Below are 472,964 nucleotides of genomic sequence, written 5' to 3'. Positions count from 1 at the left end.
ACAGAAAGTGGCGCGGTCAAACATGTTAGCGGGATCCAAAACCTCCCCTAACCTAATGTATGTATGAAAATTTACGATAAAATACATTCATAGTCTTAGTCTTACAGGTACAAGTACTTACGTGTATGATACAATCATTTATCAATATAGCTTGAGAAAAGATACACGTAATTAACACATCAATTAAGGATGAAGTCATATCCTGTTAAAGACTTTTTTTTACTACATAACAGTATAAAATATTTTGCCCCATATTAACAACAATTAAATGGAAGTTTTTAACGACCTTGACTGGCTATAAAGCCCTTGCACGGTCGGCATTTTGCCCCATATCAACCACTTTTTCATTTAAGTTTTAAATAGCTCATAAACAGTCATTAAGCTAAATTTGGGCAGATTCTACACTTATTTTCTTACAATTTGAGACCCAAATGATGCAATTGCTAAATATGAGTTAAAGTGCGTCAGCTTTTTCCCGTCATTTGTATAATATTTCTATAATTCCAGACTAATTTGACCTGACTTTATCGTTAACTGTTTTACATTCATCTATTCATTTTCGAGAAATCCTTGTATTAACGTTTTGTCTTAAAAATATAGTAACTGGAGAAAAATACTAATTATTTGTTCAAGGGCATGAATATTAAGAAGCCATTGATTCCAATATAACAACGATGACGATATCACTAAAAAAAACATCCTTAGATGAGACGATTATAAATTAATAAATTAATTGGCCTATTTATGGGCCTTCTTTGACTTTTTCCTCTTTTTTTATATTTAGATTGCATATACGAGTTAGGAACATCGGTAAATTGACGTTTCCTCTTTCTGTTACTAAAGAACTTTCAAATAAGGCAGGTAATTCAGAGAAACTTAAAAAACGTGTAAGGTCATCGTATTATCATTGTTATACAAATTATGTGCTGATACAAAAAGTATGATGATTGTTTTTGTCTAATTTAGAATCATTATTTTTCAATTAATATTATAAAGAGATTAAACAAAATACAACAATTGAATTAACATTGATATTGATGAAAATATCAAAATAAATGTAAATCTATTTAAATAGTTATAATCATCCAGCTGTTGTCAAAAGGAATTTTTCAGAAAAAAACTTTTTAAAATTTGCTTTTATATGGAAATTACATAAACTAGTTAATAATACAAACATTCATATAATGCGATAAAATTACATTAAATCCCATTTAATAAAAATAGTATTTTTATAAGTTTTTATCCCCATTAGTCCGTTATTAGTAGTTGTTGGTCCCTCAATAAAGCACTGTCTTCAAATGTTTTTGTTCTCCATTTGTCACAGTACGGTGAAATAATTTATATTTCTCTTCTTTTGGTTTAAAAATTATCGACGACAAAACTGTTTTAATTTTGTGTTTTTCGTGTAATTCACAATATCCATCTTTTCCTGTTGTAGATTAATAAAAAAATGATCGCAGTTGTGGTTTTTTGGTGTTTTTCCGAAGGTTAAGCTTACTAATTTTCGTGCAGTTATAAACATATTTCATGTAAAGTTGTCCAGATAAATGTAGATGTTGTTAATATTTTGGCTAACTTCTAAATATGAAGTTGCGAACTGTTAAAAAAATCACAATTCCGAGAAGGTCACACAAACAAAATTAACATTTCGATAAAACAATTTACTAGAATTGCACTTATTTTTCCCCATCTTAAGCATTCATTTATACATATATATTTGTATATGAACTGATAAAAAAAAGTACCAAAACACTGACTACACTACATTTACATGGCTTACCATGTTTTCCGGAATAAGTAATGAAGTAAGATATTATTTGTCAATGTGATTATAAATCACTGAGTTTATTTATGAAATTTTGTTCCTCTATGCTCTTCAACATCGTACTTTATTTGGCCTTTTTAACATTTTTTAATTCGAGCGTCACTGATGAGTATTTTGTAAATGAAACGTGCGTCTGGCGTTAATATGAAATTTCAATCCTGGTATCTATGATAAGTTCATTTATACTACAATGAGGAGGAATAACTTTCCCTTTTATAAGACTTTAAAACATCTCTATATTATAGTTTTTCTTATGGATGTGGAAATTATCTATTTTCCACATTATTATATAAAAAAGAAGATGTGGTATGATTGCCAATGAGAAAAATGTCCGCAAGAGACCAAAATGACACAGACATTAACAACCATAGGTCACCATACGGCCTTGACCAATGAGCAAACCCCATACCGTATAATCAGCTATAAAAGGCCCCGATAAGACAATGTAAAACAATCCAAACGAGATTAGTTATACCTTGTGTACAATTGAACACAGTGTGGTATGAATACATAATACGATAAATATGTTAACTCAATACCTCTTCTCCGAAAATTAATACAAATTTCCAAATTTCCATTGGCTATTCGTTAGGTCAATGATAAATCTTAAATATCAAAGACAGGGTAATACTTTTTTATTAATTCGTTTTTTATCACTTTATCACTTTATCACTAGAACAGTATGGCAACGACGCTTAAACTGTATTTGTTTGAAAGTGTAATTCACAATATATATATATATTTTCCTGTAATATATTGTAAAAACAAATCGTAGATGTGGTTTTGGTATTTTTCCAAGGGTTAATCTTAAGGTTGATTTCAGTTAAATAATTTTACCATTGCCGGACATCATCTGTTTCATTATTAATGTTTGCGTCTTGTTCATAAATTATAAATACAGTGCGATAAAATTACATTAAATCTCATAAAACAAAAATAGTATTTTTGTAAGTTTCTATCCTCATTAGTCCGTTATTAGTAGTTGTTGGTCCCTCAATAAAGCAATGTCTTCGAGCGTTTTCGTTCTCCATTTGTCACAGTACTGTGACGTAAAATACTTCTTTTCTTTTGGTATAATACCACTTATATTTTTGTCAAAATTCAATTATCGACGCCAAAACTGTATTTGTGTTTTTACGTGTAATTCACAATCTCCATCTTTTCCTGTTGTAGATTTTTTTTAAATATATCGTTGTTGTGGTTTTTGGTGTTTTGCCGAAGGTTACGCTTTCTAATTTTTGTGCAGTTATGCACATATTTCATGTAAAGTTGTCCACTACTATAGCTGTTGTTAATTTGTTTGCAAACTTTTAAATATAAAGTTGCGAAGTTTTAAAAAAAAACACAATTCCAAGAAGGCCACAAAATTAACATTTTGATAAAACAATTCACTAAAATTGCATTTTACTTATTTTTCCCATCTTAAGCATTCATGTATATGTTTGTATATGAAGTACAAAAAAAGAAAGGTACCGAAACACTGACCACACTACATTTACTGGGCTGACAATGTTCTCCGGAATTATCAATAAAGCTAGATGTCATTAGTCAATTTGAATATAAATCACTGGGTTTATACTTTTCTTTTCGAATAAACTCACGATAGATACCAGGATTGAAATTTCACATATACGCCACACGCACGTTTCGTCTACAAAGACTCATCAGTCATGCTCGAATCAAAATATGTTAAAAATGCCAAATAAAATACGAAGTTGAAGAGCATTGAGGACCAATTTCCTAACAGTTTTGCCAAATACAGCTAAGTCATCTCTATATAAGAAATACGATGATCAATAGCTCTTCTCGCAATATGATACGAAATTTCAAAATTTCCATTGACTATTCGTTAGGTCAATGATGATTTTCAAATATCAAAGACATGGTTATACTTTTCAATAATTCGTTTGTGTACTGATTAATTCTTTAACATGTTAGGACATGATTTATCAATAATTATAAGTGCCTCTCAGTGACCTGAGTAACCATGAAGTAGTTACGTGTATTTTGTCTGACTGTTAATGTTAAAACCCTTAACATTCAACTGTTTTGCTATAACACCATGGTCTCAAGTAAGAAGGAAGACTGAGCTCTCGCAGTATATTTTACCTCGCTACATTCAACATCAGTCTTTAATTCGTGAGCCTGTAATTCAGGGTTTCTCGTTAATAACTGTCTGTTATATTCTGTTTTATTGTTTGGTCATAAAACATGCCGCTAGTGTTTTCGTTTGATTTCTATAATATAAGCTTATGTCGAGTTGTATTTTATCTTACATATGGTTATTTTTTATCATTGTTTAAGTCTTACTGTCGACTTCTTGATGCTTATACACACATCATTTGGGCTTTGATTTGTAGTTGTCGTAACACATCTCTTCATTTTAATATAATTCTCCTCCATTAAATAAATAATATTTCTTTTCAACTTTAAATAACAGCAATAAACCTTCTTAAGGCTCCTGTATTATTGAATTGACTTTTAATGACTCCGGCTGATATCAAGCTTAATGGATCGTCCAATGTCCGTATCACACTCTGCTATGAATAAAACTGCTATTACGACTTTGTGGCGTGAAGTACGTTTACCCGGCCTAAATAAAGTTGATCCCAACAGCTTTATTATTATTAAATTGAATTTTAATAACTCAGGCTGATATCAAGCTTGGTCGATCGTCAAATGTCCGTATCACACTACTAAGCTATGTATAAAATAGCTGATACAGCGTTGTGGCGTGTAGTACGTTGACCCGGCCTAATTAAATTTGACCCGAACAGCTTTATTATTATAGAATTGAATTTTAATAACTCAGGCTGATATCAAGCTTGGTCGATCGGCCAATGTACTAAGCTATGAATAAAGTGGCTATCACAGCTTTGCTGTGTGTAGTACGTTGAGCCGGCCTACATACATTTGACCCGAACACGCCATCGACGTTATAAGGAATGTACAGTCGTTAAAAAGATTGACTAAAACTTGTCCTGTTATCGTCCGGTTTGCAGTTGAAACAATGAAAACACATATTTTATCATGCAAAATTTACTAATACGAATCAATAATTCAGTAATCTGATTGACTACATATTGATATTGTAAAAATTGCAGCTGAGCACATATGAAGACTTTTTGAAAGCATTCGCTGCACTCACTCGTGAAAAGGATAACAGTTTATTTTCCAGCTGATCTTTTATAATATCAGTATGCAGACAACCTGATATTTAGTTCATTTCACATATTTACCCAATATGAAATCTATAACACTTTTTTTTTTATATTTTCTGGGGTTTTTTTTTTATGTGAGCTATCGTTTTTGTTCAAATGGCAATGATTTGTTATGTTTTTCATTGGTTAAGATTTTGTATTATCCATTCGGACTTCATGCTTTTTGTATTTCTTGGAACCAGACAAAATGAAGTTGCATGGGCTTGATCACATACGTTCCATTTAAATACATTGAAACTAATTTCACATAGTGTATAGAAAGTTTTTAATTGGAAAATTGATTACACTATCATAATTCAGGTAAAATCAGATTTATCTTAAGAGAATCCAGATCTGTACTTTAACCGGTATATAAAAATATGTTTACAATAAAAACTAATTGAATTAGTGGTATCTAATAGAAGAAAAGCATAACGTTCCATATATGGTGTGATGTCAGATCAGTTGCCAAACTCTTTCAAAGCAAAACGTTGATCTTATTAACCAACTCTCTATAATTCTGCTAGGACAGAAATAACCATCATATCCGCTGGCTCTGCCATGTCTACAAGAAAACATTAAATTAAATTAAAATAACTGCAGCATGAATCTTTAGAAAATGTTTTTGTTTGTTCTAAAATCTCGCCAATTTCTTTACCCTAGTATCCGATAATATTACCATTTTAAATTAATTGATAAAACGAATAGAATGTGCCTACAATAAGCAAGTGTACGTATACGCCGATAGCTTTGGTGAGTTTTTTTACAACCCCTTGGTTGATACTGATGGTGGAAGTTTTGTCGACTATGAAATCGCCATGCCAGAAGCCAGGACGTTGGAGTTGACAACTTATCTTTGAAACGTTCATTTTCTGTAAATTAACTGTTTATAAAGTTTAACATAATTCTAATAATAGCAATGTACTAAGGTTTTCAATCCTCAGGGATCGATTGCTTTTGTTGTATTTGGAAACAGTTTTCGTTGTTTTGGTTTAAATGCAATTCAACTATGCTTTTGACTTTGCAATCCAATTATATTCATTCTGTTGCACTAGTAGATTACTGTATAGACGAACGGTGCGGTGCGTCTTGAGTAAAATATGTATGCCATTTATCCCTGTTGAGTTTTTACACTGATTAAAAAACATTAATAGCAAACATCATTTAACGAATACTTTGTAAATTAAGACATTTCTAATTAGTTCTTAAAAAAACAAATGAAAAAGAAAGGCGTTTATTTGTACGCCTGTCTTATTATTTGGTCCTGCTGGACGTAGAGCAGCCAAGTATCAATCAATCAATATCCTTGTTGGTCCATTTCTTCCTGTTGTTATATCAGTTCGCCTTCGTAACTATCCGGAGGAAGGTTACTGCAACCTTTACAATCTCTATAACTTGACAATAAACGGGAAATTCAGCAACTTTATCATCGTTGTTTTGTTGTTGCTAGTTTACGTTTTCCTTAGTTATGAGGGGGAGGACAGGGGGTACCCTTCTCCCTTCTCCCATCCCTCTTCTCCTTCCTCCTACCCCTCTTCTCCTTATTTTTTTTTTAATTTACCGAAAAAAGAGAGATATTTTATTTTTTCTCCTTTCTCCAACTTTTTCTCCTTTCTCCTAGCCTTCCTCTCCTTTCTCCTACCCCTTTCCCCTTTCTCCCACCCCCTTTCTCCTTTCTTCTACCCCCTTTCTCCCTGTCTCCCTTGCCCCTGTCCTCCCCCTCAGTTATATTGGAAGAAACGTTCAACCACCAAATTAGTTCAATGAATGTGCACTTTGGTAAAGATTAATATATGACTTCTTCCTTCAAAAAAGTATGCATTATCACTTAAAACATGTTTATTTTTCGAGACCTTTGATATTTTTAATAGTAAACCACCCTTATCATTAGCGAAGAGATCAAGCAAATAATGTTTAAATCTCCAATCATAAATATTAATTTATACTAAGTGAACAATGTTTTCAAACTGTTTTAATGTGAAGATTATAAATGACTCAATTAGAACTTACTACGGGTCCAGTTTCTATCTGTGAAGTTCTTTGTATAAAGGAACATCGGAATCAAGCCAATGCGTTCATATGGACATCGTCTATCTTGATCAAGGACGTACATCCACCCTTGATCTTTAGCACATCCTCCGTAGTTCTGATTTACATAGAATTTTCGTTGATGATCTCTGAAAAAATGTATTTGTTGGACATTCATTTAAACGGATTTGATGAATTTATTTAAGACAACAATCAAATGAAATGCTGTATCTTGACAGTGTTCTTCAAAAAGATTTTTATCATTTGACCTTTTCTTATACATGTTTATTTTATTTGTAACTTCGTTTGTTTGTGTAGTTTATTCTATTCAATTTTAGAATGTGAATTTAGGCAGAAAACAGTTCCTTGAAATAGGTTGTTTACGCACAGTTTGACTTTCGAAACTAACAATGTGATGGATTATAAAAACAAAATATAATATGACATTCATTCACACGGTATTGGAAATCATTCTGTGACATAAGGATATCCATTTTCCATGTAATTATAAAAACTTATAACAAAAATACCGAGCTCCAAGGTAAATTCAAACAGATAAGTCCATTTTAACGGACAAAATCGAACGTTATCAACTGATGGAAGGAAAAAAAAACAACTATAATATCCCCGACTTGGTACAGACATTTTACCTTTTTACGACGAAAATAGTGGGTATAACCCTGTTTTATAACTAGATAAACCTACCACTTTTGTGGAAGTTGTTTATAAATCTGTTATATCGACAAAATTGTGTGCGCAAAACAAACATAATAAGTTAATGTGACAACAGTCAAAACTGTGTAAACATATATACATCACGGACAAAATGCTTACGACCAATAGAAAAGAAACATAATAGCACGAATACAGTTAACTGCAAAACTAAATAAAAATAAAAATATACACAACTTCATCACCTAGAATCTATAACTAAATACCATATTGTATTATTTGAGTAGCAGACACTAACAATTCATTTATAAGGCCGTGGTAATTTCCAAGGAATATGTGAGATAAACGACGATCCTGGCTTATTAATTTTGAAAGTAGCAGCTCCAAGCTCTTGAATATCGTGTGAGTTGACAAATGACGAGGGGTAGTCAGTGTATTGCTGCTATTGACAAATGTATATTCCATACGAGGGGTAGTCAGTGTATTGCTGCTATTGACAAATGTATATTCCATACGAGGGGTAGTCAATGTATTGCTGCTATTGACAAATGTATATTCCATACGAGGGGTAGTCAGTGTATTGCTGCTATTGACAAATGTATATTCCATACGAGGGGTAGTCAGTGTATTGCTGCTATTGACAAATGTATATTCCATACGAGGGGTAGTCAGTGTATTGCTGCTATTGACAAATGTATATTCCATACGAGGGGTAGTCAGTGTATTGCTGCTATTGACAAATGTATATTCCATACGAGGGGTAGTCAGTGTATTGCTGCTATTGACAAATGTATATTCCATACGAGGGGTAGTCAGTGTATTGCTGCTATTGACAAATGTATATTCCATACGAGGGGTAGTCAGTGTATTGCTGCTATTGACAAATGTATATTCCATACGAGGGGTAGTCGGTGTATTGCTGCTATTGACAAATGTATATTCCATACGAGGGGTAGTCAATGTATTGCTGCTATTGACAAATGTATATTCCATACGAGGGGTAGTCAGTGTATTGCTGCTATTGACAAATGTATATTCCATACGAGGGGTAGTCAGTGTATTGCTGCTATTGACAAATGTATATTCTATACGAGGGGTAGTTAGTGTATTGCTGCTATTGACAAATGTATATTCTATACGAGGGGTAGTTAGTGTATTGCTGCTATTGACAAATGTATATTCCATACGAGGGATAGTCAGTGTATTGCTGCTAAGGTATAGAAATATTATCATTTTGAAATTGGAATCGGGACAATTGATCATAGCTTCTGTATTTTGTGTACCACAACCAATTTTTCCCGGTCATAAAGAACATACAAGAAAGTAGTACATCATATAAAAAACAAACTTATTACTACGCATGCGTGTTAGTTTCAAAATACACATGTATGCATATGTTGGTAAAGTGTGTATTAAATGAAACCTAATGACGTGTTGTCATTGTTGTTTACTTTTTTTCGCGATTGAAATTAAATAAAAATGCATGAATTTAAAACAAGAAGGGTACATTATTGCATATTTCACATATCTCAAGTAAATGTATTGTACTTCATAGGTTCCAGGGAACCAGTACGGAAAAATAATGGGATGTTCTACCGACATCATGTACAATGTGAAACTTTGTGGGGCAATGAGCACATCGAACGAGCAAACAAGGTCCACAATGTGTTAATCGGCTGATAATTTACGATATTTATAGGAAATCCGATAAACTGTTTATCGTTTTTTTCTGTTTTTTTATTCCTCCTGGTACTTTTGATAACTATTTACACCACTGGGTCGATGCCACTGCTGGTGGACGTTTCGTCCCCGAGGGTATCACCAGCCCAGTAGTCAGCACTTCGGTGTTGACATGAATATCAATTATATGGTCATTTTTATAAATTTTCTGTTTACAAAACTTTGAATTATTCGAAAAACTAAGGATTTTCTTACCCCAGGAGTAGATTACCTTAGCCGTATTTGGCACAACTTTTTGGAATTTTGGGTCCTCAATGCTCTTCAACTTTGTATTTGTTTGGCTTTTTAACTATTTTGATCTGAGCGTCACTGATGAGTCTTATGTAGACGAAACGCGCGTCTGGCGTATAAAATTATAATCCTGGTACTTTTGATAACTAATTAGACAATTTTACACTTAATAATGTCTCTTTTTACTTTGTGTCGTCGTCAAACAAGGATTACGGAGCGCATTCGTCAGGCGATATAGGCGAAAGAAAGGATGATAAGCCCTTAAATGAAATTAAAAGTATGAAGATTTGTTTAAGTACAATGCAACCTAATCTATTGCTTTAACATGGAATGACTGTTACTTAATTTGAACTGAAGACAAAAGAGCTGTCAATGCTTGACGATGAACTCAACACTGAAATCAATTGGACAAATTGTGTGCCTCCGTTAAATAAAACAAAATAATTATATATTTAGCAAACATTTACCCAGCAATCGAAAAGTAGTTAAATGTACTGCGTGATCCTAAATCATTAAAACCACTCTGCGCAAGGTTTGATTTGCTAAACCAGTTCATCTTATCTGTATTCCTACCATTAAAAGTCATCCATGCAACAACTTGGTTGTTTTTGAAAAATTCAACCTTCACCTGTGAATTATAGAAATCATATTTCTTTAACATATTAAACATGCACACTTAGTTTTTAATATGTCTTTGAACAAGACGAGGCCTTCAGGTTCAAAATCAGTGTTGGCAGGCTCTAAAGTATATAATGATATTTCTCTGAAAATATGCATGAAAACGAAATGTGTTGACTTCTCTTGTTTTGCTGTGAACTTAAAATGAACGTATAAAAGTTAATATATTGATATAATGAATTAAATAAAATGATGTCTTAATAAATTTAGTTGGGAACGAATTTTTATAGTTCTGACATAAACTATTATAAGTTGCGACATACCATTCGTATATTTGCATTATTCCAGTCATCCACAACACTATTTCGGAGATGACGCTGAGAACCGACTGTTCCAAAAGACGTGGGAAGAGGGTTGCATTCTGACTGACTTCGCCATGCGTCATACACAGACTTACCATTTCCTTCAAACGCAACGAATACAGGAAACCAAACTGTAAACAATCATCACAGTTGTGTCATACATTTTTTAAATATTTATAAAAGAAAAGTACTCTTTGTAAGTGTGTTTTTTTATGGGTGGCTTTTTGATAGTGTAATCTGGAATTCAATACATAAAATGAGGCATTTGATAGATTCATTATACGAAAAAATGATAATATAAACATGCAATAATATGACAAAGGAAGCAAATAAACACATGTAATTATAGATGATATTTATATGATGAATTCATAATCTTTCAATCATGTGAGTAACTTCTTATAGTCCATTGTTAATTTATGTATCATTATCATTTTGTTTATTTCCTTTGTTACCTACTTGGCATCGGACTCGGGCTTCTTTTAAACTGAGTTTGAATATGCGTATTGTTGTGTGTTTGTTTTTTCTACATTAGATAAAGGTATAGGGAGTTAAGATCTAAAAAAAAAACACGTTTAACCCCGCCGCATTTTGGCGACTGTCTCAGGTCAGGAGCCTCTGGCCTTTGTTTGTCTTGTCTTGTATGATTTTTAATTTTAGTTTCTTGTGTATATTTTGAGTTTAGTATGATGAAAAAAATTGCTGGCAAAAATAAGTTGGTTTACAGTATGTTGAAATTTACATGGAAGTGAACTGATATTCCGGTACCACAAACCGTGGATAGACATGGTAAACACTTTATTGTAAGAATATTTCTAAGGTAAAAATATTATCGCCAAGACGATGTAAAATTTATGAAATAGATTTATACAAAAGCGTGGTATTAATATGCATATTGTATTGAGTATATATGTGGAACTGGCAAATACCTAGTAGCTAAAACATACTCAGACAGTTGTATTTAGTAATAGAAGAGTAATTCAGGTTTGATAAGGGTATATAATGTAACATTCCAATATGCACTCTCTGAGTCTCTACAAACTAGTTAACACATGACGACCTTGATTAACCATGAAGGTTTTGCACAGTCAGTAATGAAACATGATATTAGATATCAATAAAGACAACAGTAGTATACCACTGTTCGAAACTCATAAATCGATAGAAAAAAACAAATCCGGGTTACAAACTAAAACCGAGGGAAATGCATTAAATATAAGAGGAGAACAACGACACAACAATAAAATATAACACACACAGAAACTAACTAAGCATTAGACAAACATACTTACTTCGTCTAGCTTTCTTGCGTTTTCCCATTCCATTAGCTGAATAACGGAAAGATAATTTATATTACACAGGTTAATTTATACAATTACTGTTTTAAAAGTAAACAGTCCGATTTATCATTAATCACTTAATTTATACTAAATTAAAAAAACTAACCGTCCTGATCATTTTTTTCCCTTATGTTAACCATGCAACTTGTTGCTTGTGTATATTTTGAGTTTAGTATGATGACCATTATCCCTTAACTAGTATACATTTTTGTATAGGGACCAAACTAAAGCACGCCTCCATGTACGGGAGTTTCTCGCTGCATTGAAGACATTTTGGTGGCCTTCGAGATTGTTTTCTGCTCAATGTTGTCTCTTTAACACATTCCCCATTTCCATTCACTATTTTGATAGTTATCAAATTCAAAAAGGATTGAAAGTTAATGAGAATTTTACCGTACATATATTTCTTTGTCATGATTATTAAATGTTATTACTTTTGTTTGAGCTGACAGTTTGCACCACTACGCATACAACAACTATGATTAGGAACAGTCTGGTCATTTCACTTATTGTTGTCTCCGTTTATCTACAATAAACAAAAAATCTTTACTGCTAATTATTTTTTTAATTGTTGTCTCCGCTTTTCTTAAACCAAAAACAGTCGTTAGTGTAAATTTTGTTGTTGTTGTTCCGTTTGTCTTAAACCGAAATAAATATTGTCACTGTTTCTTTCTAATTTTTTATCTTCATTTGTCTTAAACATAAAATCAAATCGTTACTATTATTTCTAATTTGCTGTTTCCGTTTCTATATTATTTTTTTTTTATTATTTTTGTCCTTGTTCGTACAAAATCCCAAAAATATCGTTATTTACTGTATTTAATTCAATTGTTGTCTACAAACAAATAAAAATGTTTACTTAATTTTCTTCGTCTTGATATATTTCAATTTTCTTTCATTTTTTACACATTAAGGTTGTACCTAACACTACAAGGAGATAACTCTGTAAAGTCGGCTAAACGTTACAATGTAAAAGGAATATTAAGCTTCCCAATGATAAAAATTGGTGTCAAACTGCTATATAACCAGTGTAATTTTTCTGACAAAACGGTTGATTCAAAGTTTTTGAAATTTTTATATTTTTGTTAAAGGGTCAAAGTAAATACTTTGACAAAATTTAAGAAAATTAAACGAGCCAAATTATTTTTAGTTAAAGTGTTGGGTACCACCTTAAAACTATTTAATCAGCGTTTAGTTTAATTCTTTTTTTTTCCTAAATCGATTCTCATAAATATAATTGACCATTTTAAGAGCCATTTTTTTTCAGACATTTATTTTTTTATACGCAAAGACACTATTTTAGTATAATATTATTCATTACATACCCTATAAGAGATACCAATAAATATCACTTATACACAAGGTACTGGTTTCAATGCCTGGACTATGACTGACAATACATCTGTCAGCAGCTTTTTTTAAATATAGTTTCATTTCTCCATCTACGCATGTTAACTTGTTTTTATCTTAACAAACCGCGGCTCCTTCCGCAGCTTCCTTGTTAGGGAAAAACAATCTAGATGTGACGCAGGACATGATACCTATACTGAAGTGAAATGTTAAGTGAATATTTAACCGATTAATTTATCTATATTTGATTTAATGATATCATTTTGAAATTTACTATGAATATGTTAATACATTTTTCCGAATTGTTGCATCCTAATCAGTGAACCCAATTTTTCAGTTAAATACATATTGCTATTGAAAACATTTAGCTACACACATTCAGTTTTCTTTTCATCTTTAACTGCAAAAGGCGCAACATATGTGTTAAAATTAGCTATGCGACTAATTTGAAGATTCATGTGACCTTTGTTGTTGTTTAGAGATTTTATTCGAAGTTCGTATATCCCTTCAACCATTTATTTAGATGGTATCTTAACGTATAGATAGTGCGAAACTCTCCTTACTCTATGTTAAAACTATTTGAAAGAATGTTTCTAAGGTGAAAATTTTACTTTGTATAAATGAAATAAAATTCATGAATTACATGTATACAAAAACATGGTTTTAATATGCATATTGTATTGAGTATATATGTGCAACTGGCAAATACCTAGTAACGAGTACTCAAACATACATTCAGACAGTGGTTTTTTCGTAATAGAAGAGTAATTCGGGTTTGATAATGGTATATAATGTAACATACCAATATGCACTCTCTCTACAAACTATATATATATATATAGCTAGTTAACACATGACGACCAGTCGAGTTTTACATGATTTTGACTATCCATGAAGGTCTTGCAAGGTCGGAAATAAAACATGATATCAGATATCAACATACTTACATCTTATTGGTCTAGCTTCCTTGAGTTTTCCAATTCCTGAACCTGAAGAACGGAGAAATAATTTATATTACACAGGTTAATTTATACAATTACTGTTTTAAAAGTAAACAGTCCGATTTATCATTTATCACTTAATTTATTCTAAATTAAAAAAAAAATAACCGTCCTGATCATTTTTTTCATTATGCTAACAATGCAACTTGTTGAGATTTCAGGACATAGTTTAACCTTACAACATGGGCATTTTTAAAGTCGAGAACCTTGTGAGTAATTGTCTTTATCTAATTCTTAATCGTATTATAGTTTTTGGATGATTTATTTTTATTAGTTCTCAATGGTTTTGTGTTCAAAACCGATCTGTGATATGTTTTCGAAAAGGTCGATGATTTGCTGTCTTGGTTACATGTTATCTACATGTTTTCTTTTATTAATTGACAATGTGTAATTATACATTATTTGAACAACTAATTTTTAACTACACAATGAAAGACACGAACACATAAATAACTTTGCCATTTTAGTTTAATATCAAGCGAGAAATCTAATGGCCTAATTTCTGTACAGAAATTGAACGAAAAACAAATATTTAAACATCAACAAACGACAACTACTGAATTACAGGCTCCTGACTTAGGACAGGCACATATATACAGAAAGTGGCGCACTCAAACATGTTAGCGGGATCCCAAACCTCCCCTAATCTAATGTATGTATGCAAATTACGATAAAATACATTCATAGTCTTAGTCTTACAGGTACAAGTACTTACGTGTATGATACAATCATTTATCAATATAGCTTGAGAAAAGATACACGTAATTAACACATCAATTAAGGATGAAGTCATATCCTGTTAAAGACTCTTTTTTTACTACATAACAGAATAAAATATTTTGCCCCATATCACCCACTTTTTCATTTTAGTTTTAAATAGCTCATAAACAATCATTAAGCTAAATTTGAGCAGATTCTACACTTATTTTCTTACAATTTGAGACCCAAATGATGCAATTGCTAAATATGAGATTAAAGTGCGTCAGCTTTTTCCCGTCATTTGTATAATTTTTCTATAATTCCAAACTAATTTGACCTGACTTTTTCGAGAAATCCTTGTATTAACGTTTTGTCTTAAAAATATAGTAACTGGAGAACAATACTAATTATTTGTTCAAGGTCATGAATATTAGGAAGCCATTTATTCCAATAACAACGATGACGATATCACTAAAAAAACATCCTTAGATGAGACGATTATAAATTAATAAATTAATTGGCCTATTTATGGGCCTTCTTTGACTTTTTCCTCTTTTTCTATATTTAGATTGTATTTACGAGTTAGGAACATCGGTAAATTGCCGTTTCCTCTTTCTGTTACTAAAGAACTTTCAAATAAGGCAGGTAATTCAGAGAAACTTAAACAACGTGTAAGGTCATCGTACTATCATTGTTATACAAATTATGTGCCGATACAAAAAGTATGATGATTGTTTTTGTCTAATTTAGAATCATTATTTTTCAATTAATATTATAAAGAGATTAAACAAAATACAACAATTGAATTAACATTGATATTGATGAAAATATCAAAACAAATGTAAATCTATTTAAATAGTTATAATCATCCAGCTGTTGTCAAAAGGAATTTTTCAGAAAAAACTTTTTAAAATTTGCTTTTATATAGAAATTACATAAACTAGTTAATAATACAAACATTCATATAATGCGATAAAATTACATTAAATCCCATTTAATAGAAATAGTATTTTTATAAGTTTTTATCCCCATTAGTCCGTTATTAGTAGTTGTTGGTCCCTCAATAAAGCACTGTCTTCAAGTGTTTTTGTTCTCCATTTGTCACAGTACGGTGAAATAATTTATATTTCTCTTCTTTTGGTTTAAAAATTATCGACGACAAAACTGTATTTGTGTTTTTCGTGTAATTCACAATATCCATCTTTTCCTGTTGTGGATTAATAAAAAAATGATCGCAGTTGTGGTTTTTGGGTGTTTTTCCGAAGGTTAAGCTTACTAATTTTCGTGCAGTTATGAACATATTTCATGTAAAGTTGTCCAGATAAATGTAGCTGTTGTTAATATTTTGGCTTACTTCTAAAAATGAAGTTGCGAACTGTTAAAAAAAATCACAATTCCGAGAAGGTCACACAAACAAAATTAACATTTCGATAAAACAATTTACTAGAATTGCACTTATTTCTCCCATCTTAAGCATTCATTTATACATATATATTTGTATATGAACTGATAAAAAAAGTACCAAAACACTGACTACACTACATTTACATGGCTTACCATGTTTTCCGGAATAAGTAATGAAGTTAGATATTATTTGTCAATGTGAATATAAATCACTGAGTTTATTTATGAAATTTTGTTCCTCTATGCTCTTCAACATCGTACTTTATGTGGCCTTTTTAACATTTTTTAATTCGAGCGTCACTGATGAGTATTTTGTAAATGAAACGTGCGTCTGGCGTTAATATGAAATTTCAATCCTGGTATCTATGATAAGTTCATTTATACTACAATGAGCAGGAATAACTTTCCCTTTTATAAGACTTTAAGTCATCTCTATATCATAGTTTTTCTTATGGATGTGGCAATTATCTATTTTCCACATTATTATATAAAAAGGAGATGTGGTATGATTGCCAATGAGAAAAATGTCCGCAAGAGACCAAAATGACACAGACATTAACAGCCATAGGTCACCATACGGCCTTGACCAATGAGCAAACCCCATACCGTATAATCAGCTATAAAAGGCCCCGATAAGACAATGTAAAACAATCCAAACGAGATTAGTTATACCTTGTGTACAATTGAACACAGTGTGGTATGAATACATAATACGATAAATATGTTAATTCAATACCTCTTCTCCGAAAATTAATACAAATTTCCAAATTTCCATTGGCTATTCGTTAGGTCAATGATAAATCTTAAATATCAAAGACAGGGTAATACTTTTTATTAATTCGTTTTTTATCACTTTATCACTAGAACAGTATGGCAACGACGCTTAAACTGTATTTGTTTGAAAGTGTAATTCACAATATATATATATTTTCCTGTAATATATTGTAAAAACAAATCGTAGATGTGGTTTTGGTATTTTTCCAAGGGTTAATCTCAAGGTTGATTTCAGTTTAATAATTTTACCATTGCCGGACATCATCTGTTTCATTATTAATATTTGCGTCTTGTTCATAAATTATAAATACAGTGCGATAGAATTACATTAAATCTCATAAAACAAAAATAGTATTTTTGTAAGTTTCTTTCCTCATTAGTCCGTTATTAGTAGTTGTTGGTCCCTCAATAAAGCAATGTCTTCGAGCATTTTCGTTCTCCATTTGCCACAGTACTGTGACGTAAAATACTTCTTTTCTTTTGGTAGAATACCACTTATATTTTTGTCAAAATTCAATTATCGACGCCAAAACTGTATTTGTGTTTTTACGTGTAAATCACAATCTCCATCTTTTCCTGTTGTAGATTTTTAAAAAATAGATCGTTGTTTTTGGTGTTTTGCCGAAGGTTACGCTTTCTAATTTTTGTGCAGTTATGCACATTTTTCATGTAAAGTTGTCCACTACTATAGCTGTTGTTAATTTGTTTGCAAACTTTTAAATATAAAGTTGCGAAGTTTTAAAAAAAAACACAATTCCAAGAAGGCCACAAAATTAACATTTTGATAAAACAATTCACTAAAATTGCATTTTACATATTTTTCCCATCTTAAGCATTCATGTATATGTTTGTATATGAAGTACAAAAAAAGAAAGGTACCGAAACACTGACCACACTACATTTACTGGGCTGACAATGTTCTCCGGAATTATCAATAAAGCTAGATGTCATTAGTCAATTTGAATATAAATCACTGGGTTGATACTTTTCTTTTCGAATAAACTCACGATAGATACCAGGATTGAAATTTCACATATACGCCACACGCACGTTTCGTCTACAAAGACTCATCAGTCATGCTCGAATCAAAATATGTTAAAAATGCCAAATAAAATACGAAGTTGAAGAGCATTGAGAACCAATTTCCTAACAGTTTTGCCAAATACAGCTAAGTCATCTCTATATAAGAAATACGATGAATATATTGATTCAATAGCTCTTCTCGCAATATGATACGACATTTCAAAATTTCCATTGACTATTCGTTAGGTCAATGATGATTTTCAAATATCAAAGACATGGTTATACTTTTCAATAATTCGTTTGTGTACTGATTGATTCTTTAACATGTTAGGACATGATTTATCAATAATTATAAGTGCCTCTCAGTGACCTGAGTAACCATGAAGTACTTACGTGTATTATGTCTGACTGTTAACCCTTAACATTCAACTGTTTTACTATAACACCATGGTCTCAAGTAAGAAGGAAGACTGAGCTCTCGCAGTATATTTTACCTCGCTACATTCAACATCAGTCTTTAATTCGTGAGCCTGTAATTCAGGGTTTCTCGTTAATAGCTGTCTGTTATATTCTGTTTTATTGTTTGGTCATAAAACATGCCCCTAGTGTTTTCGTTTGATTTCTATAATATAAGCTTATGTCGAGTTGTATTTCATCTTACATAGGGTTATTTTTTATCATTGTTTAAGTCTTACTGTCGACTTATTGATGCTTATACACACATCATTTGGGCTTTGATTTGTAGTTGTCCTAACACATCTCTTCATTTTAATATAATTCTCCTCCAACAAATAATTAATATTTCTTTTCAACTTTAAATAACAGCAATAAATCTTCTTAAGGCTCGTGTATTATTGAATTGACTTTTAATGACTCCGGCTGATATCAAGCTTAATGGATCGTCCAATGTCCGTATCACACTCTGCTATGAATAAAACTGCTATTACGACTTTGTGGCGTGAAGTACGTTTACCCGGCCTAAATAAAGTTGATCCGAACAGCTTTATTATTATTAAATTGAATTTTAATAACTCAGGCTGATATCAAGCTTGGTCGATCGTCAAATGTCTGTATCACACTACTAAGCTATGTATAAAATAGCTGATACAGCTTTGTGGCGTGTAGTACGTTGACCCGGCCTAATTAAATTTGACCCGAACAGCTTTATTATTATAGAATTGAATTTTAATAACTCAGGCTGATATCAAGCTTGGTCGATCGTCCAATGTACTAAGCTATGAATAAAATGGCTATCACAGCTTTGCTGTGTGTAGTACGTTGAGCCGGCCTACATACATTTGACCCGAACATGCAATCGACGTTATAAGGAATGTACAGTCGTTAAAAAGATTGACCAAAACTTGTCCTGTTATCGTCCGGTTTGCAGTTGAAACAATGAAAACACATATTTTATCATGCAAAATTTACTAATACGAATCAATAATTCAGTAATCTGATTGACTACATATTGATATTGTAAAAATTGCAGCTGAGCACATATGAAGACTTTTTGAAAGCATTCGCTGCACTCACTCGCGAAAAGGATAACAGTTTATTTTGCAGCTGATCTTTTATAATATCAGTATGCAGACAACCTGATATTTAGTTCATTTCACATATTTACCCAATATGAAATCTATAACACTTTTTTTTTATATTTTCTGGTTTTTTTTATGTGAGCTATCGTTTTTGTTCAGATGGCAATGATTTGTTCTGTTTTTCATTGGTTAAGATTTTGTATTATTCATTCGGACTTCATGCTTTTTGTATTTTTTGGAACCAGACAAAATGAAGTTGCATGGGCTTGATCACATACGTTCCATTTAAATACATTGAAACTAATTTCACATAGTGTATAGAAAGTTTTTAATTGGAAAATTGATTACACTATCATAATTCAGGTAAAATCAGATTTATCTTAAGAGAATCCAGATCTGTACTTTAACCGGTATATAAAAATATGTTTACAATAAAAACTAATTGAATTAGTGGTATCTAATAGAAGAAAAGCATAACGTTCCATATATGGTGTGATGTCAGATCAGTTGCCAAACTCTTTCAAAGCAAAACGTTGATCTTATTAACCAACTCTTTATTATTCTGCTAGGACAGAAATAACCATCATATCCGCTGGCTCTGCCATGTCTACAAGAAAACATTAAATTAAATTAAAATAACTGCAGCATGAATCTTTAGAAAATGTTTTTGTTTGTTCTAAAATCTCGCCAATTTCTTTACCCTAGTATCCGATAATATTACCATTTTAGATTAATTGATAAAACGAATAGAATGTGCCTACAAAGAGCAAGTGTACGTATACGCCGATTGCTTTGGTAAGTTTTTTTACAACCCCTTGGTTGATACTGATGGTGGAAGTTTTGTCGACTATGAAATCGCCATGCCAGAAGCCAGGACGTTGGAGTTGACAACTTATCTTTGAAACTTTCATTTTCTGTAAATTAACTGTTTATAAAGTATAACATAATTCTAATAAAAGCAATGTACTAAGGTTTTCAATCCTTAGGGATCGATTGCTTTTGTTGTATTTGGAAACAGTTTTCGTTGTTTTGGTTTAAATGCAATTCAACTATGCTTTTGACTTTGCAATCCAATTATATTCATTCTGTTGCACTAGTAGATTACTGTGTAGACGAACGGTGCGTCTTGAGTAAAATATGTATGCCATTTATCCCTGTTGAGTTTTTACACTGATTAAAAAACATTAATAGCAAACATCATTTAACGAATACTTTGTAAATTAAGACATTTCTAATTAGTTCTTAAAAAAACAAATGAAAAAGAAAGGCGTTTATTTGTAAGCCTGTCCTATTATTTGGTCCTGCTGGACGTAGAGCAGCCAAGTATCAATCAATCAATATCCTTGTTGGTCCCATATCTTCCTGTTCTTATATCAGTTCGCCTTCGTAACTATCCGGAGGAAGGTTACAGCAACCTTTACAATCTCTATAACTTGACAATAAACGGGAAATTCAGCAACTTTATCATCGTTGTTTTGTTGTTGCTAGTTTACGTTTTCCTTAGTTATGAGGGGGAGGACAGGGGGTACCCTTCTCCCTTCTCCCATCCCTATTCTCCTTTCTCCTACCCCTCTTCTCCTTATTTTTTTTTTTTAATTTACCGAAAAAAGAGAGATATTTTATTTTTTCTCCTTTCTCCAACTTTTTCTCCTTTCTCCCAGCCTTCCTCTCCTTTCTCCTACCCCCTTTCTCCTTTCTCCCACCCCCTTAGTTCTTTCTCCTACCACCTTTCACCCTGTCTCCCTTACCCCTGTCCTCCCCCTCATATATTGTCCATGGCAGATCGATTGGTACAACACAAGAACTTTTTATAATTTTATTTTATGAATTCATTAATTAAAAAAAAATGCTTTTGCAAATGCAGTTTTAGAAATGGGAATTTTGCATTTAAACGTGCATTATTATATCCAACAAAAATCTTAAAAACCTATTATTAGATTTTAAAAAGAGGCAAATCGCCCAAAATTAAATATTTATTATATAAGATAATAGTTATCAAAGGAACCAGGCTAATTATTTAATACGCCTGATGGACGTGTCGTCTACATAAGACTTATCAGTAGAGCCTAGTTGGTCGAGTGGTCCAGTGCGTCTTGCATAGTGCAAGGCTAGTATGTGCCATGAAATATCATAAGCATGAATTCAAATTCCAGTTAGGGAAGCATAAGCAATGTAATAATGTTAGGCTGATATTAAAATATGTAAAATTTGTTCATTTTTAGAAGCGTACAATCACTGTTAATCTATTTGTATATATAACCGTTTTTATTTATATATAGCAGTTTATACTCATGTTTCTCTCATTTAGATATTTGTTAAAAATGCAATCACGTCATAAAAATCGAGATATTTCTATAAAGAATTCTGGTATCAATATAAAAATATGAAGACTTTGTTTTGTAGATTTCGAACACTTATTAATTAGATCTTGCAAAAACGTTAAGCTCTTCGAACTCGAATGAAAAGTTTTAATCTTACAATTTGTGTTAAACATTGTCCAAAGGGTATACCATTCTTTTTAACCATCGTTCAAGACATTATTTTTTATAGAAAATATACCTTTCCATTTTTATTAAATGGTGTATTCAGCCATCACCAAAATCAATGCTAGATAACTTACTTTATCATTATGTCCTATCATATTCCCTCTTCAGATTAATGATAAGATAGAAAATTGACTGTTCTATTATACTGTCTACATGTTGATGTATTTACCTCTCCAAATGCATGCAGTTTTACGATACAAGTTGATGTCTTATTTGAATATTGCATCCGTGTTGTGTTTAAAAGTACTTGTCAATATACATTTATCTCAGTGCAAATTTGTTCAAATCGAACCATGCATGGTAACTCTTCAATATCTACACACAAGATAGTATCCACATACAAATGCAAGTTCAGATAAAACTCATCATAGATATAACTCTATTTATTTCACTTGACTGGGCGGGGTTTAACTGTTTCGCTTATAATACACCAGTCCATCTATAGATAGGTGTTTTAGGATAAACTCATCAATGAAGTGTCCAGTCATTTTTTTGTAAATTCCTTTGATGACACTGATAGGTGATTAAAAATCAATATTAATTATAACGGCAATCATCCTAATCACACACATCTTCAAATAGACTGTCCTTATGCAAATTAAAACGTAAGCTCCGCCCGATCAGTTGAAAAAACATTGGTTATATCAGGATTAAAATTTTATATCCGAGTACACAGTTATCGTCCCCTTGATTTTCGTTGTCCACAAATATAGTCCCTAGTGTAGATAGTGTGCTACTTGCCATTTTTTTTATGCCCCTATCAAATATTTTTTTCACGTTTTATGCCTCAAATAGCAAGAAGGGAGATAAAATTACACTGAAAAAAATCGATTCATGAATTTTAAAGTAAAGTAGTGATTTGGTCCAGGTTAAAAAGGTTAAAAATAAGCTTTATCCGAAGCTGTAAAAGATTCTAACACCCTCTGAATATACAATTGGCCATATTTTGAGTTAGAGCCGATGAAGTTTTCATAACTTTGATATATTTTGTCCCAACAGTAGTCAGTTATATTGGAAGAAACGTTCAACCACCAAATTAGTTCAATGAATGTGCACTTTAGTAAAGATTAATATATGACTTCTTCCTTCAAAAAAGTATGCATTATCACTTAAAACATGTTTATTTTTCGAGACCTTTGATATTTTTAATAGTAAACCACCCTTATCATTAGCGAAGAGATCAAGCAAATAATGTTTAAATCCCCAATCATAAATATTAATTTATACTAAGTGAACAATGTTTTCAAACAGTGTTTTATGTGAAAATTATAAATGACTCAATTAGAACTTACTACGGGTCCAGTTTCTATCTGTGAAGTTCTTTGTATAAAGGAACATCGGAATAAAGCCAATGCGTTCATATGGACAGCGTCTATCTTGATCAAGGACATACATCCACCCTTGATCTTTAGCACATCCTCCGTAGTTCTGATTTACATAGAATTTTCGTTGATGATCTCTGAAAAAATGTATTTGTTGGACAAACATTTAAACGGATTTGATGAATTTATATAAGACAACAATCAAATGAAATGCTGTATCGTGACAGTGTTCTTCAAAAAGATTTTTATCATTTGACCTTTTCTTATACATGTTTATTTCATTTGTAACTTCGTTTGTTTGTGTAGTTTATTCTATTCAATTTTATAATGTGGTTTCAGGCAGAAAACAGTTCCTTGAAATAGGTTGTTTACGCACAGTTTGACTTTCGAAACTAACAATGTGATGGATTATAAAAACAAAATATACAATGACGTTCATTCACACGGTATTGGAAACCATTCTGTGACATAAGGATATCCATTTTCCATGTAATTATAAAAACTTATAACAAAAATACCGAATTCCAAGGTAAATTCAAACAGATAAGTCCATGTAAGCGGACAAAATCGAACGTTATCAACAGATGGAAGAAAAGAAAAACAACTATAATATCCCCGACTTGGTACAGACATTTTACCATTTTTACGACGAAAATAGTGGGTATAACCCTGTTTTATAACTAGATAAACCTACCACTTTTGTGGAAGTTGTTTATAAATCTGTTATATCGACAAAATTGTGTGCGCAAAACAAACAGACTAAGTTAATGTGACAACAATCAAAACTGTGTAAACATATATACATCACGGACAAAATGCCTACGACCAATAGAAAAGAAACATAATAGCACGAATACAGTTAACTGCAAAACTTAATTAAATTAAAAATATACACAACTTCAGCACCTAGAATCTATAACTAAATACCATATTGTATTATGTGAGTAGCAGACCCTAGCAATTCATTTATAAGGCCGTGGTAATTTCCAAGGAATTTGTGAGATAAACGACGACACGTTCTTTGTAAAAATCCTGGCTCATTAATAAAAAATTTATAAAAAACAAACTAATCAACTTGAAACTTAGTACACATGTTCCCTATGATATGATTTTTCTAATTTTAATTCCAAATTAAAGGTTTAACCCCAATTTTCACGGTCCACTGAACATAGAAAATGATAGTGCGAGTGGGGCATCCGTATACTATGGACACATTCTTTTTTATTCCTCTTTTAGACAATTTTACACCTAATAATGTCTCTTCTTACTTTGTGTCGTCGTCAAACAAGGATTACAGAGCGCATTTGTCAGACGATATAGGCGAAAGAAAGGATTATAAGCCCTTATATGAAATTAAAAGTATGAAGATTTTTTGAAGTACAATGCAACCTAATCTATTGCTTTAACATGGAATGACTGTTACTTAATTTGAACTGAAGACAAAAGAGCTGTGAATGCTTGACGATGTACTCAACACTGAAAGCAATTGGACAAAGTTGTGTGCCTCCATTAAAAAAAACAAAATAATTATATACTTAGCAAACATTTACCCAGCAATCGAAAAGTAGTTAAATGTACTGCGTGATCCTAAATCATTAAAATTACTCTGCGCAAGGTTTGATTTGCTAAACCAGTTCATCTTATCTGTATTTCTACCATTAAAAGTCATCCATGCAACAACTTGGTTGTTTTTGAAAAATTCAACCTTCACCTGTAAATTATAGAAATCATATTTCTTTAACATATTAAACATGCACACTTAATTTTTAATATGTCTTTGAACAAGACGAGGCCTTCAGATTCAAAATCAGTGTTGGCAGGCTCTAAAGTATATAATGATATTTCTCTGAAAATATACATGAAAACGAAATGTGTTGACTTCTCTTGTTTTGCTGTGAACTTAAAATGAACGTATGAATGTTAATATATTGAAATAATGAATAAAATAAAATGATGTCTTAATAAATTTAGTTCGGAACGAATTGTTATAGTTCTGACATAAACCATTATAAGTTGCGACATACCATTCGTATATTTGCATTATTCCAGTCATCCACAACACTGTTTCTGAGATGACGCTGAGAACCGACTGTTCTAAAAGACGTGGGAAGAGGGTTGCATTCTGACTGACTTCGCCATGCGTCATACACAGACTTACCATTTCCTTCGAACGCAACGAATACAGGAAACCAAACTGTAAACAATCATCACAGTTGTGTCATACATTTTTTAAATATTTATAAAAGAAAAGTACTCTTTGTAAGTGTGTTTTTTTATGGGTGACTTTTTGATAGTGTAATCTGGAATTCAATACATAAAATGAGGCATTTGATAGATTCATTATACGAAAAAATGATAATATAAACATGCAATAATATGACAAAGGAAGCAAATAAATACATGTAATTATAGATGATATTTATATGATGAATTCATAATTTTTCAATCATGTGAGTAACTTCTTATAGTCCATTGTTAATTTATGTATCATTATCATTTTGTTTATTTCCTTTGTTACCTACTTGGCATCGGACTCGGGTTTCTTTTTAACTGAGTTTGAATATGCGTATTGTTGTGTGCTTGTTTTTTCTATATAAGATAGAGATATAAGGGGGGGGGTTAAGATCTCAAAAAACACGTTTAACCCCGCCGCACTTCGGCAACTGTCTCAGGTCAGGAGCCTCTGGCCTTTGTTTATCTTGTCTTGTATGAGTTTTAATTTTAATTTCTTGTGTATATTTTGAGTTTAGTATGATGAAAAAAAAATCGCTGGCAAAAATAAGTTGGTTTACAGTATGTTGAAATTGATATGGAAGTGAACTGATATTCCGGTACCACAAACCGTGGATAGACATGGTAAACACTTTATTGTAAAAATATTTCTAAGGTAAAAATATTATCGCCAAGACGATGTAAAATTTGTGAAATACATTTATACAAAAGCGTGGTATTAATATGCATATTGTATTGAGTATATATGTGGAACTGGCAAATACTTAGTAGTGAGTACTTAAACATACACTCAGACAGTTGTATTTAGTAATAGAAGAGTAATTCAGGTTTGATAAGGGTATATAATGTAGCATTCCAATATGCACTCTCTGAGTCTCTACAAACTAGTTAACACATGACGACCTTGATGAAGGTTTTGCACAGTCAGTAATGAAACATGATATTCGATATCAATAAAGGCAACAGTAGTATACCACTGTTCGAAACTCATAAATCGATAAAAAAAACAAATCCGGGTAACAAAATAAAACCGAGGGAAATGCATTAAATATAAGAGGAGAACAACGACACAACAATAAAATATAACACACACAGAAACTAACTAAGCATTAGACAAACATACTTACTTCGTCTAGCTTTCTTGCGTTTTCCCTTTCCTGCAGCTGAAGAACGGAGAGATAATTTATATTACACAGGTTAATTTATACAATTACTGTTTTAAAAGTAAACAGTCCGATTTATATTAGTCACTTAATTTATTTTAAATTAAACTAGAGGCTCTAAAGAGCCTGTGTCGCTCACCTTGGTCTATGTGAATATTAAACAATGGACACAGATGGATTCATGACAAAATTGTGTTTTGGTGATGGTGATGTGTTTGTAGATCTTACTTTACTAAACATTCTTGCTGCTTACAATTATCTCTATCTATAACAGTACTTTCTGTGGAAAATGTTATTGAAAATCTTCAAATTTTAAGAAAATTGTTAAAAATTGACTATGAAGGGCAATTACCCCTTAGGGGGTCAATTGACTATTTTGGTCACACTGACTTATTTTTAGTTCTTACTTTGCTGTACATTATTGCTGTTAACAGTTTATCTCTATCTATAATAATATTCAAGATAATAACAAAAAAACAGCCAAATTTCCTCAAAATTACCAATTCAGGGGCAGCATTCTAACAACCGATTATCCGATTCATCTGAAAATTCCAGGGCAGATAGATCGTGACCTGATCAAAAATTTTACTTCCTGTCAGATTTGCTCTTAATGCTTTGGTTTTTGAGTTATAAGCAAAAAACTGTATTTTACCCCCATGTTCTATTTTTAGCCATGGCGGCCATCTTGGTTTGTTGGCCGAGTTACCGGACACATTTTTTTAACTAGATACCCCAATAATAATTATGGCTAAGTTTGGTTAAATTTGGCCCAGTAGTTTCAGAGGAGAAGATATTTCTAAAAGATTACTAAGATTTACGAAAAATGGTTAAAAATTGACTATAAAGGGCAATAACTCCTAAAGTAATCAACTGGGGCAATATGCGCAATTGTTTCTCCATAGGCCGTAATGGTAACGTTTTCTTCTGTTGCTCAGCCCATATCGTAAACTTGTATATGTATGATGGCTTGTTTCGAAGCTGAGACATTTTTACATATGTGGTTAAATTTTCGGGGTACGAAGTGTGATTCATTTTTCCGTAATTTAGCAAACCCCGAGTATCCTTTTGCGATGTCGCTCCTCATGGTAAAAAATCCCAATTTTAACACAATAAGTTCTTTGAAATTTTAATACTTTGAACACATTTCATAGCTCCATGGTTTTTACACATTTATTCTGTGTTCCCTTATTTTCTAAATTAACACTAATGGTTCAGCTCAGTCATTTGTTTATCATAGAAATGTGTCAAATATCACTACACAGAGATTTTTTGTTTACACGTGACTTTTGTGTTCCTCATTTCAAGGCGCATTAGGGGTATTGTCCCAACTGACCATTTTGGTCATGTTGACTTATTTGTAGAGCTTACTTTGCTGAACATTATTGCTGTCAACAGTTTATCTCTATCTATAATAATATTCAAGATAATAACCAAAAACAGCAAAATTTCCTTAAAATTACAATTTCAGGGGAAGCAACCTAACAACGGAATGTCCGATTCATCTGAAAATTTCAGGTCAAATAGATGTTGACCTGATGAACAATTTTACACCCATGTCAGATATGCTCTAAATGCTTTGGTTTTTTGAGTTATAAGCCAAAAACTGCATTTTACCCCTATGTTCTATTTTTAGCCATGGCGGCCATCTTGGTTGGTTGGCCGGGTCATCGGACACATTTTTTAAACTGGATACCCCAATGATGATTGTGGCCAAGTTTGGTTAAATTTGGCCCAGTAGTTTTAGAGGAGAAGATTTTTGTAAAAGTTAACGCAGTACGACGACGGAAGACGACGACGGACGCCGGACGCCGGACGCCAAATGATGAGAAAAATTCACTTGGCCTTTCGGCCAGGTGAGCTAAAAAAACTAACCGTCCTGATCATTTTTTTCCCTTATGTTAACCATGCAACTTGTTTTTTGTGTATAATTTGAGTTAAGTATGATGACCATTATCCCTTAACTAGTATACATTTTTGTATAGGGACCAAACTGAAGCACGCCTCCATGTACGGGAGTTTCTCGCTGCATTGAAGACATTTTGGTGGCCTTCGATTGTTGTCTGCTCAATGGTGGGGTTGTTGTCTCTTTAACACATTCCCCATTTCCATTCACTATTTTGATAGTTATCAAATTCAAAAAAGGATTGAAAGTTAATGAGAATTTTACCGTACATATAATATCTTTGTCATGATTATTGAATGTTATTACTTTCGTTCGAGCTGACAGTTTGCACCACTACGCATACAACAACTAAGCTTAGGAATAGTCTGGTCATTTCTCTTATTGTTGTCTCCGTTTATCTACAATAAACAAAAACTCTTTACTGCTATTTATTTTTTTAATTGTTGTCTCCGCTTTTCTTAAACCAAAAACATTCGTTAGTGTTAATTTTGTTGTTGTTGCTCCGTTTGTCTTAAACCGAAATAAATATTGTTACTGTTTCTTTCTAATTTTTTATCTTCATTTGTCTTAAACATAAAATCAAATCGTTACTATTATTTTTAATTTGCTGTTTCCGTTTTTATATTATTTTTTTAATATTTTTGTCCTTGTTTGTACAAAATCCAAAAAATATCGTTATTTACTGTATTTAATTCAATTGTTGTCTACAAACAAAATAAAAAGGTTTACTTAATTTTCTTCGTCTTGATATATTTCAATTTTCTTTCATTTTTTACACATTAAGGTTTTACCTAACACTACAAGGAGATAACTCTGTAAAGTCGGCTAAACGTTTTAATTACATTGTGTTGTAAAAGGAATATCAAGCTTCTCAATGATAAAAATTGGTGTTTGTCAAACTGCTATAATAAGTGTAATTTTTCTGACAAAACGGTTGGTTCAAAGTTTTTGAAATTTTTATATTTTTGTTAAAGGGTCAAAGTAAATTCTTTGACAACATTTTAGGAAAATAAAACGAGCCAAATTAATTTTAGTTAAAGTGTTGGGTACCACATTAAAACTATTTAATTAGCGTTTAGATTAATTCTTTTTTTTTTGACCGAAATTGATTATTATAAATATCATTGACCATTTTAAGAGCCATTTTTTTTTTCAGACATTTATTTTTTTATACGCAAAGACACTATTTTAGTATAATATTATTCATTACATACCCTATAAGAGATACCAATAAATACCACTTATACACAAGGTACTTGTTTCAATGCCTGGACTATGACTGGCAATACATCTGTCAGCAGCTTTTTTTAAATATAGTTTCATTCTCCATCTACGCATGTTAACTTGTTTTTATCTTAACAAACCGTGGCTCCTTCCGCAGCTTCCTTGTTAGGGAAAAACAATCTAGATGTGACGCAGGACATGATACCTATACTGAAGATAAATGTTAAGTGAATATTTAACCGATTAATTTATCTATATTTGATTTAAATGATATCATTTTGAAATTTACTATGAATATGTTAATACATTTTTCCGAATTGTTGCATCTTAATCAGTGAACCCAATTTTTCGGTTTAATACATATTACTACTGAAAATATTTAGCTACACACATTCAGATGTATTGCAGCTCTCATTTTTCTCTTTCTGTTATATTTTTACGGCCTATGTTTTTTTTCTCTCAATAATACAAAAGTGTATAATTAACACACTATACTAAGAAAAGAGTAAAATCATAAATATACTTAAGTCAGAGAAAAATTTAAAACGGAAAGTCCCTATTCAAATGGCAAAATCAAAAGCCCAAACACATCAAACGAATGGAAAAAAAACTGTATCAATTAATAACACATTTCTTACTTATTTTGTATGTTGGAACTGCTTACTAAGTTGATCAATAAATCCACCAAGTTAATATTTTTTGGTTTTTATTTCAGAATTATGATGGAGAACAACTTTGTTAGTGGTTTGTGTTAAAAAAGTAATAAAAAAGAATGAATCTACATTTTCGAATGTGTAATTGTTTTGTCTTTAAAGCAGAACATCATTTCATATTTTAATGATTACGCTATATGTTACAAAGTATCATAACGATATTTTAAACAGAACCGTATGTGAAAGTTAAATGGGCTGTGATCATATGATAACCTAATTCATTCAGTTAATTTTATATAATTGGCTTATGTGTGAACATAATTAATCAGAAACAAAATATAATTATACCTATGAATCGAAATAACAAATGTTTTGAACTACCGGGATAATACAAATGTGTTTTATGAGCTTTCGGGATATCGAATAATTGCGGTCGTGCAATCTGTTTTGCAACCAATTAAGAGTTTGACCATCATTATAATTCAGAAGCAACTACTGATTTGCAATTTGTCTGTAAGTTAATTATTCACACTTTAAATTTATCATAGTTTCTCCATAATCTTTCAGTTACCATATCCGTCTGGCGTATATACAACATTTAGTCCTGGTATCTATGATGAGTTTATTTATCCATCATGTTAATTATGAGGTTCGTTCTTCGTTTATATCTAAAAAAAACTCTTATGACGAAAACACTAAGAACAATAATAAACTATCTGTTTTAAGATATACAGAAAATACAAATTTCCGTAAAAAATAACGAAAGAACCAGCAGATTTCGAGTATACCACTAAGCAAGAAAGATAGAGCTACACCTTCGAAAACTGGAGCGATACCCAGAAGGGTCGTTAGTCTCTGTTCCTATAGTCGCGTAGTTCGTGACAAGTGCACATATAATAATTGATCAGAAAAAATGGCAAAGGAATAGTTAGATTTTTTAAATGCTTTCGGAATCTTTTTCTTACATGTCTTATGTGAAACTAAATCAATTGAAAGAGTAGTTGATTTAATCAAAACTCACAAAACGAGTCAAAACGTGTTCTATTCGTTCTTATATTGAAACCTGTTTTTCCGTAGAACTATATTTCCTCTGGTCCATTCCAAAACTATAAATCAAAAAAATGAAATTCTTTTTGAGAAAACAGTTTTAAGCGACAGCAACATGAAAATGAAAACAACATGATAAAATGTGATTAGTAAGATATATTAAGGATAGAAAATGTGTCGAGTTAAGTGATTGGATAACAACTTAGATATGTCAGAACATATTCCAAAAATTGCCAGTGTATATGAGTTGGGTTTTATAGCCCTTATTTAAATAATGTCAATCATAATGTTATTATATGACATAATTTACTTAACAGAAGAACACAAAATGCCAGAAGCTTACCAAGAGTGAACAAAATGTTGAGAATCCTTTTTTTTACGTTTTTCATTTAAAATGGACCAAAAACCTAATTAGTGGTTGAATCTATTATAACACATTAGCGTATATAATTATTCTCATAGGACATTACAAAATCTGTGGAATTTATGATGGGAGTGAACTGATATTTCTGGTGGATATACATGGTTAAAACTATTTGAAAGAATGTTTCTAAGATGAAAATTTTATCGTCAAAATGAAGTAAAATTCATGAATTACATGTATATCAAAACATGGTTTTAATATGCATAGTGTATTGAGTATATATGTGCAACTGGCAAATACCTAGTAGTGAGTACTCAAACATATATTCAGACAGTGGTTTTTTATTCGAAATAGAAGAATAATTCGGGTTTGATAGGGGTATATAATGTAACATACCAATATGCAATCTCTCAACAAACTAGTCAACACATGACGACCAGTCGAGTTTTACATGATTTAGACTATCCATGAAGGTCTGGCAAGGTCGGTAATAAAACATGATATCAGATATCAAAATACTTACATCTTATTGGTCTAGCTTCCTTGAGTTTTCCAATTCCTGAACCTGAAGAACGGAGAGATAATTTATATTACACAGGTTAATTTATACAATTACTGTTTTAAAAGTAAACAGTCCGATTTGTCATTTATCACTAAATTTATTTTAAATAAAAAAAAATAACCGTCCTGATCATTTTTTTCATTATGTTAACAATGCAACTTGTTGAGATTTCAGGACATAGTTTAACCTTACAACATGGGCATTTTTAAAGTCGATAACCTTGTGAGTAATTGTCTTTATCTCTATCTTAATCGTATTATAGTTTTTGGATGATTTATTTTTATTAGTTCACAATGGTTTTGTGTTCAAAACCGATCTGCGATATGTTTTCGAAAAGGTCGATGATTTGCTGTCTTAGTTACATGTTATCTACATGTTTTCTTTTATTAATTGACAATGTGTCATTATACATTATTTGAACAAATAATTTTTAACTACACAATGAAAGACACGAACACATAAATAACTTTGCCATTTTAGTTTAATATCAAGCGAGAAAACTAATGGCCTAATTTCTGTACAGAAATTGAACGAAAAACAAATATTTAAACATCAACAAACGACAACTACTGAATTACAGGCTCCTGGCTTAGGACAGGCAAATATATAGAAAGTGGCGCGGTCAAACATGTTAGCGGGATCCCAAACCTCCCCTAACCTAATGTATGTATGAAAACTACGATAAAATACATTCATAGTCTTAGTCTTACAGGTACAAGTACTTACGTGTATGATACAATCATTTATCAATATAGCTTGAGAAAAGATACATGTAATTAACACATCAATTAAGGATGAAGTCATATCATGTTAAAGACTTTTTTTTACTACAAAACAGTATAAAATATTTTGCCCCATATCACCCACTTTTTCATTTAAGTTTTAAATAGCTCATAAACAGTCATTAAGCTAAATTTTAGCAGATTCTACATTTTTTTTCTTACAATTTGAGACCCAAATGATGCAATTCCTAAATATGAGATTAAAGTGCGTCAGCTTTTTTCCGTCATTTGTATAATATTTCTATAATACCAGACTAATTTGACCTGACTTTATCGTTAACTGTTTTATATTCATCTATTCATTTTCCTTGTATTGACGTTTTGTCTTAAAAATATAGTAACTGGAGAAAAATACTAATTATTTGTTCAAGGGCATGAATATTAAGAATCCATTTATTCCAATAACAACGATGACGATATCACTAAAAAAACATCCTTAGATGAGACGATTATAAATTAATAAATTAATTGGCCTATTTATGGGCCTTCTTTGACTTTTTCCTCTTTTTTTATATTTAGATTGCATATACGAGTTAGGAACATCGGTAAATTGACGTTTCCTCTTAATGTTACTTAAGAACTTTCAAATAAGGCAGGTAATTCAGAGAAACTTAAACAACGTGTAAGGTCATCGTGCTATCATTGTTATACAAATTATGTGCCGATACAAAAAGTATGATGATTGTTGTTGTCTAATTTGGAATCATTATTTTTCAATTAATCTTATAAAGAGATTAAACAAAACACAACAGTTGAATTAACATTGATATTGATGAAAATACCAAAACAAATGTAAATCTATTTAAATGGTTATCATTATCCAGCTGTTGTCAAAAGGAATTTTTCAGAAAAAACTTTTTAAAATTTGCTTTTATATAGAAATTACATAAACTAGTTTATAATACAAACATTCATAAAAGTAAGGTTATCTACTACAACATGCTAATGAATAATTTTAGATATCAGCATTTATAATCAAGTACAAACAGAATTAAAATTTGGTTAGAAGCATCAACATTTATAATCAAATACAAAAAAACATTAATAAAACCAAACAGGTTAATATAGCCTTATTAGAAAATCAAATCAATTAGGATAAGCATTGAGAAGCATAATAATAGTACATTCATATAGATATACAAATCAATGTTATATGTCTGTTAGGTCGTCTGTAAACATGCGAGAACGTGTATAGTTTCTGTCCTTTTTATCGCATTATAAATTCAATGATGTATCTAAATCCTTATAGAACCATTATTTCATATTTTTAAAATATACAAGCAACTAAAAATGTATTACTTAATTTAATTCAATTTTATTACTTACCATCAATTAGATATCATATTTAATGAATAAGAAGTAATTAAATGATGAAAACAATTTATTTTAAATTTTCACTTACAACTACTATTTACACATCCTGGTGTAAACCCAGTTGACGAAGTCAGACCATCAGGACATGGCAGTTGATCACCTACCAAAGAGAAGGGACATGAAGTTTGAGTTCATGTCACTGATTCATTCACGTTATTGACAAACTCCAAATAAAAGCAAAAGCAGTCGTGTTGTTGTTTATGATTGACAAAATATTTAGTGTTGTTTATATGTATGCATGTGTATGATCAAACAAGTATAGTAAAAGTTTCTTGTAAAACTAAGCAGTAAACTGCCATGGTTTATTTACTTTCCTTTCCTATTTGACTAATTTTGCTACCAGGGATGACGATGTCTTGTTTTCGTTTTATTTTTTTTTAACAAACATAACATACAGTTTTAAATTATTTATTTTTTTTATTTTTCAACTGCTATGATTTCAGGGCCTATGATGAGTCCAATGTAAACGAAACGTACAACTGGCGTGTTAGATATTTACCTGACATCTTTGAAGAGTTTTATGTATACAACTTACCACAGTACATAATTTTGCAAAATGTGTCATATTTCCGTTGTAGTTGACAGTACGATGTGTAGAGGAAAAGGACAATAGAGCCCGTAATTTTTTTCCATATTGTTTTTATGAAAATAAGAGATATCTAGAGAAAACTTGGAAACTTGGAAAATTATTTCTGCTAGCTGTTTCAATATAAACCAAAATAGTTCCACTTATTTACAAATAAAAACATAATTGCCTTTATCGTGTAATGAGTATATGTATAGCAATCAAATGATTAAGTTAAACTCAAGCCTAAAAAAGACAAAAGAGCAAATTGAAAGTTGATATAAATATGGCGAAATAATCAAAATGAAATATGAAAAGTTTGCTACATTTTAGAGTTTATAGAAATAAAGGAGACAACGAGAAAATAATTTCTATAATGGCACTCTTAATAAACTTACCAAAACAATATGCTGAATAACAACTCGTTGTATGTTTCAAATAATAAACATAATAACAGCCGCAATCTTTAATTCTTATATCGATTGTTTGGTCACAACAGTTGCCAGAAAAGGTCGCCCTACAAGTTGTTCTATTAACAGTATTGCCATTGTGTGGATATAATGATCCTGTTACATTATCTGATGTGAAAAAAAGATAAACGATTTTTTTTCAGAACTTTGACGATGCTGTCATAACACTAAATAATTTCAGATAAAGATATATAGCATCAGTTTGGTCATATCTTTTTTTGTAATTATTCAATATTTACAGCAGGTGTTTAATTCTTTCTAGTTACACCTGATATAAGAAAGTCAGATTTTAGTTGGTTGATAGCCAGTGTACTTTTTGCATATTCTAATATTTTTATTCTCATTTCAAACGAATGTGCCCGTTTTTCACCACTGCCGGTGAATTTGCCTCAAATACCATGGTATTTGACATTTTGGATATTCCTTTTTTAACCTCTCGAGCATCTTCCCGCCAATTTGTTTTCGGATATGACATTACATAAGAACGCGAGCTAACGCGTATTAGTACATGTATAATTCCCGCGGTTCTATGATAATATCCTCTTATCCTCAAAATTATGCATAAACATGTTAATGAATTACAGATTTCAAGTAAAATATATATATATATTCACCTATATAGAGAGTTTTAATCCAAATTTATTTTGTGTAATTAAACAGATATATCATGTTATGTAGGGGTATTTGTGAAAAATACCAGTCCTGGGACCAAATTTCCCTTGACTGGTATTTTTCGCAAATACCTCTCAATAACATAAAATATCTGTTCAAAATACCGACCAATTAGCAATTAAAACTCGACTCATTTGATTCCGTCAATTGCTATTAATTCGTTAACCCGTGACAATACGTTTTGCAAAACGGATAATAGATATCACATATACGGCATGCATTAAATTAGGGTAGCACTGTGTAGTTCCTGTGATATAGGCGACGAATTAGATTATTTTATTTGCTGTCCGCAACTGAAGAACAGAAATTATTTTTACAAACTAAATTTTAACACAGTCCAATTCGCTCACCAATTAATACGTAAAAGCAATCAGTTTTAGGAAATCTATGTTTATCTATTATGTGAATTCAATTAAATAAAAAAGTCAGTCCCTTCATGTTACTGTAAACGCATAAACATCGTACTGATTTCTTTCTATTATTTTAACCTTTTGGTATATGTGTTACTAAGCATGTATGCCAGCCATCCTAATGTTGTACCTCAACAAATGTCAATGCACTGCATTTGTTTACCTCAACTTTTGAATTTTTATTCATATTGTATGTTTCCTTGTAAACTTGTATTTAGTTTTTAGAAAATAAAGTATTGATCTATCTATCTACAATATAATTATTGGACAGTCTGTGTCAACGTATAAGTGTACTTGTGTTTTTTAAAAGGCATGAACACAGATGAAGAACAAAATGAAGGATCAAAGAGATAACAAGAAAACATTTCTAAAAGGGTGATTAGATCTATTATTGCCTGCGTGTTTATAAATCACTATAATTGGAGGACACCAGTAGAAAAGTAATACCATTCTTCTTGAATTTACGTTTTCAATTAAAGAAATACAAAATGCATGTTTCCCCTCCAAGGCCCCAATGTTTATTTCCCCAAAAGAACTTAAAAATGAATCAGAAGCATAAATAAGGTCCGTTTTATTATTCTAATATAGTATAGGGTAACAGGATCGACCTAAAAACGATCCATCCTTATTCCTAAATAGGACATGATAACATAAATCTTAGTTAAGATGTATTTTGTGTATATCTTACTTGATGATAGCCAAAATGGAGACGTCGTTCCACAACGGTATCCACCAATTGGACATTCAGTTGGCATTAATTCTCCGGCACCAGATATGACTCTGTACCATCCTTCCTCTAAAAAGTTATCACATACTCCTATTATAGCTGCATTGGCTACAGATCTTCGCCAGTCGTCAATTAGTTTTGTTGTAAAGCATGGATCTGAATGAAATATGAGAGAAAAGTTTCAAAAGTATCTGAATCATAATTAAGAACAGGTATTTGTGCCGAAAACAGACGAACTCGGACTCACTTTCTATAACTTTAGTCAAATAAGTAACAGTTATCTGCAGTATTACAGTTTGTCAAAGTTAATCAATACCACATTGGAATAAACTGCTTTATTGTCGTTCGAGCTGCTTGTCTTTATGTTCTCTCTCTTGTAGTACTAGTATTGTCATTTATCAACTCGGTATCCTTTTCCGTATCTGAGTTTGTTAACCCCTCATTTAACTCTTCCCATTCTATAGGATATAACATTTTCAGAGCTCTGTTTAAATTCATCTGATTAGATAGCACAACTATGACCAGCACGGCTCACTACTAACTGACATATACGGCCAATTTTCTTTATATTCGAAGCACACACTGGTGACTTTGTCTTTTCAATTATAACAAAGTCAACCGATACCTTTCAATTTTGTTTTATATCACTAGCTTATCAAGACGACTGGACAGACACACTATATATAGTTAACAAGATGGACACATTCGTCAAATAGAACAAAATTTTCAAAAACACCAGGTACTAAAACTAGTACTTTTGGCGTTAAATTAACATAAAAGTAAAATAAGTGATGCATAAAGGCTGTACATTAATCTGAAAATCAGTCATTTCTAACCTACCAATTAATGTTGATTAATGTTAATGACTCTGAAATATCAAGGACCCATCACGAGGATTTAAATTCGATGGAATTTTATGTATAGATCTAAACAAACCAGAACTCTTTTTTTCAAAATGGCGTATTTGAATTGATCAGAAAGGTCCTTCTGAAATATAATATCCATTTAAAGTTATTTTTATTTGCAACTTCTTACCTTCCAGTTTTGTTACTGTTATTAAACAAAGAAAAAGAAATATACAAATCATCTTGAAATTATCCAAAAGAAACTATTTTATTTTAGTTTCGAAAACTGCTTTCAATGTCTACGTTTTCTTTTGTGTATGGTCAGTATTGTAACAAAAGAATGTGAATACATGAATACAATTTATTAGGGTTTTTGAAAAAAAAATCAACTTCCTGGTGAAATAAATCAGTTTAATCTATTTAAAAAAACAATTAGATTTAAACAGGTCGGGAACACTTCCTCATATGGGAAAGCATATACTATTAGTATGTGTACCTCCTCGCAAATAAAATTGTGTATCGACGTATGGCACATTTTTATACCTGTGTTTTTTACCATTCCACTGAAAGGGTATAATGCATAATGGACTGCAAAGTATTCACAATGAAACGCGAACCCGTGTTATTTGCTGAAATACAACACATTATTTCATGTATTGTGAAATGAACAATCACGCTTAGTTTTTCTTCTTTTGTATTTACATCTATAGTTCGTGATATTTTAAATTTTTAAATTATTCGTTTCCTTCTCAGTTTTACGAGTAGTTGATTTTATGCTAAGACACGAATGTTTGAATAACCCGAAATATACCTGTTAATGATATTGATGATTAAACAAAGATTTCATATATTCGTCAACAAGATAGCAACGAATCAACAGTGAACAACACAATTACTCATTCAGAGAAATTTTATTCGGATAGATAAAAAAATATATGGGACCATGCAAATTTAAATTGGTTTGTAAAGAAGTGGAAAACTAAGGGTGTGTCCAATAAATGTTTTGGGTTACTTAAATGTCCCAGTTTTTCACATAATATGATGTAATAAAATTGTACCGTACTTCTTTTATGGTTAAAGAAGTCATTAAAATCTATGAAGGCTGTGCATTTATTACTTTTTCTCTCAAAAGCAAATATACACACCTGCTAGAAAGACTGGTTTATCCTTATCTTGAAAAGAGAAGTTTACCACTAAATTCCACAAAATTAAAGTATTTTATTTCTAAACCAATCAAAAAAGTTAAATGTGGAGCCTAATCACCCAAAGTTATTTCTTTGGATTCGTGTACCTCTATTTGTGACATTTTTACCTGTTGTGTCTGTTTGTATTGTTCACAAAATGTTGTCAATGTAATGGAATTTGATGCGACTGTCATACAAGTAAGAGGTTTAGCTAGCATTAAAACCAGGTTTAATCCATAATTTTTTACATTAGAACATACCAAGTCAGGAATATGACAGTTGTTATCCATTCGTTTGATGTGATTGAGCTTTTGATTTTGACATTTGATTAGAGACTTTCCGTTTTGAATTTTCCTCGGAGTATAGTATTTTTGTGATTTTACTTTTTATAATAAGTTAACAAAATATCGCAAAAATGACAACACTACGTGACAGAAATAAGCAAAAACACATGCAAGAACATGCATCACCGATAAACGCACAAACAAATACTAGTAATATAAAAGTCGACAGGCCTGTCATTTGACGCCTCTATTTGGTTGCTTTTCTTGAATATGGTTGTAATGCTTTCCACTATTCAGTGTTACGGTATATTTTTTTTTGTCTGTCGTTCATGGAACACGTTTGGTGTTGTTCTGTGGTTTGCATGTTGAAGTCTAACGTGCATACTTTGCAAACTTTTAGAAACATTTGTTAGATAACATAGTGTGTTACACTATTTGTTTATTACTTGTTACAAAGTACTAAAATTCTTGATTCCATTGATACCGTAAACCTTGACTTCAAGAAGGCATTTGATGTTGTCCCCGACAACCGACTGATTGGAAAATTAAAGAGTTTCGGAATAGTAGAAGAGATAAGATGAGGGGTAAATCATTCTTAAGTGGTAGAAAACAACAAGTACGTGTCAACGGCAGCTACTCAGAATTCAAACAAGTGGCAAGCGGCATACCTAAGGGAAGCGTACTTGGACCAATATTGTTTGTCATTTACATAAATGATTTGCTAGAAATCCTTGACTCAGACAGTACATGTTTGCTGATAAAAACAAAGGCTTCCGACAAATACAAACAACAGATGATAGTGATGCGATCCAAACTGACTTATTTCATCTAGAAACTTGGCCAAATACTTTGTTGCTAGGACTTCACACTGATAAATGTAAAGTACTTACAACAGGGAAACAACATGATACCAACCACAAATACAACATTTGAGCATGTCGAGAAAGAAAAAGACATCAGAGTGACCATTGACAACAAACTAAACATTGACCATCATATGAAGGGAAAGATAGATAAAGCCAACAGTATTATGGATTTAATAAGAAGGCCATTTACCTGCCTCAATAAGAATATTCATATTACTATTTAAAGCATAAGTAAGATCAAACCTCGAATATGCCAACGATTCTATGGAACCCATATAATCATAAAGATATAACAGCAATTAAAAACGCTCAAAGACGAGCAACGAAACTGATATCAACACTGCTACATTTTTTAGGGTAAACAGAACGCTTTAGGAAGCTTAATTTACCCACACTTAAAAATTGATAGTGGCTGTAAAATACCTCAACAGTATGATACAATTAAAGTTACGTTGTTGCTATTCACCCATTTCATATACTATGAGGTGTGGAGCCTATTCACTTCACAGTCGATATTCTTCAAACTATATACTAGTAAACACAAGCTGTAGTGAACTTTTCAAATTGACTGAAAAAGAAAATATAAACACACATACACAAATCATGAGAACATATTAATATAAACATAGAGTGGATAGTTAGATTCAATAGATGACAGATACAAGTTAAAGAGGTTCTAGCTGTCAAATTCATGTTCATCGATTTGACTCAAATTATCATATTTGAATTATAACTGTGTAAAACATTTATCCAAATTGTAAAAAGTATAAAATAAACAGTTTTCAGGGCATGGGCTCGATAATATGTAGCTTTGTTGTTAGTGTATTTTAGTCGTGACGCTTTCTAATTAACTACCTAATTGACTTCCGAAGACCTCAGATGGTCATATAAGCGATATGATTTTTGATGGTCATATAAGCGATTTACATTGATTGATTGATTGATTGATTGTTGGTGTTTAAACGCCCCTTTTAAGCACTGCATTTAGGCTATTAAATGGCGGTCAGTTTTTATTAGTAAAGGAAGCCGGAATGCCCGGAGAAAACCACCGACCTTCGATAGGAAGACTGATAATCCTAGTCAATTAAGATTGGAGTCGAGTGCACCAAAACGAGCGGGGTTCGAACTCACAACCTCAGTGTTGACTGGTTAGTGATTGTAGTAGTATCTTCTTAAACCACTGGACCACCAATGTTACACTATTGTTTCAGATAAGGGTATGGTTTTGTACCTTTAAAACGTTTAAACTCGCTGCAATTGTTTGCATCTGTCCTAAGTCAGAAATCTGCATGATGTTCAGTAGCTGTCGTTTGTTGATGTGGTTCATAAGTGTTTCTCGTTTTTTATATAGATTAGACCGTTGGTTTTCCCGTTTGAATGGTTTTACACTTGTATGTGTTTAAGCCCTTTATAGCTTGCTGTTCGGTGTGAGCCAGGTTTAAGCATGATATTGATCCATTAAATCAACTTTAAACACAGGCACTTGTCTCAGGGCAAAAAATCTGAGACAAGTGCGGCCTGTCGTGACTATTATTACGAATAAATCCTCCTACTGTTTGAATCCTAGGAAGTTTCCACTTTGATTTTAAACATATTTTATTCATTAAGATATGAAAAGGATTGAGCAACAGGCACAGCCTATAAAAGCTCTCTCCATATTACATGTGCAAGGTATAATTCAATTATAACAACTGTATTAAAATAATGCAATATACATGTAGTAGAACATGCATGCTACTTATGAGCACACACGAGCAAATATATGTTTACAGTGTTACTTACTAAATGCAAAGTATATTTAAGTATATAGGCAATTACTCATCATGTATTCAAGAACCTTGAAACATGCAAATATCCTTTATAAGTCATTAGAAATATATATATATGGCTTGAAAGAGACACTAAGCTTGCTTAGTGGATTAAATGAATTAATGTTTAAGTAGAGGAAAAAAAATAAAAAATAAAACTAAATGAAACAAAAAATAAGTTAGTTTCAAACAAAACGTTGAGTGTCACTGATATATTTATGAACAGATTTAAAAATAGCAATATTCATATCATATGAAAATAATCGGTTTCCAAAAAGTAATAATTCAATATTTATATCAACATTATCATCAATGGAGTTAATGGAATCAAGAAGGATCTGTCTTACATCATCGTACTTAGGGCAAATGAAAAAGAAATGTTTGTTATCCTCAACAGGGTGATTACAGTTTGCACAAAAAGTGTTCTCGGATAAGAATTGATTAAACAGATGAGATTTTAGGTTGCTAGCATTATTTCTGAGTTGACAATGACTTATATTAAGTTTCCTTATCCCATAGTTGAAGGGTTTAAATATATCATCAGTCCTATAAAACTTTTCCAGTCCACTTCTAAATATACCCAAACTTGGGGATTTTTGTAAACTCAAAGGAAGACTATTCCAAAGTCTTATAGTGGAAGGAATGAAACTATTGAAATAAGAGCTAGTTCTAGCAAGAGGCGGATGAAAAGTTTCAACTTTGCTGGCTGTGTGTACATATATATTGAAAGTATGCATGTGCTCAGGGTTTTGATTTTTATTAATCATTTGCTATTTTGGGAGAAAGTTGAACTTTGTTATTTTTTTTAGTATTATTTTACTTGCATAAGAGGAGCGTTTCCAGATAACTCTTTGTAATTAAAGTTTGTTTACTATAGCCCTAATGAACAGAATAAAAATGATGAGTCATTAAGAAAGGTATTAAAATATGTGGTATCCAGAGACTATAGCCATAGTTATGAAAAGATACATTGGGATATGGAGCTTGTCAACAAATACACAATCAACAGAATTGATTCATGTTTGTCGATGGTACGAAAGTCTTTCGCAGATGCAAACAACAGATGATAATGATGCGCTTCAAACAGATTTATCTTACATAGAAACTTGGTCAAATACTTGATTGCTGAGATTTAACCCCGGTAAATGTTAAAAGTACTTACAACAGGGAAACAACATGATAACAACCATAAATACAACATTTGAGCATGCCAAGAAAGAAAAAGACATCAGAGTGACAACAAACTAAACTTCGAGCATCATATGAATGCAAAGATAGATAAAGCCAACAGTATTATGGGCTTAAGTAGAAGGACATGTATCTGCCTCGATGAGGTAATATTTCTACCACTGTTTAAAGCATTAGTAAGATAAAACCTCGAATATGTCAACGATTCTATTGAGCCCATATAAAGTTAAAGATATAACAGCAATTAAAAACGTTCAAAGGCGAGCAACGAAACTGATATCAACACTGCTAAAAATAGAGTATACAGAACGCTTGTAGAAGCTTAATTTACCCATCTTAGTAGCTCTAAGATACCTCAACGGCATGGTAAAGTTACGTTGTTGATATTCAACCATTTCATACATTATGAGGTGTGGAGCCTATAGCTATTCAATCCTCAGTCGATATTCTTCAAACTATATGAACGCAAGGTCTAGTGAGCTTTTCAAATCGACTGAAAAACAAAATGTATACACACATACACAAATCATGAGAACATATTAATCTAAACATAGAGTGCATAGTTAGATACAATAGATGACATATACAAGTTAAAGGGGTACTAGCTGTCACATTTATGTTCACCGATTTGACTCAAATTCTCATATTTGAATTATAACCATGTAAAACATTTATCTAAATTATAAAAAGTCTAAAATAAACAATTTACAGGGCATGTGCTCGATAAGATGTAGTTTCGTTGTGTGTGTATTTTAGTCGTGACCCCATCTAACTATCTATCGAATTGACCTCCGATGACCTCAGTTGGTCATATGCGATATGACCTCAAATGTTCATAAAAGCGATTTACATTGTATCCTAGATCAAGTTTATTCTGCATCTGTCCTAAGTCAGGAATCTGATGTTTAGTAGTTGTCATTTGTTGATGTGGTTCATAAGTATTTCTTTTTTTTTATAGATTAGACCGTTGGTTTTAACTTGCAAGTAAATAATTTTAAAATCATCAATTTTTCTTAGCTTAATTGTATAAAATTGAACCATACTGGCTGCTAAAAGCGAATTATTATTTCACTGTCGTATTTCTTTAATGATTGAACAAAACAATCATACTTTAGATTTTTTTTTATATATCTCGTACATGTAGATAGGAACCCTTAATAACATAGTATACAAAATAAAGTATTTCTTAAAACATAGCACCAGTTGAAATAAAAAGCGCAGTAGATTATAGCAACTAAAAAGCTAAATACCACATTTAAATCAAAGAGTCACGCAAAAATTAAAAGCAACAAAGTACAGACACAAAAACATTATGTGTTTGCATACACTGCACTGGCATGGTCTGTTATTTGGATCCAACTTTGTATCAACTTTTAATATTGGTGAAAAGAATCTGATGTTTCCATTTGACAATGGTTCGGCAGCTCATTAATGATTTGTGCAGCATTGTAGCTGAACGATTTTAAACCATATCTGGTAGTTCTGACACTCGGGAGTACTGCTGTTTCCTGTGATTTTAAATAATGCCTATGTTGTACATTGTTCATTTTATGCCTTTTATAGCTTACTGTATGGTATGTGTTTTGCTCTTTGTTGATGACCTTACGATGACCTAATATTGTTAACTTTAATGCCATTGGGTCTCTGGTCGAGATTTGTCTCATTGACAATCATACCATATGTTTTTATATTTCTATCATTTTCATATTTCCCGCGCCTCATTTAATTTTCCAAGCGATTTAAGAGTTTATCTGCTGTAATAATTTGATCATTAATTTTGTGGATGACCTTAAGATGACCTATGATTTTTAACTTAAATGTTTGAATCGTTCTTGACTGTTTTCTTCCTTTGTGCAATGTGCTGTGTTCAATGTATTTGTTGTCAATATCTTTCATTGAAATACATGAATAAATTGTTTAACTTATAATTAGTAAAGTGTTTCTTAATACTGGCAAAATAACACAATGTTTAATGGGTATAAAATCAAATAACCACAGGCACTTGTTTCTGTCAATGTGGGGTTTACTATCCATACCCGTACGACAATGATTTTTCGTACGGGGATGGAAAATATCCCACATTGACAGAAACAAGTGACTGTCACACATAACACTAAATGTGTTCTTTAATAACCAATTTTATTGAAAACAACAGATAAAAGCATATGACCCGTAAAAGTTTGAGCTCAAAACTGTATACTCGTCTGTCATTCAGCCTTTTAAAATTAAAAAAAAACGTATGTTCAAAATGAATAAAGGAGGTAAATTAACTCCATGAACTTTGGTGTGACGTACAGTTTATCAATGTCTATTTGATAATTCCATAAATGTTGGTGTTGTGACTCAATGCAAGTAAAACATTCCTATATTGCCTTTATCCTGTGTATATAGAAATTGAGATCACAAATTCTACATACTAGCGTATGCTTCCTCTACAAAGGGGGTTACAGATACAAAGGTAAGGTAAGGTATCAAATGACTTCTAGTGCTTTAAATTTATTATTATTTTATTGCTCCGTAACTTTTGCTCCGTAACTAAAATTGGGGAGCATATTGCTTTACTCCTGTCCGTCCGTCCGTCCGTTCCATTATGGTTATATAGTTATTACGCATAACTCCTCCATGGTACTTTTTGAATTCTAGGAAGTTTCCACTTTGCTGGCTGTGTGTACATATTACTACTATAGCTAACGTTTTTAACAATAAAAATCGTGGTTACCCTTCTATCGATAAGTGTCATGCCAAAAAATGACTTACGTGTCCCCGTCTTTCCACCAACAATACAGTAAGGTCCACATTTAATGGTCGCACATTTTCTCTAAATTTTGAAACTGATATTACTTGAAAAACAAACAGTATTATTTATTTACTCACTTGAAACAAACCGGGATGCGGTATTCAGTACGTAGGTGAAACTGGGCGATATTTATCTAAACGCACGCAAGAACACCTGTATCGTTTTAAAAGACCCAATAAATTCAAAAGTATCATTTATCAACATCTTAAGAAGCACAGTCATCCTATTAAATATTTAACAGTTCAACCTTTAGAAGTAGTAAATAAGCAGCCTGGTGAATCTCATTCCAAGTTTGTACGATCACGAAAAATAAATGAATTAAATTGGATTAAAAAATTACAGACAGTCTACCCTCTCGGTCTTAATGATAATATCATGGGAATTGGCAATATATCAAGAACCGATTCTGTTAACATTTTGGATATAGTTTCTAAAACTGTTCGTAAAAATCGTTCTCATGGACGCAGAAAAAATCGCAATCAAAGAAAATTTCGGACCAACCATACAAATATTTCGGACCTAATTTCCATTTCAAAAAACAACGGCAGACATTATCTGTTAACCAAGCTTTGTTCTTTACCTATAAATAAATTAAATAAAATTTTAGAGGATTGCAACACAATTTCATATTACAGTCCTAAGTATGAAATTGTCCAAATTATAATGGCATATTGTTATTCTAAACTGTTTCCAAAAATTGATCGCCCTGAAGATCATAAAAAACATTTTATTAAAATAAAGTATGTCAATAAAGGTTTTGATTTTGTAAATATTGCCGGTATTTTTAACGACCATTCTGTTAAAGACCAAATTCCTGGATATTTTGATAATACTGAACTCCCTCTCATTTGTTATATTTACAAGAAATCTACCCGAAAATATGTGTTTAATTATAGCCAATTGTGTAAAGATGTAAATATCACTGAAAATACACCTATGTCGTGTAATTGCAGTAATTCAGAATACACCTATGGACCAATTTCCCATGTTATAACAGGAGACCTTAACATCGTTCGCGACCGAGAGTTAAAATCATTCCTCAGTAAAGGACCTAAATATCGTCCCCCGTCAACTATTAACTGGAATGAGTGTCGTAATATCATCAACGACTCACTCCGCGCCTACTGTTTGAAATGGGTAAAACGGGAAAAAGCTGACAAAAAATCTTTGGACTCCTTTATTAATTCAGTAATGAAGATAGTTGATATTCGAATACAACATTTTAAAGAACATTTTACCCTCAACAAAAACTATAAAAACCCTATTTCGCGTATCAAAAATAAACTAACAGAACTAGCCAAGGAATTTGTTTTTGTCCCGGCTGATAAAGCTGCTAATAATATCATTATTGTTTGACGTAAATTTTATATAGAGGTTCTGCAAAAGGAAATCACGAATTCACCAACATTCCAACTGACTTCATTTTCAGAAAACGACATCTGTAACAAACATAAACTTTTAGCTACTTCTTTACAAGCAGAACCAAACACAATGAAAGTCCCAACTATGTACTGGCTTCCGAAGCTGCACAAAAAACCTTACAAATATAGATTTATTTCATCTTCCAGCCATTGTTCAACTACTAAATTGTCTGTTTTACTTACTAGTACACTTGGTACAATAAAAAACCTGATAATAAATTGTTCAAATAAGGCCTTTGAAAATAGTGGAATTAATTACTTTTGGAGTGTCAAAAACTCGTTGGAAGTACTTGATAAATTGCATGCATATATTGGTGATTTTGAATCTGTTCAAAGTTTTGATTTTTCTACCCTATATACCACTTTGCCTCATATTCTTATTAAGAAAAAATTCACATCCCTAATTAACTGGGCATTTAAAAAGTCGGAATGCGAGTACATATGTTCAAACTCTTTTAGATCATTTTTTAGTAGCAATAAACAAAAGAACTATGTCAATTGGACATGCTTTGATACTATTTATGCACTTGAATTTTTACTTGATAACATTTTTGTTCGCTTTGGAGATTCCGTATATCGTCAAGTTATTGGAATTCCAATGGGGACTAACTGTGCACCACTTATTGCGGACCTGTTTTTGTATTGTTATGAGTTACAATTTATGACTAAAATTAGCAAAGACCCATCAAAACAACATTTGATACAAAAATTTAACAATACTTTTAGATATTTGGATGATATATTGGCTCTAAATAATGACGACTTCAGTATGTATACTAAAGAAATTTATCCTGTAGAACTTACTTTAAATAAAGCTAATGATAACAATGACCACTGCCCTTTCCTCGATCTTGATATCTATATCATAAACGGGAAGCTTAATACAAAAATTTATGATAAAAGAGATGATTTTTCATTTCCTATTGTTAATTATCCATTTTTAGATGGTGACGTTCCCTTGTCACCATCTTATGGTGTTTATATATCTCAACTTGTACGATTCGCTCGTGTATGTAACAATGTATTAGATTTTAGCGAGAGAAATTTATGTATTACTGAAAAATTATTACACCAGGGTTTTCGATATCACAAACTGGTCAAAACATTTACTAAATTTTATCACCGGTATAAGGAAATAATTCGTAAATATAACTCAACATGCAGACATCTTATACGTTCAGGTATTTCACATCCAAAATTTTATGGAAATATTCTTTATAAAGCACAAAAATGTCAGTATTCTCCTCAGAAACTAACAAAACCTTTAAATAGACTTATTAAAAGGGGATATAGTTACGATACTGTTGTCAGGTCATTAAAGATTGCATATTTTGGATTTAACATTGATTCACTGATAGGGTCTTTGCATCGGAACTAAACACATTTATTTCTAAAAAAACAGTTGTTGGCATGACACGGGTTATGTTCTTCTCATATATTTTATGATAGTATGATACTAAACCCCTAACGGGAGGGATTGTACCTGATATTCATATGATGAAGACATAATCTTTCAATCAGTTTAATTGCATGAGGTCTGGAGCTGGCATGTCAGTTAACTGCTAGTAGTCTGTTGTTATTTATGTATTATTGTCATTTTATTTATTTTCTTTTGTTACATCTTTTGACATCAGACTCGGACTTCTCTTGAACTGAATTTTAATGTGCGTATTGCTATTCTTTTACTTTTCTACATTGGCTAGAGGTATAGGGGGAGGGTTGAGATCTCATAAACATGTTTAACCCCGCCGCAATTTTGCGCCTGTCCCAAGTCAGGAGCCTCTGGCCTTTGTTAGTCTTGTATGATTTTAAATTTTAGTTTCTTGTGTATAATTCGGAGTTTAGTATGACGTCCATTATCACTGTACTATTATGCATATTTTAGGGGCCAGCTGAAGGACACCTACGGGTGCGGGAATTCTCGCTACATTGAAGACCCATTGGTTGCCTTCGGCTGTTGTTTGCTCTATGGTCGGGTGGTTGTCGCTTTGACATATTCACCATTTCCTTTCTCAATTTTATGTGCTCAGGGTTTTGATTTTTATTATAATCATTTGCTATTTTGGGAGTAAGTTGAACTTTGTATTTTTTTTTTTTAGTATTTACTTGCATAAGAGGAGCGTTTCCAGATAACTCCTTCTAATTAAAGTTTGAATACTAGGAAGTTTTCACTTTGCTGGCTGTTTATAAATTTATTGAAGGATGCATGTTGTCGGTTTTTTCTTTATTCTTATTAATATTGCCTTTCTCAAACTTTTTTGGGAGATAGTTGAACCAGAGACATGTATATATGTCTCTGGTTGAACTTTGTAATTTTTGGGGTAGAAGCGGTTAAATGTTATAGTTATTTTAGAATAACACTTTGTATTTGCATTTGCGGGGGTATCAATTGTTTCTCCCCGACACAACAACGAAAGTCCTACATTGACTTTTTTTTAAATACAGTTACTTCAGAGTGGAGGGCGGGGACATCACTTTGTCTTGACATTTTTTTTTTTATTTTCATTCATTTTTGCTTTCTTAAACATAAGTCAATCGGGCAAGGAATATAAAAATCATAAAAAAAAATGTATTTGTCATATCTAGTAGCTTTCCTCATATTAAAACTATTTATTTTTGTACTCGCAAACTCTTCTGTTACATGTTTACAATTCAGCTCACTATCTAATCACTTTTATTTTCCTCGATTTTTATCATAATTTGGTGATTTCTGTCTTCTTTTTTTTTAATGTTTTTGTCTCCTCGGTATCAGATATCTGTAAAAAGTAATTGAAAATGTCTCAAACCTCTTTCAAATTATGTTTAATTAATATTGTTTGATTTAATGCTTTTATTAATGGAAAAGTAAGAAAAATAATTTCATATGATAAGACAATTTTAATGGATTAAATAATTTATTGTCACGGCCTCAGAATTTTTTTTCTGTATATACCTGAAGGTATGTAGGACTTTTTTTTCTGAGACAAGTGCCTGTGTTAATAGTTGATTTAATGGATCCCGTAACTTTGTATGATCAATATCATGCTTTAACCTCACATTTTAAAGATTTATTTGTTTGATAACATCGGTTCATCTGATCAACTTTTTAGCACTACCCAATGTATCACATAAACTTCCGGTAGAAGAATGATACGTATGAACACACAAATTCTTTTTTGAATTTCCACATTACTTGTAGGATTTGTGATGAATTTATATGTTCAAATACCGGATTTAAGTGCCAAAGAAATTAATGTATTGCAGGATAAATATTAAAAATTACCGGGAGTACAAAATATGATAACCAGAAGTTGGCCCAGATCGCCGGTGATAACCACACTGTTTATTGTTGTAACAGTTTTGTTGAACTCGCTTTTGATTGTGTGTGATAATTCAGAACAGGGAGGAATCAAAGAAGGTATAAAACTTAAAGAATCATAAAAGTAAAATCTCTCTCATCCACACACTCATTCTCTGCTCCCATATCCTACTATGGCCATACTTCAGTTATACATGTACAATGTACATGATATTGATCATGGTAATTATGTAATTAAAATCAGGCTGTTTTCCAGTGTTGGCCTAGCAGTGGAACAGTACACTTTAGCTTTATAGTCCTTATGATATAGTTAGACTATTTTGTGGATCATGGATGGTTCCAACATGTCCAAATAGTTAAAAAATATCAGAAGGACCTAAACAACGGTCCTACTAAAAAGCGCCCGGGAAAAGAAAAAGCGCCCGGGGAAAAGAAAAAGCGCCCGGAGAAGGAAAATTAGCGCCCGGAGAAGAAAATTAGCGCTCGGGAGAAAAAAAAATAATATTTTATAACAATATTTTTTTCCCTTAAAATATAACTAATCATTGCTTGTTAAATTTGTCCTTAATATAAATGGGGATAATTATGTACGATGTTACATCTGAAGTGTTGTTGTACTTTTACATTTTAGATTTCAAAATTGTATATAAGTAAGTAAATAGATATAAATAAGAGTATATAGAAGAATCATGAAAGACATTGTCCTCGATCAAAATGTATATTTTGTTACTAAAACGAATCGGTGCCTGAGGTCTAATATTTTCGCAACTGCATGGTGAACACTTTTTTATACAGATGCTGAGATAGATTTATTGTATCTTTTTATAAAACTAAAACTGTGAAATTTGAGTTGTCTTATACATTTTTCATTTTGATATCGTTTTTGAAAAACATGTCTTTTGATGTCTTACATGTTATAAATCTTCCGCATAAACTGTGATCCATTATTATCAGTCTTTCGAAATAGTATTCATATACTATTGTTAAATTTGAAATATTCATATTGGTTTTGTGCTTTATTACAAATGTCTATTATCTGAATTTGCAAATTAAAAAAAAAAACAATGTCCGTATTTAGGGTAAAAACCATCATTTCCAAATTTTGAGCAGAAGACGTAAAATTTCTGCGAGCCTGTATGTTTTATTGACGTCAGAAATAAAACTCTACGGAAACACGTTGTCAACATCATTAAAACAAGATGATACATGGTCAGTGACTGTATATCACATATGAATAAAAAGGTACGGTCAATGCAATTTGACTGCTCAAATAGCACAGCTGCAGTATATAACTGCATAAACTAGAAGGTAACTTGTTTGTATGTATATTTACATGTACATGTACATATGCATTTATACACTGTCAACAAAAACTGTACATGATATACGTAACATTTGTCAATGTTTGTATTCTTCTGCATTGTTATCATCATGGTTATGTTAAGACTGTTTTTATAATGTATTTTGATGGCATAATCTTCCCTTTAACAACACAAAAAGAATATATATTCTGATATTGATATTTCCCACATAGTTTTAAAGATTTCAACTATTCAAAAGACAAAGAGAATATTGATAATTCTTGCATGGCTTTAAAGATTTCAGCTGTACATATTCAAAGGCGATCATTTTTGTAATTTCCATAAAGCTTTAATTTTAACATGTTTAAAGGCTTATTGATTTTGGGAATTCAAATGCAATATATATGTTAAAAGCATACATTAAAACTCAATTCTTTCTTATTATCTTATATATTTACTGCGTTGGATAGAAATTGACCTTATGAAAGTGCACATATACATGTACATGTCAATGCATGTACATTTACATGCCACTTTAAGACTTTGATTGATTTTGGAACATAATTAAAAAACATGGCAATTATTTCTGAATTAACAGTATTGTACAGAATTTGAATGCAGAAAAAACAAAGTACAGTAACATGTTTTAAAATATGCTTCAAATTGTAAGTATAGACATACGTGTACATGTATATGATAGAGATTTATGTTCATCCCATAATATCAGAGTCAATGGTTGAAGAAAACAGTGTTATCACATTGTCATGATAGTCATGATGGTCATTGTTATTTTATCAATAATTTATAATAACATAAAAACTGGTGTGAAGAACTTTTGTTATTTAATACATTGTTTGTATGTTAAACCTTGAGGTGGAATAACACCATCACAATGAATCTCCAATCATACAACAACACTTGGCAAAAGCCTTGAATTATTCACATGATTCATTTCTCATTTTCTGTGTCATTTAGGCTGATGTGGAGAGTGTTCTCGTTGGCAATCATACCACATCTTGTTTTTTATATATATTTATGTGATATTTGTCATGTACATGTATATCATTGTTTTGTTTTTTTAATTTAGGGTTCTTGAATGGAAATGTCTGCTCTTTGGTCAGGGATGTTGTCTTTGATGACAATGACCATTGATGACATTCCCCATTTCCATTCTCAATTTTAATTTTGTTAGCTTTTTGAAGGACATGTACATTTGTACCTCTACAGGTAGTTCACTTAAAGCAGCTGTTTAACTTCTAGTCATAAATTTTATAAACATGATGAAAGGTGCTAACTTTTACAAATGTGGGAATCTAAGCTTGAACAACACGATTTAAAAGTTATTAACCAGTAAAATCATCATCATTTTACCATAATAGTTTAGGTCATTATCTTTCAAATGATTTGAACAAATTTAGTAATTGGTGACGTGTGAAATAGACAATGAAAAGTATTATACATGTATATTTCATCAACATATGCTTATGTTCTTTGGACAATAATCAGTATCATAACCAATTTGCAAATACTTTATCAACTCATGAAGAAGCTGCACAACAGTGATAATGGCGTGCATCGTTTATCTGTTTTCATTATCCGTGAGTACTAGTAAACAATAGTAAGGCCAAACATCAAAGAATATGAGGTTAGAAGTTAAAAGACTAAGCATTTTATTGACAAACTAACCTACCCCAATATGGTAGATCTATAAACATTAATAAGCACTATGGCACATTGTACATGTACATCAGTGAGGACAATTTTGTTAATTTTTTATTTTTTTTACACTGAACATTGTCATGATTGTTGATTGATTTAGAACCTCCTATTTTCAAATTTTTTTTTTTATTCATGTACTCTGTACAAACAAAAGTATCTATGATCAGGCTTTCCACTTTTTAAAGTAGAGACAGCATGAACACCACCATAGACAGATATATTTGTAACATGTCAAGATGAGCTGAATCTATAGCTACAGACTGTAAGGAACTTGAATATATTGATCAATCCCAAAACTTGTGATCTTTTGTCTTGAAAAAGGCCCAAAATTAGCTTTCTAATATACATGTAATATTTTTGATGTTCTTTCAATCAAATAATTTTAAGACCATTGAAAAGCATGTATTTATGACCCTAATTTTAAAAGCAATGTACATGTACCTTCCTCTGATGATGTTTTGTCTTTTTGAACTAGTATATATATATATCATACTGTATATTTGTATATGTATATACATGTATATGAAGTCAATGACGGCATTCCACTAATTCAAACTGATTAGGTACATTGTTACTTTAATTAATCTAACCTCTGAAATACTATATATCCACCATAGACAAGACAAGAATTAAATATTGGGGTTCCCCCTATATCTTATCAAGATTCTGTACCATAAAGTACCAACAGTTACATGTAATTTAAAAGGTAATTGATTTATAACATATTTTAAATATATATGCACATGCTCATGAGAATGAATTAAATCATGTAAATAGTCAGTGTATGTTATTGTAAACATATAAGGTGAGCGAGCCAAAATGTTAATACATTTATTTTCCAAATTTGATTTTTCCACCACATTCTAAAAATTGAATTTTAAATTGATTTTCTACTTTCTGTATTGAAGTCCTCTCCCCTCACTAATCAAATACATTTAGAGGTCAACACATGTTTTTCATCAGTAGAGGACAAAGGTCGTAAATGTCAAGTCCTGATTTGCCATTTAATGCATCTTGTGAAATGTAAAGCCAGCTTCTCTTTATGATTTTTTTTTACCAACAAGCCCTTTTAAAAACCTCCCCCTATTAGGCAATTTACTTGTATGTTTATTTTCACAAGGCTGGATAAATTGTTATTAATATATGGTGTCAGGATTGTGAAGAAAGGTGAAAACTGAAAATTGAGGACTTCTTGTTAACAACTTCTGATTAAAAAATGATTTATTATACCAATAAGAAACAGAATCAGTTGCCCTAGGTCTAATAGTGTACTTGTACATCATGTACATAGGTGAAATAGATTTAGATTGAAATTGATACAGTTGTAATATATTACTGTTATTAAATATAACCTGGTTGTACATTGATTCAAGGTCTCGTCAATTTCAGGTTTATTTCATGTCAAATGGAAAATTACAGTATTGTAGATTCCTAAATGTCGATTACATGTATTTATATTAAGTTATAAGATGAAATGGAAATAGTTTCAATAAATTTAAGAATTTTGCATTTCAAACCGAAATTTTTATTGTTTTCTTAAATACATCATTACATATATATACATGTACATAAACATGTATCAACAAATGATCAATGAATATGTATGTTACATGTATTTAGATCATACATCAGTCTATAAAGGTGTTATTACGATCTCCTATGTTCTTTCACATGTAACTTGTTTTATTCATTTTGTATCTTCTACCTGTCATGCTTTCTTTGAAGAGAGTTTGTTTTGACAAAATACATGAAATATGAACAATTAAATGTAAAATCGGGCATGTTTTATTGATTCAAAAGATAGATCTGTCTGTCCTGGTATATTTGTGATGTTCAGTTTTATAGTATAAAATTGACATGATTGAGAAATGAAAAACATAAAAACAATCGAGGTTTTAGCAAAAATATTCCGTACTCTTCACTTCATTTGAAAATTTCTTTGTCGGAGTTTGGACCTAAAAAAAAAGACTAAGAAATTGTTTGTAGTCATGTATAACACGCACCCCTCTTACAAGAAACATGACCTAGGGTATAAATGTGCGTGTTATACATACCAAAAGACTGTATGTCAAAGTGTCCATTTGTGGCTAGCCTAGGATAGAGGGAAACAGTGCCATAAAAGCCCTCTCTTACAGTCACCCAACTGATCTTTTCATACTTATAGTCATTCCCTATGAAATTAAGAAAATGAATACTTACAATTGTCTACACTAGAAACATGAGAAAGGGCTAAACACAAAAATGAAGTATCTGCAAGAATAAGTTGGTTTACAGTAATCAGATATGCTTCAAATTTACAAGTGATTAGCTGCCTTAAATATTATGTTTTGTCTGGTTCTATGAGTGTTTTAGTAAGAAAAAAAATGTTAACATATATCATGTATATAGTTTTCTTTTTAGAATGTGATGAGAAAGACCCATCATGCAGTACAGATAAACTGAGTTTGGAAGCCATTAATGAATTACATCATATGATAGACGATGACCAAGATGGCAATGTAAACCAACAGGAAAGCAAAGGGGTATGTAGTTATTGTCTAACTGGAATGGGGGTGAGAGAGGGGAGAGGTCATGTGGAAGTGATAAAAAAATAACACCACATGCATGACTACATGTATGTACATGTATGATATAGATGGTGACCAATATGGAAATATGAACCAAGATGTAAGAAATGAGCTTGGTTATGAAGGTCAAAACTTGGGTGGAAAGGGAGGGAGTGTAAAATCCTTCAGCTAATCCCAGTTTTGACTATGACCATGAGGACAATATGAACAAAAGGAAAAAAACATCTCAAAGTATAGCATGGAGGATGGAAGCCAAATTTTAGTAATTTCTGAAGTGTAGAGTCGGGGTGGGCCCCTTGTAAAAAGTCATAGCATTAAATGTATAAGTATGTATTTAACCCTTATAAATCTGCCTGGTATATAAAAACAAGAAAATAAACAAATAAGAAAGTTAAAAGTATTTTTTTTTGTAATTTTGCCAGTTTTCTAAATGTTGTCTGCTAAAATCAAAAGCTGTCTGCTGCAGGCTACCTGATATACATGATATATAGAGAATTGATTTAGTTTATTAATTAGTTTATGTTGTATAAAATAGTTTGCTGAAAAATCGACCTTGTATATACATGTAAATCTATAATTTACAATCCTACTTGAAAGATTTGGGTTCACATTTTACACAATGTATGAGTTTTAATACCCGTTAAATCATTGACTTTTAACATGCATATCATCATAACGTAAAAATGTTACCATTTAAAACATCACCAATGCATTCAAATCTAATTTGTCAAATCTTTTTTTAAATTGTTTATTATTGAATCCTAATCTTGCATAAATCAAGAAATAATTTACTATGGTGTAAATTTCATTTACATACATTAATCTAAATAGGTATATAAATATACATAAAATGTTGTAAAAGTAATAAATATTCAATATAATAAATCTTATCAGGAATTTAGAACATTATTTAATCATTGATAATGTGGTGTTATCAAGATGTATGGAAATTAAGGGAGGCCAGGTGAATGTATTGAATAATTATATAACTGACCATTATAATCAATGTTACTGGTCAAAGAAATTGACCATAGCATCCCTGGCATAACATCTGACCTTCATTATCACTTAATCCTGTTAATTATGCTCATGATTTTTTTATATAACAGTTTCATATACCATGCAGTACATATGTACTGTTAATTCAGAAATTATTGTGAGGTTTTTATTATCAGTGTTCTCCCCAGAGCCTTAAAACAACAAAGGTCCATATGGTACTGTGGATTCATTAATATTTGTTGGATACCAATTTTCGTTGATTTCATTGGTACAGGGTAACCACAAATTTAAATGTTCAAGGGATAACAAATTTCCTAAAGAAATATAATACCACTAAATTAAATATTCACGAAAATGCAAGTTTCTCTCAATCAAAGAAAATTAGTACCCATGAAAATATATTAATCAACCAGTACCTTGGTGCAATGTTTTCTACTATGGTAACTATCTTGGATGATTTTATAATAGAATTAAATTGAGAATGGGAATTGGGAATGTGTAAAAGAGAAAAAATAGTCAACAATAAAAAGAACTCAAATTCTGATAGCTAATATAGTATAAAAAAGAAGATGTGGTATGATTGCCAATGAGACAACTATCCACAAAAGACCAAAAAGACACAGACAGTTACAACTATAGTTCACCGTACGGCCTTCAACAATGAGCAATGCCCATACCGCATGTAGTCAGCTATAATAGGCCCAGATTAGAAGGCCTACATATATATATCTGTATATAGATTTTCCTGAAATCACAATTATTAATCTAGCTTTTTGTCCATTTTTTGCAAAATTGCAATTTATAAATGCATACATTAATAACTGAATTTACAGTATACATGTACATATGTGACCTTCTGCTGTTGTCTATTCTATGGTCGAGTTATGTTGTCTCTTTAATTTGCAAAATGCTTTGACACTGTCTATTCTATGGTCGAGTTATGTTGTCTCTTTAATTTGCAAAATGCTTTGACACTGTCTATTCTATGGTCGAGTTATGTTGTCTCTTTAATTTGCAAAATGCTTTGACACTGTCTATTCTATGGTCGAGTTATGTTGTCTCTTTAATTTGCAAAATGCTTTGACACTGTCTATTCTATGGTCGAGTTATGTTGTCTCTTTAATTTGCAAAATGCTTTGACACTGTCTATTCTATGGTCGAGTTATGTTGTCTCTTTAATTTGCAAAATGCTTTGACACTGTCTATTCTATGGTCGAGTTATGTTGTCTCTTTAATTTGCAAAATGCTTTGACACTGTCTATTCTATGGTCGAGTTATGTTGTCTCTTTAATTTGCAAAATGCTTTGACACTGTCTATTCTATGGTCGAGTTATGTTGTCTCTTTAATTTGCAAAATGCTTTGACACTGTCTATTCTATGGTCGAGTTATGTTGTCTCTTTAATTTGCAAAATGCTTTGACACTGTCTATTCTATGGTCGAGTTATGTTGTCTCTTTAATTTGCAAAATGCTTTGACACTGTCTATTCTATGGTCGAGTTATGTTGTCTCTTTAATTTGCAAAATGCTTTGACACTGTCTATTCTATGGTCGAGTTATGTTGTCTCTTTAATTTGCAAAATGCTTTGACACTGTCTATTCTATGGTCGAGTTATGTTGTCTCTTTAATTTGCAAAATGCTTTGACACTGTCTATTCTATGGTCGAGTTATGTTGTCTCTTTAATTTGCAAAATGCTTTGACACTGTCTATTCTATGGTCGAGTTATGTTGTCTCTTTAATTTGCAAAATGCTTTGACACTGTCTATTCTATGGTCGAGTTATGTTGTCTCTTTAATTTGCAAAATGCTTTGACACTGTCTATTCTATGGTCGAGTTATGTTGTCTCTTTAATTTGCAAAATGCTTTGACACTGTCTATTCTATGGTCGAGTTATGTTGTCTCTTTAATTTGCAAAATGCTTTGACACTGTCTATTCTATGGTCGAGTTATGTTGTCTCTTTAATTTGCAAAATGCTTTGACACTGTCTATTCTATGGTCGAGTTATGTTGTCTCTTTAATTTGCAAAATGCTTTGACACTGTCTATTCTATGGTCGAGTTATGTTGTCTCTTTAATTTGCAAAATGCTTTGACACTGTCTATTCTATGGTCGAGTTATGTTGTCTCTTTAATTTGCAAAATGCTTTGACACTGTCTATTCTATGGTCGAGTTATGTTGTCTCTTTAATTTGCAAAATGCTTTGACACTGTCTATTCTATGGTCGAGTTATGTTGTCTCTTTAATTTGCAAAATGCTTTGACACTGTCTATTCTATGGTCGAGTTATGTTGTCTCTTTAATTTGCAAAATGCTTTGACACTGTCTATTCTATGGTCGAGTTATGTTGTCTCTTTAATTTGCAAAATGCTTTGACACTGTCTATTCTATGGTCGAGTTATGTTGTCTCTTTAATTTGCAAAATGCTTTGACACTGTCTATTCTATGGTCGAGTTATGTTGTCTCTTTAATTTGCAAAATGCTTTGACACTGTCTATTCTATGGTCGAGTTATGTTGTCTCTTTAATTTGCAAAATGCTTTGACACTGTCTATTCTATGGTCGAGTTATGTTGTCTCTTTAATTTGCAAAATGCTTTGACACTGTCTATTCTATGGTCGAGTTATGTTGTCTCTTTAATTTGCAAAATGCTTTGACACTGTCTATTCTATGGTCGAGTTATGTTGTCTCTTTAATTTGCAAAATGCTTTGACACTGTCTATTCTATGGTCGAGTTATGTTGTCTCTTTAATTTGCAAAATGCTTTGACACTGTCTATTCTATGGTCGAGTTATGTTGTCTCTTTAATTTGCAAAATGCTTTGACACTGTCTATTCTATGGTCGAGTTATGTTGTCTCTTTAATTTGCAAAATGCTTTGACACTGTCTATTCTATGGTCGAGTTATGTTGTCTCTTTAATTTGCAAAATGCTTTGACACTGTCTATTCTATGGTCGAGTTATGTTGTCTCTTTAATTTGCAAAATGCTTTGACACTGTCTATTCTATGGTCGAGTTATGTTGTCTCTTTAATTTGCAAAATGCTTTGACACTGTCTATTCTATGGTCGAGTTATGTTGTCTCTTTAATTTGCAAAATGCTTTGACACTGTCTATTCTATGGTCGAGTTATGTTGTCTCTTTAATTTGCAAAATGCTTTGACACTGTCTATTCTATGGTCGAGTTATGTTGTCTCTTTAATTTGCAAAATGCTTTGACACTGTCTATTCTATGGTCGAGTTATGTTGTCTCTTTAATTTGCAAAATGCTTTGACACTGTCTATTCTATGGTCGAGTTATGTTGTCTCTTTAATTTGCAAAATGCTTTGACACTGTCTATTCTATGGTCGAGTTATGTTGTCTCTTTAATTTGCAAAATGCTTTGACACTGTCTATTCTATGGTCGAGTTATGTTGTCTCTTTAATTTGCAAAATGCTTTGACACTGTCTATTCTATGGTCGAGTTATGTTGTCTCTTTAATTTGCAAAATGCTTTGACACTGTCTATTCTATGGTCGAGTTATGTTGTCTCTTTAATTTGCAAAATGCTTTGACACTGTCTATTCTATGGTCGAGTTATGTTGTCTCTTTAATTTGCAAAATGCTTTGACACTGTCTATTCTATGGTCGAGTTATGTTGTCTCTTTAATTTGCAAAATGCTTTGACACTGTCTATTCTATGGTCGAGTTATGTTGTCTCTTTAATTTGCAAAATGCTTTGACACTGTCTATTCTATGGTCGAGTTATGTTGTCTCTTTAATTTGCAAAATGCTTTGACACTGTCTATTCTATGGTCGAGTTATGTTGTCTCTTTAATTTGCAAAATGCTTTGACACTGTCTATTCTATGGTCGAGTTATGTTGTCTCTTTAATTTGCAAAATGCTTTGACACTGTCTATTCTATGGTCGAGTTATGTTGTCTCTTTAATTTGCAAAATGCTTTGACACTGTCTATTCTATGGTCGAGTTATGTTGTCTCTTTAATTTGCAAAATGCTTTGACACTGTCTATTCTATGGTCGAGTTATGTTGTCTCTTTAATATGCAAAATGCTTTGACACTGTCTATTCTATGGTCGAGTTATGTTGTCTCTTTAATTTGCAAAATGCTTTGACACTCACTCATCATGCTCATTTCCCATTTCAATTCTCAATTTATATCATTGATTTCAAGACCTTGTTATATAATTATTTCCTGTGTTAGGTGAATAATGCATACATGTGAACATTTTACAGTCACTACTTGGAAGCCCAGTGTTGTGCATGTGCCTTTAAGGTTTTTATTTATCTACTTTGCACTTACATGACTTAGTCTTAAGGATGTTAAATTAAAAATAAGTACATGTAATATAGATTTGATATATTGTCAATATATGTTTTACTACTTTAAACATTACTTTAACCTTGTTTTTAGTAGTTAATTCCTTTTTATAATCTCTTTTAATATTGTACTTGTTTCCTTAAGATATTTTAAAGGGCATATTATACATGTACTGTACATGTACCGGTATACATAATATACAATATATGTCAATAGTTCAAGCTATGGACTATTTTTTGAGCAACTATAGGGGGGAAATATACATGTATATATGCAGTGTGGTATACTATAATAGAAACAAGCTAATTAGGTTTATATATATATATATATATATATATAAAAGTCTATAAAAACGACCAACCAGCAAATTTACTATGTACCAGATTGTCTAGAATAGGCGATACTATGCAGATAAGGAAAAAATTATATCAGTCTAAAGATTTGCACAACGGTACTGATATAAGATGTTATAATACGAAAATGTTGTTATTAAATCGTGTAAATGTAGACATTTTGGAGACAAAATTATGAAATGTCTGAATTCTAGTAAGTAGAAAATAAAAATAAGAAGACAGTGGAATGATGAAACCTTGATAAGAGACCAAATGACACAGAAATTACAGTACAGCCTTCAACAATGAGCAAAACTCATGCCACATGGCTATATAGTCAGTTGTTAAAAGATAAAACATGATAACAGGCCCTGAAATGACAAAGTTGAGAAAATAAGATATTCTGTTTGAATATTGAATTTTGAAGGAGAAGATTTTATTTATAGCCCTGCAGTAAAGCTTTGAGTTTATAAATAAAATTTGTGTTGCATATTTCTCAGGAACTACAAATCAAGTCTTTCTGTAATTTAGAATGTACAGTAGGGTCAATTCTAGCATTTTTTCCTTAAGTTAAGGTTGATACACTTGGTCTTTGTTTTAAGTAGCTCTTTGACATTTGTATTAAATTTCAAATTTCCAAAAATGAGTGGGCTACCCACACACAGGAAAGGTGTAAATGACAAACTCTTTGAAGGTGTTGTACAGGTGGTTTAATTAAGAAACAGTTTAATGACATACATTATAAATTCTCCCAAACTTTATTAACAATATATATAAAAGCATTGGTTGTAAAATTTAAAAAAAGTGGGGGGGGGGGGGGGGGGGGGGGGGTACAAGGAATTTTAGTTTAAAAATTTACAAATCAAAAGTCATATGTCACGTGTTAATCTCAGGAGAAAAGAGTCCAATTCTTTAAATTTCAAAAGATTTGGGAAGAAAAAGTTCAGGGACCTTCAGACCTTTGTTTATTAGAATCCTTGCCTTTCCAAGTGATATATAGTATGAACTGAGCACTTGTTCTTCTGTGAGCTCAGTTGAACTTGAGGTACAAGTCATGAAGGCTTCAGTGTGGGTCTCATTTGGGTCTAATTGTGACACTGGATTGGCGGTTTTATTGTAAGCATGACAAGTAAAAGTCAAATTATTGTGCAAGAAAACAGGTAACAAAGAAGAAGGGACAGGTAAAATTACGAGCGGCCGTTATTATAACAATGATAAGAGGATACAGGAATCTGACAAAACCATAAGCAGGACCTGAGGTCAGACCCCTCCCAATGAAACCCTCCAGAGCGCAGTCCTGGCAGTGCCGATCCCAAGTTATCAAAATATAGGACTTTAGAAAAATATTTGAAATATTATATAAAGTGGGCTTCTTGTTTTCATATTGTCTAAATTTTTAGATGATATATATGTATACAACATGTACAGTAGCCATTTAAAGGGTGTGATATCTTATTAAAGTGACGCTGTAAAATTGTCAGAACACCAAGTCATATTATCATGATTATAGTGAATCATTATATTGTACACGATACAATCCAGGGCTCTACTAAATCACATATAACATAGACAATGTCCACATATATATAGTCATCATGCGTACGTAAAACGGGGGAGTCTTAAAATTTATGTAAATAAACTGTCAATTTTATATATAACATCAATCAAAGTTATATTTACAAATGAATACCATTATGAATTATGAATTATAAAAGAATTTAGAAGTTGGAGTATAAAAGAATATAACAATTGCCCTAAAAAATGCAAATATTTATTTTGAATACATTATGATTAATCAGGTAATATTTTCTAATGAATACCTGATGATGATCATGAATTATGAAATTATGAAAATGTTTAGAAGTGGTAGTATAAAATATATCTATTAAAAACAAATACAATGTTTATTTTAAATTCATCAATTAGGTAATGTTTACAAAGGAATGCCACTATGAATTATGGAATTATGGAGTTATTAAAAACTTGCAGTATAAAAAATATTTCTATGAAAAATGCAATGTTTATTTATATATATAGAAATAGAAATCATATACAGGTGTTATTAAACAGATTGTATCTATACGACTATAGCATATCAATACATTACATATGTAACAGGTTGTTTTCATATAAATATGTACATGATCGATGTACATTAATAAGGATATTTAGTGCATTATACATGGTGTACAATATGTAATTTATGCAATTGGCCTTCAATAATTTATATGTATTTCAGGAATGTTGAAAATTTCCTTCCTTTTGAAATGAATTTAAAGAGACCACAACTCAGTCCGAGCAACAAAATTAAAAAATCTAGCTCTAAATATAAACATGATAAATAATTCTCATTTAAAATGAATACTGTAAATTCAGAAATAAATGCCTGCATTTATTATTGCGATTTTGTCATTTTAGACTAAAATGCGATACTAACTTTGCGATATTGAGAAGTATCTTTTAATTGTTAAATTAATATAAAAAAAAAGATCAAAATACGAGTTTAAATTATTGCATGTATTGGGATTAAAACCTTGTCGCCTTTTTTGCAATAATAAAAACATCGCAATAATTTCTGAATTTACATGTACAGTATACAATTTCAAAGTTGGAGTCTTAGAATTCAATGAAGTTGCTGTTTTCTATTTTCAGTTTCTGAAAGAAGAATTACAGTATACGGGTGGATCAGAACGAGTGGCTATATTCCATAATAATGATTCCTTGATCTCAGTGGATGATTTATGGAAAGCATGGATGAAATCAGATGGTGAGAATATGGTGTTTCAACATTTAAATGTACAGCACACTCAAAGATGGTTCACTCCAAAATTACATGTTAGATATAAAAAAGAAGATGTGGTATGATTGCCAATGAGACAACTCACCACAAGCAACTTAGGATATAAATTATAAGTTGTGGTATGATTGCCAATGAGACAACTCGCCACAAGCAACTAGATATAAATTATAAGTTGTGGTATGATTGCCAATGAGACAAGTCTCCTCAAGAAATGACAACACAAATCAACAACTATAGGTCACTGTACTGCCTTTAACAATGAGCTAAGCCCATACTGCATAGTCAGCTATAAAAGGCCCCGAAATGACATTGTTAAACAATGTAAAAAAAAAATCTAATGGCCTAATGTATGTACAAAAAATGAATGAAAAAGAAATTGTAATACATAAACAAACAACCACTGAATTAGAGGCTCCTGACATGGGACAGGCATGTGGCGGGGTTAATTATGTAAACGGAATCCCAACCCTCCCCTAACCTGAAACAGTGGTGTAACAGTACAACATAAGAACAAACTATAAAAATAAGTTGAAAAAGGCTTAACTCATCAGATTCGAGGTATACAAATAAAATATAACACAGAGTGGACGTTGCCATATACTTGAATATATATCCCAACAACAAAAAGACACTAAGTAAAGATCTGAGAGTACTCTCAGTTCCTGACAGCTAGTTCAACATGTTTAAAGCCATTAACAAATATTAAAAAAATCATGCATATTAGACTAAATTATCAATTAGAACACATACAACATCCAAATGATTTAGTGTAAAGACGTCATAAACTCGAAGAAAAACATGACCTTGTGATTTTCACAGCTATTTGCCTTAAAATATATATATATATATCTTCGTATTATATAGACAGTATATAGATATACATATATACATTACAGTGTCATTGCCAAAACTCTCCTTGTCTCACCCAAAATTGGTTACCCGGTATTAACATTATTATTACCACAAAACACAGATAATGTTTAAAATAGGGGGGTTTCACTTTTACCAGGCTATTTCTCTTTATAATGTTTACAATTTATGCAAGCTTCAGGCATCATTTGTGTTTCATGGACACATTCCTCATTTATTTCTTATGAAAATAAAGAGATGTGGTATGCTTGCCAATGAAAGTGGATATAAGCAATGAAAGGCAACAAATCTGCCTTTGATAATAAAGAAAAAAAACCACACTGTATAGTCCGCTATGATAAAAATATGAAGGAATTCCTTTCACAGTATACAACTATACAGTAGATGATAAGAATAAAGATTCATTGTTTTGATTTTTATGCCCCACCTACGATAGTAGAGGGGCATTATGTTTTCTGGTCTGTGCGTCTGTTCGTCCGTCTGTCCGTTCGTTCGTCCGTCCGTCTGTCCGTTCGTTCGTTCGTCCGTCCGTCTGTCCGTTCGTTCGTCCGTCTGTCCCGCTTCAGGTTAAAGTTTTTGATGAAGTTGAAGTCCAATCGACTTCAAACTTAGTATACATGTTCCCTATGATATGATCTTTTTAATTTTAATGCCAAATTAGAGGGTTTATCCCAATTTCACGGTCCACTGAACATAGAAAATGATAGTGCGAGTGGGGCATTCGTGTACTGGGGACACATTCTTGTTCTTGTTCTTTTCACAGTATACAACTGTACAGTAGATGATAAGATCCATTGTTTTGATTTTTCTTGTTCTGTTCACAGTATACAACTTGTATAGTAGATTATCAAATCCATTGTTTTGATTTTTCTTGTTCTGTTCACAGTATACAACTGTACAGTAGATTATCAGATCCATTGTTTTGATTTTTCTTGTTCTGTTTACAGTATACAACTGTACAGTAGATTATCAGATCCATTGTTTTGATTTTTCTTGTTCAGTTCACAGTTTTCAACTGTACAGTAGATGATAAGATCCATTGTTTTGATTTTTCTTGTTCTGTTCCCAGTATACAACTGTACAGTAGATTATCAGATCCATTGCTTTGATTTTTCTTGGTTTTTTTTACAGTGTACAACTGGACAGTGGATGATGTGGTCCATTGGTTAGAGTCACATGTACATTTACCACAGTACAGTGCCACCTTTAGGGCACATAATATCATTGGACGTTCTATGCCTAGGTAAGAAATCTGCATATTTTAAAAGATCTTAGATTAAAATTTTATTGTTCAGATGTTAATAGAGTATTGATATAATATTTGTGGTATTTGGTAAGATGTTTAGATATACACCAGTACAATACCGCAGGTGTCTCAATTAAGGAATAACAGTACTGTAGTTGAAGAGTTGCCACTGTCAATTGTAGATTTGACGGCCGCAAATGCAGTTTTACTGGCGACGCGTAGCGGAGACAGTAAAACAGAGATTTGCGAGCGTCAAATGAAAATTGACGGTGGCAACTCTTCAACTACAGTACTGTTATTCCGATTCTAATGCAATTCAAAAAGAAAAAATACGATAAAACTTGAAAAAATGTCTAAATTTGACAAATAGAAAAAATTTGCGAAACTCCATGAATGATTTTGGCACAAAGACATCATGGCTAAACGTGGCGTCATACAAATGAAAACTTACAAACTTGAGGTTATTAAGTTACCTGTACGCTTCAAATTCGGATAAAATTACATTACAACGGCGATTTTGAGGTAGGTGTTGTTTTATTATTGATAATATAGTAGTAATCGAACATTTGTTGATTCAATCAATTCAAAATGGCGGGTCCCTCCTTAGTTACGCCTGGTCAACTGTGGATTTGACGGCCACTTTTAGCCAATGAAAAAAATTGTTACATCCAAATTGCATTAGAATACTAGTTCTTTTTTATTGAGTACTAAAACATATGTAAGACCAAGAAAAAAAAAACACCAATCCTTTTTTTTTTTCTTTGATGAAGCATGGAATATTAATGCCTAGAAATAAATATGCCATGTATGGTTTCAAATCTTATCTTTACCCTTCTGGAGCACCTGAGATCACCCCTAGTTTTTGGTGAGGTTCGTGTTGTTTATACTTTAGTTTTCTATGTTGTGTCATGTGTACTATTGTTTGTCTGTTTGTCTTTTTCATTTTTAGCCATGGCGTTGTCAGTTTATTTTAGATATCTGAGTTTGACTGTCCCTTTGGTATCTTTTGTCCCTCTTTTACTATATACATGCATATGACACACATGTAAATAAGGAGATGTGGTATGATGGCATAACCTATAAGACAACTTGACTCTAAAATTCAACAAGAAAACTAGCTTTATATATATAATTTCTTATCTACAATCAATTTCACCTCGATGCAGGCTTGATGAGGCTTGTTTGTCTAGTGAAATATTGTGTTTATTTTTTTATCGCATTGAAAATTAATGTTTTAAACATTCTTATATTTACCTATTAAATAGTGTGTTAAAATAACATTTTTAGGCAATCTGTTTATGTATATAAAAAATAAAAAAAATACAGTTTAAAAAAATAAAGTATGGCAGACATGAACTTAAGGCTGTTCGCTACTCTGTTTAAAAATAACAAACTTTTAAAAAGACTGTTATAAATTTAAAGTATGTAAATAAATAAACTAAAAAGGCAGAAACAAATGTGTGCTTGTTTTCGAGATATGAGCTGTTGAAAATTTGGAGGGAAATAATTCCCTCTAGATTTTTCTTTCACTTAACATTGGCGCCTTTTTTGTTTAAAAAACTATGAAAAAATAACAAGGATTTCATAATATTTTGAAATATGGCTTTATAAATAATATGTAATAAAAATATGAAAAGAAAAGTAGTGGTTAGTGGGCAAATTTTTTTAATGTTAGTACATGGATAAAACCAGAGGATTCCGAAAATCTGGCAAAAATTCAAAAAGTAGAGGAGCAAACATCCTTAACTACGTACAACAACTGAATTACAGTGTCCTAACTTTGGACAGACACAAAAACGTGACAAGTTTCAACAAAAATGTTTCTTTATAAATGCAAATAATAAGTTTGATAATACAATTGTAATTTGTAATAGGTGACATTAGATTTATTGAATTTAAGTTTAGAAGCCAAACATTTTTTAGCTCACCTGGCCTAAAAGGCCATGTGAGCTTTTCTCATCACTTGGCGTCCGTCGTCGTCGTCGTCGTTAACAATTTTTCAAACATCTTCTCCTCTGAAACTACTGAATGGATTTGAATGAAACTTAAAATGATTTTTCCTTAGATTATCCTGCACAAAGTGTGTGCTTCGATTTTTGATCCGTCAAAAAACATGGCCGCCGTTACTTAAAATAGAACATAGGGGTCAAATGCAATTTTTGCCTTATATCTCAAAAACGGAAGCATTTAGAGCAAATCTGACATGGGGTAAAAATGTTCATTAGGTCAAGATCTATCAGCCCAGAAATTTTCAGATGAATCAAACAAACCATTGTTGAGTTGCTGCCACTTAATTGGTAATTTTAAGGAAATTTTGCAGTTTTTGGTCATTATCTTGAATATTATTATAGATGAAGATAAACTGTAAACAGCAAAAATGATCAGCAAAGTAAGATCTACAAATAGGTTAATATGACTAAAATTGTCAATTGACCCCTTAAGGGGTAAATGTCCTTTAATGACAATTTTTCACAATTTGTTCATCATATTTGCTAACTTTAAAAAATCTTCTCCTCTGAAACTACTGAATGGATTTGGATGAAACTTAGCATGATAGTTCCTTAGATTATCCTGCACAAAGTGTGTGCTTTGATTTTTGATCCGTCAAAAAACATGGCCGCCCTTACTTTAAATACAACATAGGGGTCAAATGCAGTTTTTGGCTTATATCTCAAAAACGAAAGCATTTAGAGCAAATCTGACACGGGGGTAAAAATGTTCATTAGGTCAAGATCTATCAGCCCTGAAATTTTCAGACGAATCAAACAAACCATTGTTGGGTTGCTGCCACTTAATTGGTAATTTTAAGGAAATTTTGCAGTTTTTGGTCATTATCTTGAATATCATTATAGATAAAGATAAACTGTAAACAGCAAAAATGATCAGCAAAGTAAGATCTACAAATAGGTTAATATGACCAAAATTGTCAATTGACCCCTTAAGGGGTAAATGTCCTTTAATGACAATTTTTCACAATTTGTTATCATATTTGCTAACTTTAAAAAATCTTCTCCTCTGAAACTACTGAATGGATTTGGATGAAACTTAGCATGATAGTTCCTTAGATTATCCTGCACAAAGTGTGTGCTTTGATTTTTGATCCGTCAAAAAACATGGCCGCCCTTACTTTAAATAGAACATAGGGGTCAAATGCAGTTTTTGGCTTATATCTCAAAAACCAAAGCATTTAGAGCAAATAAGACAAGAAGTAAAAGTATTTATTAGGTCAAGGTCTACCTGTCCTGAAATTTTCAGCCGAATTGGGTAACTGGTTTTTCAGGTATAATGCCCCTGAATTGATGATTTTAAAGAAATTTTGCAGTGTTTGGTTATTATCTTGAATATTATTTTAGATACAGATAAACTGTTAATAGCATTTGTATTGTGAATCATCAGATTGACCTAGACTGTATCTTAATCAAGTGTAGGGCGAACTCATGCCCATTTCTTTCCAGAGGTTCCTAAGAGGCTTTAAAAGGTATTTCCAGGATAGTACATGGCCTTTGTTACTCTGTTTAATTTACAACAAACATCAATTTATTAATTTAGTTAATAAGGCATTGTTTACCAGGTGAGCGATTCAGGCTCTTGAGAGCCTCTTGTTTTATGCTAGATCTTGACTATAGTATTATATATAAATAGTTATGATAATTATATATTCTGGGCAGTTTGTAATAAAGTGCACAATTATATTGTAGTATTTGAAAAAAATGTCCCAAAATTTAACATTGTATATCACTATATCATGTATACAGAACACCCAAATAATAACATGAATGGAATTCATATTTTCAGACTTGCTATCACTAAAGGGACCAACACACTGAAGACAGAGTTAGGAATAAAAAATGGAATTCACAGACAGAAAATATCAGTTCAGGCCATGGACTTGGTCCTCTTTGGACCTCCAAAAGGTAAGAGTAACATTGCAGATTGAATTGTTAAAAGATCATCTTGAAAGAGTGACGAAAGATACCGTCAAAATCATAGATCCAAAATAAACTGACAATGCCATGGCTTAAAAGAAAATCGCAAACAGACACAGAATAGTACACATGACACAATATAGAAAACTTTAGACTCTAACATGAACCCCACCAAAAGCATGAAAAACTGTGGTGATCTCAGGTGCTCTGGAAGGGTAAGCAGATCCTGCTTCACATGTGGCACCTTTTGTGTTGCTCACATTATAACAAACCCAGTAAACAGTTTAATTATACCCCCGCTTTAAAAAAGGGGGGATATACTGTTTTACCTCTGTCTGTCCTTCCGTCAGTCCGTCAGTCCGTCTGTCCCATGAATATTTTTCGTCGCATTTTTCTCAGAAACTACAATACAAGGATTTCTGAAATTTGGTTTCAGGGTTTATCTAAGTCAGCTATACCGTGTGATGCGTTTTCAGATTGATCACTTGACAACTTCCTGTTTACCGAACACTTGCATATTTTTACACTATTAATATTATCCACTTGCGGCAGGGTATCATCAGTGAGCAGTAGCTCGTAGTTTCACTTGTTCTTCAACTGCTAGATACATTATAGCTTTTTCATTAAAAAAAGGTCTACATCAATGCTTACATATTAGCATGTCCTTCTCAAATTCAGCATTAAAGAGTAAGGGCTGGTCGTTATGCAACCATTCATCTACATCATCACTTTGAAGATATGGTATTAGACTACGACTACAGGGACATTTTAGAATTTTTTCTATTTTGAATGTTCAAAAATGTATATGGCATCTATTTATTCACTAAAAATAGATCCAAGATAATTAAATTAAATCAATACCCCAATACCATTTATACCTTTAAATGAATATTTTTTAAAAATCCAGTTAAACACACAGTATATAGACATTTTTTGTTTGTTTGATTATTTATTTTAGATGGTCATAATGTGTTGAAAGACATTGCTCTGATTTTGTCCACGTTTTTTGTGGTGGGCGTGTCCTGGTTTGCATATTCACAGAACAAGAGGTCAAAATGTCAACTGGAGAGGATGCTGAGAGAAATGGAGAATTTACAGAAAGCTGACGACGAACTCAAAGATGTTCAGAATAAGTATGTTATTGTTAGTCAGCCGCTAACGGTGATAAAACTTAAATCAGTATTTTTGGAGTACAAAATCTTTACTTGAAACGCCAGTATTATGATTTGGTTGATTAGGCTTGTGGTCAATAAAATTTTCGAATACAACTATTGTAACTAGTCGCAGAAATCAACCAATCAAATTATCAAATTTGGTGTAATTAACACAAATTTTGAACTCCCAAGTACTGAGTACAGTTGTATGAGCAAAGGCCAAGGGCTCAGGGTCATAAAACTTAACTCAGTATTCTGGGTACAAAATGTGTGCTTGAAAAATCCTGTATTACGATTGGACTATTCTGAGAGTGTACTGTACTCATTCTTGAAAGTTTTAAGATCATAAGCACAGCATGATTTCCAGAAATAAAACTTTTCTCAGTACTCAGAGTACAAGATTTGCACTTGAAATACCAAATGCAGTATTTTGATTGGTTAATGATTGAGTACTTTTACATTTATTATACTCAAAAGTTTTATGATTGTTCATGTTGTTAGCTCAGGGCTGTAGGTAATAAAACTAACTCAGTACTGGGGAGCACAAAATTTGTGCTTAATTCAAATCCAGTATTTTGATTGGTTGATTTTTGAGTCCTTGTACCTTAATTGAGCTTGAAAATTTGATGAGCGCAAAGCCAGGCATAGGCTCTGTCTCATAAAATTGATCTCAGAACTCAGGGAACAAAAGTATTACATGAAACACAAAATCCAGTATTATGATTGGTTGAAATCTGAGTCTAAGTATGATAATTCTACTCAAAATGTTTTATTAGAAGTTATTAATTTTATATGCACAAATAGAATGATTTTTTTTTTAAATCGCATACTACTGTATGTATACCATATAAAAAAGAAGATGTGGTATGATTGCCAATGAGACAACTATCCACAAAAGACCAAAATGACACAGACATTAACAACTATAGGTCACTGTATGGCTTTCAACAATAAGCAAAGCCCATACCGCATAGTCAGCTATAAAAGGCCCTGATAAGACAATGTAAATTCAAACGAGAAAACTAACGGCCTTATTTATATAAAAAAATGCATGAAAAACAAATATGTAACACATAAACAAACGACAACCACTGAATTACAGGCTCCTGACTTGGGACAGGCACATAGTTACATAAACAATGTGGCGGGGTTAAACATGTTAGCGGGATCCCAACCCTCCCCTAACCTGGTACAGTGGTACAACAGTACAACATAAGAACGAACAATAAAAATCAGTTGAAAAAGGCATAACTCATCAGATGGACAAAAATACAAGTGGACGTGGCTGACACAAAAAGACACAATGAAAAGATCTGAGAGTGCTCCCAGTTATCTGACAGCTAGTTCAAAGCCACTAACAACTAATAAAAAAATCATGCATACCATGTGGTTGTTTCAGTACTTTATAATTTTCAGGTCAACTTATTTGGTTCTTTATTCTTTAGCCCATTTATCTCTTTTCTTTATTTTAGCACACAATAAGATAGTTTATGTATTGGACTTTCTGATTGGTTTAGATGTTATTTAAAATGATCCCAAGATTAAGATTGCACAACTGAAAACATGAGGACTATAGTCAACTAAAAAAAAAACTACCTTGTTACTCATATATCATGTACATAGATTAAGAGTTACAGTAACTTACAGTTTCATTATTTTCAATGAAAAACCTCAGATATTGTTATGCTTTGTGGGAACATTTCTATTTTAAACTTTTCTGAAAATATGAGGATAAAAGTTGAAGTTCTTAACTTAAAAAAGTTTGTTTTTTTGTTTTACCCATAGATTAACCGAAGCAGAAGAATTACAGCTGACGGTGGTTAAAGAGAAAACAAAGTTAGAAATGAAATATCAAGACGAAATAGAAATGGCAAAGGTTAGTGGAAATGAAGGATTTTTTTTCTTCAGTTTGTTGTCAAAGAAGAACCAGTATACTTTTACCAAGTTGAAGTAAAAGTTTGTATGGTGTAAAGAACTAGAAACTAGGGTCAATTTTTTTAAATCTTTGGAAAAATAAGATTTGCTTTCTTTTTCAGTATTTTTTCAAAATCTTTGGTTAATTTTGAGAAGGCTAAAATAAGCATTGATTAACAGTAGTGGTATCACATCGGCAGCATCTAAAGACATTTGGTTTTTATATTGGTACCACGTCGGCAGCATCCAAAGACATTTGGTTTTTGTATTGGTATCACATAGGCAGCGTCCAAAGACATTTGGTTTTTATATTGCTATCACATCGGCAGCCTCCAAAGACATTTGGTTTTTATATAGGTATCACATTGGCAGCATCCAAAGACATTTGGTTTTTATATTAGTATCACGCCGGCAGCGTCCAAAGACATTTGGTTTTTATATTGGTATCACGTCGGCAGCGTCCAAAGACATTTGGTTTTTATATTGGTATCACGTCGGCAGCGTCCAAAGACATTTGGTTTTTATATTAGTATCACGTCGACAGCGTTCAAAGACATTTGGTTTTTATATTGGTATCACGTCGGCAGCATCCAAAGACATTTGGTTTTTATATTAGTATCACGTCGACAGCGTTCAAAGACATTTGGTTTTTATATTGGTATCACGTAGGCAGCGTCCAAAGACATTTGGTTTTTATATTGATATGACGTCGGCAGTGTCCAAAGACATTTGGTTTTTGTACAATAACTTTAGCAATACAAATCAAATATAGTAAATTATATATTTTTAGAAGTTACTATTTTAAAAATGCTGATGAAGGTAATTTTAGCCATGATTATGTGTGTTATTTTCTATTTTTAACTTTGATGATGTATTTAAATGAGTTATAATGGTAGCAAACTCTATTGGAAATTTGAATTGAGATTATGACCATATTATGAGGAAAAGATTTTTTTTTTTTCGGTGTAGAAATTCTTTATGTGTCAAGAGGGGTGAAAGATACCAGAGGAACAGTCAAACTCATAAATCGAAAATAAACTGACAAATACTTAATTACAATCCAAATTCAGACCTGTATCAAGTGTGAAAATTGTGTCCATTTTTGGCCCAAATGTTCAGGGTTGGACTTTGCGGTCGTATCCAGCTACACTTTATTGTAAATTATTATCAATATTTTATTTAGTTTTGAAAATTTAATCATTTAAATGCTTTTAATTTTGTAAATTTAATTATTTGTGATTTTTTTATTGCAGAAAGAAGCTGAAAGACTCAAAGTAGCTAGAGAGGGCAGTATTGAAGAAATTTCTCGACTTAAACTAGCTGAAGAGGAACTTGTTCAGGTATACCCTGAATTTTTGTAGGGGTAGGGGGATTCCAATTACAAGTTCTCTCACTCAGACTTTTAAGGGGAAGGGTGGGTGGGTAGCTGCCAGATAGTTCAAATTTAGTAATGTTGCGACCTGCTACTATATGAAATTCAAGTTCAATTTTCACCATTTTAGCTTTCTTTGTTGAGTTATCCCCCTTTTTGATATCCAAAAGTGCTATTTATAATGTGATTGAGTTATTTCTCTTTGTTTAGAAATGAATGATCATGATTATATACATACAGTTTGATTACACTAAGCCACATTGTTAATGTCTTATCTGACAATTAAAATTAGAGTGACACATTTATTTGATAATTTTCTGTTTTCTAAGTGTTGATGATTAAAAGCTATATAAAAAAGATAATCACAAAAATACTGAACTATGAGGGACATTCAAAATGGAAGTCCCTAATCAAATGGCAAAATCAAAAGCACAAACACATCAAACAAATGGACAACAACTGTCATTTTCTTGACTTGGTACAGGCATTTTCTTTTGTAGAAAATGTTGGATTGAACCTGGTTTTATAGCACTAAACCTCTCACTTGTATGACAGTCGCATCAAATTCCATTATATTGAAAAGATGCATGAATAAAACAAACAGACATAATAGGCAAAAGTGTCAAAATAGGGGTACAGCAGTTAACACCATGTCACGATCTTAATCACAACAAAAACAAACATACTTTACAAAGAAGCACAAAAAAGCATATATCACATTAAACAACCTTGTTCATTGCTTACTTATTTTTTAATGTTATTTATGTATGCTAAATCAACCCATTAAGGATCAAGAATCGTAATTTTAACATAAACACTGGCATAGAATCCCGTGTTTGAGGTTAGAATGTAAATGTCACACAGGTAGAGATATAAATTAATTTAGTCGTTCAAAGTATGCAAAAATTATAATAGAACAATAACGCAATGTTTAAAGTACCAGAGACACGGTATATTATCAAAGAAACATAAAAAGTCACACTAACAAAGCACACAAGTAAAAATGAAAAAACAATGACTGAATGCATAAGTACAGAGCACGTCAACTGTATATCACCAAAAACAGACCAAACAGTAAAAGTGATATTGATAAAGACAAAGAAAAGAACACTTGAAATCTTTGAGAAAATTGTCCACTCCATTGTACAAGAAAATATATAATGTGTACATTTGTGTGTATTTATTGACAGGTTAGGGGAGCATTAAAGAGGGCTGAGAAGGAGTTGGAGCGATCTCAATGGGTTACACCAGCAGCCCTAAGAAACTGGTTACAACTCACCTATGAAATAGAACTAGATTATTTCAACAGGAAGAAACTAGCAGCTGATATACAGTTTAAGAGAGCTAGGGAAGAGGTATGATGTTTTGCTGATTCAGTAGCTTTAAACTGGTTTTCTGTTTAAGAGAGATAATGACATTGTTTGATATTTGGCTGATACAGTAGCTTAACCTGGTTTTCTATTTAATAGAGCTGGGCTAGAAGTTTGATATTTGTTGATACAGTAGGTATATACCTATTTGTGTTCAGTAAATTACAGTTTAAGAGAGCTAGGATAGGTAAACTTTTCTGATTCAACATAATAGTCTGGTTTATCAGAGAAATAACATTTTCTATCAGCAATTTCTACATTTTATTAAAAGGCAAATTTAAAGCTTAAGGTAAGAAGACTTTTGTAACAAGTTTCACAGACCATTTCAATATTCTTAAATATTTCTTGCATGCATTCATATTTTTTTCTTTCTTCATTTTTTCATTTTTGAAATAAATTTTGAAAGCTTAAGGTCAATGATACAATGTCAAGAGGTGTTTTATATTTTGCACATAGGTCACAAAATACAAATCTATACACATTTATTTTTTATTATCTTTTTTGAAATAGTAAACAAACACTTTTATAATAGACATGAATTATCTATTTGAATTCAGTAATCTAGACATGAATCACTTGTCATCATCTTCTTTTAGGATTTCGTTTTACATATTTTTTTCCGGAAAGTGGGCTACGCAAAAAACCGACTGCATTACAATCACCTATAGCTATTAATTTTTATTGGTAGAAGAAGTCTTTGTCTCCCTTTGGATAATGTAAATTTTCTGAAAGATTGTCTCCCTTTGGATAATGTAAACATTGTGACAGATTATTTCCCTTTGTATAAAGTAAACTTTTAAAAGATTGTCTCCCACTAGATTATTTGAACCTAATGAAGGATTATGTGAAACACTGGAAGATTCTACAGACAATTGGGAAAGACAAGTTCTGAAAATTTTCCTCCATTTAAACTTATGTAAATTTAAAAAATCATTGCCTCAAACTAAAATGTAAGTTTAATTATTGTGATTTTAGGTATAAAAAAGTATCAGATAACTAATTGCTAGTTCTATTATTTTGTGATACTAATAGTAGTCTCATTATTTGCATCATTAAAAACCTCGCAATAATTTCTGAATTGACTGTATCTTTTAATTTCTGAATTTACATTTGATTAAAGGTGGTACCCAACACTTTCACTGAAACTAATTTGGCTTGTTTAATTTTCATAAAATTTTGACAAAGTATTTACTTTGACCCTTTGACAAAAATATAAAAATTTCAAAAAATTTGAACCAACCAATTTATCAGAAAAATTACACTGGTTATATAGCAGTTAGACTAACTCTAATTTTGATCATTGAGAAGCTTAATATTCCCTTAACAACACAACGTAATTAAAAGGTTTAGCTGATTTTACAGAGTTATCTCCCTGTAGTGTTAGGTACCACCTTAAGTATCAATCTATAGACTGCCATTATTCTTTGATCACATACAGATGTATTGGTTCCTATTATGAAAATCATCTAAGCTTTAATTGTATTGTTTTTTTTTCAGTGTGAAAGAATGAGTAGGAAGCGAGTAGGAATTTGGGGGTCTTTACGGGTAGCTACTAGTAGCAGTATGGATGAAATGGATCACCAAATAGAAGAAGCCAGGTATTTACATGTTTCATTATTTAGCTGTTACAAATTGAATTCTTATATAGATATTAGAAGATGTGGTATGACTGCCAAAGAGACAACTGATCATCCAAGCCACTTTATTAAAGTAAACCATTAAAAGTCTTCAACAAGGAGCCTTGGCTCAGTAAAATTTATGAGACTTTTATGTCTTTTTTACTATTGTTATTTTTTATGGGGACTTAAGTTTGCATGACTATGCATATGCTTAATATAACAAAAGGAAACATCCAAAAAATACTACAAAGAGAATAGATGAATGTGTGAATCAACATATTTTGAAAAACATTATTGTTTAGTTTATTGATTAATGCTGGCTTAACATGACACACTTTTGTGATTTCTAGATCAGCATTAGAAGAAGTAAAGCATTGTTTAGATGAGAGATTACAAAGATGGCACAATATAGAACAGATCTGTGGCTTTCCTGTGTGTACTAATCCTGGCAAAGAGAAACTTGTACAGATGTTACAGATAGGTAATACATATGATTATCCAATAGTACATGTTAGCAATATATACTGTGGATTCATTTTAAGAGATTGTCTCCCTTTGGATAATATTATTAATCTGATTGTCTCCCTTTGGATAATGTTATTATTCTAAAAGATTGTCTCCCTTTGGATAATTTAAATATTTTGAACGATTCTCTTCCTTTGGTTAATGTGAATAATGTGAAATATTGTCTCCCATAAAAATTCCAAAGATCTTTTAGAGTACATACAATCTAATTGTCTTTCATCATGGAATAGTATTAAATTTTTTTTACACTTTACACAAGTATTCCACATTCCAAACTAAAAAACAAATTGAAAGAGTTGGTATTGCTTTGTTTCATAAAAAAGAATGGCCAACGTAGATTCAAGTATCATGTCATAGGGAGGGATAAATCCTACTTAAAAGGATCACTCTGATTCAAACAAATAATTCTCTGAAACTGACATCAAGATGCTAGATTTTTTTATTGACAACATATTTGCTTCTTTATTATTATGAGACTGACTTAATACAGGAACTTCTAAGGAAGAAAGATAAGAAGTTAGCAATATCCTTTAACTCTACTTTCCCCTTTATAGATGACATTCTTTCACTGAATAATTATTTTTTTTTTACAGTTTTAAAAGCTTAGCATACAATTTAAGAGAGGCAATATGATAAGTTATGTTCATCCTTCCATCTGTTTGTATGACATTTTTTCTCAGTACCAACAATTGGTATCCCATGAATATTGACCATTTATCTTAAAATGGTTTTCACTGATCATAGACCAAATAGACCAAAATTACTTGAGTGTGTCTGAAGTGCCCAACTTGAGCAAGAACCACTAAATCAAACCCAAATATTTGAAATCCAAAAATAACTTTTATTACTTTAATGAATATATTGACTATTTACATTAATAAACAAACAAACAATATGTCAAAATTTATAGTATTTGAATTACGCAGATTTCGAAAATTGTATTGCAGGAGTTCCACAGAATATATCGGTTGATTTAGGATTTAGGAATGTAGAAGAAGGAGAACTAGATGAAGATACTCCACCCGGTTATCCTGGAACTGGTGAGTTATCTCCCTTATAAAGTGGGTGTGGTTACTAATATGAGGAATGTTTATAAGAAAAAGGGGTGGAGTTAGCTTATGAAATAGGTGTGGTTTATATAACAGGAGTATATTCCAGAAAGGTTATGGGGTTAGAACTTTAGATTTCATTGTTTTATAGGAGGAAAAGCCAAATAAGAATCATGAGATCTAACATGTTTAAGTTCAGAATACTTATCAAGGTAAAGCAGAGCATTGTTAATGTATACTAAGAAGTAGCTACATGTTAGTTTAGGACTAGTGTATATATTAGATATAAAATATGGATGACCCATCATTTTTTTAAATATCCTATTTCATTTGTTTTGGTACTTTGTCTGCAAACCTCCAATATATTGAAGAAGGAAATTTATTGGAAGATTGCAGACAGTTTTATACTGATGAAGCGACATTTTTCTTTCTTTTGATATAAAAAACTAAAGCGCAGTAGAAAAATATCATCTATTTGTAACTGTAATATTTTCAGTAAACCATTGCTTTTCTGATCTTTCCACAACATAAGGGTCATTGGTAGAAAGTACTAATTATTTTGAATACTGTAAATGTAGAAATAGTTGTGTGCACTTATTAATGTGATTCTCCAAGAATTGACAAAAATTACAAGTTTAGTTATTGCAATTTCGAAAACAAATTCTTTGTTCCAATTATCAGAATTTGAATTCCTGGTATTGAGATACTACCAAGTTGCACTATGCACTTAAAAATGTGCACTAATTTCGCAATTTACAGTAATGAATGGTGAACCAAGATTATAATATAGAAGGAAACTTTTCTTATATTGGTTCAGGTATACATTGAATGCATGTACAAGGTCTAGGGATACAGATACAAACAAAAAAGAGAAAACAGAGCCCAGACCCCCCTTTTTGGAGAAAAAAAATTGGTTGATTATATAGGGAATCACTGAATTGTGACGGGAGCGGGCCCCTCTTAGGCAGCCAGTGGGCCCCCACTTATGAAAATTTCTAGATCCACCACTGGAAAAGAATCAGAATAACATCAGTCCCCAGACCACAATTGACCTCATGATTTAAAAGAACCAAATTTTCAATTCAATGCTAAAAAGTCAAAACCTAATAGGAAATAGTTGTCAAAAATTAAAAATACCATTCTGTTTGAACTTTCTTTAAGTGATTATGAATATTTTGATTATGGTCAAGGGACTCTTTTCACAAACAAAATCTTACAACAAAAAATTGGTCATAACTCCCATTGAAATTTCCATGACTCCCAATTGATTTTAACCCGCTGAGTTTTAAGATTTTTTTGTAAAAAGAATCAAAGTAGGTTGTGGAAACAAATAAGAAAATCTTGCAACAATGTAAGTATGAATTGCACATCCTTTTATTCATATAACTTTCCTGAAACTGTTACATTTAAAGTGTCATTATCTTAAATTTGAAACATGATAAAATAGTCATATTATATGGGAGAGTTTTTTTGATGGACTACATATAAACTTAAAAAGTTCTTTCTAATAAGCAGGCTTAAAAGATTGTCTTATCTAATAGGTTGTCCAATTGTAGTAAGCCGTTGCAAGATTTTCCTATTTGTTTCTAATTAAACAAAAACATGCATGAACATTTATGTTTATATACTTCCACAGTTTTAATTCTTTTTTTTTCAGATATAAAGCATTTGTGTAAATATTTTATATATTTTTTACAAAATTATATGAAAATTTATTCACATTTAAAATTGATAAAATTGCACATTATATATTTTACTGGCAGTTTTTATGCAGCACACGGTAACTAATGGCATGGTTCGCCCACCACCTTACCCAGGTAGGCAACTTTACACTGGTAGGCATGTGGTGTTCCCAAAAAAGAGCGCATCTTTTTTCTATCTTGTTTGTAGCATTTGAAATCCACCTTTTTTAAAAGAAATTTTTCTGTTTCTTAAAAGAATATTACACAACTTTGTGGGTTTTTCCAGAATATTTTTTATGTGAGTGTGTATGTATATATGTACTGTGCTTTTTTATGGCATCAATTATTATGCTTTTATAATTGTCTCTTATTTTTTTAATAATTACTTACTCACACATGGAATCAATTGGCTGACATATTTTTACAAGTCCGGATAGTAAAAAATACTGAAGAAATTGGTTTTATTTTGCCAAATTTTATTTTTAAAAGCAATCCAGCGTGCAAAGTTTTTTCTGCATTATTTTGTCTCAAATTAAAGTCAAATTAATTTTAGGTGAACATTTTCAATTTTACTGTGTATATTACATGTATTAAATTTTTTATCATAAATACTATCAATATTTGAATATTTGTTCCCAATTCACATGATCCAACATGTTGTGGGAGACATACATGGTGTCTGTCTGCCTGTCTGTGTGTTTGTTTGTCTGTGTGTGTGTGTCCGTCTGTCAGTCTGTCTATCTGTCCATCTATCCAGTGTTGTTAGAGCTCTCATATGTACTATTCATGCCAGACTTATGTAATAAGTTTATATCAACAATGTCTTGGATTAGTTTGAAAATTAGTGCCAATCAGTTAAGAGTAATGCCCCTTTGAAAATTGTTCATATGAAACATTGCATTGTTTGTGCACTCATGTGTACAATTCTTGTCAGATTTTGAAGAAATTTATAAAAGATATATATCATCAATGTCTTAATTAGAAGATTCTAAAATTCAGAGATGATTAATTATTTAAAAAGTTATACCCCTTCGTAATATTGATTTTATGGAATTTGCCATGTTAGGATTCTCATGTGTACCGGCCAGAATTTATGAAACTTGTATCATAGGGTTATATCAGTAATGAGTTTAGTCTCTTTTAAATATTAGTGATAATCAAATATTTTTGACAAGTTATGGCCTTTAGGAAACTTTATTATATTAATAAGAGAGCCATGGTTTAGTGGTTATTGCATTGGACTTCTAACACAAAGGTTCCTGCTTTTAGATTGCTGCCTCTAGGAAGTAATCATTTGACCTCAAAACTATGATTAAATTGGTTTTTGCATTTTAGGTTTGGATATAGGAAGATGTGGTATGAGTGTCAATGAGACAACTTATTTGTAAATCTCAAAGTGTTAATTATCAATTATGCAATTAAGTGTATTGTATTTTTTGTTATTGTCAGAAACAGTGACAACAGTTTTAATTGTACACAGTGGGAAGAAGATTTAGGAAAATAAAGATGTTTGACACTATTTATATTTTTCAAGAATATTTACAACTTTTTATTTTGCACTCATTATATTATATTTATATAGATATATATGTAAAATTAATGCATAACAGTTCTTATATGAAAGCACAATAACCACTGATAATAATTAGTGATATGAGTAAATGTCGCTACTAATAAACATTGCATCCTTAATGAAAGATTAAAAAACTGCAATCAGGCATCAACAAAATGTATACAAAATGCTAAAACTTTGTACATGTATAATCAAATAACAAATTTCTGTGACTAATTGTTGTTCTCCACCTTTAGAATTTTATTCAAAATTCCAACCAAATTGCAATTTGTTTTATCAAGCTAAACTAAATAATTGGTCAAAATTTTTAGCCAACTGCTGTAGAAAAACACAGTCAAGTTCCGAGTAGTTAGTTATCAAGGTACGAGGATAACGGAAGGTTGTTAAATAGAGCATACTTGATTACTTACAATCATATAAGATTTTGATTCTCCCAACTGATATAACAAAAATCAATGGCAATTGAATGGTTATTATATCTTTTTTGCATAGAGGCTTAATATGAATCAAACAAGATATGGTATATCAGTAAAACAATAATTTAACCTCACAACATAACAAAGACATATAGCTATTGTATAGAGGTCAATATTCAGTGTTTAACTAAAGACTACCTCTAGTTCGAAATCTTAAATGTTTGTTTAAAAAATTATTGAATAGTGGGAAATATAAATGTAAACATGAAATAATTTATTTTAAAATTAATGATATTGTCTTATAAGTAAAAGATAACATGCTGAAACAAATTTTCTAAGAGCTTCAATCTGTTCTCATGATCTGTGCTAATTGTTCTTTCTGTTACATTGTAACAGCTTGTTTATAAATATTACGCAGAGATTTTGATACATAATATTAACAAATTATTGCAAATATATTTTTAAAGAAATCACTGCAAACATATTTTTAATAAATTAATGCAAAACAAATTTAGTTTTATTTCTAAGATTGTTTTAATATTTAGCTGATTTATTTAAAAATAATTGTAATATCTTATATATTGATATCTTATTGAAACAGCTGTAAAATGCCAACCAGCCAGAACTAATACATGTAATAAGAAAAAGTTGTTCCGAAGATGGTCAGAAACTAATATGGTGGCACAGCCAAGTAAGACTGGTTTCTTGTCATACCAGTATAAGCTTTGATTTTTTGGGAAAGATGGCTTTAATCCTAGCCTTCCTTACATTTCTATTTTTTTTGGTATAGAATTGGAATCTGTTTGAAGCATCTTATGTTCATTTAGATTTTGATAATGCATTTTAATGATTTTTTTTGCCTGATTATTTCGTTATATTAGCTTGCATATTTTTTTGCATACTTAGCATATGCTGCAAGATATTTATTGTCTTTTAGAATAACTTAATTGTTTCTTGTTCCCTTTCAGTTTTAGCTTTAATAGCTGTTACTTGATAATAGCTTAAGCATTTGCTCTATGTAATTTGGCAGTTAAAATAGATCAGATTTCAAAACTATTGTTGTGATAATTAAAATGAAAAATGGGTTTTCCCTAAACTAGGAAATAGAGAAATAATTGTTTCCATACCCATCAAAACCCGAAAAAAGTGAAATCATTTAAAAAAAAGAGCATTAAAACAAGAGGCTAAAGAAAGACTGATATCACAAAGGTAAAAACTTTACAAACATCAGGTTAAAGACAACAAAAAAATCTGATCATAATACAAAACAGGCTCACTTATTTTTCAAAATTGATGTTTCATGATTAACATTAAACTGTTAGTGACTGTGATAAATAATAACAGTCTTTTTCCCATTTACTGTTATAATCAAATAAATTGGTTGTTACTTGGACACATTTTTATAGCAATTGTTTAAATAATAGTGAAGGTAGCTCTTTTACTTTTGAAAAATCTTTATCCATGTTAATTGGATTTTTCCTTCTAACTATTCATACTGGAAATTATAGTATTTCAAATCATTTGATACAGTGGAAAATTGTTTCTGGTAATTTTTTACAGCAATCTCTTCTGCTTTGTTTCAAAAAATTATTTATACACAGCAAAGAATAATACACAAATGTTTTGTAGTTGCTAAATGTTTATTTGAATTATTTGTTTGGATTTTGTAAGTTGAGGTATCTGTGAATCTCTTTTTTTTTAACTAAAAGGGCCATCATGGTCATAATAACAAAGGTTACCATGAAGGTGGCATACACAAATCATATGTCGAATAAAAACAGACAAAACTATTTCTCAACTTTGAGTTCTTTGCTACATTTAAAGAGTGCACCCAGCTTGATATAAGAATTTATTTCTTCTCCTTGAATGTCTTTCTGTGTGTAAAAAAATGCATGCCAATATTTATTTTCATTTTAATTTCCTACAATTATTTTTTTATATTGAAAATTAATTTTATACCAGAATTACTTATCACAACCAATTCAAGAATCATTTGTTGAAATAAAGTTGATTCACTTATTAAATGTAATAACTAGTTGTGGATAAGAAGTTGATGAAAAGAAAGTTGAAGGAAAAAAACCCTGCAAAAATAAAAAAAAACACATAATTTTGTCATAACTAAGGAAAGATATAATAAAGCCATTGTTTGTACTGTGTAATATACCTTACTTCTATGTTATAAAAAGGTTTGTTGTAGAGAGTTTTCTCATTGGAAATTGTCATCTTCATGTTTTTTTTTTAACTTAAAGGAATTCAATTTGAAATCTAGATTTTCAAAATGTTGTTATTTTTACATTATTTATTTTCATTTTCAGGGTACCCTGTACCAGGAACCAGTACACCATTGAGACCACACAACTTACCAAACAATCTGAAAAATTCAATGGGACAGTTGGGTAGCAGTAGCTCATTACCTAGGTCACGGACACCAAAAAAGAGACATTCTGATGAATCACATCAAAGTGATGACCTGTCTAGCAATAGTACGGAGACACCACCAGATACCAGTCTACCAGACAAACCAGTCTTTCATTTAGACAAGTATGTTATGTTTAATTTTATTTTAAAAGAATGAATTAGACTTCAGTAAGGTACCTACCCCTTATGTCAAATGCTTGAATATCAGTATTGAATGGGTGACCAGGTTACTGTTGAGCAAGTCAACAGTTTTGTATGAAAACAGTCAGTTATTGTCACTAGTAAGTAAGGAAAGCAAGACAACATAATCTAAAGCTGAACTCAAAACTTTGCACATGTTTAGTCTTGATATCCCGTGAATTTGTCTTGCCATTTTTACAGCCAGATTAAGAACTTACTAGTATTAACTTATATGGTACTCTTTGATAAATGTTTTTTATTATTATCATTATAACTGTTTTTTTGTATTTGTAGCAATTCACCTTCCCCAGAAAGTCTGATACAACAGCAACATACACCACCTAGTTACCAGCCTATGAAGGTTTCCCAATCAATGAGTTTATTAGGGAACAGCAAGCATTACAGTGATACTATTGGAGGACTGGGTTATATAAAGAACCAAGATCTTTTAAGACAGAACGTGCCTTTTGGAAAACGTAGTCAATCAGATGCAAACTTAGAAAAACTGAATAATTCAGCTCATTTGCTTACAAATCATAGCGTTGAAGAAAAGACAAAACCTAAAGAAAAAAAGAAGAATGTGTTTAATAAATTATTTCATAAGAAACATAAATCTTGAATCAATGATTGTTGTTTTTTTTAATTTTTTCTACAAAAAGGTTGTTTTGTTTTGTGAGGTTATGTAATGTATTCTGTTGTAAACCTGCCTTTAGGCTTGCCTAAATATATGTTGCTATGCTACAGAAACTGAAGGATCATGGGTAATTGTATTGTGTTTAAGACCATGAAAATTATTTTTAATCTTCTGATAAATATTTACTATTTGTAATGTATTGAACCAGTTGCTTGAAATTATGTAATGTTTATCCAAAATGCTGTGCTTTGATTTGTTATATACAAATGAGTAATGGTTTACCCACAATGCATTTTTAAAACAATATGGAGGCAGCATTAGGGTGAAATGATACATTGAAATAATGATGTTAGTTGGTTTCTTTTAAGACAAGAGAAATCCGACTAGAAGATTTAGATTTTTTATTTTGAGAATATATAAATGAAGCATGTATATTGAAGAAAACAATGTTTATTTGCATTTTTAGTCAAGCTGCTAATTAATTTTCTTATACTTTGACTTCTCGAAAATGATTTCTTTAAAAAGAAAAACAATCATACTCTCTAAAATTATTTTGAGAGGTTGAAAACAAATCTCAATATTTATGAAAAAATAATGAAAAGCATAATTGTCTGAAGCTAGTATTTCTCTGTAGTATATGTAGAATTTTAGAAAAATATATAACTGGTTTTAGGTTTTTTTTCAGTAAAAGGATAAAAAGATTGGGCATTACAATACATATTATTATGAAAATATGATGAAAACTAACATAAATGTTTATAAATGTATTTTTCTTTTTTCATAAATCTTGAAAATAGAATTTTAAAAACTGAAAAGGTTCAATTTAAATATACAAAAAGATGTCTCTTGCCATCATACTATATATTTCGATACATTATGCTATATTTTTTAAGAAGGAATATCCTTCAGCATTTAGAGCCTTGCTTTTGTTTTGAAGATGATGGTTTGGATTGTATTGCTAGTCTTAAGAGATTATTATAAATAAATTGTGTAAATTACTAGGTTTGAATATATATCTTAATATTTAATTTATTAGATTTCATTAGGAAGTAGAAATAACATTATATATATTAGTTGATGGATTTTTTTTAAGATAGGGCTCATATTTGGTGCAACCAAATGTATTTCTGTGCAGTTCAATATAGCTTTATAAATTACAGTAAAGACATAAACAGGTATTTGCTTCATAGACGAAAAAAATTATAATATGCTTACTAGGCAAAAAATTCAAGTTTGTTGTTGAAAAGCGTGATGGTATTGTGGATTTTTTCCTGAAAAAAAAGAATAAAACTGTTGGTCTCATTCAGTGTTCTTGTGTTATTTATACTTTGATTTTTGTTTGGATTTTTTTATGACCAAAAAACCTTATTTCCAAATATGAATTCCTGAACCTCTACCTCTTTTGTTGGTGAGATGGAAGAACTTGTGTTATTTTATGATCTCTACTCTGAATAATAGATTTTTATAGTTATAAATCTTTTTTCCTTTTCATTTCAAAATACTGAGTTGATACATCTTGAAATACTGGTTATATTGGTAAACAAGATTTGAAATTTTTTCATGAGATTTTCTGTTTTTTTATCCAAATTATATCTTTTTCATTTTATTTTTTTCAAATTGAAAAATAACAGGAATGAATTGATAAGTTTTCACATCCATTTTAAAACAAATAATGAAAAGATGGTTTGCAAAAGAATTGTTACAAAACAAATATGGAATACGGAGACATTTTATTGTAACCAAAAATTGTTCCTATAACCAAGACAACAAATTGGTTGTATTTTGTTTCTTGAAAGATGGTCAAATTATTTTTAGATTTGATGAAGAATCTATATTATGGTTAAAAGTTTTGGTGTTGAAATATAAATTGCTAAGTTGAAATATAGGTAAACTTGTGTTATCAAAGGCCGATTTTAAATTTGAATTGCCCTTTTGCAAGAAAATTGTTTAACACATGCAAGTTTTCAATTGTAATATATTTATAGTTGCTTCAGGAATATTGATATAGGATGCTCATTTTATAGTGCTTGTCTGTTTTCAAGGAAATCTCATCACACTTTAGATATGTAGAATTATTTGTAGAATTCAATAGATGTTTTATTATTGAGATATTATATGTTTGCATTTCAAAAACAGCAGCAGTTATCAACAGAAAAAAAGAAAGTTAAGAGGAAACATGAGATAAGTTTCATTTCATAGATAATTTTTTTGTGTAGATTTTAATAAGATAAAAAAGCATTAATTTCGTAGTCTTTGAAGAAAATATGTTTTTTTTAAATGGATGGGTAATACAATATACTCATTGTTAAAGGCAAAATTCTTAGAATTATATAAGAAATGGTTAGAATATAGTTATGTTCATGTGCATGTTTTATAATTGAACAGTTACACACAGATTTTTATTTTCATGCACATACCACTTTGAAATTTGAGTTGTTAGAGCTTGAACATGTATTAGCAAGTTGTGCTTCTTTAGCTCAATTCAATCATCGATACTTAATAATATGCATAACAATGTCGAAGTAAATGCTGGCATATAAAATGTATTGAAATGTTCTGTCAATTGATTTCTCTTTCCGGATTTATTGTTTATATTTCTCAAAACATATAGGGCAAAACATGTTTACAACTTTAATTCATCATTTTCTACTTTTGCAGGTTCTAATCTCATTAGATTCACACCAGGGGATATTTTGGGGATTTTGTCTTAATCAAAGAATTACCAGAAAATTAAATTCCTTTTAAAATATTCTACTTTTATACAAGAGTCAATGCATCTAAGTAGGGTTTTTTTTTGGCATGGTTGGCTATAAATAACTTTAGGATGTGTAAATGATACTTTATTCAAATAACTTTCAGCAACTTTTTGGACATACTATTCTTAAACTGAACTAAAGTTTTGGAGAACTAAAAGAATTTCATTTTTTTAAAAGGCTGAACATTTTACCAGAGTATTTTGTGCACATTTTATTTTTCCTGATAAATAGATATATATATGTTTATCTGTTGTTCATTTTATCAATCATCGTAAACATTCACTTTAGGCAATATGACATACTATAATTTGTCTTGATCAGTATCATAAATTTGGAGAAATACTCCTTTGGTTTATAATTAGAATTATAATTTTGTGTTCATTTTTGTTTAAAGCATATTTTTTTGTCTTATAAATCTCTTTTTAAAATTTGATCTTCAGTGTAAATTGTTTATTTAGTGCAACTATATTCCTGTGATTGGGTATGAACATTCTGTACAGTTTTATTTATGTAAAGAGAAGTTGAAAGACAAAGAAATATGTGAATGAAAAATTGAAAATTAGAAATGAAATTGAAATGTTATATGCAAAAGAATGTGACTCAAAGTGTTGTTTTGGATTCAAGCCCTGAAATGAGTACATTGTTAAATGTTGTCTTTTTTTTTATCATGATTTTTTTCTCATTTAGGGATGTTAATAATGAGGGCAGATGGTTTGTCTTTAATTTATATTTTATGTATTCACAACTCAAGAGTCCATGCAATTTAGGTATATAGGATAGATGATATTTGATTGTAATAAAATTGAGAATTGGGGAATGTGTCAAAGCGAAAACAACCCGACCAAAGAGCAGACACCAGCCTAAGGCCACCAATGGGTCTTCAATGTAGCGAGTATCTCGTGCACCCGTAGGAGTCCTTCAGCTGGCCGCTAAGAAATATGTATACTAGTACAGTGATAATGGACGTCATACTAAACTCCGAATTATACACAAGAAACTAAAATTAAACATAAGTCTATTTTTATTCTAGTTATTTTAATATAACATATCTAGAATTGTTTGAAATAAGAATACATCTGGAAAAAAAAGAAAAAAATGTTGCCTTTGAATTTTGTTTATTTACAAAATAAGTGGAAAAAAACAGTATAAACATTTTTGGAAAAATCTGAACGGAGAATGACTGAAAAATACAAAGTTTTTCTCTGTGTGTTTAACAGTAAGCAAATTTTTTTTTAACTTTTTTAACAATATCTGAATTTATATAACATATTCAGCGTTTACTCTAACTAATTTCTTACAGGTTAAATTATTTTTTTTCAAGTTATGGTGTTCTATTTTTACTACACAGACGAATAACAATTGTTGTTTTGTAAAAACATTTGATTTGAATATGTAAATACATGGTAAGTTACTCTTTTTAATCAAATATGAAATTTAATATTTTACATATAGGTGATATTTATTCAAAATGACATTTTTACTGTGATAGTTTTCTTTCCACCTTTTTCCCCTTTATTAAATTTTTCATGTAAGTTTCTTTCTCATAATATTTTTTTTACAAAAGTGAGTCATTATTTTTTTAATTGATTGTACTTATCATAATCTACTTTTTCACTAATCATGTTTTTTTATTTTATTAAAATTGCAATCAAATCTGCCAACACATTAGATTTAATTTAAAATCTTGATCTCTATCAAATTATTTTCCTTTACCTTATATTTTTTCTTGCAATATATTTAGTCTTCCATTTTGATGTTTCCTATCTTCTCAAAAACTGCAATTGTTTTCTTTAAAATATCATTCCAATTTATTTTTATTAAATTGTGCAACAAAATGGCATGTATCTGTAAAAACATACTAGATAGACTTTGCATAACTGTTCATTTAAATATTCAAATATGTGTGGACTGCCGTCTATAGCTTATAGATCATAACTTGAAGTTTGTGTTGAATTCATTCATTATTTGAATTGTAATTGTCAAGTGTGTTCCAGCTGAAAAAATCATCATGTTTAGTCCCTAGATATGAATATATAGCTATTTGTTTGTGGTATCGGGAATAATTTATTGATAATAACCAAAACTAACCATTCCGTACATTTTGTTTATACATTCATCCTATTTTTCTACCAATTATTTTGTATAAATATATACTTGAGTTAAATTTTCTACTGTGCAATGTGATTTTGATATTTAACTTAATTAAAAATGCATAATAAATGTTTTTTGTCAGCATATTGTTAAATGATGTAAACAAATGTCGTGTCTTATTTTTGTTTAGAACACAGGTAAATATTCTCAATTTCAGTACACAATTGCACCAATCTGCACTTCCTCCACTTTATTTTAGTCAATCCTAAGACAGGAACATTAGGTTTAATGCCATGGCGTTGTCGTTTTATTTTCGATTTATGAGTTTGACTGTCCCTCTGTTATCTTTCATTCCTCTTTTAAAAGTCAATGATACCATTTTGTCACCCCTTTTTATTTATACATTCTCAGTTTGTGTAAAAGTTATCTTGTCATTTAATTTGAAATTTGACCTTTTGACATTGTCATTTTGATAATTGAGATTTTTGTTGTTGAACAATGCTGTACTGTGTAGTATACCTGTTTAATTCATTGGTTCATTCCACACCATCCTTGTTTTTAGAATAAATAAAGGAGTTTTTCCTCAGTAATGGACAGATGATCGATGGAGTTAAATTTCAAGTTAACCAACATAACATGGTTTGATAAATTATAGCACTGTTAGAATGTATTTTACTAATACTTTTTAATGTCATTTAGGTATCTCTTGACTCTCTTTTATTGACTATAAGAACTTTATTCTCCCAAAAAAGGGATTATTTGTGTAATCTTTTCATATTGATAAAGTTTATTTATTGGAATGAACTGTGAAAACTTACTCAGAAACTGAAGAACTAAAAGTTATGTTAGTTGAGGTAAAACATCCTTTGTTTTTGATATCTCTTCAAGGATTAAGACAAAACATTAAACATTGACATTATTATCAAATTATTAATAACTAATAATGTTTTTAAGTTAATTGAAAAAAATTGAAAGATAATGCAGATTATCTAAATGTCTTTTTGTGGACTGTAATTTTCATTTTTTTTATTACACTGTTTGTTTTTCGAATTAAGTTTGAAGATATTTAGCATTAGCATAAATATGGATACTATAAAACTTTTTATTTCTGATGTTTCTCGTTTTTGCTTGATTTATCTGGTATATAATAGTTTGTGAAAAGCGGTACACTCAAAAATACTACTGTTTTTATATATTCAATAACTTAGGAAGAAAATAAAAATTGATTGGAAATATAAATTTGCAAAATTGTCTATCTTTATTCAGAAAACTTTGAGTGAAAGTAGTTTTATGGACATTTTTTGTGGAATTTTCAGAAAAAAATGAAAAGTTACAAATCATATTTTCCTCTATGCTTTTGATAGATAATTACACTATATTCATAAAAAAAAATGTACGTATATACTTAAAGTATGTATTAAAATACTTGTTTTACCAAATTAAATGATTCAAAGTGCAGATGCAGAAAAAATAAATGTTGTCAAATATTTTATTAATTTTCAGAATCTGATGTTATTGTTAATATCTGATATGTGATAAAAAAAATTGTTATTTTTATTATATATCATGTATATTTGAAATAAATTATCATTCCATAAATGCATTTAGTTTACTAGTTTCGAATCAAGGTTCTTGGTTGTTTAGGACTCTTTATTGTTGTTCATTTGCCATGGTAGTTTCAGATATGATATACAGATTTGTCTGAATTCATTTGAAAATGACTGTGGTGAAATAGTGTATTACATAACATATGAACTCATACTGAATATTGACCTTTAAATGAATGTTTGGTGTGTTTGAAGTGGCAATGATATGCACCATAATTTTTTTGTCTGTGTGACTATCGCTCAATGTTAGCTCTCTGGATCACCTTCTTTCAATGCTAATGTGGCGTAAAGCATATAACAATCAATCACCTTCTTTCTATCTGTTTTTTTTTTACTTTTGGTTGATATAAGTAATTTTTGTCAATCAAGGAAATATGCAATACAAGGTTTATAGTTGTAAACTTTTTCATGATAATTCGAGAACTTTCTACAAATATTATAATTTTTGGCTTATATTGTTAATGATGCCTTTACACATATGTAAACTCACATTTTTTCATACATTTTGTATATATCAATCAATTTAAATGGATCAGTGTTGCTATGTTTTATAAGAAAAATGACTCATTTTTGTTGAGCCTGCAACTTTTGTTGCAGAAAGCTCGACATAGGGATAGTGATCCGGCGGCGGCAGTGGCGGCTACGGCGGCCGTGTTAGCTCACACTTCTTAAAAGCTATATATTTTAGAAGGTGGAAGACCTGGATGCTTTATATTTTGTTTATAGATGCCTCATGTTACGAAGTTTCCGTCAGTCACATGTCCATTGTCCTTGACCTCATTTTCATGGTTCAGTGACCACTTGAAAAAAAAGTTCAGATTTTTTGTAATGTTAAATTCTCTCTTACTGTAAGTAATAGGATAACTATATTTAGTATGTGCGTACCTTGCAAGGTCCTCATGCTCGTCAGACAGTTTTCACTTGACCTCGACCTAAAGCTTATTTCATGGATCAGTGAACAAGGTTAAGTTTTGGTGGTCAAGTCCATATCTCAGAAACTATAAGCAATAGGTCTAGTATATTCGGTGTATGGAAGGACTGTAAGGTGTGCATGTCCAATTGGCAGGTGTCATCTGACCTTGACCTCATTTTCATGGTTCAGTGGTTATAGTTAAGTTTTTGTGTTTTGGTCTGTTTTTCTCATACTTTATGGAATAGGTTTACTATATTTGTTGTATGGAATAATTGTAAGGTGTACATGTCTAGCGGGCAGATGTCATCTGACCTTGACCTCATTTTCATGGTTCAGTGGTTATAGTTAAGTTTTTGAGTTTTGGTCTTTTTATCTAATACTATATGTCATAGGTCAACTATATTTGGTGTATGGAAATATTTTATGATCTGGTTTTCAAGGTTCATTGCTCAGTGTTAAGTTTTTGTGTTTTGGTCTTTTTTCTTAAACTATAAGCAATAGGTCAACTATATTTGTTGTATGGAAGCATTGTTAGCTGTACATGTCTGCCTGGCATATGGTTCAACTAACCTTGACCTCATTTTCATGGTTCATGTTAAGTTTATGTGACAGTCGTAATAAAGCTTTATATTTAGGAGTATCAACATAATATCAATGATTAGTAAAGAAGGCGAGACATTTCAGTGTGTGCACTCTTGTTCCCAACAGGCAGTTTACTTCTACATTGGCTAGAGGTATAGGGGGAGGGTTGAGATCTCATAAACATGTTTAACCCCGCCGCATTTTTGCGCCTGTCCCATATCAGGAGCCTCTGGCCTTTGTTAGTCTTGAATTAGTTTAATTTTAGTTTCTTGTGTACAATTTGGAGTTTAGTATGGCGTTCATTATCACTGAACTAGTATATATTTGTTTAGGGGCCAGCTGAAGGACGCTTCCGTGTGCGGGAATTTTCGCTACATTGAAGACCTGTTGGTGACCTTCTGCTGTGTTTTTTTCTATGGTCCGGTTGTTGTTTCTTTGACACATTCCCCATTTCCATTCTAATAAATTCAAATGCAAACTCGATCTATAAGCAACTTTATACACGTATATACCAAAAGATTGTTTTAGGGCTTCAGCTATTACATAATTAAATCTAGACAAATACTTCGTTTATGAAGTTTGTATTTCCAAGGTTTGTTACATTATATTTCAAAATTCAGATAAAAATATGTGGGCACATGTACAATTGACAAAAGTTTGGACAACAGTTTGAATTCATTGAGAGAGGCATAAATAACACAATAAGCCTTAGTCACGAAGGTCAGTGAAAATGCGCAATACTAGATTACGAAACACAAATGATCAAAGTTTTTAATAAACCCATAATTGACTTACAAAAACTCCGTTAAAAAGAACTACGTGTGCGATGTTAGAAACTGTAACAGGCAAAAAGCTACTGACAACTCAAAATAAATAAATATGATAAGGGCAACTTGGAGTTACTGAGATTCCAGCTCTATTACTGATGCATGGTGTTATCATATCACAGTTGACCCTCCCCCTCCCCCCGTGTAAGATGTTAACACGGTAAATTATCATGTCATCATTCATTTTATGAGAAGAACACAACCCGTCCGTTAACAACGACATGGTAAAGACCCTATGAGGGACCCCAAAAATGCCATTTTGTAATAGCCTGACAGCATATCATAACCATATCGCTTTTGAATAAGTTTGCTTTAAGGGTTGTTCTTTTGTTTTTAAAGTTCGGATGTGAAATATCTGAACGTATAATACGAACGAAGTTTTGATACTACGAAAGTAAAAGGTAATTTGAAGACCTATCTGAACAAAAGTATAACCAGTTTTTAGCTCACCTGTCCTGAATGGCCAAGTGAGCTTTTCTCATCACTTGGCGCCCAGCGTCCAGCGTCGTCCGTTGTCGTCCGGTGTCCGTCGTCCGTCGTCGTTAACTTTTACAAAAAATCTTCTTTTCTGAAACTACTGGGCCAAATTTAACCAAACATAGCCACAATCATCATTGGGGTATCTTATTTAAAAAATGTGTCCGATGAACCCGCCCATGCACCAAGATGGCCGACATGGCTAAAAATAGAACATAGGGGTAAAATGTAGATTTTGGCTTTTAACTCTGAAACTAAAGCATTTAGAGCAAATCTGACGAGAAGTTAAATTGTTAATCAAGTCAATATCTACCTACCCTGAAATTTAAAGATGATTTGGATAACCGGTTGTTTGGTTGCTGCCCCGAATTGGGAACTTTTTAAAGAAATATTGCCGTTTTTGGTTATTATCTTGAATAGCATTATAAATAGAGATAAATTGTAAACACCAATAATGTTCAGCAAAGTAAGATCTACAAATAAGTTGACATGACCAATATGGTCAGTTGGCCCCTGATATTAGTTCTAGGAGTTCGTATCACAAATTTATTCTTGATAATTTAAATCTTTATAAAAAACATATACATTCCTTCCAGAGATTGGTAGTCCAATTACAAAGCATACACATGAGAAACAATCTTCGTCAAGCAATGCTGAGAAGTAGAGAGAGACCTTACGGAATTTAATACCAAATGAAATTAATTGGTGTTTACATCTTAGTACCTTTAAAAGATAGGTTTTAGACATTTTTACTCTACATAATATGTAACATTATCTCTCAATCATTTTTGATCCTTCTGCATTGTGTTCAATATTGTTTTCTTGTTCAAAGGTTTTACAGACAATAATTTACCGTGAAAGATATATAAAACGCGATAATGAACAACAGTACAGTGCTCTAATTTATTAACCACGTATCAAAAAAGAAAAATATAACAAATACAACCGTTATCAAAAATATGGTATAATTGCTAATGAAACACGTATTCATCAGAGTTTAAATGACGAATTTAAAGACAATAATTAAACGTTAATTTTACGTATGGATTTTACAATTGTAAAAAAAAATACCATGCCAAATAGTCGGCTATCAAACGCCTCATTCGCAAACATTTGAATCAATCAAATGAACAAATATTCTGCATTTTTGATACAATAAAAATTAGGAAAATAATAATAGACAGAAATGATCAATTCATACCTTTTTGGAAATAAGAAAAAATCAAACAATAAAGAATTGTTCGTAAATATCCTATAAACATGATAAAGGAAAGTAAAAAGAAGAAATCATCCTACCATAAAGATCTATTAACCAATTCCTTGAAAGAGTAGTGAAAATAAGAAAATATCCTACAATGCACAACTGTTTGCACATTCCATTTAAAGGAATGTAAAACAAAAAATAAATGTTACTACGATGAAGAACTGTGGCATGTGTAAGCAAATTCATTTAAAAAGAAGAAAACATCCTACGATGAAGAACTGTTAGCAAATACCTTTTAACATGTTTAATGTAAAGTAAACATAACAAATGTCCTACGATGAAGATCTGTAAGGAAATTCCTTAAAAGGGAAAGTAAATGTAAGAAAATATCCTATGACTAAGAGCTGTTAACATATTCCTTCAAAAAGAAAGTATAAATTTTAATAAAAAAAAAATAAATACAATAGTTTCGTTATAACTGTTTAATTAAAAAAGGAAATCTATAATTCAAATTATATTATTTATGTGCATGCATGTAGTCTAATAATTAGTGTGTAATTGATTTCAAGCATATTTAAAAAAAATATTCTGACACAGGAAGGTTTTAAATGTCTTGTTTATCATAATATTTGTGACGTAAGTTATTTTTGCAATATGGATTGTCAATGAACTAAATATAGAAACGAAAGTAACATGAGTAAGTATTAGGGAAGTCCCCGTTACCAGGTAAATAAAGCTAGAGTTTACAACCAAAATGGCAGGTAATAACACATTTTCTCCATTCATTTTATTGGTTCATATTCCAACCACTGTTCCTTTACCACATACGTTAGCTTAAGATAGCAATTTACAGTTTAGATTTCTCTTAATAAAGACCGGTTTTAATTTTACAAAATTTAACGTCTTGATATTTCTTTTTATTATAATATATTAAAAGAATGGCCACTCTTTTGTTTTTTTGAGTAACATATATCTAATCTTACGGAGAATTGAACTAAACTGTACTTATTTTTACTTCACCCTTATCATTAGTCTGTATTTTACTTGATGTACCTTTACTGTAATCGTAACCTCTGCTCGATCTGTTCTTAACCATTTGAAAGAAACTAAATCATGCTCGTCAAAGTCTAAACTATATTATACTTTGATTAAACCATACTTTACCAAGTCGGAACCTTACTAAATCAAGGCTTTTAAATCTTCGACTAATAATTTCTCTGTAAGAAGGTAAATTGCCAGATTAGGACAATCACTGGGGAACAGTTGTTTTATGAGACGACAAAAGAGGGACGAAAGATACCAAAGGGACAGTCAAACTCATAAATCTAAAACAAACTGACAACGCCATGGCTAAAAATGAAAAAGACAAACAGAAAAACAATAGTACACATGACACAACATAGAAAACTAAAGAATAAACAACACGAACCCCACCAAAAACTAGGGGTGATCTCAGGTGCTCCGGAAGGGTAAGCAGATCCTGCTCCACATGTGGCACCCGTCGTAAAAAAAGTCTTGTAATTCCAATTTTCATTATTTGATTTGCAATAACCATTTTATGATGTGCACTTGTCATTTTGTGATGTGGAAACATGATGCTGGTTGGTTCACTTCATCAGATGATGGCATCATACATTTTGCTTTTTCGAGGGGGTATTTTATATTGGTAAAGGAAGCCGTAGTCCCGGAGTTAACCCTCAATTTTCGGAAGACAAGCTGACACTTCTTGTCAAATAAGATTGGGACTGAGTTGACTTCTTTCCTTCTCTGAATTCGAACTACAACCTAAACAGTGACAGGCAAGTGATACAGTAGCTAGACATTTAGAACTATCGGCCTCGGAGGGACCCCATTTATCATGTTTATAGAAGAAAGTATGAATTAGTGATTAAAAGTGTTTTTTTGTTTGTAATAATTGATTTAAATCTTTTCAGAAACAGTTTCAAACATTTTTTTTTGGTTTGTTTGTTACATTTTTTCAATAAAAAAACACATCGGTAGCTGAAACGACACTGGATCTGCTAGATAAGAAATAAGCCTACCATTCTAAAATATAGAAATACAGAATATCCTTTGGTAGACCAAATATTTGAACTCTTGTTGCACAACACACAGTCGAGAACAAATAAGTTTAAAACTTTAAAAGAGGGACGAAAGATACCAGAGGGACAGTCAAACTCATAAATCGAAAATAAACTGACAACGCCGTGGCTAAAAAGGATCAAGACATACAGACAAACAATAGTACGTATGCCACAACATAGAAAACTAAAGAATAAGCAAAACGAACCCCACCAAAAACTAGGGATGATCTCAGGTGCTCAGGAAGGGTAAGCAGATCCTGCTCAAAATGTGGCACCCGTCGTGTTGATTATGTGATAAAAAATTCGGTGAATAGTCTAATCAGGAGGTCACGTTCATGAGAGATAAACGATTGTAGATAACCTGTGTTACAGTCCGATCGAATAATACCTTAACTTGGCCACTCATATTTCAACAATTTTTCAACAATTATATAAAATGCGATTTTTCTAAACCGAGGTAAAATCGTGCCAATGTTCATCTCTTTTTTAAAAATCCCAACGGTTTCTAAGAACGATAGCTTCATATACGATCGTTCAAAACGTACTGCTGTCTATTTGCGATAACAACGATGAAATCACATCATACAAAGACGTTTTGACATCTTATGGCGGAGTAACCGATCATCATGTACAAATGAAATGTAACAATCACACAATAAAATGACACAACCACATCATATTAACATGTTTCCACATAATGTAGAGGAAATGCACATCATAAAAGGATATTTGCACATCATAAAATTATCATATAAAGGTGTTTTCATATCGTATGAGGAATAGGCACATGTTATTATAAATTCACATACTAATAATATAATCTAATGTTGACGCAAATTTATCAGATCAGAGAATGCAGCAATTCAAAATTGCTTTGCTTAAAACATATTATAAAAAAAGTGGACCACAATTATTTCCACAAATTGGTCAGTATTTTTGCCAGATTAGACGAACAAATTGATAAATCTTAAGACAATTTTAAACACTTTTCAAACAGACTTAACTATATTTTTTTCAGAATTAACAATCAAAAATGCATCTATAGCTTTATATCATTATCTGTGTCAGAACATTGTTGGAATAGAGAAACATGTAAAAACTCTCAGAATGATGAACACTGTCAGAGACAATTTACAGAGCAACAATGAATGGACATATATTACCAGTGGAAGTTTCGGCGAGGGACTACTGATGCGAGGTAGCGATTTCGATGTTATGGGGGTGGTAAAACTGATTGAGGTTTGTGAAGACACACACATTGATTTCAATGCTGATACAATACGTTTTACAATGGAAATGGAAGATACACAGGCAGGTTTCACTAAGCTACGTCTAGTGTACAGTAATGACTTTAATATTTTAAAAGTTTGTAATGAAATTGGTGGGGATTTCTACTTTTCAAATGCATTTAAACAAAGATATTCAACCAACGGTTTTCCAACTGTACATGGGCCATGTTTGTCCGACGACGCTGGAATATATGACATTGCATACTGTTTACATTGTAAATCATGGATAACACCTGCCAATCAATGGGTAACACGATCGATCAATTCATGGCCGAGATCCGATGTTAAACAAGCTATTGTAAAACACGGTGTTCTATTTGTACCTATAGGTGTTAAAGGATCTACACAAGAAGAATTAGAATGGCGAATATCATTTTCCGTTGGTGAAAAACTACTAATTTATTCATTTACACATACACAATTACTATGTTATGCACTTATGAAAATTCTTCTTAAAGACGTAATAGCTTTAGACATAGATTGTAAAGAATTGCTTTGTTCATATTTTATGAAAACAATATTGTTTTGGATATGTGAGGAATTACCTTTATCAATATGGAAACCTGAAAACTTAATTTCTTGTTACATGAGATGTTTCAGGAGACTTATATATTGTGTTGAATACTCACTTTGTCCGCATTATTTCATTCCCGAGAACAATCTGTTCGGGATTAAGATACATGGAAAAGCACAGAAATTACTTTTAAATAGGTTGTATATTCTAAACAGTTATGGCTGGCATGGTATTTTATTGTCGGATCAAATCTCTAGTATTTGGAATGTATTGCCGTCGGATATAAGCAAAGCGACAAGTTATTGTTATGCCAACAACGTTGGAAGATTATCAAACTCATTTTTGTTTGCTTGCGACATTATCCGTACGTTTGATTATCTATTGGAAAAATGTATACACCAGGTATTGTCAAGTAAGAGTTCAAAAATCAGATACCTGTTCACATACTATTTGTCAAAATTTTGTTGCAAAAGTGAGAGATTTCTGCCATTGAAGGATACGTCATGTAATAAATCTATTTATAAAAAGCATAATACTTATATAAGTACTCTTCTTCTTAACACACGACACGACGCTGTATCGGGGTGGCTGATGTTAGCCTTGCTGTTCTATAAAAGAAAAAAATACAACACTTCTCTCCGCATTATTCAGTATTCACTACTTAAATGTACACCGGAAAAGCTTTATCAATTCATGCATTTTTCAGATATTCACTATGACCTTTTTGATTTACACGTATTCAGGAATATGCATACTGTTCAGTTATGGACATTTTTACTATTAGATTTAATGTACATTGACAACTTCAGTTTACATCCAGATGAATTGCAAATGGAAGAAAAACAAGTTATTCCCCCAATAGTATATGCTTATTTTCTTCGTTTTTTATGTCATTATCATTTAAAAAATAGCAAGCAATGCTGGGATTCCATTATGGATCTACAGTTGACTATAGAGGAAAACTATTTCATACCAAGTGGTTTGAAAGGTTTGTCTTACAATATCCTGGGTATAGGTTTTCAAATGTTAGGAGACAAAGAAGCAGCCATACTATCATTTATGCAATCAATAAAAGTATACCCAAATGAAAAGCACAACAGCGCATTCAAGACATTGTCATTTATAAACTGAATGTGATTGTTCCTGTGTTTATTATTGTGTGGGTAAGATGATTAATTGTATGTCTATTTTTTCTCCATATGGTGTTTTCTTATTCAATGCTTTAATAAATTATATTTCTAAATTAATTTACAAGGTATTATCAAGTAAGAGTTCACAAATCAAATACCTGTACAGATTCTATTTGTCAAGATTTTGTGGCACAGGTGAACAATTTCTACCAGTGTCATGAAATAAATCTACTTATAAACAGTGTAATATTTGTATAAGTACTCTGCTTCAGAACACAAGTCATGACGCTGTTTCTGGATGGCTAATGTTTGCTTCGTTTTTCTACAAAAGAAAACATTACTATTTAGCTCTTCAAATTATTAAGTATTCTCTATTAAAATGTTCATCGGAAAAACACCATGCAGTTTTCAGATATTCATTGTGAACTATTACATCTACATTTATTTAGAAATATGGATATTTTTCAGTTATAGAAATATTTCCTTAAGGTGTAGTGGACTTTCAAAACTGTAACTTACAACCGCATGAATTGCAAATGAAAGTACACATAATGATTCCTGCAGTAGTATATGCTTATTTTCTTCGTTTTCTATGTCAGTATCACTTACAAAATAGCAAGAAAAGCTTAGATTCGCTCATGGATCTGCAGATGACTATAGAGGAAATCTATCTCATAGCCAATCCCATTTTAAAAGCTACATCTTACTGCATCCTTGGTAGAAATTTTTAATTATTATGCGACATAACACAAGCGAGACAAGCTTTTATGCATTCTATTGAATTATTTTCAGATCAAAAGAATAACGCAGCATTCCCACAATTGTCATTATTTAGTTGAATGTGATTGTATTTTATGAGTAATCAGGTAACTGTATGTTTTATCAAATGCCACGTACAGTTACATGTCAAATCTAATGTATACTCAGGAACTGTACGGCTCAATGTTTGTAAATAAGAGGAAAACAAATAATATCAATGTTTAAGATGTATAGACATATCTATTTTATTTCAACAATTCCTATACCAAGACTTACATGCATGCAAGTTATTGGTGGTTTTCAATTTGAAGATGGTGATTGTGATGCTGATTCTGCTGCTGATGATGATTGTAGTGACTTTGATTTTGTGTCTTTAAACTTATATATTAATGATATTGAGATAAGACTTATTACACAAAATTGTAAATCATATCTGATAATGTACGTTTAAGAAGTGGTCTTATTTATTGATTTAGGAAAGAAGATCGATACTGTAAATGTTTATACAAATAAGTATAATGTGTACACAATGTTGTAAAATAAATAAATGTAGATTTAGAAACAGAGATGAAATTACTCAAGAAGAGTAAAGGTATATAAATGGAAAAGCTCTTGATGTATTAGACAAAATTATGTATTTTGGAATTTTATTTTATTATACTGGTAATTTTGTAAATATCAAAAAGATACAGAACAGGGATTACTATAATCTTCAAATATTGTACCCTCAGAAAATTGTATATAAGAGAATTGCTATGATTGATGAGATGTATGGAGGAAGCTGTATTAAAAAGAATAATAAACATCTGGTGTTGTAAAATTATATAATGTTTTGTTGAGATATTTATTTAATTATTTTGGTTTAGCCAAAGTGTAGTTTGTAAAAATATTTTTCTATCACAATTGAAACAAAGAATGCTTGATAGTGAAGTAACTGTGTTCTATTTAGAATTTAAACAAATGTGTTGTGAAAAGATATATGTATAGTACACATGCATTGTCATTTTATTTAAATAGACATGTAAACATAGAAAATTTTATGATTAAAAGTAAAATTTACGAACTTTTTTGTGGATTTTATGTGCTATCTATACAATTGACTACCTATTTTGAAAGAATGAAATCAATAATATTTCAGAAAAAAAGAGATAAATGCATTATTTTTGGGGATTTGCAGAAACACTTTAACAAGCCAAAGATGTGTTCAAAATTTATAGAAATCTGTGACATAGACTATGAACGGCCGTAACCTGACCTAAATACTTGCAACGCAATTGTCATATACAGGTTATATTGCAGTCACTCCACCTTTTCTGTAGAAAATATTAATACTCCTTTATTAGATGTTTAGGAGGCTAGTTATTGACGTACTGCGAGTGTCAGATTTTAAGCCAATGACACTTATCTTACAAACATTGGTCCTGAATTGCTAACAGACAAATGCAGACGGACATTATAATTTCTTTATGTATTTGGAGCTTTTTGGTAAAAAATGGACAATGTGCCTACGACTGTTTTTAAAATTTATATCATTAATCTCGAATATAGATGGAGAGGGTATGGGCATGACAAAACTAGTTTAACCCTTCCGCATATTACATGGGCCTGTCATAAGTCTAGATTTAAGGCTCCAAAGGTGGTCCAGGAAAGGGACCTGGTAGGGGCTAAGGGTTGACAAAGCAAGACAAAGCAAGAGTTGCACATTAACCTTATATCTCTATTGAAGTAATAAATTTAATTATTAGGACTGTTAAAATAGCTTTTATATGTTGAATTATTTGAAATACAACAGAAATGACTTGAAAACCATTACAGTGATTGTCGTTTGTTGCTCTGTGATATATATTATTTTATTTCGCTTTTTTGTACATTAATAAGCTCGCTGGTTTTCGCGTTTGAATTATTTTACATATGTGATTCCGGGGCCATTTATAGCTGACTATGCAGTATGCGCTTTGCTCATTGTAAAAGGCACTACGGTGACCTGTAGCTGTTAATTTTCCCCTTTTTTCACTAATCAGTAGTTTTAACTCAAATAAAGTTCTGAACATATTCAGCATTTAAATAATTTGTATTTTCTTATGTACAAGTTATTATTGATAATAATGGGTAACTTAAATCTTTTATGAGAAGAAAATAAATGAGGCAAAATATGAAATTGCCAAATGTTTGTATCTTAATACGGTGTCGTAGAACTTTTGCCTGGTCGAATTATCAGAAAAAAATAGAAAGTAACTTATCATATTTTCCTCTATACGTATTATAGATGGTTGTATGTTATATATAGATAAACATATGCACATATACATACAATATGTATTATACTACTTTTTTTTTAAATGACGCAATGTGTAGATGCAGAAAAAAATAATATGTGTTGAATATATGTTAAAATTTGACAATCTGACGTTATTGTTAATATCTAATATTGGATAAAATAAATGTCAGTTTTGTTATATATAATATATTTAGAATAGAATATGTGATATGTTGGCAAATGAGACAACTCTACACAAGAAACCAAACGACACAGAAATTGATAACTAAAGGCCTTCAACAATGAGCAAAAACCAGACTGCATATTAATAAAATAGCCCCTTTATGACGATTTAAACGAGAAAACTAAAGGCCTAATTTATGCACACACACAAAAAAAGAACGATACACAAATTCGTCACACATAAAAAACGACTATCACTAAATTAAAAGATCGAAGTGTTTTTTTGAAATAAATTATTAGTCCATGAATCAGTTAAATCAACTTGATCTAGTTTAAGAATCTATCCAATGGTTGTATAAAACAGTATCAATCATTCCAATCCTATAGGAATTGTAATATGTCCCCCAAAAAAGAAAAAAAAAAAACAAACTCTGAACTCCGAGATAATTCAAAAAGGAAAGTCTCAAATCAAATGACAAACAACTGTCATATTCTTGACTTGGTACAGGCATTTTCTTATGTAGAAAATGGTGGATTGAACCTGGTTTTATAGCTAGCTAAACCTCTCACTTGTATGACAGTCGCATCAAATTCCATTACATTGTCAACGATGCGTGAACAAAACAAACAGACATTGTTTTTAACGACCCGTTTTACTCTTATTTTCGTGTATTTAACTCGGGAAAGATATTGACAGTCAACTGCAAAAGGATTGATATACAACATGTACAGCAAGGTCTATACAAATGACATTTTGATATACCTCATTGCCTTACGATTAGGGTTATAGTATTATAGGGGTAAGGGGTTTAAAGAACACCTAAATGTCGAATAAACTTAATGTAATTGTTTTCCCTCCAATTGCAAGTTATTTCAAGCATAACTGTCAAGTGTTGTCTCAGTCAGAGCTATAGTTTGAGAGAAAATCACTATAATGTAAGGCCATATCCTAAGACGATTTCAGTCTAATTTCTTCGAAAAATCCTAATTTCAGTGTATCATTATAAAATGCAGTGTTGACTAGTACCTGATAATATATTCATGATCTATGCATTCAAATAATTAAATATGACACAAAAGACAACTTTAAGATGATAAACAATTTTATTGCACTTTTTAGAGTTCATTTGACGGTCTGTTTTGGTCTGTTTTGGTCCATTTTTTCTTCTTCCATCTTTTTTCATCAAAACTAGATATCTTTCGTCTAAAAAATAAAACAAATGAGATTATTTTCCCAAAAAAAAAAAAAAATAAATGTAATGTTAAATCAATAAGTAAAGTGTTTTAGCTGAAAGAACTGTCTCTATAAATGTTAACAGTATCCACAGAAGTTTTTATAAGCCCTTATGTGTAACTTGAGTTTTTGGTCTGTTCCCCTAGTGTGACAAATAACGGTTCCCTTTCAGTTAATCATTTATTGTCACTGGTATCAAAGACTTTTTATTTACTTATAACAGTATATTTCTAATAGATTTACACAAAAAATCCAACTTTCTTGTATTTTATATCAGAAAATTGGGAGAAAGAGTAATAAAAAAAAATGTTTTTAAAAAAGGTAATGTCCCTTGGAATGCTGGTAAAAAAATTTAGTAGGAATTATAAAGTTTAAGTATGTGAGACTGGATTCTGATGTGTATAAATCCAAGGCAAATAAGTGTTTAGATGATGTTTTGTCGGTGCAAAATGCAGACGGCACAATGGCAAATGTAAACCTTTGCGACCAAAAAAAAAAAAAACACGACATTAGTTGATACATATCTAATGCTGAAGTGTCATCTGCAGACCAATTCACATATAAGATTTTTCAACAGACTGCTCTTCAGAACATGGTTAACACTGAAATGAAAATTTACATGTTGTATAAACAATTCTGTGAGGGTGATTTAAATTTTGACACAATAAACTGAATACAGCTTTGTCTGTCCACCCATTTAACTTAGCAAACACCCGTAAACACCCATTTCAAGACAATTTTACCTCAAACGTGCTTTCTGTGTCTCAATCCATTCCGAATAGTCCATGTTTACAATTTATGAACCGGTTTAGTAATATTTTTTAAAAATGAAAGTACAATAAGGTCACGAGTGCACATGTAGTTTCCCTAAATAGGTGTAATACCACCATTGATTTTCCACTATTGGTCTTTGTTAAATTGGCACTTTTTAAAAAATTGTACAATATTTACCTTTATTTCAACCAAAGAAATGTATAAAGTTTAATCCTTCCCAGTGCTACAGTGAAAATTTCACACAACATTTCATTGCATATAAGAAAGTAACCATCACCGGAAGTCAACAACCCAATTTTTACACTGTTATTTACTGGTTAACTGCTTTGGTAACTATGTAACCTTAACTTTCCAAAATATTTTATAAGACCATCAAATAAAAAAGGAATGATGCTTTCAGACACCCAACATACATGTTTATGACTCAGAAAAATTTAAGTGCATTGAAATGCAGGGTTCATTTTCTACAACTTTCAAATTCAAGGGAATATTTTTTAGACCTACTTTTGTATACAACCGGATGTGACGTACCATGATTTAGTGGTATTACACCTTTACTAAGATTATCAGTCAGGATACTGATTAGAGCGATTGTAAGGATAATGGTAAGGATCATAGCCTAAATAAGGAATCAGGCGACAATCATGATTAGGGACTAATATCGGCGTTCTGTTTGGCATTTTAGTCGGGGTAGTGTTAAAATAAAGATAACAGTTATACTCAGGATAAGAGTTGGGATTGAGTCATGATAAGGGTAATGATTTAATTCAAGATAAGGTTTAGGGTTATAATATTGATATGGCAAATGTATATGGTACCGGAATATGGCAGTTGTTTTTACTAAGTCCGTTCATATGAATGTTGTCAATTCTTTTTGTTGCACTAACGTGTTTTTGATGTTCAGTTTTATTTTTCCTCGGTTAAAGTTTGTGAGTCGGATCTGTCAATCGATTTATGACTTTTGAACAGCGGTGTACTAAGACTTTTCTACCTCAGGCATAGATAACGTTAGCTGTATTTGGCAAAACTTTTAGGAATTTTGGTCCTCAATGCTCTTCAACTTCGTACTTTATTTGGCCTTTTTAACTTTTTGGGGTTCTAGCGTCACTGATGAGTCTTTTGTAGACGAAATGCGCGTCTGGCGTATATACTAAATTTAGTCCTGGTATCTATGATGAGTTCATCTACAGCTGACTCTTTTTTATAGTCACTATAAGGGTTGAGGTATTTGTCAAGGTAAAGAAGAAGATTATAGTCTTTATACGTGTTAGGATTAAGCAGCATAAAGGTTGGGGTTAAAGTCAGGGAAAAAGTTAATTACATGATATAGTTTTAGTATATTTGAAGGTTTTTCGAGTCGTTTAACAAAAAAATACCGAAAATAAAACTTTAACCATAGATTTCCTTCTTTTCAATCCTGACACTACAAGAATAATACATTACACGTGCTGCTCTAGTCTTTGAATTCATGAATATGCACCACTTAAAAGGTGTGCTTTAATCGCAATATACACCACAATGACTAACTTGTACATGCTGTTCTGATTTCTGAAGCCAATCTTATCAAGATAGATATATAATACACATACTAGCCACATTGAGCTAAAGAGATATCGTATGATTGCCAATAAAACAAATATTCATCCGAGGGCAAATGACAATGATAAAAGCAATTAAAGGTCAACGTACGCCCACAAAAAATGATAATATCGTGTAATTCGGATACAAATACTTAATCATCTTTCAGTTTTTAGATTTTTCCTGTTTGTGTTTTTTGATTGGGAATGATTATGAAATTGAACAGTAACATTGATATCGAAAGCGTAACTTGAAATCTTTTGAACAAAATCGATTATGCTACGACGAAAAAGAGATAATAACCTACTTTTACAGGAAAAAAACATAAGACAATAGATATTTTATTTTCGTTTAAAAAACTAAAACATATTAAAAAAGAAAACCTATAATTGGAATTGTATTATTACTTTAGCTATTCAAATGTTTAGAGTGTAATCTATTTAAAAATCCCACACAGGAAGGTCAGGTTATTAAAATTGATGTGTATTTGTAAGGTACTTTGTTTTTGCAATATGAACTTTAAATGAACTATAAATAGAATCGATGTAGACATTAGGGAAATCCCCGTTACCAGGTAAATAAAGATAGCGTTTACAACCAAAATGGCAGGTAATAATGCTTTTTCTCACTTCATTGTATTGGTTGCTACACCATCCATGATTCCTTTACAACAATAATTAACTTAAACATGTTAATTTTAACTTAAACATTGACCTATTATTGTTTACTTTTTTTTAAATTGTTATTTGGATGGAGAGTTGTCTCATTGGCACTCAAACCACATCTTCCTATAGCTATAGACCTTTTTGCCAAAAAAAATGCGAATATATACTCAGCATTTTGCAATGACTTTGAGATTGACAGATGCTGAAATACTCGCCTGGATACATTTGTTTGGCCTTATTCAAAACAAATATTTTAGTTACATTGTAATATTAACAAAATGTAGACACAACAAATACTTTTGAACTTTTTTGAAGTATTTTTTGATTCTGTAAGCCCTCTATTAACCATTCATCAGACTTAGGAATTTAAAATACTATCAAGTAAAGTAACTTTGACCACAACACGTTAAGAATTATCTTCACCCGTGTTTAATTTTATCTCGAAAAGGACAGATTTCAGTTTTGTCAAAATGAACGTCATGAATATTCTTTGATCGTTATATTTTAGAAGAAAGACCGTTCTTTAGTTCTTAAGGAAAGACAAATCTCTTATTACGGTACATTATCGGGAACTGAATTACCAAATTCTGAATCCGTTTTTTTCTGTAGTTAGTCACCTTTTCGGTTTTATCATGTACATCCATCATATAGTCATTTTATAAAAATAAAGTACTGTTTTCGAAATATATGAATTATTGTAAATAATAAGGATATTTTTGGTTGTTATGCCTTTCAAACTTTTTACATCTCTGCATAGTTTTGTGAGGACGTAACGTGCGTCTGGCGTATAAAAATAGTTTTTAACCTGTTACCTTTTAATGGCTATTATTCTTTTGTTTATCGGTCCTATATTTTCCCATCTATCTGTTTATTTATTGTTACCCTGTCGTGTAATGTTGTCATTATAATGTTATAATTAACACTGCCATTAAAGCGGGAGGTTTGGCATGCCACAAAATCAGGTTCAATCCACCATTTTTTTCAAAAAATGCCCTGTACCATTGTTCATTATAGTTCGTTTCTGTTTGTGTTACATTTCGCTGCTGAGTGTCTCTGTTGTGTCGTAGTTCTCTTATATTTAATACATTTCTCTCAGTTTTAGTTTGTAATCCCGATTTTGTTTTTTCTCTATCGGTTTATGAATTTCGAACAGTGGTATACTACTGTTGCCTTTACTTATTCCAGGCAGAAAACCCTAGCCGTATGAGGCACAACGTTTTGGAACTTTTGGTCCTAAATGCTGTTCAACTTTCTAATTGTTTTGGCTTTCGAATTTTTTTCTTATCTGAGCGTCACTGGTTAGTCTTTTGTGGACGAAACGCGAGTCTGGCGTATCACATTTTAAACTTAGGAACTTTTGTTGGCTATTATTCGTGTATTTTTCTTTTTCTATATGTCCCCAATTTATTTGTATTGTAGTCCTATCATGTAATGTTGTCATTTTATTGTTATATTCAACATTGCCATAAAAGCGAGAGGTTTGACATGCCACAAAACCAGGTTCAATCCACAATTTGTTTTCTTATAAAAATGTCCTGTACCAAGACAGGAAAATGTCCATTGTTATATTATAGTTTTTTTTCTGTTAGTGTTACAATTTATTGTTGTGTTTCTGTTGTGTCGTAGTTCTCCTCTTATATTTGATGTGTTTCCCTCAGTTTTAGTTTGTAACCTGAATTCGTTTTTTTTCTCAATCGATTGATGAATTTCGAGCAGCGGTTTACTATTATTGCCTTTATTTAACATGTTTAACACGATGACTAAGTTAATTTTTCGAGGTTTAAAATTTCAGTTTAGAATTTGCCACAAAGTATGATTCAAAACATCAGTAACTAATAACACACTATCCAGAATGCTCTGTAGCCAACTCTTTTTGTATACAATACAAAAGTGTAAAAGCTGAAAAAAGTTAATACTGATTTTTACTTGATCTTTCCTTCTTAATTGGTCTGAATTTTACTCGATTTTACTCGACTGTCGTCTACATCTGTACTCAACCTTTTTTCACCAATTCAAACATCTGAAACATTTTCAACCAAGTTCAAACCATGCTAGGCCAAGTCAAATCTTCAACCAATTCTTAATTTTATCTCGTATTTTGTTCCTATTCCTATTTTTATTTTTACCAGAATTGTTTCCCTTTGGAAGAAATTCGACCAACAGGAACTTTAAGAAAGTTATATACCAGATAAAAATAAGCAATGTAATATAAGTGGTTTACTGTAGACACATACATCTTGTACATGTACATTTTCGGAAAAGAGAATGCAGCTATGTATATCTTTGATTGAATCTAATGGATCTAAACTCTCGAATGACAAAAATGAAGCATAAGTTTGTATCACTAGTTCTACCAACTATATACATGTATATACAAGTTGATGTGCCAGATATGGTTATTTTTTTTATTAATTTAAATGCCTTTTTAAGGAATTTGTCAGCACACTAATAGAGGGGCGACAAAAACCTGAGGGAAATTCGAATTCCTAGAAAGAAAAAAAAAAACTGACAACGACATGGTTAAAAAAGAAAAAGCAAAAAAGAAAAACATGGAAAACTAAAAGTCTAAATACTAAAAACTAAAAACGAATTTATTTGTTTTTTTACAGATTCGGCAATCAAAAATGCATCAATAGCTTTATATCATTATTTATGTCAGAACATTGTTGGAACAGAGGAGCATGTCAAAACACTCAGATTGATGAACAATGTCAGAGACAATTTACAAAGCAACAATATGTTGACATTAATTACCAGTGGAAGTTTCGGAGAGGGACTTCAAATGCGTGGTAGCGATTTAGATATAATGGCGGTATGGAATCAGATTAATATCTGTGAAGACACACCCATTTATTTCAACGCAGAAAAAGTATATTTTACAATGGAAATGGAAGATACACAGCCAGGTTTCACTAAATTACGTCTAGTGCACGGTTATGTTCCTAGTATCCTTACATACTGTGATGAGATAGATAGGGGCTACTACTTTTCAAACTTTTCGTTTAAACAAAGATCTTTTTGCGGGAGTTTATCGACTATACATGGGCCATGTATATCCGATGAAAACGGAATATGTGACCTTGCATACTGCCTAAATAGCAAATTATGGATAATGCCAGCAAAGCTATGGATAACACGATCAAATAATTCATGGCCGAGACATGATTTAAAACAAGATATTGTAAAACACGGGGTTCTCTTTGTACCTGTAGGTATGAAAGGATCTACACAAGAGGAATTAGAATGGCGCATATCATTTTCCGTTGGTGAAAAACTACTAATCTATTCGTTTACACATACACAATTATTATGTTATGCACTCCTGAAAGTTCTTTTAAAAGACGTGATAGCTTTAGACATAGATTGTAAAGAATTGCTTTGTTCATATTTTATGAAAACAATATTGTTTTGGATATGTGAGGAATTACCTTTATCAATATGGAAACCTGAAAACTTGATTTCTTGTTACATGAGATGTTTCAGGAGACTTATATATTGTGTTGAATGCGCATTTTGTCCGCATTATTTCATTCCCGAGAACAATCTGTTCGGGAATAAGATACATGGAAAAGCACAGAAATTACTTTTAAATAGGTTGTATATTCTGAATAGTTATGGCTGGCAGTGTATCTTATTGTCGGACCAAATCTCTATTCGGAATGCATTGCCGTCGGATATAAGCAAAGAGACAAGTTATTCATATGCCAGCAGCGTTGAAAGATTATTAAACTCATTTGTGTTTGATGGCGAATTTTTGTGTTCTACGTTTAATTTTAATTTGTTTAAAAAATGTATATACAATGTATTGTCAAATAAGAGTTCAAAAATCAAATACCTGTGCATCTACTATTTGTCAAAGTTTTGTTGCAAAAGTGAGCAATTTCTGTCATTGGAGGATACGTCAAGTAATAAATCTATTTATAAAAAGTATAATACTTATATAAGTACTCTTCTTCTGAACACACGTCACGACGCTGTAACTGGATGGCTGACGTTAGCCTCGTTCTTTTATAAAAGAAAACAGTACAACACTGCTCTCCGCATTATTCAGTACTCACTACTTAAATGTACTCCGGAAAAACTTTATTATGACATGCAATTTTCAGATATTCATTATGAACTTTTTGATTTACACGTATTCAGGAATATGCATACTGTTCAATTATGGACATTTTTACTATTAGATTTAATGTGCATTGACAACTCCAGTTTACATCCAGATGAATTGCAAATGGAAGAAAAACAATTTATTCCCCCAATATTATATGCTCATTTTCTTCGTTTTTTATGTCATTATCATTTAAAAAATAGCAGACAATGCTTGGATTCCATTATGGATCTACAGTTGACTATAGAAGAAAACTATTTCATACAAAGTGACGATTTTAAAGCTTTGTCTTACAATATCCTGGGTATAGGTTTTCAAATGTTAGGAGACAAAGAAGCAGCCAGACAATCATTTATGCAATCAATAAAATTATAACCTAATGAAAAGAACAGCGTATTCAAGAGATTGTCATTGATAAGCCGAATGTGATTGTTCCTGTGTTTTTTATTGTGTGGGTAAGCTGATTAATTCTATGGCTATTTTTCTCTCCATATGGTGTATTTCTTAATCAATGCTTTAATAAATTACATTTCTAAATTAATATATACTTAGTTTCTTTTAGATTTAGTGTTTGCGAATAAGAGAAAACTAGATATATTAAAACGACACGAATAGGCCCGTAAGCAAAACAAGCTTGAAGGCATTTTTAGGAGTCAAAGTTTGAAGATGAAATATAACTGTTCAAGGTCACAATATCAGTGATTTCGGTAAAAATAAAACAGAAAGCGGAACAAAACATACACTTGATATGTTATCATCATAGTTAGCTCACATACTGAAATATCATATCAAAAGGTGAAGGCGTTTTGGAAAAATGTCCATATATCTGTTATTTTCATTAAATGTCGTTTCAAAGCCTGTGAGTGCGGCAAACAAATAAGGGAGAAGTTCGTATAACTGTTTGTTGCAGAATGATAGAGTGACGGATAAAGGGTAAAGTTATATGATCCTGATCTGTTTGTGTCAAAGCCAAATAGATAATTGATGAATAGTTTATTTTTAAATATATGAGTTTAACTGTCCCTCTGGTAAATTTCGTCCCTCTTTTACCGATGTTTTAGATATATTAACTTCTTTAAACTCATTAAAGCATTGACTACAATATTTTAAGTTATTGGTTTTTTAAATATATATAAATTTAAAGATGGTGGTTCTGTTACTGATCATCAAATTGATTTAATGTCTCAATCATTATTTAACTATCCATTTACGGTTGATTAATATATAAACCGACAGCCAACATCAACATTATATTGCGTTAAATCAAATTATTTCCAATATTTGTATACCGACCCATAAAGAAGTAAAACAAACTTGAAATTTGATAATTTCATGACAATGGTGCATGTCTATTTTGTTGATATGCCTGTAGATATTGAATAAGAATAAGAAGACATATTTTGTTTGGAACTTTTTAAACTTCATTATGTTTTTATGTTCTTAAGGATCAGTCCAAATAACACAATTGTAAATGGAACCAACTTTTAATTATCTATTTGGAAAAAAACATTAATTTCCAACGATCTTTCCGTTGCCCGATTTATAATGATTGATATTTGGATAGCTGTATGTTTAAGTCAAATTCATCAACAGAAACAATAACAATGGGATTCAATGACAGACTAAATCGGAAAAAATGAAGAGGAGATATAAATCAATATTTTCTTCAAATAAAATGTGAACCATTTGTAAATAAAATGTCCAGGAGACTGCTTGCACGCAATCAAGAAAAGCTATGAAAAAAACAGGAAAATCTCTTTGAGGAATTGGGAAACCTTTAAAATTAATAATAACAATAAGAACGAAAAATCCAAAAAGATGGAAACGTCTCATTATATTGATTTTCAGAAAAAATATAAAAATAGGGCCATTACTTGTCAAATTTATATGCACCAATTTTACAGACATTTTCATATTTCATTTATAATATAATGAATTACATAACATATAAACAAGTCACAACACATTGACGAATAGACGTCCTCTAATTAACCATGTGGATGAATTCCGATAAAGTAATTAATATTATAACAAAATGTTTTGATTTTGCCATTGGACTTTTTATTTTATTTTCCTCGAAGTTTAGTATTTTTGTGATTTTACATTTTGACTGTATAAAAATCATTCTTTTGTTGTTCGAACTAGTTAACGGAATAATTCATCCATGTTTCAGTGTCAGTTTTATTGTCAGATCTCCAGCTACGATGTTATTTAATAGGTCACATGAATACGGAATTATTTTGGTCGAATTATTCACTTGTAAGTCAGGTTATTTGACTTATTAAGACAAACAGTGTAAAAGAGGCACGAAAGATACCAAAGGGACAGTCAAACTCATAAATCTAAAGCAAACTGACAACGCCATGGCTAAAAATGAAAAAGACAAATAAACAACAGCACACATGACACAACATAGAAAACTAAAGAATAAACAACACGAACCCCACCAAAAAACTAGGGGTGATATCAGGTGCTCCGGAAGGGTAAGCAGATCCTGCACCACATGTGACAGGCGTCGTGTTGCTTATGTGATAACAAATCCGGTAAATAGTCTAATTCGGTAGGTCACATTCATGAAAGGAAAGGGGATTGTAGTTACGACATAAGGAACATATCCGATATCATTTGTGAAACGGTTATTCCATAACGGTCAACCAACTCGTAACTATTTCAAATAACTACAACATGGAGAAATTTTAAATGTTTCATTTTTAGCTATTGGTTTATTAAAGAGATTGACACTGATGAATCTTATGTAGACGAAACACGCGTCTGACTTATCAAATCATAATCGTTATACCTTTGATAATTATTGATGTATAATTATAATTTTATTTATTTGTTTTGAAACGTTAAAAATTATGTATAATAGTTTTTAAAAAAATGCACTCAAATTTATAATTTGTTTCTAACCTTAGACGACGACAAAATTGATGCAAAATATAAATTACAAAATGTTCTATAAATTAATGCATTAGGCGTCCTAGCTTGTTGCTTTTTAAGACATTTTTGGATGGAATTCTTAGAAAGAACTTTGAATAGTTACCAGTCATATTGTCCGAGATACTATTAATAAATAATTGCACCATATTAAAAAAAATATGCATGCATATATAAATTTGATATTTATTATAATATTTGTTTAAACAAATAACTCAAAGTGTAGGTGCAGAAAAAAATATATGTTGTTGACTAATTTTCAGAATCTGATGTTATGGTAATATCTAATATGCGATAAAAAAAAATGCTATTTTTATTATATATCATGTATATTTGAAATAAATTATCATTCCATAAATATATTGCTGATTTATATTGCCAAAAAAGTATTGTAAATGTGGTTAATATTTTTGTTCCAAATCAAGTATTTTGACAATGGTTGGTAAAGCCTTTTTCGTGGGTGTTCATTTGCAGAAGCAATTTCAGATATGATACACAGGTTTTATTTATAAAAAATATTGAAGTAAACTGCTTTAGAAATCATATACACACATACTGAGTATTGACCTGTACATGCAAGTTTTATTTGTTTGCATTGGCAATAATGTTCGCCATATATATTTGTCTGTGTGATAACTCAGAGTTTAAACTCCTTGTCTCACCTTCTGTCTTTATGCAATTTTGAATGATATAAGTTATTATTCCCAATCAAGAAAACCAGTTAAAAAAAAGGTTTCATAGTTTTAAACTTTTTAATGATCATTTGAGAACAAACACATAATCTTTATTTTACATGATCATATACTGATAATTGTGCTAACACATACGTAAAATAACATTTTTATTATATTCCTGACTTGGGACAGGACATTTTCAAAAAATGTAAGAATGAACTGGTTTTTTTAACTAGCCAAAATATAAGCCTTCACCACTTTATTGGAATTGGCTAATAAAGACGAACAGTGGCCCACTAAAACAGAAATCCAAATACTTAGTAATAAAATATGTTTAAAACCGGTGTTGAACCTAGAAACTTCAAAAGGAACAGTAGTTCATGCTTATATGCGGACTCCTGTATCGTTACTCATGAAATATCTTATGACGTAGTTGGATTTAGGACTTTGTTCCATATCTGATTGGTAGATATCTCTTGTTAAACAATTAACAAATTCAATGACTCCTACATTTCAATGTTTTAAATTCTGAAATGAAAATTGAAATTATTAAAACATCAGAGAACAAACTAAGGCAAAGTTATAAAAACAACAAGTTCAGTTCTGCAATAAAATTGAAAGTAACCTAATGCATCCATTTTTGGTGTGTTTGAAGCGGCAATGAAGTTCACCATATTTTATGTTGTCTGTGTGACTATCGCTCAGTGTTAGTTCCCTGGCTCACCTTATTTCTATGCCATCGAACTAGAGATAAAGGATACTACAGATACAGTTGAGTCGGCCTCATATCTCGACCTACATCTAGAAATTGACAATGAGGGTCGGTTGAAAACAAAACTGTACGACAAAAGAGATGATTTCAGCTTTCCAATTGTGAACTTTTTATTTCTAAGTAGTAACATTCCAGCAGCAACTGCATACAGGGTATATATCTCACAATCGATACGATATTTTATCTGAAATTACAGTAACTTTAGAAGACGTTAAAGATATTATTTATGCTTTAGATCCAAATAAAGCTGTTGGTTCAGACAAAATTAGTAATAGAATGCTTATAACAATAAAAAATGAAATTGCACTTATGTATTCTTTTTAATAAATCGCTCTCTCAAAATATATTTCATAAAGATTCGAAATTGGAATATGTTATTCCTTTATTTAAAAATGGAGATGAGTCAATGCCATATAATTAGAGATCAGTATCACTCCTTTCTTGCATGAGCAAGGTACTAGAAAAAATAATATATAAACATATATTCAATCATTTAGTTTCTAATAAACTTTTGTATAAATTTCAGTCTGGTTTCCTACCCGGCTGCTCTACTTTTCATCAACTAATTGAGATGTATCATTCTATCGTATATGCTTTAGACAATAAATTTTATACAAGTTTAACTTTTGCCAATGTTAGCAAGGCATTAGATCGAGTATGGATAAGGGGTCTACTTCTTAAGTTAGAAAGATATGGTATCAAAGGCAATCTGTTAATATGGATTGAAAGTTACTTAACAAATAGAACTCAGAGGGTAGTATTAAAAGATGCGACTTCAGAATTAGGTAATCTTAAAGCTGGTGTTCCACAGGGCTCGGTACTGGGTCGTCTTTTATTTCTTATATTCATTAATGACATTGCAGATGATATGATTGGATTAAGTAGAATGTTTGCAGACGATACATCTATTTGACATACTGCTCTTGATGAAACTACTCTCCAATCTATGATAAACATCGATCTACAAAATATTAATTCTTGTGCAAAAGATTGGCTAGTTAAATTCAACCCAAATAAAACTAATATGTTATTTAGTAACAAAAAATCAAAAATAACTTGATTTTTGATTTTGGCAGAGTTCAGGTAGATACAGTTACTAGTCATAAACATTTAGGCATACTTTTTTAGAAATGACTGTAAGTGGACCAAGCATGTTGATTCTTTAATAGAAAAGGTATCAATAAAAATAAATGTTCTAAGACGTTTGAAATTCCGACTAAATAGGGAATATTTAGAAAAAATATATTTAACTTTTATAAGGCCTGTTCTAGAATATTTTTCTGAAGTTTGGGATAATTGCGGACAGTTGAATTCCGAAAGATTAGAAAAATTACAACTGGAAGCAGCACGAATTGTCACTGGTCTAACAAGCTATGCTATAGTGCCTAACAAGATTGTGTGAGGTAGACGAAATTGACTTTAAAACGATCGTATTGACTTTTGATGTGCAGAAATAGGCAGATCGGATATATTTTGACTTTATTTACTCCCTTCTTAAGTTTGGGATTAATTGTAATCAACATATTCCAATGAGACTGAAAAATGCTTTTTTTTATTATGATAAATAATATTTTTACATGCCGTAGTCGTGCGTAAAATATATTTCGTCATTTCTCTTACGAAAATGACTTGTTTAATGGAACAAAACGTATTATTTGTAAACTTTCTCTTTAATCTTCACAATAGGTTTTTATAAAATAACCTTCCAACTGTATATTCCGAAAATTTTGTGAAAATAGAAGAAGTGGCAATTCTTACCTTTCATACCTTAACTTTCATTGATAAAACATAATATTGACTCGTCCAGTGTCCAGTCTGAAGGTCATTTTAGTTACCGTACACATTCGTGCTCGTTTTAATTAATCAATAGTCGTGTATGAAAAGCATAAACAAGTTTGAAAGTAAACTAATAACAACTTAATCCAATCAAATTGCCTACGATTCAATAACAATGACCAGCCCACATCATAAAAATGTATAGGGGTAAACTGGGTAGGGAGAAAATGTAAGAAATTTTAAGTTCATTATTTTGCAATAACGAATAAAAATTGGTTAACCAATAGATTTGTTATAATTTCATAAACATGTCATTATGTATTGGTATAGTTTTTGGATCTTTCATAAGCGTATTTAAGGCTGTAGAAAGTTTGGCCTTCAAAAGTCAACATAATCATTGACTTTATACAAAAAATTCGCCTTTTTAAAACATTGATTGTTTCTCAAATAATACTCGACTACAAAGCTAAAATAATTTTTCAAAACACTGCAAAAAATATAATTCTGATTGATGCAGTGGAATTGTCATAAATTGCACTGGAGTGAACAGTGGTACAGCAAACGTCGAATTCCCTCACACAATGTTATCACACACTATAGCACATAATAACTTCATTTAGAGACGGGATGGGAAAAATTAAAGATTAGACGGGAAGTTAAGAAATTAACTGTATTTTACAAAGTTATGAAAGAGGACGCCCCAGAATACTTATTAGATTTAATACCCCCTACATTTGCAGAAACAAACAATTACAATCTACGAAGCAGTCAAAATATATACCAAACCCTTAGCAGACTGTCTTTTTATCAGGAATCATTTATTCCATCTAGTATCAAACTGTGGAATTCGCTCGATTTGATTTAGAAATGAACTTTTTTCTTTAAATATGTTTAAATTAAAAATCAAACAGAAATATTATAAAAACAAATCACCCCCTACATATTTCAATATTGGCGATAGATATTTAAATGTTTTTCACGGAAGATTAAGAAACAAATACAGTGCCCTTAACATGGATCTGTATCACGCAAATATTAAACCTAACGCAATGTTTCAATGTGGTTATTTATACGAAAATGCTCAACATTATTTCCTCTCGTGTAAAAATTATACAGTGTAAAGGAATAACTTATTTTTTGAACTTAGAAAAGAAAATATACCTACCGACTTTAAAAATTTAATGTACGGCAATGCTTTGTTTAATATGAACATAAACACGCTAATTTTTATAAAAGTGCAGAATTATATTAAGGAGACCAATCGCTTTTCATAGTTTATAGACATTATTGTTAAATATATACCAATAACAATGTTATTACTTTTTGTTGACTTCGAATGAAATTGTTCATTTTTTCCTAAGACATGTATCATCAATTTGATTTTATTACATAATCCATCAGTTGACAACAACACTTTAATTTAAGGTTCGTGTGGACCCTACGGCTAAAATGGCCGTATTTTCACCTCAAAATTTCTCTGAGTACAGGCAAACCTGTGCATCTGGAAAAGTTTTAAGGCATAGCATGCCCTAGATAAATAGAATTCAAATGCATTGTATGATTTAGAAAATTCATAACTTAACTGGATTTTGCCGTACACTTTTTTTCGTCTCTGCAGAAGATGATAAAATTAACAAACAGTTGAGTTTACCTTGATATGGTCCACTCAGGTACACAGTTTAAATAACCAATTATTGTCAGGTATCTATTGTCCATCTAATGTCCATGTCAATTAAAAATGCTCACTTTAATTTTTACCTGTGGGGAAGTTCTCAAACCTGTTTCCCAACTTAGTTTATTTTGGCACCTTCTGGAGGAATAAAAAAAAGTGCACGGCAAAATCCTAGTAAGTTTTTATTTTTCTAAAACATAAAACATACTTAAAATACATTTATCTAGGGCATGCTATACCTGAAATTTTTTACAGATGCGCAGGTTTGTCTGTACTAAGAGTGAATTTTGAGGTGAAAATACGGCCATTTAAGCCATAGGGTCCACATGAACCTTAATTGTTTAAAATACAATAAACACTTACCTTTTGAGTGAATACTTATTTTAAGCTGAAAACAACCTATTAGGTAGGTCTATCATAAAAAATTACGGTCAACTCGACTTTTAGGAATCGATGAGCCATGTCGTTTAACTTCTTGTTAATTTCATGTCTTGATATCAATATTGTTTATGATGTTATTATTATGTATTTCATTTTTGTTCGGTTATTTATTATTTGTATGTAATGGAGAAGACGTTCTAAGTTGCAAAACGTGTGTCTAAAAGAGGGACGAAAGATACCAAAGGGTCAGTCAAACTCATAAATCCTATTGTCAATGTTTTTGGGCAATAAAATATGTTAAAACTAACACTTCATTTTTTTGTTCTAGTAAATACTACATCAGCAAATTAAATTTCAGGCTTCATATTTCTGAAGGTGTGAATCAATCCGACAAATCCAGAGAATTCCAATGGTCTATAAAACAGAAAATAGAATGGAACGTTTTCGGATCGGCGTAAGCAAAGCTTGAAATAACAATATCTGTAGTTTAATCAGATTTGTGTCAAAATGAACATAAAAGCTGCATTTGTTTATTGTTTACTGAGACCTGTTGTTCTCTTACAGATATAGAGTTTTGTTTTACTTTTTTTTCAAAGTGAAGATTTACAGAAGCTGTTTTTGATATTTTACGTTTACCCTGGAAACTACAATAGATGCAAAAAAAATAGTGCAACGTGTCTGAATATACTCTATCGTAAAGGTCCCATTTTGGGCAATTTTGTCTCTGTTGAGCTTTGTTGTTTTATTGCCTATTTTCTTTAAAATAACTCATTTATAGAAAACCCTTCCCTTGTAAAATTGACAAGAACATATTTTAAAAAAAATATTACAGTTACACCTTGAAAAAGAAAAAACAATTCAGACCTCTCTATATACAGATAATAAGTTTCTATTGCATTATAAATTGCGTCAGGAGTGGATATAGAACTTCAAGTGTGGAAGTTGTTTTTTGAACCTAATTTCGATGCCGGTTATGGTCTCATAGATATTTTACCATATTCAATATTAGCTCCAGCTGAAAATATTCTGCTAGAAGAAATTGTTGAAACTAAGGATTTTGGTTTTAATAATTGATGCGAGCGGAAAGAACGTGAAATTGATGACAAAGATATCGCCTTAACATTATAAAGCGGCAAATCTATTACTATAAAAAGAAATAATGCCTACTTTCCATTCCAAAAATAAAAGAATTAAATGTCTCCTTTATTTCTACCTATCCCCTCAGTAAGGGGTAAAAAAATACCAGTTTCTTTTATAATCAATTACCCCATCAATGTCTTATTATTGCTCATATGTTGTGTCTATATCTTGTCTTGAGAAAGGAAAAATATAAAGAGATACCTGTATTTGAACAGCTAAAATAATCAGCAAGGCAAAATAAAAAAGAATATGAACAAACCAGAAATTCCTGTATTTTCTTACAGAAAAAAAAAGCTCATGCTACGTATAAAGATGTTGACAAATATAATACCGACCCTTGTTAAAATGATCATAGAGCATAATTATTTCTTAAATTGAATTATTTTTACTGTACAATATATGTTCATTATTGTAGACCAATCAATTCAAACTAAACTTTGCAATTCATATTTTAACAATTTTCAAATAATATCAAATGTGATTATTTTATATTTATAAACGAGGTACCAACATGTCAAGATTTATCTCTTTTTAAATCTCAACCATTTTTCAAATGAGCCGGGTTTATAGTTTACAAAAGCAGATCGAAATCAGTATGACGTAGACAGTAATCGTTCTAATCGTAATCATGTTCATTGATCATTACGACCATAAGTAAACCAAAACACAACATATAAGATTACAAGCACATAATATCATGACACAACCACATCATATAAAGTTGTTTGTACATGATATGATGAAAATGCACATCATATTTGCACATCATATCAATTTATTTGCACATTATGTAAGTATATTTGCACATCATATAAGGGTATTTGCACATCATATTAGTACATTTCTGCAACATATAAGAATGTTTGCACATCATATAGGTAAAGGAGTAGGTCCAGTAAGACCCCTTTTTGGCCCCAAAATATAGCAGTTTTACAAAATTGTTAAAATGTAAACCTTTAGTTATTTATTGGACAGAAGAATGCTTCTGCTACATAAATATGGGCTGTTTTTGACAATACAATGCACATATATCCGGTACTAGCACCATTAAGTCATGCTAAATTACTGAAATCCTCATAATTCTAGCATTTTAGTTAAATTTTAAACGGTTTTCGTGTAAAACGAAAGTGGCCGCATTCGTGTTCATCCTTAATATTGAAATGTAAGTTGTATTTTATGATAATACATAACATATATAAAGGTTTAGGATGAACACGGATGCGGCCACTTTCATTTTTACCAAAAAACATCTGAAAAGTGACATTTTTCGGCATATTTGATAGATTTTTCATATTTGAGCTTGAATCGGATCGTTTTTAATGACTAAATATGTTAAAATCTTTCACATTAATTAATTAATTCAAATAAAACAGACACTTAAGTGTTTAAAAAGTGGTCAAAATCTTTCGTCAGATGAACCTGAAATTTGAGGCCAAAATCGGTCCTTACCGGACCTACTCCTTTCCACATCATATAAGTATGTTTGCACTACATCACATAACTATATATGCACTTCACAAAATTATGTTTGACATCATACAAGGATGTTTGGACATATAAGAATACTTCGACGTCATATAAAGGTAAATACACATAATATTATGAAGATGATCAAAACAAGACAGTGTTGGTGTTCCATAAAAACTAGATCTATCAGAACTTTATATTTTGAATATTGCTATCACGTGTTGTTATGTCTTATTCACAAACATAAAAAAAGATAGAATAACTAAGTAAACATTGAATTTTAAATATGACTGTTGATAGCATTTGATCAAAGATACAGTTGATGGAATGTAGTGGACAAGTCATGAAAAGTTATCACCTTCAGCTTAACAATGACAAAATTTGGAATGCCCTGTTGTACTTTATAACTGGAAATAATTCTATAGATTTCATAAAAGCTTGTCTTGCTGAAACCATGTCTCCTAACAATTGAAAACACATACCCAGGATGTTGTAAGATACACTTTTCAAATCAAAAGAAGTTATTAAATTGTTTTCTTCTATAGTCGATCTTAAATCCCTGAAACAATCCCAGCAATGCCTGCTTTTTTTTTAAGTGAAAATGGCATAAAAAACGAAGAAAGTGAGCATATACTATTGGAGGAATCTTTGTTTGTAATTCTAATTGTAGTTCATCCGGTTGTAACTTAGAGTTATTGATGGACACACAACCTAAAAGAAAGAATTGCCATAACTGAACAATAGTCATATTCCTAATTAAGTCTGACTTGAATAGCTCATAATGAATATCTGAACACACCATAAAGCTATAAAGTTTTTCCGGTGTACATTATATTAGAGAAGACTGAATAACCAGAAGAGCTGTATTGTATTGTTTTCTTTTATAGAAAAACGAAGCTAACATCAGCCATCCAGACACAGCGTCATGATGTGTGTTACGAAGGAGAGTACTTATATATGTATTGTACTCTTTATAAGTATATTTATTACATGGAATATCTTCCACTAGAAAATATAACTCACTTGTTAAAGGAAGATTAGACAAATAATATGTGAACAGGTATTTGATTTTTGAACTCTTACTTGCTAATACCTTGTTTATCACTTTTTCCAAACTAAAATCATTAATGGCGTGTAAAGATTTGACGTGAAACACAAATGAGTTTAAAAATATTGCTACACCCATGGCATACAAATAACTTGATTCCTTTCTTATATCAGATGACAATGCAGTAAAATCCGACATTTGGTCTGAAAATAATACACATTGCCAACCATAACTGTGTAGAATATACAACTTATTTAGAAGTGTTTCCTGTGCATGTCCTTTTATTTTACACTCAAATAAATTATGCTCGGGTATGAAGTAATGCGGACAAACTTTGTATTTAACAAAATATATAAGCCTTCTAAAACATCTCATGTAACAATATATTAAGTTTTCAGGTTTCCATATTGATGAAGGTAATTCTTCACATATCCAAAACAAAATTGTTTTCATGAAATATGAACAAAGCAATTCTTTACAATCTATGTCTAAAGATATAACGTCTTTCAGAACAATTTTCATAAGTGCATAACATAATAATTGTGTATGTGTAAATGAATAGATTTTCACCAACGGAAAATGATATTCGCCATTCTAATTCTTCTTGTGTAGATTCCTTAACACCTACAGGTACAAAGAGAACCCCGTGTTTTACAATATCCTGTTTAACATCGTAACTCGGCCATGAATTATTCGAGCGTGTTACCCATTGTTTTGCTGGTGTTATCCATAACTTACTGTGTAAACAGTTTGCAATGTCAAGAAAACCATCGTCATCAGACACACATGGCCCATGTACGGTCGAAACGATGGCGGTTGAAAAATTTTGTTTAAATAAAAGATTTGACAAGTAGAGATCATTTCCAATATCATTACAGAGTTTTAAAATACCCCGGACCTTACTGTGCACTAGACGCAACTTAGTGAAACCTGCCTGTGTATCATCCAGTTTCATTTTAAAATGTACATGTACGTTATCGTCGTTGCAATAAAGGCGGGTGTCTTCACAAACCTCAATCGTTTGCCATACCGACATTAAATCTAAATCACTACCTCGCATTATAAGTCCCTCCCCGAAACTTCCACTTGTAATTCTTGTCCACTGCCTGTTGCTACGTAAAATGTCGCTGATAGTATTCATTAATCTGAGTGTTTTTACATGCTCTTTTGATCCAACAATGTTCTGACTTAGATAATAATATAAAGCTATTGATGCATTTTGTGTTGATGATTCTGTAAAAAAATAAATATTGTCTCAAAAATTAAAACAATCTAGAAAGAATTACAACCCGCTGAAGTATATCTCGAACATAACCACACAGACTCTTCATTTTGTATTTAATTTTACGTTCATTTATCCATATAGTTACTTAAAATTTTTGTTTAAAAGCTTGTTATGTTGGAATATAGTTGCGAACTTCCTTAAACTTGAACAATTCATTCGTTTTATCTGGTACACGAATAAATACATTTTGTATTAGTTCCTAGGATATTACTTGTGATACAAGCTCATTCTTCATTTTTGTAACAGCTCGAGTTTTGTGTCAATGTTTCATGTATAAGTTTTAACCAAAGATATTAATGACTGCATTCCACAGTCCGAAAAATGTGTGTCAACATTACACCATTAGATTTTCATTAAGTGTTTTTATCTGAGTAAATGGTTTTTTTTTTTATACGGTACCTGCGTGTCGTATTGCTAACAAAGGGAAATTTTAATCAAGTAAAAATGAATTGTTCAAGTTTAAGGAAGTTCGCAACTTTATTCCAACATAACAAGCTTTTAAACAAAAATTTTAAGTTACGATTTAGTCTAGTCTAGATCAGACTCAAATAAGATTCTAAAAATTGTTAAGGAGTCGAGTGCCTGTTCAGACTACATTCGAGCAAACTTCAGACCAATTCAAATAGGTCGAGTAAAAACAAGCACATTTGAATATACATACTTTTCATGTCAGAAATTTTTTAGCTCGATTACAAAACATTCTGGATTTTGTGTAAATGTTATTAGTTCCGTAAAATGAGGTTTGTGTTACCAAAGAGAGGCTTTTCCATTAATATATTACGATAAACAGATAACTTTTCCTACGTCATGGATACTGTGCCTGAAATACACGGACATTTTTTCCTCTCTTCTTTCGACCTGCATTTATTTCATTCTATGTGTAATATTAATTCTTTTTTTAGAGTGATAACATAGTTATTGTGTCAAACAAAAGTTAAATCACAAAAATACTGAACTCCGAGGAAAATTTAAAACGGAAAGTTCCTAATCAAATGGCAAAATTAAAAGACAAAACAAATCAAAGAAATTGACAACAACTGTAATATTCCTTACTTGGTACAGACATTTTTTATTGTAGAAAATCGTGGATTGAACCAGGTTTTATAGCTAGCTATAACTCTGACTTGTATGGCATTTCGCATCAATTCCATTATGTTGTCAACGAGTCGGGAACAAAACCAATAGGCATATTAGGTAAAAATGTCACAGATATGGGTACAGCAGTCAAGATTGCATTATAATATTTATCAAGACCAAACATAATAGCAACAATTAAAGACAAAAATATACCAATTTCTTATGGTAGTAAAATTACACAATGACGGGATGTATAAGTACAGTGCCACGTCAATAATGTAACAAAGAAATATAAAAGGCATAAAGACAAAGCACATAGCAAAAGTAAACGACGAACATGTAAACATGTTTTACATGAGCATAATAACGGGATGTATAAGCACAGAGCCACGCTATGTGTTTTGGAGTATTATCAAAAGGTATATAGAAAAAGCGAATTAGCAAAAATGAAAGTCAAAAATACGAAAACATCACAAACCTTAACATAATGACAGGATGTTTAAGTACAGCAAGTATCTTAATCACTATAAACCAAACACATATTTAACAAAGAAACACAGAAAGACATATATTACATCTAACAATTGCATTCAATGTTATCTTATTCTTTGTTGGTCAGATTCATTGAGTTCAAAGCTTTAACACAACTTTGGAATACATTTGGAGAAAGCTATATTTAAAATAGTTATATTGCTATATATTCTCGACACTAATTCCACATTCATCCGTACCAACATATCTTGTGATCTGGTGATGTTACCAAATAGCAGATCTTTGTACCATTTACTAATGATAACATTGTTTTTAATTTAGTTTAAGTTTACCGTGTATGTGGTTTTCCTATTGTATTGAGTTGGTCGGGAAAGATGGAATCTTTGATTTGCTTGCTTGTAAGCTGAACCATGAAGTCATTATAAGGTTGTTGGGTCAACTGGCCTCTTTTAATAACATTAACGGTACCAATTTTCCTGCACCAGATGCGCATTTCGACAATACATGTCTCTTCAGTGATGCTCGTTAAGAGTAGACTATTCCGACAGATAACCAATCCATCTGTCTGTTTCGAAAGGAGGAAATTATACCTGACCCAATATTGACTTCACGGTTCAGCTAAAAAGCAAGCTAACCAAGGATTCTACCTTTCCCTACACACTCAATGCAATCTGCTGTAATTTTAGTTTAGTTTATGTATTGTTTGTTCCTTGTGAATAGTAGTTTGTCAATAATAACAGGAAAACATTATATCAGCATTAATCAATGAAAGATAAACGTAATGAAATTGAATATAATGAAGCACTTATTTCTTACTTTTTATATGATTGAGTTGAATTGGATTTATCCGTTTCAAATATTTAGGAGATAACTGTTCTGTATTTTAAGTTTGACCTTCGTAAAACGTTGATTTTACTGTCGTAAAATGAGCTTACCTAACGACGCAGAGCGGAGATAGATAAACGGATATTTGCGACAGTAAAATCAAATTTGACGAAGGCCAAACTGAAAACACAATACAGTTATTTCCATTCGAATGCCACATTTTCTTAAAGAAATGTCATTAAATAAATATTTTGACTTAAAAATTGAATAAAGGAAACAGTTTTTAGCATCTTAACAATGTGACGTCATATGTATACTCTGTATGTCAAACATGAATACTAAACGTATTTTTGTTTTCTTTTCATACGCTTCGGAAGGATGTCAATATTGACAGAAAGGAGAGTTTGGAGCTAAAAATGTGACTAGATTGTTTATTTTTGTGAAATTACAGACCACAAAAAAATCGTAATTTAAAATGGTGGCGCTCTTAGTTACGGACTACAATAACCTTGAATCTAACCCCTCAAAATATTTGTCAACGTCCAAACTAATTACATAAGAAAAACTTATTATATGTTACTCCGTTATATGAATTAGAGTGATATCCCTTTGTACACAGTATTGTCCATGTATTTATGTTTTGAAATTTTGGTACTTTAAGGTTTATTATTTGTTGTCGTATTAAAAAATATCTATAAACGAATTTTTTCCTTCCAAGAACCTTGTTTTAAAAATAATACGAAATAAATGTATCCTAGCGAGATGCCAGCATATTTCATTCAACAAAGGCATTGCAAGGCATATAGTCATAACGTTGTTAATTTCTATGTCATTTTTTCTCTTGTGGAGAGTTGTCTTATTTGCAATTATTCCACATTTATATATATATATAGATGTTATATTTTGGTGAAAATGTTTAAACTTGAGAGTGTTGTAAAGGAACCATGGGTGGTGTAGAAACTTATGTAATGAAGAGAAGAAAATTTGCTATTACCTGCCATTTTTGTTGTTACCTCTAACTTTATTTACCTTGTTACGGGGACTTCCCTAATATCCACTTTCGTTTCTATTTATAGTTCATTTAAAACTCACATTGCAAAAATAAAGTACCTTACAAATACACTTTAACTTTAATGAATTGATATAAAAGAAATGAATTGTATGCACTTCCTGTGTGGGGATATTTAAAAATGACTTTGAAATCGATTACACACCAAACATTTGACTATAAAGAAATAATCAAAATTTGAATTACAAATTGCTTTTTATTATTAATTTAGACTTTTTCAGGGAATTGTTGTTAACATTTTCTGTGAATTTCTTTTCTTTAAATAGTATCGGTTACCTTTTCTTATACGCGCATCTGGCATATTAAATTATGATTCTGGTACCTTCGATAACTATAACCTGTTCTTATAAGATATTTTCGTTTTGTGAAATGTTTCAAACAACACATTAGATATTGGTGTAACTAAACAATTTCGTTATCACACACAACTAAACACAATAGATATCCAATAATAAAACAATTAGGGTGGTCGGGATATCTTGGAATGTGAAGTACCAGATAACAAATGGTCTAAATCTATAATGAAATGTGCAAATTTTGAGAGTAGTATGTAATAAATGTGCAAAAGTTGTCATGTTGATGGAGAAATTGTGTGTTTTATCATAATTATTGCTGTTAAAAAACCCAAACAGACCAATATTATTTTTGTTTGATTCATTTCATTTTCAACAAAGCAACATAAGGGGGTGAAACTTAGGTAGTAATGGAGATAACTCAGATAGAGTGTCTCCATAACATGTGTTATATAAAGTGTTGTGAATTTACCTAAAACTGTGTGAACGATCGACCAAAGTCCGTTTTCAGAGACAAAGAGGCCATGAAATGTCTATCATCTCTTCATTATAAATATGTTGTTTTTCCTGCGGACAAATAATATTGTCTTTGTATGTAAATCGTATTACTACGAATGTCTTGTAAAAGAATTGGGTATAAAGGAGCACTCAGGTAATCCCATATAAAAAGACATATCATTTGAAAAGGATGAGATTTTAGCAAATCATAAGTCCTTCATGGCTTCAATTAACATTACATTGAACACCAAATCGGAGGACTTACCTTGTTTGTATTGAATACCAAAGCTTCATAAAATTCCGTACAAACAACGGTATATTGCTGGCTAATCTTCATGTTCCACTAAAGAACTGTCCATTAGATTGACTAAAATTCTATCCGCAGTGAAAGAGGGTCTTCAGAAATACTGTGAAAATGTTTACTCGCGTAGTGGTATTAACCATATGTGGATTCTTAAAAATTCTAAAGAACTTCTAGACAATTTTAAATCTAGGTCTTTTTCTGAAGTTAGTTCTATCAAAACTTTTGATTTTTCAACCCTGTATACCACCATTCCCCATGTGAAATTGAAAAATCGCCTAAAAGAAATAATCCACAATGCCTTTCAACATAAAAATGGAAGCATACGCTATAAATTTATTACTTTGGGATTTCATAAGGCATATTTCGTTAATAGTGACAAACAAAAAGGTAAAACATGATACACAAAAGAACAAGTGGTCAGTATGCAGGAAATTCTTATCGACAACATATTTGTTGAGTTTGGAGGTAGACTTTTTCAACAAATTGTCGGCATTCATATGGGAACGAAATGCGCGCCTCTCCTTGCTGACCTCTTCTTATTTTCATATGAATCGGAGTGCCTTCAGACACTTGTCAAAAACAAGAAGATCAAAGAAGCCAGGTTATTTAATTTCACTTTCAGATATATTGATGATGTTCTTTCCATTAACAATCCGAACTTTTCTGATTGGGTTCCATTAATATATCCACCAGAACTAGAAATTAAAGAGACAACAGACACGGCTTCCTCCGCCTCATTTTTAGACTTATACCTCGAATTTGACATACACAGTCATCTTAGTACCAGAATCTATGACAAACGAGACGATTTTGATTTTGAAATTATCAATTTCTCCCACCTTAGTAGCAATATACCAACTTCACCTGCATATGGAATATACATTTCCACACAGTCATATCTTAGTACCAGAATCTATGACAAACGAGACGATTTTGATTTTGAAATTATCAATTTCCCCCACCTTAGTAGCAATATACCAACTTCACCTGCATATGGAATATACATTTCCCAACTTATTCGGTATTCAAGAGCTTGCAGCTCATACTCAGACTTTGTTAAACGTCACCAATGTCTGAGCAGAAAATTGATGAACCAGGGGTATGTCAAAGAACGTCTCGTCCTTTTTCTAAAAAATGTTCATCGGAAGGTACCCAGAACTTGTTGATAAATATTCCGTATCAACTTCACAAATAATACACGATGGTCTTGAAGTATAGATTTTGCGTACTGACGTTGTTTATCATCTTAATAACGTGTTATATTATTCTTTTATTTGTTTTTATTAATATTACTTTTACTGTTAAATCTGTTTTTTAGATATCCTTTTTGACTTAACTCTGTGCTTATGTATCCAATCATACTTTGAACGACAAAATTATTTTATCATGTGACTCTATACCTATGTATCTTGTCATACTTTGAATGACAAAATTATTTAATTTATTAATAGTACTTTTACTATTAACCAACTTTTTTGTGATATACATTTGACGTGACTCTGTACTTATGTATAACGTCATACTTTGAACCACACTATTATTTTATTTATTATTACTTTATACTGTTTAGTCAGTTTTTGTTATATCTATTTTGACTGACTGTATTTATGCATCCCGTCACACTTTGAACGACAAAATTATTTCATGTCTACCTGTGCGAATTTCAAACGCGCAATTTTACACAAGTACTCAAAACCCTCCTTCCTTGATAGGTACATTTTACATAGACAAATAAAATCGTATAATATAATAAAATGAGGATGTTAATTTGATGTGTGCTTCTTCGTTACATTTGTTGTTTTCATAGTGATTATTATGATAACACAATGTTGGCTGCTGTACCCCTATTTTTGACATTTTTAGCTATTGTGTCTGTTTTTTTTTGTTCAAGCATCGGTGACAATATAATGGAATGTGATACGACTGTCATACAAGTGAGAGATTAAGATATCTATAAAACCAGGTTCAATCCACCATTTTCTACATTTGAAAATGCCTGTACCAAGTCAGGAATATGACAGTTCTTGTCCATTCGTTTTTGATGCGTTTTGTTATTTGATTTTGCCATGTGATTATGGACTTTCCGAATTGATTTTCCTCTGAGTTCAGTATTTTTGTGATTTTACTTTTTACCTATTCTTATATGTAACACAATATCACACACCTATATCCCCCCTCCAAAAAAAAAAAATTTGACCCCCAAAAAATTACCCTCATTTCAAGTAAAAGAGCCCTAAATTTTCATAAAAAAAAAAGCAAAAAAACACCCCAAAAAACACCAAATTTTCTTACTCCCAAAAAAAATTTTTTTTTTAATAACTTTTTTTTAAAAAAAAACGTTATTAAAAACACCCAAAAAACAACAAAAAAATTCCAAAAAAAAAATAAATAAAAAAACCGGGAGAACTGACAGAGAAAAAATTCTGTGGGATTTAAGAGAAAAAAAAAATCAATTTTTACTTTTAAAAATGAAAGAAAAGCAAGCGAGCGGAGCGAGATACACTCCGGTTATCCTTAAAAAATGGAAGCGAACTGTTCCCCTTAAAAAATGGAAGCGAACGATTCCCTTTATGAATTACCAAAATATCCCCATTGTGCTATTATATGTGGACAAACAGGATGTGGAAAAACAGAGTTTGTTCTTGATTTATTAGAAAAAGAATATAGTGAAGTGTTCAAATATATAGTCATACTTTGTCCAACCATCCAATGGAACAAAGCATACAAAAATCGTGAATGGATTGATGATGTTAGAAAACCAAAAACAAAAAATCTAATAATTGTTAATCCTATTGTTGAAGTGAGAGAAGCGAACGATTCCCTTTATGAAGAAGAGAAGCTACAAGAACTACTAAGAATGTTCTTTAAAAAATATGCTGGTCATCCAACATTATATATCATTGATGACTGCAGTGCAACAAAAGAACTAACAAAGAAAAAAGATATGCTGTCCGAGCTTGCATTTTCAGGAAGACATGCGGAACAATCAGTGTGGGTCATTTCACAGAGATACAACTCTGTTTTAAAAGATTTAAGAGAACAAACAAAATGGTTATGCATGTTCTACACAAAAGATAGAGATAGTTTTGATAATTGCCTAAGAGAAAATGATGTTATTCCTACTTTGGAAGAAAGAAAAAGAATAAAGGAAGAACTTAAAAAAAAGAAACATCGTAAATTAATATTAAAGACAGATCAACCTACTGATTATTGGTTACTTAATTAATTTTTTTAGCAATTCTCAAGTAATGCTTAAGTAATGCTTAAGTAATGCTTAAGTAATGCTTAAGTAATTCTTAAGTAATGCTTAAGTAATTCTTAAGTAATTTAACCAAAATAAGTAATTCTTAAGTAATTTAACCAAAATAAGCAAAATAATGCTTAAGTAATGCTTAAGTAATTCTTAAGTAATTTAACCAAAATAAGTAATTCTTAAGTAATTCTTAAGTAATTTAACCAAAAATAAGCAATAAAAAAAGCAATGCTGTTGGAAATACTAACAATTGTAACAAACACTGCAGTCTTATCATTGGTTGGATATGTTGTATTTAATTTTTTTAAAGTTAAAAATAAATTATATCCGTTTTTTGAAACGTATAAAATGAATGCTGAAGAATTATTAAGCGAGCAAATTGTGGAAAACATAAATATTGATGATGAAGCGAGCGAAGTGAACGGTTCCCTTCAAGAAAAAAAACGCGAAAGATTATCAGCTGTTGTTGCTGGTGGGAGTAGTAAACAATATCTGGGTAAAGAATTACAACTGTCAGATATTGATAAAATGACAACAGAACAAATAAACAAACTATACTGTAAATATGAAGCAAGATTGGGAGCTTGTATGACCAAGACATTAGGAAACTCTTTTATAAATTTATATGTTATGGGTGTATCAAAGTTTTTCAAAGTTGTTAATCCACCAATTTTGATACAAGACTTAGAGGAAGATCCTTTTATCAATAATGCTTTAACTAATACATGTTGTGAACTGTACTATAGATATGGAATGTATCTTGCTCCTTTTACTGCAATATTAACAACAGCAAGACATATCGAACCACTCGCTTCGCTCGATTTCCAAAAAAAAGATGAAAAAAATGACATAAAAAATGATGAATGAAAATCCTGAACAAATAGAAGTATTTAAAAAACCCAAACCAAAAGACCCAAAAAGAGTAGCTGCTGGTAAGAAAGGTGCAGAAGTAAGAATAAGAAATGCAGAATTGAGAAAAAAAGAAGTAGAAAAATTAAAAAAAGAAAATTCAAAAATCAAACAAATAACAAAAGATTCTGATACAGAAATAGATTATGAATCAAACGAACATATTCCTTCGGTTGAGAAACACTCCAGTTCCCTAGTTGATTATAAATTTGTACTTTTTTCTATAAGTATTGTTGGATTGGGATTGTTTTTTTACAACCAAAGTAAGAAACCAGAAAGAATGATTAAAGAAATAACAAAACCAGAAAAACAAAAGAAAGAAATTGATCCTTTTGAATTTAATTAAATTTAGTACATTAAAATGACAACTCAAAAAGACGGAAAACAAATAGCAAATATGTTATATCATGCTGGATTGGAAACATTGTTAACAGTTGGATATGCAGAAATAGGTAAAAAGGTATTAAGGAGGCCAGCACCAAAAGTGGATTTTAACATGAATGATGTTGTAATGTTATCCATTGATATATTACTTGCAATGGCAACAAAAGATATGTTGATTAAGCAAGGTATTATACCTGCTGATATTATGAAGTAATTTTTGTTTTTATAAAATGGCAAGTGCTTTAACAATGATGCTTGGTGGGGCAATAACAAATGCTTTTGCATTTTCAGGGAGTAATTATTTATTTTCACATATGGGTAGTAATGCAAATGAAGAGAAAATAAGACATGATAAAGCTATAGAAAAATTAGAAAAAGCACAAGCAGAATGGAATAAAAAAAGAATACAAAAATTAGATTTTATAAATGAACAATTACAAAAGGAACATCATGCAGTTCAGACTTTTGATGATGTTGACCAGGCAATGAAACTATACTATCGTGTCACGAATAAAAAATTAACTTCATTATCACCTAAACCTACATTAAGTGATTTTTATACTCCATCAGAAGACCAGAAAAATAGAGAGATTGCATTTGTTGTTGGTGGTATGACATTAACTGGTTTTATTGTTTGGAAATTAAAATAAAAAATAAATACAATTTACGTTTGTATGAAAAATTGGAAAAATAAGAAAAAATTGATAAAAATTAGAGTCCCTAATTTCTGTACTTTTCCTGTTTTTAGGGGTATAGAGAAATAATAAAATAAAATAAAAAATTAAATTTCAGGACATGGTTTTTCAAAAACATATTCATAAACTTTATCTGGTCTAATAAAAGCATCCCAACCAGGAGGAAACTTAGATAACTTTTTACCCTCAAACTTTTCCATTATTTCCATTTGTTTTGAAGTTAAAGGGCATTCCCAATCATCTCTTAAACAACATATTTGATAATCTGATAACATTATTCTTCCTAATATAACTTTAGCGTCAGGATCATCTTTCTCAGTATAAGCTTCAATCATTTTTTAGTCTTTTATTTTTTAAAATAAAAATTTAAATTATATATTTTTTAATATCCATAAGGAAAACTTCTAATTAAATTTTCATTTTCACAATATACCATTCTTTTATCAAACATATAATCATAATCTTTAACTTGTTTAACTGTTTTAAGTTGATGATCTTTTCCTATTTTTATATTATTATATTTAACAGTTTCATATTTTTCATTTTCATCAGTAACTATTTTTATTTTTTTATCTAATGTAATCTTTTTTTCTACTTCAGCATTTACTCTAAAACCTTTACAACAGCTAACTAGTTTTTCTGTATCTAGTTTCATAGAATAATCTTTTGGACCAGCAGATATAAATTGTTTTATATGATTAGCGTTATGTTTTGAAACAATTTCATCTGTTAAATCTCCTAATTTATTTCCCATCATACTTTCTATCTTTTTACAAGCTTCAGAACCATCATCATTATAAATACAAGAATCTGTATCCATGTATAAAACTCTTTCTTGTAGAATATCCAATAGTTCGTATAATTTTAATCTAGCATGTGCTGTTGTAAACAAAGCTATATAAACATTTACACTTGGATTAGGTTTAGATTATTCTTCTTTATTTTTATATTCTGTTAAAACAATATCTTCATCTAATATCATAGTACTTATATCTTTATATTTTTCATTAAATACTATTTTAGTTATATGTTCTAAAGTAAAACAATATTCTTTTTGTGTAAAATTATCTCTCATACCAAAATGTCCCCATAAATTATTTAAACATATTTTAGCTATAAATCTTAATCCTGAATTGTACTTAACTTTGTCAATATCTAGATCATAAGCAGTATTATCTATAATGTATTGTATTTTTGTTTTACATTCTTTATCGTTTTTACAATCATTTTTACAATATTTAGGATCACATTTACATCCTGAAGCTTCTTGTTTATATTTCATAAACGTATCTACATAAAGTTTAAATATATCTGTAGATGTGTTTTCAAAATGTTCTAGTTCATATATTTTTTGTAATTTATAACCTTTTTCTATTGCTTTATCTATTTCTATTGTAGACCATGTACCTACTATAACTCTTTCCTCATCAGAATGTATACATTTTTCATTTTTAATATTTTTACATTCTTTACATCTTTTTATTTCATGTATTTTATCATGTTTATTTAAAGTAGGATCATCTATGTGTTTACATTTAAAAGATATTTTATTCATACATGTTCTACATAATCCAAAAAGTAATTTATGTGTATTATCACTAGTTAATTGTTTATAAGGTAAAACAGGGTGATACAATCCTTTAGGTGGTAATATTTTACATTTCATTATTCCGAAATAATTATTTTTTATATAATCATCTACAGATATTTCTGTAGATGTAATAGGATGTCCTATAGGATATATACAATATTTATTTACTGATGGATACAGAGAACAAAAATCTACATATCTACCTTTTAAATCAGAAAGATTATTGTATAATTGAATAGTTTCTGTTCTTCCTCCATAAAATGCATCTCTTTTATCAATAGGTTTTAAATGTGGATCAACTTCAGGATATTTTTGTTGATCAAACTCACATTCCCATATTGTATGAATTTTTACATTTGGTTTTAGATAATCTTCAATAGTTTTAAGTCTTTCTTTAGTTTGGTCATATAACTCTTTCATAGTTTTTTTATTTCTATCTTTTTTACATATTTCTTCAGGACTATAACATTTTGTACATCCATGCCAATAACATCCAAAAAATCCATAAACATTACGCATTTTATTTTCTCTATCATAATAATAACCATCGACTTTATAACATTTATTATTAATGAATAATTTCTTTTCACCTCCTCTTTTAGCATGTTGAATCATTATATTATATTCTAAAGAAATATACTCTAACCATTGTATTGATTTTTGTGAATGTACTTCTTTAATTGTCATCTTTTTGTGAATTCCAATTGTTTCATTTGTCAACATTAATGTTTTAAATATTTTTGTACAACATTGAGCAATTGTAATATATTGAAATGGATCGATACAATTATTGGTTATATTTAAAAATAATTTTCTATATAAGGTACAACCTTTGGCAAGAATTAAAACATCCAATAGACAATAATAAAATATTTCTTTATAGAATTTAAATTCTTTTTCTTTAACTTTATTATACCATTCATCAAATAATTCTTTATTTTTAATTGTCATAGTATTATAACCAAAATATTCTTTATCAGGATAAATTCCCTTATATTTTTGATTCTCTGTTGTATTAAAATAATGTGGAAAATAACCTTTGTTACCCACAAATCCAAATGTTTTTGGGAAAGCAGCTAATCCACATAATGTAAAATTTATAGAATCTATGAATTTTAAATTTATTCCTTTAATAAATATAGATGTTAATTTTAATCCTGAAGAAATAATACTATGTTCAATTTTATTTTTTACAATGTATCCTAAAATCGGTTGCATATCATAACCTTTTCCATAATGTGAAATAAAAGTGTAGTCTTTAAATTTATCTCTTATGAAATATTTACAAAAGTTGTCTATTACAGAATTTGTTTCATATTTAATTTTTTCTACATCACTAAAACAATCATCTATGTTTAATTCTAACAAGTTTAAATTATCAATATTGAAATCACATTTAAATACTTTTACATAGTTATTTTTAAAACAATAAATATTTTCTAAATCGTAAGCTATACAAAAATTCATTATATGTATTCCTGTTTCTTGATTTGCTTCAAAATCAAAATATATATATTTATTATTTTTTACTTGTTTTGGTACTGATGGTTTCATATAACATAAGTGTTCTTCATTACTTTCCGTGTATTTTTCATAACATATTAAACATATTTTTTCACCACATTTGTGATTTTTACCTGTATATGTTTTGTTACATTTATCACAAATATGTTGTTTTCTGATAGTTGTTACTGTGTTATCTTTGCATGTATGTTGTTCAGTATAACCAATTAAACATACTTTACAAAACCTACGTTTAGCTAAAAATCCTGTTATATTTGTTATAGTGTCAAAGTGTTCATCATGATAATATAAATATATTTGTTCATTATATTCTTCATTACCATTATATAAAATATATTCTGTACTATTTGATGTAAAAACAATTATCCTAATATTAAGATAATTTTCAAAAGCTTTTAAATCATCTAAATTATTACCTTCTTCTTTTATTTCTACTCCTGATTGTTCATGTAAATCTTCAGCAACTCTTTTTTGTAATGGTCTACCCTCTTTAATGTGTTTTAATTGTGAGTTTGTAAAATTTTCTAACAACTTGTTTGAAGCTAAAGAAGTTACAATTGCCCTTGATAAACATATTGTATCATCATTTTTTATTTTGATAATACTTCTTTTATTTATGACATCTAATATTTTTAAAGCTTTACCTTTTCCTCTTTTATTGGGTATAATAGTAACTTCAAAAATAACTTCTTCTAAATTTAATTCTTCAGCACTATTTAATAATCTTTCCATTTGATCCATGAATAACTTTTTAACTGTATTATATGTTCTTATAGGCCAGCTTTTATGTTTAGTAATTATGATTTCATGAATAGGTACTATTTTAATTCTTCCATTAGGGTAATCTTTTATGGAATAGTCTACCATGTGATCAAAAGCATTTGTAAATGTTTCTTGTTTTTCATCCTTTAGACTAATTTTATAATTAAATACATAAATACTTGCTTTATGTTTATATTCTTTTGTCAAAACAAGTTTATATGAATCTCCTCGCTTGGATAAAATTTTATCCTTTTTTGCCTCCATTTTTTAAGAAAACATTTTAGTTACTTCAAAATGTCTAAAACAAATCTAACAAATAAATTAGCAGATGAATTACATCATAGAGTTATAAAATCTTTTCCTAAAAGACGTGTTTATGTTAATTCAATAGATCAAACATGGGCAGTTGATTTGATAGATATACAACAATATTCAAAACAAAATAAACACTATAAATATTTATTAGCAGTTATAGATATTTTTAGTAAATATGGTTGGTTGATTCCATTGAAAAATAAAACAGGAGTAGCAGTAAGTGAAGCATTTAAAACATTATTTAAAGAAAGAAAACCAATATATATTTGGTCAGATAAAGGATCTGAATTTTATAATCGACAAGTAAAAGAATTGTTAAAAGATAATAACATAAAGTTATATTCAACTGAGAATGAAGAAAAATCCAGTGTAGTGGAACGCTGGATAGGAACAATGAAACAACATATGTATAAATACTTTACTGCTAATGAAACTTTTAAATATTATGATATACTAGATAAATTAGTTAAAAATTATAATAATACAGTACATTCTTCAATTAAAATGACACCTGTTCAAGCAAGTAAATTAAAAAATGAATTAACAGTGTATAAGAATTTATATCCAGAAAAGGAAGAGAAAATTAAAAAACCTAAATTCGAAGCAGGTACTAGAGTAAGAATAACAAAAAAAAAAGGTAAATTTGAAAAGGGTTATACTACTCGTTGGAGAAAAGAAATATTTGTAATTGAAAAAGTTTTAAATACAATTCCTTTTACTTATAAAATAATTGATTTAAAAGGCGAAGAAATAACAGGTGCTTTCTATGAACAAGAATTACTTTTGACTAAGTTTTAGATCTCTAGGTAGATTTAAAATCCATTGAATAAATCCATTAAATCTTAAATGTCTGTTTTGTATAGCAAACAGTAATTACTGGTTTGAATAGTTGAAACGTTGTGAATTTGATATTTAAATCTAACTACAGTCAATTGTAATATTATATATATTAATAAAAGAACAAATTCAATAATATCGACAAAATGTAAGAAACATACTTGAATTCGTTTGTTAAATCATGCATCAAACTAATTAACTGCGTCAGTAAAAGTTTAATAGTTGTAAACACAATTCTCAGGTAAAATTTACAATAACCTGTAGTTAAGTAAGTATTTACTGCATCTAAGGAGTTGTTTACTGCATCTAAGGAGTTGTTTACTGTAACTAAGTAAGTGTTCATTGTAACTAAGTAGATGTTTACTGTATCCAAGCAAACTGTTTATATTAAATTCAATAGGATATGACTTTTAAATAAACTAAATCGATCATTGTAAATATTTACAGGTAACAAAGTGCGGTTTTTAATTAAATTTGCCATTTAATATTGCTACAGTAACTTCAAAATGGAATCTGAATTGAGAAGATGTTATTTAGTTAAAGTGTCGGATGAATTAGAAAAACTTGAAACATTATTAGTGAAACGTAATAATACGATAAATTTACAAGATATGGAGATAAACGGCATAAAAAAGGACATTGAATATTTAACCGAGAGAATAAATAAAACTAAGGAAGATTTTGGTGACAGAAACAAGAGACGGATTTGGCTTCGATTAACAAGACAAAAAGTTAGTGCAAAGACTAAGCTTAAAAAATTCATAACAAAAAGAACCTGTGAGAATGAAGAAAAGACTATATTGGAAATAAAGAGAAGTGATTTAATTTCTGAACAGAATAGGATAACAGAACTTGTTCGTCAAGACAGTAATTCCTAGTAATTAACTTCTTTAAATCTTCCATCTTCAAAATTAATTTGTGCATCTTGTATAACAAACAGATAAACATTTATTAATTTATTTGCTCCTGCTGTTTTAGTTATTTGGATAGTAATACCTTCAGAAGCATTTTCAATTCTTCTACCTGAACCGTGTAATGAGTTGTCATCTGTTGAACGTAAATCTAACCATAATGCATAATTAGTTGTAAGATATTTTTCTAATGTTGTATAGGATAAATTTAAATCCTTTAAAACTTCTTCTGTTGTTTTATTTCTTTTTGAATTTAAAGCAAAGAATTTATTTATTTCATCCCATTGTTGATATGCTTTCATTCCTTGACTGTATAGTTGATTTGGAACACCTTCTATTGTCATTTCTACTTTTGTTATGTTAGGATTATAATAAGTTTCGGTACTTGTTCTTTCAGGATCTTCGAACAACATTAGAATTCCTTTCATACTTCTAGCTGGAACATTTAAATTTATATTCCACAATGTATCAGATTTGTTTTTGGTTATTTTTCTATGTCTTAGTATTCTATCGTACAAAATAACCATCTTACCATTAACTTGTTGTCTTATCTGTCTTGCTAATTCTGCATCAGTAACCATATCAAATTCTAAACAAATGTTTTTGATTGTATAACTTGCAGATGTATCTGTTGATTTAATAACATTGCTATAATTATTAAATGTAAGTTCATATTCAAGTCTATCACCAAGACCTGCTTGATAAAAAGGCATATGAGTTTCTAATAGTTCAAAATCAAGTGGGATACAAAATCTTGTACCATATGCAGTTGCAATTGCTTCATCGCCTATGTCTGATGCTTTATCATCCGCGCCAACTCTGTGTTTTAACATGTTTGTTTCACCAATACCTTGGTATGCCATATTTAAACGTTCAGATGTAGATTTCCATAAATCAACATAACAATGATAAATATCTCTATCATCAATTGACATAATTTCATTTCCACTTATACGAATTGTTGTTTTTTTAACTATTGTTCTTCCTATGTTTTGATATATAGTTGCATTGTCGTCTGTAGATGTGAGTTCTATTTCAAATGCCAATCTGGTTGTTCCAGGAACAATAACATCATTATTGCTTAGATTGGGGAATCTCACTAATAGCTGTTGATTTTGATCAATAGTTGAAGGATTATTTGTTATTGATACACTTTGACGAATACCTTTCACACCACGGGGTTCTCTTATTTTTCTGTAAGGATTTAATTTGTTTCCGTATGCCGACATTTTTAAGGATTAAATTTGTTATAAAAATAATTCAATTACCACTGATACTAGAGTATTGATACATGTATAATTATTAGTCATACTAATAAAACTTATTAAATCTCCAGCCTTAACTTCAAAAGGTGTATAAAAGTTATTTAAACCGTGTGTGACACCATTATCCAAACTCATTTTGTAACTAGTTGACTTATCATTAACAATCATCTTAATGGCTATAATATCTGTGCTTGTTCTTAAACTTACTAAACTAATACCCAATATTTGTCCTGGAAAGTTCATTACATAATAACCACCACCATCACCAAAATTAAACTTTTTATTTCCATGTATTGGACCATCAATTCCAGCATATATACTTATTATTTTTCTGTCTGGTTTATTTTTAATATTACCAACTATATTTTCAACATTTAAAACTCTGATGCTTAGGGCAGCGACACTCCGATGTAAATTTTTATCCTTAGTATCCATTGTTTGAAGCTCACTCTTCATATTTAATATTTCTTTTTCTACGTTTTCTTTTTTTGACACCAAGTATGCTCATTTTATTAAATAAATTATATAACTTCTAAAACACAATTAATTGGTAAATGATTAATTATCTTGTTATTATTTTCATCTCTTATTTTTAATTTCAATTCTGTTATAACATCATTTACTAAACACTTATATTCCGGATGCTCAAATCTGGCTGTTATAACTTCACCAAACTCTTTATTCTCGACTGGAATAACAGCCAATAATGTACTTGGCTTACCATCAAGATAATTATGAGAAGTGCTAACTTGTTCCAAATGGATATATAATGATTTATGGATAGCAAAATCCACAAATTTGTTTCCATAATGTAATTCATTAGGTTCGAATTTACGTTTATTATTAAATCCTAACATATTTCCCAAACCCTTACTTATCTTTAACTCAGTAGTAGTGTTTAATGAAGCGATACCATTTGCTTCATTTACGGATAATACAATATTTTCTTTTTGAAATTCATCCACTATTTGTTGAAAACTATAATAACCATTCATAATCCTTTTCTGTTCCTCTCCGGTTTTTGTTATAAACCCATGATAAACATTATACCAACCTATACTGTATCTTATAAATTTCAAACCAATACGTTTATTTCCATTTCTGTTATTTATGTATTGTTCTAAGTTTATTGTATTATCAATATTTGAAATAGTATGAAACATTTTTACTATAAAAAAATGATAACAAAAGAATTTAAATATAATCCTAATGTTTCATATAATCCAGGTATTAAATATTCTGAAAAAGATCATCAATTAAAAACAAATCTTGTAAATCAAACGATATTTGTAAATCAAAAAGAGAACTTTAAAACATCTTTTCCTGATTTATTTCAAAACTATCAAAACCCATCAATACACACTAACGAACCATGGAATACATGGATTCATTCTTCATTTGATTGGTGGCAATGTCAATTAAACTTTGCAGTATGGTGTGCAAGTACAGGATGTGGGATTTCTTATAATGATCATATACAAAATACTTCAAATCTTACAAAGTCTTTTTATATGTTTCATTTTTATTATTGCATTGCAAGAATGTTAAAAGAACTTAAATCACCTTTACCAACAGATTCTTCTTTCTGTTATTACAAGAACCCATATGACAAAGCTGCATATCAGAAATTATGTGATGAATTTAATATTTCTCCAAATACAGATTGGAGACAAAAACTAGAATCATCATGTCAAGGATTAGGAAGTTTTGAGCAATATTATAAACCAAGTGGTAAATATAGACAAAATCATAAAAAGGATGGTCCATTCTTAAATATTCATGATACAATTTATCACGAAAAAGATATAAGTATGGCTTGGACAACATTTATTTTAGATAAATCAGAAGGTTTTACACGAGCAGGTATTGAACGTATTAATGAAAGTATTAAAATTTACGTATGGGCTTTGTTGGGTGCTCAATCTCAAACAAAAACAGAAATTTTAAAAGTAGGAACAGGATTTGATGCACAAAAACAATTCTTAGCAAATGTACAAGATGTTATTAATAGTCCTATTGATTTACCCACTCAGATATCAAATTATCAAAATGTTTTAAAATACGCAAGAAGTAAAGTTGATTATGCTTATGGACTTGGTTAAAATATGTCTCCCAGTGATATGGTTTTACAAATTGGAAGTATTGTTGGTTATAATAATAAAATTATAATTGCAACAGAAAATCAAACACTTGGGTTAAATGATGATTTAAATAATAAAAATTTTGATCATGTTGATTTTAAGCCAAAAGAACCTGTAAAACCACAAGAACCTATAAAACCTGAAAAGCCTAAAGAACCAAAAATAGATCCAATAAAAAAAATTGAACATGAAGATCATGAAGATAATAAACAAGCAATAATATTTGTAAGTATTATAATAGGATTTACAGCACTTTATTTTTTCAAATAATCTCTAGCAGCAGTAAACAATAAACTAACAACTAAAATAAGCAATGCCCATAAGTTGTTTGCAAACCAATTTACTACGTCTTTTGTTGCAGACAATAACCAAGAAACAATAGAACCTATAATACCTGGTAATGCAGCTGCTAATTTTCCTGCAAGAAAAGATAATAATTTTCCAAGATTTTTTAATTGTTTTTTTATCCAGTCTTGTACACCACCTTTTGATGGAGGAGAAGGAGAAGGAGAAGGAGAACCAGTAAATGCCTCAACAATAACACCAATAATCATTCCAAAAGCAGTTAAAACACTAACTATTGTTATTCCTTGTTCTCTGAATAATGTTCTTATTCTTTCGCCTAATGTTTTGTCTTCGTTTAACATTTTGTGTATTGTTTGTTTAAATCTGTTCACTTGACTACGTAGTTTCTCTTTATTAATATTAATTACTTCTAGTCTTGCACTTCTCTCAGATTCCAACTCTCTTATTCGACTACTTATTCTATCTATTTGAAATTCATCATTGTCTTCTTTAGCTTGTTCTAATTTGGCATTTTCTTTTGCTAAGTCTTTATTTGTTTCATTCAGTTTTGTTAATTCATTTGCAATCTCTTCTTTTACTGATGTCATTGCACTGATTATACCATCCATCTCTCTTTTTGTCATATATGTTTGTGTTTCTTCATTTATGAAAGATGTTCCTTGTTCAATAAATGAAGTTTCTATTTCTTTCACATGTGTTTCTTCATTACTTGCTATTTCTAATAATTCTTGTCCTTCTTGTTGTGTAGATATTTCTTGTAATGGAATTTCTATATTATCGAGTTCACGAATTGGTGCTTTTATCGTTCTTTGAAAATCTTGAAACACTGATCTACCTTCTTTTAAATAATCAGATATTTTATAATCATCTACACCTAAAATATCCCTGACAAAATTAACACCGTATTCTTTTTGAAGAGTACTAAATTTATAAAACTTTAATACTCCTTTTTTAAAATACGTTAATGCAATATTATTACCCTTTTCATCTTTTACATATAAGATTTGTCTTTCATTATGATCTTCCCTAACAAAAAAACCTACTTCATTACGTGTAGTTTCACCATTTTTTTTATAAAATTGTTTAATCATTTTTTTTGTAGTTTCTTTTTTACGAATTTTAGCATCATTTTCTGATAAATCTCTTGATTTTTCAAATTCCTTATTTATATTATTTTGAAACTCTTCATCATCTTGAAAAGACGTTTCTTCTTCTTCTTCTTCTTCTTCTTCTTCTTCTTCTTCTTCTTCTTCTTCTTCTTCTTCTTCTTCTTCTTCTTCTTCTTCTTCTTCTTCTTCTTCTTCTTCTTCTTCTTCATCATAATCATTATTTTTAAAATCATCCATATGAATATCATAACCACCTTTTGCCATTTTTATTAAATAAAATAAAGTTAAATTAATTAAATATACTTGTTAATAAACCATAAAAAGTACCTGTTAAAAATAATTTTATTATAAATAATCGTAGGTTATAATATTTAAATTCTTTATCTACAATTGTTTGTAGATTTTTTATAAGTTTATCTTTTTGTGTTTTTGTAAGTCCTTTTATTTTATTTTGTATTTCATCTTCAACTTCATCATCTGTTTCTTCTTGTTCTAAAATATATTGAATAGTTTTTTTTGGTTTTTCTTCTCTCATTTATTTAAGAAAAAAATTAAAATAATTTATTTAAATAAAAAAATTAGAATAATTTATTTAAGAAAAAATTGAGTCATAGTTTGGTGGATTTCCGTTATCAACTAAAATTATTTTATTAAAGAAAATCAAAGATTTTCCATTTTTTTTTTTAATTCGTTTTTTACTCTATTTTCTGTTTCCTCAATTAGTTTTTTTCTTTCATCATCTGGTAAACTTTTTAAAATTACTTTTTTTTTATTTTTTTTCATCTCATTAAATTTTTCTAATTCATCTAAAATAAGTTTAAATTCATCTGCACTTATCTGTCCGTCAGTTAAAGATTTTGATATTAAATCTTTTATGCTGTTTAACTTGCATTCTGCCATTGTTTTAATTTCATAATGTTTTTTTGATTTTGTTGTCAACTTTCTTCTAATTAATTTAACTAGACCTCCTAAACTTCCACATACAACAGCTGTAATTTGTATGGGAAGTAAGATAGGAAAAGCTATTCCTATACCAGCTAAAACAACAGATGTCGAAATTAAACTTGTATCAACACCATCAGTAACATTAACTCCGCGTTTATATTTTTTGTATAGTGATTTACGTTTATCTCTCTCATTTATTAATGTTTTTTCTATTTCTGTTATTTTTTGTAGTCTATAATTTTGTCCATCTTCTATAGGTAATTCTGGATATAAATCAGGAGCTGTAGGTTGTTTCATTTTTAAAAGTAAAAATTGATTTTTTTTCTTTCTCTTAAATCCCACAGAATTTTTTCTCTGTCAGTTCTCCCGGTTTTTTTATTTATTTTTTTTTTGGAATTTTTTTTGTTGTTTTTTGGGTGTTTTTAATAACGTTTTTTTTTATAAAAAAGTTATTAAAAAAAAATTTTTTTTTGGGAGTAAGAAAATTTGGTGTTTTTTGGGGTGTTTTTTTGCTTTTTTTTTATGAAAATTTAGGGCTCTTTTACTTGAAATGAGGGTAATTTTTTGGGGGTCAAATTTTTTTTTTTTTGGAGGGGGGATATAGGTGTGTAATATTGTGTTATGTAGCAAGAAAATAAGTCCGGTGATCCCATATTTTCTTTCGTATGATACGATTTTGATACACCTTCTGAGGTGTTAAATACTCATGAATACATCAATAATAACAGGACGTGAAGACTAGTAAAACGTAGTGATAAGATTTGTAGCGTAAATCTAAACATGTTAAAAATGTAATTTTGAAAATAATGAAAAATGATAGTAAATATTTACAGAGATATAGATGTTAATACGCCAAATGAGTCAAAACACCGACCTATTATGTTAGAAGACGTCAATATTTAATACTGTGTATAAACCAGCTCTGTTTTTTATTATTCTATAAATAGGATATTTGTGCAACTCATCTGAATAATAGACGTCATCGGTATCGGATCATTAAAGCTGGCTTTTAATCAAAAGTTTTGACTCTTTTTCATAACATTTTTTTTTGTCTGTCTGATTTAGTTTAATATTTCTAATCATATTAGTGGTACTTTGACAACAAAAAGTAAGAAATTATCTAAACAACAATTATCATTATCTATGTTTACTGGACTGTCAAATTGGAAACAACTTTACATTGACAATAAATTAAACAGATCATATCATATGAAACACTTGTACTAAGTTTCAAGATGATTGAACTTCAACTTCTTTAAAAACTATATTGGCCAAATAAAGGCAACAGTAGTATACCGCTGTTCAAAACTCGTAGATCTACGAAAAAAAAAAAAAAACATAAACCAAACATTTTTACTTAAAGCAACATTTGGGGGCTTTGAAAATTAAAAGTTTTCAAAACAAATTCTTTCAAATGCCTTAATATATAAAATATCATTGATTTAAAGCAAACGAATACTCATTTGTTCATCAAACTAACATTATTATTCAAAAGTTAAATATATATGAACCAGTGCCTAAATATGGAGTTTTTCCAATGAAAGAGGGCTTTACATGAAATGAAGTATATGTAGTTGAAGCTCTCATTATACTTGAAATAATCTGTGTTACTGACAATGTCAGACTACTTTATCTTTCAACTATTTTTCTAACGTACCTTTAATTTTACGAGTTCAACACATAAAATAGGATGCGATGCACTGTGATGTACAATACCACGGTTACAATTGAAACAATATATCAATTCTTTTTTGAAGTATGAAATCATTTCGATGCAACTTATGTGTGAGCAGAGTGTGTATATATTATTTTGTAAAGGTTACTGTATATTCCTCGGCTTGAGGTCAATTAGTTTACCTTGTAGCTATTTATCCGCAGGTGTAAGTTCAAGCTTACACAGGTATGAATGTTGTTATTTGGAAAGGATAAACAGAAAGGATCAGAAAGAGTTTGCCATATTTAATACACTAAGATTTAATACACGATGAGAATAAAGATACAATAATTAAATTGTGTAAATTAATTGAAAAAAAAATCAGATTCGTAATTCGGGGATCCGAAAGTGTATAAAAAATAAAAGGAAACATTTTTTTTATTACTTTCTAAGCGGCAATTGGCGTAAAGATTCAAATATGAAGTAAACAGTAGTATTTTTAATCTTTTATAAAAACTAAATGCAATATTACACTATTTGATAAGGTTTACCATTGCACATCTGTTTGATTTACTTTACCGGAATTTCTTAACTTGTATTTAAATCTGGCTGTGTTTAAATGCTAACAATCGTAAAACTATCGCAATTTGAATGTTTTTAATTGAAAAACATACAACATACAACATGCATGTTTTTAGTTTCTTTTTAACTTTTCATTCTTACATAATTAAATTCATTGGACAATCATTTACAGGAACTATTTGTGAACAGAATACTAATTATCATTTATCTCATAAACGGTTTTATATACAATATAATATATCAAAGCTAATACATTAGTTTGTTTGAGGATTTTTTTTACATTTCTTTTTTAAATTCTATGATAATAGTTATCAAAAGTACCAGGATTATAATTTTATATAATATTTGTGCAATGCTGAACATGATAGCCGTCATTAATCCAAATAAGTAATACAGTAGTTGTAATAAAACTTATATTTTCGTCATGCATACCTGATATTGACGAATTTGAAATAGTTCGTCCCTACATCGTTGTTCTTGAAACAATCATTATTAGTATACATGTAAGTTTCCTGGCGTATAAGCGCCATTGAGGAGGAGCTCCAGAGAAAGCAGACTAGTAGCGTTTTGTTAGTTTGTTTGTTGGGAAAGGAGAGGACATGCAACCACTTGTACAGATAAACGACAGAATTACCATACAAGAATTTATAGTCAACACAATCAGAAAGAGTTTCCATCGTCGGACGAGGAATATGAAGGCTTCCAAGAATGAACAAGTGACATGTCTAACTCTGAACAGTTAGGAAACGGACTATCGACCTCGACCGCTTGTTCTTGATATTTGAAACTGCATGCATATACGTATACGTTTATGATAGTGATGAGTTCTTGCGTCTGACGAAAACTAAATTCCTGCATGGTTATATCTTGAAATACGTTCATATTGGTTTGGTAGGTGATTACTCAAAATCGTTATTTAAAAATCCTGTTTGTGAGATGTAGATTCATTTCAATTCCGAAATTTCATCTATATATTGACTTTCACAAGTGTATAATACGGAGAAGCTTTGAAGGTACATTACTCCCATTTTGTTTGGGTGTGAACCATCGATGTTTACAGCAATATCAAAGAATAAGATGATGAATGTAGAAAAAAGAACTATGGGCGTCATGTGGCAAATATTACATGCATATCGGACCATGAGTTGTCAATCTGTATGAAAAGATTTCCAATGCAACCATATTATTGAGAAGGAATGTTTACATGCTATACTCTCGTACTAGTATTACAGGGTTCGTGTGTCGTTTTAGACACACATCTTTTAACGATGTTTAACAAAAAGGCAAAACAAATTTAATGTCATGTTTCCCTATTTTTTAATATAATATAAGTCTTTTATCTGGCAAAAATTATACCTCTATTTAGCGGACAAGCAGCTTATTCTTTTTTCTGTTATTGAATACCAAGAAAGACAATAAATCCCCAAATTAATTTTGAACTTTGATACTCAATAGTTTTCCAGCAAGATATTCACATCCCTTTAGAATAATTAGTGTTTGTTCAGTGGCATATATAACATGCATGTCGGAACAGGAAATTAGGCATAATGTACTTTCAGAACCATGTTCACATTATTATACATTATACCCAACAATTGTGATGACGAATTCGTTCCTTTGTTCGAGAACAATCTTATTGAAATAGAAATCTGTGATTTTACTATGTTCATAACTTCGATGAACCAAAGCAAGTTAAATATCGACCTGTATTTAACTCAAATTGATTCCCTTCTTCTTCTTCGTCCATTGACATTCCTTCATACTGTTGTCATACTAGAACTAGTCTTTTTACAAAACTTTTAACCCAAATTAAACAAAATGTTTGTATCATTCTTATGTTCAATATAAAAATGCATATAATTTCAAATTGCAACTGTCTATAGTTCCGTAACTTTCTATCCAGGCGCATAAACGAATGGTCGACAAGTGCGTATTTATTTTTTGTTAAATCAATATTTCTTGTATGTTTCAAACTATCTTTCACTTTTGACAACGAGTATTTACATTTCCAAAAATTTACCCTTGGAAAAAATGTGTAAACAGATTTTTATTTTATCAAATCTTTTTTTTGGAATTATTTAGATATTATAAATAATATTCTTTACACCAGAAATGTTTTTTTTTTATCGACAAGCGTATGAGTAGCAATGACTATAGTATATCACTATCGGACACGCAAGACAGAGATGTATATTATACACCTGCTAGTTCAAAATGGAAAGTTTCAAGTTATCGGTCGTGTACACTGATCAATATTCTCAGAAGTGAAACGATGCATGAACTTGTAAGTCCGACAGAAATAGCTTGAATACCTGAAAGTGTCACCTCACAATACATTTTGGAGTAATACCCATGCTGGTGATCAGACAAGGGGAAGGTTCGAATTTATTTAAATAAGTTTATTACATGAAAGAATTATGAACAAATTAGATTTTCGAAAACAATTTTCACGGAACACTTATGCTCATTAAATGACTTTGAACTATGACTTTTTCACCAATTTTAATATAAACAATTAAAACCGACAGACCTTGGTTACTTAAAAAAAAGCATTTTCCGTATCAAGTTAGTTAGTCGGATAAAACAACCGTACGATTGACACAATATCGACACGTGATTGCGACTACATTAGGCTACTGTGGTTTTGGTCCTTTGTGGTTCATAGACATATCGTGGTTAAAAACGGAGAGGATGGTCAAAATGGCGACACGCAGAGAATTGATACTCTAAATTTGAAATCGATGGTGATCTCTTGTCTAGCAGAAAAAAACGTTAATATCTATGAATTTGAGCACTTTTATACAAAATAAACATAAAATCAATTTTTGATTTTTTTGGGGAGCTTCCCTTCAACTAAAAAAAACGGAGACTTTCTATGATTGTAAATATGACAACTATCCACTAAAGTTGGAATGCAATGGATTTAAGCAATTATAGTCAATCGGAAGGCCTTCAACAATGAGAAAAACCATACCGTAATGTCAGTAAAAAAAGTCCTCGAAATAGACATATAAAACATTGATACTGATATTTTTGGTTCTATGATCATCTATGCAGACTTTTAAAAAATCATAAATTAAAACTGACCGAGACATTACAATGTAAATCACTTGTTAAAAGTGCAATTTTAAATGTCAATTATAGGTACAGGTAGTGTTTAGATTGTAATGTGTAACAGATATTTATGAATAAATTATGTGCAAAACAAATATAAAAAACAGGTCCCGTTGTTCGCCTTTGTTTACTTTGTATTATTCATTATGCACATACTAGGTTAATTATACGTGTTAAACAAACAATACATTATTAGTCCAACCAGCCGTTAAAGACGTAACAACGGACCGACATGTAAAGCAGTTAGTTGTAAACTTTTAACCTGGTGCTGAACAGAGAGACCAAAGTAAAAGAGACAAAATGGCAAATGCTAGAATGAACGACTTATCTGATGCTTCGAGTAGCGTGAACGTCCCTGTTGTCATTGTTAAAAAGTCTGCAGCGAATCCAGAGGAATGACCATTACTTCACGAGCACAGTTTGGAGAAAAGAAAAAAGTTTGAAAACTGAACAATCGACATAAAAAACAAAAATAGATGAGTCTGAGTAGGAGTTGCAGGCTCTGGAATACTGGATAAGCTGGGATATTTATATCCCATATGCAGGTGGAGTTGGTATATTGCTACTAAGGTAGAGTAAATTGATAATTTCAAATTTGATATCGTCTCGTTTGTCATAGATTCTGGTACAAAAATTACTGTGTATGTCAAATTTGAGGTACAAGTCAGGAATATGACAGTTCTTGTCCATTCGTTTTTGATGCGTTTTGTTATTTGATTTTGCCATATGATTATGGACTTTCCCAATTGATCTTCCTCTAAGTTCAGTATTTTTGTGATTTTACTTTTTAACATGAGGCGGTAGAAGCCGTGTCTGTTGGTTTTAATTTCTATTTCTGTGTATCTGAAAGTGAAATAATCTTGCTTCTTTGATCTTTTAGTTTTTGATTTTTTTTTTTTTTTTAAAGGAATTCCAATTCATATGAATATAAGAAGAGGTCAGCAAGGTGGGGCGCACGTATTGGTATTGAGTCAAAACTATGCGAAATGTTGTTTGTGTCAATGTTGTATTTTGTGTCTATGTTGTATTTTGTGTCTATGTTGTATTCTGTATATTTTGAAGTGATTTATATATGATTTTGAAACAATTTTTTTTTCACTCATGTCTTTCACTAAAAAAGTATCAGGTTCTGTTAAAATAAATTATGAAGTAAAAATAAGTTAAGGCAATGGAATAGAATAGCTTTCTCGTTAGCTCATAAAGATATAAAGTTCTTCACCCTCGAAGAGATATATTTTCGTAAAGAAATATGAATTTTCTTCGGTGAACAAATTGTCATCAATCCAAAACACGATAAATAAATGTCTCTTGTTCAAGTAAAATATAACACAAATCAATTGGATATTTCCGATGTATTTCTAGCTCAATAAAATATTATCGTATTGTATAACCACTCCTTGTTGCATTAATGTATGTAATTGCAAGAGAATTATTAAAACTAAATTAATAAAACGGCTAAAAAACGAATAGAGGAAAACATTTATTCTATATCTATCTTAAAGCTCTTGGTGAATCTTTTTAGCAGTGTTCTATTAGGTCCCATATTCCATTTGCAGCTGTCTGACAGTTTGGTTCTTATAAATTATACGGAGATGTTATTTTAGCTGCTACCATGAAACTGTTCACAGTGTAACGACAGGTCGAAAGATACTTTACTTTTGTTTTTGTCCAGCTGTAAATGCACGATAAATTATATTAATCTTTAAGCTATTTTATTAAATACAAATTAAATTTTAGTAATATATTAGTCAAATTAGCACTGATCTTTGTCAATTAAGTAGTGTATACAAATGGTTCAAATAATAAATGTTCACGGACATTTTACATGATTGTGTAAAACCAGTTGTCAACATTAATATCTAAGCATACTACTACTGATAGACTATCAGTTCTCGAGGGTATTATCAACACAGTAGCTAGTTCTTCGGAACATAACACACTCGATTTATGACAAGCCTTTTCTAATTATTCACTTGTAGATTCAGAGATTAATAAGAAATTATGTTTTCAACTCGTTCCGGGAAAGTTGACCGTAGATGGATTTGGTAAATATTTCAGGTCGTTTTTTTTGTTATGAGGTTCTTCAACGGTTTCGCTTATAACGCATATTTCTATTTGACTTTCAAGTATGTGGCTTTGAGCGAAACTAATGAGGATAAATCAAGAAAAAGCGATTTTGACGAAGGAAACGTATAAAGTGTTGTTTTTCACTCTGATAGTCATATAATCATGACAAATTATTTTTGGTAAATATCCAGTTTTATATTCGTAAAAAAAAGCCTATTTACTACAGAAAATTTATCATGCAAATAACTATGTTTGATGATATCAGGTTGTATTTGTCATGTCTAAATACTTAATATTGTTATACTAATATAATTGACGATAACAATATTTTTGTTCAATATTTCTAACCTTGATCCCATGTAGCTAGCATCCGTAATGACAGTATCATGAGCATCACCATAGTCACTGCCTTTGTGTATCAACCATTTATCTCTTCCTACTACGTACTGGTCAATTGTCACAACAACCCCTGCGTGGTGTAAATGATAATCGTGTCTCTTTTTCCTTCGTCCAATCGAAGAACCCGACCACGATGAACCCAATGGTCTGTAAATAAAGTAATTCGAATACATATCGTTTGGAAATATCAATAGTTTTGCGATGTCTAAAAAACAAACGAATAATATCTTGTTTTTTTTTTACTGATCAACTATTTGTGTAAAAGATATAAGCCGATGATAGTCCATTCTTTAAACTATTGGATAGGTCGGAAGACGCAGTCCGAAGACTTGTCCATTTTTTTACAACATGGACTGTAACATGTTTATATCTTATTTAAAACTTTTTTTAATATGTCAAAAAAAAAGTGAAAAAGTATACAAATAAAAACTTTTGTTCAGATTTATTTTCAGGAAATGTGTTAATTGTTTTGTGGATAAACTTTATATACATTATTCTACACCTTTAAACTGTAGCTCAACCTTAACAATATGCAAAGTATAGTTAAAGATAAACAACATGTATATCTAAATGTACATGAAGACACAGTGTAAATGTCAGGATTTAATGTATAATGCAAATGACACACAATTACAACAAAATTGTGTCCGTATGAAAATAGGGTGCCAGCATGTCCTCTTTTTATTCAATATATTGATACGTAGCAAAAATTTAGTAGTTTTGATATCTCTGACTGACTTGTACAACACAATTATTCGACCGCATCAACCATAACTGACCATATTTGCACTTTATTTTGTAAATCTAAATAGCCGCATCGGAAACCTATTGACTACAAAATTTTGTCTGCATAAATTCAGAGTGCCAACATGTCCTCCTTTTGTTCAAAACATTGATACGTAACAAAATTTTAGTAGTATTGATAAATTAGGCTGACTCCTATATCAAACTTATTTGACCGTATCAATAAAAAAATACCATATTTGCACTTTAGTATGTAAATCCATATGGCTGCATTATAAACCAGAAGTTTCTTTTTAATGTCAGGATGGAAGCAATATTGGAAAACAATGAATGCAAAATCTTTCCCACATTAATTTAGAGTGTCAGCATTTCATCTCTGTATTCATAATATTGAACAGTCACTCAAGTTAGTAGTTCAGGGTGGTGTGTAAAACAAAACTATTTGACCGCATCACACAAGTTCCAACACTGACATGTCTGAGTTCATTTGTAAATAATAAAAAGTATATGAGGTTCTTTTCTAGGAATACTATACTGTTAAATAATATATTATGTCGATTGATTTATTTTTTGTGTTACTAAACGTCAAGAGGCAACTATTCTATTCATTTCCACAACAAGTATATTTTAAGGACGTCTCATATATCAAATATAATCGGCAAAGACAAAACTCTTGACAAATCTGAAGAAATTGACGAGATTGTAGATAGTTATACAAAACCTTAAGTATCCGGACACTGTTAAATTTTCGTCAGAATATTTTATAGAAAACACAATCGTAAATTCAACGCAAACAAGGTGCATTACGATGAAACATCCATGCGTGTAATTCAAAAAGTAAATATAGGACGACACAGTAAAGCATGGGGAACGAAGAAACGTTGACAATGATGTTGATATCCAATGATATATAAGAATCCTATTCAGAAGCATTGAATAACCTTTTTATCCGCCTTCTAATTAACAAAAAAATATAATTTATTTAATGATAGCTCTTTGTGATTGTATAGCCATTGTTCAATGTATATAATAATAGATGAAATGAAAAGAAAAGGACTTTTGTAGGTAGAGTTTAGCGAGTAAAGAAATTTGCTATATAGACTTTCTGAGAAAAAAGAACAATGCAAATAGTGTTTACATATTTATGGCTCCAGTGCTTGTCTGCTGAAAATTTATCAAATTAACTTAGAAAGCAGTCAACAAGTCTGCTCAAAGTTAACTTTTGTCAAGGTTAGGACCACACGCATCAGTATCCTGCTTTTTGTGTGCGAAAGACTACTTAATATATATTATCTGTGAAAACCTTTACAAGCAATTGATGTCTTAAAATGGTTGAAGACGATAAAATTATGCAAAAAAGAAGAAAGGATGTCGTAAAAAGTGATTTTGTCACTTCAAGCATTGGATTCAAATTAAATGGCTATTCAGTTATATATCCGGGGTTTTTTGTTTAATGCGGACAACGAAGATGATTTAGATAAAGCAGCTACCAATGGCACGTTTTATGTATATTTCGAAATGAAGCACTCTCATATATTCCTACTGGTGTTTATTTATTATTATTCGAATGTTATAGCTCAAAAAGCTTTGTAAATGAACCATAAGTCTATATAAATAAATCAGACAAATAGTCTGAGTCCTGATTTATCGAGAAACGACAGTGAAATTGTAATCTGACAAAGTGATTTGACGGTTTCTGATACTTTTTAGTTGTTTCAGAAGTCCGCATGACTTGTTAATTTCACATTTTAACAAAATGACTAGTTCAATAACTACATACCTTGTATAATATTCTGCTTTTGTCACTCTTGCATTATAAAGTTTCGTTAGACATGCTTGATCAGCACAATCAGCACAGAAAACAACTGTTTTGATAGATATCAAACAAATAATCAGCAACACAATTTTCAGCATATCTGAATCCTCCTTCTCGTTCCCTATGGAAGATAAATCTGTCTGGAAATTCAAAACGATATCTACTTTGGTCTCTACCGAAGTTTATATACTAATATGACAATCACCATGACCATGAACCAAATGATAGTTTTAACATTATTTACTAGTACGCATTTTCTTCTAACGATTATCAAGGTCATGTATTAGAATAAGATACTTCTTCTAAATTGGTCATAATAATCTGAAGTTTATCGAAGTTTGTTATAGGTACTGATAATATATTTAACTGAGTTTTCAAATTTGATTTAGGTCATGCAAAGTTATTGAAACTTCGTCATGTTTGTTTTCAAAATGACAGTGAGTGTTATGAGTACCACTGTAAATAAAGTTCCAGTAGAATACTGCCGTTCAATAATCATAAATTGATTAAAAGAAAACATGGTGGACTGAACCTGGTTTTCTGGCTAGGCAAATTATAAGCCTATATTAATTGGTGGTCAATTTATCTTAATTGGCTTGTGTAGACGAACAGTGGTCAGCTAAAACAGAACCAATGATTAAAATTACAAATACTATTTATGACCGGTGTGAAATTGAAGTGCTTCAAAAGGATCAGCTGTTACTATGTATTTAAGGACATCTGTAGTGTCACAAAAGAAATATCTGATATTCGAAATTGTCAAATTTTGGGTCGTTGTGGCCAAAACTATGCACATTTGCTAGAGGTAAAGGGGAGGGTTGATATTTCAAAAACATCTTTAAACCCGCCGCGTTTTTTTTCTCCTGTCCTAAGTCAGGAGCCTCTGGCATTTGTAAGCCTTGTATGATTTTTACATTTAAGGTCTTTTATGTATTTCGGAGTTTAGTAAGACGTCCATTATCACTGGATACACTTTTGTTGAGGAACAAAATGGTGCATGCCTCCAGATGTGGGATTTTCTCGCTGCATTAATGACCTATTGGTGGCCTTCGGCTGTTATCTGCTGTTTGGTTGGATTATTGTCTCTTTGACACATTCACTGTTTCCATTCTGAATTTTAACAAAAGGGTAAAATGCATTATTTGATAAATCTTTAAAACTGTGATCATAGAAAACTCCTGTCAATACATAAACGATAACAATGTCAAGATCTACTTACTTTCTGTAAATAATGGCGTGTTGCCTATACACTAACTTTTTCCTATTCTCTTGAAAATGAAAATATCACGTATAGTGAAGTGACAAATCGGAAAAAGTCGCTTATTTAAAGAGTTTAATGGACCGAAATACCCCACAGCTAAAAATTCGCATAAAGATAGATTAACATTATACTTTCATTTTAACCCTGTCGTAGAGTTTTAGCACGGTGCAGTCAAAGTGTGATTTTCGAATATTTTTCTTTTTCATTTTCAAACACGGGGAACGCTCATATAGATTGAAAATGGATAACAAACATCAATAGTTTTGAATCTTGTATCAAAATTCGGAACTTGTAATTCTGATTTCCAATTATAATTCTGAATTCCTTTAAACTTGTTAAAGGACATACAAAAATTGTTTTAAATGCATTAACATAGTGTTTAACACAATAAGTCATCATAATGAACAACGACGAAGAAAGTAATTAAGACTTAAAAATAATTTTTCATATTGAGGCTGATACTGATTCATTATTTACCAATGGTCGTGATTTTCCAGGGAAGATGTTAACCACTCATTTCAATGTTTAAGGAATAGCAAAATTGTTGAAAGGCTTGCATCAACATTTTATAACCGTAATAAATCAAATATTATCGACTTCGCAGCTTTTTTCAATTCATGAAAACTGTTAAGAACGAGAATCAATCGACATTGATTCGTGTAGTATTTAAACTTTTGTAGAAACACTACATGTATCATCTTAACAATAAAGAACTCTTTTTTTGACGCATCTTGTGATCACCAACCCTCTCCAAAAAAGTAAAATCACAAGAATACTGAATTCAGGGGAAATCCAATCGGAAAGTCCATAATCAAATGGCAAAATCAAATGACAAAACATATCAAAACCGAATGGACAAGAACTGTCATATTCCTGACTTGGTACTGGCATTTTCAAATGTAGAAAATGGTGGATTAAACCTGGGTTTTAGCACTAAACCTCTCACTTTGATGACAGTCTCATCTAATTACGTTATATTTACAATGATGCGTGATCTAAACAGACATAATTAATACAATAGTCAAAATATGGGTACAGCAGTCATAATCGTGTAACAATTTTGAAAGGAACAATTTAACAAAACACAAAAGCATCTATCTTCAAAAACACATTCATTGTTCCGCGTGTCTTACGTCAGAAAATTTTAAACGTCACAGATATTTGTCATTCAATGTATATACAAGAATATAAAAATCCACAAATAGTTCATTTCACTACGCGATTGAATAATTTTGACGTTTGTGGTTCAACGTATTGACAAAGGATTGACTCGTAGGGAATGAGGGCACTCACTGGTGTATTGTTTCAATTTTGATTTACATACTTCATACGCAAGTACTGTTTGAATGTTGCTTGTAAAATATTTAAAGTTCAAACGGGAAAACTTAATTGCAAAGAAATATTCTTAAACTGTCCGTTTTGTTAATTTGTCAGTCCTTTTTCTTGTTTAAGGTAAATAGTGTGTCTAAATTATAATCCATAGAATTTTCTAATAATTTGTCGAAATGTAGTTTATATCATGCTTGTTTAAAACAAATAATAAAAAGAATGGGTCACGGGGCTTATTTTCACGCTACATGGTGTTCAAAATTGAAAGATAGTGTATAGATTATGCATTGAAAACCCAGTTCCTTGCAAAAACTCTAAAACGTTACACATTTTATGAAAGAATAGACCTTGCTTTCTTGTATTTCCAAATTCAAGATGGAGGAAGACACCCTACCTACCTTAATCCCCCCATATTTTTCATGTTGGGTCGTATATAGCAGAAGATACGGTTACCTATATCATGTTTAATTGCTGACATGCACTTCATTTGAACTTCGGTTGATAGTTGTTTTAATGGCCTCCATACATTTATTCTTTTTTATGTACTATTTCACCTTTTTGTAGATTATTTCATCTTGTGGAGAGTTCCCAATCGTATTTTGTACTGTTTTATTAGAAAGTGTTGTTTTTTTTTTGTTTTTTTTTTGCATGTAAATACTTGTCGTATAAGTTAAGTATCTACAGTATACTAAAAGTTTTTCATTGTGCTTTAATCAATTTATGTTATATCATGAAACTTATATAATTCTTTCTATGAAAAAAAGTATCATTGCAATTTTAGACGCTGTGTTTCCCCAAATTTATTCCTGCTAGTCGATTTGAGCACAGAATATTCGGTACGATGGCCTATGATTTTTAATATGATGGTTGCAACTAAATAACATTTGAGTTCTTTAAACATGTTAAAAGATTAAAGAAAGTTAATGGTACGTAAACATACATCAATGCGACATAAAATTATTAAAGACCATATACTGGTGACTAGTGTTGTTTCTCATTCCATAGCATGAATTGCCTATCATGATTTCCTTGATATATGGTGAATGCTCATAGAGGTTATTGAACCAAGAGTTCCAAGTGGTGAAGTTTAAATATTCTCAGCGAAAATTTCATGACGCCTTAATGAGTTGGTTGACTGTTATAGAATATTTATTTCACAGATGACGATGGATATGTGTCAATTATCGTAACCACAATATTGTCCTCTTTTCCTTAAATATGACCTACTAATCAACTTATCACTGCTGTATTTAAATCATCAACACGACCTTGGCTATAGATGAAGCCTGATTCCATTTCCCTTCAAGAGCACATGTGGAAATTCCAGTTTTTGTAGGTTTCGTGTTGCTATATTTTAAATTTCTTTTGTTGTGTTGTTCATTGTTTTTGTGCTGTTGCCGTTTCGTGTTTTTGCCATGATATTATCAGATTGTTTTTACTAATGAGTCTGAATGTCCCTTTGGTATCTTCTGCCTTTCCTTTTCTTAATGGGTACAGTCTAAACCGGTTTTTCTTTATTAGTATAGTCTAAACCGGTTTTTCTTTATGGGTATAGTCTAAACCGGGTTTTCTTAATGGGTACAGTCTAAACCGGTTTTTCTTTATGGGTATAGTCTAAACCGGGTTTTCTTAATGGGTACAGTCTAAACCGGTTTTCTTAATGGCTACAGTCTAAACCGGGTTTTCTTTATGGGTACAGTCTAAACCGGTTTTTCTTAATTAGTATAGTCTAAACCGGTTTTTCTTTATAGGTATAGTCTAAACCGGGTTTTCTTAATGGGTACAGTCTAAACCGGTTTTTCTTTATGGGTATAGTCTAAACCGGTTTTTCTTTATGGGTATAGTCTAAACCGGGTTTTCTTAATGGGTACAGTCTAAACCGGTTTTCTTAATGGCTACAGTCTAAACCGGGTTTTCTTTATGGCTACAGTCTAAACCGGGTTTTCTTAATGGCTACAGTCTAAACCGGGTTTTCTTAATTACTACAATCTAAACCGGGTTTGAATTAATTAAATAGAGACTACCATGAGTAAGACATTTCGAATTATGAAAATTGACAAAAAGGTTAAATCCCAAAAATGTTGAACTCCGGGGAAAATTCAACAAGGGAATTTCCAAATCAAATGGCAAATTCAAAAGCTCAAAGATATCAAACGAATGGATAACAACTGTCATATTCAAAACCATGCGTAAATCGTTATAAATACCCACTACGAATGCAGAACTTTTTTATTACATAACTCATCTATGTTGTAAATCTGAACTCTTCTATGGATCCGTAGGGGTTAATAAATTTCATAGTGGGTTCATGACGTCATGTTCCCTGTTAATGGTGACGTCATTTATTAATGTTGTTGTGTTTTATTGTTTGTTTCTCTACAAAGTATAGCTGAAAAAGTTCCGCATCTGATAATTCATTAAACGATTCACTACTGACCCCCTTAGGACCATAGAGGGTGAATAAAATCAATAGCAGATTCGGCCTTTGACCTCACCCTCTATTGATTTTACTTACCCTCTATGGATCCGTGGGGGTCAATATCAAACCATATAAATTATACATGTTATATTATTCAAATTGGTTAAGATTGATTTGGAATTAAAATAACATTTTTATATTGCTATACATTTACTAGTGACCCGTGACAGATCATGACAAACCGTCTAATATGGAGCTCACCATGCTTCTAACAACAAAACTAATCGCATATACCCAAAGGATCTAAAGAAAACATCTAAAAAATCATAAATGGTTCGAGTATCATACTTTTTATTCTCTAAGGATTACAATCTGATAATTATATTGTGATGCATTCTATAAAACAATTTATAAAATATCTTTTACATTTGATATGACACAACATAGAAAGTTGTGGACATTAATTTAAATAGTGTAAATAAAGTCCATCATGCGTTAACAATGATTTCAGACATAACCGCAGAACATATACACATGTCATTAATCACATAATTAAATTTTGTTTGGTACTATCAATGTCTTGTGTAGTTAGAAATAAAGCGGATAATAAAAAATGGAAGCAAATTATAAAAAAATCAAATGTATAGGTATGGAAAAATACATGCATTCCCTTAGCTTAACAGGGTATGAAGATTTGTTCTCTCAGAAATTAATACTGTCTTTGGTGAACAAATCTCCAAAACTAATAGTAAAACATGTTAAGTAATCAAGCGAAAGATAACATAGATTAATTGGATATTTCTGATGTATTTCCAGCCAAATCAAACATTTGTGTCTTGTATGACTGTTTATGTACTTGTGTTTGCTGAACAATGATTAAATCTTTATTCATAAAAGAGCAAGGGACAAAGAGATAGGAAAACTATATTGTATATTATGTCGTTCAGATTTCGAGAAATATTTCATTATCATTTAGCAACTTCGTAATAGGTCCCATATCCCATTAGCAGCGGTTTGACAGTTGGGTCCATATACACTATATACGAAATCATTTCTTGCTGCTCTCATGCAACTGTTCACAGTATAACGGCAGCTAGGATACATTGTTTTTGTATTTGTCCATCTGTATAAAAAAAATCATCTTATTTCAATTGTCAAGTTATGTTATTTACAAACAAAAAGCCACATTTTCATTTGTAATATATTAGTTTATAAATTTCGATTTGTTTTTTGTCAGTTTGTTGGTGTAATAGATTGTTTCAAATAAAAAAAAACATTAATATTTAGCATGTGTAAAACCAGCATTCAATATTTAAATATGATCGTTCCTAATGAAAGTTAATCAAGAAAAGCGTTTCTAAAATTGTATGTATTATTGTTTTTATTGATAGTACTTGGTTGATACCGCTGCTGGTGGACTATCAATCCACAATGGTATTATCCGCTTAGCAGTCAGTACACCGGTACTAACTGAATTTATTGTCAGCTATGAATACAGAATCTATTAACAAACTGAAGTTTCAACTCAATATAGGAAAGTTTACTATATGTATATCGAATTATTATTTAAGGTCCTTTCGGTAATATAGATCTTCAACAGTTTCGCTTGTTATATATTCTTTGCTTACAAATGTTTAGCAGCGAACGTTGATCAACGTTCTTGGTGAATGCCTATCAAGAAAACGGCTCCGGACGCATGAAATCTATAAAATTTGATACCATTTTTAAAGGCATATGATCATTACAAACTAAACATCCAGTTTTATATTTCTAAATTTATGCCACATTTTTTATAGAAAATTTATCAAAGTGATAGCTACATTTGGTGATATTGGTTATCATTTGTCATGTTTAGATAAAATAGTTTTACAATGTAGAACGGTTCAATGTAGCTTACCTTGAACTCATATAATCGGCATCCGTTATGACAGTATCAGAAGCGTCACCATAATCTTCGCCTTTGTGTATCAGCCATTTATCCTTCCCTTCCACGTAACGATCTATTGTCACAACAACCCCTGCGTGATGTAAATGGTAATTGTGTCTCTTTTTCCTCCTACTAGAAAATGGCAACCATCCGAAATATGATGATGACGAGCTGCTCAAAGGTCTACAATAAGAAATTCGACTTCTTTGAATATGTTTGAAAATATCTGATAACGGAAAAGCAAATCAATGTCACGGTATTGGACTGTTCATTACAACTTTCACGATAAAACAATTTCATCAGAAAATCTGTTAAACGAAAACACACACACATCATTTGGTTGTTTTTGAAAATTCGTAGTGCGATATCTGATAAAATCAAAAGAAATCAATGTCACTGAATTGTACGTTTTTTACCTCTTTAACGACTCAAGGACTTCAGAAGATATGTGAAACATAGAAAAACACAAATAAACCTTCGGTTGTTTTCTTCTTCTTCGCCTTAGCAACAGACCGGTATTTGTTTTTCTGTTTGCGCCCAAACAAGGAGGGAGGAATATAAAACCCATACATGAAAAGTACTCTTAGATGATAAATTTCTTAAATGGAATTTAATTTGTAGTTGGACTTTAAATAATCGACTAAATTGGTTTAAATATAATAAATGGTCAAATTTCCACACCACAACTCAAAACGAATATTTAATATAATCAAACCATGCGAAAGGTTGGCCGGCCTGTCGTTTGGATACTATGATGTGTTTATTTGTCGGATACCGTTATTTGACTTCTCAGAATTGCTTAATCAGTAAGTACAAACCTTGTATAATACTCTGCTTTTGTCACCCGTGCATTAAAGAGTGTCCTGAGGCATGTATAATCTGAACAATCTACACAGAAAACAGTTTTGATAGATATCAGACAACTAATTAGCAGCAAAAATTTCAGCATATTCGATTCCGCCTTGTATTACCAATAAAAAAATAATCGTTATTGCAATACAAAATGATATATTATTTTATCTATCAAGCTTTATATACTACTTATACGATAACTACCTTGACCATGGACTAATGTACCGTTTTGATATGAATTACGCATTTTCTTTTGAGTGTTATTAGAAGGTCATTTTAAAAACAAGATACTAGTTCTAAATTGTCATTATTATCTATATTTGATCTTTAGACGTGCTAGTTAGTCACTAGCATAATTTGCAGTGCACATATTAAGTGTACATGTTTCTTGATAAATATTAGTTGTGTCCAAACCAAATATTAAATTATTGTTTCTGTCATACAAACACTGAGTTGAAGTAAGTTAAATTCTACCAGTTTGGAACTCTTATTAATCTAGCTCACACTTCTAAAGACAAATTGTATCCATCTATGCAGTAGGATAAAGGTGTTCAAAAGTCCTATATCGATTGAGAGAAATTATATCCGGGATATAAATTAGAACCGAGGGAAACATATCAACTATAAGAGGGGAAAACATGAACAACAGGATGCGTGCAGTGCAACAAAAATAAACGCCTACATATAAAGTAATGATGTTATAGATAATGCATATTTTAAGGTTTTTCTTGTCGAAGAACAATCCTGACACCCCGAGGTGTGTTCTACGACAAGAAAAACCTTAAAATATGCATTATCTGACTTATATAGCGTCAAAAAATATTAATTTTATAAAGTTTTGTAAAATTTAGTATCCTATTTCACCGACAACACTAAAGTGGGATATTCCTTTCTAATGCGTTCACGTTTTAAATACGCCCTGCGGCTCATTTAGAATTTCAAATAAAACTCAATAAATAATTTAGATATAAACCTTTTAAAAATTATTATCCATACACAATAAAAATATTACTGTAACTGCATGAAGTAACACAAATGTATTGTTACCATCCGATAACGGTGTATGACAAATACAAGACACATTGTAACTGTAAGTAATTTATTGTACCACATACAAATGTAGCTTATGGAAAAGGGGGAGAGGTATGGTTTTTTTTTCTTCTATTTGTTATGTTATTTCTATCGCGGAAAAGTGGTTATTTTTTAACAATTTTATTTGAATCGAATGAGATTGTCTTTTGAATAGCAATACATTTTATTAAAAGATAATCTGGATATAATTATATACCCTCCGCAACTGACCCTTTCGTGAGTTACGTTAATGTTATTCAATAGAATATAAGATTATCTTATTAGTTGATTTTTCTTCTATTTGTTATGTTATTTCTATCGCGGAAAAGTGGTTATTTTTTAACAATTTTATTTGAATCGAATGAGATTGTCTTTTGAATAGCAATACAGTTTATTAAAAGATAATCTGGATATAATTATATACCCTCCGCAACTGACCCTTTCGTGAGTTACGTTAATGTTATTCAATAGAATATAAGATTATCTTATTAGTTGATGATTTGATAGAGTAAAAGGTATACGTAAATAGTAAAAAGTTAAGAACTGACACGAAGACGAATATAAATACATGTAGGTCACAGTATGGTTTCCTATTCAGTGTGTATCGTTCTGAACATGCATGCAATATTTGCCACTGGACGTTAAGCAAAGCAACCAAAAATCAGTCAACCTTTTCAGTTTGACTCAATAAGATTTTCAAAATCTTACACACGAATATGTTAAATCTGGATTTATTTTATGAAAGTCTACATTCAAATTCATCTGACATATATGATAATGTTTCTTTATTGTAGCGATAAATTAACAAAACTTCACGTTATTTGTTTCTAAAATTAAAATACGGGACTACAATGACGCTTTCTTTTACACCTTTCATCGATTGAACTTTAAAAAATAAATTTCCAAATCGGCAACAAAAAACTATTAGACGAATAAAGTTTTGAAGTAAATCATAGATTGCATGTTTATCAAGGAAAATAATGACCTCACACAGGTCATTATTGTATGCCTTAGAGCATATATCATTGAAACATGGTGTCGTCCGGGTTGATTCTGAAAAAGAATGACCTGTCGTTCTGAAAGAAAAAACTCCATATAGGTATATAAACATTTGATAGCAACTGTCATACTCTCCATTCAGTACAGTAAAACACAAGCAAGAACACTCATTCCAGAGCAACGCACACACATATAATATAATATTCGATACAGCATGCATACCGCAGAACATCTTCCATCAACGACAGACACCACAAACAGTAACGTAATATTTACAGACATGAAATCTCCAACCTGATTTAACAATATTTAAAAAACCGGTCAAAACATTTTTTCATCACAATGATGGTACTGAAAGATAATTTATAATTATTTCGACTACAAACGGTCAGGCAAAACACATTATCCAACTGAAGCCATTGCAGAGTCATCGATCATAATTACATGAATGTTGGATATACACATCTGTTATTGGTATTTATCATATGATCCATGTTCATATATAAAAAAGAAGATGTGGTATGATTACCAATGAGACAACTATCCACAAAAGACCAAAATGACACAGACATTAACAACTATAGGTCACCGTACGGCCTTCAACAATGAGCAAAGCCAATACCACATAGCGAGCCATGTATGCGAAATTTGTGTTTCAGTCATATAGGATTTTGGTAATAGCATAATTTTGAATCTCTTTAATATGTGTGTCTTCAGCAAAATGTTTGATGCACCAACCTGTCTTTGTTTTGTTATTCATTTACTGAAATGATAGTACTTTCTTTGGTCCATTGAGGCAGTTGTTCAAAACGGCGTGTCGTAGTTGCATATGCATAAGCTTTATTAACTTAATTTTGTCTATTTTTAACTATGCCGTTTGGGTCACCGACATAATTATTCAAATCAAAATATAATCAGTTTTTAAAGTGTACAATATTTGATACGCATATACGTAACTGTTACTTGTTTATCAAAGTTATATAATATTATATCGCGTCCTTGTTATAGAACGAGCTTATTTTCAGATCGTGTCCCAGAAATCAACTACATATAAAAGTGAAGCTGAAAACACCGAAACAAATTAAAATCAAAAATCAAAAAACAAATTTAAAGTGAAAACGCCATGACAAAAACGAATAGTCTGAAAAGACAGGCAACAGTTAATAAACACAACAAATGCGGAATTGTAAACTATAGTTATGCAATACAGAAAAAAACAGGTTCATACTTTTTGTTTTGAGAACGTAGTAGGTTTATCTGTATGAAACACATATAAAAATATATCAAAATGATAGTATCCTTCGGTAGATCTCATTCATGAAAAGGGACGGGGATTGTGACGCAAGGAACATATCCAAGTTCATCTGTGAAACAGTTATTTAATAGCATCCGTAAAATTTACGAAGGGATGATTTCAACTTCATCATTTAGAACTTGTGATTTAATTGCATTGAGCTTTGAACATCTTTTTGTTAGTTCTCTTTGAGGCTAAAACAGTACTATGACATAATTCATACAACTTGAAAGGTAAATTTGACATTTTCACCACTTCTTAATATGTTCAAAACCAAAACTGAAAGCTTTAAGTAAAAGTCACTCGTTATCTTTCAATAAAATTAGACTTGTCCTGACAGAGCAAGATTTTAAAACACCTCTATCATTTCAACTTCCTCAGGCAAAGTTGGCTTGATATGAATTTGGCTATTTATTTGAGGTATTTTTGACATATAGCTCTTCAACAGTTTCGATACTTATACATTTTCGGATTTCAAATGTTTGGCTTTGAGCGTTCCTGATGAAGGAAAATCCAGAAAAGCGCTTCGGACGCAAGAAATCATTAAACCTTGTTGTTTTCAATTTTTTCTTTATGGAGACTTTATTGTGAAAAACATTCATGAAACTCATCCCTTGCTATTTTATTTAAAAGGCATTTCAATTTTGAATCATCATATGCCCTCATATGATGGGTTTATTTACATAAAACAAGGTCGGGTTATTTTAAACCCGACCTTATTTTATGTTGATCATAAATAATATAACCTTGTTAAATTTAGGCAATTGGAGGTAAATTTGATAACCTACTAATGTATATCATACGTAACGTTTTATGGAAAGCCAAATGGTCGTTATAAAGGAGAATTTTAACATGTGTTTTACAAAGGCGTAACAGCCATCAATTATTTTTGTTGAAATGCTAATTTTTAATTTTCAATTTCTTTTTTTATTTTTTGTTAATTCGCCATAAAATAAAAAAATACAATTGAATGGTTTTGTTTTCTACTACAAGAATACAAAACATGTTTAACCCCGCCGCATTTTTGCGCCTGTCCCAAGTCAGGAGCCTCTGGCCTTTGTTAGTGTTGTATTATTTTAATTTTAGTTTCTTGTGTACAATTTGAAAATTAGTATGGCGTTTATTATCACTGAACTAGTATATATTTGTTGAGTGGCCAGCTGAAGGACGCCTCCGGGTGCGGGAATTTCTCGCTACATTGAAGACCTGTTGGTGACCTTCTGCTGTTGTCTTTTTCCATGGTCGGGTTGTTGTCTCTTTGGCACATTCCCCTTTTCCATTCTCAATTTTATTGATATCTTCCACCTCTCGGTGTTAACATCAACGTTAACATCATATTAACATCCCTCCCTCAAAAAACAAAACAAAACAAAAAACCATTAAATAGTATTCATAAACGATCAAACTGATATTAAGGTGGTAACAAAAAATACAGGGAGATTTGTATGAACAAATTCTTTTTCCGAATAATAATAATAATAATAATAAATAAATAATTATTTGTATGAACAAATTCTTTTTCCGTATGCGTTTGAATCCATTTCCTTGTTTCTTATTTAGTTATTTATTTATGATAGATACACCAATAAAAAAATTAAGGTTATTTTCTTGCAAAATGAGATTTTTGTTTCTTTTATAATTGAAATGCATTAATGTCCTGTTATATCTTTCGCTGGACCAATCGTGTAATTTTAACATTATTATGCATGATAAAGAACAAAGATAGACAGACCTGTATGTGATTTTATATAATCTGAATATATATAATGATAATAGTCCAATCACTATGTTCTTGTCCTTCTTCCAAATGTTTTTTTTTTTCGTTAATATCTGGATAAATAATAACCACCTCTATCATGTCTATTGTAACCTCTTCCTCTGCGACCTCTCCTTTTGGATATATTTCCTTCGACCATGTTTTTGAAGTCATCCAATTCTCTTTTTAATCTCTGCCCATCCCTATCACCTTGCGTTTGTTCTTGCTGTTTTCTTGGTCTTGTTCTTTCTTCATCTGCTTCTTTCTTGACATCTTTCATTTTTTCCTTAATTCCCTGTACTGGTTAATTACTTGCTCTCCTGTATTTTTCTGCCCATTCTTCTTTTAACTGTCCAATCCTCTCGTTAAGTTTTACTATTATCCTGGAACTGTTTTTATTTCGGCTTTGTATCTCTTTTGTTTTTTCTTGCCAAATTTTATGTATTTCTTCAGTGGCACTATCTACATATATCTTTGATTCAGTTGTTAAGAATTCCCTATATGATCTTCTCATTTCTGTGTTGAATTGTTTTCTTTTTTCACTGAAAAAGTTTTTGCCTCGTCCGAGCCAAATATCGGCTTATATATATAAGGATGCATCCTTTAGTTCTGCATATACTGGCAGTTCATCATTTTGAAATCTTCTTTAGTCTCTGACTAGGGTTGATATGTGATGCCTTTTAGATAACAAATCATGATTTTTTTTTCACACAGCTATCAATAAGTGTTTCACCTTCATTGTCATTTTCAATGTCCCAGCTATCAAAGTTAATGGGTATTACAGTTATAATTGGAGGTTGTGCACTTGGAATATCTTTAAATGCTTTGGCCATTCGTGAATCCGAATCTGACATTTTTTTCTTTAGTTTAAGACTTCGTCTGTGCATTTGATCAGTGACTGTTGTGGCATATCTACTTTTTGATCCTTGTAATGTAAACGATTTACACATAACCAGGTGGTTGAATCCCCGTGAGAATCAAATTTGGACCGCTGACTTATATGTATAAGTTTAGAAATTTACAGCATTCGGTTAATGCCATTAATATTTCTTGTCATTTGAATTTAATTGACATATCCTGGTTAGTACTTCCTGTATTCTTTTCATTTTGCACATTTTAATTATTTGTTACTCCAATGTAAATTGTTGATGTTCTTTCACACTTTTATCATCTATGTGATATATTTTCAATGTCTTACCTTCTGGTCATTAGTTATTCCATATAGCTTTTCCAAATTATATTTCATCTTTATGTCCATTATTTTGCTTGTTATGAGTACAATTAGACAAAGGGTTTTAATAAGTATATATGGAGATTGTCTAGTTAGACAATACTCAGACTAGACCACGAAACCAGGACCAATCCAGTATATCTTATCAAAATCCTTCGTTTTTAATTCAATTTTATATGTGCATACAGTTAGAATAATTAAGAGCTGATAAACTCAGTGTATGATAAATATATATTTCCGGTTATGGAATACATTTTTCAGCATTTATTTTCATATTTTTCTAGAAATTTACAATTGCATGTTTGTAGTATAATTATTGTGTGTGTACTACAAAAAAAGGTGTTTCGGTTATGGTCATGTAGACCTAGGCTTATTCTCATCAGGTATCCCTAGCCTATTTGTTTCCTCCTTTGTAATATGTAGAATAGTTCAAATTTGATTTCTCTCATGGGGATACGACACCTTTTCATACGTTTAAGTTCGTTTCTGTCTTTTTTGTTTTTATTTGTTTTTTGTTATTTATTTTTCTCTTTACAAGATTGATCGTTTATATAAATATACAGTGTTAATTTCTATTGTTTAACGCAAGCGTTCATTTTAGATAAATAAATTGAATGAAAACTACGGTTCCGTATTTGTGCATTGTGATTAAAAATTTGTATGTATCATTCCTTTCATTTGTTTACAACTCTGTCTTGTATTGTTCTGGTCGTACTATTGCAAAATTTAAATTTCATGACTGTATCATGTGTTTCCATCAGTTTACCATAGAACTATCACATGGTGAGGTTTAAAATTAATGGCAAACCAAAGTTTTTAGTGCTTACCGTTTTAATTTATTGACATAACTGCACGACTCGATTCTCAAATGATAGTGGTAAGATAATCCTGCTAAACTTTTGTGAAAGACGGTTTTAATTTTGCAGTCTTACTAGAGTTTATGTTCTGTTTTGAAGGAAATTGTAGTGACCTGCAATACAAGTACCGTCCCATTGAGTTTTGTTATATGTCTTGTGTTTCTGTCTCTAACCTAGGTTTTCTGTATTTGGCAGGTGAGGTGCATCATGACATAAGACATCGTTACGTGTACCATGATGAACTTTAGTGCATGACTGCTGTGTATATTTTTAACATGGAACTATTGACCAGAATATGACTTTTTGACTCTTGACCTATGCACGTTGGGTGTGTCATCGGGATACAGTGTGTATAATACCTTGATCTCAAAATGCAATTGACCTTGCTTCTGAATATGTGGCATGTGTCATAAAATGGTGAGTCTAGTGGCACGAGAAACTTTATTGAGTTGTCTGATTGGCATTCATACCACATCTTCTTATATCTATATTAGATATATAGATATATTTGTTAGTTTTGTGTAGCACGATTACCCTTTCCTCAAAATCTGCTTTGTGTTTTTTTTTATAAGGAACTCTTGACCAGACTATGACTTTTTGACTCTTGACCTCTGCATATTGGTTGTGTCTCTTGGTATGATTACCTTAACGACAAATCAGAAGTCCCTGTTTTTGTTGATCTTGTATGTTTTTAATTGTAAATTCAGTTTTATGTTTTGACGTTTGAACTAGTACACACTTTGTTTAGGGGCCATCTGAAGCCCGCCTCCGGTCAAGGGATTTTCACGCTTTGTTGAAGACCCCTTGGGGGCCTTCGACTGCTTTCTGCTCTTTTGTCATGTTACTGTCTCTTTTACCATCCACATTTTCATTCTCAATTTTTTAGAATGTTAGGTTCAAATGAAAACTAAATCCTTTAATTTCCGTGAAAAAAATGAGTGGGTCTCATTGGGGTCTAAGCGTGACGCGGGATTGCTGACTTTTTGTAAGCGTTACACGTGAAAGTCAAATAATTGTGCCGTGAAGACGGGAATTGAAGTCTAGCGGGACACGGGAATTTACAAAAAAAAATAAGAATTGGTTACGTACATAGTGTCAACGGGATACGGGAATCTGACAAAACAGTAAGCGGGATCCGGAATCAGAACCCCCAACGAGACCCCCTTTGAGAGCACATTTACTGCTTTAGTACAGTTGTAATAGATAATGCAAAAAAAATCATTTTTCCTAAGATTTCATTTCATTTCATGGACATAAAGATATGGATAGTCTGTTTTTACATCTTTAAAATTCACACAGAAGGTATACACATATCAATAAACTGAACTCAATGCAAAGAACCTTTAAAGTACTCTTAGACAGAGAGCTCAATCTAGTGAAAACTTTGTTATGCTGGTCACATGTAACTTGAAATATCGTTTTCTGTTACCAAACTGCACCGAGATCCTGAAAAAATATACAGGTTAATTCTAGAAATAGAATTCAAAGGAAGTAAATAAGCGGTTTACTTAAATAAATGTTAAATATGTCAATGGGCCACAGATGCCCCTGCTTGTGAAAAAACATCAGTAAACTTCCACATATAGATGCAGGATTCACGTTATTTTAACCGTTTTGTGACCATAAGCATTATGTATAAGTTTAAAAATATTTGGTTAAGGCAAACTGAAGTTGAAGAACGGTAAAAACAGATTTAAAATTTTCCAGTCTTAAGGCTCCGTGTTGACATTTGTATCATTGGTACCACATCTTCTAACATATAATGACTCATGAACAGTAAAAGTGACGCCACCCAATATCGAACTTCATAGATCTGTGTTATGGGATAATAAACATTGCGTATAAGGTTTATAACGTTTGATTGAGTAAAACTTATTTAAGAGAACGGAATCGAAAAATTCAGCATTTTCTATGTTTTTTTAGGGACACGAATTCTCATAAACGGTAAAAGTGACGCTATCAAATTTCAAATTTTATTTTGTGTTGTGTGGTAACACGCATTGTCCAAGGTTAGGGGGATGGTGGGGAGCCCAACTTATTTGGTATGTATGTGCCTGTCGCAAGTCAGGAACCTGTAATGCAGTGTTGTTTAACATGTGTTACATATTTGTTTTTCGTTCATTTCTTGTTCATAAATTTGTCCGTTTCTATTCTCGTTTGAATTGTTTTACATTGTCATTTCGGTACCTTTTATAGGTGACTATGAGGTATGACCTTTGCTCATTGTTGAAGACCGTATTGTGACCTATAGTTGTTAATTCCTGTGCCATCTTATCCCTTGTGGAGAATTCTTATTGGCACTCAAGCCTTATTAGGTAAAAGGTGGGGATCCCGTTAACAAATTTAACCTCGCCTTATTCTGTATGTATGTGCCTGTCCCAAGTCAGGAGCCTCTAATTCAGTGATTGTCGTTTGTTTATTTGTTACAAATTATGTTTGTTTTTTACTTTGCTCATTGTTGAAGGCCGTATGGTGACTTATAGTTGTTAATTTCTGAGTCATTTGGTCTCTTGTGGAAAGTTCTCAATGGCACTCATGCCACATTTTCTTTTTTATATTGTGTATAAGTTTTATAGTAATTCCCCAATATTGGTTGAGGCAAACTAAAGTTAGGAGAACGGGACTAATTTTTTTGGGATGTTCGGGAAGGACGGACTAGGGTAACACCTTATGCCTCTCCACTATGGCACCAACACAGAAGTACTGACTATTGTGCTGGTTATACTCATTCCACTAGTACTGTCATCAACACACACACACACACACACAATTTTATCATAAAAATATTTAGTTTTAGTTTTGATTTCTTTTTTCTGGACCGAATGATTATATGCATACCCTTCACAAGGAGTCTCAAATTTGATAAATTTATTGTACATATACATTTTTGTAATATTTTATAGCTTATTTTTCAACTAATCTTAAAGCTTACAAACTTAAATTGATCATCTCTTTCTTTTTATATGTCTTTTAACATTTTGTTTTGAACAAAACGATTTATTACATATACTTCACATGTATTTCTATCAAAATAATTATTAAATTATTACAAAGCCAATTAAATAAAATCCAGTCGAACTTGAAAACAAATATCCAATCATTCAAATATATATGCAAGTCGTTAACCGGTCAAGTGGCTAGATGCACATATCGTCGGCCAATTGAACGACATGTCGTTTTAAAACTTCTAGAAATATTAACGGAAAATACAAATAAATGAAAACAAAACGCTTGAATTAAATTAAACGATGTTCGATATACTGTATATTTCGGTTTATTTTTAAAATCTATACGATGCTTTATTTTTATCTAGTTTCCTAATCAAAATAATTAAAAGAGAAGATAAATACCTTGCAGCTTCCTTTACCGCCGATGCTGAAATGTTTAATGTTATAAAACAATTTTACCGTCTTTGACCTACTCTATCTTTTTATTCGGATACTTCCGGTTATCTTCTCCAAATTCAACGGGAACATTAGAATGATCTTGAATAGAACCCAGATGGAACCAAGAAGTTGGGTTGCTATAACCAAACAACCCTGATGTTGAACCAGTTACCATGGTTTCGAACCAAAGAACCAAGGTTCAGAACCAAAAAACCGAGATGGAACCAATGTTAAGAACCAGAGAGCCGGGATAGAACCTAATTGCATTCAGAATTCTCTTGACTTTTTATACCTTCAACGTATTTTCCAAATCATTTATTTATTTAGCATATTTATATATAATTTTAGAAATTCTATAATTTTATTGTGTGTGATATTTTGATCTTTTATTTGATTTTATATGATCAAATTATTTTCCATTTTAGAATTCGTTAAATATTCTTTTAGATTTTTATGTCTTTTGTACGCAATAATCAGTGGTTTTGAAAAGATAGTTTTAGTATTTATGTTTTGTTCGATTAGGTGCCAATATTTCCTTAAAGCTCTACTGATTCCTTTAAATGCTGGGTTAAATCTTGTTGCAAAAACGAGTGGTGGGGCCACTTTCTTACTTTTATAAATGTATTTCAAAGTTTCTTTCCTTTCTCGTTTTGTTGTATTAGTTATAATGTTGTCAATCTCATTTTCGTAATGTCCTCTTTTAAGAAGTTTAGACTTAAAAAGTTGGACTTCTTTATTGAAGTCTTTTAGGTTATTGTAAGATCTTCTAAAACGAACAGTTTCTGCAGTAATGAATCCTTTCAATACGGATGTAGGGTGGGTTGATGTTCGTTCCAGGTATTGGAATTGATCAGTTGGTTTCCTATATAGTTTGACGTCTAAAATTTGCAATTTTCCCCCATCGTTCACCTTTGAAGATAGTTATGTCTAGAAACTGTATACTTTCTGATAATATCTCATGTGTAAATATGATTAATGGGTGTATAGTATTAGCGATGTCGAAGAAAGTCATAAGATTATCTTCACTGGAATCAAATAGGACAAAGCCATCGTCCCGATAAATTGATAAATGAGTGATATTGTTTTTAAACTGGAATAGATCAAGTATTTTTGAAATTATTTCAAACATTCTGATATCAGCTAAATTAGGACTCATTAGGTTTCCCACATCACAAAGGAATTCCACATCTTTGTTTGAATATTATGTTATTAAATTTAAATTCATTATTTGTTAGAACGTAATTCAACAGCTCGAGTATTTCATTCTTGGGTGGAAGAGGTATATCATATTTAATTCCGACAATTTTTGGCCAGGCTTTATCGACCGCGTCAATTATTTCTTTGTGTGTGAGTGAATTGTACATACTCGAAATATCAAAACTGCATACTAGGATATTTTTAGGTACTTTTACAATTTCAATTTTGTTGATGAACGCGGTTGTGTCCTTTGTATATGTCCAAAGTGTGCTTACAACTGGATTGAAAAATAGTCTATAAATTAACCAATCTTTTCAACCGGACTGTTGCATAACGAAACAATTGGTCTGCCAGGGATTTGAACTTCATTTAAGTGTTCACTGTTTGCTCTTATTTTGTCTCGATCAGTTTGATTTAATTTATGTATCTTTGGTAGTATATATAATCATCTTCCTGGTCTTTTTTTTTTTCTTTCGAATCGTGTTAAATACTCATATATAGTGTTATCAAGGTAATTATTATCATGTAATTTTTTCAGCATTCCATTTATAGATTTGAAATATTTTTTGTATGACACTCCTGGATTTTGTTCATAATGTATGTTGTTATTTAGTATAACCATTGCCTGTTTAATGTATAATTTCTTATCAAGAACGACTGTGGATGAGTTCTTATCAGCTTTTTTAATTATAATATTTTAACTCTCTCGTAAATTGTTTAAAGCTATTCTTTCCTTTTTACTTAGATTGTCTCTAATTATGTTCATTTTCAATTTGCTGAGTTCCAGTTTTGTCGCAAATAGATAATTTTCAATTGCATTATTTGCATGTTTCGGTTTATATCCTGATTTTCTCCTGAATGGGTGGTATGTATATGTATTTGAGATATCTTCAAATTTAAATTTACATCTTATTTTCCTCGACATTTCATCGAAATCCTGTAATAGTTTTTGTTTCGCATTTTTATATCCGGGTTTAGGAATAAATTTTAAACCTTTTGCTAAAACAAGTATTTCATCATTGGTTAGGTTTTCTTGAGTAAATATATCTATGTATTTTAACGCTTTCTCAATTTTTGCGTTGTGTTGATTGATCTTTATAAACCGTTTTCTCCTTCTATTATGAGTATTTAATTTACTCAAATATTTTTTTTTTGTTTTGTTTTCCTTCTTAAAACCTCTTTTTTTATAGAGATATGAGATATATATATAGAATATATGTAAAGGATTTTCTATTTATTTTCATTTATAATATCGATCCAGAAGAAGAAAATAATACATTAGTATGTGTATCTAATACGGGCACTCCTGAACTATTTTAAGATATAGTTTAGGACAGGTGAGGTCACAAATACACGTGCATGTATCTGTGACGTATATAGAATCAACCAATCAGCATACGTGATCTTGTAATCACGTGGAGGCGATTAAATAGAAATATTTGACTGATAAAATACACATACTTATCTATTACTCAGTGCAGGATCTACGTTAACGCTATAACATAGGGAGTAAGGACTTTTGTGTCTTGTTTTTATTAAAAAAAAAAACAACACAGAAATAATCATCTCTCAAGTAACCTCTCAAATAGAGACAGCTTTTAACTAAATTGTTCTCAAATAGAATAGCAAAAAAGATATTTAATCTCTCAAATTGAGTATTAAAAGCAAGGAGAAAATGTGTTACATACAAGAAGACATACTATTCTAAAAAAGGTATTTAACGAATTCAAAAGAAGAAAAAACTACATAAACAGACGAAATAAATAAAGAGAAAATAATATCACGAACAATAAACTAATTAAAGAGCTTATCAATAAAAAAGGGGAAACAAAACAAACTAACAGCAAAAAGAAAAAAAAAGATTGTATAAACATGTGTCGTATCCTCATAAGAGAAATCAAATTGGAACTATTGTTCATATTACAAAGGAGGAAACATATAGGCTAGGGATACCTGACGAGGATAAGCCTAGGTCTACATGACCATAACCGAAACACCTTTTTTAATATAAAAACAATAATCAAACTACAAACATGCAATTGTGAATTTCTAGAAAAATATGGAAATAAATGCAGAAGAATGTATTCCATATCCATAAATATCTATCATACACTGAGTTTACCAGCTCTTAATTATTCTAAATGTATGCACATAGGAAACTGATTTAAAAACGAAGGGTTATGATAAGATATACTGGATTGGTCCTGGACCCGATTGATTTTAACATTTTTATTGAGCATATGTTGCGCTCTGTTGTGTGACTGCGATTTGTTTTGATATGATTCAGTTAATCCCCAGTATCATCCTTTATTGTAATACTAAAATGTATGATTACTTTAATAAGAGAAATATTTCAATCATTCAAACATCTCACACATACATGTATATTAATTTGGAGGTGGTGTTGTTCTTATTTACGTGGTGTTTGGCCACATTTATTATAAGATAAATTTTTATAGGTCAACAAATATACCTAATATAGTTATTAAAGAAGTGAACGAATATGAAAGTGTTAATGACTAAATTGACGAATTGACACTTGATGGATCAACTAAACAACATAACTCTAATATTACCGATGAAGATGGGATTTCAGAAAAGTCTTCCCTTGTGGCGGGGACTTGTACACCTGGTTTTTATAATGAATATCTTAACCACTATCAACTCATACTGCAAAACATAGAACATCAAACATACAGTTCGACTGCAGTAGCGCTTTGAAATCTCCTCTTATCATAATCGAATTTATACTATAGTGCCTAACAAGATTTTGTGAGGAAATTCGATGTTTGCTATACCACTGTTTATTTCAACGCACTTTATGACAATACTTCTGTATCAATCGAAATGAGTTTTTTTGCAGGGTTTTGAGAAATGATTTTACTTTGTAGAAACGAATTGTTTTGGAAACATTTTATGTTTTAAAAGGATAAATTTTCTGTATAAAGTCAATAACTATGTGGACTTTTGAAGCCCAAACTTTGTATGACCTTAAATACATAAATGAAAGATAAAAAAACTGAACCAATACAGAAAGACATGTTAATGAAATTATAAAAAAACTTTTGGTTGACAAATTTTTATTCGTTATCGCAAAAAAATAAATTTTGAATATCTTACATTTTCTCCCTACCCAGTTTACCCCTATTACTTATTATAATGTGGACCGGTCATTGTTATTAAATATTACGCAATTTGATTGGGTTAAGTTATTATTAGTTTTCCTTCAAACTGTTTATACTTTTCATACATGATATTGATTAAATCAGAACGTGCATGAATGTGACAGTAACTAAAATGACCTTCAAACTGGACACTGGTCAATAAATAGATGTTTTTTTAATAGTCTATTGCGGAGAAAAACAGAAAAAGTTTACAAATAAGACGTTTTATTCCAATCAACAAGTTATTTTTCGGAGAGAAATGCCGAATTACACTTTACGCACGGCTACGCCAGGTAAAATTATTATTCATCTTACAAAAAAACAACATTTACCAGTCTCATTAGAACATGCTAATTACAATTAATCCCAAGCTAAGGAAGTCATGAAATATGTCCGATCTACCTATTTTTGGAGCAAACAAGTCAATATGAACGTTTTAAGGTCAATTTCGTCTACCTCACACAATCTGGTTAGGCACTATAATTGTGAAGATGTATGTTTTATTAATGTCATTGATGTAAAATTAGAAGCAGATTTACAGCTATCACCATGCTACCCAAAATCACGCACTCGCAAATATTCTGAATTTCAAATATCGTCTGAACCTGCTAATCATCATTTGGATGAATATTAAAATACGTGCATCTTTGAAGATAAAAAAAAAACAGAAACTGATTATGCTGATATTATACATACATCATAAGTAACTTTTATATTTAACTTAATGAGAGTTTTTCGCGCACACTTACAGAGCATTTTAAAATCGAAACAAAAATTATTGAAAAAGGAAACAGGATGATAAGATAACATAGCATTAAAACACTGCATACTAAATATTCTACAAAACTTATATTTTCAGGGTCCAGATTCAATTATTAAATTTTCTGTATAGTTTAAAGTATACGTAACTTTTTCTTTATTTCAAAATGATGCGTATTCTTAAAAATTAACATGAACATGAACGTGTTATCACATTTATCTTTTGTGTTTTTCTATAATTATATTATTCTTTATTCTGTACATTGCTCGTTTCTGTAATAAAAGTTGTATTGCCGTTTTATTGCTATTTTTGTTATCCTTAAATACATGCTGATCCTCATTCTAAGGTATTCTTCAAAACCGAAATACTATAGTTGAAAATTTCCAACTGTTTTTAATTTGAAAATTCAGTTGATTAATTCATAATATTACATGATCAACTTATAAAGTTTATATGAGGAATCAGTAATTGATGTTTTTGGGTGGTCAATTAGAATGTCCTTTTTGTTTGCTGCCCTGTTATTCTTTTCTTGCATTTTTATAAACGTTCAACACTTCTTCATATCTTTAAAAGAGTAAAACATGAACTTCTATTGAATATATTTAACAGTTGACTGTCGGCAGATTGAATTTCATAAACTGTCCTATATCGAGTGCCGTTTAAAACTTACCATAAAATATGAGCTCTTGTCAAAATAAGATAAATCTTCATTAGCAGTTTTTTCTTACTTATTTTCCAGTTTCCGTTACAATTCATATTGCCTGTTTATTCAGAAAATGTCTTCTCTATTTAATTATGGACAACTAATTAGCATACATGCCGTAATAATCAAGGCATTCTCCTATAAAAAGTTATCTCAATTCTGTGTTATTATCTGATGATTAATACAAAAAGTAAACCCAATGTCTTCTCTCTTTAATTATGGACAACTAATTAGCATACATGCCGTGATAATCAAGGCATTCTCCTATAAAAAGTTATCTCAATTCTGTGTTATTATCTGATGATTAATACAAAAAGTAAACCCAATGTCTTCTCTATTTAATTATGGACAACTAATTAGCATACATGCCGTGATAATCAAGGCATTCTCCTATAAAAAGTTATCTCAATTCTGTGTTATTATCTGATGATTAATACAAAAAGTAAACCCAATCAGACTTATTCACTTGGTTACATGATCAGGAATTGTCAGAGATGGGCGTTTATACTATGTTTGTGAAATGTTTCAAAATATAACTAAAACACTTCAATCTGTTTAATAAGTATAACTTTACAGACACGATGACACTATGAACTTTGTCTATGAATCAGTACATGATACAAAAATTTAATAATACTTTCAGATATTTGGATGTTATATTGGCTCTCAATAATTACGACTTCAGTATGTATACTAATGAAATTTATCCTGTTGAACTTATTTTAAATAAAGCTAATACTAACAATGACCACTGCCCTTGATATCTATATCATTAACGGAAAGCTTTATACTAAAATTATGATAAAAGAGATGATTTTTCATTTCCTATCGTTAATATGCAAGAAATCGTAATTTTTCAGATGTTTTTTGTCAAAAATGAAAGTGGCCGCATCCGTGTTCACCATCAACCTTTATATATGTTATTTATTATCATCAAATACAACTTATATTTCAATATTATGAAGGAACACGAATGCGGCCACTTTCATTTAAGACGGAAACCGTCTAAAACTTAACTAATATGCTAAAATTGTGAAGATTTAAGGAATTTAGCATGACTTAATAATAGTAGTACCCGATTTATGTGCATTGTCTTGTCAAAACAAAAGCCCATATTTGTGTAGCAGAAGCATTCTACTTTCCAAAAAATAGCTAAAAGATTACATTTTCACAATTTTGTAAAACTGCTATATTTTGGGGCCAAAAAGGGGTCTTACTGAACCTACTCCTTTTCCATCATTACATATCTGTGGGATAGATTTCGCATTAGAAATCCTTATTTGTATATGAAGCAAAATTCAGTTCGATAAAAAGATAAAACACACTTTTCTTTCAAATTGCTACACCTTAATACAGACAAAACTACACAAATTCACAGCGTATGTTTTCAAATGAATTTTATATAGATTGAAAAATCATTATCCATGAGTTAATTTAAAACATGTAAATTAATCATCTGTTTTAAACGATGTAATAATTTCCTAATCAAATTAATTTGAGGAACATGTAACCAATATTCATTTATAAACAAAAGAAAAAAAGGAAACATGTGTAAGGACTGTCTTATGCCTTTCCATTCATAATAATCTATATTTACCTACTTGCTTTCAAAATGTCTGCCTTCAAGGAAGTAAACCATGTCAATTTAAACTTCTTCAAAATTAACATGAACATGAACGTGTTATCACATTTATCTTTTGTGTTTTTCTATAATTATATTATTCTTTATTCTGTACATTGCTCGTTTCTGTAATAAAAGTTGTATTGCCATTTTATTGCTATTTTTGTTATCCTTAAATACATGCTGATCCTCATTCGAAGGTATTCTTCAAAACCGAAATACTATAGTTGAAAATTTCCAACTGTTTTTAATTTGAAAATTCAGTTGATTAATTCATAATATTACATGATCAACTTATAAAGTTTATATGAGGAATCAGTAATTGATGTTTTTGGGTGATCAATTATAATGTCCTTTTTGTTTGCTGCCCTGTTATTCTTTTCTTGCATTTTTATAAACGTTCAACACTTCTTCATATCTTTAAAAGAGTAAAACATGAACTTCTATTGAATATATTTAACAGTTGACTGTCGGCAGATTGAATTTCATAAACTGTCCTATATCGAGTGCCGTTTAAAACTTACCATAAAATATGAGCTCTTGTCAAAATAAGATAAAATCTTCATTAGCAGTTTTTTCTTACTTATTTTCCAGTTTCCGTTACAATTCATATTGCCTGTTTATTCAGAAAATGTCTTCTCTATTTAATTATGGACAACTAATTAGCATACATGCCGTAATAATCAAGGCATTCTCCTATAAAAAGTTATCTCAATTCTGTGTTATTACCTGAAGATTAATACAAAAAGTAAACCCAATCAGACTCATTCACTTGGTTACATGATCAGGAATTGTCAGAGATGGGCGTTTATACTATGTTTGTGAAATGTTTAAAAATATAACTAAAACACTTCAATCTGTTTAATAAGTATAACTTTACAGACACGATGACACTATGAACTTTGTCTATGAATCAGTACATGATACAAAAATTTAATAATACTTTCAGATATTTGGATGTTATATTGGCTCTCAATAATTACGACTTCAGTATGTATACTAATGAAATTTATCCTGTTGAACTTATTTTAAATAAAGCTAATACTAACAATGACCACTGCCCTTGATATCTATATCATTAACGGAAAGCTTTATACTAAAATTATGATAAAAGAGATGATTTTTCATTTTCTATCGTTAATATTTTGGACACTTTTTAAACTCTTTAGTGTCTATTTCAGTTGATTCAATAAGTTGATGTGAAAGATTTTAACTGATTAAGTCATTAAAAACGCTCCGATTCAACCTTAAATATGAAAAATCTATCAAATATGCAAGAAATTGTCATTTTTCAGATGGTTTTTGTCAAAAATGAAAGTGGCCGCATCCGTGTTCACCATCAACCTTTATATATGTTATTTATTATCATCAAATACAACTTATATTTCAATATTATGAAGGAACACGAATGCGGCCACTTTCATTTAAGACGGAAACCGTCTAAAACTTAACTAATATGCTAAAATTGTGAAGATTTAAGGAATTTAGCATGACTTAATAATAGTAGTACCCGATTTATGTGCATTGTATTGTCAAAACAAAAGCCCATATTTGTGTAGCAGAAGCATTCTACTTTCCAAAAAATAGCTAAAAGATTACATTTTCACAATTTTGTAAAACTGCTATATTTTGGGCCAAAAAGGGGTCTTACTGAACCTACTCCTTTTCCATCATTACATATCTGTGGGATAGATTTCGCATTAGAAATCCTTATGTGTATATGAAGCAAAATTCAGTTCGATAAAAAGATAAAACACACTTTTCTTTCAAATTGCTACACCTTAATACAAACAAAACTACACAAATTCACAGCGTATGTGTTCAAATGAATTTTATATAGATTGAAAAATCATTGTCCATGAGTTAATTTAAAACATGTAAATTAATCATCTGTTTTAAACGATGTAATAATTTCCTAATCAAATTAATTTGAGGAACATGTAACCAATATTCATTTATAAACAAAAGAAAAAAAGGAAACATGTGTAAGGACTGTCTTATGCCATTCCATTCATAATAATCTATATTTACCTACTTGCTTTCAAAATGTCTGCCTTCGAGGAAGTAAACCATGTCAATTTAAACTTGGTGTTTGATAAAATTGATTTTTTGGTATTGTATATAAACTTCGGAATTATAATAATTAACTTGGCAGTGGACAATAGAGATAAGGCATAAGATAAAAGATAAAAAATGGACATGCAGCAATACCTCTTAACGTTTTCAAATTTCGCACAAAGTTACAATAACATTTTATTATTTTGCTTGCGTCAGAAGGGCTTTTCTGTAATTATCTGAATCCGGAATGCTCAATCTGAAATCATAACTATGTTATTGAAAGTATTTAAAAAAAACATGCATATATCATAGTCTAAAGAATACTCAAGCTGTAGAAAACAATTCAAATAGGATCTTGAAAAAAATAGAATAGAATAAAAGTTGAACTTTGCCTGACGCAGTTTAAACACATGTACAAGTGTGAGAAAATAGATTATATATTCTTTTGCATCTGTACTGAATAGGACAAAAAAATTAAGTAAATAAATTATGAAACAAAATTATATTAAGGAAAATTAAATAAGTAATATAGATTGCGAAAGTACTCAGCTATATAATTAAGAAACTTAAGAAAATTAATGTAAACTCCTTATATTGGATAATTCTGGTGCCATTTTTTCCAAGATTTTCAGATATTTGTTCTTCAAAAGGATATAGAAAACAAAGATAATGACTTTTTGCATAATACATAATTTGACTTTGTTTAAGTGTCCTGTTGTGACATCCTGATTTCAACTCACTAAAAAATGTCGAGGGTAAGCAGACAATTATCCATACATTCTTTACACCAAAGGTTTCAAAGGGATAAAACACGATGAAATTTTAACGGAAATAAGTAAACAAATCCATATAAACAATGTTTGATCTATACAAATTACAGAAAAAGAATGTATTGTGTCTCTGAAAGAAGTAGAGTCAAAAGATAAGTTGGTAGTAAATTGCATAACAGTAAGAAACAGGTCAGTTAACTTTTTTGATGTGGAAAAATCAATAACACACGTTACCATAAAAGACGCTCCATACAAACTTAACGATCGCTATGTAGTTGCACAAATGATTAGATTTGGTCGAATTGTTCCCGGCTCTGCCAAAAGAGGTTATATAAAAGGGACAGCGATAGAAAATTGGGTACGGTTTGTCGATATCTTGAAATGTGAGCCTGTTCTTCCTCTTAAAACTAGCCTAGGCCGCTTTGAAGTGCGCTTGTTTGCTAACAATAACCGTACACCATGCTATCATTGTAAATTGATTGGTCATTTCTCATATCAATGTAAAGATCGTCCAAAAATTATGAATGAACGGAGTTGCTATAACTGTGCTGATATAGGCCATTTAGCTAATGCTTGCCCAAATGAACCGTATTGTTCTTACTGTAACATAAAAGGGCATCCGAGACGAGACTGTTAGAGTTTCAAGCAAGACCAAAAAAATCAGGAATATGATAAACACGGTCCGGAAATAATTGAGGGTAGACAAGAACCAAAAAGTGACGCACACTCAGATTCACATTCAGTTTGTGATAATGATACTTTTTCCGAAAGTGGGGAAAATGACACTATTAATACTGTAAATGTCCTTATTGGCGCCTCCAATTGCACTAGACTCGGTGAAACGGATGACAATTTAATAAATGCTTCAAAATCAGGTGCAAATTTACCTACCGTTATCTGGATGATATTTTTCGTTGAGTAATCCAGAGTTCTCTAAATATACCTCAGAAATTTACCGAAAAGAACTTACTCTAACTAAATCTAATATAAACAGCAGCAGTTGTCCTTTTCTAGATTGAAACATTTCAATTGCTAACGGGAAACTTCATACTAAAACTTACGACAAAAGAGACGATTTTTGATTTCCTTTTTCAGACGGCGATGTGCGTTAGGTTCCATCATACGGTGTTTAAATATCCAAATTCGTTCGGTATGCCCATGTGTTCTGATGTCATAGATTTTAACAAACGTAATCAATTCATCACTGGGAAATTATTGTGTCAGGGATTTCGATACCATATATTACTTAAAACTTTTACTTAATTCTTCACTTAATTCTTCATAGACACAAAGATGTCATTAGTAAATTTGGCTGTACCTGTAAAAAACTTATCAAAAATGGTATTTCACATCCTAAATTTTACGGTAATGATGTACTGAAAGCGAGGACATCACTATGTGATCCATGTAAATTCATCGAACCTTTAAACAAACTTATAAGTAAGGGTTATCGTACCAATATTGTAATTAGATCTCTGAATATAGTTTACATTGGCACTAATATCGGTTTTGTCATTAGCAAATTAAAACATATTTAAATTGTATCTTCTTTTGGGGCGAGATGTATAGAGACACAAACACGTTAATTTTTATCTTTAAAGAAGTCGCTCCTCACTATCCTACTACCTGTCGATAAATGTATTTTTGGCATTGCACAAGTCATGTCTTCTCTTACTGTTCATGACCTTAAAATACTAAATCTCTGGGATGTGTTTTAGTTGATGTAAGTCTCTGGTGCATGATTTTTTATTATTAATTGTGTTTGGCTCTTATCTAGCTGCCAGTCACTGCGAGTACTCTCAAATCGTATTTTCTAGTTAATTCGACCTGTTGATACTTTCTATAATGTTGTTTGTTATTTTATATTAATAGGGATCGCGCCTATATACCAGCTTTGATTATTTGGAATATCTTCTTATTTTCACTTCTTGTACTACATTTGTATGAACATCAAGATTATTCTCCTTAAATCTGTACAGGAAAATTTTAGTTAGCTCTAACTGTATAGTTTTATGGTTGATATTCACCCCAATTTGTATCTAGTGTTAAATTATGTATTTATATGACATAACTTTCTTGGTATTCCTAATAATTGAAATAATTTGATATACATAAGTAGTATACCTAAAAAAAAAGTTATTTTTCATTTACCTGTAGATATTATAAAAACCGTTCTTTTTTCAAAAGTGATTATTTTCGAAGGGTTAAATATTTCGCGGTGGTGTTTTGCCATGACTTTGTTTGGACTTTTTTGTTTGCTTTTTTTTTGTCTTTTATGTTTGTCCCTAATATTTTATTAACTAGGGATTTGCATTCAGGTATCGCAGATGAAATGTATTCGTTAATAGTGTGTTAATTTACGTTTTTTGATTGAGTTAAGCCTTCCAATTGATATTTTGTCGTGTGGTTTTCTATGTTGTGATGGTGTACTATTCTTTAAAAAAAAAAGGAGAAGGTTTGGTACCATTAAAACGTTTAATCCCGCTGCAAATGTTTGCACATGTCCTAAGTCAGGAATCTGATGTACAGTAGTTGTCGTTTGTTTAGTAATTTATACGTGTTTCTCGTTTCTTGTTTTTCCTGTTTGAATTGTTTTACACTAGCAATTCTTGGGCCCTTTATAGCTTTTTGTTCTGTGCGATCGAGCAAAGGCTCCGTGTTGAAGGCCGTACATTGACCTATAATGGTTTACTTTTATAAATTGTTTTTTGGATGGAGAGTTGTCTCATTGGCACTCACACCACATCTTCCTATATCTAGGTCCCCTTTACATCAAAATGATAATACAGACTAAAACGAGTTGAAAAGTCTCTTATTGAATTTTGATTTAAATGATATATGGCGATCTAAATTTCAAACAAATAGACGGCATAGTTTTCAAAGAGGACATTCAAAATCACGAATAGATTTTATTTGTTTGTACGAACCCTCTTAGCTGTAAAAATTTAGACACACGTATAACCATATTTCCCTTTAGTGATCATGACATAGTTACTTCAAAAATAAAATTAGATGATATTGAAAGAGGACCGGGAATGTGGATCATGCATCTAAATGCAATCAAGACAGATTAATTTTAAAATGCATTTAAAACGTTTTGGAAAAATTGTGTTAAAAGTTAGAAACGATTTAATAGTATTCAAGAGTGTTGGGATGTAACAAAATCAAATATTTAATTTTTGACCATGGGAATTAGTCAAACACTAAATCGTTTATCAAAGCAAAATAATGTCATTGCTTTAGAAAAACAGCTTGAAAAATTGAAACTTCATTTGAACGATTCAAATAAATCATGTGACAAAATTTTAGAAATTGAAAATAAAATTAATGAATATTATTCTAATAAAACAGTCTCAGCCAAAATTAGATCATGAACTAATTGGGCCGAAGACGGAGAGAAGTCGACCAAATAAAAAGAAAAATAGGCAGAACAAATTATTGCAAAGTGTAAAAACGGTGAGTATAAATGTGACATTGATTCTATCTCAAATGAACAAGTAAAATTTAATACTAAACGTTTTGCCACTGAAGGCTGGGACAAAACAGCAGGCGAAAAACTTTGTCAGTTTATGATAGATAAGGTAAGTAAGGAAGATAAAGAAATGTTAGATAGAGATATAAATATCTGTGAAGTAGAAAATGTGCTAAAATTACTCAAACAGAACAAATCACCTGGCGAAGATGGTATAATATCAGAATTTTATGTTTTATACTGGGATATAACAAAAAAAAAGGATTTCTTTAGTTTACTACAAGAAATATTTAATGGTACTATATTGATTATCTCTCAACATAAGGGGCTTTAAACCTTGCTACATAAAGGAGGAGAAAGGGAAAATATAAAAAAAAAATTGGAGACCACTAACTTTACTAAATTGTGATTATAAAATTATTGCAAAGATTCTATCTGAAAGACTTACGATAGTATTGCCTAAAACTATTCACACCGATCAGAGGGGGTTTGTTAAAGGTAGAAATATAAGCGAGGCTAACCGAATGATTCAGGACATTATAGAATATATTGACAACGAAGATGAAGAAGGAATTATACAATTTTTTTTATCAACAAAAAGCGTTTGATAGGGTTAAGTGGGAATGGATAGATTTTGTATTGGAGAAATTTTAATTTTGCGGAAAATTTAGAGCATGGATAAAAATGCTATTATACAATGCTACTACGAGTATTAAAACCAATTGGTTTGTATCAAGATACTTTTCAATTACTCGTTCCACTAGGCAAGGGTGTCCAATAGCGCCTCTCTTGTATAGCATACAGGCTGAACCCATGGCATCTGCGATTAGGGGTAACATTAAAATAGAAGGATTAAAATTACCAGGAGAGGGAGGGAACTTTATAGAAACCAAATTATGTATGTTTGTAGATGACATCCAAGTGAAAAATCTGTAGAAAATACTTTCAAAATTTTGTCCTGATACGAAAAAAGCTTCGGGTTCTAGAATAAACTATGACAAAACAAAAGGCTTACTATTAGGGGCTTCTAAAAGAAAACGATTTAAATTTGATAAAATCAAATGGATCACAGGCAATGTTAAAACATTAGGGGGGTGTCATGGTTATGAAATAAATGACGATGATATTTTGAGAAAAATTATAGACCAAGTTAAAAATTGTATACAATGTATGGAAAAGTAGAAAGCTGTATTTGATGTAAAATATAATGATGCCTCTTCTATTCGTTTCAAAATAAACCATTATTCTACTCTTCTTTTTTTAAAAGCGATATCACAACTGTCCAGGACATTTGGAATTCAGAAACTACAGATTTTATTAGCTGTAATGAAATTTATAGGACGCTGATTGAAAGGAGAAATTGTATTTCCGAATTTTCAAAACTTAAACAGGCAATTCCTAAAGATTTCGTGCAGAATTTGCATCATGAAAATAAATTAAAGATATCAAATTACCTTGAGATCATTAACTTAAAAAACCAAACAATCAAACCATCAAAGTTAAAACTGAAATATATTCGTACGGTTTTAAATAAAGATCTATCTCCAAAATGTCAAACTAAGTGGGAGAAAATATTTGGAACAATTATACCTTGGGAAAATATATGGTCGGGATAAGAACATTTGAAAATTGAAAATAAAGTAAATCTTTATCTTTATCCTTTATCTTACTAGGCAGTCAACACTAATATTGTGAGTTTGACACCTGCCTATGCGGGTGCACTAGACTCCAATTTTAATTGAATAGGATTGGTAATTTTCTTATCAAAGGTCGGTGGTTTTCTGAGGGACTCCGGCTTCCTCCACCAATAAAAACTGGACATCAAGAAATAGCCCTAATGTGGCGCTTAAAAGTGGCGGTAAAACACAAATAATCAATCAATGTCTTAACGCGATGACATTTATTTCTTTCGAGCCGTAAAGTTTCAATAAAATCTTTGCAGCGAAATACGATCCATATATAATAAAATACTAATAATATTAACACACGATCCATAATATTTTATGGCAAAACATTTTTTGTATACACTACAAACGTGTAAAAGCTGAAAAAAGTCTGAAAAGCACAGCATCTGTTATCGACTGCACTGGTTTTTACTAGACCGTTCTAATTATGTCTAAATTATATTCAATATTACTCGACTACTTTTTGAATATATACTCGACATTTTCTTAACCCTTCAAAAAATCAAATTATATTCGATCAAGTTTGAACCATACTATCTTTCATATTTTTTGCTATCTAGATTCTAATTTATTTTTTTTTTATTAAAGAATGCAGCCATTAAGGAAGCTCGCGGGTACAAGATTTTTAGAAAAAAATAAACATTAATTGTTCATTACAAATTTTAATAATTACCTTAAGTAATTGTTACTTTATCATATGGTACAATAAACATTCCAAAAAATCAATTCGTGTTGACCCAAGTGACTTTTGAAATGTAGATATCATTAAAAAAGCTCCAAATTATCTCCATTTAGTTCAAAAATGCAATTTTTTGGCATTAGAATAAAATGCCTTTTTTAACTCATCGGTGACCTATATTGTTGTTTTCGAATAAGCTGTACATAAACTAAATAATTGTAAAATTCAACCGATTTCTGTAATTTAGGTCTTTTTTTATTTCGATATTACCGATATTTCTCCTATTACTTCAACAGAAAAAAGGACATTAACAAAAATGTATGCTTCTTTCGAAGGCAGATTGTGAGCGTAAATGAACAGTGACCCCATTTTTTTATTTCATTTTTCTATTAAGTATAAGATAAAGTTTATTTATAGAAAAATATAGAGAAATCCTTTATTAAATTATAAAAAAAAGATTTATACCTGCAAGCCCCCTCAACATCTTTGCTTAGTTCGATATATGTGACCAAAACTCGGCATATGACAAAAATGAAGCATACATTTGTTTCACTATTTATATCACAAAATGATGAATTTTTCCCAGACATATGATGGACAAATCTGAAGGCAAATTTTAATTAGTTATCAAAAGTACCAGGATTATAATTTTATACGCCAGACGCGCGTTTCGTCTACATAAGACTCATCAGTCACGCTCAGATCAAAATAGTTCAAAAAGCCAAATAAATACAAAGTTGAAGAGCATAGAGGACCCAAAATTCCAAAAAGTTGTGCCAAAGACTTTGCAAACATAATTCAATTATTTTTACAGATTCAACAACACCAAATGCATCAATAGCTTTATATCATTATCTATGTCTGAACGTTGTTGGATCAGAAGAGATTGTAAAAACAGTCAGAATGATGAACAATGTCAACGACAATTTACACAGCAACAAGTCGTTCACCTATATTACCAGTGGAAGTTTAGTAGAAGGACTACAGATGCGGGGTAGTGATATAGATTTGATGTCAGTAATAAAAAAGATTGAGGTCTGTAAAGACACACATAGATTTCAATGCTGATACAATAAATGTCATAATTGAAACGAAAGATACACAGTCAGGTTTCACTAAGTTAAGTCTAGTGCACAGTTCCTACAACAGAAGTTATCTAGAAAATTGTAATGAAATTGGTAGTAATTTCTTCTTATCAAATCTTTCATTCAAAGAAAGTTTTTCAACCGAAAACTTTTCAACTATACATGGGCCATGTCTAACCGATGAAGATGGATTGTTTGACTTTGCACACTGTTTACACAGTAAATCATGGATAACATGAGCAAAACAATGGATATCACGATCAAATAGTTCATGGCCGCGAAACGATGTTAAACAGTCTATTGTAAAACACGGGGTCCTCTTTGTCCCTGTAGGTGTAAAAGGTTCTACACAAGAAGAATTATAGTGGCGAATATCATTATCCGTTAGCGAAAAACTTCTTATCTATTCATTTACTCATACACAGTTATTGTGTTATGCACTCTTTAAAATTCTTATAAAAGACGTGATAGCTTTAGACATAGAATGTAAAGAATTGCTTTGTTCATATTACTTGAAAACAATTTTGTTTTGGATATGCGAAGAATTACCTTTATTAGTATGGAAACCTGAAAACTTGATATCGTGTTACATGAGATGTTTCAGGAGGCTTATATATTATGTTAAATTCTCATTTTGTCCGCATTATTTTATTTCTGAGAATAATCTTTTTGAGAATAAGATACAAGGACAAGCACAGAAAACACTTTTAAACAAGTTATACATACTAAGCAGTTATGGTTGGCAATGTATCTTATTGTCTGATCAAATCTCTATTTGGAATGCATTGCCGTCGGATATAAGCAAGGATACAAATTATTATTATGCCAAGAGCGTTGAAGGATTATTAAAGTCATTTTTGTTTGCTGGCGACTCTCTGGAGCCTACTTCTGATTTTCTTTTGGAAAAAGCCATAAACAAGGTATTGTCAAGTAAGAGTTCAAAAATGAAACTGCTGTATACATACTATATGTCAAAAAGTTGTTGCAAAAGTGAGCAATTTTTGCCATTTGTGGATGTGTCCTGTAATAAATCGACTTATAAACAAGATAAAAAATGTACAAGTGCTCTGTTTCTGAACACAAGTCATGACGCTGTATATGGATGGCTGATGTTAGCTTCGTGTTTATACAAAAGAAAACAATACAATACAGCGCTAAACATTATCCAGTATTCTCTATTAAAATGTACACCAAAAAAACTTCAGTGTTCCATGCAGTTTTCAGATATTCATTATGACCTATTTAATTTACACGTATTTAGGAATATGCCGATGGTTCAGGTATGGAAATTTTTACTATTAGGGTTCATCACCGAATCTGAGTTACAACCGGATGAATTACAAATAGAAGACGAAAGTAGGATTCCTCCAATAGTATATTCTCATTTTCTTTCTTTTTTATGTCATAATCAACAACAAAATAGCAGGCAATGTTTGGATTCTCTCAGGGATCTACAGTTGACAATAGAGGAAAACTACTTAATAGGAGGTCCTGTATTGAAATGTGCTTCTTACAGAATTCTTGGTATAGGTTTCCGATTGTTAGGTGACATAGAAGCAGCGAGGCTAGCTTTCTTGCATTCTATAAAATTGTGTCCCTTTCAAAAATATAACAGTGCATTCCGAAAATTGTCATTGTTAAGCTGAATGTGATTTATTTTATGATATGTCTATTACTTTTATGTTGTTTTCCCCATCAACTGTTTTTGTATCAAATGCCATAAACAGTAATATTTGAAAATTAATACATACTTAGTAACTGTGAGTCTTAATGTTTGTAAATATCAGGAATTTAAATGATAGCAATGTTCAAAATAGTCAGATCTATTCATTTTATTCAAATCAATTACCACACCAAGACTAACATGCAAGTTAGTAGTTTTAAATTTGAAAATGAGGATTCCGTTGCTGCTTCTGCTGCTGCTGATGATGATGATTTTGATTAAGTCTCTTGATCATTAATCAAATATCTCTATACGGTTGAAAACCAGTTGATTATATGTATACTGTAATTTCATGTCTTTTATAGAGTATTGTATTTTATTTTCACAATTATGGTCTTTACTGTAAATGGATATAATTTTAAAATATGTTTTTGATACACGTGGAATGTCAAGTCCTACCTACACAATGATTTTGGCCACTAAATTAGACTCAACTAAAATACGCATTTTGCCGTGCAGACAGACTAGAAAAACAAAGAACAGGCGTGAGAAATGCAATATGAATACAATGCAAGATACTAGTCAAAATCATAAATCATAATAAAAAATAACATTCAAACCCTAAACATTCACAAACCAAGTTTTTTTCGTAACCTGAAGCCGATGATCAAGTGAATCGGCAACGTAACCATCTTTAACAGTGTCGCTTTTCCACCGACCGTGTCGTTTCCAACAACGTTCGTTTACATCTGAATTGGCGGTTGCAGTAGCCCCACCTGCTCTCAAAGAATGCAAACCAATGTTTAAATCAGAACAAATACTTTTAAACCCAGAAACTATACATTCTCTAGCTCTGGTATAGCTTAACCGTTTATTTTTATATATGAATGAACAAACTTGTTTTGATCTGAAAATTGGTCTGAATAAAAAATTATCTGATTCAGAATTAATCATAGCTAATTGAAACTACCTTTTCAATAATAAATATGGACAGGCAATTGACTCTCCTTTACAAATGACAATTTCGTCACCTAATCTATATTGATTAATTTTACTCTTAAATATCTTGATTGAAAATGATCACCTTTGAAAACTATATCCTTACAACGAATACTGCTTACTTCATCATAGCGAAGAAAACCAGGAAAACATAAAATAATCATAGTTAAATCCCGTATAACAAGTAAATCATTACAATATTTGTATCTAGAACATAAATTTATCAAACAATCTACGGTAATGTGATCTTTTTTCACTTTCGGTCGGTGTGGTTTTCGTTTTGCAGCATTCATTAAATTCACAACAAAAGAATTTGATGTCGGATCTTGAATTCCTTGAATGTTATGCGCCCACTTGATCCCGTAAACAGCAGATTGCACTACACTTTTAGACGAGCCTTTATCCAGTAAATGGGTATAACGCAACGTGAAATGGAGAAGCGGGAATAGATTTCCCTCCTTCTTTAGATATAAACTGTTCCATACGTTTAAAAGAATAAAAATATTTACTATTGGTGTTGCTGCTATGCGAATGTAACAAAAATTCTTCCATTTTCCCACCAAGATGAGTGAAATTTTCTGAAATCGCTCCACACTGTGAAATCTCTTTTTGAATGGTACATTTTAACCCGATCCCTAAAAAACAAATACAATAATAAATAACTAAAATCTAATTTTAAGTGCCAACAAAGTGAAATTTGTATCTGTCTTACCGAATAATCCGTTCTTTCCTCTTCCTCTCATAACTACACTTGATGACAACAATCTGCTGTCACCTACAAAACTAGCAAATTTTTGCGAACCTTCAATACCAACGTTTAAAATTGGTTAAAAAGGAGCTGACCTCCAGTATGGAACAATTAGTGTACCGATAGATTTTTCTTGTTTCATTTTTTGAATACATTTGGAAACCAGTGAAGGTGGTGGTACAATCCAATTATTTTCGCTTTTCCAATCTTGATCGAAAGCATTAATATCTGAAGTATTAGGACACCAGTGCTTCGAGTTGAAGACCAATCATTTTGCATTATAATCTGACGCAAATCGATCTACCGTATGAGGACCCCACACATTATCTAGAATTGAATACACTTCTGGGTCTATTCCCCAGTCATCGCAGTCTACACTTTTACTGATCTGATCAGCCTTAACGTTTTCCTCTCTTGGTACCCACTGTGGTAACAATACAATATTGTTAAGCTTACATACATTGGCTATCTTGATAGCCATTAATTGTAGATCGCCCTTTCTACTACCTTGCTTAATAATATAAACAATATTTTGATGATCAGTATACCATTTAATAGTTTCACCTTGTAATGTTACTAGTAATGACAACAACACTCTATATACAGCTTCTAAGTCTCTCCATGTGGAGCTTTTCAAACTTTCTACAAAATTCCAACTAACCATAACTTCAGTATCACTGATACTGACAGCATATCCTCCGACACCTATACCAGAGGCATCACTATAAACAATGCAAGAGTACTGTTCCACTATACTCAAATCTCTGCAATTCAGTACAGCTACGTTTTCCTTCCAGAAAACAATTTCATCTAATGCTTTGCTATTCAAAAGCACAGGAGCGTTCCAACTTGCTCTATACAATAAGCAATCGTACATACTCCTTTTACGCAACCGTACTACTGGGCCCATTGACCCTTGCAAAGAAATAATCTGTCCAATAATGGACGCTAAAAACCTGGCTGTAACTTTTATTGCACCTTTTCTTAACCTGTGAAAGATCACATTCAGCGTATCTTTCAACTTATTCAATCTAGTTTCTGTCACATAAACAATACCATCTTTCATGTTCCCCACCAAACCTAGCCAAGTAACTGATTGACTTGGTTCCCAACTACACTTTTCTTCGGCAATTAAAAAACCAGCCAACCTTAAAGCATAACGTACAGTTAAGCTACAGAAATTAGCCTTACTAATTTCACTTTCCCCACCTATGCCATCATCAAGATACATTATAATCTGTAATCCTTGATATCTTATGTATTTTACAATGCATCTAACGACCTTAGCAAATATGTATCCTGCTGTACTTATACCAAAAGGTAATACGTTAAAAACGTAGTGTTTTGTTACTTTTTCATGTTCATGAAACCAACTGAAACCTAAGTACGTTTTGTGATCTTCGAATATTTCAATATGATGATATGCCGATCGAAGATCGTATGTAAATAGATAGTCCCCTGTTCAAACATACTAAAACACACCCTCGAAATCGCGGGCATATAAAGCTTGTGAACTGTTGTAGGATGATTTTTTGTAAAAGATATTATGTATGGAGAATTTTATAAAAGGTATCAAAAGCCCTCTCCCTTTTTCAAAAGTCCGATATTTGTTTCCTTTCTATTAAATTCAATTATTTTCGTGTTTCTGGCCTTAGACAACAATTGTTCTTCTCCTTTACTACAATGCATCTTTTGGTAAAATTCAAATTAAATAAAAAATTTGCACCGCTTCAAACATGAAATAAATGTAACTGCTTATATATAGACCATTATTAGTCTAATAAAATATTCTTGTAGAACAATCAATCAGCGCTTATTCTTTTGATAACCTTATTAACATGCCAATGGTAGGATATAAATCTTGTATAAATGATTCAGACCGACTTAGGCTAAGTTAAGGGGTGGTCGGAGGGATCCTGATACCGAAATCGCGGGCGTTAAAACACGAAATCCCGAGATGCAGAATTTAAAGAAATTCATATCCCGAAATCCTGAAAATTGAAAAATATATTCCCGTATCCCGTAAGGATCAATTGCAATCTCCAAACTTCGAACTTAAAACACCCGATCCCGACGTCCCGAAAAAGGTCCTGCCTCCCTCTAATCTCTACCCTACATTCATTTTTGCCAAATCACTACTTTCACTTTCAACAATAATTTTTTACGCCCCATTTATGGGCATTATGTTTTCTAGTCTGCATCCGTGCGTTCGTTCTTGCGTTCGTCCGTCCGTCTGTCCCGCTTCAGGTTAAAGTTTTTGGTCGAGGTAGTTTTTAATGAAGTTGAAGTCCAATCAACTCGAAACTTAGTAAATATAGTGCCGATGTGGCATCCGTGTACTATGGACACATTCGTGTTTCAACATGTTTTACTTACTTCAATATATATATGCAACTGGTATGACCCCTTAATTAGTAAACTTTTAAAGAAAACAGTAGACAGAAAACAGAGAGTCTCTATTTATTAAAGTAGTATAATCGTAGTTTACATGTAGATAAACGCGAAAAATAATTGTCATCTCTAAGGAGGTATAATAGTTGTGGTTCTTGTGATCTAAACACCATGACGTGAATAGGGAGATAACTCTTACAAAGAAAATGGTTCGGCTTAGCAGGATGAAATCTAAAAGCGCATAAACTATACGATACCATATATGAAATATCTAAGCGACATATTGCGAAACAAACATTTATCGCAAGAACAAAATTTGGCGGGAAAAATAATAATAATAATAATCAGAACAAATACAATAGTTCTTTCCACAGAAAAGTGAAAAGACCTAATAATCAGAAGAAAAACAATAAGTCTTTCCATAGAAAAGTGGAAAGACTTAATAATCAGAACGAAAACATTAAGTCTTTCCACAGAAAAGTGGAAAGACTTAATAATAATCAGAAGAAAAACAATAAGTCTTTTAAGTAAATATGTAACACTCCCAAACGTGCTCTTCTCCCCAAACGTGTCCGATTCCCCAAAACGTGTCTATTTCTCCCCAAACGTGTCCATAATATTCAATATTCCTCAAACGTGTCCGATTTCATTACTCCCAAGCGTGTCCGATAATTTTTATTCGCCCACACGTGTCCACTTTAGAACGCTAGAACGTCTCGCGTCTTTTAGAGCTTACACATGTCCTAAACGCGACTTCAATAAAAGAGGGACGAAAGATACCAAAGGGACAGTCAAACTCGTAAATCTAAAACAAACTGACAACGCCATGGCTAAAAATGAAAAAGACAAACAAACAACAGCACACACGATACAACATAGAAAACTAAAGAATAAACAACACGAACCCCACCAAAAAAAACTAGGCGTGATCTCAGGTGCTCCGGAAGGGTAAGCAGATCCTGCTCCACATGCGGCACCCGTCGTGTTGCTTATGTTATAACAAATCCGGTAAATAGTCTAATTCGGTAGGTCACATTCAGGAAAGGGAAGGGGATTGTAGTTACGACGTAAGGAACATATCCGATATCATTTGTGATACGGTTATTCCATAACGGTCAACCAACTCGTGATGGCGTCCGTAAAATTTACGAAGGGATGATTTCAACTTCACCATTTGGAACTCTTGGTTTAATAGCTTTCTTGTGAGCAGCAACCCTCTATCAAGAAAATCATGATAGGAAATGCAAGCACGGGAATATCGTATAAAAATAGTTCACGGTAGTTCTATGATGGGGGACACAGTTAATGAAGTGATCATTTATTAGAGTTAGTTTCTTCAATGCCGGTTGTTAATGAATATCTTTACTTAAAATTTAATATATAACATATGAATTTTACTTTTGACTAAATTTGCTTATTGTCCAGTTGCAAGTATTTCATACTCATTTAGAGCGAACATACAAGTACAGTTGAATTAATCGTTTAATATGTAAAATATTTTAAAACTAATAAACTTCGATGATGCCTTTTATATTAATCAGAATATTGCATGGTGGGCTTTAAGTCGAATTGACCTCACATCTTTTTTAAACAAATCTATTTTTTTTTAAAGTTAAGGTTACGAACATCATAAAGACACACGAACAAGTAACATAACGTCCAGTGCCAAATATTTCATTCGTTATTTGAACGACATCATATTCGCGATATATACTATAGATAGGGTCTATTATCATCAGTGATCATACCGGGAATTTAAAATTGGACCTTAATTTTTACGGTTATATGGGAGTACCACTAGTTTGGGATTTTAATCTAAAAAAATAAATGCGATTTAAAACCGATTTGTTTATGACTTCTGTAAGAAATTACTTCAATGTCTGTTATGTAATATAGAGGCCATTTCAAAAATTTAAAAACATAGTGCCTTCCAAAATGCAACTTATGGCACATTATAAAGAGTAAAATGCTACAAAGATTTTAACATGTTTAATGCGCAGAGAAAAGAAATTTAAGTTATTTATTTTTTATCTTTTAATAAAAAAGTAAAAGATCGTAAAATGAGTACACAATAATAAAAAAAAAACAATAACCACAAATAACCTACGTTGTTATAATATGAACACGATTGATAGTTCCAGTAAAATAAACAGCTTGATATGGACACGTGTAGTGGGTTGGACACGTTTGGGTGTTTATCAAAAAATGGACACGTTTGGGCGTTTATACAAATGACACGCTTTGGCGCCCTTTGACAACTAGACATATTTTTGCAGTTCAGTGACGTCGATGTGGACACGTTTGGGGGAATCTGCAACATTTTAGGGGAAGGGTCCGTTTCTGAGTGTTACAAATATATCATTTAAATCGTATTAATAGTACAGGATATGTATGCATATACTGCAGCTGTGCAGTCAAAATGCATTTACTGTATATTTATATGTGATATACAGTCACTGACCGTATATCACCTTGTTTATGACGTTGACAATGCTTTTCCGTACAGTTTTATTTATGACGTCAATAAAACATACAGGTTCGCGGCAATTTTACGTTGTCCGCTCACAATTAAAGAATGACGGTTTTTACCCTAAATACTTCATTTTGAACATTAATAAGAATTGCAGTATATAAAGAATAACCATACATTGTCTCGAAATATCAATATGTTATTTGTAGTCGGCTCGAAACAGGTAGAAATGCTCGGCACAGCCTCGCTTTCTACCTGTTTCTAAGCCTTGAACAAGTTACATTGATATTTCGAGACAATGTATGGTTATTCTATATATATAATATTACTACATTAACCATATTAGTATACAAGTGTTTAAACATGTTTAAATATGGATTGTATATGAACTTGAAATATAAACGTAAGTAGATTTTAGGGAATTCACCGTCACTAGGTCCGTGTTAAAAAAGTTAAAATATACTACCAAAATGTCAGGTAATAAAAATGTACTAAGTCAATAGCATGTTTTCTTCACTTCATTCTTTTGGTTTTTGTTTCATTCATATTCCTTTACAACAACATAAATATACTAATAAAACCTTTTTCCCCAATAAAACATAATGTCTTTCTTGAATATCTGACCAATCAGAATTGTTATGGTTGCTCCATTAAACATGTGAAAGGAAAGACAACATATAAAATATGCACATTAATTTCGTTAAATGACTTATTCGAAAAAAGGTAAATCTATAATTGGTATTGTATTCTTATTTTAGAAAGTCGAATGTTTATAATGTAATTAATATAAAAAATGTTGGGTTTTTTTATAATCCAAAGGCAGGAAGTTCAGGTTATATGATCTAAATTAGAATAAAAGTGTATTGTTAATTTACGTTTTTTGATTGAGTTAAGCCTGTCAATTGATATTTTATTGTGTGTTTTTCTATGTTGTGATGTTATGCTATTGTTTCAGAAAAAGGGAGAAGGTTTGGTACCATTAAAACGTTTAATCCCGCTGCAAATGTTTGCACCTGTCCTAAGTTAGGAATCTGATGTACAGTAGTTGTCGTTTGTTTATGTAATTTATACGTGTTTCTCTTTTCTCGTTTTTTATATAGATTAGACCGTTGGTGTTCCCGTTTGAATGGTTTTACACAAGTAAATTTGGGGCCCTTTATCAGTCAGGGGCATTACTTAAACAAGTAACATTTAAAATTACCTAAACAAGTAATGTTGAAAACGAGGCTATTTTAAATATTACTTATATAAGTAACTTTTCTAAATATTATTTTTATAGGTGTCCAACTATACAGATTTTACTAGCTTTAACAAATTTTCACGGTCATATGGTTATTTTTCCCATGAAATATAAAATCTAATCTTTCTGAAACACTAATTGCCTTTCTGACGCACTTATCTTTCATATCGACGCTTTTTGGGTCAAAGATTGGTCTCTTGGGACTATTAAAATATCTGTTTTCCTAAAAAATCTTGAAGGTATACAGAAATAAATAGATAGAAACTTGTGAATTAATTAAGACTTGAAATTATTTATAATTTGTAACCCAAAACAATTACATATGTTCCTTAAATAAATGTTATTACTTATTCTTTCAAAGATGTATAAAATAACTTATTCAAGTAATATTTTTGTCACTATTTTTAAAGTAACCCTTTATCTCTATACTCCTCTAAAATCTAATGATTTTTTCATTTTATGATATAAAATGATGTAAAAATTCATGAAAACTACATTTAGTCCATGCTTCTATTAAAATTTAAAATAACTCTAAGGAGTAATTTTTTAATTTTTTAAAACAAAAATTACCTATATAAGTTACTAAAAACAAATACTTGTTTAAGTAATGCCCCTGACTGTTTATAGCTTTTTCTTCGGTGTGAGCCAAAGCTCCGTGTTGAAGGCCGTACATTGACCTATAATGGTTTACTTTTATAAATTGTCATTTGGATGGAGAGTTGTCTCATTGGCACTCACACCACATTTTCCTATATCTAATTACCCGGTTTATTTGTTAAAATACCAATTAGATATGAACAATAAATAGAAACAAAATTAGATATTAGGGAATTCCGACTCATTAGTAAAGTGGAAATAAAGTTTACAATCTAAATCGAAGGTTAAAACACATTTTCTTAATTCTATTAGTGACTGTTCAACTCACAGTTACATCATTACACACAATAGCTTATTATACATCTTGTTCTTCAATAAAATTGAAATCCATATAAGCAACATTTAGCAAAGAAATAACTTAATGATAAATGCTGCCATGCTCGTTAGGAATCATTTATTAAGTCTTATGCAAAAAAAAAAATCTCTTTAGAAGGAACAAACTGTAGCCTCCCCCTCCCATAAAAAATAACTGCAAAAGAAATATTGCCAAAGTATCTCATTCTATAAGGATTTAAAATAGAATCTCGGACATTTGTAGGTTAAGTGTTTTGTCGGAAGTTTCTGAAAACGAACAACATAACGATCCAAATATATTGGCAATTGTTATCTAGTACCAGTTTCTATGTAAGGTAGCGTTTGGTTTTGTGGTTGGCTAGTGTTTCTGTTGTTTCGTTGTTGTCCTCTTATAGTTGACGTGATTCTCTTGCTTTTATTTTGTGACCCGGATTTTGTTTTGCTTAACCCAATATATAGTATGACTATTGAACAGTGAATGCTACTGTTGCCTTTATTTACCCATGTTCAATATTTCCTTATTAAAGTTCAGGTTTCAGTTTGCCAAATTGGACGTCTGAAATTTTCTATTATCGTTATGTTCTAAAAGCAAGGTGACCATTTAAATTGGTTTTTAAGTAAAACAAATCGCATCCTACGATACATTATCGGCTACAAAATAACCAACATAGTGAAACACCTGAATTGTCTCACAACAGTGACTATGTTAATAATTTTAACCTTAAATTTCAAGTAATACCTTTGCTGCAAAACACGATGCAAAATCTTCAGTTACAAAAAACATAAACAGACGATCCAGAATGTACTGTAACCAACACTTTCCTTGATACACTAGAACCTACAACCAGTAAATGCTGACATGGGTAGTATATGTACTTGACTGTATTGGTTTGTAATAGACCCTTCTGAATTGGTCTGCATTTTACTTGATCTTACTGGAAGACAGTCTGAACATGAATTCGATCTTTTGAAAAAAATCTTGATCAAACTCGATTAAGTCTGTACAAGACATGACCAAGTCGTAAAAATCTTATCTATCTTTAATGTATAGTAATCGAAGGAAGAAGGCTTTACATTTTGATACGACCAGCAGATAATATATCAGACAGTTATTTAACCAAATAAAAACATTCAATGTAAAATAAGTGTTGTCGCACATTTATTTCTGATTAAACAATGAAGTCATTGATATCTTAGCTTAAAACTTTTTTAATGGAAATTAGGACCAACACTCGAGGTATGACAAACATAAATCATAAGTTTCTGTAACTAGTTAGATCACACATAATTCCATATAAATGTAAAGTTTTGTTGCTAGACATGATGAACAAAATCATAGATCTTGATGCAATTGTTAAGACTTTGCAAACACATCCATTCATTTTTAACAGAATCAGCAATGACAAACTCATCGATAGCTCTGTATCGTTATATGTGTCAGAACATTGTTGGATCAGAAGAACACGTAAAAACAATCAGAATGATGAATACTGCCAGAGATAACTTACAGAGCTTTAAGGCGGGCACATTAATTACCAGTGGAAGTAACGGAGAGGGACTACAAATGCGAAGTAGTGATATAGATATAATGATTGTAATGAAACAGATTGTGGTATATGAAGAAACAAACATTTATTTCAAATCTGACAAAATACATTTTACAATGGAACAAGAAGATACACAGTCTGGTTTCACTAAATTGCGTCTAGTGCACAGTAATGATCTTGGTATTTTTACAGTCTGTAATACTATTGGTAGTGATTTCTACTTTTCAAATTTTTCATTTAAACAACAAAGTCTTTCAAACGACGATCATTCGACGGTACATGGACCATGCGTAAACGATGAAGATGGATTACATGACTTTGCAAAATGTGTACATTGTAAATGTTGGATATCACCAGCAAAACAATGGGTAACACGATCAAATAATTCATGGCCGAGCAACGATTTAAAACAGGCTGTTGTAAAACACGGGGTTCTCTTCGTTCCTGTAGGCGTGAAAGGATCTACACAAGAAGAAATAGAATGGCGAATATCACTTTCTATTGGTGAAAAAATTACTCATTTATTCATTTACACATACGCAATTACTATGTTATGCACTTTTGAAAATTCTTCTGAAAGACGTTATTAATTCAGACAGAAATAGTAAAGAATTGCTTTGTTCATATTTAATGAAAACAATTTTGTTTTGGAGTAAAAGTGTAAAAAGATTACTAAGTTGGACATTGTTTTACTTGACTCTTTTGACTTCAACTTTTACTTTAGAAAAAGTGATGAATAAAGTACTGTCATGTAAGAGTTCAAAAGTTAAAAACATATACGCATACTATTTGTCAATTATATGTGGCAAAACTGAGCGATTTCTACCAGTGGCTGATATTTCCTGTAATAATTCTACCTTTAAAGAGACCAATACTGATTTAAGGTGGTATGGGAGTCTAAAATAAAAATGATAGAATTTGTTCATACTTTGCCAAAACGTAGTATCTATTGATATATGTAGAAAAATATAATAAAAATGATAGGTCACCTCGAATTTTCTCAGGCTACAGGACATGACAAAATGACACATTTTGTATGGATTATACAGGAAAAAACACCATCTTATGATTAGAAACTAAACAAAATGATAGAATTGTTAAATACTTAAGGAAAAGATAGCTTTCAGACAATCCTTTGAGAATATCAAAAGGAAAAGTAGGGTCACCGTACGTTTTTTCCGGCTAAAATACAAAATAGGAAAATTCCATGTAGATTCCTTCAGAAAATGCACTGTTTTAGAGTTACCTCCCCTTAAAATGCTAATTCAATCTTTTTTTAAAAACAACCAAAAATAATCAACTTTTTCAAAAATATTAATATTTATAAGTGATATTCTTATAAATTGGTTCATTTAAATGAAAATTCACATTACATATCTGCATTCCTGAATCAAATTTTGCTAACTTGATAGAAAATCTAGACCTTTGGTTCTCTGTTTTTTACAATCCAAGATGGAGGAAGACACCCATACCACCTTAAGTACTTTGCTAATGAACACACACCATGACGCTGTATCTGGATGGCTGATGTTAGCTTCGTTTTTCTACAAAAGAAAACAATACAATAATGCTCTCCACATTATTCAGTATTCTATATTAAACTGTACACCGGAAACATTTCAACAGATTAAAGACCAACACAGGTTTTAATTAAGCCATAAACATGTCACCTAAAGCAAACAGTAGCATAAACCAATGCTATAAACAGATCGACAGATGTTCTATTGATGTGTATTTCAAGTTGACCTGCAAAACGTGGCTAATACTGATATGGCAACGACTTATGAGTTTGAAATTGCTTATGGTATCTTTCGCTTTCAAATGGTTATATCTTAATACGGTGTCGTAGAACATTTGCTTGGTCGAATTATCAGAAAAAGATAGAAAATAACTCATCATATTTACCTCTATACGATTTATAGATGATTGTAAGTTATATATTGATAAACATATGCACATATACATACAATATGTATTATCCTACTTTTTTTTTAAATGACTCAAAAGATGCAGAAAAAAATAATATGTGTGGAATATATGTTAAAATTTGACAATCTGACGTTATTGTTATTGGATAAAAAAATGTAAGTTTTGTTATATATATATATATATATAGGCGAGTGATATGAGAGCCAGATTTACATTTTTAATGCACCTACCTAACACACGGCTAAATTATATATCACTTGAAAGCTAAGAATGTGTACTTTCTAAATATCCCGGTCGTCAAAAGAAATTATGGTGCATTTTTTTTTAAATCGAGGTCAAAGGTCATGGGTGCAATTTCAATTCTCGGATACTTCCAGAGAAAAAATCGAGACAAAACAAATGCTAAAACGAAACAATTTTATAGAAATGCTGTATTACTGTTGGGAAAATATATTTCTATCATAGTATTAATTAATTTTGGTTGATTTTAACGGTAACGCATGTTACGTAACGTTTTCTCTCGGAATCTTGAAAATCAATCATTAAGTCACACAAATGTATCTGAAGTCGCCCTTGCATTATCTAAATCTTATAATACCTCCATATCATTTGTATTTACAAACATATAACTTTAAATTTGATATAAATATTCCGAAATTAAATATTTGAAGCAAGGGTAAAATATAACATATGACGTATTTTTAATTGTTTAGAAAAGTCCCATGTTGAGCTGTACAATAAAATTGAGGAAGCGTATGGTCTCCTGTTAGTTTGAAAGCCTGCCAACTGCTTCAAGATGAGACAATCATAGGGCAATTTTTTTTTTATTATTGTAGTGCAATATGTTGAGTCTGGATCATACCACAATTTCATTTACATCACTAAATCAGATATGATAAGAGTACAATGTACTAACTAACATTACTAAAATGAGTAAAGTGCTACTAGTATTTTTATATCAACAAATTGACAATTTTAATATAAAACATCACAAGGAAAATATGATCACTCATTGTACGTCAAACTGTGTTTGATTTTACTTAAGTCGGCCGCCGTGAATCTTGAGATATCTAATTAATCAAACAACACTTGACAAAGTAGTTTGTACTTTTTTTAAAATTACGCTAGTGATGACGTTCGGCTACTTTGGCACTAAGTATTACTTTTTTATATTTTGTTTCACCGCTTCAAAAGGGAGGACAAGGTATCCTAATATGGAACCTTTTATTTGACTTTCTTATGTTAAAATCCCGTTAGCGTATAACCTAGATGATCGAAACGTCGGACCAATGGGATGTTCGACCATTTAGGTGTCGGAATATTATAGCTTCATTTTAACTTGTTAGCTCATCATTCTTATCGGTCAACATATCCATACAAAGACAACTTCCTTGGCATGGGTATATTTCAGTACAGCAGAGGTTTTGCTCAAAGCGGACACAAGATCTACTATATACAGATTGAATTAAAAATTGGGAATGGACATTGAGGGATTTGTCGAAGAGACACCAACCCGTTCAAAAAGCAGGCAACGACCGAAGACCACCAAATGGGTCATCAATGCAGCAAGAAACTCCAAAACCCGGAGGCGTTCTTCAGCTGGCCCCTAAACAAAAATGTACTAGTTTGAAATGATAATGAACGTCATACTAAGCTTCGAAATATACTCAAGAAGTTAAAATAAAAAATCATGCAAAACTAAGAAAGGCCAGTGGCTCCTGACTTGGGACAGGCGCAAAATTGCGGCAAGGTTAAACATGTTTTTGGGAATCTCAACCCTCCCCCTATACCTATACCAATGCGTGAACATATCAAATATTGTAGAACGTTGGATGACATCATACCGGACCGATGTTGCCTTTTAGCCAACCAAAGTCATACGGAGAACTTATTGCTTTTGTTGTTAGGTCGACATTGTCTAGGATAAAATTTGACCCCCAGAAGAAAAATAATGCTATGTAGAATGTATGCCCCATTTTCAATTTTTCTAATCTCCTGATCAGTCAAACTTGTTAATAGTTATCAAAGGTGTGTCCATAAATACGGTGCATTTGTAATGATAAGCATAAATGAAAAAGAGTAAAAAAAATATTTATACATAATATACATTCTACTAAAGCCATACATCTAAGAACTTTGTCAATAGGAATATTGTACGCTTTATTGACTGCCGCAGATGCGCCATCATCCAAAAGACAATACAGAAATATTTTTAAAGCAGGTGGCATAATTTCAATTGAATAGTCCAGTGAAATGTTTTTAGATAATAGATATTCATCTGACTGAATTACAACTTTACCCTATATCTGCTTCTGTAAAATACTAGTAGCTGCATAAAGTGCTTGCAACCAGTTTCGCAGTCACTGCTCAGATCTTTAAAATTGACAGACTATATATCACAGTCATTTTAAACGGGTAACTTTCCGTCATTACGGCATAAGACCGCATTATAGAGATACTGTATACAATATTGGATTTACCTTGGTCTTGTTGAGGCTGTATACATATAACTATAAACTAACCATATATTTTTAGTTTTTGTTGAAGCTGATAATATATTGTGTAGTTTTCTCGGCGGCGATCCTCGAGCAGAAATTAAGCCCGGTTAACTGATCAAGTAATCAGTAAAGTTGTTAACCAGAATACTTCCTTGTGTACAGGCACGTCATGAAGTTGTGTAACTTGCTTATAGGCTTTATATACATTTGCAAAATATACAAACAGAAAAATCATCTACCGCCCTCGTTGATATATGAGAAGAGACTGGTCGGTAGAATTGGTACATGTAGTACACAGTCTTTGTACAGACAAAACTTACTTTTGAAATATTTATAGCAACTCTTATAATATTTTGTATTTTCAAATGGAATGTTTTCATTTTTTTCATATTCATCGACCACTCTTCATCTTTTCGTTTTCCCACTGCGGCAATACAACCGTATCTTCATTTAAGTGTTTGACTACATAGTTTCTATGTAGTAAATACATGACAGACTATGCATCTGTGTCAATCAACGGATAGTTTTTGCTTTTTAGCATAGGAAGGGTTTGATTGTGAACTGGGCTGTGAAAATTTGACACGATCGACTCGGAAGATTTTCTACAATTTTCCGATACGATTCCTTATTTAGAAAGGGATGAATTCTACAGAACTCAAAAACTATGTTTTACTTTGATTTGATCTTAATTTTGGACGATTTTATATCTATTTAAGCTAAACTGAAGTTAAAGATAGAAAAAGAACCGTTTAAATATGATTTATCGTACTCTAATAGCACTATTAAGTACACGGAAATCGACTAATATATTCAATAAAAAAAAACGAAATCGAAATAGATAAGAGATTCCGGAAACTATTATGATTTTACCCAACATCATAAAATTACAGAAATTCGTGATTTTAAGAAATGTTGAGATAAAGTCTTGATCTTGAATGAAAAAACGATAACTGATGAGTAATTTGGTGTGTTCTAAAACGGATAGAGTGCAAAAGCATTTAATAAAAAAATATTTGTAGATCCGAAAAGGTCAGGATTATGAAAATATTCGTACAAAATGTCAAATATTTAGAAGGAATGCAAAAGCATGCGGACTTACAGTTGTAAATATTGTTTTTCATTATTTTAAGAATCTAATTCACTTAATTATTCTGTCTAAAAGAAGAGATACTACTAATTTATTTTGCTTGAAAAATATGTCGTAATTTTATAATTTTCAACTAATTTCTGAAATAAACGTCAATTTTACAAAAACTGCACCGTACGATTTTGTGACGACCGGGCAAAAATCAAAGTTAAATCATTATTCTTTCATTTAAAAAAGAAATGAGCCGTGTGTTAGGTGGGTGCATTAAAGTCCTTAACAAGACGTCTTTTTCAAATATTACACTTGCCTAATATAATATATTTAGAATAGAAGGTGTGATATGAATGCAAATGAGACTGTCATCAATGTGAGAGGGTTAGCGCTATAAAACCAGGTTTAATCCACCATTTTCTACATTTATAGAAAATGCCTGTACCAAATCACGAATATGACAGTTCTTGTCCATTCGTTTTTGATGCGTTTTGTTATTTGATTGCAATGTGATTATGGACTTTCCGAATTGATTTTCCTCTAAGTTCAGTATTTTTGTGATTTTACCTTCTACACAAGACACCAAATGACACAGATATTAATAACTATAGGTCTTCAACAATGAGCTAAAACCAGACTGCATAGTCAAATATAATTAGCCCTTTAATGATGATTTAAACGAGAAAACTAACGGCCTAATTTATGTACAAAAAAATAAACGATACACAAATACGTAACACATAAAAAAGAACAATCACTAAATTACAAGATTATAGTTTATTTTTGAAATAAATTATCAGTTTATAAATAACTTAAATCAACTTTATCTAGTTTAAGAATCTATTCAATGGTTGTATAAAAAAGTATCAATCAAACCAGTCCTGTAGGAATTGTAATATGTCCAAATATATTGTTTTTCAAGCCTGTTTGTTTTCTTATTTTCGTGTATTTAAATCGGGAAAGATATTGACAGTCAACTGCAAAAATGATTGATATACAACATGTACAGCAGGGTATATACAAATGGCATGTTGATATACCTCATTGCCTTACGATTAGGGTTATAGTATTATAGGGGTAAGGGGTTTACTTACGTTATCAGTCAGGACACTGATTATAGCTGTTGTAAGGATAATGGTAAGGATCATAGCCTGAATAAGGATTCAGGCTACAATTATGATTAGGGACTAATATCGGCGTTCTGGTTGGCATTTTAGTCGGGGTAGTGTTAAAATTAAGATAACAGTTATACTCAGGATAATAATTGGGATTTAGTCATGATAAGGGTAATGATTTAATTCAAGATAAGGGTTAGGGTTAAAATATTGATATGGCAAATGTATGTGTTTTTGATGTTCCATTTTATTTTTCCTCGGTTAAAGTTTGTGAGTTGGATCTGTCAATTGATTTATGACTTTTGAACAGCGTTGTTCTACAGCTGACTCTTTTTTATAGTCACTATAAGGGTAGCAGTAGTTGTCAAGGTAAAGAAGACGATTATGGTCTTTATACGTGTAAGGATTATCCAGGATAAAGGTAAAGTTTAACGTCAGGGAAAGGGTTAATTATATAATATAATTAATAGTACTTGAAGGTTTTTCGAGTCGTTTAACTAAAAAGTACAGAAAAACAAAACTTTAACCGTAGATTTCTTTCTTTTTTCAATCCTGACACTACAAGAATAATATCATTACAATATTAATTATCAGACATATTTATCGTCAACATTTTTTTTCTGCGAACATTTGAAGCCAGTTGCTTGACATTTTGTCAATCATCTTTTAGTGGTATGATATGTTTTCTGGCATTTAGGTTTTAACAAATCACAACGCTAATATTATAAAATAAAACTAAAAGATATAGATAAAAAAAAAGTGAGAAATCACTGTCCAAATATATCTTAAAGTTACTGTTATTGCATGGAACAATGATAAAATAATTGAGGTCTTCCGACATACTATATTAGTGTTTTACTCGCATGGCCCATTTGAAATCAAACCTATTCTATATTATTATGTCTATAATTTTCTAAATTATTTTTCTATATTTAAGCTACAAATCAACAACTTTCTTTTTTATAAGGGTACACGTGCTGCTCTCGTCTTTGAATTCATGAATATGCAACACTTACAAGGTGTGCTTAAATCGTCACAATGACTAACTTGTACATGCTGCTCTGATTTCTGAAGCCAATCTTATCAATATAGATATATAATACACATACTTAACTTGCCACATTGAGCTAACGAGATATCGTATAATTGCCAATTAAACAAATATTCATCCGAGTTCAAATGGCAATGATAAAAGCAATTGAATGTCAACGTACGCCCTAAAAAAATTAAAAGTATCGTGTAATTCGGATACAAATACTTAATCATCTTTCAGTTTTTAGGTTGTTTCTGTTTGTGTTTTTTTATTGGGAATGATTATGAAATTCAATAGTAACATTGATATCGAAAGAGTGACTTGAAACCTTTTGAACATAAACAAGTATGCTACGACGAAGAAGAGATAATAACCTACCTTTGCAGGAAACATAAGACAATAGATATTCTATTGTCGTTTAAAAAAACAAACTTAAACATATTAAAAAAAGTAAATCTATAATTGGAATTGTATTATTACTTTAGCTATTCAAATGTTTGGAGTGTAATCTATTTAAAAATCCTACACAGGAAGGTCAGGTTATTAATGTATTTCAGATCATTTTATTAAAATTGAAGTGTATTTGTAAGGTACTTTATTTATGCAATATGAACTTTAAATGAACTATAAATAGAAACGATGTAGACATTAGGGAAATCCCCGTTACCAGGTAAATAAAGATAGCGTTTAAAAGCAAAATGGCAGGTAATAATGCTTTTTCTCACTTCATTCTATTGGTTGCTACACCACCCTTGATTCCTTTACAACAATAATTATCTTAAACATGTTAGACCTTTTTGCCAAAAAAAACCAAAACAAATGATAATATATACTCAGCATTTTGCAATGACTTTGCGATTGACAGATGCTGACCTACTCGCCTGGATACATTTGTTTGGCCTTATTTAAAACAAATATTCTAGTTACATTATAGTATGAACACAATGTAGATGTAAAGAAGAGAAAAAAAGGAAAACATATAATTTCCATGTATTTCATTCTACAGCACCGAGTAAACACAGTATCCCGGAGGTTTCTTCATAAGATGCTTCTTTTTATATTTCTATTAGGATGTAATAGCGTTCATATACAAATATTTTTTAACCTGTTACTTTTTAATGGCTATTATTCTTTTGTTTCTCAGTCCTATATTTTCCCATCTATCTGTTTATTTATTGTAACCCTGTCGTTTAATGTTGTCATTTTAATGTTATAATTAACACTGCCATTAAAGCGGGAGGTTTGGCATGCCACACAACCAGGTTCAATCCACCATTTTTTCACAAAATGCCCTGTACCATTGTTCATTATAGTTCGTTTTTGTGTGTGTTACATTTTGCTGTTGTGTCTCTGTTGTGTCGTAGGTCTCTTTTATTTGATACGTTTCTCTCAGTTTTAGTTTGTAACCCCGATTTTGTTTTTTTCTCTATCGATTTATGAATTTCGAACAGCGGTATACTACTGTTGTCTTTATCTAATCCAGACAGAAAACAACTTTTTGGAACTTTTGGTCCTCAATGCTCTTCAACTTTGTAATTGTTTGGGCTTTCGAATTTTTTTCTTATCTGAGCGTCAGTGGTGAGTCTTTTGTGGTTGAAACGCGAGTCTGGCGTATCACATTTTAAACCTATGACCTTTTTTCGGCTATTATTCGTGTATTTCTCTTTTTCGATATGTCCCCAATTTATTTGTATTGTAGTCCTGTCATGTAATGTTGTCATTTTATTGTTATATTCAACATTGCCATTAAAGCATTAGGTCTGGCATGCCACAAAACCAGGTTCAATCCACCATTTTGTTTTTATTAAAATGTCCTGTACCAAGACAGGAAAATGGCTTTGTTATATTATAGTTTTTTTCTGTTAGTGTTACAATCTAATGTTGTGTTTCTGTTGTGTCGTAGTTCTCCGCTTATATTTGATGTGTTTCCCTCAGTTTTAGTTTGTAACCTGAATTCGTTTTTTCCTCAATCGATTGATGAATTTTGAGCAGTGGTTTACTATCATTGCCTTTATTTAACATGTTTAACACGATGACTAAGTTAATTTTTCGAGCTTTAAAATTTCAGTTTAGAATTTGCCACAAAGTACGATTCAAAACATCAGTAACTAATAACATTTTACTCGATATTACTCGACTGTCGTCTACATCTGTACTCGACCTTTTTCATCAATTTAAACATCTGAATCATTTTCAACCAAGTTCAAACCATGCTAGGCCAAGTCAAATCTTCAACCAATTCTTAATATTATCTCGTATTTTGTTCCTATTAATATTCTTATGTTTACCAGAATTGTTTCCCTTTGGAAGAAATTCGACCAACAGGAACTTTAAGAAAGTTTTATACCAGATAAAAATAACCAATGTTATATAAGTGGTTTAATGTAGACACATACATTTTGTACATGTACATGTTCAGAAAGAGAATGCAGCTTTGTATATCTTTGTTTAAATCTAACGGACCAAAACTCTTAGAATGACAAATATGAAGCATGCGTTTGTATCACTAGTTCTACCATATTCATATACAAGTTGATGTGCCAGACATAGTGATTTTTTTATTTTTTTTTTATTTTAATGCATTTTTAAGGTACCAGTCTTATATTACAACGCCAGTTTCCGGTGCTTCTCAAAACAAGGAAAAACATGGAGGAAAACAAAATAGTCCATTTTTTTTCTGAATTTTTTTCTGGACTCAATTTTTTCTGTTTGATTATAGGTTTGAACTGAAACATATATATAGCTTTTAAAAAAATCTTGCATCTTTTTGGGGATATCAATCCAGGAAGGTGGAAGGATATCATGTTTACTGGAAGTGGTGCGGCCTAGTAAAAACAGCAAACAGAAAGTAGAAAAAATGTTTTGACTTCAGGATTACGTAACTTTTTATTCTTTATTTCTATGTAGAATATATTTTTTTTAATTTTCAAAGATCAGCTGTTTTGCATGTAAGCATATGGAGCAGTCAATTACAAGACTGCAACCTGCATAGGGTAATTTTTTCATATGCTCATTGCAAGGAAGTAGCTCATGTGGACTTTTATGTGCCCAGAATGACAAAACATCATGATTTAAGGACTTTTTAATAGAAAAAAAGTCATGGGGTATCAAGTTACACTGAAAAAACTGAAATTATGTAATAATTATGCTTTTTTATACTTGACACTATTCAAAAGTATTAAATAAATATAAAGCACAACAGTTTGAAGGAAAAAGAGATTATGATGGTATTACATACATAATTTGTATTTAAAAAGAACATAGAAAGACTTTTTCCACCAGGAAATCTTCTTTTTGTGACGAAGTTTTCAGTTGCACAGTTTTATTGAAAATCAGTGCAAAGTTGAAGAGACAGCTACTTACAAAAGTTTTTTTTATGGTTTTTATTTATATGGCTCGATTCTTGACATTTAGGTAGAATATGTATAAAATGAACTCTTGGTGAAATTTTTTCACAAAATGTTCACTTCGCGTGAATTTAGACTTCTTTTCCAGTCTGAGGCACTGCATAATAAGTTAAAAATTCCATATTTGGGTTAAAAAATTGTTGAAAAAGTAGAATTTTTCTTAAACTATCCACCATGACAGGAATTTTGTGATAGGTTACCAATATTCTTACTAAAACACTAACTTGAGTATTCATTTTGTATTTTCTTGATTTTTATTACAAATTTCATATGTATTGGGGTGTAAAATACAGTATAAAACCATGATATAGTAGGCATGTATAAAGACCTGTATAGTCAAAATAGAGAAAACTATGGTCTTTCTTGTCTTTAGATAGTTGTATTATAGCAAACTCTTCAATATGACAAAAAGCTTTGGGTAGTATTTTAATTTGACTTAAACAAGAGGCCCACTTGGGTAGATTTTATGGAAAAACGGAGGAGGGGTAAACTATTGAATGTGGTTCAATCAAAAAGAAAGAAGAAAATAGAAATAATAGGTACATTGTTACCGGTACCAGTCTTGTATTACAGCTCCAGTTCCCGGTGTATGTCAAAACATGGAGGAAAAAAAATAGTCCATTTTTTTTCTGATTTTTGTTCTGGGCTAAGTTTTTTCTGTTTGATTATAGATTTATGCTGGATTGAAACATATATATAGCTTTGAAAAAATCTTGCATCTTTTTTGGGGATATCAATCCAGGAAGGTGGAAGTACATCATGTTTACTGGAAGTGGTGCGGCCTTGTAAAAACAGCAAACAGAAAGTAGAAAAAAATGTTTTGACTTCAGGGTTACGTAACTTTTTATTCTTCGTGGCATGACCCACTTTTGTTTCGATTAAATCACAATTTCACATTAGTTCATACATGATATGAACATGATTTTTTTTTTCTGTGTAGCAGTTTTTTATTTTTAATTTTATTTTCAAAGATCAGCTGTTTTGTATGTAAGCCTATGGAGCAGTCAATTACAAGACTGCAACCTTAAGGAATTTGCAAGCACACTTATAGAGAGGCTAAATATATCGGAGGGAAATTCGAATTCCTAGATAAAAAAAAATAAACTGACAACGTCATGGTTAAAAAAGAAAAAGACTAAAAAAAGAACATGGAAAACTGAAAATCTAAATACTAAAAGCTAAAAACCATTTTTTTTTTTACAGATTTGGTAATCAAACATGCATCAATAGCTTTATATCATTATCTATGTCACAACATTGTTGGATTAGAGGAACATGTCAACACACTCAGATTGATGAACAATGTCAGAGACAATTTACAAAGCAACAATATGTGGACATTAATTACCAGTGGAAGTTTCGGAGAGGGACTTCAAATGCTTGGTAGCGATTTAGATATAATGGCAGTATTGAATCTGATTAATATCTGTGAAGACACACCCATTTATTTCAATGCGGGAAAAGTATATTTTACAATGGAAATGGAAGATACACAGCCAGGTTTTACTAAGTTACGTCTCGTGCACGGTTTTGTTCCTAGTATGCTTTCATACTGTGATGAGATAGATAGGGGCTTCTACTTTTCAAACTTTTCGTATAAACAAAAATCTTATTCCAAAATATTTTCGACTATACATGGGCCCTGTGTATCCGATGAAAATCAAATATGTGACCTTGCATACTGCCTACATAGCAAATTATGGATAACGCCAGCAAAGCAATGGATAACACGATCAAATAATTCATGGCCGAGATATGATTTGAAACAGGATATTGTAAAACATGGGGTTCTCTTTGTACCTGTAGGTGTGAAAGGATCTTCACAAGAGGAATTAGAATGGCGCATATCATTTTCCGTTGGGGAAAAACTACTTATCTATTCGTTTACACATACACAATTATTATGTTATTCACTCCTGAAAATTCTTATAAAAGACGTGATAGCTTTAGACATAGATTGTAAAGAATTGCTTTGTTCATATTTTATGAAAACGATTTTGTTTTGGATATGTGAGGAATTGCCTTCATCAGTATGGACATCTGAAAACTTGATATCTTGTTACATGAGATGTTTCAGGAGACTTATGTATTGTGTTGAGTATTCATTTTGTCCGCATTATTTCATTCCTGAGAATAATCTGTTTGAGAATAAGATACATGGAAAAGCACAGAAATTACTTTTAAATAGGTTGTATATTCTAAATAGTCACGGTTGGCAATGCATCTTTTTGTCGGACCAAATCTCAAGTTTTAATGCATTGACATCGTATAGAAGCATAGAGACAAGCTATTTATATGCCAACAGCGTTGAGAGATTATTAAACTCATTTGTGTTTAATGCCGACTATTGGTGTTCAACGTTTTATTTTCCTTTGGAAAAATGTATATGCAAGGTATTGTCAAGTAAGAGTTCAAAAATCCAATACCTGTTCACATACTTTTTGTCAATGTTTTGTTGCAGAAGTGACCGATTTCTGTCATTTGAGGATATGCCCTGTAATAAATCTACTTACAAACAGTATAATACTTATATAAGTACTCTTTTTCTAAACACACGTCACGATGCTGTATCTGGATGGCTTAAGTTAGCTTCGTTTTTTTACAAAAAAAAGCAATATAGTACTGCTCTTCACATTATTCAGTATTCACTACTAAAATGTACACCGGAAAAACTTCATCATTTCATGCAGTTTTCGAATATTCATTATGAACTTTTTGATTTACATTTATTCAGGAATATGCATATTGTTCAGTTATGGAAATTTTTACTATTAGCTTCAATGCGCATTGACAACTCCAGTTTATATCCAGATGAATTGCATATGGAAAAAAAACAAATTATTCCCCCAGTAGTATATGCTCAATTTCTTCGTTTTATGTGTCATTATCATTTAAAAAATACCAGGCAATGTTGTGATTCTCTCAGGGATCTACAATTGAGTATACGGGAAAACATATCAATAGACATTTTTAAAGGTTTATCTTACAACATCCTGGGTATATGTTTTAAAATGTTAGGAGACAAAGAAGCAGCGAGACAATCTTTCATGCATTCTATTGAATTGTTTCCCGATCAAAATCTGAACGGAGCATTCCAACAATTGTCATTCTTCAGCTGAATGTGATTGTATTTTATGAGTAATCAGACAACTGTATGTTTGATCAAATGCCACGAACAGTTATATGTCAAATCTAATGTATACTCAGGAACTGTACGGCTCAAAGTTTGTAAATAAGAGGAAAACAAATAATATCGATGTTCAAGATGTATAGACATATCTATTTTATTTCAACAGTCACTATACCAAGACTTACATGCATGCAAGCTATCAGTGGTTTTCAACTTGAAGATGAGGATTGTGTTGCTGATTTTGCTGCTGATGATGAATGTAGTGACTTTGATTTTGTGTCTTTAAATTTATACCTGTGTAAAACATTTCTGCTTTTTTTAAGTTCTGTTGGTCTTATGTGGGGGGACCCTTATCCCATCTTCTGTATTCATAATATGCTAATGATATTGAGATAAGACTTATTACACAGAATTTTAAATCATATCTGATAATGTACGTTGAAGATGTGGTCTTTTTTAGTGAATTTATTACTGATCTAGGAAAGAAGATCGATACTGTAAATGTTTATACAAATAAGTATAATGTGTACACAATGTTGTCAAATAAAAGATTGCAGATTTAGAAACAGAGATGAAATTACTCAAGACGATTATTTGTATATAAATGGAAAAGCTATTGATGTATTAGACAAGATTATGTATTTAAGAATTTTATTTTATTATACTGGTAATTTTGTAAATATCAAAAAGAAACAGAACAGGTATTACAATATTCTTGAAACTTTATTCTCAATGATTAAATATCCTACGTACAGAAAATTGTATATTAAAGAATTGCTATGATTGATGGAAGGTATGGAGAAAGATGTATTAAAAAGAATAATGAACAAGTGGTGTTGTAAAACTATATATGTTTTGTTGAGATATTGATTTAATTATTTTGGTTTAGCCATAGTGTAGTTTGTAAAAATATTTTTCTATCAAAATTGAAACAAAGAATGCTTTATAGTGAAGTAACTGTGTTCTGTTTAGAATTTAAACAAATGTGTTGTGTACAGATATATGTATAATACACATGCATTGCTATTTTAGTTAAATAGACATGTAAACTATATATAAAACACGTACATTTGTAAATATCGTATATCAGCTCATAACAGAAACAGTCACATATTATAATTATATTGACACAAATACTGCTGTGAAAATACTTTAATTCGTGAGTATCAATTTTTGTGGTTGAGCAATATTTACATGCTCGTGGGTTTTTTAATTCATGGATTTTAGTTTTTATAAAAATAACTGAACAGTTAAGGCATTTGGGTTTAGAAACAAAGGTTACAAATAGTCTGGATTGATGGAAATTGCAAACTAAACATTGACTCTTGTAAATCGTAATGACAACACTCATTAACCCAAGATAAAGTTATCAACAGATTAAGTTTTAATTAAGCCATAAACATGTCACCTAAAGCAAACAGTAGCATAAACCAATGCTATAAACAGATCGACAGATGTTCTATTGATGTGTATTTCAAGTTGACCTGAACGTGGCTAATACTGATATGGCAACGACTGATGAGTTTGAAATTGCTGTTGGTATCTTTCGCTTTCTTAAGATCATAGAAATGTATACTATTAACATAAGTTGTTACAAGGTGTCGATAAATGTTATTTTAACAGACTTTGTGAAGTACTACACTTAAAAGTTCACACAAAAACTTATTAACTAAATAGTATGTTTGTGCAAAAACTTGAGTTTACACATACATGTTTATCGTCACGCAAAAGAATCAAGCCTCATTATAGAACATTGCAATTACAAAATAATGAATACTTTGTAATATTTTTAACGCAGTGCAAAGATTATTTGAGAAAAGAATGCAATTTATCTATACTTTGTTATGTACTGATTTTTTTCCTTTTTTCATTAAACAGTAGTTTTAACTCAAATAAAGTCTGAACATATTTAGCATTGAAATAATTTTTATTTTCTTATGTACAAGTTTTTACTGTAAATCATATATGATAGTGTGTGAAAGACAGTATGCTATCAAATGTATGATCTGTTTATAATATTGGATAACTTAAACCTTTTAGAAGAAGAAAATAAATGAGGCAAAATATGAAATTGCCATATGGTTACACGGTGTCGTAGAACATTTGCTTGGTCGAATTATCAGAAAAAGATAGAAAATAACTCATCATATTTACCTCTATACGATTTATAGATGATTGTAAGTTATATATTGATAAACATATGCACATATACATACAATATGTATTATCCTACTTTTTTTTTAAATGACTCAAAAGATGCAGAAAAAAATAATATGTGTGGAATATATGTTAAAATTTGACAATCTGACATTATTGTTAATATGTAATATTGGATACAAAAATATATGTATTTAGAATAGAAGGCGTGATATGAATGCAAATGCGACTGTCATCAATGTGAGAGGATTAGCGCTATAAAACCAGGTTTAATCGTCCATTTTTTACATTTATAGAAAATGCCTGTACCAAATCAGGAATATGACAGTTCTTGTCCATTCGTTTTTGATGCGTTTTGTTATTTGATTGCAATGTGATTATGGACTTTCCGAATTGATTTTCCTCTAAGTTCAGTATTTTTGTGATTTTACTTTCTACACAAGACACCAAACGACACAGATATTAATAACTATAGGCCTTCAACAATGAGCTACAACCAGACTGCATAGTCAAATATAAATAGCCCTTTAATGACGATTTAAACGAGAAAACTAACGGCCTAATTTATGTACAAAAAAATAAACGATACACAAATACGTAACACATAAAAAAGAACAATCACTAAATTACAAGATTATAGTTTATTTTTGAAATAAATTATCAGTTTATAAATAACTTAAATCAACTTTATCTAGTTTAAGAATCTATTCAATGGTTGTATAAAAAAGTATCAATCAAACCAGTCCTGTAGGAATTGTAATATGTCCAAATATATTGTTTTTCAAGCCTGTTTGTTTTCTTATTTTCGTGTATTTAAATCGGGAAAGATATTGACAGTCAACTGCAAAAATGATTGATATACAACATGTACAGCAGGGTATATACAAATGGCATGTTGATATACCTCATTGCCTTACGATTAGGGTTTTAGTATTACAGGGGTTTACTTACATTATCAGTCAGGATACTGATAAGAGCTGTTGTAAGGATAATGGTAAGGATCATAGCCTGAATAAGGATTCAGGCTACAATCATGATTAGGGACTGATATCGGCGTTCTGGTTGGCATTTTAGTCGGGGTAGTGATAAAATTAAGATAACAGTTATACTCAGGTTAATAATTGGGATTTAGTCATGATAAGGGTTTGGGTTAAAATATTGATATGGCAAATGTATGGGTAATGGTACCGGAATATGGTAGTTGTTATCACAAAGTCCGTTCATATGTATGTTGTCATTTCTTTTTGTTGCACTTACGTGTTTTTGATGTTCCGTTTTATTTTTCCTCGGTTAAAGTTTGTGAGTTGGATCTGTAAATTGATTTATGACTTTTGAACAGAGGTGTTCTACAGTTGACTCTTTTTTATAGTCACTATAAGGGTTGAGGTAGTTGTCAAGGTAAAGAAGACGATTATAGTCTTTATACGTGTAAGGATTATCCAGGATAAAGGTAAAGGTTAACGTCAGGGAAAGGGTTAATTATATGATATAATTAATAGTATTTGAAGGTTTTTCGAGTCGTTTAACAAAAAATTACAGAAAAACAAAACTTTAACCGTAGATTTCTTTCTTTTTTCAATCCTGACACTACAAGAATAATATCATTACAATATTAATTATCTGACATATTTATCGTCAACATATTTTTTTCTGCGAACATTTGAGGCCAGTTGCTTGACATTTTGTCAATCACCTTTTAGTGGTATGATATGTTTTCTGGCATTTAGGTTTTAACAAATCACAACGCTAATATTATAAAATAAAACTAAAAGATATAGATAAAAAAAAGTGAGAAATCACTGTCCAACTATATCTAAAAGTTACTGTTATTGCATGGAACATTGATAAAATAATTGAGGTCTTCCGACATACTAGATTAGTGTTTTACTCGCAAGGCCCATTTAAAATCGAACCTATTCTCTATTATTATGTCTATAATTTTCTAAATTACTTTTCTATATTTAAGCTACAAATCAACAACTTTCTTTTTTATAAGGGTACACGTGCTGCTCTCGTCTTTGAATTCATGAATATGCAACACTTAAAAGGTGTGCTTAAATCGTCACAATGACTAACTTGTACATGCTGCTCTGATGTCTGAAGCCAATCTTATCAATATAGATATATAATACACATACTTAACTTGCCACATTGAGCTAACGAGATATCGTATATTGCCAATAAAACAAATATTCATCCGAGTTCAAATGGCAATGATAAAAGCAATTGAATGTCAACGTACGCCCTAAAAAAATGAAAAGTATCGTGTAATTCGGATACAAATACTTAATCATCTTTCAGTTTTTAGGTTGTTTCTGTTTGTGGTTTTTTTATTGGGAATGATTATGAAATTCAATAGTAACATTGATATCGAAAGAGTGACTTGAAACCTTTTGAACATAAACGAGTATGCTACGACGAAGAAGAGATAATAACCTACCTTTACAGGAAAGAAACATAAGACAATAGATATTCTATTTTCGTTATAAAAAAAAACTTAAACATATTAAAAAAGTAAATCTATAATTGGAATTGTATTATTACTTTAGCTATTCAAATGTTTGGAGTGTAATCTATTTAAAAATCCTACACAGGAAGGTCAGGTTCACTACACGAAAAGGCAGATTCACAACAATTTGGACAGTCATGTAAATGTTTGACTAATGTAACTACTTTTCTGCAAGATATATTTGCGGACCTGCTAATGTATATGTAAATGAATTATTCCTTTGACATTATTTAGGAGGTCGTCAAAGATATGCTAAAGATAATTATTTTATTTCCATAGCTTTAGTCATTCTCCAAAGATATGTAAAGAAATGCCATAGATTTGCATGGACTTTCCAAGATAGGAGATATATGCAAAGTTTAAAATTTGCATAACTGATTTACAGAGGTGTGGGCAGTTTTGAGAGACCGCGGTTTATAAAACATTTACAACCAATGTAAATGCTGTCAAATGTTTGTGTAATATTTGCAAACGTTTGTCGATATCGTTCATGTATGTAAAGAAATGTATTTTATTTACTAATACTTTCCAGTATTATAGTTATTTTGATAAATATTGATATTTGCAACATATCTATACAGACGTATGCAAAGTTTTGAGAGACCGCGGTTTATAAAACATTTACAACCAATGTAAATGCTGTCAAATGTTTGTGTAATATTTGCAAACGTTTGTCGATATCGTTCACGTATGTAAAGAAATGTATTTTATTTACTAATACTTTCCAGTATTATAGTTATTTTGATAAATATTGATCTTTGCAATATATCTTTACACACGTGTGCAAAGTTTTGAGAGACCACGGTTTATAAAACATTTACAACCAATGTAAATGCTGTCAAATGTTTGTGTAATATTTGCAAACGTTTGTCGATATCGTTCACGTATGTAAAGAAATGTATTTTATTTACTAATACTTTCCAGTATTGTAGTTATTTTGATAAATATTGATATTTGCAACACATCTTTACAGACGTATGCAAAGTTTTGAGAGACCGCGGTTTATAAAACATTTACAACCAATGTAAATGCTGTCAAATGTTTGTGTAATATTTGCAAACGTTTGTCGATATCGTTCACGTATGTAAAGAAATGTATTTTATTTACTAATACTTTCCAGTATTATAGTTATTTTGATAAATATTGATATTTGCAACACATCTTTACAGACGTATGCAAAGTTTTGAGAGACCACGGTTTATAAAACATTTACAACCAATGTAAATGCTGTCAAATGTTTGTGTAATATTTGCAAACGTTTGTCGATATCGTTCACGTATGTAAAGAAATGTATTTTATTTACTAATACTTTCCAGTATTGTAGTTATTTTGATAAATATTGATATTTGCAACACATCTTTACAGACGTATGCAAAGTTTTGAGAGACCACGGTTTATAAAACATTTACAACCAATGTAAATGCTGTCAAATGTTTGTGTAATATTTGCAAACGTTTGTTGATATCATTCATATATGTAAAGAAATGTATTTTATCAACTCCCAAAAAATTAGAAAGTGTCTTATATATTATAAGAAATTTTACGTATTGATGGTTTCAGAGACCGTGAAAATATTTGAATTGATTAAGTAGATATTGTTCTTCCCGAATCCAAACCAGAACTTTTTGAAGTTATGATATTAAAAATGGCAGGTTGCTTTTTAAATGTCGAACCGATGATATTTTTTTCTATTTGAATGGTTAAAAAAATCTTCAAAGCTTTTATCCAGAACCAAGGAAACTATTTAAAACTTGACTGAGGATTTTTTAAGATCTTGCTGGTATAAAAAAAAACACAAATGCTGTAAAATGTATTTATCTTTCCTAACAGCAGGGTTTACAATTCGATATGATTGTTTATATCAGAACGGAAACTTTAACTTATACGACGAATTGTAATAGTAAATTGATACTTTTTTATAGCTTAAAGACACATAATGAATGGCTTGATGGATTGATTTGTGTAAACGTCAAGCTGCAAATGCTACACGAATCTTAGGTGTAGGGAGAACTGCACTAATATAATAACACTGCATTAAATTGTAAGCAGCATTACTTTATTACTTTTTGTACTTCAAAAATGAAAAAAAGACGACGTAATTCAATGACATTATAATTATTGGAATAAACTCTAAACCAGAATAAATAATGATCAAATCGATAAAAGCGGTACGTTTTTTCAACCCAAGGTAAAGTACCAATATTGGTGTGGAAAAAGTTAGTTTAGTTTCTGCTTATTTGTGATCTTTTCTCATTTTAATCAAGCGAATAATAGATTTTTTTTTCTTCAATATAACTTAAGCCAAGGCGTGTGTTTTCAATGTTTTGCATGATCGTATAATTTGAAAATACACGAGTATGCACATATATGTACATGTATTTTATCAGAATGATTATGATAACAATTGAAAATGCCTAATAATACAATAAAGAAAGAGCATTCATCATGTATCCCTCAATAGGTGGTAAATATGTCACTTGTATGTAAATGAATGGATTTTCCCCGACTGTGAAATGGTTCATCTTTTAGCACTACAGGGTTCCTTAAAAGGAAAACCGTATGTGTTAATTACCAAAATTGATCTAATAACGCTAATTGGGTATAATAAAATCCAGACGTTCTGAAGAGATTAAGATATAAACATGTACAAATCATGCCAATTATACGCAAGCCAAGAATATGGCAGATAAAGACATAGGGATTATTTTTATAATTAAACATGCCGTTTGTATTCATGAAAATGTGTTAATACTTAAATAAAATAATAAAACAAATAATTTAAAAGTTTACGTGCTAAAAAATTAAAGAAGAAATTAGAACAGTAGCATAATTTGTATCTGAATTCTGTTGAGGATAAAAACCATTTCATATTTAAAAGTAGAATGTACACGTTTACAAGCTTATTATATAGAAATATGTTGAAATTATATACAAAAAAAGTATTTTAAAATAATTATCTTTTGTATATAAAAACAAGCATTCTCGTTTCTCCGCTTTTCATATATAGCAGATTTAATAAATTCGATGCAAAGCAAATAATTTAACCTTTAAATTGAATATAATCTCTGTATTTCGTGTTTCAACAAGAATAAACATGACCAACATTAATGAAAAAAAATACATCAATTTCCATAAACTTCCTTCTATTATATTAATCTGGTTATATATGAAAATATTTATTCAATTCAGAATAGATATAGAAAATCTTTGTCCTTTTTGTTTTCCAATCTTGACTTTATCCTATTTAAAGATATAATGATCTCAAGAAATATTCCCATGCAGTACATGTATTTGTTCCAATCGAAGGCTCCAAATTTTTAAAACATTTTCTTATCAAGATTGACATTTAATTATTTCAAACTTATATACTGTTGTTGCTGAATGATGTAAATGTTAATCGCCAATATCGAAATCTACCTCCATTTTGTCATAAGTAACAACATATTAAATTTGAAAACCTTTAGATGAAAGGTTCGTAGATTACCGAACGGAAACGATTGGATCAGCCCGCCCGCTCGTCAGCAGTACAACAATAAATCAATAACGGGACTGGAAATCCGGTAAAAAAATAGCAAGTCATAAATAAATGTAAAATACATCCGGTTTACTGTCATCCTCAAGTATATGTCGTATACTTGTTTTAAAACTGGTGTTTGTCTTTGAATCTCTTTTTGTTTTTACTCAATGTCATCAGAAGTGTGTCGGCACTGATCAGTGGCGGATCCAAGGAGAGGGGGGTTCCGGGAGTTGGAACCCCCCTTTTTTTTGCCGATCAATGCATTTGAATGGGAGCATATAGTTGGACCCCCTTTTTTACTCTGGGTTGGGACCCCCCCTTTTTTTAAATGGCTGGATCCGACTAACTACGCACACAACCCACACGTTTACATCAAACAGAGTATCCTGTATTTTGTATTGTATCAGGATGTTGATTTTCTTTTTTTATTATCACAACTAACAGAATGTTTAACCTTTCTTGACTGCTGCACAAAATGTGTTTGTCAGACCATGGAAGTAATATTACTTCCATGGTCAGACACAACAATTCAAATTGCACTGTATCGTCCTGTAAATTCATGCAATATTTGCCACCGGACTTTGAGCAACCATCTATCAATCAATTCAAATTGTACCTCAATATAAATGTTTACCAAATTACATTATTCCGTAATATTATTAATTCGTATATTTTATCAAATTTGATTCGCATGTTAAACTATATTTTCCAAGGTAGAGAGAAAATGGCGGATAGCAAAAAGCATATTGACCGGCAAAAAGCATATTGCACGGTTATTTTTAGAATATATAAAAACCGATATACTTTGTGACGTCATGTAATGAATTTCAGGATATTGTTTAACCTTTTGAAACAAATGATATCTGTGATCGATTATTTGACGAAAAAAAAACTTCAAATACATAAGATGTCAAAAAAAAGTAAATGAAATTACAACTAAGATGTTGTTATTGTCAATTCAAGGAGACAATGTAATATCTATAAAGACAAACCTAAATGACGATTTTGATACAAACATGGTCGGAAATTAATAATATAACAAATATAGCCTTTGTATGAGGTCAATACAGTATATATTGACCCAAAGAAGTATATCGACCTCGGACTTCGTCCTCAGTCAATATACTTCTTTCAGGTCAATATATCCTTGTATCGACCTCATACAAAGGCTATATTTGTATAACGTCACACGTTTTCTGCAAAATTCTAAGCGTATCGGTCAACTTTGAAGCAATGTATATAAAAAAAACAAGGACGATGACATATGTGTTTCTATATATATATATGAATAAGGGGATGTGGTTTGATCGCCAACTCTCCACAAGAGACCAAATGACAATGAAATTTACATCAATAGGTCACTGAACTGCCTTCATCAATGTGCAAAGCCAAACTTAAATAGTTTTACAGCCCCCCCCCCCCCTCCTCAAAGAAAAAACAAAAAACAAAAAAACACACACACACAAAAAAATACAATAAAAAAACACTATTGCTAGTACAAATGTATCTGGACAATGACATGCGACCCCCAATGCTAGTTAACACGGGTGCAGTACTAGTCCATAACTTATGTGCATTGATTAGAAGTATATATACAATCGTGAAATGAGTGTGTGTCTCTAATTGCCAAAAGCTACGGAAGCGTATTAGCGCCACACATTTTTTTTTCATTTTTCTTCCTATGTTTGCATTATAACGCAAATATCTTTATTTCAATTATTCATTAAGTTTTGTATATATGTCCGTCTGTCATTCATTTCGGATGTGATTTGCTAGTAGATAAAAAAAGAAACATACATACAAGGCCAAATCATTATAATAAATATGCATAGGAATAATGGAATAATTGAAGTGCAATTATACATAAATTAAGACTGATTTTTGCATCAGAAAAGTATATAATTTAACAAGAAAATAGATATAGTTTAGTATATAGTCATATTAAAATTGAAAGATCAAAAATAATGTTATACAATTGTGAAACCTCCAAGTCAAAAAAACAAAATGATCTTTCTGCTTTAAAATGAATTATTAATAAGGAAACATTTTTTTTTAAATCTCAGAATATGATCAAGATTCTTTGATAGAAAGTCATTAAATTTTCATTTCAATATAATGAAGTATTTTAAAGATGCTTGGGTAGCAATTTGAATAGAGAGAACATAATTTTATTAATAAAACACTTTTATTCTACACATTTATTCCCAAAGGGTAGCTTGTTTGAATGTAACCTACTTTACATAGTTCTCAAACGGAGCTTACTTTGGAAGTATATTTATATTCGGTTATAGCTATATTAGTAGGGTTGATTTTTTTCTTAGGTATAACCTCAATTTACTCAATTTTCTTTGTAATATATATACTAGTAGTAACTTGGATATCGTTTTGGGGACCTGTATAGTTTGTTGTTTGACGGTGTGAGCCAATGCTCCGTGTTGAAGACCGTAATTCGGCCTATGATGGTTTACTTTTACGAATAGTGACTTAGATGGAGAGTTTTCTCATTGGCACTCATACCACATCTTCTGATATTATTCTGCTCATTATTAGTCATTGATATGATCTAATTAATCCAGCAGTTTACTTTGCAATTACTACAAATGTGACAAATTTCATTATATACAGCCTCCTCCATTAATAACTACTGTTTCCTTTGAATCTTAAATAAGAAATAAGATAAAACAAATGTTTGCGTTATAACGCAAAGGGTTTACGTTTTAACGCAAAGGTTTGCGTTATAACGCAAAAGGTTTGCGTTATAACGCAAAAGGTTTGCGTTTTAACGCAAAGGTTTGCGTTATATCGCAAAGGTTTGCGTTGTAACGCAAAGGTTTGCGTACCTTTGCGTTATATCGAAAATGTTTGCGTTATAACGCAAAGGTTTGCGTTATAACGCAAACATAGGAAGAAAAATTAAAAAAAAATGTGTGGCGCTAATACGCTTCCGTAAAAGCAGTTCACTTTAACATTTCTTTTTACATTTGAACACAATATATTTTGGTAGCAGTCCTTACAATGACTTTTAATTTATGATAGATTCTGCCAGATTTGCAACTTGCATAATTAACTAATTAAAAATTATAGTAATTAAATTCTAAAGGTCACGTTTGGTACCCAAAGAACTAAAACTTCATATAGAAGATAGATAAACCTCTAAATTGAAGTTCAACCTGCATACATGTAGGTATTACAACATCGTGAACGGAAGATTTTGTATGTAAAAAAAGATGTTGTATATAATATGATAGCCAATGGGACGAATACTTTTATCCGCCAGGTACCAAAGCATGCATGATACAATCTAAAGATGGTAAAATCGGAAATGTGCCTTGATATATTCATAGACACAGAGGCTTGTCACTTTTTTTGTTTTATCTTTTTATTGGAAAATATTCTTTAATATATCAACTTATTTAGAGTTTTAAACATTTGTCAATGCGATTTAACTATAACGATAGTTTATGTATTTTGCCCCTCTTTCCTTTTTTCCCGCCTGTATGGAAAGCAAGTACAATGATATATGTTTCCGACTCCACTGTTAAAGGACAAATGATACATGTAGTTATTTTAAGACTTTGCGTAAAATATGTCCAAGAAAGAAGTGCAAGATATTGCTTTGTTCAAACACGAATCATATACATACATTTCCACTAAAACTATAAGTCTGGACTTCGTCTTGTTGTACAGGGTACAATTGCCTTATATCTTTTAAAGATATGTTTTCCATGGTTTTTTTGTAAGAAAGGTTTTTGTACCTTCTGTTTGAGTAAGTTACATGTACTTGTATTGTGACTGTCATTTGTTTTTTGTGTTGTGTGTATAGTTTATTTCGTGTAAACCTGTAGGTTTTTGAGATGCTGATCCAAGCCTAAAAGATGTTTTATATACTTTTCTTTTGTTTGAAATTTGCCAGAGAGAGATTCAAAAGATTGAAGAGTAATTGTAACATGTATTTGTCATTTACAAATCTTCTTGAATTACTTTAAAACAAAATGACTTTGTGACATCGATTCTTGTTTCAATGTTATTTCAATTACAAAGTGTGCAAAGTATGTTAAATGTTATTATTGCAGAAAATATAAAAAATAAAAACAATTTAAAACTTATTTGATCATGGCAGAAAAAATACGATTCCTGTCAAAGTACATATGGAAGCTGTAAAATTTTAGGATGGAATAGGCGATAAATGAGATATCGAATGACTGATAGTTCGATAACTTATTTAAGTTTTGCGTATTTAAAAACAACACAATCAAATGACAACGGGAGCATTGTTTTAAGACAATGTATGATGTTATTAATCATAAAGAAATGATAATTGTTTGTGCCTTATAATTGATGGATATTGATACTAGCGGTGGTCTTCTATTGATCTTTTCGGACCAGATCTTTCTGTGAAAGGTGATAATTGTCACATTTAACTGCTGATAAACCCCGTTGATCGGAGGAAGGGCGACATCTCGTCGATGGAATGATATTATCTATCAATTTTGTTTGATTTCATTGGTAAATTGTGTGTCAATTATGACACGTGACTCACTGGTTCTTTGTTTGTAGTGTTTAACTTTCATTCTCACACACAAGAAAGTTTTTGCAGAGAGAGCTTCATAAAGCACACGGAGTTCAACATCTCGTGACTGGACTTAACGGATAAGGAAAACAAATATTACAAAACTGAAATATTCGTCAATAGATGTAACGTTTAAGTATGTGTGCAAACTAGCCGATTCTTAAAAAAACATTCTCTCAAGATGTGTTGTGTGTTAAATATTATGTGACAACTATTCTACCGATGAAGGAATATTTCTATTTCAGAAACTTGGACTTTTTATAAAAACTTGATAAATCGATCGATAACCTTCCGAACGGTACCGATTTAAATTTAAAATGAGGCCGCATATCTAATATTGTTCAGGCTTAATTTGTATATATGTATTATAACTATCAGTAACCAGACATAATATATATATATATATATGTATATATAGTACAACTCGTCTTAAACATCAACCCAACAATGTTAGATCTGTAAATTTGCTTTCGTAATTTCAGACTTACTTATATATATATAGTATATATGTCTCTGCAGTAACATATATAATACATATTGTAGTATATATATTGTTTAGGGGCCAGCTGAAGGACGCCTCCGGGTGCGGGAATTTCCCTCTACATTGAAGACCTGTTGGTGACCCTCTGCTGTTGTTTTTTATTTGGGCGGGTTGTTGTCTCTTTGACACATTCCCCATTTCCATTCTCAATTTTATGTCTCTTTAAAAAAAATTATATGTTTTATAAACAGAGTGAATTATGACTCGTCCAATTCCAGAAGTTTTAAAGCGATACTCGAAGGAAACGATCGTTTTATGCGAATGAACCATCATAACTTACCGAGAAACAAGATTTTGATGGATAAAGTAATTTACGCAGTACACCAAACAGAGCTCGAGAAATTATTAAAATACATGTATAATAAATGATATTACCAATATGCCAAAAACCAATCCCAAAGCAGCTATATTTGTCATATCATAACTTGACAACTAATGCTATGGAAATATTTGTAAATATAATCTGCACCTTTCAAATATAGTAGCAAATTAAAAGCAAATATATCTATTTACCATACATTTCTAGCTGTCTGAAATATCTTTCTTTTTCATTTCTTTGCATATGTATTCAAAGTTACATATGCCCAATATATTTACACATACATTTCTAGCTGTCTGAAATATCTTTCTTTATCATTTATTTGCATATGTATTTAAAGTAACATATGCCCAATATATTTACACATGTCATTGATATTATCATTTGACCACATTTCTCAGTTAAACAAATTGTCTGCAAATCTATGTATTTACCATACATTTCGGAATATGTTCAAAGGCTTTTGATATGTTCTGATTTGACATACATTTCAGCCGACAAAAAAGACTAACAAAATTATTTCTTTACAATACATTTGACAGGTCTCTGTAGATTAAAGGAAATGATGCTTTACACCCCTCTATAAAGTTCTCGTTTTGAATTGGTTTACATACCAGGAAAATGTAGATGCACCTTACACTTTATAACCCATATAAAATCATTTGAATGATGATGCTTTGCTACCTACACAAAGAAACACATTTGCGGATAAATTTACATCATAGAAAAATACATGAAAAAGATTTCCATTTGCAGAGGTATACACATACATGAGTTTGCAAAAGTTTTGCGACGGTCATAAATATATATAAATTCTTAACTGCAAAATGGTTTGATTAGGTGTTAAGATATTTTATAAACCGCGGTCTCTCATAACCGCCCATAGGAGGGTATAGCACAAGAAATATTAATATTTACAACATGTAAAGACAAGATAAACTAAATGCAGTGGTTTGTAAATATATGTAAATGTCGGTCTCTGAATACATTAACATAACATTTGCATACCTCTATAAATCCGGGATTTCGTGTAGTGGTTATTAATGTATTTCAGATCATTTTATTAAAATTGAAGTGTATTTGTAAGGTACTTTATTTATGCAATATGAACTTTAAATGAACTATAAATAGAAACGATGTAGACATTAGGGAAATCCCCGTTACCAGGTAAATAAAGATAGCGTTTAAAAGCAAAATGGCAGGTAATAATGCTTTTTCTCACTTCATTCTATTGGTTGCTACACTACCCATTATTCCTTTACAACAATAATTAACTTAAACATGTTAGACCTTTTTGCCAAAAAAAACCCAAAACAAATGACAATATATACTCAGCATTTTGCAATGACTTTGAGATTTATTCTGCAAGCCCTCTATTAACCAGTCATCAGGCTTAGGAATTTAAAATACTATCAAATAAAGTAACATCGACCACAACACGTTAAGAATTATCTTCACCCGTAAGTAATTTTATCTCGTAAAGGACAGGTTTCAGTTTTGTCAAAATGAACGTCCTAAAAATTCTTTTATCGTTATATTTTAGAAGAAAGACCGTTCTTTAGTTCTGAAGGAAAAACAAATCTCTTATTACGATACATTATCGGGAACTGAATTACCAAATTCTGAAATTACATGTAAAGTCTTCTGTGTCCGTTTTTTTCTGTAGTTAGTCACCAATGCACCACTTCGGTTTTATCATGTATATCTATCATATAGTCATTTTATTAAAAAATACTGTTTTCGAAATGTATGAACTATTGTAAATAATAAGGATATTTTTAGTTGTTATGGTTTTCAAACGTTTTACATCTGTGCATAGTTTTGTGAGGACGTAACGTGCGTCTGGCGTATACAAATATTTTTTAACCTGTTACCTTTTAATGGCTATTATTCTTTTGTTTCTCAGTTATATATCTCCCATCTATCTGTTTATTTATTGTAACCCTGTCGTTTAATGTTGTCATTTTAATGTTATAATTAACACTGCCATTAAAGCGGGAGGTTTGGCATGCCACACAACCAGGTTCAATCCACCATTTTTTCACAAAATGCCCTGTACCATTGTTCATTATAGTTCGTTTTTGTGTGTGTTACATTTCGCTGTTGTGTCTCTGTTGTGTCGTAGGTCTCTTATATTTGATACGTTTCTCTCAGTTTTAGTTTGTAACCCCGATTTTGTTTTTTTCTCTATCGATTTATGAATTTCGAACAACGGTATACTACTGTTGTCTTTATCTAATCCAGACAGAAAACCCTTGCCGTATGGGGCACAACTTTTTGGAACTTTTGGTCCTCAATGCTCTTTAACTTTGTAATTGTTTTGGCTTTCGAATTTTTTTCTTATCTGAGCGTCACTGATGAGTCTTTTGTGGACGAAACGCGAGTCTGGCGTATCACATTTTAAACCTAGGACCTTTTTTTCGGCTATTATTCGTGTATTTCTCTTTTTCTATATGTCCCCAATTTATTTGTATTGTAGTCCTGTCATGTAATGTTGTCATTTTATTGTTATATTCAACATTGCCATAAAAGCATTAGGTTTGGCATGCCACAAAACCAGGTTCAATCCACCATTTTGTTTTTATTAAAATGTCCTGTACCAAGACAGGAAAATGGCTTTGTTATATTATAGTTTTTTTCTGTTAGTGTTACAATCTAATGTTGTGTTTCTGTTGTGTCGTAGTTCTCCTCTTATATTTGATGTGTTTCCCTCAGTTTTAGTTTGTAACCTGAATTCGTTTTTTATCTCATAGGTTGATGAATTTCGAGCAGTGGTTTACTATCATTGCCTTTATTTAACATGTTTAAAACGATGACTAAGTTAATTTTTCGAGCTTTAAAATTTCAGTTTAGAATTTGCCGAAAAGTACGATTCAAAACATCAGTAACTAATAACACACTATCCAGAATGCTCTGTAGCCAACTCTTTTTGCATACAATACAAAAGTGTAAAAGCTGAAAAAGTGAATATTTGTACTCGACTGCACTGATTTTTACTCGATCCTTCTTAATTGGTCTGAATTTTACTCGATATTACTCGACTGTCGTCTACATATGTACTCGACCTTTTTCATCAATTTAAACATCTGAATCTTTTTCAACCAAGTTCAAACCATGCTAGGCCAAGTCAAATCTTCAACCAATTCTTAATATTATCTCGTATTTTGTTCCTATTAATATTCTTATGTTTACCAGAATTGTTTCCCTTTGGAAGAAATTCGACCAACAGGAACTTTAAGAAAGTTTTATACCAGATAAAAATAACCAATGTTATATAAGTGGTTTAATGTAGACACATACATTTTGTACATGTACATGTTCGGAAAGAGAATGCAGCTTTGTATATCTTTGTTTAAATCTAACGGACCAAAACTCTTAGAATGACAAAAATGAAGCATACGTTTGTATCACTAGTTCTACCATATTCATATACAAGTTGATGTGCCAGACATGGTGATTTTTTTTTAAATTCTAATGCATTTTTAAGGTACCAGTCTTATATTACAATGCCAGTTTCCGGTTCATCTCAAAACATGGAGGGAAACAAAATAGTCCATTTTTTTCTGAATTTTTTTTCTGGACTCAATTTTTTCTGTTTGATTATAGGTTTATGCGGAATAGAAACATATAAATAGCTTTCAAAAATCTTGCATCTTTTTGGGGATATCAATCCAGGAAGGTGGAAGTATATCATGTTTACTGGAAGTGGTGCGGCCTAGTAAAAACAGGAAACAGAAAGTAGAAAAAAAATGTTTTGACTTCAGGATTACGTAACTTTTTATTCTTTATTTCTTTGTAGAATAGCTTTTTTTTTCAAAGATCAGCTGTTTTGCATGTAAGCATATGGAGCAGTCAATTACAAGACTGCAACCTGCATAGGGTAATTTTTTCGTATGCTCATTGCAAGGAAGTAGCTCAATTGGACTTTTATGTGCCCAGAATGACAAAACATCATGATTTAAGGACTTTTTAAGAGAAAAAAGTCATGGGGTATCAAGTTACACTGAACAAACTGAAATTATGTACTAATTATGCTTTTTTATACTTGACACTATTCAAAAGTATTAATAGATATAAAGCACAACAGTTTGAAGCAAAAAGAGATTATGATGGTATTACATACATGATTTGTATTTAAAAAGAACATAGAAAGACTTTTTCCACTAGGAAATCTTCTTTTTGTGATGAAGTTTTCAGCTGCACAGTTTTATTGAAAATCAGTGCAAAGTTGAAGAGACAGCTACTTACAAAAGGTTTTTTTTTATGGTTTTCATTTATATGGCTCGATTCTTGACATTTAGGTAGAATATTTATAAAATGAACTCTTGGTGAAATTTTATCCAAAAATGTTCACTTGGCGTGAATTTAGACTTCTTTTCCAGTCTGCGGCACTGCATAATAAGTTAAAAATTCTATATTTGGGTTAAAAAATTGTTGAAAAAGTAGAAATTTTCTTAAACTATCCACCATGACAGGAATTTTGTGATAGGTTATCAATATTCTTACTAAAACATTAACTTGAGTATTCATTTTGTATTTTCTTGATTTTTATTACAAATTTCATATGTATTGGGGTGTAAAATACAGTCTAAAACCATGATATAGTAGGCATGTATAAAGACCTGTATAGTCAAAATAGAGAAAGTTATGGTCTTTCTTGTCTTTAGATAGTTGTATTATAGCAAAGTCTTCAATATGACAAAAAGTTTTGGGTAGTATTTAAATTTGACTTAAACGAGAGGCCCACTTGGGTAAATTTTATGGAAAAAAGGAGGAGGGGTAAACTATTGAATGTGGTTCAATCAAAAAGAAGGAAGAAAATAAAAATAATAGATGAGATACTCTTCTAGTTTCACAGTATCCAAAAAAAAACCTTCATAACGATACACTAGAATGAAATTTACAGATCATTTGATATATATATGACTGATTTCAAAATTTTGCCTGTTTTCAAAAAGGGGTACTGTTTTGATAGTTGGGTTATTTTCATTAATACAACTAAACAGTTCTTTTAATGGCATTTTTTATGTTCACATATGGCTTCTTAATGAAACTGAGTAAATGATTTATTTTTTAAAGACATGTCATAGGTACATTGTTATAGGTACCAGTCTTGTATTACAGCTCCAGTTCCCGGTGTATGTCAAAACATGGAGGAAAACAAAATAGTCCATTTTTTTTCTGATTTTTGTTCTGGGCTAAATTTTTTCTGTTTGATTATAGATTTATGCTGGATTGAAACATATATATAGCTTTGAAAAAATCTTGCATCTTTTTTGGGGATATCAATCCAGGAAGGTGGAAGTATATCATGTTTACTGGAAGTGGTGCGGCCTTGTAAAAACAGCAAACAGAAAGTAGAAAGAAATGTTTTGACTTCAGGGTTACGTAACTTTTTATTCTTCGTGGCATGACCCACTTTTGTTTCGATTAAATCACAATTTCACATAAGTTCATACATGATATGAACATGATTTTTTTTTCTATGTAGCAGTTTTTTATTTTTAATTTTATTTTCAAAGATCAGCTGTTTTGTATGTAAGCCTATGGAGCAGTCAATTACTGCAACCTTAAGGAATTTGCAAGCACACTTATAGAGGGGCTAAATATATCGGAGGGAAATTCGAATTCCTAGATAAAAAAAATAAACTGACAACGTCATGGTTAAAAAAGAAAAAGACAAAAAGAAAAACATGGAAAACTGAAAATCTAAATACTGAAAGCTAAAAACTATTTTTTTTTTTTTTACAGATTTGGCAATCAAAAATGCATCAATAGCTTTATATCATTATCTATGTCACAACATTGTTGGATTAGAGGAGCATGTCAACACACTCAGATTGATGAATAATGTCAGAGACAATTTACAAAGCAACAATAAGTGGACATTAATTACCAGTGGAAGTTTCGGAGAGGGACTTCAAATGCTTGGTAGCGATTTAGATATAATGGCAGTATGGAATCTGATTAATATCTGTGAAGATACACCCATTTATTTCAATGCGGGAAAAGTATATTTTACAATGGAAATGGAAGATACACAGCCAGGTTTTACTAAGTTACGTCTCGTGCACGGTTTTGTTCCTAGTATGCTTTCATACTGTGATGAGATAGATAGGGGCTTCTACTTTTCAAACTTTTCGTATAAACAAAAATCTTATTCCGAAAGATTTTCGACTATACATGGGCCATGTGTATCCGATGAAAATCAAATATGTGACTTTGCATACTGCCTACATAGCAAATTATTGATAACGCCAGCAAAGCAATGGATAACACGATCAAATAATTCATGGCCGAGATATGATTTGAAACAGGATATTGTAAAACACGGGGTTCTCTTTGTACCTGTAGGTGTGAAAGGATCTTCACAAGAGGAATTAGAATGGCGCATATCATTTTCCGTTGGGGAAAAACTACTTATCTATTCGTTTACACATACACAATCATTATGTTATTCACTCCTGAAAATTCTTATAAAAGACGTGATAGCTTTAGACATAGATTGTACAGAATTGCTTTGTTCATATTTTATGAAAATAATTTTGTTTTGGATGTGCGAAGAATTGCCTTCATCAATATGGACACCTGGAAACTTGATATCTTGTTACATGATATGTTTCAGGAGGCTTATGTATTGTGTTGAATATTCACTTTGTCCGCATTATTTCATTCCTAAGAATAATCTGTTTGAGAATAAGATACATGGAAAAGCACAGAAATTACTTTTAAATAGGTTGTATATTCTAAATAGTCATGGTTGGCAATGCATCTTTTTGTCGGACCAAATCTCAAGTTTTAATGCATTGACATCATATAGAAGCATAGAGACAAGCTATTTATATGCCAAAAGTGTAGAAAGATTATTAACCTCACACATGGTTATAATTGACTCTTTCACTACTGATTCTGAATTTCTTTCAGAAAAAGTGATTAATAAGGTACTGTCAAGTAAAAATTCAAAAATCAAATACCTGTACATATTTTATTTGTCAAAATTTGGTTGCAGAAGTGAGCTATTTCCGCCATTGGAAGATGTGTATTGTAATAAGTTTACTTATAAACATTATAATACTTGTATAAGTACTCTGCTTCAGAGCACATTCCATGACGCTGTATCCGGTTGGCTGTTAGTAGCTTCGTTTTTCTACAAATCAAAACAATACAATTCAGCTCTTAGCATCATTCACTATTCTCTATTACAATGTTCACCTGAAAAACTCCATCAATGCATGCTGTTCTCAGATATTAATTATGAGCTATTTAATATACATTTATATGGGAATATGCATATTATTCAATGGTGGCAATTTTTACAATTAGGTTTAGTGTTCTTTAAAGATTCTAACTTACAACCGCATTAATTGCAAATGGAAATTCATGAATTAATTCCTCCTATAGTGTATGCTCATTTTCTTTGTTTTTTGTGTCATTATCATTTAAAACATAGCAAGTAATGCTTGGATTCTCTCAGGGATCTACAATTGACAATAGAGGAAGTTATTTTATAGCAACTCAAATGTTAAAAAGTTTATCTTACAACATCCTGGTTATAGGTTTTCAATTGTTAGGCGACAGAAAGTCAGCTAGACAAGCGTTTATCCATTCTATAGAATTGTTTCCAGATCAAAGGAAAAACATAGCATTCCTAAAATTGGCATTGATAAGCTGAATGTAATGAGTGTTCTAAGTAAATGCTTTAATACGTTGTGTTTATAAATTAAAATATTCTTAGTTACTGGAGTCTTAGTATTTGTGAATTAAAGACAACCAGATATGTCAGAATGACGCGGATAGGTCTGAAGACTTTAGGAGTCGAAATTTTAGGAAGAAAGTCCATGAAACTGTTTTAAGTCAAAAAGCTAGTGATCGCAAAAAAAAATTAGCGGAACAGAACCAAGCATAACATTGATATGTAATATATCAAAGTAAGCTACAGTACTGAAATATCATCTGAATTCCGAATAACTTTTGGTTGCAGAATGATAGAGTGACGGATAAAGGGTAAAATTATATTATCCTGATCTTTGTGCATCGAAGTCAATTAAATAATGAGTCAATAATGGGCCATGTTTAAGAAATAGCCACTTTTTACAATTCATTAAATCATTGACTACAATATATTAAGTTTTTTTTTCAATTTGAAAATGATGGTTCCGTTGCTGCTGTTGCTGCTGCTGCTGATCATCATCATATTAATTGATGTCTTAATCTTATTCAACTATCCATTTAAGGTTGATTCACATATATAACGACAAGCCACATCTAATTTATATTGCATTAAATCAAGTCATCTACAATATGTGTATACCGACCAAATGTATGCCTGTAGAAATTGAACAAAAATAAGGAGACATATTTTGTTTGGGACTTTTTAAACTTTCATTATGTTTCTGTGTTCTTAAAGATCAGTCCAATTACCAGTAAATGGAACCAACTTTTAATTGTTTACTTTTGAAAATGACATTATTTTCCAACGTTCTTTCCATTGTCCGAGTTCGAGTTCGATTTATAATGATTGATGTTTAGTAAGCTGAATGTGTTTAAGTCAAATTCATCAATAGCAAAAATAACAAAGGGATTCAATGACAGACTAAATTGGAAAAAAAAATTAAGAGGAGATATAAATCAATATTTTCTTCAAATAAAATGTGACCCATTTGTAAATAAAATGTCCAGGAAGACTGCCTACATGCAATCAAGAATAGCTATAAAAAGAAACGGCAAAATCTGTTTGAGGCATTGGGAAACCTTTAGAAAATAATAACAATAAGAATGAAAGATACAAAAAGACGGAAACTTATCGTGTGATGAGTTGATTTTCAGAAAAAATACAAAAAAAGGGGCATTACCTGTCCAATAAATGTGCACCAAATTGACATAAATTCTCATATATCATTTTGTACATACTGACACGTAAATAAAAGTAACATAGTATATAAACAAGTCACAACACATTGACGACTAGACGTCTTTTAATTAACCATGTGGATGAATTCCGATTAAGTAATTAATATTATCACACAATGTTGACTGCTGTACCCCTATTTCTAACATGTTTACCTAATATTTCTGTTTGATTTGTTCACACATCGTTGTCAATATAATATAATTTCATGCGACTGTCATACTAGGGAAAGGTTTAGCTAGTTATAAAACCAGGTTCAATCCATCATGTTTTATGTAATAATTGTCTGTACCAAGCCTGAAATATTACAGTTGTTATCGATTTGTTTGATGTGTGTGAGCATTTGATTTTGATTTTTGATTAGAGACTTTTTTTTTAAAGCATCCTCGGAGTTCAGTATTTTTGTGATTAAACATTTTACCTGTATAACATGTATAAGAATTATTCTTTTTTGGGTCGATTCAGTTAACCGAATGGTTCATCCTTGTTTCAGTTTCATTGTCAGATAACCGTGCAAGTGATGTAATTTGACTTATTTAGACAAACAGTATTACTATTTCTAATAATTACAAAATTTGGAAATTTAAAAGATTTAAATGTTTTTAATTGATTTAAATTTGTTTTGAAACGTTAACAATTATGTACTATAGTTTGAAAAAATTGCACTCAAAAATATAATCTGTTTGGATATATAAATATTTTGATATGAGCGTCACTGATGAGTCTTTATTTAGACGAAACGCGCGTCTGGCGTATTAAATTATAATACTGGTACCTTTGATAACTATCTTACCTAAGAAGACGAAAAATTATGCGAAATATGAAATTACAAAATGTTCTATTAATTTATGCATAAGGCATTCTAGCTTGTTGTTTCTTTTTATGAAATATTTGGGTGGAATTCTTAAAAAGAAATTTGAATAGTTACCAGTCATATTTCCTAGATACTATTCATCCCTCTTTTAATAGAGAATTACACTATATTCATAATAATATGCATATATATATATATATATATACAACTCGTCTAAACATCAACTCAACAATGTTAGATCTGTAAATTTGCTTTCGCAAATTTTTGGTTCTTCCCTCGCCGGGATTCGAACCCATGCTACTGTGATATCGTGACACCAAATCGCCTGCACTGCAGCCGTCCCGCTAGACCACACGACCACCTGGGCTCTCAAAAAAGAGCTTTCGGTGGGCATGTGTTACCTTTCCACGTCAGTTTTAATCTAGCGGCGTACTACAGTACATGATATATAAGGCATGAAGATGTTATTGTTACAGATCAGCTAAATTATCTATAGTAAAGGATCCTACAAATTAATGTAATATACAGTCACAGAAAATAATTATATTCATAAGTACGTCTGAGTCAGTGACAACTCTACAACAGATGTATCCATCGGATCGCCATCAATGATGGTGATACATGGCTGTGTACATAATGTATATACAGCTCGTCTAAACATCAACCCAACAATGTTAGATCTGTAAATTTGCTTTCGCAAATTTTTGGTTCTTCCCTCGCCGGGATTCAAACCCATGCTACTGTGATATCGTGACACCAAATCGCCTGCACTGCAGCCGTCCCGCTAGACCACACGACCACCTGGGCTCTCAAAAAAGAGCTTTCGGTGGGCATGTGTTACCTTTCCACGTCAGTTTTAATCTAGCGGCGTACTACAGTACATGATATATAAGGCATGAAGATGTTATTGTTACAGATCAGCTAAATTATCTATAGTAAAGGATCCTACAAATTAATGTAATATACAGTCACAGAAAATAATTATATTCATAAGTACGTCTGAGTCAGTGACAACTCTACAACAGATGTATCCATCGGATCGCCATCAATGATGGTGATACATGGCTGTGTACATAATGTATATACAACTCGTCTAAACATCAACCCAACAATGTTAGATCTGTAAATTTGCTTTCGCAAATTTTTGGTTCTTCCCTCGCCGGGATTCGAACCCATGCTACTGTGATATCGTGACACTAAATCGCCTGCACTGCAGCCGTCCCGCTAGACCACACGACCACCTGGGCTCTCAAAAAAGAGCTTTCGGTGGGCATGTGTTACCTTTCCACGTCAGTTTTAATCTAGCGGCGTACTACAGTACATGATATATAAGGCATGAAGATGTTATTGTTACAGATCAGCTAAATTATCTATAGTAAAGGATCCTACAAATTAATGTAATATACAGTCACAGAAAATAATTATATTCATAAGTACGTCTGAGTCAGTGACAACTCTACAACAGATGTATCCATCGGATCGCCATCAATGATGGTGATACATGGCTGTGTACATAATGTATATACAACTCGTCTAAACATCAACCCAACAATGTTAGATCTATAAATTTGCTTTCGCAAATTTTTGGTTCTTCCCTCGCCGGGATTCGGACCCATGCTACTGTGATATCGTGACACTAAATCGCCTGCACTGCAGCCGTCCCGCTAGACCACACGACCACCTGGGCTCTCAAAAAAGAGCTTTCGGTGGGCATGTGTTACCTTTCCACGTCAGTTTTAATCTAGCGGCGTACTACAGTACATGATATATAAGGCATGAAGATGTTATTGTTACGGATCAGCTAAATTATCTATAGTAAAGGATCCTACAAATTAATGTAATATACAGTCACAGAAAATAATTATATTCATAAGTACGTCTGAGTCAGTGACAACTCTACAACAGATGTATCCATCGGATCGCCATCAATGATGGTGATACATGGCTGTGTACATAATGTATATACAACTCGTCTAAACATCAACCCAACAATGTTAGATCTGTAAATTTGCTTTCGCAAATTTTTGGTTCTTCCCTCGCCGGGATTCGAACCCATGCTACTGTGATATCGTGACACCAAATCGCCTGCACTGCAGCCGTCCCGCTAGACCACACGACCACCTGGGCTCTCAAAAAAGACCTTTCGGTGGGCATGTGTTACCTTTCCATGTCAGTTTTAATCTAGTATGTATGTATTATAATATCTGTTTTACCAAATGACTCAAAGTGCAGATGCAGAACAAATACATTTTGTCGAATATTTGATTTAATTACAGAATATGATGTTATTGTTAATATCTGATATGTGATAACAAAAATGTTATTTTTATTATATATCATGTATATTTCAAATAAATTATCATTGCATAAATGTGTTGAGTGTACTTTTTCTGAATCAAGCATCTTGGCAATGGTTGCTAAGGACTCTTTTGTGGTTGTTCATTTGTAGATGTAGTTTTAGATATGACATACCGGGGTTTTGTGTCTACTGAATTCATATAAAAATGATCATGGTGAAAAAGTGCATGACATATCTTATGTCACAAAACTTTGAATTTTTCGAAAAACTAAGGATTTGTATCCCAGGAATAGATGAGTCGTATTTGGCCAAACTTAGAATTTTGGTCCTCAATGTTTTATCAACTTTCTTCTTGTTCGGCTTTATAACTATTTTGATCTGAGCGTCACTGATGAGTCTTATGTAGACAAAACACGCGTTTGGCGTATTAATTTATAACCCTGGTACCTTTGATAACTAATTATGCACACATCCAGCATATTGATCTTTTAATGACCGTTTGGTTGCGTTGGAAATGATGTTCACCATGTATTTTTGTTTGTGTGATTATCTTTCAGTGTAGGTTCCCTGTCTCACTTTCTGTCTATTTGGGGTTTTTTTTTCTAGCTTCTGAATGATATAAGTATTTTCTTTCAATCAATGAAACATGTTAATAAAGGTTCATAGTTGTAAAATGTTCAATGATAATTCTGGGACTTTGAAAAAGTAATATGATTATTTGCCTTATTAAATAATCATTTCTTAAATTAAGGCAACTGTAGTATACTGCTGTTCAAAAGTCATAAATCAATTGAGAGAAGACAAGTCCCGGTTACAAACTTAAATCGAGGGTAACGCATCAATTATAAGGGGAAAAAGACGAAACAACAGAAACACTGAAGTGCAACAAAAACATTCGTAAAATCACATTTTTATCATACATAACATTGAAGTTTTATGGACCCATGTTAAAAACTTTGACCTTTTTGATCAGAAAATAACTTTTTTTAAGGAGTCATAGTTTTCTGGTAAATCCAAATGCAAACTCGATCTGTAAGCCTCGTCATTCACTTATATACTACAAGATTGCTTTAATGCTTCAGCTTTTACAAAAATTAAATCTAGACAAGTTCTGTGTAGATAAAGTTTTGTATTCCTAAGGCCCGTTACAGGATGGTTCAAAATTCTGATATTATAAGTTACATAGTGTGCTAGTGATCATATATACTGTATTACGTCACTAGTACACTATGTGTTTTATGAACTTATTTCCATCTTAATCATCAATTTCTTCGTCTGTTGAAACTTTTAAGATTTTTCTCAGTACTGTTTTGTTTTTATAAAGGGACGTAACACCACTACTAACCGTGAATGATATAAGCCCCGTCCTCCTTCTTACCTCATATGGAATCCAAAGGAACGTAACACCACTACTAACCGTGTATGAAAAAAGCCCCGCCTTCCTACTATTAACCTTATATGAAATATACACGGTCTCCAAGCGGACGCTTTAACCAATCATATTCCTAGAAATGTATAGGAGGGAGGATAAATATTGGTACTGCTGAAAAAAGTTTGGACAACAGTTTGAATTCATTATGACTTTAAGAAAACATAATTAAAACTCTTTGTTTCGTAGTAAAGCCAAAAGGTGCAATACTAAATTTCGAAACACACAAATGAATCACAATGTTTAAGAAACACACACATAGTTAAACAAAAACAACCAAAGACAACATGTTACTTACTTGCGACAGACGCAAACATGTTTTGTGAGATCTCAACTCTCTTCTGATACAGCTAACCAACGCGGATTAAAATAACGCATAGCAAAACGAACTGCAAAACTACGTTTAAAAGAACTCCCAGTCTGATATTAGAATAGGTAACAAAAAAAGCTAGTGAGAATAATCAAAATCAATTAACAAAGGACAACTATCAGACATTACAGCTGCATATATTTATTGAACTGATTGCTTCCCCTTATCAAAATAAACCATAATCCCTACCGTTAGTAGTTAAGCATCACGTCATTGTCCATTTTACTCATGCCGAAAACTCGTTTAGAAATACATCTGTTTCTTTCCAATCCAAAGACCCTATGAGTGATATAAGTTTCAATAAGTGCCATCTTTAATGACTTGACAACATATCGTAACCATATTTTTGATGCATACGTCTGTATAAAGGCTTTTTTATATTTTGAAGCGAATGACGAACTTATTTTGCTTTGTATAGAATATTTCTAATGAAGATGGGATGTGGAATACCTTAACATCGAATATGTGTGCAAGTTGACTTATATTTACGAATGATGACTATGAACCAATGATAAAATATATCGCAAACCCTGGTGATTCTTTATCAACATTCTAGAGTTTTCTTGAGTTAAAATCAACTACATTGTTACATACACGAGCGAATCCAACAAGTTAACGTCATCATCTGAAAACGGATTAGTAAAGAAAGGAAATCTTTTATCGGTTTTTTTTTTTATTTTAAGCTTAGACATGTTAGATATAGATATCAAAGATCAGAATTGACCTTTGATCTGATCGTCACTGTTGAGTCTTATGTAGAAGAAACACGCGTCTGGCGTATTAGATTATAATCCTTGTACCTTTGATAACTATACTCATTGTTAGCACGTTGAAAAAAAGATCAATAGAACAAATTTGGTAGTTAACTTATGAAATCGTCATTAGATAATGCATATTTTAAGGTTTTTCTTGTCGTAGATCATACCGAGGGGTGTCAGGATTGATCAAATGAAAGACCGACCGGAGGGGAAAAAAATTCATTTTATAAAGATTTGTAAAATTTAGTATCCTATTTTACCGACAACACTAAAGTGGGATATTCATTTCTAATGCGTTCAGGTTTTAATACGCCCTGTGGCTCATTTAGAATGTGAAATAAAACTCACTAAATAATTTAGATATAAACCTTTTAAAAAATGTTAACCATACACAATTAAAATATTACTTTAACTGCATGAAGTAAGACACAAATGTATTGTTACCATCCGATAACGGTGTATCCCAGGAATAGATTACCTTAGCCGTATTTGGCACAACTTTTTGGAATTTTGGATCCTCAATGCTCTTCAACTTCGCACTTGTTTGGCTTTATAAATATTTTGATATGAGCGTCACTGATGAGTTTTATGTAGACGAAACGCGCGTCTGGCGTACTAAATTATAATCCTGGTACCTTTGATAACTAATATGACAAATACAAGACACATTGTAAGTACTTTATTGTACCTCTTAGCCTATGAAAAAGGGGGAGGGGGTATGTTTTTTTCTCTATTTGTTATATCTATCTCGGAAAAGTGGTTATTATTTTTAACAATTTTACTTGAATCGAATGAAAAATTCAGAAAGATTGTCTTTTGAATAGCAATACATTTTATTAAAAGATAATCAGGATATAATTATATACCCTCCGCACCCGACCCTTTCGTGAGTTACGTTAATGTTATTCAATAGAATATAAGATTATCTTATAAGTTGATCATTTGATAGAGTAAAAGGTATACATAAATTTTAAAAAGTTAAGAACTGACACGAAGACAAATATAAATACATGTAGGTCACAGTATGATTTCCTATTAAGTGTGTATCATTCTGAACATGCATATAATATTTGCCACTGGACGTTAAGCAAGCAACCAAAAATCAATCAACCTATTCAGTTTGTCTCAATAAGATTTTCAAAATCTTACACACGAATATGTTAAATCTCGATTTATTTTATGAAAGTCTACATTAAAATTCATCTGACATATATGATAATGTTTCTTTATTGTAGCGATTAATTAACACAACTTCACGTTATTTGTCTCTTAAATTAAAATGCGGGACTACAATGACGGTTTCCTTTACACCTATCATCGATTGAACTTTAAAAAATAAATTTCCAAATAGGCAACAAAAAACTATTAGACGAATAAAGTTTTGAAGTAAATCATAGATTGCATGTTTATCAAGGAAAATAATGACCTCACACAGGTCATTATTTTATGCCTTGGAGCATATATCATTGAAAGATGGTATCGTCCGGGTTAATTCTGAAAAAGAACGACCTGTCGTTCCGAAAGAAAATGACTCCATATAGGTATATGCCATATAGCCAAGGCTAAAAATGAAACAGACAAACAGACAAACAACAGCCCACATGAACATATACACACGGCTATCAAATGACCTGATAGGAAAACGTGAAGCAATGAAACCAACAAAAAGTGTTCGACCTTATCAATACAAAATAATTTTAGAAAATCATAGTAGACAGGAACGAACAGAAGGGACCTCCGAATAACAGGATCCTAATTTCTGAATGTCGCATACCTGGTAAGAATAAGACGGGATTGAACATGTGTGTGAGTGAAACCACCACCTCAACACCCACGTAACCGGTGACAGTGGTGTTGCAACAAAAAATCCAGAAGAAACTGTTAAAATAATTTGCAAATGGATTAACTCAGTAAAGTCGATACAACCAAGGTATTTTTGTTTCATATTTTTTTTATTTATTTGTTTTGTGTTGATTTGAATGAATGCATATGTGTGAAAACAATAATTTATATAGAACATGTAGAAAAAATAGAATAAAAATAAGAAAATATCCTACAACATGTACAATAAAGACCTGTTCGAAATTCCTTTTAAGGAAAGTTAATTAACAAAATAAGAACAAACATGTCATTTTAGGACTTTCATTGAAAAAAAAGTAAATCTATAATTGGAATTTATCATTTTCTTTACATTAGAATATCCCTATACATATGTGTAAGTTTTAAATTGCTTGTATTTCACATTAAAAGAGTTGTGTAAGGTTATTAGTTTTATGCAATATCGATTTTCTATGAACTATAAATAGAATTAAGGAGATCCCCGTTACCAGCTAAATAAAGATTGGGTTTACAACCAAAATGGAAGGTAATAACGCATTTTCTTATTTCATTCAATTGGTATCTATTCCAACAACGGTTTCTTTACAATACACTATAGCTAAAGTTAGCACTATACCCTCAGTCTGATAATTTTCGTTTCCCTTTTTTACAAATTATGTATGTCCCTAGGTATGATATCAAATTCTTCCAAAGTTTTGTTTTCTATTTGTGAAGAAGCCATAGTGCCCCGGGGAGAACAACCAGCCTTCGGAAGGAAAACTGACAATTCTAGTCAAATACGATTGGAATCGATCTTACCTACCTCTCTTACCATGTTTCAGACTCATAACCTAAAAGTTGATAGGCATAGTAGTTTATAAAGTGAGAAAGGAAATGGGGAATGTGTCACAGTGACAACAACCCGACCATAGAGCAGACTACAGACGAAGGCCACCAATGGGTCTTCAATGTAGCGAGAAACTCCCGCACCCGGAGGCGTTCTTCAGCTGGTCCGTTAAAAAATTTAACACTAGTACAGTGATAATGGACGTCATACTAAACTCCGAATTATAAACAAGAAACGAAAATTACAAATCATACAAGACTAACAAAGGCCAGAGGCTCCTGACTTGGGACATTAGTAGTTTGACTACTTAGACCACTCGGCCTTTGTTGGCCCCTGTTATTGATGAAATAATGCATTATCGGTACAAGTTGATTTTTTCATATTTTCGAAGCAGTCAGGAAATTCTTGTATCAATGTATTTAAATGTTTATCGGAAAAGTTTTAAATGTTGATTTGTTTGTTAAACTGCACTGTTCCATTATTTCTTAAAGAAAGCACATCAGAAACTGATACGATACTGGAGATGCTCGATCAGGAAAAAGTAATGTCATTTCAAAATTTATAAATGCAAAATATCCTCAGATGATCAATACATAGAAGATTTAATTTTGAAACTGTAACTGTATGTTTATAATTGAAGTTCTTGGCATTATATAAGGAGCTAATCGAACTAAAATAAATAATGATACAAGTACAAAAAATATAAGAATACAACCACATCATAAAATGACGTTTTGAATCATATGATGAAGTAGATGAACCACTTCATGTAATGTTACGAACACAAAATATAAAAAATATATAAAAAAACAACCACATCATACAAAGGTGTTGTGTTTCCAAATGATGGATGGGAAAATGTACATCATATAAAGATATTTGCACATCATAATTAAGTATATATGCTCATTATATAGTTATCAAAAGTACAAGGATTTTAATTTAATACGCCACACGCGCATTCAGTCTACATAAGACTCATCAGTGACGCTAAGATCATAACAGATATAACGTTGAAGCGCATTGAGGGCCCTACATTCCAAAAAGTTCTTCCTATACGGCTAAGGTAAAATATATAATGATTCTTATACATCATAAAAGGATATATTCAGATCATATAAATTTGTTTGCACATCGTATAATGAAAGTGCACATCATATTATTAGAATCATTGAAACAAGACAATTCAGGATAGTTTTTAGTTCCATATAATTTAATGTTAACAGACATTTTTCAGATAAGAGAACGCAGCAATTAATATATGTGCTAAAATATTATATGAAAAATTGGACCAACACTCGAGATATGACAAAACTAAAGCATAAGTTTGTATCACTAGTTCAATCAATGAATTGACTGTCCCTCTGGTATCTTTTGTCACTCTGTTATATCACAACTATTTTAAATCAAAATGTGACGGGTTTTTTTGGGTGAAATGATTAATATGTAATTGATTTTTAGGCAATTCAAAGACTTTGCATACAAATGCATTTGATTTTTTTTACAGAGTCAGCAACAAAACAAGCATCAATTGCTTTGTATCATTATCTATGTCAGAACATTGTTGGAACAGAGGAGCATGTAAAAACACTCAGATTGATGAATAATGTCAGAGACAATTTACAGAGCTACATCTAAATAGTTTATTTTTAAATATATGAGTTTAAATGTCCCTCTGGTATCTTTCTTCCCTCTTTTATCGATGTTTTAGATATATTCACTTTTTTTAACTCATTAAAGCATTGACTAAAATATTTTAAGTTATTGGTTTTTTTATAAATTTGAAGTTGGTGGTTCTGTTACTGATCATCAAATTGATTTAATGTCTCAATCATTATTTAACTATCATTTTACGGTTGATTTATATATAAACCGACAGCCAACATCAACATTATATTGCGTTAAATCAAGTTATTTCCAATATTTGTATACCGACCCATAGAGAAGTAAAACAAACTTGAAATTTGATAATTTCATGAAAATGGTGTATGTCTATTTTGTTGATATGCCTGTAAATATTGAACAAGATTAAAAAGACATATTTTGTTTGGAGCTTTTTTAAACTTCATTATGTTTTTATGTTCTTAAGGATCAGTCCAAATAACACAATATTAAATGGAACCAACTTTAAATTATCTATTTGGAAAATGACATTAATTTCCAACGATCTTTCCATTGCACGATTTATAATGATTGTTGTTTGGATAGCTGTATGTTTAAGTCAAATTCATCAACAGAAAAAATAACAATGGGATTCAATGACAGACTACTTTGGAAAAAATGAAGAGGAGATATAAATCAATATTTTCTTCAAATAAAATGTGAACCATTAGTAAATAAAATGTCCAGGAAGACTGCTTGCACGCAATCAAAAAAAGCTATGAAAAAAAAACAGGAAAATCTCTTTGAGGAATTGGGAAACCTTTAAAAATAATAACAATAAGAATGAGAAATCCAAAAAGATGGAAACTTCTCGTAATATTGATTTTCAGAAATAAGATAAAAAAAATAGGGCCATTACTTGTCAAATCAATATGCACCAATTTTACAGACATTTTCATATTTTATATATGAATATAACATAATGAATTACATAACATATAAACAAGTCAACGCATTGACGAATAGACGTCCTCTAATTAACCATGTGGATGAATTCCGATTCAGTGATTAAGATTATAACACATTTTGCCATTGGACTTTTTATTTTATTTTCCTCGGAGTTCAGTATTTTTGTGATTTTACATTTTGACTGTATAAAAATCATTCTTTTGTTGTTCGAACTAGTTAACGGAATAATTCATCCATGTTTTAATGTCAGTTTCATTGTCAGATCTTCAGCTACGATGTTATTTGATAGGTCACATGAATACGGAATTATTTTGTCGAATTATTCACTTGTAAGTGAGGTTATTTGACTTATGAAGACAAACAGTGTAACTATTTCAAATAACTACAACATGGAGAAATTTTAAATATTTCATTTTTTGCTATTGGTTTATTTAAGAGATTGACACTGATGAATCTTATGTAGACGAAACGAGCGTTTGACTTATCAAATCATAATCGTTATACCTTTGATAACTATTGATGTATAATTATAATCTCATTTATTTGTTTTGAAACGTTAAAAATTATATATAATAGTTTTAAAAAAAATGCCCTCAAATTTATAATCTGTTTCTAACTTTAGAAGACGCCAAAATTGATGCGAAATATAAATTACAAAATGTTCTATAAATTAATGCATTAGGCGTTCTAGCTTGTTGCTTTTTAGGACATTTTTGGATGGAATTTTTAGAAAGAACTTTGAATAGTTACCAGTCATATTGTGTGAGATACTATTTATAAATAATTGCACCATATTAATAATATGCATGCATATATAAAATTGATATTTATTGTAATATTTGTTTTACCAAAAAAATCAAAGTGAAGATGCAGAAAAAAATATATGTTGTTTACTATTTGATTAAATTTCAGAATCTGATGTTATTGTAATATCTAATATGCGATAAAAAATGCTATTTTTGTTATATATCATGTATATTTGAAATAAATTATCATTCCATTAAAATATTGATGCTTTATATTGCCCGAAAAGTATTGTAAATGTGGTAAATATTTTTGTTCCAAATCAAGTATTTTGACAATGGTTGGTAAAGCCTTTTTCGTGGGTGTTCATTTGCAGAAGCAGTTTCAGATGTGATACACAGGTTTTATTTATAAAAAAAAATACGGTGGTAAACTCTGCTTTAGATATCATATACACAAATCTGAGTATTGACTTTGAAATTAAAGTGTTATTTGTTTGCAATGATGTTCCCCACATAATTTTGTCTGTGTGATTATCTCTCAGTAAAAGCTCCCTATCTCATCTTCTGTCTTTATAAATTTATCATTTATTTTTGACTGATGTTAGTACCAATGTTCAATCAATGAACCCAATAAATAAAAGGTTTCATAGTTTTAAACTTTTTAATGATCAATTTGGGACAAAAACATATTCCTTGTTGTACCTTATAATATACTGATAATTAGACTAAAACATACGTACTATAACATTTTTATTATATTCCTGACTTGGGACAGCACATTTTGAGAACAAATTGAATACAATAACAATCAAAAACCAAGGTGTAAACAAAAACTCAAATGGAAGAATGAACCTGGTTATATGGCTAGTCAAAATATAAGCCTTGGCAACTTTATTTGAATTGGCTAATAAAGACGAACAGTGGCCTACTTAAATAGAGAACAAAATACTTAGTTATCACATATGTTTAAAATCGGTGTTAAACTAAGATGCTTCAGAAGGAACAGTAGTTCCTGCTTATATGTGGACATCTTTAGCGTTACTCATGAAATATCTTATGACGTAGTTGGATTGATGGATTTGTTTTATATATGATTGGTAGATATCTCTTGTTAAACAATTAACAAATTCAATGACTCCTACATTTCAAGATTTTAAATTCTGAAATGAAAATTGAAATTTATAAAACATGAGAGAACAAAGTAAGGCAAATGTATAAAAACAACCAAGTAGAGTCGTGCTATAATATGTGCTGCCTAAAGTACGATATTAACAGCTTCTAGTTACTTTTCTGGATAAAACGAGTTACTGAACTCAGAATTTGAAGTTTTTTTTAGGTATGAGCTGTTGCCTTCACTTGATGTCCTTCATAGTCGACGTAAACATTTGCTAAGATCGCTTCTGAAACCGCTGAATCAATTTCTGTCAAATTTAAAGTTTTCTGAGGCAAATAAAAATTGGCCATAAGGGTTTTTATATATGCATTACTTGTCAAATCTTGAAAACATGATAAATAGAAAAATACGGACATAAATGATAATAAATGTCAGGGTCCCCTTTAAAGTATATGAAGCATTGCTCTTAAATGGCGTTTTCGCTAAATTTACGAGCTTAGTCATATTATTTTGAAAACCATAAGAGTAGAAATTGTGAATAACAAAAATAACTATCATATAATGTTTACTATTTTCGGGTATATGCCTCATGAAAAAAAAGATAGATGCATGCAGGTTAAAACGGTTAACGGCAACTATGCCATTATAAAAGATAACATTTACTGTCTTAAAAGAATTTATTTTTAGATTTTTCTCTTTATTTTATGTTTGTCGTAAATAATTTTGATCTGTACAAATGTACAAGCCTCTCGTTTAAGTTGACGAATATTTTCACACGTGGCTTTACAGACGCAAAAACAGAAATGTAAGTTGTAAATATATAAGAATGACCAGAAAAGATTATAACGGTTGGGATAATAGGTTTGTAAACTGAGTAAGGAAGAGGATTCGAGTTTTTAAATATGAGTAAAGGTTATACTTAGTGTAACGGATTAAGACTTTTTTCATGGAAATGACTAGATTAAATGTTAGAATAATGGTTTTATCTATATAGCCAGAACCAAGGTTCGGGCTATAATTATGGTTAGAGTTATTGTCTGGTTAAGCGTTAAAGTCAAAGTCGGGATACTGCCGGTAAGCTATATAAGAGAGGTCAGAGTTACAGTTAGGATGAGGTTTATGTTATAATTGAGGATATGTGGATGCAATGGAGATAATGTTTAGGGTTATAATCTGATAAGGGTTATTGAACAAAATCAAAAAGCTTGATATAAGTTAGCATTCACGGTCCGAATATTTTTTTATACTGTAATTGCATGAAGGAAGAAAACGACAATCGAGGTCTTTACACATAAATAGTTCTGTATTTTTCAGGGTTTTACTCGCGTAGCTGACAATATTTCAAAACTATATCTCTATATTTTCTAGTATTCCCATTTGTATCTACATTTATGTTACAACTCCTTATTTAAATTAGGTTGCACGTGCTATTCTTATATATAAGTTCATCAACAGCTCTTATGCCTATCAAAATCGTTTATAATGACCTGACCAGCCTGTACACACTGCTGTCTATTTTCTCATCCAGTATGAGCAAGATAGATATAATACCAATACTATCTTTATTAAAATAAAGAGATGGTTTGATAGCCAATGAAGCAAATATTCGTCAGAGTTGAAATCACAAGGATAAAACAATTACAGGTTTTCATATGACCTCCAACAATGAGGAAAAAAGGATATCATTTAGCCATTGCATTGGGTGTTAAAGCACACAGAAGAAAAACATGTAAAAAGTAGTTGGCTTAATTTAGTAAATCGGCAACACCATCGCGTTGTTGTTTCAATTTCAATTTGTTTATCATTATTGTTATCTGATGTGTTTGTATGATTATAAATTTATTTAGTAACAGCAATATCGAAAGTGTTGTTTAAAAATTTTGAAATTAATCAAATACAATACGATGACGAATAGTTAACAAATACTGTTTGAAAGAAGAAAAAAAAAAGAAATGCAATAATTTCGTTAAATAGACTAAATTAAAAATAAGACTAAGTAAGCTTTAAAGGTCAATGAGCACCAAAGTTCCTTCCATCTTCAAGGACCGTCAGGTCATAGGGGCGTTATCTTGCCTCCATGACAAATATGGTGTTGTTCCAGCTGACAAAGCCTCAAACAATATTGTTTTTGTTTGCAAGAAACACTACATAGGCTTCCTGATTTAAATCCTACATATACGCTAAGTGCGTTTACGAAGCAGGAGATCTCAGAAAACTACAAATCGGTTATATTCTCCTTTGGTGTTAATCCAAAGGGTGAAATCAAGGATCTTTCATCTTTATATGGGATTCCTAAGCTTCACAAGAATCTTTATGTGGAAAGGTATATTGCAGGTTCCACTAAACCCCTTTCTAAAGTTCTTACTGCCATACTCACTGCAGTCAAAGAAGGACTTCAGAAATATTCTGAAACGGCATATTCAAGAAGTGGTGTTAATCAGATGTGGATACTAAGAAATTCAAAAGAGTTATTGGTGAATTTCAATCTCAATCATTAAAACATTGCACCAACAATAAAACCTTTGATTTTTCAACTCTTTTCAACCACTATTTCACATACTAGACTTAAAGTTCGACTGAAAGAACTTGTCAGCTTATGTTTCTTTAAAAAAAAAAGGGGGCACTAGACGTTTTAAATATCTAGTTTTGGGCAGAATTTCAGCTTACTTTGTGAAAAATCATACAGAGTCAAGGAAAAAATACACCAAAGAGGATATCTCTGCCATGCTGGACTTTTTAATTGACATCCTATTTCTTGAATTTGGAGGTTTGGTCTTCCAACAGACTATTGGAATCCCAATGAGTACCAATTGCGCTCTTCTACGTGCAGATTTGTTTTTGTATTCCTATGAAGCAGAATTTATTCAAGGCCTTGTACAGAAAGGAGAAAAGAAATTAGCTCAGTCTTTTAATTTCACCTGTCTCTTAATAATAATAGATTCAGTGGTCACTTACATTTAATTTATCCAAGTGAACTTGAAATTAAATATACTACCGACACAGATAAATTTGCTTCATATTTAGACCTTTTCTCGTAATGACTACTGATGGTGAGTTGAATACCAAAATTTATCACAAACGCGGTGATTTGAATTTTCCTATAGTCAACTTTCTATTTCTGTGTAGCAACATCCCAGCGGCACCAGCATATGGACTATATGTGTCTCAATTGCTACGTTACTTTAGAGCTAGCTCAAAATACGTTGGTTTGTTGAACTAGGAATACTGCTTTCTCAAAAGTTGCAAAGACAAGGCTATGAATCACTTAAATTAAGGGCATCACTCAAGAAATTTTACGGTCGCTATCATAAGCTGATTGGCCATTATGACAAAAGTGTGTCAGAAATCATATCTGATATTCTTCCTCAATCATAATAACCTTCAATCATTACCGAAGAAATAACACGACGGGTGCTGTTTACAATGCAGGGAATGCTTACCCTTCCGGAGCACCTGATTTCACTCCCGTTTTTTTTTTTAGTTCGTGTTGTTTCTTATTTCTTATTTATTACTGTTGATGTAAATGTCCTTTGTTTTGGTTAAGACTTTGTTTACTCCTATGTTTAGATTGTTATTGTCTTTAACTGTTTAAATAGTAAACGATATGGTGTGTTATCGATTTCTTAATCTTTTGTTTTAAATATCATAACGCAGGAAGTACATGATATGTATGTCCATTATATCACTTTATCAACATACAAGTTAACAAGGACATTTAATTCTAAATACCAGTTACATATGAACTTTAAATAGAGACAAAAGTAGATTTGTGGGAAATCCCCATCACCATGTCTATGTAAATAAAGTAAGATTTTACAACCAAAATGGCAGGTAATACTTTGTCTTTACTTCAATTTATTGTTTTCTGTTTTATCCACGATTCTATAGCAACAAACTTAATTATACTAAACCCTTAAACAATATCGAAAGTGTTGCTTGAAACGTTTTAAATAAGAAAATATACTATGATGAAGATCCCCAAACCGTTAAAACATTCAAACTTTTAAAGATAAAATCAAAAATTGCTAGTTTAAAAAAAAGGTACATCTATAATTGAAATTGTATTTTTACTTTTTTTATATTAGTAAGTCAAATGTTTAGTGTTTAACCAGTTTCAAAATATTTTTTTATATATAATCCTAACGCAGAACGTACAGGTTAAGCATGTCTATTTACATACAAGTGTATTAACCAGGTAAATTTATTTTTAAATATTGATTGCATTTGAACTTTAAATAGAAACGAAAGAGGTTAACAAGTCAGAGTAAATAAAGTAAGAGTTTACAACACAAATGACATGTAATACTTATTCAATGACACATTTGTTTCACTTCAATATGTTGGTTTCGGTTTTAACCACGATTCCTTTACAACAAACTTTCATATGCTAAACCTTTCCCCCCAATAAAACATATGTAACATCAAAATCGAAAGTTTTGGCTGAAATATTTTGAAATAAGAAAATATCGAACCGTTTACAAATTCCTTTTAAAGGAAAGGATCAATAAGTAAATATGTGCAATAATTTCGTAAATAGATTAGATTCAAAAGAAAGTAAATTTATAATTGGAATTATATTATTTCTTATGATAGTGAAATGTTAAGTGTGTACATGTAATCAATATCAAAATAACTTTTTTGGTATTTCCTCCTAGAAAGTATAGGTTATAAATGTCTAACATATCATTACATCAGAATAAGTGTATGTGTAATGTATTTTTTGTTTTTCAATATCGATTACATATGAACTAATTTCTGTGTCATTTTGGTGTCTTATGGAGAGTTGTCTCAATGATAATCATACCACATCTTCTTTTGTTATATATAAATAGAAAAGAAAGTAGATTTTAGATATTCCCGGTCACATGTTCAGGATAAATAAAGTTAGAATTTACAACCAAAGCAATACACGCATTTTAAACTTTACATTCCATTATTTTCTGTTCCATCCATAGTTTCTTTATTATGCACTATGGTTTATTTAACATTCTTTCTTAAAAAAAAGTCCATATACACAACCAGGCAGGGAGCGAGTTACATTGCAATGTAATGCATTATATTAAGAGAATAAAAAAAATAAACCAAATTATTTACTGGTTTCTCATACTTCAACTTAAAGTAAGCAAAGGATCTCCCAGTCTCTCGTTGAAAAACAATTTCGTCGAATTTTTATGAAAACAAACAAAACAGATAAAATAAAGTTCTTACAATATTGTAGATTCTTGCAATAACAAAATCATTGAGTATTCGTGTGCTCTTGGTACAAAATGGTAATACGCAGCACAAAAATGACATTCTACCTGCTAAACAAGTATTAACGAACTTATCTGAAGTATATTTGATTATGTAAGACCTCTGTTAATTATAATTTAACATTGGGAATTTAAAGTACGAAAAAAGAAATGCACAAAGCATTTAGAATTATAATTCACTCGTATGAAGTATTTAGTTTTCTCTTAATCATAAGGTCATAATTTTGCAAAATAACGTATTGTTAATTATTTTTTATCATAATTTATTAAGTGAAAAGCAACTCAGACAGAAAATTGTACTTAAAAGTTGTTCCATACAAGGCTAAGGTAATATATAATGATACTTGCACATCATAAAAGGATATATTCACATCATATTCGTGTTGTTTATTCTTTAGTTTTCTATGTTGTGTCATGTGTACTATTGTTTGTCTGTTTGTCTTTTTCATTTTTAGCAATGGCATTGTCAGTTTATTTTAGATTTATGAGTTTGACTGTTGCTTTGGTATCTTTCGTCCCTCTTTTATAAAGGTGTTTGCAAATCGTATAATGAAAGTGCACATCATTTTATTATAAATGCACATGTTAATGAAACATGACATATCAGGACAGTTTTTAGTTCCATCTAGTTTAATGATAATAGACATTTTTCAGATACCGACTCTTGAGATATGACAAAACTAAAGCATAAGTTTGTATCACTAGTATAATCCTCGAGTTTGACTGTCCCTCTGGTATCTTTCCTTCCATTGTTATACCACAACTATTTTAATCAAAATGTTATGGTTTTTTTAGTGCAATAATTAATATTTAATTATTTTTTAAACAATTTAAAGACTTTGCATAACAATTCATTAAATTATTATCACAGAATCAGCAACACAAACTGCATCAGTTGCTGTGTATCAGTATCTTTGTCAGAACATTGTTGGAATAGAGAAACATGCAAAAACTCTCAGAATGATGAACAATGTCAGAGACAATTTACGGAGCAACAAGAAATGCACAATAATTACAAGTGGAAGTTTCGACGAGGGACTACAGATGCGAGGTAGTGATTTCGATGTTATGTGAGTTGTAAAAATGATTGAGGTTTGTGAAGACACACACATTGATTTCAATGCTGATAAAATACATTTTACAATGGAACTAGAAGATACTCAGCCAGGTTTCACTAAGTTGCGTCTAGTACACAGTAACGATCGGAGTAATTTATTAGACTGTCATGAAATCGGTAGTGATTTCTACTTTTCAAATATTTCATTTAAACAAAAATTTTCATCCAACAGTTTTTCAACTGTACACGGGCCATGTGTGTCCGATGACGATGGAATATATGACATTGCATACTGTTTACATTGTAAACTATGGATAACACCAGCAAATCAATGGGTAACACGATTGAATAATTCATGGCCGCGAAACGATGTAAAACAGGCTATTTCAAAACACGGGGTTCTCTTTGTACCTGTAGGTGTGAAGGGATCTACACAAGAAGAGTTAGAATGGCGAATATCATTTTCCGTTGGTGAAAAACTACTTATTTATTCATTCACACATACACAATTACTGTGTTATGCACTTATAAAAATTCTCCTGAAAGACGTAATAGCTTTAGACATAGATTGTAAAGAATTGCTTTGTTCATATTTTATGAAAACAATTTTGTTTTGGATATGTGAGGAATTACCTTTATCAATATGGAAACCTGGAAACTTGATTTCTTGTTACATGAGATGTTTCCGGAGACTTATATATTGTGTTGAGTACATGGTTTGTCCGCATTATTTCATTCCCGAAAACAATCTGTTTGGGAATAAGATACATGGAAAAGCACAGAAACTACTTTTAAAAAGGTTGTATATTCTAAACAGTTATGGCTGGCAATGCATCTTATTCTCGGACCAAATGTCAAATTGGAATGCATTGCAGTTGGATATAATCAAGGAGACAAGTTGTTCGTTTGCCAACAGCGTTGAACGATTATTAAACTCATTTGTGATTGCTTGCGACATGTTCCGTTCTTTTAATGATCATCTTTGGGGAAAATGTATATACAAGGTATTGTCAAGTAAGAGTTCAAAAATCAAATACCTGTACACATACTATTTGTCAAAATTTTGTTGCAGAAGTGAACGATTTCTGTCGTTTGAGGTTATGTCCTGTAATAAATCTACTTACAAACAGTATAATACTTATATAAGTACTCTTCTTCTAAGCACACGTCACGATGCTGTTTCTGGATGGCTGATGTTAGCTTCGTTTTTTTTACAAAAAAAAGCAATATGATACTGCTCTTCACATTATTCAGTATTCACTACTAAAATGTACACCGAAAAAAATTCATCATTGCATGCAGTTTTCGAATATTCATTATGAACTTTTTAATGTACACGTAATAAGGAAAGTGGAATTTGTTCGGATATGTAAGTTTTTTCTATTATCTTTAGTATTCATTGATAACTCTGGATGATATCCGAATGAATTACAAATGGAAGTACCATGCGCTATTTCGTCAATAGTTTATGCTCATTTCCTTCGTTTTCTTTGTCACTATCATCTCCAAAATAGCAGACACTGTTGGAATTCTATAAGGAATCTACAGTCGACTATAGAGGAAAACTATTTAAAAGATACTAGTAGTATATCTTATAACATACTGGGTATAAGTTTTCAATTGTTAGGCGACATAGAATCAGCGAGACTAGCTTTTATGCATTCTATAGAATTATTTCCCGATCAAGTACTTAACAGAGCATTCGAACATTTGTCATTGATGAACTGAATGTGATTATGTTTATGTGTAAATATGTGTATTACTATTATGCTTTTTATGACGTGTATTTTTTTTTAAATAAATGCATTAAACAGTCATGTTTCTAAATAATATATACTTAGTACCTGTTAGTTTTAATCTTGAATTTATGATTTAGAAACAGGCACATACCAGTCATACAGATTGAGTGACAACCGAGGAATACTATTTATCACCTTTCCTAATGCCGGCATCACATATTGACGTATAGACGGGCGTGCACCAAACATACAAAGAAAAAGTCGGTATACGGTAGTTGCACGCCAGCGGAACGCTAAGCAATCGTTAAACGCGCGTTGCATAAGTTTGAAGTACGTCGAAATACAAAGGTATACGCTTGGTGAACGCTACACCTCGAGGAAATTTGAATGCAGCATACACATTTTCGTTCAGCTCAAGCATGTTTTTAGCGTATACATGTACGCTACACGCACGTTATGCATACGCTACTAGCGCATTAAAAGCGCTACAGATAAGTTTGAGACACGTTTAGGGAACGTTGTATACGCTTTGAGATCGCTCGACGACTTTAACTAAAACGTAACGGGTGTGTTTGTAGCAAACACCCCATAATAAAACGTCCACTATACGACCGGGACGTGTCTCAAATACGTTCAAGAAACTTGTTTACTTTCGAAGCGTGCATTCCATTTACGTTACACAGTCGCCAGGCATACGCAACTATACGTTTCCTCTAATGCCCGATAAACGCCTAGGAAAGATTCTCATACGCCAAATACACGATTAAAGCTCGTTATGCACACATCACAGATACAGATATGATTGACAGGTTGAATGCATCCAAAATTACTAGCGTATTGACAGCGTACATGATGTTTTAACACGCTCGGGGTACGTCGGAGTTTAGACGCTGATATGAGACGCTGCTATTAAATATTACTAGGGACCTTAAAATTTGAAAATTTCATTAAAGTTGAGCATGCCTTTTTTGTGGCTATATCTACAGATATTGAGATATAATTATTTTGTGGGATTTATCAAATTTTCATACATTCTGTGGTGTTAAGAAAAAAGAAAGGGGAGTAGAAAATAATGATAGATATAAGCTCAATTTACGAAAATTTGTAAATGACATTATTTCTACTTGTACTTTTCATTGTCCGATTTCAGATTTACATTGATCGGTTTTTGGAGACTTGCCGACACAATATGATAATTAGTTCTGCAAAATTATGTGGAACGAAATTTTCTAATCTGAGCATTGGTGTAAAGTCTTTAAAGTGAAAATGTTTATCATCGCTTTTACCTGTAGAAGAACGATTCTTGTGTGGATCGAATCAGTCAATCAAATGGTTCACTTGTGTTTAACTTTCAATTTTGACATTCTTTTCCATATGAAAAAAAGATACTCCTAAAAGTAACTTCTACATACAATGTATAAAGACTTGACGCTATTTTAGCAATATCTTGGTCAAATTGTGGTGTTTTGCTGTGTTGATTGAGGAAGCTTTTGATCTCAAAAAATACTACTGACCTTCAACAAAACGTAAAATTTGCTCGAATAGTGCCCAGGTATTGTAACAATTACAAATTTAATTCAATAATCCCCTCTATCAGAAAAACTTATTAACAATAATTGTGAGGAAGTAAATGTCTGCAAAATGTGAATAAAAAATATTATTTCACACATTTTCGGTTTTGAGTTACATTGCATTAGTGACATTGCTAGATAAAACGGAAAAAAACAAAGATAAAATAAATGTAATTGAAAAGAAAAAAAAAACAACAATAAACTCCACCAAAAAGGTACAAAGATTAACAATTCGAATATTGGAACCATATTTGACGAAATATAACTTAAATATTTCTGATTGCAGATTTTAGGGTTTATTATACATATTATACACGACTTCACAGTAAACCTGTATTGACTAATCAGGAAGTCTATTGAATTATAAAAGAACACATTGTTAAACATATATAGTGAATGAATAGTTTTGATGGATGTCGCCATACAGACGAGGAGGAACATTCATACATGCACCGCTTACGCAGTTTGTTAAACAGCATGATGATCGTTTAAAAGGTGTACATTTTTGTTCGTCTTTTACACGATGATAGTTTATAAATTTGAAAATATTTTTTTTAAGATATCAAAATTTAATCTTGTTTTATGGAGAGAAAAAAAGGAAAATACCAAAAAGATATTTAGGGAACGGAAACAACTTTCATTTCATCATGTTTATAGCATGTAAAGGTAAGTTACTATAAAGAAAGGCTCACGATTTAATAAAATTTTCGGGCCTAGAAAGACAAGAAATAAACCTTTGTGTCATTCTTTTATATCTTTTATAATTGTCAGGAACACACGTTCTCTAATGTTTTATTAGAATTTAAAGCTACAAATTTCTCTATTCTAGAAACATATATTGAGATGTGGTTTGCTTGTCAACTAATCCACCAGCAAAAAAATACTGTTAATGTTTGCGACTTCATGTCATAGTATGTCAAAGCTTAAAATGCATATCATAGATACCTTTAAAATATCGAACATTGATCAAATTTCTGCATGCTCCTCGTCTGTGTATTGTAAACTATTTATGTTATTGTTTAAAACATCTCAGTAGTATATATCAAATACACCTATACAAGTTACTATAATGAATGACTATTTAAGCTGCCTTTTTTAACCACTATAGCCTTGTGTAGTATTGATGTATAACAGCAGCAACAGACTAGATTGAGTGTTTTAACACCTCTATTTATATAACTGTGAAATTTGTGCTTTAAGTATATAATTACATTACCTTACGTTTAGACACTTTATATATCCGATAAGATTATAGTAAATTGTATTCTTAAAAGAAAAATAGTTTTTAAGAAAACCAGTATATATAGTTTATACAAGGTATTAAATAATTCATGTCTTCTAATATAATTGATCAGTGTACTACTCGCTTGACTTATTTATATTTACAGCTATGTCTCTTTAAATATTTCCCATCCCATTTTTCTCAAAAATACATGTTTAAATTTACCCTTCAAATTTAAAACTCTACGTTTTACCAGTCAAGACGTCATATAATCATCGTTGAATTCATGCACTTGTTACACCTAAGAAGGTGTATGAAAATCGTATGAAACGAAATATGACAAACGGGTATATTGTTTGAATTTCCATACTTACTGAAACGATAAGGAAGTTCAGGTTGTGTATGGCTTTAATATCACTCAATTGACATAAAAGTGTATTCACCAGGTAATTCATTTTTACATATTAATTGCATATGAACTTAAAATAGATACAAAAGTAGACTTTGGGAAGTCCCTGTCACAACGTCCGTGTAAACAAAATTGAAATTTATCACCAAAAATGGCAGGTAATACATTTTGAATTACAAATTTTCTTCACTTCATTTTGTTGGTTTATGTTTCATATGCGATTCGTCAAAATCAAACTTTAATATACTAAACCCTAACCCCAAATATAACGCATGTAACAACAATATCGAAAGTGTGGTTTGAATCATTTTCAATGAAAAGAATATCCTATGATGAATAACTGTTAATAAATTCATTTTAAAGGAAAGATAAAATACGAAAATAAGTACATACGTTTCTTTAAAAATATTAATTTAATAAACAAAGGTAAATCTATAACTGAAATAGTTTTATTACTTTAGTAAGTTAAACGTTAAGTTTGTAATCCATTTTAAAACCATTTTTAAATATTTTCACGTTGAAAGTTCAGGTTATACACGTCTTTTATATCACTAAGTTAGAACGAAAGAGTATTTACCAGGTAAATTTATTTTTTGATATTAATTGCAAAGAAACTTTGTGTAACATGTTTAAATAGAAACGAAAGTAGATTTTTTGGGACTCCCAGTCACAAGTTCATGGTAACTAAAGTTCGATTCAATCAAAATGTCAGAAAATAAACCATTTTCTCGTTTCCGGAATGTCTGATGATATGATCGTCAGGTTACATCTATAAGTCCAATGTACAAAATATACTACTTGAGAAATGTAGATCAGAAGAAGAAAAAGTAGAGAAAAAAAGAAAACAAATAACTTCCGGGTTTCTCACTTTAAAAAAAGGAGTTCATCAACATAGGATCGCGGTCGTTAGAAAGTCAAGTGTTTCGTCGGAAATTTATGAGAACGAACAACATACTGATCTTTTAATATTGCAGATTCTTTTAAAGTTTTAATAAAACCATTGACTTTTCTTCTCATTATGTGTCAAATGCCCATAACAGGGACACCTCCTTTTTACAATGGCATAGAACGTGCCGCAGGAATAGGTCACATTATTCAGCTTTGCAATAAGTACATATAGTGGAAAAACTATCGATAAGATCAATTTTAACTACTTGTATATTTACGCTGACGAAATAGTTTTTTTTTAGTGAAAGTTCAACTGATCTAGTAAGGATGATCGATACTGTTAATCTTAATTCAAGTACATAAATTGTTCAAAAACCAAACGATTTTAGAAACAGATGTTAGACCAAGAGAGCAACAGCATATCAATGGAAAAGCCATATTTATATATTTTTCGCGATTATGAATTTATGTATTTATGAACTTTGTTTAAATATACCGGATAATTTGCAAATACCAGAACAGGGTAAAAATGCTGTTTTGAGCATATAATATAAGAAACACGTGACGATTACTATAATCATGAAACTTTGTTCTCATTATTTGACACGTAGGTATCAAACATATTGATTTATTGCTCAGAAATATAAGGATTTCATATGGCACCAAACATCGAAAAAGTTGTATTTTTTTAAAACGTATTCTTAAACTCAAAATGAGTGCTGTAAATGATATGATTCATTGTGAATTAGGTATATTACCTATTCCATTATTGTATATTAAAGAAGTTGTATTAACAACAATAATAATTAACTGCTGTTCTAAAATTATAGATTTTTTGTTTAGATATGGATTTATTTATGTTTGGTTTGTCAAAGTGCAGTTTGTTAAAATATTCTTTTATCACAATTGAAAGAAAGAATGCTAAGTATTGAAGTAACGATATTTTTTTTATAATTTAAAAAAATATCATGTATAAAAATATATGTTTAGCACACATGCATTGGAATTTTATTTAGATAGACTTGTAAATTATATATACAAATCATACATTGGAAAATTTTGTAAATCATCTCATAACTTAAGCAAAATATGCACATATTATAATGTTGACAATAATAAAAGTCTATGTACAAATTGTAATACTAGCTCTATTGAAGATGACTACCATTTTTATTCATGTACGGTTGATTTATAGATAATTTGACAGGCCAGATCGTAATTTTATTGTAAGACTAAGAAGTAAATAAAAGTATTTGCATTATTCGTTTTCCACCCTGTAGAGGCACAAAACAACCAAACTAATTTGTGAACGATAGTAGTAACTTTTCAGGAAATATTTGTCTACTAGAATTTGACAGTTTGGTCGCTTTAATACAGTCAAATCTGATCTGTGACCTTGTTGTGTTTGGTTGGTTACCTGAAATCTTGAAATCGATTTTTAAAGGACCTCTTCCCTTCAAACATGATTTAAATCTAATTAGTTTAGAACTGTAAAGTTTGTTTAACAGTTACCTATGAAAATACGAATGTTTTGTGTTATTAAAATGTACTGTTACAAAATGATAGAAATAATAATAAATTAAGGAATGTATCTCCCTCATGCAAAGCTCTGATTCCTTTCACGGATTTGGCTATACTTTTTGAACCTTTTGGATTATAGCTCTTTATCTTTTATATAAGCTTTGGATTTCAAATATTTTGGCCACGAACATCACTGGAGAGACACGTATTGTCGAAATGCGCATATGGTACCGTTAATTTTATTACCTATTGACCAGACACAATTATTAAGGTTGACCATCTGACCAATGGTGTGCTCTACGGTAGAAGCAGCTATTTATACAGTTTTTCTTCCTTAAAATCTAGTACTTATGACATTTCACAAGTCCACTGTATCTTCAAATTAAGTAAAGACTGAAATTATTAAACTTTTCAAATCAGCTTTTGGAATTAAATGGTAACTGTAATCATATTACATTGATGTCAAGCGAAGAAGAAAAATGATTTGCTCTATACTAATAACTGACCTTTTTAAATGACCCTTCAGCTCAAGAACGTTTTGTTAGAAGAAAAAAAATATTGTGACTGATATCTCAATGATTAAATAAAACTAACAAATATTCTTTTCGCGTCTGGCAAACAACAATGAATAAAAACATAACTGGCAACTGTGTCAAAATTGTATATTTACTTAAGCGTGTTTAGATATTCAAAAGCTTAGTGTGTAATCAATTTCAAAGTCCACGCCGGAAGTTCATTTTATAAATGTGTCTTCGATAACTAAATTAACTCGCAGTGTATTTGCATGGAAATCTATTTGGTATCGATTTCCCATGAAATATAAATAGAAACGAAAGTAGATTTTAGGGAATTCCTCGTCATTAGTTAAGGGTAAATAAAGTTGGCGTTTATAACCAGAATGGCATGTATTAACGCATTTACACCTTTTCATTCCATTCTGTTCCACCAACATTTTTTTTTATAAAATACAAGCCTATATACGCATCTTTTAGCAATGTAGTAGCTGAATGATAGCTGCTGTCATGCACGTAAGATAACATTATTAATGCCTTATGTAATAATATACTATTTGGAAGGAACAACATGAAAGCTTTGATAAGAGAAAGGAAAGAAAAGCAGAAAATAAATCGTTTAACAAAAAAAATTATAAGGGATACACACAAAATCTAATCTGGATAAAACATTTGTGAATCTTTACGAAGTACATTTGATTATAGAAGCTCTCTAATTTGTTTATTACAGTCATTAAAATCTTTGCCTAAAACTATACGTGAAAGAAAGACCAAAACTCTGGATATGAAAAAATGAAGCAAAAGTTTGTATCACCAGTTATATCAAAGTTTTTATGCAAAATATAGTGAACAAAATAATACATCTAAAGGCAACTTTTTAAGGCTTTACAAACGCACTAATTCATTATTTTTTTTACAGAATCAGCAATCATTAATACATCAATAGCTCTGTATCATTATCTATGTCAGAACATTGTTGGAACAGAGAAAGATGTGAAAGCAATCAGATTGATGAACAATATCAGAGACAATTTACAGAGCAGCAAGGAGACGACAATTATAACAAGTGGAAGTTTCGGAGAGGGACTACTGATGCGAGGTAGTGATTTCGATGTTATGGAGGTTGTAAAACTGATTGAGGTTTGTGAAGACACACACATTGATTTCAATGCTGATAAAACATATTTTTCAATGGAGCTGAAAGATACACAGCCAGGTTTCACTATGTTACGCCTAGTGCACAGTCCTGACTGGAAAACTTTAAAATACTGTAATGAAATCGGAAGTGATTTCTACTATTCAAATCTTTTATTTAAACAAAATTTTTCAACCGACACTTTATCGGCTGTACACGGGCCATGTTTGTCCGATGACGATGGACTATATGACATTGCTTATTGTTTACATAGTAAATCATGGATAACACCAGCAAAACAATGGGTAACACGATCAAATAATTCATGGCCGGGATACGATATTAAACAGGCTATTGTAAAACACGGGGTTCTTTTTGTACCTGTAGGTGTAAAAGGATCTACACAAGAAGAATTAGAATGGCGAATATCATTTTCTGTAGGTGAAAAACTACTTATCAATTCATTTACACATACACAATTATTATGTTACGCACTTATGAAAATTCTCCTAAAAGATGTTATAACTTTAGATATAGACTGTAAAGAATTGCTTTGTTCATATTTCATAAAAACAATTTTGTTTTGGATATGTGAAGAATTGCCTTTATCAATATGGAAACCTGAAAACTTGATATATTGTTACATGAGATGTTTCAGGAGACTTGTGTATTGTGTTGAATATGCATTTTGTCCGCATTATTTTATTCCTGAGAATAATCTGTTTGAGAATAAGATCCACGGAAAAGCACAGAAATTACTTCTAAATAAGTTGTATATTCTAAACAGTTATGGTTGGCAATGTTTCTCATTTTCGGATCAACTCTCGGATTTTGATGCATTCTCATTGGATATAAGCAATGAAACAAGTTATTCATATGTTAAGAGTGTAGAAAGATTATCGGACTCACACATTTATTTTTGCGACGTTTTTCATTCTACTTGTGATTTTCTTTTTGAAAAAGTGATATACAAGGTCTTGTCCATTAAGAGTTCAAAAATCAAATACCTTTTCACATACTATTTGTCAAAATTTTGTTGCAATAGTGAGAAATTGCCGCCATTACAGAATATGTTCTGTAATAAATTTTCTTATAAGGAGTACAAAAGTTACATAAGTACTCTTCTTCTTAACACACGTCACGACTCTGTATCTGGGTGGCTGGTGTTAGCTTCGTTTTGCTACAAAAGAAAACAATACAATGCAGCTCTTACCATTATTCAGTATTCACTTTTGAAATTTACACCGGAAAAATTTCATCAATTCAAGCAGTTTTCAGATATTCATTATGAACTTTTTAATTTACAAGTTATTAGGAATATGCCAATTGTTCGGTTATGGAAGTTTTTTCTATTAAGTGTAGTGATCGTTGATAAGTCTAGATTATATCCGGATGAATTTAAAATGAAAGTAACAAGCGTTATTTCTTCAATAGTGTATGCTCATTTCCTTCGCTTTCTTTGTCACTATCATCTACAAAATAGCAGACAATGTTTGAATTCTATAAAGAATCTACAGTCGACTATAGAGGAAAACTATAGTACTAGTAGTGAATGTTATGAGATACTGGGTATAAGTTGTCAATTGTTAGGCGACAAAGAATCAGCGAGACTTGCTTTCAGGCATTCTATAAAATTATTTCCCGATCAAGAACGTAACGGAGCATTCGAACATTTGTCATTGATTAGCTGAATGTGATTTTGTTTATGTTTATTAATGTGTAAATACGTGTATTACTATTATGCTTTTTTATGACGTGTATTTTTGATTAAATGCATTAAACAGTCATGTTTCTGAATTAATTTATACTTAGTACCTGTTAGTCTTAATCTTGAATGAATGAGTCATATATAAAGAATGAGGGACAACCAAGGAATACGGTTCATCACCTTCCCTTAAACATAACTAGGGACCTTAAAATTTGAAAAATTAATTAAAAATGAGGATGCCTTTTTTGTCGCTTTGTCTGCAGATATTGAGATTAAATTATGAGACCTATTTTGTGTGGGATTTCTCAAATTTCATAAATTCTGTGTTGTAAAGAAAAAAGAAAGGGGAGGAGAAAATAATAATAGAAATAAGCTCAATTTACAAAAAAAAATAAAATAACATTATTTCTACTTGTACTTTTCATTATCCGATTTCAGATTTACATTGATTGGTGTTTGGGGACTTGCCTATGCTATAATTGTTAGTTCTGTAAACTAATGTGGAACGAAATTCTCTATGCTGAGCATTGGTATAACGTCTTTAAAGTGAATATAAAATGAAAGTTGTACTCACTGCTATATTTGTGGGCATATACTGTCAAATTCTTTTCTCTAGAATTTTTATAAACTGAGGGCGTTGCTTATATTTGGTTAGGTGTATGCTTAAAGTTAAATTTATAAATCCATAGAAAAAAAACACCAATGGAGTTCAATGAGGTTCTTTTGTTTTCAGATTTGAAAAGTATGTAGAATATTATTTCATTTCATCATATAGCATATGAAGCAAGGAATATTGGATATTTGCTACATACTATTTATGTTTTACTAATTTATTTCAAGAATAAAGGAGAGAAGAACTGATGGAATTTGTTTGAGGAATTGGAAAATCTTAAAAAAATAATAGGAGAACAATAAGCTTAAGAATATAGAAAGAATGAAAAATCATCGCCAGAAGAAACTATTAGATATGATACAATTTAAAGGGGAGTTACATGTCAATTTCATGTTCTCACATTAAACTAAAATTCTCATATCTAATGAATAACATACTTAAACGGAAGTCAAAATTACAAAAAAAAAACAATTGACAACATATGGACTAATAAATGTATGTTTATCATCGCTTTTACCTGTAGAAGAATGATTTGTTGTGTGGATCGAATCAGTCAACCAATGGTTCATCTTTGTTTAACTTTCAATGTTGAAATTCTTTTCCTGATAAAAAAAAATCCTTCTAAAATTGACTTCTACACACTATGTATAAAGGCATGACGCTATTTTAACAATATATCGGTCAAATTAGGATGTGGTGTTATATTGGTTTAGGAAGCCGTGATCCCGAAAAAAAACTGCTGACCTTCAACAGAACGTACAATATGCTTGAATAGTGCCCGAATATTGTAAAAATTACAAAATTAATTCTATAACCTCCTCTGTCAGAAAAACTTATTAACAATTATTATGAAAATGTAAATGTCTGAAAAATGTGAATATAAAAAAAAAATAGTTCACACATTTTACGGGTTATCAATTAAATTGCGAGAGTGACATTTCTAGATAAAATGAAAAAAATAAAGATAAAATAATGGAAAACGAAAATAAAAACCAATTAACTCTATCAAAAAGGTGCACAGATTAACAATTCGAATATTGGAACCATATTTGAAAAAAAGTTACATTAATAATTCTGATTGCAGGTTTCAGGATTTATTATACACGACTAGTAAACCTGTATTAACCAATGAGGACGTTTCTTGCATTACAACACATGGTTAAACATATATATTGAATGAATAGTTTTGATGTAAATCGCCCTACAGATGAGAAGGAAAATTTATACATGCACCGCTAACACAGTTTGTTAAACAGCATGATGATCGTTTAATATGTGTACACGTTTTCTGTCTTTTACACAAGACTTGTATATAATTTCGAATATATTTCTTTTCGGTTTGAGAATTAAATCTGGGTTTTTTTTGAGACAAAAATAAAAGAACAAAAAGATATTTACATATGATGAGGGGGACGCAAATAACTTCAATTTGATCATGTTTTTAAATAGTATAAAATGTATAGGGAAATTGCTATAAAGGAAGGCTTGCGATTTAACAAAATGTGTTGGCCTAGAAAAACAACAAATAAGACTTTGTTTGATATCTATTGTGTTAGTTAATTGTGATTAACACAAGTACTCTAGTGTTTTTTTAGAATTTGAAGCTACATATTCTCTATTCAGAACCATATAATGGGATGTGGTATGATTGCCAACATTTCACCAGATAATCAATAATGTTTATGTTTGCAACTACATGTCAGTGTATGGCTTTCAACAAAGAGCAAAATCCAGATTGCATCAAAAAGCTGTAAAAGGCACCAATATGAAAAGCATATTTTAATATGCGCGTCTGGCGTACTAAATTATAATCCTGGTACCTTTGATAACTATTAAATACATTTCAAATATCGAACAATGATCGTGTTTTCTGTATGTTCATCGTCTGTGTATTGTGTACTAAATTGTTTTGATATTATTGTTCAAAAACATCTCAGTAGTATCAAACACATTCAGACTAATATAATATTTTGAAACCATTTTAACGAGCTTTGGGAAGGCTATTCGCACATACAAATATAATACGTCTAGAAAAGTTTTGATTGGTTATGACAAAGCAGAATAACACACAAATATATAATACTTTTTTTCGGGGCATTTGAATTTATCAATCGTGCTAAGTTTAATTTATTGAATTACTTTTAGATGTAGCTCTGCCAGTATGTTTAACAAATTCTTGTCTTTCCTACTTTATTTTTAAGTGATTATCGTTACTTTATTCTATAAGCGTCACTTCTGATATAAACAGAAATGACAAATTAAATAGACAAACATTTCATGCTACTCAAACGGCTAAAAATCATTAAAAAAACAATTCTTAATGAACTGATACCGTCTATAAATTTTGATGAGTTGTAATTCAAAACTTTTGCACGAATATCCAATTAACGGAATGAAAAAAGGGATTCTTTATAAAAAGTATTAAATCACTTAGTAATTTACTTATTCGAACAGAATAGATCGGTGTTTTTTACATTTTTAACATTGAATTACATAGTTATATCTTTAGATTTTTCTTATCATATTTCTGTTTTTCTCAAAACTACATATTTTACATATCTAAACATCTACAAATCTAAAAACTGTGCGTTTTACCAGTCTATACGTCTTGATAATATCTATGTTTTTATGAAAACACTTTTGTAGGTGTATCAAAATCGTACCATACGAAATATGACTTACCAGTTCACTGTTCTATACTTTTTAAAAAGATGAATAAACCTACATGTATACCAGTAATGCCGACATTAAAATAGAGGATATGGAACGGATACCAATGAAACAAAAACTCTACTTGACATCGCATGACGAAAATAAAAGTAATTACGGGTCACCGTACGGCATCCAACAAAGAGACCAATCCATATCGGATATTCAGCTATGAAAGTCCCCCATAAGGAAAAATATATAGCAAGTCAAACAAGAAAACGTACGGGATGATTTATACAAATCACAGGAAAGAACCAACATGAACTTCTGAATTTAAAGTTTTTGATTAAAGACAGGTACCTACCTGACAAAAATGTCGGGAATTAAACATTGATCAGCTCCCATCCCATACAGCCGGACATTGGTTTTTCATTTTAAGAACTACTCTTAAAATAAATTGCAAATGTCTTAAATCAGTTAATAGGTAAAAACATGGCATTTCTGTTTAATTGTTTTATTTGTTTGTGTAAGTTAATTCATATCAGAGGTTAAATCGACTAAATTGAAATTTCATTATTCTTTAGATAGGTACAGGTAAATGCTTGGTGAGTAATCTATTTTGGAATAATGCCCTAATCATGCTAATGGAGTGCACTATGTTAACATTAACATGTATTGCAAGGTAATTTGTTTTTTTAGTATCAATTGCATATGAACTTTGAATAGAAACGAAAGTGTTGCTTGAATCATTTTGAAATAAGAAAGTATCCAATGACGAAGAACATTTAACGAATTCTTTTTTTTAAAGGAAAGAAATAATAAGAAAATATGTACGCTATTTTTGTTAAAATGACTTAAAAAACAATTAATCTATAATTGAAATTGCATTATCACTTAAGCATGTGTAGATACTAAGTTGTATGGAAAGTAAACAATTTTAGAATATTTTTGTTAATATCCGATCGCTTGAAAACAGGTTATACATGTCTTTTAAAGTACTATAAAAGTAAAATTAAATGTGTATTAGCAAGGTAATTTAGTTTTGCAATGTGCATTTTAACTGAACTATAAATAGAAAGAAACTAGATATAAGGGAAATCACCGTTATCAGGTCAAGAGTTTCCATTCAAAATGACAGGTAATAACGCATTTTCACATCTTCATTTCATTAGTTTTTATCCCAATCACAGTTCCGTTATAACAGAATGTAGTTTATACATTATTTAAAAAAAATAACATTGGTTTATATGTTTAGCATTTTGCAATGACTTTGCTGAATGATTGTTGATGGTATGCGCGTTTGGATACATCTTTTGTGCCGATGTACAATATAGCATGTTGGAATGAAAAAAAAATGTAAGCCAAAAGAAGAGAAAGAAGGAAAAAAGGTATAACCCCTCGTTGTTCGTTGGACAAGTGTTTGGTCAATTCTTTTTAGAACAGCCGAAAAAAAGTTCTGACAATATTGAGGATTTTTGCAAGGTTAAAATAAAATCTTTCTGTTTCTGTCGTCTCGTGTCATAAAATTTGTATATGCAACATAAAACGAAACGTCATCTGTATATCAAATATCTACGAAATTATTAGTATAGTTTATTTTAGTCCTCTGTTGACTATACATTAACCTTAAAATTGAAAATACCAAACAAATAAAACTACAAAGACATTTATAATTATGTTCACCTGTATTAATTTTCTCTTATTAAAAGAGGTTTTAACTTTACCAAAATGGACGTCTTGTATTTTCTTATGTCGTAATATTTCGAAAGAAATGGCTGTCTTTTGGTTCTTTTGTAACACATATTTATTTGAATACATTTAATGTCTTAACACGATGCATATGTTGTTTTATGGAGCCTTATATTTTCAATAAATTTGTCGCAAATTACGAAATGTTCAATAAATAATAACATAAACACTCGATCCAGAATGTTATGTAACTAAAATTTTTATACACAACAAAGCAAAAAAATCAATAACTCTGAAATTGGCAGTATTTGTACTGGACTGTGCTGGTTTTTTTACTTGATATCACTCGACTGCTGTCTGACTTTAACTCAACCTATTTTTAACCATTTTTAAAAATCTGATCATACTCGACCCAAGTCTGAATCATATTTGACCGAGTCTGAACCATACTATTCCAATTCTCCACAGCTTTCAATCACTAATTAATCAATTTTTCATATCTGTTCCTATTTTGATTATTATATTTGGATTAGAGAATGCAGCCATTTATATCTATGCTTAAAAGCTATGATAGACAAATTGGGCCAACACTCGGTATATTTAAAAAAAAGTTTGTATCAACAGTAAAATTGTTAAGTTTTTTCGCCAGATAGGATGAAAACATTAATAAATCTTAATGTTTAAGACTTTGCAAAATAATTCAACTATTTTTACAGAATCAGCAACACTTAATGTAGCAACAGCTCTGTATCATTATCTCTGTCAGAACGTTGTTGGAACAGAGAGACATCAATCAGAATTATTAATGCTGTCAGAAACAATTTACAGACGACAATACACGGGTAATAGTTACCAGTGGAAGTTCGATAAAATACAATTTAAAATGGTTCTGGAAGAAACACATCCAGGTTTTTCTAAGCTACATCTAGTGCTTATGACCGGGGTATTTTTAAAGACTGTGTTGATATAGGTGGTGATTTCTACTTTTCAAATCTTTTATTTAAACAAAAGTTTTCAAGCGATATGTTATCGGCTGTACATGGGCAATGTGTATCCGATGAAAGAGGATTATTTGACTGTGCACACTGTTTACATAGTAAACAAAAGATAACACAACTAAACGAAACGATCAAATAACTCATGGCCGAAATACGGGGTAAAACAGGCTATTGTAAAACACAGGGTTATCTTTGTACCTGTAGGTGTAAAAGGATCTACACAAGAAGAATTAGGATGGCGCATGTCATTTTCTGTTGGTGAAAACTACTTATATATTCATTTACACATACACATTTACTATGTTATGCACTAATGAAAATACGGCTAAAAGATGTTATAGGTTTAGACATATGTTGTAAAGAATTGCTTTGTTCACATTTCATAAAAAAAAATTTGTTTTGGATATACGAAGATTTGCCTGCAGCAGAATGGAGACCTGAAAACTTGATATCATGTTTCAGGAGATGTTTCAGGAGACTTATATCTTGTGTTGAACACACAGTTGTCCACAATACTGTAAATACATAAATCATTGCGTGCATTAAAATTGCTATTTTGTCAGTTTAGACTTAAATGCGATTTTAATTTTTACGATTTTGAGAAAAATCCTATTTAATTCATATAAAATATTTTAAAATGCGAGTTTCAAATGATTGCGTTTACAACTCTGTCGCATTTTTCGCAATAATAAAAACCTCGCAATAATTTCTGAATTTACAGTATTTCATTCCTGAGAACAATCTTTTCGAGAATAAGATACAAGGACAAGCACAGAAAACACTTTTAAATAAGTTGTATATTGTAAACAGTTATGGTTGGCATTGTATCTTATTCTCAGACCAAATCTCTGACCAAAAAAAAAAAGGATACATAGACAATAACTGTTTAGTGTCTTTAAATATCAGCTGTATTTGTACGAGGCTAGGAAACAAGGTGTATGCGAGCTTTTAACGAGCTACTTCACCTGTTTCGAGCCGAGTAAAATACAACTGATATTTAAAGACACTAAACAGTTATTGTCTTTATCCTGCAATCATTTCTGTATATTGTTTGTGAATGACACAAAAACACATCTTTTGCATTAATTTTCGATTTGAAATCCCGTGAGGCCCGTGTAGTAATACGATACAGTAATCACACATTCGGCTATAGACGGGTTCGCACAAAAAGAATCTCGAATGGTCAACAATAATACGTCGCTCAAGGTGAATAATTATCTATTTTAACATAACAACTAATTTCAACAGTAAAAAAAAATTTGAAACAGGAGTGTACCAGTTGTCCAACGTAATAGACTCAACATTCACTAAACATGCATGCTGAAATTGACATGGTTGTTTTTGTTACACAATCATACACATTCAAGTTTTGAAATCGAAAGTTGGTGTAAATCTTATTGCTCAAAAGAAATGTTTGAAAACAAACAGACATATAAAAGTAATCGTTGATTTGCAATTAATATGTCATTAGAATGCGACTGCAATACACATTCTGAGGTCACGCAGGTTCATACAATACTAAGTCCGGCAGTGGGTGGAGCTTTAAAGCGATATCTGTATAGTATACAGATACAGCATCGCGATATCTGTAGGGCTGTATCTGTATAGTAAAACACCAAACTGCAGGATAAAAGTTATTCATATGCCAAGAGTGTAACTTAAAGCATTATCAAAATCATATATTTTTTTAGAAAAACTTTGAAATCTACTAGTGATCTTCTTCCGACAAAAGTTATATACAAGTTGTTGTCAAGTAAGAGTCTAAACATCAAATACCTGTCCACATACTATTTGTCAAAATTTAGTTGCAGAAGTCAGTGATTTCTGCTATTAGAGGATATGTCATGTGATAAATCTATTTATAAAGAGTATAATACTTATATAAGTACTCTCCTTCTAAACACACATCACAACGCTGTGTCTGAATGGCTAATGTTATCTACGTTTTTTTTACAAAAGAAAACAATACCACACAGCTATTCACATTGTTTAGTATTCTATTGAAATGTACACCGGCAAAACTTTTTCATTCCAATCATTTGTCAGATATTCATAATTAGCTCTTTTTCTTTTAGTATTATGTTTTTTTCCATCAATTGTATTGTATTAACTGCTTTAAATAGGTAATCATCAAAGTTGAAGTATATTTAGTCAGTATATGTCTGTGCATTTGTATATAGGAGGAATAAAAATTATAGCAATGTTAAAGATATTAATATTTTTTCTTTTTCAAATCAATCACTAAACCAAGACTGACAGATATAGGAAGATATATTTTGAGTGACAATGAGCAACTCTCCATCCAAGACACAAGTCACGAAGACTAACAGACATGAGAGTTATCGGTGGTCCCCAATTCGAAGATGCTGATTCTGTGGCTTCTGCTGCTGAACAATATACATGTAGTGATTTTAATTTTGTGTCTGAATCATAAGTCTTTCCATTTTTCGTAGGAATACCGGACGAGATATTCTTCAAGCTTGAAGTAACAATACCGGACGAGATATTCTTCAAGCCGGAAGTAACAATACTGGACGAGATATTCTTCAAGCCGAAAGTAACAAATTAACTTCCTTTATCAAATATAAATGTCTAGAAACCACATATTTTTTTAATCAGCGTACAATAAGCTATCATTTGACGCAAGATATGACATTTTTAACGGAATTTTAATACTTTTGTTTCAAAATAGATCTGTTTGAGTGGAAAGACCTGCAATATTTTCTCTTCAACATTTGGTTTAAATTATTCAAGTATCCATGTACGGTACATTTATAGATACAGGTCGTAATTTTATTATACGCCTTAGCGGTTCACAAAAATATTTGACCTACTCGTAATCCGCTTCATAAAGCTATTTAAACAACGAACCTGATTGGTGGAACGATAGGATTTTTTTTCCGGGAAATATTTGTCTTATCAGTGTTGAACTGTGTACTAGTTTGTTTTACAGTAATTTTTAAACGAAATTTTTGATCATAAGAGGTACTCTGCTGGAACTTCAGTTATTTTTATACAGTTTTTCTTATTCGAAATTTAGTATTATTACCCCTCGCAGTATAAGTATAAGTATCCATGAACGAAGGAAAGGATGACGTCGTAAATTTCTAGTTATTTTATTTTCAAATCACCTTCTTATATTAGCTGGTACATGTATCTGATTCCTGTCATCATGTAACATACATGCGAAGTGAAGACAAGTATTGGTTCATATAAATAACTGACATTTTACCGATTTCTCAGCTAGAAATATTTTGTTAAAAGAACAAATAAACCATTTCACTGTTATTTCAATTATTAAATGATATTAACAAATACATTCAAAATATTTCTTTCACATCAAACAAACTACAATAAATCAGAACTGACCTGTAGATTTCAAACCAGTGACATAACAACCATTTCTATGTCAAATATGTTGAAAAGTTAACTACAATGCTATAAGTATGATGTAATAATCATGTTGTCATTTCTAAAATTAAGTAACTTTGGTGTACATTGCATACATAATTCAAAATGCTATTGCATGTTCATTTTCTTGTCCGAATTTTACCATCTATATCAAAAGAATGAATAATGCCCCTATTCCGACTTAATCCACGAAATCGGTATCCAGCTAATATAAATGAATCCACAGTAAGTTTTATTGAGGTCAACTTGAAGTTTACATGTAAAACGTGGTTTACTAAGTTATGGTATTGTTAGATTGATTCCGACTAATTATATTGAATGTCCTTTTGTTATCTTTTGTCTTTCTTTTGTTGATCAGTGCCAATTTATACCACAAATATTAGGGGTTATGAGCACTATCTATCTATGCAGCAAAAGGTTATAATGACGGTTTGAATACTAAACTTTGAAGACTAACTCAGAAACTAAAGGACTAAAAGTAATGTTTGTTAGTTTGACGACGAGATTTAACGTCAGTTGTTTCTGTTATCTCTTCAAGAAATATAACAAAATATTAAACATTTTAATTCGTACTATTAATTAATAATTCAGTATAAGTTTAAGGCAATGTCTGCTTTCTTTTAGAAATTAAAAGAAGGAAAATTGTCTACACTTCATTTATGGACTGAAGTTTTTCTTTTTTAACATAAATTGTATTTTTAGTTTTTAAATTAGTTTGAAGATATTTAGCATTGACATAATAACATATACTGTAAAACTTTTTTCTAATATATATATTATTGCTGTACTTACAAATATACTACTTGTGATAAACAGTCCAATCAAAAAAAGAATCTGTTTATCATATATCATATACGAAGAAGAACAAAATGATGTGAAATATAAATAATTACGCATTAGGCGTTCTTGTTGCTCTTGAGAAAATTTTTGGATGGAATTCTTAAAAAGAACTTTGAATAGTTACTACTCATATGTTCCGAGATACTATCAATAGATAATTGAGCCATATTAATCAAAATATGCACAGCTAATGCATGCATATATAAATTTAATATGTATTATAATATTTGTTTCACCAAATGACTCAGTGCTGATGCAGAACAAATATATGTTGTTGAATATTTGATTAAATTTCAGAATATTATGTTATTGTTAATATCTGATATGTGATAAAAAACAAAATATTATTTTTATTATTCATCAAGCATATTTGAATATACAATAAATATAAACTTTTTTGTATGAGGCTGAGAAACTGGGGAAGGGCAAGGTTCTCCTGAGCCGTTCCCCAGTTTTATGCCGATGACAAAAATGTTTATATTTTTCTTACATTGACCTAAATATTGTTTTTATACTGCAAATGAAATTAATACATTGATAGGTATTCAAATTGTAAATTTAATTTTAAACTTATTATTATCCCTTAATGAACCTCCGACCGTAGAAAAAGTATTTCATGATAAAATTGACATTGCACAAAATATAGCTGTGTTACATAAAAAAAAAACTAGCAGTATTTGGCACAACCTTTTTCAACTTTTGATCCTCAGAGCTGCACAACTTTGTCCCCCTTTTTCTGACTTTCGAACTTTTATATCTGGGCGTCACTGGTAAGTCTTGTTTGGACTAGGCGCGTTTTTGACGTAATGAATTTTAAACCTGATGACTTTTGTTATCTATTATTCATGTGTTTCTTTGCCAAATACGTTCTGCTATTTATTTGTATTGTAGTCCTGTATTATTATGTTGTCATTTTAATGTTATTTTTAACAATGCCATCAAAGTGCATGATATGGCATGCCACAAAACCAGGTTCAACCCACCATTTTTTTTTCTTTTTTAAAAATGTCCTGTACCAAGTCAGGAAAATGGCCATTGTTATATCATAGTTCGTTTCTGTGTGTGTAACATTTTTACGTTGTGTTTCCGTTGTGTCGTTTGTTTTCTCCTATTTTTGAGTGTGAATTCACATTACTATAAGACGTGTCACTGTACTTTTCTATCCCAAATTCATGTATTTGGTTTTGATGTTATATTAGTTATTCTCATCGGATGTTGTCTAATGATTAGTCCGTTGCTGTGTGTGTTACATTTTAATGTTTTGACGTTGTTCTCCTCTAATATTTAATGCGTTTCCCTCAGTTTTAGTTTGTTACCCCGATTTTGTTTTTTGTCCATATATTTATGAGTTTTGAACAGCGGTATACTACTGTTGTCTTTATTTACTATATTTAGAAAATAAGCACAACTAGTTGCAGTATAACATAAATCATCATTCCATAAAAGATATTGTTGTTTTATATCGCCTTAAAAGTATTGTAAATGTGTTATATGTATTAGTTCAAAAACAGTCATTTGGTCAGTGGTTGCTAAAGCCTGTTCATGTGCAGAAGTAAAATCGGATATGATATACAAATTGTGTTTCTATTTCTACTGAATAATTTATAAATTACTTTGTTTAAATAGTGCGTGAAAATGCTTGTCCAAGTCAGGAATATGACAGTTGTTAATTCGATTGAAGTGTTTTATCATTTGATTTTGACATTCCTCAGAGTTCAGTAATTTTGTAATTTTCCTTTTTGCATATCATATCCACACACCCGGAATATTGACCTTTAAATGAATGTTTGATTTATTCGCCATATGTTATTGTCTATGTGACTATCTCTTTGTGTAAGTATAATTCTGACTTCTTTAATTTGTTTTCTTTTGATTCATAGGAGTCATTAATCATAACGAAGAAAGCATGAAGTAAAAGGTTTTATAGTTGTTGACTTTTTAATAATCATTTGGAGACTTATACTAATATACACCATTTTTTGTCTGATTATACATTGCTAATTATGCCTAAACATCAGTTAGATCGCATTTGTATCTAACATATTTCAATATTTTATGGGTCAGTGTTAAAAACTTTGACATGTTTGAAAAAGAAATAACCCGGCGTTTGTTCCAACAGGTGGTTATGGTTTTCTGTCAAACTTCTTTACATCTTCTGTCAATTTGAACAAGACGCGAACTCACACACAAGACTAATAAAGGCTCTATGTTCTAGACAGGAACAAACATATTTTGTAAGTTCTCAACTCATGTACCTGTAACTAATGTAGAATGCAATAATACAAAGCAAAACACGTTGTAAAACTCAGTATGAAGAACTCCGAGACTGATGTTACAATATGTAGCATATGAAACTAAGCAGAGTAACAATGGTCACATGAATTAACATAGGACTAGTTGCAGTTCCTTGACATTTATTGAACTAATGATTCACCATGACAAAATGAATTTCAATCCGGTAGTGGTTTAGCATCATCGCATCATCTGTTATATATAACACAAGGAGAACATAGTCGAGACCATGACACCAACTACACAGGGAAATTTCATTCACATCAATTTCAAGTGAATTTAAATTCATGTTAATCTCACGTAGAGTTTAAATGAATTGAATTTGACCTCAAACGAGCTTATACATAGAATTCACGTGAAATCAGATAACTGACTTGAATTTCACATGAAAATGACATGAATTCTCTTTACATAAAAATCACATGATTCTTTAAAAAAAAAACAATTCAAACAATGTCAGAATTTTCAAATTTAATTAAAGTCATCAAAAATACAATTTTTTTAAAAGTTCATGTGAGATTTTCTTATAAGAATCATGTGAATCTAAAATACACCGAAAACAAAATGAAAAAAAAAAGAATTTACTTTATGTCATTAACGTTACCTTGGAAAATCTATATTTAGGTACAGAGACGCTGTTCCAAAATCTTATACTAAACTTACGGTGCCGCCGTTTAAATAAATTTTTATAAAGAAAGAAAATGTCTTAGGCTTTAAGCCAATGAGAAAACAGAAAATGTATAGTCATAACAATTGATTACCAGTTTGTATTGTTCTAACTGTACTAGTCAGTTAAATAGACAGTTTAGTAGTGAAGCATTACTAGACGATGAAATGTATCAATGTTTGTAAACTAAATCATCTTTTGTAACACCTCCGTTTAGAATTTAAGTCAAAATATGATCCGGAACAAACACAAATCTCTGACAAATTCTTAAATGTTATGTTCGGTATGAGTAACAGGGCTGTTTGTGTATGGCTGTTGTAAGTAAACAAAAAAACGTGTTTGTAGTTGTTAATTGGAACAAATCAACCAAGAACTTTGGTAGGCCATAAACTTAATATATTTATACAAGATAAAATGATAAAAAGTATATGTACTGACAAAAATTAGATCGAAAATTTTTTAATTGACCAGGTACGTCAAAGCATAAGTTCGTGTTTTGTACTTTTATTCACACTAATACATATCGGCATATTTGAAATAGGAAGTTATTTCAAAGCGCTTATATTCTGTTTATGGTTTTTGTTGTTTAATATGGAGATATGATTATGGAGGTGAATTTTTATAGAATTGTTAAGATGCAGAAAAGAGCTCGTAGGATTTCACTGGAGTAATCAAGGCTGATACATATTCAAAGTGCTAAATAAGTTAAGTTTCAAATCTAGGATTTTGGTTTAAATATTGATCATATAGATTTTTTAATAATAAAGCACATAATACCTTACAGAGCTTTGTTGTTTCATCTTAGACTTACATTGGAAAATATTCAATATTTAAATATCAATTATTAACGCGTGTTTATTTGCTATGTTAATCTGCAATATTCACTATTTGGTTTGCTTAACAATTTTCCTATATAATGTTCCATAAATGCATTATCTATATTTCGGAACACCTCTCGAGTCGTGTCTCTTAAATGTTTTCAACAAATAAAGTGTACAATATTGTTCAAAGCATGGATGTATAACGCACACTTTTAAAGTGAATCTAATTTATATCAATCAATATCTAAAAAAAAATTCATTTAAATTAATAACCAAATGCACACATCTATCCTTACATTAGAGGGAAGCAGTACTCAGCTTTTAAGAAAGCTAAAAATAGTTGCATAGATCATTCAATCTCGAATTGATGGGATAGTTAATGGGAGGGGAATATGATCTTCTTTTAAGGTAAGGGTTTGTTGCTGATCAAAGCTGTACCCAACCTTATTTTATATACTTGGAATAACAAAAATGGATATCCTGTCATTAAGTTTTGACACACATATACATATAGCTTTCATGATAACGCTTTTTATTGGAGAGATAAATTGATTTTAGAGTGACGTCCATTTTCATTGAACTAGTACACACATTTATTTAGGGACCAGCTGAGGACCACCTCCAGATGCGGGATTATCTCGCTGCGTTAGGACCCATTAATTGCCTTCGGCTGTTGTTTGATGTTTGATCGAGTTGTTGTCTTTTGACACATTCCCAATTTACATTCTGGTGTTTATTTGACAATCATCTAATGTATTCACAACACTGGTTTCAATCGCATCTGTGAGGAAAAAAAGTCGTCTGATTAGTTTCATACACATATGATTGATAAGCCAGTTTGTAATTTTCATATACATTTTCGACTTAATAATTAAATTATATAAATCGTGAAAAAGAATCATACTCCAGTGACTCATTACTAACACTAATTTCAAGAGCAAAACATTCACATTAAAAAAAATCGTATCTATTAGTATCAAGTACTACAATGAAAAATGACATGAATAGATCGCGGATATTGTTTTAAAGAATTAAAAGAACAAACAGAAAATGTAACACAAACCTAAATCTTAATTATGTTCATCTAGTGCAATTGTTGCATTATACTTAATAATTGTATGTCCGTTTAGTAAGTATAAAATAAATAATGTCGAAAATCGTGATGTCTGTGTTTTTGACTTGTTAAGACTGTATTAAATATCTGCGCCTTATTTCGTATCTTCTCAATTTCTTGCTGGGGTTTGTATTGCTTAGTCCTTATTTAGTTACTTTCTATGTGATGTGTTGTGTATTGTTGATGCCTGCTCTTATGTTTTATAAGCCAATGGGGTTGCCAGTATTTATTTTTTTGCCTTTGAGTTTGAATACTGTATGCCTTTGTTATCTTTGGCCTATCTTCAATATTGGGTTCTTGCACTCATTTAGAATCTAACAATTAATCGAATATCAGACATACTTTATAGATTTATATATAAATTGAGTGGCCTTTTAGATTTTTAAATTATATCTCTGTTTATAATTTAAACAATATTTGTCTTCACATTTTGTTCTTATGTGTGACAGGAGGAGCGTCACAATCGTATAATACGCAATCCTGAACAACCATTGCACACCGTTCTGTTTTCCGTTACCCATATTTAAATGATAAACATAAAATCAATTATGACGAAGTTGAAGGCAGTAAGTCTAGGTCAACGTTCGGCATTTATCATTTTACAAATCTGATACCATGTGTTCGGCTATCAAAGTCCCGTATAAGAAATGTGGGAACCATTTAAACGAGAAAATATACGGCCTAATTTATACAATACAATTGAAGGGAAATATATATGACAGACAAAGACCAACGAGATCAACGTGTTACTGGAAATTAGTTTAGAATGACCACATACGTGTGAAGAATGTGGCGGAAAAACATGTTTGCGAGTGATTTACAACCCCCTTTCTTTTTTCCCCTCCGATCACGATAAACGATAACCTGAGAAAGAGGTGTTGCAGCACAATATAAAACAAACGGAAAACACACACTCAGTATATCGTTAGAATCAGAACCTTTTTATTTAATTTTTTAGTTCTTCTATTTGTTGTATTTGTTGATATCTTATCTGCTTGTGTCTGATCACGGAACTTTATAGCAACAACAAATTAAACAATACCAATAGCATTGCCTTAAACCTTATTTGAAAAAAATATAGGATAAAGAACAGTTTACAAACAAAATCTGAAGAAAAACAAAACCAGATTTCGATACATAGATTAAATCATAAAAGGTAAATTTATTATTGATTTTATCATTTCCATAGATTTTCAAATATTTCATCGATTTCAAAATAATGTCTGTTATATCACTTAGTAAGGATAAAGGTGTATTTAAAAGATAATTTATTTTGTCAATATCAAGTGTATGTATACTTTGAATAGAACTGAAAGTGGATATCAGGGAAGTCCCCGTGACCAAGTCTGGGATACTCAAGTTGGATTAGACAATCAAAATGGCAGGTAATAACGCATTTTCTCCTCTTCATTCCATTAATTCTGTTCTACCAATTGTTCATTTACAACAAAATTTAACCTATTAAATATGTGGCTATCTACTCAGCTTTACGCATTAACTTTGCCGAATAAACTGATAGATAATACCATGCTCGTAAGGATGCATTAATTATGGAAGAGAAAACATGACGAGAAAGTAGAGATCATCAGAAAAGAGATAATTTCCGTTATATCGTCCCACAGCAAAGAGTTACCGTAGGATACAAGACGTTTGCTAAGTAAAGTGTGTCGTCGGATTTTTCTGAAAAATGACAACGTAACGATCTTTTACAAGTTTAAATAAGACATATTATGGCACAGTTTTTATATAAAATCATTGAGCTCTTGTCTCTTCGTTTGCCAAATTTTTTAAAGGCGGCTAAACATAAGTTTGTAAACTTGTAACTTTGTTGTATGTATATCGTATTATATCTGTATCATTGTTACTTATTTTAATAATGTTTAGCTAATACTGTCGTATGTTATTACACATAATTCTTCAACAAAAATAAAAAATAAAGAAAAAAGTTTTCTGAAGGGTATTTGACTACAGACGCCCTATGTTAACCACATATAACTTTGGAATAAAAAGCATAGAATAATAAAAACAAAACATAATTGAACTCACATTGATAATTATGTTCACCTGCCTCTAATTTTCATTGAGAAAAGGCCAGTTTCATTTTTGCCAAAATGGAGGTCTCGAGTTGTCCATTTTTTGCATCATATTAGAAAAATAACCACTCTTTGGTATAAAGCGAAAACATTTCATTTAACGGTACATTATAGACTTCAGGTGTTGATGATTTGTGTTTTGTTTTGTAAATTCCATTGTGAAGTCCTCACCGTAAGTTTTAAATGAAGAACAGCAATAGCACTGCTGTTCCTTTACTTCTTGTGTGAAATTTTGTCATCGATAAATACCCGATATCCTTTGTTAAGCAACTTTTTATATTCATTTTCGAGCATTATAAAATCAGTAAAGTATGTGTTTCAAAGTATAATCCAAGTGTTCAGTAAATGATGAGCACACGATCGAACATTGTCTTTGATCAATACAAAAGTATGCGATTCGAAATGTTTTGTAACTGAAAACTACTCTCTTTTTCGGATCACAGAAAGCATTCATAAATATCTGAGAGCAGTTATAAGTAATCGTTTTATGCGTTAGACGCGGAATCGATTTTTGTAAAAATTGAGAATAATGTGATACAAACAAGACAGGCACAAAAATTGAAACCGAAAAGGACAAGTATGCCTGAAGAAGACCCATCTCCCAAAAGATAATAAAATACTGCAAAAGAACACAAAGTTGACAATTGAACATCATTAAATATCAAACGGTTCGAGTAATAAAAGTAACAAAACAATTAATGAAAAAGCAATCATACGAAACATATTAGCATTAAACGAATGATCAAATTATCAAATAAAATAAGAGGATAAAGAAGGGATGATTTTTTATGTCTTATATTTACAAAACGAACAAATCAATATTGCTATTACGTTAATCAACATTTTATGCTTTCAAATGTGTCTTTTACTTTACTATTACAAAGTTTATAACATTAATATATTGAACAGAAAATAATTTCTGTCGCCTTATGTGACATTTGAGATTTTGAAAAAGCTATCAATTACGTTACGATATTACTTTTATCATTCTCTATATTTGTATAATACAAAGATCTCTATTCAGATAAGGAGTTTAAGAAAACAAATGAAATAAGGTAAATGAAAGGAATGCAATATCGATTTTTCGAGTAAGATAATGCTACAAACAATTCAAATAGATTAATTAGAATAACAGATGGATATAAAGTTGAAAATATTGAGTTTACACAAGAACCGATAAAAGTTTTAGGAATATAGTTTGGACTTAGTAAAAATGAGTGTAAAATATTAAATTTGCAACGACCATTACGACAATACGAAAAATCTGAAAAAGAAATAAAAGATTGGAATAAAAGAAATTTAACTATGTGAGGTAAGTTAACTCTTGTTAAATCAATTACCTTTACCGAATGTCACTTATGTTGCATCAGTAACCAAAATTGATGAAGAATACTATGCAAAATTAAAAAAATAATATACAGCTTTCTATGGAACAATATACAAGAACATTTTTAAAGAATTATAATAAGTAATGACTACAATGATGGCGGACTTCAAATCATAAACAAAGATAAATATCTGGAATAGATACATATTATTGAGTTAAAAAACTTATGCTAACATCGGATTCGAACTTCTTTTCAATTGAATTTAAATAAACGTATTGTTATGCGTTTACTTTTCTACATTGGCTAGAGGTACAGGGGAGGGTTGAGATCTCATAAATATGTTTAACCCCGCCACATTTTTTGCGCCTGTCCCAAGTTAGGAGCCTCTGGCCTTTGGTAGTCTTGTTTTAAGTTTAATTTTAGTTTCTTGCGTATAGTTTAGTATGACGTCCATTATCACTGACCCACATTATGTAAGTATATGCTGGTCCCAAGCCAGGAGCCTGTAATTCAGTGGTTGTCGTTTTTTTAATGTGTTACATATTTGTTTGTCGTTCATTTTTTCTAAATAAATAAGGCAGTTAGTTTTCTCGTTTGAATTGTTTTACATTGTCATTTCGGGGCATTTTATAGCTGACTATGCGGTATGGGCTTTGATCATTGTTGAAACCATACGGTTACCTAAAGTTGTCAATTTATGTGTCATTGTGGTCTCCAGTTGAGATTTGTCATATTGGCTATCACACCAATTCTTCTTTTTTATATTATTTATATTTGTTTAGGGGCCAACTAAAGGGTACTGGAATTTCTCGCTGCAATGAAGACCTATTAGTGACCTTCTACTGTTGTCTGTTCTATGATCGGGTTGTTCTCTAATAGACATGTTCCTCATTTCCATTCTTAATTTTATCATCGATAGCGAAGATCTATTACCCAATTGAAAAGTCTTACCAACATCTTATTTTGATAAATTTGAACAAAAATGTCTTATATTCAAAATGGACTTCAGCTATATCAATTTGATCAATAAACTGAAAGAAATAACTCCACAATTTTACGTAAGAATATTCATATCATAGATAAATATGAAAATCTGAAAAAGAATCATATCAACTATCATATAGACAAATTAGACAGCAACTTATATCGGGCAATAAGAATATTAAGTTAAACGGTAAATGTCTAATTTAAAAAAAAACGGATACACAATAAAATTTTATTTGTAAATTTATAAGATAATACATGTAAAAGAAAATTTAATCAACATTTGATTTTAGATAATCTATTCTTTATTTAACATAACAAAAGGTGTCAATTAAGCAAAATTATAATTTTTTTTCAAATCAGCTTGGATTTTCATCAAAATTTTCAGGTATCTGTATTATATGTTAATCTTACAAAAAGCCGGTTGTTTTGTATTTTTGTATTTTTGTTGATTGCTCTTAATTCAGCGACTCTGTTGAAAGATGAAAAAAAAGGCTAACATTTTAAGTTCTGACAAAATTCAGATTAAAACCTTGGTTTTTTTGTAAGATAAACATATTATGGAGATAGCTGTAGGTTTTGATGAAATTTCTAATTACTTTTAAGATGACTACCTGAATGTAGTCCGAATTGAAATCATAGCTTTTTTTACCTCGAATAATCGAACCTTTAAATTTGACATTAATATGTAAAACAAAATAACATGCCGGGATTCAGTAAGAACAACATACAACTGAGATAGCAATATAGTTTCATGAAGTTAATTTGAAAAAGAAATAAACACATTTAAAAATGATATAGTTTTTAATTTTAGTTTCTTGCGTATAGTTTAGTATGACGTCCATTATCACTGACCCACATTATGTAAGTATATGCTGGTCCCAAGCCAGGAGCCTGTAATTCAGTGGTTGTCGTTTTTTTAATGTGTTACATATTTGTTTGTCGTTCATTTTTTCTAAATAAATAAGGCAGTTAGTTTTCTCGTTTGAATTGTTTTACATTGTCATTTCGGGGCATTTTATAGCTGACTATGCGGTATGGGCTTTGATCATTGTTGAAACCATACGGTTACCTAAAGTTGTCAATTTATGTGTCATTGTGGTCTCCAGTTGAGATTTGTCATATTGGCTATCACACCCATTCTTCTTTTTTATATTATTTATATTTGTTAATAATCGAACCTTTAAATTTGACATTAATATGTAAAACAACATAACATGCCGGGATTCAGTAAGAACAACATACAACTGAGATAGCAATATAGTTTCATGAAGTTAATTTGAAAAAGAAATAAACACATTTAAAAATGATATAGTCTGAAGAGACAATCTTATTAATAAAATCCTTAAGTTAGATAGCAATTTACTAAAGTACTAAATAACCTGACATTCTTTAAGATCAATTCATGTATGTCATACATGTTTTTTTTATAAATACTATTGTAAATTATCAAGCCATAGTCATTTTCTCGCTTGAATTTCTTAATTTACATATTTGTTATCTGGGCTTTTTATAGTCGAATATATGTTTTGTTAATCGTTGAAAGAAGTACCATGACCTTTGATTGCTTTTTCTAACTCTCAGTGACTGCTGTGGAAAGTAAACTTTGAATTGATGGTTCAAAAATAAAACACAATAAGTACATTGTTTATACACTAGTATCGAGGATTGGCTATTTCTAAAGTTGAATAACTATTCAGATTACTTAAATTACATTTTACGAGCATTTTACACGTGCAGTTGAATTTTTTTGAAAAAAATACTAATGCATGTATCAATAAAAATAATGGCAATCGTATCCCTCAGAGCAATCTGCTCTTTGATTGTAACTTCTGAATGATATATGTTTCAATGATAATTCAGGGACTTTAAACAAATAATATGAGTGTTTGTATAGTTTATATGGTTAATCCAAATCCAAACTCGATCTGTACGCATCTTTATTCACTTATTTACCAAAAGATTGTTTTAATGCTTCAGCTATACAAAAACTAAATCTAGACAAGTTCTGTGTTGATGAAGTTTTGTATTTCCAAGGCCCGTTACATCATGTTTCAAAATTTAGATAAATATATGTTGGTACTGCTGAAAAAAGTTTGAATAACAGTTTGAATTCATTATCACATTTAGAGGAACATAAATAAAACTCTAAGCCTTGGTTCTAAAGTTAAGCCAATACTGCGCTATACTAAATTTCAATACACACAAATGAACGAAAATTAAAAATTTGAACATGACTAACAACAAACAGAGACTAGAAGTTCATGAATTGCGACGGACGTAAATATGTTTTGTGAGATCTCAACTCTCTTGTGATATATCTAACCAATGCGGATTGAAATAACGCATAGCAAAACGAAATGTAAAACTCCGTTAAAAAGAACCACGAGTACGATGTCAAAAAAGATAACAGACAAAAAGTTTTTGGTAATTATCAAAATAAATGAACAAAGGACTATTATCAGTTACTGACATGCCATCGCCAGACATCAGTTAAACTGTGAACAAGTTTCTAATTAACGTATGGTAAATGAAAATGAAAAACAAATTAAGGATGTTTGCTTGTCATGTTTGTGAATTTTTGTCAGATTTTCGGAATCATCTGGTTTTATCCATTTAGCATGATAAATGCCTTAGAAGAATTGCACATTGACCCCATTTTCTGTTTATAAATTAATTACATGTATAATTATAAGCAATCTGTAAAAGTCTTATAAAATCCTTGTTATTTTTAATAGTTTTTGAGCACCTAGTCAATGATAAAGCTACGAAAAATCAAGAGAGAAAATTTTCACAACAAAATTTCAATGGCACCAACTTCCAATGAATTTTTGATGCTCCGAAAGTAATTAATTCCACTGTTTTGTATTTAAAAAAATATATAACCAGGTTTTTATTGTATCATTATACCAGTAAGGAAAATAGAGAGTTGAGAAGCTAAGCAATTACTTAAAGACAAAATAAATAAATATGCGTATGGAGTTTTTAGCAGCTTCGAAAGCCAGGATATAGTTGTAACTTTCATGTTACTAAAATATTTGGTTCTTCCCGTAAAGATATAGCAAAATGTTAATGTTTATTAACGATATCACTCTCCGAAAATTCAGTAAGCTGAAGTGTTGATGTTTTTGTGATCTTCTTTTGTAGAACTTCAATATAAATTTACATCAGACAGTATTGATATTGTTTGCAGCCTAATGATCCGAGACAATCACAAATTCCTTGTGGAGTTTAAATCTTATGTTTGGTCTCCTATAGTTGTTGTTAGCAAACAATTAGGTTGTAGTTTGTATTTTCTGATTGGAACAAATCAAACAAAAACTTTGGAAAGTCATTTACTTAATATGTCTATATAAATAATAAGATAGCATAATAACATGTGTATATGCTGACATAAAAATAAATAAAAATGTTAAATTGACCAAGTTAGTCATAGCATAAGTTTTTGATTTGCCCTATTATCCAGACTAATATGCATTGATACTTATATTCTGTTTATGAATAATATGTGTTGCTCGATATGGGGACATTTTGATGGAGATAAAACCCAAAACAATTTAAAGATTCAGAAAGAGACACACCTGTAACTATATTCAAAGTGCTGCATCGGTAAAATTTCAAGTCTTCGATTTCTTATTACAAATAGGTTTCTTGATTATTAATTTCTTGATAATAAAATGCATACACACTTTTGTTGTCTATTTATAAACATAAACATGAAAACAAAACTATCTTCTGCAAGCAATGTCTGGATGATTTTGCCTTATTAAAATGTGATAAAAATTCATTCACATATAGATTTCGATACTTTTGAATTAACTACTAAAGCCATTTCATCTGTACATGAAATTATCAAATGTATTGTTCCTTTTTAATGTTTTTGTATTTTGTACAATTTTGTTTTTTTTTTGTCATAATGTTCTACAGATACAAGTAGTAATTTATCTTGAAAGATGTATAACCCATGACATTGAACAACCAGTGCAATTGTCCCTTTTTAAACCCCTTTTAAAAAGACAAATATAAAACCAATAATAATTATAGCTATACGTACGTCTTTAAAATTGTAACGATACCATACCATAGGCTGCGATAAGAACATGTGATCCAGTCAGTCGAAAAAATATTCAGCCTCATTTAAATAATACAATTAAAGACATTCATTTACATGTATGACACCAATCTAATAGAATAACGATCTCTCATCGCTACCGTTTTCTGATATCTGTCATGTCTGTGTGAAACCCATTTTGTTTAATAGAAACAACAATATTGAAAGTGTATCATAAAACCTTTTAGAAATACGAACATATCCTACAATGAGAGTTAAGGAAAGTAAAGTAAAATAAAAAAAATAAGTACAGACATTTCGTTATACAGAATTTCATTGAAAAAGGCAAATCTATATATAATTTTCTTTACATTGTCAAACATTTATTTAGTTTGTAAGTAATTTCAAAATCATTATTTTGATATATTTTTATATATAAATGTTTTTAAATGTATATAACTTATGTAGATGCAACGCGCGTCCGGCGTATTAAATAATAGTCCTGGTACCTTTGATAACTATTTACACCACTGGGTCGATGCTGCTGGTGAACGTTTCGTCTTCACCAGCCCAGTAGTAAGTCCTTCGGGGTTGACTTGAATATCAATTATATGGTAATTTTCTGTTGACAAAACTCAAAATTTTTCGAAAAGCTAAGGTTTTTCTTATCCCAGGAATAGATTACCTTAGCCGTATTTGGCACAACCTTTTCGAATTTTGTTTGGCTTTACAACTATTTTGATCAGAGCGTCACTGATAAGTCTTGTGTAGACGAAACACTCGTCTGGCGTATCAAATTATAATCCTTTGATAGCTATATCACCTAGTTACAGCAAACGTGTTATGTTAGGTAATTTATGTTTGCAATATCGATTTTCTTTGCATGATAGATAGAAACGAAAGTAGGTGTTATGAAAGTCCCCGTTACTAAGTAAAAAAGGTAGAGTTTACAACCAAAATGGCAGGTAAAAACGTTTTTTTCTCATTTCATTCAGTTCGTTTATATTCCCACAACGGTTCCTTTACAACACACTTTAGCTAAAGGTAGCAATATAAAGTTTGGAATTAAAAGTTTACCCTCAGTCTGATAATTTTTACCATTTTCTTTTCTCTTTTTTTACAAATTATATATGTGCATATATATGAATTCAAATTCTTCCAAAATTTTGTTTTCTAAAAGTTAAAATTTCTTTTTGGTGTATTCATGTCAACAATCTGTTTAAAATTGCTGCAAAATATTGCAAAAAGGGGGAGAGATGTCACATACTCGCCAAAAATCGGTTTACAAGTAGAATTTCAATTTCTTTGTAATACCTTTTCTTAGAAAAGTGATTGTAAATAGTATATAAGTTTCTGGAGCTATGGCCGGTCTGACTATGTAAATACGAATATTCAAACAACAAATAACCAACAAAACATGTTAATATCATATTGATGTTCTTATAAACGAACTTTGAAGCCTAAATTAGTCATAACCTGCCTAGAACTGATCTTGTTTTAACAAAAGCGTGTATTTAAAAGAAAATGGTAAAAATACGAAACTACACTTCTCATTGTGTGTCCCTACCTTAAACTTTCTATGAAATAAAACATATGTTTGTATGCCTTGTTTCATCTTGTTATATCTTTGATAAATGATCGAAACTGGCATGCCAGGATACATTTAGTATGCCTTATAAAAAAAGCAAATATGCTAGTTGGTTGGGTAACATTGACCTCATCTTACGATACACTATCGGCTAGGAAATTACTATGCTAATTTTTCGAGCCTTAGAGTATAATCCTTGCCGTAAAATATTATCCAAAATGTTCAGTGACTTAAATAACATTTACACACTACCCAGAATATTCTGTGAATAACAAACAAGCTACAAACAAAATTGATCTCAATATTACTCGACTGTAGTCTGATCTGTACTCGACCTGTTCTTCACCATTTCAAAACAAATCTTAATAATACTCTACCAATGTCTGAATCATATACGACCAAGTCTGAGTCATACTAGACCAAGTAAATTTTCAACAAATTCTGGATCCTATTCAGATATATATTTTTTTTCGGATTAGAGAATGCAACCATTAATTTCTATACCAACACTTGGGGTATGAAAAAAAAGGATGGATAAGTTTGTATCACTAGATTTATTCTACTTTTAATCGTAATGTTTAGCTTTTTTGCCAGATATGATTAACAAATTAATTAATATTTAGGCAAATGTTAGACTGTGCAAACACATCAATTCAATTATTTTTATAGAATCATCAACACAAAATGAATCAATAGCTTTGTATCATTATCTATGTCAAAACATTGTTGGATCAGAGGAGGATGTAAAAACAATCAGATTGATGAACAGTGTCAGAGATAATTTACAGAGCAATAAGACGTGGGTAATAATTACCAGTGGGAGTTTCGGAGAGGGACTACATATGCGAGGTAGTGATTTAGATTTAATGAAAATAGTAAAACGAGTTGATGTCTGTGAAGACACGCAAATTTATTTAAATGCTGATACAATACATTTTACAATGGAACTAGAAGATATGCAGCCACGTTTTACTAAGTTACGTCTAGTGCATAGTGTTTACCCTTGTGTTTTAACAGACTGTCAAGAGATAGGTAGAGGTTTCTTCATTGCAAACCTTTTATTTAAACAAAGATTTGCAACCGAACGCATGTATTTTATACATGGACCATGTGTATCCGATGAAAATGGATTTTTTGACTTTGTATACTGTCTACATAGCAAATTATGGATAACACCTGCAAAACAATAGGTAACACGATCAAATAATTCATGGCCAAGATACGATGTAAAACAGGCTATTGTAAAACACGGGGTTCTTTTTGTACCTGAAAATTCTCCTAAAAGACGTGATAGCTTTAAACGTAGATATTAAAGAATTGCTTTGTTCTTATTTTATGAAAACAATTTTGTTTTGGATATGTGAAGAATTACATTTATCAGTATGGAAACCTGAAAACTTGATATCTTGTTACATGAGATGTTTTAAGAGGCTGATTTATTGTGTTGAATACACAGTTTGTCCGCATTATTTTATTCCTGAGAATAACCTATTTGAGAATAAGATACAAGGAAAAGCACAGAGCACCCTCTTAAACCATTTGTATATTCTTAACAGTTATGGTTGGCAATGTATGCTATTGTCGGACCAAATCCCTAATTTTAATTCATTGGCATCGGGTATAAGAAATAAGCCAAGCTTTTCATATGCCAAGAGTATTGAAAGACTATTAAATTCACATATATTTTCTTGCGATTTTTTGAGTTCTACTGTTTATTCTATTTTGGAAAATGTTATATCCAAGGTATTGTCAAGCAAGAGTTCAAAAATCAAATACCTGTACACCTACTTTTTGACAAAATTTTCCCGGAAAAGTGAGCGAATTCTACCAGTGGATGAAATTTCCTGTAATATATCTACTTATAAAAAGAGCAATACTTATATAAGTGCTCTGCTACTGAACACACACCACGACGCTGTATCTGGTTGGCTGTTGTTAGCTTCGTTCTTCTACAAAAGAAAACAATACAATTCCGCTCTTCACATAATTCAGTATTCTCTAATGAAGTGTGCACCGCGAAAACTTCATCAATTCATGAAGTTTATAGATATGTATTACATGTATTATGAGTTGTTCAATTTATCGTTATTAAGGAATATGCCTATTGTTCAGTTATGGAAATTTTTACTATTAGGTTTAATGTTCTTTGAAAACTCTACGTTACAACCAGATGAATAAAAAATAGAAGAAAAAACAGATTATTCCGTTAATGGTTTATGCTAAATTTCTTTGTTTTTTGTGCCATTATCATTTACAAAATAGCAGGCAATGCTGTGCATCTCTCAGGGATCTACAGTTTATTATAGAGGAAAACTATTTAATGGCAACTAACATGTTGAAAGCTGTGTCTTATAACATCCTTGGTATAGGTTTTGAAATGTTAGGAGACAAAGAATCAGCGAGAATAACTTATATGAATTCTATAGAATTATTTCCAGATAAAAAAAATAACACAGCATACAAACAATTGTCGTTATTAAGGATGTACTTAGGTGAGGTTTTGGAATAAGTGTCAAATGATCGGACTCCTTGGTGTTTTTCAATACGATACAAGGTAAAAGATTTTGCCCCATAACACCTATTTATCTTTAAACATAAGACTTAATAGCTCATAAAAGGTAATTTGACAAAATTTAAGCAGATTCTTGATTTTCTTTCTTTTGATTTGAGACCCAAATAGTACAAGGCAAATATAAGGTAGAAGTCCGAGTCAGCCTTTTCCCGCCTTATCTTATAAATCAAATATCTCTAAAAGGAACTCCATGACCTATCAATATTTTTAGCTAATTTTGATCCATTTCTAATATTCTTCCCGCTTAAAGTATCAATTTTGATTTCTTGATTTATTTTATTTTACCTTAGTTCATCTAAGTACATCCTTAAGCTGAATGTTTTTATTCTTTATGTTTTGTCTATTACCTTAATTGTTTTCCCATCAACTGTATATTTGTCAAATGCTATAAACAATTTTATTTCAAAATTAATGTTGACCTAATTATCGTAAGTTTTTATGTTTGAAAATAAGAGGAAAACACATATTAGCAATATTTATGATATAAAGTGATAATAGATGGATTTTGCTCAAATCAATCACCACACCAAGACTAACACGTGTGCACGTTCTTGGTCAATTTTGAAGGTAACATAAAAACAGCGAGACAAGCTTTCATGCATTATAAAGAATTGTTTCCCGATAAGATGTATAAAAGAGTCTTCCAAAAATTGTCATTGATAAGCTGAAGGTGATTATTTCTTCTGATATGGCTATTACTATTATGTTTTTTTCCATCAACTGTATTATATTAAATGCGTTATATTATCAAAATATTCATCAAAGTAGATGTATATTTAGTCAATATATGTCTGTATATTTGTATATAGGAGGCGAAAAAAATATAGCAATGTTCAAGATATGCATATCTTTTCTTTATTCAAATCAATCACTACACCAAGACTAACAGATATAGAAAGACGTAATATGAGTGACAATGAGACAAGACACAAGTCACCAAGACTAACAGGCATGTAAGTTATTGGTGGTCCCCAATTCGAAGATGCTGATTCTGTGGCTACTGCTGCTGATCAATACGCATGTAGTGATTTTGATTTTGTGTCTAAATCATAAGTCTTTCCGTTTTTCATAGGAAAAACCGATTGGTATTATTTCTTTCCGCCAATTTTTTTCTTCCTTGCGATGTTTGTTTTTAAAGATATTGCATTGATTTTTGTATAATCATCATACCGTCTTTACACTTTGAAACTGACCCTGATTAATCGAACACTTTTTTGTTTATTAAAGAGAGTTATCTCCCAGAACACTGTTTTTCTTCTGATGACATTTCCTTCACAACTATAAAAGAAAACGAAACATTTATTTTCACAAAATGATCGATATATCCTCATGATGTTACATGTTATTTTGACTAAAGCTATCCGGAAACTTGCTATTAGACATAAGTATTTCTAACTGGTAAACCATGAGTGATAAAGACATAGGATCTTTAATTTGAGGTCTTTGGCCCAAAATAGAAAATAAGGTCAAGGTCAGAGGTAAGAGGTCAAGGCCATATTCTAAATTTAGATTATGTCTTTTCTTCATTTTTTTTCAAACCGTAAAAGATATCGACAACATATCTTTAATTTTTTAAATGGCTAGTTCCGACATCTCATAAAATATACTCTTTTAATGAAAAAAAACGCTTACATTAAATTGAAGTGTCTCCCCCTCTTGTATTTAAAATTACGCTTATAGTGATATAACGTATTCACCATGTACATGTACTAGTTTAATATCAATCTAGTGTCTTTTGATATGAGGTCCTTTATTTATGAACTTCAAATTGATCTCATGGTCATTGAGGTTCTCGACTTTGACCTTTGTCTTTACTTTATATGAATTCATGATAAAGCCACTGGACATTTTGCATTAGACTGCAAGCCATATGACCTTGGAAAAGCTAACCAGTAGCGACCTAGGGTAAACCAGAAGTAGCTATGTTTTGTACTTGTGCTCCGGAAGGGTAAGCAGATCCTGATCCACATGTGGCATCCGTCGTAACAGTAAATAGAACCATATTTTTGGGGGAATCAGTGTCAAGTTAACTATTATATACTCCCGGACGAGATATTTTTTTCAAGCCGGAAGTAACAAAATAACTCCCTTAATCAAATATTAATGTATAGAAACCCCATATTTTTTAAATCAGCGTACAATAAGCTATCATTTGACCCAGGAGATGACATTTTTAACGGAAATTTAATATTTTTGTATCAAAATAGATCTTTTTGGGTAGAAAGATATAGAAATGATATTTAGTGGTTGATAGATTTATTTGAACTACTAGTATTCCGCTTCATAAAGCTATTAAACAACGAACCTGATTGGTGAAACGGTAGGATTTTTTTCCGAGAAATATTTGTCTACTATGTAGAATATTGAACAGTTATTCAGCTCCAATGTAGTTCAAATCTGACCTGTGACCTTGTGGTGTTTGGTTGGTTACGTGAATGCAACTTGAAATCGAATAGTAAATGACCTGTGACCTGCACACATGTTTTAAATCTTATCGGTGCTGAACTGTATAGTTTATTTCTGAGTAACTTACAGGCATGGGGTAATCGTAATCATTAATCGTAATCAGCTGTAATCGATTACATTTTGCAGTGTAATCCTATGTAATCAGTAATCATGCCATTTCTGATTACAAGTAATCGTGTTGTAATCGATTACATTGCAAAAAACAGGTGTAATCATGATTACTTTTAGATTACTTAATATAATATTTGTTTTACCAAATGACTCAGTGCAGATGAGGAATAAATATAATATGTTGTTGAGGATTTGATTAAATTTCAGAATCTGATGTTATTGTTAATATCTGATATGTGATAAAAAAACAAAATGTAATCTTTATAATTTATCATGTATATATGAATATACAATATTAGGTCAATGTCAGAAAAATATAAACTTTTTTTGTATGAGGCTGAGAAACTGGAGAAGGGCGAGGTTCTACTGAAATAAACACAACTAATTGCAGTATAAAATAAATCATCATTCCATAAAAAGATATTGCTGGTTTATATCGCCTTAAAGGTATTGTAAATGTGTTATATGTATTAGTAGTTCAAAATCAGGCATTACTGAGCAATTTATAAATTACTTTCAGTTGTTGAAATAGTGCGTGAAAATGCCTATCCAAGTCAGGAATATGACAGTTGTCAATTCGTTTGAAGGGTTTTATCATTTGATTTGCCATTGGATTAGGGACTTTACGTTTTGCATTTTCCCCTGACTTCAGTATTTTTGTAATTTTACTTTTTGCATATCATATCCATGATATCCACACACCCGGAATATTGACCTTAATATTTTTCGAAAAACTAAGGATTTTCTTATCCCAGGCATAGATTACCTTAGCCGTATTTGGCACAACTTTTTGGAATTTTGAATCCTCAATGCTCTTCAACTTTTTACTTGTTTGGCTTTATAAATATTTTGATTTGAGCGTCACTGATGAGTCTTATGTAGACGAAACGCGCGTCTGCCGTACTAAATTATAATCCTGGTACTTTTGATAACTATTTACACCACTGGGTCGATGCCACTGCTGGTGGACGTTTCGTCCCCGAGGGTATCACCAGCCCAGTAGTCAACACTTCGGTGTTGACATGAATATAAATAATGTAGTCATTTTTATAAATTTCCTGTTTACAAAACTTTATATTTTTCGAAAAACTAAGGATTTTCTTATCCCAGGCATAGATTACCTTAGCCGTATTTGGCACAACTTTTTGGAATTTTGGATCCTCAATGCTCTTCAACTTTTTACTTGTTTGGCTTTATAAATATTTTGATTGAGCGTCACTGATGAGTCTTATGTAGACGAAACGCGCGTCTGGCGTACTAAATTATAATCCTGGTACCTTTGATAACTATTTGATTTATTCGCCATATGTTATTGTCTGTGTGAGTATCTCTTTGTGTAAGCAAAATTCTGTCTTTCTTTAATTATTTTGTTTTCTTTTGATTTATAGGAGTCATTTATTATAACGAAGAAAGCATGAAATAACAAGTTTTATAGTTGTTGACTTTTAAATAATCATTTGGAGACTTATACTAATATTCATCATTTTTTGTCTGATCATACATTGCTAATTATGCTTAAAAACATCAGTTAAATCGCATGTTTATCTAACATATTGAAATATTTGATGGGTCAGTGTTAAAAACTTTGACAGCAACTTATATCGGACAATACGAATATCAAGTTAAACGGTAAATGTCTCATTTTCAAAAACGTATACACAATTTTTTTTTATTTGTAAATGATTTAATAGATAACAATGAAAAATTTAATCATCATATGATTTTAAATAAACTATTCATTATTCAACAACACAAAAAATGTCAATTAAGCAAAATTATAACTTTTTTCAAATCAGCTTGGATTTTCATCAAACTTTTCAGGTATCTGTTTTATATATTTATCTTACAAAAAAATATTGTTTTGTATTTTTGTGTATTGGTGTCAAATTAAGGACTCAGTTGAAAGATAAAAAAAGGTTAACATTTTAAGTTTTGACAAAATTCAGATGATAGTAACTTACATTTTACCATGTTTAGCTGCCGTGATTTATTGGTTATACTGAAAATAATACTATTTTAAAAATGAATAAAATGGGCGTTTAGGAACACCGCAGTTTGTCATAAAACAATTCATTCGGGCGGAAGTGACAGGCTCCCACACAATTTAGTTAATATTCAAAATGAAATACGTTTCTATGAAGTAAATAGGAATACCATTCTCGTTGTTCAGTTAAAAAATGGTAGCCAAAATGTCACTGTTTAATCTAAAAATAAGTTATTGGAAACATGAAGTTACATTATCTTGATGTGTTCACCAACTTTATGCCGGTTGCCTGGTTTTGTATTTTCCTAATGAAACTATGACTATTTGATTTTGGTAGACTACAGAGGCGAATTAAGTGGGAGGGCCAGGGTACAATCTTTTTGGTGAAAACATTTGGTTGATTAAATATATAATTACCAAGCATGTTTGAAGCAGGCCCTCTAAGGCAATCAGTGCATCCTTTTGATGAAATGATTCAGTTTGTAATAATGTTTATAGAACAACTATTTTTATGTAAATTTTTTGAAATTTTTCTAGAAAAGTTTACGTTATTTTTAAAGTATTTTAAAACGTTCAATTCGTTTTTTTTTCTTTTACAGATGCAATAAATGCCGCATTAGCGTTGTATCAATATCTAGTTCATTACGTTGTTGGACCAGAGGAGCATGTTAAAACTCTCAGAATGATGAACACTGTCAGAGACAATTTACTGAGCAACGATTCATGGACAATAATTACCAGTGGAAGTTTTGGAGAAGGACTACAGATGCGAGGTAGTGATTTAGATATTATGGGAGTTTTGGAACCGCTTCATGTCTTTGAAAACACACCCGTTTATCTGAATCCTAATAAAGCAAATTTTACCATGGAAATGGAAGATATGCAGTTAGGTTTCACAAAGTTACGACTAGCACACAGTGATGGCTTTGTTCATGTTAAGGTCATTGATCTCTGCGTTAAGGAAAGTAATGGTTTTTACCTTTCAAATCTTTTATTTAAACAAACATTTTCGTCCAACGTTTTTGCGACTATACATGGGCCATGTGTTTCCGATAAATATGGAGTATATGATATTGCATACTGTTTACATTGTAAACTGTGGATAACACCAGCAAAACAATGGGTAATACGGTCAAAACATTCGTGGCCTAGATGTGATGTTAAACAGTCTATTGTAAAACACGGGGTTCTCTTTGTGCCTGTAGGTGTGAAAGGTTCCAATAAAGAAGAATTAGGATGGCGTATATCATTTTCTGTTGCTGAAAAACTACTTATCTATTCATTTACACATACACAATTATTATGTTATGCCCTGATGAAAATTCTTTTAAAAGACGTAATAGCTTCAGATGCAGATTGTAAAGAATTGCTTTGTTCATATTTTATAAAAACAATTTTGTTTTGGATATGCGAAGAATTATCTTCTGCTATTTGGAAACCTGAAAACTTGATATTTTGTTTTATGAGATGTTTTAAGAGGCTGATATATTGTGTTGAATACTTACTCTGTCCGCATTATTTTATTCCTGAGAATAATCTTTTTGAAAATAGGATACAAGGACTAGCACAGAAAACTCTTTTGAATAAGTTGTATTTTCTAAACATTTACGGTTGGCAATGCATCTTATTATCGGATCAATTCACGAATTTGATAGCGTGTATGAGCAACGAGACTAAATTTTCATATGCCAACAGCGTTGAGAGATTGTTAAACTCAAATCTGTTTTTTAGCGACTCTTTAGGTTCTTCTTCTTATTTTCTTTCAGAAAAATGTATATATAAGGTATTGTCAAGTAAGAGTTCAAAAGTCAAATACTTGTACACATACTATCTGTCAAAATTACGTTGCAAAATTGAACAAATTATTTCAGTTGGTGATATTCCCTGTAATACATCTACTTATAAGGAGTACAATAGTTACATAAGTAAGCTGCTTCTCAACACACATCATGACGCTGTATCTGGATGGCTGATTCTAGCGTCGTTTTTCTACGCAAGAAAACAATACAATACAGCTCTTCACATTATTAAGTATTCTCTATTCAAATGTACACCTGAAAAACTTCATCAATTTATGCAGATATCAGATATTCATTATGAGCTATTTAATTTACACCTTATTCGGAATATGCCTATTATTCAGTTATGGAAATTTTTACGATTAGACATAGTGTCCGTCTACAAATCTAGGTTACAACCGAATGGATTAGAAGTACAAGAACAACAGCTTTTTCCGCCTATAGTATATGCTAAGTTTCTACGTTTTTTATGCCATTATTATTTAAAAAGAAGCAAGGAATGCTTTGATTCTCTCATGGATCTACAATTGACAATTGATAAAAGCAATTTCAAAGGTTATCCTGTGTTAAAAGGTGTATCTTATATCATTCTTGCTAAGAGTTTTCAATTGTTAGGCGACACAATATCGGCGAGACAAGCTTTCGGGCATTCTTTAGAGTTTTTTACGATAAATAACATACCATTGCATTCTGATGATAATGATGATTTTGATGTTATGTCTTGATGAATATTCATACATATAACGGTACGGTTTATATACATTTCGACAGTCCAGATCGTAATTTTATTGTAAGCCATCTGTTGAAAAAAAATATTCGATCCTTTTTTTTCACCCCATAGTGGTATAAAACTTACAACATAATTGGGAAAATGCAAGTTTTATATTGCCGGAAAATACTTGTAATTGATGTAGAATTTGGGATATTTATGTGGCTCCAATTTAGTAATTTGACTTGTGATCTTGTGAAAGAAAGACCGAATTTGCAAGGATCAAGAAAATGCACTTTTTGAATCAGCTTTTTGAATTATCTTGTTACTGCAAATCATATAATGTACATGTGAAATGAAGATCATAATTGATTGACATTCATTGATCAATATCAATAACTGACATTTTAAAACTAAATCTGAGCTTAGCAATGTTTTGTTAAAAGAAAAGATCAACAAATTGGCTATCATCTTAGCGATTAAATGATATTGAAAAATCATTTCAAAACTTTTTTTTCGCGTTCAGCTGACAACAATGATTCCGCACATAACTGGACAATTTGTGAAAATTAGCCTGCTTCTATCACACCAGCGACATTACCATTGATACAAATAACTGGAAAAAGTTAATTTTTTGCGAAAGATGTTCACATTTTGAAAAATTCAGTTTGTTTGTGTACTTGTGTGTATATTTCTAAATATGCATTGTAAGCATGATTAAAAATGTACTCGAATATTTATGTTCTTTTTAGGTCTCAATACACTTATTTTTTTGCTGTACAAAGGTTAACTTCAAGTTCACCAACAAAAAAGTGTTTGGTTAATAAGAAATCATTGGTTGATTTTGGACTAATGTGATTGAAGTTTCTTTTTTTATCTTTTGTCCTGTCTGAAATGCATAATAGAATCCGTTTACTATTAAAAAAAATAGTAGTTACAAGTTATTTATATTTTCTGTCATAACTGACTTTGTTTGGAGGACTTAATCAAAAAGTGAAAGACGTAAATCATATATGTTCGTGACTAAAATTAAGGTTATCTTATAACGAAAATAAGACTAATAATATAATATTTGAAATATTTCCAAATAATAAATGATTTATTATTAATTTGAGGCAATGCAAACATTCTTTAAGAAATTAAAAGAATGCAAATTATCTTAAATTGAGAATAAAATGGGGAATGTGCCAAAGAGACAACAACCCGACCATAGAGAAGACAACAGCAGAAGGTCACCAACAGGTCTTCAATTCAACGAGAAATCCCCGCACCCGAAGGCGTCCTTCCGCTGGCCCATAAACAAATATATACTAGTTAAGTGATAATGAACGCCATACTAAACTCCAAATTATACGCAAGAAACTAAAAGTTAAAATAATACAAGACTAACAAAGGCCAGAGGCTCCTGACTTGGAACAGTCGCAAAAATGCGGCGGGGTTAAACATGTTTGTGAGATCTCAACCCTCCCCTATACCTCTAACCAATGCATAAAAGTAAATGCATAACAATACGCACATTAAAATCAGTTCACGAGAAGTCCGAGTCTGATGTCAGAAGATGTAACAAAAGAAAATAAACAAAATGACAATAATACATAAATAACATCAGACTACTAGCAGTTAACTGACATGCCAGCTCCAGACTTAAATTAAACTGATTGAATATCAGGCACAATCCTCCCCGTGAGGAGTTTAGGGTCATACCATCATAACATTTATGAGAAGAACATAACCCGTGTCATGCCAACAACTGGTTTTTAAATAAATGTGTTTAGTTCCGTTGCAAAGACCCAATAAGTGAATCAATATTAACGCCAAAATATGCAATCTTTAATGACCTAACAACAGTATCGTAACTATATCCCTTCTTAATAAATCTATTTAAAGGTTTTGTAAGCTTCTGAGGTGAATACTGACATTTTTGTGCTTTTAAAGAATATTTCCATAACATATTGGATGTGAAATATCTGAACGTATAAGAAGCCTGCATGTTGAGCTATATTTACAAATGATGTCCTTATACCGATGATAAAATTTAGTAAATGTTTTTACTAGGTTGTGATATCGAAAACCCTGGTGTAATAATTTTCAGTAAAACATAATTTTTTCTCGTTAGAATCTAAAAAATTGTTACATACAGGTGTAATACCACCATTGATTTTTTCCCTATTAGTCTTTGTTAAATTGGCACTTTTGAAAAAATTGTACAGTATTTACCTTTATTTCAACCAAAGAAATACTCTGCATGTGTAAAGTTCAATCCTTTCCAGTGATACAGTGAAAATTTCGCACTACATTTCATTGCATATAAGAAGGTATCCACCGCCGGAAGTAAACAACCCAATTTTTACACTGTTATTTACTGGTTACCTGCTTTGGTAACTATGTAACCTTAACGTTCCAAAATATTTTATAAGACTATCAAATAAAAAAAGAATGATGCTTTCAGACATCCAACATACATATTTACGACTCAGAAAAATTTATGTGCATCAAATTCAAGGGAATATTTTTTTAGGTCTACTTTCGTATGCAACCGGATGTGACGTACCATGATTTGGTGGTATTACACCTTCACGAGCGAATCGTACAAGTTGAGATATAGAAACACCGTAAGATGGTGACAAGGGAACCTCACCATCTAAAAATGGATAATGAACGATTGGAAATGAAAATCATCTCTTTTATCATAAATTGTATTATTAAGCTTTAATGATATAGATATCAAGATCGAGGAAAGGGCAGTGGTCATTGTTAGTATTAGCTTTATTTAAAGTGAGTTCAACAGGATAAATTTCTTTAGTATACACACTGAAGATGCATTATTGAGAGCCAAAATATCATCCAAATATCTAAAAGTATTATTCAATTTGTGTATCAGAAGTTGTTTCGATGGGCCTTTGCTGATTTTTGTCATAAATTGTAACTCATAGCAATACAAAAACAGGTCCGCAATAAGTGGTGCATAGTTAGTTCCCATTAGAATTCCGATAACCTGACGATATACGGAATCTCCAAAGCGGACAAAAATGTTCTCTAGTAAAAATTCAAGGGCAGATATAGTATCAAAGCATGTCCAATTGACATAGTTTTTTTTCTTTTATTGCTGCTAAAAAATGATTTAAAAGAGTTTGAACATATATATTCACATTCTGACTTTTAAATGCCCATTTAATTAGGAGTGTGAATATTTTCTTAATAAGAATGTGAGGCAATGTGGTACATAGGGTAGAAAAATCAAAACTCTGCACAGATTCAAAATCACCAATATAAGCATGCAATTTATTTAGTACTTCCAGCGAGATTTTGACACTTCAAAAGTAATTAATTCCACTATTTTCGAAGGCCTTATTTAAACAATTAATTATCAGGTTTTTGATTGTACCAAGTGTACTGGTAAGAGGAATAGATAATTTAGTAGTGGAACAATAGCTTGAAGACGAAATAAATCTATATTTGTAAGGTGTTTTGTGTAGCTTCGGAAGCCAATACATAGTTGGGACTTTCATTGTTTTTGGTTCTGTTTGCAAAGCGGTAGCTAAAAGTTTATGTGTGTTACAGATGTCGTTTTCTGAAAATGGAATCAGTTGGAATGTTGGTTAATTGGTGATTTCTTTTTGTAGAACCTCAATGTAAAATTTACGTCAAACAATAATAATATTATTAGCAGCTTTATCGACCGGGACAAAAACAAATTCCTTGGCTAGTTCTTTTAGCTTATGTTTGATACGAGAAATAGGTTTATTGTGGTTATTGCCAAGAGTAAAATGTTCTTTAAAATGTTAAATACGTATATGAACTATGTTCATTACTGACTTGAAAAAGGAGTCTAAAGATTTTTGTCAGCTTTTTCCCGTTTTATCCATTTCAAACAGTAAGGACGGAGTGAGTCATGGATGATATTACGACACTCATTCCAATAAATAATTGACGGCGGACGATATTCATGTCCTTTACTGAGGAATAATTTTAACTCTCGGTCTTGAACGTTGTTAAGATCTCCTGTTATAACATGGAAAATTACTGCAATTACATGAAATAGGTGTATTTTCACTGATTTTAACATCTTTACACAATTGGCTATAATTAAACACAAATTTCTTTTTATGGACTGAAATTTTTCTTTTCTTAAAATTGTATTTTTTTTATTAAGTTTGAAGATATTTAGCATCGACATAACAACAATGACTGTAAAGCTCCCAATTTCTGATAGATTAATAATTGCTGTAACCACATATATAATATATGGGAAAAACAGTGCAGTACAAAATATTATTTGTTTATGATATTCAATAACTTAAGGTGGTACCTAACACTAACTACAGGGAGATAACTCTGTAAAGTTATCTAAACGTTTTAATTACGTTGTGTTGTAAAAGGAATATTAAGCTTCTCAATGATCAACATTGGTGTTTATCAAACTGCTATATAACCAGTGTAATTTTTCTGACAAAACGGTTGGTTCAAAATTTTTGAAATTTCTATATTTTCGTTAAAGGGTCTAAGTAAATACTCTGACAAAAATTAAACGAGCCAAATAAATTTTACAAGATTTTCTGTATTTATGCCTTAGGCATTCTTTTTTTTAGGGAATTTGTGTGTGGAATCTTTAAAAAGAACTTTGAATAATTATCAGTCATATTTTCCAAGACACTATCAATAGATAATTGCACTATATTCATAAAAATATGCATGTAAACATAAATTCAATGTACAAATGTATTATAATAATGATTTTACCAAGTGATTCAAAGTGTAGATGCAGAAAAAATATATGTTGTTGACTATTTGATTAAATTTTAGAATCTGTTGTTATTATAATATATGTGATAAAAAAAAATATGTTATTTCTATTATATATCATGCATATTTCAAATAAAGTATCATTCCATAAAAATTTTATATTGCCTTTAAAGTATTGTAAATGTGGTAAATGTATTTGTTCCAAATCAAGCATCGTTTCACTGGTTATTGAGTTCTTTTAAGGCTGTTCATGTGCAGAAGTACTATCAGATATGATATACAAATTTTGTTTCTATTTCTACTGAAGTAATTTATAAATCACTTTGAAATAATGCTTTTTCTATAATAGATTCGATCTTAATATAGTATTATAGATTTTATATACATTATCTATATATTTGATCGTTGGTTTTCCCGTTTGAATGGTTTTATACTATTTAGGGCCTCTTAAAGATTGCTGTTCGGCGTGAGCCTAGGCTCCGTGTTGAAGACCATACCTTGACCTATAATTGTTACTTGGATTGAGAGTTGTCTTATTGGCACTCATACCACATTTTGCTATATTTATCTATACATCTCTGGAATATTGAGCATTAAATGAATGTTTGCTTTGTTTGCAGTGGCAATGGTGTTAACCATATTTTATTGTCTGTGTGTCAATCTCTTAGTGTAAAAATAATTCTGTCTTTGATTATTTTGTTAACTTTTGATTCATAGAAGTCATTTTTCTTAACGAAGGAAGCATGAAATAAATAGTCTTATAGAAGTAAACTTTTGAATGATCATATGAAGATTTAACCCACATATTCATCCTTTTTGCCTGATTACATCAATTTAATCGCAATTTTTATCATACATATCATGTAAAAATTACAAGAGTCAGTGTTGAAGATTTCGACAGGTTTAATTATCTAAAAAGTAAAATCACAGAAATACTGAACTCAGAGGAAAATCAATTCGGAGAGTCCATAATCACATGGCAAAATCAAATAACAAAACGCATCAAAAACGAATGGACAAGAACTGTCATATTCCTGACTTGGTACAGGCATTTTTAAATGTAGAAAATGGTGGATTGAACCTGGTTTTATAGCTAGCTAAACCTCTCACTTGTATGACAGTCGTATCACATTCCATGATATTGTCACCGATGCGTGCACAAAACAAACAGACACAATAGTTAAAAATGTCAAAAATAGGGGTACAGCAGTCAACATTATGTAAGTAACCATAGCATAATAAAAGTGTCTAGTATCTAAGTAACACATTTTCCCAACAGAGGCCATGGTTTTCTGTCAAACTACTGTGTATCTTCTGTCAACCAGGACAAAATGCAAACTATGTCTATAAAATTTAACATTGATATACAAAAATAATGTTTTAGTGCTGCTGGTATTACATATTAGATGAGTCTGGACAAATTGGGTTTTTATGAAATTTTCATCATGTTAAAAAATTCACACTTCGAATTCAAAATTACATGATAGACATGGTTAACAGTTAATGCCTTGGTTCCTTTATTGGAATATGCAAACGAACAGTGGCTCGCTAAAACGTAAGTGCGACCATAACCAGTATGATGTTTTTAAACATAAGTAGATCTACATTTCCTACTCAAAGACCCTATGAAGAACCTCATCCATTTTTTCGAATCATGTCCGTGTATCGATTAAGAAATTTAATGAAAGATTTGACAAGTTCAAAAAGTTGACAACTATGTGAAATAGTTTATCAACAATACGGAGATTTCGTTCGTTAAAATAACATAGGGTCTCGGCGGCCAAGTGGTCTAAGTAGTTCTACTACTGTAATCACCTGCAGCCAGTCAACAATGAGGTTTGGAATTAGAACCCCGCTCCTGTGGATGCACTCACCTCCGTCTTAATTGACTAGGATTGTCAGTTTTTCTATCGAAGGTCTGCAGTTTTCTCCGGGAACTCTTACATCCTCAATAAACATAAACGGATCACCACAAAATAGTCCAGAATTGGCGATTAAAAGCTGCGTTCAAACACTAACAATTTTAGTATATAAAATCACAATACCATCGTGTCAAGCTAACGTCACCTTCTTAACACTGATGATTTACTAAAGGAATGGAAAAAAAATTCCTTAGCTCTCTGGTTTTAAGATTAGAAAAGCACAGTGTTTATTGTAAGTATTAGCTTTTTTGAAAGTGAGTTCAACTGGATGAATTCTGGTAGTTTACATACTTTTAAAAATCGTCATTACTGAGAGTCAAAATTCTCAAAATATAGAAAAGTGTTCTAAAGTGTTAGTATCAGGAGTTGCTTCAATAAGTCTTTAAATCTTTAAGACATTAATAATAAAGAAACAGACCCGCAGTATAAATGATAAAAAAGTCTCCATTAGAGTTACAGGTGTAATACCGCCATTGATTTTCCCCTATAAGTCTTTGTTAACTTTGCGCTTTTCAAAAAAATCTGTAGAATTTATCTTTTTTTTAAATAAAGAAATACTTGGCATGAGTAAAGTTTTATCCTGTCCAATACTACAGAAAATAATTCACATAATATTTCATTGCATTTAAGAAAATAAACATCGCTGGAAGTTAACCAATCAAATTTCTCCCCTTATTTTATCTGTGTACTAGATTTAGTCACCATGTCACCTCAATAATACAAAATATGCTATAGAAATCCCAAATTAAAATTTAATGGTGCTTTGAAATACCCAAGACATATGTTTATGACACAGAAATCTTTTACTGCAATAAATAGGATTAATTACCTACAACTGTCAAATTCAAGGGGATATTTTGTTCGACCTATTTTCGTATACAACCGGATGTGACGTACCATGATTTGGTGGTATTACACATACATACGGACTCCAATTTGCAAACCAACATTTTATCGGATAAACATCAAGTTCTTTCGTATCAAAGTTTTTGAAATTATTTTCCTCATGCGAAGTTCTGCTGTGTTGTTCGAATTTGGCTTATTTCAGTTTTGTTTTTCTCTCGTTGAATCATCTCTGCAAATTTGGTTTTGGTATTACATTTTGGATATTCAAAGCTTTTATTAGTCCAAATGCGTATCTGGTGTATGAAAATTGGTAACTTTATTAATCAAAGTAGATCCAATTGACATGTTTCTATTATTTGTCGTTACTTCAATATAGCATGTGCTTTAGCATTTACTACTTTTTATGAGTGAAAATGTTCAAATTATGCCTTTTACAGCTGACTATGCTGTATGGACTTTGGTCATTGTTGAATTGCCTTACGGTGACCTATAGTTGTTAATGTCTATGTCATTTTGGTCTCATTGGCAATCATACCACATCTTTTTTTTTATAACATGAATTGGGCTTACTTTAAACAAATACACAAAAAAACAAGAAAAAAAGAATGTTCTTGACTTCATTTACGTTACCATGGAAAATAAATGTTTAGTTACGGACGCCGTTCAAATTCTAAAATGAAGCCCCGTGATGTTTGCCGCGTTCAAATGACAAATTCAAAGGCAATGATTATAGCTCCATATACTTCAAAATTGTAAAAATATCATACCATATAGTCGGCTACCAAATGCCCTGATGAGAAACATATGAACCAAACAAACGATAAAATATTAGACCTTATTTATATATAACAATGTCTGATAATCATATGTGACAGATATGTACAAATGACAGGATCCTAATTTTTGAAAGGCGCATACGTGTTAATAATGTTGCGGTATTAAACATGTATGTGTGTGTTTATCCCCCTTCCCAACCAAAACCACCACCACCGTCGTTTCCGGAGACAGTGGTGTTGCAGCAAAAACAGAAGAAAGGGTAAAAATTGTTCTCAAATGAACTAACATCGTTAAATTGGTACAACCATGGTAAGTTTATTGAAATGTTCTATTTGTTTATTTTTAATGAATTCTGATGAATGCATGTGTGTAAAAAGCACATTTTTTTTTATAGAAACAACCATATCGAAAGTGTTTCATGAAACCTTTGAGAAATAGGAAAATATCCTACAATGAGAGTTGTTCGTAAATTCGTTATAGAGAGCTTCATTCAAAAAGTAAATCATTAATTTGAATTTTATTTAAATTGTCATATATTTATAGTTTGTAATCATTATTTAAATATCCATATACATGAAGTGAAGGTTTTAAATGTCTTGTATTTCACCAAATTATAGCAATATAAGGTATAAGGTAATTTATGTTTGTAATATCGATTTTCTATGAACTATAAATAAAAACGAAAGTAGGTATTATGGAGTTTCTCATTACCTGGTAAATAAAGGTAGAGTTTACAACCAAAATGGAAGGTAATAACGCATTTTCTTATTTCATTCAATTGGTATCTATTCCAAAAACGGTTCCTTTACAACACACTTTAGCTAAAGGTAGCAATATACATTTGGGAATAAACAAATTATCCTCAGTCTGATAATGATTGCCATTTTCGTTTCCTTTTCTTACAGATTTTATATGTGCCTATGTATGAAATCGAATTCTTCTGACAATTATAGTCAATTAAGATTTGAATCGAGCTAACCTACCCCTCTTACCTGGTTTCAGACTCATAACCTAAACTTTGATAGGCATAGTAGTTTGACTATTTAGACCATTCAGTCTAATGTTATTGATGAAATAATGTATTAGCGGTTCCATTTTTTCACATTTTTGAAGCAGTCAGAAAATTCTTGTATCAATTTATCTAAATGTTTATCGGAAAAGTGTTAAACGTTGATTTTTGTGAAACTGCACTGTTCCATAATTTCTTTAAAAAAGCACATCGGAAACTGATACGATACTGGAGCTGCTAGATCAGAAACAGTAATGCTATTTCAATAATTATGAATACAAAATATCCTCAGGTGCTCAATACATAGTCGAGTACACATTAATTTTGTAACTGTAATCGTATGTTTATTAATAAAGTTCTATCGAAGAAAATTTTAACTGTTCCAATCCTATTTTGACAATTTTTGAACAATAATATAACATTTGATTTTTCTGTAAAACAAATCACTACTGGACGAAATAACAACTGTCCATACCAGTAACAGTCGTTCTAAGACTGTAATTGTTTGTTAAAGTTGTAACAGTTGTAAAATTTGACTGTTTCAGTTATTTTGTGACTGTCCCAACTTTTCAAGTGTTTGTCTCAAACATAAATCGACTGCAACAACGCTAGAAATAGCTGTCACAAACATTAAAGGACTGATACAACTAATTTCAAGTTGTAACAGTTGGTTTACAACTGTCCAAACTCGAAAAACGTTGTAACAGTCATACATAAACTGTTTAAACGCCGAAAATGTTGTCACGATTATAATACGACTGTTGCAACCTTTTGAAAGTTGTTACAGTTATTTGATAATTGTCCCAACACGCAAAACGTTGAAACAGTAGTAAATAAACTGTTTAAACGTCGAAAAGGTTGTTACAGTTAAAATATGATTGCTACAACCATTATACAGCAACAGTTTAATAATCCATAAGTGTCGCAACTTTCAAATATTGGTAGTCATTTTATAGACTTAAAAGTCACGGATACCAAATTTCTATCTGACAGTCCGGGATAGGTTAAATTATTTTAAATACAATTACATCGTGTGCAATTTTTTAAAAAGGCTGTTATAAAAAAAGACACAACTGCCATACCCATTTAATACATTAGTATAAATAGAAACTGATTGTAAAAACAAATAACATATTGAAATATCTGCCGCTGAAAATTTTGGGATTCCCCGCTTATCTGGTAAATGTTGTAAATTATTAACTCAATTGACACTCCCTTGTCTCGCATCTCTTCGAAAAAAATCAGACCACCGTTAGATACCTGCAGCTGCAATTTCACATCGGACTGGTTTATGCGCATTTAATTCACAAACACAGTTACATGCACCTGTCAGATAAATTGAACAAGGTGTCTCAATTTATTTGTAAAAAACTGTATCTTATAACATGACACTTTTCGAAATTATCATGACAACGTTTTATTTTTTATAACCTAGTTGTGAAATCATTCATGCATATAAGGTTTTACCCGTAGATTTACGAATCACATTACTTCATAATAACGGTCAATATACTATAAACCCAGCGGGAATATACACACTTATCAAACTTATCCCAGTAGAAAACTGCCGAGGGCTTAGTTCATACGACATGGACACTTTTAGAATTCATTTGTTTGTTTTTAAGCTCTTGTGACTATTTGAAAAGTATAAAAGTTACCGTACTCGGTTCTAACAATTTTGATTTATAAATTAAAAAAAATCTCAGTTATGCTGAACTTTCAACGCATCTTTTGTAACTATGGAAAACACTGAAATATTCGTTAATGTCTTGTATCTAAATTCAATATATATTATTTTACCGGTTTTTTTTTTTTAATAGTCTAGTCAGATTTACTCAACTTTGTACTGTTATTGTACCGAGTGGTGTCTTATTTGAGGTTCAAATGTCTTAATTAATAGCTCTCCACATGGACACAAAAATATTAACCATCGAGTTTAGATTTCGCCGCGGGTTTTTCTCAACAAATTTATCACATATATAAACCTACATGTAAAAGTGAGGTAAATGTACCATGTGAACAGACATGACAGAGATATATTTTTCCTGAGACAAGTTCCTGGATGGACGATGTATAGATTAAATGACAGGGAATTACGTCACTGTAATAACTATTTTACATTGTAGTGATACAAATCAGTATACTCTGGTTTGTTGTTATATACATATTTGTATATTTGTTTATACAGTTACATGCATGTATGCATGTATATGATTTTCATCCATTTAAATATATATTATTCTATATAGTACATGATATACATTACATATGATATGTTCATATCGATATATTCTGCTATCATACTATTCTAATACATGTAATATAAATGAAAGACTGCTGAACCCACGCCTCTAATGTTTTGTGAAGGTATGTACATGTATGCAGGGTTGTCAAAAGAAATTCTAGTTTAAGTGCAGTGCAAGTGAATGGTAGACACTCTTCTGTAATAACTGATTTTTCTAATAGATTGGATTCGAGTAGACATTCATAAAGTCCTTCAAAACATTCTTGAGATATTCTTCTGCATGTGTTAACATATTTTAACACTGATCTATTAAATATTGATTAAATTATGTTGGTAGTCATATACATATATGGTATTTTGGTTTCATATGATATTTTTTTTGTGTATATCAGGTATTTTTTAAATATTTTTTCTTTATGCTAGAATTGTACATGTACATGAAGGTTGCACCACCCTGACACAGGTTTATTTTTCAATGTATGTAGTGTGTTTTGTTGCTTTGCTGTTTATCATATTTGTTTGTTTGTAGCTTTTGTATATAAATCAAACTGTCATCACTGTAGGGCTTCTCGTCTGATCTTTTTTTTTACATTGACAGTGTTGCGTGCAAGGCTGAACCCTTTATATAGGGTGCTCATTATGAAGTATTAGTTTTGGTCATTGTTGAAGGGTGTGGAGTAACCTATTATATAGCTAACAAGCACATCACTTGGTCTACATGGTCTATGGTTGATGGTTGTCTCATGGGAATTCATACCACATCTCCTTATTCAAATTAATGAAAACCATGAAAATGTGCTCATTGTTAGAAAAAAACCGACCAATCAAACATGTACACCTAACATTCATGTCATATGCCAAAAAAAAATAGTGATCCTATACATGTACAAATTAGCTTATCGCATCTGAGAAACATTACAAAATAGACAAAACCACAAAAATTCAACATTGTCCAATGAACCCTGTCCCATGACATTTAGCTTAATGTCTGATGAACCCTGCCAGTCAGACATACATGACATAGACTCAATTGTTCCATTCTGTCTATGATCAGAAACCAAACTTTGAAACGACTAAGACTGCAGTGTATTAGCTTTCAAATATGGGAAATGTTATCACAGTACAAAAATGTACATTAACAGAAAAAGTATAGAAATTAAAAAACAAATTTTTTTAATCATGTTAATCATGTTAATAGAATAAAATGTTCTGAATTTTTTGGAGAGTGAAATAGGAGACACACAATTATTTATTTTGGCCTAAACTGAAATTACTCTTAATCACTTATCCATGAAATTAAGTCAAGGTCAGGTCAGCTCAACCTGATAGACAAGTAGACCTTGCAAGATACTCATATTTCTCGTATAAATTGTTTTATATTGTCATTTCCGGGCCTTTTATAGCCGACTATGCAGTATGGGCTTTGCTCATTGTTGAAGGCTGTACATTGACCTACATGTATATTTGTTAATTTGTGTGTCATTTTGGTCTCTTGTGGAGAGTTGTCTCATCATGCTCATTGGCAATCATACCAGTGTAACCACATCTTTTTTTTATATCATATATTGTATGTACAAAAAATGTATCTAATTACAAAATGTACATGTACTCGTATAAGAGAGCATCTCACTGTTAGAAAAACAGTATTTTTTACATGCAGTCACTAAACCATGAAATGAGGTCAGGTGCAATGGACATATAATGACAGACTGAAACTTCATAACATATTAGCTATCTGAATACAAGATAAGAAGCATCCAACTCTTTTAGCTTTTAAAATGTAAAGCCTTATAAAAACGTTTACGTCATCAGCCCAAGATTGTAATACCTATGTTCTGCATACAATCAACTTTAAATGACTTTTGTGGAAGGCAAGACAATAAAATGATACTTTGAAGTACATGTATTGTTTAATATTTTTGACTAGTATAAAATGCCAGTTTCAGAATGAACATTAATTTAGATGATTGATTATATTTATATACTGTATGTACATTCAGACTCTTATATAAGTACAGCAAGCAGTCATTTCACATCAACCAACGTCCATGCAAGGGCTGTAAAGGTAGTCAAGGTCATTAAAAACTTCCGTCATCATGACACTTACCAATAGTGACGGACCCCGACAGACCTTCATGGGTAATCAAGGTTGTGTAACACCCCCTGGTGGTACATGTAGCTTAGACAATAGGAATGCAAGCATTAACTTCTATAAATTTCACACAAACCAGGTATTCTCAATATCCAAATTCATATAAATTATTATCCAAGGTATTCATGAATTCAGATATGATGCACTATTGATATTCACTGAAACTCATTCTTTTTATTAATCCAATTTGCTATTCTTGAATAACTATCCAAGATATTTCATAGAATTCAAATATATGATGCACTATGATATTAATATTCCCAGAAAGCTTTGAATTCTCTTTAATTCCAAATTATTATTTCAATTTCAAATAAATTAATTATCAAAGGTATTCACTGTCATCAAATAATGTAGTCTTGTATGATTTTAAATTTTAGTTTCTTGTGTATAATTCGGAGTTTAGTATGACGTCCATTATCACTGTACTATTATGCATATTTTAGGGGCCAGCTGAAGGACACCTACGGGTGCTGGAATTCTCGCTACATTGAAGACCCATTGGTTGCCTTCGGCTGTTGTTTGCTCTATGGTCGGGTGGTTGTCGCTTTGACATATTCACCATTTCCTTTCTCAATTTTATTTCTTTCAAATTGTAAGTTTGCTATTTGTACAATGCACAATTTTCTGCTTGTCCAATTTGATATGAAATCCCATCAACATCATGGCATATTGCTGTAAGCCCTATTTGTTATTTCCAAAAACAATAAGTCCATTAATCCACTGTTTCACAATTTACAGCTACAGGTATGCGAGATACTTAGTGTCACCTATACATGCTATATGTACAGGTATTTCCTTTTTATGTCGGCTTCATAATATGGCTGGGAATCATGCTCAAACCAATGTGAATTCTACAAACGAAAAAACATAAATTAAAAATAAAGTATTGAAACTTATCTAATATTGTATAATTATCATGATTATAACAACTATATACTTCTTTAAATTTATATATAAGATACATGTATACTCATGTATAAATACTAGCAATCATAATTTTCTTGACAACAAAGTTCTATGATGTACACAAATGAATTTATGAGACTATACAATTCAATTTATAAGTCCGGTATGCGAAGAAGAATAAAACCCTTTTTTGGGGTTTTATTTCAAAAAAATCTGTTCTCTCTTTCTACATTAATGTTTTCTTAAGTGTGTACTTCATTGAAGGGTTACTGTCTAATTGAGACTAGCACTATACAAGATTGTTTTGATCAATTATTTAAAGCCAGACAAAGTTATTTCTCTCTAAAACATAACAGGTGATTTCTTTGGATCATTTAATAATAGGAAATAAATACTACAAAGATGACCAAAAAAAATGCACTGTTGACTGTCATTTTGTGTCATGAATGAATAAACCTTGTTTTTTATGTAAATCTTGAAATGTAGAATCTTTGTTCAAAGGTTAACCCTTTCTTTAATTTAAACATTTTTAGCAACCTAAAAAAGCTAGTATTTCCTTCTTATGATTCGCAGTAAACTTTGAGTTTAATTTGACATCTTAAATGTTACCCAGTATACTTTTTACTTATTGCAGCTTGTATTAAATAATGCTTTGTAGTTTATTTAACCAGACAACATACTTTATTTTATATTAGTTATTTACCCATTTTTATGTTGATAAATCAATACTTGGCTGCATGACTTAGACATGTTAGATAAACTTTTAAAACTTTTAATATAATATAAAAAAAAAAGATTATATCCTGTTGTTTCACATTTTTAAATTACTTTCAATTATAAATTTATCCACAATTTGAAAAGGACATTTAAAACTTATTGATATCATTATAAAATCATCTTCAATACCTATGACATTTTAATTTTCATCCCTCAAGGCAATAAACTCATGAAACTGTTGTGTCTTAATCTGTTTTTTACCTATAACATGTATATAAGAAGTCCTGATAATTAACTTTTCAGTGTCAACATCCTGATTATTACCTTTTCTAATATCACATTTACATGGTCATCAATTGAGGCTCAGTAAACATATTTTTAAAATTATTTATTTTGAAATTGAATTCAACATGTAAAACATGTTAAATTTTTTTAACCAAATTGATCTGAGCATGGAAGTAATATTTAAATATTGAGCATGGAAGTAATATTTAAATATTACTTCCATGATCTGAGACATACCATGTAGTTAATTAAGTTAATTTTTGTAATTCAATATCTATAAAATTCATAAAATGCACAAGTATAGGCCATGTTTACATAACATAATATGCATAATATGCTTAGATTTTTTGTATCCTCCCACATACATGACATACTGAATGTTTGAACATATAAAAATAAATATAAATAAAATATTTTAATAATTTGGAAAAGGCAAAATACATGTATCTGAAATCAGATGTGATTATACATGATGAAAGGAGATGTGGAATATATATCAATGATACAGCAACCAAACAATGAAGTAGTCAGAGCACAATTTATCACATGTAGAAGGAAAGTCCTTTAACAGTGGAATAAATTAAAAGACACTTGAAATATGTTTAAAAGGAGATGATTGGTATATATGCAAAAGAGACAGCAGCCCCAAGACCAAAACAAGTTAAAAGGCATAATTGAATTTTGATTAACCATGCTAACCGGGCAAATATTATATTAATGTTTAACATGTTAAACTGACAGAGTTCACATTAAAATAAAAAGTTAAGGCCACACTGATTTGATTAGGCAGCAACCATTTGATTTTCTGGGGGGGCTATGGTTTTTTTTTTCTGGACAAATTATTTTTTTCGCCTGCGGCGAAAAACAATCTATTTTTTTCGCGACAAGTCGAAAACAATTATTTTTCTTTCAATTTTAGCATTACATATAGTGGCAGCTGACAATGGCTGAGGGTGAAACAAACAATTTTTTTTTCTCAGAATCAAAAACAAATTATTTTTTTCTCCAAAAACTGGAAACAAACTTTTTTTTTCCAAAAAAAAACCATAGCCCCCCCCCCCCCCCCCCCCCCCCCAGAAAATCAAATGGTTGCTGCCTTAATAGTTCTTTTGATTGATATAAATATAACATGTACAAGACATGCTTTAGAAATATAAAATATATCCATGTTTTGTTATTCATGACTCGGAAATTATTTTAAAAATATACTCAAACATGCTAGTTTCACATTTTACACATAAATATTTACTTTGTCATAATATTCAACTTGAATTTTCTCAATTTAAAAAAAATCCAGTTAGAAATAAATTTAGGATGAGTCATGCAGTTTTCAATACATTAACATACAAGTCAGAACAGGAGCCTGTAATTCAGTGGTTGTCGTTTGTTTGTGTGTAACATATTTGTTTTTCGTTCATTTTTTTTTATATAAATATGGCTGTTAGTTTTCTCGTTTGAATTGTTTTCCATTGTCTTATTGGGGCCTTTTATAGCGGACTATGCCGTATGGGCTTTGCTCCTTGTTGAAGGCCATAAGGTGACCTATAGTTGTTAATTGCTGTGTCATTTTGGTCTCTTGTGCGTGGACAGTGGTTTTATTGGCAATCATACCACATCTTCTTTTTTATATATATACAATATAAATATAGGTTTTGTAGTAAAAGGCCATCCAGCAAAACTAAAACCATTGTGAATGCCCCACATCATCATGAAGGGTTTAACACAGTAAGATGATGAACACGGGTGGATCAAGCCATTTAAAGAAAGGGGGTCTCAACCCAGGATAAAGGGGGTTCAAACTAAATGTACCCTTTCAAATACAATTGATCTTCCAAAAAAAGGGGGTTACAATCCCGGGAACAATTTTTACAAGCGCAAATTCTTACTTTGCATTTGAACATGCAACTATATATATATATATAGAGAAAAATATGTAATATGCACGAGTGAGGTGATAAAGAACGTCGATTCATACCTGAAGCATGAGGGTAGGCACGAAATGTGCACATTTTCGATCCAAAATCGTGGATACATGATTATTCTGATAGACATGCTTTAAAATATTGTTCATTTCTACTCACCGATTGAAATGTCCAGGTCATCCGTTATACTATATGTAGTTTCCCTTCTACCATGGCATGTCTACGATTTTTTGTAAAATATAGTTTGCAGACCCGCTATTTCTGCCGACAAGGGTACAATAACGTCAAATCGTTTACGGGTGAAGAATATGATTTCCGTTTTTAATAAAACTTGACAGATTTGATTTATTATCGTCGGGAAATGTCCCTAATGGATATTAATTAAAATTAATCAGCTTTATTATTCTGTATGATATATGTAACTTAGTCATGTTCTTTTAAATTTACTTCAGGTACACCGACGTTTACATGATTATTTATCCAGAGACATATATACACATATATGTCTCTGATTTATCAAAGCAATTTGAAATATAAATTTCAATGAATTCATACGCTTCACAATTAAGACAATTATTGAGGACAATTAAAGCAATCTTCTGCAATAATATTTAAAACTCTATTTTTAAACGAAGGCTTTTGGTATAAAAATAGTTATAAAAGACTCTTGAATAGACTGAATAAAAAATAAAGATAAACCGTCAAACGCACAAGTCCGCCACAAATGAACAGACATAATTATAATGCCATAAACGGAATACGACAAAAGACAGAACGATCGCAAAATAATTTTAAAAAAAACAAACAAAAAACAACAGCAGATGAGGGATCATATAAATTATGGGTAATTTCACAACTGTATCATCAATACGTGACACTTAAATAAAATACATTTATCCATTTATCCTGTATCAAACTTTGAGAAGGTGCACCTGAGACGTGAACACATTTTTTTAACATTCGCAACCGTCACACTAAAATATTTGTATTACATATTTACCGACTGTAACAACCCATGAAATGTTTGTTTTAAACATTTTACGACTGTGGCAACCTTTTAAAAGTTTTAATAAACATTTAATGACTGTAACAACCTTTAAAAGTTGTAACAAACATTTTACGACTGTTACAACTCTAAAAACATTGTAACAAACATTTTTTGACTGCTTCAACGTCTGAAAAGTTGAAACAAACAAATTTCAACTGTCCCAACTATAAAAAAGTTGGGACAAACATTATACAACTGCCACAACTTTTAGAAAGACTGTTATGAATAGTATTTGGCTGTGACAACACCGTAAACCACTGCAACAGTCCTAAAATGACTGATGATAGCATTTAATGTTTTTCACAACCCATAAAAGTGTTGGGACAGACAAAATATAACTGTAACAACGAAATAAGGTTGATTTGACAGTCTTCTTCAGTCTTCCACAGACTAAAATAGTCGTACAATGACTGTTACTGGTATAGACAGTTGTTTTTTCGTCCAGTAGTGAATGTGCACAAAAAATATCTCTTGAAATCTCAACCGTTTCTCAAGCAATTGATACATAGTTGATCGTTCTAAGATCTTCTAATCGTAATACTGTTTATTGACCATAACAACGATGAAAGCACATCATATAAAGACGTTTAGACATCATATTGTGAAGTAACCGAACCACTCCAAGTAATGTTACAAGCAAAAAATTTAATGAAAAAACCACAGCATACAAAGGTGTTTTCACATAACATGTATAATGTATGGGAAAATGTAACTCATAAAAGGATATTTGCACATCTTGTACAATATATATTGATATTTGCGCATCATTGAAGGATATTTGCGCATCAAATAAAGGTGTTTGCACATCGTATAATAATAATTGCACCCCATATTTATATAAATCCACGTGATAGTGAACTGAAAATTGGCATTATAAGACAGTTTTGGCGTAACATACATTTTAATGTTGATGGACATTTTTCAGATCAGAATTGCAGCCATGAATGTATTTGCTTAAAACTATATTATAATTCATTTGGGCCAAAACTTAATGTATGACAAAAAAGCGCAATTTTGTATCAGTAGTTGTATCAAAAAGGTTTTTTTGCCAGATATGATGAAAACATTAATGAATTTTAAGACTTTGAAAACACACTAATTAATTATTTTACAGAATCAGCAACACAAAATGCATCAATAGCTTTGTATCATTATCTATGTCAGAATATTGTTGGAACAGAGGAGCATGTAAAAACAATCAGAATGATGAACAATGTCAGAGACAATTTACAGACCGACAAGACATGGACACTAATTACAAGCGGAAGTTTCGGCGAGGGACTACAGATGCGAGGAAGTGATGTCGATCTTATGAATGTTGCAAAACCGATTGAGGTTTGTGAAGACAAACACGTTGATTTCAATGCTGATAAAATACGTTTTACAATGGAAATGGAAGATACACAGCCAGGTTTCACTAAGCTACGTCTAGTGCACAACAACTATTTTATTTTTTTTAAAGAGTGTAATGAAATTGGTGGGGATTTCTACTTTTCAAATCTTTCAATTAAACAAAGATTTTCAAACAACTTTTTTTCAACTGTACATGGGCCATGTTTGTCCGACGACAATGGAATGTTTGACATTGCACTCTGTTTACATTGTAAATCATGGATAAAGCCAGCAACACAATGGATACTTCGATCAAATAATTCATGGCCGTCATTCGATGTCAAACAAGCTATTGTCAAACACGGGGTTCTCTTTGTACCTGTAGGTGTGAAAGGATCTACACAAGAAGAGTTAGAATGGCGCATATCATTTTCCGTTGGCGAAAAACTACTTATTTATTCATTTACACACACACAATTATTATGTTATGCACTCATGAAAATTATTTTAAAAGACGTAATAGCTTTAAATGTAGATTGTAAAGAATTGCTTTGCTCATACTTTATGAAAACAATTTTGTTTTGGATATGCGAGCAATTGCCTTCATCAATATGGAAACCTGAAAACTTGATAGTTTGTTTTATGAGATGTTTTAGGAGGCTTATATATTGTGTTGAGTACAAAGTTTGTCCGCATTATTTCATTCCTGAGAATAATCTATTTGAAAATAAGATACAAGGACAAGCACAGAAAGTACTTCTAGATAAGTTGTATATTATTAACAGTTATGGCTGGCAATGTATATTACTGTCGGACCAGATCTCGAATGTTAATGCAATGTTATCACATATAATCAAGACGAAAGGTTATTCATATGCCATGAGGGTTGAAAAATTATTAAACCCAAAGATGTTTTGTATCAACATTATCTCTCCTACCATAAATTTTCTTTTGGATAAAGTGATAAACAAGGTATTGTCAATTAAGAGTTCCCAAACCAAATACATTTACACATACTATTTGTCAACATATGGTTGCACTAGTGAGCGATTTATGCCATTGGAAGATATGTCATGTAATAAATTTAATTATAAAGAGTATACTACGTATATCAGTACTCTTCTTCTTAACATCCGTCATGACGCTACATCTGGATGGCTGATGTTATCTACGTTTTTCTACAAAATAAAACAATACCACACAGCCCTTTGCATTATTCAGTATTCTCTACTAAAATGTACACCGGAAAATCTTTTAAATTTCAATCATTTGTCAGATATTCATTATGAGCTATTTAATTTACACGTATTTAGGAATATGCCTATTGTTCAGTTGTGGAAATTTTTACTATTAGATTTAGTTGTCTTTAAAAGAAACTCTAAGTTAAAACCAGATGAATTAAAAAAAGACGAAACGCAGGTTATTCCTCCAATAGTATATGCTCACTTTCTTCGTTTTTTGTGCCATTATCATCTACATAAAAGCAGGCAATGCTTTGAATCTCTTAGGGATCTACAGCTGATTATAGAGAACAACTATTTAATAGCAACTCACATGTTGAAAGCTGTGTCTTACAACATCTTGAGTATATGTTTTAAATTGTTAGGTGACACAGAAGCAGCACGACAAGCCTGTATGCAATCAATACAATTATTTCCCGATGAAAAATACAACAGTGCATTCCAAACATTATCATTGATAAACTGAAAGTGATTGTCCTTGTGTTTTTTAATGTGTGGATAAGCTTATTATTGTGATGTTCTTTTTCCATATAGTTGATTTTTATTATATTATATGCTTTAATAAACAATTTTACTAGATTAATAGATACTTAATTACTGTCTAAGTGTTTGTGAATTAGAGAAAAAAAAAGAACTGGATATATCAGAACGACACGGATAGTCCGACCCGCAAGCAAAACAAGCCTGAAGGCAAAAGTCCGTATAACTGTTCTAAGTCACAAAGCCAGTGATTTTGGTAAAAACAGGAGAAGCAAAATCAAACATATACTCGATCTGTACTTCACCATAGTAAGCTCACATACCAAAATATCTACTCAGTATTTGAAGGCGTTATACCAAAATTTCCATCTATCTACTATTTAAAAAAAAATTCAAAGCCTGGAATTTTGGCAAAAAATCAGGGGAAAAGACTGATAAACTGAAAATTCAGCTAATTCTATGAAGGCGTTTAGTCCGTCAAACTGTTTATTGCAGAATGGTAAAGAGACGGATAAAAGGTAAAACTATATAGTCGTGATCACATTGTATTGAAGCCTTATAAATTATGTGTAAATACCTACTTTTAATTATTCAAATTAATACAAGACAAAGATGTATTAAGTTTTTGTGAAGATGATGGTTCTGTGGCTTGTTCTGCTGATCATAATTTTGATTTAACGTCTTTATTATCCATTTAGGGTAGATTAGATATATACAGACTTATGTTGCGTATCTATTTTTTAAATCAATTTTCCAATATTTGTATTCCGACTCGCAGATAAAAATCAAAGTTCTCAAAAAGGCATAAATAAACCTTAGTGAGCTGATACCGATGACGTCTACAGGTTTTGATGTTTTTTGTAATTTAAAAGTTTAGCACTCATATATTATCGACAACCAGTCCTATTTTATACAGAGTTTTAAATAAGTTACGTCTACCAAGCTTTATCGGTGTTTTACTCGCTTGGCTTATTAACATCCATCTTTATTTGTGTAATCATTTTCTATTATTTTCTATTTTTCTTAAAATTACATATTTAACAAGTGTTTTACTCTACAAATCTTAAACTCTACGTTTTACCAGTCGTCACGTCATATAATTATCTATATATTGGTAAATACTGAACACCTCAGAAGGTTATGAAAATCATATGAACCAAAATATGACCATACAGTATACTGTTTTAATTTCATACTTTCTAAAACGATGAATGTCCTTTTAGAATACGACATTAAAATAAGGAGATGTGGTATGCTCACCAATGAAACATTTTTCAAACAGAATGATCATGACGAATATAAAAGCAATTTTAGGTATACGAAGGACTTAAAAAATGTGACAAACCCATATCGGATATTCAGCTTTAAAAGTCCCCAATATGATATGATATTTTAAAAGGCTGTCATGCTATTGGTAGTGATTGCTATTTTTCAAATCTGTCATTTTAACAAATATTTGCAACCGACTTTTTACCGACTGTACATGGGCCAATTGGTGCAGATGAAGATGGATTATATGACTTAGCATATTGTTTACATAGTAAATTATGGATAACACCTGCAAAAAAATGGGTAACACGATCAAATAATCAAATGATTCATGGCCGAGATACGATTTCAAACAGTCTATTGTAAAACACGATATTCTCTTTGTACCTGTAGGTGTGAAATGATACAGACAAGAAGGATTAGAATGGTGACTATCATTTTCCTTTGGCGAAAAAACTACTAATTTATTCATACACAATTAGTATGTTTTGCACTTATAAAACCTCTCCTGAAAGACGTTATAGCTGCAGACGTTGATTGTAAAGAATTACTCATTTTTTTATTTTTTTTATTTTATGAAAACAATTTTGTTTTGGATATGCGAAGAATTGCCTTCACCAATTTGGAACCCTGAAAACGTGATATCTTGTTACGTGAGAGGTTTCAGGAGGCTCATATATTGTGTTGAGTACAAGATTTGTGCGCATTATTTTATTCCTGAAAATAATTTATTTGAGAATAAGATACACGGAAAAGCACAGGAAACACTTTTAATAGGTTGTATATTCTCAAAAATTATGGTTGGCAATGCATCTTGTTGTCGAATCAAATCTCGACTTTTAATGCATTTACATCGTATAGAAGCACGGAGATAAGTTATTTATATGCCAAAAGTGTAGAAAGATTATTAACTCGCACATGGTTATAATTGACTCTTTCACTACTGCTTCTGATTTTTTTTAGAAAAAGTGAATACAAGGTACTGTCAAGTAAAAGTTCAAAAAGGAAATACCTGTAAAAATTATACATTGCCTAATAGTATGTGAAATTTTAAAATTGTTTGACACGTCTGACACGCGAATCAATGAATGTGTTTGTAGATATATGTTTTTGTGTTCTGTTAGATTGTTCCTTTTAAAATTGTAACACGATGATGACTGCTGTACCCATATTTTGACTATTTTATTTATTGTGTCTGTTTAGTTAACGCATCGATGTAAATATAACGGAATTTAATGAGACTGTCATCAAAATGAGAGTGTTAGCGCTATAAAACCAGGTTTAATCCACCTTTTTCTTTATTTGAAAATGGCTGTACCAAGTCAGAAATATGACAGTTCTTGTCCATTGGTTTTTATGTGTTTTGTTATTTGAATTTGCCATGTGATTATGGACTTTCGGAATTGATTTTCCTCTAAGTTCAGTATTTTTGTGATTTTACTTTTTATTTGTCAAAATTTTGTTGCAGAAGTTAGCTATTTCCGCCATTTGAAGATATTATGTATTGTATTGTAATAAGTCTACTTACAAACATTATAATACTTGTTTAAGTACAATGCTTTAGAGCACATTCCATAAGGCTGTATCCGGGTGGCTGTTAGTATATTCGTTTTTCTACAAAACAAAACAATACAATACAGCTCTTCGCATCATTCAGTATTCTCTATAACAATTTTCACCTGAAAAACTCCAACAATGCATGCAGTTCTCAGATATTAATTATGAGCTTTTTATTATACATTTATTTGGGAATAGGCATATTGTTCAATTGTGACAATTTTTCAATTAGGTTTAAAGATTCTAACTTACAACCGCATGGATTGCAAATGGAAGTTCATAAATTAATTCCTTCAAAAGTATACGCTCATTTTTTTCGTTTTTTTTTTATGTCGTTATCATTTACAAAATAGCACGACAAGCAGGGATTCTATGAGGGATCTACAGTTGACTATGGAGGAAAACTATTTTATAGCAACTCAAATGTTCAAAAGTTTATCTTACAACATCCTGGGTATAGGATTTCAACTGTTAGGCGACATAAAGTCAGCTAGACAAGCGTTTATGCATTCTATAGAAATGTTTTCAGATCAAAAGAATAACACAGCATTCCTTAAATTGGCATTACTAAGCTGAATGTAACTAGTGTTGTGTTTATTATTATGTGGATACGCTTGTCAATGCTATATTATTTAAAATAGTGTATTTCTAAGTAATACGCTGTGTTTCTAAATTAAAATATACTTAGTTACTGGAGTCTTAGTATGTGTGAATTAGAGACAACCAGATATGTCAGAATGACGCGAATAGGTCTGAAGACTTTAGGAGTAGTATTTATGAATTAGAGACAACCAGATTTGTCAGAATGACGCGGAGAGGTCTCAAGACTTTAGGAGTCGAAATTTGAGGAAGTAAGTCCATGAAACTGTTTAATGTCAAAAAAGCTAGTGATTGCGAAAAAAATAGCGGAGTAGAACCAGGCATAACATCGATATGTAATTCATCATAGTTAGCTCAATTACTGAAATATCATCTAAATTCCGAATAATGTTTGGTTGCAGAATGATACAATGACGGATAAAGGGTTGAATTATATGATCCTGATCTCTGTGCGTCGAAGCCAAATAAATAATGGGTCAATAATAAGCGATGTTTAAGATATATTCACTTTATTCAATTCATTAAATCATTGACTACAATATACTAAGTTTTTTTTCAATTTGAAAATGATGGTTATGTTGCTGCTGCTGCTGCTGCTGCTGCTGATCATCATATCAATTTGATGTCTTAATCTTATCTAACTATCCATTCAAGAGTGATTTACATATATAACGACAGCCCACCTCTGAACTATATTGCGTTCAATTAAGTGTTTTGCAATATTTGTATACCGACCAGTAGAGGAATAAAACAAACTTGAAGTTTCGTGAAAATAGTCAATATCTGTTTTGTTACTATGCCAGTATATACTGAGCTAATATGAAGAGACATATTTTGTGTGGGACTTTTCAATTTTCAAAAATCATTAAGATTTTGTGTTCTAAAAGATCAGTCCAGTTAACACAATAGTTAATGGAACCAACTTTTAATTATTTACATTTGAACATTATTTCCCAACGTTCTTTCCATTGTCCGAGTCCGAGTCCGATTCATAATGATTGAAGTTTAGTAAGCTGAATGTTAACGACAAATTCATCAATAGAAAAAAACAATGGGATTCAATGACAGTTTAAATTGAAAAAAAAATGAAGACGAGATATAAATCAATTTTTTTTTCAAATAAAATGTGAACCATTTGTAAATAAAATGTGCAGGAAGACTGCCTCCATGCAATCAAGAAAAGCTATAAAAAAACCATGCAAAATCTGTTTGAAGAATTGGAAAACCTAAAGAAAATAATAACAATAAGAATAAAATATATAAAAAGATGGACACTTATCGTTAGATTAATTTGTACACTTTACTTTCAGAAATAATACAAAAAATTGGGCATTACTTTTCAAATCAATATGCACCAATTCACCAAAAATCATGATAGTTATTTATAACATACTGAAACGTAAATAGAAGTTACACAACACATTGACGACTAGATGTCCTCTAATTAACCATGTAGATGAATTCTGATTAAGTGATTAAGATTCTAATATGACGTGCTTCTTTCGCTTTGTAAACAACACCGTGATAAAATTCTCGATATATCTATACTTAGCGCAGACTCCAAGATGTACATAAATGGCTGTTTAAATATGCCTCCCACGTAAATCCACATGTATCGTAACCTATGTGTAAACGGTTGTTGATTTCGCTGTGTTAACAATTACAATTGAATAAAACCCTACAGAACATTTATTCTGATTCTGATGCATAACAAAAAGAATTTACACATTAGAGAACGGAAAATGGACAAAAACAAAAAAAAAAAAATTCCGCGAAATTCCAGTAATGATTTTTGCGCATTAACGTCATTTCAAAACATGACGTCATACGAATGAAAACGTCAAAGCTGAAGGTTTTTCTATTGCGTTTACCTTCTAAACTCAGATACAATTGCATTAAAATAAAGTATTGAGGTAGGTGTTGCTTGTTTTCTGTTCTATTGCAATATTCGCACATTTACTGATTTCAGCAAGTCAACATGGCGGCTCCTTGGTTACAACATGTCAACAGTGAATTTGATGGTAGCTTACGATAAAAAATGAAAATCTAAAATTGCAAATGTTGGGTTTACTGAGAAGTAAAAAAAGTAATCACATTTTTTTCTAGCGGTTAGTTAAGAAATCATTCATGCAGGTTTATTAGATTTGTTTTACATTTATTGAACAGTGGGTAAAATAGAACAGCCACACACACGGTATACCCATCATCGCTTCAGTTTTTTAATGATCGTATTTGTCCTATTAGAATCGAAATAATTCATGGAAGCCATAGATTTGTTGGAAATTTACACATGGCCTGGGCCGTGATATTCGTTAATTTTATCCCTCGCTAACGCTCAGGATAAAATTCGAATATCACGGCCCAGGCCATGTGTAAATTTCCAACAAATCTATGGCTTCCATGAATTATTTCTTAATTATAACACAATGTTGACTGCTGAGCCCCCATTATTGACATGTTAACATATTTTGTCTTTGTTTGGTCACACATTGTTGTCAATATATTAGAATTTGATGCGACTGTCGTGCAAGGGAGAGGTTAAGCAAGCTGTAAAACCAGGTTCAATCCATTATTTTCTACATAAGATTTTGCCTGTACCAAGTGAAATAGGACAGTTGTAATCGATTTGTTTGAGGTGTGTGAGCTTTTGTTTTTTTCATTTGATTAGAGACTTTTTTTTAAATTTTCCTCGGAGTTCATTTTTTTTGTGATTTTACATTTTACCTGTATAATAATGATTCTGTTGTGGTTCGAATCAGTTAGCCGAATGATTTATCCTTAGTTTAGTTACATGTCAGATCTCCAGCTATGATGTAACTTTATAAGTCACATGAACACGGAATTATTTTGGTCGAATTATTCACTTGCAAGTTAGGTTATTTGACTTATTTAGACAGACAGTATTACTATTTCCTATTTTGCTTCCATTAATGAACCATATATGAAGAATGTTTCTTGAAGAAAATATCAAGGTTGATAATACACGACTTCATAGACAATCTGAACAGGACAACGTTCGTACTTAATCGATCACTGTAATGAAAAAAATGTATGAAATGATACACTTTAATGAGGATAATATTAGAATTTTGAAAAAATATCGTGTTTTTGCATGCTCCCCGTCTGTGTATTATAATTACTTTTAAAATATATCAGTAGTAGCAAATAGGCCAATATAGGTTACTATAATGAATGACTATCAGGACTTTTTTAGACCGGTACCAACTTTAGCCTTGAGTAGTATTGCTATTCAATATCACAAGAACACATTGATATTTCCAACACTGCTTGTGAATGTTTCGTCCCTGAGGGTACCACTTGCTCAATTTCAATTTTAAATCCATTTACATTTTCTCTTAGTAAAGGTAGGGTTTCCATTACGTGAAAATGGACGAGCGAACTTATAATATATTAAAGAAAGACAACTCTTTTTAAAAAAAAACTAAAATAAAAGATCTGACAGTTAATTATCGGTTACAAAATTACTAAATTTTTTGAAATACCCCTTTCTATACACTACCACGAAATCATTGATGTAAAAAAGTCTGAAATAGCCAGTATTTGTGCTCGACTGTACTGGTTTTTACTCGACCATTTTGAATTTATTGGTCTGCATTTTAACCGATATTACTCGACTATGTTTAACAACGCCTAACGGATAAATTATGAATCATATAAAATCAATTTAAGTCAAATAAACCAGCATTTTACTATTATTGCATTGCATGAAGCAATGATACAACAATAATATCGGCATACTATATAAGTATTTAATTCGCTTGCTTTATAAGCATTAAAACTATATCTCCGTAATTCTTTTCCTTGTAACTATATGTATAAATAAACGCTTCAAACAACACATTTACCTATTTATTGGTGCTACACTTGCTGTTCTTTCTATAAATCTTTGAATATGCGTCTGCTTAGCATACAGGACAAAATCGTACCATATGCGATAATGACCAACCAGTACACACGGTTCTGATTTCTTACAATATATTTAAAAGACAAATATAATCCCAATGCTATCAACATGAAAATAAAGAGATGGTTTGATCCCTAATGAAACAAATATCAATTAGATTTCAAATGATGAAGATAAAAACAATCATTGGTCAACTTACGGCCTTCAACAATGGGGAAAACCTATATCGTATATAGTAGGCTTTAAAAATCCCCGATAACAAATAACTGAAGTCATCAATTCGAGCAAGAAAACTGATGGCCGTATTATTGCAATACAATATAAGATAAACATATATGACAGGCTCCTTATTTGGGACAGGCACGTGCAATTTTGAAATATGGTGGGAGCGCTCAATTCCCTTTTCATGGAACAGGGGTGTTACAGCACAATACAGGATAAAAACGGAAACAATCAGTTACAAATGATTTAACTCAGTAAATCGGAATGACCATCATATTGTTGTTTCAGTGTTTAACTTGTTTGTGTTTTAGATAGCTGATGTGTTTGTGTGCGATTATGAAATATTTTTGTCAAAAACAAATTCTTAAAAAAAAATATACTACTGACTACGGAGAAGAACAGTCAATAAATACAATTTTAAAGGTGGAAAAATAAATAAAGGAAATACATGAATACTATGATCTCGGGTGCAAATCTATAATAGACATTTTATCATTTCCTTAGATAGCCAAATCGTTGATGTCCTATCGATTTTAAAATCATAGTTTTGTATTTCCCTAAGGCAGGAATTTGAAGTGATATGCACGTCCATTATCTCACTATATTAAATTACAAGTGCATTAACAAGGAAATTTATTTAAAAAATTCCAATTTGATATGAACTTTAAATAGATACACAAGTAGATTTTTGGTAAGTCCTTGTTTCCAGGTCCGTGTAAATAAAGTAAGAGATTACAAACCAAAATGGCATGTTATACTGTTTCTTTACTTTATTCTCTTGGTTTCTGTTTCATCCACGATTCATTAACAACACACTTAGTTAAAACAATATTTATTCAGATAAATAAACATTAAACGATATTATACAATGAAATAACATAAAGGATTCAGAAACAAGCAATTTGCTTTTACAAATCTGTTTCCTTAACAACACACTTCAATATTCTAAACCTTTTCCCCTTAATAAACGTTTGTAACAACATTATGGAAATTGATGCTTCAAACTTTTTAAAATAAGAAAATATCCTATGACGAAGAACCATTTACACATTCCTTATAAAGGATTGAACAAAATAAGAGAGTAAGTACAATAATTTCATTTAAAAGAACGATTAGGAAAAAAGTAGATTCTTAATTGAATTGTATATTTATTTAAGTACGTTTAGATACTAAAACGTTTAGAATGTTATCAATTTAGAGATCCAAGCAAGAAGTTCAGGTTATAAATATTTGTATTATCACTAGATTAAAATTACAGTGTATTTGTATGATAATGTATTTTTTTCCAAAATTGATTTCTATGAACTATAACAAGAAACGGGGGTAGTTTTTCGGGAATTCCTTGTCACTAGTTCAAGGTAAATACAGTTGGAGTTTCCATTGTTTTCTGTTCCAGTGACTGCTTCATTACAACAATTTATGGTTTATTAAACTTTGTTTCTCAATAAAAGATATAGATATATGCTCAGCATTTAGTAATGACCTAGTGGAATGAGAGATGTTGACATGCTCGTCATGATACAGTTATTACACCCTATACAAATAATAGTCTAGTTTAAATGAATAAAATGAAGGTCTAAAGCAGAGGTATATCATCCAACAATTTAGGACCCCGGCTGTTCGTAGATTAAGTGTTCGATTTATAATATTTCAGATTCTTAGAAATTATGAATTAAACAATGAGTTTATGACTCCTCTTGTGACAAACTGTTATTATAAGCCCAAACCAAAATGGACTCAGCATCAAACATGTTTGTGAACATTTCTGAATAATTTTATGTGGGTAAACCCTCTTCTAATTTTTACCCTAACCTTTGGTTTAAAAAATACAAAAAAAAGCAACACAGAACCTTTAGAATTATAGCCACCCATATTTAATTTTCTCTAATATAATATACACCAAAAGATATGTAAAAACTTATGAGTAGCTTTATATTTAAGAATTAATAGTGACCATATTGATTGTGTGCTTATATCAGTATTATTAGAATTACAAATTAATGGGTAATAAATATTTATTTCCGGGAAATGAAAACAACCCAATAACACCAAACATGTTAAAAGAAACACATTTGACCAGGGGTGAAATTTAGAATATGATTTTTTTTATCGTTCAATTTCAAGCTATAAATCTTGTAGCTGCTTTTTAGAGCGTTTATAGTTTGATTCTCAGAAGAAAATAAAAAAAAGTTAACAACCAGATTTTCCTCTATACTTTTAATGAATAATTGCACTATAAATTAAAAAATATATATGTATTATAATGTATGAAAAAATCATATTTTATGACACAATGTGAAGATGCAGAAAAACATAAATGTTGTTAAATATTTTTTGAAATTTTTTTTTTATAATTTAAGAATTTGACGTTATTGGTTTAATATCTGATAGTTTATGACATTAGAGCAGCACCTTCTTACCTAAAAGAAATGTCACTCAATGTTGATATGCAGCGTAAAGATGACAAGTTATCTGTTAAACTAATATTTGTGAACTTTTCTGAAGTAACTTTGACTGTGTTAGCCCTCTTTTAACTATACTTGAACTTTGGGGAATTAAAAGAACGAATTTAAATGTTCATCGAAATATACATTTTTTTTTAAGCTGAGACCAGACTTTGACAGATTCACGAAATCACATATCCACAAGCATGCAAGGTTGTCGCATTCCAAGAAAATTGGTACCCACAAAATTAATTAAATCTACAATTAAAGAGAGTCCACTCTTTGATTCTTAAGTAACACAGATCTCATCATTCAGAACATAATCGGCTACAAACTAACAAAATTTTACACGAAGTCGATGCCGATTTTTCTAACCTTAAAATTCAGTAAAACCGTTGCTGCAAAAACAGATCTAAAAAGTGATGTAACTGATACCATAAACCAATTCTTCTTACAGTAAATAGGCGAAATTAGGATTTACACGTAATTACTAAACAATTCAGTAAATACGTGTAATTACTAGTCGTGCAATTATTCATTAAGCAATTGTTTTACAAGTTAATATGTATAATTAATATAAATTAAGTGAAGATTACAAAAATATATGACCATAAAAAAACAGACAGAGGTATTAAATACACATAAAAAAAAACATATAGGTATAATTTCAAATAGCTAATATAAGTAACAAATGAAATACAATTCAACTTACTAAACAGTCATTTCGGTGCTTCAGTAAACTTGATATTTTTGTTTCAAAAATTTGACACATTATTCAAGAAACCAAAAAAGAAAAAAAGGAGAAGGAATTGTAAGGCTTACTTTCATGTAAAGAAATCAATGCTCTTTATCTACAGCTAGTGAATTGAAACTGTAGAATGGTTGTTTTATAATGTTGGAAACTATGTTGATCACGTCAAATTTTCTTACGGGAGGTACCATTTAACTTCATGGAGTGTAGTGTTTTTGTCCTACACAATATGTTGATCCCCAATTTAATGGAAAAAATCTGTTCCAGCGGATGACAACAACAACATATTCGGAATCCAGATATCCCCATACCTTACAGTGTTGAATTTAAATTTGAGAAAAAATTATATGATTAAAAAATTTCTGACTGAGACAAAAATCAATAAACCCTCCCTCTCTTGGAGTTAAATTGGTGCTCCTTCAGGAGAGACAAAGCATATGACAGGATAGGATCGTCTTCTGTGTTCCTCTTTTGTATTGTAAGAGTTTTTCAAGACCTCCCTACTTAATGCTTGTATCAAATTTTATTAATCTAAGACATGTCATATTGCAATCACCCCATCTTTCCTGTAGAAAATTGTAATACCCATTCTGGATACAAATATACGACAGTGTCTTATTACAAGCTGATTACATTTATCCTTACAAATCATCTGGTCCTGATTTGCAAGAGAACAGAGGCAAAAGGACATTTTAATGCATGGATACATTTAGTGCTTTTGGGTAAACAGTTGACGATGTTACTACGTCTGTATTTATTTACATCATTTATCATAATTATAGATAGGAGAGGTAATGATAAGGCAAAAATAAATTAACCCCTCAACATATTGCATTAGTTTGTACTAAGCCTGGAATGAAGGCTCCGAAGGAGTCCAGGAAAAAGACCTTGTAGGGGCTTAGGATTGACATACACCCATTAACTCATCCCCTTTATTGTAGCCTTTTAATAGGACTGTTAAATAGCTTTTACATGTTGAATTATTTAAAGTACAACATCATTGTCATGAACATCTGACAATACTACATCATTTTTTTACAAATTAGTATATAGCTGTAAATATTCATTTAAAAATTAGTAACTTCTGGTTATCACTGGGCGGTTTCAGGAATTACTTGACGTATTAGCTAAGTGCATCAGGAATTACATGTTATTCCTAAATGTAAGTAATAACGTGTTATTCCTAATTTCACCTATTTGCTGTAAACTATACACTACAAAGCAGTAAAAGCTGAAAAATCTGTAATGGTCAGTATTTGTACTCAACTGCAATTGTTTCTATATCGACTATTTTAATTGGTCTACATGTCACTCAATATATCTTCACTATAGTCTGAACCTGTACTCGACCTGTTTTAAAAAATCGGAATCATACTCGACCCAAGTCTAAATCAAACTCAACCAAAGTCTGAATCATACTCGACCCGAGTTTCAAACATATTTGACTAAGTCTAAACCATACTGCACAAAGTCCGAACCATAATTAATCCCGTTTTTGTAATCTTCAATCTTTTGCTAGTAGTCTGACGTAGTTTTTCCTTATAAATTTTAAAAAAAATGTTTCCTATTGGCTTGAAATTCGACCAACAGTTGCTATTTAGAAAGTTTATTGCCAGAGAATATCAATCAATGTTAAACTAGGTATGTAATGGAACGCCAAAATGTCTGATTATACCCATTTTCATTATATGATTTGCATTTACCTTTATATGATGCGCACTTGTCATTTGGTGTTGTGCAAACATGATGCTGATCTGTTTATTACATGATCTGCTTCTCCGAAATTACTATGAACCAAATCAAACTTGTAGCTATCGTTTGGAAAATTGTTGAACTTTTAAAAGAGATAAAAAAAATAATGGTTTGTTGGTACCTTGTTTAAAAGAAGAATGTTATACAATTTTTGGAAAATTGTCAAAACAGGAATCCGAAAGTTTAGGTTAAATCTATCGGTCTAAAATAAATAACATACGGTAAAAGTTATTGAATCATATATGTTCTCGACAGTGTATTGAGCACCTAAGATTCAAAAATAGTTGATGTTCCAGATGATATTCTGCATTCATTTCTTTTTAAATGTAGTATCAGGCTGTACCGTTATATTAATTCTAATTTCCTATATTAATTAAATAGTTGTCATTTTTGATACAATTTTCTACTGCTGCATAAGTATGTTGAAATGATTGATTTATTTCTTAGTTAATTGTTTTACTCGATTGGCTTATCTCTGCAGGTTTTTTTCTATAATTTTCTATTATTCTAAAATTGGCACATTTGTATCAACGTTATACAATTGTAGCTTTACATGTACAATTATCAGGCTACAGGAATCCCAAAGTTTAGGTTAAATCTATCGGTCTAAAATAAATAACATACGGTAAAAGTTATTGAATCATATATGTTCTCGACAGTGTATTGAGCACCTAAGATTCAAAAATAGTTGATGTTCCAGATGATATTCTGCATTCATTTCTTTTTAAATGTAGTATCAGGCTGTACCGTTATATTAATTCTAATTTCCTATATTAATTAAATAGTTGTCATTTTTGATACAATTTTCTACTGCTGCATAAGTATGTTGAAATGATTGATTTATTTCTTAGTTAATTGTTTTACTCGATTGGCTTATCTCTGCAGGTTTTTTTCTATAATTTTCTATTATTCTAAAATTGGCACATTTGTATCAACGTTATACAATTGTAGCTTTACATGTACAATTATCAGGCTACAGGAATCCCAAAGTTTAGGTTAAATCTATCGGTCTAAAATAAATAACATACGGTAAAAGTTATTGAATCATATATGTTCTCGACAGTGTATTGAGCACCTAAGATTCAAAAATAGTTGATGTTCCAGATGATATTCTGCATTCATTTCTTTTTAAATGTAGTATCAGGCTGTACCGTTATATTAATTCTAATTTCCTATATCAATTAAATAGTTGTCATTTGTGATACAATTTTCTACTGCTGCATAAGTATGTTGAAATGATTGATTTATTTCTTAGTTAATTGTTTTACTCGATTGGCTTATCTCTGCAGGTTTTTTTCTATAATTTTCTATTATTCTAAAATTGGCACATTTGTATCAACGTTATACAATTGTAGCTTTACATGTACAATTATCAGGCTACTTCACTTGCTGTTCTTGTCTATATATTCATGAATATTAAACAGCTCATTAGAAGTGTCAAAATTGTATCATACGAAAAAAGTCAACCAGTACAACGTGTGCTGCTTTCTTTAACCAGTATCAAAGAGATTAATATAGAATAAATACTTCCGAATTTGAAATAGGGAGATGTCGCTTATGAAAGAGATATTAACAGAGTTCAAATGACAAAGAAAAAAAAACAATTCAAGTTTTTGTACGACCCTCAACAATGAGACAAACCGATACCATATAAGTAAGTCATATAAGTCCCTGATATAAAATATAAAACACGTCAAACGAGAAAATATACGTCAAATAAAATTTACGAAAATAAAATAGGGTGGAAAAGAATCAACAAAAACCACTGTAATACAGGCTCCTGATTTGAGACAGGTATGTATATGTAAATAGTTTCATTGAATTCAACCGGTTTCCTAATGCCCAATCTCCTTAAACTGGAACAGTTGTGTTACATCACAACAGAAGAACTATCTATAACAGAATAACATTTTTAATTGTAACTATACGTATTTTATTATTTTTCAAACATCAAATGTTTAGTACAGGTAAGTCATCGATTGCAGACTCATTTTTAAAATATCAAATAACAGGAAGTTACAGTCTTACAATTTTGATAATATTATCACTCGTGTATTTTGTAAAGTAAATGTATCTGTTAATATCAATAATTATCTCAACATTCGACATGTTAGATAACAAAAGTGAATATAAGGGGAGTCCTTGTCACAAGGTTTCGGCAAATAAAGTTTACAATCAAAATGGCAGGTAATGTTTATTTAATAATACATTTTTCTAAATTATTTTATTGATATATGTTCCATCAACGCATGCTGGAGTGCTGCTGATGGATATTAATATTTGAATATTTGTTCTAGTTAGAATGAAAAAATGCAGCTCGAAAGCAGAGAGAGACAAAAAGAAAAGACGAGAAAAAAGAAAAACAATACTTTCCGGGTATCTAGACCTACGGAGAGGAGTTAACGTATGATCTTTGATAACTGCATGTTAAGCGTTCCATCATGTTTTTATGAAAATGACAAAATAACAGTTTTTTAATACTGCAGATTCTTGGAAAGTTTTAATAAAACCAATGAGTTTTCGTCGATTCTTGTGACAAGTTTGTAATATGGGGCATAAAACAAAATGGTTTCTGCATGACAAAAATGTGAATTTTACTGAAGTATATTTGATTGTCAATCACTTCCTTTAACAAATTTAACCATAGATCTAACGTAAAACTAACAGTACGAAACAAAACAAAAAAACAACACAAATCGTAGGCTTAACATTTTAATTTATGATTACCCGTATTTGACTTTTACATAGTAAAAGTACCGATTTCAGTTTTTCCAAAATAGAGGTCTTAAACTTTGTTTGTATCGTTCTATCATAACAAATTGCCACTATTTGGTTTTTAATTAAAACAAATCTCATGTTACGGGAGATTAGAGGCTACATAATTAAAATTTTGGGAGCTACCTGTTTTGTCTTTACATGATGACTATTTGCCACAAGATACGATCCGGAAACGTTTTGTAAACACATTTTAGGTATACATAGTAAACTGTTCTGTAACTAACATCATAACAAATGTATTGACATTTATTAGAACCTATACTAGTAATACACGGGTCCAGATGTCCTTACCCAACACTACAAGCACACGAAACCAAATGTCTTGTAACTACATGTAATCATATTAAAATACGTTTCAAAATTAACGTTTGCTAATATTCTCTAACGAATACATTTTATTAACATATGAATCTACATGTTCTGTCATCAATCATATTTAAACTGTCAACACTCTTTTGTATTCGTAGATGCAGCCATAGCTATCTATGATTAACGCTATATTATAAATCACTGGACATAAACTCAGTGTATAACATTAATAATGAATAAATAAGGAGTCAGTTATTCAAATTTAATTATGTGATAAACAGTTTTTATCTCTTAACATTTCACAACTATTTATATGCAAATATTATAGTTTATTTGCCAACTAGAAATACAAATCTTTTATGCCATTTTCCATCCACCTCATTTATACTTTTTTTTTACAGAAACACAAAATGCATCAATAGCCCTATATCATTATTTTTGTCAGAAAATTGTCGGATCAGAAGAGGATTTTAAGACATTAAGATTGATGAACAATGTCAGAGACAATTTACAGAGCTATAAGACGGCCACATATATTACTAGTGGAAGTTTTGGAGAGGGACTTATGATGCGACATGGTGATTTGGATGTTATGATGGTTTTAAAACTAATTGAAGTTTGTGAACCACCTACATTTCTTTCAATGCTGATAAAGTACATTTTACAATGGAACTCGAAGATACACAGCCAGGTTTCACTAAGTTACGTCTAGTCCACGGTAACAACAGGGAAATCTGAAAAACCTGTTATGACATCGGTGGTGATTTCTACTTTTCAAATATTTTATTCAAACAAAGATTCTCAAACGAAATGTTTTCGATTATACATGGACCATGTATTAGCGATGTCGATGGAGTTTACGACTTTGCTATCTGTGTACACAGCAAATTATGGATAACACCAGCAAAACAATGGGTAACACGATCAAATAATTCATGGCCAATATATGATGTTAAACAAGCTATTGTCAAACACGGGGTTCTCTTTGTACCTGTAGGTGTAAAAGGATCTACACAAGAAGAATTAGAGTGGCGAATATCATTTTCCGTTGGTGAAAAACTACTTATGTATTCATTTACACATACACAATTATTATGTTATGCATTAATGAAAATTCTTCTAAAAGACGTTATAGCTTCAGACGTAGATTGTAAAGAATTGCTTTGTTCATATTTCATGAAAACAATTTTGTTTTGGATATGTGAAGAATTGCCTTTATCCATTTGAAAACCCGAAAACTTGATATCTTGTTACATGAGATGTTTCAGGAGACTTATTTATTATGTTGAATGCGCATGTTGTCCGCATTATTTTATTCCTGAGAATAATCTGTTTGAGAATAAGATCCACGGAAAAGCACAGAAATTACTTCTTAATAAGTTATATATTCTAAACAGTTATGGTTGGCAATGTTTCTCCTTTTCTGATCAACTCTCGAATTTTGATGCATTCTCATTGGATATAAGCAATGAAACAAGTTATTCATATGTTAAGAGTGTAGAAAGATTAGTGGAATCACCCATTTTTTTTGCGACGTTTTGCTTTCTACTTATGATTTTCTGTTTGAAAAAGTGATATACAAGGTCTTGTCAATTAAGAGTTCAAAAATCAAATACCTTTTCATATACTATTTGTCAAAATTTTGTTGCAATAGTGAGAAATTTCCGCCATTGGAGGATATGTCCTGTAATAAATTGTCTTATAAGGATTACAATAGTTACATAAGTACTCTTCTTTTAAACACACGTCACGACGCTGTATCTGGTTGGCTGGTGTTAGCTTCGTTTTGCTACAAAAGAAAACAATACAATGCAGCTCTTACCATTATTCAGTATTCACTTTCGAATTTTACGCCGGAAAAATTTCATCAATTCATTCAGTTTTCAGATATTCATTATGAACTTTTTAGTTTACACGTAATTAGGAATATGCCAATTGTTCGGTTATGGAAGTTTTTTCTATTAAGTTTAGTGTTCGTTGACAACTCTAGATTATATCCGGATGAATTACAAATGGAAGTACCAAGCGTTATCTCTTCAATAGTGTATGTTCATTTCCTTAGCTTTCTTTGTCACTATCATCTACAAAATAGCAGACAATGTTTGAATTCTATAAAAAAATCTACAGTCGACTATAGAGGAAAACTATTTAATAGGTACTAGTAGTATATCTTATAAGATACTGGGTATAAGTTGTCAATTGTTAGGCGACAAAGAATCAGCGAGACTTGCTTTCATGCATTCTATGGAATTATTTCCCGATCAAGAACGTAACACATCATTCGAACATTTTTCATTGATTAGCTGAATGTGATTTTGTTATGTTTATTAATGTGTAAATACGTGTATTATTATTATGCTTTTTTATGACGTGTATTTTTGATTAAATGCATTAAACAGTCATGTTTCTAAATTATGGTATACTTAGTTTAGTACCTGTTAGTTATAATCCTGCATGATTGATTTAGAAAAAGGAGCATACCAGTCATACAGATTGAGAGACAACCAAGGAATACTGTTTATCATCTTTCCTTAAACATAACTAGGGACCTTAACATTTAAAATTTAATTTAAAATGAGGATGCCTTTTTTGTCGCTTTGTCTACAGATATTGAGATTAAATTATGAGACCTATTTTGTTTGAGATTTCAAAAATTTTCATAAATTCTGTGTAGTAAAGAAAAAAGAGGGGGAAGTAGATATATAATAATAATACAAAAATTTTGAAAATAACATTATATCTACTTGTACTTATCATTGTCCGATTTCATATTTACATTGATCAAAAAAAATCTCTATTCTAAGCTTTGGTATAAAGACTTTAAAGTAAATATAAAATAAAAGTTGTACTAACAGCTTAAAATTTATGGGTATATTATGTCAAATCCTTTTATCTAGAATCCTTATTAACTGATTGCGTTGCTTGTATTTAGTTAGGTGTATGTTTAAAGTTAAATTTCATAAATCCATAGAACAAAAAACAATGAAGTTCAATGAGGTTCCTTTGTTTTCAGATTTAAAAAGTATGTAGTACAAAGTTGGTACATCACGTGTATGCATAAATATTTACACGATGTAGAAACTCTTGATTTTTTAAGCCTTTGGAAGTATTTTGAAAGGTTTGTTCTTCATTTATTAGACAATTATTATTTAAAATGTAAATAAAACACAAATAATGGCAGCTTTATTCATATTCATTGATTTCGGCTCCAATTTCATCAACACTTCTCCACACAAAAAACACAGGTTTTGTTAAAAATTTCTATTTTTCTTAAATTTTCAAAAATAATGGTCCAATGCATTTTTTTTTTAGTTTGACATAAGATGGTAATGACAATGAGCTTTAAAAAGAAATCAAGAAAAAGATGGGTCACCAGACTTTTTTTTTGCCCGAAAAACGTTTTTGTGACCCATAACGTAACAGTGATTAACAGCAGTTTTTTGTATATCTTTCATCATCGGTGAACAAAGTGTGACATATGTTGTCATATCCTTTGTTAAAATAACACAGAATAATACAGTTCAACAAGGCAATCAAATGAAAGCAATTTTTTTGGTTTCTTCGAACAACGGTAACCATGGCAACAGCAAATGAAGTTGGAAAATTCAAGTTTTTGCATTGTTCTGATGTGCAAGAGTTACAACCTAACAGATGTAATGCAGCTTGTATTAGCATTACTGTGGTCTAAAATGAGCAAAATAAATTACTCAGAAGTAAGCGAAAACCACCATATATTTTTTATTTTATTTTCGATTCATAAAAAACATTCATGCAAGTAGATGGATTAAAAAAATGTCAAGATTTTGACACCCTTTCCGCAATTAATGATTTAAGTTTGATGAAGCATAATGATAATACATTATATATTTCAGTTGTCATAGTAACATAACAAAAAAATGATGAAATTATAACTTTTTCAAAGGTTTTTTAACTTTTTTTTATTTTGAATGCCTCAATAATCAAGCAAACATATAACTGTTATATTTACAAATATGTAAATAGTTTACACCTATGATTCAGTCAAGTACTGATTGATAGTCAAAGCATTATTAGAGTTCACTTTGTTCTCAGTCAAAATTGTCAATCCTTCCATATTGAATAGTACATGTTACTCCCAGTCAGATATATCATATTATGCCAGCTTTAGCTGGCACTTATGATAGAAGCATCGTTTTGGAATAAAGAACGACAACTCTCTCTACACGACCCATCTGAAAAGTTTCGTCACTCTTGTTAAATCTCGTACAATTATTATTTTTAATGGCTGCCGAATTTAACGTTTCAACGCGAACTTGAAAAAAAGGGACAGGACGAAACAATGTTGATGTTAAATACGACTTGAATTTTTATTTGTTTACAAAAACAAGAATTAAAATATTTTGGTAACTTGTGTAGTTTATTTAACATTTAAAAATTTCATTGTACCACGGAAATAACCGAAGTTATGACAACAACATCTTACGTCATGTTTCGTCTGCATGATCTTCAGTCAGTGGCAGCGAAAGCAAATTTCCTAAATATCACACTCAGGTACTTTATTTAAAAGTCTCAATATCATAATTAATGATCACATTTTAGTGTGACAGTTCCGTCTAGCCATTGGAACATAGAAACCCCCTCTGCAAGCAATACATTTTGAGAGTTTCTCTTTTGTGAAAGCGGTACCTTTTTGGTCACTATCTATGTGTTGCTTCTAAGTTTGAATTGTAACACTTTATAGTGACTAAACAGGTTAAACAAATACTTCTCTAGAAACAGAAGAAGAATATATAAATTTTTATATTACTGAAAGTTTCAAATGTTATAACAAGTGTTTCATTCAGCAAATAACTGTGTTTCTGTGAGAAAACAAATCATTTGCAATTTTGTGAATTAAAGAAAAAAGTAGATCATTTTGCAGACCACACACACATGTCGAACTGACCCAATATATATTTTTTATCATGACCAGTCCTCTGATACTGACATTATCAAGGAGTACTGGGTACATGTATAACAAAGGAATAATGCACAAATTACTGATAAAAAAATATACACTCTCTCTTTCATGTGAATCTCCTGCCATCTGTATTTGAAATTTTGAAAACTCTTCAAGAAAAATAGAATGAACCCTTACAAAAAAATGGAAAAAAATCTCCCCCTCCTTACACAAAAGTTGTTGTATAGAAATTCCAAAATAATGTTTTTGGCCCGACTCCTAAACTGTTGGTACTATAATCACTTAGTCAATTATAACCTTCATTTTGGGACTTAGTCAATTATAACCTTCATTTTTTGGTATACCACTTGGTGCAATTTCATAGAGATGCATTCACTTATATTAAAGTCATGAAAGTTAATATCAGGAAACCAAATGTGTTTTCGAACGACAATTTTTTTTTTAGATACATGTAGCATTATATGTAAGCAAATTTTGACATGAATTTCATTATCACTCTCTTCATTTTATTTTGCTGTCATATAAAAACTTGAAAAGTAATCTAAAAAAAAATACAAGAAATGACATAAACCTGACTTTGAACATAGTACATGAAATTGATGTAGCAACCCACAAAAAGAAAATAAAGAATGTAATAATACTGCTGAGTAGTTTTCTCCCCTCAAATTTTTATTATCATTCTAGAGAAAAGCAAAATCTTAAGACTGTCAACTTAAAAAACCTTTTTATGGTTCCTTAGGCTTTAACTATAGTTAGATGAAAATAAAAATCCTGTTCAAAACAGTATTCTAAACAGGATCACTGTAAATCAAACTCTTCTTTTTTTTTAAACATAATGAATTATCCTCTTACAGGTAACTGGGAATACAATATGAACATCTAGCCAATTGAGAAAATAAAAATAATATATATCAAACAAAAAGAGTTGTTTGCATTACAAAAAAAAACAAAAAAACAAAAAAACAAATAGCTACAACTTTTAAATATCATGAATATTGAGGTCAGAAAAAGATATTCCAAATCCTCCACCACTTTATGAAAATCACCAAAAAAAATATTTAATAAAGTTATGGATTGTATAGAAAACAATATTGAACCATCAGGGAGCAACCATTTGCTTTAACAAAAAGGGGGGGGGGGTAATCAGTCAGATTATTTTCATGCAAAACGCTTCAAGGCTATTAATTAAAATTATTTGATCAAAATTTAACACTAGAAGGTATGGGGAAAATCTGGAAAATATTTTTTTTCTTCTGCTTGAACAGATTTTTTTTCATTGATTTGGGAATCAGAATATCTTTTTAAGACAAAAACACACCCCTTGCAACCTTTTGAAGTTCTGAGCAATGATTGTTTCTTGTTTATGATATTCGTCCTGAACATGCATGAAACATTTGCCACTGGGTATTAAAACAATCAACGAATGTATAGCAGTATACGACATACAGTCTTGGTATAAAGCTGGCATTTAAGGTAGCGCCTTCCTCATATTACTTTTACTGGAATAACGGAAAGTAAATACCAGTTATTTTGCTCGCTTTATTTAAAATGTCACATCTTTATATATTACATTCCTAGAATAGGTTTGATCCACTGACAGCTGCTACCTGAGTGATGTTACAAAATTTTGAATGACGTCATGTTTGAAAATCAAAATCTTAAACATTGATCTTTTTATATATGTATACATATGGTTCAAATCCCGGCGAGGGACGAGTTGTATATATATATATATATAAGTACGTCTGAGTCAGTGACAACTCTACAACAGATGTATCCATCGGATCGCCATCAATGATGGTGATACATGGCTGTGTACATAATGTATATACAACTCGTCTAAACATCAACCCAACAATGTTAGATCTGTAACACCAATCGTGACACCAAATCGCCTGCACTGCAGCCGTCCCGCTAGACCACACGACCACCTGGGCTCTCAAAAAAAGAGCTTTCGCTGGCCGTGTGTTACCTTTCTTCGTCAGTTTTAATCTAGCGGCGTACTACAGTACATGATATATAAGGCATGAAGATGTTATTGTTACAGATCAGCTAAATTATCTATAGTAAAGGATCCTACAAATTAATGTAATATACAGTCACAGAAAATAATTATATTTATAAGAACGTCTGAGTCAGTGACAACTCTACAACAGGTGCAGGCGATTTGGTGTCACGATATCACAGTAGCATGTGTTCGAATCCCGGCGAGGGAAGAACCAAAAATTTGCGAAAGCGTACAGATCTAACATTGTTGGGTTGATGTTTAGACGAGTTGTATATACATTATGTACACAGCCATGTATCAATATCATTGATGGCGATCCGATGGATACATCTGTTGTAGGGTTGTCACTGACTCAGACGTACTTATATATATATATATATATATATATATATATATATATATATATATATATATATATATATATATATATAAGTGCCTATAAATAGCAGCACATGACATACAAATCTATGGGAGTGTGGATTAATCTAATTCCAACTGTAAAACGGAGAACTCAATTTATATATTAACATGTGACACTTGTGGCATTCAGTATGTGGGAGAAACAATGGACAAATTTAATATTCGGCTCAATAACCATCGTTCATCGTACAAAACCAACAAAAACTGTCCTCTCACAAGACATCTTCGTTCAACGAAACATCCTTTTGATAATGTCACTTTCCAAATTATAGAAGTCAACACCGAATGGGACACCACGGCGAGAAGGAGAAGAGAAAACTTTTGGATCCACCAACTCCACACTTTAGAACCTGATGGTCTTAACGAAAAAGACGAAAAAGGATACAGGAAAGATAAAGAATAATTTAAAACAAAGCATCGTCCTTTTTATCCCGTAATATTGGCCAATGGACGTTGCTAACTTCAACTACCAATTATGTATTTTTAAGGTAGCTAAATCCAAGTGCAACATGTACATTGAGCTGCAAAATTTTCTTATTTTCAAAGCAGCTAAATGCAAGAGGTCAAATACATTGAGCTGCAAAATTTTCTTATTTTGAAGGCAGTTCAGTGCAACACAGACGTTGAGCTGCAAAAGTTTCTTATCATCTACATCCGATTTCACCTGGATAGATGCACGCTTGATAAAGCTAGTTGGTCTAGCGAAATATTGCGTTTATTTTCATCATTTTGTAAATATTTTAAACATTCTTATATTTACATACTAAATAGTGTGTTAAAATTACATTGTTAGGCAATCTATATATATATATATATATATATATATATATATATATAAGTGCCTATAAATAGCAGCACATGACATACAAATCTATGGGAGTGTGGATTAATCAGTACAGAGATTAATTCAATTACACAAATAAAATTATAGATTGCCTAACAATGTAATTTTAACACACTATTTAGTATGTAAATATAAGAATGTTTAAAATATTTACAAAATGATGAAAATAAACGCAATATTTCGCTAGACCAACTAGCTTTATCAAGCGTGCATCTATCCAGGTGAAATAGGATGTAGATGATAAGAAACTTTTGCAGCTCAACGTCTGTGTTGCACTGAACTGCCTTCAAAATAAGAAAATTTTGCAGCTCAACTACCAATTATGTATTTTTAAGGTAGCTAAATCCAAGTGCAACATGTACATTGAGCTGCAAAATTTTCTTATTTTCAAAGCAGCTTAATGCAAGAGGTCATGTACATTGAGCTGCAAAATTTTCTTATTTTCAAAGCAGCTAAATGCAAGAGGTCATATACATTGAGCTGCAAAATTTTCTTATTTTGAAGGCAGTTCAGTGCAACACAGACGTTGAGCTGCAAAAGTTTCTTATCATCTACATCCTATTTCACCTGGATAGATGCACGCTTGATAAAGCTAGTTGGTCTAGCGAAATATTGCGTTTATTTTCATCATTTTGTAAATATTTTAAACATTCTTATATTTACATACTAAATAGTGTGTTAAAATTACATTGTTAGGCAATCTATATATATATATATATATATATATATATATATATGAAGATCCACTTTGTTACATCTTGTGATCAATTTTATTTGGCAAACGTCAATGGCAGTCAGCAGGGTTAAAGAACATCAGTTGTTCGACCTGTTAGTCCAATGCGTTTTGTTTAAATATACTTTTTCACTTTTTTGGTCTTTGGAAAATGTTGTTTGTGCTGTTTTTGGACCCTTCTACAACGAAATTTGTTTTACATGCTCACGTATAAAAATTGCGGTTTTTATCCAACGCAATCATAGGTTTGAACATAGTTTTCAATTTAGACTCGTTAATTTATATAAATTATAAAGAATATGAGAAGGAATTTGCTAAATGTCACAAGCACTAAAGCATTGTCATTTACTCCAATTTCCATTTCATATGTTGTTCCTTCTTTATCATTTGAACTACGGGGGGGCCTCTTTCTATTCTTTTTATTTCAATTCTTTTTTTTTAAATCTTTGTTATCTGGTTATCTGTTTGCCTCTCTAATTTCTTATTCATACTTTCCCAAACTTTCGGGGTAAATTTTCCTGGGGAACATTCTGATGCTGCATTTACCTGAAAGTTTAATTTATTTATTTGTAATGATAGGTGTAATATATACTAATAAACTACTAAATCTATTTAATATGTCAGTGAGTACAAAATAAATCCAATCATGCATTATAACATCAATTTAAAAGATTCTATTATACCTGACTAATAAAGGTACTCATTAAGCGTTTTATGATATGATATATGGCCAGGTTTTTGAAGTGATTGCAATGATTAGGTCACCTAATGGTATGCATTTTATATTGCTTCTGCATATGATGGACATCCTTTTAGTGTTGTTTTTTTTTTGTGTACAAAGGCAATTTGGAATGCAATAATTGACAATATATATGCTATAAGGAGCATTATAGTGTCCAATGCAAATTCAAGGTATACATGTATATTTGATATGTGTGACATTTACCATTTAACTGAAATCACTACAGTTGAACTGTTCTTTTTAGTATAACTTAACATATACAGCATGTGACAAAGTTTGTGATAAACATAAGTTATCTACATCACATAGTAATCTGCATTGTCATAATTGTGGCACATAAGAACCAGTTGCAGTCTTGATATTATACTTTATATTTAAAACATAAAATAAAGTACGGGAATGCACATCCTCATTTTTACAGGGTGTCTTCCTCCATTTTGAATTTTGAAATACTAGAAAACGAGGTCTAGATCTTTGTGTAAAATGTTGATCACTGCGACCTTCTTTTGCCTGGAAGTTGAGTTACTAAATGAGACTCTGAGAGTGTATATATAAGTTTGCATGATCTGACACCTTATAGAAGCTGAGATATACATTTTTTGTATATGAAATTGGATGTTTAATTTAACCAAAGTCAGTGAAGTGGAAAATGTAGGTCAGTGACATCTGTGTACAAGTTTACATGATCTTATATTTTATAGTTGATTCTACTTAATATTTGTTCAAAAACAAATGTTTATACCTGCAAAACACCATTATCAGGTTAGAAAGTCTGTAAATGAAACCTCAAGTTTTTTTCTCAAAGGTAATTGTATGTAATTATCCTAAAATGTATGTATTTACTATTTACAGCCATCCTTCATTTTTCTGTAAAACTGATGCTAATAACCTGCTAATAACTATAAATCCACTCACATCGAAACTAAGAAAAAAATCATATTCCATCTAATATAAAGAGCATGGCTAAGTATGGCATCCTCTCACCACAGAAGACTGTTGCTTTCACATGGGTGTTTAGAATCTACAATGTCCACTTGCACCTTGAAATTTGGGAATATCTTTACTATTAACAAAGATAAAGCCTAAATTCTTTAAATTTACCTGTATTTCTTTCATAGTTTCAACCAGTACCAAACATTTGCCATTCTGCAACAAAACTAGCTTCAACCTAATGAAAAAAGTAGTAATAAATATATATAAATAAAAGTGCATGCAGTGTTCAAATACAATAGCTAAAACATATTACATTTAAAATTAACTAAAAACTCAGATTGTTAACAATGACATTTGCAATAATAATGTATAAAGGCTTTCAAAACCAAATAGGTTTCATTAAATTTGTTGAAATTATACATTACTAGTAATATAGATTTCATTTAATAAATACAAATGTAACTAATTCTAGTTCAATATTTTTGTTGAAACAAATTCTACCATGTTCTATACATGAAAATCTTCAAGTCTACATAACGATGCTTTACTGTTTACCACAAAGTTGATTTGAAATATTGACCTTAAACTTGAAATTATTACCAAGATCTGTTAATTTATTTTTAGGGCTGCTTTAAGTACAAATATGAATATAATTATAGTCCTCATTATACTTTATATCTTCTTAGGAAAATTATCAAAAAAATACTTTGAAATTATATAACTAAAGGTTTAATTACCTTTCAACTACTCATTAAATTAACCATGTGTAAAACTGTCTCTTCTTTTGATTTTATTTACAGGGTTCTTTTGCAACTGCAAATATATTCTTTCCAGTTTCATTCTCCTTTTTCTTTAAGTATGGTTGATGAATTCACAGAAAGTACATTAAATCCATTAAGGAAATGGTTGAAATATGTGGCACCAATTCCTGCTTGTATCATTTCTGAAAAATATGATATGAAATGTCAGTCTGCGCATGTATTGGTTAATAAGATAAACTATAAACTATTTAGACTTGAGTTCAAAATTTAATTTTTGGCTCTACAATTGATTTTTTCAATTTATATTTATATAATATGATTGTGAATTCATGTTTACCTTTATTCTTATAAATCACAGACTCATATTAATTTCTAATAATGTGAAATGAGGGTGGGTGCCCCTTCTTAATTTTCTTTTTTGCCTTCATACATTACCCTGCATTCTACACATTATACTAGGTGTTTTTAAATGATTAAATATGTAAGGTATCAATCCGCTTGGTCTCTGATCACATACAAAAGATGACTTAATATGAAAATTCTGATTATAAAATAAAGAAAACTAATATTGTTGTGAATGATTCATTGTGACTGTATTTGTTTACTTTTTCAAATATAATTTATTTATGGTTAATTGCAACCAAATAAGTATTTACAAAATAATCCTCCCCTTTTGGATGCAAACTAAAAAGCCCCTTATGTATAGATGTCATTGCAAAAATGATAAATAACTTCCAGGGGCAAAATTACAGCTTCATAAAAAATTGGGGCAACACTTCCCCTCAAAAATAAAGCTTTTTTACTCTCAAACCACATAAACCCCAGACTATAATAGAGGATAATTGAAGAAAGAAAAAGAGAGGTGTGGGGCAGGTTCATTTATACAAGACATGAAAGCATACACAAATTCCACCCAGTAAAATGTGTAAAGAGAATATATAATAAAGAGAAAATTGAACTCTCTTACCATATGCAGCTTTTGAATTGATAACAAATTCACAAGTCCCATTTCTTTTCCTCGTTTCTACACTGTTACACATGTATGATATGCAGGTTACATGCACTGCAGCTACAACAATATGGTATGGACAAAATGCTCCACGGCCTCCACCTTCTTGTCCAAGCCTTGAAGGTCGTATTTCCGTTCACAGACAGTATCCGCAGGGGACAATTTTACATTTTAACGAACATATACTGCGCTAGGTGATCAGCCTGAACTAGCCGTCGACCTTTTTCCAGGTTTTGTCAAACGAGAGGTCATTGTCTGTGATCGGATGCCGAATTTCTCCAACTCGCAAAAACTTATATCATATGATCTTATAAGTTAATAATCATTTAAGACTGTGTTATCTTTCAGGCTGAAGCTATTCATATTTTTTATTTTTAAGGAATGCATGCATTTATCCTTTATGGTAAGCCTTCCTTTCTTCTGAGCGATGAGCTGTAACTTGGAAGTTGTTTACACACGTTGTCAACAGACGACAACGGAACTGTTACCGTGACCTAGATATCCAGGCGAAATATCATAAATTTTAAAATTGGAACCAGTTTTAAATCAGTAAAATGTTGGTATCTCCCTTAGTATCAGAAGTCACCTTAAATATTATCACTTAATCACTTAATATGACTATTCATATGTTTTCTAATAGTTACTAAAACATTACTTTTAATTTTCAAACAAACTCTTCTATTGAACTCATCGAGAAAATTTGAGAAAACATTGACAGTTTGTGTCAACTGATCAGATGTGTAATAGGCACCAATATGAAAACCATATTATAAATACTTTTCAAATATCGAACAATGATCCTGTTTTGTGCATGCTCATCGTTTGTGTATTGTAACTTAAATTAGTATAATGTAATTGTTTAAAAACATCTCAGTAGTATCAAACACATCCAGATAATAACATTAACGGTACCAATTTTCTTGCACCAGATGCGCATTTCGACCACACATGTCTCTTCAGTGAAGCTAGTGGCCAAAATATTTGAAATCCACAGCTTATATAAAAGATGCTGAGCTATCACCCAAAAGGTAAAAAAGTATAGCCAAATCCGTGAAAGGAATCAGAGCTTTGCATGAGGGAGATACATTCCTTAATTTATAATAATTTCTATCATTTTGTAACAGCAAATTTTAATAACACAAAAAAATCCGTATTTTCATGCCAGTACCGAAGTACTGGCTACTGGGCTGGTAATACCCTCGGGGACTAATAATCCACCAGCAGAGGCATCGACCCAGTGGTAGTAATAAAATTAACGGTACCAATTTTCTTGCACCAGATGCGCATTTCGACTGTACATGTCTTTTCAGTGATGCTAGTGGCCAAAATATTTGAAATCCAAAGCTTATATAAAAGATGAAGGGCTATCATTCAAAAGGTCCAAAAAGTATAGCCAAATCAGTGAATGAATCAGAGCTTTACATGAGGGAGATACATTCCTTAATTTATAATAATTTCTATCATTTTGTAGCAGCAAATTTTAATAACACAAAAAAATCCGTATTTTCATGCCAGTACCGAAGTACTGGCTACTGGGCTGGTGATACCCTCGGGGACTTATTATCCACCAGCAAAGGCATCGACCCAGTGGTAGTAATAACATTAACGGTACCAATTTTCTTGCAACAGATGCGCATTTCGACAATACATGTCTCTTCAGTGATGCTCGTGGCCAAAGTATTTGAAATCCAAAGCTTATATAAAAGAAAAAGAGCTATAATCCAAAAGTTCCAAAAGTAAAGCCAAATCCGTGAAAAGAATCAGAGCTTTGCATGGGGGAGATACATTCCTTAATTTATAATAATTTGTATCATTTTGTAACAGCAAATTTTAATAACACCAAAAACTGTATTTTCATGCCAGTACCGAAGTACTGGCTACTGGGCTGGTGATACCCTCGGGGACTAATAGGCCACCAGCAGAGGCATCGACCCATTGGTAGTAATAAAATTAACGGTACCAATTTTCTTGCACCAGATGCACATTTTGACAATATATGTCTCTTCAGTGATGCTCGTGGCCAAAATATTTGAAATCCAAAGCTTATATAAAAGATGAAGAGCTATAATCCAAAGGGTCCAACAAGTATAGCCAAATCCGTGAAAAGAATCAGAGCTTTGCATGAGGGAGATACATTCCTTAATTTATAATAATTTCTATCATTTTGTAACAGCAAATTTTAATAACACAAACAATCCGTATTTTCATGCCAGTACCGAAGTACTGGCAACTGGGCTGGTGATACCCTCGGGGACTAATAGTCCACCAGCAGAGGCATCGACAGATAAGTTACTTTTACAGAATGACTATATGGGCTTTGTAGATGGTACCTACTTTAGCCTTTAGTAGTATTGCTATTCAATATCAGCACCATTAAAGATTGTCTTTTCTAAAACGTTCGTTTATAACTATGAAAGTGGTGCTTTTTACAGTATATATTTTGATTGTTGATCAAATTAAATAATTTTGACACAGTTAATCTTTTCGAAAAGATTCATATTCTTTGAAGAAACGATAGTTTTTAAGTTAATGTTGGCAGATAAATTGAAATGAATCCAAAACATAAAAAAAACAGTAAATAGTCGAGATGTTCTATAGTTTGTTATGCATTGTTATATCATATCACTATATAAAAAAGAAGATGTGGTATGATTGCCAATGAGACAACTGTCTACAAAAGACCAAAATGACAGACATTTACAACTATAGGTTTTTATTTATATAAAAAAATGAACGAAAAACAAATATGTAACACATAAACAAACACCAACCACTGAATAACAGGCTCCTGACTTGGGACAGGCACATACTTAAATAATTTGGCGGGGTTAAACATGTTAGCGGGATCCTAACCCTACCCTAACATGGGACAGTGGTATAAGTGTATAACATGGGAACGAAATACAAAAATCCGTTGAAAAATGCTAAACTCATCAGATGAACAAAAATACAAGTAGACATGGCCGGGTACTTCTACATCCCGACAACAAAAAGACACTAGGAACAGATCTGAAAATACTCGCAGTTATCTGATAGCTAGTTCAAAGTCACTAACAACTCATACAACAAGCATGCATCGAAGACTTAACTATCAATCTGTACACACCCAACATCCAATGGATTTAGTGTAAAGACGTCATAAACAGCCAGAGAAAAACATGATCTTGTGCAATACCAAGTTACAAGTATCGACATGTGGATTGTAGATCCATGAATGTGTATATGTATATAAGATACTTGTAATCGTTTAATTTACTGATAACAAAATCAATATTTATATACTTTAACGACATTTGACTATAACACTCTGTCAATTCGTTATAACACTAAGATACATTTATATACTATAAAGACATTTGACTATAATACTCTGTCAAATCGCTATATCACTAAGATATATTTATATACTATAAAGACACTTTGATATAACATTAGGCTACCTTTTCATATTATTCTGTCATTTCACTGTGTTACGAAGATAATATCTTATACCAGGAAGGATATAGCATGGAGCTACGTTTTCATACTGATTTGTCATTTTACTAAACTGTTATGTGATATTGCTATTGCATAAAGATACATTTTATACTATACAGACATCTTAATATAACATTAAGCAACTTTTGCATACCAAGTTGTCACCTCAGTATTTTATAACGATACATTTCTATACTATACACTCATCTCGATATAACATGAAACAATTTTGTCATACTATTATGTCGTATAACTATCGTATAAAGACATATTACAATATCAAGCCAACAATTCTTATAGCACGGGTGTCATCTATATACTAGTAGACTATTTGATTACACTATAAGATCATTTCATCATACCAGAAGACCATTTCATCGTACCATAAGACAAAACAACATCGATTGTAATTAAAAAAAAACAGGCCGTGAAGGAAATCTTTTTTGCGGACTTTATGGAATTCTTATCATAAGGCAGCTGTGGCATCCCATATATTATAAAATACGTTGAACTACAAACGTCAAAATCATTCAATCGCGAAGTGGAATTAACTATTTGTGGATTCTTATAAATTTTATATATAACTTTTGGACTATTATAAATCTCGGACTGTTTCTGAAATTTATTCTTACATACTTTGATTTTGTAACCCTGTATGCTAACATTACCTAATATGTAAATTTTAAAATTGTTTGTATGCACATTGAACGACAAATCTATGTGACGTATACAATTTTCTGACGTCAGACACACAAATCAATGAATGTGTTTGTAGATAGATGTTTTTTGTGTTCTGTTAAATTGTTCCATTTAAAATTGTTATACGATGATGACTGATGTACCTATATTTTGACTATTTTATTTATTGTGTCTGTTTAGTTAACGCATCAATGTAAATATCACGGAATTTGATGATACTGTCACCAAAGTGAGAGGTTTAGCGCTATAAAACCAGCGAGAGAAATTTATGTATTACTGAAAAATTATTACACCAGGGTTTTCGATATCACAAACTGGTCAAAACATTTACTAAATTTTATCACCGGTATAAGGAAATAATTTGTAAGTATAACTCAACATGCAGACATCTTATACGTTCAGGTATTTCACATCCAGTTTTATATGGAAATATTCTTTATAAAGCACAAAAATGTCAGAATTCTCCTCAGAAACTAACAAAACCTTTAAAAAGACTTATTAAAAAGGGATATAGTTACGATACTGTTGTCAGGTCATTAAAGATTGCATATTTTGGCTCTAATATAGATTCACTAATAGGGTCTTTGCATCGGAACTAAACACATTTATTTCTAAAAAACAGTTGTTGGCATGACACGGGTTATATATATGTTCTTCTCATATATTTTATGATAGTATGATACTAAACCCCTAACGGAGGATTGTGCCTGATATTCATATGATGAAGACATAATCTTTCAATCAGTTTAATTGAGGGCTGGAGCTGGCATGTCAGTTAATTGCAAGTAGTCTGTTGTTATTTATGTATTATTGTCATTTTATTTATTTTCTTTTGTTACATCTTTTGACATCGGACTCGGACTTCTATTGAACTGAATTTTAATGTGCGTATTGTTATGCGTTTACTTTTCTACATTGGCTAGAGGTATAGGGGAGGGTTGAGATCTCATAAACATGTTTAACCCCGCCGCAATTTTGCGCCTGTCCCAAGTCAGGAGCCTCTGGCCTTTGTTAGTCTTGTATGATTTTAAATTTTAGTTTCTTGTGTATAATTCGGAGTTTAGTATGACGTCCATTATCACTGTACTAGTATGCAAATTTTTAGGGGCCAGCTGAAGGACACCTACGGGTACGGGAATTCTCGCTACATTGAAGACCCATTGGTTGCCTTCGGCTGTTGTCTTCTCTATGGTCGGGTGGTTGTAGCTTTGACATATTCACCATTTCCTTTCTCAATTTTATCAGGTGTAACCGACCATTTTCTACATTTGAAAATGCCTGTACCAAGTCAGGAATATGACAGTTATTGTCCATTCGTTTTTGATGCGTATTGTTATATAATTTTGCCATGTTATTATGGACTTTCCGAATTGATTTCCCTTTAAGTTCAGTATTTATGTGATTTTACTTTTAAATACTAAATTGGAAAGACACGAATTAGTTAAAGAAACTTGCAGAGATACATCTCCCATTAATTGAATAAATAAAACTAAGTGCGATGGATAAATTCAAATGCCTTGATATTTTGAGGTTTTATATTTGTGTGTTATAATTGCTTCGTCATAACCAACCAAAATTGTTCCAGACATTTAATATTTATTTGTGATAATTTGCTCCCCAATGAATGATACATTGAAGGTTTGAATATTTGTAGTGCCACTTGTAAGTGGTATGTAACGGGTATGTAACGTGTATGTTACGAATCACAGTTTATGACTAAACTCAGTAAAGACCCGTCGAAATTAAAGTTAATTGATAAATTCAACAACACTCATTGTTATCTTGATGATATTTTTTCGTTAAATTATCAAGAATTTTCTCAATATACTGCTGACTTTTACCTTAAGGAACTTACTTCAAATGAATAAAATTTATTCGGTAATACCTGTCCTTTCCTGGATTTAGATATTTCTGTTTTAAACGGTAAACTCCACATTAAAATTTACGACAAAAGGGACAATTTTTCGTTCCCTATTGTTAGTGTTCCATTTTTAGATGGTGATGTTCCTTTGGCACCATCTTAAGATTTTTATATTTCACAGCTCGTTTGCTATGCCTGTGTCTGTTGTGACGTTTTTGATATTAACGAACGCAATCTATGTATAACTGGTAAATTATTAAACCAGGGATATCGTTACCATAAATTACTCAAAACCTTTACTTAATTTTTCAATAGATATAAAGATTTGGATTTGAAGTTTGGTTGTACCTGTAGAAAACTTATTTCAAACGGGAATGCACATCCTCATTTTTACAGAAATGTCTTAACCGTGCCCGGAAATTTAGATTGATCTCTGTAAACTTATCGCTTCTTTATATAAACTTATTCTAAATGGTTATCAATTCAACACTGTAACAAGGTCATTGAATATTGTTTTATTAGCATAAATGTATCTTAGTGATATAGCGAATTGACAGAGTATTATAGTCAAATGTCGTTATAGTATATAAATGTATCTTAGTGATATAGCGAATTGACAGAGTATTATAGTCAAATGTCTTTATAGTATATTAACGTATCTTAGTGATATAGCCAATTGACAGAGTATTATAGTCAAATGTCGTTATAGTATATAAATGTATCTAAGTGATATAGCGAATTGACAGAGTATTATAGTCAAATGTCGTTATAGTATATAAATGTATCTTAGTGATATAGCGAATTGACAGAGTATTATAGTCAAATGTCTCTATAGTATATTAACGTATCTTAGTGATATAGCCAATTGACAGAGTATTATAGTCAAATGTCGTTATAGTATATAAATGTATCTTAGTGATATAGCGAATTGACAGAGTGTTATAGTCAAATAACGTTATAGTATATAAATATATCTTAGTGATATAGCGAATTGACAGAGTATTATAGTCAAATGTCTTTATAGTATATAAATTTATCTTAGTGATATAGCGAATTGACAGAGTATTGTAGTCAAATGTCATTTGTAGAACATTTGCTTCATGACATATTTTTAACCTTAATGATATGGTTATTCTTATCATAAGGCAGTTGTGGCGTTCCATAGTAGTTCATAATAGAAATATATCATAATGACATAAAATAGAACAATATCATACTGACGGGAGTCACGTTATAAGAATCAAAGAAATACAAAAAGTCGCATATACAACAAACACCACAAAAAAATGGAGGACAATACAAACACATTGACGAGATATATAAGTACCGAGGCATGTCAAACGGATACCATTTTAGTGATTATCTTAACTTAGTTGTCATAACATCAATTCTGATATGAACAGAAATGACAAGCTAAATCAGCAAACATTACATGCCATTAAAATGGGTAAAAAACATGGAAAACCCCCAAGTCTTAATGAACTGATACCGGTTACGTCCTTTAATTTAGATGAGTTGTAATTCTAAAATCTATACTTTTAATATTATTTATGCATTTATGAACATTTAACACCTTAGTAGGTGTATTAAAATCGTATCATACGAAATATGACCAACAAGTTCACTGTTCTATACTTACTAAAAAGATAAATACACCTATTTTATTACATTGGTTGCAATAACTTACATTGATTTCCCAGTTAAATAAAAACCGATAATTTCACATGTGAAATAAACGTGCTTATTTCACTCTCTGACGTCATACAACAATAGGCGTTGTCAAGACGTCGATAACGTCGGATCAAAACAAATTGTAAATGCGTAGGAAAAACATATAGTCCCTTACATTTGCTACATTAATTTCATTAAAAAAAAAGCCATTTGACAATGTAATAAAAAGTATAACTAATCGCCGTATTTGAATATCAAAAATAAGACAACATGTGACCGAACGCCGCTATGGATTAAACTCGTGCTGCGCACTCGTTTAATCCATGCGTCGTTCGGTCACGCGTTGTCTTATTTTTTGATATTCAAATACGGCGATTAGTTATACTATAATTAATAATGCCAACATTAAAATAAGGGATATGGCATGATTACCAATGAGACAAAATATCAACTTGAGATCATTTGACGAAAATAAAATTACGTGTGGGTCACCGTACGACCTTCAACAACGAGACACATCAATATATGATAGTCAGCTATAAAAGTCCCCTATAAGGATAATGTATAGCAAAAACAAGAAATTTGATTTAAACAAATCACAGGAAAGAACCGACATGAACTTCTGAATGATAGGTTGTTCATTAGAGACAGGTATGTGCCCGACAAGAATGTAGGGAATCAAACATTGGTGAGCGGATATCCCATAAAATCGAACATTGGGGTTTTAATATTAAAACTACTCTAAAAATCAGTTGCAAATGTTTTTAATCAGATAATTTGTAAGACCACGGGAGTTTTGTTTACATTGTTCTTTTTGTGTGTGTAAATTATTAGATATATGTTTTATATGTGTTATAACGACACTGTATAGCAAACCAATATCGTTTGCTTTTCTTGAAAACGTTGGCAATACACAAATATTCTACAACTGTTAACACATATTGTTTTAAAGGAAAGATACAAAAACAAGAATATCAGTACAATAATTTTATTTAATCGACTTAATCAAACCCCAAAAAGACTTTTTTTTCTTTAGATAGACAAATGTTTAGTGTGTAATCGATTTTGGAATAATGCCTTAAGAATGCATCGCAAGAAGTGTGATTTAAACCTGTGTATTAAATCACTATATATATATATATCTTAAAATACAAGTGTATTTGCAAGGTAACATATCTTTAAATATCAATTGCATATGAACTTTGAATAGAAACAAAAGTAGATATTAGGGAAATCCCCGTTGCTAGGTTCGCGTAAACGAAGTTAGAGTTGACAACGAAAATGGCAGGTAATACTTTTTTAATAACTTTTTTTCTTCACTTCATTTCATTGGTTTCTGTTTCATCCTAAACAAACTTAAATATACTCAACCAATGAAAAAATATATAAGAAATATATCAAAATATTTTTGAAATTAAATAATATCTTATGATGAAGAACCGTTTACAGATTCCGTATAAAAGAAAAGAAAAAAGAAAATAAGTGCAATAATTTTATTTTGAAAGAAAATTAGAAAAAAGTAAATTCATAATTTAAACGATTTTTACTTAAGATAGTCAAATGTTTAGTGTGTAATCAATTTCAAATCCGCACAGGAAGTAAAGTTTATAAATGTATTATATATAACTTATTTAAATATGAATGGCAATCTATTTTTTTTCCAATATCGATCTCTTATGAACTATAAATAGAAACGAAAGTAGATTTTAAGGAATTTCTCGTCACTAGTTCAGGCTAAATAAAGGTGTACTTTATAACAAAAATGACAGGTAATAACGTATCATTCCATTGCTTTCTGTTCAGCATACAGTTCCATACAACAATAAATAGTTTATAACACAGTTTTTTTTCAATAAAGTATAAGCTTATATAAGCAGCATTTACCAAATTGTAATAGCCGATTATATAGATGCTGCAATATCGAGGCTGCAATGCTCGTAAGGATACATAAATAATGCCTTATATAAAAATATTCTATTTTAAAGGAAAATAATGAATGCTAAAATAAGAGAAAGGAAAGAAAAGCTGAAAATAAATAAAATCAACCAGAAGTAAACATATAATCATGGACGTTTGTAGGTTAGGTAGCAATAAACAGAAAAATGATAAACATTTACCCTATTTAATTTTACCATCCCCTTTTCCTTGCGTATTACAAATTATATCTACTGCTGTGTCATCTACATGATGTATGTGCATAAGTATGTTGTCAGTAAAGTTTTGTTTAAATGTATCCATGGCAACAATCTTCATTTCGTTGCTAAAAATATTGCAAACAGGAGGATAAAGAAGTCACACATGGCCTAAATAATAATTTTTATCCCTTAGATGATAACTTTTCTGAAACCGTTAACGAATGTCTACCAAAAGATAAAATTATAATCATATGTCTCTTTTTTTTAATTGCGTCAAATACATCGCTCGAATTTATTCTTTTTTTATTGTAAACACTACAATAATTTCTTAAAATATGGCCCCTCAAAAAAAGACTGAAAAGTAAAGCAGAAAATAGCGCATAGAATACGGAAAAATAATCTTGATGTTCTTAAAACTCTCTTTGTAGGCTTAATTGCGCATTATCTGTCTAAAATAGTTTTATTGCACAATTACCTTTACATTTGAAAAATAAATCATAGCTTGAATGTGAAACTCACACGTAACTGTGTTGTGCTATCTTCAGTGTTTCTTCTTATCTCTCGGAAAACTGACCGAGCAAAAAGTGTTAAAATATGGTAGATTTTTACATAATGTTAATAATCAATTGATTTCCTTTTCTTCTTTTTACAAACATATGCTATATAGCATATACACGAACTTAATCTGCATAAAACAAATGGTGAAACTTTCGGAAGTATATTTTGTCAATGATCAGAAGCTCTTTGAAATAAAAAATTAAATGTATTTAAATTTTTATTATGAAAGGACACGTTTCAGTTTTGACTTCAACATTACCATACATGTCATAGTAGACTAATTCTTGACAGCTTTCAACCAACTCTTAATCTATCTTATCAGATCTGTTTCCTTTTTTATATTCTTATTTGACTATTATAAAATGCAGCCGTAAACATCTTTGCGTAGAGCTTTTTGTATAAAGTTAGACCAAAATCTGTGATATGACCAAAATTGAGCATACATATGTTTCACTTGTTATATCATTGCATGATAAGTTTTTTACCCAATTTAGGTTGAAACAAATTATAAACTCTTTATGTCTTATTCAAGACTTTGCAAACATTAATACAATTATTTTTTTACAGAATCAGCAACACACAATACATCAATAGCTCTGTATCATTATTTATGTCAAAACGTTGTTGGATCAGAAGAACACGTAAAAACATTCAGAATGATGAACACTGTCAGAGACAATTTACAGAGCAACAATGAATGGACATATATTACAAGTGGAAGCTTCGGAGAAGGACTTGAGATGCGTGGAAGTGACATAGATACAATGGCAGTAATGAAACAGATTGATGTCTGTGAGGATACAAACATTTATTTTAATGCTGAAAAAATACATTTTACAATGGAACTGGAAAATACTCAGCCAGGTTTCACTAAGTTACGTCTAGTGCACAGTAATGACCAGAGTATCTTAACAATCTGTAATAATATCGGTAGTAATTTATACTTTTCAAATCTTTTATTCAAAACACAATTTGCACCCGACCTCCTTTCGACTATACATGGGCCATGTGTAACCGATAAAGAGGGATTATTTGACCATGCAAGCTGTGTACATTGTAAATCATGGATAAAGCCAGCAAAGCAATGGATAACTCGATCAAATAATTCATGGCCGACATTCGATGTTAAACAGGCTATTGTAAAACACGGGGTTCTATTTGTACCTATAGGTGTGAAAGGATCTACGCAAGAAGAAGTAGAATGGCGAATATCATTTTCCATTGGCGAAAAACTACTAATCTTTTCATTTACACATACACAATTACTATGTTATGCACTTTTGAAAATTCTTCTAAAAGACGTTATATCATTAGATGTAGACTGTACAGAATTGCTTTGTTCTTATTTCATGAAAACAATTTTGTTTTGGATATGCGAAGAAATGCCTTCATCAATATGGAAACCTGAAAACTTAATATTTTGTTACATGAGATGTTTTAGGAGACTTATATATTGTGTTAAATACAAAGTTTGTCCGCATTATTTCATTCCTGAGAATAATTTATTTGAGAATAAGATACAAGGACAAGCACAGGAAACACTTTTAAATAAGTTGTATATTCTTTACAGCTATGGTTGGCAATGTATCTTATTGTCGGACAAAATCTCGAATTTAAATACATTGTCATCGGGTATAAACAAAGAGACAAATTATTCATATGCCCAGGGTGTTGAGAGATTATTAAACTCAGGTATGTTTTCTGGCGACCGTGTATGTTCTACTGTTTATTTTCTTTTGGAAAAAGTGATAAATAAGGTCTTATCAAATAAGAGTTCAAACATCAAGTACCTGTACATATACTATTTGTCAAACATGTATTGCATAAGTGATCAATTTCTGCCATTGGAGGACATGTCGTGTAATAAATCTAACTATAGAGAGTATTTTACTCATATGAGTACTTTTCTTCTGAACACACGACACGACGCTGTATCAGGGTGGTTTATGTTAGCCTCGTTTTTCTATAAAAGAAAACAATACAATTCAGTTCTTCACATTATCCAGTATTCTCTAATGAAATTTACACCTGAAAAACTTTATCAATCGATGCAATTTTCAGATATTCATTATGAACTTTTTGATTTAAACGTATTCAGGAATATGCCTATTGTTCAGTTATGGAAATTTTTACTAGTAGATTTAGTGTGCATTGACAACTCTAGGTTAAAACCAGATGAACTAAAAATGAAAGGAGAACAGATTATTCCTCCTATAGTATATGCTCAATTTCTTAGTTTTTTATGTCATTATCATTTAAAAAATAGCAGGCAATGCTTGGATTCTCTCAGGGATCTACAGTTGACTATAGAGAAAAACTATTTAATAGCAACTCATAAATTGAAAGGTGTTTCTTACAACATGTTGGGTATAGGGTTTCAATTGTTAGGTGACATAGGAGCAGCGAGATTAGCTTTCTTGCATTCTGTAGAATTGTTTCCAGATCAAAGGAATAACCCAGCATTCCTAAAATTGTCATTGATAAGCTGAATGTAATTAGTGTTGTGTTTATTATTATATGGATACGTTTGTCAATGCTATATTATTCCAAATAGTGTATTTCTGAGTAAATGCTTTAATATGTTGTGTTCATTATTATGTGGATACGGTTATCAATGCTATATGAAATTCCAAGTAAATGCTTTAATACGTTGTGTTTCTAAATTAAAATATACTTAGTTACTAGAGTCTTGGTTTTTGTGAATTAGAGACAACCAGATATGTCAGAATGACGCGGATGGGTTTGAAGACTTTAGCAGTCTAAATTTGAAGAAGAAAGTCCATGAAACTGTTTTAAGTTAAAAAGCTAGTGATTGCTAAAACATCTAGCGGAGCAGAACTTGGCATAACTTCAATATGTATTTCATCATAGTAAGCGAAAAACTGAAACATCATTTAAATTCCGAAAAACGTTTGGTTGCAGAATGATAGAGTGACGGATAAAGGGTAAAATTGTATAATCCTGATCTCTGTGCGTCGAAGCCAAATAAAAAATGAGTCAATAATGGGCGATGTTTAAGAAATATTCACTTTTTTTCAATTCATTAAATCATTGACTTCAATATATTAAGTTGTTTTTTTGTCAATTTGAGAATGATGGTTATGTTCCTACTGCTTCTGCTGCTGATCATCATATTGATTAAATGTCTTGCTCTTAATTAACTATCCATTTAAGGTTGATTTACATATATAACGCCAGGCCACATTTGAATAATATTGCGTTCAATCAAGTTATTTGCAATATTTGTATACCGACTCGTAGAGGAATAAAACAAACTTGAAGTTTCATGAAAATGGTCAAAATCTATTTTGCTACTATGCCAGTATATACTAAGCTAAAATGAGGAGGCATCTTTTGTGTAGGACTTTTCAATTTCAAAAATCCATAAAACTTTCTGTTCTTAAAGATCAGTTCAGTTAAAACAATAGTAAATGGAACTAACTTTTAGTTATCTACTTTTGGAAATGACATTATTTCCCAACGTTCTTTCCATTGTCCGAGTCCGATTTATAATGATTTATTAGTAAGCTAAATGTTTCAGTCAAATTCATTAATAGAAAACAACAATGGGATTCAATGACTGACTAAGTTAAAAAAAAGAATGAAGAAGAGATACAAATCAATATTTTCTTCAAATAAAATGTGAACCATTTGTAAATAAAATGTCCAGGAAGACTGTCTGGATGCAATCAAGAAAAGCGATTAAATAAAACCGGCAAAATCTGTTTTAGGAATTGGAAAACTTATAGAAAAAATTAACAATAAGAATGAAAAATACAAAAAGACGGAAACTTATCGTGTGATGAACTTGATTTTCAGAAATAACACAACATAAAGGGCATTACCTATTCAATATGTGCACCAATTTGACAGAAATTCCATATCTCATTTTAAACATACTGAAACGTAAAAAACAGTTACATTAAATATAAACAAGTCACAAAACATTGACGACTAGACGTCTTCTAATTAACCATGTGGATGAATTCCGATAGAGTTATTAATATTATCACACAAAGTGGACTGCTGTACCCCTATTTTCAGTATGTTTACCTATAATGTCTGTTTGATTTGTTCACACATCGTTGTCAATATAATATAATTTCATGCGACTGTCGTACTAGGGAGAGGTTTAGCTAGCTATAATTAGTTATCAATAGTACCAGGATTATAATTTTAAACGCCAGACGCGCGTTTCGTCTACAAAACCTGGTTAAATCCATCATTTTCTTAGAATAATTGCTTGTACCAAGCCAGAACTATGCCAGTTGTTATCGATTTGTTTGATGTGTGTGAGCTTTTGATTTTGATTTTGATTTTTTATTCAAGACTTTTTGTTAATTTTCCTCGGAGTTCAGTATTTTTGTGATTTAACATTTTGCCTGTATAACATGTAAAAGAATTATTCTTTTGTGGTTCAAATCAGTTAACCGATCGAATGTTTCATCCTTGTTTCAGTTTCATTGTCAAATAACCAGCTAATATGTTACTTGATAGGTCGAATGGATACCTAATTATTTTGGTAAAAAAAAAAGTATTCACTTGCAAGTGATGTTATTTGACTTATTTAGACAAACACGTCACTGTTGAGTCTTTATGTAGACGAAACACGCTTCTGGCGTATAACATTATAATCCTAGTACCTTTGATAACTATCTTACCTAAAAAGACGAAACAATTATGCGAAATATGAAATTACAAAATGTTCTATATGTTTAGGCATAAGGCATTCTAGCTCTTTTTATGAAATACTCGTATTTGGGTGGAATTTTTCAAAAGAAATTTGAATAGTTACCAGTCATGTTTACTAGATACTATTAATAGAGAATTGCATTATATTCATAATAATAAGCATACATATATTCAATATGTATTATAATATACTAAATGACTCAGAGTGCAGATGCAGAACAAATACACGAATTGAATATTTGATTATATTTCCGAATCTGATGTTATTGTTTTTTTAATATCTGATATGTGATAAAATATTTTTTTTATTTTTATTATATATCTTGTATATTTTAAATAAATTAAATGTACTTGTTCCAAATCAAGCATTTTGTATGGTTGTTTGTAACTCTTCGGGGGTTGTTCATTTGCAGACTTGGTTCTAAATGTGAAATACAGATTCTTTAATGTCTGCTAAATTCATATACAAATGAACGTGGTGAAATCGTGCTTTACATGACATAAGGAAACATACATATGACCTTTAATGAATGTTCTGTTTGTTTGCAGTTGCAATGATGTTCACCATATATTTTGGTCAGTGTGACTATCTCTCAGTGTTAGTTCTCTGGCTCACATTTTGTCCATCTTAAATCATTTGTTTACTTTTGATTGATAGAAGTAAGTTTTTCCTCATTTTCGCTTGATCATATATTGCTTATAGTGTTTTAAAACCAAAATGTCAAGTCAGCTTTTTCATTGACTGGTGTCCGTCGTCCATTGTAGTCACCGTCCAATTGGTTATATAAGATTCTTCTCCCCTAAAACTACTCAACAACCAGTACACACTGTACTTATATCTTTTACCATTTTTAAAAATATTGATATAGTATATAAATACTCCCTATATTATAGTCAGGAGATGTCGTTTGGTCGCCTGTAAAGAAACAGATAAAATACTGAATTATAAAACAATTATAGGTCACCGTACTGCCTTCAACAATAGGAAAAATCCATACCGTAAAATTTGCAAAAAAAACATGTATGACATACATGAGCCAACAAGAACCGCTAAAATACAGGATCCTGATATTGGAGATTAACATATTTGTGAAAAGTTTTACGGTATTAAACATGTTTCTTAGCTCTCATTCACCCTACTCTGGAACCGTTGCGACTTACTATACTCAGTAAATCGGTACAACCATAATATATTTGTGTTTGTATAAATAGATAAGTTTTGTCAAATAGAATAAAATTTCAGAACATAAGTATGATTATTTTATTATTTTTCAAACGATAATATGTTTAGTACATGTATTTAATCGATTGCAGAAAAGATATCACCACACAGGGAGATAAGGTCATACATATCCATAGTATCACTAGTGTATTTTGTAAGGTAAATTTATCTTTGAACAATATTTTTATCTGATAATTAGATAGCAACGACATTAGATATAAGAGGAGTCCCCGTCACGAGATCATGGTAAATGAAGTGTACAAACAAAATGGCAGGTACATTTATTAACACATTTTTTTCCATCTTTTGATGAGTTTTTATTCAATCCACAATTCCTCTATAACTCTTTTTTGGCTTAATTTTTTTTCCGATAACACACATGTGCTTAACATATTAAATGATTTTGATTTATGATAGATGTTGACATGCTGGAGTGCTTCTCGTAAATATCAAAAACATACAGCTCGAAAGCAGAGAGTAAAAAACTAAAAAGACGGAAAAAAACAGTATTTTCTGGGTACTACGGAGAGGAATTAACACAGGATCCCAGATACTTGTATGTTAAGCGTAAAACTAACACGATAACAGTACATAATATTGCAGATTCTTGAAAAGTTTGAATAAAACAAATGCGATTTCGTCGACTCTTGTGAAAAGTTTATTATATGCGGCATAAAAACTTAAATTTATGTTCATGATAAAGGTTTGTAAATTTTTCTTCAATATAATTGATTGTATACCTCATCTGTTAACCATATTCCGAGTATCAAATCAGGAGCACAAAGCAAATGAAAGAAAACATCCGTCTAATTTTTTGTAATTCAACATTAAATAATCATATTGAAATTTTTCCGTAACCAAAACTATATCAAATGTATTGAAAATGTTTAGAACCTACTCTTTTAATACATGAATTGAGATGCACTTACCAAACACTACACATACACACTCATCAAAATGGTAGTAAGTATGTGTAAAATATCAAAACACGATTCAAAATTACCTGCTAGAATTACGCTTAACATACGAAACGAAATGTCATCCAGCTAATACATATCATTAACATATGATTTGAAATGGTCTGTAATCAACCATGTTAAAACCGTAAACACTCTTTTTTAGCAGTGGATGCAGTCATAAATATTTTTGTTTAATACAATATCATTAAAAACTGGACCAAAAACTCGGTGTATAACATAAATAATACATATTTTAGAATTCATATCTTTAAAATTAATTATGTGATAAGACAAATAGAATTCAGTTTGTATATCTACTCATATCATATCATCTGCAAAGGTTCTAGCTTTTCCAATTTGAAGTTAAAATATATAGGCATTTTTGTGTCGTTTGCAATCCTTCTTCATTATATTTTTTTTACAAAATCATCAACACAAAATATATCAATAGCTTTGAATAAGTATCTCTGTCAAAAGGTTGTTGGATCAGAAGTACAGATAAAAACAATCAGAATTATGAATGCTTTCGGCGACTTTTTACAAAGGAACAAATTAATGACAAAAATTACCAGCGGAAGTTTTGGATAAGGACTTGTGATGCGATTTAGTGATTTAGATATTATGTCGGTTTTTAAACGATTTGAGGTCTGTGAAGATATCCACAATTATTTTCTTATCCTTATAAAATACATTTTACAATGAAAATGGATACACAGCCAGGTTTCACTAAGTTACGTGTGGTGCACAATTATGACAGTAGGTATTTTAAAGACTGTATTGAGATAGGCTGTGGTTTTTACTTTTCAAGCCTCTCATATAAACAAAACATTTCTACCCAAAGGCTTTCGACTATACAGGGCCATGTGTATCTGATAAAAATGGATCATATGACTTTGCATACTGCCTACATAGCAAATTACGGATAACTTCAGAAAAACAATGGGTGACACGATCAACTAATGCATGAAAAAGGTAAAAACACAAAAATACTGAACTCCGAGGAAAATTCAAAAAGGAAAATCAAAAATCAAAAGGCAAAATCAAAAGTCCAAACACATCAAACGAATGGATAACAACTGTCATATTCCTGACTTGGTACAGGCATTTTCTAATGTAGAAAATGGTGGATTGAACCTGGTTTTATAGCTAGCTAAACCTCTCACTTGTATGACAGTCGCATCAAATTCCATTACATTGTAAACGATGCATGAACAAAACAAACATACTCAAAGAGTAAAAATGTCAAAAATAGGGGTACAACCGTCAATATTGTGTTATCATCTTAATATCACTACATAAACAACAAATGTAACAAAGTAGCACAAAAAGGCATACATCAAATTTAACATTCTCATTTTGCTTTTCTTATACGGCTGAATTTATCTATGTAAAGTCTACCCATAAATGAAAGAAGGTTTTCATTACTGGTGTAAAATTGCGCGTTTGAAATTCGCACAGGTAGACATAAAAATAATTTTGTCGTATGACGGCATACATAAATGCAGACTCACGTAAAGTAGATATAACAAAAACCAGATTTAAAAGTAATAATAATAAATAAAATAATGATGTGGTTCAAAGTATGACGGGATACATAAGTACAGTTTCACGTCAAATGTATATCATAAAAAACAGACTAAACAGAAAAAGTAGTCTTATTGAATAAAATAGTTTAGTCATTCATAGTATGTCATGATCCTTAAGTAAAAGTAATATCAATAAATGAAATAATTTTGCCGTTCAAAGTATGTGGTTTTACGTAACCACAGAGTCACTTCAAATGAATATCTAAAAAAGACATATAAAAGAATACTATAATACGTAATTAAGATGATAACAAACGTCAGTACGCAAAATCTATACTTCAAGACCATCCTGTATTATTTGTGAAGTTGATACGGAATATTTATCAACAAGTTCTGGGTATCTTCCGATGAACTTTTTTAGAAAAAGGACGAGACGTTCTTTGACATACCCCTGGTTCATCAATTTTCTGCTCAGACACTGGTGACGTTTTACAAAGTCTGAATAGGAGCTGCAAGCTCTTGAATACCTAATAAGTTGGGAAATGTATATTCCATATGCAGGTGAAGTTGGTATATTACTACTAAGGTGGGGGAAATTGATAATTTCAAAATTAAAATCGTCTCGTTTGTCATAGATTCTGGTACTGAGATGACTGTGTATGTCAAATTCGAGGTATAAGTCTAAAAATGAGGCAGAGGAAGCCGTGTCTGTGGTCTCTTTAATTTCTAGTTCTGGTGGGTATATTAATGGAATCCAATCAGAAAAGTTCGGATTGTTAATGGAAAGAACATCATCAATATATCTGAAAGTGAAATTAAATAACCTGGCTTCTTTGATCTTCTTGTTTTTGACAAGTGTCTGAAGGAACTCCGATTCATATGAAAATAAGAAGAGGTCGGCAAGGAGAGGCGCACAGTTCGTTCCCATGGGAATGCCGACAATTTGTTGAAAAAGTCTACCTCCAAATTCAACAAATATGTTGTCAATAAGAAACTCCAGCATACTGATCACTTGTTCCTCTGTGTAGTATGTTTTACCCTTTTGTTCCTTATTAACAAAATATGCCTTATGGTATCCCAAAGTGATAAATTTATAGCGTATGCTACCATTTTTATGATGAAAAGCATTGTGAATTATTTCTTTTAGACGGGTTTTCAATTTCACATGGGGAATGGTTGTATACAAGGTTGAAAAATCAAAAGTTTTAATAGAACTAATTTCAGAAAAAGACCGAGATTTAAAATTATCCAGAAGTTCTTTAGAGTTTTTCAGAATCCGCATATGGTTAATACCACTACGTGAGTAAACAGTTTCACAGTATATCTGAAGACCCTCTTTAACTGCGGACAGAATTTTAGTCAATCTAATGGACAATTCTTTAGTAGAACAAGCAGATGAGCCGGCAATGTACCGTTGTTTGTACGGAATTTTGTGAAATTTAGGTATCCAATACAAACAAGGTAAGTCCTCCGATTTGTTGTTCAATGCAATGTTCATAGAAGCCATGAAGGACTTATGATTCGCCAAAATCTCATCCTTGTCAAATGATATGTTTTTGTATGTGGGATTACCTGAGTGTTCATTTATTCCTAATTCTTTTATAAGACACTCGTAGTAATACGATTTACATACAAAGACAATATTATTTGAAGCTTTGTCCGCAGGAACAACAACATACTTATCTTGAAGAGATGATAGACATTTCACAGCCTCTTTGTCACTGAAAATGGACTTAGGTCGATCATTCACACAGTTTTTCAACTTATGAATGCGACGTTTTATCAGAGACCTGATTGTTTTGACCCATTCTGACAAAGTGTCCAGTTGCACTTCTTCTTGCTTAGCCCATGCTCTGGCGTAGTTCTCAATGGAATCCATAATTATTTTGAAGTTATGGTTCCAATTGATGTGTTGGGGTTCTCTAAACTTAGGACCACGAGAAATCACCTTTCGGAGATTTTCATGTTGAATTATGTTTAGATCCCCAGTAATAACATGGCCAGAGGGGCTGTAATTGTAAGGCGAGTTGGAACAGTCACATGTCAGAGGTTTATTTAGGTATTGTTCTAAATCAAGGTCCTGTAATGCTTGTTTATAGTTAAATATTTTGGGTGCAATGGTTTTGGTGTAACTGTAGGATACAATAGGAACAGACTGATTTTGAAAATAAATAGGAATTTTAGATGTTACCTCCTTGTGATGTAGAACGTTGCTGATGTTGATTGCATCAATTCCTCTATTGTTAAAGTTAACAGGAAGGAATTTCCTCTTTTCCTCATGTAAAGGTTCCGATCTTACTGGTTTAAAGAGACGGAAAAGAGCTACATCACAAATTATACTGACAAGTCTGTATATTGGAGAAAATGTATTAGTACCTCCTTTGTCAAGTGCATAATCACTCAAACATTTTAGGAAATTAACCGGCAGTGAAAAAAGAATAGTTCTAATGTAATGTAACCCTAACGGATGATGCAGATGAGAAAGAAGGTCATCAAAGCTTCCAGAGGCCGATCTCGATTTGGAAGACTTTTTTACATTAGGCCGATGGTAACGTTTTTGTCCATGACTACGTTGGTACGATGACCGACATACGACGTTAAACAGGCTATTATGAAACACGGGGTTCTATTTGTACCTGTAGGTGTGAAAGGTTTTACACAAGAAGAATTAGAATGGCGCATAGCGTTTTCCGTTGTTGAAAAACTACTTATCTATTCATTAATATATGCACAGTTACAATGTTATGCTCTCATGGAATTTGTCCTAAAAGATGTCATAGCTTTAGACATAGACTGTAAAGAATTGCGTTGTTCATGTTTCATGAAAACAATTTTGTTTTGGATATGTAAAGAATTTCCCTCATCAGAATGGAGACCTGAAAACTTGATATCTTGTTACATGAAATGATTTTGGCGGTTTATTTATTGTGTAGAACACAAAGTTTGTCCGCGTTATTTTATTCCTGAGAATAATCTATTTGAAAATAATTAGCTATTTGTCCAAACTGTGTGATCGATTTCTACAAGTGGAGGATACTATCTGTAATAAATCTACTTATAAAGAGAACAATGGTTCTATAAGTACTATCCTTCTTAACACACGTCACGACGCCGTATCTGGATGGTTGATGTAACATGTGTATAACTCCGTTTTTTTATGAAAGAAAACAATACAGTACAGCTCTATGCATCATTCAGTATTATCTACTTAAATGTACACCGGAAAAACTATCAATATAATTGAGAATGCAAATTTGGAATGTGTTAAAGAGACAAAAAGCCGACCATACAAAAAACAACATCAGAAGGTCACCAACAAGTCTTTATTGTAGCGAGAAATTCCCGCACCCGGAGGCGTCCTTCAGCTGGCCCCTTAACAAATATATACTATTACAGTGATAATGAACACCATACTAATTTCAAAATTGTACACAAGAAACTGAAATTAAAGTAAAACAAGACTTAAAAAGGCCAGCGGCAGTTTTTAGATATTCATTATGAGGTATTTGATGTATACTTATTTAGGAATATGACTTTTGTTCGGCTACGGAAATGTTAACTTTTAGATTTAGTGTTCTTAAACAAATGCAAGTTAAAACCGGATGAATTACCGATTTAAGTACCAAATATTTCGTTAGGCGACATGGAATCAGCGGTACAGGCTTTTATGCATTTTAAAGAATAAAACATGTTCCGACAATTGTCATTGATAAACTGAATGTGATTATATCATAATTTGTTTATTTATGTTGTTTTTTCAACTGTATAATTTTAAACAGATAGATAGATAGATAGTTCGCGTCAAGGAAACAACAGTGAAACAAACTTAACTGGAAACTGAGTGGAAATTGATCCACAGATTGCATACCAGTCACGTGACCTTTTCGTCAATGTTTGTTAGTTTACAAAAGCTAATAACACTGACACGAGGATTATGTTGTGTCTTGTAATTTTTAACCGCCAATATTCATAGAAACATTTCATATGGAATTTATAGATTTACTAGTTGGTCTACAAAACCTGGTTAAAACAACTTTGGAATTGTCGGTTTGTTCCTGGCAATGATTTTTTTTCTGTCGTCTCTGTTATGCAAAATAGGAACTTTATATCATAAAAACTAGTTGTTACAAGTGTTAAATACATCTAAGTATGTTGATAAAATTTCTTTTGACTGCGTTTGTTGAAGACTAAAAAGTTAGGGAGGTAAAATTGACTTAAGACATACATTTTGTGTTATCTCACTACAGAAATAAGGCTAAATATACAACACTGGACCACTAACACAATAACAAATAATCAATAATATTTCAAAAGCAGTGTTAAGTTTCTTTTATGAGAACAAGCAAATTATCTACGCTTTTTTGTTGTAAGAATGTTTGCTTTTTTCAACTATATGTATATTTTTGACAAATTTACTTCAGACCTATTTAGCATTGATAAATATAACTGTAATTCTTTATTTCTTTCCTAATAGACTACGTATTTATTGTCATATTGACATATTTAAAAGTGTGCAAAACCAGTGCACTGAAATTACTATATTTGTATAGAACTTTTAATTAAAACATATAAGAAGAAAAATGATATGAAAAATAAGTGCAAACATTTCTGTCGTATTAATTCCAACTATGAGTTGTTTTGGTTTGGGTTTTTTTGCAGAAAACTCAGGAAAAAAGAATAGTTACTAATTATATTTTTCTCTATACTAGTTTACAAGATAAATGCAAAATAAACATAGAATTATGCACATGTACATGCAAATTGTATTATTATACTTTTTTCCCAAATGATTCAAAGCTCAGATGTAGAAAAAGCACATATTGTCGAATATTTGATAAAAGTTCAGAATTTAATGTTATTTTCAATATCTCATAGGTGATGAAAGAAATTGTTTTTATTTTTATATATCATGTATGTTTGAAATAAATTATCATTCAATGGATGTATTCAGTGTACCTTTACCGAATCAAGCATCTTGAAAACTTTTGTTAAGGACTCTTTTGGGGTTCTTGATTTGCAGAAGTAATTTCAAATATGATATACAGATTTGTTCATATCTGCTGAGTTTGTATACAAATTACTTAAGTGAATGTAGCATTACATGTTATATGCAAACATTTTGAATATGACGTTTGAATTAATGTGTGGTGTGTGTGCATTGACAATGTTTTGTCTGGGTGACCATCTCTCAGTTTAATCTCCCTGTCTCAACTTCTGTCCATCTGTTATTATCTTTTTACTTTTCAAAACAAAAGTCATTTTCTCCAGCCAAGGAAAACATAAAGTGAAAGGTTTTATAGTCGTAAACTTTTCAATTATGATTTGGAGACTTGATACAAATATTCATCAATTTTGCCTGATAATATCATGCATATCTTGCTAATTATGCCTGAAATCGCATTTGTATCTTACAAATTGAAATATTTTATGGGTCACTGTTAAACACTTTGACATGTTTGAAAAAGAAATCACCCATTTATTCACGGTTTTCTGTCAACGTTCAGTAAATTTCTGTCAACCAGAACAAAACACAAACTTGATCTTTAAGTAGGGGCTATGTTGGAACGTCACATTAAAAAACCTATATCTACCGCAATGCATTTTTTATATTTGCAACGTTTTTGTCACTGCAAAAAAACTTTTCCATCACTGTTTAAGAAATTGGCTTGAGAAACTTAGGTATCTACTCTTTTGGTTTCATTGATAAGCTTAAATTTCACCGTGTAGATAAGCTTGCAAAAAAACTTTGAACTATGATAAGAGTTGCCAAAAACGTCAATTTTCAGCTATCGAGACAGACAAATACAAATCCTTTTCGTTCCTTGTGCTATTTATAGAAAGGTAAACAGAAAACGAAAATGCACATACAAATGCAGAAATAATAGGTACCAGGATTATATTTTAGTACGCCAGACGCGCGTTTCGTCTACATAAGACTCATCAGTGACGCTCAAATCAAAAATATTTTTAAACCCAAACAAGTACAAAGTTGAAGAGCATTAAGGGTCCAAAATTCCAAAAAGTTGTGCCAAATACGGCTAAGGTAATATATGCCTGAGATAAGAAAATCCTTAGATTTTCAAAAAGTTCAAAGATTTGTATACAGGAAATAAACCAGGAATCTAATTTCATAAGCATCTCGTGTAAAGGTGTAGAAGAAGGTAGAAACTTAATGATATTAGCCATATGTTTTTGTCTTATTTGCCAAAAATAATTGTTATTTCGAAAAATAACCGGGGGATCTATACTTTTCCAAAAATAGAATATTGTCTTTGTAAAATCATGTCAGATATATGTTGATCTGTTCTACATTTTTAAGGCGCAATCCTGGTAAAGATGGTATGTTTAATGTAAGAAAAGGAGAATAAAAAAAAGCCGTGAACATTGACGACATAACACACGCACATGAAATGTTTATCGCTGAAGATTCAGATCAGCCTTAACAATAATGAAATCAGCGCTTCGTAACTTTCAAGTTCACCGAAACATCGGTGTTTATAATCAGTTTTATCTAATATTGTGTTTCAATTTCGTCGTCGAAAACGACGAACACTATAGTATCATTCTTCACATTGGATGGATTTTCGAGTGTTTGTAATTTAAATATGGGTTAATTCCCTTTCCGGGTAAACTATTTGAGGCATAATACGGGATAATAAATAATAGTTACGCTTTTAGAGCACAGTCGCCTGAAAATTTAATAATTATAGCGAAATAAATGGGGGAAATAAAATATGTTTAGTAGTATTATATATAATAATAGAAAAGTTGTGAAGTGCGTTTTTTGCCCAAAAATGTAAACATTGATTATAATATATAGTACTACATAAAAAGGACAAAACATAACCTCTAGTTTGCTTTTAAATGACATATAATTGGATACCCTACGTACTGTATTATGTATCACCATGAATGCAAACATGTAGTGAGCCGTTATTTTACTTTCAGATATTAAAGGTGTGAAGCATAAGATTTATAACTCTGCAAGGTGAAACTTGTTTTTTTTAATTAGTGAAAGTGAGTCTTTTAATTACATGCAAAAATTGACAAATTTACATCATATCATTTTACAAATACAGAAAAACGATACTGGAAATTGTTTTTAAATTTTGTATTTGAACTAGTAAACAATTATTTTCAATATTTATTCTCTGATCCGTCTAAATATAATAAAATATTTCCCACTGGACGTTAAGCAACCAAAACCAATCTTTATTCTTTCTGAATAAAGGCAACAGTAGTATACCGCTGTTCAAAACTCATAAATGCATGGACAAAAAACAAAATCGGGATAACAAACCAAAACCGAGGGAAACGCATCAAATACAAGAGGAGAACAACGACACAACACTAAAATGTAACACATATAGACAAAATCCCACGAGAATAACAAATATAACATATATATATAACATCAAAACCAAATACATGAATTTGGGATAGACAAGTACCGTGACACGTCTTATCGCAATGTGAATTTACACTCAAAAATAAGAGAAAACAAACGACACAACGTTATAATGTAATACACACAGAAACGAACTATAATATAACAATGACCATATTCCTGACTTGGTACAGGGCATTTTTAAAGGAAAAAATGGTGGGTTGAACCTGGTTTTGTGGCATGCCAAACCTCGCACTTTTATGGCCATGTGAAATATAACATCAAAATGACAACACAGGACTACAATATAAATATATTTGAGAACACAATTGACAAAGAGTCACACGAACAACAGCCAACAAAAGGCAACAAGTTCAAAATTTTAATACGCCAGAAGTGTATTTTGTCCACACAAGACCTATGTGTGACGCACAGATACAAAAGTTTGAAAGCCGAAACGAGTACAAAGTTGAACAGCATCGAGGACCAAAAGATCAAAAAGGTTGTGCCAAAAACGGCAAGGGTTTTCTGTTAAGTTACCAGAAAATCCCTATAATTTAGAGTAATTTATACTTTGGAAACAGTAAATTTAATAAAATGAATATTCAAAAGATGTACATGATAAAGCTGAAGTATTAACTAATTACAGGAAACAACTGAAATACATTTACATAACCAGACATTTGAAACACAAAAGTAGACACATCCGAATACGTTTAAACCTCTACGTCAAGTGACGTCCTATTTGAAACTGAAAAATGACGAAAAAATGACATCATTTGAATTAGTAAAACAGAGCATCAAAAAATGAAAAATGACGTCACATAAGAATGAATAAGATAGAATTAGGATTAATTTAAGATTATATATTTGAACTAAATACTGATATTGCATTTAATAACAAAGCACATTTTAATTCTTATTAATATAAAACTGAGGTAGCAATTAACTATATTATAAAACTATGTCAGGTTTGTTATGAATCTAACTTCAAACGTAAAATATCGTACTGATTACTTTGAACGAAATCAAATCTGATAAATGAAGGCGGTGATTAATTTTCTTTACCATAACACATAAATATAATAGAAAAGACGTCAACACATTTGACAAAATCCGATGAGAATTACAAATATAACATTAAACATTTAAACTAAATACATGAATTTGAGAAATGGGAAATTGATAATTGGGAAGTTGAAATCGTTAATATAGATTTTCCTATTATGTATAAAATGATACAGATAGAGTTTCTACAGTACATGTTTGATATAAACATATCAGTATAGGACAAATGGTTATAATTTGTATTATTGCATAGCAATAAAATATTTCCCACAGAAAGTAACCAAAAGTAAGCGTGCAATAACTTCTAATATTGCACTACTGCAATAAATCTTCAAAATTCATGACGTCATTTACGACAAAATCTTAGTTCAAACAAATTTTTAATTTCGAATGTTATAATGCTATACAATAGAAGGGTTATTGCATGAATATGTGAGAATAATGTCCCTCGTAGAACATATATTGCACTCGCAAGCTCGTGCAATATAAAATCCTACTCGGGACAATATTCCCCAATATTCATGCAATAACCCTATATTATTTTATACTTTCAGGTGGTGAAACATCTGATGAGCAAGAAGAGACGACATTTAAAACATTGTAAATTTTGTCATGTCTTTGAACATGTTCTATAAAACTAATAAGAAACCAAAGTATAAGCGTTTTTGACTTGAGATCTTAATCTTTTCTTGCCTAACGTGTTGTGTCATTTATTATCAACCGTATCTATATTGAATATTCTGTTTCATTGCTGTAACCCTAAATCAGAGTACAGTGTACTTCAGCCTAATCCCGAATACATTAACTAATGATTTTGTACAGTCCCTGTTCATAGTGATCAGTCAGTCTGTTGTGAAGGTTCCCTATATCTTACTAATATAAGGCAGTGCGCTAATTTTCATTTGCAATGATGTTTGCCATATTATTTCGTCTGTATGACCATCTCTGAGTTTAAGCTCTTGTACTTTTCATTAATACAATACATGCTCCCTTAAAAAGGAAAACACCAAAATAAAAGCTTTTATAGTTTTAATATATTTTATTTAGGGACTTAATAAAAATGTTCATCATTTTTACATGGTCTTATATTGCTATTTATGCTATAAAACATCTGTAAAATCACATTTTTATCATACATATCATGTAGATTTTTACTGGTCAATGTAAACAAACTGCGTTTGAACATATTGAATAAAATCAAATTAAAGTTTCTTTTAGTGTAAGATTCCAAGTAGCTTAAATAATTCTTATGTCACCATAGCATGTGTAAGTATAAAAGAAACCAAATTCAAGTAGTTTTTTTACTTTGTATGCACGGTTTTGATTTGCAAAAAAATGTCTCAATGTTCTTTCACACAGAACAAAAAATAATCTTTATCTGTATGTGAAAGTGTACACTTATGCCTTTCTGGATTCATTTTCTTCATATTTATCAGCAACGCTCAAACTTGTTAGTCATCACATCTTTGTACTTTAGCTGAAATCTGTCACACGATTCTGATCCAGAAAGTTAAATGACTTATAGTTCAGCGTTCGTAGATTCAAAGACTGCCTTACTTATATAATCAAAATAGGATTGGTGGGAAACAGTTACTAATAGTTGCTATTAAAATCAGTTAAAATAGATATGCAATTTGAAAATAGTAAATGAACGTCATATAGATTATATTCATTCATCAATTATATGTTATTACGGAAATCAATCTATTATTTTCTTTATATGGCTAGATATTGAAGATCATGCCAATTATTATAAAATTATGTATGTAGCATTACTTTTTTGATAAATCAGTCATCAGATATTGGAACAAAGGTATTTAGGAGATTTGTTGTATATCGTATAACTATATTTCTTTGATAAGGATATATGTTTTTTTATCTCCATTTAAAGCACCGATGTTCACTGGGCAAAGTTAGTGTTTGTTTTAAATTTTCATTTGATGTGTTAATGAATAGGGTATTTAATGATAAAAAAAATGATAATCGCTGGGCGAAGTATTGTCAGTGTCGGTTTTTCAAACAACAAATTTGAATAAAACAATAAATGATTCAAATTCAACTTTAATTAAATAATAAGGACAAAATATCAAACATTTTATTCTTGTGAATTTGATTCTTTATTTCGAATATTGTTATTTCTTTTTACATCTTGTTTGGGTAATGGATTAGGTGTGAAAAATGTGTGTCATTTACGGAAATATTTGACAATTTAAGAACATTATCTAATCTGCTTTAGAATAACTTTATATTAAACTGCTCATTTGGTTTATTTATATATATCTTAACTGCTCAAGTTTTATAGCACCAATTGTTATAAAGGCCTAATCCTCATACAAATATCAAATAAAACTAAAAATGACAAAAAAATACAATTGCAAAACTCGTAACATTGTTTGTTTACCCCTTACATCTTCAGTACGACATTTATACTCGAACTTTTAGTTTATTGTGTTTAATTTTGAGTATAGTATGACGTTCATTATCACTGAAATAGTATATAGATATGGGGACAGTAGAAGGACGCCTCCGGGTGCTTGAGTTTCTCGCTGCATTGAAGTCCTGTTGGTGACCTTCTGCTGTTGTTTTTTCTATGAACGGGTGGTTGTCTCTTTGCCACATTCCCCATTTCCATTCTCAATTTTTTTCAATACTTTTAATTAGTTTTGCTTTCAATAAATAAATAAATGAACGGTGTGATATGAAACGTAAGTTTACTTACTTCTATTGAAACTTAAATGAGCAGATGTAGAGACAACAACCCGACCATAGAAAAAAACAACAGCAAAAGGTCACCAATAGGTCTTCAGTGGAGCGAGAAACTCCCGCATCCTGAGGCGTCCTGCAGCAAATGAAACCGACTAAAATACAGGCCGTCAACTTGAATTGGGACACTACGTCAGTCCTCCGTCGGCGGATACATAGAAAGAAACATATGATTAATACAAAAACAATATTTCAAAACTATTTTAGGCTGGTTGGAATGAGTAAGCCCTTTTCAACTGATTTTTACAGTTTGTTCAAATTTTCAAAAAGTTCCCTCTTTGTTCCAATTCAAGTTGCCGGCCTGTATTTTAGTCGGTTTCGTTTGCTGATATATGTCACCATTGTTTGTTTTACATAAATCAGGTAGTAAAACGAGAGAAAAAAAACAGGACAAAAACGAACTCCGAGAAACATTCAAAACGGATCAAAAGCCCAAACACATCATCCGAATGGATTACAACTGTCATATTTCTGACTTGGCGCAGGCATTTTCTTAAATAAACAAATGATTGACTAAACATGGTTATAAAGCAAGCTTATCTTCTGAATTGTATGACAGTCACATACAATTCCGTTTTATTGACATAAATGTGTGAATACAACAAACACCTATAATAAGTAAAAATGTCAAAAATAGGGATACAGCAGTCAACATTGTGATATAATCTTTATCACTACAACACTTAGTTTTTCTCGTTTCCATTGTTTCATATTTGTGATTTTGGTGCCTTTTATAACTGACTATTTGATATGGGATTTTTTCATAGTTAAAGTCTTAACGATGACTTATAGTTGTTAATTTCTTTACCTTTTGGTCTCATGTGAAGATTTGTGTCATTGGCAATCATTCAACATTTTCTTACTTTAAAACTTAAGGGTGCGATCCGTCCTGACAAGTACATATCCCAGTTGAGTAGGAGTGTCTACAAGATTGATAACAGTACCATGTAAATTGTTTTTGAAGAAAGACAAGTATTTATAGATGTTCTTACTTTATTTTAATTGTCGTTTTAGTCCGCATTTTGTTATATGTTCTTAAATTTTAAGGATCTTCTGAAACTGATCCGCGATGAAAATTGCCAATAAAGGTACAAATTGGCCTTTTATATATATTTGAAATCGATTCCATCAAGTTGTGGAATATCTGGTTCGGTGAATGAGAAATAACAATGATTATTTGTTCAACGTTTCAAGATTTCTCAGATTTATGTATATATATATGTCGTGTAAAAATTTCCTTTTTTCCTGGATTTTCAGCACATTGAGATTAAACAACAAATGCAAGACAGTTGTGTCTTTTCTAATGCGTATATAACAAAAATAGAAATGATGCATTAAATTTCGAAAATGTATAAAATTAAAATTTCAATAAAATCCCGCGAAATCTCTTGCATGATTTGCCGAATTTACGTCTTTCAGAGACTTGTTGTATATCATAGAATTATTTTTCTCTGATGAGGTAATTCTTTTTGTTCTTAACATTCGAAAACATAAATTCACTAGGCGAAGACATTATCAGCTTTTGAAGACAACAATTTTAAATAATACAACACATTCGTCAAATCAAACTTCTTCTGAGTCTTGAACCATGGAATAATCAACTAAGATTAGAAGTTATGTCCAAAAAAAAGGTACTTAACAAATTAATAAGGAAAAACTATAGACAATTTAGAAATAAAATGCTGACAAAAATTTTGGAATCAAATAATTCTTCAGATGAGTTTTGGAAAACTGTTAAAACTTTAAAGAAAAAAGAATTGAATGATCCTAGTTCAAACATTCAAGCTAAAGAATGGTTTGAATACTTCAAAAATCTAATGAATACTACTCATGACAAAAATTCTGGTTTTAAATCATGTGCTGATGATCAATTTTTGAATAATTGCAACAAAAAACTAAATATTAGGATAACTGCAGAGGAAGTGCTTCTTGCTATGAAAGCCTTGAAAAATAAGAAAGCATGTGGTTCTGATGGAGTAACAAATGAAATGTTAAAAATATCTTGTACTATGAACGTCAACATGTATGTTAAATTATTTAACTTAATTCTTTTTACTGGCATATATCCTTCTAAATGGAGAGAAAATTATATTAAACCAGTATTTAAAGGAGGGTTTTTTAATAACCCCTCAAACTACAGAGGTATAGCACTTTCTAGCTGCTTAGGAAAAATTTTCACAAGAGTTTTGTATAACCGTTTAGAAAAGTATTCAGAAACTAATAATATTATTTGTCGTGAACAGATTATATTAAAAAAAGGATGCAGAACAAGTGATCACATCCTTACTTTAAAAACTATTATTGATAAGGCTTTTAAATCAAACAAAAGAATATATGCATGTTTTATTGGTTTTAAAAAAGCTTTTGACACTATAAATAGAGAAGCTCTGTTGCACAAACTTGCTGAATATAACATAAATGGACCATTCTTTAATATCCTTAAAGATATGTACAAAGAAGTTTTATTTGCAGTTAAAGTCACTGAAGGCGTTACTAATATGTTCCCTTCCTCAGTTGGAGTAAAACAAGGCTGCATTCTAAGTCCTACCTTATTTTCTTTTTTATATAAATGATTTAACCTCAATGTTTGATAACACATGTGATCCTGTAACATTACATGACATAAAATTGTCTAGTCTTTTATATGCTGATGACTTAGTATTAATATCAGAATCCTCAGAAGGTTTACAAAATTGTCTAAACAAGTTAAATACTTATTGTGAAAAATGGAACTTGACTGTCAATCTTGACAAGACAAAAACAATGATATTTAATAAAAGTGGTAAAAAACTTACAAAAGACCAGTTTGTATTGAATAATGAATTAATTGAATGTTGCACAGAATATAAATATTTAGGTATACTATTCAAGCCATCAGGAATTTTCACTAATGCTGTAAATCTCCTATGTAAAAAAGCTTCTAAGGCATTGTTTTGTATTAAAAAAATACTCTACTCAGATAAGATGGATGTTTCTTTCCATATGAAACTATTTAATTCTTGTGTTAGTCCAATATTACTGTATTGTAGTGAGATATGGTCGCTAAATATTGTGAAGAACAACAAAACTCTTGAATCTCAATATTTATCTATGGAATCAGTAAAACTCCAAATCAAATTTGCGAAAGGTCTTCTAAATGTTAATTCAAAGGCAGTAAATACAGCTGTATTAGCTGAATTGGGAATGTACCCTATTGGTATACAGGCCCTTAAGTCTTCTATAGGATTTTGGTTACATATTTTAAAGTCAAATGAAAATGAGTCTTTATTATGTAATGTTTATAAAGCTAACAAGCAGTTAAATGATGGATTTGCTTCAAAAGTTAAAATGCTACTTTCAAAATTAAATTTCACTCAATTTTTGGAAAATTAATGTACCTTTTTTTCTCTAAAAAACGATTACTATTATCCGTCGTGAAGAAGCTCAATGAAAATTACATTATACTTTGGAAAAATTGTCTCTTTAATGATGATAATTCAATAAATGGAAATAAACTAAGAACCTACAGAAAATTTAAAGTTAAGTATGAACTAGAAAAGTACCTTTTATTGAATTTAGATAAAAATGTTACAAAAAATTATGCTAAAATAAGAATAAGTAATAGTATGTTGGCTGTTGAACATGGAAGATACAACAAAACAGCTCTAGAAAATAGAATATGTCCTTTATGCCATAAAGAGTTGGAAGATGAATTTCATTTCATCATTACATGTTCAGAAATTAATAAAACTAGGATCAAAATGTTTAATGAAATTTCTAATATTGTCCCCTGTTTTCATTCCATGAGTGAAGAAAATAAATTTGTTTGTATATTTTCCTGCGAAGAATGTGATATTTTACTTATCATTGTTAACTACATAAGTGAAATGTATAATGAGAGAAACAATTATAATGTCAATATATGAACTGTGTAATGTATATTATAACATATTTTTTGATACATAAGCATAATATTTTAATACATAACTTTAAAGAGGAGGCATGCTGTCGAAAATAGTATTATAATAAATACTATTAATCTATGTTTTTGTTTTTCTTTCAATGCTACATGTTTGTAGTGTAACTGTTTATTGACTATCGTTTTGTAATTTTAATATGCCTGTTTGTTTGTTTGTTTGTTTTTTTGTTGTGTATTTTAGTAACAATCCTATTGTTTGGATTTCAAACTAATAAAATTCTTATTCTGATTCTGATTCTGAGTCATAAAGACAATTAACAGTTATGTTGTGTTTATATAATTAGTTGTTATTTGTCGTCTGCTTTTCTTTTTTAACATTATTTCAATCAACTATTCCGAGATGAATATAGCCAATTAAATGTTTCAATGATATTTTATACATGTTTGAACTCAATTCCATTCGTGGATACGTCTATCTTTAGTTGATATATATCTATTTTGAAGCTATTCAAAGACCTTTATGGTGGAACTACGATATTACATTAAAGATGGTTGTTAAAAACAGGTCGATGAGGTGCATGTAATGTTAAAGCTTGTACGACATTGTAGTTAAATAATGTAAAAATTCAGATTAACTACAAAACTCATTATTATTCGAATATAGTGGTGAATTTATCTTTTATTCTTAAAGAATTTGCATTTTGTATATATATAAGATATTTTTAATAAAGAGGTATAATAACAATTTGTTTATTGGAAAGAAAAAGAAATGTTTAGCATTACAGGTGTACTGCCCCTACTTTACATCCAAATTGTTTATTTGCTCTTTCTGAACATGTTTATTATTCAATCTGAAATACATGTTTAATATTCTGAAATAATTTGGTTAAAGATATAATTGTTTTATTTTTACTTTTGTTAAACAAATGTGTTAATTGAAATAATAATTCCCCCCAGGGTGACTTGGGAATAGAAATATGGTCACTTGGTCTTCTTCCGACCGGCAGTAAAACGCTTGCCGAGGTGGGGGCGTCCGTTTGGCTGTGCGGGATGTATCAAGTTCGCAGTCACGTCTGGTCAGATTGGGAACGTTCAATCCGATGCCTCGTGAAAAGAGAGTGCCACGCTTTTTGCATGTTGGGAACCCTTGCAAAAGCTTTTTGAGGGGTCCGAAGGTGGCTTCTTGCAAGGCAAAAGTTGTGTCCCTATCCAATACACACTTATTTTCCAGTGGCATTCCAAATTCCCCCAACCATCATCCCAGATGGCCTCTATTACTTCAAGACCTACCTATAGTATTATTGTGAACTTGTTCTCGTCCTGAATATGCATGAAATATTTGCCACTGGATGTTAGGCAACCAACAATCAATCAATCAATCAATGAAATAATAATCAGTTTTCTCTACAGCATTGCTATGTTATACGAAATATAACTTGTCATTTTGTATCATCATTAGGACTTGATTTATGTAACTATTTGTCATCAATTATATGATACTGTTTCTAAATATTGGTAAAAATAGATTATAATGTTCAATATCATATGACAGTTGTAATCATTTTGTTTGATGTGTTTGAGCTTGATATTTTGCCATTTTCTAAGGAACATTCCGTTTAAATGTTCCTCTGAATTAGGTATCAGTGGGACAAAACATCAATAGTCATCAGGGCATTTCAATGTACCTCGTTAAAATGGAGGAAACTTGGAGTAAATGAACCTTTTATGCCTTTCGTTTTCTTGATAAAGATTACACGAACTTATTTAGTGTCCAGGTTGATGGTCAATTATATTTCTCTAACACGTGTGTTTTCGGAAATCAAATATACAGGAAATGATGGCAAAACTTCAATTTGAAATCTTTTCCCGTGTGTTTTGATTATTTCGTCATTAACGGTGTTCAGTTCAAGTTTTTTCAATTCTCAATAATATTAAGAAAAGAAAGGGTTTATTTAAATCTTTTTACAATACCATGCAAACAAATGTTATTGCGCGCGCGCTTAACCATGTGTCAAACTGTTCTTTATTATTTTGTACCAGACATACCTTTCTACGGATTCGGTAAACCTTTATTAAAATTAATTTATTCACATTGATATAAAGATTTAGAAAACAAATTAAAAAAAAAACTACAAAAAAATTGCATACCACGAGTATTGGACTGTCGTTTTAAAATGAAAACATGTAGATATGTGGACCAATTTAGATGATACTCTAGAAATGTGTTAGGCTGCAGTGACTCATCACTAGAATATTTTAGTAGTATGTGTCGTTTAGCACTTTCAATAAATCGGAAATAACACCATAGCACGAATAAAAACCTGAGTAGTTTTAATAAACTGTTGTTATAAACTTCGTTTTGGTTAAAAAAAATATCTATAAGTTTCTGTGAATGATTGTATCTTATGATAAACAAATAAAATGTTATGTCTGTTAATAGTTATCAAAGGTAACAGGATTATAATTTAGTAAGCCAGACGCGCGTTTCGTCTAAATCAGACACATCAGTGACGCTCATTTTTATACTGAGCCAAAAAAGTTATTTTCAATTTTTCTTTTGTTGTTTCTGCATTATGTTTCACTGACAAAATCCTTAGTTTCACCTGTAATTTTAAACAGTCTTACTTTTATTCTGGACGATTGATTTCGCGCCATTTTAGCTCTCCACGTGTAATTGATATTTTACCTTCTGTACCTGTACTTTTAAAACAAATATTTTTTTCACTAACGTTCAGAAACACACCATTGGTAAGAAAACACAAAAAAGTTTGAAAAAATTGCATGGGGCGTCAACCTGGTCTCCCCGAAAATAAACGTCAGAAGGCTATTGGAATGGTTGGTGCCAGAATGAGTGTTTCTGATGTCGTGACTTGATTAAATGTGCACAAGTCAACAGTTTAGAGACTAACAGACAGATAACGACTAATTGCAACTGCACGGGATAGGTCGATATGTCGTAGACCAAGAAAAACTATCATCAAGGGAGGATCGCTACTTTCGCTTTACATCAAAACGTGAAATGTTTTTCCCGGCCACAAGAGTAGTGCATTGACTTAGGGCAGCTGCTGGTGTGCCTGCCAATCCTTCATTGATGCACTTAGGGTATGGTCGAGAAATTGATTTTGAATAACACAATACATTTTTTCGCATTTTGACCCTCCCGCGCTTCATACAAAGAAAATCCTAATGAATATGAGTGATACACATTCATGTTGCTTCTGACATGTCATAATTTCATTGTTTTATTATTAAAATCATATGTTGTTACAATTTTGAAATAAAATAAAATTTCATATTTTTGTTGCTAAACTTTTTTGGCTCAGTATACATATTAAAATAAAACTTAAACTTCTTTTAAGTTTCTGCTATATTGACGTTGTTGCAGCTTGAAATTTTGTATTAATAGTACTTGGAATAAGTCGTATGACCAATTATGTGATCGTAATTTAGTAAGTAAAATTACTAACTTTTAATAATCTCTTAGAAGAATATAGATTTATAATTTAAGGTATATGCCCGTTTCGTCTTCATTTATGTCTCACAAATATTAATATTATAATTTTGTCAATTATACAAAATCGAGTAGGTTGGCTGATGAGAGTTTGTTATATTGTTGAACACATCAAATATCAAAGATGTCCAATATGAATGAACGCCATACTTATATTTTATAATTGATTTACAGTTTAGGTATCAAATTCAAAATTGAATACAACATGCATTACACAAATTTCTCGAATCAAACGACAATAGTTGTTTTGATAAATGATATAACAACTTTTATTCATATTGTTAAAGTTTTCGTTTTTGTGGTTTTATTTTCGTTTTTGTTTTTTGTACTATTTTTATTAATGGTATCTACTTTTCTTTATTTCCCAGGTTTTCTTCCGAAACAAATGATTCTATTGAAGCGTGTTATGCACGAACTACCCATTGTATAATAATAAAAAGAATATAGCTTACAGTGTTTTGAATATTTTCCATATTCAAAGAGACATATCAATTACTTTAACACAGCATATGAAAAAGCACACTCTATCTAATATCGGTCTAGGAAGAATGTTAACGTTTATATATAATATGTGGAAGTGACCTTGTAAAAGTGATTTGTTTGTATTATTACCCAAAGGGAGTATTTCCTAGAGGGTCCAATTTAGCGACAATTGTATTCACTTGTAATATATTCATACGGTTAACATGTGATTCCCAAAGAGTGACTTAAAATCAAAACGCTATCAAAAATAAAGACAGACGCCATCTACATTCACAATCAGCAAACTTCTCTTTATTTTACTACACTATATTTTACGTTGTGCAGATAATATTTGCTATAAAAGAGGGACAAAAGATACCAAAGGGACAGTCAAACTCGTAAATCTAAAACAAACTGACAACGCCTTGGCTAAAAATGAAAAAGACAAACAGAAAAACAATAGTACACATGACACAACATAGAAAACTAAAGAATAAACAACACGAACCCCACCAAAAACTAGGGGTGATCTCAGGTGCTCCGGAAGGGTAAGATGTTGGAATAATGTAATAAGATCATTGAATATTGTTTTATTGGTATCAATATTAATTTTGTTATCAGTAAATTGAAAGTAAACTAAATAGTTTTGTTGTATACATATACACATTCATTGATATACAATCTTCCGATGTACATATATCTTGGCATTGCACAAGGTCGTGTTTTCTCTGACAGTTTGTGACGTATTTACACTAAATCCGTTGGTGTAGTGGTTGATAATTACTATCATATAAATGAACTAAGATTGGAAAAAAATATACAAGACTGACAACCGCGGCCAGAGGCTCCTGACTTGGGACAGGTGCATATATGTGGCGATGTTAAACATGTTTTGTGAGATCTCAATTCTCCCCACGTTACCTGAGGCCAATGTAAATTTAACAAACACACATCAATACACAAAGTACAACTCAGTTTGAAAGAGGTCCAAGTCAGATGTCAGAATAGGAAATAAAAGAAACTGAGCAAAATGACAATGGAACATAAACTACCTTTGAGTCGTTAGTAGACAAAACGTGTGTCTGACGATCTGAATTATCCGCTCTGTATTTTAATAATTTGTAAATAAAACCTCTCTTTTTGCAGTATAAATTTAAAAAAAAAATATGATGCATATATTAATATCAAAGTACGTAGAGATCCAACCCAACCATTTGAAACATTAACATAATTACAGGACAATATACAATTGAGAGACATCGTACAGGCAAACATCTAAGATACATAAACAAAGAGAACCAAAAAACTTACATAAAAAATAAACTACTGTGAGAATCCCTCATTTTGATAAAACTTTTTTTAAATTAGATTCATTCAGTAACCATTTTGTTAATTCTGCTAATTGATTCCTGAAAAAGAAATATCAACGAATATCATTCTACTTAGAAACCCCTTTAAACAAAAATCAAACATACATTATACTACTGAGAAGACATCAAACATGATACCCAAATAAATCTTAGGCCCATCGTTATCCTACCCAAAAAATAATGATTTAAAATTGTAAATTGCTTTAGGTTAAAAGTGTTTACCTTAAAACAAATAATAAGGAGTCTCACCACCACATTTTGTTCTCATACAATCTACAAGGTATACGGAAGGTTTTGTCATCTTGGTTATATGAGAATTGTCATTCAAACAGTTGTATACTGTAAACCAACTAATTTTCGCGACTTTCGCGAGATGGAAAAAAAATCTAATTGAATCGTCGCGAACATTACTAACCTTTCCTTTTCTAACTACAACAAGTTAATATGGAAAAAGCGAAATTACATCGCCGCAAATTTGGATAGAAAAGGCTAACGCGTTATTAAGTATCCGCGAAAATAAGTTGGTTTATAGTATATTTTACTAGTTATTAATAGGAAGACGAGGTTGTATAAGTTAATATGAGAACTGTAACTAGACAAAGTCAGGAATATGACGGTTGTTTTTTATTCGTTTGATGTTGTAATTTTTTTAATTTTGCCACTTGATAAGGAACTTTTCGCTCATAATTTTCCTTGAGGTTCGGTATTTTTAATGTCTAACCTTTCTAAATAATGATAGTTCAGCCACTTTTTATTTAAGGATAGTTATATTAAAACGCCTCGCACATCGTTAATAATTTTGAATTAAATAGTTTACTTGATATCTTCACTTTTTAATATCTTCATCATTTTGAAACTTAAATACATAATATCTGCCTACTAATATATATATATATATTATTTCAGATTGCTTTATGTGGATGAAATAAGAATCTTCGGTCCAATCCCATGTTTTGATAGTGCTGTATCAAGCTATCATTCCAGTGACAATAAACTATTTTTTGGTTGTTGCATATCATGTTATATTTACAATAAATATACAATATTAGGTCAATGAAAGAAAAATATAAACTTTTTTGTAAGAATTTGAGAAACTGGGGAAGGGCGAGACAAGAATACAAAAATATACCATTGCACAAAAACACAATGACGAGATGTATAAGTAGAGAGCCACGTCATATGTAACAAAGAAACATAAAAGGCATATACATAAAATTCAATAGCAAAAATGAAAGACAAGAATACTATTGTTTTGTTCCCAAAGAACTATAACACAATGGTGGGATGTAGAATTACAGAGCCACATCAAATGGATATCACCAAAAACAGACTTGTCAGTAAAAGTAGTATTAATAGAAACAAATAAAAGATACTATGTATAGCACGTCATTAAGATGTTAAACAACGTCGATACCTCGAACCTATACTTAAAGACCATTGCATATTATTAGTGAACATAATACGGAATATGTATCAACATGGTATTTGTACATGCCAGTGAACTTTTTTTAGAAAAAGTCGAGACGCTCCTTAACATTATCCTTGTTCATCAACTTTTAATCGTACACGTGTGACGTTTTACCAAGACTGAGTAAATAAACTCATCATAGATACCAGGACTAAATTTAGTAAATACGCCAGACACGCGTTTCGTCTACATAAGACTCATCAGTGACGTTCGAATCCAAAAAGTTAAAAAGCCAAATAAAGTACGAAGTTAAATAGCAGCTGATATCTTTGGAATACATATTACTCCTAGTTAATTAACTTTCTGTTCAGACACTGATGTGCTGTTTAAAGAAGTCTAAATAGCAACTGAAAGTAGTTATTATAGAATTATAATTTAGTACGCAAGACGCGCGTTTCGTCTACATAAGACTCTTCAGTGACGCTCATCTCAATATATATATAAAGCCAAACAAGTACAAAGTAATAGAGCATTGAGGATCTAAAATTCCATAAAGCTTTTAAACACAACGCATTTTTCATTCATCCTTATCATTTTCATCGGGAACTCTCAAATGTTTTATCAATTATATCGTTGTACTTTGTAAGAGAGTAGACGCAAGATCGTGATCATGTAAGTATTATTATTGTCAGTTAATATATCTGTAAAATGTCATTAAAATAGGATTAGTGATACACAAGACAGTGATCAAAGATGAGAATTGTAAGTTAAGTTCAAAAACGTCATACAGATCTCTGTCAATTATATATGATTAAGGACAGCACTCTCGTATTATGGTTTATATTTAGATCATGATGAGTTTTATAGATCCGGTATTGCGATGCAGCATCGTATAATTGTTTAATAAATAAGCAGTCAAAGATATGAAAAAAAATTATGTTATCAGGTCTTTCCACAGAAAGATCTATTGTATTTCTTCTTCTTCCGATTATTATTTTTTATCGCCACATTTTAAAATTTTTGTTTCGCAATATGTCGCTTAGATGTTTCTTATATTGTATCGTACAATTTATGCGCTTTTAAATTTCACCCTGCTAAGACGAACAAATTTCTTTGTAAGATATATCTCCCTATTCACTGTTGATAAAATGTGTGCATCTTCTTCGTTACAAAAAAGGATATCGACAAAATTCTTTTTACAAATTGTTCGTTACGTCCTCAGAAAGTTTTGACTAATTTGAATCGAAGCGATTCGATGAAATTCTATAGAAGTCATCTACCTTTACCAATCAAATTTGTCGGTATGTTTTTTTAACTCATCATCCGTTAACCGTATAACCCAAGAAAATTCTTATTTGAGGCCCTTATGTCCATACTTAGAAAATGAGGTCAAAGTTTAAGGTCAAGGTCAAGTTCTGAATTGTGACTTTTGCTTGTTTTTGCATTTCCTTCGACACTTTGAAAGATATATATAAAAGAACAAGTGCAAAATGTTTGCTTTATTGTAATGAGGATATGTTACATTTGGTGTGGTACAATTTAATGGCATCTTATAGAAATTAGTGTCCCTGAAATGTCTTTATATAAGGTTATTTGAATATGAATTCAACTTTGTTCATTTGTTCATTATAAAGCCATATGACCTTTTACAAAAGGTAAGGTGACATATGACCTTGAGAAATGACTACCGGAAGTGACCTTCAGAAATACGGGATTTTTTTTTTGCCCTTTTAAATAAAAAAGTACTTGAAATCCATATCTTTTGTAATATTAATACATAAACTAGAAAGGAATTTCATTAAAAAGGAAGTGACCAATTATCTACTGTTCTACATTTAAAAGTATATAGACACTATATATTTTTGGAATCAGTGTATAAGATGCTATCATATGAGACTGGAAGTGACATTTACTTCACTGGAAGTAGCACATTTTCACCTTTATTTCACTAGAAAATATATAGAAACCATTACTTTATCTATCAGTATAAGGAAACTTATGATTGGATGACAATTTTAACATTACGTAACTGGAATTGGATTCCTTTCTATAACTTTGATGTGGAAAGACCTTCAATTGTTCTCAGAACAATTGGTCTTTCATTTTACAATTATTTCTTAGGTTGTAAGATACAAGGTGTACAAAAAAATCATTGACACTCTCATAACAAAGGTCAAATAAAAAACGAGGTAAATGAGCTGTATGATTTGAATTTGAAAGATCACACTCAATCAACAGCATTAAGCGATTCCCACATTTCAACTTTAATCATAATGATATGTGATTAGAAACTCACTGAGGGACTGAAATTTAGAATTATCGTTAAGAATACAATTTAAATTTTTGATAGCCTAAAAAAAGGGGAAACTTTTTTAACGCAACATTAAGAAGAGTACCTATAGAAAATAAATATCAGTTAAAAAAAATTAAAGTCATATTGGTAATTTTAAACTTCATGAAATTAGGCACTACAAACAATTATGATTGTATTTAAGTCAAAAGTTGAGGTCTACATACAGATTAAGAAAAAGTATTTGAGGTGGGTCGGGTGTCTTCCACCATCTTGGATTTTGAAAAACCAGATAACAAACGGTCTAGATCTTTATTCAAGTTTCAAATTTCGAGAGAAGAATGCAATGTATGTCTAGGTCTTAAAAATTTTAACATAGAAAAATCCATTTGTTTTATCATATGAACGATATTATTCTTAATAAGAAATCCTGATATTTTTGTTTTATATTTTTACATTTTTTTTCTTTTTTTTTTTGAAATTTTCCCTTATAAGGGTAGATGACTCATTTACGAGAAGATATAACTTAGAAAAAGTAGCTTTGATAATAGAATGTGTTGTGAATTTACCTATTTTATTAAGAAGCATGTGACAAAGATACTAAAAATGAAACGCCTTCTAAAGATTTTAAAAGGGGAAAGAACCGGGTTTTTTTTTTTATTGAAAAGTGTTCTTTAGTCGACATTTTGAAAAAGAGGTAAGAAAATACCGAGAGGCAATAACAAATCATTAGTCAAAGAATGCTAAAAGTGTGTAACACAAAAATTTCAAATTCACAATGGTTAAATTACGACCATCTCCTTCGTTGTAAATTTTAATTCGAGACCGCTTCTTACTGTAGATAGAAGTTAGGATAAGACACAGGAAAAATGCGATCAAAAGAGTCACTAAACATTATAGTACTCAATGAGGAAACATCTTCGTCAAATCACAACATGTCATGTCAATAGCCGACATTGCAGAAATGATAAGGAGACGGTAAAAAGTAATATCACAAACACATTCTGAACTCCGAAGAAAATTCAACATGAAAGTACCTAACCAAATGGCAAAATCAAATGATAAAAAACATAAAACGAATGTCATGTTTGTGACTTGGAACAAGCATTTTCAAATGTAGAAAATGGTGGATTGAACCTGTTTTTTTTTTGTGCCAAACCTCTCACTTGTATGACAGTCACAACATAGATATTCCTTTCTAATGCGTTCAGGTTTTAATACGACCTACGGCTTATTTACAATGTGAAATAAAACTCACTAATTAATCTAGACATAAACCTTTTAAAATGATTATCCATACACAATAAGAATATTACAGTAATTGCATGAACTTCAAGTAAGATATAAATGTATTATTACCATCCTATAAATACAAGACACATTGTATGTAATTCAGTGTATACCACCCTCCGCAACCGACTCTTTTGTGAGTTACGTTTATGTTATTCAATAGAATATAATATTATCTTATTAGTTGATCATTTGATAGAGTAAAAGGTATACATAAATCTAAAAAAGTTAAGAACTGACACGAACGAATATAAATACATGTAGGTCACAGTATGATTTGCTATTCAGCGTGTATCGTCCTGAACATGCATGAAATATTTGCCACTGGACGTTAAGCAAGCAACTAAAAATCAATCAGCCTATCCCGTGTGACTCAATAAGATTTTCAAAATGTTGAATGCTGACACGGGTCATTATTTTATGCCTTGGCGCATATTTCATTGAAACATGGTATCGTCTGGGTTGATTCTGAAAAAGAATGACCTGTCGTTCTGAAAGAAAATAACCCCATATACACCGTGTAGAACGCCACATGAGGGGTGTTGGCTTTGTTTGACATGGGGTGGCAATTTTGAAGCGACGAAAAAGTAACAAGGTAAGTTCAAGCATCAAAATTCCTTATTTTTAGAACTCTCAGTACCATATAATGTATTGCACGGAAGGAACCTCAACATAATCTATTTCCTGAAAGCGGAAGCAGTCGTTTTCAGTGCTCAGTTTTCTCAAACACCTCGCCCTAGTTTTCCGCGTTGCAGATTTTGAGGCTTTATATGCTAATTTTGGTATAAAACTATTTTTCACAACTACCCTCCGTATCATGTATATAGAATTGTATTCCTCTCATTGACTTATTCCAAATACCACTTTCTTAGTTAAAATTAATTGGTTATAAAACTGTTATTCATCAAAATATAAAGTGTCGCTCGGGCTGTCAGATTGTGCGTCGTAAGGGGTAGAGACTTGCCATAAAAAAATGCATATTTGCATGTAAATTAGTCTTCATATGTGCATCTTATTTCAAACACATCTACCTCACCATGACAAAACAAGGATTTTTCATTTTGCCTGTTTTTGGTCTTATAAAACATATGCTTTTGATTTCATTCACATCTTCTTTACCATGACAAAATAGTAAAAAAAAGGCTTAAAATATTTAGTTTTCAAGCTGGTAAACGATTTCTTTTCCTTTTAAGTCACTATCATGGTAAAACACAAACTGTTCGCCAACCTCCTCTTCGTGGTCTATTTCAAATCCTTCTCGTTCCATTTTTTTAAAAGATATATACGTTTATGCATTTATATAATGTCTAATCAACAATTAATCTAATATATTTGTGAAAATAAACTGATACAGTTACTAAATAACAATTATATAAAATCATTTACATTTGCATTAACGAAATTGAGGAAAAAAATCATGGAAAGATTAAAGATAAATCTGTTCATAGCTTTTAATTAAGTGTATTCGTATTCAGCTCAATATAAATCATTAGTGATTTGATAGTTAATCGGGTACACCCTTCATCATTCATACGTGTAATTTTCATATTCTTACGTCCATTTTTCAATATAAAATTGAGAAAAGAAATGGTGAATATGTCAAAGCGACAACCACCCGACCATAGAGTAGACAACAGCCGAAGGCAACCAATGGGTCTTCAATGTAGCGAGAATTCCCGCACCCGTAGGTGTCCTTCAGTTGGCCCCTAAAATATGCATACTAGTACAGTGATAGTGGACGTCATACTAAACTCCAAATTATACACAAGACACTAACATTTTAAATCATACAACTTTGAAGTCTTACAAAGGCCAGAGGCTCCTTACTTGGGAAAGGCGCAAAATTGCGGCGGGGTTAAACATGTTAATGAGATCTCAACCCTCCCCCTATACCTCTAGCCAATGTAGAAAAGTAAACGCATAACAATACGCACATTAAAATTCAGTTCAAGAGAAGTCCGAGTCCGATGTCAAAAGATGTAACAAAAGAAAATCAATAAAATGACAATAATACATAAATAACAACAGACTTCTAGCAGTCAACTGACATGCCAGCTCCAGACCTCAATTAAACTGATTGAAAGATTATGTCTTCATCATATGCATATCCGGCACAATCACTCCCGTTAGGGGTTTAGTATCATACTATCATAAAATATATGAGAAGAACATAGCCCGTGTCATGCCAACAACTGTTTTTTTTAGAAATAAATGTGTTTAGTTCCGATGCAAAGACCCTATAAGTAAATCAATATTAAAGCCAAAATGAATGAAATCTTTAATGACCTGACAACAGTATTGTAACTATATCCCTTTTTAATAAGTCTATTTTTAAAGGTTTTGTAAGTTTCTGAGGAGAATACTGACATTTTTGTGCTTTATAAAGAATATTTCCATAAAAATTGGATGTGAAATACCTGAACGTATAAGATGTCTGCATGTTGAGTTATATTTACGAATTATTTCCTTATACCGGTGATAAAATTTAGTAAATTTTTTGACTAGTTTGTGATATCGGAAACCCTGGTGTAATAATTTTTCAGTAATACATAAATTTCTCTCGCTAAAATCTAATACGTTGTTACATACAGGAGCGAATCGTACAAGTTGAGATATATAAACACAATAAGATGGTGACAAGAGAACGTCACCATCTAAAAATAGATAATTAACAATAGGAAATGAAAAATCATCTCTTTCATCGTAAATTGTTGTGTTGAGCTTCCCGTTAATGATATAGATATCAAGATCGAGGAAAGGGCAGTGGTCATGTTTGTATTTCAAAGGTATAATATAAAACAAACAACATTACACTTCTATTCATATCCATTTGTTTTCTACTTTGAGGCTTTTTTTGCTATGTTTATCAATAAAAATGCACATTACTTAAAAGACTAAAATATTGACCAAATGACATACCTTAGGTTTGTAATTTGTCATTATAACAGTGAAGATGTGTTTGAATAAAAAAGTATCAGATAGAGATCGATTTATAAGAAAATTATTCTTTTTTTTACAAGCCGCTACCCCTTGCGACGCAAAATCTGACACCCCGAGCGACACTTCATATTTTATTGAATAACAGTTTTAAAACCAATTAATTTTAACTAAGAAAGTGGTATTTGGTATAAGTCAATGAGAAGAATACAATTCTATATAAATGAAACGGAGGGTAGTTGTTCGAAGTAGTTTTCTTACAGAAATTAGCATATAAAGCCTCAAAATCTGCAACACGGAAAACTAGGGCGAGGTGTTTGAGAAAACTGAGCACTGAAAACGACTGCTTCTGCTTTCAAGAAGTAGATCATGTTGCGGTTCCTTCCGTGCAATACATTATATGGTACTGAGTTTCTAAAAATAAGAAATTTTGGTGCTTTAACTTACCTTGTTACTTTTTCGTCGCTTCAAAATTGCCACCCCATGTCAAACAAAGCCGACACCCCTCATGTGGCGTTCTACACGGTGATATAGGTATATAGTTAATACTACTTATCGATTTAATCATGTTAATGTTGTACGTTTAACATCACGTGATGTTTAAATGTAAGATCAGTTTGTTTGTAATCAGAACAGACAACGATTTAGTTTAAACTTTGTAATCCCGTCTTCAAGTTTATATGCTGACTTTGCGTAAAAAAATACATTTATTGTATGATATCGATAACGTATTTATATATTTCATTTTTCAACAGTAGCGCAACTAGATCAGATTCCACTAAAATGGAAAACTTGACAACTATGACATATCTTAATATTACATCAAGGAATAACAATAACTTCACTGATGGAACATATGTATTGCCTCTAAGTATATACCTATCTTATAGTATAACGTCAGCTAGCATTTGCATATGTTTGTTAGTACTGATCTTCTCGTTTAGGAAAAATAAACAAAATTATTTTAAATGGAAAATTTCTCAACGTTTTGTCGCCGTCTCGTCATTTTGCGATATTATGTTTTACGGGGTACAGATGGCTTGTATCACAAATGTCGGAATTACTCGCTCTGTTCCTTCACATGATCTTTGTACAGTGTATGCCTTTTTTCTACTATTTTTCGCTTATGCACAGTGCCGTTTGAGTATAGTAGTTGCTACAACAGCATGTATCAGTATTCTGAAACAAAAACAATTAAAGCTAGGAGTCTATGATTGGAAGCTGTTTGTGTTCATGTCTTTGGATGGGTCAATAATATTAGGTGTGGCAGCTTTCTATGAAGGAATGGATTTTAATGGCATATAGTAAGTTAATTTACATAATTTATGTATATATTTTTTTCAAATTCCAATCAATAATTTCCATGTTTAGAAAGCAACACAAATCTAACCGTTTAATTTAAATTGGAGGTTTCATCATTTCTTTTTGAAATATTTAAATATTATACCAAATACAAGGATGTGGTAGTAGTAGCTTTGAAATAACTCTCGACCAGCGACCATATAAAATATTTTTAATATTTACAATTTATATACACTGACATACTGGTGTTAGCGCATTCGTCGATTTTAAACAGCTTCAACATGAAAACAATATATAATCTAACTTAAAAAAAAAAGAAATATTAATAAACATGCATGTTCAGTGGTTGTCGTCAGTTTATATGGTTTATAAGTGTTTACATATTTGTTCAGGTACCAGATAAAGGACGCCTCCGGGTGCGGGAGTTTCTCGCTACATTGAAACCCCATTGCTGGCATTTGACTGTTGTCTGCTCCATGGTCGGGTTGGTGTCGCTTTGACAATTTTATTTTTGTTTCTCGTTTTTAATATAGCTTAGACCGTTGGTTTTACCGTTTGAATGGATTTACACTAGAATTTTTTTATGCCCTTATAGCTTCGTGTTGAAGACCGTACCTTGACCTATAATGGTTTACTTTTATAAATTGTGACTTGGATGAGGAGTTATCTCATTGCCACTCATACCACATCTTCCTATATCTATATCCATATTTTATTTGTCTTACATAATATTTTAAGGGAATGATTGTAAGAATGTCCTAAATAAATCTAAAATACGATAATTCTTAGAATTGTGAAAGGAAGATCAAACAGTACCTTGATCGCAGAGTACAGTAAATTTCTCAATAAGTACCTATTTTTGTTAAAAATAATGTTGCTATAAGAGGCCAAACGTAAATTGTAGTGTTGAACAGAGATAAAAGGCCTGGAACTATCAAAACGCACGTGTGCACACGTCTGAAAACTGCATCGTTAGTCAGTACACATCAAGTAATTTTCGGACACAATAACAAATAAAGAAAAAATAATCCATGCTTAGACGTTTATGGAGAAACAACTACCGATTAACACCAAAAGATTTAATTTTCTCTCGGAACAAGAAATTTACACCAACATCTTTTCTTGATATGTTTAATGCCGTTTTGGACACGTTTTACCTCAAATACATTATCCTATAATAACACATTGGTTCACATGGAAAAAATACAATAACAAACCTACCAAACGGCTAGAAAAATATAGCAAGGGGAAACTATTACAACTGACAAAACTAAAACCTCGATCAACCAACGAATCATTTTTTTCAAATCAAGTTTGCTTTCAATCTCAATGAACTTATTAAAATGTATAATTTTAATGCAGGTTTATTGCATTGATTCTCTCAATTATTGATTCATTAAATGTCATTGTATAACGAAAAGATGATTTTTTTTAAATTCCAGCTGCGGACTTAAAGAAGGAAAAGGAGTATTGTGGAACTTTTTATTAATTTTCGTTCCACTTGCTACAGTTCTCGTCGTAATGACTGTTATGTACTTCCTTATATGGTTCAAAATTTATACTACATCTAAATCACTAAAGAAAACCTTAGGAGAGCAGAGTAATGCCACAAAGCGAATAGTCGTCGCAACAACAAACATGTCATTTTTTATAATTGTCTTTATTCTGAGATTTTCAGTCCCGGCCGTTCATGCATTTTGGACATATATGGACGAACCGCCAAAAATATTGCTTGATATCATTGCTTGTGCTACTTCTGCTGGAGGAATTTTTAACGGGATGATATATCTGACAATTCGCCGTGAACATTTATAATCTATGAAATATATTTTCGAGGATAATTGAAAATTGCAATTAACATGATCAAGCAGTAAAAACCTTAGAAATCTGCTTATCAGTCTTTTTATTTCAGAAAAAGGTTGTTTTTGTTATATCATTAATAACCTGTTTATACAGAGATATGTCTCGCGTATTTATTATTTTGATCATGCAAATGTTCAAATTAAAATAGCAGTTCTTTATTTTTGTGTAATTTATGCAAATTTTCAAAGTCAATGAATCATGACTGAAGGTACAAGGCTAAGCAATCTCCATGGAAATGAGATGTGACTATACTGATACAACTGTATACCGAATACCACTGAAATCTCATTCCCATTAAACAAACACAACTCTCGCTTGTAAACCATGTAAAACTTTCAATGAACCATAATGAGGCGAAGGGTTAAATAATCTTGAAAGTTCCAATACATTTGTTTTCCAAATATCACTATTTAACATCACTACTTAACATTTTTGGTTCATCTTAAACTGACCTTATCACAAACTGCTATATATAAATGAAGCAAGAGTTCCAACGTCAATAAACCATGATTAAGGGGACGGTGCCAAATAATCTCAAGGAAAAGAGATATGTCAATGCTAAAACAACTGCATACCAAATATCACTGACCTACCACTAGTATTCCCCATAAACTGGCATACCCACAAACTTATAAATGTAAACTTAGCAAAAGTTTAAAAGTCAATAGAACATGACTGAGGGGGCGGGGCCAAATAATCTCCTTGGTAATGAGATGTGCCTATTCTATTACAACTGCCTGCTTATCATTTATCATTGTTCTGCCACTAGTGGTACAGCATAAACTAGACCTGTTCACAAACTAATGCGTTCTTGATGACAACCCGCCGTCTACTCCGGAAACAGCATATCCATTTCTCGCTTTTCGACTTCGACAACACGAGACAATAAAACCAATTATCGAATGACGACGAAATTAAAGTAAATAGCTAATAAAATTAAATGTACTTGATGAAACCTAATAAAAACAATAATGATCTAAGAACTATGAATGATTTTCCCATTTTGATTTTAAAACTAGACTGTTTTCTCTTTGGTAGACAGTTATATTTCATCACTTCTTCACTTATATGTACATTATGTTTCTAATAAAAAAAAAATCAAATTAATTGCTGTTATTAAAGCATTATCCAATGACACACTAACCTATACTTTATTATTTACTCAGAAGCAAATGTGTAATAATTCTCAACCGATACTTCAATATTTTACCATTAGAATTAGGTTTAGACTGTTTTCTGAACACAGAGTACATAACTAGTAAACAAAAAAGAAATAGTATTACATAGTTGCGATAAATATTCTTAGAACGGATTTTTTAAAAACAACACTGCTGATGTTGTTAAACATGTAAAAGGCACAGAGTAGCTAGTGTTCCAATAATCAAACTGCGTGTTTAAATCTTATTTCAATTTGTTAGAAGGAAATAAAGCCATATAGAAAACCCTCATCAAATACAAATACGTGTAGTTAATTCTAATTGTATCATTTACAAAACTTATCAATATATTAATACTTTACAATCATCTTGCCATTCATATTACATTCACCAGCCCAGTAGTCAACACTTCTGTGTTGACATGAGTTATTATTGATATGTTCATAATTATAAATTAACTACTAAGGCTTTTCTACCTCAGAAATAGATTACCGCGTCCTCGTGGGATAACTATTACGTATACCGCTGTTTAAAAGTCATAACTCGATTGAGAGAAAACAAATCAAGTTATAAAATAAAACCGATTGAAACACATCAACTATAAGAGGAAAACAACAAAACAACAGAACACTGAAGTACAACAAAAACAAAAGACAATGCAACATACATACATATAAACGAACTTTTAAAGAACAACTGCCGTATTCCAGACAAGATACAAGCCGTTTTACGAAAAAATGGTGGGTTTAACCTAGTTTTGTGGCTAGCTAAACCTCGAACTTTATGGCATGATAAATATATACCGGTCGCTAAAAGACAACATTGCATGACGTTAATACAGTACAAATGACTGCAAAAAGACAGAGAAATACATAGATAAATGATAAAATAAAACATGTCGACATGTTAACCACAGAATAAAAACCAATAACTAAAATTAATTAAGGACAGTACACAAAAACAGCAAAATAGAATTAGGAATTGTATGTCTGTCACACGGACGTATCAACCCACAAAAAGCAACGTCACAGGTAAATTTCTAAAAATTGATTATAAAGCAAGATTATGTTTCTAATAATGTTATATGATATATTCTATAACAATTACAAGAACATAGATTTACTTGATCAAAAAGATTTGTTCAGAAATAAAAAAAGTAATCCAAATCATCGACGCATCTTGTCATCAGGTAATCCCTGTCAATGACGGATATAAGAAGGTACTAGTATGCAAGTTGATATCACCCCTAGTATTTGGTGCGGCTCGTGTTGTTTGGTCTTTAGTTTTCCATGTTGTGTCATGTGTCAAAAAAATAAAATTGAGAAAGGAAATGGGGAATGTGTCAAAGCGACAACAACCCGACCATAGAGCAGACAACAGCCGAAGGCCACCAATGGGTCTTCAATGTAGCGAGAAACTCCCTCACCCGTAGGTGTCCTTCAGCTGGCCCCCTTAAAAAATGTGTATACTAGTACAGTGATAATGGACGTCATACTAAACTCGAAATTATACACAAGAAACTAAAATTAAAAAGCATACAAGACTAAGAAAAGCCAGAGGCTCCCTCCCCTATACCTCTAGCCAATGTAGAAAAGTAAACGCATAACAATACGCACATTAAAATTCAGTTCAAGAGAAGTCCGAGTCCATTGTCAGAAAATGTAACAAAAGTAAATAAATAAAATGACAATAATACATAAATAACAACAGATTACTAGAAGTTAACTGACATGCTATTGTTTGTCTGTTGTCTTATTTGATTTTTAGCCATGGCATTGTCAGTTTGTTTTCGATTTATGAATTTGACTGTCCCTCTGGTATCTTTCATCCCTCTTTTGAAAAGTAATGATACAGAGACAAATCCGTAAGTGACTGGAACCCTTTGTCACTCCTGTGATTGATGCCGTAAGTGTTAAAGTGTAATGTTACAAAGGTATCATAACAAACACATTTAATCCCAGATTAGCTGTAAATGTAAACTGTAAGTTCATCTATCAGAAATGGAAAAAAAATATATAAACTTTTAAAAGTTTACTTAAGACATAATCACATAATCTTAAAAATGTCCGTCAAAGTTTTATAAATTCTATGAAGGTTTGACAAAGTAAAAGAGGGACGAAAGATACCAAAGGGACAGTCAAACTCATAAATCTAAAACAAACTGACAACGCCATGGCTAAAACTGAAAAAGACAAACAAACAACAGCACACACGACACAACATAGAAAACTAAAGAATAAACAACACGAACCCCACCAAAAAACTAATTGATGTGTAAAAAATTGAAGCCCCGGACTGTATTCGCTTGTTGCCAAAATTATTGTAACCTGAAAAACATAAACACAACCTGAATGTGTTAACTGTAAAACAAATTACTAAGCTTTTTTATCAGTAAAATACTGAACAATGATATCCAATATTTTCAAGCGTTTGCTCTGGATACTGTATGTTGGTCATTATCAAGCTTCCGTCCAATTTTTATGAGATTGTGTGGTAATTTTTATAAATTTCCCGTTTCATGAGTTTAATTTTTTCGAAAAATAAGGATTATCTTATCCCAGGCATAGATTACCTTAGCCGTATTTGGCACAACTCTTTGGAATTTTGGATCCCTAATGCTCTTCAACTTTGCACTTGTTTGGCTTTGTAAATATTTTGATAAGAGCGTCACTGATGAGTCTTATGTAGACGAAACGCGCATCTGGCGTACTAAATTATAATCTGGTACCTTTGATAACTATTATGAGATTTGGTGACAGTTTCATGAAGTTATTGATGACTGAAAAACTTTTATCTCGGACTGAATCTGAAGATTAACTGTTAACAAAATGTTGATAGATATAGAAAGATGTGGTATGAGTGCCAATGAGACAACTCTAAATTCAAGTGACAATTTATAAAAGTAAACCATTATAGGTCAAGGTATGGCCTTCAATGCGAAGCTGTGACTCACACTGAACTGCAAGCTATAAAGGATCCAAAAATCACTAGACGTGTTAACTCATTCAAACGGAAAAACAACGGTCTAATCTATATAAAAACGAAAAACGAAAAACACTTTTGAACCACACAAACAGACGACAACCACTGAACATCAGATTCCTAACTAATGAGTTGTATCTTATTTCATAATTGAATTGTATTTTATTTCATGATTGAGCTGTTGGGCCTTGTTTTTCCTTTAAGCATAAAACACGAATCTCCGACGTTGATGTGATTGGGTACAACTTCATTCAAAAGAGGGGCGAAAGATAGCAGAGGGACATTAAAAAAAAAGGTCCAGTTATCAGTAAAATGGAGGGAAAATTCAAATATTGGTAGAAAAGAAATATCAAGTCTAAATAGAAAGTAAATGTCTTTTTAAACATGTCGTTATGCATAATCAAGGTTTTTGAGGGGGAAAACACTCATTTTATATTTAGATAATTAAGAGTAGTATGTACTTTATTATATGCCTTATGAAAGTAAATCAAAGACAGAAATCATGGTAATTGATTGAATGGATTTGATTTTTGGTTCTTTAACTCCACTTTTAAGCACCGCATTTAGGCTATTTCGTGGCGGCCATTTTTTATTGGTGGCGGAAGCCGGAGTCCCGGAGAAAACCACCGACCTTTCAATTGAAAAACTGACAATCCTAGTCAATTGAGATTGGAGTCGAATGCACCCACATGAGCGGTGATCGAATTCACAATCTCAGTGTTGACTGGATAGTGAGTACAGTAGTAACTTCTTAGACCACTCGGCAAACGAGGCCCCGTGATTAATTGATAATCATTTGTTAAACTTCATATACTTATGGATTATCATGACGGCGAAAGCGAGAAAAGCAATCGTGTTGAGATAACCAATGATAATCTATTTATCGCTATTTTACCTATGACGACGTTGTCAATTTCATGTAAATTTCGTTAGCAACGCCACGTGCCTCCTTAGTCTCTAGCGATAATTTTCCATCTTAAGCGAGTAGCATGATATGTAAAATATCACAATAAAAAGATCAAAGGAAAAAACGCAAAAGATAGCGATAAAATTACATAGATTACTTAGTTTTAATAGAAAATGATGGATACTTTGAAACAAAGGTAACTTGTTATAGGAATGTTAGGTGGAAAGACCTTTTCACCATAAAAATATATAGTTAAAATTAATTGATTTTGTTTTTCGATCCTTTACTATATCTGTTTCTCGAATAACGTTTGTGTTTACATTTTTTTGATAATTAAAGAGAGTTTATTGATCGAACATAAACTTTATGACAAAAACTTATACTTTGCACTCGAATCCCTTTTGACTATCTAAGGCCACTTCTTTTCTCAAAACATTTTATTTATGATATCAACAGAAAAGAGTTGAGAAGATGTTTAATCAATACTTTTTATATTTCATAAATTATACACAGATACTATTTAGTTAATACAACATTATGGACTTTATAATATTGAGCCCAAAATAGTTTCTGATTATTTTTTCTAGAATAATGTTTTTTTATTTTATTTCTATGATAATCAAAGGGATTCATGATTCAATACTAGATTTGCCATTGCAAGCAATAGCGGATGGCACCCTTTCCCCATTGCCAGGCCAGCGGCAGCCATTCCGAAAAATTTTGCTGTTTCCATGGCAACGGCGGCCATTTTGAAAATTCGGAACTCAAAAGTTAAGTCTACATAAGCTAGGAAAAATTTGTTATAAGTTTTATTAAATTTAAAGCATTTTGAAGTTTTTCATAATTTTGCTGTTCCCATGGTAACGGCGGCCATTTTGAATATTCCAAAGTCAAACCCACGCTGCAATTTTTTCCCTCCATAATCATATATCCCATCATATACCATTTAATGTCTCTAGAATAAATTTAACATTGATGTTTTGGAATGTTCTGTGAAAATTCAAAGTTTTGACCTTTTTGCATTGTTTCCATGGTAACAACAGATATTTTGGAAATTCCAACGCCAAATTCCACATCTTCCAATGTAGCTCATCGTTACTGTGAAGTTTCATTAAGTTTTGAGCATTTTGATATTTTTGAAATTTTTGGTGTTATTTCCATGGCAACATAGTAGTTCCAATGAGTGTCAAAATCATCCAATACCTGTATATGGCCGGCACCTACATTGTATTAAAATATAATGTTTCTAAGTTCAAGTCTATCCAAACAGTTCGAGAAAACAAAAAACTGGATTTTTTTACATTTTTTTAGTTTCCATGGTAACGGCAGCCATCATGCACATGCCAAAGTCCACTGCACAACTTATCATGGTGGTCCTTATTATAGTAGAGTTTAACCAACATTGGTCTATTGGATTCCGAGAAATAAGCTGGACAAAATCGGTGGAAGAAAAATAATAAGAAAAATAAAGAAACGTAGAATAACTAGATTTGTAATTGCTAGCAATAACGGATGGCACCCTCGTCCCCCTATTGCCAGGCGAGCGGCAGCCATTTTGGAAATTCCAAAGTCAAAGAGTGCATCTACACCTGCAAGTTATCATTTTTGCAAAATTTCATTAAGTTTGGAGCATTTTGAAATTTTGGACAATTTTGCTGTTTCCATGGTTACGGCGGCCATTTTGGAAATTCCAACTTCAAAATGCAACTCCGCACATGCTAGTCACTATATCTGTAAAGTTTCATCCAGTTTGCAGCACTTAATTTTTTTTGGAAATTTTGAACATTTGTGCTGCAACCATGGTTACAGTAGATAATTCCAAAATTCTAAAAGCGTACATCTCATTGCCACATGTCATGTTATATGTCAGTACAGTTTCATTCACTTTGATGCACTACTCTCTGAGAAAATGCTGATTTTATGCATTTTTCCATAGGGTCAATGCAAAACTTGGCCCTAGTTTCCATGACAACGGCGGCCATTTTGAACTATCCAAATATTGTCTTGACATCTTGGCTTACTGAAGAACATTTTGATAAAGTTTCATCTAGTTGGATCTTATAACGAAAGAGTTAGAATTTTTGATATTTTAGCTGTTTCCATGGTAACGGCAGCCATTTTGAAAATTCCAAAGTCAAACTGGAAATCAGCACATGCCAGTTAACATTCCTGTGGAGTTTCTTCCAGTTTGGACCACTTTGATTTTTTTCGCATTTGTGCTGTTTCCATGGAAACGGCGGCCATCTTTTACCATTCCATAGCAAGGTGCACAACTTCAAATGGGGGTCCTTATTATGTTATAGTTCCAACAACATTGGATCACTCAATTCTTAGAAACACGATGGACAAAATGTGTGTAAGAATAATAAAAATAACTAGAATTGCCATTGCAAGCAATAGCGGATGTCACCCTTCCCCCCCATTGCCACTAAAAATCATCCAAAAGAAGTATATAGTGGGCACCTACATTGTATCAAAATATAATGATTCTGAGTTAAAGCATCTCCAAATTATTCACCAAAACCCAAAAATTTAATTTTTCAAATTTGTTCCGTTTCCATGGTAACGGCAGCCATTTTTAATGGTCTTATGACCTACTGCAACCCGGAATTTTGTGTTCCTCATTATAGTCAACTATCATTAAGATTGGTTCCATTGTCTCCAAGAAAACTGCCGGACAAAATCATTGGAAGAATAATAATAATAATAGTAAAGAAACAGAGGAAAAGCAATATGTCACCCGACATTGTCGATCGGGTGACATAATAAGAAAAAAAAGAAACGTAGAATAACAATATGTCACCCCAACTCCGTTGAGGGTGCCATAACAATACGTCACCGCAACTCCGTTGAGGGTGCCATAATAATAATAATAGGGAAAAAGAAACAGAGGAAAAGCAATATGTCACCCGACTTTGTCGATCGGGTGACATAATAACAAAGAAACAGAGGAAAAGCAATATGTCACCCGACATTGTCGATCGGGTGACATAATAAGAAAAAAAAGAAACGTAGAATAACAATACGTCACCCCAACTCCGTTGAGGGTGCCATAATAATAAGAAACTAGATTTGTAATTGCTAGCAATAACAGATGGCGCCCTCGTCCCCCATTGCCATGATAAAGGCAGCAATTTTGACATTTCCAAAGTCAAAGAGCGTATTTACACATAGAAATTATCATTTTTGTAAAGTTTCATTAAGTTTGGAGCATTTTGAAATTTTTGACATTTTAGTCATTTCCATGGCAACGGCGGCCATTTTGAAATTTTCAACTCCAAAATGCAATTCTGTCCATGCCAGTTATCATTACTGTAAAGTTTCATCCAGTTTGCAGAATTTTGAATTTTTTTGAAATTTTGATGTTTTTACTGTTTCCATGGTTACAGTACATAATTCCAAAATTCTAAAAGCAGGCATCTCATTGCCATATGTCATGTTATATATGAATACAGTTTCATTGATCTCTATGCAATATTTTTAAAGCAAATGCAGCTTTTATGTATTTTTCCATAGGCTTAATGTTAAACATTTGCCCTGTTTCCATGACAATGGCGGCCATTTTGGAATTTCTAAATATTGTCTTGACAGCTTGGCATACCAAGGAACATTTCCATAAAGTTTCATCCAGCTAGGTCTTTTAATGAAAGATTTAGAATTTTGAAATTTTTTCACTTTTTAGCAGTTTCCATGGAAACGGCGGCCATTAAAAAAAATTCCAGAGTCAGATGCACAACTTCAAATGGGGGTCCTCATTATGTTATAGTTCCAACAATATTGGATCACTCAATTCTTAGAAACACGATGGACAAAATGTGTGGAAGAATAAGAAAAATAAGAAAAACTAGATTTGTAATTGCTAGCAATAACGGATGGCACCCTCGTCCCCCTATTGCCAGGCGAGCGGCAGCCATTTTGGAAATTCCAAAGTCAAAGAGTGCATCTACACCTGCAAGTTATCATTTTTGCAAAATTTCATTAAGTTTGGAGCATTTTGAAATTTTGGACAATTTTGCTGTTTCCATGGTTACGGCGGCCATTTTGGAAATTCCAACTTCAAAATGCAACTCCGCACATGCTAGTCACTATATCTGTAAAGTTTCATCCAGTTTGCAGCACTTAATTTTTTTTGGAAATTTTGAACATTTGTGCTGCAACCATGGTTACAGTAGATAATTCCAAAATTCTAAAAGCGTACATCTCATTGCCACATGTCATGTTATATGTCAGTACAGTTTCATTCACTTTGATGCACTACTCTCTGAGAAAATGCTGATTTTATGCATTTTTCCATAGGGTCAATGCAAAACTTGGCCCTAGTTTCCATGACAACGGCGGCCATTTTGAACTATCCAAATATTGTCTTGACATCTTGGCTTACTGAAGAACATTTTGATAAAGTTTCATCTAGTTGGATCTTATAACGAAAGAGTTAGAATTTTTGATATTTTAGCTGTTTCCATGGTAACGGCAGCCATTTTGAAAATTCCAAAGTCAAACTGGAAATCAGCACATGCCAGTTAACATTCCTGTGGAGTTTCTTCCAGTTTGGACCACTTTGATTTTTTTCGCATTTGTGCTGTTTCCATGGAAACGGCGGCCATCTTTTACCATTCCATAGCAAGGTGCACAACTTCAAATGGGGGTCCTTATTATGTTATAGTTCCAACAACATTGGATCACTCAATTCTTAGAAACACGATGGACAAAATGTGTGGAAGAATAATAAAAATAACTAGATTTGCGATTGCAAGCAATAGCGGATGGCACCCTTCCCCTATTGCCAGGTGAGCGGTAGCCATGGTAACGGCGGCCATTTTGGAAATTCCAAACTCAAAAGTCAAGTCTACATTAGCTAAGCAACATTTGTTATAAGTTTCAATAAATTTGAAGCTTTTTGAAGTTTTTCGTATTTTTGCTGTTTCCATGGTAACGGCGGCCATTTTGAAAATTCCAAGGTCAACCTGCTGCTGCAATTTGTTCTCAACATAATTATACACCATCATTTAACACGAAATGTCTCTAAAATGAATTTAACATTGATGTTCTGGAATGTTCTATGTTAAACATTTCGCCTGTTTCCATGGCAATGGCAGCCATTTCGGAATTTCTAAGTATTGTTGGTACCTCGGGGCCCCACCACCAACATTTGCAAAAAGTTTCATAAGGTTGGCTCTTATAACGAAAGAGTTAGAATTTTGATTTTCTTTTACATTTTTGTAGTTTCCATGGTAACCGCGGCCATCTTGCACATTCCAAAGTCAGGTGCACAACTTCACATGGTGGACAACATTATAGCATAGTTGCATCAAGATTGGTCCATCCAATTCCGAGAACCGTCTTGGACAAAAAGTGTGGAAGAATAAAAATAATAAAAATAATAAGAAAAAAAAGAAACGAACAATAACAATATGTCACCCCAACTCCGTTGAGGGTGCCATAATAAGAAAAAAAAGAAACGTAGAATAACAATATGTCACCCCAACTCCGTTGAGGGTGCCATAAAAAGAAACGTAGAATAACAATACGTCACCCCAACTCCGTTGAGGGTGCCATAATAACAAAAATTTTATGACAGAAACTTATACTTTGTACTCGAATCTTTTTTGTCTATCGAAGGCAACGTCTTTTCTCAAAACATTTTATTTATGATGTCAACAGGAAAGATTTAAGAAGATTTTTTATTAATACTATTAATTTTATATTTCATTATTGATACACGGATTAAAAGAAATTATGACTCGACAGATCTTTCTAATTAAGACTCAATATAGTTTCTTATCATTTTTTCTAAAGAAGACAGTATTGTTCTTTTTCATTTTCATATCTTCAAGATAACTTATAATTGTGCAATAAAATAACTCAATTGGAACAAACCATTGCCTTGACTTATACCATACTACTAAACATGTAAAATCTGCCTAGTAATAGAGCATTTTCTCTTATCCCACAGCTGTTATTTTAAATTCTTGTTTTTTTACCTTTAAATTGTGTGGTCCTTTTTTTAATATGAATAAAGGCAACAGTAGTATAACACTGTTCGAAATTCATAAATTGATTGAGAAAATAACAAATCCAAATTACAAACTAAAACTGAGGAAAACACATCAAATATAAGAGGAGAACTAGGACACAAAAGAAACACAACACTTTAAAGTAATACACACAGAAACGAACTATCATATGACAATGGCCATTTTCCTGACTTGACACAGGACATTTTAAGAAAGAAATGGTGGGTGGAAACTGTTTTTGTGGCTAGCCAAATCTCCCACTTGTATAGCAATGTTAAATATAATTAAAATGACAACATTATATGACAGGACTACAATACAAATGAATGGGAGAACATATAGGACAAAGATAAACACAAATAATAGGTATCAAAATTAAGGTACCAGGTTTATAATTAAGTACGTCAGACGGGCGTTTTGTCTACTCAGGCTTATCAGTGACACTCAGATCAAAAAAGTTCGAAAGCCAAAACAAGTACGAAGTTGAAGAGCATTGAGGACCAAAAGTTCCAAAAACGATGTGTCTAATACGGTTATGATTAAAAAGAAACCATACAAAACATGCCGAAATATTTGTTTCAAACTGTGTCCTATACTAATGAACATAATAATGACTAAAAATAATTGTTTCATGTTGTTGTTTTTTTAATTCTGCTTATTATAAGTGAAAAAGAAAGAAAAATTTAATTTGAAACTTATAGAAAACAAGAATGTGCCCAAAGTACACGGATGCCCCACTTGCAATATCCTTTTCCATGTTCCATGGACTGTAAAAATTGGGTAATAATCTAATTTGGCATTAAAATTAGAAAGATTATACTATAGGGAACATATGTACTAAGTTTCAAGTTGATTGGACTTCAATTTCATCAAAAACTACCTTGACCAAAAACTTTAACCTGAAACTCCCACTTTCATTTTCTATGTTTAGTAAACCGTGAAATTGGGGTCTAAAGTCAAATTTGGCTTTTAAATTAGAAAGATCATATCATAAGCAACAAGTGTACTAAGTTTCAAGTTGATTGGACTTCAGCTTCATCAAAAACTACCTTGACCAAAAACTTTAACCTGAAACTCCCTCTTTCATTTTCTATGTTCAGTGGACCGTGAAATTGGGGTCAAAAGTCTAATTTGGCTTTAAAATTAGAATGAGAATATCACAAGTTGATTGGACTTCAGCTTCATCAAAAACTACCTTGACCAAAAACTTTAACCTGAAACTCCCCCTTTCAATTTCTATGTTCAGTGGACCATGAAATTGGAGTCAAAAGTATAATTTGGCTTTAAAATTAGAAAGATTATATCATAAGCAACAAGTGTACTAAGTTTCAAGTTGATTGGACTTCAGCTTCATCAAAAACTACCTTGACCAAAAACTTTAACCTGAACGGACGCACAGGCGAACGGAGCCACAGATCAGAAAACATAATGCCCCTCTACTATCGTAGGTGGGGCATAAAAAGCAATTTATAAATATCTAGAATCTGTTCATATTGATAGATATATGAAGATGTGGTATGAGTGCCTATGAGACAACTATCCAACCAAGTCATTATTTGTAAAAGATAAACCATTATATGTCAATGTACAGCCTTCAATACAGAGCGGTGGCTCACACTGGACATCAAGCTATAATGAGCCCCATAAATGACTAGTGTTAAGCCATTCAAACAAGGAAACCAACGGTCTTATATATATAAAAAACCAAGTCACGGTAAATACTTATGAACTACATCAACTAACGACAACCACTGAGCAACAGGTTTATGATCACTAAGGACATGTGCAAACAATTGCAGCGGGTTTCAACATTAAAACTGGCGCCAACCTTCATCCTACACTTATATAATATTAGTAGTATGTTTTGATAAAGACCTTTATAAAAAGACTTTCTACATACACGTGTTGACTGACCTCCCTCAATATTGCTTTACTTTCCTTTTGAAACAAGTTGCTTACTCTTGTAATGGTTAAAAAAAAAATAACACCTTTTCAATCTTTATTTCAATCTTATATTCTATTTTTGGAAAATTACCTGTAACGTCACTTTTTGTGGCGTTGATACATTTGTGTGGTTCTCAATTCGTAATTCTATTGTGATTTTTAACATTGCTATTTAAGCAGGAGGTTTACTAGCCAAAAACCAGGTTTAACGAACCATTATTTTTAAATGTCATCTACCAATTGCAATTCATAAATATGTCAGTTATTATCAAATAGTCTATTTCTACATATGATGGCTTTTTTGTAACATTTCAGTGGTTAATATTTTGTTCTATTGTTTTCCTCTAATAGTTGATGTGTTTCCCTCAGTTTTGGTTTGTGACCCGGATTTGTTTCAGTTTAAATAATTTATGACTATTGAACAGGGACATACTATAATGGTCTATATATATTTTGATATGAGCGTGACAGAGCGTCACTGATGAGTCTTATGAAGACGAAACACGCCTCTGGCATACTAAAATATAATCCTGGTACCTTTTACAACTATTATTTACAGGTACATGTATATGAAATATTTCAAAATTAAGAGATATATAGGATTGCTGACTATAATCCATTTATTATTATATCATATTTATTCTCTCAAGATAAAATTCCAATAAAACATACAACATCACAACCTGTTTCATGACAAAAAGAGTTGGAAAATCATATTCCCTGGAATTTGACAGTTGCTTTCCTGGGTCATTAACATGTACCTTTGGTTTTTCAGAGCAATATTCTTTTTTCATTTGGTGTTTCTATTGAATATTTTAGGAATTTGAGGTGACATGGTTACTGTAGCTTGTAAACAGGGAAAAAAGGGGGAGGATAATTTGATTGGTAAAACTTCTGGTAACATTTATAATATTATATGTAATGAAATGTTAAATTATAATAAATGTTTTCTTTTTCTAGTTTATTATGGCATCTAGATAATTAAATACATAAAAGGCAAAACAAATGATAAAATACAGATCTTGAGCTTAATTCATAAATATGTATGTAACAATATAGATCTTAAATAAACCTATAACACAACAAATTCTATCAATTCTTTCATCATGTGTTTTATCTTGTATGTGCTATAATAAGCTGTCGAGCTTGTATTGATATTGTATTGGTTGCATTTGTGGCATTTAGTATGCAAAATTGGGGTAACAAACTAAAACTGAGGGAAACGAATTAAATATAAGAGGAGAGCAACGACACAACATTAAAATGTAACACACACAGAAATGGACTAAGCATTAGACAAAATTCTATAAGAATAACAAATATAACATCAAAACCAAATACATGAATTTGGGATAGAAAAGTATCGTAGACACGTCTTATAGTAATGTGAATTCACACTCAAATATAAGAGAAAACAAACGACATAACGGAAACAGGCTTCAACTTAAACAAGCATCTACAACATATTCCAAGTTTTTGATTGAGTTTTCTATTAACTGTGTCTATCTAATTTGTATCTGTGCACTATGCTATAAAATACTTGTTATTCATGAGAAACATTTATTTTCAATTCATTAGGACAGTGTTTCATAGTCTCTTTGAAGCTAAAATGATTAAATAATAAAACATTTAATAATCATCATAACAATGCATTTTCAGATTTTTCCTCCAATACTAATAAAATTATATATGTTTTTATTCTTATTTATTATGCCATCAAGAAAATTTGAAACATAAAATGCAAACCAAATGATAAAATACAGATCTTAAGCTTAACTCCTAAATATGAAGGTAACAATGAATATATAATTATACAAATTAAACTATAACAAAAATATCTATCACAAGGTGTAAATTAAAAAATGTAGCATTTGTTGAAAATACTTAAAATGAAAAATTGTAGAAAAGGAAAGTAATTGTAAAACACTATATTTATACTTAGAGATTAAGCTGTAAAAATCAATTTCTGTTTTCATTGATTTAAAAAATAAAAAAAGGTAACTCATTTAGAAGACTGAGTAAACTTTTTATTGATATTAAAGGAGTAGGTTCAATAAGACCCCTTTTTGGCCCCAAAATATAGCAGTTTTACAAAATTGTGAAAATTTTGTCTTTCAGATATTTATTGGAAAGAAGAATGCTACTGTTACACAAATATGGGCTGTTTTTGACAATACAATGCACATATATCGGATACTAACATCATTAAGTCATGCTAAATTACTGAGATCTTCACAATTTTATCAATTTTGTTAAATTTTAGACGGTTTCCGTCTTAAATGAAAGTGGCCACATTCGTGTTCTTTCATAATATTGAAATGTAAGTTGTATTTGATGACGATACATAACATATATTAAGGTTGAGGATGAACACGGATGCGGCAACTTCCATTTTTCACAAAAACCATCTGAATCAAATTAACGGTACCAATTTTCTTGCACCAGATGCGCATTTCGACAATACATGTCTCTTCAGTGATGCTCGTGGCCAAAATATTTGAAATCCAAAGCTTATATAAAAGATGAAGAGCTATAATCCAAAAGGTCCAAAAAGTATAGCCAAATCCATGAAAGGATGAAAAGTGACGTTTTTTTGCATATTTGATATATTTTTCTTATTTAAGCTTGAATCGGAGCGTTTTTAATGACTAAATCAGTTAAAAGCTTTCATATAAACTAATTGAAACAATTGAAATAGACACTTAAGTGTTTAAAAAGTGTCCAAAATCTTTCGTTAGATGAACCTGAAATTTGAGGACAAAATCGGTCCTTACCGGATCTACTTCTTTCAAAGCAGTTTAAGCTTTGCCAAACTCTGCATCAAAGCCCTTAGAAAATTCACACATTTAAAGTTGTCCTTTATTTATACTTAGGACTTGATTCTTGAAAATTGGTAACCCACAATTAATATTGTATCCCTCATGTGATTTCTTGATACATTGGAAAATCAAAGCATGGAAAGACAAAAATGTATAAGTTATATAAACGTTAATCAAAAGGCACATCAGAGCCTGAATCATTCACCTCTTAAAAATTATTCTCATAGGACTGATAAGGGTCTTATTATTTATATAACTGCTATAAGAAGTTGTTCTATGTTTTTGTTTATTATGATATATTTTTAATTCATTTTTTGCAGACTATTTCTGCTGCATACAGTGATCATCGATTTATAAGATATACAAACAGAAACAAATATAAGACAACTAATGAAGAATAAAAAATAGATGGCATAGGCGCACATGGGTCAGACCCTGTTTAAGGGTCAGTTGGGCTATCAATCTGCAAAAAAAAACATTACCTGATACCAATTAACAGAAAAATCATATTATTCATTGGAATATTGAGCAAAACTACCAGGAAAACAAACTGGACTAATTATGATTATCTAACCAAAAAATCAACTATACATAGTGAATCTCTAATAGAACAAGAATAAATGATTGTCTTCACTGTCTTAGCTACTGGCCACATATGAAGTTATTCTAAACAAAAGTACCTCATAAAAGTAGGACTAACTACTGTGTTGGGAGGGATTGATAGACAAAGATTAAAACATAGGCTCCACTCCACTCCTAGAGTAGAGTGTTATAGTTAAACATTTAATAATAACTGATAAAGCAAAAAAAGCAAACAATATAACAAGGGCAGTTTGTTAAAAATAACGAAACATGCCATTTTTATATAAATAAAATGAAGCATATAAATCCAGAATTATGCACGGTATTCGGTCTATGTTTCATTTGACCATTTCTTGATGCATAAGTATGACAAAAACAAATCAAATCTACGCATTATTGAATAGTAACCTGTCTTGATTTTTCATTTGAATCGAAATCAAATAAAACCTGATTTTAATAAATTTAATGTTATGTCTCATTATATGATTTAACAATGATTTTGTGTTCATAATTTGCCGTATTTGCCGTGTAAGACGTAACAACAAGCGCCAACCATCCAAATATAAACGAAGAAAAAATACTAACTACTGAATGGATTTCGATAAAATTTGAGCAGTTTTAAAAAACAAAATGAAACAAACTATTTATCAAAATCTTAAAAATAAAAAAAGTAACAACTATATTATACATGCATGGTGCATTGAAAACTAAACAAATGGTGCTACAATCTTGAGCAGAGAAAACCGCATTCACTTCATTCACAAAAACTTTCATGCTCAGTGAGCACAATGAAGATTCATAGCATTGTCAAAATCAAAGTGAGTGATTATCTGGCAGATCTAAATATACACTTAAGCTGTGCAACTCTATATCATAATAAGTTCAAAACAAGAATGTGTCCTCAGTACACGAATGCCCCACTCGCACTATCATTTTCTATGTTCAGTGGACCGTGAAATTGGGGTAAAATCTCTAATTTGGCATTAAAATTAGAAAGATCATATCATAGGGAACATGTGTACCAAGTTTGAAGTTGATTGGACTTCAACTTCATCAAAAACTACCTCGACCCAAAACTTTAACCTGAAGCGGGACAGACGGACGAACGAACGAACGGACGGACGGACGAACGGACGCACAGACCAGAAAACATAATGCCCCTCTACTATCGTAGGTGGGGCATAATAAGATATATCAATAATTCAGTAAGTTTTTGTATACAAATATCAATTTGTTAGATTATAGAATAACTGAAATTACAAACACTATAAATTCAGATAGAAAAACACTAGAGGCTCTTAAGAGCCTGTGTCGCTCACCTTGGTCTATGTGCATATTAAACAAAAGACACAGATGGATTAATGACAAAATTGTGTTTTGGTGATGCTGATGTGTTTGAAGATCTTACTTTACTAAACATTCTGGCTTCTTACAATTATCTCTATCTATAATGAACTTGGCCCTTTAGTTACAGAGGAAAATACTTTGTTAAAATTTACAAAAATTGTTAAAAATTGACTGTAAAGGGCAATAACTCCTTAAGGGGTTAACTGACCATGTTTATCATGTTGACTTATTTGTAGATCTTATTTTGCTGAACATGGAGGCCATTTTAGTTGGTTAGCCAGGTCACCACATACATTTTTTAAACTAGATACCTCAATAATGATTGTGGCCAAGTATTATTAAATTTAGCTTAGTAGTTTCAGAAGAGAAGATTTTTGTAAAGATTACAAAAATTTACGAAAAAATTGGTAAAAATGACTGCAAAGGGCAATAACTCCTTGAGGGGTCAACTGACCATTTTGGTCATGTTGACTTATTTGTAGATTTTATTTAGTTGCAAATTATTGCTGTTTACAGTTTATCTCTATCTATAATAATAATCAAGATAATAACCTAAAACGGCAAAATGTCCTTAAAATTGTCAATTCAGGGTCAGCAACCCAACAACCCATTGTCAGATTCATCTGAAAATTTCTGGGCAGATAGATCTTCACTTGATAAACAATTTAACCCCTGTCAGATTTACTCTAAATGCTTCAGTTTCAGAGTTATAAGCCAAAATCTACATTTAACCCCTATGTTCTATTTTTAGCCATGGCAGAAATCTTGGTTGGTTGACCGGGTCAACAGACACATTTTCAAACAAGATACCCCAAAGATGATTGTGGCCAAGTTTGGTTAAATTTGGCCCAGTAGTTTCAGAGGAGAAGATTTTTGTAAAAGTAAACGACGACGACGGATGCCAAGTGATGAGAAAAGCTCACTTGGCCTTTTAGGCCAGGTGAGTTAAAAAGAAATAAAATGGAGACAGATCAATGGTACCTCAGTGGAATATTGGTTGTAAGCTGTAAATACTAAGCCTGTTTAACCTGCATAAGTAACTATGTGTTTAAAGTGCAAAACCTGGTAGGCCACACAGCAAATGTACTGTATATATACTTGTGCAAAGGGTGTATTTATAGATGTAGATTACTTTTCCTCTGAAAACCATTTGTCATGTGAATCCTGCAGGTGTATGCGAGATAATCGTAGGTAAAAACATCTGACAAAGAATTTCCAATAGAACCAGGAACTTTTATGGCACACAAATGTAAAGGCAAAATAGTCTTACATAACAATAACAAATGCAGTATAACTGAGTTTTGAGTGGAATTGTTTTTTTTGGGGGGAAGTAATTTTGGGAATGTGTATGCATTGAATGCCACACACTTACGTTATGTATCAATTTCTTAGCATCTTTTGCTCTTCTATATTTTCATATATATCCCGATTATTTATCCTAACCCATATACAGTTTAACAGATTATCAAGCTAAATATTTCAACATTTTCAATATTTTCTATGACTACTTTTTCTGATACTCTAAAAATGTATGGTCCATATTCAAATAAGTAGTTATGAATTCTGGAAAGTTTCGCTTTGTAACAATTTCTTCAAACATTCTAGCTGCAGTTAATAGTCTATCTTTATCATGATTGGTTGAAAATTGTTCAGAATTCTGTGCTGACCAAAATCTTTCTCCAATCACTTCCTGTACAATGTTGTGTACCATTTCCATGGTTACAACAGCTCCTGTATCTTCCAATGCAGCCTTGTGTCTTATCCATTGCCAAACCTATAAAAAACACAAATGTATTGATTTAAGAATGTGCATTACTTTATTTCAATATAAAAATCTTTTAAAAAGACTATTATATATTGATAGTACGTGATTGTTTTTGAGATATAAGCCATTGACAAATTGGCCCGAAATAATGCTCTCTATATTTTTCTAACATTTTAACATTAACATTCTTTTTCTTTCAAAAATGATGGAAAAAAAACAAGGATTTTATAGGATTTTCAAAGATGACATTGTATACTACATTTAATCAAATAATGGAAAGAAAAGTATCCAAAGCATTTGGAATATCTGACAAAATTCACAAACTCAGAGGAGTGAACATCCTTAAACAAAAAGACAATTTATGCCACTGATTAACTTGGGGTCCTAATCATATCCTTGTATAAGTCAGGCATATTTTATTGAAAAAGAAATTCAATTGTTGAGAAGCAAAAAATACAGTATGTTTAAGAGTAAATAATTACATTAGATGTATGTTTCATTATAATATGTTATTCTGATTGGCTACACTGCAATCTCACGTTATTCCTTAGTCAATTGCATTACACAATAAAATGTATCATTCATGATGACACGAGGTCCCACAATAAAGTGCACAGGTAAATTAAATAAAAACTTGATAAAAATCGTATGTTCATTATCCTAGCTAAAAAAATGTAATTATAAGTATTGAATACTTCTTTTTGTAACTTCATAGGTTGTAAAAGCATTTTAAGAATGAAGCGCGGAAATACTAAATGTACTTCGGTCAACGCTTTTACACCCCAATAAAGTTACAAAAAGAAGCATTCAATTCTTAAATATCAAATTGAATGAAATAACAGTCACTTTTATATTTTCTATACACAATAAAGTTATAAAACTAGAGGCTCTAAAGAGCCTGTGTCGCTCACCTTGGTCTATGTGAATATTAAACAAAGGAAGCAGATGGATTCATGACAAAATTGTATTTTGGTGATGGTGATGTGTTTGTACATCTTACTTTACTGAACATCCTTGCTGCTTACAATTATCTCTATCTATAATGAACTTGGCCCAGTAGTTTCAGTGGAAAATGTTAGTAAAAATTTACAAATTTTATAAAAATTGTTGAATATTGACTATAAAGCACAATAACTCCTTAGGGGGTCAATTGACCATTTCGTTCATGTTGACTTATTTGTAAATCTTACTTTGCTGAACATTATTGCTGTTTACAGTTTATCTCTATCTATAATAATATTCAAGACAATAACCAAAAACAGCAAAATTTCCTTAAAATTACCAATTCAGGGGCAGCAACTCAACAACGGGTTGTCCGATTCATCAGAAAATTTCGGGGCAGATAGATCTTGACCTGATAAATAGTTTAACCCCATGTCAGATTTGCTCTAAATGCTTTGGTTTTTGAGTTATAAGCCAAAAACTGCATTTTACCCCTATGTTCTATTTTTAGCCATGGCGGCCATCTTGGTTGGTTGGCCAGGTCACCGGACACAGTTTTTAAACTAGATACCCCAATGATGATTGTAACCAAGTTTGGTTGAAATTAGCCCAGTAGTTTCAGAGGAGAAGATTTTTGTAAAAGTTAACGACGGACGACGGACGCCAAGTGATGAGAAAAGCTCACTTGGCCCTTCGGGCCAGGTGAGCTAAAAACAGCTTCTTATTTCCCTCAAATCAACCAATTGTGAGCTAGATTTCACTTCTATTGGTTGCTCTTACTTGACCAAGAATCAGAATGTCTCACCTAAGAGTAGGTAAGGTATCAAAAAGTAATATACACCAAGGTCAAAAGTCAGTAACTTGAAAATTGTATTTTATTATCTAGATTGGTTCTCCATTTAATGCTTTGCCGTCTGTCTCATCGACATTTATCCATGACCGTATTCATCTCTGAGCTTTAACATACCTGTACCCAAGGGGTTAGGGGGTTTGTAAAACAAATAAGCACTGTTAACCCTTTCAACACTATACACGGCATATGCCGCGATGACGTACGCCGTTCGCCACTGCTATTCGCGGCATATGCCGCGATGAAAAAGGATTTTTCATAAGGACTCTTAAACCATTCAGTTTTCATTCGGGTTCTCTCTAATTTTTCCTCGTTTGAATCTAGGATATGCAAGGTCTCATTTGCGCTTGAAATCCCGACAATTTTTATAGTAAAATCATGCAGTAGAAGGAAAATAGAAGGAAAATAAAAACAAATATTTTGACAAATGCAAATGGCGGAAATCGGAAACGAAGCTGTAAATATGGAAAAAATTTCAGCATTTCCTTGGCGAAACTTACAACGAGGATTAGTTAAAAGGTTTCTTGTTATCTCAATGTGTTTATTACATAAAATTCGTGTGGGAAATATGATTTGATCGATCATTACGAGACGTAGAAAAAGGGGGGAAAACGGAGATTTTTTAGGACGGAGCTATTTATTTGTGCCACGATTACATAAAACGTTATGTATGGTACAATACGCTACGGAATCGGGCAACTGGTGTCTTCTTTACAATATGGCAGATAAAACAACAAAATAAATGAAGACTAAACGTAGTTTTTATTCAAAATTCAACACAAATGTAATAAATTACACCTTTTACCTGTTAATTACCTGAAAACGCAGGTAACCTGATAAAAATTTCAGTAAAATAATTGCCTAACATTACAGTTCATGCTCTCCTGAGCATTTTTCATGCAATAACTTTCTCTGTATCTCATATAATAAAAAAGATACAGCAGTCTGAAAAGGAAAATACTGTTCTAATGAATGTACTAAAAAAAAAATGCAGCAGCAGCAGCCATTTTTCTATTTTTTTGTGTAGCGTTGAAAGGGTTAAGGATGTTCGCTACTCTGTTAAAAAATAACAAGCTTTTTAAAAGACTATTATGAATTGATAGTATATTAATAAAGAAACTCAAAAAGTAGAAAAAAATGGAGGGTCCGTGTACTCATTTTCGAGATATAAGCCATTGAAAATTTGGCGGGAAATAATTCTCTCTAGATTTTTCATATATTTAACATTGGCACCTTATTTGTTTCAAAAACTATGAAAAAATAACAAGAATTTTATAAAATTTTGAAATATGGCTTTTTAAACTTTATGTAATAAAATTATGAAAAGAAAAGTAGGGGTTAGTGGGCAAATTTTTTTAATGACAATACATGGATAAAACCAGAGGATTCCGAAAATCTGGCAAAAAATAAAAAAAAAGGAGGAGGAGCAAACATCCTTAAAGTCAATGTTTTGTTTGAATTGTGACTGTTATAATTTGCGAGTCTAAATAACCCCCCTTGGAAATTCCTTGCTATGGGCCTGTTTTATATTACCTGGGATCTTGATATTTCAGCAGTTGCAGAATCTTCTACAGCACCTTTGAGATAATAGTGACCTTGACCTGTCCAATATAAAATTATCAAAGTAAAAGTCTGCATGCAACAATAAGTTTCTCTAGAACTATTATAGTGCCACACAATTACAAACAAGACATTAGTTGGATATGGATTAAATTAGAATTCTGGAAAATTGATAGGAAATGAAAATGAAAACTAACCCCACTAAATAGGGTTAGCCATGCGTGCAAGGCAAAGGTAAATGTTTCTTTCACTAATATTTCGGTATGATCTAACTAGCACCCCTTAAGTTGGGTTAGTCAGGATCTGCTTACCCTTCCGGAGCACCTGAGATCACCCCTAGTTTTTTGGTGGGGTTCATGTTGTTTATTCTTTAGTTTTCTATGTTGTGTCGTGTGTGCTGTTGTTTGTTTGTCTTTTTCATTTTTAGCCATGGCGTTGTCAGTTTGTTTTGGATTTATGAGTTTGACTGTCCCTTTGGTATCTTTCGTCCCTCTTTCATCATATATTTCTTAACAATTATTCCAGGTTCTTATATACCCTGTTTTCATTATTACCCTTAAAATTGCATATAGCACAGTATTGTGGAAGAATTTTCACTTCATTATTTCAATTTTAAAGGTTGGTGAAAAATACAGATTCAAAAGGGTGGTTGAACTTGTACAGTTATCTCCCTTAAATGACCTTACTATCTTTCATTTCAAGTTCTCAAATCTGTGGATTTGTCATCATTGGTGAAATACATTGGTATGACAACCCATTTAAATGTTCAATGAAGGACACACTTTCTATAGGCTTTTATGCAGATTTGGCCTAAACAACAAAATCAATGTCCCAGTGAAGCCTTCAATATTGAGCAAAATTTGTTCAGATTTAAAGATTAACACATACCTCTCAACCAGGCCTCAATGAACAGAATACCAACTGTAATATTATGCCTTAAACCTTGCTGTGTTACTCCTCCCTGTAAAAAAAATAAAGAACTAGCACACTTTTGAATTGTTTTTTACCCTTTATTCTCTTGTAACTATAATTAGTTTAAACATATTTATTTATAGTGGATTGGGAAACAAGTTATTGCAACTTATAATAATCCCTTTCCACTTTGAGGGAGTAATTTTAATTGATGTTTGGATTCTCAAAATTACTTTTGCAAAAGCATTTTGTATTGTTTGTGCTATCTACATTACCTCCCTTTGATGGTGAAACTCATATGATTAGGTGAAAAAGTAAGAACTAGCATACTTAATAATTGTTTCTTATCCTTTAGCATCTTGCAATAATAATTAATTGTAAGATTCTCTAAATTACTTTCACAGCAAAATTTTGTATTATTCATTGTTCTCTTTTAATTATCTGCCTTTGATCGTAAGATTCATGATTATGAAGCCTGGCATCCTGGCATTCTGGCCTAACCTTCTCTCTCCTTCAATATGGCCATACTTAATACAATCCTCAAGACCCCTTTTCAGTGTTAAATTAACAGTAGATTTATGATTTAAATCATAAGGTTTGGCTAATCATTGACTTTTTTTCTTTTTTTTATCAAAAACTGTATTTTCAGGAATTTCTTAATCATTTCCATGATGGGTTTATTTCCAACAAATATGACAATATAAAAATATTTCCTACAATGCACTGTACATGTATCCAATAAACAAATATATGTCAATTTCTTTCTGGCTCTACTGGGTTTGTCTACCATTTTTACAAAAAATCTTATGATAAATTTGATAGTAAGTTATATTGTAATTTTGATTGCTTACAAGTTTAAACATATTTATTTATAGTGAAATGGGAAACAAGTTATTGCAACTTATATTTATTCCTTTGCACTTTGCGGGTGCAAGTGGCCTGGCCTGCTCTTTTTTTAAATCAACAAGGGTGTCTTTCATGTGCAAGAGATATGGCTGTCTCTTAACATGGGTCATCCATTTACTGTCCCCCTCAAACGACCTATCTTTGTTTCTCAATACAATACTCTCAAATGGTGTCAAGGGAGAGCCTAAAATTCAGTCCATGAATTTATCTACCCAAAATTGGGATCAAACCACAAACCTTTGTGTACGATGTCAAATGCTCCAACCACTACACCATGACTTAGAAGTAATTTCACCTTTAAAAATTCTTATCAAAAGCACCACTGGATCCAAGGCTAATGGTTTCTAAGAAATGATTACGACATACTTACTGTAGGCATTTTAAGTAAGTCTTTAGCTGTGAGATTAACATCAGGTCTTTTAATTTGGTGCTGATTTGTTGTTGGCGACATTTTCTTAAACAACTACAAAAAAAAAATTGCCTAAAATTAAAAATTCGTAAGGGTTCCGTGGAATCCAGTGTCTCGCCTACTTTTGCTGTTAATCACACACTCAACAAAAATGATGTAAAAATCAATAAAATTATTCCTCTTGATACTATCTTTTGATTGTCAGAAGCTTCTGTCCAAGTTTGGTAAAAATCCAGGCTAGTTTAAGAATCTTAAAAATGTTTTAAAAACTTTAACTGCAGACTGTATGTAATGGTAACTGGAAGAAAACTAAGTCCATTTATAAACAAGAGGCTCTCAAGAGCCTGAATCGCTCACCTTAATTTTTTTGGTTAAATCTCTCATCAATGATTATTTTGGCTTTTCAATTTATTTAAATGTTTTTTGGATCATCCTATTTTCTTCAAAAGCCAAAAAAAATAATCATTTTCTCCTATGTTCTATTTTAGCCATAGGAGCTATGTTTCTTGACATACAAGGAAATAAAATATAAAATTTATACTAGATACTCTGAAACTCATTTAGCCTAAGTTTGTCTGAAATTGATACAGTAGTTTCAAAGGAGAAGATTTTTAAGTCAACATGATGAACAAATTGTGAAAAAAGTCTTTAAAGGGCAATAACTCCTTAAGGGGTCAATTGACAATTTTGGTCAAATTGACTTAATTGAAGATCTTACTTTGCTGAACATTATTGCTGTTTACAGTTTATTTTTATCTATAATTATATTCAAGATAATAAACAAAAACAGCAAAATTTCCTTAAAATTATCAATTCAGGGGCAGCAACCCAACAACAGGTTGTCTGATTCATCTGAAAATTTCAGGGCAGATAGATCTTGACCTGATAAACAATATTACCCAACGTCAGATTTGCTCTAAATGCTTTGGTTTTTGAGTTATAAGCCAAAAACTGCATTTGACCCCTATGTTCTATTTTTAGCAATGGCGACCATGTTTGTTGATAGATCATAACTTCGGATACAATTTACAAACTAGATACACTAAGGAACATTCAGTTAAAGTTTGGAAGTATTTGGCCCAGTAGTTTCAGAGGAGAAGATTTTTGTAAAGGATTACTAAGATTTACGAAAAATGGTTAAAAATTGACTATAAAGGGCAATAACTCCTAAAGGGGTCAACTGACCATTTCCGTCATGTTGACTTATTTGTAAATCTTACTTTGCTGAACATTATTCCTGTTTACAGTTTATCTCTATCTATAATTATATTCAAGATAATAACCAAAAACAGCAAAATTTCCTTAAAATTACCAATTCAGGGGCAGCAACCCAACAACAGGTTGTCTGATTCATCTGAAAATTTCAGGGCAGATAGATCTTGACCTGATAAACAATATTACCCCCATGTCAGATTTGCTCTAAATGCTTTGGTTTTTGAGTTATAAGCCAAAAACTGCATTTGACCCCTATGTTCTATTTTTAGCAATGGCAACCATGTTTGTTGATAGATCATAACTTCGGATACAATTTACAAACTAGATACCCTAAGGAACATTCAATTAAAGTTTGGAAGTATTTGGCCCAGTAGTTTCAGAGGAGAAGATTTTTGTAAAAGATTACTAAGATTTACGAAAAATGGTTAAAAATTGACTATAAAGGGCAATAACTCCTAAAGGACCCCTTCCCATTTCCATCATGTTGACTTATTTGTAAATCTTACTTTGCTGAACATTATTCATGTTTACAGTTTATCTCTATCTATAATAATATTCAAGATAATAACCAAAAACAGCAAAATTTCCTTAAAATTACCAATTCAGGGGCAGCAACCCAACAATTGATTGTCTGATTCATCTGAAAATTTCAGGGCAGATAGATCTTGACCTGATAAACAATATTACCCCATGTCAGATTTGCTCTAAATGCTTTGGTTTTTGAGTTATAAGCCAAAAACTGCATTTGACCCCTATGTTCTATTTTTAGCAATGGCGACCATGTTTGTTGATAGATCAAAACTTCGGATACAATTTATAAATTAGATACCCTAAGGAACATTCAGTTAAAGTTTGAAAGTATTTGGCCCAGTAGTTTCAGAGGAGAAGATTCTTGAAATAGTTTACGACGACAGGCAACGACAGACGACGGACGACAGACGACGGACGACGACGGACGCCAAGTGATGGCATAAGCTCACTTGTCCCTTCGGGACAGGTGAGCTAAAAAATACTGGAAAAATGGAATTTTATTTTTACAAAATTTACTTTTGGATACTATCTTTCGATCATAAACAAAGCAGATTTTACAATAAGAAGGAAGTATTGTTTTTTTGTATCCATCAAAAAAGGAATTGCTGAAACTGTGTAATGAAGTAATGCATTATGTTATTGAATAAAATGTGTCTTTCTGAGTAAATAAAAATAAAAACTACTCTGTTTGTGTTTTTTGTTAGAATTAGACGGTTTTCAATTTCAAGATATTGGACATGGAATAGACATCATGACCTACTTGACTGACATCTAGCTTATTTAGAGTGGAATTTTAAAGTATTAATCATAAGTGGAGCCTAATAACATGGACTTATATTTTAATAAAAAGTCTTCTTTTGTGTTTTAATCATAACTTTAAGGGCAGATTTTTATTGGTAAAGGCTAATAAAGGTAATTTAATAATATTATTGCGAACGTCATGTCTTTTCTGTCCATTGTGGTATGTCACGATCGCAATTTTCTTGTTGGTTCTCAGACAGCCCATTGTAGTAATTTTTATCCCGGGTTTTATAAATAATTAAAAATAGCAATCATATTAAATTTGGATGACGTAAGGGGGTCAACGGACTTGAGGAATCAATATCATTGGCTGTCTTATTTTTTGCAAACGCTACTGCTCGACGTTTCCGTCCAAATCAGTGTCACGTGAGCAACATATATTAAGATCTGTAACTCTCCTATATAGGAGTTATGATATCGCCCTTTGTAGAAATCGATGCGGAGTCAGTTCCTTCACATGATGGGGGAGCAAAGAAGGTAAGTTGTATGTAATATCGTTACATGAGGACCTTTAATGTACTCCGTCCATCAAAAAGACGTTCGCAATAAAACGTTGAATCAAGTAATGTCATGATAGTAGATGTTGCTAATGTTACTATTACGAATTGGTTTCTTGTGTATTCATTTGATATAAAGTACACCTGCAAATGACATTCTGTTTATTTAGAAATTCTAAACCAGACTATACAATTTTATTACTACAGGCATATATTAAACATCACTGTGTGCATACATTTTAACTTTTAAAGATGTTGTTGCTAATGTGACATGTCCAAATGTCGCTAACGTTACTCATTTTTGTCTCCGTCACGTTAGCAACATGAAAGTAGGAGACAGAACACAATACTGTAAAATATGCCACAAGCTTCTGGCCAAGTTTTGTACAATTCCAGGATAGTTTGAGAAAGTTATTAAAATTTAAAAAAATTAACCACAGAGTGAATGTTATGTTTCCTGGCAGAAAAAACTAAGTCCATTTATAAGTAAAATACAGAAAAAATGGAATTTTATTTTTATAAAATTTACTTCTGGATACTATCTTCTGATCATAAACAAGCTTCTGGCCAAGTTTTGTACAATTCCAGGATAGTTTGAGAAAGTTATTAAATTTTTACAAACTTTAACCACAGAGTGAATGTAATGGTTCCTGGCAGAAAAACTAAGTCCATTTATAAGTATAATACGGAAAAACTGGAATTTTATTTTTACAAAATTTACTCCTGGATACTATCTTATCAACATAAACAAGCTTCTGTCCAAGCCAAGTTTGGTAGAAATCCAGGATATTTCAAGAAATTTATTAAAATTTCAAAAACTTTAACCAAGAGTGAATATTTGTGGACGCCGCTGACATCACCAACAGAATGTAGGATTGCTATGTCTCGCTTTTTCGACTAAAGTCGAAGGCTCGACAAAAACATAAAATACAAATAATTACAGGAAAATACATTGTATAACATGGTGTTTCGGTACAAGGTTTTACATTTCCTAACAATGCAGAAAAAAACCATTATGAAAAAAAGGATTTTTCATTGAATCTTGATATTTATTGAAAGATCTTTAATAATGACCTCATACCTGGCATAGAAAATAAAATTGATTGATAGATGATTGATAAAGATGCTAAAATTCTTGACAGCACAAAAAGGCTATTATCTATTCAGAAATATTATTATTGCAATCACTAAATCAGTGATTTAAAAGCCATATTTATCATTGAAATTTCAGAAAATGATGCATAAAAAATTGATAAAGATATTTCATATGTGAATTTTTATTTTTAAGAAACATAACTTCCCAATAATTTCTAAATAGATATCACAAAGACAGCAAAATAATAGGTCATTTTATAAAATGAAACGAGACTGTTACAAAACATAATTTGTATCCTTGCTTTCAGACTGGGGATGCTGATATTGTATGTCTAAATCCCTCCATCTAGTAATTTGTAAAATGCCTTATTTCCAACTGTATGTAGAAAACTAGTGTAGAAAGAGATAATTGTGTTTTAAGCATACAGTTACAATCAGCAATATCTTTTATGTCATATCAACTCAAGTTTTTTCGTCAATTTTATAAAAAGAGAATATAGCCAAAATCAATGCACTTCTATTATCTCCCCTTTAACATGTAGATATGACCTAATAACGTCCTTAACCAATGTAAACAGTTAATGTGATATCATCTCCCCTTTAACATGTAGATATGACCTAGTAACGTCCTTAACCAATATAAACAGTTAATGTGATATTATCTCCCCTTTAACATGTAGATATGACCTAGTAACGTCCTTAACCAATATAAACAGTTAATGTGATATTATCTCCCCTTTAACATTTAGATATGACCTAATAACGTCCTTAACCAATATAAACAGTTAATGTGATATTATCTCCCCTTTAACATTTAGATATGACCTAATAACATCCTTCACCAATATAAACAGTTAATGTGATATGGTTTGTTATTTATCCTTTCAACTCCTCAGACTTTTTCTATATTATCACATTATATTAAAAAGAAGATGTGGTATGATTGCCAATGAGACAACTATTCACAACAGACCAAAATGACACAGACATTAACAACTATAGGTCACCGTACGGCCTTCAACAATGAGCAAAGCCCATACCGCAAAGTCAGCTATGAAAACAATTCAAACGAGAAAACTAACGGGTCTTATTTATGTAAAAAAAAAATGAATGAAAAACAAATATGTAACACATAAACAAAGGACAACCACTGAATTACAGGCTCCTCACTTGGGACAGACACATACATAAATAATGTGGCAGGGTTAAACATGTTAGCAGGATCCCAACCCTTCCCTAACCTGGGACATTACATGATTACAGAGGGGTCTCCTCCAGTAGACAAAACAATAGTTACTTAATAACAATGTAACAGTACAAGGAAGATCAGCCAGGACACATTATACTGTCTTACAGTCATATTTTGTTACTGAAGTAGAAATTAACGATTACTGTCCGACTACTTTGATCCCAATACGGGAGAAAAATTCGTATTCATTTCCATGATGTCTTTACTCGTATTCTATCATTAATTATAGATTATCGTTGATCATCTCAATGAGATTGATTTTCTCACTTGAGCTGGTACAGCGAAAGTGAGAAAAGCAATCGAATTGAGATGACCAATGATAATCTGTTTATCGCTATTTTACCTATGACAATGTTGTCAATTTCAAGTCAATTTCGTTAGCAAACGCCACTTGGCCTCCTTAGTTTCTAGCGATAATTTTTCCATCTCAAGCGAGAAGCATGATATGAAAATTATCACAAAAAAAGATCAAAAGAAAAATGCACAAAATAGCGATATAAGTTAATATCACAAACCTGTTGCATTGGTTGTAATAACCTCAGATCATAAACCATAAAACCATCTACACCAGCCTGTATCTCTTTTACTTTACCTCTGAAATTTAATTGAGACCGGAAATGTAATCAGTTATGTTATCTTTACAATGTTAAGTACTAAATTGTCCATAGTCTAAAAGAATGTTTTTTTTTATACATACAATGTTAAAACAATACTAGGAATTCATTTTTATCAGATGGCACCATTTTTGTTGATTGAATAAAAAGTGTATTTTTGTTAATATTAGCTATAGATATATGGTCTCATAAATGTCTGTATATAGAAAATTAATACTTTGTTGAACTTAGTGGTTTCCACATACTGACAAAATAAATTAAAGATGGACACCTAATGGTAGATGAAAAAGAGGGAGGCCAAAAGAGACCTGGCATAGAATGGTAAAAACTGAGATGAAAGACCTTGGGAAGACCTGGAGAGATTGAGAAGAAGGCAACAGACTGGCAAATGTGTCAGGGACTGGTTGATGCCTTATGTAATTACAGACGCTAAGTGGAGGAGTAAGCGAGAGAGAATAATACTGAATCCACAGTAACCAATACACTGATACCTACCCTTTAACCTTATCAACAATTTGTTTGAATACAGTACCACTGGTAGTACCATTAGGTAGAATTGGTGCTGCCATCCCGCCAGTAGCATGAGCACCATGACTATGGCATATCTTCACAACTAAATCCATGTAACTTTTCAGAAAATGGCGATCCATAGACACATATTTATTTCTGTCTGGTAGGACAAATTCTTTTCTGTGACCTTCAATGATAAAAAAAATACCATGAATGCAAAAGGACTTCAACATCATCAAAACTACCTTGACCTAAAACGTTAACCTGAAGCAGGACAGAGGGACAAACAAAAGGACGAACTTAAAAACGCACAGATCGAAAAACATCAAGCCCCTAAATAGGGCATAAATAAAACTTTTTTAACACAATTCTATACAAAAGGAGTGATATTTCTCATTTTCTAATATCTACATACTTTAAATGTCAAATAAGGATGATAAGGGATGGTGAAACTGTGAAACTAATAATGTCAACAAAGATCAGTCTAGATATAGCATCATGTATGTCATGATTGCCATGGCAACCAAAGTGAAATACTAAAAGTCTATCACCTAACATACAGAATTAGCAAAATCGAGAAAAAAAAAAGAAAAAAAAAAGAAAAAAAAAAGAGAAAAAATCAGTCCTTTGGTCTACAGGTCAATATTTTGGTCTGTGCAGAAAGTTCAAACAAATAAAATAGAGAATGTGTCAATAGGACACAGAAATACCCCTGCTTGCATAACATTATTAAGGGACATAACTAGAGAAAATTAAGGTTTTTTGTAAAAATATTTTTCAAATCTAATTCACACTTGACTAAACATTTAAAGTGTACCAGCTTTCTTCCAACTGTAGTTATGTATTATATTCATTAGTAGTTATGTATTATATTCATTAGTAGTTATGTATTATATTCATTAGTAGTTATGTATTATATTCATTAGCATAAAACTGTCTCTTATAATTTCATCAAAATTCTGATTCTCACATACCGGTCAACCAATCAAAATTAAAATGCAGGTCATAACCTGCATAAAAGAGAATAATCTTAGGTCATAACGCCTATGAACTTTTTTCAGCTGCATTTAACTTTTAGGGGAAATTTCTTAATATTTCAAATCCAACAGTTCCAAAATATGTTCACATGGTGAAGTACTAATTCAATTTCAGCTGTAATTTTATTTTTTCATTGCAAAGACTAATAGGGGAAAATCAATGGAGGTATTACACCTGCATAAGCCTTTGAAATAGTTTTTTTTTTTGTTACATCCCCTCTCCTTGCCTATTTCAAATAATTATCTCAAGCAACAGCATAGTTCATGATTGTTAGTGCTAATTTCAGCATAGAAATAAAATTCATAATTATGAAATCATGTGATGTCTACACATGACGCCATCACTCAAGATTTTGTTATTTCAAATTGATTTTGTCAAGCTTCTTTTAATTTATATTTAGAATTCCTAAATAGTAAAATAAGGAGATGAGGTATGATTGCAAATGAGACAACTTTCAACCAAAGTTCTAATGAATAGTTTTATTAAATGAAAATAGAAAGTTCTGACATCATTCTTCAAATATTTTTTTTCGCAGCTGTTATGTGAAAACAATGACACAGAAAAGTAATAATGACCATTTCATTAAAATTGAACTCTTGAATAACTTTTTCATCTTAAGAATTAACATTTGATAAATGACATTTTGATTTAAAATAGAATGAAATCTTTCATATTCCTCATTGCAAACTGATTATTTATTTTAATATTGTCACACAGTTTTTTAATTTACAAATATAATCCTACCATATTTGAAGAAGAATTTGTCTGAGGAAAAGAATGTCCCTGCTCAAGCTTTGAATGTAAATGGACCTGAAGGAAAGACAGAAAGGAGGAGACAAAAGGACAGAAGGACAGAAAGACAGAAAAGACAGACAACAGAGGGTACACATAATGCCCCTGACGTCTATGGCAGGAGCATAATAAGTGATACAAATTTGTCCCATATACCATGATTGTCTAATCTCAAAAGTATTTACTTACCAAATTTATTGATAAATGAGGCGGAATAGTCCCATATACCACAATTCAGTCCAGCTGAATGGTCCTTTAACTCATATAAAATCTCTTCCATTTCAAATGATGCAAGAATATTTTCTATCAATACACAGGCTTTGATACAACCATGTGGCAAATCTAACTGTAGATATTAAAGAAAATAGAGATGTTAAATACATTTAAATGAGATCGTAACCCAGCAATACGTACAACAAAACAATAACATTGACATTAAACAAAATGTAAAGTACACATAAATAAGACAGTAACCCAACTACATAATAAAACAAGAAAGACGTTTGAATATCTTTGCTAAATCATTTATTTGTTGGTTTTTAACGTTATCTTGCAATCTTGCTATACAATGGCAGCAAGTTTTTGTTTGAAAAAAAAAAAGAAAACTGTCAATCCTATTCATTTAAGATTTGTTTTTAACACAATTTCTCATTTTAAAGCACTAATCATATACCAATTCTGAACTGAATTTTTCAAAACCATATTCATAATTCTCATTCTGTTGAAATTCTTGAACAAGTTAGACGAGGGATAATATTTTTCGTATGTGAAAAATATTCCTGACAATTTATCATCCCTGTATAATTCTTTGATGGAATGGTGTTTAACACTACTTGAAGTATCATTGATTATTTTGTGGCAGTCAATTTTTATAGGTGGAGGAAGTCTGAGGACTAGTATTCCAATCACTACAGATTGGAGACAAACACACCTGCCATGTGCAAGATTTGAACTCACAGCCTCATTGTTGAGAGACTAGTGATACAGTTGTTTGACTACTAAGATCCCTCGGCCAATGAGCCACACTATATAATTTTCTAACAAGAAACACAAAACACGCATTTTGCATTTATATCAAATACCAAACATACCTTCCTTTCTGTATAATCAAATATCTTGTTCCACAACCTGGCTTCGTTACTTCCTTCAATCTGTAAATATAATGAATGAACTTTTATTTCAACAAGACTACACATAGTATAAATATACCATCAAAGGTTCAACTGATTAATGAACATCAATTTGCACTCAAAATTAGCATGGCATGTACTTGGTCCCTTGCATCCATCCTTTAAAAAGGACATGCCATTCTTTACTTTTAGAACACAGGTCAACTCATATAGCTTAATTGAAATTTAAATTAATCGAAAAACTGAAAGTAATATACATTTACCTTGGAAAGATAAAAGAATGGTCCACTTTCATTATCCAGAAGAATTCTAGAATTGTGGTACATCAAAAGTCCAAAATCAAACAATGGACCTGGAACTTCTTTACCATTTACCTGAACAAAAATATAATTAATAAGCATTAAAAAAATTCAGTTTACAGGAAATGACATATTCCATTGCCATGCATAAGACCAAAGCATATATATATAAAGATATGTATAGATTATCGGGTTTTCTACTTTGATATTGTAAAATATCAGACGAGAGCCACAATGTGAACTTTTTTGACGAGTGAGCGCAGAGAATGAGATAACAATAATGTGTCCATAGTACACGGATGCCCCACTCGCACTATCATTTTCTATGTTTAGTGAACCATGAAATTGGGGTAAAAACTCTAATTTGGCATTAAAATTAGAAAACCTGCCAGGCAGACATGTACATCTTACAATATTAATCCTTCCATACAGCAAATAAAGTTGACTTATTGCTTTTAGTTTAAGAAAAGCAGACCAAAACACAAAAACTTTACACTCAGCAATGACTCCGGTAAATGAGGTCAAGGTCAAATAAAACCTGCAAGACTGGCATGCTCATCATGAAATATTTCTATAAATATAGTAAGTAGACCAATTATTGTTTATAGTATTAGAAAAAAGACCAAAACACAAACACTAACTATAACTACTGAACTATGAAAAATAGGTCAAGGTCAGATGACACCTGCCAGTTGCAAGGTAAGCACATACCAAATATAGTTATCCAATTACTCATAATAATCTTATTACTAAAAAAAAATTTAACTTTTTTTCCCCAAGTAGTCACTGAACCATGAAATTGAGGTCAAGGACAAAAGTCATGTAAACGACAGAAACTTCGTAACATAATGCATCTATATACATGTATTGAACCATGATGGCCAAATATGGTATGATTTTGTTGATCAGCAGAATTTAACCGGCTTTGATTAAAATAGTGATTTCTTTGGGTTTTAAAACTGAAAATAAAGGGTTGGTAACCAAATTTATAAAAAATCTATATATTTTTCTGAAAAGAGGTGAGTCTAGCCGACATTGAAAAAAAATATGTCTGCTCCTTTTATAAGTATTATAAGATTCCAAGTTACCCATGCTTGTTATTGATACATTGGTTAACGCCATTTGACATTTTAGTATTTCTCTGTGGGTTATAAAGTGACTGAAAAGCCATGAAATCTGTTTTAAGCAAGTATAAAATGAATCAGAGAGCTGCTGAAGAAATTCAACAGAGCAAAGTAGGACACTCTAACTAACAAAAATACTGAAAGCTATAACAAACACCAGCCTCAATATATCTATGGTATGCATATCACTTCAAGCATTTATGTTTTAAGTCTATGATTTTAAAATGTTAATTGAGAAGAATATCAATTATTTAGAAATCTGACAAATTCCTGTTACTTTTATATACCATATTTAAAACAAGCTACAAATGAGCAAATAATAGGGCAAGCATGAAGGTTTACAATCCTACTTATATTAACACCTTGTTATATAAAAACAATTTTTATTAGTACTTTCCTATATCAGCTTCTTAGACGTGAGAGTTGTTGATGACGTTCAAAGAAAGGGCAGATGTTTTATATAATTTAAAGACTTTTATTAATATTTCCTCTGGTTAATGTCTTATAACTGTAAATCCATTTTAACAAGTGGTTGAAGGTGCAGATGTATTTAGAAATTTAAATGCCATGATTTGCTATATGGATGAAACCAAACAGGTTTGCCCACACTGGAAATTTCTCGCCTTTTTAAACAAACCGTTTGATTGAAAACATGAATACAATTCTAAATGCCAAACACGTGTTTGTTTACAAAAGATTAAGTAGTGACGCTTACATCAAAAATTTTAATAGACCAAATAAACTGATTCAATATATGTCAAAAGTCTTCATTTGCGACTTTCGCGAGAAGAAAAATGATCTGACTATAAATCATCACAAAAATTTAGAACTTGGACCTTCCCTTGTCAACTACATCTAATAAATTTTCTAGCAAATTGGGCTAGAAAGGGCTTAACACAAAATAAAGTATCTGCCAAAATAAGTTTGTTACCGTATATTGCTTATATTTGATTTTCGAAATATTTAACAAAAAATTCCCTAAATACTGCTTATCTTTCATTATATAATCCAAATAATGTTCTACTTTAGCAGTTATATATTTAAACATATAACACCCACCAATAGATTATGCTCTATCATGTTCCATGCTCTAGGCCTCAACATTAAGACTGGTGCCTGGTCCACAGGTGGTACACCTGAAAACCAAAATCAAGTAGTGTTCAAATTGTGAGCGAGAAAGACCTTTAAATATAATTGAGACAGGGAACTGGGGAATGGGGAATGTGTCGAAGGGACAACAATCAGTCCAAAGAGCAGAAAACACCTGAAAGTCCACCAATGGGTCTTCAACACAGCAAGAAAATCCTGCACCTTGAGACAGTCTTCTGCTGGCCACAAAACAAAAATGTGTATTAGTTCAGTGAAAATGGAGGTCACACAAATTTCAAAACATAAAGATGAACGAAAATTAAAAAAACATACGAGACTTACAAATGCCTGAGGCTCCTGACTTGGGACAGGCTAAAAAATGTGGTGTGATAAAATGTTTGTCTAACTCTTGTACATAAATCAGATGATTAGTTGATCTGCTTACCCTTCCGGAGCACCTGAGATCACCCCTAGTTTTTGGTGGGGTTCCTGTTGTTTATTCTTTAGTTTTCTATGTTGTGTCATGTGTACTATTGTTTGTCTGTTTGTCTTTTTCATTTTTAGCCTTGGCGTTGTCAGTTTATTTTAGATTTATGAGTTTGACTGTCCCTTTGGTATCTTTCGTCCCTCTTTTAAGGTGATATGAATATGAGCTATGTTTTCATCCCCCTATATAGCTAGATCATAAAGTTGAATTTGATCAAAAAACTTGTAACAATGCCTCCACATAAGGGAAAATTGTTTTGATTCAAACCTTCCAGTCATTGGGCATATACTTTACTAAAAATAAGTAAATATATATCATAAGTTTTTGGTTTTCAATAAAAATACTGGTCAAACTTAATATAGATCTTGTTATTTGATCATTTTTACGACAAAATGTCTTTTCAAGATAAAGTCAAAATAATGAGAACAAGAATGTGTCCATAGTACACGGATGCCCCACTCCCACTATCATTTTCTATGTTCAGTGGACTGTGAAATTGGGGTCAAAACTTTAATTTGGAATTAAAATTAGAAAGATCATATCATAGGGAACATGTGTACTAAGTTTCAAGTTGATGTAACTTTAACTTCATCAAAAACTACCTTGACCAAAAACTTTAACCTGAACTTTGCACTATCATTTTCTATGTTCAGTGGACCATGAAATTGGGGTAAAAACTATAATTTGGCATTAAAATTAGAAAAATCATATCATGGGGAACATGTGTATTAAGTTTCAAGTTGATTGGACTTCAGCTTCATCAAAAACTACCTCGACCAAAAACTTTAACCGGACGGACGAACGGAGGCACAGACGGACGGATGGACGAACGAACGGAGGCACAGACCAGAAAACATAATGCCCCTCTACTATCGTAGGTGGGGCATAAAAACATGCTTAAATAAAACTGTCAATTAATTTCCTATGATTGCTCCTAATGTCTTCAATCTGAAATTCCAAAACTACATGTATAATACATGGGTTTGCCAAAGCTTGCATTCAAGCCTTTCAATATACTTAGTTGAACATTTAAATTAAAATGTTTACATTTAACCAACGAAACCCATGAAATTTGGTATCTAATTAATAATTATGAATCCCACCAGTAAGTAAGAAGTTTAATACTTGAATTCAGCTGACAATTTACTCATTCTAAATAATAAAAATAACCTGCAATGTTTCCATGAACAAACTGGTATATGTTATACAATCCTAGCAGTTGGTTCTTCCATGTGGGACAATGTCCATCGTCGAAATCTGTCTGAAATGTAATAATGATGTTACAGTTACATTTGAAAAAGTTTCGATCGGTTTTAAATGTTTCAAATAAGTCTAAAATTACCATAGCTAGACTTAGAAGACACCAACTTTTTAGGTTAATAAACTCTAAATATTTTCAAAAGTTCACATTTAAAGAAGAAGAGAAAAATACCATATTTCTATTTTCCAAAGTGTTTTCATACTTTTAAAGCCTTTTAAACATAAGCAGGTGTGGTATGATTGCCCTTGAGACAACTCTTCACCAGAGACCAAATGACATAGAATCAAACTATAGTTCACAATAAGGCCGTAGACACTTGTCTAATGGGTTGAATATGGAAAAATTAACAAATTACAAGGACAAATAGAGATATAGTTCACTGTCTACTTTTCCATTTCTCTTGTTTTTCATTTGGTATGTAAACAATCAGCTGTTTTTCAAAGTCTTAAGTAAACAATTCTCCATCCCTGACAGTTTGACATAAACAAGGCTACAAATCCTTAAAGAATTTACCTTGTTTTCTCAACACCTTCAGGTATAAAGTCATATTTTCTCAAAAGTTCATTCACTGAAATGAGGGGACTGATTTTTTTTTTTGGGGGGGGAGGGGGGGGGGGGGGGAGTCTCATCAAGATTCATGAGGTGATTTTTTTGTCAATAACAACTCACAGAAAAAAAAATTCCTTGATTACAGATCACGAAAATATTATTAAAAAATAAATCTGTAGAAAAATGGATCACAATAGCAAAAATGCGCAGATCACAAAGAACGAAACTAACCCATCAGGCCCCTCTGGAATGTCTTGTCTAGATGTAAATGAATAATACTAAAATTTCTCCAGAAAGTCTTGAAGATCTGAAAGGCATTAAAAAAAAGTATAATAGAAATTTGATATTATCAAATGTTCCATGAATATTAAAGGTTGGGTTAGACTAGATGTGTCAAAGCGATACGAATGGACAATTCTCAAAAAGTTGTAAAATCTGCAATTTCAATAACACATGTGGACACAAACGTGACGGTAGTCTCACATATCAAAAATCAGGTCAAAATCTGGAGGCGTATAGAAAAAAAGTCTGTATAACTGTGATTTTCAACAATTTTCAAGGTTGTAAACCCTTAATTTTGGCAAAAACTAGCAGAGCGGAACAAAATTTAAATTTGATCTGTAACTCATCATGGTTAACTCACATACCAAAAATCAGCCCAATATCAGAAAGAATTAAGAAGAAAAGTCTGTATAACTGTGATTTTCAACAGTTTATATTAACATGATTAAAGTCCATAGCCTGTAATTTTGGCAAAAATTAGCAGAGCAGAACAAAACTTAAACTGTAACTCATTATGGTTAACTCACATACCAAAAATCAGCCATATATCTGAAGGCGTTAAGAAAAAAACTCTGTATAATGGTTTGTAGCTGAATGACGGAATGACGGAATTACGGACAAGGGTAAAACTATATGGCACCGACAAGTACGTTGCGGGGCCAAAATAAAATTGTTATATTTACCTTATTCTTATTATTATTATGCCCAATGGAAATAAGCTATTTAGAATATAACCTGATAAAAAGCCTTCAATCTAAGAAAAAATTAATCCACTGCATTGATAAAATCTTAAAATACTTCAGATTTTCTACCCTAATTAATTCACCTTAGATGCATATGAAACGATCTTCAGGATATTTTGTCCCTCAATGCTAATCAACTTCATACTTTATTTTTCTTTTTTATTTGAGCATTAATGGTGAGACTTTGAAGACAAAATGTTCCTTTGTCATAACAAATTTAATGTGGGCATCTATGATGAATAATTTACTTTAAAAGTTTTAATACAATACTCACATTATTTTTCTTCTTCTATAGTATATATTTATAAAAAAAATATTTCCAATATTTAATCAAATAAAAATGGAAAAATAAAAATAAAATAGACACAATTAGACGTAAGAAAATATTTAAATCTGTTTGCATTTCTCAATTTTAAAAATATTTTGTTTCGTTGAAAAGATTTTTGGAATTTTCAATTTACTCATTTGAGAAATTGCAAGATAATACATTTTTAGTTTGAACATTTCAATAATCATTATAAAGACAGTTATTAACAACTGTAAAAGGTGTAAAAAATTTAAGTAAATGTTTGCAAAGTCGTCAAAAAGCTGACAATTTTTTTGAACTGCAAATATTTGACAGGCTTGATAAAAAATGGAACAAAGAAAAATGACAACCTTCTAATTGCAATTTTCCATATCTACTTTACACCTCTTTTCACCTGCTTTAACGTGGACAGAAAACGAGTCACACCTGTAATTAGCACCTGAAACAGTCCACTGCCGGTCATAAGTATAAATACAGATCAGATATTGTCATCTTCACCAAAGCACAGTCTCCACTGCATCATGTAAGTACCTAGTTATGGCAATAATATTTCATTTTTTATTTAAAATTTGAAAATATTTAATTTTTTTTTTGTTATTTTTTTGTTAGTTGAACTTTTATAAAACTGTCATTTTATTTTTTTTGGGAAATCCCAGTCTCTACTGAATTATGCAAGTACGAAATACTTACTAGTTAAAGTTAAGAGAAAATATTTTATTTCTTATTTAAATTTAAAAAAAAAAAATCAGTTAAATTTTTAGACAAACATCTTTTCCCCACCAAATTTGAAGACATACATATTTTATTACATAAATAAAATTTTTAGAAAATTATTTAGTTAACATTTTTTTTTAAAGCATTTTTAAAGCAAGCGTTTTATTATGAGTTCATAAAACATAATCTGTCAATAAATTGTCAATAAATATGTAAGACAAATTCTTATTTTCAGTCAAATCTATAAACTATCACAGTGGATTATCCCTCATTTGTTTTCAATGGCTGTTTAGAAAAAAAATCAAAAGCTAGTATATCATAGTTTTACATCTAAACAATCTATGTTTTCATTTCTTCAATGCTTTTTTTTTCTTTTTTAAATATTTAGAAATTGTTAAAGACAAATTGACTTTTATCCATATTACCCTCAAAAGAGGGGTGTTCCTAACAGAGGAAGCTTATACGAAGAAAAGAAGGCATTAAGATTGATAATTGATAAACAAATGTTAAAGAGAAGTACTGTCACCACTTTATGATGTTTTCTTAAATTCCAGATCTATCACATAGATTTTTTTTTTAGCTTTTATTGATTAAAAATAATTAACTGTAGTATCCAAATTTCTGAAACATATTATTGGTATTTTTGGGACATTTGAAATTATTTATTTAAAAATAACCAAATATCTTTCTTATGTTATAATCAAAGATTTCATTAATGTTGATTACTGAATTTTCCATTCACAAAATTATTTTGGAAATAAAATTGCTGCTTAATGAACGCTTTTTCTCAGTTTTTATTTTATATTTGATACACGGAGAAATTTCTGCAATTTTTTTTTATAACAGAAATATACATATGTAAAAAAAAAATGTTTTCATATGAAAATAATATATTGAAGTTAAAGATTTTCGTTCTTTCAGATTTTTTAAGGAATATCACATTTTAAGATATAAGATTATCTCCCTTGTTTAACAAATTTTTGTTTTTCCACTGACAGTGTTTTTTTTTTTTAACAAGATCCCAAATGCCCTGATAAAAAAGTATCAACGTTTTTATCGAATAAAAGAATTGACTTAAAGTTACAGATTTGTTCTTTCGATACTATTTTAGCTAAACATTTTGAAAATGGAGGATTATCTCCCATGTTTAACCTCTTTTGGTTTTTTTTACTTACAGATATTGCCTACCTCGTCGACCCAATCTACATGATGCTGAGGTTTTGTAAGATGGTCATTGTTGTAAGAATTTCAATGACCATCTAACAGTACCCACTATCATGCTTTTAAGTCATCAGTGACCAGTGACCTGTCTACAAGTCTCAGTGACCAATGTCCAGAACTGTGAAACGGACATGAAACTGTGAAAACCAACAACTGTCTCTTTTGTCTTTCACTCTAAATAAAAATGATTTCTAGCATTTAATTATGCATCTTTTATTTTCTTTGACTGGTTTCCTTTTCGATTTACTTTGGGATTTATTTGGTTATATTAAAAAATTTACTTTTCAACTTTTAAGGGAATATAGGTCAAATCAAAAAGCTGTTTTATGTAGTTTTGGCATTATTTTTTAGTTATAAGTACTTTTAAATATTATATTTTTTTTTATTACAATGTACTGATACTTTTTTATAAAATAAGAACAAATTAATTCAATTTATATTGAACTTTTGTTTACAGTATTTGGTTATTTATATTATCAGTGATTATGCACAACCTAATCATGCTAATATTATTAACATTTTCCAAATATTTATTGGTTTCTACTATTTGTGTTATTCATATGAACCACAAATATACCGCTCTTGGCTCTAACTCAAGGTAAGTGACCACATAATCTAAAGCCTCAGTCAAAAGTTTATCCAATACTGGTCATGCACTCTATTTCTAAACAAGATATGAGATATTTGTACTTTTTTTAAGGATTGTTTGAAAAAACGTTGAAATTTTTCAGAATAAGGGATAGCTTAAATTTCATCTGGGAATCATAGGAAAGCTTAAATTATCCAGAATAGGAGAAATAAAAGAATAAGAAACCTTGAAAATAAAATCTGAAAAAAATTATGTATATATTTGATAAAAAATTTATATGATTTTTTTTTTAAGATAAAAAAGGATAAGTTAAAAAGACTTAATTTGTCAAAAGTAGTTTAATTTAAATTTAATATCAACACAAATTAATTGGTGCATGTGCAATGATTGGTTATTTAAAGATTTTTCTATATTTGATGTGTTCTTAATGTTTGTTGTTTCAACCTACGGCTTAAAGAATTGTTTGGTTTAGGTAATTTAAGTCATGCAAGTTTTCACAATTCATTTTATACATTTTTTTATTTTTATTTCTTAATGTTTTTATGCTCAACATATGTTATAATTATTGATCTTGAGTGTACTTATTAAGATATTTCAAAAACTGGTGCATGAAAATTTGTAGGAAACCTTTTTGAGAAGATAGTAAAATTGAATCTGTTCCTATGCATATGTTCAATTTCAAAATTTTATCAATTAGTTCTAAAACAATTATAGTGGGCAGTTCTCCTTTAAAAAGAAAGCATCAGAGCTTTTAATATGGAGTCAATCAAAAATTTAGACAATAAAAAATTTCTAAATTTTTGGCGAGATAAAAATGCTCAGTAAACCAAAATTGCATTTTGGTCTAACTACTAATACCTTAACCAAACAGTTACACATAAGCCTTAGATATAAGAAGATGTGGTATGAGTGCCATTGTGAGAGTTATGCATAAGCCTTGTACTTGTTATTCAACTACAATTTTGATACAACAGATCTTCATAAATAATCTGCAATGTGGAAGTGTTTGGTGTAATAATGATTTGGTGGGGAAAATGATTACCAAACTTAAATTACACCAAGCAATTTGCAGTCTATGTCATCGGAAATTAGTCATGTACCCACCCAGATCTCTGAAGCAAGATTCGAAGAAAACATTTGAGGGACAATACATGCAACACAAATTTATAGGTATTTCAGTAAGTAGTTTATAGCACATATTCCTAAAACATGGTGTAGAACGCCACATGCGGGGTGTCCGCTATGCATGACACAGAGAGGCAGTTTTGAAGCAGAGAAAAACTATCAAGAAAAGTTCAAGTATCAAAGTCTCTTTTTTTTAGAATTGTTAGAACCAAATAACATATTGCACAGAAGGATCCGAATCATAATCTATTTCCAGCAAGCAGAAGCAGACGTTTTCAATGCTCTGTTTTCTCAAATACCTCTCACTAGTTTTCCGTGTTGAAGATTTTGAGGCTTCGTATGCAAGTTTCATGGTAAAAAACTACTTTTGATGATTTTTTCCTGTATGATTTATATAGAAATTAATTCCTATCCGACATGGAATTTAGCCAAATGCCAGCTTGTAAGTAAATAATTATTGGTTTCAAAACTTAATGTGTATCAAAATACAATGTGTCGCTCGGGTTGTCAGATTTTTGCGTCTCAAGGGGTAGAGGCTATCTTTTTTTAAAATAAAAGATTTGCATTTCGGCCTATATTTTATTTTGTAATTCAAATATACTCACTATGTCATGATGACAAATTGCAACCTTAAGGTATTTCATTTGGCACATATTTTAGTCTTGTAAGAGTGTTCCTTTTTATGCTAGAAATAATTCCTGTTTGAATGGTTTTACACCAGAAATTTTTGGGCCGTTTATATCTTGTTGTTCGGTGTGAGCTAAGGATCTGTGTTGAAGACTGTACTTTAACCTTTAATGGTTTACTTCTATAAATTGTGACTTGGATGAGACAGCTGTCTCAAAGGCTCTCATATCACATCTTCCTATATCTATTAATGCATTAAAATGTCTGTATCATATAATTCTGTTCATTTACTAATAAAGCAATATAACTTTGAAAGACATAATTTGTTTTATAATTTTATGGCAGGGCCTTTCATAGCTTGCTATGTGGTGTGCATTTTGATCATTTTTTAGGGTCTTATGGTGCCCTATTTATTTGTTTATACTTCTAAGTCATTTTGGTGGAGAGTTGTCGCAATCAAACTAAATTATCTTGTTTTTTATATTGGATAAATTTACTAATAATTAATAACTAACATGTTATTTGTTTTGTTTTAAAATTGACTACAAAATAATAAAGTTGAAAAGGAGTACTATAGGCAGGTGCAAATATCAAATTCTACCTGAACAGAGGGATAATTATCAAATTATTTAGTGAATGTGACATTACCAGTGGGATCTCCTACATTAAGATTTAATACTTATAGGTAAATTGCAATTAAAACAGTTATTTATCTTAACTGACACTACCCCTGCGAGATGAAATTCATGAACTGATGAACCATCATGAACTGTTCATGAATGTCCATGAACAATGCATGACTGTTCATAATGAGTTCATTAAGTTTGTTCATGAATAGTTCATAAAATGCAGTTCATGAATATTTTCTGAACTTTAATGAACTGTTAGTCATGAACATTCATGAACTATTCATAATCATTTCGCAGGGGTACACTACACATGTACACAATACAGCAGACAAGGATATAAACTGCTACAATTGGTATGGATAGTTGTTTGAGGAATTTGGCTTTAAATATCATATCTCCTTATTTCATACTAACTAGTTAAATTAAGCTTTCCTCAAATCATTGTTTGATACCAGTTTTCATTGATTTCGTGGGTACAGTTGATCACAAAATTTTTCAACAATTTTTTTTTTTAATGGAATGGTTGCTAACTTTGCTAACACTTGAAACTTAATATCCAGTACAAAAAGGCAAGTTTTCTTCAATCTAAGGAAATTAGTACCCAGGGAAATAAATGATTTCACAGCAGTAAAAAATGATCAAAAGTCTTCTCAGTAGCTGAAATGACAATATAATACTACTTATGCAGTTCCTGACTTCACATAGGCATTTCAACATGTGGTAGTGTTAGACCTCTTCCTTCACCAGTTTTAATCTTTTAGTGCACTAGAAAACAAACCTGTATCCCTTGAGCTGTTGTTTTCAAACTTGCTACGAAATGACTTGTGTTGCTAGGAGACACATCACCAAGGTCAACATGTCTACATTGTAACCTTTGTGGAACAGGTCTGACTTTCCAGTTTCCATGGAGAATTGCAGATTTTTTGCTGAAATCTGGCAGACCACCAGTGGAGTCTAATAATAACTTTCTTCTTTGTCTCTCTTGGAAAATCTGAATCAAACAAATGATTAAATTAACAGAATAATTAAACAGCTTGCTGTATAAAATCAAAATGACATGTTGCATGATCAATGCTCTGACAGTGATTTTGCTAGCGCTCGTCACTTTCGTATTTTACGAAAGGGTTTTCTCATTGACGAAAGTATTTCAAATCAATTTCGTCACTTTAATTTTGAAAGTGTAAAAAAAAAATCGCAATAAAAACTATAAATCTACCTGTCTTCATGTTTTTGACAAGTTTATGACCTCCAGGTAATTAACATTTTCAACAGGTGTTACAAGTTGTGATTACAACTAATCCGCTTATCGCCATCAGATGGGTCACTTATCCGTAATTTATTAATTAACCCCATAATTGAATGACCATCATAATTATTTCCCCAGGAAAATCAGTCGGCATTTCAACAACAAGGAGTATAATTTCGTCATTTAATCAAAAATGTAACAACCATGACAACCCGGACAGTTCGCATTTGAATTTCAATATTTCCCAAACGATCACAATCTGAAGTTAGTTTGTCGTAGATTCGTCATTCGAAGGCATTTAATAATTGTTCATAATTGTAAATTTTTCTTTAATATATTGTTAATTTGTTATCCTTCTGGCCATATCTTTGACAATTTGTTTTACTCAACCATCTCTGTATATTCAATATAGTTAACCAAATAGCTTTTGAGCACTGATGGGTAAAGATTGCTTTCAATATGCAATGTAAAATGCATTTATTTATAAGGCAAGTCATATATGTTTAATTGGAATTATCTTAAAATGTACGTACAACTTCATCAGGAATTTATATTAATTATAGAATAACTAATCGAAGAATTCAAATAGAGAAAAATATTCAACAAGTGACCAAACAACACATTGATTCACGAATGCGTCCAGCGCATGAGTTATAATCAGTGTTGTTCGGTCACGAGTTGAGTATTTTTCGATATTTGAATTCTTTGATTAGTTATTCTTTTTATTACATTGGCAAATGGCTTTTTTATGAAATTAAACTAGAAAATGTAAGGACCTATACCTTTTTCTACACATTCCCAATTTGTTTTGATCAGACATTATCAAAGTCTTGACAACGCCTATTGTTGTATTAAGTCAGAGGAGTGAAATAACCATGTTTATTGCACATGTGAAATTATCGTTTTTTATTTCACTGGTAAATCAATGAAATTCATTGCAACCAATGTAATAATTACATTTATCATGAACCAAATCATATTTTCACTAGATCAAACAAGTTTTAAATTGATTACTAAAACTAAAAGTATATTATTCCATTCTAAACTTGGTCATATTTCTAGTTCTATGTTTTTTTTTCATCTCTGTTTGGTTTTTTCTTTTCTAATTTTGCAAGTATTTACCCCTTCAACATCATTGTCGAATGTATTCACCAGGTCTGCTACAAACTTTACAGCCTCTGGTGTGAGTAGCGTTCTGTAATAGTGTTCATAGTTCACAGGGGGACTACTAACTTCTATATTGGTTAGACCTAGCTACAATTTAAATACAAATAGTCAGGTTACATCAATACTATATCATTACTTCTTAAGGTGGTACCTAACACTACAGGGAGATAACTCAATTATCAGAACGTTTTAATGACATTGTGTTCTTAAGGGAATATTAAGCTTCTCAATGATCAAAATAAGTGTTTGTCAAACTGCAATATAACCAGTGTAATTTTTCTGATTAAATGGTTGGTTCAATTTTTTTGATTTTTTTATATTTTTGTCAAAGGGTCAAGGTAAATACTTTGTCAAAATTTTATGAAAATTAAACGAGCCAAATTAATTTTAGTGAAAGTGTTGGGTACCACCTTAAAATACTAATTGCACACAATAATTTCTGAATTTACAGTATATGACCTTTTAAAGTCTTGTTATGATGGTACAAAATGTACCAAACGCCTTGGTTAACATTAATTTGGCTTGTTTAATTTTCATAAAGTTTTAGCAAATTATTTATTATGTCCCTTTGACAATAATATAAAAGTTTCAAAAACTTGAACCACACACTTGGTTGGAAAAATTTTGTTGGATATAATATATATAGCAGTTTAACAAACACTAATTTTGTTGATTGAGAAGCTTAATAATTCCTAAACTGTAAAACATGTTACAATAGAATATGATTAAAACGTTCAGCTGAATTTACAGAGTTATCTCCCTATATTGTTTAGTACCAACTTAACAAATTTAGAACATCCATAATGTTTTTCACTTCTCTTGAATATCTTAATTAAATACCCAATAAGTAATCAAGCATGTCAAACATAGTCTTATCAAAAGAAAATTTCTTTGAAAATGATCATACTAATGTTTTGTTAATTTTCTCTGTGCAGAATTCTAAGATGATTCTCCTGATTCCTCGTCAGCCATTGTGATGTCTTTTGTAAATTGTATTGTTGGTTTGCAATCCCATTGTTGTATACACAAATGATTTATTGAAGTATCAATTGAGAGTTATTTCTCAGTAAGTCAGTCAGTTTCTTTGTTGAATTAATGAGATGAAACATTGAACTCTAATAAAAAATTATGAGCTACCGGTAACCTAGGAAAAATCATTAAAGGCATGATTTTAAATCTGAAAACTTGAGGTTTTTTTGGGGATTGTAAGAAAAATTTACTTATACAAGTGAATTTTTGAGAAAATTAAGGAGAGATTATTCAAACATTATAATTAACTTATATGTGTATATTTTTTTTTACTTCTTTAAGTAAATAAAAAATACTTCCACAAGTAGTACCACTGACTTGGCCAACAAGGTATCTGGTGTAAGATGATAAGTGGGACATTTTCTATGGAAAAACATTACTAAAATTTAAAGGATTTCTACGAGTCATAAACATGATAAAATTCAGAAACTGTCTAACATCATTAATATCAGACAAATGACCGAATGGCAATTGTCTAAAATCTGTCTAATGACACATGAATGAGAAGTACGAATATTTTACCTTCTGAAGTCCACTCTTCAAATGTAAGCAATCCTGAGATGAATCAAAACTACAAATCTTTGTAGTAATACAGGGTTCTCTCCCTTTCACCAATAAATGATTCTTTATTATTTTCAGTCTGTCCATTTCTGATTTTTAAACCATTTCCTAATGAAGAAACAATAAAAACAAATAATTTTTATATAACAAGAGTGCACGTGCTGAAATGTCTCACCTTCTTTACTAATCATTGATATTATGTTGTTAGTCCTAAATATAAAGCTTTACTATAACTGTCACAGTAACTTAACATTAACAAAGAAAATTAAACATTGACCAATGAACCATGAAAATGAGGTCAAGGTCAGATGAATCATGCCAGGCAGGCATGTTCAGCTAACAATTCTTCCAGACAACAAATATAGTTTAAAAAAAAACAGTCCAAAACACAAAACAATTATCAGTGTGCAATGAACTGTAAAAATAAGGTCAAGCTCAAATAAACCTGCGTGACTGACCATGCCAACATATAAATCATAAAATATTTCCATACACCAAATATAGTTAACCTATTGCATATACAGTATCAGAAAAAAAGACCAAAACTCAAAAACTTAACTTTGACCACTGAACCATGAAAATGAGGTCAAGGTCAGATGACACCTGCCAGCTAGACTTGTACACCTTACAATCATTCCATACACTAAACATAGAAGACCTATTGCATACAGTATACATGGTATAAGAAAAACAGACCAAAAGACAAAAACTTAACTATAACTACAAAGCCATGAAATTGAGGTCAAGGTAAGATGACACCTGCCAGTTGGACATGTACACCTTACAGTCCTTCCATACAATGAATATACTAGACCTATTGCTTATAGTATCTGAGATATGGACTTGACCACGAAAAACTTAACCTTGTTCACCATTTTGTTCACTGATCCATGAAATGTGGTCGATGTCAAGTGAAAACTGTCTGACGGGCATGAGGACCTTGCAAGGTACACACATACCAAATACAGTTAGCCTATTACTTATACATGTAATAAGAGAGAATTTAACATTACAAAAAATATTTAACTTTTTTCTCCAAGTAGTCACTGAACCATGAAAATGAGGTCAAGGACATAAGACAAGTGACTGACGGAAACTTCGTAACATGAGGCATCCATATACAAAGTATGAAGCATCCAAGTCTTCCACCTTCTAAAATATAAAGCTTTTAAGAAGTTAGCTAATGCCGCCGCCGCATCACTATCCCTATGTCGAGCTTTCTGCAACTAAAGACCTAGGCTCAACAAAAAGAAGTAGATGTAGTATGATTGCCAATAGAATAACTATCATGACTATCAGAGTATCCACAAGAGTTTACATGAAGTGGATGAAAGCAATTATAGGCCACTGTACGTACATGCTACATGCAGCCTTCAACAACGAAAAAAATCCCATACTGTATAGTCAACTATAAAAGGCCCGATATGAAATTTTGAAAACAATACAAACAAGAATAATTGTGTCCTAGAACCCTTGTGCTGTGAGCTTTACTACCTTTTTTTTGTTAAAAAAACACCTTTTGTAAAATCATGAAAATAGTAGATTCAAGTTTTTAGGGATCAAATGTTGGAAAAAAATAACTACAGGCAAGGGGTCTTAATTCAAATGACTTAAACCTTCAATGCATTACAAATATACAGTTAAGTCCTTAAGATGATATATTTTTCTGGACAATTTACGGACCATAAATAGTCCACAAGAGTAAAAAATCAGTACATTAGACATGTTATTTGAGCTAACATTGGTTTTGCAGCTATTATACAGTAAGTATATAACCAATTCATTGTAAGGGATTTGCAAAGTGTCAAAACTGAAAATAATTTCATTTGAATTAATTAATGGAAAATAACTGAATTTGCATGTAAAGCTTGATCAGTGACACTGGCAGTTCGGCAATGACCCCCATGTCATATAATTTTTTGTCTTTGGGACAACGAAAAGAAATGCTCTGAGTGAATGACTGAATGACAGTGTAATGCATGCTGTCAGAACAAGTCAATAAATCACCAGGATGCAGTTTTTATTGTCATTTCGGAGAGCATGGGATTTAAAATACACAAATTTACCTATCAAAGTGTCAAGGCCCTGTGAAAAAAATCTCTTCAGTTCTTAACTGGTACCCTGCAGCTACGCAACTGGTACACAAAAGACAAAATATTAATTTTAGAGTCAATCCCGGAAATTTTACAACAGAGGAGGCATGACATCTTCACTGTCTGATACTGTAATATTTATTCCTATAGCATGTTATAGCTGTTATATTAATTTAAATTTATGTAAAGGTTTTTAACCTATAAATTTTCAGTTTCAATATCTCTCAAACATGAAATAGATTATTTTTTGTCTCAATGGGGGTACATGCAATTTTTTCAATACTTCAGATAGGGGAGGGTTGCACTGAAACAATGCTGACCCACACCCACCTCTTCCCCATTCAATAAAAAATAAAATTGAAAGCCGTACGGTGACCTATAGTTGTTAATTGCTGTGTCATTTTGGTCTCTTGTGGAGAGTTGTCTGGTCTGACAACATTTATAAATTATACATCATGTACATTGTAACATTTGCCTGATTTGGAAATTGTGTGCTGAAAAATTAACACCATGATCAATATGATATTGATAATCAACATGATCTGAGACTACTATAATTTTATAGTAGTCTCAGACATCAAACTATATAGATTACTATAAATTCCGAAATTTATTAACGTACGTCTTATTTAAGTGAGGTTCAGAATAATGTGAATAATGCGTCTACTTTATGAGGGTTGTAATGCCCTTGAACATCAAACAGTCATTTCAGCTACCGTTAGCCTCAAATTGGTTAAAATTTTACGGTGATTCATCAAAATATCCTTATCATGATTCTTCAGAGGTCTCAAATAATTATCGTTACTTTCATTTTTGGAAAGAAAAAAAAATTGATTCGTCAAAATCAGTTGAAGTTTTATCGTCTAAAAGAAAGTGTACATTTTATTGTCATACACCAAAAATTACCATTTACGTCATTTGGCAAGAATTTTTACCATTATTCAACATGAAGGTACCCCCATTACCACCCTCACTTTAGTACCGTAATAATAAGAACTTGCATTCTGTTATAAAATACATATAAATTGACTAATTCATGCTGTCCTTTCAATAATTATATGGGGACGGAGTCCCCAATAACAGTAGAAAATTCAATAAAAAAAAAAATACGGGAAAATTTCCCGAATTTTTCATTGTACTAATGAACTCAAAATCGTTCAAATTTTTTTTGTCGTGTTTTGAAATCCCGGACCTGCGCAGAAATGTACAATGTACTTCCTTTTTCCGGTCTCGTTTGTATGAAACTTTGAGTAAAATATATATTTATCAGTCTAGTATAAAATAGGAAGGAACACGCAATACCAATTTCATTTTTAATAATTCCTTGATATGAAAAAACGTTACCTGATGATAGCGTTTCTTTGTTTACATTGCATATGACGTCATAATTTAAATAACGTCACAACTAAATCCCTAACAACAGAACCAAAATCGGAAACGTTACGGTATTTCTGTTTTTTTTTTTTTTAAACAAATATTTAAGTTACAAAAAAATAATTCATACAGACTTCGTCCCCATTTACAGGTAATGCCTGCCTCATATTAATGGGTTTAAACTAGAGACATATATACCACATGTATTTATATCTCTGGTTTTAAGTTCACAGGCGTTTGAAATCTTAGCATTAACAGTGTATAAATATGTCAAACTCGACTATCGATCACAGTAGAGCTTCTCTCAAAGACCAATGGCGGTTAACTTCTCATAAAGGGGGTGGGGGACAGCTCCATTCAAGCTTCAGTGATTTCCTATTTAATCAACCAAATTTTCCCCACAAAAAGGGCCACAGCTTATCATTGTTTTTGCACTGTCAGAGATTTTGCCATCATGAAAAAATACCTTGTGAAGTGAATTGTTCTTTTTAGATTACAGTAATTGTAATAATTTACATAATGTATTGTTGTATTTATTTAGGAGCTCAGCACCAAAGTAGATCAAGCAGCAGAAGCAGGGGAGCAGTTCTCCAAACTGTATTATGAAACCACAGACAAGAAAAGACATGTATGTACCATGTTGTGTACTGGTAACCTAATATATATGTATGTAGGAAGATGTGGTATGAGTGCCAATGTAAAAACTCTCCATCCAAGTCACATTTTGTTAAATTTAACCATTATAAACAACATTCCAATAAAAATATTATCTGTGTTTAAGAAGTGTGTCACTTTACAGGAGTCTAATTTAAGCTATTTTGTGTAGTGGACAAAAATAAATCTCCTAGTCCGGCTCCAACTCTACTGGTCCTGCAAAAATGAATTTCATTTGAGAAACGCAAATTTAAAATGATTTGATTTGAATTTGAATGATTCATGTGATTTTCCCTGCCTTTGGTTTCTTGTGTGCTTTCCTCTCCTTTATTCCTGTAGATTCTTTGTGCTGTTCTGATTGTTCACGAGCGTTGACATGGATTTAACTTAAAATTTGAAGATCCTGTTGCAAAAATACATTTCTTAATTAGGTCTGTCACTGCAAATTTGTCACATGTTATACAATTTATTACATTGCAATCGACAATATAATTTAACTATTCACGATCTTTCTCACAGGATTTTTTATATTTGTTTCCTTTTTGTCAATTTTATAAAAAAAATCTGATCTTCCTTTTGCATGTCACTTATTTTTATTTTGTGTCCGACGGTTTAACTCCTTCCAGAAATTTCCACATTTTATGTTGCTGTGAAGTACTTGCACCCAAGATATTAATTAGCTTTATCAATTGTAATAATTAGAACCCCCAGTCCGGGTAAATGATTTCGCAGGTAAATGTTTTTGTAAACAAATCGAGATAGCAATGCAATCAATGATGTAATCGGCAAATTTCTACTGGTCCCACAGACCACCAGCTAATAAAACCTACTGGTCTGACGCAAATTCTACTGGTCTCAGTATCACCGGACCAGCATCAATTTTGAACCCTGCTTTATACAGTGCACTCAATTGGATTGAACTTAATATCAAGCAACATGGTCAAGTTGTAAGAGAAGTTCTAATAAAGAAATAGAACAACACTTTCATGCCTCTGAAGTGGTTTCCTGAATTTACCTTCATTTAAAGAGGAATTCAACACAAACATACAATTAAACCATTGTAAACTAAACCTGAATATATGACGATTCAAAATAAATTGAATTACAATAACTTACTAAAGATGCTAAATGTCCTAATTTCTTGCAAGATTGACTCAAATAAATATCAAATATCATATGGTTACAGATTTCTGAATGTGACCTTCTGGCATTAGCCTGATTAAATGTATATACATATCATATTCATTGATATTTCAAAAATGTGATATACATGTATGTACTAGTACATGTATTACAAAAATCACAAATTTGGCTTTAGTGTTCCTCTGTAAATGTATGATAGACTTAATTAAAGATAACATAAAACAATGCATGTTTAAAGAATTGCATACAGCATTTGTACATTATGTTGAATAAGCTTACAATTTACATTCTAATGATCACTAATGATTATATTTTTAATTGTGATACATGTTGATGTAATGCTCCTTATTCCTATTGTAAAACATGTATTTTATTTACAGTTATTACAGAAATTATATCTAGATTCAGCTACTGTTGTATGGAATGGCAATGCTGTAAAGGGTTTAGAAGAGATCATTAAATTCTATGATACAATACCTACCTCAGAACATAATCTTGATTCTCTTGATTGTCAGCCATTAACAGGTTTGTTTTGATGCATTTAATGACCTGCGTTAGATATCGACCTTATGCAAAAAATTATCAATACACCTGTTAACTTATTTCGGGTTGAAAAAATCCCTACGAAAAGTCTGTTACTGTTGGTAAACTAAGTTGTCAGAAGAACCTCATCATCATCATCATACTTTATTTCCTCCTAAAGGAGATTGACAAAATGCATATAAATTATGTACAATTACAAAGTTTTGAAATTAGGTAATAGAATTAATGTCACTAAATATTTTGAATTCAAAAGTATTTACAGTCTACAGTATGTAAGATAGGAAAATCCTTCGTTAAGGACGTCTAAACAATGCTCTGGTGTTAAAAAGTCCAATAGAGCTTCTTCGTGATTGCCAAGCAGAAAACAGGACACGTACTCGTCTGATTTTGAGAGCAGTGTGTATAAGAAATTGTCACTAGTCATTTCTGATAATCTTTTATATAGCAAGTGTCTTTGTGTTTGAAGTTCTGTGCACATTGTAATTTGATGGTAAAGTGTATCTTGAACAAAGTGTCCACACAAGTTGCAGTTTCCGCTAGTCGGGGGAGTAGACCAAAGTTTAGCTACATGTTTAGCGGTTCGAAGTCTGCCAGTATATTTTGCATATTGCCATATAAAATCATAGCCATTGTTCTCAGACAATCTTAGAAATCGTGTAAAATCGTTGTCACTACGCATTCGCTCTTCCTTTCGATGTTTCTCATGCTGGTTAATCGCACCATTGACAATGTTTTTCCACTGTAATTTGGTTGGGAAACAGCCGGTAAACATATAGCTATTCAAAAAATTCAAAAGTGAATATTTTGATAAAATGTTAGTTACATCTGGGATGAATCCATGTTGTTTCCTACTGGTATCTCCGAAATACTGAAAAAGTCTATAAATGAAAATTTGTTTGGTAAGTGATTGGGCCTTCATTTCACAAAGTTTATACAGGAACATCAATTTCCGTTTTTCTACTAGTATAGGTAGTCTCTCGAGGTTGGTCATAGATTCACACATATCTGACCGTGTTCGTTTCGGAAAGCCTTGAATATGTTTAACAATGAAATGTTGGAAAGTTTCAAGACACCTTAAGTCTTTTGGTTTTATCCCGTTCCATAGCTCACATCCGTAAAGTACCACAGGTATAACAATTTTGTTGTAGAGGCCACATACAGTTAACGGATTTAACAAACAAGATCCAGTACCGGCTATAGCAAAATAAGCATTGCGACCCTTCCTACATGAATGCTGAATATCTGTGCTCGGTGATAAGTCAACCGTCCTTAATATTCCAAGATGCTTGGTCTCAGTTGAAATGTTAACACTTTTATCACCTAGATTGAATACAAGATCTAGTTCAGTTCTGTAGCCTAAGATAACAGATTTCAGAGGATTGAACTCAAATCTCCATTTAAGTGAATAATCGTACGCACAATTCAACATATTTTGGAGTCTTTGTGGCGAAGTACCAATGCAAACTACATCGTCAGCAAATGATGGATTACTTGTACGAATATTTGAAATATTTGCGGTTCCAACTAATTCTAATTCATTTAAAAGGTCATTAATGTACACCAAGTACAGGATGGTCGATAGTACACCGCCTTGTCTGACGCCCTGTCGGACTTTGAAGGGTACTGATACGTGTTCATTGACGTAAACGGCACTTGTTATATCACTATAGCAATCAGAAATCACTTGTAAAGCTTTACTATTTATCCCAAGTTGGTACAATTTATAAATTAGGCCGCTATGCCACACCGTATCAAACGCACGGGAACTGTCCAAAAACGCAACATACAATTTGCATCCTAATTCTAAAAGGTAATATATAGTTTCTTGGAAGTTGAAGGAGGCAGTGATACAGCTAAGTCCATTAAGAAAGCCTTGTTGTTGTAAATTTGGAAACAAATCATTTTGCAAAGAGGTTAATAGTCGCTTCTTTAATATAGTTTCGAACAGCTTATACATTATTGGCAATAGCGATATAGGACGGTAGTTTTCGGGCGCTTGTTTGGACTTTCCATTACCTTTAAACAATGGAATCAATAAGCCATGCTTCCAACAAAACGGAATACGACCGAATCTAATCACTGCATTAAAAATACGGAGAATGACTGTATGTAGTTTTTTACCGCTGTATCTCACATGTTCGTTTTGCAGCTTGTCATATCCTGGTGCCTTTCGTAGCTTGAGGTTTCTAACCACTGTTTCGATTTCGTACAAGGTTATTTCACCTCCTGGGAGGAGGCCATTATTTGTTGCACATGACTCGAGTGTGCGATCTACGAATTCAGTCACATGAACCTTGAAATCATTGTCAAATTTTGAGTTTTCAGTTGGTGTATAAACGTCTGCATAAAAGTCAGCAAAAGCATTTGAAATATCTTCTGGAGATTTACATTTTCGGTTGTGATGTAGTATTTCTGAAATTTGGTTGGTTTTACGGTTTTTCTGACGTGATATTAAGCGCCAAAAGAGTCTGACATCACACTCAGCTGCTTCGTCGATTTCACGGTAAGTATTGTCCATGTAGGCATTATAGGCAAAACGTTGACGATTCCGGAATTCGTTTTTCGCAGATTTGTATTCGACGTAGGAAGGAAAGTTCGCCCCTCGGGGTCTGCCTTGGTTAATCCATTTCCTACGAGCCAAACGTTCAGCTGTATGTGCTTGTTTAACTTCATCTGACCAATACGGCTTAGTTTTGGGATTAAAGCTTCCCGACGGTATTGTTTCGTTTGCACAGTCTTTCAATTTATCGGTAAGTTTGCAAGCTAGTGTATCTAAGTCGGACAAATTACATAACGGCAAGTCCAAGAGCTGATCTGCTATTTTATTGGTAAGTTCGTTGTATGCACCAAGACTGCTTTCCGATGCTTTGCGCCATGACGGCCAAACATTATTGCAACTGTTTGTTGAATTGCAAACATACGGTATGCTCAGTTTCAAGAAAACAGGTAGGTGATCCGAAGTAAGACTTAATGTTCCTTCGGGAATATTTTCACAGGAAATTACGTCACCAGCTAATTCCTCGCTAACCAAAAAGTAATCCAGTAAAGTTCGAGTTGGAATGTACGTAAATGATGAAGCATCTCTAAGCGTGCTTGCATTAACCGGGATAATGTTATTCCTTAACATGAAATCTGAAAATACGATTGATTTATTCACATTGGTTCGACCAAGGTCGGTTACTCTGCAACTAGTGTTGAAATCACCGGCTACAATTACAGGACCAAATTTTGAAAAGTTGCTGACATAATCTTCAACAATGTTCATTTCATATTTGTAATTCTGAATATTACTGTCTGCGGGTAAGTAGACCGAAAAAACAAATATAGAGTAGTTTTCGTTACACTGTATTTCAATTCCTAGTATTCTTTCGGAGACGGGACAGTTAATTGGTTTTATGTTGAACTTCAATGTTTTCTTGTACATAATTGCAACGCCACCTTTTCCACATTTACTGGTTTCAATATTAACACTTGTATCCGCTATACCTAAACTATGGTAATTATTATCTAATGTGTTAAGAAATTGCAGAGAGTGGTTAAATAACTTATGCTCCGATAATACGGCAATGTCACAATTCGTATACTTAAAGAGTTCAGATAAGCAGACTGATGATGACATGATACCACGTACATTCCAAGTCACTAGAGAAAGCATGATTATAGTTATTAAATATCGAGAATGTACATGAATGTAACTAAGAGCCATCTTGATAGTGGTGTGGCTCCGTTGAATTCTCGTTGTTAATGCGATCGTTCCATGCACGATTATTATACCAAGGTCGACAGATAATGTTGTTAGGCCAAAACTCACTGTTTTGGAGTAATTCTTTGGATTCCATCGTAACGTTTATTCTACCGGAAATTCTTCCTTTGCGTGGTTTGAATAGTATGACGTGCGTAATATTAACACCCCGTTGTTTCGCATAGCTCAATAGGCCTTCCTTACTCGAGGAAGGATCTATGTTTGTAATGTAAAATCTGGACGTGCGTTTACGGCTTACACCGGTAAAGTTCTCATTTGCTGGTTTGGGATCATGATGACTACCATTGATACGTACGGGAATTTGAAAAGCGGGTTCTAATGGTTTGGCCAATTTAGTAACTACGCAGTTAGCTTTTTCGTTTATGCCTTCTAAAAGTTTGTCTCTATATGAATCGCATTTTATGTTCGTGTTCGTTGCTTTTGCAATTTCCTTTCCGCAAGATGGCGTAATTAAATCAGCATTATTGTCTGTTTCAATGATTTCTGTTGGGCGTTTACCGCAATGTTCTAGAAAATCTACAGAGTCGTAAGCGCCAGGTATTATAGGATCGGATTGTTGGGGGTCGATCTGATACATCATACGATCAATTTCGGTTGTAATCAATGAATCGATTGACACATTTGACACAGTGGATTTATTCGTATTAACGGGACACATAGGTGTAGACATGTGTTCACTCGTACCTTTTGTTGACGGTTGTTTATTTACTAGTATTTTGGGGTTCAATACGGGTTGATTTTTTCTGAATGTTTTTTGTAACGACGTAATTGCGATACGATTTTGTTTGATTTCCGATTGGATTTCTTTCATTTTACTACTATGTGCCATAAAATTGAACTCGCCCACGTCAGATGCTAACCAACTCATGGTCTTGAGTTCCGATTCAAATTTCACTATTTTTGGAGTAATTTCAGCTTTTAGTAACTCAAATTGACGTTTGTTGTCGTCAATAACATTTTCAAGTTCTTCAATTTTTGCTTTTAATTTCTTTTCAATCCCGTCTTTACTTTTTAAAATATTTTCTAACCCATTGACTCTTTCAATTAGCAACTGCAATGTACTGTTAATATCAACCTGGTTAACGGGGTTTTGTTCACAAATGGTATCATTATGCAAATTGTCACTTGTTGAATTAACCGACCTACTGAAAACAGAGTCAATCTCAGAGGCGTCGCCTTCAGTAAACATTTGTAGAATATAACAATCCTTGGCGTATTTTTGTATGCTACTAGATTTATTTGTGGTTTTTCTATTGCAAAGTTTCCCTTTTGGGCACCCTTCTATCTCGCCCGCCCGTGATAGCAGAATATTTCGGTACCAAGTTACTAATGATTCGTTGCCTTTTAAAGTATGCACAATCATGTCAATGTATTTTTCTCTGGGAAGGCCATCTAAAACCTTATCTAAGTACATTATAGTTTGCTGCGATGGAATGTATGAGTCTTGACTGAATGTAATACTATCTTGTGAATTGGACAGGCTAATGTCATTGTTTACATTTTGGGACTCGAACCATTAGTCACATTGAGATGAGTTCAATACATCAATTGCATCAGTTTTTGGTAATGTTCCGTTTGTTTTACCTTCTAAATTGCTATTAAGTCTTACTGACACTAATTCTGAAAAGGTTGGACTTGTTGAATCGTCATTATAATTGGAATTCTGACCACTGTCCGGAGGACGACCACAACACGTCGCCATCTTTTTTGTGATTTTACAAATTTGTGCTTTTACCGAATTCTGTATACAAACAGGACAAACGTAAAAGATTTTTTTTTCTTTTTTTTTTCGAAAATTGAAAATTTGTATTTCTCTGTATGTCTGTACACCAGAAATCCATTAAAATAAGTACAGCGCATTTTAGAATGAATTCCAAGGATGGGGTAAACATTGAATAAACAACAGCCTACCCAACATGGTATCTTGAAATGAACGCTAAGATGAATAGCATGAATAGAAATATTTCTACAAGATCCAAGAATAATCATGGTAATGGGGCAATATTAATGAAACAGTACACCGTGTATTCCCAGAATAATCATGGTAATGGGGCAATATTAATGAAACAGTACACCGTGTATTCACAGAATAATCATGGTAATGGGGCAATATTAATGAAACAATACACCTTGTATTCACAGAATAATCATGGTAATGGGGCAATATTAATGAAACAATACACCTTGTATTCACAGAATAATCATGGTAATGGGGCAATATTAATGAAACAGTACACCTTGTATTCACAGAATAATCATGGTAATGGGGCAATATTAATGAAACAATACACCTTGTATTCACAGAATAATCATGGTAATGGGGCAATATTAATGAAACAATACACCTTGTATTCACAGAATAATCATGGTAATGGGGCAATATTAATGAAACAATACACCTTGTATTCACAGAATAATCATGGTAATGGGGCAATATTAATGAAACAATACACCTTGTATTCACAGAATAATCATGGTAATGGGGCAATATTAATGAAACAATACACCTTGTATTCACAGAATAATCATGGTAATGGGGCAATATTAATGAAACAATACACCTTGTATTCACAGAATAATCATGGTAATGGGGCAATATTAATGAAACAATACACCTTGTATTCACAGAATAATCATGGTAATGGGGCAATATTAATGAAACAGTACACCTTGTATTCACAGAATAATTTATAAACCTAATGAATTAAGAAGCAGTGTGGATACATTCATTCAATTTTTTCTCTGAAACAATTTTTTTTGATTTATCATGGAGGAAAAATTGTATTTTTTGTGGTTACTTGATCTTTTTATACGACAGCAAAAATTGAAAAATTTTTTGTCCTATATTTGTATGACGTTGTCGTCATCGTCCGAAGACATTTGGTTTTCACACTATAACTTTAGTATAAGTAAATACAAATCTTTGAAATCTAAACACACGGTTTATGACCATAAAAGAAAGGTTGGCATTGATTTTGGGAGTTTTCTATACAATAGTTTAGGAATTAAGGGCCAAAAAAAGGTCCCAAATAAGCAGTTTTCCTGGTTTTTGCACAATAACTTTAGTATAGGTAAAAAGAAATTTATGACATTTTAACACAAGGTTTATGACCACAAAGGAAGGTTGGGATTGATTTTGGGAGTTTTGGTCCCAACAGTTTAGGAATTAGGGGCCAAAAGGGTCCAAAATTAAACTGTGTTTCATTTCATCAAAAAATTAATGATTGGGGTTCTTTGATATGCCAAATCTAACCGTGTATTTAGATTCTGAATCTTTGGACCTGTTTTCAAATTAGTCTACATTAAGGTCCAAAGGGTCCAAAATTAAACTTAGTTTGATTTAAACAAAAAATTGAATTCTTGGAGTTCTTTGATATACTGAATCTAAACATGTACTTGGATTTTTTATTATGGGCCCAGTTATCAAGTTGGTCCAAATTGGGGTCCAAAATGAAAGTTTGTTTGATTTCAACAAAAATTGAATATATGGGGTTCTTCAATATGCTGAATCTAACCCATGCATTTATATTTTTAATATTTGGGCCAGGTTATCAAATTGGTTCACATTGAGGTCTAAAGGGTTTAAAATTGAACATTATTTGATTCATCAAAAATTGAATTCTTGGGGTTCTATGGTATGCTAAATCTAATCATATATTTTGATTTTGGATATTGGACCATAAAAGGTAAATGTTCAATATTTTTTGGGTTTTTTTTTTAGTTTAAGTTCTTAGATCACATTCATTCTGTGTCAGAAACCTATGTTGCGTCAACTATTTAATCACAATCCAAATTTCAGAGCTGTATCAAGCTTAAATGTTGTGTCCATACTTGCCCCAACTGTTCAGGGTTCGACCTCTGCAGTCGTATAAAGTTGCGCCCTGCGGAGCATCTGGTTTATGTCTATAAAATATATTTAGTCAAATACTTATGCTCATTATTCAGCTTAACTTATTCAGTGTCAGTCCTATTGCAAATTTTGGTGGTAAAATCCTGAGGACCACCCCTTTTCGGGAACTCTGCAATACTATAACAGCTCAAAACTTGTCTACATACAAATTGGAAAAAAAAATTAAAACACATACTTTTAAGATTGTCTTTAATGTACTTGTGAAAATATTAATGCCACCATTTTTTATTGATATATATTTTAGATCAAATATCAGGAGGACAGATGACTATTTGTGTTAAAACCTTGGGCACAGTGAAATATGACAAGGCAAAACCTAAAATCTTCCATCAAAACTTTATTTTGACTTCAGTAAATAATGTATGGAAGATTGTCAGTGACAGCTTTAGATTTCAGGAATGAAAATTACAGTTGATAATTATGGAAGCTCATCAGTGACAACTAACATTTCTGGAAGATTATGACAATTTGAAATTTCTTGAATGAAAGGATGGCAACTGCAGCTGATATATCGAGAAGATTAATGAATGTTGATGATGCTTGCATGTCTAAAACTGGGTCAACCTTCAATGAGTTTATGCTTAGAACTAGGTACCAAAAATATGAAGTTTGAAGGTGAAAGCAATTTGTCAAATAGTAAAGACGAACAATGTACAAATAAATATCTGTTACATGAATATTCTTTTTTTAATAATATGCATATCCACAGTGACCACCAATAAAATCTCAAGTTCTTAATACTTTAATGACAAGGAGGACTCTTCCTATATAACTCTATCTCCATACCTTCCACTGATACAGGTAACTTTGTATATGCCCGTTTACAGGATGTATTATGGTATACTGTTGTCTGTAGGTCTGTATTTTGGGAAATTATGTACCAAATCCTTTATAAAATTCATGGATCCATACTTGAATTCTTTTAAAAGACAATGGTGAATTAAAAGATGTGAAAATTAGAAAGATTTATGATTGCAAATCAGACAACTCTCCCCAGAGACCAAATGACATAGAAATTAACAACTATAGGTCAACATATGGCCTATAATAATGGGCAAAAACCATTTCTCATAGTCACCTATAGCCAAGGTCCTTATTGAGTTAATATTCATGCTGTTCATACACATTTATATCAAGATTGCACTCGCTGAAATGTCTCGCCTTCTTTACTAACCATTGATATTATGTTGACAGCCTTTGATATAAATCTTTACTACAACTATCACATACATATGAAACTTTACACGATCCAAAAAAAATGAGGTCAAGGTCATATAAACTAAATGAGAAATACATCTTTTAATCATTCAACTCACTAAATATAGTTGACCCCTTGTTTATAGTTTCTAAGAAACAGACTTAAAAAAGAAAACTAAACAACCAATGAACCATGAAAATGAGGTCAAGGTCAAATGAACCAAGCAATGCAGACATGTACAGCTTACAATCCTTCCATACATAAATACAGTTGACCTAATGCTT

General features: G+C 31.2%; 14 protein-coding genes across 19 annotated transcripts; 5 read left to right on the top strand and 9 right to left on the bottom strand.

Moving 5' to 3' along the window:
- Positions 1–5,294: 5,294 nt before the first annotated feature.
- On the bottom strand, positions 5,295–13,449 carry LOC139486479 (uncharacterized). 2 transcript variants are annotated; one of them, XM_071271369.1, is made up of 7 exons: positions 13,342–13,449; positions 12,451–12,542; positions 11,969–12,004; positions 10,638–10,807; positions 10,164–10,324; positions 7,036–7,202; positions 5,295–5,590 (listed from the first exon to the last, which is right to left on the bottom strand). In XM_071271369.1, the coding sequence occupies exons 2-7, from the start codon at positions 12,515–12,517 to the stop codon at positions 5,538–5,540; spliced, it is 654 nt and encodes a 217-aa protein (XP_071127470.1). In that variant the 5' UTR covers positions 12,518–12,542; positions 13,342–13,449; the 3' UTR covers positions 5,295–5,537. The 2 variants fall into 2 exon arrangements, with proteins under 2 accessions (XP_071127470.1, XP_071127471.1); XM_071271370.1 differs by lacking the exon at positions 11,969–12,004.
- A 6,667-nt stretch (positions 13,450–20,116) lies between these two features.
- LOC139486480 (uncharacterized) lies at positions 20,117–30,405 on the bottom strand. Its single transcript, XM_071271371.1, has 7 exons — positions 30,186–30,405; positions 29,278–29,369; positions 27,033–27,068; positions 25,698–25,867; positions 25,224–25,384; positions 23,644–23,810; positions 20,117–20,412 (listed from the first exon to the last, which is right to left on the bottom strand). Exons 2-7 carry the CDS (start codon positions 29,342–29,344, stop codon positions 20,363–20,365), a joined length of 651 nt encoding a protein of 216 aa, XP_071127472.1. The 5' UTR covers positions 29,345–29,369; positions 30,186–30,405; the 3' UTR covers positions 20,117–20,362.
- An 824-nt stretch (positions 30,406–31,229) lies between these two features.
- Positions 31,230–38,985, bottom strand: LOC139486478 (oncoprotein-induced transcript 3 protein-like). The gene is made up of 7 exons (XM_071271368.1): positions 38,857–38,985; positions 37,783–37,977; positions 35,941–36,120; positions 35,006–35,077; positions 32,783–32,824; positions 31,870–31,954; positions 31,230–31,516 (listed from the first exon to the last, which is right to left on the bottom strand). The coding sequence occupies exons 1-6, from the start codon at positions 38,906–38,908 to the stop codon at positions 31,890–31,892; spliced, it is 606 nt and encodes a 201-aa protein (XP_071127469.1). The 5' UTR covers positions 38,909–38,985; the 3' UTR covers positions 31,230–31,516; positions 31,870–31,889.
- Positions 38,986–51,304: 12,319 nt separating this feature from the next.
- On the top strand, positions 51,305–88,022 carry LOC139486476 (stromal interaction molecule 1-like). Of its 5 annotated transcripts, XM_071271361.1 has the most exons (16): positions 51,311–51,611; positions 56,933–57,054; positions 65,397–65,511; positions 67,546–67,657; positions 71,456–71,574; positions 72,545–72,719; positions 74,526–74,616; positions 75,908–75,994; positions 77,217–77,381; positions 78,894–78,994; positions 79,366–79,496; positions 80,488–80,580; positions 82,353–82,406; positions 84,862–84,951; positions 86,576–86,801; positions 87,153–88,022. In XM_071271361.1, the coding sequence occupies exons 1-16, from the start codon at positions 51,491–51,493 to the stop codon at positions 87,475–87,477; spliced, it is 2,127 nt and encodes a 708-aa protein (XP_071127462.1). In that variant the 5' UTR covers positions 51,311–51,490; the 3' UTR covers positions 87,478–88,022. The 5 variants fall into 5 exon arrangements, with proteins under 5 accessions (XP_071127463.1, XP_071127462.1, XP_071127464.1 ...); XM_071271362.1 differs by lacking the exon at positions 82,353–82,406 and having other exon boundaries at positions 51,305–51,611; XM_071271363.1 differs by lacking the exon at positions 84,862–84,951.
- LOC139486477 (uncharacterized) lies at positions 76,716–379,115 on the bottom strand. Its single transcript, XM_071271367.1, has 2 exons — positions 377,132–379,115; positions 76,716–77,144 (listed from the first exon to the last, which is right to left on the bottom strand). Exon 1 carries the CDS (start codon positions 378,713–378,715, stop codon positions 377,168–377,170), a length of 1,548 nt encoding a protein of 515 aa, XP_071127468.1. The 5' UTR covers positions 378,716–379,115; the 3' UTR covers positions 76,716–77,144; positions 377,132–377,167.
- On the top strand, positions 98,657–103,088 carry LOC139486473 (uncharacterized). The gene is made up of 2 exons (XM_071271358.1): positions 98,657–98,710; positions 101,052–103,088. The coding sequence occupies exons 1-2, from the start codon at positions 98,704–98,706 to the stop codon at positions 102,965–102,967; spliced, it is 1,923 nt and encodes a 640-aa protein (XP_071127459.1). The 5' UTR covers positions 98,657–98,703; the 3' UTR covers positions 102,968–103,088.
- Positions 110,354–114,956, top strand: LOC139484469 (uncharacterized). The gene is made up of 2 exons (XM_071268202.1): positions 110,354–110,360; positions 113,026–114,956. Exons 1-2 carry the CDS (start codon positions 110,354–110,356, stop codon positions 114,897–114,899), a joined length of 1,881 nt encoding a protein of 626 aa, XP_071124303.1. The 3' UTR covers positions 114,900–114,956.
- Positions 138,407–141,619, bottom strand: LOC139484468 (uncharacterized). Its single transcript, XM_071268201.1, has one exon. It carries the CDS (start codon positions 141,617–141,619, stop codon positions 138,407–138,409), a length of 3,213 nt encoding a protein of 1,070 aa, XP_071124302.1.
- LOC139484467 (gelsolin-related protein of 125 kDa-like) lies at positions 147,079–148,503 on the bottom strand. Its single transcript, XM_071268199.1, has one exon. It carries the CDS (start codon positions 148,501–148,503, stop codon positions 147,079–147,081), a length of 1,425 nt encoding a protein of 474 aa, XP_071124300.1.
- Positions 156,002–159,737, bottom strand: LOC139487160 (uncharacterized). Its single transcript, XM_071272136.1, has 3 exons — positions 159,525–159,737; positions 156,950–157,147; positions 156,002–156,206 (listed from the first exon to the last, which is right to left on the bottom strand). Exons 1-3 carry the CDS (start codon positions 159,656–159,658, stop codon positions 156,110–156,112), a joined length of 429 nt encoding a protein of 142 aa, XP_071128237.1. The 5' UTR covers positions 159,659–159,737; the 3' UTR covers positions 156,002–156,109.
- LOC139484466 (uncharacterized) lies at positions 198,815–199,777 on the bottom strand. The gene has a single exon (XM_071268198.1). The coding sequence runs from the start codon at positions 199,775–199,777 to the stop codon at positions 198,815–198,817; it is 963 nt and encodes a 320-aa protein (XP_071124299.1).
- LOC139484465 (uncharacterized) lies at positions 206,998–221,324 on the top strand. Its single transcript, XM_071268197.1, has 2 exons — positions 206,998–207,649; positions 219,409–221,324. The coding sequence occupies exons 1-2, from the start codon at positions 206,998–207,000 to the stop codon at positions 221,322–221,324; spliced, it is 2,568 nt and encodes an 855-aa protein (XP_071124298.1).
- Positions 379,116–427,631: 48,516 nt separating the features above from the next.
- LOC139486471 (malate synthase-like) lies at positions 427,632–460,157 on the bottom strand. Its single transcript, XM_071271356.1, has 15 exons — positions 460,069–460,157; positions 457,964–458,110; positions 456,368–456,499; positions 454,778–454,990; positions 447,123–447,213; positions 445,436–445,512; positions 443,217–443,327; positions 442,915–442,974; positions 442,013–442,169; positions 439,979–440,180; positions 439,385–439,463; positions 433,443–433,535; positions 432,143–432,215; positions 431,228–431,295; positions 427,632–427,911 (listed from the first exon to the last, which is right to left on the bottom strand). Exons 2-15 carry the CDS (start codon positions 458,087–458,089, stop codon positions 427,642–427,644), a joined length of 1,752 nt encoding a protein of 583 aa, XP_071127457.1. The 5' UTR covers positions 458,090–458,110; positions 460,069–460,157; the 3' UTR covers positions 427,632–427,641.
- On the top strand, positions 460,122–472,159 carry LOC139486472 (NTF2-related export protein 2-like). Its single transcript, XM_071271357.1, has 4 exons — positions 460,122–460,226; positions 462,011–462,097; positions 463,647–463,791; positions 471,727–472,159. Exons 1-4 carry the CDS (start codon positions 460,203–460,205, stop codon positions 471,882–471,884), a joined length of 414 nt encoding a protein of 137 aa, XP_071127458.1. The 5' UTR covers positions 460,122–460,202; the 3' UTR covers positions 471,885–472,159.
- The last annotated feature ends 805 nt before the right edge of the window (positions 472,160–472,964 follow it).

This window comes from Mytilus edulis, chromosome 8 (genome assembly GCF_963676685.1).
Source record: "Mytilus edulis chromosome 8, xbMytEdul2.2, whole genome shotgun sequence".
NCBI classification, from domain to species: domain Eukaryota; kingdom Metazoa; phylum Mollusca; class Bivalvia; order Mytilida; family Mytilidae; genus Mytilus; species Mytilus edulis.
The sequence above is the reverse complement of the archived record's forward strand: the minus strand, read 5'-3'. Positions and strand labels throughout refer to the sequence as shown.

Bases quoted from the DNA above. Each gene is read 5' to 3' on its own strand.
- LOC139486480 (XM_071271371.1), bottom strand. From the start codon at position 29,344: ATGACCAGACTATTCCTAAGCTTAGTTGTTGTATGCGTAGTGGTGCAA. The intron at 27,069-29,277 runs GTAATAACATTC...TCCGTTCTTCAG, and splicing joins AACTGTCAGCTCGAACGAAA to CTGCAGGAAAGGGAAAACGC. The intron at 23,811-25,223 runs GTAAATGTTTGC...ACATTTTTTCAG, and splicing joins AACTACTTTTCGATTGCTGG to AGATCATCAACGAAAATTCT.
- LOC139484468 (XM_071268201.1), bottom strand. From the start codon at position 141,619: ATGGAGGCAAAAAAGGATAAAATTTTATCCAAGCGAGGAGATTCATAT.
- LOC139486472 (XM_071271357.1), top strand. From the start codon at position 460,203: ATGACATCTTCACTGTCTGATACT. The intron at 460,227-462,010 runs GTAATATTTATT...GTATTTATTTAG, and splicing joins CATCTTCACTGTCTGATACT to GAGCTCAGCACCAAAGTAGA. The intron at 462,098-463,646 runs GTATGTACCATG...TTTTATTTACAG, and splicing joins CCACAGACAAGAAAAGACAT to TTATTACAGAAATTATATCT.
- LOC139486478 (XM_071271368.1), bottom strand. From the start codon at position 38,908: ATGATTTGTATATTTCTTTTTCTTTGTTTAATAACAGTAACAAAACTG. The intron at 37,978-38,856 runs GTAAGAAGTTGC...TATTTCATTCAG, and splicing joins AACAGTAACAAAACTGGAAG to ATCCATGCTTTACAACAAAA. The intron at 31,955-32,782 runs GTAAGTATTTTG...TTTGATTTATAG, and splicing joins GGAAGCTAGACCAATAAGAT to TTTTGGAATGGACCAGAGGA.
- LOC139486479 (XM_071271369.1), bottom strand. From the start codon at position 12,517: ATGACCAGACTGTTCCTAATCATAGTTGTTGTATGCGTAGTGGTGCAA. The intron at 12,005-12,450 runs GTAATAACATTT...TCCGTTATTCAG, and splicing joins AACTGTCAGCTCAAACAAAA to CTAATGGAATGGGAAAACGC. The intron at 5,591-7,035 runs GTAAGTTCTAAT...GTTTTCTTGTAG, and splicing joins AGATAGAAACTGGACCCGTA to ACATGGCAGAGCCAGCGGAT.
- LOC139486477 (XM_071271367.1), bottom strand. From the start codon at position 378,715: ATGGATTCCATTGAGAACTACGCCAGAGCATGGGCTAAGCAAGAAGAA.
- LOC139484465 (XM_071268197.1), top strand. From the start codon at position 206,998: ATGACAAACTCATCGATAGCTCTGTATCGTTATATGTGTCAGAACATT. The intron at 207,650-219,408 runs GTGAAAAAATTA...TTTTTTTTACAG, and splicing joins GCGAATATCACTTTCTATTG to ATTTGGTAATCAAACATGCA.
- LOC139486471 (XM_071271356.1), bottom strand. From the start codon at position 458,089: ATGGACAGACTGAAAATAATAAAGAATCATTTATTGGTGAAAGGGAGA. The intron at 443,328-445,435 runs GTGGGTGTTATA...ATTTTTGTTCAG, and splicing joins TGATAGAGCATAATCTATTG to GTAAATGGTAAAGAAGTTCC. The intron at 439,464-439,978 runs GTAGGTATCAGT...ATTAAATTTCAG, and splicing joins ATTGTTGATAAGGTTAAAGG to AGGTAAAGTAAAAGAGATAC.
- LOC139484466 (XM_071268198.1), bottom strand. From the start codon at position 199,777: ATGTATCTTGATGATGGCATAGGTGGGGAAAGTGAAATTAGTAAGGCT.
- LOC139486476 (XM_071271361.1), top strand. From the start codon at position 51,491: ATGATAACCAGAAGTTGGCCCAGATCGCCGGTGATAACCACACTGTTT. The intron at 72,720-74,525 runs GTATGTTATTGT...TTTTACCCATAG, and splicing joins CTCAAAGATGTTCAGAATAA to ATTAACCGAAGCAGAAGAAT. The intron at 86,802-87,152 runs GTATGTTATGTT...TTGTATTTGTAG, and splicing joins CCAGTCTTTCATTTAGACAA to CAATTCACCTTCCCCAGAAA.
- LOC139487160 (XM_071272136.1), bottom strand. From the start codon at position 159,658: ATGCTGAAAATTGTGTTGCTGATTATTTGTTTGATATCTATCAAAACA. The intron at 157,148-159,524 runs GTATGTAGTTAT...CTTTATTTACAG, and splicing joins AAAGCAGAATATTATACAAG to ACCATTGGGTTCATCGTGGT. The intron at 156,207-156,949 runs GTTAGAAATATT...GTGCATTTACAG, and splicing joins GCTAGCTACATGGGATCAAG to CTGGACAAAAACAAAAGTAA.
- LOC139484467 (XM_071268199.1), bottom strand. From the start codon at position 148,503: ATGGCAAAAGGTGGTTATGATATTCATATGGATGATTTTAAAAATAAT.